This window comes from Anas acuta, chromosome 1 (assembly GCF_963932015.1).
Source record: "Anas acuta chromosome 1, bAnaAcu1.1, whole genome shotgun sequence".
In the NCBI taxonomy this organism is placed as follows: Eukaryota; Metazoa; Chordata; class Aves; order Anseriformes; family Anatidae; genus Anas; species Anas acuta.
In genome coordinates, this window is record NC_088979.1 from 147,030,658 (window position 1) to 147,524,423 (window position 493,766).

The following is a 493,766-nucleotide window of genomic DNA, read 5'->3' on the forward strand; positions in this document are numbered from 1 at the left end:
GGCAGAACAGCCACAGGGCTGTTGTAACCCGTTCTTTGGCGATATGTCCTGCACCTGGCTGCAGGAAAATCTCAATGTCCTGCTCCCATTGAAGAGGTACAGAAACACACAACTTTCACCATCCACATTTCAAGAAACATTAAAAAATAACTCTGTGTTTCTCTGGGCACAAGGAGGAGAGTGTGTGGTAGGGGAGGTAGGCAGCACTTTTTCAATTCATTCTTTTCAAAAGTGCTAGTATCAAATTGTACAGAACAGAAGGAAAAGTCATAGGAAGATGCATCTGAGGACTGATGACAAGAGACTATGGACTGTCCTGACATCTACAGGAGGGAAAGGTGACTGGGAAGGCAGCTACAGCATTTCCAGCAAGATACTTTGACAACCAATTTTATACCGGTTCACACAGGAGGATGACATGAGCATACAAGCAAGGCTTAAGAAAGGATAAGCAAGACCTTCACCTACAAACCACTCCTGGAAAGTTATAGAGGGTTCACCATCCTCCTGTCTCTGAGTGAAAGAGAAGTTCCTATGTCTTCTGCTGTCTCTGATGTACAATGTGGTAAAATGTGATGGCTTATTCTTAGCCACATACTCCAAATTACTCTGGGCAATTAAAAGCCCCCGAGACAGTAGATAGCCCTACTTTGCTATAACCCTCAACATAGAGAGAGCTTTAAAGATACCTGCTGAAAATATAGGAGTATTTGAGGTCTGATAGATGGTAGTAGAAGGTAGCTAAGGAGCAAGGTCTCTTCTTTCTCATGTATTTCCATGACTGGAGCTAGTTTGAGAATATCTTCTCTGTACTGCAGCATACAGATCTATGCTTATAAAGCACTGGAAATCATGACTGCCTGGACAACATGTAACAAGCAGAGGGTTAAAATATTGCTAAGGTGCCAGAGTTTAAAAGGGACTTCAGTCCAGCTGCTAAATTCTCACCTGCAAATATGCAGAGTGCATGTATATGTGTGTGTCTTTACCTTTGCAAATGAGCAAACCATTTGTTTAAGCAAATCCACTTACTCTGTATCCCAGCTATGAGCACAGATTTCTGGCTGACAATTTCAGAAGATGTCACCAAAGTACTTTATTAAGGTCCAGTGACTGTCTTAACCTGTACTCAGACTGAAAAAATCATGGAGCAGGCTGACAACATCTTTTATAACACTTTTAACATCATCTTCAGGACAGAAGACCAAAGCAAACCAACTCAAAACAAAAACACCATCTATTGTGCTTCTGTAGTCACCACCCTGTCTTTCTGGCAAGCTGAATGACCCGTACAAAACCAAGTAAGGAAGATGAGCCCTGAGAGATGGTTATGCAAGCAGAGCTCATGCATGGGTACACACTGCAACATCCTCTGCTCCCCTACCAGGTCCAGCCTTGTGTGCCAGCAGGGGACTGAAACCGATGAGACCATTAAGTACAAAAAGAGCATGGGATCTCATAGCTAAGTGGGGACAAGCTTAGGCAGTACTTGAGCTGACCTCTCCCCCATGCAGAGTTCTGTCCCTCCAAATTAAGGCTGAGGGTCACTGATGAGGCTGGATGAGGAAGCTGACACTGCAGGTGCAGTATACTATTTGGGATGGTAAAAGAAAAAGAAGAAAAAAAGAGAGAGAAAATTGTTTCACTTCCCATTTTTTTGCTGTTCAGCCTGTCCTGCTGCAAATTTATAAGCATAAATGTACAGGGAGGTGTGTATGTACATGTTTGATAAACAGGGGTAGGCTGGAGTGCTTTTATCCATTTCAGAAAGCTTTTATTTGGAAATCAAATGTACCTTGCCAGTGAGAGTATGAATATCTTGCTAGGCCAGAGGGTGAAGACAAACTCCCAGAGCAGAGTCCCTCAGCACTCTCAGTGCCCTGTGGGCCTCCAGACCATCATCTTCATCGTCGATCAGGGGCAGGTGGGATAAGCCCTCCTCTGGCTCATCCCACTAAGACGTGAGCAGAGACCTCAGCTTCAGTCAGATGTGAGAGAGAGGTGAAGGAGGACCATGATGAAAATACAGGTTTTTCTAGATTTTGTCCTTTTCAAAATAAACACAGGGAGTGGAAACAAATCTTAAAATTCTTTCAAATGGCTCCAGGAAAAACAAACAAACAAACAAACAAACAAAAAAACTTTCAAGACAGGAATAATTATTAACAACAGACAAATAATGATAATGATAATGATAATGATAATGATAATGATAATAATAATAATAATAATAATAATAAACCCAAGCAACAAGCAAACCCAAGCAAAGCTAAAACCAGGCTGTCTCCTTTGTAAGCATCATTCTCCCTGGGTATGGAAGAACGAAAGCTTTGCTTCACTCAGTGGCCTGAAAGCCAAACCCCCAGGGCCTTCCCTGCGCCCAGCGAACAAAGAGCAGGCTGCGGTTCAAAGCGGACCACAGCAACGATAATGGGAGCCTTCAGTTTGTCGGCAAGGCCGGCAGCGTGTGCTGCGGCGCGCCACAGCTGCACAGCCCCAAATTGCGAATGCACCGCACGCCGCCGGGGCCGTGCCGCGTAATGATACCTCCATCTCGCCCGCCAGCAGCTGGGGAGCCTTACTTTTTGTGCCACACCAGGCAAGTTGACAGCCACCACTTTTCTCGTTCTGCTTACTCCCTTGCACCTCGGAAATAAACTACAGTTTCTATTCACTGAGGATCTGTTTATCCATTAGCTGTGTTTTACTGGGCTCTCAAGTTACTTCTGTGCAGACTTCTGCTTGTGCTCTGCACACCATGCTTAGTTCTGTCATACAGCACAATTTACCTGATTTTTTTTACATGCTTTATAAGGGGCATCTCTCTTGAACAAGTGATCGTTGTTTATTGAGGAGAAATTCTCCATGCTCTAAATTGGGCATTATGTGGTCAACATGTCCAAGTCTCAAATATGAATTGAGAAATTGAGATTTTAATAAATCTCAAATCTCAAAGGTTTTGCCTTTGAAATACTTCTCAACAGGGTCTTTAATCTCCTAGCTTTGCTTGAGCAGTCCTATAAACATACTAACCCAAAATGTAGGCAAGTTCTGTAGGCCAGAACCTTTGATGATGGAAAACTGGGGTTGTCCAAAGACAACTAGTGATTTGTGTCCCTTGGCAATCTGTCTTACACAAAATGAGATAAAAAATATTTGTTTTTGTTTCTGTTTCTTTTTTATTTATTTATTTATTTTTCTTTCTGTCTTTTTTTTTTTTTTAAGATACTGTGGAGAAGAGCATGAATGATCTCAGCCTGACAACAAACCCCATTTTGCTGTCATCCCTCTCAGTGAAATATCGTCAGAAGACAGTACACCGTGAGAGACCAAAGGAAGGAAACACTGTCCCTGCAGACCAGCAGGAGACCTACATCTGCATTTTCCTCACCCCCTTGTAGATCCTCTCTTGTTAATACTAAACTGAGCTTAGGCTTTCTTCCAGTAAGAAGCATTTATCTGTCTGCTTCCCTTCTACCCAGCAGCCATGTTGAAAAATTAGAGAGCTGAAAGGTAGAGAGACTTATGGTTAGCTTAACCATACAATTTTGCTTCCTAGAGAACCAGGCTAAAAAGGTGGAATACAGAAGAACCTCATCCTATCCATATCCATGTCCGTATGCACATATCAAACTTCAGGAAGACCAGGAAGGCAGAAATACCTCACTTGGTGAGCTCTGCTGTAAGCCATATTTAATGAAGAACTATCTTTTCCTAGGCACCTCAGTTGATGCCAGGAACTGCAACATCACAAGGGAAATATGAAATCTTGCAAAGGGCTTGGACTCCAGGATTGTGAAACATTCACTCATTGCAAACAGTCCTGAAAACCATGAAGCTGGAATGACCCTGCTTTTTCAAATGAAATACTTCTTCACCAAGCAATACAGAACCTGGCAAACAAAAATGACTTTGCTCCCTAAAATAAAATAAAATAAAATAAAATTAAAATAAAATAAAATAAAATAAAATAAAATAAAATAAAATAAAATAAAATAAAATAAAATAAAATAAAATAAAAATGTTTTGATAATATTAAACTCTTTTGCTTCAGTAAAGTTGTTCCAAACCATAAGGAAGTGCTGTCTATTCACATGTATCCACAGAAATATTAAAGTTACTCCAAGGAAAGGAATTTCTGATATCTGAGTTTCTCTAAAACCAAGACCTGATCTTGGATAGCTCTTGTTGGGCATACTATGACACAGAAAAAAAAATAAGGTAACAGTGGTCAGTTACTGTCATGAAGTGAACACCACGACTTTAAATTTAGATAGAAAACAAATCTGATTCTCCATAGAGCCTACTGTGTGTAATCTCATGGCATTTTCTGGGACAGGAAAGTGTCAATCCTTCTCAGCTGTGGCTGGAGGACTCAGAGCTTGTCAGCTGAAGAAGTAGGATCAAAACGACAATCAGGAGGGTGACGGGTCTTGCTGGGATGACAGGCAGGGCGTGCATGTGGAGCGAGCACATACATGTGTACTCTGTTGCCCCTAAACTCCCCGCTGTCTCCTTTCTTGTGAGCCAGCGGGACTCCAAGCCCGCTGAGAGGACTGACTTGTGTAATTTCAATGCCCTTTAGTGATGCACAAGAACAGAGCCGACAGGAGAGCAGAGGGGATGGGGCATCGCAGGGCTGCTGTTTATTTGCATAGACATGAAGCTCATGGTTAGTTCACACCACATGATTCAGGGACCTGAAATTTAAGATTTTATACTGATAATTCTTTATAGCAAGTATTGCCAGGAGGTCTCTTTTCAATGACCACCATGCTCTAATTAACAAAGCAAAGCTATAGTTGCACTGTAGAGACCTTCATGGTCTTGCACAGAAACCACACTATAGGGCACTAATCAGGGGAAACATTGGTGTTTCATGCCAGACCTGCCCTACCTCCCATTACTCGCTAGCACAGAGCTCCTGAAACTTTTCCTGGCATCCTAGGGAGCAAGATGGTAGTAACAGTCTGTGCTTACCTGGAAGCTTCCCTCAAACACAGGGCAATCAAGAAGCAGAAATATGGCCCTGTTCTTAGAGAGAGCCAACAGATGGAGGTAAAGCAGAAATCTGTGAGATGGGACCCAAAACCCTGATGACCTGCTTCCTCCCACCACAGTGCAGTCCCAAAGGTACCATGCAGTAACGAACTTCCCACGAGGAAGCCCCAGACTGTTGCCACCACCAAAAAAAAAATTCCACTAGATGTCCACATCCAAACCCTTAACCCTTAACAGCTCAGTGTTTGGTAGGTTACAGGAAATACCGAAACACATCTCATTATACATAGTATTCAAAAGTGGAACCAACAACCTTTTCCTAATTTAATCTTGCAAAGGAACTGTGCAAACACACATAGTTATTTTCAAGATGCAGTGATTAGGAAATATCCGCACAGCTCTAATGTACACAAATAAATCAGTACACAAAGGTAGATTAAAAAGGCAACTCCAGAAGAGAGTAACAAGGACCATGGTCTTATGCTGACTGTTTTCCTTGAAAAGACATTTTTAACTTCATTTAGAAATACCCCCCTCTCTTTTTTTTTGTGAATACACACGTGCGGGACATTCAAAGAGAAGTCTTGGTTAGAAGGAACTAGTTTGCAAAGGGAGCTATTGGCAAGCAGATTTCAGAGACCATATTATTCTTATGTGTCACTTTGTCCTCTGCAAAATTATTCCAATGAAAAGATTTTTTTTTAGGTGAAGCACAATTAAGTTTGACCTCCTTTGCTTAAATTAAAATAGGAGTGAAATGAAGAATCTGACTCATTCCTCTAATTTTACAGGCTCAATAGTAATCTAGCCATGCTATTCATTTAGAGAAACCATTAATTTTGCTATGTGGCTGAAACTAGAAGGCCTCAGCTTTCTTTCTCTCACTTTTCCCCCCTCTTTTTGTTCTTTGTCTGTGCACCTGTTTGCACCACTTTACCATCTCATTTGAAAAACTTTGGGTAATCCTCTGGCACTAACCCTGGTGTGATAATACTTGTGTTATTCAGCAGCATAATTACAAAGGACAACACAGATAAAACATGTCTTTCACTTCTGCTGTGAATATGCCAGTTTTGCCAATCTTCAAGGTGAATGATTTCTAAAACCTTCTGTATTTAATGTTAATCTAAATTCTTCACACAATGAAACTTCCAGCACCTTAGGGGAAAATGGTTACTTTTGACACGTCAGAGTGAATGCTAATCATCAAAACTTTTACAGCAGCTCCTTCCGTATCATCGTTCCTCCTCCAAGACACTTTGTGAACCCTGATGAACAGACCTGCTCAGAGACAGCTTAGTGTTAGATCTTGCTTTGACAAGGGAAAGCTAAATGCTGGGACCAGGAAGCAACAAAATCTTTAACTGCTGCATTATAATCTTTTGGGCCAGGATAATGTTACTAAAATCTACCAGTCAGACAGCTTCTATTTTTTTCCATATTTTGGGGAGAACTTTAACTAACTTTTACTCATCTTCCATCTGCAGGAATGTTTGCTATCCACTAAACATGTGGAAAGATCATCAAGACACCATTAATACTACTTAGTCACTAATTAGGGAAAGGGAAAGTCAGCATCTGCACACCCAAAGGAAGATCCAAGACAAAGGGAGAGTCCCATTGGCTTGGGTCTCTCTTGATGAACTCTAGCCCAGCAGCTGCTATTGTTAAAACCATGGGATCATTTACATGAATGTCTTCTGTGGGTGCAATGGTTGAAACATGACACCAAAAGAAACATCATTCAAAGAGGTACCCTTCAAATCACTCAAGTCTTTTCTAGTCAAAAGTAATATTTTAAATTTGCAAATATGAGGAGTGGCATGGGAGAAAACACTCAGCAGAGGCCAGGCTGTCAACTCACTTACTGCAGACTATGGTGGCCAGTGTTGTTTTACTGACTGTTCCCCTTACAGCCATAGGAGACATTCCAACCAGTTTCCTTTGGTACCAGTCACAGGCTGGCAGCAGCAATAGGGAGCTCATGGAGGGCTACAAAACAAGAGAAATTACCTTGTGCTCTCTTGTCAATAGCCTAAAAAATCATCCAAGTTCAGAAGCAGTTTTTCACCACCACATTTATACCACCACAGGACAGACAAGTGTTATTCCCTTGTGTTCCTCTGGCTTGTCATTTTATTCTTCTCAGATTGCTAAGCTATTTGGGGCAAGATACCTGTTCTAGCCCCATGCCTAGCTATGGGCCCATGCGTAGACATCATAAATATACAGGATGACAACGGTGGCAAACTAGACATGCAAAAAGAATGGCCTCCATCTCAAACCTGACTGCTGACAAGAATTGCAATATACAGCAGCACTAGCTAGAAGCAATAAAACTGAGCCTAAGAACTGAGGGTTACCAGCAGAGCTCCTTGACCCCTGACTATCTCACCTGCCAACTCCATGGACACACTGAACCGTGGACACACTTGTCCACTTGTCACCAAAAGGGTGACAAGAAGACTTGCAGAGAGACCTCAGGACAGTGCTTGGATGGCATGAGACAGCCCAGCACAGCCTCCTGCCATCTATGAGGCAGATGAACAAAGGTACTAGTCAGTGCCTAGAAGCAAGTCAGCCATGTTGTGTGGTCCAAGTCATCTGGGAAAGCTTTGTGTACATTCAAGATCATCTCCCAAACAACCAGATGTTATCCTGCCTCCCTGAGAGACCAAACAAACTGAAAGGAAAAGATGGACATCTAGTTTCTCAGTCAGTTCTTCACAAACTTCTCAATCTTTTTAGCCCCAAATAGAAAATTGTTATACAGTAATGATAATTAGCCACATTGTCAGTAAAAAGTAAGGCAAAACAGAAGGAAAAATTCTTATGAGAATGCTTATGAGCTAAAGCATGGTTATGAGCCTTTCAAGTCAATGTTGATGTAACACTTCCACCTCAGGATTGTGATACCCTCTCCTCTGAATCAAACAGTTACTGGTCCTGTGCACATGATGTGAGCTCAGAGCTCAGAAGTTAGGAGAGCAAAAACTTTGTGGAGATGGTAAGAAGTCTTCTCTGACTCACTGTACCAATGCTTAGAAGATGAAGAGAGTGCCTGTGGAATCCTTAAGTGGGAGCTGAAACAAAAAGTCTTTATACAGTACTCCTGAGGAACCTCCAGAGTGCTTCCCTAAAGCTCTCTGTGGTAGCTCAGATGTCATTAGTTAACCAAGACAGACCACCTAGAAGATCAGATTGAGGTCGTAGTTTGAACTGGCAAGCCCTTATCATAATAGGTAAAAAGTTCATTTGTCCCACTCTCACATTCACCATGGGATCAAGAATGAATTTCAATGTCTGAATCAAGACAGGAGCTATCTAGGTTTGAAGCCTACTGTCCATAAAATCCTGAAATACATTGAAAAAATAGCCTGTGTTCATATCAATGAAGAGAGCAGCCTTCCAAGGTCAAGCAAGAATAACATCTTCTGAGCAAAGAGGCAAAAGAGAAAGTTTTCTGCCTACACAGGTTCCCCAGGTCAAGGACAGTGGTTATTTTGTGGGTGGGCATATTTTCAAAGTTTCGATTTAATTAGGATAATTTTCTAACAGCTTGGCTGCTTATCAGAATCTCGGCAGGATAGAAATTGGGCAAAAATGCTCCTAGAACAGACCTTATTGTGAGAGATCTTTCATTCCATGGTCCTAGCCAGCTGGAAACACTGTGAATAGCCTCTTCAATGATATTTCAGTCTCCTACTTTTGGACCCAGCTGAAACCAGGAAGTGCAGCAAAACCATAAATACCATTAAAAGACAGAGAGGGAGAAAGATTAACCAGAATTTGGCAAACCTCCAGAACTCTGCATTTCAGTTTGGGGCAAAGGTTCAGACTGGTTTTCCCAGATCAGTTCATCCAGCTCAGTTATTTCCTGCTTTAACATAGTATAAAGTGCATTTGCTTATCTTTTACTCCCTTATACATCAAGCGCTACCTATACTCCTTATGCATCAGGCAATGTGTGTGCAAAAAGAGCAAGAAGACTAAAATCATGGCAAGACTCCACAGATAATTTGGAATAAGAAATAGTGGGCGGGAGAAGCTGATTCCAGCTGCAAGGGGTTATATGGAAATATCCCTCTCCCTTTTTCAAGTCCTGTCCCATGTAGCACTGTTGTTCATTAATTAGAAATTATAATATGTATTATTGATCACAAATGAATAGAAAAATTCATTGTGTAGGCCTGCTGAGATAAAGAAGAAAAAGCTGCAAGCCATTTGCTTTTCAGTCTGGTTCTGGGGAGAGGGACAAGGAGGAGTCCTTTCCTGCTCACCCGCTCCTGTGTCCCAGGAGTTAGGCACATGGTAAGAGTCAGCAGAAGCTTGGAAGAAGGGGTGCTTACCCCTTAGCCTCCTGGATTTTAAAGCAATTGCTCAAATGCCTTTTAAGCACAAACGTAAGTACTATCCTGAGCAGAGGTTGGTGCCTGCCCCTAAGTTTTGAGACTGATTCTGCTCTGGTGCTGAGCAGCTCCTGCAAGAACCCAGTGTCTTCAGCACCCAGCCTGGAACTGCAAGGTGAGGCACTGTAGCAATATTCAGAATAGTCTTATAAGGCCATCTGAGCGGGATAAAGTAACTATGCTAGAGCCAAAGGGCTCCTGTGAAAGTACCATCACGGATGTTGAACATAACACAAACCACTGCTGAAAGGATATAGCCTGGAATATACCAGCAGCATCAACAAAATATAGCAGGTAGAAAGCAGCATATGATTTTTCAGAAATGAATTTCAGACAAATAGATTTACTTTTCCTTTTGAAAAAAAAAAAAAAAAAAAAGCGAGCTGCACGTCCTTTAGAAACAGTGCTGGTATTATTCACGCTGCCAACCAAACCACTTAAGCTGCAGAACCTTTGCAGTACCACAAGTGTAATACAAAAAACAACCAAAAACCACTTACTTCCTTTTTTTCCCCCCTGAGTATTGACATTCTTGTGCAGTATTAGGAGAGCTAATTTAGCTTCCAGTTCTAAGAATTTTTGAATCTATAGCCAGTAATTATTTGCATTCAGGGGTACAAAAGAGGAAAACAAAGCCCACAAATTCTAGCACATTCATGTGGGATTGGGAGTTGAATTAGGATCCTCACACCCCATTGAATTATCGGCCCCCCTATTAGAGCCTTATTAAAATGGTAATGATTATAATGCCAGTCATAGGCAGGCTGTCGCACCTGTCAAAAAAAATACCCCGATTATCCTGTTCATTCAACTGTCTGGCACTCGAATCCGTGTCTCAGGTTTACTATTCTGTGAAGTTTTTCTTTTTCTTTCTTTTTTTCCCCCTTTTTATGACGAAAAAGAAAAGATACAAGAACAAACACTTCCACAAAGGTGATAAAAAATCCCCTCTAATTTAGCACATCTACTCCCAATTTGGTGTTATGGTATCTAGGACAGCAATCTGAGGAAATAGATACTATTTCACTGGATTTCTCTATAGTGAGGAAAAATACAGAGGGCTACACTAAAATCTCTTTATAAAAAAGGAACATTGGTGCTTTAGGAACAAAAAGAACAATTGTCCTTCCCCCTTCCACACACACACATACACCATTTCGACACACAGCCACGATTATGTTACTCAGAGCAGTAAAGTCTTTCTTCATATACAAAATAAACACCTTGGATGGTTTAAAGGGGTGATCCTCAAAAGACCAGCATTAGTCTCTGTCCATATATTTTACCGCTGAAGAAATGGCATTCATTTTCTCCTTAAAAATTAGTGAAAATATAATTCAAAATAAGCAGCACAAATCTTGGGTCTAATTCTGAGCACATTTAGTAAAAGGGCCCTGAGGCCCTTTCAATTTTTAATCCTACAGGGATTATTCCATTTGTGGTTGTTAATAGCTAGAACAAAAAATAATCTTAATAAGAATAAAAAGACACAAAGATACTTGGTTTCCCCCAAAGTAGAAAACAAGTAGAAATGGCATGCAGTGGTTCTTGAGAATTTTACTGATTATCAGGTGAACAGAAGATTAAATATTTTCTTCCCTATTCAGAAACGCCTTTCCCCTTTCCTCCACCAAAGTTGTATGAGTTTGTCAAATACCACAGTATAAAAGAATGTCAGTGGAAGAGCATTTAGGAGCTGAATGCCTTAAATAGCATCCAAGACAGATGCTGTGTCATTAAGTGCCCGGACCCTTTGGGAAGTGGAGTGACCAACAAAAGACTGGTTGGGGTCTGTTTGTTTTGGTTTGTTCCAGAAAAACATTTCTGATGAAACATAAAAAAGCTAGGGTTTTCTTAGGGCTGGGGATAAAGAAATGTGTAAGAACAGCACTTAGCGGGCATCAGCTCCCAAGCACTAGGTTTGATCCTGTTTTCAGTGAAGTAACTAGAAAAAATCCCTTTATTTTAGAAGCTCACCTACTAACTTGCATAATGATTCTCATTCTAAGACAGTAAGGACTGTAGCTAGACTTTGGCAGAAACAGCCCCTAAATGTCATTATTATTTAAGCTATTCATTATGTTTTTAAATTTATATATTTTTTGACCTCACAACAGCTCAGAGAATATTTCTTGAGATGAAAGGATGCTTTAGTTAAAAGCAAGAAGTGAGCAGAGAATTGCGGCCAATAAATGAGTGAGCAAATATTGTGCAGCCAATGCCTACCATCTCCTCTGTCTAAAACACCAACAACTTTAGTTTTAGACCTGGTGCCCCTTGGTATTCTGTTTTGCATGGTAAATACTCAACAGTAGGGATAGATGCTGTTTGTTTAGTGCCTGCAAAGGGAGCACTTCAGAACTTTGAGTTCTTCAGTGACACAGTGATTCTTTTTTAAAAACTCCAGTTATCTCTATGGAAGCAGACATAGGCCAAGCCTAGGAAATTTTGAAAATCCTGTCTATAAATAATCATAATCACTTAACCCAAAATCCCTCAATCCCCTCAATGCCCGTGGTCAAACAGAGATGTCTGAGCGATGTGATTGGACAGTGAGAAATAATCAACCTCCATATTTTTGATTTTCCACTTCTAAATTTGTAGAGTGACCAGAATGCTGATGCAGCCTTCAGATCAAGGTCAAGCTTCTTGGACACCTGAAGGTTTGCAAAAGGTTAAGGATGCTCTGAGACCATACCACTAACTTCATAGCACATGCTGTCCTGATGTTGCTGCCTATTCACTTTTATTCTCACCTAAAATTGCCTCTGCCAGTTTAGAGACCACTTTTCCTATCCAAATTGCTGGAATGAAGACCCTTGCTTCTTCTCCTCAGGAGAACCATAGCAAGCTTCCAGGGGAAGAAGAGAGGCTATAGATGCAGGTGACAGTGGTATGTGATGGACAATGATGCTGCTTGGCTGTATTTCTGCAAGTGGCACATTGCTTGGACCTGGCAAGAAACAACTGAGGCAGCAGGACCACAAGCTGTTTCTCCAACTCAGGGTGGGCACAGGGCCCCTGGGTGATAGAAGAAGCCAGAAAATTACAAAGGAGAGGTAATATCATCTCATATGCTTCAATCAAACAGATGCGACAAAATTCATCAAACTCCTGTAAACATTACCAAGGGAAAACATGAACTGATAAAGCACCACCACAGGAATGGAGAAAACAACTCCAGAGCCTTGAGTTGTTTTTGAGTTGTTTTGAGTTGTTGAAAACAACTTCAGAGCCTTGAGATCACATTGCAGACATCTCACTTGTCCAGAATTTGCCTGCAAGTGATCAAAATGCAAATGTTTGAGGAGATGCTCCAGGTCGCATCCTCCTCTTTCAGTCATTTGCCCGCTTCTGTGACTTTTTATTTTCAGTGAATGAGCATTGCCACCCTTGTCGATGTGGTAGCTAGAGAAACTATCCATTCCTTCAAAAAAATCCTCAGCCAGAAACAGGCCACCTACCCATTATTAGCCGGGGTTACCAGTTAAAAACGTATGAAGAGAATCACATGAATGGAGGGCAGTGTGCATATTTTATTAGTCTGAACAACAACGGAATAGATGGATGAAAGATAAGGTAATGATTTGTGACAGGGGTCCAAAATTTGATTTCAACAATTAAATTATCCTTCTAAGAGATCCCCAAGGAAATCTATTAAAATACCATCTTCCCCTATCCCCAAAGTATACAAAAGCTGCCTAGTAACTGTCCAGTATCACTTCCTTTGTGACATGTTGGATGATTCCCAAGACAAAAACCATATGCTGTTCAATGAATGGTAGAGCAATCAACAGGGAAAGGCTATTCTTTAAGTTACTTGCCCTTGGAAAAAAAAAGAAGAAAAAGAAGAAAAAGAAGAAAAAGAAGAAAAGAAGAAAAAGAAAAAGAAAAAGAAAAAGAAAAAGAAAAAGAAAAAGAAAAAGAAAAAGAAAAAGAAAAAGAAAAAGAAAAAGAAAAAGAAAAAGAAAAAGAAAAAGAAAGAAAGAAAGAAAGAAAGAAAGAAAGAAAGAAAGAAAGAAAGAAAGAAAGAAAGAAAGAAAGAAAGAAAGAGCTATGCAATAAAGTTTGCTCCAGAAAAAAGCAGATTACATTCCTAGAAAGTGTGAGGGGAAAATACACTTTTGATGCCATAAAATCTCTGCACCCAAAGGCAATCCCTTGCATAGGAGCATGCAGCACTGAAAGCTGGTTTGGCTCATGTTCAATCAACAGACTAAATTTTACTTCATTTCTTTGGTATTCTTTCCCTCTTACCACCAGTCTCTCCACAGAAGAAGATAAAATGAACTTCTGTGACAGGATAGAGGTGAGGGAGGTTTTAATTTGACTCAACCTGGAGTAACTTTTGGACCTAAAAATAACACTTATGGACAAATATGGGATGCAAAGCAAGACATTGAGCAAAATAAGATTTACATACCTATGTGACATCTCAGGCGCTTGATTTACTTAATGATGAACAATGTATCTATTGACGGCAAGAAAAGAAGCCATGTGGAATTTTGAAATATCAGTTTGATGCGTGGTACCAGAAAACAGTATCAACTACTGATGCGATCAGTATCAGGAACAAGGCTTGCCCCCAGCCAGTTGCTCAACATAGTTCAGAATACTTCCCCACTTGCTTTTTTAACGTTTTCTCTCTTTTTATTCAAAATCATTAAAAAAAAAAAAGAAAAGAAAAACAAACGAACAAAACAACAACAAAAAGTCATCTGCTCATATAGTGAAACATTTTATGTTCAGATGTGATTTCTGAAGCTATGAATTATTATTATTTTTTTTTTAATGAGGAAAACCTCACTTTGGGGTAAAGCACACCTCTCAGTTTACTGTTTTCTCCACATGAATGTCTTAAATCCACAATGACATAGATGTTCACATCACTTTCACTGTATTTTTCTTTCAGAAAAACCAGAACTCATCACAATGGGAAGAATTTTAAACAAATTAACAGTTTATATCTAGGCAGACACATCATTAAGTCTTTGCAGGACCTGGACTTGATAGGAGATGTGGTAACTAGTTACAGAGTTCTACATGAAACTCAGTGAGGAGCTTTGTGAAGACCATTAAAATGTTGTCTCTACCCAGCCTGGCACATTTAATTCCAGGTCCTAAAGACCATGCAGCTAATCAATATTCTCACAAAACTGCAGAATTCAACAACAACAAAAGAAAGAAATATTTTTACATACCATGACTTCCCTTCTTTTAGGGAAAACCTCCAACTTCTGGGAAAAAAAATAAATAAAGGAAATTCAGAAGATGCTAGGTATACATTTTCCAGACATAGTTTTCTCTATATATGATTATTTATGACCCTGAAGCCAAAAACCCAGATCTGAACAACGGCCCAAACCCTTCTACAGTCTGGCCTCAAGTCTAGTTAACATTCAGTTCAGAATATCCTGCTTTGACTGTGAAAAGGAGCAGTTACCTCTTTCATAAGCTGCTTTAGAAAGGGGGGAAAAATGGAAGAAAAGAAAAAAGAAAAATTCTGTCCTTGAAAAGCCTGAATAGATGCATACCATTATGGCTGTAGTAGAAGTGACTGGCGTAAGTACCTGAAAACATATTGAGGCCAAAACCCCATTTGATTTACCAAGTCAAGATTTTGACCATAACTGGGTTTTTGCTCCTTTGCTCCACAAGACACTTCTGCACATTAAATTCTGCAAAGCTGCTGACTAACCCCAGGAACAGGTAGGATCCCTGTGCTAATAAGTCTGAGGATCCCTGAATACATGATTGTGCACAGGCATGGCCATTTAATTTCTGGTGGCTGAAATATACTTAGATCACACCTCAACCTGCTGAGATTGCTTCTGATGTTCTTCTGATTATATTATGTGCAAGACTTGAAGATATGTGCTCCTTGGACACGTCAAGTAAGCCACATGCAAAATGGAGCAAAGAGGCATTTCTAGAATATATGGTTCCCTGTTTAGCTCCTGTGGTTCTTATTCCTGCCTGCCTTTTTCTCCTCTGGTTTACAGAGCTTCAGCACCTAACTTGGGGCTGCAGATGCCCTAGAATGATGAATACTCTGTGCCCTCAGAGGTGTAAGGTTCAGTTAATGGATGTAGCTCTGAGTCCTTCTCTCATCACCCCCCTGCATAGAGGCCTCTGGTAGCTGGGACTTTGACTTCAGGGTATTTGTTTTACTCTGCTTCATAAAGATTTTACCGCTGGTGATGACTCATCCAACAGTTGTACGTGGTAATTACCAGGATAACTAGAACTCAAGGTTTTCATGCAAGTGTTTGACTCACAGATGTATACACCAACTGTGAATAAAATCAGTGGAATTACTCCAGCCTAGTTTCATATTAAGACCAAATCAGGCTCATAAATTTATACTCAAACTTTAAACAGCACTGAGGAATATTGCAGGCAGTTGTTTTACTCTGAGTAGTCCTGCTTTACACCACAGGAAGCAAGAAGAGACACCTGTCTTGCTGCAGTATCAGTTGGGTGTAGCTATACTGAAATCAAGAGAGATACAGACAATAGATAACCAGGAGTTATACTCAGCCCGCTTTTCAGTGTTAGTCCCTTATGCATTCAGCAGGTCTTAATGTGATAACAGAAAACTCAGTATTTATCGAATTAGTGGTTTCTGACTGTCTTTGAATGACAATGATCACATAAAATAAGGCCTAAAATGCTCACGTTTTTTTCCATTAGCTTTGTTGGTGGAGATAGCTGTAGTTCTACATCAAAAACTTTTGCCAGGAAATGTGTTTGATAGACACGAAATAACACTTGGGATTTTTATACCAGTCCAGGCTATCTAGTAGTTGCTGTCCTAGTGGGAAATAAATAAATAAATCAGTTAATGCTCATGTGCTTTTTTCCTATCAGAGTATTGTGAACAAGTCAACAAGAGAATTTCCATTTCTAAATTTCTAAATTTTTCCATTCTAAATTTCTAAAAAAATCAATTCTAATTGCTTGCACTGAAAAGCATCTTTTCCTATGATTTCAACCTATGACATACTTAATCTTCCAGTGACAGACAGAAGAATCACACTTGCTTTCTTATGAATGCTTTTTGTCCCCTCATAACCTCTTGGTTTGCAAAAATGACTAGGAAGAGACTGTGGGATTCCCACAGGAATTTCCAAATGATCCAAAAATCAAATTCTGCTGGCTGGGACACAGCCATTAGTCCTTACTCAGGCAAAACCAACACAAGATAAAGTTCATGAAAGAGCACAAATTAAAAAAGAGGTGGCAATGTCCAGCAAGCCCTCTGCCAAATCCTGTGCAAACATCTGATGGCACTGTTCTGCACTGTGATCACAGTGCACTGTTTCTCCATCACCCAAAGTAAAGTATTTGGAGGATGCTTTGGGCATATTGAGCATGTCCAGACAATAGTCAGTACACAGTAAATGAATGTCCCCCCTTGCTGCTGTTTTGCCAAGCATTCAAGTAGGTGGGATTCAGCCCAATCACTTCAGATGGAAGGAAGAGCATTCCATTGTAAAAGTATTACTCCAAAATCAACTGGAACACACCTGCTCTAGCTTTGATTCTCATCTGACTTTTACTGTGTGACCCTCATCAAGTCATTTCATCTTCAAACCAGCTGTAAAACATCCATTCCCTTTCCATTCATCCATCTTATTTGTTGAAGAGCTCTGAGTCAGGGTAAGAAGCAAGAGGTTTGCCTTTCAGCATGTGTTTGTGCATTGCTTTACACAACAGGAGCTAAATGCTAGCTTAATACAAATAACAAACAGCAGGTGTACGCTTCCAGCGGGCCTTTTGCCAGTCATGTTTCCTGTAACCAGGAAGAAACATTGGTTATTGGTATGAATGGAAGGAGGAGACAGGGTTTGGGGAGCTTTCATAGGGGTGCCCCATTCCTGAGCTTCCTGGAGCCCAGCTATACAAGAGCTGTCTGTACCTCCTTGCAAAGCCAAAGGACCCCTTCCAAACTTGCAAGCCAAAAGTGTGATTACACTTATTTGGACACACCTCCATTTTCCCAGTTGATTCTTTCTACACCTCTTGTTCCAGCAGCTCTCATTGTCTCTTATCTCCCCTCAACAGGATCTTTTCTTGTTTTAGCTGGAGCAACGTTGGGTTTTATTTCTTCTTAATTCCCTCCATCCAGCCCCCTCACCCCAACCCTCCCCAGACCACCATTCTGTGCATTTGAAACAAAAGTGTAAACTTCAGAAACTATTTGTATTTCACGGGCATTCACACATTATGCCAAAACGATGGCCCAAAAGTTTGGCGGGTAATCTCAGCCCCAGAATTCGTGAGCTGATGATGAATGGCTGTGAAGCCTTTGTGATTGCTCAGGCTCCATTGTGGCTTGAACAATGGAGGAGGACACAAGTCTGGCTCAGGAGAGCAACGGATAAAACTGTTGGGGAGAATGGCGGGCTCCTGCCGACATGACCACTTGTTGACATTGAAAGGATTCAAAAACAAGTGAGCAGAAACAGAAACGATTCTGTTCGGCAAGGCTATTAGTTGCAACGTGTGGCACTGGAGCGGTCACTCCTGATGTGTTTCCTCGCTAATGAGCCCTGAATGCCCTATTAAACTGGGATGCTATAGGCCCAGCGCCACTGGGGCAATGCTATGCATGAACGACTCCCCCGGCACCTATTGGCTGCCTGAATGAAGGAAGCAACTGGCAACACTCAGATTTAAACAGGACTGACAGTACAGTTAAATGATCATTAATTAGAGTTGCTGAACAGATAGAGACTCAAAGCAATTCTTAATGACAAGATAACAGTCTAGCATTACTCAGCTTTGAGCAAATTCAAGCTTGCACCCTGTCTTGGTCTTTACTGTACAGACCAGCATCAAACTAATTTTAGTTTCATTCATAATATTTCCAAACTATAAGAAATTCTGAGTGGGCATTGAGGCAGTAGTAAAGATTTTTGTAAGAAAACATGCAAAAAGCCCTGTATTAACAATAGATTTTATGCAGAAAAGCTCACATTCCAAAAATGAAAAGAGAGAAGTGAAAAGTATCAGTCATCTACTGCCATGTTTGGAAATTAATCTATTAGGAAGCCTCCACTCACCAGCCCCTCTTCCCAGTAGTTAACACTCTCAGCTTGTCCATCCTTACTCTAAGCTAACAACTCCTTCCCCTGGTTTGCTTGATTTACCACTGAATGCTTCTCTGGGAAAACAAGAGTACGTAACATCAAAGTATCAAGCACTGAAAAGAAAAAGTCAGAATGAGAAATGAATTCTCTGACTTGAGGGCATCATCCCCATCCCCTGGCTTGGGAAGAGCCTTTCCCCAAGAGCACATTATCTCCTAATCACCAGCTCCTGGGCTGGTTGCGTCACTCTGTGAAGCAGTGTGCATGGCCCATTCTTGCAACAGGATATTGGATTATTGTGAGTCTGATTTCCTGTAAGAAATCCTGCTCATTGAATACTACTCTTGACTACATATTCTTACTGTGTTATATAAATGTTTCATAAATAAATGGAACAGTTCCTAAAAGCTTGCAGACCCAAGGCACTTGTGCAAGTTCTCCCACTAGGGACTGAATTGCTCAAATGAAAATGTGTATTTGTAAGCAGAATAGTGAAGATGAAGGTATTTGGCATTTTATTTTTATTTGGCCTTGAGGTTCTAGTAAGCCTTCTTTTGTGAAGCGTGGAAAGTATACTGCAACAAATACACCAGTTCCATAATAGGGTTCATAGGAGTATATTTGTATGTGACAAGGTGAACCAGGAACAGATGCCTTGAATAAAACATAAGATTACATAAGCTTTTAATAGTGTATTATTCTGAAACATCCTATAAATCTTTCTGTACATTTTAAAGAGAAAAGATATTGTAGGGTGGGAGGTAGTTGTTGGCTATGATGAGAGAGATTGTTGCAGGTTGTTGATAAACTCACTTTAACAATTTATAATTTCTGTTAATTGGTGCAACATGATGCATATAATATAACGTAATTATATTATATGACTCTTAAAAAATCTCCATATATCATCTAAAACAAGACAGTCTGGTCTGGAAGCTTTCTGAATCCTCACTGAATGTAAATACCAAGTAAAAAAAAAAAAAAGGTTTGCTTTCATCTCTTCCTTTCTCTTTCAAAAAGGTAACCTCTTTAAAGAAAATCAGTTTCATGGTAAATGCTATCATACTATCCAAAATATGTGTTGTCATTCTTATCTGCTTTTATTTTTATTTTTTTTTATGACAGATTTACTCAGATTTAATTCTTTTTCTTTGTAAATTAGGCAGTGAAAGCATGAGTAAAGAAAGAAGTACGTTTTGCTCTGAAAAAATTATCTTATTATGTGGGCCACAGCAGCAACTGGTGGTGTACCGACTATGAACTGTCACATCTTGGTTCACATCCAGGCATTGTGCTTGTGTGTGCAGGTGTGTGCACCTGTACATACATCCTTATAAATCTCATTGTCAAAAGGAATATATAGATAAAGGACAACAGCAGGAAAAGAGAAAAACAGATAGGAAATTTAAGCATTTGATTTCATTATAAAACCCAATTTCTTTTAAACTCTAAATATGGGCTCAAGAATTTTGTTGGCATTTCAGGCCTCCCTGCCTTTCCTAAGTCACACAATGCAGATTCTGGGTATTAATTATTCTGAAGGGAAAGGAGGTAAATGACAGTTGGACCTCGGATTATGGGAGGAAGCTATTCTTCCCTTTGACAGCACGGCAGCAAGCATTGCTCCATAATCACTGCTCAGGTACAAAACTACTTTTGAAATGACATATTGCTTAAAAGGTTCGAAATCATGCTCTGTAGGTATAAAATTTTCCAAGCTGAAGAGGAACCAGAATGGTACTAATGCAAAGAACAGTATTACCTTGCAGGTAACGTGAGCCTCAATATGTCTCATGGACCACCAGAATGGTCACAGAGAAGGATGAAGCAGCCTCTCTCTCTACCTCCCTCTTTCTCTCCTCCCCAGCGGTGCCGCCAGCATCCCTCCCAGCACAGCCAGATGTAGCTGTAGAGGGTGAGGACCTACACATTTTGATCCATTAAATGCTGGCCCAGGGCATGGCAATGCTCACTCTGACATCATGAGGTTGGGGGTCTATTTTACACTAGCAGCAGGCGGTCAGCCTCTTTGTTTGGCAGAAAGGCCAGTCTATCTACATCAAATTCCAGCACTGAGACTCTCAATCAACTTTGAATCTTCAGATGTCCCAGGAAAATATGTTAATTATTTTCTGACTTCTAAGAATTAAAAACAGCTTCAGATAGAAGTCTCAATACTTGTTGAACCTGTCATAACTGAAAACACTATTTTTTTATTTTGTTTAAATGAGCAAAGTTAGGTACCTCCCTGGAACTGTGAAATGTCAGGCTTAGCTGACAAAATAAAAGCATAGCCAAAAACCTTGCATTCTTCTAGAGAATCTCACTGATTTCATAATTCAGTGGAGCTTTCCATAACAGATTCTTTGGGGCTTTCCATAGAGGGGGTTAAAACATGAGGGACCCCTATATGAAATATGAGGGAAGGGAGTTAAATAGGTATGGATCCATCTTCCATAGGAAGATGTTTGTTTATTATTATTATTTAAAATCATTACAGAAACTGCAAGACAATTGTGCTGCTGGACACTTGCCTCAAGAGAATCTGTAAATCGGCTTGTTGGGGCAATATTTGTGCAATAACCCCTGCTTTAATTTTCCAGTTCAGGCTTCCATTACGCAGGTGCTTGCTACAATGTCCAGAGGTCCCAACTGAGAGGGGCCCCAGGATGCCTGCCACAGTATGAACATATAGGCTTTGTTATGTTAAAGCCCACACAATAATTACATCCTCCTCTCAGTAAAGGGACCACTGAAGAGGAGTATTGTGTATTTGCTATTGTCTCTCCCTCCTTTGATGCTTGGGCTGAGCTCTCATTAGGCCTAATTGGAAGTTTGCAGTGCACTCAGGGAGGGTGTACCTGTGTGTTCCTCAACCAGAGGAAGGCAGCATGCTGCAATGCCCTGAGATGAGACCCCCCCTTGCCTGGTCTGGAGAAGGGAAGGGATTCCTGGTTCCAGCACAGCTTGTCCTGATGGGCTTCTTCCCTTCACTTTGCAACACAACTTCACAGTGTTCAGGCTGGGCTATGCTGAAGCTGTAACACACAGGCATCCTGTCAGGCTGGGCTTATTTATAACAAGAACAAACAAAACCTCTTCTTTTGCATATTCTGGAGCCTGTTTTTGTTTTTATGAGGCAGAATGAATAATATTGCCTTTGAGGTATGTTGGGGAGTTAATGCACGGTCAGTTTTTTTACCCGCCTGTCTATCTGTTAGATATCCTCTGTTGATAAAAACACTGCCACCCGTTTAAACTCTGCCTGAAATGAAAACCAAACAACAACAAAAACTTTTGTCGGGGCATATTCAAAGGAATGTCATTACACTGAAGTTTCAGTGAAAGCAAAGAGCATTCAGATGCACAAAGCTATAATGTCTCCAGTCCCAAATACTTCTGTACCATATGGCCAGAGAGAAGCAGATGGGCCGGGTCACAGCAGGGGAAGAGAGGGAGAGCCTGGGGATTGTTATCTGACCCAGTGGGCCAACACTAACAGACTGTCCCCAGTGACCGGGCTATTATTATCAGAAAGGACTGATAAGAATGTGATCCTCACATTTATTTGCCCTCAGGTAGTTCTCACATGTGACGCCTGATCAAAATGACCTTTTTCTCTTTCTTTCTTTCTTTCTTTCTTTCTTTCTTTCTTTCTTTCTTTCTTTCTTTCTTTCTTTCTTTCTTAGATGTTTATTTTGGGGCTGGAACTTTTGACTCACAAAGAAGCAAAGGACTGTGCTGCACTTGTCTTTCATGGATTTTAGATGTTGGTTATTCCTATCTGTTCGCTTACCTAAGGTTCAGAAAGTGGCTTGTCTAAACAAGATAAATTCAACAACAAATAATGCAAAAAGAATTTCTTTTTAATTATTCTTATTTGTCCATGGTAGTATAAACATTAGCCTGGAAAAAAAATAAAGCAAAACATCATGGCTCCTGTCAGAGAAATCATGGGATATCAGATTTGATTTCAGCAGGAGATTTGTATGTTACTGTCATGTTCCTCAGTTAGCAGACTTGCATTAACAATTAGAAAAAATCCCCAAACTATTAAATTTCAAGATGTTGCCTTCTAGTTACCTAAACACTATGTAAAAAAAAAAAAAAAAAAAAAAAAAAAAGTTTTGGGGGTATAATTAATATAAAAATAAACTGCATGGAAAATACTTGCGTAACTGTTGGAAATGAAAATCAGCCACCTCGTGTTGCAATTTGAGGATGTGAAGTATTTCATCAGAGTTGCAGAATAGACCCATTAAGGGAAGTTACACAGCAGGCTTTACTTGCAATTGGAATTCTCCCTGTTGGATTTTATGGCTCTTCCTCTCAAGCACTTTACAGTCCCCAGATGATGCCTGCCTGAAGGGGTGATGCCTGCCTGAAGGGATAACTTCCTCCTTTCTCAACTTCATGTGGAGGAAACAAGAGCAGAGGACAGCGCAGTGTCTGACCCATGTTGCAGAGCCCCTGGCCTTCTGGATCCTGGCAGCAGCCACATGGATCACAAAACCACCTTTGCACTCACTGCTGACAGAAGGCCATTGGCCCTGACCATGATGGTCTGATGCTCTTGCTCATTTGGTTCCCCATGTCCTTGCTACTGTGGGCTTTAGGTAGCTCCGCAGGGCTCCCAGCAAGCCAAAAGGAGCAGGGGACTTCATCAAGCATTCAACTCTCTCCCAGCATCTGAGCTAAAACCAAAATCATTTTATACAGACCATCCAACGGCTGCCAGGCAGTCACAACTTTGTTGAGGAGTGACCTTGTCGGTCTCAGACTGGTTACATGGGGATGAAAAATACCCCAAACCATACCTGTCCTCTGAGACATTGCTGCAAACAGGTAACACACGGAGAGAAACTGCAGCAACATCAGCATAGGCCATGGCACTTTGGCCCAAGCAAAATCCCCCTAACCTCTTCCTTTTTGCCCTCTGATAGTCCTGAGCGAGCGAGAGAGAGAGAGAGAGCAGAAATTTTCCCCTAGTACAACTATGAGAGACTGAAGCATGTCACCTGCCCACTTTCATTTGCTGTCCAGAGCTGATGGGGAACATTTGCTGAGAGCACACAGGGCACACACGTTGACAGCAGGGAGGGGAAAGCATCCCTTCTGGACTCCCAGCCTTATGGGGCCATGCACTTGGGAGAAGTTGTGATCTGTGAATGAAACATTTTTTAAGGCTGACATGATCACATTTCAAATCTCTCTTTTCCACACAAAATAAAAAAGAACAAAATGAACATGTCACTACTTGGTATCTCTAGCCAACTGGAATGCTTACCAAGGTTTCTTTTGCCCAGGACTGAATGCTATAGTTCCTTTTTGGGGTGTTATTTCATAGCTGTGACACTTGCATAAACAATAGGCTGAGATGGAGAAGCCAAGTTTACAACAGTGATGCTATTTTCTCATCCCAATCTAAGCTACTTTATAAAAGGAAGATTTTGCTGACCAGACATTGCTGTTTGACCTTAAGCACAACTAACTAGTTATTATGGGCTACAAAAGCAGAAATATTCTGTGTCCGGAATCTCCAAACCTTATTAAAACAGCCATTTGGGACACTGTCACTCAAATTAAAACAGAGCGATTTATTGCTGCTAAAAGACATTATTAGCACTCACAGAGCCCAGGCAGATCATTACGTCCTAGAGAGCCTGGAGCTGCTGTTTGGCCTCTGTGTTGTATCCTTCCCTTGATAACCCATCATCAGGAAACTCAACACCAAGGAGATCTGGCCTGGAGGGGATGATTTTCTAAATCCCACGGGTGCTATGTAGGGTCTCTGTCTTACAGCTCTGATCACACTTTGGAGTTGTGCTGAGGGGAGGGATGCATGTGTATGCCTACATATAGGCAGAGACAGAGGGCAAAGGCTAATTGAGCCCTTCAAAGAGAATTTTGGTGCTCCGGGATATCCTACGTCACATATCCAGTCTTTAGGGCTGTAGGCTAGCTCTGGGTTAAGGTCGGATGCAAGTTACAGGTGAGCACACAGAAGGGAGAGCTGCTCTCCCACCAACGCAAAGAGGAAAAAGAAAACTATTAGCAGCTTATTTATTCTTCTAAATTAAGGACTCAACATCTTTTATGGAGAGCCTTCAAAAGCTGCTGCTCCCAGATTTGCAAAATCTGAAGAAACTTTGTAGTGCTGTTCCCTAATGCATCCAGGACCTGAGCTTTAGGTTTCATTTTTGAAAATTTGGATTAAAAGTTGCTTGTAGATACAACTAGTCAGTGTCCTTTCCTCTGCTTCCTCATACTAAAATATGCATAGTGTATATTTCTCGTATATATATTGAATTGTTTTTTATATATTTCTGCAGAAAAGCCAGGAAAACCTTGGTTCTAACATTTTAGTCTATTTCTGGAAAATAAATAATAATAAAAAAAGACATCCCAAATCCATCAAGATGACTGGACTGAAAAAACATACAGCAAAGAAGGTAGTAAATGCATAGCCTTTCCTCAGTTCAACCCTTACAAAGAAAAACAAAACAAACAAACAACAAAAACAATTTGTTAAGAAACATATACTGTGATTATCCTTTGAAGACTTTATGAGCTGGAATTAGGCTTTTTCACAAGTGAATTTCAATAGAATATGTATTCCTAAACTGCAGGGGTACCTTTGGAAAGTCCATCCTTCATCTTCAGGGATGACAGAGCATCTAAGAGGGGAAAGAGCTGTTGTTTTTCCACTGCTGGAATTTCCCCTCTGCCGATAACTTGTTCAGGGTCCTATTGAATATGAAGTTTTTTCAAGGTAATTTAAAGATGTGTGAGCTAAAAGAAGCACCCAGAGTCCCTCCTGTAAGCATCAGTGTGAGGACATGACATCTCTGGCCATGCTGTGGTGACGATGGTGGCCCTTACATGGGACAGACAGAATACCTACCCCAGCTGTACACTACCCGCTGCCACATACGCTCAACTCTCTTGCACTCCAGGGAAGAGAGAAAGACAGAGATCCTGATAAAAATTTAGCCAGCTTACACATACTGGCAGTGTCTCAATAGGAAGCTATGAGAAGTCAAGCTTTGAGCTCAGCTCTCCCCTTATTTTCAGTTCAATGGAAGGTCATTTGACCTCATCTTTTCTTTCTGACTATTCTGCCCCTTCAGTATATCAGTGCATGTGTTGTAATTTAACATAATATAATCTTAAAATTATAATAATCCAGTTCTAGTTTGAATAACTGATTTATTTGTTTTGAGGATGCTCTTCTGAGGTAAGTTTCTTTTCTCTCCCTTTCCTCTACTTTACCAGGAAAAGCTTCAATTGACTGGTCAGGCACAGAAATACTTCTGAAAGGCAAATGGCTAGATTTCTAGGAAAGATAATAATATATTCAGAAACTTATTAGAGATGACAAAAAAATTGCATGAGGGTGTCAAAACTGTGGTCACTTACAAGAACTCTTACAGCATATATAAAGAAACAGTAATAACAAAGAAGAAATAAAACAAGAGGTAAAGAAGGCAGGGAAATGCAGTCCTTGAGTATTAAATGTTTAGAGAGGGAATACAGGTCATTTAGTGCAAGCAGTTTCCCCTGCTAACCAGGAATGGAATAGAAACAAAAATCAAAATCTAAGTCTGCCTGATATACATGTACATTGTCCCAGCTTGATGCTGCAAAGTACTTTTCATTACAAGCCAAAAGAACAGCCCTCACCGATGCTTACTCGAATGTCTCAATTTCTGGATTAAGCTGTCCCATTGTTTTGAAGCATAGTTATGGTTTAGAGATCAATGGGACATAGACTATCCTAATCTACTATGAACAGCCTGTAGCAACGAAGGGATACTCTGCACTAGAGAGCCATCTAAGTCTTCTAATTACTTCGGCTACTGATAGATTGGCTCTTACCCCCTTGAATTCCTTTGTCACTGAGGAGTTAAAATTCATGAGCGTCTATGCCGCTGAATGCTTACTCCAGTGCTGCTATTTTCTGAGCCAAGCTAGCCATCACCGCAAAGAGTCGGAGGTCTGTCAGGCCATCTGTTACATAATAGTCAACAATCTCAAAAATCTGGGGAAACAGAGATGGCGAGAGCAAAGATGATGAAGGGTTTAGAAAGAACAGATTGCTGCCTTGCTTGGAGGGGAGGGAGGAAGGGGGAAGGGAGAAAGGGGGAAGGCCGAATAATAAGCCCTGACGGAAGCAAAGACAAGCCCAATTAGCATAGCCAGCAAAACAATCCCCCAAAATATTAACTCTACTGACTAAGAAAGTTGAAAAGAGCACCAGGCCAGTGGGACAAAAAGAATGTTTTGGGGTAGGAAAGCTGAAAGAGGCACTGAAACATTACAGCTATAATTAAAGCTTTGCCATACACAACTGGGCACTAAAGTATCTTTGAGAACACCCTTTAAATCAGTGAGGAAGCCCACCCCAGACCTTTCTGTGTCTTGGTTTTATGTTCTGGTGTACCACAACAGTCAGTGCATTTTTTTCCTTCCACCTAAATCCTTTTCTCCTTTCCCCTTTGCAAAGGAGGTGTTTGCCCATTTATAAGGCATCAAAATGATCAGAACTTGGAAGTAGGGCTCAGCTACATTATATTTGTCTTGCCACATGGCCACATTTTAAACAGGACTAACCATATCCTGTGCAAAATGCTCTCAGGAGACATATTATCTAGTTAACAGCCTCTGCAGCCATTGAAATAGTACCAGCAATAGTACTGGCATGGTGAGCCACCCAGCAGTATTAACACTCTGCTAACGTGAGCTCACTTCTCTTCTGCTCTCTCGGGCTTTGTCTGGCCCACTTGCTCCACTTGCTAATGTTTGCAGAGCTTACTACACCATAATGCCTGTGTCATTTTGGTTTTCCTGTTGTACTGGGACACGCCAGCCTGGGTGTACTACAGGTCTCATCACCAGACCCTTTGGAGCTCCCTCTAAATGGATGTCTGTTCAACATCAAGGTCCAGGTTTTACTCCTCCCCCCCCAGATTCTCTTAACACGAAAGTGAAACACCACTGGGAATTGAAGGCCTTACAGCAGCTTCAAGCAGTTGTTTCTGCCTGAAACAATGATGTGAAACAACAGTGAGGCTTTTCTTTTGACTTTGTCAGCCCTCTTTGTCTTTTGGGGGCTGACTGCTGCACTCAGGCCTTCTGTGGCCTCTCACAACATGAAAACACAGGATCTGAACTCCTGCAAAGTTCATATGCTTGAGTGTCTCTTTGGACTGAACTGGAGGCATGCATGTTCCATTGCGCAGGTGCTTCGTTTTATTATCCTCTGAGTTTTGTAAATAATTTTTAATCTATAGCACAAAACACAATACGTGGCTGCTGAGGGAGGCAGAGGAAAGGGATTTTTTTCGAATTGTACGTATACAAGCAACTAAAGATGTAAGAATAATTTTGCTGGTTAACTTTTCATAAGGCAGTAACCATTGCCAAAGCAAACACATCATAATGGCAGTAATTAAAATCTGTTCTCATTTGTTCATTGTCATTACTATAGGGAAAGGTGGTTCATTAACTGAGATCCAAGTTTATGGTGTAATGCATCCCTCTTAGCGGTATTAATGATTCATACATGATAATGCTGACAGATGGAAAAGATGAACCTTACAAGTCTGATAAAAATAAACAATAAATGCTGCCGAACTGGATTGTCATCATGCAACTTGAGTTGTATAATGATGTTAACACTGGCGCCTGCTGTAGAGCCAATGCTTCAGAATACTAACATCAAGCCACTTGATACGTGTTTGATGTCTAAACAAGTCACATCCTTTGCTGTAGGAAGAAATTGCAAGAGGGACTGTCTTTAGGGCTCCAAGTTTCAGATAAAAATCTGCCCAGATGAATTCCATGCAAAATAATTTGTCCGAAAGACTTTCTTCTTTTAATCATCTGAAATACATGGTTGGAGCCTTTTTAAAGAAAACACATCCAAATAACTTGGTCCCTGCTATAGTGCTAAAGCCTTGTCTAACATTTCGTGCTGGGAATGCAAAGCAGGGCACCACGTACAGTAGTACAAATAACACTTTATTTACAGTTTCATGGCTTTCACATTTCCTGTCTCCATAATCACTTCCTACTAATTTCCTTCTGTTTTGTTTGAAATGGTAGTCTTTTCAAAGAAAGTGCCCAAAGAAACAACGCCTTTGTAAGGTTTGGATTAAATCATGGAGGGTTTTATACTTTTTTTTCTTGATGTCTGTATTTCCTAGTACCGGTTTTCTGTATTAACAGAGTTTGTGCTGTATGTCTGCTCGGTTCAAACAGGATCATGATAAGAGAACTGCAAAAAGGCCAGCAATGAAGGGCAGAAGTCTCAGCTGGAGGAAGCTGGCACAGTTCCACTGATGTACATCAGCTACAGACCAGAATCATTTGAAGAGCCAAACGTTTTAATGCTGGACATGAAAATGTTTCACGCACTACTACCATGGAACTTCGAAAATGTGATAATACTTGAGCATGTACAAAACATTTGGATATAATCAAATATTTCTGTCATAAAAAGTAGATAAAAGCAACGAACAGAGATGGAATGTATAGGGAAGCCAGTTAGGTATGAAATTAAATCCACATAGTATTTGATACATTTTTGTCTTGCTTAGTGGTTTCAGTTGCCTAATGAGTAACATCTCCTACAGCTATATTTAGATTCCTCTACATTAAGCCAAGTTGGCTGACCAGAATTGGACAGATCCCAAATTCCCTGTCACTTTTGCAAATGCCGCTACCAATCAAAAAGGAAAAAAATCTGTGCAAAGACATAACATTAAGTCACATGAGTAGACTGCTCCCTTAGTGTTTCCTCTTGGTCCAGTCCCAGCTACTTTGCCAAAATTGTATATGTAACAATCAAAGTGAAACCCCCATTTCCATTGCTGATGTTTGGACCTTCCCTTCTTTCAGAGTTTTGACTATTCCCCAGGCCTTTCAAACCCTTCACAACACTGATACTCCCAAAACTCTACCATTAAATAAATCCAAAGGAGTCCTGTGCTGCCACCACACATGACTTCTTGTCTGTTCCAGTCAATCATGTCTGACTGTTACACACTTTCCAAAATGCAGTCAAGGATTATTTGCTTTTTTATGTGAATAGCACATATCTTTGACTATTTGGTTTTGGATATCAAATATAAAGTGAAGAAAGAGAATAAAGATGTACTATTTCATTTATTAGCTGGCTTATACACGTACTATAAAGATGCACTATTTCATTTATTAGCTGGCTTATACATGGAGTGGTTTAAGAAAGGAATATCTCCCACATATACCAGTGCTTCTGCTTGTCAAAGCACCTTCCTTTATTTCAGGGGACCTTTGACCAACCAAATATTAAAAATAAATAATGGTGGTATGATACTGGAAATATGTGCCACTCTTTCTCACATTTCTTTCAATGAAAGAATATGTTGGCTTTGCTTACTCTTTAAGTCATTGCTTCTGAAGCAATAACTTCTTTCAAGATCATCAAAACTTGCCAGCAGTTCAAGTACCCATCTTCATCAGTATCAGCCTGGAAAGACACTCACAATATTAGTTTTCAGAAAATTAGCCACTTGCCTCTGGGCAGAACTCCAGTGTCTCAGAAGTGTAGCTTTGACAATGCGTGGTTAATCTCTGCTTTCATTCTCAAGCTGAAGGAAACCCTCAAGAACTCTCACTCTTTGCCTCCACTGAGCAAAGAAGCACGGTACTTTAGCTTTTTGTGGCTCCACAACACCTTCTTCACCAATTAGTCATTTCCGGATATGTAACACAACAACATTGAATTAGAATGACTTTGAAAATTCAAATATAAAGAAATGATGAAAGAAAGGAGGAAGTTGCCATTGCAGTCTATGACTTGGCATTATACAGTACTAACATAGAACCTAATCTCACCAGACTTTATACAGATACACAAACTTTCGTTAAGTTTCTCGGTGAGACAATGTATCAGTTATATTTAGGCACTGTAGAACCTAAGTGTCTTTGTAATCTTCTGGAAAAGACAGATAGATAGAGAAAAAATATTTGAACAAGCAAGAACCGATTTTTTTTCAGCCTCTTTTACCCAAACCAACTTTTTACATCAGTCATTCACGTAGAAGACTAATACCTTTTTCTATGTTGTCACTTCAGCTGTTTTCTTAGCTATCTTCCTCCAACCAAGTCAAAGAGGTCTCCCATTTACCCCCTGACATCTCTCTGCCTAAGACTCCTTCTTCCCTTCCCCTTCCCCTTCTCCTTTCTCTTTCCCTTCCCCTTCCCTTTCCCCTTTGAAGTCTTCCTCAGTCTTCAGAAAGTGTCATCCTCTGCCACTTCAACAACACCTTCAAGGTTGCCACTAAATCTATCAGGCCTGGCCACAGCAGCTAGGAGAGGAAGAAACTGTGTAACTCCCGGATACACAATGGAATAATTCAAGACATCCTCAAATAAATAGCATAACACCTAACATGGAGCTTCAGTGCTTACCTGCCTAGTTGTGAGTAGCACACAGAACTTGACTGAAATAGACATTGTGATAATCTACAGCAGTCTTACTATATTTGAAAGATCTAAGTCACACAGAAGATGACAGTCATGTCTGCATCACCAACTGAAGGACAGCACAGGTCCCAGAGCTGATGGAAACCTGAACTGGTAAATCCACATTTTCCAGTGTGCCACTGCCTAAACCAACTAGCGTGGACCTGGGAACAATTTATCCACAGCTAGGGCAGTGCTGAGCTTGACTCCACAGACCTCATCCCAGGACAGGATGTGTACCTTGTAACAAATCTGTTGGGTTTCTGGGCCTGATTTGCTTCACACTCAGATGGATTAGCTTCCTCTGTAACACAGATCATTACACACCCTATTTTGAGGTTTCCATGAATTAGATAAATCCATGTACCCAGCGGATAAAATTAATGATGGTGGAATGTTCTTCTGTTACACCTGAAGTTTTATCAGTTTCATCTGTCTTAGACCGACATACTGACATATATTTCTCTTATAGGATTAATATAAAATATTCCCTCTTCAGATTCAACAGTCTGCCTAGGACCTGGTTTGGGATTGTGAGCTTTCTTAAAAGTTTGCATTTACTCTTCCCTTTACTGGTTCTCAGGGAGTTAAAGCAGATGTGAGATCAGTTTTATGTCATTCTAGGGGTGGATAAAAACGCTTTCCTGAAGAAGAGCTTAAGTAGAGGCAGAATTGGTTTCTTAAAGACTTTTATCAGCCTCCATTGGTGCTTAGAGCCTCCCAAAATAATCAGTAATGGCAATTTTTAAAAATTAAAAGAACTCACTCCATGCTAAATGCCATTCTTGTTCACAAACTAGGAAAAGCTTTTGTAGGAAAAGGGTATAAACTGCTTCTGTAATGCAAAGAACATGTTTTGTGCTTTATGGAGAGAGAGAGATTTAGAAGGTAATACGAAGGCACTCTATTCTTCTCACAACCACAAAGTTGTTGATTCCCTCCCCTGCTCTCAAGTTCAACAGCTGCACTGACTTGTACTTCTGGTTCAATCAAAACCATAATATAGCAATAGCATTAAGGGAAAGAAGTACAGAAAGGAGGCCTAGAGTGAAAGAGCAGTGTCAGAATAACTTGAAACTTGAGTATACTGCTTCAATAAACTTTATATCCCAAGTAAGAAACTTGTAAGGCTGAGAGCTCAGCAAAACCCTTCAAATATGCCTTTGATCTGTTCAGATGCTCAAGGGAGAGTCAAGGGTCAGAAAACTGGCACCCAAGGGAGCCATATCCAGAGCAAGGTGCTTTGCAGGTCCCCACTGAAGGAGCAGAGGGGCAGAAGCTGTGTGGGAGCTGTTCTCCAGCTGTGGAGAGATGCAGGCGCTTTGCTGCAGCCCTAATATTTCACACCCTGGTCCAGGCTGCAAGACAAACAAACCGGATGTTGTTTCAACTGTCTCATTTGACATGGTCTAACATTACAAGAAGCAAAAGAAAACCTTAGCACCCTCTCCCGCCCCCTCCTTGAACCAATTGAGCTGTCACTGTCTGCACAGAAAGTGATTGTTCGGTCGAAAACACATTTCAACCCAAAGCAAACTGAACAGTCTTGAAAAGTGGGGTTGCCTTTTGTGCCTCCCATCCAAGGAGAGTGAAAGGCGGCAAGAGGAGAGGCAGGAGGGAGGGAGGTGACCATTTCTCACCGCCAGCACTGCCTGCTCCATAGCCTACCCTTGGCAGGCAGCCTCAGAAGCAGTGAGCTCTGGCCTTCCCAGCAGGGTGAGCGGTCCTGTGCCGGCAGTGGCAGATGTGCATGGGGGAAACGTTTGGAGGGAGCTGGAGGAAAGCAGTGGGCTTTCAAAAGCAGAGCTTTGCTAAGCAGTGGGTCACAGCCTTTGGTTAAAGTTTATCTTCCAGAGATTGGTAGCTTAGCAACAAGATTTTTTTCCCGTTTGCTTTATGCACACAGAATAAGTAACATCAGGCATGTCAGAGCACAGATATGTGGGGAGAATCACCAGGGGACCACGATTTCCTGCACTCTGTGCTGCAGAGACAGACAGGGATAACCCTCTCAGGCAACATGCTGCTGTTCTTCACACGTGAGAATGAGATTGCTAGGAAACAGAAAGGATTTTCCAGATCCTATCCAGGATGAAGTCACCAACTATACTATCCAGGATGAAGTATTACCAGCAAATGATGCTAATAGCCTAATAGCCTGTTGTCAGGTTTAAAGATTATTTCCATGAAGTTTCCTTTATGGAGATAAATTCTTTTTTTGAGGAGACAACTTTTGTGCCTCTGACTACTAAAGTTCACTTCAATTTGGGTGTAGTATAATGTAATATCTGAGAAAAAATTAGAAAGAAAGGGGAAGCCATATATGCAAGTAGCAAGTATCTGCTCCAACATCATACAAACTGGGGATATGTAGCTTCTTGTCCTTTTGGATCATAACTGGACTATTGATCTCTGTGCCCATTCAACATCTTCCCAGGCAGAAGATTACTGTACTTTAGATTCAGTACAGGATATCAGCAGTACATCAGTTCCTTCATTCAGTGCCTTGAGAACCTGCGCACATAACTGGTATTCCTTTCTGTTCAATCCCATAAGTATTTTGATGGCTGACTACCAGTGAATTTTGCAATCTCTCAAAAGAGAAAGTACAGCAGCAGAAAGGAAAGGATACCATAATTAACCACTTTATCACAAGCTCAGCTTCTTGTTACACGTTTACATCCTTTGCCAATACTAATGAATTCCTTATCTAGTAGCACAGGGAAAAGCACACACTACACAGCCGAAGTCTGAGGGACAGCTCTGGCACTGCTGCACAGGTCACCCTCTACTCCATTGAGTTTTCACCCCCCAAATGGTGAGAGGTTAAAATTCTCCAGCCTTTTTCCTGTACAGCAAAAGTTAAGGGAAACAAGGCAGGGATGCCCTACATCAGCAGATGCTTGAGGAACCATGCAGTGCTCCCTGTGCACCAGCAAGGCATGCAGTGAACGAGGCTTAGCACAAGGACAGTCCTTTTAGAAACTTTGAAAGAGAAGCAGACTGAGCAGAGCTGCCCTCCCTAGCCAGACAAATTTGTGCAAACAGCCCTTGGACCACAGGCTGACATGGGTCTTACTGACACTGGCAGCACCATGGGGTCATTTCCACACAGATGATCTGGGCCTGGCAGCATGTTAGGAACTAAGGCTTTTGTTAGAGTCTGCCACAAAGATTTCACTGTTTGGAAGTGTGTTAGAGTAAGCTTGATTTTCACAGAGAAAATTGATGTATCTGTATGACAGGAAAACACTTCCTTCTTCAAACACAGACATCAAGCTGCCTTTCATCATGTCTTGGAGACGACCTTTGCAGTAAAATATCATGGAAATAAAGTAACCAAAAGAGGACATTCTCAGCTCACGAGTTCTCACACTTTTACCTTTCCAATTTTCTCCCCCATCCCACCTGGGTAGAGCAAGCAAGAGACTGTGTGGTGCTCAGCTGCCTGCCAGGGTGAAACCACAACAATAGAAAACCACTAGGATCAGGTTGCCAATTCCAAACATTCAAAAGTGTTAAAGCAGAACCTCCAAATCAGAAGTCTTGTGAACATGTCACAGTTAACAGAGCCGCCTGTAAGGCCAACCCAAAATTCCCACTTTGACCCTACATAATGCTGTCTAAAGCTTTTCATTTGTTCCTGCCTTCTCCACTTCTTGCAAGCTTATTCTCTTGTGTAACTCTTACCATCTCTGGCCTTACATGGGAACCACTGGGATGGGAAGGGGAATGTGACAAATCTCTACTGTACCAGGCACTAAGAGAAATTTCTCCCCTAAGAAATGTGCAATTTGTGATAAAGCACAAGAGTGTCTTGTGTCTGGGACCTGGAACTGGTGCCCAAATTAATCTCACCCAAAGTTTTCAAAGGGTCAGAATGTGGGAGTGAATGTTCATCTGCAAGGAACTGCACTGGATTCAAAACTGCCCACCCATCAGATGCAAATTTCTGTAAGCAATGATCCATGCCATCAACAACTTAAATTTTAGGACTAGTCTTATTTTCCTGAAAGATTTGTTTATTAAATCAAACTGTGATGTTTTCGCATATCTGTTAAAGGGCCTTTCATCTCTACAGCAAGGCAAAACCCCCTTGTTACTCAAAATACAACAAAACGGTGTCCTCACCATAACATAAAAGAGACTACTCTCATTCAGCAACACCATTTCTTAAAAGCACAGTCCCAATGACAAGAATTGGCACCCAAATTCAATTCCAGATACAAAATTCTGAAAGAAAATCAAATCTCACAATTATAATTATCCCATCTTTACTCCAACCATTCTATGATTCTATGACAAGAAGAAAAAAAAAAAAAGAAGAAGAAGAACATGGAAGGACATGGAAACAGAAGAAAGCAGGCTATCTTTTGTCACAGAGTATTCAGATTTATCAAAGTCAGAAATATTTACAAGATGAAAGAGTCCTGTAGCCCCTTCCCTCCTGCAGACCAGCAATACCAGATTCAGGTTAGCAAACAGCTGGCAGGACAAGCAGTCATTCACTTGGCAAAAGGTTATAAAGCACCAGAGAGTGATCTGTTTCTCACACCATTGGGAGTTCCTGATGACAGGGGGGACAAAGCTGAGGTGAATGTCCACAGGGTCCTATTTCAGAATTAACAGTAGAAATTTCTGCTGTTAGATAGGGACATGCCAAATGCAGGTGACAGAAGAGGAGGAATTTCATGTGAGAATAGCCAAGCAAGAGATAGCTATGAGCCAGCAATACGATATGGATATGAACTGTATGATGTAAGGTCTGTTGTGGGGTATTTCCAGTAGAGAATCAGTAGTAAGTAGCAGTGGAAAGACCTGACGTGTCATGAGGCCTGGAGCTCTGGTTACCCCCTTCCAACTGTCAGGGCCTGACAGAGCGTGGTTGGGTAAACTTGCTGATCAGACTGCATGGAAAGAACTGCAAGGAGCCCAGTCAGAGCCTCGACCCGTTGGCCCATGAGCTGTGTTTAAGCTCTGACACTCACCCTTGGACCCCGCCTGAGCTACATCGTTGACCCTGACCTGCAGACTGACTTCTTGGCTTGACCTCAGACCTGCCTCTCTGCTGTGATGTGTCTGCAGCCACTAGACTGTGTCCGAACACGAGGACTGCCAGCAGACCTGTCCTGGGACAGGGCCCTTGCCAGCCACACCACTGCCATGTCCACCCTGCTCCTCTGCCCATGCTGCACTCCAGTGCAGGAGGAGATGCTCAACCTGGCACAGCAAGGCCAGGAGACTGACAGGGCTTGTTTCGATCAGCCTTGCAAAAGCATGGATGAGGTGGAGAACAGTTGCCTTAGTGTATACCTCCAAGGTAAACAGGAGGAAATAGGAAAAAAGTAAACTAACAGGCAATGCTGGCAGGAAAACAAATGTAATCTTGGAATTAGGCACAGATTTCTTACCAGCAACGAAGTCAGAGTCTTGAAAAGCCTGCCCGAGCAGCTCACAGAGGAGATGAAATGACACTGAGAGTGAGGGCCAGATCCAAGGTCCCATTGGTGCAGTGCCCAAGGGAGCACAGCAATGCTCAGGGCACCCCTGGGGCTGGAAAAGGAAGGATGCCTGTTCAGACCAAAATGCTTCTCCTGACTCACCCTTTCACCATACTGCTTTGTGTCACATTTCTCTGCTTCCATGCTTCCTTCTCCATTCCTGGCTTTGTGACTCCACCATAGCTGGCTAAGGTGAAGGAGGCAGAAGTCCCCATTTATTGTTTTTGTAAAATTCCTCCCTCTTTTAAACTCTTCTTTTAATACTTGGCACTACCATGCTCATTTTAGGAGCATCCGATTCATTCCCATCTTTACCTAGTGAATACTCAACCTAATTATGCCCAGCATGCTCATTGCAATCAACCATTTAATCTGTACTGTTTTCTCACATGGTGAGCTAAAGAGAAAGCCCGAGTCCATGTTTGAAATCCTCATTCAAATACTGCTTTCAGTCAAGCAGTTTAAAACTGCTTTTGCAGAGGGAGGGAAGAGAGAGGAGGGTTGGGGGAGCATGGTCTTGTGTTTGGTTGCTGCTACAGTGCTGGAACAGCACAGGGAAGGAAGGGCCTGGTTTTTGCTATCCATAGTAGGGAATTTAATTTAAGGCTGGTGTGTTGCTGGTTGGAAAGACACATTAAATACCCAGATGCAAGTGCAATGGGTACAGAGAAGAGCAAAATAAATACAGGATATTGGCTCATCTATTCAGAGGGCTGATTTCCCAAACCTGGCACATTCAGGATTCACTGCCTGCCCTGATTTTGTGTGTCACTGATTTGGCTAGGATCTAAACGCAGAGCTTCACAGTTATTGAACCACTGTCCCAGACCCAGCCAAGGCTGAACACAAAGCAGGCCTGAACAAACCAGCAGGCAGACTACAAAGGAAAAGCAATTGTTCTGCTTAGCAGCAGCACTGTTTCTGCTATGCTTAGCATCAGAACAAGTTAATTTGGGAGCACAATCTTCTTAAAGGGAAGCGTTGCTCAGCCCAGCATCCCTAGGTCTCATGCAGCGTGCTGCCCTTTTCACCAAGCATGAGCTGCGGATGCTACTTGCAATGTATTTTTATGCTGTGCAAGTCATATAAAAGCTTCTGATAACAATCAGCTCTCTTAAACCTCTGATTGGCATCTTGTTAAAAACTGGCATCATGTTTGCCTGTCGTCATTGGCTCACAAGGAAGCTTCTGCCATGATTTAATAAGCAAGGGGAAGGATTTTACTGTTAAACACAAAACAATACACTGCAGTATCAAAACACCAATAAGTTTTTCCCCCAGTGGCCTTAGTCTAGAGTACTTGCTCCTAACTGCCCTTTCACAGACATAAAAATAGATCATCATAATTTAAAATCATGGCCAAAAAATAAACAGCAGAGCCTCTGAATGTGGGTAAGCTGCCCATTGATCCATCCTGTTTAATGGAGCTATAGAAACCACCGGTGTCTGGAGCCTTGGCCAATAGCAGAGGAGCCCTCAGGGTGAATAAAACACCTTGGTGTAAAGGACTGCACCAACTGCACAGCACAGATGCTCATCTCCTCTCCGTAGGAAGGAAGGGAAAGGAAAAGCCTTGGCTTTTCTTTGCTGGAGTTACCATCTCCAGATGCTTTCATATTTACTGGAGGCAACCAACATAAATCAGAAATTTTCTTACTCCCCTAAGCCATTCAGGACACCCGGCATCAGGCTGCCAGAGAGAAGTAGCTTGCATTTTGCACTCACTGCTGGTTTAAGCTGTGCGCTCCTCAGCTGCATTAGCCACTCCTTTGCTACCCACGGCGAGTTATCTTTGTCCTCACACCTTTTTGTGAAACAACAGCACAGCAAAATGCTACCAAAGGAGAGCAAGCAGCGCCCAGGCCCACTCATTCTCACCTGCCAGTGAGCAGGGAGCTGCTCCGGGGAACATGGCAAGAGAGAGTGCAGCCTCTTCCCTCCTCCGCACAGTGGCAGAGGTCTAAATTATGCTCCAGCCTCATTCACCGGAGCCAGCCAGCTGAGCAAAAGCTGAATGGAGATGTCAGGATGCGGCCCTGTGAGGCGTGCGGGCGCCGTGCAGGGAGCCAGGGCCAGTGCTGCCGCTCTCCATGCCAGAGGAGCTGGCGTGGGGCAGAGGTACCCGGCCTGTGCTCGGGTGCTGCACACAGGAACAAAATGAAGGCTGGGTACAGCACCCTCACTCAAATAGCACCAGAAATAGTATCTTTTTTTTTTTCCTCTTTTTTTTTTCTCTTTTTTTTTTCTCTTTTTTTTTTTTTTTTCCACAAAACTACTGGCAGAGAAAGATACAACTTAGCATGAAAATAGGTATCAGAAAAAGGCCTTGGCTGAATAGTCAGTACTCTGCATAATTCTCTCTTTTCATCCCGTCAGCCTAGATCCTCTCCAAATATTCAGATCAAACTCTGCAGTGGAGCTCCAGCATTTTGGCCATTAAAAGTAAAAGCTGGAATGCCTGTATTCTGCCTCTATCATATCCCTCTATTTCGAATAAAGGCAGCTCTCTGATTTTGACCTGGGCTAATTGTGAAGTCTCTGTCCCTGTCTCTGTCAGAAAGATCAAAAAACTGAAGTAGATATCTTTGCTAGGAAAGAGAAAAAAAGGGAAAAAAAAAAAAAAAAGAGAGAGAGAAAAAAAAAGAAATATACCGTTTTAAGAAATGTGTTTAATTTCTCTCTATACTAGTATCCCGTAGATGAAACATCTTGCTCAGCCTTTGGCATATGTAAAATCATGGAAAGGGAAGGACACAGAGAAAACCAAAAGTCAGTATAAACTGTGGAATGATGTTACTGCCATTTAATGGTAAAAGTCCTTTTCAAAGATCCCAGCATGCATTACCCACTGTCTACATTTGAATGATGCATTGTTAGACAATGGAGAGGGCCAGCAGAGGGAAGCAGTCTAAAATTATAAATGAAAATTACAAATTACAAATGAAAATACAGAACAGGAGACAAACCCAACCATGCAATTTTCATTTTAACTCTCTGGGCAGTACAGTAAAAGGGCTAGCACACACTCCCATCAAAAGCAATGGGAATAACCATAAGAGCCATCTTTCTCAAATCACAGATGAATTCAAATGGGAAGAGGCACGCAACAACAAAAAAAATAGTTGTTAATGCATAAAACTACTGTATGTCTTCCAATAGCTGGACTCAAGAACCCTGGTTAAATACTGACTTTCTTTCAGAGTCAATCAGATAATAAGACCCCTTTAGAAGCACAGAATAGTTAAATTCATCACCATAATTTAATTGTAGAAGGTTATTAAAGAGCACTTCGACTCCCCTCCTGCTTCGGCGCTGCTTTTGTGTATTAAACTCAGACTAATCAAATTGCAGATTCCAAGAGTACTGTATTAGTCATCCCCATCCCTTTTAATTTGTTTAATGGCCTCCTTTTTTCTCCCCCCTCTTGTGTATGTGTTCTGACTGGCTGTGCAGCGCTTAGGCTCACGACATGTAAATAAAGAATGGATAGGGGAACAGTTCGTCAAAAAGAATAAAGCGTGCCTCCATTCTAAAGTTACATTTGATGTCAGCGTAATTCATGGGACGTGTACTGCAAGCAATGGTGCTTATTATTTCTGCTTAACTGTCTACAGACACAGGAGGAGAGGGGAGAGGGAGAGGAAAAAAAAAGGAAGAAAGAAAAGAAAAGAAGTCTGAATTTACACTTACCGCTTCAAAAGCCCTTTTGTACTTCGCCAACTTCTCCTGGCTGAAGATGCAGTATTTTGCCAAAAAGTCGACTGCAAGAGAGGACAAAAAAAAGGATAAAATAGTCCATAAAAGAACTCTTTTCCCCACTTTTCCTTAAGCATTTTTGTAAATGATGATAAAGAAAACTTTTTTTTTTTTTGGTCACAACAATGCTGGCCACAGAAACCTCTTCTTAAAGAAATGTCAGTTTATGGTTTGCTTCTTGTATTTTGTTTTGTTGTTGTTGTTGTTGTTGTTGTTGTTTTCCTTACTCTTTCTTGTTTGGAAAAGTCTTTTCACCTGGCCCAGGGCACAAAGTCAAAGTTAATTCTGAATAGGAGATGTTTAACATGTATAACGCATAAGAGCTCCATCCTGGTGAGGCAGTAGTCTAGGAGCGTGGCAAGGGCTTGTTGTTGTTTGTTTTAAATGTCCCAGAAAAGGACCTCTTTAGACTTGAGTTCTGCAGAGCAGCATTCTCCGTATGTACTCCCAAGACCAGAAGTATCAAAAGAAACTGAATCCCTCTTGTTTTGTTCTAGTAAGATCAGAGAGGTATACCAACATATTTTTTCTAAATCATTTACCTGTATCATGGAAATGGCTCACCTTCTCCTATTTCTCTCTTCTTATGGAGATGAAGTAGGACGTGATTTCTGCCTCTCAATTATTTCTATTTTTTTTTTGGCTTGCTGCCAGTGGGATGAGAAAATTGGAGGGAAATGTCAGATCATGATACAAACACAAAATGAATTCAAACATGAAAGAAACAGTAATGTCTCCAGATAGTATTGGGTACAACATTTCTGCATTAAAACTCCTCTTAATATTTATTTGTTCCTTTCTAATTTCTTTCTCTGTATTCTTGGATTGCTGTTTCTATCATTTCATCATCTTTCCCATCTTCAGTTGGAAGAGACTCTATTTTCACTTCAAGGGAATGAAGTGGCCAATTCAGGACCTGATGGGTAACAACCATTGGGATTCAGGTCTTCTAATTTCCTGCTCATTTAGACTGAGAACTGGGAAACACGTAATAGTCTGCAAAAGGGGCCTGGAAAAACTTATGAATTATCATCATTATTATCAGTAACATTACTTTACTGTAAAGACAAAAGGAGTGTTTTGCAGTGTTGTAGCAATGTGGTATTCTGACTGGTATCTAAACAAGCTCGCAACATAAATCTCCCACTTCTTTTTAAAAGAGTACATTTGTCTTCAGGTTGTGTTTTGGGGCATGTGCAATAAAGGTTCCTCTTGGGGGGGAAGGCTCATTGTTTGCTTATAGCTGTGTCCTAAGCAGTACAAAAGGACAAAAAAGAAGCCTAGATGCCGTTGCTTCTTATCCTGTATGCTCCAGATGAACCAAATCTGTACAATAACAACAACAACAACAACGACAACAAAAATATCTTGGTTTTCCATGACAAAACAGCAACAGAGGTTTCTATTTTGAGTACAAATCAACAGATGCTCTGAGATCTGTTGTTATTACATGATGTACTTCTGAATTCCAAACTAAACTATGATACTTAAAGGAATGATAAAACTAATTTCTGACAAAATTAGTTTTACACGTATCTCTCTTATTGGCAGCATCTATGAAGGATTTAAGTCAAAAAGACCAACTGCACTAGTAGCCTAGTTTCTGTAAAAGTGTTGCACCACACTCAGTACTGAGCACTGCCCCAGGATCTAACACCTATGCTTCCTACAAGAAATTTGCAGAAGTTGCCCTCTTTTGTTTGCTCACTGAGATCAGTTTGGAAGACATAGATGTTCCAATCCTCTGTGAAATATCACTTATAGGATTATCTGCATTGGCGCCATCTGGTGATTCTGGAAAATATCAAACCATAAAAGAAAATGTGTCATGTTTGCTCTTAATAAAATCTTGACATTTCTTCTTCCTAAGTATTTCATAACATTGCCACCTCACTTCCAACTGAGTTGCTAACAAAATAGCTCTGTAACAATTTTGAGAGTGGGAAGAGGACAGACATTGCTCTCCTTTACAGCCAGGCAAGCTTTAGTTCTTATTTAATCAACTTTTAAGGCTAGATTAGGCTCCTACATCATTTACTCATAAAGAAGTCCAAAGTATGTCACATATCCCTGTATAATTAATCCAATTAGCTATACCTAGCAAGAGCAGAGTTCTCTGGAAGAATGCTCTGTGTTGATTTGAACCTGTCAGAACACGGAGAATCCCATATAGATGTATGGTGCATATTTCTGAAATCAACATTTGGCTTACATGTCACTTGAACTCGTGTTTAGTCTCAACAACAGCAGTCTTTGCAATGTTACAGTACTCTTCAGTATCTGGTCTTTGCTCCTTGTAAAATTACTTACACTCTCTAGTGAAGTTCATACTCAAAATTAATTAAGTGGAGCTCTGTCAGTATTTCTGTCAGACTTTTTCTACAATCCTTAAAGAAATTTTGATAATTCTTGTTTTCCCCTTCAAAGGGTGAAATCTTTTTAAAATATAGGCACCAAAAACATATGATCGGCATCACCAGTAGCACAGATCTCCACTTACTTACTATATTTCCCTCTGGTTTCCTGTGTGGCCAAAGGGACAAATAAAGAGTGCCATTTGCCATTCCAATTTTGGGCAGTAATTTTGACTTTAGGGAATGGGCTTTCTTCAGCCAGTCTCCTCATACATCTGTTTCTGTCTCTTTGTTTGTTCCCCTCCCATCCCCAGGAAGTTTCAAAATCACCGATCAATTTTGACCGAGTGCGACGGAGGCATAGAGGTTTGACAGGAATTAAGTACCTACAAGTTTCATGAAAATAGGCAGCAGAGAAGAGGGAGGGAGGGAGGCCCTATTAATTCCCTCATTGAGGGAAAGGCCCCAGCATGAGCTCAACCTTTGTTACAGCCCCGAAATCCACACGAGAGAGAGACCCTGGAAAGCAGCCATCATTAGTAGCGCCGCTCATGGAACCACCTGTTTAATTAATTATTCTCCTCCGTAAAGAACCGTTTAAAAACAGCTCCGTAGCTTTCAATATAAGCTTGCTTGCAGTGCCCCCAGTAGGAGTCATGGAGACTGAGGTTAGGGGAAACTGGGCCCCATGTGCTTTGTATTTCTCATAATAGATACCCCTAAAAGGCTGCTTTGGGCTCTGCAGACCCAAATGTGGGTCTGCCATATCTGTCCCGCTGTCACTCAGTACTTCACAGCCAGGTACGCTCTTGTGCCCTGCCACCCATCAGGCCTTGTTTTCCACTTCCCATCTTTATCAGAGTCCTGGTGACAGAAGTGACTACAGCCAAAGTCGTGTTCAGGCCCTCTCGCCATCACTATTCAGCTTGCACAGAGGTGAGGAAAACCTAAGAAAAATTAGCTGCCAAACTCAAAACAGATTTGTACTGAGCACGTCTGTACTGAAACATTCCATGTGATGAACTGGCCGGCTTTATGGCACTGTGAGAGAGTGCATCCCTCACACTGGACTAGTCAGTCACCTTGTGCAAATGCTGTGTCTTGACTCCAAAGTATAGAAATATCTTAGCTTTGCAGCAACATAATTGAAAGGCTATTACTTTCTTAGGTACAAATAGAATACTTTTCCCTAATGCTGAGGAATCAATAGACTATTTTTACTGAAAGCAGAAATCATTCTAAACAAGTATTTCAGAGAGGATTGCCAACTAAAATTTAATCCCATAAAGGGGAAAAAAAAAAAAAAAAAGCAGTGGCCCATATTGGAACACTTTTCTATTCTAGTATATGTTAAGATCCTACTTCAAAATGGCACTTAAGAGGAAGAATAAGACACATTACTGTCATGGAGAATGGGAAAATCAGTCTTTGTTCCTTTGTTATCAAGCTCCATTCCACCCGTAATATTTGCTCCATCCACACATTCGCACCTGTTTAACTGCTTCCTGCACTCCTCCTGCATGCTTCATTGGGTACACAGGATATGTCCAACAAAACAGGCATAAGTTTGAAGAGGGAAAGGGCCCACAGGTCAGTATGAGCAAGGGCAGTCAGGGAAAGGGCAAGCAAGATGTCAGGGAAATACAAGAGGATGCAGGACACACACAGACTGAGCCCCTGGGAGAGACTTGCACAGGGACCTCATGGCTACACAGAGATCACAGGCCACATCAGTATTGGCAGCAGGTCCCCTTCCTGAGGAGGAGAAGGTGGGGTACTTTGCTTTTGTAAATTAAAAATCTCATACAGTAAATTTCTTCAATTCACATAGTATTAAACCTGAAAAGTCAAGTATTCAAAGCCTAGGAACTTAAAATACTACTGTGCCTCTGAAAGGCCACCTCATGATGCAAGGAGGATAAAAATGAGACTGTACTGGCAATTTTAGCTTTGGCATTTCAAAATATTTCAAAACAACAATAATATTTTTTTTAAAAAAAAGAGGCGGCTGTAACAGTTAGTCAGTGCAACCTCTATCCCTACCTACCTCTGTAACTTCCACTTAGTTTGTTATTGCATGTGCTGCATGTTCTTAAAACATAAAGAAGATCTTGTAACATTTTATGAACATCAATGGATTAACCCTCTTAACCTTTCTTGAGCAACACATTATTCCCCTTTTACAGATAGGGAAATTGGGAGATTAAATAACATTTCCAAAGCCGGCAAACACAGTGGTTAGTAGACTCAGAAAATCACGGGTCTTCAGCATCATGCTTTAACTGGAGACAATGTTCTCCCAATAGATATCTGTATCAGAGCTTTGAAGGACATCAAACTACACCAGGCTGTCAATAGAGATAATGGAATAATTGGCAACTGTGTCTATGATGCTTTTCTTTTCAGGAAAGCTGGATTAGGATCTTCAGGAAATTAAGTAATGCTGTTGACTGGACAATCATACATGTTCATGAGAACAGATTGAAAGAAAGCTACAAGGAAAAGAATAACAAGGAGATCAATTAAATGCTAAAACTTTACCACTTAAAAGGAGGTGAAGAGGAAATATGTACTCTGGCTCTGCTTTACCTTATGTTTGGACTTGGTCAATCTAACATCAGGGCTGAGAATGCAAACCTTCAAGTTCTCAGCTATAATTCTGAAATATCACCATGCAATATCACGACAATTCATTCAAAGAGAAATGTTTTCTAAATAGGGTTTTTCAACATTTTCACAGGTTTTCAATGTTTGCCATGATCTGTATGCAGTGCAGTAGATTTAACACATCATCACTGCTAGATAAAAGTATAGAATAAATTCAACAGTCTGTTAAGTCTGTACCTCCATGTGCTACAGAAATAAAAGCAAGTTGATGTACAAAGCAACGCTGTTTCATATGAAATAGAAGACCTTTTTTCTAGGGCAAAGGGGTCCAAAGGGCACCTCCTTTTACAGGCGGCCCCAACAGACACTCCTGTAACTCCCAGGTGTGGCATCCAAGAGGCATTGTAAATAACTCACTTTATTCCCACTTAAAAAGAAATATACCTTATAAATTCAAGATTCAGACTTTGGTCTGAAACTAGTTTCTCTTCACTTCTCCCACTTTTTTCTCTTGTACACATACACATAAAGGTAGATATCCTTATATTTTGGATACCTCTCCCTAGGTTATGCAAATGTTACTTATTCGTTGTAAATAAGGGTGGGACTGCCACAGTAACAGCAAGGGACAGCTCTGCAGTCCCTAGAGCTCTCCCTGTAATAGCAATGGCCAAGACTGAAAAAATTATGCCATGTATCAATGAATTCAACTTCCCTGAGCAGAAATGAGTAAAAGCAACCAATTAGATAAAGAGTACACAGGTAAGAGAAGCTTCTCAGTAAAGTGGAATATATCTGAATGAGAAAATGAAGGCCTATATACACCCATAATGTGCTCAACTAATGACGTCTGTTCTTAAAAATCCATTTCTCTCAAATCCCCACTCTTTTCAGAAAGGTGTATCTTTCTGACATCTGCTTTTGCTTTGCTGGCCCAGAAGCCCAATATAGTCATGCTTTCCTGCCATACCTTGTGTAAGTCAGTAAGTCAAGTTCATCTTCACTTTTAACAAAGCAGTAGTCAGAAGTAGTCACCTTTTACATCCTCCTAAAGATTTTCCACTGTTTTTTAACATTACCTGGCTCTATATGAGGTCAGGCAGACTTTCCAATTTATGCTGCTTCTATGTCATGCTTTCCTGGTTAGGCATAAGCATAAGAATTAGGATTTACAGACAGTTATTATGCTTTACCTCGTTAGGTCTTAACTTTTCAGAGTGTATTAAACCTCTGTAGTATCAAAGCTTGTTATCTGGCTTTGCAATGAAGTTTTCTTCCAAAATCCTCTATTCAAAGAGCTGTGGATCATTGGACACTTTGCAGTTTCTTTGCATCAACAAAGTATCAGCAGAAAAAGCCTCCCAGTACATTGGTGATCCTACTTTATGAAAACAAACAGACAATCCAACTCATAACAGATATTCTCATCTCTGGCACTGATGTGAAGGATTACTAGAGAGCATGAGAGTGCTTGGGGGCTTAATTCTTCACTTGCATGAACTTCTGGGGTCAGCTGGCAAAAACTTGATCAAATCAAATCAATTCCAAGGCAGCGCCTGTCTTGTCAGGACAAAATGGGAAGCCTTTTGTTTCTGTGGGACTCAGCCCTTATCAGCTCATTCTGTCACTCATACTTCCTCAGCCCACTTGCAAATCCTCCTGGATTTATTGCAGATGTATGAAGCTTGCTGGAAATAATAGTACAAGCAAAGAGGCTAGTCAGCTATCGACTCCAAGCTCTGGGTAATACCAATGGGAAATTATTCACACAAAAGGTGCGCTGGGGTGACAAATGAAGAGAGCGCTTTGGCCCATTGAAGATGCTAGGAGCTCGGACAATGCTAACACACTAATACCAAACAGCTCGCTTTATCTGATTACATACTGAGCGCTTGCCGGTTCCCTCCCCTTCCCCGATGCCAGCACCCTGCCCACCCCCATACACTTTCCCTTAAAGGACACAGGTTGCTTTCTTATGTGCAGTGTACCATGAAATGGTAATCTAAAGCAGGAGCGTGTCTAAAAAACAATTGAACTCCACACAAAACAATTGTCTTCCTTCTCCTCTCCTTCCCAAAAAGACATCTTTAATGTTTAAACATAGCAACAACAGAACATTCCTCAACAAAATGGGAGGAACATGAGCAGAGATTTATGCTTGGCTTTCCCATATTGTCCACCCATACCGCTGAGATAAGAAAATAATTTTTTGCCTGCTCTTTAATATTTGAGAATTTCCTCCATCCCCTTTACTGCATACTCACCCCTCTCTTCTTTACTTATTTATTTATTTATTTATTTATTTATTTATTTATTTATTTATTTCTGAAGAGATCATCAATACATTTCTAAAAGGTATCCTACAGGGTTTCCAGGGAAAGACCTATTTGGTCCTTGAGTCAGTTAGTAAGCAGTATAGATCATTTCCCCAACAGCACTACCACATTTTCCCCCAGGAAAGAACGCTCGAAGCCAGAATATGCTAAGCCTCTGAAGACCCGACTGACCAGGCTTTTTTGGGTGAGTCACACAATGATGGCGTGGTGGCAACATCTAGGTGTACTTCAAAGGACCTGGGAAATGATGTGCTCACTTGAATGGGGCTGAGGTCTTTAATCAAACAGTGAGTAGTTTTGGAAGTCTGCTTCCCTAAAGCTCACTAAATACTTTGAGTTAAATCAACACAATGAAAATTTTAAATTATAAATTTTAAATTATATCAGAAACAAAAGAAATCCTAAAGATGGCATAAGTGTACTGACACTTAGAAGAAAGGATATAAACGCCAATAATAGCAATAAAGAAAACTCAGAAGCGTTCAATATATATCCCTTTGGTGTAATTAAAAGAAGAAAAACAAACCACTACACTGAACTCACTGATGTAATGAAATCATAGGATGATCATGAAGTGCCCTTCACTGCAATAATAGCTTACAGGGGAATTAAAAAGCAGACACAAAAGTTAAACATCATCCAACCCAGAAAATTGTTTCAAAGAGTTTTGACAGAAATTAGAACATTTCTTTGGCTCCTCACTAACCAAACACTGAGGAAGCACCAGAGCTACAAGGAAAGATAATATTGTGCCACTGTTTAAAAAGGGTAAATGGCACGACCCAGGTAATTATAGACCTGTCAGCTTGACATCAAATCCAGGCAAAACAGTGCAGCAGCTGATAAGGGATTTGATTAATAAAGAATGGAAGGAGGGAAATATAATTAATGCCAGTCAACACAGGTTTATGAAAATAGATCTTGTCAAACTAACTTGATTTCTTTTTTGGATAAGATTACTGGTTTGGTTGATATAGGTAATAGACTTAGGACTTCAACCACATATTTCACTCCGTATCATATGAAATTTTGATTAAGAAACCAGAATGACACAAAAGTATCATGGCACTTATTCAGTGGCTTTAAAACTGGTTGACAGGTCTAAAAACGTAATTACAAATGAAGAACATTTATTAAGTTTTATCTTGGCCCACCTCTATTTAACATCTTTGATGCAGAAGAAAAACTTGTCACTAATGAAGACCACAGAGGGCCAGTTGCTCAGGAGGATGATAAATGATTAAGCAGCTTTGTTGCTGATCCAGAGTAATCTGGATAGTTTAGCTAGCTGAACACAGGAAAGTAATACATACTTTGAAGTGACCAGATGTAAAGACTTCCTAATACAAAGATCCTTGGGTCATCATAAATAGTCAGCTGAACATGAACTTCCAGCTCAATAACATGGCCAACAGTTCTACTACAACTTCACATGAATAAATAACAGAATATGAACGAGGCCTAGATTTTTGTTACATTACTTCTAGCTAGAAACAAACTCACTGGAGATGCACTTAAGGCCTGATTTCCTGACCATGTACACTGAAAAGACTCAAGCTCCACTCTAAGTGCCCTGCCAGTACTCAGCTGGTATGGAAGGCAGTGCCACCAGGATGACACCTCTCTCTTATTGTATTTTTCATCCCCCCTCAATATTTTTTCCACTTGAAGCTGCCCAAATTGTCTAAAATGCCTACAACATGGCCAGGTCACCTCTACCCATGTTGATGATATTGTACTATCTTTCATGAACATGTTCCTGCTGTGGCTGTCTCCTTCCCCAAGATCCTAGACTCCACGGCCTGGGCTTCCTCTTGTTCTCAACATGAGGCCCATACCCTTTTCTCCATTTGGGTGATGTAGAAAATTTGTAGACATCATTACAAATTTGCCAACATCTTTCTGAACAAGAACCCGTGCGAGCAGCTTGTTGTCTGGGTGGTCCAACATGTACAGAGACCTAGAATAGTCTGAGTACACATTAAAGGCCTGTTGTGTGGGTGACTGTCCAGGTGAAGACACATTTTCACAGAGGAAGCCCTTGGAAATGGGCAGTGTTAACTTATCCTTGATGTGATATGAATGCCAACGACATGAAAAGCAGCACAATCCCATCTTTTTACTCCACTTGAGAAGAGGCCAGAGAAAAGCCACTCCACACAATGTAGAGTGATGCTCTTTTCAGTATACAAGCACTGAAGAGTCTCTCTTTATGACACTGAGTGATGATTACATCAGACATACTCTGAGAAGCATCCTGAAGCACCCATCACTTCCAGTATGAAGCCAGAAAGCTAATCCAAAGGTCTTCATTTATGGAACGCTTCACTAGGGACTGGACATCCACTGCTATGCATCATTTCCAGAAAGACAAAGCTGAGCAAATGAAAATATCTGAGAACACAACTTGGAATTTGCTGCTCACGTTGAACTGCCTACAGTTCTGTGTAAGGGAAAAACAGACTCATGACAGCGCAGAAGTGAAGATGTGCTCAAACTGCCGTTGTAACTTCTGTGTGGTGTCCCAGATGCCTTGTGATGGAAAAAGATTAATAAGCACTTAGTAAATTTCTGACTCTGACTTTACACGGGAAAAAAAAAAAAAAATCAAAGTCATTTTTTGGTTTATTCTAGGATCCAGTTAGGTACAGCTCTATTTTAGATTTAACACTTAAACATTTCTTTCTATCTGTATTTTTGGCATTAAACAAAACCTCATCTTTTATTATATTTTTATGTGGCCTGTTGTTCCTTCTGAGATATTTTAATGCACATTGTTGTTTCAGTTTTAGTGAGTGTTGCTCATTTTGTCAGAAGCAGATGGTGTTTGCTGCATTTTGTTTGTTCCAAAAATAAGCAACATCCAAATGTTCACTATGGAGGTGTGAAAGAGGAAAGGCCTGATGCATAAGTACAGTTTCTCCTTCCCCTTGCTATTCATCTGGTGAAAGAAACTGCTGTAGTCTTGTTACAAGTCTGCAAAGCCCTGGAGTTCATGCCAGGGAGGGTATGTGGCTCTAACTGGCATCTCTGCCAGAGCAGGGCTAACAGCTCCTAGGAGGCTAGCCCAGAGGGCTTTGGAAGAGTTTTTTTTGTTTGTTTGTTTGTTTGTTGTTTGTTTGTTTGTTTGTTTTGTTTGTTGTTGTTGTTGTTGTTGTTTTTTGCGGCCTGCAGAAGGAAGACACTTCTTATAAAGCAGCATTAGTAAGTAGTCTAAATTAGGACGCATCAGGCTCCCTCTGTGGTCAATGGAGGGAAGTATGCCACTGACTCGAGGCCTAGTTGCTGCATTTGATGAAACTGTTAGAAAGTGTTAATTTGGCCAAACTATCCAGCAGCAAACCTTTAAATCCTGTGCTCCACAAAGTCCATGCTTTGCAATGACTCCTGAGGGCAGCTGTTAGCTTGCAGACAAGGCTCAGCCCTAAGACAGCAGCCATTGGGCCACACCAGACAGGGTGAATATGTGGCATCTGGGAATATCTTTTCTGAATAAAGTACTAGAAAAAGATAACCACTGCAGGGTGCCCTATTATGTTTTTAAAATACTACCAGTTTGCTTAGTGTTTACCCAGAAAAGCTAATTATGCTTGTCGCTTAATGTAAATTGCTGGATAAATAAACACAGAAATAGGAGCTTAGTGACTGCTATGCTTTCTTTAAAATGCTGCCTGAAGGTTCATTATGCTAAGCACAAAAGAGAAGGGAACTTCTTACAATGCACTTATTAAAGGCACATTTTCTGCAGAAATGATTGTAGCATGATTGTATGATAGCATATAATTTGCTTTGTTGACATTTTCAGAGTGAATCTTGCCGACAGCAGGCACGGATGGGAAAAGTGGTGGCAGGGCCGCTGTTTGTGCTGTTAGGAGCTGTCAGCAGTGATTCGGAGGAGGAGGATACCCCAGCCCAGATGAGGAGCGCCAGCAGATCACACAAGACAGACAATGGGGCAAGAAACCCCATGGCTCATTTGCACATACACATATCCCTGTGGTAGTTTTGAAGCTGACACCCCAAAAGACTTACATGACAACGCTATGATCATTAGCAGCAGAACATGCTGTAGCAGATCCCCAGACCTGCAAATGGGATCCAAACCAGGCATCAACACGCAGCTGCACGTCTGTCAAAGGAGACAGAGACGTAAAGCAAGGAGTTGTGCCATACTAATGCCCCTCTGCAGGCTTAATGTCACTTGAAAGAGGCCAGACAAGGCCTGATGCAGGAAAAAGAGTGGCCAGATGATCAACACTCACCTAGAACAGATCTGGAAGGTATGAAGTTGAGCCATCAACACTGATCATGACTTTGTACCACAGCTATGGTACTTCTGACACAGTAGGAGGCCTAAGGACATTAATAACACATCATCCCTGGGAGGAAGTTTCCTGAGAAGCAGAGGGAGTTGGGGGGTTAGGGGTTGTTCTTTGTTCTCTACAGATACAGCCAAGTAAAGGGAGCAGCTACAGGAAGAGGTAAAGGTAAGGCCAATACACCTGAAATTGGCCATTAAAGCACCTAATGAGCTTAAAAAGGAAACACAGCCAGATACGAGCTTGGCCTCTATTAAGCTAACTTTAACATCCTACAAGCCCCAGTTGCTATTTTCCCTGCATGGCACCAAAACAGCTCCCGAGCCACCCAGGCCTTGGCACAGGGAGCGAGGAAATCAGACTGCTGAGGACAGGCGGGCAAGGACCGCTCTGGGCAGGCTGCATTTTTCACGTCTGGCCATGGCCAGGCTACAGGTCGCTGGGTAGATTGAAACACTCACAAAAGAAATGTGTCTTTCACCTTTCTAGCCTCTTGAGAGACTTTTATTTGCCACCAGTTCCAGTCTGATGGATGTTTTAACTTTGTCAAACTCTTCCTAGGAGTTGTGTATTAGTTTGCATTGCCTTTGAAACTGGGTTGTTATCCTGAAAGGGCAGGAAGTGGGGATTAAGTCCATTAGACATTGTTTGAACAACTCTCTTTTCACTGTGCATTGTGACTCTGCAGCCTGCCAGCACATTTCAGCCTCTTTCCAGGAACTGGCACCACAGGGATGGAGCGTGGCTGGCTGAAGACCTGGCATCTGTGCTGACTTTCATAGGTACCACACATAGGGAAGGAAACTCTAAAGCAGAGGAAGAAGAAATGTCCTTGGCACCACCATCTGCAAGTGGTACATAGGGGACTTGAGTTTTGAAGAAGCCCTCTGCTGCCTGAAGGATGTAGGAGCAACGTACTGTATTCGGCTGGGAAACGTGACAACCTAATCATCCTGAAGGGTACTATTATTGTCTGCTTAATATGCTTTACAGTCCCGATGAACAGGGAAGGCTGGCTGACAAGTGTGGTATGATGTATCTCATGGCTCAATACTACTGTGATGGGTCCATAAAAGGAACCTAATTTCACAGTTTGAGGAAAATACAGATCATACAGTCGTCACTTTAAGGACAGTGATTTCAGCAATCTGGACAAATAATTCTGGTTTAAGATATTCTGGTGGTTCATCTTTTTGCTTTATTTGTTGATGTCTAATTTAAATTTGGGACCTAACCTTGAAGATTGTAAAGACTTTTGCATTACAGTATGTAAGCCTTGATTGCTAATCACACTGTGACACCAACAAGGATGGGTTTTGTTTCTAACCAGATGAAGCAGCACATTTCAAAACGTTCTGGGTCAGGATTATATAGCAGAGCAGTTTACACTGCACATGCAAAATATTGTAGCTTTCATCTATGTCATAGGTGAAGATTTAGCATTTCTTCTGGGCAATTGCACATGACAATCCAATTATTTCATACACACAAATTGGTTCATTTGTGTAAAAGGAAAGCTTGCTCAGAATTTGAGTGTAATATATAGTTTTGAAAATAGACCCCCTGCCTTTCTTCTACGATGGTGAAAGATATCACTTTACAGAGAACATAATCTTCAGAAGTGTATTCCTGCTGATTAAAGAGTTATTTGATAATCATAGTCAAGCCTGAAGTATGGCAACATAATAGAAAATGGTGAGGGCAGGAGTTTGTTTCTAGTGTAGGTTGCAGAAAAAAATGGTGCAGCTACCCTCCTCATATTTGATCTCTAGAATGCATTTAATACAAACTTAGACATAAAAACTCACAATTTCAGAAACTGGAGATGGCCATATTTTCAGTACCTTGCCAAGGCAGCTCTGATATCTTTGCATTTCAAATAAAAATTTAAAAAAATGTGATTCTTCCTCCTTTGCTTCCTGTTGTTGCTCTATTTCCTAGGGATTTCTGTGATCAGGGCTGAGAAGTCTACCTTAGCCTACAGGAAGAATCTCATGAAAGCCTTTTGCAGAGTTCAGAAGTTCCACCTCCTGTGCAAAAGCTATCTTTTTCTTCAAGTGGACCTTCAACTGGTTCTTCCAACACTTGAAAACAAAAGATAAATCATAATTAAATGCATGAATAGCAAGAACCATGCCAAACCAGAAAAAAAAAAATAGAGAGAGAGACTAGGTGTGCATCTCTTTTGTCCCTTCCCAGGTGAACAGTTAAGACACAATTTCACAGTTCAAAGCATCAGTTCTTCCTAGTTCTGTTGTCAAGTAAAATCGTGCTTACCTCCAGTTCTCAGTGTTGGGAGTACTCTCATTTCAGTTTTTTACTCAGTAACCTTGCAAAAATACCTTGGTCTGTGTTATTGGAATAATGAATATTATGAATATAATGACTCATTATTATGAAAATATTATTTTCATAAAATTCTGGAAGAGTCATCTTCTGGGCTAATTTGGCTTCCTCAGAAAAACCATTAAAAAATCAGCCAAATCTGTCTAGCGTTCAGGCTTTTATTATTAAAAGCTCTGGCTAAACAAACACTTTTATTTGACAAAGTCACTTTAATCTGTCCATTAGGAAACCTTTATCTTGACAACCTTTGCTGTGTGGAGATGAAGGACCTCTGAAACCACCTAGACACCCCATGTGTAAGGACTCTGCCTAATGCAGCTGGCCTATTCAGAAAAGTGAAGACTCTCTTCATTAGGAATTAAAAAACTGAGGCAGACAATGAAGGCCTACAGTTGCCTTGCTAGGAGTTCAAAGAAAATTCATCAATACAGGGACCAAGATGATATTTTTCCTGTTAACTACAGTTAGCTATGATGGTTGGAACAGTGTGTGAAGCATGGGCTTTACTGAGTTATTTTACTACGTTAAGCGCAGAATGCCACTGGACATCTAATCCTGCTAAATTTATGCAATTATTTATTTCAGTGGGATGATTCCTGTGAATAAAGTGAGCAGGATTTGGCTTTGGTTATGGATAAGTGAAGAGGACACCAAAGCGTAAAATGGCAGCTTAGAATGACAGAGGAGCTCCTAACCCTGGGGAGCCCATTTACACCAGCCAGCACGGTTCAGACAAAGCACTAAGGGGGGACACGGTCCCTTTCTGAAAAGAAAGAAAGAAAGAAAATTGCCCCTAAAAGAAAAATCCATAATCAGGAGGACCATCAATAGAGGAGATTCCCCATTGGGGAGGTACCTTCTTTCGACCAAGAAAATTCCCTACATTTGTTGATTCTAATCCAGCTGGCCTGATTTGGATTTGTAACCACCAGATGCATTGCAAGCAACTATGGATATTCTAAAGAACATCAAATAAAGGGTTTTTTAAACCAATAAGTAGCATTCTTGCAGATGGATGCAGAAGACAATCAGTCACCAAATGAATAAAATTGCCTCCCCCCCTTCCAAAATATTTAAGATGCCTGCATCAAGCTGCCTTTAGTTTGTATACATATCAGATTATAGAAGATCTGCCTCTTTATAATTTTTTTTTAAAAGGATGGCAGCCTTAGTTCAATAGAGTTAGTGAGACAATCCTTTAAGCTGTGTCAAAATGCCAGTTATCCTCAGATGCCACCCAGATTTGAATAATTTAGAAAGAGACAAAAACACAGAAAGGAGGAATCATCCTTTGACTACTTTTGCTTTTGACACGGCTGCCTCCCTCTCCTTTTTACCAAAGCATCTTCGTCTCTCTATCAGCCATGACAAGTGCCAATCAAACCTTCTGTTTCTAAGGTTCTAGGGGAAAATGAAACATGAAACATTTTCTAACAATCGCTGACCAAAGGTCCACTATCAGTGTGTGGTCTGGGGGAAGCCAGCCTTTTCCTTTTTCACTTCTAATCTCTGACCCACTGTTTACCTCTTCTTTTTTATATACTTTAATCTCTCTGTTGCTCCAAAAGATCCTAAACAAATTGTAGGTCAGCATGGATTAGGCTGCTTTGTTACCAATGATTAGTACATTTACTTTTGCTTTAACATCTTCAGCAACAGCTGAATGTCAAAAAGATCCAGCAAGAGTTTGTTTAATCACAACGAAAACTATATCCACATAGTCTTACAATTGCATTGTCAGTCTCCACATAAAGAACTGAAACACAATAGCAGACAGTGACCATGGACCTGCAATGCTAACATGTATTTTCAGAGCTACTATTCCTGCAATTCAGTGTTAGTATAATCAGATTCACAGTAACCTTCACTAGATCAGGACAAAAATTAAGCTTCAGATATTTGCCTAAGAGTCTGAATTCTGCTCCCGTTTGCTCAGCAGTTCCAGTGTATTCAGAAAAGGTGCATGCAGCTTGACAGTTGTAGAAATATTTTCAGTATAAAAATTATATTAAGTTGCTCAGCAAAGATGTAAATGCATGGTTGAGAATTGAAGAGGAAAATTGTTGGACACTTTGGACTAGTTAAAGGAATGAGTAAGGAACAAATAGATCTCTTTAAAGTATGTTAGATGTTTCTAGACTCAGGGGAGCTTTCTTAAATCAACATTGTATCTGCCCTGTTTGTGCTCATGAGAGAGTATATTGGCATGATTTACATGTAAGAGGCTCTCAGAAAGTGAAGAAGGACAGGAGAGGTAAGCTATTTTGTTTCAAGTCCCTTGACTCTGAAGTTGCACCAACTTACATTGTCTTACACATCAGTAAGGCCAGGGCAAGAAAGTTTGGATATGAGCCCCTCCATGACTAAGATCATCTATTTATCCTTGTGTCACATCTTTCTTTCTGTATCAAGTTCAAGGTTTGTGTCATCAATCTCGAAGTGACTTTACCACTCTTGACTGTTTTTTCTCTCTGCTACCATTGCTTCCTGTCTTTCAAGCACCACCAGTACCTGGCCTCTATTTATCCATCTCTGAACACGACTGACATTGTTTTCCCACATTTACTTGATGTAAGAAGTGACGCTCAACCAGAATTATCAAATCACTACCCTCCTCTGCATCAAACAAATCCTGCCCACTATCACCATGTATAAACACTTCTTATTCATATTTCTATGGGAAACTGCCCACACAAAAAATGCTAGGACAAGAAGCTGTTGAAAGTAATTGACATGCCTGACAGCTTAGTAAAGTTTCCAGATGTTCTTTATACTAGGTCTTTATTTTTTTTTCAGGATTTTCAACAATAGTAATAACATGGTTATATGAGCGTTCAAATCAGTAGGCATTCATGTGTTTTACTCTCTCTGACAGAAAAATAAAACTTCTACTCAGTAACTTTTAGACATTTTTGATAGATTCGGAAATTGTGAATATATGCACAGACACATACATCCACATATAGTATTTCATAACTTTCATCCCATTTTTCCCATTGTAGTGTTTATGACATACTGTCTTATCTGTATAAATATATCACTATAGTTAAAGCCAGAGAAAGAACGTACACAAATTCATGTAATATTGGAGAAAGAAACAATCATTGAATTATAAAGCAGCCAAGAGCATTTAGGTCCCAAAATCAAGCAATCAGACCTTCAAAAGCAAGTGCTATTTGAGACAAACAAGCCCTGAGATGTGTAATGAAGACAAAGTGAGACATCAGAGAAAAAAAAAAAAAAAACAACACATGCATGAGCTGAGATCAGATAAGAAAAGGGACTAGAAAGTGGGGGATAAACCAGCAGTTTATTGAGGGAATCATAGCATTTATCATTATATATACAGGCTGGTGCACTTTAATGAGAATGTAAACACAATATATAAAATTTAAGAAGGCTTTAAGGAAACAATCCTCAGCTTACCTGTACCGTCCCGAGTCTTAGACAATTGCCCAGTAATACAAGGGTCTCAGTACTTCAGCTTGGATTCAATTTCATGCAAACCTGTCAGAAAATGTTACTATAAATGAAACTAAAGAAGGGCCAAGAGATTTGTATCAGATCCTGAATATTAACAAGATTAGCAGTATAAGTCACCAACCCCTTATTTTACCGTAATTGTTTTGATTTTCCATTTTATTCCAAGAAAACGTATCTGAAGAAATACTTGAAAATAAATGTTAGGAGAGTTATAGATCAATGGAATCTTTAGATAAATAAAAAATATAACACTTAAAAGACCTCTTAAGAGGTTTATTGTTGTTGTTGATGATGTTCTATGAAAGAGAAAAGAAACTGCAACAACAAAAAAAATCATTTGGATGCTTCCTCTTCCAATTTTTTGCATGTGAGAGTTACTCTAACAAAGGTGATGGCCACAGTGCAAATTTGCCTCATGTCCCAGTAAATGTCCTGCCCTCTGCCCGGTGCCTCCCCAAGAACAAAGACCAACTGCGTGTTGCCTGAGTGCATGGCTCCATGAGTGCTTCTGTCCCTAGCAGGTGCAAAGGCCAACGGGGATGTGCAAGCCACTTCAAGGCAATCTGCTTGAGTTTGCAGTGGGGGGTGTTTCCTCCAGTGTGGTGGAAAGCTGATTTCAGAAGATGTTCCTGCTGGTTTCAATCACTTAGGATAATTTTTTTGTGACTTCACTGTTGCTTCATCTATAATGACAGGGGCTGAGCTGCTCAGAAAGGCTAGCCTTAGCCTCTCCATCTTGCAGAACCTTAAAATCCAAGCTATGGGACACAACAACCTGGCTGTGGGGAGTTGCCGGATAGATGGGCCCCAAGCTACCAACAAAATTCAGGTTCAAACCTAAGCCAAGCATGTGATAATGACACCCTCCAAACCAAAACACAAGACCTGTAGGTAATATCACTTGTTTCCATTGCTTCCTTGCTTCCATTGGGTTTCTTTCCTTTATTTTCATCTGCTTCACTGCATGTTTTGTGGTGCTGCTGCCAAAGCTACCAAAAATATTACAGTTGAGGGCCTTGGCTCCTACACAGAATCCTTTTGCCTTTAAATAAACTGATAGTGAGAGAAAGTGTCTTTACCTCTTTAAAATACAGTCCACTGAGGACAGATACGTAGGCTTACTTGGTGACTCTGAATCATCTAAAAAACAAAACAAACAAGCAAAAAAATATTATTATTATTATTATTATTATTATTATTATTATTATTATTATTATTATTATTATTACAATACTGCACACATTAACAGCAGCAAACGCCATCATCTACAAAATAAGCTGTATAAATGAGCCATTTTGATCAGGTAAAAATGCAAGGAAGTGATGATGCTTTTTTTCTGAATTTTAGAACTCTTAAGGAGTCTCAGGGGAACAAAATGATAATCTGCATCTTGATCTGCTGCTGGGGCACCATAGAAAAGTTAATGTTCAGGTTACAGTTGACTGCTTGATTTTCATTCAGACAAAACTTGCCAAAGAATCAGGCAAGTGTAAAGATTTATCTGTAAAGACTGAGATAACACAAGCAGCATGTTTGCTGGAAGTAATATGCCTCGCCACTGTACATGTACACCTCCTTGCTCCACAGCAAAGCAAAGGAGCATAGGCTGACTTAAAACATCCTGAGTCATCCTGGGACTTCAAGCCTATTCATTCTACTTTCCAAATTTTGAAGGGGTAAGACTATGCACATGTTCAGCTTCTGCATCTGGTCTGAAGAGTGCCATTTCCTCTGCACATGCTTTCTGACCATGTCCTATGGAAGAAGTAGGGAGGATCTAAAAAATTCTTAAGTGAAAATATCTGTGAATATTGTTTTAGCTGCAAAACATTATGGATCAGGATTTCCTTGGTCACTGCTTACTGTAATTAACTTCTTGAGAATATTTTTTGCTAACTGCAGCTCATAAATAACTGTGGTTGGATTGGCCCAATTACAGAACATGAGCAGACTTTTCATAAATAAAATACCCTTGATGTCTTCACACTAATTGTTCTGTAACTCTAGCTTCGCTTGTCCAGGAGTAGCTGTGCTAATACACTGTAAATCAATTTAGCCGTTCCATTCACACATTGACAGACTCTGTGACAAACAGGATCACATTTCCTATCTAGACAGTCCCTACTAAGCAGTCAGATGGAACAGAGTAATTTGAACAGGTTCACATTAAAAGATACATATTACCCTGAGGAAGATGTCATGCTCTTATATCTGTCCCCATCCCTACAACAACTTATTCTTCTGTTAAAGAGCTAAATGTTCTTTCCGTGGTCATACTCATTACAAAACTTCAGCAAAACAAAATGAAAACAGTAAGCAATTAAGAAAAATAATGGCTCTATCATTCCTTAAAGAGCACAGTTTAACAGCTAGTGGTGCAGCTAGCTTGGTGCAGCTCTGAGGTCTGTAGTCCCCAGCTGAAAGCCTACACGTACTGTCATCAGAGCATCTCCAGATGTGTGTGGAGCATGTCCAGTATGCAGGACAGGCATAGGGTAGTGATAGGGATAGGGAGAACTTGTTCTTATCCATGTGCTTGCAGATTCTGACTTTTTTTTTTACTTCTTTAGCATCAGTGTCTTTTATCCACCACTCAGTCTTCCGATTTTGTCCAAGGAAAGAGCAGCTGGTTAGCACCGTGACAGCATAGACTTCTGTCTGGTTTGGGAAAACAGCAATACTTTGGGCAAAATTTGTCTTAGACATGCAGAGGCATTCTGCCTTCTTTAATGTCAGACACCAATAAGGTAAGGTGTTCGTTTAGCAAGAAGAGCAGCACTTTATTAGAACAAACCACACCAACCTGCTGCTTGCATTAGGCAAGAATATTGGGTTGGGTTTCAGAGTGCTGTATTAGTGATACCACCAATTTCTCTTTGTTTAATAACCTTATGCAGTTCATTTTCATTAGCTGTTATAATTTAGTTATTTGAGCCTTCCCCTGCTTGCAAGATGAGAAGTTGAACATCCCCAGAAAGCTGATCTACTCAACATGAAGATAAGATTTTTGCTGAAAGGAAAATGTGTCTTTTCATGGAAGGCTTTAGCATAGCTACCTTATCACCTTAAGAAGTGATGGATGTAACAATCCTGGTTAGGTCTCTCCCTCCCACTCTCTTAGGGGAAGAAAACTAGGCAGCACGTATCACTTTGAAGAGTAGAGTTTGGCTGTGTCTGCTTCCTACTTATCTGGTAACCAATAGAGCAAGCAGCAGTCTTCAGCCAAAGAAGATTCAGATAATTTTATTCCCAATTGCTTTTTGCAATTCTTATCTACCTCGTTTCAGGGGTAGATAAAGCTTTCCTGAGGGTACTTGGTGATTTTATTCCAGCAAACAAAGAAGCAATGAAAAGTAATTTACCTTCTGAAGTATACTGCATCTTGCAAATATCTCCTGGTAATGAAGAGAGGCTCAAGGCTATGTTAGATCCAGACCCACCCTACTGTAAAGAACAAGATCTTTGATAGTAATTTCAGTATGGTAAAGTCAGACACATAGTGCACATTAGCAATGCATCCTTCTTAGTGCAGACACCCTGCTCTGCATATAAGGACACACAGACTTAAGATTCAATTACACAAGGTGCTGAGTGCTCTGGCCATGAACTAGTTTGTGAGCAGCTACACTGAGAATGATCTATAAACCCACAGTCTCTTCGTTCTGAAATGTTTTGTTGGCAGTGAGAGGAAGGCCAGGGTGCAAGCCCACTTTAGGTCTTTTGAGACTCCTGGAACACCCAAACCAGAGGCTGGTCATTCATCAAACAGAAAAGCCATGTTCAAAGGCAGGAATCAAGAAGAACTTCAAAACTGAGGGTGCATATGCCCATGCAGTGCCAATGAGAACCAGAAGAGACTGCATGACTTGGGGGATCAACATTTACTCACAGTCATGCATGAGCAGAAGAGCAATGACAATGAGCTATGATCTTTCCTTTTCTCATCTTCCCACAAATGTTAAGAAAAATGATGGTTTACACCAAGTAATTCAGTGAGAATACAATTACTAACCCTACTTTGGTTTTGCCATAAACCTTCAGTAGGGGAGCTCTGAATTCAGAAACCAAGCTGGCTGTAACCACATTTTGTTAGTGTGAGTATAAAACTAATTTTTACTAAGTCTCTTTTTACAGCCAAGAGTTCTTTTTCTTCTCTCTTTACAGCTTATAAAACACCTCAGTAATAGAGAAGGAAGTGTGAAAATGTATTCTTAAGTACTTACCAAAAAACTGTCCTTATTCCCAGAGAACAAGCTCAATCAGAGATACAGTTCACCGTCACATTGCCCCACAAACAGTCCTTTGCTGTGGCATCAAATATATGCCAAAGTACTGTTATTTGTAGTTTTCTGCATCATGAAACACATGAGGTCTCCAAGAACAGAGGAAGACCTCACTACATGGGGAGGTACATGCCTATGGAGAGCCACCAGGAGCTTGCACTGCTTGTTTCAGACTAAATTTGTGCTCAGGTAAAATGTGCACACAACACTGGGAACTCAGGAGCTTCTCTTTCCTACCTATGCCCTTTGCTTAATTTATTTGTTTTTAGTGTTGATAGCTTTTCTTGATTTTAATGTGGAAATTTTCAGTTGTCTTAGCTGTAGTCCTAAAACAAAAACAGTTGTCTCAGCCATAGTTGCAGGATGACAGAAGTGTTAATAAAAAAAACCTTTAAAATACCTTAAAACTGATATACTAACTGGAATAAAGCATTTGTCAGCTAAATTGCTTAGCATTAAGGGGAATATGAGTTAGCTGGAGAGGTTTATTTTGACCACCGGAGGGCTCCTACATTTTTTTGTTTATTAAATAAAAGTACTAAACAGTGGCTGGCCTCGTTAAAAGTTATTGAAAGAATAATCTGCAGCTAGAAACATTTTTGATGAAATTCACCTTTATTTCTAAGTGAACCATTGTGTACAGACTGTGAAGGTAATGAACCTATAAATTATTCAAAGCTAGTCACAAGTACTTTCATCAAATATTTTCAGATTTGCAAATGGTTGAAGTGTTGACATTGCAGTTGAATATCTGGCTCACAATTTACATTGTCACTTAAACTATTAACGTATCAAAGACCATCTAAACTTTTAATTATGTATTCATTTGTATGAATCATTTAATTTCTATATAATTTGCCATATAGTACAAATGTACAGATAAAAAGCCACTGCAGACAAAGGAAAAACTCGTTATTTGTGTCACTTTCAGATGAGGCTAAGCTTGCATATTGCTCATCCCTTCTGCAGTTGTATCGTTGAGAAACAGAGAAACATCACTAATTTCACCTAGACAAAAAAGCAGCTAGCATTTGCATTTTTTGTATCCTACCATACAACTGAAATGATGTTTTCAGGGATTGGTTGAGCTTTAAAAACTGATTTGCAGATCTTTTGGGGACAGGAAGTCAGGATCCTCTCTGATCTCTGTGGAAAACAAAGTAGTAGTTATTTTCGGGGTCCAAATCAAACATGTGGTTCTCACATCACTGACTTTCACCTGATATATGCATCATGGTCAGACTAAGTCACAAGCTCGTCTCAGCTTCCTTAACAGTAATAGGTCACTTGACACATTCATTGGAGCTCTGATGAGTTAGAGGATCTGGCCCTATTTACAGTTTAACCCAGTTTCTTCCAGTTCCAGATCTCCAGTGCCTTCTAGGCCAGCAGGGCCTGGCTGCCGGTCCCTGAAACTTCTCACAGATTTTATTCAGTCTACAGTTAGACCTCTGTGCGGAAGATACCATATCTCTAGATACCACTATTTTCCTTATGCAGAATATATACAATGTCAGTCCCTTGGTCAGTTCCGCTCAGATATGTATATTTCTCCTGTTTTCTCTTGGTTCTTGCTGTTTGTGTTACCAGCAGAGAAGCTTTGCTGAGATCTCAAGAGGGAACTGTCATTTTTCATCATTCCCTTGCAAATGTAACTTCCTTTATACGACCACTTTGGCTTTGCTCAGTACTTGGAGTTCTACTCATGAAACAGACATCAGGTAGGCATTATCCAGTTGAACACTGTATGTTTAGCATAATTTACATGATGGAGCCAAATTAAACATGTCAGGTTGACAAAAATCTCTTACTACGAGTTAACAAGCTCCTTTATGCACTCCTGATGACAGACAAAATGTTTCACACCCTTTAAAGTGAGAGGTTGCTGGGAGCCTGAGGAACTAAACCCCTCAAGTTCTCTGGCTTCCAATAAAAGAGCGGAGCAGTAAATATTTATCTACATTATAGGTCCCACTCATAAAGTAACTGAAATGACAAAATACCTTCTCCAGGAAAACAGAAGCAGGGTAGGAAAAAATAATTCTCATACTTTGTTTATTTATTTATTTAGATCTACTATGGGTCTTTAACATTTTTAAACATTCTGAAGAAATACAGCATGAGGCCTTCAATCCTCCTTAGGCTTTAATGCTGGGGCTGGAGGGAATTTCTAAAAGCAATGCACAATGTATTAATGCATTTTCCACATTCTTCCATTTCCACTCAAAATCCATAATATGTATCAAAACTTTCATGTTGATACGGAATTACTCAAAGAAGGAAACTTACCTTAAGCCCACTTTCCACCTATTTGCATGCTCACCTGTCTTTCCACCAACACAAAACACCTTATCTGCTTGAAGCTGAGCCTCACTGCCCTCCAGTGTGATGAAATCTCAACACCTGCAGGAAAAAAACAGATCAGCAATAGTCAAGTCCTTGGTAAGTTTTGAGGAGCCTGTGTCTCTTTTCCTTTTAGAAATATAGAAAGTTCTTCTCATCGTATGTTTTAGTCATGTTCATATCTAAGCACAAAGACTGGTTACAATAGGAAATTCTTGAGGTGGAAAAAATCATCCACACTCTGGGTTTGCCCTTTCTCCTGTGGAAACTTACCTCCAGGTTGCTTCCCCTCCTCTGGTTCTTGCCTCACTTCCCCAGGACTATTGTAATCTCGTCTATGGAGTATGATGCTCTTTGAAGTACAGTTTGGACAGAACTGACTTAAATCAAGGTCAGTTTTCCTCATAGAAAACTTAGTGTAGAAAGATGCATTTTCTGATTAAAATAAATAAATAAATATGCATTCCAATAGAAAGATCCTGCCTGGCTCATCTTCTGGGGTCTTTTTTTCTCCTCAGATAAAAACAATAACCCCCACCACAAAAAGACAAAAGCAAATGTCACCTGAGAGGAGAGGATGAGCAAACCATACGACAAAAAAACTCTGAACTTGAACTGCTTCCACATTGCCAGATTGCCTCCAGCCAGTGCTCTCCTTCATCACCCCCCTCCCAAAGGATGTCAAAATCCATTTCCTTTCATGCCAAACCGAATCCAGTTTCGGGTGAGGTGTGACCAACCTCCCTCCTTCACTCCTATGAGGCACCTCCCCTCTGCAAGGCCAATCTTCCCTGGGTCAGGCTGCTGGATGGCTGGTGGGTCGCTTGGAAAGGCCCTGCTAACACACATGGGCATCCCTGCTGACGGAAAACTTCACAGAAACCTGAAGTTTCTCTTTGTGGTGGTTTTATGCAGCACTGTATGGGCTGCTGCAGGGAAAGTTAACATCCCAGCCAGACCCAGTACACTCTTCTGGAGGTAAATCTGCAAACTGGCATGGCTTCTCCCACATGGCAGATCCACAGTGCCTGTCTTTTGATGTAGACTTCTTATGTTTGTCAGCCAGATGACCCAGCAAAACCCAAACTCCAAATTCACTCCTGTAACAAAAATTCTCAAGTTCAGAAGATCAGGCATGCAGCTCAGGTACATAATCAGCTTTGAATCTCATTCTTCAGGTTCTGATATAGATCTGGTGTATTACTTTGAATATATTGTGTACCCTCATGGTGATCACAAAACTGTAGTTCCCTGCTGTTTGTCATTGCCATGTAGACTGTGAAAGCTTGATAACAGGGACCACTCCTCACCATTCCTTTCTGGATAATATGCCAAGGCCTCACCAGTGATCAGCAGCGAGTATAATAGAAGTATACAGAGAAACAACATTTCCCAGTTTTAGTCAAAATTTGGCAGAGAAATAATTTATTTTCCAAGTGCTGCTTGCTGGGCTCTGTTTCAGCCTCTCATACCCAGTACACTGCACAGATTGTATCTGCTTATATACCTCGCAGGGCCACAGCTCCTGTGTAACTTCACCATAAAGCTGGAGTGACCCAAGGGTTGTAAGACTGCTTTTAGCACCAACAAGCTCTTCCCAAAGGCTCTCACACTGATGACACTCGTGTGCATGAGCTGACACAACACAACACAAACATCTGCAGTGACAGCAGACAGAGGACACTGTCTCCTAGGCTCAAAAAGTGCACACAGCTATGGCTCATGTGTCAAGATAATTGCTGGAGGAACTGAGCCTATAACTCTTCCATGGCCAATTCTGATCCCATCTCATCCCATCTTCTCAGTGTTAGCCATCCTGTTGTATGTAAAACATGCTCTTATTTCACTCATCTTTTTAATTATGGTAGTAGAGGTTTAGCCCTGAATTACATGCAGTTAAGAAAGCTTCCCACCGTCATGAAAAAGAACCCCTTCATGTTTTGTATCTTTAATACAGCTAATTTGCAGGGTCCTTTAAGAGCAGCTGCAAGCTTTATGTGTCAAACTACCACACAACAAAAGAGAGTGTGGCAGTGCGTTGTGGGTTTTGCTGACACGGCACACTGTTTCAATTGAAAACAAGAACTAGAAAGAGCAGTTTGAGAAACCTGACACTAGCTGTTACCTTTCGGAATCACATCTTAAAAAATAAAGACAAGCATACATTTAATTTTTATTTTTTTTAATGCAAGTGTGTTAGATGCTGTTGGAGACACAGGTGATGGGCAACTCCTGAAGAAACATCTGTTACAAAGGACAAGAGAGGGAGGTGGAGAAGGTGCCATTTTTCTATCCCTATAGTAAACACCTAATGCAGCGTAAACAGAGCAGGTCATGCGGTAAAACATGAAGAAGCTCTTTTTTAATCATCTGAATAGAAATTTAATATCTTTGCATTTGCTAAGTAAGGCAACTTGCCCAAGCAACCAGATACACAAAGCCATATGCATTTGTTCTGCTTTTGTTGCTACTGAACGAAGCTTCTAAGTCACAAGCATTAAGGCTGGTATTTACTGAGCAGTTGCACACGAGGGCTCATTAGGAAAATTGGGATATCCAAACATGTAAGGAAACCTGAGAAATTAAAGAAAAGATCCACTTATACAGCACAACAAAAAATATATATATAAATAAAAATAAAATCATGATAATTCCCAGTCATTTTGCTCTTCTAAATTATGAGGTCCAACAGCTAGGACCAATTCCCCAGGTCACCCCCAGATGCTTGGTGATGCCCACTGCACGTTGCAGCTGAGCAGCAGCAGCACAGACCTAGGTCATGCTGTGGGGACCAGAGGACTGCATTCTGTGGGGGTCATATACTGGAGAAAGCCTTTGCTACCCCACTTGTCCATCGTGACTGAGTTCTACCAGTGCAAGAGCAGGAGAAAAGGAGAAAAATAAATTATCAGCACCCAGGACACCAACAGACTCTGGTAGCGCTGTTTACGCATTGTATCAGTACTGTCTGTCAGCTTCCAGGAGTTCACGGATGTGTGGCCCTGGTTCTTTTTAAAGGGTGACTTCATAAGGTAAGAGCAGTGCCACTGTGACTAGTATGCTTTAGTCTCTCTTTTCTGCACTCCTGACAGAAAGGGTGGCTGCTGTCAAAAATCAAGGTCACGTGAATATAGCAAAATTCACCTTTCCAGCCTTGGATAATGAAAACCAGTTGACTATTCCAAATATAGTAGCAATAAAAAGGCTCATATTCAAGAGACCAACAAAGCTCAGCAAGACAACCTTCCACCAGCTTTTCAGCACAGCTGTTAACACCACTGAAAATACTACAACATGGGAAAGTCTTCCAAGAAGCCTACCAAATATACCATCACCCTCTCCTAACCCTGGGGATAAATGCAGAACCAGACCTTCACATTTCCAGGAGGTATCAAATAATGCTCAGCAGCCCAGGACAAATTAGAAACCTTTTGTGTCATAGCTGTAGAATTAGTTTTGCGGAGCAAATCTTCCCCTTGCATGAGCAGAAAACAAAACAGGACCTCAGCTGAAGATGGGGTTATGAATAAATGCAAATTCCTAATCAGAATATCAGTATAAAATTATTTCAAGATACAGACACCAGAATTAGCCTCTGGATCAAACAGCTCTTGTAGATGATATTTCAGTAGGCACACGTAAAGTTCTGAGCTAAAATCTTTCACAACATGTAAATAGTTTTTCACAAGCTGTAAATAAATATCTTGTCTTAAAATATGTTGTTGTCAAAATGGTAGTCCCTCTTTGTTGCCATGTTCAAAAATTTAATGCACAACTAGAGCTCTGATGAGAAAGAGGGAGAGGGGCCATTCCCCAAGCTTTGGGCATTTGCCTGGGATGGGGATTTCAAGTTCAAGCTCCTGCTTTGAGATGGGCACCTAAAAGAAGTATTTTGTCTTGTAATGATTTGAGCAGCTCTACATGGTATCTCTTCCACATGCAAGGTCATTTCTAAGCTCCTGCATACAGCTATGACCTCTTTGTCCATTTGTCTCTCCCCTTTGGGCAAATTTATGGCAAAGAGATAATTCCCTGAGGTCAGATTTTTATCTCATTTTATTCTTAGCATTTCTAGTAAGATGTTTTGAAAGCTCAGGAACTTCTATATGCACCACTTGTCTACATATTTTTCTGTCACTTTTCACTTAATTCCTCCATTCCTGATGAATGTCTCTTTCAGTTGACAGCTCTCAAGCAAGAATTACCCTTTCTTCTACTTTTTATACAGTTCCTAACATGGTGGGTTGTTGATATGGATTCTTATAATAATCATGGATCATACAGTATTCCTCAGAGGACCATGGCTTTATTGATCACCATGTCATCATATGCAGCTGGCCTGTTCTAATATTTCAAATAGTTTGGAACAACTATAAGAAGCTGACCAATGCTTGTATGTGTCTTTGGTAACTGCACATACTGATAATGCATAAGGAAGGGTTAAGATTGGCCATATTACAGATGGAGAATGGGGCTTGAAGAAACTTAAAGCTAGTCCCAGGGGACCTATGGCTCTGCAAAAAAATGGTTTCCAGATCACAGCCTAATGCCTTAACTGAGGGACCCACCTCCCATTCCAGCAGGCACATGACATCCTGCTTCCCAGCAGTCATGTACTTTGCTTCCAGTGAGGCTTGTAAAATGCAAATTCCTAGTAAAACATGTGACCTTTCCTTTCATGTTTGTGAATAAGATTTTATATATCCTTTTTATGAACAATTCCAACCATTCTCTTAACACCCTGAGTCATAGGTACAGCCATTCTTTGATTTCTTCTGTATTACTGGGTTAAGGCTACAACATATTCTTCACATATACATGTAAAATAGGTGTGTGTGAATACATATAAATATACACACTCACACATGTATGTAACAGAGGTATATACAGTTTTGACTCTTCCACTTTGCTGTTTTTTTTTCCTGTAGGGAATCACTGAGACATAGTAGCCTTATGACTTGAAAGATGAGACTATGATATTGCTATTTTTTGCACTTCCAAGAAGAGTGCAGGTGTTTCAAAGCATTTATGAAATTGCTTGATTGACTCTTATATAGAAATCTATTGACAATAAGTTGAACCTTTGCAGCTTGGCTGTAAAAGATTTGATTATAGTAACAATACTAACCGTCATGAATGTCATAAATCTTAAGAGAAAGGACACATATGTCACATATAATGCATGAAAAAGTTGTCCTTTTATCATGGATAACTTACCATTGTGTAGATACTCTGCTGATCAGCTATTGCATTATTTGAATAAGTATCTGATGTCTTGTTTTCTTTCAAGGAGGCAGGTGCAGGATGAAGCAGGAAGCCTGCCAAGAAAGATGATAAATTGCCACTCGGTGCTGGGGACCAGTGCTTAACATTAATGCAATGCTGCCAGGAATTAAAGCAGTAGAGTAATAAGAAACTAGGAAGAAAATAACTTCTCATCCTCCATTAGTAGATTGGCTCAATTTTCTTTACCCATTATAATTTTTAGTACGTCTAAAACAAAACATTGTCATTGTGTCATTACAAGCAAAGTAAAACAGGTTTGGAAAACATCCTATGACTTACAAGCCATGAAACTATGTAATAATGATACCAGTTGCTTTTCTGGAAGAAGAGTAATCTCGAAGCTAACAAGTTCAAATAAAATTACACAGAAAAATAATTGCAAAGAAGTATGGTCTTCAGCTTTCAAAATCCTTACCCACTTTGGCAAGTCCTACTCCCTGAGTGAACTGGCTCATTCAGTAACAGTGTAGTTGGAAGTGACAGAGAGCCCAGAACGTCCCCAGATTCCTTGTTTACTCCTTTAGGACCTTCTGCACTAATTTGATCTGATGTAAGATAACTTGGAAAATAATTTCTTGTGACTTACATTAGCTTATGTGAGAAATACAGATAAATCTTGTAGCAAATTTATAACTGGGTGCCTACATGTGAGTTAAATACAGCACAAAATATAGCTTGAGCAGGAAGCTGGTCATTCATGTTGACCAAAAATCAGAAGAATACTTCATAAAAGCTGAGTTCTTAATTGTTTGACATTAGAAATGTGTTCATGCAGCCATTGCATCAATATATGTCAAGGGCCAAGTTACACACACATACTTCCCATTTTCCTGTGCCAGCAAATTAAGCAAAACAAATATATATCTTACTTCTCCTTTGTACATACAATAGAGTATGTGGGGAAAACATAAGTTTCCAAACTTTTCAGACTTTAAAATCTTTGACTTCTGAGGCAGCCAAAGCCGTGCCATAGTCAAAAAGTCAAGCAATGATGCTCTGCTGGCATCGTGCTTTCCAGGAGCAAAACTCTGCCAGGAACAGGAATGCTCTGCAGGCTGAAGCAGCCCATCTGTTTTCGCTTCTTCTTTCGTAGGTGACCAGGTCATAGGTATTCTAAAAGATCAACCTGCCCAATATACCATTTCTGAGCTGAAGGGTTTATGCTCTTTACCTCATTTTGGAGAGCCTTTCTGCATAGCCTTTGGACAAAAAAACTGGAAAACTTGGCCTTGGAATGATGCTTATTGTATTTGTTTTGAACAATAGTGCAGGATCAAGTCTATACATATTACTAGAGAGCTGCCTCTGGTAGTTAAACAGGCTTCAATATGCTGTAAGTACATTTTGAAACATTCTTCCCTGTCGTTCAAGAGAAAAACTGCTCTTGCTCTTATATAGCCAGTTCAGTAAGGATCTCTGTTCAAACCATCTGTTTTAAAATATTCAGGGCTTTACCAACTATGGAAAATATAGATCTGTTATTGCGTGTTATTACACACAAAAATCAGCTAAGTCTGTTTGCAACATTCATCCATCAGTAAAATTAAAACTAAATTGAAAAACTGATTGTCAATGTCATTCCTTTTTTTGCACCAGAAAAACTTAAAGTAATCTTTATATTTTGAAACTGGGCCATAAGTCAAACAACTTATCTTCTGAAATCTTCATCTCAATAGAGGAAAGATACCTTAAAGCTGTCAAGATGAAAACCATTGAAGAAATATTTTTAAAGCTTGTACAGGATCTATATTCTCATCTATTACATCCAGAAAAGTGCGTGACATTCAGAATGAATGCTGAAAAGCTGTATGCTATTTAGTCTCATCTGCATTTCTTCCAGAACTCTTCATCATATCACCAAGACAAAGGAATGACAGGAGAGAGGAAGACAGTTCACCATCTAGGCAATGATTTTTCAAGTTGTACATTCTTCTGTAAGTTCTGATATTGAAACTATTAATTAGCAAATGTAGATGACATACAAGCTTTAATTGTTACACATGCAGTGTTTCTGTCCATGTCTCAGTTTATCTTAACTAACGCAATTTTCCTCTTTGCAGGTGTGACTGTGGCATGATTACTATGGTTTCTCACATACTGTTGGTAACAGGAAACCAAGGACAGCAAAATTCAAAATACACGTCAAGCCAGTATGAAGCATTTTAAAGAAAGTTTCCTAAGGAAAGAATGGGGCTCTGGCAAAATCTAAAGAAAAGTGTGCTATTCTATCTACATCTGAAGTGAATGTAATAACCTGATGCCTAGCACTGAATGCAATACCATAAGGGAGGCAGTCTGTAGTTTGGTTGCTGCATCCTTTCAGTCTCTATTTAGCTGTGCCTTCCATGTAATCAACATAACCTGCTCACGACATACTGGAACCAATTTCAGCCCCAGACCACTGTCACTGTTTGATCTTCTTTAGCTCTCTGCTTCTTTCCACTTCTCATTCTTTCCTTTAGCTAAAGGAAAATCCTCAACAGAACTGTCTTGGCAGGTAGTTGGACTTAGCATATTTGCAGGCAATACATTAATTATTGTCCAAGTGAAGATTAGATTCACTCTGAACTAAATTGCCATTTATGTAAATGCCTTCCTACTGTTGATGTTGGTAGTGGTAAGGTCCAACAATATTTTACCTCTAAATCATGAAACATATGAAACTTTGCTTTGTTTCCAAATCATTATAATTATGCTTTTTGTGATACATCTTTCCCCAGTTCTAGTGCTCCAGCAAAGAATGTCTGGTATCAGGCATTCATTCACTGTTGTGTACATAACCAAAGCTCAAAGCTCAGTTCAACCAGGGAAAAAAAATGTCACTAGTTAGACTGAAAGTTTCCTAAAGGATAAAAAGGCATTTGCAATGATTTACACATTTTGCTGTGAATGAATTGTGAAGATATATCACTGATATACTGGCTTACTAACAGAGAAAGAAGTTTTCAAAGAACTTCTGAGAAGAGAAAGAGCAGGGAAACATCCACAAAATTTTATTTTCAGCAAGCCAGGGGTTAAAGAGTGTGTACAGTATCCAGATTCTCCAGGGCTTTTCTGCATGTGTAGTCATGTAGACTATGCAAAGTAACTACATGGGTTGTGCTTGACTCCCAGTGTTGCTAAATGCTGATTCAAAGCAGGAAACAGGGAAGAAAGAGAGTCCAAGAATTGTTTATGTTTCATTGTATATTTCTCTGGTAGGTTTTTAATATAAGGAGAAATAAAAAGAAACTTTCAAATGACTTTGTTTTTATTCTTTTAGGAAAATAATTGAAATATTCCTTTTGCAACGTAGTATTGAGATTACTTTTTTGATCCTTTTCTCTTGGGTCTAACATCAGCAAATGTATTCCAGCTAAAGTTATGCTCCAGGATCAGGTAATCTGGACCAGCATTCATTGAAGTGAATGATATTTTCAATATAAATCTCAATTAAAGAGTAATAACTTAATTCTTTTAATTTACCTATCAGTCACCCTGCTGACAACAGTGGTCACCCTCAAGACTACCAGCAGGAAAATCAAACCCCAGCCAAGTGACTGACTTCATTTCTCAGTCACGCAAGAAGAGCAAGAAATCCTGACCCAGCAACATATACATTAACTAATCTCAGCAAGACAAAGAGAAAGCAGCTACTGCTTGTTTATTGATTTTCTGTACTATGTTCATGTCTGAGAAACCTGAAAAGGAAAATATACAGGACAAGTGACAGGCAGCCTCTAGTATTCTCGTGACTTACAATAAGTTATGTTGATATTTCCCAAATAATCAGTATTAAATATATATATATGTATTGCAGAGAAATCCATACAACGATGGATTTTGTTTTGACATTATCAAATGTTCCACAGTGATATTTCATCCTTCCAATTTGTTTTCTGTCTTGTATCATAACACAAATTATAAAATAAAAGATGAACAGTAAAACCTGGAACAAAATATTTTGAATTTACAAAAAAAATTGCTTGGGATTTTTTAAAATAGTAATAAAACCAGTATGATTCTGGGAAACATATTGGTTTCCTGAAATCAAAAATCATTTAAAGGAAAATACACGAACAGGAAATTTTCAATCAGCCCAAATAAAAAGTCTAAGGTTGTTCAGAACCATTTAAGAAATCACCTTATTATTTCAGAAAATATTTCAGTAGAATTCAAATTAATGAGGAGAACTTTGTTTAGCTTCTGTTCATCATTTCTTTTAGTTCATTCTTACATTAGAAAAACAGCCATAAATGAAAAATCTTAATGACTGAACATCATCATTATGATACAGAGAAGAGACCAGAGGCAATTAATTCTCAGTATTTTCTTTACCACATGGGCAATATATGTCAGTGCATAGACAACGTTTTTATAGCTATGGAACACAAGATTGTAGTGCTTTTCATTTACACATTCAATCTGATTAAACATTTTAAAGATGGCAAAGAAAACAATGCAGAATAAGTATGACATCTGAGACTAACCTTTCCTAGAAAAAGGGACTAACTTTTGACTGACATATTTGGATACAAGGCTAGAGAACACCTTAACAGTTTAACATTATCTCATTAGAATCAATTCAGTACTGAACTGAGATAATTCATAAGAGAATTTTATGTTGATGGACATAATAACGCAGATGGAAAATCATGGGTCCATCCTTCTGCTTGAATCTAGTCACACAGAGATGTAGTTTGCCCTCTACTAAATATAATGATTTTGGAATAGCACTTTTCATGCCTTTTCATGGAGATTTTATTGTCTACCATTAATTTTGTAGCGTGATAGCATGCTTTAAAACACAGTAGAAACTTGACTGAGTAGACTCAGTCTAAATGTGAGCTTAGAAATTTCATTTTAAATTTTCTTTTTTGATTTTAAACCTTGGTGAAGAGCACACTCATAAAAAGCTATGCTCTCTGCAAAAGCATTATGGTAGGCATGAGAAGGAATGAGCAGGTAAACTTACCTAAGAGATATGGCTCTGTTTTGTAAGACAAAATATTTCATATCGGGACAAAGAGGAGCCAGTGGATGGAAGAAGTCCTCCAAGATTATCAGAGGCCTCTTGTGAACCACTACATTTGGATACTCAAGCTGCTATCTCATTTGTGGGGTCTAAGATCAGGAAAATATAGAAAACTGTCACAGTAAGTCAAAGTTTATGTAAAAGCAAAAGTACATTCACATGATGGCATTCAAAGTTTCATAAAGACAAAAAGGCAAAGATTTTGTTCAGTAGGCAACTATCAGCGATGACACTGATGTTGCCTCTTCCTTAACTCAGTTCTCTGGAGCCAACATATTACTTCTACCAAAGAAAGACTTAGTCTGGTCCCTTTCCTGGTCTGTGGGCCTGAAATGACTATTGAACACAAACTGCGGGGAGGGGAAGAAAAAAAAAAAGTGGGATTTCCCATGTGCTGTCATTCTAAAAAAGCCTGTTTTTCAGCCAGACAGGTGAAATGATTCCCATGGGAAAGGATGTGTTCAGTGTGGCTTTCTTGTTAACAGTGTGAACCAAATTTCGCCAAACTGGTGGAAAAAATCCCAGTTGATTTGATTGGATTTTCATCAGTGGACTCCTTACAGGTTATTGCATACTCAGCACATCAATGGCAATGGGAAATCAGGTGGCAGGTGAGGCATTTACTGAGCACTCAGGAGACAGATTACCTGGAAAGTGGGTGCAGCTCTTCTCGAGGTGGGAGTACACGGCTTGGCCTCAACAAGCCTTGGAGCCTATGAGTAGTTTGTTCATTTGCTCACAGGATTAACAAGAGAATTAGCCCAGTCAGCTCCCATATGAGCAGCATTACATTATCCAATTTGCATAGTCTCCCCATGCTGGCAACACGATACCAATCCTGACAGTGAGAGCCTATGCTTTTGGAGCAGGAGGTACAGCTCTCTATCTCCTGTGACAACCATGAAGTTTATATGGCAAGGGCAAGCAGAACACTTGACAACCATGAAGTTTGTACAGCCTCTGAATTGTTACAGTGAGCATATTTTGAGACATCAGCAGCCTGTGAGAACTCTGCATATTTTCCTACTAGAACTGATCAAAAGAGCAACCACCTTTATTTTATTAGAGAGAACCCTATAGAAATTTTAGATACCAATCAAGTGATAAATAACCAGCTCACTGATGACCATAACAAGGACTCTGCCATGCTTACGCTGGACTCCTGTGAAAAAGCGTTGGTTACCCTTCAACCTATTCAGCTATGCAATGTCCTTGAACAGTGAAAGGGAAACCATAAAACCAAATGTGATGCACATCATCCCAAGAAAGTCTTGCCTAGTGGGTCCTTTGACAAAATTCTCCTAGCTTCAGTTAGTACTCTGTTTTGCAAGAGTCTGAAGGAATTTAACATCAGTTCCATTTGGTTCTTCACTGAAAGATGTCAAATCTCTTAACATGAGAGCTTTCCATGACAGATACTAATTAGAGACAGTGTCAGTAAGTAGGCCTCTTGGAAAGACTGCCCAACAGTCTTCATCATAATGTGTTTTCAGCTGCCTACAATGTAAAACTACATGAATGTGTTTTGAATTTCCCAGTGTTGCAAAAAAATATTTTGTTCTGTTGTGACATAAGGAGTTTCAGCTAGATATCATTCTACATGATAAATCTGCAACCAAAGACTAGAAGCAACAGGTGAGTACAGAACATGGAGGGCATAAATACTATGTTTTCAGCTAAGAAGAACAGCTACTAAAATTGAAAGATTTTGTATCTTGTTTAAATGACTTACTTACAAAAGCAAGAGTTAAAATTTAACCTGGCATTACTTGAAAAAATAACTGAAGAGACAAAAAAATTCAATGGTGCCAAAGAAGCACTTTGACGCTCAAGTATAACGTTTATTAGAATTCTTCTGTGGCAGCAGTCAGCACTTCAGACAATATTTTAGCCATGTATTTCAGTCCTGTTGATCTTACATGCTTAAGATCTGCTGTAGAACACTTTGCAGCACTGCAGAATGTTCTAGAAAAGAAATAAATATAGCCATTTACTGTTTGGGGTATCATAATCACCAGTCAAAAGCTTCCCATAAATTTCATTATTTCAGAAAAGGCACATTTTTTAAAAATGCAAGACTGCTCACTATATACCATTATATCACATAGAATTTTAAAATTGATAAGCAGGCTGAAACACTAGAATAAGATGTTCTGAAGCATTCCTTAGAACAGATGGCTGTGAAAACCACAAAAGTTGATTCATTTTACCATTTTTTAGAAATCAGGCTACCAGGTCATCCAACTATCATTTAAAGATATTTAAATGTGAGTCCCAAGTTTTTAAAAATCTTGGTCTAAATATTTTAAGCACTTACATCATGAGCTATTAAATCAAATTCTCAGATGTTCTGGAAAGATTCATAAAACAAATCTTTCCAAGCCACCTCTCCCTGTTACAGTAAATTATGTCGTCCATTCCTCCATTTGATTGGCAGCCTTTAAATCTCTCTTCCCCATTGAGCTTATGCCATGTGAAGCAACTGCAAAAAAGAGATCTTGTTTTCAATTTTTCAGGGTCAGGTTGTCTTTCAGTAACACGGATGTCATTCATGACACAATGAATGAGAGTCATACCCAGGCAACCAAAAGAAGAGATGTTAACTCTAAAAGTAAAAAGAAAACATCAAAAGTAATAGTAGGAAAGTCCATTTAAGCCCCAAACAGGCAGAGAGACAATTAGGAAGATACTATCATGCACAAATCCCAATATCTTCTCCACATGACCAGTTTAACAGTGGCCCTATTTATAATACAGTTATTCATAGCAGCCCTAAAAACCCTTATTACTGACACTGCAAAAACATTGACCACAATTGTAGAACATAGTCTACACGCTCCAAAAAAATTAAGTTACTTGACTGACAAATACTGTCCATAGTGACTTTGGGAGTATAAAATAAAATATTTTTTAATTTTTAAAACTTTAGCTTGGACTTCTTTACCTCTAAACCCAGCTTTGATTGTGATGGGACTGAAGACTGTTTTCACCTAGGCCAATCTGTAAGTTAGCAAAGCTAAATCCTTCCTGTTCTGAAGTAACAGTCTCAAAATTGTATTTTTTATACAAACATAGTTCATTGCAGACAGAGATGAGATTATAACATTTGAGGTCATGCTTTTGTATGTCTTTGCCAGCTCTTTCTCTATTACCCCTATCATTTCCTGAGTTATAACTGTCACTTATCACGATCAAAAGGTTGGAGAGAGAGGTTTAAGTCATGGTCACTCCGCCTTCCCATCTGGGTTAGCTACATATATGCAAAGAGCCATTAAAAAAGTGAGAGAGGGAGAGAGAAAAGGAGGATGGAAGGCTTCACCACACTAAATGAAAAGCAAACAATATGCATATCAGCATCCTAAGGAGACGTACTACTCTGCTGGGAAAAACCAAGACAAAAGAATTATCTGACACAACAGTTCAAAGCATATTGCACCTGTCAAAACGTCTGTCATCTTCTATAGAAATGCACCATTCTAAAAGAAAAAAGGGAAACTCTGGCAAAGTCACTCAGAAACAACAGGCCACTTTGTCTCCTTCCTTCCAGCCAACTCCTCCATCTGAAAGCCATTTAACTCAATGCTAAAGATTGCCTGGAAGGACCAGACAATAGGAAGGTCTCTTTCATTGTCAAGGACAGTTACACTTTGAAGATGATGCTCAAAAGGGGTTAAAATGGGTCAACAAGCAATTGTTGGGTCTATCCAAGGAAATGTGAACAGAACATTGTTAAAGTCACACACAAAAAATCTAAAAGAGCACATCTTTAAACTGTGGAATTATGGGGTTGTGGGGGAGGACAACACACAATACTGATGTAATCTCATAAAGAAATGGAGATTTCAAAAAAAAAAAAAAGCGGTACAAGTAGCTAAATGGAATTTTAGTCTAAATATGACACTACTTAGCAACATGCATCCAAAGCGCAGAAAAGACAAGGGAGATATAAGATGACAAACAAAGGGGAAAGAAAAAAAAAAAAAAAAGAAAAAAAAAAAACTTGATAGAAATAGTCATAATTTTCCTATGACTTTTCCATCTGTCTTGTTCCAACTGTCACAATATTTCCTGGAAATCACTGCATGTTTCACAGCTAGAGAGAATGGGTGCATCTTAGGTACTGAAATGGATTTTACCAAATTAAGTCATTACCAAATGTTTTAAAGGAAAAAGACACAAAATTGAAAAAATACCTTTCCTTGCATGCAAATTATCTCACCTACTGAAACCTCTTTTTGTGCATGTTCTCTTTATGCCTATGTGAAAGCCAGTTACCATTTATAAAAGCTTTCAGATCTAATTTGCAGGGATTTAATTCCAAAAGTAAATCTCCTATGAAATAAAAGATTTTTCTAAACCCATTTGTTTATATAAAACAAGTTGCTAGTGTTGTTATTACTGTAATTTGTCTATTCATCAAATTTTTGGCTTGTTTCTGATACTTCAATGGAGCAATGCATAGGAATACATGCACCAAGCCTGAAAGAGTCTCAGTTCAGCGTAACTAGTCATGAATTTCAGTGTATTCATTTGCATCTGCATTTGCAGTAAAGCATTCCATTATGAGCTACTTCAGAGGGGAAATAGCCTGACATTTCCACTCTGCTGAAGTTAGTGACAAAGGTTCCAATAACATCATTGGGAACAAGAAGTCAGCTCTGTTTCCACATTTTGTACTTCTGATTTAGGTCAGTGATGGTCTTGCATATGTTGTTTATTAGCCAGCTTCTCCCTTCTTGCTCTTCCAATGTCCCAGCAAGACAACAATAAGAAACAGTGTCACACGACTGAATGGATGCTTACATTTTGGAAAACCCTTGCATCTGGAGCTGAACTTTGTTACATCTTCCTGTCTGATAAGATGCAGAACTGGCCTCTAATGTGGTGTAACTTCTGTACCTCCCGAGTCAATGAGCCAATGCTCAGCTGCTGAGAATGTGGCCTGTGGTATTATTCTCTTTTAGTCAACATAAAATGGCATCGGCTCTAAAACGCAGGAAGACCATGAAAAATTGAATTATTTACTCAACAAGTTCAAATTCACATTTAAATTCAAAATCAAGATGTCTAATAGTAGCCTACTTGTACAAGAGTAAGAAATAACAAATGTAGCAAACCATTTCCCATTATCTTCCCTCCCATTACAAAAAGTAACTTAAATTACTCAAAACTTCTACCAAGTTTCTTCTTCTTTTTTTTTTTATTATTTTTTTGTGCTTTCTTTAAATCAAAGCAAGTTATTCCTAGAGTATTAATCAAAACTCAATGTTTTCAGAGTCTCCAAGGTCATTTTTCCAGGTATAAGATACTACTTAGCCTTCTTCTTGACAAATTATTTCATCCCAGAGACAGCACTGAAAACTTGTCCTTTAGCAAGCCCTGGTCAGTTTTTAAAGATAAAAAAAATAATAATTATAAAATCCAATTTCATCTGCTCAGTTTCTTTACTTCACACTCATATACTGCATTACAACAACAACAAAAATTAAATTCCTAAAAACACTGATGTCTCAGTGTTCATCTGGCACTAAATGTTTCTATGAATATGTTGAGTTGAAAACCCCAATCCTTGCTACTGCACATCCTTAACATCTGAATTCAGAAATAATTTTCTCGTATTTTTATGACCTTATGTGAGTGATTATCTAGTGCTAATGAGCAATGGGAGTCACAGTAGTACTCTATCAGTGCCTCTTTCAGAATTAACTATTTTCAACAGCAGTTGTGATTTTTAAACCTTTTGCAAAATCATTCTCAATGTAGACCATTCAAAACGGGTGAAAATGATCATTACAAAATTATTGTCCTCCTGTGTAATTCAAACATATGTGACTAACCCAGCTTCACAAGAAATGCCTTGGAAGAGGTCAAAGTACAAAACTTCCCCCCCAGCACTGTTTGGCAACTCAAGCTATGTCATTATTCTGGTTTTCCTCTTCCATCCCCTCTGATATTCTTCCTCCATCCCCCACAACACCATGTTCCTCACCCTCTGCATTTCCTTTGGGTGACTTCTTCCCCTCTGTGGTTCATGAGTCTCAACAGCCAGGGTGTTCGGAGAATAAGGGACCTATTGTCCACTTGTTGGGCTCTGATGCCAAGTATGAGAGCAGGCTGCTGCAGCCAGAGGCAAAAGAGGAGATGAGATGCATTCAGCCTTTGATATCATGGAACAGGGATGCTACAAATACAGTCATCTCCTCAGGATACATGAAACCTGTGCAGGCTTAGGGCCGGTGGCGTCTTAGGAAATTTGAGATGCCAAACTCAACACAGCTACAGTGCACATGTGCAAATTCTTCTTTCCAGGACCTAAAAATGAATTTAAATTCACATCCTGTATAAGGCACCATGTCTTCCTCCTCGCCACATCCCAGCTGTAAACTACAGATACAAACACTTTTCCTTTTTTTCTCTTTATTCTCATGATCATGTGCATTTTTTTCCTCTGTAAGAAAAAGAAAATGTCCTCCTTGCATCTATTTCTATTGACATAAATTGATAAATAACATCTGCTTTGTTTTTTGTTTTTTGTTTTTAATTATCCTAGCATTGACACCTGGCAGAAAAACTTCAGCTTTAACATTATCTCTGCTAAGTGACATGCATGAAAAAAGATTTTGTGATGATAAATGTGTACAGACATCACTAACAGCACCATAAACGGAATAAACTGAAAATACATCATCAAGTATACAGACTTCTCATGTGGTTAGATTTTGTCTGTTTTCCTTCTTTTAAAGTAAAATTAAGATTTAAATTTCCCAGTGTTTGATATCACTTTGTGGATAATGGAAAAATGCTGAGTCAAATTTTCTGTTGGTGTGTCTCTGTGAAAGGGAATGTTGCACAAGCAGTGAATTTGTCCTTTCTTTGAAAATAAAAATAAAAATCTTTGTAACAATGGTATGCTTTTCATATATATTTGTACAATTTTTAAGACAGACAGTGACTTTGCAGAATCCTCCATTCTATGATATTCATGTGCGAACCTGTACCCAAGAACAATCTCTAATTTCATTCATTACTGTCCTGTTTAGGAAAACCTGGTCCTCAAACCAAGGGAAGGAGGCAATCTCATGTGTCTTAGAAAAGCAATTATGCTCCATGAACGAAGACTAACTACACATCACAAGTCATAGTTCATAGAAAATACAGTTGGAAGCTTTCTGAAACAAACTGAAGTCTGTTTCAGGTAATAAACAGCTTCAAAAAATCAGTTCATTTTAATTAATGATTAAAGAGCAAATGTGCTAAGTTCACCTGACAATATATTTGTAACGAATCATTTAGCCAGCAAGTATCAGGGAGTTTCCTCTCTAAAAAAGCTCATGTCCTCTGATCTCAGGAGTGTACACCTGACCAACACAACAAACCACTTACTATCTATCATTAGGAGAACAAATATATCTTTGTCCTCTTTCAAGTGTCACCAACCAAAATGATTACCTAAAATCATATTCCAGGATCTGTGGAACTTCTAACAGCAAAAAGACTGTGCCTTGATTTTCACATTTCCAACATTTTGCATGTTTCCATGAAACACTGGTGGTGATTAGGAAAACACTTCTTTAATACTTAAACTGTGCTGTGAGACAATACAAAGCTCTTGTAACTTTTCACATAGACATTTTATCATCTGAAAGATTGCTTACAGGAAATCAGGCTCCAAGCAACTTAGATCTGTAGGGTCACAAATTCTCACTCCTCTTGGCCCTACTATAAAGGTGCTTTGAGGTGTTTATTAAGCATGGAAAAGCTACACAGATGACAGTGTTTCAAGGAGCAGGAGGAAAAACCTGCTCAGACATGAGGCTTCCAGGAGCCAGTTAATATTTGCTATTTGACCTGGAGTCCTTCTCAGAAAAGCCTGGTGATGGCCAGGAGGAGGCTCCAGGTGGGTAAAAGAAATCATTTTGGGGAAACACAATTATTTCACTCAATCATCTACCAAATATTTGGATTTGCTAAAGAAATTGTCACACCATCCTCACAAGAAATTTCTTTCTATTTGCTTAAGAGAACAAGGAAGCACATATATTCTCCTTATTCTAGTCCCAAATAATACCCCTCGTAACCTAGGCCCAAAAGGTAGCAAGGTCAGGTGCAAACGCAAAGTTTTACCAGATGAGGGGTGTGAAAAGCACACAGACAAGGGTTGATGAGTACAGTAAACTAACCCCTGGAGGAGGCTTGTGCAGTCCTGTCCCACTGTTGGAGGACAGCTCTGGACACTTTCCAAGGACGGGCAAGCTACACTGCAGGAGCACCATCAGCATTGCCTGTGCCTCCTCAGGGCTCTGTTGGCAAGCAAGGTTAATAGCTATCAGAAAAAGGCAAATGTTCTCAAAATCAGAGAAGTTGAAGAGGTCAAAAGTAAGGTGGTACAAGCAGGAAAGACAGCAGCTATGAATGACAGGTGACAGTCACATTACTGCAACATTCAAAAGTATTCACTGTACAGTGACAAGGAGAGAAGAGAGGCAAGCTGAGGCAAGAACTGAGTGACTTCTTGATTTCTTCTAAGAAATTCTGCAGTCTCCAAGAAAATTGCAGAAATAGGCATACAAAAAGAAACAGCTGATATTGGTCACCAAGAACTCCCATCTCCAAAAAGCCATGTATTCAGATTGTCTCTCATTCAATTTAATATTAAGGTTTTCATGACCTTACCATCAGCAACAGTTGCATTTTTTTCCAGGTTTTATCCATGAAAGAAACATAATCTAAAAGAAAAAATACCTCACCAGAACCAGTGAAGATTCCCCACAGGAAGCCTATTTCATATAAAGGAAAACTACTGTGAAATATATGATCTTGCCCTTGGAAATATATATATCATGTCTGCAGCTGAAAGGCAGTGAGTCACAGTTCAAATTAAATTAGTACAGTTTCAAACTGCACTCACGTGGAGACTAAGCTGTGGTCGCAGCTGGACTTCTGGCACCCAAAGCACTGCCACTAGCTCAGCAATGCTCACGGCTACTGCTCAGCACACCTGATGCTGCCACATTCGTCAAGCTGAAAAGTAATCAGGTAGCTCAGATCCCTTGCTCCTTTCTACTTGTTGCCAAAGCCCAACAGCAACAAACAGATTTCTTCCCTGCCTTCTGTGTGTCCTCTCTCTCTTCCAGTCCACAATGTAACCTTCCTTCATGCTTTTAATTACTGACCAAAGGTGGCACAACATTGTTAACAGGTTACACAGAGAAGTTGTGGATGTTGCATCACTGGAAGAGTTCAAGGCCAGGTTGGATGGGGCTTCGAGCAATCAGATCTAGTGAAAGATGGCCCTGCCCGTGGGCTAGATGATCTTTAAGGGTCCCTTCCAACATAAAAAATTGCATGATTCTATGACTTGTGACAGGGGAAAAAAAAAAAGAAAGAAAAAAAAAAAACTGCTGTGTGTGCTAATTATCTACGATGCTCAAGAGATCATTTTATTTCTTTGGACCATCTAAATCAAACTATGCTATGTATCTCATACAGACAACTGCCCTGTGTATTAAAGTACTAGAGATGAAGCACATAATCTACACTATGAAGGTCTTTTTGAATCGGTCCTCAGGTCCTGAGACTAATTTCTCAGAAAACCACACATCTTTTACTAGAGACAGTTTCAGGACAGACCATATCAGCCTCCTTTTTTTTTTTTTTTTCTCTAGCTGTTCTAAAAAATCAGATGAAATATTGTCCAAAAAAAATCCCTTCCTGTGAAGAAAAAGACTGGGATTTTCTAAGGAAAAAAATCATTCCCACTGACCTTTTTGGCTACCTCTTACACTACCTAAATGTGAATGAAGATAACAATAGCTGTTACCAACTGAGCAAGCAAGAAGCAGGCAGACATTTAATATACCTTGGACATTAATGACTGCATATAGATGCACTCAAGTTAGACTTTCTTTGTGATTTCTCCTATTTGATATTACACTGAGTTTTTAAATGTTAAGAAAATGTTCAACATTGTTTTCTCTTCATGCTGTAACATAAAAAGAAAAATGCAATTATATTAAAAACTATTATTGCACATTTCCTGTCCAATAGATCTGTTTTATCCAGTATTCTTCTGTGCAATTTCAATAGCAAAAGTAAGTTCCTAATACTTCTTTTTAAATCTTCATACAAGTTTTGGTGTTTTCTTTTTACTTTCTAGCAGGCACTTTGATATTATTGCTATTTAAATTCTGATAGAAAACTATTATTCCTGGCCAAAGCCTTCTCCAGAGATATCTGGAGATCTTGTCTGAGATTACAATTGGAAGATGGCAGCTAAAAAAAAAATAAAATAAAAATCATTACTACAATTTCTGCTAAAATCAGTATGTCCACTACTTTTGTCAGAAATATTAGAAGCTCGATTTATCAAGGCCTGTGCTCCAAATGGAGCTTAATTCTCTGTTACAACTGTATTGAGCTGAAACTCGTTTTAGGCCCTCCCACCTAACACCACAAGTAAGAACTTCCTACTGTATATCCCCTAATATTTATTTTTTCCTGTAGCCAGAAAACAAGCTAAAATGTCACTTTTTGCACTAAACTGAAAAGAGATAACTACCAAAAAGCCCTACAGAATGAACAGTAGTTTGATACAGCTAGCATCCAACAGCTTTGGTGCCACAGAGAATATGAATGCACAGAAATGTGATTTTTGACATTTTTCCCAAGAGTCCAATTAAAATAAGCAAAGTAAACTGCGCAGAAAAAAAATATGTCTTTCAAGTATGCTTCATACTAGTTTGATTTGCTACACACTATTGCACTGCAGAAATGGGAATATTATCCACAAATTAAACTACAGATTAAGGACAGCTCAAGTTTATTGTTAATAGGTACTATACAAAATATAATGAATCATAGTGAGTCACCAATTGGAACTTCTTTCAGAATAAATAGTCATTAAGGTCTAGATGAATAGATATTACGGCCAGAGGGGACTACTGTGATCATCTTTGACCATCGTTATCGTTGTTTTTCAGTGCATAAAGCAATTGTTAAAACCCTGCTTTAGACTTAATTTAATTATGAGTTATGCAACAAAACACAAAGGAGGTTCACTGAAATAGCATATAATTAAGTTGAGCATTTTGTTTTCCCTCCCTTCATTCCATCATTATTATTCAATCCTTCTGTAGTTTGCAAATTTTAGTAGCATTTACAATACCGAAATTCCAAGAGATATGGCTATTCAAGAAAAAGTCACATTTATGTAAAGAAATGGTAATGCCTGCCCAGAAAAGAAGGGTTCCCATCTCAAAATAAATTAAAAAAAATGGCAAAGTGGCACGCGATATACCAGATTCCTATTGTGAGGCACAAATTCTTCACAACACTGGGAAACATCACAGAACAAAAATACTATTAGAACTGTTTCAAAAGGAACATTTTTGGCTAGGATAGAGACTTTTGACATTATTTATTAGGTTCAAAAATGCTTAACAAAGGCCTAACAATAGTCCTGTGGAAACCACTACATCTGAGGCACTTTCTGTTGTTATGTGCAGGCATTGATTTGAAGATGGCCAGCATTAGTAGAACAATTCCCTCACAGCAGTCAATGCAAGTGAGCATTCATACACACACAAGCAAAAGCCTGTGAACAAACCATATGGAAACAGGAAAAAAAGTAAACATTTATTAACCTCTTTGTGGGGAGATGGGTGGAAGAACAGGCCAGTGGCGAAGGAGACGGTCATGCCAAATTTCTGCGAAAGAAGGTGTTTGCCCCAAGCATTTTTTCGCGGAATATGAAGAAGCCCGGAGAATGTCGGCAGTGCCATGGTAACAGGGGATGCTGGGGCTGCCAGCACTGCAGCCGCCCCTTGCCACCCAGGCACAGCCTTCATGCGGCACGGGTTGGCAGGGCTGCCTGCTGCTCCTGCCCCTTCCCCGTCTGCATTAGCCTCAGCAGACGCGGAAAAACTGAGACGATTTATGTCAAAAGTCCAAAAGTGAGGATTTGGCTCAGCAGCTGAGCTGACGGATAGATGATCACACAAAAAGAGTCAGAAAGACCTATACAGTGCAGTCACTGTGTATATACATGGGCCACCTACATGATTATCTTCCTACCAAAGCAGGGCCAGAAAGCCACCGCCATCCTCATTGAGGTATACTGAGACAGAAACCAAAACACTGTTTTACTTGCACTGCCCAAAGTCACCAATGACCCCAGTGTTGTTACTGGGAACAGGCACTGCTCAGCCAGAGCAGCATCTCACAGGTGGACTGTTCAGGGTAAAACAATTCCTCTTCTGCATTTACCTCAGCATAAGTTCCTTATCATAGAAATTTCCATTTTCACTGTAAGCAGTATTTAAATTGCTCTAGGACAAATGGGAGAGAGAGCCCCAAACTATGGAAAGCACACTGTAAAGATAGGGTTTTGTTTTATTCGGCATTTAAATGTGAAGGGTGTAACTGGTTTCTGAAATAAACTGCAGAATAGGAACTGATACAACAAAATTTTGGTTTTGTGCTGCTGAGGATGAGATCGAAAGCAAAACAGAGCAAATGAATCCAACTGTAACACCTACCTGGCCCATCAGTTTTTGCTCACAGCTGAGTTCTGCCCGATGGCTGATGGCCCCACAGCCATCCCTGTGAGCACCCTCCTCTCACCAACAAAGAGCAGCATCCCGAAGCTTTGCTAGCACACCTAACACAGCATCTTCATCTCCACTTGTGTTGGCCTACAGGGTTCAAGGAGGTCCTTTCTTCCCCTCAGCCTGATGGGGTAGCCTCCCTGGGTGGGGGTGACCTGGGAAGGCCATGTTCAGAATTGCAATGGCACAACTTGTCTGTCCTTTCCTCTAAAATGGACTGAAGCAGATGGAGGAAAAGTAAAATGTGATGCACCAGAGCAGCAGTCATCAAGTTAAAGTAACGTGAAGCCTGGTGGGTCCATAACTACTTTTGAAAGGTGAATGTCTCACGTCACTGGCTTAGTTCTGAAGCCAACCACATCATTAACTCACCACCTCTCTTCCCTGTTATGCAGTATTACTGCTTTTCCTGTCCTTGAAGAATAACCCCCAGAATCTTGATTTTTTGAATGCCAAATGATTTTTGAGTGCTGGAGACAGAAATGCTGCTTGGACCTAGCAGCTTAGCATCTTTAAAATGAGTCTGGAGATCTGCACAGCTACCCTTACTTTGTAATCACACTGTGTGCACAAACTCTGAAGATTCACATGACTCAGATTGATTTTTAGTTTGCAGACAAATTCACTGTTCTAGCCTGTGCAACACTGTTTTTTACATGGTTTATTTCCATAAATTTCTGCAAATAGGAAGATTTCTGGCACTGGGCACTCCTGTTCCCTGTGCAGCAGGCTTTGACAAACAATGTCTGAACATTTTCCTATACCACCTCAAGCCTGGTTGGTAGGGAAATGCTTTTATATGGACTGATTATTATATCAAACATGCATAAATGAGGTTACCAGGGTGGTAGGCTATACGCAGTACTTAAAAAAAAAAAAAAAAAAAAAAAAAAAAGCTAATTAGCATTTATACATGGAACTGCAAAAATGTTTCTACGTACATTCAATGGATCCATATTTTCTGGGCATATCTCACTGCATTGCATTTAAATACAATGAAATGTGCTTAAGGATCTCCATTCTTACAGCAGTCAGCCAAGTTGGAAAGTGTTGCCACTGAGGGCAGTTCAAACATGTGATTTTAACCCTGACTGTTCATTTAACATAAAGCCCAGGATCAGAAGTAATTTAAAATATACTTTTTTCTGAATGGTAGTTTACTTTAGGAAATCTCTTGAACATATTAGTATGATTATTATAATAAATGTGAAAAGTAATAATTGGTATTTTAACTAATAAATATCATTTCAGTGATTTTAATTATAAAAAAGAAACTTGATATTTAATGGTTCTTGCTGTACAGAATTGTTAAAAACTTTAATATCCACCTCAAACATTTTAATAAATTGCTTACTGGCTGTAAAAATTAGTTTCAAAACTTACTAATATGATAATAGCTTTCAAGATTAATTCAAAATGTCAAGTTACTTGCTTCCAATAACTGCTTTCAATGTCCAGAGGCTTTGGCCACAATCTGTATGTAAAAAATTTTGAAGCCAGTAAGCATTTATTACAATAAGAGTAATCTAAATGTAGAGATACCAGAATTTGGAAATCAGTAGGACTGCAGATTCAAAAAATCTGAGTTTTGGAAAGAGATCTAAGTCCTCAGCTTACGTCTAATTCAAGCAGAATTTGTGGCATGAGTCATTCCCAAGAGTTTCTCCAGAGAAGATGGTAGTAGAAGCAGTAGAACAACAACAAAAAAAAATAAAAAATAAGTCTTATGCTAAACTTTTTATCTGTCGATCTGTTGTGAGGTATATCTATGATTGATTTGACACTAAAACTGTGCTGTTAGCTTGCTCCATCATACATTAAGTCCATGGCATGTTTAAAATACTGTTCTGGATAAGATGTCAAATTTATTCCTAGCAGTAACTAAATATAAAGAGAATTAAACCAGAAAGAAAATGCTGTGTCATAGCCAAAGAAATGCACAAAAAGAGAAATGGTAATAAAGAGGAACTTTTGAAGCACGTTAAGGGTTAGGAGCAGGCGAGGAGCTCTGCTAAGGCTCTTATTTCAGGATTGCTGTGGAAATGTATGTTCAAACTCTTCTTTTGCCAGCAAGCACCTGGGAATTGGTTAGCAAAATAAATGTGACAGCCCTATTCTTGTTCCAAAATGATGCAGTATGTAAAGAGTGAAAATAACCATCTATGCTTGATTAATTAGGTTTGTAAGTATTGTTCAAGAACTAAACAATATTTCTAAAGATTTCAATAGTTCAAAGATTGCCCTATGGCCATCTGACCAATACATCTTCCAGCACACACAGTTTACAAGCATTTTTCTTCCCAATATGTTGTCTTCGTTTGGTGCGACATTGTTTGAGCGCAGGTCTATTTGGGTCAGAGTGGTTTTCTTCCCATCACAGCAGTGGTGCCGAGGACGGCACTTGGACCATACATCTTCCATGTCATTTCAGTCAAAGGCACATGATGCTTCCCGGTGCCCAATCAGGAAGGGTCCGGCGCTGGACCAGGGGGGCATATTGGCAAACCAAGCTTTCTTAATGACAGCCATTGTTCAAGACAAACAAAAGCACGGTTCTGAATATTAACATGCGGCCTTGTGTAAAGGTCATCTGTATGGCACATTTATCATCGCCGAAAACCAGGGGGGCAAAATGCTTTAAAATTCTGTCAAAACCTGTTATTGTCAGAATACGCTTGAAAGTTGGCAACTGATGCAAGCATAGCAACTATTCGAGCTGTCCTCCTCCTCCTTAGCAGTGACTTTGCAAGGAGAAAGTGAACGCGAGATAATAGATATATTCTTCCTAACTGCTAGTAGGGGGGCTACTTTAATTAGGCTACTCAATTAAAAAATTAATCTAATAATCTGTAATAATTAGGCTGAACAGCAGTTCTTCCTATAAGGTAGAGCTCCCACAATAGCTCTTGCATCGACTAAACTAGGAACAGGCAGTCAACAACAACATTCTGGTTTTGAGGCTCGATAATGCACTTTTCAATTGTAAAACGCATTTGAAAATCAGAATTAAAAGGATATAGCACAGGGGATTAAAATCTTGGACTGATCCTTCAGTAGCCATGTAAGTAATTCCAGTGATGTTACTCCAATTAAATGGCAGTTTTATTCCTTATATTAGCAACTGTTTCTCAGGAAATGACATTCACAGTCTGGCCCTTAGATGGCATGGAAGGGACAAAACCGTTACAAACCTTTTAGAAGTCTCTTTAGTAAAATTAATAAATGACAGGAAGACTCCATTATCAGTGCTCATTCATTTAGTTAAATTAAATAGTTTGACTCCTTTGTTCACTGAACAAATAAAGGCTTCCCAATCATCTTCTGCCCCACTAAACAGTGAGAAGGCAGAAAGATAGTATTATTTATTTGTAACTTTGCTTCAGTCAGCTGTTAGCAGAATTGTACAGATACATACTTAAAATTAGAATCTGAATACAACACATCTGTGTAAAATCTGTTTCTTTTTAATTGGGAAGACCATTTATGTAACAAGTCACCAATGAAGGGAAAGGAGGACACTGCATCCAGAGCATTTTTACTGTTTTACACTAACACAGCCCAGGAGGGGTTCTTCAGGAGACACCAGGAGTGACGTGGACAGGTTTCCACCAGCCTCATGCCCCACAAAGATCTCTGCTGTTCTGCTCATAGCCCAGCTGAGAGGCTGAGGGCTGGAGAGAAACATCTCCTTTCCTCACCACAGAGAAGATTCAGCCTAGCTTGAATCATAGAATCATAGAATCATAGAATATCCTGAGTTGGAAGGGACCCTTAAGGATCATCAAGTCCAACTCTTGACACCGCACAGGTCTACCCAAAAGTTCAGACCATGTGACTAAGTGCACAGTCCAATCTCTTCTTAAATTCAGACAGGCTCGGTGCAGTGACCACTTCCCTGGGGAGCCTGTTCCAGTGTGCAACCACCCTCTCTGTGAAGAACCCCGTCCTGATGTCAAGCCTAAATTTCCCCTGCCTCAGCTACCCAAGCAGCAGAGCACTCACACTTTTGCATCTACCCAAGCAGCAGAGCACTCACACTTTTGATCCAGGCTTCTTGCAGTCATCTCTCCATGCTCTAATGGAAGAGATCATCTCTACCTGCTCAGAGGAAGGGGTGGTGTTGGGTATTTTTCCTTGCAGATTCGTGGCTGCTTTATCTGCTGTGGATTCCCTGGCACATAAAAAAAAGGCAGACAAGGAAAACGTCAGTCAAACAGCGGACTCAAAATCATGAAGCCAAGATGAATTAATCCTTATGTTCAGAGATCAAATAGTTTAAGGCTTATGTAGCTCTGGCCTACCTACAATATCTTGCACAGCCTACTCAGAAAGAATAAGAACTAAAAAAATGTTAAATACCTTCAGTTCAGACCTTCAAAGACAAAATAATCAGAACTTGTAGTCTGTGGTTTAGTAAAAGCAGAACAAAACTCAACTGTAAGCCTACATATGTTCCTAAAACTCATGTTCCGAGATTTTCAGCTAGATTAACTTCTTTTCTCAGCAAGTATTAATGAATTTTCTAGTGAAATTTATACAGCATGCCAGAACAAGATTAGTCTGAAAGATGATTCTCCTCCATACTTGCAATGTGAAGATAAGGATGTCACCATGTTCCTCAAGAAGGCAAAACAGGACAGCAAAAGTCACAGCGGAACAAAATAGGAAATCATTTCCTGAGACCTTTTCAAGAAATACACCGACTAGCTCTGCTGAGCATAGCTGTGGGACTCAGCTGCTGACTTTCAAGGTTCACTCCTAAAACACAAGCTCTCTGATGGTCTGGCAGAACACTTCTGAGCAAGCTTGGCTGGGTACAACTGCTCTGTAGTCAGTCTGCCTTAGTCCCACTGTGCCCTCAGTGCTGGACATAAAAAGTTGCAGCTGTGTTCCTTTACCTGCCACACCACATGTGTTAAGTGCTCTCACAGGCATAGGGCTGGCTCCAAGTACAGGTAATGTACATCAACTGCATTTAGACCTTAAATCTAGCTCATCCAGCGTGTTTCAGCTAAGTGTCTGAAAGGGCTCTTGTCTGAGTTTTCAGTGAAAATCAGTTTTGCTGCTCCGCACTAAAGAGTGATACATGTCTACTTGATCCAAACTTCTTCACCATTTAAAAAGAAATTAAAATCAGTCAATCTTTAAAATTCTACTGGTGATGCCTGTATTGCACAGATAAATCTGGGGCAAAATCAGGGATCTCCAAAAGTGTAAATTTAAACCAATACAGGAGGTAAGGTTAACAGATGCTCTGGTTTGCTCCCGGCCATACAAGCTGTTTGTGGTAGCAGGCTGCAGCACACACTGGGTGCAGCCAGCACACATCAGACACGTTGTTCCTAACTGTGGCTCTTCTTATCCCCTTGTGTGTCTTCTGGGAGCAAGAGGCTGGTTTGGTCACTGGCATCTTTCTTCACCTCTGGTGACAGATCATCCCAAGCTCTTCGGCAGAGAAAAGCGATGTCATCTGTGCGATTGCGCGGTGTTGAGCTCTGAAGGGCCCTGATGTTGTGTGGGGCCTCTACTTTTATACAAATACAGAATAATCAAGCAAATACCACCATAGATAATAAAAGAGAGGCCCCCGAGAAAACAAAAGATGGCTTTCTTTTTCAATGATGGTAGCCAGGAGGAAAGGCACATCAAAAAAACATTTCAGTGCTGCAGAGAGCAGGGGTCACTAATATTTCTTACATTTTTTCAGTGTAAACTGCTTTTTGTTTAACACTGGGGAGAGGTTGATGAAAGAGCCCTGCTTGAAACCCCCACTGGAATACATCAGCAGGGCACACACTGCTTCTCCTGGAGACCCAGCGAACCTGAAGCCTGCTCAGGCTCCTGCAGGCAGCCCCTGGCAGCTCCCTGCTCTTGGGGTGCTTCATCACACCCAGGAGACACGGGGTGGGGACGAGCTGCCGGGGAGCAGGTCCCTCACTGCCACCCGCACCTCCCACCCACGTCTTGGGCTGACACCCGCCTGCCAGTCAAAGCACACCCACGCAGCCATGAGTGAGGATTTGGCTTCCACTCAGGTCGTGTTAATGAGAACCCAAACGCAAACCCAAACATCCCACGCAACAAATGTTTTCATGTGCTGATAGAGGAAAAATATTATTAGAGTGACAGGGTCAGCTCCTGTATTGACTGCAAAACTGCACTTGTTCAAAGACAGAGGGAGCAGCCTGGCAGAAAAAAAAGTGCACAGAAATTAAATGTAGGCACAAGGCACTTTCCTATTTGAGCCACAGAACCGATTACATGTTCACAGTTAGAATTTGCTTTGGCAGTGGGACCTTATTTGCTGAATTAGCGAGTGCCTGAGTTTGTGTAACGTTCTCAGGACAAAAATTAGATAGCAGCAGAAAAGAGCCACTGCATCAACACATCCCAGCTGTCAACACAAATTACTTCACTTTATGATTTTTTTCAGAGATCAATTCCCCTCCCCACTCTCCACCCCCCCCAAACAGATGAACTTAAAAAAAAAATTACTAAAGTTTTCATTATTGGGAAGGAAAAAATATTTTCTCCCTCCAAAAACAAGTCTCTAGAAAAAGATAAGTTCAGGCAATAGGATTCCTGAGGATATCCATAGTAAACAGTAGGTTCCAGAAACAGTTTTGGGGTTAAGGAAAACTGTCATCTGCACTAAGTGACCAGTGTCTTGCAGGTACAATCACATCACACAGCTGCATCGGTAAGCTCTGAGCAGGAGTTTAATAATGTCTGTATGTTTGTGTATTTACACACATAAAATTACAGAACAGAGTGTTATAAACGTGCACTAGACCAAAGGTACATGGGAAAAAGAAAATATATTTCTTGACTAAACTATGATAGACCCAAACTGAACATTTTTATATGTAAAATCTACAGACCACAAATACCTGTATTCCAATCCTGCTGCACTATACAGATGCCACGATCTCTTCAGCCACTAAGAAATATCACGTGTTACTAGATCCCCATTTTTGTCATTGCCCTCACTTTCGTCATCTCTGTCACTGTCATGTTGTCAGTCTCAGTGTCCACCACCTCATGTGTTTGGCAAGTTTACCTACTCACTAAACAAAACCAACCTACCACAAGCATTGACTCTGTTTAACTGTGCAGACACGTATAGACCTACACTCATGCAATACGTACGAGCGTCTGGCCTCTTTTCTGACATCCCTTACTCTTATCATAAAGCAACCTGCTCACCAGGCACTTTGCTTGTGTTTTTTGCCAACTCCAAGACAGATTGAAGCATACTGCCAAGAAAACATACAGTGAAACTTGGTCTCATATCCATAGTGAATTCATCGTACAGTCTTCGTAAAAGGCCGAGAACATTATCGTAAGTGGAATAACATTACACACACTCTGGCAAATATAAGAAAACCACAAGACCTGCTTACTATCGATCTTCCTTAGTTACACTTGACAGACGATACAAAAAGCTAGGTCTGACACAGACATCGAATGAAATATGTGTAACAGTGGCCAGATCAAATAACAAGCAAAGCATTTTGTGGCAGTAGAACAAGCACAGGTTTATGAGGCCACAGGAGTATTGACAGCATGGTAATGGGATTAATCTTATTTGTGTCAAAAAAACATCCCTTTGTGCCAAGCCATTAGCAGATCATCTGAAGCAACTTGCTTAAAACTCTGACTGCCAGACACCACTGCCTGGAACCCAAAAGTCTTCTAGGGCTCAAAGTTAAACAGCTTTCAAGTGCAGTGGCAAACCCACTGAACACAGCAAGAAGGGTTTGTGCAACGGGATACATTGCCTGGGGGGTTGTGGAGCCCTCACTTCTGGAGGCCTTTACAAGCCAGTGAGACAAATCAGTCAGGACCAGCATTACCATAGCTGATCTTTGCTTCATCAGGGCCTTCCAGACACTGTGAGGTCTACTTTGACCATCAGGTTCAGTGGTTAGTGTTACTTTTGTGACAAACTTCACTTTTCTGCTGAAACTATAACTAACAACAGGGAGGTTTAGTCTTCTCCTAATCTAATTAAGATCAAATTTAGGTTAAATTGCTTCCTAGGAAATGGACACTAGAGTCTAGGCTAAGATTCACAAAAAAATGGGGTTGCAGGCTCCTTGCTTAGTTTTCCAATTAAACCATCTGCTTGAACTCAGCTGCTGGAGGATGGAAATGTATTGTGTAAATAAAACACAGGGAAGTATAGAAAAAAATATCCAGTCTCTCTTTCTCTTTTTTTTCCCCCTTTTCATTGTTCACAGTCCTGAAACTTGCTAATGTGTGACATGAGAATCACAGCGAAGTATTTCCTGAACTACACTGAGTTACGGGCCCGCTTCAGCATGCTGGAGATGGGTAGCAAAGCCAAAAGTTGTAAAAACATCCAATAAACTTTTGTGATGATTCAGCAAATAAGGCTGACAAAGTGGAAACAAAACTAGTTAAAGGAGCATTTAAGATGTTATTCTTGGGAAAATCCCTATATTCTGATTGGGAATGTTTTTAATATTCAGTATGTGAATGAACTTACAAAAATATACAGCAAAGTTTTAAATATACAACCTAACGCTTAGAGGCACATATAATCACTACATATCCCTTGCTTAATCTCTCATTTAAACCAATTCGGTTCGTATAATCTACATAAGATGTGTATTAAGCAAGGATGAGAGCAAAGTGATTCATCTGTTCTTAAAGTAAGAGGCATTTTAACCTAGCAACAGAATAAACAGCATGTCCTATCCAAATGGATGAGTCCCTCAGCTCGGCACAGAGCTGTTCTATGATTTAGGAAGAGTGGATAAAGTACCAAACTCCGGGCTCTAAAACCTAGCCAGAAATGGCTGTATTGCTCTGCACCCATAATTTATGGCAATTTATTGAGCTTTTTCCCAGGCAAGCATTCACCAAATCCTTAGATGAAGGTCATGGCAGATATTGGGTCTTGACACAAAACAAAGCTTTTCATTATATCTAGGGCTTCAAAGTTCTTCTCCCGCTGGTCATATAAGGGGGAGTTAAACAAAAGCTAGTGTCAAATCCTGTACTTCAGTGTTTGAAGGGCTGATACTTAGCTTAATATACGAAATTAAACAACTTTTTCCTACAAAGCATCTCCGTTAATTAATATATATATATACGTATATATAAACATATATATATATATGCTCATCTAACATCTGTTTTTAAAGCCTGAACACTTTGATAAGGTTAGTGTGAATCAAATAAAAATAAAACTGCTCAGTGAGCATCAGAACTACCAAAGCATGGCAATGGATTAGTTTTTGCACAAGGAGTTGTTGTACACCTCGTCTCCATTTTTGAAGAAACCTGAGCAAATAACAGCAAATTCTGATTTGAAAAACATTTCTGTCAAATTTCAATCTTCTGAAGTACCTCAACTGAAACACTCAATGTATTCAGTCCTATGATGTTTCCCACAATGTGTGATATTCCAAATGATTTTTAAAAAATTAAAATAGGGTCATTTGAACTCTCATTAGCTATTAACATGGAGAATTAATGTCTTCTGTAATTGGAATATAGACTAGGATATTCATCCCAATGCAGATAGCTGTGCTTTTACTTACTTCATACCAATTTATTTATTTTTTTTAAGTCTAGAAGATTACCTTCCATGTTTAATGTGTTTCATAAGCAGGGGAAGAATACAGATTCCAGTTCCCTAGTTACACTTAAAAATAAGAAGACATACTAATAATATACTGACAAGTGTCTAACAACAGTCAAAGAGAAGATTATTGTGTGTGGTGAAATCACAAAAAAAAAAAAAAAAAAAAAAAAAAAAAAAAAACATAATTTGGATTAGAAGCACTTTATGAAGAAACTGGATTGCAATGTTTTTCCATCATCATCTCAGGACAGAATGTGGCTTTGCAATCTGAAAAAGGACCACTCTTACTTTAAGGTTTTGGCTTTGTTCTCTGTGACCCAATATTGTTCATATGCACCTTTTACTTTTAAAATAAACGTTTTTGCTATTAAATATATGGTTATATACATATATACTTATGGATGGAAAATGGCGTAGAAGTATACACGTATATATAATTCATATTTATGTGTATATGTGGTGTGAATATATCGATATAATGTGGGTTTGTGTGTTTAAGAACATACTTTCACATCATCTTTGTCACTCTTCAAATCCGCAAAATCCCTTTACACCTCAAATGAGGTCTTAGGAATTTTGCTGAATTTTCCTAATAAATATTTAACCTCTTCTGGATTTTTCCCATGGGAAAAGAGACTATTAGCTATCAGATTTGGCAGGCATTCGAATTTAAAAACTTCAACCACAAGAATACCTGGCAAATCTCTATGCAAAATCTGAGGGACTTTTTTCCAGCCAGGTGAGCAGAGAGTTCTGCAAGCTTGGATGAGTAGATGGAACATACATACAGAGTAGTTAGGTGCCTGGGGTACGAAGAAGCCTCCAAAAGCTAAAGAGAAGCAGTGCTATGAAAATCCAGCCCTTTAACACACTAGCACTGGTGCACTGAGACCCAGAAATGCTGGACTCACTTCTTGCTAAAAACAGACGCATCCCCCCCCCTTTAGTGTGGATAGGGAAACTACCAAGGGAAGCGGGGGCACACACTGGCTGAGCAAAGGAGCCATCACGGACCAAGGAGGACACAAGAGCCTGGAGACACAGATCATACACAACAGAGGTAAGGGAACTGCAGCATATCCCCACATAATGCTTTCTGAGACTAGTACCATGGGAAAAAAAAAAAAAAAAAAAAAAAAAAAGATGAGGAAGTTCATCGAATAATACATACTTTGATTATTCTTTCTCCAGAAGACATAGTCAGTGCCAGCCCTGCTACTGGCCAGTGAACATCATTCTCTCAGAAGAGACTGAGCTGGTAAAATTCATTGCCTTGGTCACTTATGGGAAAGTATCAAATACTTTTTTGTGGAAGGTGTGGATGTTTAAGATACAACTCTTTTGTAAAAACATAGAGGTAGGAAGCAGAGCTCCAGATGCAGCCATGTACTCACTATTAGCAACCAGCTCTTGGTGCTGTGCAACCCAGTGCAGGGATGGCTCAAAAGGGCAGCAGAAGCCCACATTGCGGGAGGGCTGCCAGGGAGGGGAGAGCTGTGCTGCCAGCATGGCCAGACAAACCAGCACTTTTCAGGGATGCTGCATGGCCTGGTGATGGCATGGATCACTAGATGAATAACCTTTCAGCACTCAAAATGCTGTAATGAAAATTAATGTTATCTATCCTTGGCCTGTGGTAAATACTGACAGGAGAATCCAAGATAAAAACATTTTCATCACACTAAAGGAGAAAATACAGAGGAGTGGGTAGAACAAGAAGACTTTTTGCTTTCAATTTTTTGTTGTTGTTCATTCCCTCCTGTGTACTTGCACTGATGCAATGAAGATCAGCCTGCAGAGGGGTCCCTCCAACCACCACTGCTTCTGGAATCAACAGGCTGGTTGAAAAACAGAAGGGAAAGCAGGGTTTGTATGAGAGCTGAAGTGAGGACACAAAGACGTGGTGCTTCCCCAATGGTCTGTTCAGCATCATGACGCTCTCTCTGTGGCATTCAGATACAGAAATAACAGAGTTACTTGAGAACAGCCAACAGGAACGCCACAATGATAAGCTTCGCGCACCAATTTACTCATAAAAAGAAATCCTAAAAATAGTCCATTGTAAAATACAGCTTAAATTTTGTTGTGTTACAGATTATTGGGGGGCGGGGAGGAGGGGGTGTCCTGTGTATGCTTAGATAAAATATGACAGTAAGAAATGTTTACTTAATGTGCATCTTGAATTAAGACCTCAAATACCACACTTGGCATAAGAAGCTTTGTCTTTTGTTTTGGACAAAGTCACAAATGATAGGTTCACATGCAAACTTTTCCTCATGCGGGGCAACTTGGTACACAACCATACTTTCATTTCACCTCTCCTTCTACACCCTATACCCAGCCTGACCAGCACCCTCTTGGGAATGCTGCACAGCTTCTGAGAGGATCCAGCAACACTTTTGCTGCTTGTCAACTTCTCCTTACTCTTGAGAGAAGAGACTTGAGAGAATTCTGAACTGCCACAATTTGCTATCATCAGTTAAAATTTAATTTGCAGATAGCTCAGACCAACCTGATTTAATTCTGAATGATGCTAAAGCTCAGCAAATCTCTGCTTGGAAACTTTCACTGACGTCCCCATTCAGGCACCATCAGAACGATATGAAATCCAGAAAGCATACAAGTTGCAAAGGCAGCATGCTCAAATTAATCTTACCCTCCCTTACTAAGCTCCTCTGGAAAAAACACTAACTCATTTCAGATTTGAGTATTCTGAATCTAAAACAGCTCTTATCTTAACTTGCCTATGTGAGATTTACAAATGAGAAAAGAACAAATAAGGAGTAATTTAAATTTTAATTTAAAACCCCTCCATTTTCTTATCCCTTATCAAACTGCCAGCATTTTTCCTGCTAACAATGAGCCAAGTGTCATGGGCACAGCACAGCCCCCTTACCACAAACCAAGTAATCTCTTTCATCTAAAACCCTGATCCCTTTAATAAACAAAATACGAAAAGGCAGTCAAAATTACGCTCTGGCTTTATGAAAGAAGCAGGGAAATCCTCAGAGCACAATCCCCTACTTGTTATTTTCACAGCCCACGTGACCCAAAGTCATTCTGAAGGATAAAAAGACAGAGGCTGCCACCAGATCTCTGCCATGATTTTTCCACAGTTCCCAGCCTTAGCCCATCTGTTATTCAGCGGCCACATGAATGGCATGTGTCAAGAGAGTCATCACTGTGCAAACTGCCCAAAGAAATCAACCAGCCAACTTCCTTTTGCTTCCATGGCTTCAGCAATTGTTGCTGAGCTGGCCACCATATGGTGAATAATTAGTTTTTCGACCCCACTCCAGAAAAATGTTCGCTCTATTGCCAGGCATTAGCAATATGTGTGTTAATGAACAGCAGATGATGAATGCCTATACATTAACAAAAGTTGAGATTTTCTGGCAGCAAGCTGCATTCACCACAAGAATCCCGATGACTCGTAAGGCACTGAATGATGGATGGCATCAAGTCATGGCTAAAATGTACAATTCTACCAAATTTCTCAAACACTAAAACAACTTTGCAAAAAAACATCATGCTCTTCTCATCTTACTACTCTCTTTTCTTAAAATGATGAATTGAACCCACATAAAGGATTGGCAATTTAGAGCTCTCAGACAGATTTCTTCTGTTCTCAGGCAATCGAGGTACATTGTGTACATAGCCAGAATGTAGGTTCCTCCTCATTTCTCTTTGTCTGAGTGCTTGATGCATATGAATTTATACTGAATACCCGCACTGTAAAAGCTCCTCAAGGAGTTGGTCCCAGACCTCTGTGCAAACACTCAGCCCCAAGGACCTAGGCTGGTAAATATGTCTGATGCTTCCATCAAATGAACTCATCTAAAAATCTAAAAGCTCAGCTAAGGCCTCTAAGCACATTTCACTCCCTGAAGTGATTTTTTTTTTCTAGCTCTCTAATTAAAAAGAGATCTCACCTGCATTCCTCTATAGGATGAAACATCCCCATGTTGTGCAGACATCCTGAACTGGTGATCGCATTCAGGAAAGCTGATGGTTCTGGCTATTTTCTGCCATAAATGAATTCCCCAGTGCACACCAAAGTTGTTTTAAAATAAAAGCAACAATTTACAATTAGGCCTGTATGTAATTAACTACTGCTGTTGAAAACAGTTACAATTCCAGCATATGCATTGTGTATAGCACAGAAATGCACACTGTAATATGCATCACAATTCTATTAACAACAGGCAACAACCACTGTTCAGAAGATAGGAGATAGAACAAGCAGCTGAGACACCTCTGTTTCCTTCACAGAAACCCCATTCAGTGGTGAAAGGCACAGAGCAAACCCAGGTGCACAGCCTGATCCCTGTTCAGATCCTGTGATTGTCCCTGTCAAACCTCAGGCAAGTTGTTCAACCTCGCTGCATCTCATAGTCCAGCTGGACCACAGAAGTCAATCAGAGCTCAAAAGTTAGCTGTGCACAAGTCTGAATGCACCTTCTGGATCTGACTAGCAGCAGGTCTTGAAATCTCAATCTGCACTTGCCATCTTATCATGTGTTCAGCACTAGGCAGGCAGTTTTTTTCCCATAACTAACCCAAACCTCGGACACAGACAATGTGCACAGGCAGAATCAATGGTTTTGTTTTTTCTTACTTTCTTGTGAAATGATAGCAGTTGCAGATTTAGCTTCTTTTGGTTCAGTCCAGGAACTGATTGTTCCATTTAATTTGTGCATTGAATAGAGAAATCATCATCTAGATGTTCCCCTAAACCTTGTTGATCAAGCAGGAGTCACACTGTTTAATTCATATAGTAGTATGGCCTATGAAAAGTGGATTTTGTCTGCCCAGACTAGGGCACCTGTTCCCTGTTTTTGTTTGTTTGTTTTCTGGTTTTGTTTTTCCCTTCACTACCTCCAGGAGTTTTAAGTTTGTGGTTGCATGGGGGCTGCAGAATTATAAAGTGATTTCACTGATCCCTCAGGTTCCCTGGTAGCACCTTGACATAGAAAATACCCACATAAATTTAAATAGGGCCAGTTTCTTTCAGTAGACGTTTTGAGTGTTTTGGACACTGTTCAGTGACTTGAACCTTCTGGGAAAAGTATTTCAATTTTGATTAATGGGTGGTAATGACATACAGAGAACACAGACAAGAATTATGTCCACACAGCAAGAGGTGGAGTGCCAGGACTTGGGTCTGAAGCTCTGGTCCAGTTTCCAGGCCAAGTTTGAGATGAAGACTGATAACTCCTGGGTACTGTTCCATGACTCAGAATATAACAGACAAACCCAGTTTAAGGCATTCCTGTGCTCTGTGTTTATCTGCCTTCAAACTGCTTCCACCACAATCTCAGCTGTGCTTCATCAGAGAAATATTCTGCATTAAAATAACAGACAAAACACCCTGGAACTCCACCACAAACAGTAATTAGCTAAGACACAAGGTGTACTATTGCAATTAACAGCATTCGTAAGAAAGGTGAGCAGTGCTAATAGGCATGCCTAATAACAACATATTTGGCCAAGGCCTTAGACAGTTATTCTATTGTTTATATTAGTAGGACTTTTACCTATACAAAGTAGAGAGAGAAAATGTCAACAGTTATTCTCTGTTATTTGAAACTCTGAGGACTTTTGTATATTATCTAAGTGAAATTCTCCTTTGTGATCAAATTGATATAAATTGCACTCAAAGCAGTACCTAATTCCCTGTAAAATTGCTTGCCTGGTAAATAAATTTCAATTTTAAAACACAGGTTATGACTGCAAGAAGGTAAAACTAAAAGGAGTTTATGATGTACCATCTTTGACAATGGTTGAGAAAGTGTTTAAAATCAAGCCCTTCCATTCTTCACACAAAGCTATTCTTCCCAGAGTTATAACATTTTTTATCAACACAAAGTTTTTAGCATTTTCTAAATTGTTCAAGGAGAGGCATTCATCACTTTCTGGCTGTCACGTTTGAGGACTGTGACTATTCACAATGGATATTTTAGTGTCCCTAGCAGGATGGTAGGTTTGTCCCTTCACTTCGTGATGTAGCCAGTTTTCCAGCACATGTAAAACAATAGACTGTACTAGCTGCCAACTATCACAGAAATTTTTCTAAAATTTGAACAACCTACAACATCAGACCAGGAGACCAACTACAGCAGCTACAAAAGCTAACTGTATTTTACTGAACAAATCAACAATCCTGTATTACTCTCAAATTTTCAATCCCATTCCTGATGAATGAATATTTACATATATATATATATATATTTATTTATTTTTTAACACCCTGGAAAATTACAAGGCAGATTAGGTGCCTTCACCCCTATGCACACAGAGGGCTCTCCAGCGCTGACAGGACACTGTGTGAAACTACAGAGCCCTGCAGAAGGCTCTTAAAGAGAAACTGCCATGTTTTATCTTTGAGAGATAAAAGCAGATATAAGCGCACACAACAACAGACGGCCTAAAAATCTGGAGCTGTTATGAATGCTGGATCAATGACTACAAGAATAAGGGGCCAGTCACTTGCAAAGTGCCTCCAGTTACTATAGGGCAAATATAGTGACATTTTTCTAAATACCAGCCTTTGAAAACACTTCAGATGCTACAAACAACCAGGAATATTATCATCTTGCATGTCAACAGTAATAAGAAAAAGTCAGCAATTTCAATGACAACTCTGAAATTGCACTGTTTTGAGACAGTTATTTTGGTAATACCTGTGGAACTCCATAGTGCTTTAGAAGGTTTCTAGAAATGAGGATATGAGGTAAAACGTCTATACAAGTGGAACCATGGCTTTAATTTTCTTCTGCAGGGTCTTCACTTTTGTTAATGACAATCTATATAGGAGGAACACATCTTGATTTCAAGAGGCCAAGAAAGTACATGGCAGGGATATCTGGAAACGAAAAAATCTTATTTGATAACCAATTAAATACAAAATCAGTGTAACAACATGAATGTGGAACATATGCTGTTTTATTGCCACTCTTCAGGCAGAAATAGAATTTAAATAATTGGTGCCTAGGAAATGTAGGAATGTGATCCTTGTGAGAAGAATAGAAGGAAGAACTAAGTATTTTTACTGTATTTATGGGCGGGCGGGGGGGGGGCAGCAAGGGAAGAGGGGATCAAATCTGACTTTAAAATGAATACCACATACCCAAAATAAAACACAAAACAGAGTATTTATAATGAAGTTAAAGTTTAAAATATTCACAGAATAACTGTAGGAAACTCACTCTGTAATCTAAAAAGTTTAACTGTTTTCCAAAACTCAGAGGGATGGAATTAAGATATCTTTAAAACCTGCATTGAAAATCTGTGGAATATCTTTTTCAGCTAGACCGTGAAAAAAAAAAAAAAAAAATCCTTCCATTTCAAAAAGAATATCTTTAAAATTCATTATGTAGTTGAATGATCTTAAAAGGCTGCATAGAGGCAGCCAAGGAAAATTCCTGACATGCATTTTAATGGCACTGGTGCAGTGGCATTTATAGTAGTGTTCAAGATAAGCAATGTGAGCGTATACCATTCTTTTCATTTTTTGTAGTTTATTTACCTATCTTTAGGAATATTCTATCAGATAAAGAATGCATCTCTTTAAAAATGCAGGTTTTCCTAAGTATTTGTCTTTAAAATACTGAAATATTTCCCAAAATAAAGGCTTTGAAGCAAAAGGGCTAATACCTTTGCCCAGATGAATCCAAATTTTGCCAAAGAGGGCTGTGCTGGCGCCTTGCCAGGAGCTTTAAGGCTGAAGCTAATTTGCATGAAATGGAGGAAATTGCAGCTGCCCTCAGACTTAGTATGGAGACACAGACAGCCCCAATTGAGACAGAGCATTGCACAATGGGATTTGTGAATACAAACATGCCACACTTCCTTATTTAAGATGAAAGTAGCTATAGGCAACAGAGTAAGTCTCCATGAAAGCTACTTAGATACCTTTACCCCCACCTTTCAGGTCCAGTGACCTCATTTCAAATCCAGGTGGGGGCTGTCACTGGACCACAAATGGAAATGAAAGTTGATTCCAGAAGACAACCACTTTCAGAAAAAGGGTTTGAGAATAGGATTAAATCCCATTCAAATACACTCCTGGAAGAGAATACAACTCAACACATTCTTAAAAGCACTTAAAAATTCCTGAATTGGGGCTTCAGAAAACCCCTCCTATTCATTCCTTGTTGTCACCTCAGGACTACATGAATCACTGAAGATGGATACAGGATGCTTGCACGTATGTTCTGAATAAATCTTGAAAAAATGCATCAGATTATTACGATTTTGATCATACGGACAGTATCACATGCTCTTCACATAAGATATCCTCTTAATGTTATTTTCAATATTTCCACAATGTGCCTGTTTTGGTTGCTTAACTTCACAATTTAATTAGTTAAGTACTATTGTTATGTCTTCCAGTGGAGGAAAGCAATATTGCATTAGGTTTTCACCATACTCCTCATCCTGCACACTGTTGGGTTGGTTCTCAGAAGTACAGAAAACTGCTTAATGCTGGAAGAAGTGCACAGACAAGTACATCACAAAAAGTTATATGAACAAAGTCTCAAATGCTGAGCAGAAGCACACAGGCTGCAATTCTCAGTAACCAGAACTGGCATTATCAGTATGTCAGTATGATCTTGCTATATGCCTTCAAGAGGATGGGTTGCTTCTTTGCTCCTGTAACACACATTGTGTCAGAACAAAGTCCCAGCAAAATCACACTCTTCCCTTTCTTTCCTGGTTCTAGCAATTAGCTTATCCAGTGCTCACTATTACACTGAATATAATCACTGTTCCAGTAAAAGAGGCCATTTACAGTACACTCGATTGTTCACTTTTTGGCATGTATTACAGAGGGTGTGAGGACTCTTTTTTGTAAAAGGAACACTCATCTATGATTTAGGTTAAGGCTCTTTGCTCCCCTCTCCCTCCTTCTCTTTTTTCCATGTCCCAATCTGTGATAGCTTTAATCCAGCTCTAACCAGACACCCAAATCTTCCTATAACTTGCAAGAGTCATTGCTACCTCTCTGTAATTTTGGAATTCATCTAATGATGACGAACAAGGCAGTCATCTAGGGTCAATGGGGAGAAACGTGTAGCCCTGCTTCTAAGGTAGCTATCTAGCGCTGACAGCAAGGGGCACTTAAGGCGGTACTTAAGAGTGAAAAGCACATACACTTTTTCCCTTCATTTATAAGGAATCAGGATAGCCAAAGCAAACTATGATTCTAATCAACACCTACAGACTGGACAGTATGCATACTCTAAAAACGCACAGATAATCTTCAGACTAACTGCTCTGCACCAGCCAGCGAAGTCCTACAGTACACACACACACACAAAAAAAATAAATAAATAAAAAATTGAAAAGGTAATATGTATATGTCTGACACCAAGGAAATCACTTGGAAGGCTGTAGTACTAACTTAATCTTTCCAAGTTTAGGAGACGAGAACAACCTAAATCTAGTGTTGTTTTTCCTTCTATGACTGAGCATATTGACGTTGAACTTCAGACAAGAAGACCAAAGAAAAACATTGCAAGAATGCACGGTGGCAATGATTTTGCTCTCGTCCCTTTCAGCTACAGTGGTATGTCAAATTAGTATTTAAAAAATAAAATAATAAAAAGGAAAGAAATTGTCTCACCATTCCTGTCAGCCCACTCAAAATTGTCTTTGATGTGCTACAATAAATTCTTTTCATGTTCTTTACATGAACTAACTGACTAACGGGTAAACACTCCAAAGCTGTGAAACATGCCTCCGGTCAGACCCAGAAACACAAAGTTCGAACCTAACCTGGGGGAGTTTGTGGTTAAAAAAAATAGAAAATAAAACTTTATTTGGACCCCAGGTTTTCAGGTCTTAAAAGAAGTCCCAGTTGTCCAAAACATTAAACCTTGGGTTGGCCTGATGAAAGGCAAAGTGCCTCTTACTTCCTTATTGTTGGGAAATGGGAAGAGAGTGTCTAGAGAATCACTTTGAAATGCATCTGTGTGAGATCACTGGAGGTCAGATGTCATTTACCCCATCTCCCACTCCAAGCAAAATCAGTGGTACCTGTCCTACTCTTGACAGATTTCTCTTGAAGTTATTCTGAGAATAGCCATGGGCAGGGAGAAAAAAATACTGCCTTCTTCCTTGCAACTGCCTTTCATATTCTTGAAGATTCTTCCCTGATTTGCAAAGACTCTTATCATCCTTTCCACTCCAAAATGGGTAGCACATCTTTCCTGTGGCCTGGTACCCAAAACACCCCAGCGATCAGGGCTGAGCAGAACAGATAGGCTCTGTCCTGTGTCTGGCAGGGTAAGCCACATTTTTAAGTCATCATCTCAGCCACTGCAAATTGTAGCTGTTTGCCTGGTGAAGAGTTATGTAGTCAGTTTTGTACCTAGTCTATCCTAGAGCATGATACACTATAATTCTCTAGTTGCTTAGGAGAGTGTCACATCAGGTGTTCTCCAAAGCCGTAATAAGCTCAAAACATATAAAGTCTAACGCTTCTCATCTAGCAATAGAAAGGAATCTACACATTTCATTTATCATGAAAATACTAAAAGGAAGGAAGTCTTTTCTTTCACCTCAGTGGATCAGAAACATGTTTAGACAAGGAAGCACTACAGGATAACAGATGGATGTTTTCAATACCAGGCATTGGTTCCACTTTAGGCAACTGTAACTCTACAGCTGTTGTTCATGTTGGCAGTAGTAATATATATTCACATATCATCTGTGATTCCCCTGCCACATATCACATACACCAACAGCCTTACCAGTTCATCAAGGATATTGCACTCTTTTTACCACAGGACTTTGGCCAGCACCTAAGAGATCAAAGAAACATGCAAGAAACTTTATAGTGGACACTCCGGTGACACCAGTCTGTAGGAGAATATGTTTCTATATTCATCATTAATGAATGGCAACTACCACAGAGTGAAGGAACTTAAACCCTATATATTTAAAATTCTGTTTATTGGGTGATTCTTCCTATGTAATTACCTTTTTTTTTGCTTTCAGAATTTCTTTTTACATGGAAAATTATGCTGCCCAACCTTGGAATCACTTACCACTGCCAGGTAATACTCTCAAACAATATTTTAACACTATTGGATGCAAAATATGATAGCAAAAGAAGGAGTTCACACAATGAAACTGAAGAACAAAGTGCCACAATTTCTGTGATACATGATAAAAAAAACAAATGTTAAGTAGCACAGATCAATTGTTCAACCGATTCACTTGAGAATTTCTAAAATTCAAAGAATAAAGAAGGCTACAAAAAGGGGAATACTGGTAAAGCAGATATGCTATGAAAGTAAAATAGGAGCTCACTGTAGGATGCCTGGTGCTTGAAATTGGCCTTATCGGTGTAAAAGAGACTTGTTTTCAGAGCAGCATCTCAAAAGAAAAAGAAAACGGTGGTGTAATGCTACAGTCAGTCAATCAATTATGAATCTCTGGCAGAGGGGAAGCAAGTTGGACTTAGAGGAAGTAAATGGAGGTACAGAGAGGAAAGGAGTCTGAAGAGCTGTACCCCATGAAGGTTAGGGGACACTGGATGACTGAAGTCAATGGGCATGAACCCTGGAGCATTTCGTAAGCCCTGGGCACAAACTGAGAGTCATCCAGCACTGTAGTAATGCATGCACAGATAGGACACTGCAAATAGTGCACCAGGGCAGAGGCATGGGTAGGAAGGTAGGACTGGAAAGAATTTAGGAAGCTGGAGAAACAAGAAGGAATATAATGAGAAAGATGTTCTTCTGGCCATGTGAGAAAATGTCCATCGCTGTATGGAAATAGAAACTTACTGTTTGAGAAAATTTCTATGCTGGACTGATTTGTTGTGCACCTAAATTCTATGGGGCCTACAGCAGAGGAAGTGGTAAGCCTCACATTTACAAGCCAAAGAATAGGATGATTTTTGAAAGCAGATTTTGTAAAAAAAATACAGAGAGCTGGAACCAGTGAAGAGAGAGGGAACTGGACAGTTAGATGCTGGACACTGGCAGCTTATCACATGGCTTCACAGAGTTAACGTTAGCATATATTTTTTGCATGTGAGTGTATTTTAATGAAAAGTGGGAGTCTGTACTTCCCAAATCACTCCTGCATATGAAAGCCGTTAGTGAAGGCTTTCTCTGAAGCTGGCCCATGCTCCAGTTTCCAGCCAGCCACTGAAATGATACACAAAAGTGTTTGCTCCACAAAAGAAGCCAAGTGAGAGCATTCCACATGTGCCGTTAGACTCACTTTTTGCATGGAAGCACAATGAAAGAAAAAAGTCCATGATTTAAACTGGATACGTCTCAGACAGAGAGGAACACTAGCACAGGGTTTAGGACACAGACAAATCTGCAGTGTACAATCCATGGGGAAAAATACAAGTAGCATACCTTATAGAGGGAGAGGTTTATAAAATTCCCAGTGCCTATGCCACTCTTATAAATGCTCCTTCTTTTGTTCCTGCAGGGCTCCAAAGAATAATAAAAGAAAATACAAAGCGGAGGAGGCACCACTGAGCGAGTGCAACAGTGTTTTATTAATCCATGTGATTAATCCAGCATGCTGAGGAAGATTCTTTACAGAATCAAAACGTTCATGTTTTTGATCCACATGGATTAAGGGAACACTGTGGCATTCGCTCAGTGGTGCCGCCTCTGCTTTGTGTTTTGGTTTTATTCTTTGGAGTCCAGCAGCAACAAAAGAGGGAGCATTTATATGAGTACAGCAGCATGGGGACTTGGATAACCTCCCCTCCCTTCCTGAAGGATGCTTCGGGAATGTTTCTGAGGGCTACATCTCTTGTTTGTGTCCACAGCCTGCTCTTGAGAAACCAAACTACTATCAGATAATAGAGGGTTGTTTCTGCCAAATCCTGAATGACAGTCATGCTGCTGAGCAGTTGTGCTATAAATCAGACACGTACCTGTGTAAAGTAAGCAGATAAAAACTAGAAACACTGGTTATATTCAAAATTTATGTTGGAGAGGAGGGGAAAAAAAAATCAATGTAATTCAGTAGATTATTTTTTTTTGGCAGAGCAAAGGACTCATACATTGTACATGGGACCTGACAAAAGCCTTTAAGTCTACACTTAGGGTTAAAGCCAAAACCAGAGTAAACTGGCTTGCATTTATTTTGTTACATGCTTAAACGCTTTGCTGTACAGAGCCTATATTTTCACTTGTTTGAACTAACAGTGAGTGCAACAGCATGCTTCCCTGTAACTAAAACTATTTAGAAGCTGGAAGACCAGCTTTCAGCCTAACTGACAAAAAAATCAGATTCTGACAAAAAAAAAAAAAAAAAAAAAAAAATCAGATTCTGAGTTCCAGTGAGCTATTCCAATATATTTCAAGGAACACTTATTTGCTAAGCATCTACGGAGAAGCATGCAAAAGTTAATAAACTCTATCCGGTACTGTGGCACCTGGCTCATTTCCTATGCCAGTGTCTAAACTTCGCCTTGCCATGCTCAAAAGCCATCAGTAGTCTCTACCTCTATTTCTGAATTTTGCCTACAGGTACTACCCTCTTCATCCTCTTGTGATTTGCTTCTTTGACACCTGTTGGACATGGCTTCTCCCTACTCCTGCTGTTTGCATCAGGGGATGCTTTTCTTTAGGCAGTTAGCTGACCTTTCTAAGTTTGAAATGAAGAAAATAAACTTATGGTATCAAATAGATCAATTTTGCTGGCCCATGCCAAAAAGAGCAATTTTATTAATTCAGCACTAAACAGTAATGTGTAGATGTCAGGCACATGTGACTACAAGAAATGCTGTGCATTTGGGTGATTCACAGTGAAAGGGAGGAAGGCAATTCAGGTCGTTACCAGGTCTCAGCTGGTGAAGAGGAGCAGTGACTGATCTGCATTGAAGCTCTCAACTTACTACATTGCCTGTATGGCTGTGAAGCACCTTTGGCCTCCTCTGTGTCTCACAGCTGTAACAAGAGACCACCTGAACACGTCTCCCGTACCCAGGCTTCCAGCCCCACACCACCACAGCTCTGCCTGAGCAGGCAACCATGGGGAGGCTCAGAGGGATGCATGCGCAGTGGGAAAGGAGGGGGCTTTTCAGGTCCGTGAAGCTTTCCAAGAATGTATCTGACTGATTGTTCTCTAAGCATGGACTGGAGGGGGTTTTTTTAATTATAAACTTGTCAAATTCAAGGGCTCTAGCAAAGGCAAATCCTGGATAGAAGCATAAATCCTGCTAGAGATCTACTCAGTGCTCACAGAGAACACCAGAGCTTCTCAAAGAAACAGTTTAAATCTTTCTGCATTAGCCAAGTGAAGTTGTTTTCCTTGACATTGCTCTCAGAATCAGCATCGCTGTTGCTGCTTCGACTATTAAAAAGACTCTGTCTGAGGCATACAGCAAATACGGAAGAAGTAAACCTGCACAGTGAAAATTTGGCAACGTGTCCTCAATGCCTTAAATCACTGATAATAGCACACAATTTTAACAGTAGAACATCATTGCCCATACTTTATAATTACACATAGAGATTAAAAAATAGCAGCAGTAATATCCAATAATCAATATATCAATCAAATATTTTTCGTCTTATTCTGGGAACTAAAATGGATTTACATATTTATAAATGGAGAATTTGCTTAACGTAAAAAAATGAAAAATATCCAGAATACTCCAACTATTTCCTCTGTATTTTTATGCCCATAAATAAACTATTATTCATATCTGTTTATGTCAGTCTTCCCTTTAAGTCAGACATTCAACTTGCAAGCTATACTGATGCAGTCTGACAACATTTAAATACATTATGAATTAATGCCAGACAATCTTGCAACCTAACACAAAAAGCACATTTGAACTTTGCTCCATATATTGATGGAAATTATATACCTAGGCACACTTGCTCTGTCACTTCTAAAAAATACATATCAGAAAATTCTCCCATCTCTCAGTCCAGAAGACATAAGAACTCAAGATTATCTGGTGGAGACAACAGACCTTGTAAAGGGATAAATTCTCCCACCCCCAATTCTCAACGTATCTTTACAAACACCTATTGCTAAGGATTTGAGGCAGTTCCTAAATTTGAGCTTCTTATCAAGACTCCCCATGATGAATCTCTGCCCTCTCTTAGCAATAATTTGAGATAAACTGTAGCCCTCATTCTGTTGGGAGAAATTTCCAAAGCACTTGGCATTTGGCCTCACACCAATTCTCCTTTGAAGCTGGTGAGTATAACGAAAATGTCTTGCTCCCCACTGAGCAAACATTTGACCCTAGACTACTGGGAAGGAACAAACTGGACCTTCTGCTTTTCAGAGGAAGCTAAAAGGTTACACAGTCCCTCCTGCTGAGTCCTAACTACTCCAGGCAATATTCTTAAGTAGGTTCTGCATGCCGAGGTGTCGTCATGGCTCTTTCCAAGACATATAATATGGCATTCATGGAAATCAGTATGATATTTTTCTGGTGCACTTCCAGCCCATCTTGAAAATTAAAAATAAAAGTGGAATTTTGGTCAAAGTCATAAAGAAAAAAGAGAGACCATACTAAAATCTTTCTCACATGCTGACTGCCATATGGAGTAAAGGCTAAAGCTCCAATATGCAAAAAATATTTTGAAGATGGATCAATAAATGCACAGTATTGTCCAGAAGTGGGAAGATGAAGGTAGAAAAGTATAAGGTACTAAGGATGGCATAGATATTGGTACAGTTGCCCTGAGGAAACTAGCAGCCTTCCCTTTCTTGAGAACTCTTCAATCAAAATGAGACAGCTGTGCCCCAATTCTATCATCATCTACCAACAGGTGATCTGTTCTGGACTAGGCAGAAACTAAACTAGATAACTGAAATAGTTCTTAGCATGAAAAAAATGTACATTTACACAAATTACAACCATCATTTTTGAAAAAGGCAAGGGTAGCAAGAAAGTGATTCAATAAGCAACACATGATGCCTTCAGGCTGCTAATAATAAGCAAGAAAGAGGAATTCATTGCCATATGATGTTTTTTATCCATTCACAATTGTTGAAATTTTAAAAATTATTATAAAGAGGGCATGTGGTCTAACTCTGCTAAAGATCTATGTCACAAGATGATGCCAATACATGCAATACAAGAATAATTTTATTGTGCAAGTGTAGTGGTGTAGTGAAGTTCTAAGAAATAACTCTGCTCCACTCTGAGCCCTTTTAGACACTAAACAGAGAATGTTTTTGAGCACAGTATAGGTTTGTGTGCCCACACTACCAGCATACATCTGAACTTCTCTTTGATGTTCAATTTTCTCGTCCAAAGCAGAGTCAGATAACAACAGACTCCATAGTCATAACACTGACAACTCCAACATCCTAAGTCTCCCTGACTGAAAACATGTATTTATTATCTAGATTTTTCAAATGTATTCTTCTGAGAGGGAGAAGCCCCTGAGATTTAATTTCCCTTTTGAGCTCTAAGGTCCTGGAGACTGGTGCTGAAATCAGGGGCACACAACATCCTCAACAGTGACACAAGTCTGGGGCCAGACAGCTAAATTTCCTCTCCATTCTGTTTTCACTTTGTGAAGTGAAAAATGAGTGAGATTTAGCACATCTCTGTACCTGGTGTTTGAGACACCATCCTGCCATCCCAGAGCAACAGCACTGAAGTGGAAGTGCAGGAAGTATTTTCCAGCATAATCTGTTGTCTTCCAGGTGTATGCAAATGAAGAATTTCTAAAGAGAAGGAAGAAATACATATATTGATTTGATACAGTTTAATATTTAGACAGGATTTTCAATTAATCTTTACTTCTTGGTTTCTCCCAATCATTTTCAAACAAATTACTTCACTTCTGGTATTTAACATGGGCTTTTTAAGGTTAAGCAGTAGAAGTTGGGCAGAAGTAAGGCCAGCAGACTCCCAGAAACTACACAGACATCAAATGGCACATTGTGATGACTAATGGAGAATTTGTTTTGGTTTATACAGAACTAATGTTTACCAGATGCATAGCAACTCTGCATTTGACTTTGCATGTCAGCCTTCCTGTTTCTGCCACAGCTCTCACTGACTCCTTCCCCTGCAGCTTCAGGTAAATATCTGTAACTTCAGCCTGTCCCCTCTGCACTCCAGCCTGGTCCTTCACCTGCCCTTGCATCCCTCAGTGCTGCTCAATTGATCGTCTGTCAATACAAACATCAACAATTAGAATTCCTTGCCTATGTTACACACAGCAGCTCCAAGGTATTTATCCTGGGCACTTAACCCCAATCTCCTAGATAAGCCAGCAAACACTGTGAAAAGCCAAGGGAGGAGGTTTTGGCAGCAGAAGGGTTGAGGATCATAGGGTGTTAAAGGATGGATCTAGCAAGAGACATCCCTCCACCAGCCCCTGAAGGGTGCCTGCAGCCAAGCCCAGGTCTACAAGCCAGGCTCAGGATGTGTTGTAACACAGCTCCTGAGCTCCTCAGCACCATTCACCACAGGCTCTAGTTCTCAGCATATAACATGTTCAAAACCCTTTCCACTGTCTAGTTGCATAAGGATTCCCTATTCCTCTCTGGGTTCCCAAGTACTGCAATCCTGGAAAAGATGGAAAAAGAAAACTGAGACAACAGAGTGAAAAGGAGCACAACAGGTGACTTAAGAACTTCTAATACTCTCAGTTTTTTAATGAGCTAAAAACTGCACCCATGGTTTCTAACACATTTGAGAGCCTTCCATGGGATCAAGAGTTTTACAAAGTAGAGGTTTATGCTCCTCCACAAGCAAAACCAATAAACAAAAGGTGTTGTAAATGGTATCTGCCTAATAAAAAATGGAAGGAGAGAGAAAAGAGCAAAGCTGAACAATCAAATGAACAATAATTCCCATCCTGTAAGTACCTTTTGGGTTCACATAATTGGTCCACAGACTTCATAGCTTCCCTATAGCCACTTTTAGCGTCTGTTTTCCTTGTTTATACCCCACCCTACTGTGAATTAAAAAATTACAGCAGAGAGGCTTGGTGCAGGAAAAGGTAGTCTGAGAATTTATCACAAGGGATTGAACTCTGTTTTCATAATGCAAAGTGAAATGAGGGGGAAAAAATCAATGCAAAATGTAGATATGAGTCTTTCCTGTAAAATGTAATCTCAAAAAGTAAACCATTATTATTGGGAACTATTTCTCAGACTTCTTAATTGTTTTATTTGTTATAAATGTTTCCTTGAAGGCAAAAAATTATTCCCCCTAGTAGCACATAGACCTGTATTTCATCATGTCTCAGTACTATGTTTCAGATGCATTCTTCCTTAGCCCTTGCTATCATCCCAACAGGAGTACTGCACTCTGGCCAACCATACTGATGTCTTGGCAGTGATCCGAGAGACTCCACTGATGCTCACCTTTCACACTAGCAAACAGACATCATTTTACCATTGTCGTTAAGCATAGTTATTATGTCACAACAAGTACTTTTCAAGAAGAAAATGACCACAAACATCTTTCAGATCTAACCGTTCACCTGATTTCAGTTTATTTTTTGCATAGTTGAGGAGAAGACAAGGACTATAGGACATGCAGGGTTAAGTGTGACTCATTGTAAAGAACGTGCCCTTTTCAATAATACAGCTCTTTTGATTAACTAAAAGCAAGGCCTTATATATTATACACAATCCTCTTTTTAAACAAGGCAAACTCCCACACTACAAAGATACTAGAACAGTAAATATTGATTTTCTTGGCTGATGGTACACCTCATGCCACACAGCCCACTCAAGCATCTGCTTGTTACCACAAGCTATTCCCTTTGTCAAGGGATAAAGAAAAGTAGTGTTATGTGCTATCGGCTGTGGATTGCAAATATTTAAAAGAAATAAATTTCTCAGAATGAAAGGTACCTTCTTTTGATTAAAAAGAAAAAAAAAAAAAGAAAAAAAAAAAAAACACAACTATTTACTTTAGGCCTATGCCCACTCCTAACACCTGTACTTTCCAATTGTTTGCTTGCCAAGAACACAAGAACACTGTGGGTTTTTTTGCTGGCTTTTTACTTAAATAACTATTTATTATGCACAAAATATCTATTGAAGATGTACAGTGTTTTACTAGAAAAGGAAGTTAGCCTGAAAATGCTGCAGAAAACCCAACCTATTGATAGGTTTATACATATTCCAGTACATTAGCAAGTGCTATATATTTGCTATGAAACAAAAAGCATGTACTAAAGAAATGGTTGGGTTTAATTTTGATCTCTTGCTATCACTTAGGTATTCTTACTCTTCCCATTTTGTAGCAGATTTGATGTTATATTTTGCTGAAAAAGAACCACAACAGTAAATACGGATGCAGATTTGTAATGCTGTCAGCGTGGAGTATGAGACATCAGGTAGAATAAAATACCCTTTCTAGTGTACTATAGAGAATAAAAGTTATCAATGCAAATTAAAAGGTTATACTTAGTCTGGACAAAGGGGCTTCCACTCCTCTAGTCATAAAATAAAATAAAATAAAATAAAATAAAATAAATACACAGTGATTTACACAGCCATATATATATATCAAAAAATAATAATAATAATGTTACTGTGTTGAGCATTCAGAAACAAGGAGCCAGCAAATACAAAAGAAAAGGAAAAAAAAGACAAAACAAAATCTCAAATATATGACATAGAAACAGGCATTTGCCAAATGCATCTTTAAAAAGTCTTTCATACAAAGAGCGAGGCCAGAGAACAATGTGTCATTGCCTGCCTTAACTATAGCATAGGGCTTCCTTATGGGTCTTCTCTGCTTTATTAATTGGATGAAAGAATCATAATTCAATTACTTAACGATTTATTACAAAATACTTTGCCCACACAAGATTTTTCAGCATGTAAACACCATACTATTAGGCTATCTACTATTACAGGCCTAGCATTTCAGATTTCATTAGTAAATAAAGCCAGGTTTATTTGTAATAAAGTTAAGCCCTTCCAACCACTGACCATGGAAACCAGATTTTGAAATAATTCAGATTTGTGTTTCTGTTCTTTCTAATTAAGGGTAATATCGGGAAGGACAGACAGTGGGTAGCATTGTTCGAGCACCATGGATTTAAGCAAGAAAATCTGATTATCAGCTCATGTCAGAAGCCAAGCGATAATGCAGCTTAGCATTCGTTTGGGCTTTTTCTTTAGCCAAAAGATAATTACTGTTCGTTAAGTCTTACGTAAGTGTATCTAATATCTATGGTCCTAAAAATTATGAATAGTAAAAGCACACAACGGGCAAAGAAGAGTTATTGTATTTATTATTTACTTGGGCTGCTCCATCATGGTAATTTCATTAGCCAGGAAAGTTAAACTTAATGTCAAACTATAATTTCTTAAAGGCCAAAAAGTTAAACATCAACTCTCATGCAACTGATACCAGAAGTTACATTTTTATCTGGACACAAAAGCCGTATTAAAGCGACGTCCAGCCCATCCTGTGGTCTCTCCTCAAACAAAACAGGCACTGAGGCCAGCCGCAGCCTTCTTGGCCACACACTGGCTGTGGCACAGCTCTGCAGGCCGAGCATCTGAAGGGCATGAAAAGCCCCTCAGCTCCCACTCAAGTCATCCTAGTGAGCATTTTCAGTGGGAGCCCACTGAAGAGTTGGCAAGGAGCTGAATTCATACTTAAAATCTTCCTTTGATAAATTGGGAGGCACCGGGGAAAGGCAATGCCCCAAGGTGGCGAAGGCACTGCAGGGAGGGAGTGGGAAGGGAGGTTGCAGCCTGGCCCCGCAGCATGTGTGCGGCCGGGGTCTGACAGAAACCTCAGGAAACTAAAGCAGCAGGGTGCATATTTAGCTGCCTGGGTAAGGAGACTCAGCTTCCTAAAATCTCTGTAATATAAACCAAAAGAGAGATGTCTCTGGAAGAGGATTCAGAGCAGGGACCTGGCTCACATGCTTGAATCAGCCCAGTGAAACAACTGTCTCTGCCCCTGCCTGTATTAAGCACTTCAAGAGACAAGTCTCTTATCCAAGTGATGTGCAGAAATGGAGAGCATGGGAATACCTCCCAACAGGTACCAGCAGCTGCCCCCTCCCCAACAGCCCTCTGCTGAGCCCCAAAATTACCCTCTGCTGACCGTGGCTTGGGCACAAGGCCTGGGAGCCTAATAGGAGATCTCTACTCCTGAGCAACAGCAGGGTCCTGCCTACCCACCAGGAAATAGCAACGCTCCCCAAAAAACGTGGCCCTCTTCCCAATGCCCTGCTGACAACAAGCAATGCTGTTACTGTGCTCTCCTGCAGAGGTTTGGGGAGAGCTCCCTGAGACCTCAGGAGGTGCAGAAAGCACATTATTTGCCAGCCCCACACACCAGCCACCTTTTGAGCCAAGGAGTGGATCCATCCGTTGAGCAAAGTCAGTACCAACCACCTGTATTTATCCCCAAACCCATTCTTTAGCTCAAATACAGGCTTTAAAGGAGTTGGCATTTGCACAGTCACCTCTGCATGCAAATTCTGTACATGCTTTATAACAGCTGAAAGGGTTGGTAGGTATGACATACACCAGAGATGAAAAGTGACCCAACTGTACTTGTGGAGCAAAGCTACCTGTCAAAACCACTTGATATCCACAGTAACAAGGAAAAATCCTTCACGCCTTAAAAAAAAATAAAAATAAATAAATAAAAAAATGAAATACAGCAAGTCCACATTGTTATAATTAATGTCTTTTACTTCTGACATGGACAGATGTTGGGAAGAAGGTCTCTGCACTACAACCGTATCTCAAATAATACTACAGTCTCATCCTTAGGGGAGTTGTACTGACCTCATCGGAAGTGAAAGAGGCTGATTGCTGACCAGAATAACATCTTGCTCAGCTTGCATATCATGCTAAGAAAGATGTCTCCAAGACAAATGATAACAGACAACACAGGGTCTCTAAACTGGATCTGCCCAGGGCATGATTCAGCAGAAACTGTCACACCTGCTTGAAGTGGCAAATCAGTTCACTGGCAATTTCTGTTCACCCTTGGGGAAAAAGAAATAAATTTGGCTAATGAAAGCAAAGCACGAGTAAGATGGAAGATTTATATTCAAGTAGTAAGTCAAGCATGCTAAGAACTTACTTGAACAAGATCATCAATGAGAAATAAAAGGAAAAAGCTTATGTGTCCCAGCAGGTGCAATAATTCTAGCTGCCCTGTTAATGACATGTATCAGCAATTAGGAGACAAATAAATAGAGGAAAAGAAATACTAAGGTCGCCCATAAAGTAAGTCACTTCAAAACACACACAATTTTCATGAATAATTGAATACTGTGCAAAGAAAACAAAATTAGCAGGCAAAGAAACACAGGTGTAATCATGAAACATCATCTTCTGTTTACTTTTTATGTGTACACTTTATGACTGACAGGGATCGTTTACAATGACTTTCATCATAAGGTAGGGCATAGATTTGGCACCTTTAAAGCAAATTATAATGGCAACAGCACAACTGCTAATGCAAAAATAATTTTGCCTCTCAGAATAGCTGTTGCTGGCTTTGTAACCATAGGTTTCTTTCATACAGAAGACAGTTCTTCAGAAACAGAGAAGTTAAGCACCATGGAATTGTCAGAATATCATCTGGATAGGGATAAAGAGAGAGAGAGAGAGAGTATAAGTACCAGAGTAGCAATAGGACTAGGAGATGTGGCTTAATTGCCCCGTCTCTGGGGGCACCTACCTCTCCTCCATCAGCAAACAGGAAAAACTCTCCTGTAAGCAGTCAGACTGTGGCATTGACACAATATTCACTTGGGGTGAGCCAGACTGTTGAAAATGCCCTAGCACAGCTCTTTTTTTACTTCAGTACAATGTGACAGAGCAAAAAAACTAAATATAGGTCTCCTGAATCACCTCATAAGACTTCAGCCTGTCTGCCAGATCCAAAGAAATAGTCATGACTGTTCAAAAGAAACTCAGTGCTAGCACTGCTGCATTGCAGAAGTATTTCAAACTGTCTACTGTCACCTGCTAGACCTCCATCTGAAAACTGCTGCTTCAGAAGGTAAAAAAGGCAAGCTGGTTGACTTGGCTTATTTAGGACACTATAGAAAAAATGGTTGAGAGTTAAAAAAACAAAACAAACAAACAAAAAAAAAAAAAAAAAAAAAAAAAAACTTTTAAACCCAAATACAATTTACTTTAAAGGATGATTAAACTATATTAATTAAAACTTGTTAGCCAAATAATAATAATTATGAGAGGATAAACCACAATGACCAGAGACACCGATGCTACTGGTACAGATCAGTGCATAGCCATGAAAACTTTCAAGGACCTCTCAACCATTACCTGGAGGTCAGTGTTCTTATTCTAAGAGATGGTTGGGCAGAATCTCACAGTACTCCTCTGTCATGAAGCTCCCAGCTTTGCCCATACATAACCCCATAAAGCTCCAGAGATGTGTTTCTTTCCCTGCGGTGTTTTGCTCATCTTCTCAGAGGTAAAGCCAGGCAGGGCAGGCAGGGCCACTGTGGCCATGCTGCCCCTCATTGCCCTGGTAGCCACCTCCTGGCAGTGGCACCATCTAGTGTGTGCTGGAGATCAGGGGGCATCCCAAGCATACCCCGAAGCCAGACCACTCCATGGGGCTGACTGACTCCTCTCTGATCCATCTGGGATTTCCCAGCCTCTGGCAAGTTTCTCCATTCAAACTCTCTTCCTGTAGAAGAACCACTGGGTGGGGAACCACCTTGTCCCAGCATGTGTTTCAGTATCAGCTAATCTACTGCCTGTAAATGAAGCAGTTTGGGTGGTATCCCGCTGGGGGAGGACCAACGCAGACATCATCCATGATTTTGCTGCGTGCGGGCAGCTGGCAGTGGCTGGGGGGAAGAAGTGGCAGCCATGGGTGAGCAGCAGCGTGGTCGCCTCACCAAGCACCATCAGCCAGGTAAGAAAGCCTCACCTTGGGCATCTCCAGCAGGTTCATCACCAGGGGACCTCTAGCCCCAATGCTGAACACCTTGGCATGCAGCTGAGTCATTTGGATCATACAAACGGTTCCAGCACACTCAGAGAGATCATTTACATGAGCCAAGTTACTCAGTGTTTGCAGGAATAGCCTTCAGAGAGGTCAGTGCAAAACAACAAGATTTTGGAGAACAGTTGCAGTGTTTTGAATTGCCCTGGATAGGCTTTTTATCAGTCATTTCTTTGGACTTTAAAAATCATACTTTGTTTTTCAGGACAAGGCTGTATTTTTCATTACCCTGACACCCAGAAGCATTTTATGGGTAATACAGCCCATCTGAGGATATCAGTTTCTTGCTATCTACAATTGTAACATAACTCATTAACTTCACTATCTTCATATGTTATACTACTATAAAAAAGGTCACCCTTATTAATTGAAAAATAGTTGCTAAAAAAAATTGACTAAACATCTTTTTTCTTTCTCTTGCAAACACTCACAAGTATATAGTGGCTCATTGTTTTCCCTCCTTGAATAGATGTCTTTAAAAAGCGCAAATAAAGAGAATTAAATGCTGTGTCAAACTACTGGTACCGCATGTTTAAACACCTGCTTCCCTTCATCAGTCCTTCATAACATTGTTAAACAATAATTATACATGCTGATGAGTAACGAATCAAAATACTGTAATCTATCTTGAAAGGGGTTTTGCTAATATTACACTAAAGTATTAATGGGATATTTAGACTGTTCTTGTGAGAGAAAACATACCTTTGTATACAGAGAAAGAGAAACACCAGGAGAACTTATTGCATTTTTCTCTTTTACAGCTGGCTTCAAACATGGTTTACTACTCCTTATGCATTTTATATACCAAAAGGGTGACTTGGGGCTTTTTGCATGTTTTAGTCTGAATATTACAGTTAGTTTCACAATTTTTGTCACAGTGACTGTGGTGTAATGAGAGCTGCCTCCCCCACGTCCTCACCTCCTGGCACTGCCCTCGCTCCCATGTGTGGTCCTGCACCATCAGCTCCTCAAGGCAGCAGCCACGCCCCAGTGCTGTCCAAACAGCTCTGAAGCTGGCTGGGAGAGGGATGTTCCTGCACTTCCACCCATCCGTTTAGCTCATGACAGTGACTTCTCTTACAAAGAAAGTCCACAGAAAGAGAAACTGGAACACTCTGTAACAGAGGAGTTAATGCTGCAGGACTCATTAGAACCCAAGGTAATTTTGGCACTTGCAGCACCTCTTCCTAATGCACTTCAAAAGTCACCGCTGAAGCAGCATGCACATTTGTGTAGCGTGCAGCAGAACTTGTGAACTGTCTGTTTCTTACAGACAGTCTCTTCTGGGGATTCTCTCATGTCTAATAACAAGTTGAGCTCAGTGTAACTCTTCCTCAGCGCATAAATAAACAGGATTTTCCCCCTTTAACCAGACATAGATTTTCCAGACACTAGTCAAAGCTTAACATTTTGCTACCTTAGCTTCTTTACATTTTTATATATATCAATGAGCAAGCTCAGAAGTTGGGACACCCACAGTGCATCATGACAGTACAAGAGCAAGTCCACTTCTACCCTCAGCAAGATCCTGAACCACACTACACATCTACCAAATACTGTGGAGGGGAAAACAAACAAACAAAGACAGCTAAAATGCAGAACTTTGATGGATGTAACTAATCATATCAATGGACTCCAGCGCATTCTAATTTTCTTGCAACTCTATTAACTTTTTATTAATCCTTTCAGTGTTTCAGAATTACTTCTCTCCCTCTTCATTAAGTATCTCATAGTCTTACTGATCCTCCTTTGCTAGATTTCCTTTTCATTCCACAGGTAGCAAACACTTTTTCAATCCAACTGTCTAATTGATTGATATAATAAAGTAAACTCAAAATAGATGGTTTGTACTGGCTTGACTTTTGACTTTCTTGAAAGATATAGCATTCTTTCTCCCAAAATACCTGGGTTTGTACTTTAGTCCCTTATACTTTTCAAGTTACAAATACAAACTTCAGAACTCTGTGCTAAAAATGTGTGAGCCACTAGCAGGCAAGTACCTTGCAAAACTGTCTGCCTTTCAGATCAGATACAAAATAAATAATGACCTCTAGAGCACCAGCTATGAACACAGTACCTCAGAGTACCCACCTCTTAGGTGAATTTAAGTTTCTTACACCCGGAGGGAAGATTACACAGCTCTGCTGCTGTATATCTTGTTCCCTGCTGTCTATCCTCTTCACACCATATAATATGTAATAGCCTCATACAATCCTAAACTGCAATTTCATATCATTTTATGTTTAGAGGTGTGATTTTCTCTTGAAGAAAAGCTTTCCACAAAGAGCAAACAAACCATCCGTGATTTCATCATTCAACTGGCATTCCAGCAATTTGCCATTGTCTTAATCAATACTTCTTAATCTGATATAACTACTTCACTACCTAGAAAGCAACCTTAGCTCATGTTTTTTTGCACATTCACACAAATTTACGACACTGAACATAGTGAGCCAATGCACTTACACACCATTAATAATGTTGGCTTTAGCAATCACACAGTCCTGATGGGATTTTCAAAACTTTCCCTTAATTTCAAAGGAAGAGGTGTTAAACCAAAACTAAAAAAATTCTTTAAATTCCACCCTACTGTGCTTGACTAAAACCCTGTGGAGCAATTTAAAAACCTGAGCCCAAAGGAACTTAGGCAGGCAATACAACAGGTTTAATTATGCTTGTCATTTACAGAAGTGTGAATCTACAGTAATTCTTGAGATGTTAGCAATTTGTGTCAGATTCAGTTGAATCTTGGTTACATCCACCTTGGAAAGTGAACTTCAAGACCATGAAACAATCTTAGGGTAAGGACAATGAGGTTGTATTCATGTTCTTTCTAGTTGTGAGCAAAACCATATGGTACTAGCAGAAGCAAAGGTTGGCCTCACATACAAAAACCATCCAAAATCCAAAGTCATGGAAACTGTTCTCAGTTATATCAATTGAGTAATTAATTCAAAAGGCCAATTACAGTTTAAGCATTGATACTTTAAATATTGATTGATAGTAAAGAATCACCATTGCTCCTTCTTTTCCCATTATTTTTGATTCTGTATTTACAGAAGTTTAATATCCTTTAAAAAAATAATTGTGATTTCTGGGTTATTTGATGTTAAAGTGCATCCATATCTGCAACATGGTTAAAAGTCTTATAAAATAATACTATAACTATGTCTGTTGTATTATTAAATAATTTCTCCCAAAGCTTTAAAGAGTGAAAGATAACTTGTAAAACTGCTCAAGAAGCAAAATAGCATTGATCTCCAACAGACTTTCTTCCTTCCAATCTGAAGTAATATCCTTTACTTAAGTAATAAATTAATTGAGGCAAAGACCAGAGGGTTTTTAGTTTATGTATATCAGCCCTTTCCTAAGGCTTCCCCATGACACTGACAATCTCTCATAACAAAAGAGAAACATCACAGAACAGCAGCATGTCTTAGTTCTGTTCCTACAAGCTATACTAGACTGCTAACTACTGAAGAATATCTGATCATCCCAGTATAACGTTTCTATAAATCTTGATGGAATACCACGCCACTTTCTACATGCAAATGACTTAGAGAAAAAAAAAAAAAAAAAGTTGTGATGTTGTTCACTTATGCACTTATTCTTTGCTGAATTCCAGTCTTTCTTTCATCAGCAGAAATTCCTGTGCCCTAATCAAGCTGGCAGAGTAATGTAGGACTAATAACAGCAAGAAACAGGACACAAATTCTCACCTCTGCTACGTGCAGTTATCAGGAAAACACCATTGGGAAAATAAAAAAAAAAATAAATAAAAAAAAAAAAAAAGTGCTAACAGCCTTCATATTTAGCATTTATGCAATACAAACGGAGTGTAAAATACTAAATTAGAAGAGCAATGCTTGACCCCCATGTAAATGTGTAACAGTACCAGTAATGTAGCAAAAGATTGGTCTAAACTGCACAATTTTACCTGCCTAGTAACAGTGGCTGAGTCTCAGAAGTAAATCATATTCTCTCAAATATTTCCTATATGCTGGTTTACAGCAGCTATATAGTACTTTGATAAAGCTGTCCTGAAATTAGTGTTAAAATCTGCAAGCAACCCCCCTCTTTTTGCTTGCAGACCTTGTGTCTCCACTAGGGGGTATTACCAGTATATCTATATTGCCATAGGCACACCAGCAATGCCTGCCTCCCCTCTTCCCCTTCCAGGGTCAGAATTTGTACCAAAATCAGCAGGTTTTGTCCATCAGGGCCCAGCAGACTCCCTGAGGTTCTGCAGGCAGTCTGAATGACATTTTCAGGATGCTGCGCTATGGAGAAATACTGTGAGAGACTGCAAGTTCCAGTATGCCTTGGCCAGCAAGAAATTACTCTGTTCTAGGTGTTGTAGGGAGCCAGTACTTGATTATCATGGTATCCCTGAAGATCTCTGCACACATGCTCACTCTAGCAGTGTTTTGCATATCTCAAGGCTGTAAGACTGTGGACTTTACTTTTTTATGCCCCAACAGCTGGAAAATAGAAGAAAATGCTGTGTCGTACTTTAAGAGCAATTTATAGTGAACAAGCTGCCACAAACACTTGGATTTTTTTTTTTTTTTTGCAGAGGAAAGAACGGTGTAGTGACAGAAAGGCAGGTGGGGAGTCTTCCCTGTGTTGGCCAAATAAAAGTGTGAGCCTACAGGGAAAGGTGATTTGGATTCATGTTAGCAGTTGTTCATTAGATAATTCCATAGGCTGAACCTTTTGAATCTATACCCTTTTCCCACCCAGACAGACTGTTTTCTTTGTGACTCTAGTCTTTATAAATGTGGCCAAATCAGAGCCAAGAAGAACCAAGATCTACCACATGCAACACTGCAAAGAAAATAAGCACCCCAAAAACTTTGCAGCATAGAGAATACAGACAGGGAGAAAGGTCTGTGGCTAAGCAGAAGAAACACCAAGAGTCAAGGCACTGCATTAGCAGCAGGATAAGTAAGGTTAACAGCAACATTTGCAAAAAGTAGTGGGATCGCATCTCATGTGATGTTTCATCAGCTGCTCCACCAGCTTTATTCCCTGACACCTCTGCCCTGAAAATTTCATGGCTGAAGAGATGCAGAAGACGATTACAATTTGGGACTGTCTTGAACAAAGAGAAAAAAGACAGGATAATTGGCAATAGGGGCTATAGCCATACCTGTCTCTTCCTTCTACAGTGCTGGGATACCTTACTGAACTGCTCTCAGTGGCCAACTTGAGATTTTTGGGTTACACACAGTCTTAAAAGAGGTTAGATGCTTTCACTGGGTGAGCTGCATGTTATACCTGAATAAACAGAGGAGAAAGAGACTGGGTCCTGTTTTTCAGCTCACACAGACTTGAATTAAAAAAAATGCAGCCAACAAATTGGCTTTTATTATTAGCAATGTCATTAATTATACCATTATTCACAGCTAGGAGATAATAAGTATTAATTAGCAACAGCAAACCAACCTTGTCTTGGCTTCAGTAATAAATACTGTTTCTAAGTATAACTTCCTGAAATATCTCCAGCCACATTAAGGTCGCACTACTCGTCCTTAGGGTAAAATGGTGCTCTTAAATTTAGAAACATAAACTAGATTCATTTATATTAGAGCAAATACACTTACATGATGAGTAAAAAATAAAAAATAAAAAAATAAAGTAACAGTAAACTTGATATACTTTGTTTTCATTTACCTTAACATTTCTTTATTTGTAGTGTAAAAAGGACTTTAGCTGCAAGGAAAACGAGGTCTGGTAGCTCCTCTGCTATATAGTAATTCGCAGTATTCACACACCAGGAGATGGCAAGCACTTCTGCACAGGTATAGCTGACATGGACACAGAAGAGAAACATGCAGGTAACAGATCCTTCAGTGAAGGTAAAGTTCAGACCAGCAGGAGACATCATACCAAACATCTCTTTCTTCAGGCCCTCACAGAATTTCACATATTTCTCATCTTTCACTCTGGGCCCCAATGGAAGGGTCCACTCTGGGGAGACATATTCAGACACAGACATTTTATCACTGCCCAGCAACATTCGTCTGATGCCAGCTGCCCACTGACACTTTGTCACCACGACAGCCCCCCACTCTGGCACACCAGTAGTGCCTGCAGCAAAAGCTGGTACCCACTGCCATGGTTGCAGCAGGTAGCTGGCCTTCACACGTGATAACCTTATGTGTTCAGCATAAACCTACCATTTATACTCACAGCAATGGAAAATATTAGAGAGTATATTTCTCTACTCAGAATACTCCGGTAAATTCAAGCAAGTGCCAGTGCTGACCAAGTCAGAAAGAAAATATTTCTCGGTTCAACCATGCTAAATCTAATGCTCACATCAGCACTGTCAGTTCTTACATGATATTTTACAGGGGATGAGTCTGTAGATCTAAGGTACTGCAAATCACCTCCAATAGGCAGACCTAGGTCAGCTAAACCCTTTTCATGCTAGAATAGCACAGGGAAAAAAATGTGGACAGCATGTGGGGCCTGAGTTTGAAGAGTGTAGTGGTCACCACTGAAGGCTTACTCCCCTAACCATTCATCGTAAATAGGAAGGAAATTAGGACAATTAGAACAGTTAAAATGTAAATGACAGAAATAGCTGAAAACCTTTTTCTTCCAGTTCCTTCTTGTTTAAACAAAGCCCTAACGAGCTACAATCAGAGAGGTCTGCAATGGATCCATGGCAACGAAAAGCCCTGGCCTATGGCTACCATCTTTCCCAGCACACTGACATTAATTTACCAGATATACATGTACACATTTCAGGAAAAATCACCAGGCTCAAGCTTCATTCACTGAAAAAGGGGATCATTAGCAAATGAAAGAAAAAATATAACAGGTCAGCAATTTCCTTGATGAACTCATCTATTTATTTTTATTTGAAAGAGAAAGATGAAATTATTCTTGTAATTTTTGTGCTTTGTACCTCTAGTGAAGAGAAAATTGCACCTATAAAGCTGATTTTGATTCTTACACAGCAGATGAATAATAAAATCAATGCTTTGACATCTATGTATTCCTAAAATATTCTTCATAGAGTCATCTGAATAGCACATTAAATGCAAAAGGTGATAGTGCTAGCAATAGTTCTAAAAATTACACCAAGCAAGGTTTTATTTGTTGTTGTTTTGTCATGGTTTATAATCCTTGTGTGTGGAAAAGGGGTTATTTAATCAGTCAAAAGATCAAGAGCCATCCAGCAGCAGAAGAATACTACCTCCAAGCCTGATCGAAGCAGGAGTTCCTAAAAACTACACAAGATGTGAATTACCCATTAAAACAAAAATCCCTGGCAGTTGTGATGGGGATTTTGGATATGCTGTATACTACTGATGTGGCCATAGTACTTATTAAGAGTTAAAAATCAGTTAACTTTGTGGGTGGAAAAAGGTCTATGATGTTTCCTGTTGGATGTTTTCTTGCTGTCTGCTTGTAGGTCTGACTCACCTGGCAGAGATGAGCTGTGTTATTCCATAAATTCCCTGTGCTACTTGCCAAGTTCTGTCCATCAGTCCAGGAACTTCTGTGTGCTCTGCTATCTCACCCTTACCCGACCCCACAAACCCTTCCTCAACTGCCAGCAATGCTACTGAGTTACTTCATGCTGTTGTCTGTGGTCTACAGGTTACCCTTCTTGCTGTTGGGGGTCTTTCTCCTCCTTGTAGCGGAATGACAGGGTCAAAAATACAAGCCATCCCTATTCCTGTGCAGGACAGTCTCCAGTGAACAGAATTTGGCACGACAAAACGCCAAATAATCTTCCACGAATGGAGAACTGGTGCCAGTAGAGCAGAGCACGCAAAACAACACTAAATGCAGCATAGCAGTTATGAGACTATACTTACAGTGCAGCAGCAAACACCTTTATCTCATGAGGTTATTCCACTCACACAGGCTGTGTAATAAGGGACAGCCTACAATGTATTTAAAATGAGGCCTATTATTCTTTGTTTCAGTTTTTCAGGCTGATCACATCATTTTTAGATGAGATTTCAAAAAGAGATTTCAAAGAAATCACACATCTAAGGAGGTGTTATGGCAGTAAAATAGAAATTTGAGCTCAAGTTGAGTTTTGCCTCATACAGGTTTGCAGTGTGACCATGACCTGTAATAGTCAGATTTCCTCAGCTGGCTTCTCAGCTCTGTAAATATCACGCTTGTCAACAGGTTCTCAAATTAAAAACTCAACTGATAATTTATTAGTAATTAAATCATTTAGGGCTAGGCACCATGTAGAACCAGACTTCCTGAAGCACAATTTCTACTCCCCAAGTCCTATGGAACGATAAAGCATGGGATTCCTCCATTATATATTGACTGACTTGCTTAACCTGCTCAAAATAATCATAAATAAGTAAAATCAGATATCTGGGACTTATCTTACAATTACTCTTATAGTAGGTTAACGCACTACCTCAGTATCATTCAGGAATCATTCTGACCATAAGCACTCCTAAGTGCTGCTGCTAGACATCAAACAACATACATAACACACATCTAGCGGTTGTGCTGACATAGGACCCTAATCCTGGCCACGGTTACTACCAAACTACCAACATTAACTGGGAGCAGATAATGGTCTCTTGATGCGGCAATGACGTGTAAATACTTTCAGTGAGTAATAAATACAATTTACTGTCTTTCGTTGCACAAATTCTCTCATCTTATTTCATGTTGTAATTTGTTTGAAAGGTACATTATAGAGTCAATTACATTTTAACTGTATTGTGTTTCTTTTTTTTTTTTTAATTGTCTGCAATGTCTGACAAACAGCAGTCTGCACAGTCACTCTGGGGACTCTTTTTCACACCGTTTATAATTAGGGCAAATGTGTTCTTTCTAGGTTTAGTTACCAATAAGGAGTAATTTCTTTATAGCTATAAAGAGCTATTGTGCTTGGGGTGTCCAGCAGTACCATGTTCATCACCATTATTGTTCAGTATGTTTGTAAAGTCCCTTAAAGGTCTAATAAGGCAAAGTAGGAAGGCTGTTGATGGATATCAATACAAACAATAAATGATATTTCGCTTCCTGAGCCCTCAGAAGAGCTATAGCTCCAGCTCAAATGCTCCTAGGATCTCTAGGCCTTGATGTTACCATGGCAGAAGCGATAGCAAACAAAGAAGAGCCAATGCTTTATAAAACAAAATGTGAAATATAGCCTAGTTATTATGGACATATAACTTCAAATAGCCAAAGCTTTTTGGCAGGCAAAGCCTTATAAAACAAGACAAGTATTATTCAGTGTTTCTTATCTCTAAAGTATCTGTGAAAAGGCACTACACGTACATGCACACATGCATATTTATATTTGGAAAATCTCGTATAATCAGGATTACTGAATTCTTGTAAGTCAAAATACAACACTTTAAAACATTCCACCATAGCCAACATCTAAGAATTTCTTCAACCACCAAAATGCAGACAATTCTGGGGCGGGCGATACCAACCAGCCTAAGGAATTAACATAACGTACAACACTCATAGAGAGCAGGAAAAGAAAGGCACTCCTGGTAGAGGCAAAAGAAATGTATTAGCTAGAATGGAATTTGATCAAGGCAGAGTTTCACATCTTCTCTGTGATAAGTTCAGCTGAAATTTAAACTACAGAAAAAGTCAGGACCCAGTTTTCTCTCTGACTGAAATAAGGTGTTTCCCAAAGCTTATTTCCCACAGGTCAGCCAATAGGCAGTGCAGAACTGTATTTCAATGTCCAAAACTACCATAAAGCTGATCACTTCCAAGAAAATCTCCATACAACATCAGCTATCAAAGCAGAGGTTGTAGTTCTTCCAATGCTGCTTTAAAAGCTCATAGGGGCAGATCATCCTCATAGGGATTAGACAGTATACAGCAGCTGGGAATCTGTGGTCAAAAACATGTAAGACCTACTCATTCCCACTGATCTGTAGCCACATGGATACATAGAAGTACATGCAATAGTATTATCTGGTCAAAACCTACTTAGTATTAAATTTAGCACTGATTTCCTTTTGAGTGCTCACCTGTCTTAAACTATAGTGGCCCACAAAAGTAGGTGTCTCGATGGTTGGCTGACAGTACCTCACACTTCCATAAACAGAAATAAGCTATTCAGTGGAATTACTGTACGTCTCAGAAGCATATGCCAGCTACGTATACTAATCCTGCATATTCAAATCTCTTACAACTGTAGAAAGGGATCTAGGAATGCTCTTTGTCAGCCTGCCCAGCCTCAAATGGTTTTAAGAACACAAGTAGCCTGCTAAGTAAATGAATCACAGGCTAAGGATAAAGCAGTGGTTACAGGTTGTCTGTCTTTGTCAATGTCGTTAGCATTCCACCCAGAGAGAAGCCACCTGCAATACGGTTCTAGGGTTTCGCAAAAGTTTGACCTCATCACATTTCAGTTGGTCTAACATACAGGTATGATTTCTTTGTAGATTAAAGAAGTATTGTAATCAACATGGAAAAAAAAAAAAAAAAACATACTTGAAAGTAACAAGTAGCTCAGATATTCATTACTAGCCATTAACCTGATTTTCTAATGAATACGACATTAGGCATTCATTAACAATCATTTGTGTTTATGTGGAACAGTGGCTGTATAATGAAGGTTGATAAATGAATAGAAATGAAACGAGGGAATTTTGGACACTTGTAAAGCAATTAACTTGTTTGGCATTAATTACATATTGAAAAGCTAAATCAAGTACATTTGGAAAGCCACTAGGACAGAGACAGACCAAGGGTAGATATAAAGACTAGATATAAAAGAAAAGCTTTATTTCTTTTAAATAAAGAAATACAGACAGAAGTATGGTATTAATGACAAACAAAGTCCATTTCTAGCAAAAAGAAACCGGATTGCAGCCTGCATGTTAATAAAGAAAAAAGTTAATGAAAAGTGAAACAATGAAGCCAATAAAATAACCCCTCACAGTTGACAATGAAGTGCAAACAGGTGGTGTACTAGAGGGTTAATGTTTTTGTTTCTTAAAGAAAGAGCCATACAAGTGCCCACACACTTGAATGTATGCTAATAAACGAAACCACCTAGCAAATTAGATGCTAGAAATGAGGGAATATGGAAGCTCATTTTACAGTTACCAGGATGCATTCCCTCTAATGAGTTGGTAACCTAATCTTCCCAGGCAGTTCTTACTGCACCGTTTCTGCTCCGTGTGGCCCCAGCCCTGAAAACAGATGCTTCCTGTACCCTTCGTCTGCTCGGAGATGCATTAACCGGCAATGCAGTCTCAGCAAACATCATCCCTATGCCTCTTTTGCAAGACTGGGACATACACTGTTAAACAGCAGGGGAAAAAAGAGGACAGAGAAAATGGAATAGTAAATAATGGGAAATTTTTGCTTTGCTGTGGTTTGCTAAAGAGGGAGGGAAGGGATCCTCTCTCAGCAAAGGAGGAAGGGTCTCCTTTGGTATACTTTATATACCTCACCTTGTCCCACTGCTCTTGATGAAGCAGTACCATTCACTTCCCCTGGCAATACCCAGGACAACCTCCAAGTGCAGGAGCTGCTCCCCTGCTCTCACCTGCCCAAAGGGGGCTGCTGTCCCAGCCAGAAATGTCTGCCAGCACAGCAGACCTCAGTGGCCAGACACGCTGAATGGTTTGACCCGGGAAACAAAGTGAGACACTGCAAACTGAGAGCCCCTTGTGCTATGGCAGCAGGTGGCAGCTGATGAGAGCTGTCCCTCTGTTGAGACATCCCTCCCCTGGCAGCGTGCCGGACCTTCCCTGCCCAAACCAGTGACCTGGGTGCTGCCAGCAGCCAGCCCGTGCCATTGAGAAAAGGAAAGGGCTTCCCTCTGCCTGTTGCTCGTGCAGGAAAGCTCAAATTTTAGTTTTGTCTCCATCAAAGACTCATACAGATGCTCACACATCCTGAGCTAGATTGAGACACGTGTCAGCAATGCCTTCTGTTTCAAAGAGGTTCAGCAAACACCATGTACAGAACCCAGCTCCATTTCCAGGAATCGTTAACAGTCCTTCCCTCCAGTCAAATGTTCTGCCACTGATTCCACTTACAAAATGCCAATATAATCAAACTCAGAAAAGCATACAGAAGATTACTTATATCCAGATATTTCTGCAATTGCAAGAGCTTTACTTGTGACAGCACGCACTTCACCTGACACATGCAATTTATATTCAAGCAGTATTCTGGTCTTGTATCCTATACCACGAAAAACTGCTTATTCTCTCGTGTGTTGCAAGCACATTTCCATGACAGAAGAATTAAAATCTCATCTTGTTGCAATTAATCTTGATTGGTCTCACAACCAAGCTTTGGTGGATGCATGTTCCACACTGCATGGCTCATATCAAAGACATGGACTACCACAGACACGTCACCATCTCTGTAGGAGGAATCAGATTTTATTTAGCTAGGACCAAACTACACACGGCCCTAAGTAGGAGTAAATTCATTTGATATTTATACAAAGTGTTTTGAACTTGCTTTTTCGCCACTGCTGTGGTTCTTCAATGCTAGTTGAGAAGCCTGGTGAATCTTCAGAAAGGACCAGCACCACTATAGGAAACCACAAATCCTTAACTAACATATGCTAACTTTTCTCCTAGGAACAAAAGCAGCATCTCTGTTGTCCCCTCAGCAGAAAACACCAATCAAAGAAGAATCTTTTCAGGAACAAATGTTAGCCAGGAACTTCAGTTGTGTTTAATTAAGTTCTTCCGAAAGAAACTGCATGCTGTGGCACTGAAAAGGTTATCAGAGGTCAGCTGCCTGCCATGACTTTGTGACCCCCAAAACACAAAATAAAAGATAGTGGTATCCCTGCTGGTAAGATTGGCTTCCGCATTTGTTTCCCTCCCTTTCTGCTTTAATTTAATAGCAATCAGCACAATATGGCTGCTTTTCTTCGAACAATAGGATGGGCAGAAGTTAGATTTACAGCACTGCAAGGGGGAAAGCAGGAAAGAAGGGAAGCACACTATGGCTCTTGATCTACAATAGGAACATCACTTTGATACCCATAAATAACTTGCAAATCTACTTAAGATTCATTGCTGTCAAGAGCAGACAGATGTGCACCTTTTTAAAATTTAGTAATACCTTATGGAGTCTCTCAAACACACGACTGTTAAATGAAACAACTAACTTTAAAAACAGAGGATAATTCAGTGTATAGATCCATACTGAACATATGATGTATTCTCAATATTTCTCCAATCAGTTACAGAAGAGATATCCTCACAGATATATGAATCCGCATTTAATCCACCAGTACAGCAAGAAATACCAATTAGGTTGGGAGAATCCTAGCAGATTCCTCCTCAAGTCTCTTCAGTCACAGCAACTATGAGGCTACAGTCCCTGAGATTACCAAAATGAACAAGAAGAGATAGACTTCATCCTGAGGTGTCCAAAGGAAAAGTCTGTGCAATTCCAAAGATTTCAGAATATTTATTATAACACTACCACCCCATTAATATATTTAAAGCACATCAATATTAATGATATTGCATCCCAAATTTAGTTTCTCCTTTTAGGGATGATAAGCTAAAATTGAGTTGTTTAACCTCCAGATTCTGTTTAATGATTTTTGATTGCAAGATCTTTAGACATTAAGAGTTAACGCTTCTGTTATTGTGTGAGAAGATGTAAGATGAATGGTGTTTGTTTGTTTGTTATGTTATGTTTTTTAATTCTTTCCAACCTTTTCACCTGTGGTCCTTCATGACTTAGAATTTCTCTGTCTCGTTCCTGCACAGAAAACTGCCTTCTTTGCAACATTTCCGTCACAGCAAACTTATTAGCAGCTTCCTTCAGTTCCAGCACAGGGTGGCATCCCATGGCCTGGCTGATAAATACCCCATCACATAAAATTCTGGCCTCATCTAAGCCTGTGGCAAAACTCTCATTGACATCAGTGGGGAGAGGGCAGCCCCCAGCTTTTTGCTCATAATCAAGCTCATCATCTCTTGTTCTCCAGACCCACCAGTCTGCTTTCTACACTGTGAAATACTCAACTCTGCTCCCAAAGCAAGAGCGGAGTCCAGGAGGCTTGGAGCAGTCTGTGGGCAGCCTCAGCCCAGAGATGGAGCCTGAGGCCACTGCCACCATAAGCACCTTCCTAGCTGCTAAATCCTGTTTGTTCTTAGCAGTTAAGCCATTCACCAAAAATGAAGAAAGATGATTCCACCCCCCTTTTAGATCACTTATTCATTTGGGTTTGAGGAGAGGTCAAACAATGGGAGGATAATTCGCTGTAATACTGCAAAATCTCACACTGAAATCAGTATGATTTTAGCTACATTAGGAATACAGTGTAGTCATAATGTGAATATTGGCTTCATTTCTAACCTCATTAAATACAGAAAATACCTTTTATATTTTCTACATGTCTCCAGTATTGAATCTTGGGTCATTATCATGCTAAACAGCACAGACCAGAAAGTCAGATATATTATGGCAGGGCCTTGTGCTTTTTTTCTCAGTAATCCCTTTAGTCACAAAGTACTGGAACTTTTGTTTGCCAGGTGAATTACTCTCTAGAAAATGCAGTTGCTCTTCCAAGAGGGTATATCTCTATAACATACTGATTTGCAAAAAAATAAAAAACCCTCTTATCAATAACTGTATCAATTCCAGCAGCAAGCCCAGCTTCACAGTTCAGAAGTACACACTGTAAAGCGATTCACAATTAGAAAATCAGTTTCAAGATTAAAGTCATCAGAGATAAAAAGACAACAACCTGCTGTTAGTTTTCTGTAGCAGCAATCAATCCTGTTCTTCTCTGTGCTTGAATTTTCTCTTCTGCTGAAACACTATAGTCTTGAGGCTTTAATCAATACACAGAGCAATTACTTTCTAAAGTAAAACAATCTTAGGTCAACGAAAGATAATGGAAATCATACAGGCAGTTATTCACATCTAAATGCCAAGCTTCTGGTTTCACTTCCAGGCAGATCCAAGTGACAAGGAGTACAATATTTGTTTTCCCTAGTAACTCACCGGGATACCACGGCATACACTTTCACTGAGTACAGTCTCCTGTGTTTGTCCTCAGCTTGTTCCACATAATTCAGTAAAATACACAGAGAAGTGTCACATCTGGATTTGTTACCTAGGCAGCAAATAAACTTAGTCTGAAACCTCACAGCAAAACACGCAGTTCGAAATTTTAACTAGTGCGGCAAGTGCCTCATTTATCAAACCCGCAAGGAGGAAAACAAAATACAAGTGAGCAACAGCATCTCAGTTAAACTGAAGTAGCATTGGGGATTTTCAACTTTAATTACTTTAATTTTCTAGCTCTTACTTTCATATCACAATTGAATATTGAACAGAGCACTGGTATCTATTATACACCAACATGGCAACAAAGTCCCAGCCCTATGCAGGGAACAAACTAAAACCATCTTCATGACAACGATTATATTACATTAATGGCATAAAATGCAAATGGGAGTAGTTGTGGTTCTACCTACTGTATCAGGTCTTTTTAATAAAAATATACATTTGGGGAAAAAAAAAAAAAAAGAAAAAAAAAAGCACAGATCATCTAAGTCAGGAAAAAGGTACTTAAGAGAAAGATTAAACAGTCCTCTACAGCTCTGTACTGTTCAGTGTAGAAGTTAAGAAAATGCATTTCATGTTTTCATGATGCTGGATTCAAGGTTATTTTAAAGATGCTTACAACATCTTGGGATTTATAAGACTGAGTCTGTATGTAAGATCTTCAAGCTCACACTCACCTTGTTTAAAGTGGAGTTCTTTAGCACAAATTGCTCCAAAATATTTTTCCAAAAAGAATGACCAAAGCACCCTACTGAGCAGTTGGTCAGTATAAGAATTTTCTTGTTCCTCTGAAAACAATACATCATTCTTCTTCCCCACAGTAGAAGGTCATTTATACCTTGCAGAGCAGATGACTTGGTCTGCTTTGCTTAAGAAAGCAAAATAGGTGTCTTTGCTGGTATACTTCAGAAGTGTATCTTAACCTTCTGAGCCATGGCTTGAGACATAATGTTCAAAAGCTTCAGAGAGGCAGAGTGCAGTGGCAAAAATAAATAAATGCTAGACTGAATATTACCCACAGAGTGCCAGTGGTAGCCAAGTGATTTTTCTCAGGTATTTTTAACAAGGGTGTGAGCTCATCCTGTAAATGATAAACTGAATGAGGACCATATAATATTGAGGCCTGACGAAAGCCAATAGATGTGATTATAGGCATAAGGGTTGGTTGTTTAAAGGATAGACAACAATAAGGAGAAACAAACATTTTGTAGAAGAACAAATCAAAATTGTTCAGCATACAAAAGTTCAAAATACCACTACTCTTCGTGGTTAATGAAGAAAGAAGACCACTTAGGAAACAGACTATGTACTGGCATTAGTCAGAAGTGCTGGCAGTAAATCATAATTTCTTACCACTCTCAGGCCTCCATGCTGTCTTTCCAAGAAGAGTTAAGCAACCAGATCTCATTGCTGAGATTATCTAGGATGAACTCAGTCATCCCTGGAGCAGAATTCAAGAGGGTATGAGAGAAAAGGGAGGGTTATGTCTTATTAATAAAGCAGCTTACATCATCTCAGGCCATTTTGCCAAGTGGTAAATTCAACTGTGCAAGGAAGAGATGCAATTACAGATCCATCAGCTTTGGCTCTGAACCTGCAAAGGATACATGCACCTCCATCTCTAAGAAGAGCAGTGCCACTGTCCAGCCAACCAAGCCCAGATTAAGCCAATGGGTAAAACCTGGGTATATGTGGGACTCCGACTTTTTACAGCAAAATATTGATGTGGGCACCATCTGTACTGATATATTGGGATATCCTCAGAGGCCAGGAGGAAACACAGTAGGAGTTTTCCTTCCTTTCACAACCCAGAAATACTTTTCCTTTATTGTTTTTACCCCACAGACACTGAGCCAAATCCAGAGCCCGCCGTAAGTGTGTGGGTGAGATAGACCAGTACCAAAGAGGTCCTGAAATGCAAACTGATCTCAGTGGAAGGAGGAGGCAGAACAGGTCTCCCTTTGAAGATCTGGCAGGCTTGCAATGCAAGCCCTTCCACAGCAGAACACTTTTCATCCACCAGCACAGGGTTAAAGAAGATGGACTACACTACCTACACCAGCATTTAAAATTTAAGTGCACTGATGCAATATATTTCAGAATAAAACCTTTGAAAATGTATCTAAATAGTATAAAAATAAGTAGAGTGTCTCAATATGTTATGAAAAAGATGAAGGAGAGATCCCACAAAATATTTATTTCTTGCAATTACAATATAATGATACTTCATGTTCACTACCTAATAAAAAAAATGTACAATTTGTTAAATGTCAAGCCTTGGAACACATATTTTGAACTCCTGAGATGTAAGACCATTGTTACTTGCAAAAAAAGAAACTACGACAGGATTTTTACTGACATAAATCAGCACATCTCTACTCATCTCATCGTGGCTGTGCTTCTATGATAATCTCATAGAAAACTTAATATTAATGAAAGTGAATCTTGGGGAGAGAGCTGTCCCAGGACTGTTTCAACCATGCAATTTCCTACCTGTGACCTACACAGTGGGCTTCAAATCCCTCCTCCACCAGAGGAACTTGAATTGCACTGCCCCAAATCCCCACATGAGGGAAAAAAGATCTCTTCTCCATGAGGGGAGAAAGGCAAATTTTTCATGGCTTTTACTTATTTTATTCAAAATGTGATCATGTCTGATTATGGTATTAAATAACATGAAATTTAAAGTATCTGCTAGCAAAATAGCTCCTATAAATAGGATGCAACAACATTATTTTTCAACATATTCATCTTACAGTTTTCATTCAAAAAGGGGTTTCTTCTGTCAATGATTTTTAATCAGAAATAAGTAAAATTGTGGAATTGCTATTGTTATATGGAATAACAATTCCCTATTTTTTTCAGGATTACTTACACAGAACAAAACAGACAAAATACAGACAACAGCTGATCAAGATGGCATGGAAACTACAACTAGATACTTTCACCCAAGGAACACTTGCAACTGTTAATCAGAGGCCATTGGTCTTCCAAAATGCCCTTCATTGGCCTAATTCCCAATGGATGAGTATAGGGTGCACTGTAAGATATGATCAGATGTTTTTAATGTTGATGGAAAGATTTGCCATCACTGGCTGACTCTTTCTCCTGACCACAAGAGAAGTAAGAATGGAACCGATGAGTACACCAAGATAAAGCCATATACCTTCAACTCCACTTATTAATTCATAAAGGAAATCCTTGTCTTTCTTTGTGAAAGTAAAATGATTGTTTCATATGAAAATTGTAAATTACAGTTAGAAAGAAGATTTGGTATCAGACCAATCCTTCCCATAAAAGTGGATGGCTAATGAGAAGAAATGCTTCTCTTCCTTCTTCTTATCTCTTTTGCCATGACAGTTTGCACCAGATTAGTTTAACACGAGTTTTCCTGTTGAGGATTCTGATCTCCTCTTCCTGGCCATAAGCAGTAGCAAAAATCTTCTTTTACCAAAATATTATCCATTTTTCTTTTTATTGTTGTTCAGCCTTTTGAATGACCAGGTCTTTCCCTGATATCCTGTAGCTGCTTTCCTGAGAGCAGTTGCCACGGTTGGGGCACCAGGAGCGTAACAAGAGGACTCTCCCTAAAGAACAGTATGCCCAGTGTAGAGCCCTGAAATGCTGGGTGTGCATTGCTCTGCCAGGCAGGAAGGAGTGCAATCCATCTGTGAGAACAAGGAACCTCACCACAGAAACACATGTTGCACTGAAACCTAGAGCCACAAGGCTTAGTAAGTCCAAGGTGAAAATTCTGCTAAGAAACAAGAGACTCTAAGCCTGAAATAGGCTGTAAGACTAAAACTAAAATGTACCTGATAGTGAGAGTAATAGCTAAGTAAAAATCATATTCAAATTCTAATTCTGAAGCCAAGTGAGAAGGATTCAATCTTGTATTATATATGGTTCAATATGGGTATCCTAATTAGCAGCACACGATTTCTGAGCTTGTCCTCATTTTTTTTTCTTTTCTTTCGGGAAACTCTCAGTGTCATCCTGATAAGGGACTGAAAAAAAAAAAAAAAAAAAAAAAGTTTTCTTAGCATCAGCCATTCATTCTTCCTTTTAGTTTTTCTTTTCCAACTAGTTTTATATAGCAGCCATTCCTGGGCAGTATTTGCACAGCTTTTATTCCCTGTCTGAAAGTGGAGAGGATGCTTTGGGTTTCTGGTTTTGCTCATAATTTCACATTTGCAAAGTTTGTTCAGATCCCTTAAAACCTCTAAACCTATCTTCAAGCCAAAAAGGTACAGCTTCAGAAGGCAAAAGAAATAAATCTCTTTGAAATGCTAATGGAGTGGAACATTTTCTGTTATTTCAAGAAATAATCTAGCCTTTTGGAAAATTTGTAAAGGGTTTGCTTTAATGAAGATATTTTAATTTATGACATGCAATTATAGTTCAGTGGAAACAACACTGTGCTATCACAGCCTCGTTCCTTGTGCTGTGAAAATAGAAATACCATTATGAGAGAGACGGCTGTTTTTAGGAATACACAATGTTTCACTAGCTTTTTTTGAATATGAACAAAGCACCCAGCTCTGTGTAGATATTTGAAAGGTGCAGTTCTCTTTTTACAGTGACACTTCAGTTACTTTTCTTTAAGCATTTTTAAAGGAAAAAAAAAAAGCGTCTAGCATGAGTCTGTCAGAAGCCTTGAGGAACTGGAATAAAAATGCATACAGACAGCACAATACTTGGTATTGTACCAGCGGCCACGCGCGTGACGAAAAGCCTACCTAGAGCATTAGACTAGTTCTGGTAGCAGAGAAAAGACATTATGCCCAAATATTGCTCCTCAAACTGAATTATGGATCTGAGAACATTAAAAAAAAAAAAAAAAAAAAAAAAAAAAAAAAAAAAAAAGGAAAAAGAAGGGAAAAAAAAAAAAAAAGCTTCAAAAGAAAAATAAAACAATGCTACCAAAATAGGCCTGATTATGTGGGTCACTAAGTACTGTGTATTTCCCCTGTAGCATTTCATAGTAGTTACTGTTGCCAGGGGAAGCTTGATCCTCTCATTATGTATGTTTGTCTTTCACATCAGAGCTCCTCTCTTTCTTTCCATGCCCCAGCACTGTAACAGAAATAAAAATAAGGAATGAACCCCCATTATTACCCAAATACCTACAAAGCGGAGGGAGCAACCCTGGCGGGTCGGCGGGTCAGCCCCCTCATCATTGATGCACTTGCTCCAGCGGACCCCTGCCTTTTGTGGTGGGGTCAAAGCCAAGACCTCTGCTGAGTGTCCTCAGTGAAGAATTAACAAGTGTGACAATTTGCGGTCCCTCCCCCCCAGGCCCCTGGTCTTGCCCGTGTGAATGCTGTAAATAGAGACATCTGGATGGAGGCCTTTCACTGCAGTAATTGAAAATGAACATGGATCAAGTTCTGGCCTGTTGTATTCATAAATCTTCAGGCTTAATTACATTAAAGGGAAATCTAGGGCCTGGCTCTATGGAAACGGCAGATCCTATCGGGTGCTCAGATCATGAATCTTTAAGATAAGCGTTTTTCCTCTCTTCGGGACAGTGAGATGAGAAATTTCGATCAGGTCTTTCAAGTACTAGAAAACTGGCAAAGACCTATAACTGCTGCCTGTGTTTTCCTGTCTCTTCATCCATGACTCACGTTCACCAGAAGGCAGGTGGGGGACTCATGTACTCAAGGGACAAGGATATTGTACCCAGCATTTATAGGACTGATCCCGGAGCGATGTGCACACCTTCTGCAGGTAAATTTAGGAGAGGGAAAACATGCAGGTCAGTGTCAGAGTTCTGCAAGCACAGGGTCCTTGGTCACACTTCCCAGAGAAAGCTGGAGCACAATAAGCCAAGCAGGTCACAGTTCTGGTTGCTCATTTCCACCTTTTTCCAGAAAACCTGGACTTTGATTTCAGTAGAGACTTTCATCACATCTGCCTTTTAAAAATTTAGCTTTTGTTGAAATGACAACCAAACCTCTGTTCTAAAAAATTAATAACCAAAGTGGTGGCAAAAGGGCAATAATTTGGACTTGGAATGAAAACACTGACATTATGGGCAGACTTGTCTGTCTCTGTAACTAGCTCTCATTGTGGCTACACAATGCAAAGTGAGCTTGTACATGAAGCAGGTTACTCATGCAGCACAAGTTTTGATGAAAACCCTGAATGGAATAAAAATGCACGAGAGCTAAAATATTTTATTTGAAATAAGGGATTTCCTAGACTCTATTCCAGAACAAGTGCCGTGTAGACAGACTCCTGTGATTAAATCCTGTATAAAATAATTAGATAGCATATAAATTGACTACTGTGTCCACAGCTACTGAAAAATGCCCATGAGACACAATATGGTCAAGTAAAACTATTCATTGTGAGATCATTACCGCTAGTAAGAATATGGCACTGCAAATAAGAAGATCCTGTATCTTGGCCTTTATACATGCTCTGGATGATGCTGTATGGTGTTTTTTTTTTATCATTTCATTTGTGAGCATTTTAAAGTTAAAGAAATATCAAAATCCACTGTGGAGATATATATAGATTTTTTAATCAGCTCAAAAACAGCAAGAAAGCTCAAAATTTTTAAGTAAAAAGAGAAAAGGAAAAATCCACCGTACTTCTCAACTGAAATTTTGCTTCCATGAAATTTCAGCCTGAATGAACTTCTATATCACGACTATAAATTTTCAATTAATAATAGCAGGGGAAGTTCTAGGCAGAAACCAAAATTCGGTCCTCAGTACCCACAGCTCCAGGTTCCCTGTTAACCATGACCTTTTCTCCATTCCATTTCTCACACTGCAGGGAGGGTCTGCACAAATAAGTAGCAGTAGCTTGCATGCAGGTCCTCCAGAACAACAGCCTGTTCTGCCTCCTCACTTAGGGATGTACTGCAATAAATACAAGCTCCTGAAAAATATCTCTTGAATTAGGTAGGATAGTAACCCACCCTCTTTAACAAATCTTGACTTTTTTTCCAGGACTTGTACAAACTGCTGTGGCAGAAAACTATCAATAATGTTTGCTCTGCAGGAGAAGAACAGGGTTACTTTTAGCTTCAAAGAGCCAGCTCTCAAGATACAAGTGTTTTTGATGTCAGCATTTACCGTCGTATTGACAGAAAGGGCTGGGTAATGACGTTAGGATTATTTATATGAAACCTGGAGCCAGTGGCACTGTAAGTTATTGAAAGAGGACAAGCACACAATGCAGAAGCCATGTGCCTGAACTAGAAGGGACATGCTTCCCACTGGCAGGATATGGGGACTTCTGCTACTACTGCTCCAAAACTACCTCAGCTCATACATTCATTTTCCAGCAAGGCCAAAGGGTGACAATAAGGCCAAATAATTAATCTTAAAGTGAGATTAATCTTCCACTTTGCGAAGCCTTTTTTGTCTGACAGATTTACTTGCATCCCTTTTGTTATTCTTAAAGATTTTGCTCTGGGATTCTAGATTTCACCTTTATCTTAATTGTAGGTTTTATTGCTGAATCATTTTGGTGCAGTAGATTTTATATCAGCCTTTCTGTCATACATTTGAAGGGAACCCCAGATTTTGGGCCCACTTTCTGCTGCCTTTTCTACCAACAAAGAGGGACTGCTCCAGCAGTGAGACTAGCCAAGGTGACAGAACCAAGTTCTGGGGGCAAAAACAACCCACATCAAGAGAATACACATGTTAAGAGAATTTGGGATGTGCCAAAGTTGGTTTTAACCATTTTATGTTTCATAGTTCTGAATCTTTCAAACCATGGCAGTGATCTGGGCTAATTCCTATTGCACACCTGTATTGCTCATCTTCTTACAAACATTATTTTGCTCTTACTATTACAATACCTGTTCTTTCAAGCCAATTTTCCCCTCCTTCCTCTCTCCTGCCAGTACCCCAGCTTATACCCCGCCATACCCACTTGCACAATTGGTCAGAATACGGGTCCTGTGCCCACAGCAGCTCCTCTGATATGGGCTCAGACAAGACTGAGACAGAGGTACTGAAATACACTGTAGGATATCCTGCTTTTGCAAACACTTTCAAAGGAAAGTAAATCATCCATTTAACATTCCTGTTCTTCCTGGAAAGGAGTATGCAAAAATGCCACATTAGTAAAATAAGTAAATAAATCAATTAAACTGACATGATGGATTTAGTCCTGCCCATAACTCATCAGTGTCTGTCTGGAGTCTTCCAGAGCTAATAGACTTCTATCAGGGTATTTTATTGGCCTTAAATTATTAAATGTACAATAGAAAGCAGCAACTGAGCTTGTGTACTGAAGCATGCTGTACTCTTCCTTGCATTGGTGCAGATTGTGAGTGCATTAAAGAAGGTTAAGTTGATGTCTTTTTGTATTATTATTATTATTATTATTATTGTACTTTGTGGCAATTTGCTCATATAAACCAGGAGACATTCTCCCTGCACAGGTCTGTTTAAAGTCAATGGGGACTGGATGCTTAACTCCTCATGATACCATTGACAGTACCAGTTTGTGTTCTGGAAACACAAAGGAAATGCCTCATAAATGTAAAATAGAGTGGATTCTCCATAAAGTCCAGTGGAAACACTTTATAAAGTCCATGAAAAACAGTCAGTTTTACAGCAGACATCCTGTAAAGAAAATCCAATAACAGTAGTAAAATTAGACACAACTTCTGTTTCTTCTGGGATTGTACTTCTCTGCTCTGCACTGGTGTGGCCTCACCTCTACTGTACAATATAAGAAGATTTACTACTCCACGATATAAGAAGGACATAAAACTCTTAGATAGTATCTACAGGAGGGCTATGAAGATGGCGAAGGGTCTGGAGGGCAAGACGTATGAGGAGCAGCTGAGGCCCCTTGGTTTGCTCAGCCCCGAGCAGAGCAGGCTGAGGGGAGGCCTCATGGCGGCCTGCAGCTCCCTCACGAGGGGAGCGGAGGGGCAGGCGCTGAGCTCTGCTCTCTGGGGACAGCGACAGGACCCGAGGGAACGGCATGGAGCTGGGACAGGGGAGGGTCAGGCTGGGGGTTAGGGAAAGGGTCTGCACCCAGAGGGTGGTCGGGCACTGGGACAGGCTCCCCAGGGCAGTGGTCACAGCGCCGAGCCTGCTGGAGTTCAAGAAGCATTTTGACAACACTCTCAGACACGTGATCTGGTTTTTACATAGTCCTTTGTGGAGCCAGAAGTTTGCCCTGATGGTCCTTGTGGGTTCCTTCCAACTCAAGGTATTCTGTGACTGTATGAACTTAAGCCAACACTTTGTCCAGCCAAAGGCACCAGGGCACTTTCTGCACAGCTCTTTTTGGCAGGCACTATAGCATTAAAGACACTAAAATATTTGGGATAAAAATGCTAACCTTTATGCTGTGGACCGGCACCAGGCCATACTAGCAGTTGCACAGAAGTCTTCATAGGGAGCATGAAACTACACCGTAATTTCATGGGCAGCCTCTACAATGGCCTCTGTGAAAACTGATGCATATATCATGAAAGGTTGTTACCAGGGTATTTCTCTTTCCCATGATAACCTGCCTACCTCACTGGTTACTTCAATAGCACCTGGGGCCATGTACACTCTGCATTGACCCAGCAGTCACTGCCGTTCCTTGGATGCTTGAGCCCATGCCACAGGAAAGAGACATTAGGAAGAAAGACCTGCTATAGCTGCTCAGAGACAGGCAGGGGAGTCTCTGCAGCAAGCACCGGAGAATAAAAAGCACCAAACACCATTAAACGTATGCAGAGTTTCCAGTAGCAGGCCAGCTGTAGGAGTTAGGAACTGTCTACAGGCATCTTCATATTTAACACTGTTGCACCCTTCACATTTCTTGAAGTCTACAGACTTCATGGCTTGGCACACCAGCCATAAACATAAACATTTTTTATGCTGCAGTTTTGTTGAGCCCTAACCACTAAGGAAGATGAACATATATATTAAAAGCCCAGAAACCTTGAAAGATAAAGTTTAGGGCAGCAACAACTGCACTGAGTTTTTATACATATATGTATAAACGGAGCACATATATATTGCCCACATAAATTTAAAGTTTCAGTAAAACATAATACACCCCAAAACCAGACCTTCTTCCATTGCACGGAGGCGTCACAGTGTCCCTGCATATGCTGAAAAGACCCAGTGACAGCTGGCGAGGTCATTGTAAATGAGGGAAAAAGAGAGTCTTGTGTCCATTACCAAATGGCAACAACTAATCACTGTCACATCATGATGTGGTTCTGAACTGTCCACAGGTTTATTGTGGCCATTAACCTATTCAAATATTCTACTTGAGGAGAAAAAAGTCTGGGGCCCAGTCTGGATCCCTGAGTCTTCTGTAGTCCTTTCAACCACTACAAAGTCACTGTAAAACAGCACCAAGTGAGATCACATCTATGCAAAACAAATACACTGAGGCAAGCTGGAGCTTGAGTATATAGCATATAACTGTCTACAGCACTCATGCTTGATCTTTTACCCTGCAAGCAATGCAAGAAGCTTCTGCAGCTTCCGCTGAAAATACAGCTCTCTGGTATTTACTGGGCAGTTAGGGAAGCTCAGCAGGGAGCTGAGTAGCCTCACACACTGCTTCGCCCCATGGCAGCTTGCTTATGCCACCAAGCTTTCAAACTGATGGTACTTTATGGCCACCTTCCTATAGTGCAAATAGCTACTCTGGAGCAGAGAGGGTCAAACAAACTGCAGGAAGGAGGGACAGGAATTGCCTCTTTCCTCCTATTTTGGAGTTAATGCTCTTTGTTTTGTATTTACATTATCTTAACAATAGGGGATTGATTCCCTCACTGATTTTCTTATGGGCTGTCAGCACTGTTGAGAATGACACATAAGCAATAAGTATCATCACAATATATTTTATGTGAGATTCATGAATCCAAGCAAACACTAAGTTAGGAATAGATTGCTGGGGGGGAATGTTGCTTATGATTATTTTTGTTTGTTTGTTTGTTTTTTTCCTGAAGGAAATGAACCGTATGAATGTGAGACAAAACAATATTATACTGGGCATATGCCTACACTGCGTGAGGCTGACACTCTGTGAGAGCACTGCATGCAGCCACTACCATACCTAGAATAAAATCATATCCAGTAACCAAATAGACAGCAGGACCTCCCACCAGTGAACATTACACAAATCTTTATATGCAGAAAAGTTCCTGACATTATATAATCAACACTCACCAGTGGTTAGACACAGTGGGAAGTCCCTGCATCTTTGCAGTTCATGACAGAACCTGGCTTATCCTCAAAGACAATGTAGGAAAGGATGAAGTTTAAGGCACAGATCTGTGTCTGTGTTTCAGAGGGCTTAAAATTGCCACAGGCAGAGCACTCTGTGACTTTTTGAGATGACATCAGTTTTGCCTGATGCCCCAGCTGCGGATGCACCCCAGCTAGCTCTGTGCACCCAGCTTAGGTACTGTGAGGGTGGCATGACGGGCAGCCTAGCAGTGTTTTTTTCGGCCTCCCCCAAGCTCTGTACTGCCACAGTAACACCAACAGTACCTAAGCTTCCTAATATGCATCCAGGTGATACATGCTCATATGATCTTCACAAGGACCTTCTTCTCTTGGAGAGGCACCAACACTGTCCACCCGAGGAACCTAACCTGATCATCTCAATTTGCCCTTCTAGCATCTCCACTGCTGAAGATGCAGTGTTCCTGACTCGAACATACTCAATATGTATCAGACCTGTCTAAAATTGCCTTTGTGATGCATCTCCAACTAAAAACTAAGGAAAAAATACTACTTTTAATGTCTGTCTAGCTAATAATCACTTTAAAAACTCAGTGTCATTTTGTGGTTTTAAGGCAATTCTGTAAAGATGTGACCTCAGATGAAGTTCCTAGGTGGTGCTCTAGCAAATGGTAAAATAATGATCTTCTGTAATAACCAAAGTAGTTATCCCATGGACAAATCCAGCCCTTTGCACTCTTCTTAAATTGATGTCATAAAAAACAAAAAAAAAAAAAAAAAAAAAAAGTATTCAGCATAGGAGAAATTGTCAGAAAAATATCAATGAAAATATAAACAATAGTCAGTCAATGAAATAGTTGAAAATAATTTATCAGAGTATGAACCCACACTCTTGTGCATGATGTGCAGTGTACTGGTGACACTTAATGCATCTGCCCCTCTATAGCTGCATTTTATTTAACACTCTGGAAGTACAAATGCTTCCCCACTAGTGGAACCACATAGTTTCCAAAAGCTGTCTTCCATTGAGAGGACAATTGTTTTCTATAGAGATGAGAAACAAATACCCATGACCCACGTCACCTTGCCCCAGCAGGCTTTTGCTGCGGCTTCCTCTGTGCAAATACAACAAAGTCTGGCAGCAGTCAATCCTGCCAGCCCACACTGAGCCACCACAGAGTGCATAGCTATTTACCCTTCCTATTAATCTGTCAGTGTTCTAGTCAAACACGTAAAACAATATGGTGTGTGCATATCTGGACTAGTCATTGCTAAGTTACTGAGGAGCAACATGAATGACTGGAAAACCATGCAACAAACTATAACGCTAGATTTTTAAGGTATGGAATATTGAAGTTTCCAATTGTCAGTGCAAAGGAAGCAGCCATGGTGTTCGTAGCATGGTGACAATAATGTGAAAGCTAAAAAGTAGACCCAGTCTGCTTCTTTCAGTGTACAATAAATGGGTGCTGTTTGTTTTGCTCAGATGCAGATTAAATCCTGGCTCTTTTATAGGCTCCCTGTTCTGTGCAGAACAGGAAACAATTAGAAAACTTGGGATCCTCTTCATCAGTTCACTCCACACAACCAGATTGTTGCCACCATGCGGAAACCAATGACTGCAGTTACCAGGGATGTGGCAGGGCCCTATTTTGAAATTGAAATACTATTTACTTATGAACCCTGTTTGACAAACCTGGCTGAATCCAAAAACCACATAGCGGATAGATCCATAGCATCTGCTCAGCCCTCCTTACTCAGATAAATTCAGATCAGTTGTAGCTTTTCTTGCCCAGAAGAGCATCTTTAAGACTGAGTTAGTACATGCTGTCAGACTGACTGATCAAGCACACTGCTTGAGTTTCTAAAAGTAATAATCTTTTTTTAAGATACTACAAGGCTCTGTCAGAGCTGAAAATTCACACTGCCTGCTATCTCTTTAATTTGTTTCCTTGTCATGAACAAAAGGAAGACCATGCGTATGAGAAAGCAGAAACAGAGGATATAGGTCAAAGGGTATATTCTGAGTGTCAGGAAGACTTTATCTCAAACCAGAATAGTCTTTCTGCAGTCAGCAAAATCCCCAGAGCCAATGAGAACTTAAAAAAAAAAAATGAAAAAAGTATCACATTATACTACATTAAATGACAAAGTACAATAGCATTATTTAGCCATTTTCAAAAAGCTTGGTTTATTCTTTGCTTTATGCTCAAGAAAGCAAAATTCTATCTTAGCATTAGTGGAAGACTGTTCTGCTTATGTGCATATGCCTGCATATAAATATGCATGTGTGATTGTATGTGTATATGTAACAAATCATGCCAAGCAATTGATAATGAACAAAGGCAAATTAAGGATTCACTTCTGCAAACACTTCCATGTGTGGCTTTATATTTCTAACTAGTCCCATTGACTGCAGTAGTAGTATTTATACATGAAAGTATAACCCTGAAAGGTTTTGGTCTCCAGATCTCACATGTGATTGCATTAACCAAACTACACAACGCAGTGAAAAACTCCCAGATCAGGCTGCAAACTAGAGATTTACAAAGTGATAAACTGCAATAATTAATTATGTTGTAATTGTCCAAACCAACATCTATTTTAACACAAAGTTCATTGCCTGATTAACTTCAAGTAGACCAAAGTAATCCACAGTATACATCTCTTCAGACTTCTGAAAGATGTATGGTCCAGGAGTGTCCAAAAAAGTGCCTGGAACTGATCAAAAGGCAAAGAATTTATCTTAATCTCAGTCCATGCTCAAGCAACAACTAGAGAAGCACATTGAAAGCAGATCCACCCCGCACAACCAATTCTCAAGTACTTTCAGGCAAAATATCACCTTTTTAGTAACTCTCTGCTGGTCCTGCTAAACTTAACTTCATTATCACGAAGTACAGGAAAGTGCATCAACATTTCAAAAAGAATCAGAGAACCACAGATTCATTGATAACATCTGTAAGGTGCTGAAGTCTCTAACTGCACATGGCATTGCTATTTCTTTAAATTTGTGAGGAAATGCCATTTATTCATAACCCTGTTATGGGAAGGCCCACACATACTTGGAACAGCAGATGCTTCCCTGACCCAACTGATGCTGCATGCTAGGATCTGGGAGTTACCACCAGTACATCCCCTAGGTCTAAATGAAGCACTCAAATGGGACAATTAGACTTGCTGAAATGGGTGAAAATTCCAGAATTGGAGTAGCAAGTCCTTGCTCAGTGATTGCACTGAAGTTTTAAGTGAGTCAAGGCCCTTTGAGTTCCACTGGAAAAAATATATATATATTTAGACTGTAGGTGTAATAGGACAAGCGGGACTGCTGTGAAGTTGATAGTGTTTAATTCCTCATTTACCACAGTGGCTTCCAACCTTTTCCTATCTGCAGGGCTCTAGAGACGCACAGAGGAGTCAAAGGCCTCAGAACACTAATCTTAAACTACAAAGCATTCATTTTGTGGGCCCCTCAGAAATGATCCACAGACCACACAAAAAAAAAAAAACACCAAAATTGCACCGCTGTTTCAAGTGATCTGAAGGCCTGCTTTCCTTATTCATTTGTACCCCTGTTGAAAAAGTCTTGCTTGAATCCAGAGGTTCCCAAATGACTCAATGCTTGATAGTTACGAGCACTGAGGAAAGTCACAGAGCAGACGGGTGATGGCACTCTGATTTCCTTACCTTTGTGTGCACCAACAGTAGTACAAATAACTATACATAATTATATTGATAATTTAGTAGAGGTAGGTTGAAGTATGGGGGCTGTTAGGGAGTGTTTTTCTCCCTTCCCTTCCCTTCCCTTCCCTTCCCTTCCCTTCCCTTCCCTTCCCTTCCCTTCCCTTCCCTTCCCTTCCCTTCCCTTCCCTTCCCTTCCCTTCCCTTCCCTTCCCTTCCCTTCCCTTCCCTTCCCTTCCCTTCCCTCCCCTCCCCTCCCCTCCCCTCCCCTCCCCTCCCCTCCCCTCCCCTCCCCTCCCCTTCCTTCCCCTTCCCTCTCCATTATTAGCAACAGAGTTAATCAAGACAATAATTACCACTGGAAAAGTTTGGAGCAAGTTTAAGACTGAAGACTGAGAGAGATAGACACAGAAGAGGATGATGGTCCAAGGATCTAGAGAGCCATAGTAAGTTATATGAATGTTTTCTAAGTGCAAGAAAATTTGTTTCATACAGCATTTTAATTTTAGGAAATAACTTATAACTTTGGCTGTTCTGGGAGGAGGAAGAGGTTTCTTCCTGGGCAGAATTCTCCTGGATGCTAGTGAGCACCTTCACTACAAGTTTTGAAAGAAAACAGCTGCCTGTGCTGACATGGAGACATTATCTACCTCCAGAAGGTCTTGGGGTCTAACTCACAGCAGGAGAAATCCTGGGGCGCAGTGATGTGTACTTCAACCTGAAGCTGGCGAAGCCAAGGAGCATTTTCATAGGTTCTCTTAATTAAACTTTGTTACCTTATCCCAACATTAAGGAGGAAAATGGATGTTTTTTAACAATCTAATCACATTTAACAGGTTTATAGTACCTAAAGTCCAGAGTCGAGGATTAGGCACCCTTGATGTACATGGTATAAGTAAGCCCAATCCTCCGCCTTCAGCACAGGTCGTTGATGTGCAGGGCATGGGGATTTGGTGGCTGTTTCAGAGACACGCTTCAGGAGGAATAATAGAGTCTTAGCTTCTGCCACATCGCCTCAAAACAGCACTGATATCCTGACGGATTACTAGGTTGATCTTTCCATTTCTCTTTTCATTTCATTTCTCTCTCTCCCAAGCTCAGCATCCTCTAAATGCTGGCATTTGTATTCAGTAATATTTCTGAGGCTTTTCTAAACTCCGTAGTCTCAGATGAGTTAAAAAAAACACACTATTGTGCACAATTGCGACATGCAGTGTAACTTGAAAACAATGTCTTGCCCCTCTATTTATATATATTTTTTGTGTCCCTTTACAGCTCCCTCTTTGCAAACCACAGGTGTTTGCAGGCATAATGCTCCCAATGCTGTAGAAAAGAGTTTATTGTGAAGAGCCTTTTCTTTGCCACTTGTCCTAAACCTGTTCGCAAAGTGCTACATGCGTTCTACCGATCACCATAAAAATCAAGGAACAAGAAGTCCTCTGTAAGCCTGCCCAGCAGCGCCACTATGACATTGGTTGCGACAGCTTTGTGACCCTGCATTGTTTTCCATTCATTCACATGCCTTTTTCTCTGCTTTCCTTTTTCTTCCAACTCCCTCAAAAAAAAAAAAGGGGGGGGGGGGGGCAAAGCCTTTATAGGCATTTTTATCTACTGTAAAAAAAGTGTGTGTGCTGGGGTAATAGATTGAAAAAAAACACTATGTGACAGCTACTTTACAGAACACTGCATGGAGTTACAGTAGTTATAGTTTCAAAAACCACCTGCAAACAAGTGCAGATACCATAGCAAACTGCCCTTAGGATTTCTTTTTTCTTTTTCCTTACATGCTACTTCATTTTCTTTTTTTTAAGTTCCCTCTTGCCATTCTAAGCCCAAAGTTGCCAATGAATTTATGTGACAGCTATGAAGCTAGTATTAAAATTGTGAATAGTGGCTGACAGTGTTCATGCCCTCAGTGTTAGCATCCTCACACAGCCGTGAATTACAGGGCTGAGGCTGCTGAATGGGGTGGGAGTGAGGGGGGCACGCAGGCTGATGGCTGGGGTTTTCTCTTATTTATCTGTACACAAGCGTCCGGGGTAGTGGGGGGCAGGAGAAGATGATGAAAACAGTAAAATGAGAACACCAGCACTCAATCTTGTGCATCTGTTGGTGGGAAAGGGAGAGAAATGAGCAAAGAGAGAGGTGATGGGCATTTTTACCTGCTTGCTTATTAGAGAAGGGGATGTAACCAGGAGGGGATGTAGCAGGGACAGGGAGCAAAAGGCCTCAGCTTTTGCTTTCATTTAAACCCGTGTTTGAGCATACTGAAGAAGTCATGGCCAAAAGAAGGTATAGGAGAGGATGGACATGCAAGGAAACAGAACATCAGAGAGGGGTCCTGAAGCTCTCCCTGCAGGGCAGGTGGGATAAATTTGTCCTTCCCCCAGTCTATTTTCTACATGCACACACACAAGCAAGGTTAAGGGGGCAGGATGAAGAGGAAATGAGGTGCACAATGAGCTGGAGGAGGGCACTGCGCCTTAGTGGGTCAGGCTGGGAGCAGAAGGGGCCTCCTCATCTCCTCATCCCCTGTGCCGAAAGGCAGAGAGAGCAGGATGGGGGCTGCAGGGGACAGGGTTAAAGGGTATTGGGGTGGGGGTGGCTGCCTCCAGAGAAGGCAAATCACGGGCACCCTTTGATTCCCCCCACTTGCCAAAGACTTTTTGGCAGGGGAGGCAAAAAAAGGTCCCCCACTGGAGCTGGAGCTGGGTGGGCAGGCTGAGGCAGGCTGCAACGAGGGCAGGGGAAACGGGGAGGGGAGGGGGGGATGTTATTAGCGGCGAAACCTCAAGACCGAAGTTGAAGCCGAAGAAGAGAAAAGGAGCAATATGATCAATATGGTTTCATTGTTGAGCCCCGCTTACCTCGGCGGGAGACCATCTGCTCCCTGTCAATGCATCACCTGCTTGTCTGGGCTGTTGGCTGGGCAACGTGCGGGCGGGGGGATTACGGGGGCTGGGGGCCCGGCGGGGGCTATCCCCCCGCTGCTGGGGCAGGGGGAAGCTTGGCCGGGCTAGGTGGGAAACCAGGCAATCCTTGGGGCATGGATACTTCCAGCGGAGGGGCAGAGGAGGGCAGAAAACAGCCAGGGCATTTCTAGACATCGCAGCAGTTTCAGGAAGGCGCTTCCTGCCCCTGGAAGTCAGCGTTTTGCTGCACGCGCTGAATTTAGGGATGCATGAATGAGCCTGCCACAATAGATGCTCGGGGAAGAAAAGGCAGCAAAGGGGTCCCCGCAAAGCCAGACACGTCACCGCCAGAGCCACCAAAGAAAAGCAAGGCACGGTGCTCTCACATCCCAACAGAAAGAAAACTCATCGCGAAGGAATACATTGAGATTGTGCATGAATATTGCTAAGTAATGCTAATGCCACCACAAAATCACTGTGCATTTCCATAGGCTGAATGCAAGGCTCCCTGCTACACAGTGGCATCAGCCCTGATTTGACTTTTGGATAATTTTGAATGTATTTAATGTTACATTCCCCACCTCCCACTCCCATTTTATAAGCAGGTAAGTTGCAGCTCCCTGGATCCCAGACAGAGCAGCACCAAAGTGCTTGCCCACTCCATCAGAAAGTGTCAGAAGAGACACAACGTTGCTGGTGTGGGGCACCCCTGGCTCTGCATGAGGACGGGGCTGCCGCGGGAGCACCCCAGCACCGAGCATCTCTGCATCAAGTGCAGGAGCAGGCACAGAGGGAAGCTGTGGGCTTGCACTGAAAAATGTGAACTGCCAACACCGTGTCAGAGTCATCAGCTAGGCAGGTCTTGTGTCTTAGGCATGAGGTCTAGTGAGACTGTGTTTAATAATAAAAATACTTCCTTAAATGAAGCAAAAAGTAAATTAGCATAAGTACCCACGTAGGAGAAAAGTGCCTGCTTCTCCTGTTCTGTGCAATAAAATTTGACTGACTTAAGGGGAGGTTGTATTTCCATACAAAGAGTTTTATATGTGTGTTTGTGCATGTTTGCACACATACATGCTGTCACACACGCCATCCTCTCCAGACACCTTGCATCTGCCTTTTCCCACAGCCCAGCTCCTGAAGCAGGGCCTGCTGCTCTCTTGTGTTACAGCTGTGGTACAGCTATTCCAAATGTTCACAGGAACAGTGTTTGGGTATTTGGTGACAGACACCGCCTGTGAAGCAGATTCTCCCAAAAGCAGGCTGAGGTTGCTCACCCTTTGGAGCAAAGGAGGGCCCATATGGGGTTATGCCTCTAAGTCACCAGCACCAGGATCCTGGGAAAACCTCACAGTCTCCTGGCTAATGAGCAAATGAGCAAAACTCCTTAGCAACTCTTGCTGGTCTGCTGAGTTTCTCATCAGCAAGTTTTCTGAGCTTTTTAAGTTCCAAATAAAAAGATCCACACAAGGATGAGGGGTGTATATGTAGGAGTACATAAGAAATTGAGTTAAAGTTCCACCCTTACAAAGAGTTTTCCTCTTTGGACATCACTCATCAGGGAACAGATTCCTCAGAGGGAAAGCTATCAGCTACATTCATTACAAACAACTGTATTTGGATATTGTTATGCATTGCAAAGCTATAACTAAGCAAGGCCAGGCAACAATTTCCCATTTTAGAAATATCTCTTGCTACATGGAGCCAGTGCAGTCCAGTGGCATGAGCACAGAGAGGCTGAGAGTTCACGGATGACGTGACCTTCAGCGAATCTCATTCTACCACAGTTTCAGTGTCACCATAAGTCAAACAGGGTAGTGCTTAACTCATTCTTATAAGGCGAAATAAGGCCTACCAACCCAATGCTTGTAAAGCTCTAGAGCTATGAGATACTACACACTTTTTCATTAGAAAATCTGTGAAAATAACAACTTACTATAGCTAGAAGTACAGTTACTCTTGTACCTTACAAATAGAGCTGATTGAAGCACCACAGAATATTTTTCCAAACAATTAAAGTAAAACATCCAGAACATACAATCCATCAAGATGGAGAAAGGTGTTTTCTTGTTAGTTTTCAATCACTGTTGAAGTAGTTTTTCATGTAACACCACGCTTGCATCTAGGAAATGTTAATGGAGTTTTCTATTGATATGCTGAACACAACAAGAAGTACATGCTTTTAGGTGTCACAGCTAATAGAGCTCACTGCTTGCATGAATCAATAAGGAGAAACCAGGCTCTGAAGGATGGAAAATTTGTTACCCAGAATATTACTTCTTCATTATTTATCATACAGATCAGAACAATCCATGCGGAAGGAATATCGAATATTTGCATTCTGGGTTTACCTTGCATTTTAAAAAGTATATTTCTAAGCCAAAAAAAAAAGGTTAATGCATCAATTATAAGGTAAATGTGGAAGGAATAGCAAGAATCACTTCTAGGAAAACTGAAATCAATAGGTAGATAACTAATACTGAGAAACAAAGATAAAGCACACACCTCATGACAACGTATAAAGTGCAACTTCTGCAATCTCCTCTAACAGCTTGTTGGCAAAGTGGTTTGTATCTCTAGTGCTAGTTTGTTTTCCTGTTTTTTCCAGAAAAAGTATTTCAGCGAATTCATCACTTACAATTCAAGATGTAAAGTGTCAGGGTAGAAAGCTAAAGAACTGTCCTGGTTTATACAAAGTGCTTCTGTTACTTCTTCACTCCCTTGTGCACAGATTCACAAAGGCATTGAGAAGACTACATCCACTAGGACATGAGATGCTGAACACTTTTCCCAGTCTGAACCTTGGAAGGCCAAACAACCATACCTGCCCTGGACAATGGGAGCAAAGTTAACGTTTCTGTGCACTTAAGAAAATAACCCATTTAAATTGATGAATATTGCTACAGGGTATGTTATTAGCTAGAGTTCCTCAGCCTTTTTGCTGCACAGACTGTGTTGATACAGCGCATTTGAATTTATACTAGACTTCTAACTTAGCAAACCATAGCACCTTGAGGAAAAACAGCATGTGTGAAAGGAACATGATATGCATTAGACAACATAAACATTGATTTGTGGACTGATTTTTCAAAGTGGAGTGCTTTGTCACAGCAGTGAAAGAGAGACCTGCTAAAGTGAGGGGACTATGCAATTTGGAAGTGTTTGGGCCAATCATGAAAAAGGAGGTGAACTGGGAATTTTCTTACAACCTCCTTCCAGTCAGAGTCTGTGCACAAGTACTGAACTTTCTTGCATCAATAAAGTCTGGGATGAACAATGTATTTTGGCTGACACGCACTCTACTCTATTTGGGAATTTCCATATAATATTGATTTTCATCTAACCAGCCAGACCCTGCAAGACCCTCAGAAATCCACCTGCAAAACTGCATCATCATTCCTATCTAAGTAAACCTATCTAAAAAAAAAAAAAGCATTAGCCTGACTGACCATGTTTCAATATTTACGTGAATTAACCTTGTGGTGGAGAACTACAGAACCAGGACAATGGCCATAGGAAAGTGCCTTTGGAAATCACATTTTCTATGACTGTATCAAAGATCATAGATCTGCTCAGGTCTGCATTATACGTTAAAATGTTTAAGGATGGGGAATGGGGTGGAGAATGGGCTGCAGAATGACTTTAGTCTCTTGTATGCCATGTGGAGAGATTGAACTTCAAAGAGGCAAGTAGGAGGGAACACATAAATGAGTATCTGCTGGAAGATCACACAGAATAAGAGTATATCTTTCCACTTTATCTAGAGAGTAGCCTAAGGACACTAAACTCCAGTACTAACAGTTAGAAATTATGTATACCCTGGCTGTTGAAAAAAAAATCCATGACAACATTGTTGACTTGACTTTATGGCTCCCAGGCAGCCTTGTGCAGAAGCAAATACACTGAATAAGATGGTGGAAAGCGACTGGTGATGAAGAAAAAACAACTTTTAAGGGATTAGACAAGGAACTCTGACACTGTGTTTAAATATTTTTGATACAATATGCCACCATCCTTAAGCTGCCCTGTTTAGTATATGTACCTTGTAGTCAGCAGTCTTCCCCTTAGCCAGTACTAACCATGTTTCTGTCAGATCCTCCTAGGGTCTCTGGGCAAAACTGGAATTGTGTGTAGCCCTTTGCAAGTGACCTGCTCTCACCAGGTTAAAACACACATTGAAGAGCTGGTACCATTTTTACTCTAAGAATGACCTGTGTAAATTTACTTGATTTTCGTCTGCATTTTGAAGTGAGAATTAGATTTGCAGCATCATTTAGTAGCTAGAAAACATTTCTAACATAAAAGTCTAGCAATGTAGTCTGACATCAAAAAGTCATTCAGAATTGCAGTTTCAAAACAGGGAGCAAAAAAGCAAACCTGCTTCCTTCTGCAGCTGAGATGTTAATGGAAACCAGCAGTCAATGAAATAATGGGAAGAGAGAGGCTTACACTTAGCCAGGAGGTTAATTCTGGAGAGAAGGGAAAATCAGGCTTCTTGGAATGCAAACCTACAGCTCTGTCCCATGCAAATCACACTATTTCCACTTAACTTGGAAAAGAGTTTTAAAAATACTGCTACAAGCAAGTCCTGCCTCCAGCCAGAGCTAGAAGTTCCTAAGGAGCTCCCAGAGCTGCCTGGTAGGGGACATGCACTCCTAAAGACACGAGGCTGTACGTGCATGTTGAAATGGCATCTCCTTCACCTGGGGCCCACAGAGCACTACTTTCGTTGGATATGCTTAACATTAAGCACAGGCATTAGTTTTGAAATCCAGAGGGGGAAAAAAAAAAAAAAAAAAAAAAAAAAAAAAAAAAAAAAAAAATCCAAAGTGCAAGAATGCTTCTAAATTTTCTTGTCACAACATTGAGCAATTTCAACAAACACAAAAGTTTTGCACAGGATAACTTCAATTTTGTAGAACCTGACTGTTTGCTCAGGAAACCATTTGGACAGAAAGGCGATGGCTACTCTCAGAGTCAATTTGCCAATTCAGTGCTTCAGTCATGACGTACCGCAGTTACAGAACAGAGTGTGGACGACCCCCAGTCCAACCTCCTACTCGAGCAGAGCCTGCTTGAGCAGGTTGCCCAGGACGGTGTCATTGGGTTTTGAGTATCTCCACAGATGGGGACTCCACAACCTCTCTGGGCAGCCCTCATCATAAAAATAAATAAATAAATAAATAAATAAAGTGCTTTCCTGTGTTCAGAAAAAAATTTCTCATGTTTCAGTTTGTGCCTGTTGCCTCTTGTCCCGTCATCAGGATCAGCAGGATATCCTGCTGATAGCACCAGCTATCAAACAGGAATATTCCCATACTTCCTTCTGGAAATGTAGGAAATGTATAACCTTCTCACATTTATCAGGCACTTCACTGTTTAAACTAAATTAGTACTCAGGGCCCTATTTAACCTCAAGTCTTCCTTGGGTGTTATTATCAGACAATCTCTAAAAAGAAAGACAGTTTCTGGTGCGAACAAATTTATATTGTCTAGCTTAGGCTACTATACCTTAAAAAAGAACAATACTGAAACAATAAAGAGAAACAGATGCAGGTAACATCAGTAAGATTTCCTAGTTGCACAGGCATCCTGTATGCAGGCTGTCATGCATAGGAATTATTTTAATGACCATTTGCTCTCAGCTAACATTTCAACAAACAAAAGTGGGGGGAGACATGGAAAAAAAATATCAGCAGAAAAAGCATAGCTGGGGACACACAAGCCATTTGACATCATCAGCATCACCGAATAAAACGAAGGAGACATAAGGTGCTTTTTAAAGGAGTCTAGATACAACAAACAGGATTTTTCAGGGGGCAAAGTGAAAATAAGATGCAAAATCAGAATATTGAAATATGGAGAAAGTCGCGGAAATGACTCAAAGATGATTGTGATATTCTGTATCAAATGCAAAAGGAAGACCTAGGCAGATACAGAGGGCATGGCAGGAACTCAGAAATCTACAGAAGTTAAATTAAACTGCAGGTGAGGGCCTGCGTGAAAGTGTCAGCAGCATGGATGGAAAGAGCAGCCTGTCTTCATAAGACACAACAGAGGAGCACCGGATGGATTTAGATATAGCACCAAAGCAAAGGATAAATGAAAGACAAATTAAAGCCTGAAAAGACATTTTGGCAGGATGTTTTTGTTAAACCAATTGAGTCATGGTGAGTAAGACTCTTCCTCACCAGAAGACTTGCGCAGCTCTGGGTCTGAGCAGAAGCAATCTGGCCCTGATAAAGCAACACGCAGGACAGAAGGTTTCCCATCAGTTTTGGTCGCCTTTTCAGTGGAGGAAAAGCAAACCTCTCTTGTTTGGGTCATGTTAGTTACACAGGTTTGCAGGAAGCCCTTCCTGTTGGGATTCACTGACCTATATATATCACCATTTCTTGCACTATTTTCATTTTTTTCTGACCCACATTATTAAAAGCCATATTCTGTGCGTGCAGTGTAAGGATGCAAATTTTATCAAGGTCTCTAGAGATTATCAGGGACACGGAACAGTACTTCCTTCACTCTTCAATTAATTGGACTCTGGAAGAGCAAAGACTTCCAAAAATCAATTTCAGAATATATTAAGATTTAAATAATTGGGAAAAAAAAAAAAAAAGTATACTATGTTGTGGTGACTGGTTGCCAGCTAGGAGAAACTTTTTGGTCTTCTCCTACCCAAGCAAGCCCTCTGAAGAACACATTTCAGGGACATATTTAGCCATTTTCCATCTTCACCTCTTGTTCACCTCTTGTCCAAGCAATATCCATGAACTGTAGGCTACACCACTGTTCACTCTACAGCTGAATGTGTCCACTGTATTCAAAAGCATGTGAAAATCAAACAATATTCAAAAGCCAAAATACGCCAGTGCTGTATGGGCAGCTGTACTGAAACCATAGGTCATCATAATACATGGGATTATTTTTTTTGAACTCCCAAGCATCACAGATTTAACTCTGTGAAACTCAAGCTGGAATGGGTCATCGTTGTTTTCAGAACTGTTTCCATCCTCTCTGTATTATTTCTTAGAAGTTTATTGCTTGTAAGTTCCATACAAATATCCATAAAATCAGTAGTAAATCCACAAAATAAAATTTCATTTTCTCCAAACACCACAACATACAAACATTGTGTCATTCCTCATTTGCAGTCAAAAGATTAATCTGTAAGAAATATGTGTTAGAAAAAGCACATTATACTGAAGCACTTCTTTTAACAGCTTAATTTCTAAAAAATCAAGCACTGGAAAGATAACAGCCTGTCCAGTTAGAAGGTAACTTGCATTTTCCTGCAATAGACCTCTGTTGTCATCCTCTTGATGATTTTACTGTGTGGCCTTGGATCCTGTCTAATTAATTTTTGGGGAAAAAAAATATTACTGGTATGCATGGGACAGTTCAAACTGTACTACAATGTGGAGAGGGAGCCCAGAATTTACTCCCCTTTTTGCAAAATTACTTATGGTTGGCAATCAGAGAGCAGAACTCCCTGGAGTGCAAGAATAATGCACATTTAATATCCCAGTGCAGCCTCTACTCACATTCAAGCCACGAGTATACAAGGATGAGATGACGCGAAGCTCTTGCGAATATGAAAATCTGTCCACACAGGTAAATAATATTGGGACTGAATTTAGTGATGAGGAAAAATGACTGTGAAAGATGTTGAGCCGGATAATTAGGTGGTAATGAATTCAGAGCTGCGCTTTGTATTCCACTCCAGCACACCGGAGGCGAGTCCGGGCGGGACGCGGAGCTGAGCCTCCGCCGCTCCTGCCATGCATCACTGAGGCCTACGCAGCATGGCCTCATGTTGATTATTGCTGCTTTCTAAGAGGTTGTCAAAACATGTACACTGCCAGCAGGAGACACACTTTTAATAAAACTGCTAGTCTCCAATGATATTTTTCCATTATGGAAACAGCATCCTTTCATACAGCATGTGCACGTGAGCAAGAGAGCATGTAAACTTATGCAGCAGCATTCCCAGAAAACAGCATTTTCATCACAAGCAAATTGGGTGTTTACTAAAAGTAATGTTCTCTGTGCTGTCTGGTACATGACAATGAGATGATTTATTACAAACTGACAAATATACTCTATTTGCAATGTCAGTAACGTTTTGTTCTGTCAGTCCGTCCCTCCATTTTTCTAATCAATATGTCTTAACTCTGCCACTTTTGATGAGAACAGGCAAGCCCAATTCACTAATGTTTGTTTGGAGGTGGGTGGGTAGGCGGGTGTATGTATGCAGGGATGCATGCGTGTGTGAATGGATGAGGTGAGTAGCACTGAAGTTTTAGATGCTTCCAAAACAATATAATGCAAAAGTCAGAATGGCTCTAGGGATCCTTTGGGTAGCGTCTTCTGTCTTTTTCTAACAGGAAAGAGGTAGAGATGGGACCCAGCCTGTCCACAATGCCTGCAAAAGTCATATCTGGAAATGTAGGAGCAGAGCTGATGTATGCTTATCACCCATGTCCTATTTCAAAACCAAATGAAGCATTCAACAAATATAAATTTGGGTAACTTCTTTGAGATTTAGAGGCCCATGTTTCTAAGCTGCTTTCAAATATCATCCACTGGGGAAAACGAGAGCTAAACACGCTGTGGATGCAGTGGGTATGAGAAGAGGGTGCAGTCTCCCTCCATCTAAGCAAGTATCAACAACCACTTGCCCTTCATCTCATAGAGTAGTGTAAATACAGATGAGTGCATAGGTGAAATTACAATTAAATGTCTGAATTTTGGGGCAACTTCTGAAGGGCTGGATGGACATCGCTGTGGAGGAGGCCAGCAGCTCCCTTTTGAAGCCCCTTGAATCTCAGAGCTTCAGCCCGAGAGCTTGGCAATGGGAGCGAGGGCTGTGGTGACACAGTGTGTACAGCAAGCACCCAGTCCCAGCACAGTGACACTTCTTTCATCACAGAGAAAGAGCAAAAGCAGAATAGCAAGTGATCACTGACCTTTAGCACCAGATTTTTTTCTTTCCCTTTATGATGCATTTTGTTAAAAGCTGCTTCTAGACAGCTAAATACGTAGGTGTTATCTTGTTACTGCAGTCAATTAGGATTGATTTTGTTTTTATGTTCTCCTGTTTCTCATGGTCACTGACTCGATAACAGTGCTAAAGCTTAACTTTCATTTTTTAATCCTCTAATAAATGACCTTATTTAAAAACAAGCTTTACATAACATTCATCAATACCAGTGGGAAAAATAACTACAGCCTTTTCAGGAAAGACAAAATAAAAATGGAAAAAATGACTCCAAGCAGCTCATCTTTCACAAACCCAAGTCAATTAATGTATTTGCATTTGCAGGATTTGTCTTTTGGCCCAGTTTATCTAGGGTTTAATTTTAGGTAGAGTCTTTCCCTCTTCCATTAACTTGTTTTTCCTACCACTTTACTCTTCCTTTGTACATCATTCTGCTCTGTAGTTTCCGCCACACATCCTTTGTCTGCTCATTGTATGGGCTTTTATTTCTCTGCTGAATTGTTACAAATGTCACAGAACTAGCAAAAGCCCATTTCATTTTTCTTTGCCATAGGAGAGGTTTAAAACCATGTAGAAAAAATAAGCTGACAACAAGAAAATCCTTTATTTAAAGGGGAATGCTTTCTTTAAAGTAGTACTGTCAAAAAGGAAATAAATAAATAGATAGATAAATAAATAAAGGAATGGTCATATTTTTCCATGCCTCCTCTTTTCCAAGTACCAGAAATAAACTTTCTCAAATCCTGTTGCTAGAGAGGACAAGTGCTGCCCTCTCTTTGCAGCTCAGATTCAAAGATCTGAGCAAAGCTGGCAGCAGGTACAGTGTAGGTATTCCTACACTAGTATTTGTCCAACCCTATCCAGTTGTGAGTCAGCAATGCTGGTTTTCTTAAACAGCTGCTTTGTATTTAAATTGACTGTTTTCTAAGGATTCCAGGATTCTTTTTCTTTCTTTTTTTTTTTTTCTGCCCACTACAATGCCTTGAGCAACTTTCTGTCAGTGTGCCCTGTGATTAATAACCATTCACACGCAGACTAAGATAAGTACTGTGCTCAATTCCTCAGCTGATGGAAATGTTTGTAAACATGGAAGAGAAGAAAAAAAAATCACATTATTCTGTCATGAGCAGTTAGAGAGCAGGAAACTCAGCTGCAGAAACACCCAGGCATGCACCCATAGAAATGGTTTCCTCTTTGCTCAGCCAACTGACAGCAGGAAAAAAAGACTCCAGCTCATTTCCAGTTGTTTTCCTTCATGGAGAAATATGAATGCTAATCACAAGGCTTATAGACAAATCAATAGGCAATGTCTATTAGTGCCCCAATATTTTTGTCTTTGTAAGAAAAGCTGCTTGCTACATTGTTTTGGGAATCATGCAGCTACTATCAATGGGTATTTTCAACATGTTTTAAGCCCTCTTTTGGGTCATGGGAACTTTTCCTGGATGGCTTTGAGGATCTCTCAGTTCTGGGCTGAGAGAAGCATAAACAGAGAGTTTCCCCACATCCCAGAGCAGCTTCCAACCCTGTTAAACCCACCTGATCTCAATCAAAAAGCTCAATACAGTTTTAAACCAAACAGTTTCCCTTTGCACTGGCAACACATTTCCTCTTTCCCAGACTACCCATGTGTCTAGTTCAAGTAGTTCCAGAGTAGTTCCAGAGCAAAGGTGAGCTCAGAGGGAGCTCTAATTTTACCTCTCCTTCTAATGCGTTTAGATTTACTGGCCAGAACCCTGCTGCTGGCAACAAACGGGCTTTTGCTCCAAGGTCGTTCTGCTCACAGAAGTGGCAGTGTTGGGCATCCACACTGGCCTCATCTCCCCTGGCTACTACACAAAGCCTAGAGATTGTTTCTGAACTGCTCGATGGTCTGAAGTGTTCATATCCAGGACATAGTCAGGACCTGACTCCCAGGAAGTTAGTTGTCAGGAGTTAGTTATTAGTCATTAGTTGTCCCAGGAAGATAAAAGATTTAACTTCAGCTCATCCAAAAATGATCCATCTTTCACTTTGGTTTCTGTTATAGATCTAACACAATACAAGCTGGGTAGAGTTTCACACCTAGCCCACTCTGCAAAGATTTAACTGAAACTACTAAAACACACCAAAATATAGAGCTTACCACTGCTTATAGAAATAATGAGACTTTATATATCTATCTATCTATCTATATATATAGATAGTCTTCCTCTTTTAGAGGCACACACTGTTTGCAAGTATGGAATGGTGCACTTTTAAAGTCTCCCATATTTCTGGAGAATTTCACCACTGACAGAGCATTTAATTGCTATTTTCTTAATTGTTTTTACTCCTGCTACACTGTGGTGTTTGGGGAAATCCCCTGTGCCTGCAGGAGCACTACTTCATTCAGTCTGTTTCCTAACTTCCAGCACATGGTTTTCAAAGCAGTCCTAATTTTGTCCAAGAAGCTGCATCCTCAAAGGACTCCAAAACACTGTATGTTTTACTCTCTTTACAGAGCAGGTGCTCTTAGGCAGAGGCCATCCTTCACTACATATAACTCTTAAACCAAAAAGGGGATAATCAATGTCATTATCAACATCAAGTTCAGTGACTGACAGCAAAACTGTCTCTACCATGCAGTCTATGGTTGCAGGACACCATCGACTTTGCATCGAACTCCACTAGTTCAGGCACCAAAACCAACTGGGCTTCAGCAGCACAAAATGCAATGCAAGCTGCAAAGCTCACTCAGCAGCTGGATAAATGACCATTTCCTCTCTCATGCTGAGACCAGGCTGCTATAGCCAAGTGCTTGCTACAGCTACACAGCAGAAGTAATCACTGCGGTTAGCTGAGAGATAGCTCAGCTGTGTCCAGAGGAGTATTCACACTGTTTCATTACAGTTTAGCCATACTAAACATCATATTAGCAAGACCAACATGCTACTAATGCTGCATTTGGATTTCCTTGGGCTCTTGCTGTTAGCCAGCACCACATACATATAGAGTGTTCCCAGTTCATCTTTGTTTGTATGTCTAGTTTCATCAGTTTACAGGTTATAAACACAAATGTGATTAATATTATGTATATTTGCAGTAAGGGCCATATTCTACACTCAGAGGGTTTCACCCAGTTCCAGTGTCCATTGTACACAAGTGAGGACAGAAGTGAGGACACAGCATTTTCCTAACTATATTACAAATTTGTGAATCAACAAAACTAAGCCAGACATATTTTACATTCATCTTGTAAGCAATAAAGAATTCCCCTTTCAAAAAGTTGTTCTTCACAAGAATAAACGTAGTCAGGTGCGCTTTAGTAACAGTGCATCTAGTAAATTAGGTATGCATGAAAAGGCACAGAGCACTTTTTTAAACACTTCAGTGAATTGGGTCTGTCTTTTCAAAAGTGTGATCTTACAGGGTGTCCAGCAGATAAGATTTGTATTTCACTCGGAAAAATAATCTTTTCATGAGTGCTAATTGCTGAAATAAAGAGAACAGAAATATGTTTAACAATGCTTTGCTAATGATCAAGAACTATGTTTTTTTCTTTAATGTTTCAATCTAATTCTAAATTTTGTATTAAATGGGCATACAGATTGTTCTATACACTTTCTTAAAAGAAAACTGCAGCTATCTTAAATAACTTAGTTCTAGTTGTAGATTTTTTTTTTAATTATTTTTCTGAATGAGAATAAGGGAAACAAGTTTTTCTAAACAATGAACTACCACACTTATATCTAATCCCACTCTTGTCTGTGCTTATATAAACCAGGACAATAACTAAAGCCAATAGGATGACATGGGGTCAAACCAGTTTGAAATCTGAATGAAGACCACACACTTTTCATCCTTTAGAAATACTCATACCATTTTGTTGTTGATTCTCCTAACTAGGCTTCACTTTAGGGGATTCACACACTAGCATAAGACTAACACACACACATGCATGAATTTAAGTTGAAATGAAACAAAAATAAATTGAATTTAAGTTTCCTTCAAGGATAAGTCAGACAAGTTATAAGCAGTGTGATGCCATTTCCTTTCATGATATACAGTTATTAATATAGTAGTTTTTATGTAATTATGAATTGCAAATTGCCATTTAAAAAATTCCTGGTTCTTTATTCACTTCGTGGTGAGCCTACAGAGCTTTCTCAGTTTGACCAAGTCCTCAGGGAAACAGCTCTGTCAGTCTATGGCAGCCACATGATATAGTCATTGACTCAGTAGAAGGGACACTATCTGAGAGCTCACAGACCTCAAGGAACCAGAGGTGGTTTGGACCTCAGGTGGGTGAAAAAGGAAAAGAATTATTAGAACAATAGCCCATCACCCAGAAAGCCAATAGAATGAGAAGCCAGGAAAAACAGTACCCTGCTCTGCAGTCAATGACATCTAAGAATCACTGGTTAACACTATATTTTGAGGTCACAACATGATGTATTAAATAATAATAACTGCAGTATAACTTTTTCCTTTGATGTTTAAATTCAGGTGAAAAATAATAACAGGAAACATTCAGTCACGATGCAACCTGTTTCCCTATTTCTTGCAGCTTCCCATGCTCTGCAGTTAAGAACGACTCTCCTTTTTAGTTGTTATAACATGATTTTCTTCTCATTTCATTACTTATTACAGAAATTGTTCCTTAACTCTTGATTATTAGCCAGCAGCTACCTAGTTCTGGCCCAGGAGTGATTATGTTAGCTATTATGCTAGTGAACCACTGCTCTTGCCCTTCCCGCAGCCAGCTGGTGGATGCGGTGCCATGTCCTGGATTATGGTGCAGCTCGGGAAAACACCACGTGCAGAGCTGTCAAAGTGATGTGTGAGCATGGCACAGCAGAACTCATTTAGAAGGAAGAGTGAAGAACTGCCAGAGTAGAATTGGTGAGCCTGTGGTTGTCGTGTAGAAAATGAAGAAAGAGGCAGATGCCCAGCCTATTCCTGAGCAGTCAGTAGTCCCTTCCATTCCCCATCCCACCACCCCACATTAATTGTCCAGCATGGTAGGGAATACCCCTTTGACCAGTTGGGGTCAGCTGTCCTGCTTCTGTCCCCTCCCAGCTCCTGCTGCACCCAGCCTCTTCGTTGGCAGGGCAGTGTGAGAAGCTGAAAAGTCCTTGACTCAGTGTAAGCACTGCTCTGCAACAATTAAAACAAGTAGGAGACATTCCTTCTCAGAAGAGCAGTCAGGCATTGGAATGGGTTGCCCACGAAGTGGTGGCGTCACTGTCCCTGGGGGTGTTCAAGAAAAGGTTGGACATGGTGCTTAGGGACATGGTTTAGAGGGTGACATTAGTAGCAGGGTAATGGTTGGACCAGATGATCTTGAAGGTCTTTTCCAACATTAATGATTCTATGTTACACCAATGAGAGGCTAGAGCCTGAGCTGGAAAACATCACGTAGAATGTGTGGAACAAGGTAGTCAAGGCTGCAGTTTGCTAGATCCTGCATTTTTGCCACCTAACCTTACCCATAAAAGTGGCCTAGAAGAAAGCTAGAGAGGGACTCTATCAGGGAGTGTAGCCATCGAACCAGGAATAATGGCTTTGAACAAATGGAGGGGAGATTTAGATTAGATGTGACATGAGGAAGAAATTCTTCACTTGGAGCACAAAGCACATACAGGAATCAGGGCTGAAGATGCACCTTGCTTCTGTTCTTTTCCATAAAGAATAGAATGACATTACCTAAAAACAGTGTTAAAAATAAACCCAGGGCACAGGATGGGAGGTGCAGGGCAGTTCCTGTGGCTGAGGGTCAGCCTTTCTCTCCGGCAAGCCAAATGGTCTGGGGGAGCTAGCCCCAGAAAAGGGGCCCTCAGACCCCCCAACCCTCCTCCTTGTCCACATGAGGGCCTCTTCCAGGCCACTCCCAACTTAGCCGCATTTGGCCATGCATGGGCCACTCCATCGCAGAGGCTTGCTGAGTTACAGTGGCCACCACTGCCCTGTCTTTGCTGCGGGCTCTATAAAAGAGGCCCCCTGCAGCTGGCCCACCACTCGCTGAGCATCTTGGCCCTCTGACTGCCAGCTTGTGTGGCAGGAAGAAGACTAGAAGAGCAAGGCGAGCAGCAGGCCTCTTGGTGTGCGAGGACAGCCATGCAGTCCGGTGAAGCACCAAGAAGGAATGCACCTGGGCAGAAGGAGAGGTGTCGTGGGCAGAGGGATAGCACCGGTGGCACAAGAGACACCAGTGCCCAAGGGAACTCTGGCACCCAGCCCACAGACAGATACAGGTGGTATCATTGGTACTGCAACAATGCAGGAAACAGGCCGGCCCCTCAAACACCCAGCGACAGGGGGCCTGGGCCTTGCCATAGGAGCAATGGTGATGTGGGGCGAGGGCGGGAGCATCAGGCAGAGAGCCACAGGGAGCAGAGGTGTGCCCATAGCCCAGAACACAGTGCGGGACCCAGTAATGGCCATAAAACAGACGGCACCATTGGATGCATGTATGAAAATCAACCTGACAGTGGCATGGGACCGAGGAGTGGGACTGGATGACACCCTGGTTCAGCGCCCTGGCCTAAGAACTTTCCTTATAGAAGGCATCCCGTTTGGGCAGTCCCAGGCACGGACTGGCTTAGCCTTCTGCCCAGCACCGTGGAGCCCATAAAGCTGGATCCACCAGATGTGGAGGAACAGATGGAAGTGGATCCACCTCTGCCAGAACAGACCTGGGACTGCTGCAGCATGTCTTTGTGCTCTGCCATCTGAGAGCACCAACAGCATTGCAGGAGTGCCCGGCGAGCCCCCTACTCGTTGCTCAGGCTCCATCGCAAGCATTAGCTTGCAGCCACCAAACACCACAGACATCCTGCAGGCCTACCTGCAAGGTGTCCTGGCAATAAACAGCTCTTGCCGATTCTCAGGGGTTGTGAGTGCTTTTTGAGGAGGGAGAATGGGCTAAAGTTGCGCCAGGGGAGGTTTAGGTCAGATATTAGGAAAAACTTCCTTATAAAGGGTTGTTAGGCATTGGAATGAACTGCCCAGGGAAGCGGTTGAGTCATCATCCCTGGAGGTCTTTAAAAGATGTTTAGATGTAGAATTTAGTGATACGGTTTAGTGGAGGACTTGTTAGTGTTAGGTCAGAGGTTGGACTAGGTGATCTTGAAGGTCTCTTCCAACCTATGTGATTCTGTGATTCTGTGATTTGAACTGCAATGGAGACTTTTCTTTAGATTTTTTCTTCGTGACATTTTCTGAGGTGTTTGGTTGGTTTTTTTTCCTAATTAGATTCATATTTTGTTTCAAGGTTCTTTTCCTTTTTAAATACTAGAGCGCATATCTCTCCCTGTTTGTGGTGTATAGATTTCTTCTGCAGCCTCAGACGGGAGTTTATCATGCCCTTCAGCTGCTCATAGTTCATTTTAAACCGTATCTTTGTCCTCTTCAGTTTGAGATAAAAAAATCCTTAAAATCAAAGGCTGCTAGTTAGAATCGCCTACATTTGAAGTCTTTCGCTTTCTTTTTATTTCTGTGAGCCTTGGATGAGCCTGTACAGTCCCCTTTGTTCATTTATAACCACAAAGAAGAGATTCCCTTTCATTTATCAAAACCATAACCACTCAGCTAAAAAAGACAATTTTTATATGTGCTGTTAGGGAGTTACAGATATTTAATGATCTTATGGGCTCATTATGCGCCTCCTTTGAGACCCCTGCTGGGGCTCTGAGCAGGGCCAGCCTACACACAGCGGCTGGCCTGGTCCAACCAAGCTGAACCAAGGCCTGCAGAAGGCAGCCACAAAACATGCCGTCGGGACGCTGCCACGGCGCCAAGCCGAGCACGAGCCTGGGGTAAGGCTGCCAAAGCAGCCAGGCTGAACAGGGGGCCAGGCCTGGTCCCGCCTGTGGTGGCATCCGAGCTGTCACTGCCACATGGTGCCCGGGCTGGCCTACAGGAGCCTGAGGAGGGGCACTTGGTATTCTGCAAGGAAGATGGCATTCGCCTGTGCGTTGGGAATGAAGGAGTGACGGCGTTTCTATGGGTCCTGTGAGCCTTTTATTTCATTCAGTGCTCCGCTGCCGCACAGCGTGAGCTGACTGAGCCCCAGCAGAGGTTAACGAGCACAACAGCCATCATTTGTGAGGAGTGGGAAAGAGCCATGTGCTGCACCAGCTTCTTTTCAAGGCTCCTGATTTTTTTTTTGTCTTCCCACTGGCACAAGGGCAAGCACCCAGCGTAGCTTGTCTTGAGGAGCTTGGCAGCACTCTCCTGGCCTGGCAGATCTGATGAAGCCAAATAAAGTAATCTGTACATTGTCTATCCTTCGCTTGGGTGACTTTTAAGATTGGAAGAAAAGGGGCGGGGGGGATAAGACACTTGGATTTGGGGCCCTGTTACCATTCATACCATAAGCATCATGCTTTGGACAAACTAACTGAAATTATCTATTGAAATCCCACCTGTTAAGTAGAAATTATTTTTGAGACAGCTCATTCTCCCCCCATCCTCCTCCCTTCTTTTTTGAGACCATCATTGCATAGATTTATTCTATTCAGCACTCACATTAGCAGATGTGAATGAGGGAATCTGACTGAGCCTGTCAAGGCAAAGAAAGCCATGAAAGAAAAGAGAGAAGAAACATTACACAGTGATAATGGCAGCCACAATGGAAATATGCTGGCGTGAAAACAATTAATGCAATCAGTGCTCTAAGTTCACGGCTTACCCCAAAACCAAGCAGCCCCTGGAAGCATGAAACACTGGAAGCTGATCACGTTAGGACAAACCCTGAGCTGTGGTGGAAAGTGCAAGAAAAAAAGGCTATGCTGCATGCATAAGGCTGCCACTGGAAGGGCTTTAGCAAGCAGCAGCTTTGACACAAGTTACAGAAGCTGACACATGCCCCGGCCTTAGTTGATCAGAGATGTTCCTGCCAGGCTTCACCACACTGTCCTGAGCAGCTTTCCTCTCCTCTTCTGGTGCAATGATTCAAACTCTTTTTTTTTTTTTTCAATAGAAGGAAAAGTCAAAAGCACAAAAAGGTTTGCAAATGATTAGCAAACAATTAGCTGTGTCCTCACTTCTGTCCTTCCCAGGGAAGGGGAGGGAGGGCCAGGCAAATTATTTTATTTTAATAAGCTCAAGTGTGCCAAAACAAAACAAAACAAAAACTCATTTTCTAAATGAGTTTGAATTTGCCCCTTCCTGAAAACAGGCTTTGTTGTGATTAAATACCAGGAAAGAAGAAAGAACATTTTCTGGAGGTTTCTAACTAGCCCAATTGCAGCTACAATTAACTTTAGAAGTTCCTCACAGCTCTAACTCCCAACTGGAGTCACACAAGACTAGTAGCACAGCATAATTCCTGCACAGCAGAAGTTCCGCTTTCCCACAGCTCACACCACAAATGACCCATGATAGCAGTATGAAGCAAGTTCTTTACTAGCCTACACTGGCAACAGGCCTAAAATCGAATTAAAATTCATCACCTAATTTGGATAGTTTTGACTTCTGGAATTAATACATGACAAAGGAAGAGAAGGGAGAAAAGTGGAAGCTTTTCCCTCTGAGGTGTTATGATGTAGAAACAAATACAGAGGGAGCCCTTCAGATGTCAGTCATCAGATGCATTGACCATCTAAACTGCTAAGCATCTCCTCAGCCTGCAGGGTAGAAACCTGGTATACCAGGGAGAGGAGCTGCCAAGGATCTCTCCCAGTGCTACCAACAATTTCACCCGCTCATCTCCCCCATGTCTAGGAGCACCCTGGAAAAGGCACTGGATTTTATCCTGTGCAGCAATCTGATTTAATGTCTTCTCCACCTCAACTGTAGGGGCGTTCTTCAACATGCTGCACAGCTACACCAGCACTTCTATACAACTGCCACCAGATCTCCCACTTGGTATGTGTCTGTGTATAATCGCTCAAGAGGACATCCAATGAATTTACCTGGTCCCTGTTGTCTTTTCTCATGTCAGGATTTACTTTTAAAAGAATTTACTAATCTGAATTAAAAGATGATTTTAAGTGGAGTTTTTTTTTGGTGATGGTGGTGTGTTTTTTTGTTTGTTTGTTCGTTGGTTGTTGGGTTTTTTTGTTTTTTTTTGGGGGGGGAAGAGTAATTTACAAAGGATCTCTATTTTATAAAATTACATCTGCCTGTATTCTCTGGTAGGTCTCTAGGTGTCTCCCTGCATTACACTATTTCATTTGCACTTTTCCTCCTTTTAATGCAGCAACAAAAGCAAGGTTTTAAATATACAGACAGACAGTATGTATACCTATCTCCTTGTATAAATAGAAAGGATCCCTCAGAACTCCAAGGAGATCCAAAGGAGATTCATCAGGGTCCTTTTTCTTTCTTTCTTTTTAAAATCACCTCTTTTCTTTGTGGTCATAAACAAGGCTTCCTCCCCCCCCTTCCCCTTTTGTGAAGTGTAGGGTACCTATCAGTCACTGCTTTAGGCAACAAACTTGTTACACACTGAGGTGATAAATCACTGTCAGGAGGCAGCTATGTATCATTAAATGGGACTTCACCCCAGATTAACACAGCAACACCTACAAGTGGATCTGCAATATCCCACTTCACCTGAAAACCCTAAAATGCACAGTTATTTTCCAGAAGTAAGAGACCCCAGTAAGCCTTTTGTCCTTTCCATTATCCATGGGAGATGCACATTTCCTGTTGATCCCTAAAAGAGGCCGGGTGCCCCAGGCCAGCCACTGTCAGAGCACTCTGTGTGAGATCTTCAGGGTCTGGCCCTTAAATGGCTGCTTTGCCATTCCAGGTCTGGCCCAAGAAATACTCAATGAAGAGAGGGGAAAGGGTAGATAACATAGATAATCTGTCCCTAAAGATCAAGAGCCAAACAATAATTTTACAGTTGCAGAAAATAAATGTAAGTCAGTGCAAACATTCAGTCCTATCAAAAACTCAGCTTGTTAGGAGAAGGTTTGGTGAATGCCAAAAAACAGACCAGGTATCGAGTGCCATATCAAACATCAACTTTCTAATTTAAGTCCAAGCCGTAGGCTTTGTACACAATTGAATTAGTTTACATTCCAAATTTTAATTTCAAAACAAAAACAACAAAAAAAATGCATACACATCATTTGATTACCTTATGGCTCTGTGTCACCTGCAGTCTATAAGGCAATACTTAAGATATCCAAAGGAGCATATTTTCTCCACTGTTTTTTGTTCAAAATAGAGCAGACAACATAAACAAGATGTTATAAGCCTGCTATGCTAATTAGATTATTATTAGAATGTGCAACTTCTCACTATTTGACAAAAAAGCAGAGAAAATTAGGAGAGCTGCAGCAAGCCACGGCGTTTGCCAGCTCCCTATTATGACAGGGTGTAAATAGAGGTTAGACTCATGCTTCAGCCTGCGAGGAGGTCACATCAAACTGCTTTCACCCCACAGGCAAGGTGAAAACAAGACCACACATACAAAGAGGAATTGAGCTTCAGCTGGCATGACTGGAACCAATGCCAGTCAAAGAGTTCATTGAACAGTTCAATCATTTATCTTGACAGGATATGATTCTTTTCAGACTCCTTCGAGCACTCAGGCACAGCCAGCTCCTTAAATACTGACACAGTATTTAATAGCTCTAATGATCCACATGAATATTTTGTCTAGAAAATTAACTTTTGATAACAGTGGCTGATATAGCCTCTTACAGCAAACTGTGTTTATCAAATGTTACGGTAATTTATCACTGGGGAAAACAGAATGTTATCTTTTAGGGACAGACTCCAGTTCTTCTTTTTAAATGAAAGTTTTGAGAGGGATTTACAGTGGTCCATACCACACAGGATGCCAGAATATGAATCTGACAACTTTAATGCCAAAATCCCTCTGCCACTTGAGAGGAGGTAGCAGTGCCACTGGACCTCCCATTCAGCAGGGTGTAAGTGGTGCTTTTTGCATCCACCCTGCTTAGTCTGAGTTCCAAGTCTGTAATTATTGGAGAATGTTCACATTCTCATTAATTACATTATTATTGACACGTTTTAATTTCTCTACATGGGAAGTAGTTCTTTTAATAAAGAAGATTAAGCAAAGGCTGAAATTAGACCTTAGCAAGTCCCAGTTTTCTTCTAGCTTTGGCCCCGTCAAATGTCTCTCCAATAGAGGAATTGCCAGATTTCACAAGTCTTGCCACAAGAGGGTACAGGGACAAAAGCTTGCAAATTTGTAATAGAATTTCTTCTCAGATCCATCCCTTGCTTACCTTCTGGCACTACTAAAACTATGAACACCCTCCCAGAGCTGCATCAAAGTGTCATGCAGCTTTGTATTTTACTATCGATTTTAAGGGACATGGGCCCAACACCAAGTATTTTTGTCCTATCACCTATGACATCTCTAGGACATCAACTGGACAGAAAGCCTCTTTTCTCTTTATAGCCAGCTTTGATACATCTCTGTTCTTTTCTTACAATTAACTGGCACATTTTCTAGCTGCTCCTGGATGGGGTTTGGAAATAATTCCTTAAGTCACCCATCACAGATTTTTCACCACTTCTTCTCAAAATATTTCAATTACATTCATGGGCAATTTCTGTACTTTTTGCTGGCACAAAACCACTCTTTAGGCTGCAATGAATACAGCATTCAACCTACCTGACAAATTCAGCTTTGGCATCATTAGCATCTCTCTGATAACAGTGTGAACTCAGATGACCTATGTCAAATGTGCCATCTTCTCCATGCTCCTCAGCCCAAATCTGCAAAAGGGCTAAAGCACACACCAAGGGCAGAAGTTAAGGACCTAGGACAAAGACCAGTCCTCACGATTCACCCTTAGCCCTGCAGCACAGCACTGTATCCCACTTATAACCCCTGGTACCACTGCAGCATTGCTTTTAAAAAGATATTTAAAGTCTTAGCGCTTGGAGAATCCAGCTCACCTCAGTACATTGTACTATGGACTTATTGATCCAACTTTGAAAACTGTGCATTATTTTTCTATCCTGAAATTGTCTAGCAACACCTTCCTCCTACATTACTGCCTTTATTATAGAGGTATTATCTAGCATTTTTGTCATTAATTATCTCTTATATTTGTGTTATTTTACAGATGCAGACTCATCAGTCTCTCACAGAAAGCCAGATTTTACAAGATCTTCATTTTGATAAAATTCATTGACATTAGTGCATTGTGACAATTAATTATTAATATTAATAACAGTTAAACTTATGTGAGTTTCTGTTCATTCTGAAGTTCGTAATCACTGACACAGCCACCAGTGTCAGAAACAGGGAAAATATTTGAAATGATATTTTTTGGCCAATGGCTTCCATATGAAAGCTGTTTTGAAAAAAAAAAAAAAAAATATATATATATATATATAGCTTCATTTTTCCTCAAAGAAAAAAATATTTCATTAAAAATGTTTTGTTTCCCAAAAATGAGAAAATAAGTGCTTCCCACCAAGCAAACAATTACATATCCTGTTAGGAGCACACTTTTTCAGCACAGTAGCACACCCTGTCCCAGGCCTGATAACACTTTTTGCAGCAATGAGATGATAGATAGACCACGAAAGAGAACTCAAATCCCCCGTTTCCTGAATGACTGCTCTAACAACTGGGCTGTTCAAGAGAAGACAAATGACAAGTGGCACCAGCAACGCCTCTGGCATGTTAAAATGAAAATATCTGTGTCATCAATAAGTGATGTTTGTCCTGAATTTGGCACAGACCAAACTCAAAGAATGCCCATTTTGTGGTACAGGTGGAGAAGAGCTGCCCTACTATTTGGTGACAGACTGGGACCATAATATTGTTACACCAAAACTCAATAACACAACACAACACAGGCTTTCCAAGCATTTATGAAGGACAGAGAGGGGTCTCTTCATCTCTCCATCAGGTTATTCAAGCCCAATAAGTGAAATCAGTTTATCAAAGGATGTTTCACCCCTTTTCAGGCTTTGTTCCACTCCTGCCAGACAGGCGGTGTTTCCAGGCACCCACCGTCCTGGCAATCAAGGGGCTCCTCAGGCTTTGGGACAAAAAGCAGGTGCCTGCAGGAATGGAGTTACCCATGCATGCAGGGTTTTTCTGTGGCTCTCACAGTTCCTACTGTGTAAAGAGAGTGGGGTGTAAAGACATCCAACTCTGTTGTGATGCTGGGCATTTATGTCTTCAGCCTCACTCCGTTCGAGTTTTTAATTGATACAGCATAATGTCCTAAGCATTAACTTGGTAATAAACCAGAATCACCGAGATTTCTGAATATTTCTGCAAAGCACTTTGCGTGACCAAGAGTCTACGAGACAAAACACCTCAGTGCATCTACCACATGAAAGGCAATTACAGAAAAGCAATCTGTAGCACTTGCTCACAAATAATAATTTAGGAAATGGAAAACAAAATACACCTCACCTGGTATCATAAACTGTAGTTTCACCGAGGGATTTTCATGGTGTTATTAAGTTTGAGAGACAAGCTCAAGTGGTTTAAATAATAGAAAGAAAATACAACTTCCACAATGTTATGTCTCAAAGTACACCTCCTTACATGTAATATATGGGGCAGTCTCACTCCAAATACATCTGAGATTTTCTATTTCATGTTCTGCAGATGATACTTGCAGCTCTGTGCAGGTATCTAATTTCCAACCAATCTAAGACATTACACTGGGGGCAGCATGAGGTTATAGCAACAAGCCAGTCAAAAAACAAATTATTCAAAGACTGCTCAAAATAATACTGTAATCCTATCTATTGTGCAACCTTTGCTTTCAAAGGATAGAACAATATGCTGCTCACTGGATAGGCTTTTCATGAAAAACAAAAAAAAAAAAAAAAAAAAGAGTGGTTTCAATAGCCTTACCCAACTTAAAAAATAACTAAATAAATAAATGAATAAATACAAGGTTTGCTTTATTATATTGCTACCATATTATTCTTAGCTCTGCATGAGCCCCAGATAACCAAACACTTCTAATTTCTTTGCCTCAAAGGGCAAAAAATAAAGAGCAGCACAAGTCTGCACCAACATCTTGCTTTTGGATAAAGAAATGATCAATGAAATACAAAGTTTTTATGGCAACATGATGACACATCTGAGCACCATGGCTAGGAAACTGAGAAAATAGATTTTCTTATCCAAAACTTGCAAGAATAGGATCAGATGATTAAAGATTTGTGAACTCTTTAAGACAGTCTCCTCTTGTAAGGACTATAGATCCCCAACTCCATCCGACATACATCTAGGCATAAGACTTGTAAAAAGACGTGGAAACCTTGTGGCTCCATCTCTGAAACATCAGCTCAACGTTCAAGAGTGAGCAGAAAAGTGTATTCAGTGCTAAGAATTTTAAGGAGAATTGAGAATGAAACAATGGTGTTGTGTAGCCATATGAATCTATGAAGCACAGCCATCTAGAATGCTGCAGGCAGCTCAATAAAAAATCATCCAAAGCATCAGAGGAGAACTCATAAAGGCTCGAAGAAGGGAAGAACTCAAGTCAGAGGTCCACAACGACTCCCATATGAGGAAAATATAAACTATAACACTTGCACCTCAACTAGAAATAATGGGTGCAGAGGGATATCATACAATTTCACAAAGTCACAGAGAGCTATTTTAGCTACTTCTCACACCTCAGCAAATAGAGACAACAGCATCTGACAGTAGCTCTGAAATAAAAGAAGTGGGCTTCTTCACACAGCATGCAACTGCATTGTGGAAGTCATTGTCACAAGATGCTATGGAGACAATAAATAAGAATGTGAAAAGTAAGAATATGAAAGAGGTAAAAATAGCTGGTTACAGATGGAAGCCTTCACATTTAGCTTGTTTCTTTTACTCTTTTGCTAGACATCCAGCACTGGGCACTGTCAGGAGGAGGATACCAGACTACATGAGCCTTTGATTTTACTTCTTGCAGTTGTTGCTACCGTCCTGCATTCTCATATACATTAAGGGTTAAATTCAGAATTCTGTCTTCACTCAGGAGTTTTGCCAAGAATACAAGTTTGGGCATTTTGCCTCCTAAGCACTGTGACAGGAATTAGTTAAATCCGACTTTGTAAGGAACACAGTGCTTAAAACATGTACTGCTGTCCTTAGTGCTGCTGTCTGTGGGTGCAGGACTGTCATCAGCATAATCTCCTTCACCCTTACTCTTCAATCTTGAAGTATGATAATAACCGAAGAACTTCTCCTAGAGAATTCATCCTCACTCTTCCACCATATCTGTTCTTGTTACTTACCAGCAAATCTGGAAAGCTTGCTTAATAACAGCATTCAGTCAAACTTTTCATATGGTGTATCCATCACCATACAAAAAGGCTGTATTGTATTGATCCTGAATTAACAATAGGGCACTGAAGTGCAAACTATAGCTGCTACTCTGTTTTTTTCCAAAATTGTATTTAAAGTAGCTTAAATGCTGAGTAAATATAAAGGCAAATCACATACATGGAGCAGGAAATTTTTAGGGTGATAATATACATTGCTTTGTGGTAAGAATTTCCAGAAAGAGTCAGCTTTTATGACTAGACTCACGCTATTTACTCACCTAAATAATTATTAGTAGGTTTTCAAAGGAGCTCGGCACTCAATGTGCTGAAATCTTTTGAAAACCTGGTCATAATAGTCACAATGGGAACTGAGCTCTTTTGAAAAACTACTCACAGCTGAGAGTGCCAAGCCAGCGAGGGCTGGATCTCAGACAGAAAACTTGCATCATAACATCTCTTGAAATACTCGGTGGCTGATGGGAAGAGACGAGTATCTACCCTCTGACTGCAGCCTGCATCAGATGAACAACCGGTTGTGATTTTTCCATTATATTGATTTCCCAACAGGAAACTTGGGTTCCAAAAAATCCTCTTCTGAGAGAAGATATTGATTTTGAGGCATCAGTTTGATTTTCCCTCAGAACATCATTTCCACACTCAGCAGCTCCCAGGACCTCCAGGCAGCCTGTGCTTCTCAGCCTGTGGATCCACAGAAGCCAAACTACTGAACAAGAAGTAAATGCATGTCTTAAAAACTGTATATCTGTAGAATCCTGTATAATGGAAACTCAGGAAGGAAACATCTGTGGTCATCCTAGGCCCAGCCCTCAATATCCTCATAAACTCTGCATCTCTTTGTGGTTTTTGTTCTCATTGGGGTCCTTATGCCCATGGTGTGTTTTTGAGTTACCTAGGATTATTTTAGATGCTTCCCAGTATCTCCCAGCCCATGTGGCTGCCAGCTGCTGCTCCAGACGCCACAGCACTCACCAGTCTTGAATACCTGAGGACATCTGAAGGGGCACTAGGTGCCTGTGTTTACGCACCCAAATTGCTCTGAGCCCTTGGCCTCCTCAGCAGACTTTGGGAAAAGCTACTACTTCTCTGAGGAGTTCAGCATGCCAGGCAGATGCTTTACCCAGTAAGCAAGACAGAATGGTGACAGAATTTATTTTTTTTTTCTACAGTAACATTTATTCAACTGGACCTATGATGACTTACACTCTGAGTTCAAGCAGAACAAAGTTATTCACAATCTGTATGTTTTCCACAAGAAAGAAAAGGCTGCTGTTTCTGGATTCTAGCTAAATGCGGCATTTGGAAGTCTACGAAACAGAGGGTTTCTGCCCAGGTCTTTTCAACCATCAATTGCTAAGATATCTGAGGTCTTACCTATCTACAAATGTAAAAATGGGAAATTATAGATAAGTTGCACATGCAGAAAAAAAATAAAAGTTTTTAATTTCTTATTTCCAAATAAATAACTTTTTTTTTAATAATAATAATTTAAAAAAAAAAAAAAGTAAATGCTTTCCATTATCTCAAACCTTCTCTTATTGTAGAATTACAATAAAAGGTAATTTAGGAATTTCCCATTTATCCACTCTACACATCTTGTAACACCTGTAATAATTTTACATCTTTTTTACCTTGTATCTATTCCACACAAGTATTTGTCACTGTATGTTTTAATCATTACCATTTTCACTGCTCAGATCCTTCAAGCCCTTCTATTTCCTCCATGGGATGGGCTGATCAGAACTGAACACCCCAGTCAGAAGGATACTCCACTGATAGATGTCACAGTGAAGCAAACTGAGAGTTTCTATTACTAAAATATTCAGCACACATCCTGAATTAGCTATTTGGTCTTCTCCTAGGAAGAAGAGGTCCTTCTCTCCCAGAGGTCAAACCAAAAACTAACATTTTGTTCACCTTAGCATATTAATGCTATTGAACAAAGAGAGGCTTATAATGTTATGCCACAGTGTTCTTCTATAATAATTTAACTTTTCCAGATGATACCTGAGGTTTTACTGTAATTTCACATCCACAGGCAATAAATAAATATATTTTTTTTAAATCGGAAGTTTTAAATTCATTGTCTTACAATGCTACGCCCCCTCTCTCATTAACTACACACAGCTAGTCAGTATTTGTCACATATAACTACACAGACAGGGTACAATTCATTGGGGCTGCAGAGCTTTCCAAATTCTGGCTGGTCTAATATCACTGATGATGCACAAGGATGCTAAGGGCATGAATGTGAAAGAGTCTGTCTTTACACTGCGAGAACATTGTTCATGCTAAATGATGTTAAAATACATTCTCCCATCTTGAGAGAGATGCAGTGCTAGGTGAGAGACCTGGAAGAATATCTGGCAGGGCCAGGCCGATATACATCTGCAAAGACAAGTGATGCTACTGGAGCCAAAGAGTTAACCTTGTTCCAGCTTAGGGTTTCAAATCATCAGGCTTCAGTTTCAATTGTGCATAACCTTGGTGAATTTTTTTTAAATAAATCAATAAATTCAAAACTCCATTTACAGGTGGTGTTTTGTTTGTTTTTTTTTTTCCTTTGTGCATGTTTATACATATATATACTCATATATATGTATATACACAAGTATAATATTTCCACTTCTGAAATTTGAAAACAAGTCAAGCACTCAAAACCTAGGAAACTTCTAATTTATAAACCCTCCATAACCTATTTTTTTTCTTGTTTTGTGCTGTCTCTACTTGCTGACCTGAGCATTCCTCTCAGGGAAACACATTTAATTCTGGTCTCTTCATACTTTTAATTACTTGACTTCTCCAACAAAACTTTCAAAATTGTGGCATTTTTCTTTTTATATATTGGACATGCCCTGAGCTTGCCTACATTTAAGATGAAGACAAGGCCGGGTTCCCTGCTCACCTCTGTAAGAGCCTGGCGACATGCACGGGCCCTTACAGAGGACTTTTTGCGTGAGCGTGCTCAGCCTCATCTCGTCGCCAGCTACACTGGCTTCACACTTGGGTGCTTTTTTAGAGTTTCCAGTGTTTTTTACAGCTGGAAACCCTCGGTGTTCCCATTCCCGGTGGTTGCACCAGACTGGCGCCGTGGCTCGGCCTCTGCTGCCCCCCGGTGGCGCCGCGGGGAGGGAGCGCAGCGGCCCCGGCCCTGGCCTAGGCCTCGAGGGGGGGGGCAGGTGGAGAGGCGGCCGCTGCCCCCTGCCCCTGGGCTGCAGCCTGCGGCAGGACCGAGCTTATCGGCCCAAAAGGGATGGGGGATGCGGGTGAGGAAGCGAGGCCTCCTTCTCAGCAGCGATTCGTACTGCAGCCACCCCCCACAGCCCGTCCTCGCACGGGGTGGAGGCAGCCGCCACTGCCAAGCGCTGCTTGGACAGGCAGAAAGAAGAGGCGGCCAAAGCAAAGGGAGAGTGGCTTGTCCACATCTGTCAGCAACGGAGCCAAAAACACAGCTGGAGCTTCCTTACGCCAAGTCCAACTCTGTGGCTTAGGGCAGTGGTTTACAACCATTGCTGGCCTGTGGCCAGGCGACCCACACAGGCCCCCCTGCATCTCCACACCCCATGTCCCTGTGAACAGTGTGCTGCCCCTGAGTCACAACTTCAGGGCTACTGAAGAAACGCTGCTGTATACTTGTAAAACCATGGAGCCCAGCACAAAACAGAACCCAGTAGCCTGATGGCTACAAGGAGTTTATGTATCTGAGGCATGAAGGCGAGGGAAGATAACATTATGCTATCTCATTTGTGGAAGCTGGGCCAGCTTGTTTTCTGCACAATCTTTCCCAAACAAAGTTTGAGATGGCTGAAATCAATTCACTATAGCTGTAAACAGACACATTTGGATAATGTTATAAAGGTTGTATTTAAAAGGGGAAATGGAAAGAAAAAAAAAAAAAAAAAAGCAAATGTTGATTGTTCCTCATCATTATCTGCAATTCAGTTCTATTACTAGCGAATTATTTACTATATTATGCTAAATTTCTTTAAGTCTGACTGTGCAAAACAAAGGCATTACTATGAAAGCATACAAGCTATGTGTAGGCCAAAATTACAGCGAACTCTCTGCATTGTCTAGAGCAAGGAAGGAAATCAGCAGGTAATAACACCACAGTAATAACACCGCCTCTGCTGCTTCCCCTGACTGTATGAAATCCCTTATGTTACAGTGCCTGGGATTTCCAAACGTCCCCAGTTCTGACACAGATGACTGCTAAGATCTGAAAGTTGTATGCCATGCTCTCTCCTTCTTTCCTGCCATGGGGTTGGAGGAACTAATGCAGCATTTGCAGCACCAGAAATCCACACTCCACATCCCTCTGTCCACCCTAAGTACTGGGATCGCAGGGTTTTCCTGGTATTTTGGCCTTATACTCTGCAATCTTACAAAAGTGGGGAAATACAAAACACACGTACAAACAGCCCCACTCTTCTTGCTGTCTAAATGTTTAGAAACTATAAAATAGGTTTGACTGAGAATTGCCATGAAGATCCATTTGAGCCACCTTCTGATTTTGTGTAAGCCCACTAGGAGTTGTTGCCAGTTTCCAATTTCTTTTGATCACATCTTAAAGATGAAGCTCCTTACATGCTGACACATTATTATGCAAGCAGGCAGATGTTAATTCAACACACAAGTTTATTTTGGTGTATTTATCCACCATCTCATAATTGTGATTCACTTTCCAAATTTTTGTATGTTTTATATTTCTAGTCCAATAAATAACACTCTTCAGAGTCATTAAAACTGGTATGTTGCCAGGAAGAGTTACAGCGCTTGTTCAAAAAAGTCACGATACTGCACCAAGACTGCATCTTCTGCATTTATCATACCATTAGCTGGCAGCAACATGGGCCCAGAGTCTGATCTCTTAAGAACTGCAATGCAGAAAATGCTGCAGAGCAGACACAGGGACACAAAGATAGCACCAGTAGTCCTTTACACCACCAACAGTTCCAGGTCTGGGTTGCTAATTCTTTCCCTTCATCCCCATGGCATCGCCAGCCAGGAGACCTGTAGCTTCATCCCCCTGTACCTTGGCCTGTCACACAGCTGAACACGGGCAATGCTTCCTACAAATCTGGTCGTTATTTGTACGTCCCATACCCTGCTGGACCTACAGGACATAGAGCCTTACCAATGGCTAAAGATGAACTTTCATTTTTTTAAGCAGTGTGCTGCTAAGGCATGAAAGGGTGGAAGCGGTAGCCCTGAGCATGATTTTGTGGTCATTCCTTTTAGAGCACAGTGCTGATTATACGCCCAGCCTTACAGCTCACCACCTAACACCACCTTAAAATTCATAGTAAATAACATTGTCTAGGGTTGCGCTGCTGCTCTCCTGATGTCTCCCTAGCAAAGCCCTCTCTGCTATGGCCTCAGCTAGAATGCCTTTTGTTTACAATTTCACCAGCTGAAAGACTCTTTTGAGAACAAAAAAAAAAAAAAAAAAAAAAAAGAGAGAGAAGAGAAAGAAAGCTGAAGAGGCCACTATGAGGATCTAATCTATGGCTAAGACCACCCCTTGACTGGCAGTCTGCATTGCCATCAGCTGTATGCATCGTGAGTGTATTCGGGTTTAGATCAGCTGTCTGTGCCTTCTCCCTCATTAACATTGATAAAAGCGATGGCCTCTGCCGTGTGCGCGGCATTCCTCAGCATACCAGCTGCAGCTCTATCTTAATGCATCCTGTGGGCTTGGAGAATTAATTAGTTCTGATAGTCACCATGTTTCAAAATGACGCCTGTCATAACCCCACAGATAAAATTACGCACCCCTAAAACTTTCCACATTGCCCATTCAGACTCTCCGTAGGCCACCGTTGGCTTCCTCAGATGTATGGCACTGGAGGGATTTAATTTGCCAAACTTTTTTTTTTTTTAAGCCTCTTTGTTATGTTCCAATTAAGTCTGTGTTAATCAAAGGCAGTATTTCCCAAATATTTCCCCCTCCCCTTTCCACAAGCCTCCTCCTAGGCAACTTGATGGCTTGTGCCCCCCTTTCTCCCACCTACAATTAGCATTCAGACATTTCTCTGGGCAGAACCAAAGCCTCCCTCCCCCGAGGAAGCTTTCTTCCTCTGAGCACACTTTATCTTTTCCTACCCTCCGCAAGGTGCTTTATCAGTTTCCAAACAAAGAGAAAAATTACTTCCCTTGGACATGTGGAACCTCAAAGCGCAGCTATTCCAACACCCCGAGGACAGTTTTACTGTGATCAGTCTAAAACACAGGCCACATAGAGCAAAAAAAAAAAAAAAATTATCTGGTGCTCACTTACAAATTACTCAGAATATTAAATTTAGTTCAAGACTGCCCTCAGTCTTGCAATGGTTACTCAATTCACCCTCTAAGACGTCAAAAGTGAAGATATTCCCCAGAGAGAGGAGTTGGACCACGCAATGGGCTCCTCAGCAGAAGCTATTCCTGCAGACAGCATCAGGAAAGTGGCAAGGGCTTTTGTTACACAGAGTTCATGAGCTTTCAGGCTGTAATGATTGTTCTGCTTCAAAATGGTCTTACTTCTTTTTTATTTCTTTCTCCATTATTTCTTTTTTTAATAGTCTGAAATGGCGGAGCTTTGTGTGAGTCTCCGAGAGCTCCTCATGTGTTGTTCAGCTACCTCCAGCTGCACACACAGAAAGTTCGGGGAAACAATATACGATGCAAGTCATATAGTCACTAAACAATTAATAATTAAAAAAATAAATGTAAGGAATGATGGAGTTATCAAAACCACGTAGGGCTATATGAGCACTGCAACCACCATGTCAGTATCTCCACTACTTTTTATTCACTTTTAAACTGACCTCATGTGCCAGTTCCTTGCTCTGAGAAAGAACTATCTCGTTGTTATGGTGAAATAAACTGCGGCACAAAATACTGTTTTCAAAACCACCTACATAAATGAACCATTGCATTTTCTCTGGTTGGTTGACATTTTCAGCTCAGAAATAAAAGGAGCTACTTGGTGAGAGACAGTAGGAGGCTGAAGAAAGTAAAAAGGCAACAAGCTCATGGCCACTTGAAGCAGAAATGCAAGAGCAGAGGAGAGGAAGGCTGTGATGGTCTGCGTTACACACAAATGTATACCACAGCAAATGGTATTTTATGGCACACACAATGACTCTTACTAATCTTTTTCACTGGGCTGCTTGCAGCCTGAAGGCTTCAGAGGTACAAGGGTGATGAGTGGCTGAGACAGGAAGCATCCGAGGGGCCCAGATTGCACCAGGGAGCCTTGGCTAGGCTCCTCCACCTTGACTTGCTCCCAGCTTTCAGGTGAATTCAGGTGAATTTGTGCCCAGTCACCATCATTCCACGTTCCTTGCTCTTACTACCTTTGCATATAACTGCATTATCTAAAAAAATAAAAAATAAAAAAATAAAGAAAAAAAAAAAGGAGAGGAAAGGGGGAAAAGGGATGGAGAGGGGGACAGGATAAAGAGAGCCAACTCTACAGATTCATTTTCGTTTTGACATTTGTAGCTTGAGGAGTCCAAAATTTTTGCTTTCCTTCAGGAACCAAAGAGATCCAAGACCTCTACACCACTTCAGCTGGACAGAAAAAGAGGCACACCACAAAACTAAAATAAAAAATGCCTGCTGCCCTTGCCAACAGCACACCAGCACAGACAACAGAACTGGAGTCATCAGCTGCCCAGTAGCGTTGTCACCACCAGACAGGCCACTAAGGTGGCTTCAAGGCTGCCATCAGCAATGCTACCACAACACACAGGCTGCTTCAAGCCTCCTGCTTGCCAGGTGATGTATTAGCCTATATTTTTGGCCAGAACAGGACAGGAGATGGCCAGGAAGTTATAGCCAGCACCTGGTATAGTCTAACCCCTATGAACGAGGAAAATCCCCATCCCCAATAGCACAAAATGGTGGCCAGTCCCTCTGGAGCAGGGCGGTCAGCAAAGGGGCTAGCAGAGACCATACTTGACACAAATGGAGAGGAAGGAAAGACAAAAAGGGGTTGCTTCACATGAGTGCCTATATGGGAGTTAACGGCAGATAACATTGCGCTGATGTGTGTTGGTTTTTATCTTGATCTACAGCACAGGAAAGGGACATGCTTGATTTACAGCTCCTTTCAGCACTGCACTGTCTGAAGTGGCAACAGGCAATAAGCCCTGCTGCCCTCCAGCTACTACAGAAGCTGTTAGCTCCTGCTGTGACACACATAAAATGTGCCACCCTGCCGAAGCTCCAGCAACCTGCCCCTTGCTGTTGCTGGTGGCACAGCTGTAGAAGAGGGAAGATAAGTTTTCCTCCCAAACTTCACATTTTATTCTTATGAAAAATGTTTTCCAGTATTAGTTTAAAAGCAGGAAGAAAACCAGATTGCATTCCCACTCCTACAGTTTTCAAGGTAAACAAAACACCAGGGATCCTCCTGAAGGGAAGAAAGGCCAACTTCTAAGTAATTTCAGTGCATGGCATAAAACATCCTCATTCCAGTGCTGACTGCTGGAAATGTGAGGGAGCAACGCATCCTCCTGCACACAGGATGTGGTGATGAGCTGTCATCACTTGGGAGAGAAGATCCTTCAAGGCTTTGCTCTTTTGAAGAAAAAAATTAATGACTCCCTCCATTAGGCCAGATTGTCCATTGTATGCAAAATAGAGGGTGAAAGGCCTTGACCTGAAAAAAGAGAAGTGGCAATTCTCAGGGCCATACATACTGTCAACATGCACGTCACAACCTCTGGCTGCTATCTTGTCTGAAAAAATAGAAATGATTTACTCTCCTCATCGTATAGCAGAAAGGAACAAGATCTGATGAGCATGCAGGAAACATCTTGCCCTGCCATCTCCTACCAGCAATTTTGCAGTATTCAGTCAGAGCGTATAACATGAGTAGATTACTTTGTGTGTTATGTGTGGAATCATCATTGAGTTCTTTAGAGGAAAAAAAAAATAAATCTGTACAACTCCTTCAGACATTACATTTGTGGTCTAAAGGTGAATGCAGCATCTAGCCATGTCTACAAGTAGGAATCTGGCAGAAAGGTAAGAGAAAGCACTGTGTTTACAGCCACTGTGCTTCTGTGGACTGTTCAGTCAAAAACATAACCTAACTTTAAAACAAAACTTTGTATGAGGAAAAAATAAATAAATATATATATATATATATATATATGTGTGTGTGTGTGTGTGTGTGTGTGTGCAAAGCTGGCAAACTGGAGGCAGCCAAATCATTGAGAATTTAAGAAATGAGAAAGGCTGCCCTTACAAGACTGACCAGAGCAGCAGAAAAGAGCAGAACAAGAAAGCAGCCAAATAAATTGCTATCAGCAACCTACAATGTCTGTTTACTAATCCCTCACAATCATATATGAGTAACATAGCTAATTTAATTTTCTTCTGATAGTTCCAAGAAATAAGATGATTCAACGAAAAGGCAAAAAAAAAAAAAAAAAAAATCCCCCCCTCCTTTTTTTTTTTAAATCCAGATAACCAAAGCTGGAAAACGTTCTTTTGGCCTCCTGAGATAAAGTCAGTATTCCTCCCTAAACTACAGCCAGGGGACCAACCCTTGCATCATTAGGGCTCATAAGCCAACTTCCAAAGAACCTTCGCTCTGCCTAAGATCAGTTGAAAAATGGAATGATAACAAGCACAGCAGTTGCTCCAGTCCTCTCTTCTTGCCCACCTTAAAGAAGAAAACATCTTTTGTCGTTACAGTTAAATGTCCTCGGTTTTGTACTGTCAACAGCTTCAGAGAGATGGATAAATGAACAGAGCCCTGTCAGGATATCCTGTCATTCAGTTAGGAAGGGTTTATTCAGCTTTGCAGCAAACACTTTCAGCGCAGACCCTGAGTTTTGGAATTTTTCTTGTTTGCAGGGAGGCTTCACGTGCTCTCGCTTTTACTCATTTTCCTTCAGGAAGACAAGTGTCATTTTAAGCTACTTGCCTAAAAATCCTGAAGAAATAGCAACTCTAACAATCACTTTAGGTCATAAATTTAGTACTCATGTCTGAAGAACTCTGAGAAAAAAAAAAAAAATCACATTCTTCACAATGGAGAAAAATCCATTCATTTTATACTTTTTGGCTTTTTTGGTTGCAATGAAGCTGTGTTTGACATCAAAAGTCCCAGATCAGGTAAGAAGCAGCTTTTTATTCAAATAATGATTTATGATGCGTCTCTATTACACTGTGGGAGTGGCGGTTCATCCACTGTTACAGAGAGAATTGTTAACAGATAGGGTATCTTACAGAATAATAAAAAAAAAAAAAAAAACCTTTAACAGTCACTGATGCCATGTGGCACTGAATTACAAACCAATAGCTATATAATTCAATCCTCTGAAATAAGATAAATGTATCTGTTTTGTCTGGCTGAGATTTTGACTCAAAAGATGTGCCAAATATGCTGAAAAAGCCTCTAAAAATGGTAAACCTGGCAAAAAAAGACTGTAGCTGACATTCATCAAAAGCAACAAAAGAAAACCATTTGAATTTCTGATAAGTCAGAAGATGAAAGGAGAAAATTTGCCATAGTGAATATCTAGTCTACTAACCAGAAGGAAGAAATGTTATTTCAGAGATTTAGGGAAAAAATAAAAAAAAATAGGGAATCCAGCCATTTAAAGTAATTTTATGAAGTTATAAGTCTATGTAAAATATTTGTAGAGTTTTGTGTATGTATCACATACAAATGGTGTATGGATCTGTGGAACTTCATGAAATCTGTTTTCAACACTCTTGTAGTGAGGCAGAAAGAGTTGTTTTACTAATCTGACCCAGGATTTTGTCAGTGAGATAAATATGCACTAATTTAAATTGCCTCACAACATGATGCTATAAATGACTGTGTTCTGGAGAAAAAACACATGTAGAACAGGAAACAAGAGGACAGGGAGAAACTGAACAAAAAATAAAAATAAAAAAAGGAAACCACTTTTTTTTTCTTCTTTTTTTTTTTTAAATGGAAAAATACTTTGTCAAGTACAAACAAGTACTGGGAAACGCGTTATTCCATCTCTCGGAAAGAGCCACTGACAAATCACCTTTCTTCTAATTTCTCTAATGGCAAAAAGAGAAAAGGAGGAAATGGGAGAAAGTGGAAATAACCCTGCCATTTTAAAATAGTTTTTATAGCTGGTGGGAGGGAAAATGTACACAACCTACTTTTATTTAGAATTTATCTTCCATAAAATCTCTTTGAATTTTCTTGTTCCAAAACTAAAATTTTGTGGGATGCCTTTTTGGATGAAAACTGCTGCTCTGAGGTCATTTCAGCCGCTCCTACCAACACCTTTTCAAGTCTGAACCTCACAACCTCAGACTTGTGATGGTTTCCCCAGGCACCTGCAAGGCGCAGGGCTTAAATTGTCAACTTGGTTAAAGAAATGGAAAAATCAGACAATGTTCTGAATTTATGATGCTTCTTCAACATTAATGGTACTGATTTGACTCAGTGGAAATAGTTATAAGAATTAAGGTTCAGAGGCTGCACATATATGTGGTGGTAATTCTTGCTCTGGCACATGAGGAATTTCTTGTTAAGGGTGGACTCTTTGGTGGCTGCACTGGTCCTGAGCACTGGGATTTTGAAAAGGTTGAAGCGCTCATGATGCAGTTTTGGGTGGGAAGTAAGGTGCAGAGATGCTCTAGCTGAGTTTGTGGGAGACACTTTAGACCTGAAGCCCAAGAGCCAGCTTAGCCCAGCACTTCTGGGCCCTGCCAAGAGGACAGAGAGGCTGCTCAGTTCACCTCACACGGCACTGCTTGCTGTGGCTTTGCCTAGTGTTTACTCTAGTTGTATCTTCATTACACCCACATCTGAAAAATCTGGAAAAGGGTCTCATTTTTACTTCAGTGATGCCTGAAATGCAACTGCACTACAGGAAGAGGCTTCATCACCCAAATATAACTCCACCTCATTTGAAAGATCAGAAATTTGAAATCCAGATTTCAATGGTATCTTTGTAAAGACTAAAAACTGACAACTAAATAGCTCTTGAAATGTACTTACAACTGGGCAATCACAATCAAGCAGAGACCCTCAGAGCTCGTGTAACTTAATCTCCTTGTCAGCATCTGGGACACATCCTCACCATCCCCGTTACTGAAATGTGCTGCGATCACAAACACTGAAAGAAGGATAACCAGCCAAGGGGAAAAGCTGCTGGGGTGAGGGCCTTATGTCAGACTAGCAGGCTATAGCACAGGTAGAAATCCTACCCTGGGAACCAGTGTACCCGCCAAGGGCAACTATGAACTTTTGCAACAAGGCTGCACAGTCCACATGCACACAGAAGGTCCACATCTGGGACTGGACTGCACAGGAGTTCATGTGAACGTATTTTGTTTGAAAATCCCTGAGCAGAAATACCAGAGGCTATCACATCAGCAACATAAAAAACGCAGTAGGCTCTGTCATTGGAAGAGATAATTTGGGATAGACTCTGCATAGAAAATGACCCAAAGATCTGCTGAGGTGCTGCTGCACAAAGGGTTAGTGGTCAGTCTGCTGAGGTGGCAGACAGAAAAGACCTGGCAGGGGGAGCACACGGGTCCTATTCACGTGCACCGGCATTGCCCAGCCAGACTGGGTCTGACATTCCCCATCCAGAAGGGCTACTGGCAAACTGAGCAGAATCTGGAGGGGAGCCGGGGAAGTGACTCAAGAATTGGGAAACGAGAGTCATAGCAGGGAATTCAAGCAATGCTATTTACTTAGGTGCACAAAGAACATGTACTTTGATCTTCAGCTGTATGTATTTATAGGAAGGGAGTAGTAAACTTGGTAAGAGAACAGTTTGCTACTTGTCATGCAGTCTACAGAAAAGCAATGGCTGGAGGCTGAAGCAAACCAATCACAGCTGAATTGTGACAGAAACAACATACCACATTTTGCTTCTCCACAAACTGACCAGCCATTTCCAAATCAAACAAATGCTTTTTAAGAGATCTCTTGCTCAAACAAAATTTCATGCAAGAACCTCCAGTATCCTGTATTATACTCCTCTGGTACAATTGTCTTATTTTGTAATCTAGGAAGCTACCTCAAATCTCCACAACCTACTATTAACATATCAAAATATTTCTAAATGGATGATGCTGCTGTAACTGGTTCCTGCATACATACGTACACACAAGTACACACACATATGCAGTAGGCAGGTACAGGTCTTGAAAATAAACTTTTAAGCATTTCCTCCTTGTCGGACTGGCAATAGTTCAGACATTGTCTTAATTGACTGCTTGCTACTTAATTGAAATGCCATTCAGAGAGTTCACTTCAATCCTGCTGTATCAGATACAAAGTCTGTCACGGTCAATATTGCTTCAATGAGTTAAGACCACCTAAATGGTCCATACTTAGACATCAGTGGGTAAATGGTTATCTTGGACTAGAAAATTAAGCACTTTACAATACTTCCTCTCCTGCAATGATAGTTTCACCTGTTATTTTTGTTGGCTTTTAAAGACCGTATTTTGCAATACATTACTTCTCTTCACTTGTGAATTACGAACTTGCTTCTAGAAGTACTCACCATAAAGATAGAAGAGGAAACCAGCAGTAAATGGAGTTCAGCAAAGAGTTTTGCATTTAGATGGATTGACTGTTTTAGTAGCAGGAAGCAGAGACATTTTTGTTATATAGATGCTTTCAAAAATCTAATTTCTACACCACAAAATACAGTGCCAAAACTGTGACAATGTCCTAAGCCTTATTTTTTCCCCTTTTTTGCCACCTTCTCAATTCATTTGTCAGATTTGCATTCTCAAAACACCACAGCAACTGGCAGGAGCCCTTGGCATTTGAGCTGGAGGGCTACAGCCAGATTTCCTAAGCCAGGCTGTTTGTGGCTTTCTCCAGGTGGGGGAAGAGGAGGGTCAGGCCCATAACTTCTACCAGATTTCAAAGGAAAGCTGGACAACATTCTTTTATGACTATTTGAAAATACCAGCTATAATCCCCCATTTCAATACAGCGGTGTTGATAATACAAAACCCGCCTTAACAAAGGCCTGTGCCGTGCTCTGCGTGCGCAGAGCCACAAGTAACTTCCTCCACACCTAATGTTTGGTTTTACCACTGGATGAAGAAGGCACTTGCCAGCACTTGTCTGTCTCCATCCTGCTTTGGGTTGGCAAGGCAGTTTCAGAATTAACACTCCGAATATAGCTGATGCTGTCTCAGTAACCTCCATTTCAAGTCTGCTGGACTTAGCATTCTTATAAAGAATTCTTATAAAATATTCTTAATAGAAATAATACTCTTAATCAAGTTTGTCCTGCATAAACATATTGAGTGTATTTCATGCAGTGAATACTACTGGAAGCCCTAGTATGTAGTATGCTACCAAGTTGAGCCCCAGAGCAGGGGTTTGTAGCTGCTCAGCAGGACAGGGCTTGTGGCTGAGCTCAATTTGTCATTTGTCAGCGAAGCCACTGGGGGCAGAGTTATATCAATTCAGAGACCTATCCCTTCTTTTTAATGAATCCTTTCCCTTTACAGATGAAAAAGCAATGTGATCAAAAGCTGCTCATTCGAATGAAAACTGAATGTGTACCTTGCTCTTTAAACCTCGAAACCCAGTGCCCTGCCGGCTACACCAAAATCACCAATGGGACTGGAATACCAGACTGCAGGTATTTCTTCTGTCTGAGCTTTTTACCATGAATATTGCTCTCTGTGAATTACAAGATATTGATTTGTATCACAAATTATCACCTCTATGCAGTTTTCTTAAGGAAAATTTAAATGTTATTTACAGCCAGCATTTATTGACTTCACCTGCTCCAGAATTCAAGTGTCACTTAGAGCACTTTGTGTCTAAAGTTAAACAGTAAACGACATAAGAGGAAAATAAATATTGGTATTGATGGCCTATGAGATTTTTCTTTGAGTGGTATCATAAAATGGCTTCCTTATTTATTCTGCATGCTTGAAATGAATGAGAGTGTATAAACAATAGAATTTTCAAACTGCCAGGCTGGGTGTGTGGGGCTAGACAGGGCAGGAAAATATCTCAAAAGAAATCTAAAAATTTTCATGAATTTCAATTAAGGGAAAAAAAAAAAAAAAAAAAAAAAAAAAAAAAAACATTGCTTACTTAGCATTTAAGTATGCTTGTTTAGCATTTAAAAGAACCTTGATATTAAGTAATTTTTCAAATGCTATTTCAAACCAAAACTTGGATTAAATTGTTGTGTTAAGGTTGCAGAAGTGAAAAAAATAAATACATACTTTGCAACAGGAATGTCTCTGAGGTTATTTTTAAGCCCTTGATATACAGTGTATATTTTAATGAAGAAAAAAAAGTCAAAATCAATGCAACTAAGCTTGAAGTGCCCTTCACCAACACTGAAAGAGGAAAAGGAGTTTAGGAATTTTATTTTTCACCACAGAAGGCTTTTAAATGCTTTAATGCAGCTCCAATTTATTTTCCTTAGGTATTATCTAGAAATTAAAACACACACACTTTCTTTTCCTGGATGCCGACACGCTTGTATAAAGGAATTTGAACAACCTGAGTGCTGCCAGGGACACTGGGGCCCAGACTGCATGGGTAAGCTCCTTTTGGACGTTATTTGAATAGAAGGAAAGCAGTGATTTTCTTGCTTTCAGAAACTATTTCCATGAAAATTTTACTCCTTAGAGTTTGTTACAGGAGTAGAAATAAGCAGCGCTGATTAACCAAAACTTGGACGATTTGGAGAAAATATATATCCAAAGATTCACCAAAGAATAAAAATCCATGGAAAATTTCCAAAAACTCAGGGATCCCTTAGATTTTGAGATTTTCAGAACAAATCATTTCAGTCAATGGCTGTAAAATGACTTTTCACAGAATCACAGAATGGTTAAGGTTGGAAGGGCCTTCTGGAGACCATCTGGTCAAAATCCCTGTTCAACCAGGGCCACCCAGATCTGGTTGACCAAGACCATGTTCAGGCATCTTTTGAAGATCTCCAAGCAGGGAGACTCCACAACTTCTCTGGGCAACCTGGGCCAATGCTCCATCACCCACACAGTAAAGAAGTGCTTCCTGATGTTCAGACAGAACCTCCTGTATTCTAATTTGTGCCCTTTGCCTCTTGTCCTTGCACTGGGCACCACTGAAATGGCTCTGTCCTTTTTGCACCCTTTCTTCAAGTACTTTCACACATTGATAAGATTCCACCCAAGTTTCCTATTCTCCAGACTGAACAGCCCCAGCTCTCTCACCCTCTCCGCACAAGAGAGCTGCTCAAGTCCCTTGATGATTTTGGTGGCCCTCCACTGGACTCTTTCCAGTATGTCCATGCCTCTTGTGCCCTGGGGGGCCCAGAACTGGACACAGCACTCCTCATCTGTGCCGAGTGGAGGGTAAGGATCACTTTTCTTGACTTGCTGGCAATATTTTGTCTAATGCAGTCAAGAATACCATTAGCCTTCTTAGCAGCAAGCACACATTGCTGACTCAGGTTCAACTTGGTGTCTACCAGGACTGCAAGGTCCTTTTCTGCAGAGCTGCTTTCCAGCTCTGTGGCTCACAGTGTTCTGTCAGCTGGGAGCATCCCCATAATTGATTTTTAAAAATAAAGTTTTCAAACAGCAACTTTCAAGTTTTTATTTTAGGTCAAAAGTGCTTTCTTCTGAATCTGAAATAGTTCCAAATCTACTTAACTCTTTACTTTCTTACTCTAGGAGGGTCTTTTCTTTCAGGGTTTTTTGTTTGCTTTTTGAAGACACTGAATGTTCAAGGCCATTCCTCAAGTAGCAACAATGAGGAGTATGTCTCCTCCAGATGCCTCTTCCTCAGGAAAATTATTTCAGCATCTCCACAAGTACATCAAATTTCAGGCTACTGATGCAGTCATCAAAACCTGCAAAGGATGTTTCTCTGCCCAGACAGAGCATTTCCCCCTTTAGTTCAAGGAGTCAAGGTCTGGTTCAATATCTATGAAGTTTTTTTGTCCACAAAATAGATAAACAAATAATTTTAGCATGGCCTAAGCTCTGGTTTAAATGCAAGACTTCTATCTACTAAAGGAAAAAAAAAAAAAAAAAAACTAACAACAACAAAAAAAAAAACAAAATCCAACCAACATGTACTTTTATAGAAAAAATAGGAGTGTAGTGAGCAGTGCAGTATTTCTCTGAAGATAGCCACTTGTGTAGCAATTTACTCTTTTCCCACCAGATGTAGCCTAAATGCCCAGAAAGAGAAAAGCATTTCTGCATTCAACCAACCCGTACTTCAGGGTGCTCCATGAGACCACAAGAGGTATACGGGTATTTGCAGAGGGGGATGTGAGCTCTGCCCTGCTGCAGACAGAGGCTGCAGGAGCAAGGAGGCCCCCTCTTCCTTCAGGCATATTTCCTGGCCTGAGAAAGCAACTCTTCTAAAAATCAAGGTCTCAGCATTGTTTCTGCTGTCATTTGGAGGAAGAAAATAGCTCTCTGCGTTATCACAGTCTCTGTAAGACCATGCAGCATGCCTTGAAATGCTTGGAGGAAAACCTGTCCTTCCTGAGACTGGAAGAAAAAATCCTGACTAGGAGTTTACTTCACCTTTAATATCTGATGGCAATGACAGAATTAGGTCTTAAATACTGCTTTGATTTCCTTAAACGATAGCACTTACTGTAACACATGGCATGAATGAAAAATATTTCATCTGTTTCCCTCCCTACTTAGTGCCCTGAGCAAATGAGACATCCTTCTGTAAACAGACATCAGAATAAAACAAAAGCAGAGGGGAAAAGAGCACAGCTTTCTGACACTATCACTGTGCACCTGCCTGGTCAGAACCTTAATTGGCTCCACCAGGCCAGCAAGAATATATTTTTATAGAGACAGCTAATTTCTCTCCATCTCATCCAACTGCAGAAGCCAAAGCTGGCAGAGTTTGTATGGCCAAAGTGTGTCAGCAATGAGCTCCAGCGTGAGCCACCGCTACCACATCTCATGTTGCCACACTGGGCACATATTTGCATGACTCCGATCAAAAGCCTGGGTACAAAACCAAATGTGCACAGTATGGGCAACTGAGGGGAAAGCATTGCAAGAATAAAGAATAAAAAAGTTTAAAACAAAAGGTCAAGAGGAAAGATAATACACCAAATTCTATCAAAGGATATGGTTCAAACTATATCTTTACAAGTGCTTCAGTGCAGGGAGCTGGAGAAGATACGTAATCCAAGAAGAGGATGCATTTGAAAGCACTTAAGAAAGCAAAATTAAACTCTATGAGAAAAAAAAAAAAAAAAGATAGATTTAAGCTTTTATGAGCTAGGCATAAAGATTTGCCCTGCAAACTCCTGTATTTGTAAAGAGGTAAGCAGAAACATCTCTTTTTTACTATTTTTTGAAAAGCATCCTCAACAGAAACCAAATTCTCCCAAACACCAGGGCTGGGCCAGGTGACCATGCCAGTGTCACCCCGTGTCATGCTGGTGTCCCAGAGCAAAGCCCTGTTGCTGCCTACTGCAGCACGGTGAGTGAGAGGAGAGGAAGTGCTTTATCTGCCTAACTAAACTTGTCGAACAATGCGGTAATTTGCTAAGCTTCTGATAAAGCTGTCCCTTGGTGGTGGTATCAAAACAGGAGACAAGGTAGTGAAGACAAGGGGAAGTGGAATGAATACCAACAGCAAAACACTGTCTTGTCAGCAGTTTTGAAGTGTACTTTCCTGGAATTTACATCATTAACTTTGAGTTTTCTTTATCTTTGCATGCTTAATAGAAGCATCAGTGCAGTTGAAATTGTTTTCATTCGACAGCAAACATTAAAGAGTTTGCATCCTCATCAGTCCTAAAGATCCATATACCTGTCACACCATACCTAAAGATTCACTAAAAGCTACTTTAGAGATTAAAGTATATGTACTTGTCACTTTACCTTGTTCCTGTTTATTTCATCTCAATTCTTAATAAACACTTTTGTTTCAGCATATATGAGATGAACCAGATTCAGATTTTTACCTTTAAAAGCAATGATTTTTCCTGAGGAGCTTACTCAAATCCAACAGACCTCACAAACTCATCAAGAAATAAACAGAGAAAACTTGATAGTGTTATAAAGCCAAAGCCTTCGCTAAAATTAGGTGTACATGTACGCACATACACTTATTTGCTCATCACTCCACACTAATCAAATTCATTTTCATGTGAACTTCCGAGTCACTTAACCACTCTAAATCAGGATTACGTTCCCCAGTGGGAGCATAAATCCAGTGCTGTCCACCCAAGCACGCATGGAACCAGCCAAGACTCTATAACCAATAAATCCACCAGTAATGTACAGCAGAGCACCTACAAGGGCAATAGGAGTTTCCTACATTTAGATACCACCTGCATGAGGATTATGGTGCCTAATGGGAACTCCAGCTAGGCTGACAGGATGGAAGGGCTTATGCAAGGGAGTTAATAAATCATTTCCACAGAGAGGCTGCGTGACTTAAAAATAAGGATATTCCCAATGGAAGGAAAAACCTGACAGAACAATCTGACTAAAAACTACTCTGATATGTTTTTTCTATAGGTAATATCTTATTAAAAATATGGATATTGAAAAATCTTAGCCATAAATTAAACTCCTTTGATTTGGAAATGCGATCATTTTTTCTTATGTCTTCCATCTGGCTGGGGTTTATGGTCAGACATTGTCTCACCTAGTGTACCACCACCTATAATCACAGTTTTAGCATCAGAGGATCTGAAGAACATACCACATCTTTGGCACCCAAATGTTAGTAGTGACCACAGCCCATAGGAGAGAAGTGGGTCATGAGATACTCATATTTTAATTTCTAGGGGGATTTGAATCAAACATCACAGTCTTAAAGGATGTACAAGGGAGGAACTTTCCAGATACATCAAATGCAACTGAGAGGAAGAGAGGAGGGGAGGACAGGACACGTGTTGCAGCAAGGCTTATTTAAACCTTAGCTTACCATCAAATATGATCCTGACAGCAAGTTCTCAATCAGTCAGTTGTATTAACATACCAAAGAAGTGGTCATGCAAACATCACTTCTGTTAAACAATCTAACAGTTTAGAGGACGATAGAGGTGAATCAGAAGGGACTAAATCAGTGCTGCACTTTATTCTTGTGTAATCCCTTGGTTACAGAACTAGCTGAAACTTTCCATACTAGAGAGTGGTGATGGTCTCTGGTGAAGGCAAGTGAGGAGATTTGGGCAGATGCAAAACAGCAGCCATCACCTGATAACCCTGCCTGGCCCAAAGCCCCACAGCCTCCAAGGTCCTCACCCAAACATTCAAGTGGGGCAGAAGGGTCAGAGCAAGGTGACTGATCACTTATACATCGTCATTTCCAGCATGTCCAGGAGGAGCTGCATCACCATGCAATGGGAGAGGACGCTGCTCCGAGGGCATAAAAGGGGATGGAACATGCATTTGTCAGGTACAGCCTTTCTCGTAAAGGAAAAAATATAACTTCAGCATATAAATGCCACTAAGAAATAATAATAAATATTATTACATAAAATAGTACATGCTACATTGTGTACATGAGAGCATTTCAAAAATAGCAGAGGTGCCCTGCTTGGAGTTCATGTTTTGTTTGGTTTGCACTAAAATTCATAGTATTATTTCTATAGACTTAGGAATATTCAGGTGAAATTATTAAAGGGTTCTTCCATTCTGTTTTCTTGAAATATGTGGTTTAAATTCTATCATTTAATGTGTGCTGCTACTTAAGACTACTTGCCCTAATTAGAAATAATTATATTTGGGACTATACTGTCAATATGTTTCTCTGAGAGTCCAATGTGCACTGCTTAATAAATTTAGTAAAAAGATTTAAAAAAAAAAATAAAATAAAATGTTTTTTACCTCCTCCTCTACTGGTTAATCTTTAAATTACATCAAAATCATATCCTTTGGCGACATGTGAAAAGTTGACAGAATAAGAAATAGTCAAGAAATACAACCTAACAATTATAGAAATGATTTGGGCCTTAGGCTTGATTATCATTCTCTATTGTTAACTTGATATTCAAAATGTGATATGATTTCAAATGTAAAGTTAAAAAAGAAAAGAAAAGAAAAGAAAAGAAAAGAAAAGAAAAGAAAAGAAAAGAAAAGAAAAGAAAAGAAAAGAAAAGAAAAGAAAAGAAAAGAAAAGATTATTCAAAAGAACATTTTCTAAATCTCAGTGGTCATTTCTGATTTGCTGACTGACTTTTTGTTTTGTTTTGTTTTGTTCTTGGTGGTGGTGTGCTTTGGGGTTTTTTTTGGAAGCTAAAGATGTTGCTTCCAGGCTACTAACTGTTTGTCTGTCTATCTGTATACAGATGAGAGATTAAAGTTTTTACTTCCATTCTGTAATTCACAGAAAGGATTTGGTGGGACAGCCTGTGAAAAATGTGCTGAGGAGAATTTATTTGGTCCTCAATGCACATCAGGTAAGTTTAAGCCTTCTGTATTGAAACGGGGAAAAGCAGGTGAGTGCAAGCTGTATTCAGACACTAAGATATCACAGTGAAATGGGTAGGGCGTTTAGTTTCCCACCAGGAGCTGCTCTCTGCTTCAAGAAATACAACAGGGAAAGAAAATAGGCAGCTACTCAATTTCTCGTTCATAGAGGGACTGGATTCACAGAATCACAGAATTGTCTAGGTTGGAAGAGACCTCAAGATCATCAAGTCCAACCTCTGACCTAACACTAACAAGTCCTCCATTCAACTCAGAGTCATGCAGAGAAGACTGGCAGTGTTAGCACTACAAAAATATCTTAATCTTATCTTAAATATCTTTTTTTTTTTTTAGCCAACAGTCAAATAAATTTGGGGTTAGAATTATTTTTGTGTTCCTGCAGTATGCCACCCTGTTATCCTGTCACCCAGTTTTCATCCTAAATGATGGATTTGCATTTACTTGATCTAAACAGTGCTTACAAAATATTGGACAGGAACATATCAATGCACAATTTATAGTGGTTTACAGTGTTTTGGTATGACTTTTAAATTCATCTGCTAATTAGAACATCTGTATAGGGCATGAAATACCCATGTGGTATTGAAATTAATGGCTCCTGTTGGACCATCCTCCAGAAATTATATACCTCGTTTCTAAATCTAGTTCTGCTCTTGGTCTCCACAATGTTGTGTGCCATGGAGCTCCATAATTCAGTGAAAACTGTGAAAAAGGGTAGCTTTTGTTTAGTTGTGGGGTGTTTTTTGATCATACTGGCCATACTTCTATTAGGAGTAGTGGGACATTGAGGGAAGGATCTGAGCTATTTGCACTATTTAAAATTAAAATAGGTCACAAGTGTATACATTTGTATATTTTCCTATTTTGCCTGTTTCTTAATGATTTCTACTATTTTACTTATCTTCCTCAACCCTAATGAGCATTATACAAGTTCACAAAATCGCCTGCTTTCTTAAGCAGTAATAGCTGTTTATCTCTAAATAAAACACTTTTGTTCCCTCAAGAACTGCATCAAGTTACTCCTAAAAAAGAGTCATGAACAGCCTCACTTTAAATAATCTGTGATGGCCTTTCTGTACTAATCCTACACCACGGCTGATTTAAAGGTTCTTTTTCCACCAGCCGTCCACTGGATGCCAGTGTTGATACACAGAAAGGCAACCAAGACGTTTTCATAAAATTAGGGTACTTGAATGAATTCAGTATTGCAAATGTAATAATGTAATTTTCCAAGCAGCTGCTGAAGGATTCAACTACATTTTAATTCAAGGATCATTTTACACTTCAGCTTGCAGATATTTGAGTTTATCCAAGTTTTCTAAGTACCTATAATTACCATGCATTTGTGACTAACTGCTTTTCTACAATACCTTAGATGTTTCTCCTTTTTGTAGTAGGACTACTAACACAGGTAAAGTATTAGAAATTAATTAAGATAGGCAATTTGCATGAACATGACATATGTTTGTAAAGGGAAGGGAGTAAACTACCATCACTTCAGCTTAAACAGGAAGTCACCACTACAACGTTGTACATCTTAGAGGCTTTTTCAAGAGGAACTGTACAGGGTGTTTTTAAAAAGCACTATTACCATAATTGAAACAGTTATAACTATAAGGCTTTTTAAGAATACATAAAACCACTTATAGAGGGGTATCATAGTTGCCTGGACTCTGAATACAGAGCCTTGTGTGTGTACTTTTACAAGGTTTGTAACCTGAAATAACAGAATATAGGAACAAACAGGGCCAAAGTCTGCTTCAGACCTAAACCAACACAGCGACTCATTATCCTTTTAACAAAATTAATTCTGTTTAGGGGGAAAAAAAGTTACAAAAGTCATCTCTTCTGGAGATTTTTGAGAGGGAGGCAAACAGAATTAAAGCAAAAATGTACAATTTATTATTGATTTGTTAACAGTTATAAAAAGTATTTGTTACATGTTATATTCAATTTTGACTCAAGATCATATGTTAAATTTTTAAAGCTTTAAAATAATAGCAACTGGTAAGTCTTATATTTAACACATCCTGAAGATTTTCAGGCCCTCAGGCTATTATATCAGACTGCAAAAATCAGTATCTGTTATTTGCTGATATATGCAGCTACGAGTTTTGATCTTCTCATTAATGGAAACCTGTAATTCATGAAGTCTGATCAAAGCTTGGTTTGAAAATTGTGCTTTTAATATTTAACAGCTGTTGGCCAGGACACTATTTGCTATGGGTAACCACTAATGATGTCTTTCCAAACACCATCTTTATTCATTAAAGCCAATTCATCTCTCCATATAGTTTGCAACTGTGTTCATGGAGTGTGCAATAGTGGAATTACAGGGGATGGAAGATGCACTTGCTTGTCTGGATACCAAGGACTCAGCTGTGATCAGCGTAAGTAGGCTGTTTTCTATATAAGTTATATTCGATGGCTCTGATACAGTTAGAATTGGTAAGGACAAATGTAAAATTAGTCTCAGGTTATTTACTTAAGCAATTAGACATACACTGAACCTCAAAACCCTGCCCATGAATGTCCATAACCATTGTAACCCCTTCAATCACCAGAATAAAGATGGGGATTGATGGGATGGATGGTCCCCAGGCCAAGTGGACTTTCAGCTGGTATACTGAAAGCTGCAATGTCTCCTGGAACAGGAGTATGCAGACAGCTTAATCTGTCACCCTCTGTCCCTCAGCAATAGCTGAATGCGAGGCCTTGCGGTGCCCTGCAAACTCAAGATGCACCATCTCAGATGAGGATGGCAGAAGATTGCAATGCACATGTCTGCCCAACTACCACGGGGACGGTACACATTGTGAACGTGAGTAATTTTAATGTATACTGGGTTCTTTGGGAACAACATCATTATTATTACAGTTCAGATATTAAACACTTCTGAAGCAAATCTTACCATCATCCTGACGTAACTGTTCTTGGGTTCACATATCAAAGCAGTCTCAGGTGCACAAGCTGGATTCCTTCCAGATGAAGCAAAGCACTAAAATGTGCTCCAGATGCACATCAGTCCAACTGCTCATAAACTTCAGTCCATACAACCAGAATAAACCTAGTAAGTCCCCTTGAAAGCGTGGATCACAGAATCACAGAATTGTAGGGGTTGGAAGGGACCTCAGGAGATCATTGGGTCCAACCTCCCTGCCAAAGCAGGTTCCCTAGAGCAGGTTGCCCAGGTAGGCGTCCAGACAGGCCTTGAAGATCTCTAGAGTAGGAGACTCCACAACCTCCCTTGGGCAGCCTGTTCCAGTGCTCTGTCACCCTCACCGTGAAGAAGTTCTTTCACATGGATACTGAGTCACCTCTTGGGATCTCTTGGTCCTAACTCTGGTATCTCTTGATCCTGTGTGGTAGTCCTCTCTGAGTAGACTCGACCACCATCCAAGAGCAGGACAGCAGAAAGTGACTTCTCAGGGAATGCAAGGTTCTACTAGTAGGCAACACAGACAAGCAACCAGCAGAGAAGGATGCTAGTTGCCTTACCTCTTGAGTAAGCCCACATTAATGTTGCTCCTCTGCCCTACCTACTGTCTTTTGCTACTGGGCTTAAGCCCAGTTACCTGTGGCTTAAGCCAGTATCTTTTACTTTTGACTGGCTGGTAAGCAGAGGACAAGCAGCTCCAGCACTACAAAATATGTAACAGAGGATAGCAGTGACTGCCCCAACTCAACTGGGAGGTGGCATTGTCCATGGTCAGTTTGAGCATACAAATGTGTGCACGTGTGATTTTACACCGGAACAAAAGAGAAGGCTTGAGAGAGTGAAGCCGAGCATTGCCAACTCTCTCAGTCCCAGCTGAGGGGTACAAAAGGGACAAGGAGGAGAGGGGATGACGGCAAGTACCACCCTTCCAGCTGCAAGATGTGCTTGACTGTGTCCTAAACTGGACACAAAGGTGTCTAAAGAAGCTCTCCAAGCACTGCTGGAATATGAACAAGGACAAACAATGCCATTGACTTGGGAAAAAAAAAAAAAAACAGCTCCTGGAAATAAACAGTGAGCTTCCAGTCCAGTCCTGAACCTACAACAGTGTGGAAGACACAACTAAAGAACTTGCTGGCCAGTTTTCCATACAGCTGAATGGTTGACATTATATTGTTTAATTACCGGAAAGAAAACAGCAGACCTATTGTATTGAGAAATAGTTTCCAACTGATCTAGCACACACTTAAAGCCTTTACTGACTTCATATCACATACCTGACGTACTGTAGTTAAAATCCACCACAGAACAGGAAAATAGTTGTAATATTTTAATGAGCACATTATATCTTTTAATCTGTTTATAACATAATTTGCCAAGTTAAGAGATCATTTCTGTACAAAAGCAAACAGTTGCTATGTTAGTACGTTAGTATAAACACATTCCTCCCTCCTGTCTTTATGTCGCCACGATACTTCAGACTTGGCTGTTATGAGAAGTTTAGTCTGCCCGGGCTTTGTTTGACATAGAGATGCTTGAGCAAATCCTTGTCTTCAGTTTTAGGGTGGTGGACAATAATTCCTTTACTTTTTTTTTTTTTCAAGCTATCAATCCATGCTCCAAAAAGGTCTGTGATCCTAATGCCAACTGCATTTACCTTGGACCAAATCACCACAAATGTGCCTGTCAAGAAGGATACAAAGGGGATGGTCAAGTCTGCTTACCCATAGACCCGTGCCAAGCAATATACGGGAACTGCCCTGCACAGTCTACCATTTGCATATATGATGGCCCAGGAAAGGTTAGTGTTGAACTTGTGCTTCAGATGTTTCCTTTGTCAGCTGCCCAGGAAAAAAAATTGCTTTGTCTCCAGAAAGACGCCATGAGGGTACAGGCACAGGCCTCAGGGAAGCCAAGATCTACTCCTGGCTTTGGCATAAGCCTTGCAGGTGGCCAGGAGGGACCCCATTTCTTTCTCTATCTACGCATGCTAGTGTGTTTCCCTCTGGAGATGGGAATGACGTTAGTGTGGTCTTTTTTGTGGAATGTTTTGGCTCAAATTTGTTTCTTCTAAATGGAGGCACCAAAATGAAGCTTCTCAGAGTTGAATTTCTGTGACTGCACGGACCAGTAGGGTTCTTACAGAGATACTGCAGCTAAACACCTGAAGTTAGCATAACTTGGATCTTTAAGAACTACTGATGAATGGCACCATGTAAAGACTGCATAGCATTCATGCTGTTGGGAACTGGCTCAAATTTCTCTATTGTACTCCTGACACTGAGAAAGCAAAACTTCTAGTGACCATGCCTGTCTTGCCTGGACACCCTGAGGAGCAGAAAAGGGAGTCAGTTACCCAGGGTTGTCCTGAAGCTCATGGTCATATAAGTTTCTCCACTTGGGAGTTTTTCAGCAAGCTGCACATGGCTGGCACACTCAGGCTGGTGTGTACTGCTGATATGCCTCACCAGTAAATAATGTGCTTTGGCACTTCTTTTGAGAGGCTGAGGACTGCGGGAGCAGAGGCTTTAACCTATCCATGCTGATTTAAAATGTTTTCTGGTCACAGAATTGAATCTAAAGGGCTTTAACTGAGTGTCAGTAGTTTTCTGTAGTGGGTAAAGCCTCAAAGGGAATTAGATAAATAGGGATAAGCTTTATACTTGCAACTAAACTCACCAGGTGATTAACTAAGGCTTTGAAAGTTTTCCATTTTTTTAAATCCTAGTAGCAGAAAGTATGCTGAAACATACACTTTGTGCATGTCTGATTTTTCTCTCTCCTCTTCCATCCCTCTGATGTAGTCCCACTGTGAGTGCAAGGAGCATTATACAAACTTTGTACCTGGGAAAGGATGCAGCATGATAGACTTATGTGAAACAAACAACACCTGCCACAAAAAAGCTAAATGTTCAATGGTTGCACCAGGACAGATCACGTAAGTCTTTTTGCTTTTTAAAGCTTTCACCCAGTTTCTCCCTCCTCCTGTAGTAAGCATGCAGTTAAAATAAATCCAGTGGATGAAAACCTCCTGAAGTTATCATTAATAGTTTCATTATCAAGCACAAATTACGGGATTTAATGGGGTTAGGGTGAACCAGTTAGGACATGCTTAATTTCATCAGTCCAATCACTAATGCCTATTAAGTTTTATTTTTATTAGCTCTCAGAGGTCATTTCTACATTAGTAAATAAGGACCAAAACCTTTTTTCTGTTCCTAAGGGCAAGCAGCATGGTCTGGCTCACAGCTAAATACTCTTCCTCCTCCAAAGAAGAGTAACTGCCTCTTGGCAGAGGTCCCTGGCACATGTTATCCCTTCAGCTGTGCTTGGGCATTGCCTGGGAAAACGTTGTGTATGCCAGAACCATGCCAGGCAGCATGCTAAAAATTAATCAGCATTAATTATCCCAGGACAGCACCAGAGCTCTGGCCCTTTTTAGTATACTAATGCAGATACAACCAGGGCATCTGTTCCCCATGCTGTGAAAGCAACACCCGCCTCCGCAGATTCCTCAAAGCATGTGGGAAGCTGCGCAACTTCTGTCAGAATTTGTTTTCCTGTACAGAAATTTGCTAAGCAGATGTTAGGAGGAAAGTTGGCTTTAACACTGGACTTAGCAACGCTGTATTAAAACAAGAAACTGGAATTACATGTTTTTATAGGCCAGTGACAGCTAGTACTGAGTCTACAGAGGTGTCCCAGAAGTGCTAGATTTTGGGAGCTGAGAATTAGAATTTGAAAGACAAATTAGGCCATCAGTTGTAAGTTGGGGAACAAATTATTTATTTTATAGATTTACAGACAGCAAGTGTTCACATGGGAGAGCATTCTTATTGCCAGTGCTTGCTTCATTATTGAGCTTTTTCTTACAGTTAAAAATCAACATTGCCTTTGTGTAAGCTATCGTGCATTTCCGACAAATTTCTCTAGAATATCCCCTGGTTCATTTCTGCAGCATATTGTAGTACTCAAAAGTACACTTGGCTGCTGCAGCACACCAGCAGAGCCAGGTGTAAAACTTTAAAGATCGAAGAGTATTTCCATGTGAAATCAAGACTAAAATGCTAATTTTAATAAGTTGAAAGATTAAAAACAAATTCCACAGCACACAAATCAGCACCTTTCCTTTCTAAAACATCACTGTTTCACTGTTGCAACTTAATCTTCAACAGCTAGGTTTTGTTTTGTTTTGTTTTTTAATTTTAAAATTTATGACAGTAAAAATGTATGACTTGTTACTGAAAAAAGCAAACAAATGCCTTGCATGTCATTCATTTCATGACCTTTAACAGCAAAAATAAAACAGAAGAAAGTTTTAATATGATTTGAATCCCACTCCTATCTACTTGGCAAAAAGAGTAACAGTACTGAATAATTTCCAGTTAAGGTGAATCCATTTACAAAATGGGAAATTTGCAAGGAAAATAAGTAGAAAATGTGGACACATTGAATTGTTTCTGATACATGTAAAAGTATTTTGGCTGCAGCCCAGATTTTAAATGCATTTGGGGTTCTGTGGATATGCTTTTGTGGTTTTTTGTTTGTTTGGTTTTCAAACTTCTAAAACAAAGCTGTAGTGAGTCCACAAACCCAAGTTTATTCCCTTCCATTTATTTTAGTTTTTAAAAGACTTCCCACATATTGTTGCTTCTGATTTCTCCAGAATCAAATTATTTGTACTTACATAAACATGTAGACAAGACAAATGTTTAGAGTTTATGAACATAACACAGCAACCTCTTGGAAAATCAAGATCATCTCTGTTTCTGCTCCCAAATCGATCTTTTCTGAATGAGTGCTGACACTTGCAATAGCACTGCTTCAGCAAGTAATTACATACAGCCTTGCCCAGAAACTATGAAGCTTCAGCTGGTGCAGAATTACATTGAATGTTAGACTGTAACTTCTCTGGTTTCCAAGCTGAACCAGCGTTCCCTCAGCTGATCTCCCATTATTTTCTTTTCAAATTCCACTATAATTTTTACTCTGACTCTGTCTTCAGCGTAGAAATTAGTAGCTTCATAAAGAAAACCTCCCTTTTTAAAATAGATTAAAATAAATGGAGATGGAAAGCTGAGCTTCCCTTTTCCAGAAAGATATAATTCTGCTCCTCTTCTTAGGTAAACTCAAGTTGTGGCAGCTCCCCAGTCTTTTTCCTATGCTGTCCATGCATCGTATCATGAGAACAAACAACTCAGTTTAAATCGTCCAGCAAGACTTTTTTTATAAATCTGTTCCTCTTCAGAGACACCCAGCCCTTGTAGTACACAACGCATTCAAAGCAAAACCTGTCTGGCCATACGCAGTATGAGTTGTAAACCAGACCCTCCAGGCAAACTAAGACAAAATCGGTGCAGACTGCTACCTAGCTGGTCCTTCCTTATCCCAACCACACAGAGTAAATGACTGCACTGAAGAGGGTGAGATGGTAGTCAGGTGGAAGGCCTCAAGCCCATGAGATAAGTGCTACTCTGTACTTGTTAAATGCTTTCCTCTGAAGGCAAATCCAAACCATGTTACTGGGCTCATACTCTCTTATAAGCAGTATTTTCCTCAGAAAATTAATTTCAAACTAGGTAGGTATTTCTGCAATTCATTGTACCCCTGGATGTGATAGCCAAAAATTTAGTGTTTAACCTCTCTCTTCTTTTATGGTTGTTTGCTGAAAAAGAGAGATTTATTTTGAAACCTTGATCTAATTTGTTCAGTATTTCAAGGGGGGGGTTCTTTTTTCTATTAAACTGTTCCTCAGCTTCTTTAAGGCCTCAGGTTTTCCTTCTCCACTCAGAAGCAAAGGCGACTACGTACATCAGTACAGTGATATTTACCCCATCAGTTTCCACCACCACAGAAGAAAGGGGTCAACCCCAAGGAGGAATTGTTTCTACCTCCCAGCCCCAAACCCTTCATCAGGGCCCCAGTCTTACCCTCTACCCAAGAGATCCCCTTAAAAAGAAGGTGGCTCACCGTCCAAGTTTCATTCTAACAATTTACAATGCTTCTAGGCTGCTATTTTTACCCATGACCAGAAAGAATCAAAACTTGAGCCTCCTGGCCAAAATCCTAGCTTATATCCCCCTGAGTCTATACGCAACCTCATCAGTTTCCAGAGACTGTGGAGATTTTAGAGTAAGATTGCTATCATCAAGAAAAGCTATGGTAAAGACACTTTCCATCCAGACATGAGAACTAACATAGCAAACAGGAGTTAACTTGGCATCAGGTTGATACTTCTGTGATTGGCAAATCTGTGTACGTAACAGCCAGCACATGGAAATGGTTAGGTCATTAGTTATATAAAGGAGATTTTTCAGATGTGTGGAATAATGTTTGATACCTAATGATACTAAAAATAATAATAATTAAAAAGTCCACATGGATGTGTCATTATGGATAGGGCTTACATAAATACTGAACATGCTGGAGACTTGATTAGGAAAAGCATTATTAAAAGCCAACGTTTGGCAACACAGTTGTTTAGCCAAATATAGTTGTTTAGCCTCCTAAATATAGTTAGAATTTCTTTCTGTGCGTGCTACATGTTGACAAGTGCCTGCTTTAATTTTAGCCCTGGAGATGAGTAAATCACAGAGCTGACACTTCCAGCTCATCCCCTAGGTGCAGCATTTCTGAAGGGTGCAACAGAAATTGCTGACTGGCAAAAACTGCAGGTGTTGGTAGCTGCTCACTCTGAGGCAGGCCAGATTTTCAGAAAGTACTGACCACCTCTCCTTGTCCATAGCCAGGCTGACACAAGGTCGAGGCACATACAAGGTCAGTTGCTTGTTGAAAATCACAACCACTTGTACCCATCAGCACCTAATACAAGCACGCGTCAACCCTGTCAACAACCAACAATTTCTTCCCCACCTCTCTTGAACACTGAGCCTTTCATGGCTTTTAAGTCCAATTTTCATGTATTTCCTCCCTTATGAGACGGAAAATGACAGACTGACACTCAGGGTTGCTTTTCCATAAATTTCCTTTTGATTTTGCCTTGGCTGCAACGCATTACCTTAAACACAGCCACCTCCAGGCAGCAAGGCTGTTGAGCCCTTCTCAAGGTTTTGCCCATCACTCATCTGGGCAGCACAACCCAAGGCCGCCCTGGAAGTACATAGGACTGGGTCTACCACGCATCACTGACACCACTCACAGGCTGGCATCCCCATGGGACAGCCAGGGTGTCACAGATGACGTGCTTTTGCCAGTACAGACACAGCAGCAGCACAAATTATACATCGGAAAAAGCACGAGGTTTTATGCTTCTGCAGTTTCAGAAGAAAGATAATGTTAAAATACCAGTGCCATTGCCCAAAATGGTTGTGTTGCTTAAAAGTCATCGTTAACACACTCAACCACTTTGCTTTATTGAAAGGACTGACACCCCTGCCACATCTTTTCTACCAGACAGGTGCTTACATCTATCACAGGGATCAATGAGCTGCCACCACCCCCTTTATATGTAACCACCATTACTCCTGCCAAGCCACCAGGACTGACTGGAGGCTTAAAGCTTTCCATCACCTCCCCACTGCTGTGGGGATGACACCTCACACCGTTCCACCACAGCCTCTCCTTGCCCATGGGCAGGCAGGCTCCATGGCTTGCTGGGCTTCAGTGACCACCACGTTCAGGAACCCCAAAGGGGATGTGAGGCCACACACTGCACCATGGCCAAGGGCATCACGTAGCCAGAGCCCCTTGTCAAAAAGGCCCTGCAAGACAGACACCACCAACACACCACTGCCCAGCTGACAGAAGGACATCATGTCAGGCAAGTGGCCACCACGCTTCCCTACACACCTGCACATATAACACACTGAGCCACTGCTCACACAGCTATAATTCTTTAAATAGCTGGGATTTAAGGGCACTCTTACTGCAAAGTAATGCAGTTTCACATTCATCACACTGCTGAGTCAAGGTTTGATGTAAGCCACAGAAGTGGCTACATGAGCAAGGGAAATTTACAGCTAGCCAAGTGATGAAAAAAACAATTAATATCATTACCCACTAAATGACAAAATGCATACACTATCCCACTACCAACTGTTACCTTACAGCATGCTGAAGGAAAGATGCAAAACTAAAATGAATTATTGTTCCTGAATAAGCCTTCAGAGAAGTAGTTAATAACACCTGGAGCGTGCTTAGCTTACTGAACCCACAGTGCATTAACACACAGCTGAAGTGACAATCCCTTCACAGGTGTACATGCCAGAGGGGCTTTGTGGGGAATGGGTTTGTGTGCTACGGAAGCATCATGGAGCGCCTCCAAGACCTGAACACCGAAGTGGGAGGACGGTGGCAAGGCAAGCTGACATCTGCCTTATCACTCATGGGTAAGTGAGCACACGGTCACCTCCTGCCCTGTCTTCCTCACCACTTCCCTGGCAGCAGGATCGTGCCACCAATGGCATGACACAGTGCACACTGCCCACCACAGGCTCCCTCTGGCCACTTAGAGCTGCCTTTGCTCACCATGTTAAGCAATCTCCAAAAATTTCCAAGCAGAAGTGCTAAATATGCTCCCATGATCCCTCACACATGATTTGGTATGACCAGTGGGTTTTGCCCCATAGGATAAAATCCTCTCCATCCCTAGCCCCATTGCTTTGGATAACTGATATTTGATAGAGAACAAAGCACAGGAATCCACCAAAACATCACAGTTACCACCTGGGTCCCTCTTTTCCAGTCCCCAGCCATCAACACTGGCATTGCTTTCACCAGGAAAGAGTAGAGAGGAGAGGGGAAGAAACCATCACTATCCAGTCTTTGTCACCCTCAGGACCTCCCTTCTGATCCACCCTAGAGCACCTTGGCCACAGCTGGGGGACAGAGGTCTTCAGGTTTCTAAATTGTCTGCAGAGAGAGGTGGAGCCCATTATGGCTCACGGATGAGATGTCCACCACCAAAGCACCTGAGATGTCCTGCAGAGCTGCAGGATAGGACTGCCAGCTGCAGAGCAGCCATTTCTCCATCAGAAATTTTGCTTGTATTCAACAAAATTCCTGCTAAACCATAATCCCCCTCAAAGGAGTGTTTCAAACTCAGTGCATTGACATTTTCTAACATAAATTTAATCTGTTTTGTTACCCTTGTTTTAGGAAAGAATTTTAATAACATAGTAAGGCATAGAGAAGCAAATTCTTCAGCCACGTTTTAGCACATTTTGGTATTTAATTTTAAATTTAAAACTCATATATCCCACACTATCTAATAATAAAGTTATATCCATCATGCCATAACACCCAAAGCTGTCATTGTCCTGCATATCATCTAATTGTACAAAGCAGTGATAACATATCAGATAAAAATGATGAAATTCAAGAAATGGGGGGAAAGGTGTTAACTACTTAAATTAGATCATAATGTAAAATCCATTTCCAAGGCAGATCCAAATACTTTCTTTGTAGCTGAATTTTATTATTCAGGACAAATTCAATCCTATAATCAGATGAGCTGCAAATCCTTGGTATTTATGAGGTTTAGAAATGCAACAGGAGAGCAAGAGAAGGAAATATCCCAGAAAGCACTAAGCAGGAAGGATGGTGGCAGCAGAAGGAATTTCTGATGGCAGGACAAAGGTTTTGAAAACATGCATTTGTACACAGAGCTTTTCTTGGGAAATTAAAGGCAAATTATTTGTGAACTCTGAAATAAAATGGTAAAAAAGTATAGGGAAAAAAATTAAAGGATTCTTTTAGCTAGCTAGATGACTCACCCTCCTCAAAGATGTTCATATCTGTTTACAATTGTGGCACAATAGCAAAGAGGTGTCCAAAGAAATGAGTCCAGCCTTCAGCAGTTATTGCAGCCACCCTGTGAAGAGAACAGAACTATCTTTACCACCAGATCTTTATCTTTGCAGTGTCAAAAATTTGAGCCAGGAACAAACACTGCTAGAATCAAAATGGATTTTGGAATTAGATTTACAAATATGAAGAAATCCCTCCTGTTTAATATAATTTGCTTAGTTCTTCTCACTGAGCCCAGCAACTAAGAAAAAAAGGCCCTCAATTACCAACAAGAATAGAGTAAGAATCCTACATAGCTGGCCAAGGAAAAAAAATGGCAATTGCCTTTATATTTAGCACTGAAAACAGTAATCCATTGCCTCAGCACTGAGAGCTAAGTTGAAATTTTTCTGCTTTTCTCCTTCCATGTCTGAAAAGTGCGTGGCATGCTGAGTGCCACCATTTGTCAACAACAATCCAAATGTTATGATATTCAGTTAAATTTTGGACTTAAATGTGCCATATGATTCACCAGCCAGCAACTATAAAGACACATTAACTGCATAGGTTATTTTGCGGTATATTCACTCCACATTAATGTCTTTCAAAAACTAAGAATATAAAGCAGAATAGTCCAGACAGCGTATTAATTTTAAGATATATCCTGTGGTACAACATACTCATAATGACTATAAAGATGCTTTTTTTTTTCCCCACTTCTAATTTCAAAACTCTGAGAAGAGAACTGATTATTAGAAATATTTATTGGCTTCAGATACAGACTCAGTAGTCTTCTCTGGCTGTCTTGGAAGTGGAAATTCCATCTGGGTAGCAAGCAAGCTAATTAACTTGCAGTGCATCAGCTTTTATTTCCAGCTATGTATTTGCTGATATTTGCATTACCAGCAGGTTGTCAACCACATATCCCTTATCACATGAAGCCCGAATTGATTTAAATCAGGAAGACATTTCCCTGCAAAAGCACAGCTCTAAAGCAGTGCTTTTTTCGTGGCCATCACCATGGCTTGCATGCCATGGAATCCAGGGTACTAAAAGCATTCTGAGTATTTTGCCTCATCCTGGGTTTAATACGCAGCAGCACCTGGATTAACATTCCACTGTCTTTCAACAGTTCATCTTCTAGAATCTTAAATTAACATTTCGTAATCACAGATACTATACTTGCTTGTTCTGCCATTTCATACCTCACACAGCATATAGAGTTCCTTCCTTTAATGAGCTTTTCAACACTCAATTATCTTTTTTTCTCCTCTCTTTCTAAGAAAATGTCTATGAATGGCCATTGAGTAACCTGGGACCATTTACCGTGCTTGTACCAACAAACAGGGGACTCAAAGGTATCAATGTAAGTAAACAACAAGGGTTTTGAATGAGAGAGATTTAGCTCGTTCAGAAATCTAATCTGCATTGAAAGCACCTTGATTCAACAGATTCAGAACTGTTTGCTCTAGTATACTTCTTGCATACCATTCAAGTCTGTAGACCAGAGACTGTCTTTTCACTATTTGAAATAAAAGCAAAATAGCTTGTTGAATCGGAGTAGAATGCAGTCATGTTTTAAGTAAATTTTGGATTGTCCCATGTATATGTTTGAAGGTTTTTCACTTGAATTACGAGCTGAATTTTCTACAGGAAGACCTAAAAGTAACCCTTTGTATAAGAGTGATTTTTTTTAGAAGTGCTTTTGCTGGTGGAGTGGTTTGGTGGTGTTTTTTTGTTTGTTTGTAGTTTGTTTTTCTGCTTGTTTGTTTGTTTAAAAAACAAAACAAAACAAAACATCAACAACAAAAAAGTAACCTCATTTTAAAGGGCTTAACATACAGGACCTTCCACCAAAGGTCAGGACAACTCTTGGAAGCACTACTTATCACACACACAGGTACATAGGAATGGGATCTGAACTGAAACCAAGAGACCTTTACTTTGTTCAGACTATCACCTCACTTCAGAAGAAAATATATCATTTCAGAATTTAACAGTTGGAGGAAAAAAACACTATGATTTTATTTATTTATTTAAGATGAATCCTGTATTGAAATACATCTCTTTTCTTCTCTTTTTCTAGATAAAGGACCTTCTGAGCAATAAACTGAAAGCACAGTACTTTGTGAAACTCCATATAATTGCTGGTCAATTGGATACCAGTAGCTTGAATAATACTAATGTAATATATACTTTGACTGGCAAGTCAGGAGAGATATCAAGAGGAGAAAAGGTAAGTGACCTTCCAGCAAGGATACGACTTCATGGTTTTAATTCAAAACGTCTAATTGATGTTTAATTCAAAACATCAGTATAAAACATCTTTCCTCTGTGAGGCATCAGGCTGCAGAAACTTAAAACCTCACTGGCAACAAAATCAGTGAAAACAGAAGTTAGTTTTAGAATTGCATCATTGCTGAGTAACTACAGCTCTAAAATGTAGAGTAATACAGCTCATCTTAAGTCATCTTAAATCTGCAGACATAGCCAACAGAGCTAGAGGGGATGTTTTAGCCATCAGAGCTAAAGGGGGCATTAAAAGAGCACAAAAACTGCGAGGTGGTGTGGGAAGGTAAAAGCTCAGAGCTTATGTTGGAAACGCTGTGTTCAGCTCACACAGAGCAAGCACTGACTGCAATGTAGATCCCACCTTCCACTGAGTATCAGCCTGGGCATCCTTTGAACAATGCAGGAAATAGAAGTCTTCAACACAAATAAAATTCACATGGCAATTTATCATGAAAAATGTGGGGTAAAGTTCAACACAACCCTGTCTGTTTGATGTTAGCAAACATTAGGGCAGTCTGATGCCACGGTTTCAAAAATGTATTCTCTACAGCTGCTATAACAGATTTTATTAGATTTTTCAAGAGCTATTGTTCTTGGTCCACTAAATATCTGTTAATGGCTTGAGCCTGTGTAAGGGCTAAAATAAAGTACTTCTCATGTTTTCTAGTAAATCAGTGACATCTAAGAAACGAGATCTATTGTATTTCTTTAATGAGCATGCATTCCATTTGTAACAGGAAAATATTATTGCTGTCTGAGGCTTGCTAGCTTCCTGCAGGCTTCAGAACAGTGCACAATCAGCAACATTTTGTTGTTTTAAATACACATATAATATAAGGAAATGGTTTGTAGTCCCTTAAGATTACGGGAGTTGACCCATTCACTGCAATCACATTTTAAATCATTTCCTCCCAGATTTTTATTAGTAAGAGTCATCAGAGTTCTCTCAGGTATGCTGCTAGCAGGTCACTCCCCCATACCTGCTTCTCTGCCAAATTTGCTGTTCTGAAACAAAATAACATAGTCCCAATCCAAATTCAAAGGATTGTTTTCCATTTCCTTGATAGGCATTGGAAGCAACCTTTAGCCTCCCCAGATTTAAATGGCCCAGATGTTGGCGATGGAAGCAGCTGTTAGATATTATTCAACATGCATACTCCACCTGTTGTCATTCCACGAAAAAGAGCTCACTACTGACTGTCTGTCTTCTTTCAGGATAATCAACTAAGAATTAGAATCCAGGGGGGAAAGAGGAAAGGAAAACTTTTACAGGGTGATATTATTGCTTCCAATGGAATTTTGCACATTGTTGACAAATCCGTGGACAACATAGAGCCAACATTTGAAAGCAACAAAGAGGTGAGACGTATGCTATACACATACAGCGTTGGACTTACTTTTACAACAGTTTTACGTTCATTTAATGCAAAGGAGTGTGACTGACAGCAGCTAGACAAACTACTGAGACAATGCGCATCAACTCAGAGAAACAACATTCAAGGTGGAAAGTAGCAATGCAGTTTCTAAGGCAGACAGATACTTGCTCTTCTGCCAAGCTGGTCCATAGACACGGTTGTACTCACTGCATTTGAGCTGTTCATTCATAATCAGTACATTTCACTGAATAGAACAACCTAGAACAAGGAACACTTGGACAGATTCCAGGCAAAACTTGTATTCAAACCAGCACACACACACAGACACCCCAAAGGCTAAAATTACAAAAACTTATAATTTGGGATGCTTTGGGATTTTTAGTGCCCAGCTTAGTGTTCACCATTTACGTGCTGTTTTTGTGAATATTTTCTCCCTCTGCCCTTTTTCATTGAGAATGCACAAATAATAACACACACATTTATATGTTCTGTGCCCACACAGTATTTCAGAACAATGACAAACTCTAACTCTAAGCCAGCATTGCATGAAGACTAGAAGACCGTACCACCTCAGTTGTTTCCAAACAGCACATCCACACAAACCACACGAAGACACAAGTATATTCAGATCTCTAATAACTGAGAGCCATACAGTAATTCAAAAACTGTCTTATAAGAACTGCCATTTGTTTTAAGTAACCCAACTAAAATAAATCTGATGTGCATCTTATTTTAGGAAACCATAATGTCAGTGCTTCAAGATAATGAAAAATACAGCCAATTCACATCTTTGATAGAGGTAAGGATTCAGAAAAGCAATTCCATACAACCATACAATTATTTCAGGATGTTTTCCAAAATTAATATGTAATTTCACTTTTATTTGTAAACCAAAACAGAAAACTGGCCTGGGAATGGATTTACAGCAGGAGAACAGACCTTACACAGTCTTCATTCCAAGTAATGGAGCTCTGAATAATATAAAAGCTGAGGCTATGGATTACCTGCTTTCTGCAGAGGTACAGACTTTCTATAGAGCAAATTGTTCTAAGTAGGTATGTGAGTGGAATATAAAGTAGATGCACACATATGTAGTATTCCAGCTTTAGCATTCATTTAACTTAAGGAGATCAAGGCTTAAGCTATCTAACAAAGATCAGGAATATACTACAGAGGAATAAGATGTGGGGCCTACCATCATATGAAGTGATGCCAAGGCCCCCACACCAGGTCCCTGCTCACTTGCTGTTGTCCTGACAGCCCAGCCCTGATGGCTGCCTGGCAAAGACCCAAACTCTGCCATAGGAGGCGTCACCCCTGTTGGGAATGATCAACGGGTGCAGGTGCCACAGGGGCCCTATCAATTGGGGTTGCTACTGGTAGAAAGACCTCAGTGTCATGTCCCCTGGGTATCCCCTGCCTCTGCCAGTGGACACACAATTCGATGAGGGCTGAGAGGAGGGAGTGCTTCTGGGGAAACCAGGGATGGCTTGTAGCATGTGAAAGGCCCACGTTGAAAAAGAAAAAAAAAAAAAAAGACAGGGGGACAAGGGCATGGACTGTCAGGACACGTGCCATGCACTGAGCACCACCACTGACTCAGAAGTTTTCCAGCTTCAGCTGGTGACCTCATGCCCATGCCCTCTCATGGGCCAGGTTGTGTTTGCCTTAGTCATGCTGGGCTAAGAAATCCTCTTTCTTGTTTTTGCAGGGTTCATGGAAGCTGCTGGAGCTAGTCCGATACCACATTGTTTCCAATGCCGAGGTGAGTGTGGATGATTTACTGGCTCAGGGGCATTAACAGCATTTTCAGATCTTTTGCCACTCTGAAGGCAGTGGTTTTCAAAAAATGACATACACTCAGTGCACCCCACAGCAAGGCTTCAAAGGAGGGCAACAGTGCTTTTGCTAAGGGCAGTCACACCTAAAGGCCCCTAACAGACAACACAAACCTTCTACCCCAGGCCTACCAATCTAAGTAAAACCCTGGCAGGAGACATGGGGTAGTTCTCAAATCATGGCAAATAAAAAACGTTGTGTAACACTAATGTGTTCCATGCATGGAACTATTTCTACTTTTAAATATACCTTTTGGTATATTGAGAGACTTGGCCCATGCAGTAAAATATAAGTATATAAATATATATATATATATATGCTATATATATATATATATATATGTATGTATGTATGTATATACACACACACACACATGCACAAAGGCATCCTGAACGGGTTGGGGGTGCTGTCAGCCTAGTAGGGCTGCAGGAAGGATTAGCAGGAAGAGAAGACTTGCTATTGAAATAAAGCACTCTCTGATCCAGTTCTGCCAAAGATTAGCATCTGTCTTCCATTTATCAGAGAGGGGTGGTTTTGTTATCTTCTAAAAAAGTTCCCTGTATTTCTATTCCTTTCTGTGCTGGAAACAAAAAGCAAAAAAGCAGAAGCCAGCAACCCCACCACCAACTGAAGCTGGAAGAGGGTGAAGTTCATTCCCACCTCAGCCCCTGCTTTGAGGAAGGAAGAACATGCTCATGAATCCTCACGGACAGGGCCCAAGGCAAAAGTCACCCCCTGTCCACAGCACAAGACCCACACACCCCTTCACGGGATATCAGCACTGCCATTTCCATGACAGTCTAAGGATGCAAACAGGGCTATTTTTAGGGAGAGGCAATAGCTTTACTTAAACTGAATGCTATAGATAAGAGGGAATATTAATGTACTTTTGAGCAACAAGCTGTTCAGATGCAGCAAGCTCAGCTGAAGTTTAAAATAATTATTCTAACTTCATTATGCTAACAGTTTAGCCAATGCAAGGCTGCCCACAGGGCTAGAAAAAAAAATACAGTAATTTGCTCACCCCAAAGATAAAGGTGTTCTTTCTTGTGAAATCCATCTGGACTTGAAAAGAATAATGATGTTACATTTATTTTAATCAACTTATATTCATTTCAGCTAGAGGCTGCCAGCCTCATCTCAATAGAGCACATCCGAAGCATGGCGAAGCAGTTCCTTCACTTTAACAGGACCAGCACTGTAAGTCCAAGGCAGCTTTCGCCTGTGACCAGCTCCCTCTGAGCTTGGCAGCTGTTTTTATGTGGAGGGGAAACAGGGAGGCTGGGAGGAACATCAGAGAAATTACTTGCTGTAATGAGGCAGAAATTTCCAGCCTGCCATACCCAGAAACTGCTAGAGACTAGTACTGTAAAGGGTATAGGGCAAATGACTGGTACGTAAGGACAACCTGCAGTCTTTTCTTATGATTATCCCCAGTACAGGAATGGTCCTTATTTATGCTCTGTCCAGTTTTTGGAATTATTTTAAAGACTTCTCAGTGTGTATATAGATATTTTTCATTCCTTTTAACACTATATTCTCTGATCCTGATGAACACAGTGAGCACTTTTAAAAAGTGTTACTTTGCCAGTTAGTGCTGTTGCTGAAGCAGACTTCTCAGTATATTGAATTCCCTTCTGTTCTTTGCATATTTTAGCCAAAATGTGAACATTCTAGAGAAAATTCCACTTTGCTCCGTTGTCAAAGAGGGCACCACAGAACCTAAGGCTGTCTGCTTTTACCAGGGTCCTGGAGCCATCAGTGGTCTTCCTATTGGCCAGTCTTTTAGTCACCAGCTCCACAGGATAACAATGCAGATTAAGAGGGAAATGTTAGAGGCCTCTGCCATAGACCAAATAGATACCAAAGAAAATGGACAATTTAGGCATCCTTCTTGCATTACTAAATGGTAAAAAAATCTAGAGTAAATGATTAATTTTACGATTAAAAGTGAGAAATATGACTACAAAAAAAATGAAATTATCAGAAAATGAGAAGCTATATTAATAATAATTTATTGTTTTATAGGGACAAGTCTTGGTGAGCGGAGAAGAAATGGAAGAAACAGACATTGTTGCAAAAAATGGTCGCATTCATACCCTTGCAGGAGTTCTTATCCCACCCACCATCATTCCAATTCTACCACATCGGTGTGATGAGACAAGAAGTCAAATCACAATGGTAAGGGAATTACAAAAAAAAAAAAAAAAATCAAAAAATCAATAGCTTTCAACTACTCCATGTAACATGCATAAAAAAATGGAAAATCGGCATACCAATGAAATATAGCCACCTGGTTAGCAGTGCAGCACAGATAATTTGCAAACAGGGCACTCATTTGAGTACACCCAATATCATTAAGATTTATCTAGTTCCTGCACTAGTCCTTTAAATATGTTGTCTCTGGTCAAGCATTCTCCACCAGTTCTTGCATCCCACTTGTGCATACAAGTGCACCTTAAGCAATGACAAGTTCCCAGGAAATCTACTTAAGATCCATATTTCAATTTCTACTAACTATGTAGGAAAAGGAATCAAGTTAAAATACCTGATTTAATATCAGTATATGAGAAATCTGTGATTTTCAGAAGCCAAGACTTCTCCTAGCTCTACTTTCTGCCAGTTTTCTTCAAATTAGGATTTATAAAACTATTCTGTATTTCAGTGATTGGATTTCAAAGAGTCACAGAATGTTTGAGGTTGGAGTTGACATATCTTGTTCAGTTTGGTAACACATTTCAGGCATTTACACTTGGTAACACACAGATGCTGCTGTTTCTGGTAAGAAGCCCAGGCATCAAACTGAGCTTTTAGTTTGCAGTAAGTGTGGCTCTTGTGAGCACTCACTGGACAGAGTTCAAATGTGTATCTGGGCCAGTAATAGTTCTGGTACAATAATGCAGAACAATTACCAGCTGAACTTACAAGAGCCCAGAACCACAGCCTCGAAACAGATTCTCAGCAGAGCTGGACAGCATCAAAATTTGATGAAGAAAACACGAGAGCTGGCAGCAAAGAACTATTACCTCTGGCAGTGACTCAGAAGTGCCACATGCACAATATATCCATAAATCAGGCAGAGCACCAAGCAGCACTGATACCTAGAACACTGCAGTAATTTGAATTCCTTACCAGAAACCTATCTATAGTCAATTTCTGGCATTGCTCAATCCTCATGTAAGACTGAGAAAAACAATGTAAAGAAAAAATAAATAACACCTGCCACAAAAATGCTTCTTCAAACTCAAGTTTGGCACTTTGTCAGCTTCGAAATTTTCATGCATAGTTAAAAAATAAAGTTTAATATCCAGGGCTTTAAAGCAGAGCACTACTGCCAAGGAGAATACCAGAATGGAGCAATGGCTTTGCTATTCTTTGCTGACATTTTGAATCTTGATCATCTCAGAAAACAACAGCACCACCTTGTAAATACAACTTGTGGTACCAGTGAGAAGTGACAAGGTTTGTAAGACGTGGCAGTTACACACATCTGCAACAACTGCACATCCCTGAAGGCAGAACTATTACACTAGCACATGCATATCCACGCAGCTGCACCTGAATACTGGTAATAACTGCCAGACTCAAAACAGGTTGAAACATTACAGACGCATTAGTGTCCAGCACTCCTAAAAGCTTAACTGAACAAGAGCACTGCTTATTCATGGTTTCACGAAGCACGCGGGAGGCACTCCAGCTCCTCAGCACATGCTGAGTGTGGGGACTTGGGCTGACCTCTTGGGCTGACTTGGTATGACCTCTGACCACTGGAGCAGCAGTTGTCCTCAGACATCTTCTCTACCTCCTCGCAGAGATCCTCACTCCCACAGCAGACTTGGCGGCAGGGAATATGCATGTGTGCTTCAGATGCTTCCATGCAAAAATGGTATCTTAGTCTGCTGCTGAATATGGGCAGAGGTCTGAAACAAGACATTGCACAGAAATGCAGACACGTTTCCCTGTCCCCATCCTATGGTGTGGCTGTGGGAGAGGAATTCCATCCTCCAGAAGAGGGAGGAGCAGGTACACATCGTGGCTGAGACTATCCCAGGTGGAGAAAGGAAGTGATAGGTGATGCTGAGCAGAACTGAGGATCAGGGAGAGCAATGCCATCAGAGGCACTGCTTACATATAAGACAAATTTCAGTTGAGTCTCATATGTAGACAGCATGTACAGATTTGTGGTCTTCCTAGGAAGGAATAAAAATTCTTATAGAAGTTAAATATAGACTGCACCATATCCTCTGACAACCTTAATTAATGTATTATACCATATTGTGCAAAGGACACCCATTCATTTGTGACCATGGCTGTCTTCTGCTTAGGAGGCTGCCAGGTTCTCTTAAAGACCTGGCAGCCCCCTAAAAGCATTTAAAAGTAGCGAATATCAGAGCCAGCAGATATAGCTGCTGTTCAGTTCTAGATCCATGCCATAACAGTTAAAATTCACAGGAAAGACATACTTAAAATTTACAATGTCTGTTTTCTATAAGAGTGTGTCTTAGTAGATGGTACAATGCCTTGTCAAATGAAAATCCTTACTCTCTCCATCTAGGGTATCTGTGCAAGCTGTTTCTCACAGGCATTGACTCCCTGTCCAGCGGATTCAAAGCCACTCGTAAGTGACATTTCCTGACGTATTCCCCCCACTGTACAAAATGCGTAGATTCCTCTGTGTTTTTTGCTGCTCTCCCAATACAGTGAGCTAAAGAACCAGACAGTAACATGAAGAACTGCATAAACATACAAACACAGGCAGTAAGTTAAACTCTTTTTGGCAACGATCTGGCATCAGGTAATTTCAGCATTACTTTGCTGTGGCAGGATCCTTCATAGACTTCATAGCAGCTATGACTTTTTTCTCAAGTAAAAGATCTATTTAGGGTATGGTTTGGCAAAAGAGAGAGGTGAGGAATGAGAATTACTATGATTACGCTTAGAGAGTTAGTAAATGAAAAATAGAGGAGGGATATATTTAAATTAGGCCAGACATCTGTTAAAAATTTCCTTTTGATTAAGCATCCTCCCAGAAGTAACTGTCTGCAGTAGAAGCTTCAGAATGGACTGAAAATCTTCCATCTGCTTCCCTCTAAGAGATGCAAATCTGGCTGCATGTTCCTCCACATCTAAAAACTGAGTCTAGCTGTCACAGAAATTTTATTCCCCATGTTATAAAAATTCACTGGTAGTTTGTCCTATATACCATATTCAGTAATAACCACAGGTAAAAAGGAAAATCATATTATGAAAGAGATGCATAATTCAATACATTTTAAAAATGGGAAAATGTGACATTATAACAAGGTTTTTTGTTCCCCAGTTAAATTATGTTTCAATATTAAGACTGTATCACAGCACTGTACATTGCTTAGAAATACTAATGCTTCCTTTTTTCTTTCTTTCTCTTTTTTTTTTTTTTTTTTTTTTTTTTTTGCGTATTTCAGCCTTTCTTAAAGAAGAGATGCATTATTGAAGGCCCAACCTTTCCAAAAACTGGCTGTGCTAGATACTGCAATGTAATAACAAAGGTACACCGTTATGGTTCCTTAAGGTGGAATGTATGTAAGTTTTGCAATGGGTTGTCTTTTGCATTGTGAACTTTCTTTTTGGAGTAGAGACACATGGAGATGTCCATGTACTTTCCATATCACTTTTCTACAGGTGGCTGAGAGCAAAATGCTTGCCAGTATTCACTCTACTACCTGAAAGAACTGCTCTCCACAACACATGTTTACATCAGTACCTCCACAATGAGTTTTTTTTAGTTGCCACGTGTTATTGACAGCAACAATCTCATACTAACTGAGAGGTTTTCACATCAGGCTTCCAGCCAAAATGTGATGGTCCCATACAGCTTCACTCATGAAGAACAGCAGAGTGTGGGATCCCCGGTCCCAGCTGTTCCTGTCCCAGGACTTCACGTGCTATTTGGTAACAACGAAGGGCAAACAATCCCAAAAACCATGCCTCACTTGCTCTGTTTGGCAAGCCTAGTCCTCATAGAAGCCTTTGGCCCATGGGAGGGGTTTACACCTTCCCTGGCTTCCAGGGCTCCTAAATAGGCTATGTCTGTAAGCTTTAAAAACCTTTTGCTAATTATTTCCTTGAATTACACATGTAAATTAGTGTTGTTTGTTTTTTTTTTCCCTAATACAGTTTCTGTATTTCTGATACATAAGCAGTTCAAGCGGCCAATTCACGAATAGAACAAACAACGCATCCAGGAAAAACATTTAGGGCTGTGTAACGTTTAAATCCCATATTGATGCAATGGGGGAAGGAGGAAGATCAAAGCAGCGTGTCTAGCTTTCACAGCATCTCTCGGGGGTAAAATATCTCTTAGAGTTCTCCATCTCAGATGCAGAGGAGACAGACTGACTCAAATTGCACTGCACATCAGCAGGCAAATATGAAAGCACACACAACACGAGTCGGCACGCAGATATGTCCGTAACTGGTGACAGGACATGCATATCTAATGCTGATGAATTTGGAGAATGGAGAGTATGCAGTGGTTTGCCTTGTTCCCCTTTTGGGCTGCCTATACCCCTCCTGGGTTTAACAAAACCACTGCAGACACAGTTCAGGTTCAACATAAGCCTTTTATGAGCCAGCTACCTCAGCAGGCCTTTGCCAGAGGACTAAAACCAGATGGAGAGATGTCTTTTGAGCTCTGCCTCCACACAAAGGCTCTAGAAAAAAGGGTGCTTTCAATGTGCTGTGCAGTACCTGCCAAGGAAGAGCAACCTTGAAATGGCAGAGTCTGGCCCAGATGTAGAGGCCAGGCTCACTCTGACCTCTTCCAGTCAGCCCAGAAAACAGATTTCATGCCATCTCCCTGTTCCTGCAGATCTCTTTTTTTTTTTTTCCTTTAGAAACTGCTGCAGGCCCCAGCCCTGATACCAGCCCTGGTGTCTCCCACTAATTGTCCCCCTGTAAATACAGGGTAACTCTGGCTCCATCTGTCCTGCTCGGAACAAAGGATTATTTCAGATGACAGGCAGCAGTATTTGCTTCATTTTGCAGGAACCGAAGTGTTGCAGAGGCTTCTTTGGCCCCAACTGCAGTCCATGCCCAGGAGGTTTCTCCAAACCCTGCTCAGGAAACGGGCAGGTAAGCACAGCATCCTGCATTCACTCAACACTGCAGAGGATAGACTGTCTCCCAGAAGTCCCTGAACTCCTGCATTGCAGGAATTAGGGGCTCCGCAAGAGCTGCACACTCCTTTTACGTTCAGTGATAGTGTGAATTTCAGGTTCAGCTATTCAGAGGAGGGAAAATGAATCAGTCTCTTCTCCAATTAACAGTTTCACTGGTCCCAATACGCAGCACATGTGCAAGGCTGAGGTTAAGTGACCCTCTGACGCTTTTAGTTTGCACAGTACAGGGGAACAATCAGGTCACTATTCTTGTTTTTAAACTGCAAAGGAAGGTAGAATACACTGCCACAAGCACAAGGAAAGCTTTTGCACTGAAAGATTTTTCATTAAAGCTGAGATTCTTCCTAGTAGTCTGTCACAGGTACAGTATGGACAGGCCTACAGTGTCTTCTCAGGGGAGGAATAAACACTTATTTCCATTTATACATAAAGATCACCCCTCTTTTATATTGCAGTGCATGGATGGCCTGGATGGAAATGGGACCTGCATTTGTGCCGAGGCATTTCAAGGCTCACGCTGCCAGTTCTGCTCAGACCCTGGCAAATACGGACCTCAGTGTGACAAAAGTGAGTACAGCCACACTTCCTCCGCTCAAGATCATGGGATTTTTCTTTGGACCCTTGTAGCACTATGGCAGGAGGTAACTGCTAGATAAATCATCTGTCTAGTAGATAAGCTGGATGTCTCTGGGGCAGGTTCATTTCGTATTTCAAAGGGATACACGTAAGCCCAGAGTCAGTGAAAAATCTTCTCACTAGCTTAAGTGAGCTTTCTGTAAGGCTCATTGCTCACTTTATATTGTGTTGTTCCTTTCCTTTCTGTCTCCTTCACATGAGTAATTGAAAAGAAAATTTTATCTATTCATTGCTGTTCTGCTGTTGCTCACTTAGAACAGAATCTGCCTACAATGACAAACATATGCAATCTAAGAAAAACCGAAAACAGATTGTTGTTTAGGGACACCTAATAACTATCCCTGCTAAATAATTTCTGGTCTTTTGAATAGTTTATAGTTCTAGCTGTCATCTTTTATAAACTGTGTCAAACTATACTGCATTTTAGAGTCTACAGAACAGGTGACATCAAATATATTTATATTCCCTGTCTCCATATTTTTTTTTAATCTTTTTGCCATTAAACAGCCTGTCATTCAATAAACACAGCTCACTCTAAGGTTTAGAAGTCAATGGATAACAATGAAACACGAGTTCTGTCAGAAGAGGTGGTATTGCCTAAACTCCAGTCCTGGCCAAGCAGTCTCTTTTGGCTTAACTAGCCGGTACTGGCACTTCTTGGGATTGTAAAAGCCTCACCTACAATGCCCACTGGGCATTGCTATGCCTAGCAGCAGCACTCACCCTATCCATAGCAGTGCCAGGAGGTCTGTGCTGCTACTTTGTGCACTAGTCCAGGCATTTCTGCAGTATGTAATTTGTAGGATTGTGGACTCAGTATCAGAAGGCTTCTTACATTGTTGAAACTACATCAGAAATTGTGCAATGAAAAAACTTTTGCCCTGATAGCCTAAAACAGTATTTTTCCCCCTCTCTCTGAAGTACTTTAAATTTCATTGATAGATAAGTGCCCTACAAAGTCACCATAGATTTTAAATAGTTATCTAAAGAAGACACCTGCAAAGACACGGATACAATAAACAGTAAGTCCCCCCAGTAAAGAGAGACTAAAAATACAAAAGGTTAGATTCTAGAATAAAAGAAGAATTGATTTATAAGAACTGCTATGTAAGGATAGATGCCTTTTCCCACTATTGAACTGCACATTTTATTTTATCTCTGGCAGAGTGCCTCTGCGTTTACGGGAAGTGTGATAACCGAATAGACAGTGATGGGATCTGTCTTCCTGGATCATGCAGAAGTGGATACACTGGGAAACTCTGTGATAAGCCTGTTGTGCCCTGCGAGCCCTCCCTACGGCTCTGCCACGCACATGCAGACTGTCAGCTTAGCAATGGTGCAGTGAGGTAAGTCAGCAGCTCGCATCTAATTAATATTAATGGGGATGTGGCTCTTTCCAACTTTCTTGATCAAAACCACACCTTGTAGCAGTACACAAATATCAGCCAATGAACTACTGCTTTGCAGCAAATAAGCATAAATACGCACTGCATCCATCTTCATTTACAAGACAGGAATTAAGAGTTTGCAGTGCTCCCATCCTGTACACCATGCTTACCACCAATCCAATAGATGCACATGGATCTGACCCTTGTCAGAAGGCTGCCTTCCTACTAATAACTACAAGGGTTCTTTATTTTTGACCTACCCTTAGTGAATTAGGATTTTGAGCTTTGCTGAAAAACATTGAAACTCTCACATGGTTTGGGGATAGATAGATTGATCCAATCAGTTCAAGTAGACTTTGGATGCCACAGGCTTGGACTGGCAGGACTGGTTACAAAACTGTTATTACAACAGCTACAACTTGCTTATGCTACCTTCACTGTCACATGCAGCACATTTGCCTCTCGCCGCAGTGCATTTGTAATGAGTCACCATATGAAAGAGAATGTGGGATGGTGCATAACTGAGCACTTCAGAAATTCCCTCCCGTATGGTTTAATCTTGGGGATGGGGGACCAGAGAAACAGAGGAGCTCAATCTTGCATGCACTTCAGGGGGAGCTATTTGCTGAGTCAATAAAGGAAAGAACAACCACACCTCGTAATTAATTTAGAGCTATTAGCTCACCTTTGCAGAGATCACGTTAGCACAGAATTAATTTCACCCCCCATCTTGTACACAGAGAACAGATCCCTCATTTGACTTAACCCAGTCACGTATTATTTTGGAAAAAAAAAAAAAACATAATGTATGCACTTAAGCTATTTGCATTGTGAATCCAAGGTTACCGATTTTAAGCTGCCTATAAATAGCACTTTACAGTGGAAAACAATCCCTTCATTTTACAGCTGTCCTATCACATTTAATGACTCTCCCCTCCTCTCATCTCATTTCATCGCTATAGCTGCGTTTGCAAGCCTGGCTACGAAGGAGATGGCATGACCTGCAGCAAAGTTGATCCCTGTGCTAGTTTATACCCAGGTGGCTGCAATATCAATGTAAGTATGGGCTTTTCCCACAGGGTCTGACAGCACAGAAAAGCAGGCAGTAAACAAGGTTTGGCTGAAACTTTTGCAAAAAGCAAGTGTCACAATTTTTACTGCAGTTTCAAGTTATTTCTCTGATAGTGGCATTGCTATTGCTTAGACCTAAAGACAGATGTCACCTAGCTGTCCTGAAAAGTGCCATGGAATTGCCAAGGTAAGCTGTGACATATTCTTGACAAAAAGCAGCAACACAGCTCTGTTTTATCCCACAGTGAAGATAAAAGAGGAATTTTACTTCATTTCAGAAGTGGCTACAAGAATTAAAATATTCTCATTTCGTTACTTGAGTATGCACTACTTTAGTTGTTAACCTCTCTCACAGGAACTGCTTGAAAGTCTGCATACGTGGGACTTTCCCTACAGCTGGCATTTCCTGATCCCTGTACACAGGCCTAAGGTCTGATCCCAGAGACATTAGCACACAGGGAATTTTATTTGCCTTCCTGTTCTGGGATCGGATGCTGGCTGGCTGTTGGCAGGAGCTTTGCCGTTTGGTCCCTGCCAGAAGCTCTCTGGATTAAGGGGGATTTGATGCTCTGTGGTTTTGAAAGGATGAAACTCTCCCCCGTTGTGCTGCCATAGCCAAGGGTCTACCTCTTTGCACCAAGTGTCAGTTTTTACCAAAGGATCACAGCATGGTCCTGCTGCTGGTTGATGTGGGCAGGCCTCCCCAGCCCCAGCTGCTGGCCTCCAGGTTTGCATGCCATGGCCTGTACAAATTGAGTTGATTTTGTCTGGCCTCTGCACCCTCCCCAGGCTGAGTGCATACAGACGGGCCCAGGAGAATACCTGTGTGCTTGCCAAGCGGGATGGACAGGCGATGGACAGGACTGCTCAGCCATCAACAACTGCCTACTGCCCTCTGTGGCTGGGTGCCACGAGAATGCTACCTGCATCTATGTTGGGCCAGGCCAGGTACGTCCCTTCGCATTCATTCCCACCTTCCACACCCATTCTCTGGCAGTTTTGCTCTGCCAGCATTTTCCACCCTTCCCTTGTTCATCCACAAGTTCTCCCCTCCCTCATAGCCACAAACCCAATTCCACACAGAGCAGCCTCCTGCTGCTCTTCTCCCTGTGCTCACTATGTGCTGTCATTACAGCAGGAAATACTGTTAAGTAAGCATGCCAGGTGTCACCTATGAAGGTCTTCTGTATGTATTAGTCAGTGTCATTCCACTCAAGTCAGTGGAATGACTTCATGGAGCCATGCAGAAACACCAACAGACGAATCTGTCGCGTCTAGAATATGTACACAGTTTTAATCATCATAATGTATCGCTGTCTTTTATTGAAACAACAGAATGACTGCAAGTGTAAAGATGGATTTCGGGGAAATGGAATTGAATGCACACCCATAAACTCATGCCTGGAACAAAATGGAAAATGCCATCATCTGGTGAGTAATAAGTCATTCCCTGAACAAAGCGTTCAGATAAATATCACACCTCACCTCCTGCACACACCATAGAATTTCCTTGCTATTTCAACCCTGCAATTTCTGCTCAAGACAGAACAAAGCTTTCGAAGCAGCGGTACAGCCACCAAAAATGCTATGTGAGCCTCATCAGTTTGGTGCATGCACTGAGCACAGACCACAAGGCCTGCTCCCAATCCCGCAGGTACAGAAGGACTATCTCGAGCCCAGAGTAAATGCATGCTGCTTCTCTGCCAGCAACTGCAATCTGGATGCAACAGTCTGTGGAGATGTTTACCTGAGTCACACATCTCTATGTGGGCATCTATCAGCTTTATCAGTAGCTGCATGCAGTCAGCCTGCAGGCAGGACACAGGGACAGAGCTAAATCAAAAAGTACAGGGGAGCAGAGGATGGATCTACCTTAGTAAGGCAGAGGAAGGGGGCTTTGTTTATCTAGGGATGAAGTAAGAAAGGGCACAGCAAGCGCTTACACTCCTCAACTTAGTACAGGCGAGGGAGCTAACGCCCTCATCTGGTGGAGTTTGCTCTACAGGGGGATGAGCAGTTCCATGGGAGAAGGTACAAGAGATACTTTGCTAGGGTTATGTCTGTATATGAACGTAAATCAGGAAGGGTTTACAGGCTATCCTTGCTCTGGAGTAGCCTCCTGAGTATCTCACAATATTTTTTCTGTCTTTCTGGTTCAAAGGCAACTTGTCAGTTTGAACCTTCTCATGGCTGGGAGTGCGTGTGCCCAAAGGGCTATGAAGGAGATGGTAGAACATGCTATGGAAATGCTGCAGATGTAAGTAAGACAATCATCATCTCTGAATACAAGACCTACTGCATGGTTCTCACACTGGATCTTAACCAGATAGCAAAAACATTATAAACAGTTAGGAAAAGTATGATGCCCACCAGTGCTATCTGCAGGCTGTGTTCTTTCTGGAGACTCTTGCCTGATACAGAAATGATCTGTTGTGTTTAAAAACATACCTTGGAAAGGGGCCTAAGGAATCTGAGGATATTTCTTTAAGACAAATTTAAAAAATGCCAGCCCTACAGTCCTAACTTTGTAGGTGCTAAGCGCTCACCTCCCAACTAAGAGTGATGGGCTCCCAGCTCTTCCAAAATTCTGCCTTGAGCTATGTCTCAGTTGAGACGGTCAATTTATCATGTTCAATCAAACCATGCAGACTGGCAGACAAATAAGTCTGAAACAAGTAAATTGGCAAAATAAATATGCATTTAACAGTATAGGAAAAATGAAAGTGTCAGCTGTCACTGTCATTGACAGTAATCTTACACGCCTCTTAGCACTATCTGCCATCCTTGCTCATAACATCATCTCTCTCTGTTTCAAGCACTGTGGCAGAATTAAAGCTCTTCATCTGCAAGATGATATGTAAGATGCTGTACAAACACCAACCAAAACAAATCTTCTTTAAATTCATTTTGCATTGAGTTAAGAAATTATTTGTGTTTCGATTCCCAGAAAATAAATGCTTAGCCTGAGGTCAGTATCCATTATATACTGAGGTCAGGTGCATCTAATTACACCTAATTACATCTAATTAAGCATCAGATGGCCCAATTTTCAAAAGAGTTGTTAACTCACCGTTCCAATTACCAGAACCTATCAGCATTAGAAAAACATAAATGTCCTCCCTTTCACACATACTGAAAACCTGCTTTTCCATGTCACATCAGCTGTGCCAGACAGATTACTCCACAAGGTACAGCAAGGGTACTTTGGTACAGCTAGTTAGAACTCACGTACTCATTGCTCTCTCTTTCTGTTTCCAATCAGGAGTTATCTACTCTGTCAGAAGCAGCTGCATTTAACCAGTGGGTTAATGTAAGTGGATTTCATGGTTGATATTTCAGCATGTTCAAGTCTACAGAAAAACATGAGCCTTTTAGCCTTTAGACATGGGAACCCCAAAGCATTCCCATTCTACAGCAGAGGCCTCAGCTCTGGATAGGTACTGAAGTGCCTCTCCCACCAGTCAAAGGGAAACTGATTAACTGGTCCTTGGTTTATGTCTGAAAACCGACTTCTGATCCCAAATCCAAGCAGGCAAGGAAGCTCTGCAAGCAGAATAGTTAGTTACACTTCCTGAGGCAGGAGGCTACCCAGGCTATGACCTGTTCTGTACATAAATATGCCTTATAGTCCAGAGGACAACAGCAGGGTATAAGCAGAGCCTAAATATGCCACAAGGTATATTCAGGTCCTCCCATCTTTCCTCATGCAATAAAATTACAAGCAAGTGGAGAGGGAAGGCAATGCCTTACTATCCCTATTTCTACTGAGTCCCATGCTAGGAAAATGTGACTGTATGGCTGGTCAGTGTGCTGCTGCTACAGAAAGCAAGAAAGAAAAAAAAAAAGAAAGAGAGAGAAAAAAAGCCCTGTCTGGGCTTGACTTAGGTCCTGTAAAAAAAGAATCAGATTAACTTGTTTGGCTTTAAATCAGGGAAGAAACACCAACTTAGATTACTGCTGACCTTATTTTCACATGCTACGGGCAGCGGTAATATTAGAGGTTCTACCCCACTGAGGTTGGCATTGGTATGAACAAAGATCAAAACCATATTCTTCTATGGAGTTTAAAACCTAAATATAAGAAGTGTACAGAAAGTACATGACAAAGTGAACGGAACAGTGATACATTAATAAATAGCACAAGAAGCAGAAGTTATGGCGTATTAGCTGCTTTCGTGCTTTTCAAACTTAGACTGCTCAGGGACCATTAAAGCACGTGATTACAGCAGGGACCTCAGGGAGCTACTTGAAAGCAAGGCCACTGTGGCTAATTTAAATCAGTTATCTGCTTGGCTCCGGGCTCAGACTGTAGCACCAGCAGCTCTAAAGAGAGTGAAGCTAATGAAGCTAAAGAAATGAGCACAATAGGAAAGGCTGCCCACCTGCTAATGAATGTGCTCTTTAGATAATGAAGCAGGAGAAAAAGAATCAGGGAGCAGATTCTGTATAATCTATTGAAACAGATGTGGAAATTTCTGCGATAGTTCAAAGAAATTCCTAATATAATGATAGCTACAAACATGAGCAAGATAGGGAGGTATATCCATCTGTGTGGTTTTTAACTTCATACTTGAGCAGGAATGTGATGTTTACCATATTTCATAACCAAATATTTTTCTTGCTGGTTAGGAAGGGTGAAAAAGGGAAGTCTGTTTCTATTTCTATATTTAAATATTTGGAAGGTGACAGTGATGCTAGCTAGAAAAAAACGTGATCTTAACAGAGACAAAGCTCCCAGATATTTAAAGGAGATAATTCCCTTTGTGACTTAAAAACCAGTATGGATATAGAAGAAACGTCCAGAATAAGCCATCTTCCAGGCAGCATACCAGCTGCAAAAAGGTAGAATACAAGCTCACATGGCTTTCTCAAGTTTTACGGTATCAAAAATAGCAAGTTGTGGAGCCTGCAAAAAGTTTGGAGAACCTCATCTTCACCAAAACCACATTCAAGACTTCAACTCTCCTTTTCCCTGCACCCCTCTCAAAAACAATTAAAAAAAAAAAAAGAAAATCCACACAACTGGAAAAATCCTGTCCAGTGAAGACTCCTTCCATCTGTAAGGCAGACACTGACATATGGGAGATGAATCAGTCCTTGCATACTACAGAGCCTACATCCCCCAGCTAAAATTAGAGCTGTCAGCAGCAAGCCCCACTGCAGCACTGGTGGGCATGGACGTCCCTTGGACATCTTAAAAAATCCCAGCCACGTTAAATAGTCTTACTTCAAATGTGAACATTGTGTTACGTGGGTTTCTTATTTCATGGATCGCAATGCTTCTATCTATTAAGTAGTGTGGAGTGCTCTGCAAGAGCAGGTTAATTGAAGCTTTCAGTAACCAGTAGTACTTTGCAGACTGATTAATTTATTATTTATTATTATTTTATTTAAATTCAGGTAGATAAAATAGATTCCAGGTTAGCTTTTGTGGGAGTTGAGTTCTCCTGTGTTTCATGATTTTAAAAAATAAATAAATAATTTAATAATTAAAAAATATATATAAAAAAACAATTCTGACCTAAACTTCCCTGTTGCCCTTTAAATGCTGGCAATTTGTTATGTAAAATATAGACGCTCATTTACCATTTTTGTACAGCACTATGTACTTTTGTTCAAGTCATTGCTCTGTATAATAGTTTTTCCTTTCCAGGCCAGTCCCAAAAAACGTCACATACCCCACCTTGCTAAAAAGTCACGAGTTGCTATTTATAGGTCATCATTAAGATAAATTATTTTACCTGCTTTGCTTTCGTGCAGGAGGCTGAGATAAACTCAGTGTTGTCCACCACCTCAAATCTAACTATCCTCGTGCCTTCTCCTCAAGCAATTGAAAACATGGATGAAGATGAGAAAGCTTTTTGGATGTCGAAGAGTAACATCCCAACTCTACTGAAGTACGCTAATGGTTTGGTTTTGTTTTTGATGAATTACTTTTCATTCCAAGCAAGTCTTTATTATGAAGCCACTACAGCAAGACAGATCTTACATTTTTAAGGGAGGGACATGGGATATTCCTTCTAGTTACAGTGCTATAAATCTCTGTAGCAACTCCACTGAAAACAAAGACATTATTTGTATCATGCCAGAAATGTTTAAAGGTCAAGCTAAGATCAGAACATAGCTGAACTAGGCACTGTTCAAAATAATTCCTGCTTTAAACCACAGTTTTAGACATACCAAATGTATTTATCTAGAAAAAGAGAAATGAGAAAATACAAAACCTTAAAATCCAGTTAATTTCCTTTAGGTATCATGTATTGACAGGAGCTTACAGCTTTGCTGATTTCCAGAATTTATCGTCCTCTGATATGCTGCCAACATCTCTACAGAGCAACTTCCTACACTTGTCTAAAGAAAATGGGGTGAGATGACCTGCAAACCACTGTGGTACCATACACCAGACCCTGACCATCACTGCCACCAGCATTTTTGTGTCACAAAACCATACAAACATTATGTACCTGTATTTTAAAGACTATGCCACAAAATTAAAGGAACAGATCAATTAAAGGGGCCCTCTGGGAGGAACATTAACTTGGCTTTCCCCACAGATTTTCTCAGCTGAGATTTGTCAGCAGTATCATTTATTCCTAATGGCACGGTAGCTGCTGCAAACTCTGAACCATCTCGTTGCAAAGCGGAAGCATAGTCCCTGCCCAGAACTGCCTGTGAACTAAATTAAGATAAAATGCATCAGGGAAACCCAATAACTTATTTTAGGGAACTGGGAAGGTAGGAGGAAGCGGTGGTGTTACACACATATCTGCATGTGCAACCCGATAGTCCCAAACCACACACAGGTATTTTTAAAGGTAAATAGCTACATCTGAGAGCCCTTCCACCTCAGCCTTTTTATTTAATGCTCCATGTCCTGAGGAGGATTTTCTGGAAATACATATGGCACGTTTAAGCACATCAGCCCTGTCATGGGAGGGAAGAGTTTTCCCCATTGAAAGAAAAACCATGAATGGGGTTCTTGAGGGATGCTCAGACACAGGAGCGCGTGACAGCAGTGGTGTGGACAGGAGCCCATCCTACCATGGGCAGGGGTGAGTGCACCAACCCTGAGTAACCACCCCAGTGTTACCCCATGGCTTTGCTGTCCTGCACATGAGGAGCAGCACAGAGTCCCCACATCACCTCTTTTGTACTTGTTTTCCTGAGGGCAACCTGGCCTCTGGCCTGGCCTGGCACTAAGCAGGGCTGTGGTGGAGCCCCAGGCCAGTATTTGGAAAGGTGTGGAAAGCCACAGCACAAAACGCCAGGAAGCTGCAGCTCCCACAGTGCCAAAGCAAACCCTCTCTCCTCTCCTCTCCTTTCAGAACCTCACTGTCGAGGGCGCTCACATCGTGGCTGGCGACATCGCATCCACAAACGGGATCATACATGTTATTGATAAGGTATATGGCCAGGCAGGGAGGATTTGTTCCTCTGCACCGCAAGCAATGGAACATAGTCAACAGCTCTTGCAAAACATTACTTGTGTAGAATATTTTCTATTGCATCTGCTCCTTGCAGCTGCAACCATAGCACGTGCACATGTATTGACGGGATATATCTGCCCTTTTTCCAGGTTCTGACTCCCCTCCGAAGCACTGTCATGCCGAGGCTGCTGGCCCGCCTGGAGCAAATGCCCGATTACTCCATTTTCAGGGGCTACATTATCGTAAGCTTTCACACCTTTTTAAGTATAGAGGTTTGCATTTGAACTACTATCAGACTATCAGTGATCATCCTCTTTTGTTTGTTTGTTTTAAATGTGTTTCACAACAGCAATACGGCCTGGCAAACGAGATAGAAGCTGCAAATACATACACGGTGTTTGCTCCAAATAACGATGCCATAGAAAATTACCTAAGCGAAAAAAACATTTCTACTCTGGTACGTATTACTCACAGGATATTTCTTAACAACTCAGTTTCTCATTTCAGTGTCAAGTGGATGAATTGAAAGCATACAGAAATAGGAGGAGGGATTAGTTTTCCAGGAAACCAGTAAGTTTGTTTTTACCACCAGAGGAGATGAGGAGGGGAGGATCCACATGTATTTTCCTGTCTCGCTAGAGGAGCCTAGCTGCTTGTTCTGGGTTTTGTCCTTCTCTAAAATAAAACAACTCCAATAATATCCAAGACATTTCATCACTAGACTTTCCCGTCTTACACCCTAAAAGGAGATCAGTACAGGAATGACCAGGAATAACACTGAAATTAATTTCCTAGGTGAACAAGTCCAGTCCCCCATCATCACTGGCAACACCATCATTAATAATGCTCCAAAATACTCTGACTCTTTCCTAGAACTAGTGAGACATTTGTCCATGTCACTCCTGCTGGAACAGCATCCACAAGCTACTTCCTGCAAACCATTTCTAGTCCCATCTTACAAGCACTGCTGGCCATTCCCAGGGTTCAGGGTTCAGAAAAATATCTGAAGTTTTCCTGTCTAGAAGAATTTCCTCTGGCAAACCCGTTGCTGCTGCCCTCTGCTAGCAACCCACACCAGGCTCATGCCTGACCCTGCCACCAGCTCCTCATATCAGCACAGATGTGGCCATTCCACCTCTCCCATGCCAGCCTCTGGCCTCACTCCCAGAGCCAGTTTATATTATTTTGACAGCACACCTCTGGCCAGTTCATATTCCTTTATTCTGATGCCAGCATCATGTGTTAGCTGAAACAACTTCTGTTTCTCTGGCATTTATATCTTGACATACTTACAAGGCCAAATGGCCTTCTCAGTCCTGTCAGTCTTCTCCCAAGTTATGCTGTTTCCTGGGTCATCCCAGCTCCTTTCTTCACATTTGCTCCAGTTTGAAACTGCTTTACTAAATCCAAGTATCAAGAACCACCCCTTGCAGAGGAAGCTTCACTCATGACTTGCACAATGACATTAATACTTCCCTGCCCCTTCCATAAATACTCGCCCTGTGCTCTCTCTCCCTACTTCCATGGTCTCCATTTACAGCCAGGAAGCTGAGGAACACAGAGTTCAAATAACTCATCTCAAGACATTTACCTCCAACCAGCAGACCCATGACAAAAGTCCTGATTGCTACCTCATCGGAAGAAATCACACGTGATCAACCCAAATCTTCTCAAATGACTTTTGAACACTATTTTAGTTAGTTTTAATGATATTCTCATCACTATAAGAAGCATCTATAATAAATCTTTGAGAGACACATATATAGCTTTAAGGCATCGATCCTGTCAGACTTGTGTTGTGCACACACAGAAATTATTTTCATTTTCACTGCTTACAAGTATGCTTCTTCCATTTTTCTTCCATGCTCCCAACCTTGTGTGGTATAGTGGTTTGAAAAAGAAAATCAGAAAACAACAGGAAGATGAAGTCTGCCTAAGCCTCATTCTTTTTTTTTTTTTTTTTTTTTTTTTTTTTTTTACAAAACACCTTGTGTTACAAAACTTTACTTCAGAGGGAAGAGCTCAGCACAGGGAAGAGATGCCATTTCTTGGCCTCTGAGAAAGCAAGGTTTTGTTCCAAGTGACTTCTCACTCTGTTGGTGATTAAACATAGAAATGAAGATGGACCAGAGTTAACTTTTCCTTCAAAGCATACAAGTCAGCAGGATTAAACAGGGTTGGACATTGATGGAGGTCTATACCTTAGCAGTTAGCTCTATCTTAATTGCCTTTCTGCCTGCCAATATTTCTTTGTCAAGCCTGTGGAAAACAAAACAGAATTGGTCCCAGCTATGAGATGTAAAGGCCACTACTTCACCTTGTGGGCAAAGCCAGGCAATGTCACAAATATTTCAGCCTGGGGTTACTTCAGTCTTTCACACACCTCTGAAGGAGCCAAAGAGCAAGTAACAGTATGAATGTTCAAACCAAGGGGACAGTAGGCAGTGGGATTAGCGCAAACATTCATTTAAAGGTTATTCAGGTTTTGCCTTAGGGAGAAGGAATGGGTAAGGAGATTATAAAAACATTCTTGAATGAGCTACTTTTGATATCAAATGTAAAATTCAGAGTGTATCCTAAGAAAATCATCTGATTAACTTTTCACTGCATCTGTCAGCCAGCCCTATACACAGAGACTCTGCCAGAAACAAACAAATCTTTGTCCCCACCAGTTCATTAGCCTTTTATCCCCCATAACCAGTAAAAGTTGCTTTATGACAGGAATGCAGACTCTGCACAGTAGAAAATATGAAATAACCTGACTGCTGGAGAGCTTCTCCATAAATTCAAGCAATTTTGCTCATACTCTTTGGGAAAAGTTTTCCCAAATAACTTTTCATGCTTTGTTATGTAACTCTGAATTTAACTGCTTGTTTTCAGGTTGAGGATCAAATCCGATATCACGTTTTGATAGATGAAAAGCTCCTGAAGAATGACCTGCACAATGGCATGCACAGGGAGACCATGCTTGGGTTCTCTTACCACATTGGGTTCTTCCTCCACAACAGCCAGGTACTGCAGTCCTCATTTGCTCAATTTCGTGGCAAGTAAGCAGCCAAAAAGAGCTGTGAACACCACATCAGTTTCTGGGACTTAACAGCACAAATGATGTCACTCATATTGAATGCCTCTTTCAGACCTACTTAATTCAAAGTCACACTGGAAGGGGCAATTGGATTTGATTTCAATTATGCTCTTCACATTCAGCATCACTTCTTAGAAGCTACTATGGTGGACATGCATCTCTAGCAGCCACAAGCTTGCATTATAAAGCAGTCATTAATCTGACTTCCAACAGCTATTAGAAACCTGCCTTCAGTTATAACACAGGAATTCTATTTTATATGGATTTACTCTGCTTTCAGACCTAAGAGCTCGAAGCACTTGGCAACAAATATGAATTGCCTTTCAGCACCACTCATGGGAAAGCCAACCACAGAAAGATTAAGCAACCCATCCAATTCTGTGGCACGGCCAAGAAGGGAACTTAGTTGTCCTCCCTCTCTGCCTCAGAGCTTCCTCTGGGCACAGGCAAAGGAGGACAGAAAGCTCCTCAGCAAAATAGTTTTGGTCCTGCTGTTTGCTCTGCAGAACCTTGGAAAAAACAGCTGCTCATGGGGCTGAGGGAGTGTGGGGTAGCAGTGAGATGCTAGAAGCCCTCCTTGAAGGAACAGCTGCCAGAAGGTCTTCCCTGAAGCTCCCTCATTCCCCACCCCCCCAGCTCGGCTTGTTTCAGATTCCTTCGTCAAACCCTTTACCTTGACACCCTACAGTAGAAAAATCAGCTCTGCCAAATCCTAAAGATGCTAAAGATCTTCAACAGGTTCAACAATCTCATGCGCTCCAGTCCAGCAAAGCTCTTAAATGCATCAACTGGGATGTGTGCAAGTGCTTGAAGTTGACTGCACCCTTCAGTTTTCCTGAAGCAAGCCATATACACTGCTTTTTCTTTCACCCACTACCGCTCCTGTTACCACATAACTACAAAACATCTCTGCTGCTTTCTGATTGCATTTCTTTTGCAGCTGTTCATAAATGATGCACCTCTAAATTATGCAAATGTTGCAACAGACAAAGGAATTATCCACGGATTGGGAAAAGTCCTGGAAATCAAGAAGAATAGATGTGATATTAATGATACTGTGATCACTGTAAGTGGTTCTGTTTGTATAGATGCTTAAAGGCCTATCAGAGGCCATAGTAAAACACCGCTAAAGCATACAGGATAAATGACACTATTTGCGAGAAAGGAGTGCATGCAGTTTCCACTAAGGATATTCCTATCAGAGTTTTGGCAACAGTAAAAAATGATTTGATTCTACAATTAGTATACTGACTATACCGACAGCCTGGATAAAATAGAATACCACAGTAATAAGCCAATTCCTAAGTTTTAATTTTTCAGTAAATAATTATGCACTATGTTGACACATCTTCTCAGCCAAGCCACTTATTTATAAAGTTGCTAGAGGTGGGAGCAATGTAAAATATTTATACTAATGGAAAATAGGTTCTTTTCATTCCAGATAAAGATTACCTCCACATATACACATGAACTCCTCGTGCCCTCTGAGAAAATCATTCTCCCCATTTCTTTTTCCTTTTACATATGAAATACAAATGGTTTTAAATTCCTACAAAGAATAAGATGTGGTTTCTTCAGACTAGCAGAGAAAGGTTTCCTTTGTCTTTTCTCATGAACAAGTGAAATGGGACAGCAAACCAGCAGCATACCTTCCTTTTTATGGAACACACAATAGGCTAGACAACGCGGACAAAGTGAGACTTGTGCTTTAGCTAAGGCATATTTTACAGGCACAAACTTTTGTAGACTAATACTTTTCCCTGGAATACAGCCCCATATTTTATTATATTTCACTTATGGCTTTTCCTCAGCTTTGTTCAGTTGGGCACTAGGCACAGTCCTTTACTTTCTCATGGAAAATTATCTTCCGTGCTATGTTTTAATGCAGCAACATACTTCAACAAACATTTAAGCCTTTCTAAAAGTAAGCACAGATTTAGCTAAATAGGAATAATATTAAACATTGTATATCAGCTATATACCATATACTTAGGGGGTTTGCAGGACCTGACCTTACAGGTGCGAATAATTCTAGGTTATATCTGCATACACACATAGTATAGGACCACATGAGATTTCTCTAAACTGCCATTGCCCTTGTGCCACAAGTAAACCATATCTAAGCCTATGATTTGCTTCATATTGTGATTTCAATGGGTAGGTCTTTGGAAAGCATCACCTTAGCAGAGCGTAGCATAACTAAAAGAGCTTTCCCTCTCCTTTCTGTGGCAGAAGGCTTACTGTGAGCAATCCCTACAGACCAGCTGGTGAGGATGTTCTTCCTTATTGAGCAATCCAGCTGCTCTCACCACCTTTAACAAAGGGTTTATTCTGACTATGCACCTCCTGACTCACCTTGGGGCTGGGGAAATATAACAGGAAATTATGCATTCTTCTATTAAATAAGCTGCCTGTAGCTCTACACGGACTTTGTTAACAACCTTCTATTTGTGTTTAAGGAAAAGTGCAGAATTTGCTCACAGCCAACAAGTTGTCCCCCAGGAACAAAAGAAATAGTGAGTACTTTCTCATTAGAACTATTATCTTTTTTTAATCAAAACTGAGCACAGATGCATTCAATCCTGGTTTTGTTTGCTTTATATGATTGCCTCAGTTTCAACAAGTCATCATGGTTATTATGGCCTGCTACACACTTTACTCACAATCAGCAGACTCAATCCACTCTTGATCTAAACCACCCTGTGAGCAAGGGAGCAGACTCAAGAGCAGCTTAAAAACAGTTGTATCTTGAAAGAGTAGTTTTTAGTTTACACTGGGGCACCTGAAGAATTCCTTAACTGTAAAGGTTAGCTCCACTATGCAAAACTATGAGAGAGCTGAGCATGGTCCAGAGTGTTTGCTACACAAGGAATTACAGCAGCAGTTTCTACCCTTCTGACAGAGAGTACAGAAGAGCATGGTCAACCTGACCCCAGCACCGTGCCGTGTGTTACGAACACACAGAGACTTGGAGGGTGTAAAGACTTCAGGTGCCCAGGTCCCACACATGGGAACTGTGGATATTTAGCAGGCCCTTGTCAACCACGAGGAAACCCAGAGCCTCTTGCTGTCTGAATTTCATAGAAGGGCCTGGGTTGAAAAGGACCTTAGAGATCATGTAGTTTCGAGCCCCCTGCTCTCGGCAGGGTTACCAACCACTAGAGCAGGCTGCCCAGAGCTGCATCCAGCCTGGCCTTGAATGCCTCCAGGGATGGGGCATCCACAACCTCTCTGGGCAACCTGTGCCAGTGCCTCACTACCCTCTGAGTGAAAAACTTTCTCCTAATTTCTAACCTAAATCTCCCCTGTCCTAGTTTAAAACCATTCCCCTTGTCCTGTCACTAACAACACATGTAATAGGTGTTGCCCCTCTCGTTCATATGCTCCCTTCAAGTATTGGAAGGCCACAATGAGTTCTCTGGGAAAGCCCCTTTGTTGGCTTATATAATCATATTTTTCTTTATACTTGTTCTTTTTTCTTTTTTTTTTAATTAGACTAATTGTGTCAGTAATAGGATTCCAAAAGAGATCAAGTCCCATACACCCAATTAAAATAATTGGCTGGCAAAGCCCTACCAAAGTGCTCATGGGTAGAACTCAAACATGTTAACATTTAATTTATAATGAGCAGCTGGATGCTTATCTTAATCTTCTAACAAGCGTACAGCCAGACTGGTTCATCTTCTCCTGAAAGCAAACTTCCCCTACTGTTTCCAGACCTGAAAGATAACGTATTAACAGCTGTTTTTGCAGTATTTCGACATTTGGTTTTCCAAAAGAGAACTGGAAAGAACACGAAATGTTGCAGAAAGAAAGGTTGAATGGAAACTTTTTCTGAGCAGAGGCAATATTAGACATCTTTGCCACAGGGCACTTAGTTAAATTGAACATATATTCTCCAGCAAATATCATTTTAGCTAACTCATTTTTATTGCTGCAAGTATTTCCTTAGCTTTCATTGCAAATGTATGAGTCAGCGCACAGCATACATAATGTCAATTTTTTAAAAACTTTTGAAAGTAGCTGATCAATATTACACAGAAGTGCAGCTGTTTCTCCAATCTTCGCCCAGGCAGGGCAGAAGAAATACTGTGTCTTCTCGGAAAGCAACATGAGGATGTACACCATCCAGATCGGATGCCAGCCAAAGTGTGCTAAAACCATCATTGTGAGTACACCGTTCCTGTCACGGGTTTTTCACCAACGTTTCCCATTAAAACTTCACCCTCCTCATAACTGCCTCAACACACACACAGCACGTCCAGGTAGTCCCTAATGGCTGTACACAGAGGTCCTGTGTTCATCTGGGGACTCGATACAGCAGATATCAGAAGGCTAAAGGCTGCTGATGGCTGGAGCAGGGGAAGGAGTGGAATGCAGAGGGAGTTTGGGAAGGGTAACACCATGTTTATCCTTAGCAATTCCTCCACCTTTCCCTGGGGTGGCAGAGGACACCCACATCCCAGCAAGGACTTGGGATGGCAGCCTGATCCCTGGCAGTGTAAGGAGCAAGGCCACAGACAGCAGAGCTCAAGCACTGCCAAAAATCCCCACCTACAGCTCCCTCCACCCAGCAGCAGTCCCGAAAGATGATGCCCAGCAGTCACATGCATACAGCCACACCTGGAGGGGCCGGGGTCCCCTCTGCCCTGACGCTGCCCCTCAGCATGGCATTTCTCTGCCTGCAGACCAGGGAGTGCTGCGCTGGCTTCTTCGGGCCGCAGTGCCAGCCCTGCCCCGGGAAGGCCGGGAGCGCCTGCTTCGGCAATGGCGTCTGCATGGACGGCATCAACGGCACCGGCACCTGCCAGTGCGGAGCGGGGTTTGTCGGCACGGCCTGCGAGAGCTGCGCCGAGGGCAAGTACGGCCGCAACTGCGATCAAGGTACCAAGTGCCCCCGTGCCACGCTTGTGAGGGGGGTGCAAAAGGGGTGATGAGGATTGAAGGGAAATGATGAGGCCTGCAGGATGCAAAAGGAAGTCACTGTGGTTTGCGACCTACATGGCCAGCTTTCCTACGTGGGGGAAGTCCCGTGTTAGGTCTCCAAGGGGAAGGTGAAACCTCCTGAGTCCTTCTAGCTGCATTCATTCTAGATCCTGGAAACCTACATTGCTTTCAAGATAGTAGGCCAGTCCTAGAAATATCACTAACTCCTTTTCTTTCCCTGTTATGGCATTTTCTCACTGTTTTCTTGATAGAGAAGACCTTCCTTAGAGACAGCGCCTCCTACACTGGCTCTTTGTGGGCTTAGAGTGGCATCCAGCATGAATTATCTTCTTTAATACAGCTTTTTCACCAATGTTTCCCATTAAAACACAGTTTCAGTCCCTGTATTTGGGAACAGAGGAAAAATAAGCAAATTCTGAATTTCGATGCATTCTAAACACTGGCTCCCTCCCATCTCTCCCCACAGTGTGTGCATGCGTCCATGGGAAATGCAGCAGCGGGATCGATGGGGACGGCTCCTGTGAATGTGATGTCGGCTGGAGGGGAGTGACATGCGAGAGCGGTGAGTGCCCCCTCCTTTGTCTTCTGGGGAAAGAAGCGAGCATTTCAGGAAACGACAGAACTGCAGCAGTGACCAGAGCCCAGTGTCAGGTGTCCAAGTGACCTGAGCCCAGACATCCAGCAGCTTCCCATAGGCCCATGCTCAAGGAATTAATCACTGTACTAATAGAAAGTCAGCTGCTCATGAGACTTAAATGCCTTACTTAGCTAATTCTCTAGCTGTGACACCCTGTAGCTGTCCCAAAAGAACATCCTGTTTATTAAGGCTGTGTATTTTGCAGAGCAGAGTTAGCTAGCACATTCTGATCCTCAGGTCCTCCTTCCAAGAGTTTCGATAAGTTGATTTAGCTATACAACACTGGATATTAAATTATGTTCTTGTTAATGCAATAAAAATTAACTAGCAAATAAATCAGTTTGTCTTGATTTAATACAGCTCCTATACCCAATTAAATTATATTTAGACATAATTGAAATGTATTAAATATCTATTTCAGAAATCTGTATAATAAATTTTATAAACACATTAATAATAGCATTCAATATATATTGTAAATTTGCTCAGGACAAGAACAGTAGTGAAAAGAACTTTATAGCTAATGCTGACAGAATTTCAGTGGAATTTGAGCAACGTTCAGTTCCTTTGGAAACCCTAAACTTACATAATTAAGCTAACTATGTGCAAGACTCACCAGAGTAAAGATAAATGACAACAGGTGAAGTGTTTTCCTGACAACATGCTGGCATGCCTTTTCTTCAACACCACATTTAAATGGTACCTGCTGAGCTGGAGAGAGAGTCATTTAGCCAGAGGGAAGGCCTGTTTCCTTGTGAGCAAGTGATTGTCTGGTGCAGGAGCCAGAAACTCCAGCTCTGCATGGTGGTCATATAAGAGTGGCAAACTAGAAGGATATTGACTTGTAAAGCTCTGATTCCTGTTTCATTTTTTTTGCTCTTGCAGAAATCAAAGAAGATGCATGTAACACCTCATGCCATACTAGTGCTAAGTATGTATAAAGTCTCCTTTTTTGGATGAGGGAGGAGAAAACGGGGATCTATTGCAAAAAGTATGGCCAGCCTTGCTCTTTCTGAAGACTTCTCAGCAACACAGATAACACTCACGCTTTTTAACCCCAGAGATAAGGGGCAACGTTAATATAATATATTCAGAAATTAGGCTGAAATGTTCAAAAATGTGAGTGTTAAAAGGGGAAACAAATGAGATTTGGGGGCAAAAGGAGGTAAGACATTTAAACCCACACTTGCATACAGAAGGCTAAACTGTACCCCCCTGCACTTCTCCCCCTCAAAAAACAAAACAAAACAAAACAAAAAAAAACACCTTGAACCTGGGGCACTCAGACACCCAGCTACCAGCCCTTGTATATCAGTTCTGCTGTGTAAGTTGAGTGCAAACAAAATTTTGTGCAGTTTTTGGGTGAGCAGGATTTTCTGAGGTTCCGCATGAGAAAACAGGACAGCTGATAGCCCCAAAACATGCATTTTTAATACTTAAAATAGCATATCTAAAACACTTCCGGAGAGCTTGGTCTGGCTGAGTTCATTTTTATGGCTGTCACTGCAACATACTATATGGTTAAACAATTCTTTATTTCTGTGCAATTTTACCTTTGGAACAGTGCAGAGCAAAAGACCTGACTTTTTAATGTCATCTGCCTCTTTTCATGTCTCTAGTTGCCTTCTATCAAACGGGACTGCCTATTGCAAGTGCGCAGCTGGGTTCACAGGGAACGGGACATTCTGCACAGGCAAGTGGACTTTGTCTCCCTGTTGAAAAAGAGTGCCTGAAATGCACTGTGATCACAGTGAAATGGTGGAGCTGGTGAGAGATGAGCACTCCCCTATGCACCAGTTAAAAACAGGAATTGCTGCCAGTTTGCTCAAAGTGAGTGAAAGTGCAACAGGTGCAGATTCATAGCAAACAAAGGGCTCAAAACCTTCAAGTTGTGGGGCATTGTGCTAAGGGAGGCCAGAGAAGAGGGAACATACTGTGCACAACCCAGGCCCCATTGTTTGCAGAGTAATGAAAGTTATGACTTTTACTCCTTTTCCAACAAAGCCCAGCAAACAGAGACCAATTCAGGGTACAATAGCACTTCCAGCTATTGAGAGCCATATACCCCTGCCATTTCCTCAGCATTTTGAACTTGCACAGATTTCTGGGGTGATAAAATTGACTTCAGGAGCAGAGAGATCTGAGACACCCTCAGAAAAGGGCAGCAGCAGCTTATCCTAGCTGTCCCTCCAAGAGCCTTGGATATCCAGATTTATGTGTTTCCAGCTACAGTGGCTGTAATGTTACAGTTTCTTTACCTAATCTGTAACTGATTAAAATCCTAATGCTGTTGGGAACAGAAGCATATCTGCCTGACAATGGCTGGCCGGGTCCTCATTGAAGACCTTAACACTCTTAACTCTGGCTGCTTTGATTTTTTCTTCTGGCACAAATCACCCAAGGCCATTTTAATGTACCAGTATGAAATCTCCCATGCACAGGGGGATGTAGGTCACCCGAAAGGGGCTCTATGCTCACCCTGAAGAAGGATTCCCTGGCAAACACCTACAGAAGTCATCTCCCCAGGCTGGCTGTTAGAGCTGCTGGAACAGCCATTTCAGGTCATTTGGGGGCAAAAACTAAAGTAATGTTTGAGCTAGTTTGATTCACACTGGAGATCAGAAGAGGTCCCCTCCCTGCTTTCTAGGTGGCCCAGGCAAGGTCATTTTTTGAGCCTCTGACTCATCCAGGGCTGCAGAACAGCACAAGCTTCCATCTGAGTAAAAAACGGGACTTTTTCCTCACAGGAGGCCTGGGTGGTATCAGAGTCAAGACCTCCTGCAAGAAAAGGCCATTTGATCTTTGTACAGAAAAGGGCACGCTAAGGAAAACCTCCAAAAGCCTGTTTAATCTAGAGAAGAGTACAAAGAGCCCTTTTTTTGTTGGAATGTGCAGAATCATGAAATGGGAAGTTACCAAAAGGCAGTTCTGGATTAATTCTTGTCTTCCAGACCAGACACATCTCAGCTTTCCTTCTTGCAGTAACAGATAATAAATAAATAAATAAATAAATAATAAAACAATAAATAAGAGATAATAAATAGCTAGCACTAATGACATCTATGACCTAAATTAGAAACATTCAGAAGATGTCAACAGATCCCTTCAGGAGTTTGAGACAACTATCTGTAAGAAGCTATGTAAGCATATTTGTTTAATCTGAGCTGTCACCCCTGTTCAGCTATTGACGCTTGCGAGACCAACAATGGTGGCTGTTCTGACAAAGCAGAGTGCAGAAAAACAACGCCTGGAAATAGAGTGTGCATCTGCAATGCTGGGTACACTGGAGACGGAGTAGTCTGCATCGGTAAGCATTCCCAATGTCTCATATGTCACCAGGAGGGAAATTACAGGAGTGAACTTTCCTGTACATGGAAGAAGATCCGTGTGCTGCTCTGATCCTAAGTGCAGTTTCCTGATACTAGAGACCTTGGTGCCAAAGGCATCTCAACAGTCTTTCTTGCAGCACCACGCGGTTAATAATACTTGACAAACCTTGTCATCCAAAGCAGCGCAGTGTTACACCAAAATTAATAGAGATCTACCTCTCAGCAAAGATAGCCCCATCACTAGCAGGTTCATACACTCATGTTCCTCTGACCATTGCAGACTTAAAGACTGAGAGACTGCTGTACCATATCTCTCCCCAGGTATGGTTTTAAAAACGCTGACAGACGTGTTTTAGCTTTTACCAAGGCAACTACAAGGCCCAGACTGATTATAACTAAATCAAATGACTTTCATTGATTCACAGCTGTCCAAAATCTGCATTCCTAGCATGCTTAACTTAAGATTCACCCTTCTTGGGTTTTCAGAAGTCGCTCATTTTTATTTTTTGCTACTGTTTGTTTTACAAAGAAATAAACCCCTGCCTGGAGAACAATGGTGGATGTGACAGAAATGCAGAATGCACCCAGACTGGACCCAATCAAGTGAGTACTTTATCAGCACAGATAAATAAGACTGGCCAGCTGCTTACAGTTGGAGGTGGGGTGGGGGAATATTCCCATCTCAACTTTGTTTTGAGATGGAAAACTGGGTTTCGTACCAAAAATTCTGAAAAGTGTGTGCTTCCCTCAAAAATGTATTTGAGGGGCAATCTGCACAAACATGAAAAATTGGATGTCATTGAGAGAAATGACATTCTGTGATTCTATGAAATCCAAAACGGCAGAGGAAAGCAATATTATGCTTTCTCAAACAATTGTTTTTCTCCCTCGGGAGGTTTTCATGTGAAAACCTGTCAGTTTTAAAGTATTGCTAGACATTTCTTTTTACTGCGATGGAATTTTTCCATGGACAGTTTCTATTTCAGACTAGCCCATCTCCCAACATAACTGAAGCATAACACAAAGAAATAACAGAGACCAAATCACACTTCTGTTACAACGGTTACAAAATACCAGCAGCTCCTTCTCCAGTGTTCTGCAACTCCCATGCAGAAATACAGAGTATTCTCCAAAGAAAGAAGTGCAAAAGGGCTAAGGGGAAAAGGGTTAACAAGAAACAAATTGGCCCAGGCAATCAACTGACAGATTAGCGTTTCTATTTTTATACCAGATCCATAAGAAGCTGAATTCCCCGACTGCAGCACTTCCTTGTTGTCCCTCTACAGTTTCATATTGGTTAGTGAAGGACTGTAATCCTCCAGGAGGCACTGTACAGCCGTATTTATTCAGGAACGATGCAGAAAACAGATCAGGAGTCAGAAGCCAGTTCCTGCCTTCCACTTGTCCAAGGACAGGAGGGGCAATAATCCCCATCAGCCCTTTTAGCCTGTACTGATCAATTAACTCTTTCCTTTGACTGTCATTAGTAAGTGAGCACATTTCTGATGGGAACACAGAACCATTTACTCCTTCCCTGGCCCTCTGAACAAGACAACAAACAGCTATGTTCTTCCACAAACCCTCACTGGTAATAGAAGTTGTGGCTACAATATACGTATTTATCCTTCCTTACCCATGGGAATAGAGTTAACATGGGAGCAGTAATAACCTCTCCTACAAAATCCCATCCCTGCAGAGCCAATTCTATAAAGGCCAGTAAACACTTCTGCTTTCTGTAGGAGTTTCAGCTGTTCAGATACATAAAATTCTGCTATTACACTGCCTAGCACATTTTTCTCTGATACAGAAAACTCCTTGAAAATTCAATCTCCTACATATTAAATGTGCACTCTAAACTGAGAGCATCAAGCAGTGAATTGGAGAGAAGTCATTTCTTTGCAGCCATGTTACAGTTATCACAAAAATGAAATACTAAGTGCAAACCAGAGCAATCCTGACATAAACACTGAATACATTGCCACCAAGTGTGAAGCTATCAGTAATATCAGGACACAATCCCAAATGTGTATTGCAGATATGTTTCATAACTTAAAACAAACAAGCAAACAAAGACAGAGGAGGATTAAAAAAAAAAAAAAAAAAAAAAAAAAAAAACTTATGGAGATAAAATAGGGGTAATTTTAGCCTGTTTTACTGACAAGATGACTATCTGCAGATTTCCAAAGGGTCATTTCAAGTGACCAGAACAGCAGAGGTGAGACACAGAGATGGACAGGCAGGGAAGGGACACATAGGGTCTCTCAGAAATTGTTATTTCCTGGTCTCAGTCTATGGTTTCTCAAGCTGGCCAAGAAATGTTTGCAGGAGAGATGAAGTACTTTTTAGCTTAATAATTTATAAACCATCTCACTAAGAAATGGGATTCTGAGTTCTTGCTATTTACCAGAAGTGTTAATTTGGGGAAAAAAGAAAAAAAAAAGAAAAAAGTAAATTCAATATAAACATGCTGAAAAAAAAAAAAAAAAAATCAAACACCTTTCCCTACATGCATGTTTTCTATTTTTCCTCTGTAGGCAGTATGCAATTGCTTGAAGGGATACTCTGGAGATGGCAAAAGATGCACATACATCAGCCTGTGTTCACAAGTAAGTATCACTTTAAGGAGAGTACAGTCTTGTGATAACCATTACCCTCTGGGCTTTGGTATGCATTCAGGACTAAGTCAGATAGGTAGATCACTCCTTCTATGCACAAAAACCACTTAGATTAGTATCTAGTTTTCAAACATGTTTAGTTCAGTTCTTGCTTTAGTGCTGTCACTATTTTGGAAACTATGCAGTAAGGACTTTTCCTGGACCACAGCCTGGACACAATACAAGGGCCTGGACTCATCACAAAGTCCCAAAAACAACTCGAAATCAGATCTAGAGAAACAGACCATGGTCTGTAACGGTAAATTGTAAGTCACATCTCCTAAGCAGATTTTTTGTTACTGAGAATTCAAATAAAAAGCCACTATGTCTAAAGGTGTGTTCACAACCCAAAGGGCTAACCAACATTTTAGTTAGTATGAGAAAAAAAAATGCAGTTTCTTGGTAAAGCAATTAAAGAGCATGGAACGAATGTTAAGAGATTAAAACTTTTCTTCATCGGAAGGTCAAAAGAAAAAAAAAAATCTCCACACAAATCATTTCTCTTCTTTGCCTCCCCAACTCCACAAGTTGCAACCCAGGCTTTCCCACGACATTCCCCATCCCGACCTTCATCTGTCACTGCAGACTGAGAATTAGCCACATCCATTTCACACAGTCACTGCTAACCACGTGTTCATGAGCAATGTGGTGCTCTGCACCAGCCGCATTGCTCTGCTTCTTGGCAGGCTGCAGCAGGGATATATCTACTCTCCCATACACATTAATCCTTTGTGCTCAGAGCACAGTGACAATAATTCTCATCGTCCCTGACTGGCCTGTCAGCAGACTTTCTCTAACCTTGAAAGGTCGCTGAGATGAAAGAGCAAGGGCAAAATCAGAAGCTGGAGGAAGGATAGCTCAAAATTATGAGCCACTATTTCCTATGCTTTTTCTTTTTCCTATGCCATGTTCTGGCTATTTTGCTTCCACCTGGCTAATTATGCCATAAAAAATAAAAGAATAAAAAAATAGAGCCTTAAAAAGTGTTACCATCAGACTAGAAATTAATCTGTCTTCAATGTAGCCAAACCTCTGTGCAGCAAAGCCTCATAAAAAACTATAATAAACCCAAAGGAGTTTCTGCTCCTACTCAGGGCCCATAGTAAAGGATCCCTGAGATAAGCATCACTGGAAAGGACACCACAACACAAGCATGTAGAAAGAAAACAAGACAACTTTCTCAGTTTTTCCTGATCTGCTCTCAAGTTCAGTCCTCTTAAGCTATACAAAAAAAAAAAAAAAATAAACAAAAAAAAAAGTGATGACCTGAAATTGTTTTATTACACCTGGAAATGAAGGAATATTTTAAATTTTGATCTTACCAGAATAATGGAGGGTGCAGTGAGTTTGCCATCTGTAATGACACCGAGCTAACAGAAAGAACCTGCACCTGCAGACGTAACTATATTGGAGATGGATTTAAATGCCGAGGCAATATCTACCAGGTAAAGCGTTGTGTATGTTTGCTTATTGTATTTCAGATAGCTATTTCATACAACAGCTGTCTCTTGAAAACATGCCTATTTTTTCTTGGATACCTTGGTAAATCTAGCCCAGAATTTGCAGTTTGTAAAAAACAACTACACTGATGGACAGTTGTTATGACTGCAGTACTAGCACATTAATATTTTAATTAATATTTTTAAGTTTCAAAAGAAGCCTGTTATTTCATAGAGCAAGGTAAGATAAAACAGGAGTGATGGGAAGCATTCACTCTAAGCCAAAATTTACTTCTTTTTCAAGTGCTGCATTTGGTAGGATTCTATAGAAGTTGCTCCAGATTTGCAGCAATGTTACAAAGTCTTGTTCTTGGTTGCAGGAACTCCTCAGGGACTCCAACACATCTAGGTTTTATTTTCACTTAGAGGTAAGAAAAGGGTCTTTTGTTTGTTTCTTTTTTGCATTGAGGGTGTGGAGGGGGGTGGAAATAGGCAAGGATCTGTTGTGTACCAACACCCTTCAACATAATCAGGACTGAATTTGGATCACCAGTCCCAATCGTCAGTCACTAATACCAGAGATGCTCCAATTTAAACTATTAACTGCTATTAAAAACCTCTAGAGAATTAATAATTTAGAAAATTAGGGGCACATAAGACCTCTAGACCAGGCATAAAATTGAAGCATTTACCTGTTGGTCTGAGATCTTCCAGCACTTGTCTCAATTCTGAGGTGAGCAAATATCATTTTTCTACCACCACTGTTGCATTTCCAGTTTGCTACACCATTTCCCGTTCTCCTTCTGAAACATCACAGGATGTTGATGTGCTTTGCTGGCATGCATTGCCAGTTGTTGCTGTTTTCCAGAGAACAGCAGCAGCAATTACCTGCTCACCCATGAGGCTCAGAACAGCATAAATCTATGCATTGGCTTACTAGTCAAAGACATCTTTTAACTTTGGTTCTGCTACCATGGTAGATGAATGAATTTGTCTCACTTTAGCAGAGCTCTCTGCTTATTTCAGATTACCAGTGGTCATTGCAATGTGCCTGCAATACTCCAGGTCCTTTTGTACCACTAGCAGTAATAAATTTACGCCTAGGTACGAGCAACCATGTATCAGCTAAATGCATGCACAAACACATTCAAACATCCATTTTTAGACCTCTCAAGATTAAAGGATTTATTCAGTCTTCTTGCCCAGAAGGAAATAGCCTCCTTCATCATCCCTACACTTAGCATTGATCAAGAGCTTTCCCTCTTGTATTCCTGTTCATTATTGTAGAGAAAACAGGCTAAGCTATAAAACAAAAGAATGAACAAAAGAGAGAAAAAAGATCAGTTTTGTGCACAGTGGTGGCAGGCGGGGATGAGAAGGAAAGCCCACACCATAGAAAGAAGTTTCTCTCCCCTTCACGTTGCAAGAGAAGGGAGCTGAGCGTGTGGCAGCAACAGGGCTGTGGGAACCACGTCCCACAGAAAGGGGTTGCCCTGGCTCCACATGAGCTACATGCACTAAGGACTCTGTTCTGCTTTGTTCTTTTAAATCTGGCAGGCCTTGTCTATCAGAGATATTGCCGGCCCAGGCCCCTTCACTCTGTTCGTGCCTCACACAGACGTATTAAACAGCAACCCACAAGTAAGTAAGAAGGCTGGGAGTATTTGGATTGAGACACCTTGCTTAGCTGCATCTCAACTCCTCTGCTCTCTGTTGCAGGTGAGGGACTGGCTCGCCAAAGGGGAGATGGCACAAATCCTTCGGTACCACATGGTGGGCTGTGCCAGCCTGCTGTATAGCAACCTGAAGACAGTCAAGAACGTCACCTCTCTGCATGGGGACCAAATACAGATCACCTATTCTCAGGTAACAGGGTGAGGAAAAGGTAAGGGTCTGATTAATAAAACTGTCTGCTCTCATTTAACCTTTTAAAAACTGTAATGTTGCTTTTCCTCCTCTGATGCATAAAAATAAATAGTATTAAAAAAAATAAAAATTGTCCATTCAGGCAAAACATTCAGTACTTACCTGCTACATTAAGACTGGAGTTGTACCATCCTTGCTTTGATGCAAGTTGTCTTACCCTCCAACTCTGGTTTGCTTGTGTCCTCCAAACAACCACTCTCTCTCACTGTGCTTGTAAAAAACAAGAGGTAATTTATTAAAAGGGAAGCTACTGTTTGTTTCCAAGAAAGAAGGGTCACTATATAAAAGAAATTTGGCATAAACCTCACTGTCCAACAAAGTTCCACAGAAAACATTTTTGTTGCCTTTTCAGAATTCAGTGTATTTGAACAATAAAGCTGAAATTATATTCAGTGATGTTGTTGGCACAAATGGCGTGATTCATATCATAAACCAAATCCTGGTCCCATCACATATTCAGGATTTCCCCCCAGGCCCTAAGAAGGTGAGTGCAGCTTTTTGTCATTCTCATCTCAAGGGCTTTTATATCTAACAGTAACTGTAGTTATCATGAAAGTCATACAAGAAGCAGCATTACTAAGACAACCTTATTTGTCAATGTCAAGTTATTTTTATATAAGTTTAACATTATATTCAAAATTCCTCTTACACTGTTCTTAGCATAAATATAATTCCTGAGTAAATTCCACACAGGGCTTTTACAATGGCTTTGATTTCGTAACAAAAAGCTTACAGGGGAAAGCAAGCTAATATCTGCTTTTAAAATATCCCTATGATGTACTTATTAGATAAATCTCCTGACTACTCCTTTCTTTGTAGGAAAGCCTAAAAATGGTTGCAGCTAAACATGGGTACATCCTATTCAGCAATTTGCTAGAGGTAAGTGGACAAGAGTCAGCAGCCATCAGGCACAGGTTCTAAACAAATACAAGAGAAAAAAAAAAAAAAAAAAAAAAACACAGACAGGGTGCACAACATCAGTAGCAGGATGGTGCTCAGTGGAGCCAAAGGACTCACAACAAGGTATGTGACACCCCCAGTCACCACCTGGCTCCCTCCAACAGACATGGGGGAGATGTCAAGCAGACCCACCACCAGCTTTCCCCTTCCAGCCCAGCTCCGTCCTACCATGTCAAATTACATGGCCAAGGTTTGGCCCAAGTATGACTTTAAGCCCAAAGCTAGGTCTGCAATATGATTGATTATTGGTGGGCAGATGAAACACTTCTGGGTCATTTAACTCAACTTGGGCAACTCAACTCTGTTTTTTAAAGTCATGACATTGGCAAGCTGGTGACCAGGCAGCCCACATGGCCACTGCATCTCAATTATGCCAGCTTTCACCTCATAGGGTCAATATCCTTTTAGAGGGAGCATTAATCTCATACACACAGAATTTTGGCATGTTGCAGAAAAACAACCTGCTTGGGCTGATCAACGATCCCATTCACAAACCCGTCACGCTATTCTGGCCCACGGACACAGCTATCCGTGGGCTGCCGCAGGAACAGCAGGACTTCCTCTTCAGGAAATCCAACACGGACAAACTGGTGCAGTACCTCAAATTCCACATCATCCGTGACGCTGAGGTAAGACCCATGCTTTTTTTAGGACTATTGCCAAGGCAAAGACAGGGGAGCCTGGGCACGCACATCTCTCTTGTTTCCAGGTTTTGGCCTACCAACTCCCTCGCTCCACCTCACTGAAGACCCTGCAGGGCTCCAACCTTACCATTAGCTGTGGAGATAACACGGAGATTGTAAGTATTTTCCCTGCCAGCACCTCTACCCCTTACCTCTGCCATTGGATTCAGTCATGCAATCCACTCTGTGCCTGCACTCAGTCCCTAGAAAGGATCAGTAACACCAAAACTTAATTTCTCCTTGCCTGTCCATGCCAATAGCCACAAAACTGCAGCAGCCACCCCAACCCATTCAACAGGCTAGATGGTTTGCAAGATTTTTTGGAGTTGTCATTTCCTCTCTTGTAAGATGCTATTTGTTCAAAACAGCTCTCAGATACCTCAAAAGACAATTACTATCACATTAACTTCTCCTACAATGAAATACACAATGAAAAACCATTAGGACAGAGCTGGCTTTGGCAGAAGCCTCATGGATACAGCATCTGGGTGCAAACTCTGGTTTGCAAGCATTCACATGCCAAGATTGTAGGCAAGTATGCAACCCATCAAGCCAAAACAATGGCATGTCTTTCCTCTGCAAACAGGTCATACCCACACATTCTCAGACAAGCATCTGCCTCCGCACATGTGGCTAAGCTTACAGAGTGTACAACTGTGGACACTGTCAGCTTTAGTAAATGGACATGATCTGGCATCTGTGAGATTGTAGCACTGTAATCTGTAGGAAAAGAGATCTCCAAATTGATTTCAGGCCCCTGCAGTCATCAGGGTTACCTACAGGACAGTTTGACACACCATTGTGTATCAGAGCATTCCTACAGAGGGAGGATCATCCCCTTTTCCCATCCAGGATCTGGATCCAATCTGGCCCCACAGAAAACTGCCTCACCATTTTTCATACCACTCTCCCCATCCCCTCTCTCAGGGCGCCCTCTTCCTGAATGACAGACAGTGCAAGATCGTGCAGCGGCAGCTGGAGTTTGACGGGGGCATCGCCTATGGCATTGACTGCCTGCTGACAGACCCCAGCCTGGGGGGACGCTGCGACAGCTTCTTCGCCGTGGAATTCATGGTCAGTCCAGCTTTTTTGATCATTCTCCCACACACCGAAGCCACAGCCCACAGGCCAAACACTGGCCTCAGAAGAACAAGGGGCAATGCTCACAGCTGCTTTGACACTACCATGGTTAAGTCTCATCACTTCAGTTTGGATTCACCTGTGCTTTGTATCCACCACACCGGTTAGAGCTATGCCCTTGGTCTCTCATATTTCTTGCTTTCACAAAATCTCTCTCAACACACCTAAATAGGCACTGCTAGCATGGAGGAAGTTTCCTCCATGAACTTCAATGTGACCTACAAACAGGAAGTTGTGATACTCACAGATATCCAGATGCACCCAGCACACTCAGGGTACCCATACACTGCCAGCAAGGACCATGTTGGCATCCATTAGGAAGAAGGAAGGTTTCTGGAATTCATCACTGACATTGAACACCCCACTGATAGCATTTTTCAGAGGGCAGGCACTTGTTGCTAAAGGTGGACCAAGTGATGATGGTAAAACAGGGATTTCCTGACAGGCTCAGGCAGCTTTGCATCCTCCTTCTCTCCCTAGCTAGTGGTTTTGTTTCTGAAGCCCTCGTTAGTTTCAGTATTTCCCAAATAAAATATTGTTAAATGGTTTAAAGACCAAATTTTCTTTAGTTTAATTCAAAACTTATAAAAAATACTTAGAAGTAAATACCTTTTCATGAAATTAGTCTGAAAAAAATCTTGGAGTTTATATTTCAGTTATAAACCCAGTGATTTTTCATAGCGTGTATGCTTCAGTCACCTTTTGTTTCATGATTTTGTTAAACAAAATGGATATAATGCGGTCAGGTCAATGTTTCCTGAGAAGTAACTGATTACCAGTATTCCAAATTAGACAGCCAGATCTGATGCACCTGACATCAATATTTGTTTACTTGCTTGTTTAGATCAGGAGTAAATTTCTTCTGGTATGAACATTTGCTTCTTGTATTTCAAGGCACTAAATTAAGGTAACTATTTTGTTGTCATTCTACAACAACTTTGGAGAAAGGGGAGAAATCCGTTTCAAACATGACAAATCTGCATTCTTTTCTGCTCATATTTATTGCTCACATCAAACAGACACTTCTTGTCAGTTTGGAATTGCCTTTTCCTGCGACTGTGTTTAATTTCTCTCCCCTATTTTGTACACAGGGGTACTGTGCTAGCTGTTTCAGTGGTTCTAAGTGCCCTCCAGGGACAAAACCAAAGGTAATACATTAAAATCTTGCGTTTAAGCAGCCTAACTTGCTCTTCTCTGTACTTCAGCTCTATAAATACCTGAGGGGACAATGTAAAGAGGATAGTGCCAAACTTCTCTCAGTGGTGGCCAGTGATAGGACAAGGGGTAGTGGGTATAAATTGAACCACGGGAGGTTTCATTGCCATATGAAGAAGAAATTCTTTACAGTTCAAGTGACAGAGGACTGGAACAGGCTGCCCAGAGAAGCTGTAGAGTCTCCTTCTTTGTAGATATTCAAAACCCACCTGGATACAATCCTGTGTAACATGCTTTAAGTGACCCTGCTTGAGCAGGGGGCATGGACTAGATGACCTCTGGAGGTCCCTTCCAACCTCAAACATTTTGTGATTCACATACACAACTCGAGTAAGTTGCTTGTCAAAAAGAGTGAATCCTCAACACTGAAACCATACTCTAAAGTGAGACCATAAAGGCCCAGGGACAAAGCTACCCCAAGGCAAGCACCCACATAGTGAAGGGATGATTGTCGGCCTCACACAGCATCTGCCATAGCAAGTACTTCAATTGACTTCAGAGTAGCCCCTCTGTCCTCGTTAACAGAGCTTAGCAAGCTGAGTGAGAAGACTGCAGCCTCCCACATCACATTTTGATTCAATGTATAGCAGAAATGGCAATTAAAAAAGAAAAACAACCCAGACCTCCATGTAGCACTCATCTTCCTGTGTTTTCCCCCTCTCCGCACTGCCACACGTGATGCCCAGGAAGGGATCTACCGATGCACGTATGAGACCTACGGGCTGCGAAGGGACGGGTGCCGCAGGAACTGCTCCATGCTCATCCACACAGCCAAGTGCTGCAAGGGCTACTTCGGGCCAGACTGCCAAGGTAGGACCCCCTGAGCACAGCCTTTCTGACAGGATTTGTAAGAGCATCTCAAGGATCTCAGCATGTGAAGCATGCTGTCAGAAGCATCACAGCTGCTCTTACAAATCCTACCAGAGATGCATTTATTTGTATTTCCATGTTCAAGATTCGACAGAACAATAACGAACAGCAACAATGAATAAGCATGCACTTAAGCTCAACAACCTATTTCTGTTTTTTCTCTCTCTCTTTAAAACAAACAAAAAAACACAACACTTTTCAGCTTGCCCAGGGGGTCCAGAGACACCATGCAATAACCACGGCTCCTGTGATGATGGATATGCTGGGACAGGAGAGTGCCGCTGCGACAGCGGCTTCAATGGGACTTCGTGTGAGCTGTGTCTACCAGGCAGATACGGCTCCAACTGCAAACGTGCGTTTAAGTTTCCTTTCCATACTGCTGCCCACCTCAAGCCTAAGCCATTTTGTCAGTGACGGGTTTTTAAGTAAACCAAAAAACTCGTCCTCCTTCCAATGCTACCGTTTCTCTTGAGCACTTCCTCACACAGACGGATGGCTCGAGATCTCAGAATGGAGGAGGAGGAGGCAGTAGCTTTCCTTTGCTTTCCCTGGAGGGCTTTTCCTATTTTTGCATGGCAAGTAAGTAACGTGAAATGGAGGCACAGCCAGGGCTACCAAGCATTTTCAACTACCTCACAGCCTTCTTTCGTATCCCCATAAAAGGCAGGTCAGCATTTTAGCAATACAGCTCCTTGAGGATTGCAGGAGGCCAAGGCCCTGCACTACTTTTGCAAAAGAGAAGATTAAGGGCACTGAGATGAAGGCAGTTTTTGTAGAGGGACAGCAGCCAAGAAACTGCTCACATAATCCACTTTGCTGTGGTCTTAAACATAGCTGAGGTGGAACCAGGATCAACATCATCCTTTGAACTCAAATGTTTTCTCAATATAATACCTTCAGAGGGGAAGCTACCATATTAACTGCCATAACACTTCCATCGTAACTGTGTACATCTGTAGTGCTCATGAAATGCATAGGGCTGGGGTATTAGAGGCTAGATACCTTTAGGTTGAAAGCAAGGTATCAGGCTTGGATACCAATGCTCAGGACTAAGTTTATTTCCAATTTTTCCATTTTATAGGACACCACAGCATAAATTCCATTTAAGCTGATAAATACCATGACCAGTTTCAAACTAACAACAACAAAAAATCTTATAGCCCCTTCTTTTTAATGCATACTTACATCAACCAAAAACTAGGTAAATGGACTAAAAGAAAGTCAAAGCATGAAACTCCTTTTGAGCAGGACTAAGTTTTCACAGAATGAGAATTTCACCAAATCCCACATCATTACACTCATTAAAAAAGAACATTTGAGGAAGAGAGATGAGGCAAGAAAGGATGATACTTCGTTATATTATAAAACAGAATTATTAATAATTCTTCAAGAGGGACTCAGCATGAAAGTTATTACAGCACCTAAAGAGTGGGGGAAAGACATCATCTATGGATTAAAGTAACACCTCATGCTTCAGCTACAGGGCACAAAGGGTAACGCCCCACATGTGAAAGGAATGCAGAAGCTTTAAGTCATAAAAATGTATAAAACCTAAAGAACACATTACAGATAACTTATCTATACGGCAAAGTTCACTAACCTCATTATTTGGCTTCCTTAATCAGACAGACCTTCTCTCTTCCCACACACCTCTGGCTAAAAGGATTCCCCACAACTAGCAGGTGTTGCATGTTAGGACAGGATCAAGCTGGGTCTTCATCTCAACCATTAACTCCTTCCTGGTTCTTTGTGAGGTTTGCTACTCCTATCACTGTGCAGTTCAATACTCATTATCAGAGTCACATTGAACTAATGCCAATTATAAAATCGTAAGATCACAGGATAATTCAGGTTGCAAGGGATGTCAGAAGCTCTCCAGTCCAGTCCCTGCCCAAAGCCGGAATCAGCTCTAAGCTCAGAAAACATAGTTCAGGGTAGGTAGAATAGAACAGCATAGCATAGCATAGAATCAATAAGGTTGGAAAAGACCTCCGAGATCATCCGGTCCCACCAACATCCCACCACCACCACCAATATTGCCCACTAAACCATGTCTCTAAGCACCAGGTCCAACCTTTCCTTGAACATCCCCAGGGACGGTGACTCCACCACCTCCCTGGGCAACCCATTCCAATGCCTGACTGCTCTTTCTGAGAAGAAATATCTCCTAATTTCTAACCTAAACCTCCCCTGGTGCAACTTGAGGCCATTCCCTCTAGTTCTATCACCTGTGAGAAGAGGCCGACCCCCAGCTCCGCACACCTTCCTTTCAGGGAGTTGTACAGAGCAATAAGGTCTCCCTTGAGCTTCCTCTTCTCCGGACTAAACAACCCCAGATCCCTCAGCCGCTCCTCACAGGACTCGTGTTCCTGGCACCTTCACCAGCTTTGTAGCTCTTCTCTGGATGTGTTCCAGGGCCTCAAAGTCCTTCCTGTAGTGAGGGGCCCAAAGCTGAACACACTATATGAGGTGTGGCCTCACCAGAGCTGAGTACAGGGGACGATCACCTCCCTGGTCCTGCTGGCTGCACTATTCCTGATACAAGACAGGATGCCATTGGCCTTTTTGGCCACCTGGGCATATTTCTGGGTCATTCATGTTCAGGCAACACCCCCAGATCATTTCTCTCTGCACAGCTTTCCAGATCTTGTTAGGGCTTGCAAACCTCTCAGAACGGAGACAGTCCGGCTGCTCCAGACAGTTAGGTCCACTGCATGCATGGCCTCATGGTGAAAAACAGTGAGGTTAGACTTAGCTAAATTATTACCAGGTAATACTGTATCTGAACTGACAGTCTAGGGGATGCTTCTCTAGGGAATTATTTTCTCCTCTCCCAATGGCAACTGTATAAATGATCTTTCTGCATTTCTTTTGCAGTCTGCGAATGCAAGAACAATGGCCAATGTGAGGAAGGATATTCAGGAACAGGACGATGTTTCTGTGAAACAGGATGGACTGGCCGGCTGTGTGAAACCAAGCTAGGTCTCTGCCTCACCTCCATGGACCCTGTCACTTGGAGCACTGGGTTGATAGCATTCACAAGCCAACAGGGGGGTTGCATGGAGGAGAGATAGAAAGTGCTAATATCAGAAGCTGTCAGTGGAGGCTAAGGGAGCTCCCAAGAGCACTGATTTGCAGAGAGAGGCTGTGTACATAACTGCTCTAGACCGTGAACAAGCCTCTTCACATCCCTGCCTTGCATGAAATAGGAATATGAGCACTTGCCTCCCCTGTGGAGGTGCTTGGGGCTATGTGAGGGAAGGTATTATCCAACAGCTAAGCAGTCATAAAAAATATTTACAATGTCTAGTTAGCAAGACTGCTGCAAGGGCTTTCCTTTCTGCCCAAGGGCATTGGGCATTGTTCTGAAACAAGGGCATTGCTATATAAAATACCATTTTCATCTCTGCTGTTTTGCCTTCCTCACAGCTCTGCTGCCAGTGTGTTCCCCAAGCTGCTCCGCCAACGCTGTCTGCATGGAGAACAACACGTGCCAATGCAAGCCGCTTTACAACGGAGATGGGATCACATGCATAGGTGAGCTCCCTCTCACATTCATGGCTGCTACAAAATGTGGGTTTACCATCCACCAGGAAATGTTGGTGGCTATCAAGCTGAAAAACTTCTGAAATGCTGTGAGTGTAACAAATTCAGAAGATGTACACATCAGTGCTTTCAGAGGCAGGTGGCTGGTTGCAGCAGGCTTCGCCAAGCCCGAGTACGAGCAAGAACCATGCTTCAGTCATGTTTTGGAAACAGCAGGGTTTTCAGCAGTATTGCACTTACAGGATTGTCTTTGCTGACTTTAGGCAACGCAGCTCCTCCATAGTATCAGTGCAGAAACAGTCACCTCTGAGCCAGGTGTCTCACATCCTCAAAGTCACCCTGCCTAGAGCCGAGTCCCCAAAAGGCAGGTCTCTCAAACTGCCAAGGGGCAGAGCAGAATCTCTGGGTGTTGATGCCATTTCTCCTAAAGCAAGGACATCTGGCAAGGGCTCCAAAGCCCACAGGGATAGCACTTGCACAAGTTCCTCAGGACACCCAAGCAGTATTTTTACCCAAACAGGTGTTCTAGTGTTTTTAGCGTACCTTAAAAAAATTGGAGGTGTTTTATCTTTGTGAAGAACATCCTCTTTAAAAGCAGACTTCACTGATGCACTTTATTTTCTCTGCACAGCTGAAGACCTTTGCAAACAAAACAACGGCGGGTGCCACAAGGCAGCCGAATGCACACAGCTCGGGGTGAAGGTCTTCTGCAGCTGTCAGAAGGGATACAAAGGAGATGGATTTACATGCCTTCCTATAAACCCTTGTGCTGATGGGTTCAATGGAGGCTGCCATGAACATGCCATTTGCACTGTCACAGGACCAGTAAGTTGAATAATTTTCATTTCCACAGGAAGTCTGGGGCACTTCTTACTGGTGCCAACAGAAGTCTTCTTCCCAGCGGCACCATACTCTGTGCCTCTCAAAGCCCGCTGTTTTCCAAAACAGTCTTTAGATAACTCCAGCCTACTTTCCACATCAGCTTGGCATCATTTCAGCTGAGGAGTGAGAAAGGATTTGAGACCTTTGCTCTAAGGAAAGAGGTACTGCATTTGTGGTGGTTTTACTTGGGTGGGCAGCCAAGTTCCACCACAGCCACTCTCTCACTCTCTCTCCTCAAAGGGAAAGGGGGAGAAAATATGATGCAAAGGGCTCAAGGTTTGAGATAAGGACAGGGAGATCACTCAACAATTATTGTGACGGGCAAAACAGACTCGGCATAGGGAGACAGTAAGATTTATTGCGTATTACTAACAAGCTAGAAAAGCGAGAAACAAAGAAACCAAAAACGCTTCCCTCCATTCACCCTCTTCCACCTCCTTCCCCCAAGTGGCACAGGGGAGCGGGGGAAGGGGGGCTGCGGTCAGTCTGTAGCACTTCGTCTCCGCCACTCCTTCAGGGTCACTCTTGTCCCCTGTGTAATGGGGGGGTCCCTCCTACAGGATGCAGTCCTTGCCGAACTGATCCAGCGTGGGCTTCCCACAGGCAGCAGCTCCACAAGAACTGCTCCAGATATGGCTCTGTACCATGGGGTCCATCCCCAAGGAGCAAACTGTTCCAGCACGGGTCCCCCACAGGTAGCAGCTCCTCCCAGACCCCCTGCTCCTGCGTGGTCTCCTCTCCACGGGCTGCAGCTCCAGCCCGGGGCCTGCTCCAGCAGGGGTACTCCACAGGCAGCAGCCTCCAACAGTGCAGGTCTACCTGCTCCACTGTGGTACTCCACAGGCTGCAGGGGGACAGCCCGCTTCACCATAGTCCTAACCACAGGCCATAGGGGACTTCTGCTCTGGCACCTGGAGCACCTCTGCCCCTTCTTCTGCGCTGACCTTGGCACCTGCAAGACTTTTCCTCACTCCTCTCAATCTCCCAGCTGTGTTTTTTGTTTGTTTGTTTGTTTGTTTGTTTTGTTTTGTTTTTGTTTTGTTTTCTTTCCCTTTCTTAAATATGTTCTCACAGAGGCACAAACAACATCACTTATTGGTTCAGCCCTGACAAGCAGCAGGGCCCTTACCTAACATGGGGCAGCTTCTAGATTCTTCTCACAGAAGCCACGCCTATGGCCCCCTGGTACCAAAACCTTGCCACATAAACCCACCACAACAAATGTGACATTTTGCATGTGCGATTTTTCTGTTCTCTTTTTAGCTCTCCCTAATTGGCTATCCCTATTTGCAATAGGAGTTTGGTAGCATTAAATTGTATGTATTTTGATTGCTAAACCTAGGAACAGCTGGGAGGATAACATCACTTGGTTGACCAGACACAGCTTAGATAGCAATTGCAGCCACATGACACAGTCTTCTTGGTATGCAAGGTCAACGTTGTTCAGGAAAACTTGTGGCAGTGATTTGATCCAGCATTTGTCTTGGTGCTTTTGGGATCATCTGTCCGTTCTGTTTTGGTGGTTTGCCTGATGCATATTCCAGGAACTCTCTAGAAAAGCCTTGCTGCTAATCTGTTCCAGCTGTTAACCACCACAGTCCCTGGCTGTCACCAAATCCTGCTTGGCTTATAGTTCTCCAGGTATTACAATCAGTGGACTGCTAAACTCCTTTAGTGCTTCCATGCCCAGACATTTAAATATCATTTTGATTGGTGTGTCATCCATTTTTGTTAATTCCATGTTGTATAATTCTCTGATGTGTTATTAGCTTTGCGGATGGAATTATGCCTTGGCATTAATTTAGCAAAGCACCTAAGTACATGCATAAATGTTTCGCTTAAAGGAGCAAATGTCAGTGTGACAGTTTGCAGGCTGTTGAATCACAGCTGTTAGTAGCAACTTTTCTGTTTGCCTATTGCTGGTGACACCAAGTGACATTTTTCCAGCAGTTCAGAACGTCACTTGAAGTACCACTTTTATGCCAGTTAAATACTTGGCTTGGCCTTCTTCATTCTCTCTCCAACCAGGACAAACGCAAGTGTGACTGTAAAAATAACTACATCGGCGATGGGCTGAACTGTTCAGTGATGCAGCTTCCTCTCAACCGCTGCTTGCAAGACAACGGGCAGTGCCACCCTGACGCGGACTGTGCTGATCTCCACTTCCAAGGTGAGGATGGCACACAGTGCATGCCATGGAAAAGGGACATCCTCGTCCCTGTGCCACTGTGCCAGTGTCAGTGGGTCTGGCCAGGATCCTTGTGTCTAGAAGCCCTCTCAGTCCTCTACCCATGTCCCCTGGAAACAATGAGATGTAAGCATGATTCAGCTTAGAACATGTGCATAAATACTTCACAATACTGGATTTATAAAGCAGCAGGTGAAGGCATTCCAGATAGAAATATCACCCATGACCCCCGGTCTGTCCTAACTACATTGCATAAAAGTCACAGGTATTCCCTACTGCGCAGTTGACTTTTGATCCAGAAATGGAAGCCCCACCAGAAAATGTTGGCTCCTCTCTCTCTTTACAGATACCACTGTTGGAGTTTTCCATTTGCGGTCCCCACAAGGGCAGTACAAAATGACTTACGAGAAGGCAAAGGAGGCCTGCGCCAATGAGTCAGCCACCATCGCTACGTATAACCAGCTGCTGTACGCACAGAAGGTGACGCAGCCTCAGTGTGGGAGGAGATCCCTGCCATGGACATAGCCACAGCGTAAACAGAGAGGGAGGAGCAAAGGGGCTGCTCGATGCTTATAAGCTTCTTTTTCCCTCCTATTTTTCCTCCCCATGCCAGGATATGTTTGGCTGGGAGCAGTTTTTGGACTGGTTAGTGTGTTCATGCCAGCCCGTATGACACTGAAAGCAATTCAGTTGCCAGATTCTTGTTTCTAATTGTCCAGATGGTGAAGTCAGGGTTTCATGAGGGTTTTAATTATTAGGTCTTCTTAAAGAAATGTACACTGTAGAGTTGTGCTGTGATTTTTTATTTATTTATTTATTTATTTTTCTGGGAATCTTTTCTCCAACTGCTGTTAACATAGCAGAGCTATTTCCACATTATTGTCTTTTGGTTGATGTCAGTGGGATGAGCATCACACCTTGGGCTTGTAAAATTTATTTTCAGAAGGGTGAGTCAGATTGACTGTGCCTTTCTGGCTCCTTCCCCTCAAAGGAAGGAAGAAAGTAAGGAAGGAAAGAAGGAAAGAAAGAAGGAAGGGAGGAAGGGAGGAAGGGAGGGAGGGAGATGTTCACCATTTAGAGAGACCACAACCAGCCTCCTTCTGCAGCAGCAGAAGGCTGGAAGTCTCAGGAGCAGCAGAAGCTGGGCAGCCTGCAGATAGAGAACTTACTCAGATTCCCAGAAAGTGGGCTGGGAGGTCGGGTGCTGCTGGAGCACCCCAGAGGGCTTTCCCTATCCACTGGCAGTGCCTGGATCCACCACCCAATTCTTCCTTTCTCCCTTTTGGCTGTGTCGGCTGCAGGCGAAGTACCACCTGTGTGCTGCCGGCTGGTTGGACAACGAACGGGTTGGGTATCCCACTGCCTTCTCCTCCCCAAACTGCGGCGCTGGGTACGTTGGCATCGTGGACTATGGGAGGAGAGTCAACCTGAGCGAAACCTGGGATGTCTTCTGCTACAGGGAGAAAGGTGAGAGAGCCCTTCTCAGCATCACTCTGCAAAGGAGAGCAGCAGCAAGTTTTGGTACCTTTGGTCAGCCACAGCCTGCTAGATAACCCTGCAAGAGATTCTCTCTTTTTAATTATAAAAATAATATTCTGTTGCTGAACAAGTCAATTTTCATGCACAGAGCACCTAGAAAAGGTTGCTGGCCCACATGGCTCTCTGTGTTTGTGCCTTCCAGAGGTGAACTGCACCTGCAAGCCAGGCTACGTGGGGGACGGCTTGTCCTGCAGCGGGAACTTGCTGCAAGTGCTGATGTCCTTCCCAACGCTGACAAACTTCTTGTCGGTATGGCCTGCAGCAGGCATGTGGCTCCGGTGGGGTGAGCAGAGCGGGTAACTAGGTTGTCTCAGCATTGGCTTCACTGTAGTGCACAGAAAATGCAGGTTACAGCAAGCAAAGTGGGGTGGAGTGGTCTAAATCCACACCTGCTAAGTCAGGGAGTAATCGCCATGTCTTAATTTCTTGTTACAAGTTTTGGGTTTCTAAAATTCATTTGAAATTAAATGCTTCTGCAGCTGGAGTTTAGGGAGGATCCTGTGCACTGCTGCTGATGTGCACAGGAGCTCACGATTGCCCTCTACTAAAGCTGGATTTTGTTTCTGCCTAGAAAATCATGGCTTACTCCAACAGCTCTAGGAGAGGGAAAGCGTTCCTGCGGTACCTCACAGACCTGTCAGTGCACGCCACGCTCTTCGCTCCAAATGATAGCGGACTAAGGGAAAATCAGGTAAGAGTTGGTTTGTTTCTTTTAACTTCTTCATTTTACTAACACTTGTTGAACAGACACCCTTATGGGTTTCTGCATCCCGATGCAATCTCAATTTAAAAAAATAATAATAATAACATGATTTCCATGTAAACCCATATAGCTTAAACTCTGCTTCTAGAAGAGGTGAGTTCACCATCTCTGCTTCTCTTCTGCAGTCAGGAGTACAAGGTTTCTGGGCGTGTTTGAGTCACCACAGAGAATTTTCCATCAGGGATCTTAATTACCCATCTGTAAAGGTGTCTGTCTGAGATGAAGTCTCCCCTGGCTTATTAATATTAAGCACAGTTATTTGAAAATAGTTATTTGAAAACAGTGCACAGCTTTGGGATTTCTCACAAATGCATTAAAGGAAGCTGCTCCTGGTTTCATCTCTATGCTTGTCCTTTTTAATTTCCTTCAATCAAACACTACCTCCAACACCTGAGGTACAACTCCAGTCATGGGGGAGATGAGGCCAGGACTTCTCCAGCTGTCGCAGAGTGATAAGCCAGGCAGGTGGAAGGCTGTGAATTTGTTAAAAGAATCACACAAGTGATTTCATTTCATATGGGTTTATGCTCTGCCTTAGATCTTCAAGCTATTTTAAGCATGTCCAAGGCCCATCGCTTCAGGTCATCACGCAGAAGAGTAAAAGCTTTTGTGCTAGTAGAACCAAGGTGTTACCTCCTGTAGGTGGTGGTCAGACGTCAGCAGGGCCAGAGGATCCATCCCACTGTTCACTTACAGGTTTCCCAATAGCCTCTGTCCCATATTGCACTTGCTGCAGCATTAATAGCAACAGAGAAAAAGGATCATAAGCATGGGAGTAAATCCAGTGGATTAAATAGATTGATTCGTGTTTCTTGCATTTCTCTTTCACTTTTAGACACTTACCGGGCGAGACATTGAGTATCATTTATCTAATGCCACCATCATGTTTTATGATGACTTGACCAATGGAACCACTCTTCTGACCCGTGCTGGGGAAAAACTCCTAATTACAAACACCAGGGGCCAGGAGTACCCTGCTTCCACCACCGAACAGGTACCTTTTTAATAAATCTCCCATCTTCATGCTTTTTCCCTCTCATCCTGCACCCTCTAATCAGGTGATGCACTGATCTGGGGAGTACTCCTGGGGTAGGCAGGAGCTGGGACTTCTGATAGCAGCCATCAAACTGCAAACTTACATGTTTGCAAGCAGCCAAGCTCCAACCTGCACAACTGGAAGGAAATTGCTCAGGCAGCCTGCAGGAGTCACAGCATGGGATACAGGTTTGAGTCAACCCTTCTCTCAGATGGGCAGGGTTAATGGAGAGGGCAGTGTGATAGCAGGAGAGACGGGAGCAGCAGTTTATCAGTACAGAAAGGTGTTGGCATTTGTAAAATTTCTTTCTAACTTTCTGCTAGAGGGAGAAGACCCCAGCATGGCCTTATTCAGAGAAAAAGCAGACAAAGCTATTGCTATTTCTTTTTTAACAAAAAAAAAAAAAAAAAAAAAGGAAAAATCTACATCCTTTTTGTAAATGGTAAGTATCCTTTGATGTCTCATGTGCTGAGTGAACTGGGGTTGTTCACTTTGGAGAAGAGGAGGCTCAGGGCAGACCTTATTGCTGTCTACAACTACATGAAAGGAAGGTGTGGAGAGCTGGTGGTCGGCCTCCTCTCACAATGAGCAATAGGATTAGAGGGGATGGCCCCAAGTTGCACCAGGGGAGGTTCAGGTTGGAAATTAGGAGACATTTCTTCTCAGAAAGAGCAGTCAGGCATTGGAACGGGTTGCCAGGGAGGTGGTGGAGTCACCGTCCCTGGGGGTGTTCAGGGGAAGGTTGGACGTGGTGCTTGGGGACATGGTTTAGTGGGTGACATTGGTGATAGGGTGATGGTTGGACCAGATGATCTTGGAGGGCTTTTCCAACCTTAATGATTCTGTGATCCTTTGAACACACACCCAACTTTTCACTTTTTTAAAAATTATTATTAAGAAAATATTCACTGTCCAAGCAAATGACCTCTGTAAGAGCAGCCCCTTCAGACTGAGGCTGAGACTCTGCTGTGGGTGATGTTGCAGAGCTGAATACGAAATGAAGTAGCCCTGCTTCTTGTGGGCTTGCAGTCAGCATGTGCTCTAGAGGATGGCACTTGACCCAAGGACTGCTGAGTACCCATCATTGCATCTGGGGTGGGGATTTACACGGACACCAACAATAAGGAAGGAGGTGCTGCAGAAAGAGGTGCGCATATGACAGATTTACAGATTTACAGGCTTCTTCCTTTTCTTCTTCCCCTTGTTGGGGGAAAAAAATAAAATCAAAAATAAAAATAAACAAATAAAACACTTCTTTAGCATGAGAATTATCATGAACTTCATTTATATTTAAGATCAACTTACACTGTCAACCAAGTAATCACATTAATGAAGTACACCCTCATGAGAGATCACATGCACCAGCACAAGACTAACCCCATCTCTGTGTCCCTCTTTAACGTGCTAGGAGCTCTTTCAGATCATTTTGATCTGATACTAGAGTTAGAAGAGTTTCTCCTTAAAAAATTCCTGGTGCTCCTTTACCTAATGTCCTCCAAAGCTGCCAGGGGGAGACTCTGAGCCATTAACACAATCCTTGCTCCTGCCCTCCAAAGTTGGTTGGAAACCTGTAGCTTTTCGTCCTCCCCAGAGGACCTGAGCAGGCCCCTTCTCACATCCTAGTGAGCTGTGGAACAGGACCGAAGTCCTGCTCCCCCATGCTAGGCCACCAAATAAACTGTGGGCTGCAGTTTCTAGTCAGTGCTGACCCAGTTCCCAAATCAGCAACCTCTGTGCCAAGGCATCCTCAGCACAGAAGGCAGCTGTAACAGGAGCAGGCAGCTGGGCACTTCTTCTGCCTCTACACGAGTAGCAATGCTCCTAATCTTGCAACCTGTACAAACATCACCAAAAAAATAAATAAATGAAAGAAAAATGAAAGAAAGAAAGAGAGAAGGAAGGGAGGAAGGATGGACAAGGTCAATATACAAGTAAGGATGATAGTGACTTCATGTGCAGAAGAACCATTACAAGCCTGGGACCATCTTGGGCTGGTGTCCAGTAAGGCAGCGGTGGAAGCCCACCAGAAATTTTTCTCAGTGTGTCAATAGCTGATGTGGGGAAATAAGCTCAAGCTTTGTTTCAGCCCCAGAGGCAGGAGGGTAAAGCTCAGCTCTCATTGTTCTCTGTCCTTGCAGAACGAGATCAGATATGTGGATGGAAGCGCTATTGTGGAGTGGGATATAATCGCTTCCAATGGGATAATCCACGTCATTTCAGAGCCTTTGAAGGCTCCACCAGCACCTGTAAGTACATGGTGACTTGTTGGGTGGTGGTAGGTGGCTGTAGCTTATATCATACCAAACTCACCACTGACATTCATATATTCCCAGTTTCCCTTCCATATATACAGTTTCAGTCTAAAGGGATACTTTGAAAGATGTGAAAGAAATTTAGAAGGTGAGAGTAAGTTATTAGTGAAGCTTGTTCTTCCCATCATTTATTTTTTCTTTAGTTGAATCACTATGACTAGCTTCCCAATCATCCAAGGTTTTATAAAACTCCATCTAAGTTGTTCTGAAAACACCTTTCAAGCTTCTAAGGAAAACATTTGACTCTTGGCTTTGCACTCATTCCTATCCAAAACAACAAGATGCTTTGAAAACTCTAATTTTATTTTTTTCATGCATGAATTCCTGCCATATCTCTAGTTATCCGGTCATCTCACCCCCTAAAAAGACCAGACAAAACACAAACAAACAAAAACATTAAACAATAAATAATAATAATAAAATAACAGTGCATGGCAAAATAACAGTACAGAGAGGGATGCAAAAGGATGCTGTCCTTTGAGAGCAGGCAATTCAAGCTAGCTGCTGCATTGGTTCAGGCTGACATTACAATGGTACAGGGCCCTGTCCTGGGAATGTAGGAACATAATTCTCTTTATTTCACACCAGCAAAGTATGCTGCTTTGTATGAAAGGGAAATGAACATTTCCTCCACCCACAATGCAACCTGTATGTCTCACAGAAGTGAGACCTGTCACCCTTGGGAAAAGTGCACAGTGAGCATCTGCAGCTCTTTTTTTCTTGCCACAAGATATTTGCCTTAACAAAAAGGATTTCTGTTGGATCAGAGTAATCCATTCTGGTCCTTCTCTCCATGTGCTGGAGGGGTCTCACTCACATTTCTGGCATGTCTATCCTAGCTCTGATTTAGGCAGTGACTAACTGGCCGCCTCTTCAGTCCATGAAGTTAATTCTATTCGTACCCTATTTCTCACTTCCAGTTTGTTCAGAGAATCCCTATCTCCTGATTCAAAATAATAGGCAATTTCTGTCAGGCCATAGCAACATGATATTGCATTGTTTATAACTCCTTTCACATGCTAGAGGGCAACTAGACATTTTCTAATATTTAGCTGTTCAGCTGCACCATGTAAATTACTTTGTTTTCTAAAAAAGAAATGAAGAGGGTGTATCAGTTATGACAATAATGTGATTACTTTTTTGCCAGGGGAAGTTTAGTAATCAGTTTTCTAAGCAGGGGGACAAAGAGCTAAGGAATCACTTGGAAGAGCCAGAGTAACTACCTATGAATCTCTTCCCCACTGTAGACCCCTCTTCACTTCCAGGATTGCCAGCAAAGAGCACCATACTGCGGGGAAATCACATTCCAAGTGCCCTGCGATCTCTCGGGCAAAATTATCATCACCCCAACTCTGCCTGTCCCCTTCATATCAGGGCTGAATTAGGCCACAGAGCTGCAGAAGGCAAACCAAAGCCCTACTGTGGAGGCATTTTTCCCATTTAGACTAAATCCAGAGGACACATGAATTTCCTTCAGCTTTTCACCTAGGTATTTATTAAGAAGTTATGTAGGAACATAGAGACTATCCTGGAACATGCAAAGAGCTGCTTGAATTGGCATTTTAGGTGCTTGACTGAAGAATGATCTCAAGTTAAAGGCAGTGAACATCTCAGAGCAGTTTGATTTGAGCCCTGGTAAGCATGGCTCGGAGGGTTGTCTATCTGCCCACACAAAGCAGCGGAGAATGAGCCTGAACTCATAGAGACCTTTAGGGTTTACACTACAAGTTTTGAAAGCTACCTAAGGGACTTTGGTACACACTTCACTGCAAGCCAGCGTGGTTTGAATTTCTGTGGCTACGTTGAAAACCGTGACTAGAAAAAGATGACTTAGACATGCCCTGTATATTCAAAAACATAAACAAGATGAAGCTGCACAGGAGCCAATGTCCAGTGTAGAGTAGCTAAGAAGAGCTAATTTGCAATTATTATCAGTAGGTCACATTAAACTGTCTCAGGGAATTACGTACCAGGAGACTACTGCAAAAGCAGTTTGTGAACTAAGGTATAGCTCAAGGAGATGCTGCATGTGCTGGGTGCTGGAAGGTGACCACCCCATAGCTCACCCTCTTTCTGTGCTTCCAGGTTCCTCTCCATGCCACTACCGGAACAGGGATCTTCTTTGGCATATGTCTGGTTATTGGAGTCATGGCCTTTATTGGATACTCGTACCTCAGATTCAGAAGGAAAAACACAGGCTTCCAGCACTTCAAGGTAAGAGGCAGAAAGGAGTGCAAAGCAGGGAGCCAGCACTTCCCCACACCCACCTCACTTTCCAGAGTCACAGACTCCAATTGCTCCTTGTGCTTCATTAAGCTAGATGCATTCTAGATCATGTTTTTTTCACTCATGCTTGAACTGTTCAGACTAACACATGGAGAAGGTGGGGAAGGCTTACACATCTGCCTTGGGCACTAGCTCAACTTTTGCCTGCTGCACCCCTCCTGGGGTGTCCTACCAGGGATCCAGCCCTCACTGACACTTTGAACACCAAGGACTGGCCAAAAGCTTACATCTGAACAGCATCAGAGCAGAACTCTGGTCAGCTTTAGGTCAGCTTTAAGGAAGCAGACAACTTTCAACCACTTGAACATGTGAACTTGTTCTATTCTCTTCCCTTCCCCTCCATGGCACTGCTAATAGCTTTACAGTTCTGGAGGTTGAAACAATTGATAGGAAAAAGGCTGGAGAAGTACAAATTTTTATACTGACGAATTCTCATGCCGGCTTTCTCTCAACTAACCTAGCCTCACATAGTATCATGACAATGAAAACCAGGCACCAACAGACAAGCTACTCAAAGAAGAGAAGGATGATAGTGTAACAACATACACCAGAATCCACCCAAATGAAAGGCTACCTGGAAGGAACCAGAAACCTCCTCCTATTCTAGCTTCTGTATAATATGAGTTGTCTTCTAGAAACAAAAAGGGAGCCATAAGCCAGGGAAAATGCTTGTAGTTCTATATGGTAGTAATGAGAGCACTCAGCCACATCCTTTTCATGGTAGGCACAATGCCAGTGCAGTACTACTTCTTCCATTCCTTGCTGTTATTAAAAAGAAGGGAGGAAAAGGTATCAGTGGTAAGTGATACAAGATACTACAGTCACCCAAAATAGAGTTCATGCCTAGAGTCACAAATTTAGCAAGCTCATTCAGAACACTGTGTTAGTCAGTGGGGAAACCTAAGTGCCCCACTTAATGCATGGAATGAGAAGGATGGATTTTAAGCAGGTTTGTGTGATTTTATGTAGTCAAAAGATGACACTGACGTAACATCACTGGACAAGTCCCAGCCTTCAAATATCACCAACCCCTCCTATGAAAGTTCTTCTGCACTGAGTCCACCAGAACCTACGTATGATCTTTTCTCAGTAAGTGTACATTTTGATTTGAGACACATAACTAAGATCATGATAAGAAGAAATGACTTAATAAAGTGAAAATGTTCACTTGGGAGGAGGAGAAAAATAAAAAGTGAGGGGGAAATACCATTCAGGATCCTGACTTTCTTACCTCAGCCCACCTAGAAATGGGGTCGGCCCACTTGAAGCAAAAATTGAGGGTATGGTTTACAGCTCCATTTCAAGTAATGACTCATGAGGCTGTGGTCTACCTTCAAAGAGAGATGAATTAAATTGGACTTCAAATGCTGCTAGATGCCAGTGATGCGTCTGTACAAAACTTTAAAAAGCCTTTTTTCTTTCCTTCTCCTTGCTGTAAATGAAGCTGAGTTGCATGCAAGCACTCTTTGACAGAGTCTGAAATGCAGAGGGAAGGGGGTAGGAAACAAGGGAAGGAAAGTCTGAGTAATACCAGAATGTAGAGAGAGCCTCCGTGGTCCAATTCAGCAAGACTCACATACACACAGAGAGTTTAAAGAACACAGTAAACCTTTTTGCATACAGTAAAGAGACTTATTTGGTGCAAAAGTAGCAGGTGCAAAGTGCCATCTGTGTGGACAAGTTGCCAAAAAGGGAAGTTCATTTGTTGCGTGATGTCCAATTCTTTTTCCTTCTCTTCTACAGGATTCAGATGACCAGCAGCTTGTGATGAGTGGTCCATATGATCAGAACTAAAGAGGGAATTTGGCATTACTAATTATAAAACACACTTCTATTTGCATTCACTGTGGGGGAAAAAAAAAAAAAAAAAAAAAGCACCTAGAGCTTTCAGGGAATAAAATCTCATTATCAATTAAAAAACAAATCAAAGAGTACAACCTTGTTGTTTGCAAAGTGACCAACCTCAGAAGTGTTACCTCTGTCTTAGAAATATCGACAATGGGTGCTAAATGCAAAACTGAGTCTCAATTCTTGAACCATCCAGAGACACTTCTCTATGACAAAACTTTCACTAGCTTCCTATTTCACTACTTCCATTCTTCTGTAGAGAATTTAGTCCAAAATCTTCTTCTGTACAGTCATTTAGTCAAATGCCCTCAAACACACAGGGCTGCTAACCTGGCAAATAGCCTAAATTTGCTATTACTCCAGCTCTATGCCTTTGTTTTGGCTTGGCTGTAAATACATCCACCTAGCATAAAACAGAGTATGTATGAAACTTGTATTTTTAAACTCAGGGGATTTTTTTATTAGTATCCTTGCCTATAAAAATTTCAGAGCAGGAAATGCAAGCTTCCTGTCTGTCCCACTTGCATGTCCTAAGGCTTCTGTCTTTCGTCCTACTTTCCTGGGTTTTCTTTCTATCTCGTATCACTGTACAAAGGGAGATATTATGTGTATCAGCTTTAGCAAGAAGTATAGGGGAGTTGAGGGAATTAAAATAGGGATTTTTACTCAATTTTTACTTGAAACATTTCTGTGAAAAAGTAGTTATGAACATACCTTGCCATTTCATGACCGCATTCAGATTTTCAGGTCTGAAAGGAGCAGAAGCTGTCTGTATCTACACATACCACAATTGTGCCAAGCACATTAATGTTGCCTTTCAAGCAATGCACAGCAACAGCAGCTCTCTGCACCTTACTATTAAATGTCAATCAGACCCTACTTTGATTGCTAGAAACCACAAAATGGCAAGACAAGAAAGATTTTATTGCTGGCAGCAGCAACATTCAGCTACAACATACCTCCTGGTGTTTTCTGCATGAGGGAGTGGGAGAGAAGATGGCACTGCAGGAGAGCATCCATCGCCTCTGAGAACATCCCCAGGATGCCTCACATCCGAGCAAGGTATACAGGCCAACCCAGGGTTGACAATGCAACCATCAAGGACAGACAAGGGAATCTAATGTGTAAATATGACCAAATGAAAGCCACAGATGGAAGTCATTTCCCTAACTCTCTTCATGCTCCAACACATTCCTTATTGATTTTCTCTAGAGACAGTAAAACAAAATTTTAGAAGGGACAGGCACCCTTACATACACACACGTTTGGGGGAGCTTTCCCCACAGTTTTGCAACAATACAATTCCTGTTCTTTCCTTCTCCCAAGTCACCCAAAAAATTAAGGCTCACAGGGACCAGAAGACAGAGTCCAAGCATTTATTTTTGTAATAATCATTAAATATTTTTTAATCACAAAAAAAAAAAAGTTTCCATAGTTCATTAAACTCTTCTTTTACTGACAAACTATTCTCCCCTCAGTTTTTACAGAACAGAAAAAAATTTCTTCTTACTTTGGTGTTCAAATAAACTACACTTCCAAAATCAACATAAGCAGACATTGCCCTTTCAACGTGCTCAAAAATCTCTTGAAGTCAGTAACATAAGGTTAAAATAAATTATGCAAAGAGCACTGAGGTTTACAGCTCGAGTTCTTTGAAATAATTACAAAAACACAATACATTTTTAAAAGAATAATATTCTAGCACTGAAAAATAAATAATGCATTTTAAAATTCTCACTTAAATTCATACTGTATATATTTTTAAAAGAACATAACACTTCCATAATTATTATTTTTCATGCAATGTTGTTTCAAGAAGTCATGCAACATAAACAAGATTCTACTTCAGCTGCCTGCTGTCACATAGCTTTGTACAGAAGTTTGATGGGTTTGTAAATTAAGAGGGAGGAAAAATCATCTTGAAACAAAATGGGCAGTATGTGGGTAATATCATCCAACCCAGTCAGACTGTTCCTGGTTAACACAGGAAAATTAGGCAAACTGACTCCTAGCCAGCTTTCAAAGAAGAAACACAAGAGCTATAACCAAAGAATTAGCAAATGCAATAATGCAGAACTGAAGAACAACACTCTTCGTTGCTGATGAAGAATGTACAGTGGGTTTTATTTTAAACAGTGCATTGAGATCTCTAGAGCATGAAAGGTGCTACGCACATGTAACACCAAGTTCAGTTCTAGCTGAGCATGAGGATAAAAAAATGAAGGCAAATTAGGGATAATTCCATCCCCAAATTTCCGCTGACAGAACAGCCTGCATTGTTGAGTTATGCTAAATATTTCTTGCACGGCTCCACCAACAACTCTCCTCATAAAGCCAAATTACCTTCTTCTTCCACCAAAACAGCAGGACTGTCAGATGAACTTACTCATTTCAGGTATGCTCTTCTGTTTGTACACACCACACATACACACGCGCGCGCACAAAAGCACTCACTTTAGGAGTGTGGCATGTCAAGTTTCAAATAGGAGCACAAGAAAACCATGAACGTAAAATCCATAAGCACCTCTCAGGACTTCAGACTGATTTCAAGCATACAGGAAAACTGCATATGAAATTGTGCAGGCTAGATTAAAATACATTCTTTACTTTGCAAACATGCTTTTAAAAACATGAAAGATACTGCATCTGGAATTCAGTACAGATTCTTGCATATAAGACAAGTTAAAAAACAAACAAGAAAACTTTTGGTCACCAAAAGTTTGTTTACCTGACTATCACGGTATGAACCAAGTGATATCCCATAATGAAATGAAAGATACCAAATGCTATGTATTTTGTCAATTATACGTTTTTAAGAACAGAACCCTTAATAACTAAAATTTGAAAACCATTAGTCGTTATGCCTTCTAAAATGGCTGGAGCAGGAAGCACCAGTTCAAAAATAATAACTTTCCTTTGGATGCAGAGACAAGAAAGCATCCTGATTTAAAAACAACTACATATCAGTTCTATAAAGTGCCTGTTCGAGGAAACACATCAACAGATGTTTTCCTTGTGCAAAATAGACATTTTTCAGCTCAAATCTTTGGAACATATATGCTACGCAAAGCTTGTGTTCGTGCCTTTCTTGCAATTTTAGTAATCCTATAAGATTTCTCACCTGCACAGTTAAAATTGTTTTGCTTGATGCAAATTGTCCATCACCCCCAATCCAGCTTTGGGGGCTTGAGCTAAAAAAAAATGTCATCAGAAAACTGTTTTTCATCTGCTCACGTCTCCTCTCCCTCCTCCCCCCCAAATTCATGTGCCCATTGTGCGTGTTTACTTTTGAATGCAGAAGTCTGTTACTGAAGGCTACATCAAGTACCTCATCTCCGAGGGAGCTTCAAAACTGCACTGCGTGCCACTGTTAAGACACTTGTAAGTTTTAAAAGCAGCATTTAGGATCAATCTAAAGCCTGATGGAATTCTGCCTCCACTTTGAAATGCACACTGTGAGACCTGTTGCAATGGCTTTGTTACCAGAGAGCGGGTATTTAAACAGTTTGGAAACTTAGAAAGAAAGGTGTCAAAGTCAGCACAAGGAAGCTGAAGCACTCCAAGCTTCCTGTCACTGTCAGGTTTAGGTTCAGGTCCACCTACAGCCAAGCACAGACAGTACAAGAAAAGAAAATGATGTACAGGCAAGAAAAGAAGCCCACCAGCCTGAGCGTGCCTGTACTGCAGTCATTGCAATGCTCCAGAGATGCACCCAAGCATTACACCAGTGAGGTCAGTTGCAGGTAATGCTCTAGCTACGGCAACAGAAGTTACTGCTGATGCCATATCCCTCTCAGTCTCACCATAAAGTGGTTAGTAACAGCGTATCTCACTGAATGACTAACACTGGATTTAAGCTTTTCAATGCCAAGAGCCATAACGGGCCCTAGCTGGAGTTCTGATCACAGCCAGGAAGGACAGCACAGCTATTTCTTTGTAAGCCACAAGGCTGCAGATCAGAGTTTCCAATGAACAAACAAAAGCAACCATCCCAGAACATCACCAGCCTTTCCCCCTCAAATTTGTCCTCTCTCCCAGCCCTCTGCGATTTTGGCAGTCCATTATATCCTCTGTGTGTAAGAAAAGGTTTCGCATCTCTGAGCAGGAGAGGAGAAAATAGGTGCTATGCTTACTGAGAACAAGTAAGAATTACATCTAAATCAAGGTAACAGATTTAAGTGAGTTAAATAAAATGCATCCATATTCCAAAAAAAAAAGGATGTATTTGCCCATTTTAGAGAGAATAAGGCTTATTTGATCTGAACTGTCTCTTGTAGGAAGGGTATTCTGAATGTACCAGTGCACAGCTGATCTGACCAGCCAGGAAGTTCATGCTGCAAAGGAGTCCTTCTTGGATAAAATGTGTAGTCAGGCTCATAGTTCAAGAGACAACTCAGCGATGCCATGTAGATATCTGCAAATCTAGAGAGACGTCTTAGGAAGTACGTGGGATTCTCATCCGTTCTGAATAAGCTTCCAAACTGTGCATTGAAGAAATTCCTGTTCATTTCCCTGTCCCCCAAAAAGAGAAAACAAAGAGAATGAATGGAACATACTCACACACATCTCTTTATCAGATAGTTTCCAGAACTTGAAGCAAGCAGCTCCTATAATCTGTGCTGTGTGTTATTCTCTCACCATTTCACTTCAAAACACTTAAGTGCACCGTATAAAGTTTTTCCACTTCTTGCATATACGTAGCCCAAATCTAGTCAACACAGTAGTGAAAAGAAGAGCTTCATATTTCTCCCACTAAAACAGTGGCAAGATGCTCCTTACTTCAGAAACATGACATCTCAAGCTTTTACTTCTAGAGATTTTTAGAGAAGACTTCTGCGTTTATCTAAATCCTAATGACATCCATTGGTCCCAGAGATAAAAGACTTAAAAAAAAATATTTAGCATACTGTACACAAAATACTTAAACACATCTGGGAATTAACCTCTGTTATTAGTCACTGCCAAGCAGTACTCCTATTTCATTTACTTCCACATTTCTGTGGAAGGCTGCTGTTAGCTCAGTTGCTGTCCTCATCAACAGTGCACTTCACACACTCTGTATTTAAGGATTGCTCTCTCATGCTAGCATACTTTTAGGAGCTTTAGCCCTGTTGCCTTTGTGATGAGACCATTACTAAATCCAGTGTAGCACAGAGCCCCATTTCTGTATATTCCAAAATATATTGTATGTAATCTGAACAAATCACCTAAAAAAAAAAAAAAGAGAGAACAGAAGAACTGTCTTAGTGTTATTCCCTTGATACAGAAATACATTTTCAAATTGTGCAGAAGTTAAGCTGTGTAATCAATAGCAATGATGACAGCTGAACGTAGCAGAGGGACTGGAGAACCCAGATGAGAAAGAAGAGTATTTCATCTAGTATTTGCCTAGAGTTCAAGGCAAGCTACCCCTTGCATCGCAACATCTTCTGTCAAGAAAGAAGGGTTACTGTCATGGGGGACTCCCTTCTGAAAAGGACAGAGGGCCCGATTTGCCACCCGGACCCAACCCATAGGGCAGTCTGCTGCCTCCCTGGGGCTCAGGTGAGAGACATTGCCAGGAAAGTCACTCACCTGGTGCAGCCCACCGACTACTACCCACTACTGTTTTTTCAGGCCGATAATGACGAAGTAGCAAGGAGAAGTCCAAGAGCATTCAAAAGGAACTTTAGGGCTTTGGGGTGACTGGTTAAAGGATCAGGGGCACAGGTTGTTTCTGCCTCTGTCCTTCCGATAGGAGGGATCAATGTTGACAAGCAGACTCAGCTTACTAACAGGTGGCTTCAAGACTGGTGCAACCAGCAGAATTTTGGGTTTGTTGATCATGAGAAGGTCTACGCGACACCGGGGCTGCGGGCACCAGATAGGATGCACCTCTCCCAGACTGGGAAAAGTATTTTTGCTCAGGAGTTAGCAGGGCTGATAGATAGGACTTTAAACTGGAGTTGAAGGGGGAAAGGGATAAAACCAGGCCTGCCCGTAATAAGCTAATGGATGGCACGCTAGAATCAGAGGAACTGTGTGCTAGTGAGGTCCTTTGGTCTGCTCCACAAGGTGCTGCGTGCAGTGAGGAGCATTTGAAGTGCTTCTACACAAAGGCACGCAGTATTAGGGATGAAATGGATGAGCTAGAAGTCTTGGCCCAGTCCTACACCTACGATATCATCGGCATAAGCGAAACCTGGTGGGATGAGTCCTGTGGCTGGTGTGCTGCAATAGATGGTTACAGGCTCTTCAGGAAGGACAGGCAGGGTAGGCGAGGTGGGGGGTGGCAACGTACATGAAGAAGGGGCTGGACTGGGTGAAACTTGAAATTGGTGATGGCAAAGTTTACAGCCTCTAGGTAAGGATTAAGGGACAAACAAATACAGGGGATGTCGTTGTGGGAGTCTATTACAGACCACCTGGACAGGATGACGACACCAATGAATTATTCTTTGAGGAACTAAGAGATACCTCGAGATCAAATCCCCTTGTCCTTATGGGGGATTTCAACTTGCCAGACATCAACTGGGATTACCACATGGCTGACATGAGCAGGTCCAGGAGGTTCCTAAAGTACCTCGATGATAACTTCTTGGTGCAGGTGCTAAGGGATCCAACTAGGAAAGGTGTCCTCCTAGATCTGTTGCTGGAGAACAGAGAGGGTCTTGTGGGGCACATGGTAATTGGCAGCTGTCTTGGTCATAGTGACCATGAAGCGGTTGAGTTTTAGAGCTGGGCAATCACCAGCCACATGAAGTTTAACAAGAGCAAGTGCCGGATCCTGCACCTGGGATGGGGCAACACTGGCTATACATACAGGCTGGGCGAGGAGACACTGGAGAGCAGCCCCGCATAGAGGGATGTGGGTGGGGGTTGTGGTTGACAGCAAACTGAATTTGAGCCAGCAGTGTGCCCTGGCAGCCAGGAGGGCCAACCGTACCCCAGGGGTGCATCAAGCACAGCGTCGCTGGTTGGTCAAGGGAAGGGATTGTCCCACTGTGCTCTGCGCTGGTGTGGCCTCACCTCGAGTACTGTGTGCAGTTCTGGGCATCATAGTACAAAAAGGACATGAAACTGCTGGAGAATGTCCAGAGGAGGGCTACAAAGATGGTAAAGGGACTAGAGGGGAAGATGTATGAGGAGCAGCTGTGATCTCTTGGCCTGTTCATCCTGGAAAAGAGAAGGCTGAGGGGAGACCTCATCGCTGTCTACAGCTCCCTCACAAGGGGGAGTGGAGGGGCAGGCGCCAATTCATTCTCCTTAGACACCAGTGATAGGACCCAAGGGAATGGTGTCAAGCTGCAGCAGAGGAGGTTCAGGTAAGACATCAGGAAGAGGTTCTTCACTGAGAGGGTTGTCACACTGTGGAACAGGTGCCCCAGGGAAGTAGTCACTGCACTGAGCCTGTCGAAGTTTAAGAAGGGTTTGGACTGTGCACTTAGTCATATGGTCTGAATTTTTGGGTAGACCTGTGTGGTGCTAGGAGTTGGACTCAATGATCCTTGTGGGTCCCTTCCAACTCTGGATATTCTATGATCTGACATTACTCTTTCATGCATAAAACTACTATCTATTCTAAGGGGAAGAGGGGCTCGTGCACACAAAGGTCAGAGGGGAGAAAAGCTGAAGAAGAAACAGGTAAAATTTGCTATGTAAAGCAATATTCTAGAAAGTCAGTAGTTACCAGGGAATACAAATCAAGAATGGAGAGAAATTCTGGAGAAATCCGTGAAAGACGTCACACTGAACACTTGGCTACCATGAAGAATATTGCAAATATCTCAACTTCCATTTCTTACCTCATTTCCTTTCTTTCCTTCTTCCACTCTTCTAAAATCATTTGTGAATCAGGGTCACGGTGAACCTGGAACATAAAATGTAGATAACATAATTAAGGATGCCTTCATAAATTAACCTTTCCATTAATAAAGTCTTATCAGCTAACAGGAGATGAGGAATGCTACAGAGATCATTATACAACAATCATAAATACCTTAACCAACTGAAAGCAGGAATCAACAAAGCATGACCAGTGGAAGAAGGGGTCAAAATTTTAAGAAAAATAATAATTGCAAATAATTAAAGCATTTATTTATTTGCAGTTAAACTGGGGACTTTAGTGAGACAGAACCCACTTGCAACATCAATGTTCAGCATTTAAAGACTTAGTCAGATCCCTTCAGCTATACAGAACTGATTACACATACACTGAACAAACCTGCATGTGTTCCAGTAATCCTGTCAGAGTTTGTAGCCAGGTCATGGTTTGAATGTACTTCTCTGTGTTCATGATTTTAATCTCTGATCGTAACTCTGGAATAATTGCACCAGTGCGCCAGCCATGCTTCAGGGTCAAATCCTATTTACCAGAAAGTATGAAAAAGAATGCAAGTATTAGTCTTAAAAAGAACTACTTAAAGGAATTGAATAATTTGACCATTCTTTACTCCCAAAGTGTACTAATTTAAATTGCTTCTTCTGCATAAGCAAACATATTAAGCAGTGGGACTTAATTGTGCCAACATGCAACAGATTTTAATTTTAAAGTAAGCTCCAAATACCACATCTTCCAAGACGAAGATATTATAGATGAGATCTTTGCTGCTGTCAGAAGCATATGGAGGAAATGTGTTGCGTTTGTGGTGTCAACCCTTAAACTCACAGTTGACGGAAGGCCTTATCAGGACCTCCAGCTATTCAAGTTTCTCCTGACAAGTACAAGATGAGGCAGCTGCTACCTGTGTTCTTTCCTCCATTGGGCCAGGGAAGAGTAGAGCTGCCTCCTTCTTCACTTGGTCCTACGTAGCACCCAGGCTTACTCTTCTTTTTAAAAGTATGCTGGGCAATAATATTAACATCTGCTGCTGAACCACAATACAGCAGCATGGCTGACAATCGGTCTTGTAAAGGAATTAATACACAAGGAATTACAGAAGAGTTAAGTGATGGTAACTTATTCTGAAGTAAGAGTGAACAACACATTTGCTTGTAAGGTAATATGAAAACACCCAGAGAAGGGGGCTGCAAACCCCAGCAAGATCTCAGGAAGAAAGTCAGTTTACTAGTAGTGACAGAAAGATTGCCTCCTGCCATTCAAAACAGAAGTTCATTCAGCTCTTATTACACTTAGTAGCAAATGTCATCCAAATCAGCTACATCCTGTATGTTTGGATATCCGTGTTTACTTTCTGCTACATCTGACACAATCAGTATCTGGATCAGGAATGCAAACTCACATCCCTGGGCTCAGGGTGTAAACAAGTTATATGCTACAAGTCAGGTGGAAAACAGGGTCAGCCTTTTATGGCACCAATTGTCTTCAATGCAAGAAAAGCAACTGTCAACTGGAATTTTGCTGTATTCAGAAATCTCAAATGGAAGAGCATTATACTGAATAATTGTGGAAGAGAGGGAATCCAAAAAAAAGTCTCATCTTTTATTTCATTTCATGAAAGCAAACTACTTACTGCCAAGTCACTATAGATGTGATCACCGAAGTAGAGAACCTTAGAGCCCCTCCAGCCAGTAAGCTTCAGAAATTCATATAAGTTACCCTGCAGAAATGACACGTACATTGTAGCAGTATGCAGCTTGCACAATCACAGGCTGGAAAAAGGTATTTAGTACACAGCTAAATATATTTTTCTATCAAGAATCTTGCTCTCATTTTATATATTACAAATCACAAGTATCTTGTCTAATTTCAGTACTACTGTAACTTTTCACTTGCCACTTTAAGAGGCAAGTAAACTGCAAACATACAATACCAACAATTAATTTGAGCTACAGAAATTAAAAGAACTCTTAAAAAAACACTTGTTTTCAGAAGCCTTTATGATAGCTAAAAAAGCATAAGACTGTAGGAACTACGTATTAAATCTGAACTGAAAGTGTTGAAAGTTATTTAAAGGATACCTGTTTGTAAATCTGGCCTTTCTGCAATTTGTGAATTTTGTCCCAAAGCAACACTCCCCTTTCATTCACCTTCCGAAACGGTCTAGAACAGAATTACACACAATTGTTACAATGCTGTAAAAAGTGACAGAATATTTCAGAAGTGAAAAAAGTGAAAATATTCATCTTTCTAAAGGAAAATGTGCCTTATAGCATCTAAATGTTTTTTGAGAGAGAAAAAGTAAAACTCCAAAACTTCAGCTTTAGCCAGGTAAATGCAATCTATCTAGGCAGTATACTGATACAAACTATAACAGAGTTTGAGAACAACCATTAAAAACTATGGCAGGGAATCAGCCTCCACAGACAGAAGGCAAAAAACAGTGACAATGGTCTGCCATTAAGAAGGAGTGATCCCAAAAACGAATAAAACAAATATTCAAAATCTTGCCCAATACCTCACTTTGTACAACTGAACAACTGAAGGAGGAGGCACAGGACTGGGGGCTGAAAGGACAGCAAAGGGTTTTTTGAAATTAAATTGAAAATGAAGCAAAGAGGAAAAAATTCCCACTTTAATCTCACTTTCAAAGTCCTAAGTACACATAAAGGAAGAGGTATTTTTCAAGTGCAAAAGTAGTACATATACATTGCAAAAGTATTTACTTAACAAGTAGTCCAAATACCGAAGCCTGTCAACCAGTCTGCCCTTTAAATACTACATGTGACTAAACAAAACTACAAGCAATGAAAAAGGTTTCCAATAAGAGATGTTAAAAAAGGTAATTAAAACAACCTCTGTGACCCTAACTTAGTGCCATAGGCCTGTATTAACTATTGCAACTTTCTCAGGTAAGAAATGGTAATATTTGGCCTTCAGAACTAGGTGTTTCTGCATTTTGTATTTAATTAAATCCTGTTTAAGGTCATTACAATTTAATTTTACGTTGCACCCAAATCAAAATATTTCATTAACATGCTCTATAGCCTTATATGGAATAAGCTGCTTGAATCAGTCTTTACTGACTACTCACCTTCGCTTATCATTGAAAAAGTTGGGCTTATCAGCTTGTACAATGACCACATCAAAGAGATCCCTCCAGTCCTTGCCGACTATGAACTTCATGCCTTTGTCCCTAAAAAGGACACAGGGTTATTAACACCAAAGCCTAACAGAAATGCTATTATCTGTGTAACGTAATGAATTACATTCAACCACCTCATCCTCCCCATCTGCGGTGGTTTTACCGTACTGGGCAGCTAAACCCCACAACCGCTCTCTCACTCCCCCTCCTTTAGATGAGGAGGGGGAGAAGTAAAGCAAATGCCCACCCCCTAGGAGGGTTAGAGAAAGGCCTAATACTGTGCCACTGCTGCTCAGCAGCAGACACAACACTGGTGTGATAACACTGCTGTTCCAGCTACAAGTACAGAGTACGGCACTGTATGGGCTGCTGCTGGGAAAGTTAACATTCCAGCCAGACCCAATACACCATCCTTTATACATGTATAGTTGAACAACAAACAACTGTTCACTTACACAAAACTGCTGGGACTGTTTGTGATAAGAAACATCTTCTTGCCATGATCAGCCAGCTTTGCTAACACTGCACGAGTTTGTTCAGCATAGCAGATGTATTTCTCTGTGAGGATTGATGAAAATATAATATTAATTTAAAGTTTTTCAATAGAATTTTTTTCTGTGTTCAACCAAGGATTCAGATGTTATACTCAACAGAGGCAACCTATGTAAGTGAAAATACCTCTTCCAAGCTTTAAAATTGAGAATTAGTGATATTAAATAAGGAAGCCAGAAAGATCATTACACAAAGCTTTGGCAGATGATCTCACTAGTACTTACCAATATCTGCTTCAATTGCTCTATACATTATTCCTTTGATGTGGACATCCCTGATTGAATCCTGTCAGGAAAGCAACAGAGCACTGAAGAACTGAAAGATCTTTTCAAATATAAAAATCATGCTCACTGTGTATCAGTAATTTGCTTTTAAAATCATGCTCACTGTGTATCAGTAATTTGCTTTTAAAACAATTGCTTGCTCGTAATTACATTTTCAACTTCACAGAAATGCCATGCAGTAACCATTATGTGCGCACCGCCACTAGACAAAGAGTGAGCTTGTTCTCCAAGAAAATAACTTCATACTTTCAGGAAGTACAAATCAGGAGCTGTAACAACTGTGAAAGAGAGCTCAAAAGGGTAAAGTTGGGTGAAATCTCACTGCAGAAGCCGAGTCATCACAGGTTTCTAATGACCTTTGGAGCAGAACACATTCCTTTCCTTGGGCACGGGGGGGTGGGAGAGACAGAAGTCAAATTTTACACTATCACTCCCAAATGCCCTGGTTATTAAAAGAAAAAAAAAATACAAACAGAAAAATGAAGCTAAATCCTTAAGCAAAGGAGCCATAGGCACAGTGAGGGCATTTGACAGCTCTCAGTTTAGGATACCGATACTGCCACACTGGCTCTTACACAAGGTTTAAGGGTATAAATGCTACAAATTCTTCTGGAAATGCTACTTACGGGACTTCAAAAATGTTGGCAAAACTGAGCAGTTAAATGTATGGTTGTTTTTAGAAACCTTTCAGCAAAAGCTAAAAACACTAGCCTTCTGACTACGTAGCTACAGGCACAAGGGAAACTTAGCAGGAGGTCAAAAGTTTCTTAAAGCCTATCTGATCTACATGGGTGAGTGAATTCAATATTCAGGCCCATCGCATGCACTTAACTACACAGGTTTAATACATCTCAAAAAAAGGGGCCATAAAAAAATTTTGGGTGGAAAGTTCATACAAACACCATCAACTTGAGAGTGACCTCTTCTGTTCTTAAGTAACCATAACACAACTTTAACTCCTCTGGAGGATACATCCTGCGGAACCAGGAGAGTCAAATTACTCCAGTCATTACTAGTAGACTTTTTTTGAAGTAGGAACATAAGCAAACAGGCAAAAGAGACAAAAAGCAAGAGACAAAAAACAATCTTATACTAGTAGAAATACAGAGGCAGTACAACTGAAAGCTCCATGGAATTCCCTACAGACTCCAACAATTCCTGCTAGCAAGAAAAGCAGACCTTCGATAGCAAGCTAAAGAAGTTTTATTCCCATATAAGAGCTTCTTTACTTTACTCCTACCCCCCCCACAAACCTGAAGAAAGAACAACTGCCATAAAATATTAGATTTAAAACAAATTGTTAAAATATTCAGTTTATTCATGAGGTCTACCATCAATTTACTTATGTTTTTTATGGTTTTATGGCAATAATTACTCTATACAAAACCTAAAGTTGATGTCTGGAGCAACCACAGGAGGTTGAGTCTTCAAAGTGCTCACAGGTAAAATACACAAATGTATAGGTTTACCTAAGTCTTCAAAGTTAATACCTTGACATCTTTGTATAGATGAACAGGCTCATAGTCTATGTTGTTTTTCAGAAAATATTCATTTACACAAGAAAGCAGTGTCATCTCTGGCAGGGAAAATATATCCATGAATTGCTTCATTGTGTTCCCTTGTGAGCTCTACATATGGGTGGGAAGAAAAAATAAATAAAAGAAAACGGTCAAACCTTTCTCAAATAAGAACTTTCGTTCATTTAATACAAACACTTCAGATTAGTTGGAAATACTCAGCTTTTGCCACCACTCTGCTTTAGGATTCTTGCTGAACTAACAGAATTCCAATAAAGCAACTCCAACAAAAGCATTGGCTTTATTTTAAAAATTAATAACGAATAACCACTGCTTTAAGACCAATATTTTAATTTATAAACACATAAAAGACAGTGCTCAGCTAAGTCAGGAAAAACACCTAAAGACCTCTTCACTGAATGTCTACAAATCTACAAGTAAGAAGCACTGATTGTTGACGAGGGATGAGGGGGGCAGGAAGTCTGGTGGTGTTTTTTGAATGAAGTAGAATACTAACTAGGACTGCAAAACAATTTGCCTCCTTGTAAAGAGATAGTAAAAAGCTGTAAGAATCTACAATTACTAATGCAAGAACAGAAGAATAGATGCCCACTCTGCAAAAGCTGAAACTATAGTTAATTTTCATGTAAGTAGAAAACCTCATTATACAGGAACAAATACTTCAAGTAAAACAGCCAGACAGCTTTCCTCAAGAAAACCAGCACACTGGTCGAGACCACAGAATGGTTGAGGTTGGAAGGGACGTCTGGAGGCCAACTGGTCCAATGTCCCTGGTCAAGCAGGGCCACCTAGAGCTGGTTGACTGGACCATGTCCAGTCAGCTTTTCAGTATCTCCAAGACTGGAAACTCCAATACCTCTACAGGCAACTTGTGCCAGTGGTCAGTCACCCCCAAAATTGAAATTAAAAAAGAAAAACCACTTGTGTTGTGCCCATGGGCTCTTGTCCTGTCCATGTCCTTTCCAAGATCAATGCACCTGTGGAGACCAAAACACCTGATGAGGAACACCAGGCTGATATTCCAAATTGCTGCAGCTGTTCCAGAGACCTAAGTTGGTAATCCTAAATTCAGTTCCTTAAAACAAGGAACAAGTGTAGTAAAACAAAGTGCCCCACAGCACAAAGAAAATTCCTTGATGTCTTTCCTGACAGCAAGGAATGAATACGCAGAAGTAAAGGAGCTCTAATTAATTTGGTTTTGGCTAAAAAGCATATATTTTTTGGAAAAGTGGAAGAAACCTTTATTTTTTGTCCAATTCTCTTACTGTCACTGTACTAGCTCATATGCAAGAGAAGCCTCCATATGTTTACATGCTGCTACAGCAGGAAAGCCATTAGACCACCAGGAAGAAGTATGTACCCAAGGTAAGGCACCAGATATGGTTCACTTCGCAGCCTTTATCAGATTTGCTGGGCAACTGAGCAAGTCACTTGATTTTTCTGTGTTCTACTTCTGCATGTATGGCTGGGAAAGGGAACAATGAAAGAACAAAGTACAGCAAGTGGGAGAAAGAACGGGGTGTTTGTCACTTCAGAGGGCAAACTTCTTGTCCAGTACCACAAGTTAATCAGGCACTGAGGAAAACAACTGTTAGTAGGGACAAGAACAAAAGTCTCCCACTTCCTCCACCCCACCCCACCCCCCCCCAAAAAAAAAAAAAAAAAAAATTTAAATAGCAGTTGGCATTTTTACCTTTCCATAGAAGTCACTCATTTGTTCCAAGGGGACATGGGAGCCATCATACATTGCAATGACTTCTTCATCTGGGACAACGCTGAGGCCTCTGGAAAACAACATAAGCTTCAGTTCAAAAGTAAAAGTCACACTGAAATTTTCAAGCAATTACTGAATGAAACTCTAACAGATTTACACTTAAATCTGGAGCTTACTGTAATACTAGTAATGACATAAGAACACACTGGTCTAGGTTAAAACAGCATCTCTCCTTACAGAACAAGTAACATTTTAACACGCTGACGCAGGCGGAACACATTCCAAACTTAAGTCCCTTTCACTTTCTTAAGAAAAAAAAAAAAAGCTAATTAGTCTCCATTGAAAGTCTGCCTCAAGGGTTTGGAAGCAGCTAGAGCTTCCAGTTTCTGAACACAAAGTAATTTCTCAGTCTGCCTTTGTTTCATAAAGCACTGATGATGTGATAGTTTAAACCAGATTATTCTGCAGCATGCCCTTGAAGATTGAAGGGAAACAAACACATACACAACCTCTAACTCAGTAAGAGTTTAAGCTCTATCAACAGTTTAGTTTCCCAAAATTTAAGACTACCTGAAGGGTTGTTGACAAATAATGAAAATACAGCAATATAACAACAAATGGGGCAGAAAGAGAGACATCATCTGTCACCACAGTCTCTTTATCAACTGCTACACTAGGAAGGGCTTTACAGTGTTTTTGTTTTGTTTTTGTTGTTTTTAAATATTGACAGTAGGAAGCATCCTGTATTGACGCAGCTGAACACTGCAGACATGCAATAATCCTCACCAGAGGACACAGAAGTGGAGGGGAAGGGCAGAGAGGTTTTGCTTAAGACTGAAGAACGCAAACAAAAGCTAGATCATGTGCTCCTTTTCTCCTCAAATGCTTTTGCAGCCCTGCATGCAAGACAGTTGATTTCAGAGCCTCCATTTCTTGATCACACCCAAAATGTCGTAAGACATTAAAAATAAATAAATGAGTGAGTAAGCCCAGTGCTTTCAGCGACCAGTTTTTATCAGCCTTGCAGTGGAATGGCGTGATATATGAGCTTCCACCAAGCTGCTGTGGCAGCAGAGGCTCATGAAAACTACCTCCTTTAGTGTGCTCCTCAATGCTACATTGACTTGCACATGTCTCTGTGCTACTGCTGGGAGCACTCCAGCCTTCAAGCTAGTACTGCACAGGACAGGACCAGAGCAGGTAACTCTGTTACAAAATGAAAAAAGTTATTCATGTCATCCACTCCACAGCAGGAAACAGAAAGAAATGCAACAAAAACGTGAAATGTCTACCAAGTAACACCATCACAACCAAGGACTGACTCGTGTTCTAGTCTGGGGACAGCTATGCCAAAGGGTACTTGAATGCTGACTGCTACAGATCCGGATCTATTTAAACACAAATCCAGACAGAGGACAATAAACATCTGTGAAATCCAGAGAGAGAAGGCTGTGTAGGCAAAGCTGCAGATCAGTTCTGTCAGAAGACCTGTAGTCATGACACAGTTGGCAGTCCAGCTGTAGAAGTACTAACTTTATCCTATTCCACTCACAGCATGGTACCAAAAACACCACAGTTCATCTAAAGTAGTGCTTCCACTGCTGTTCTTGGAAACATGCCTTGTCAGAATGGTGCCAGAATTGCTTAAAATCTCTCAGTGCAAATGAGGCTGTACACTTATTTTACACAAAACTAGGAGAACGTATATGGGCAAGCAGTCTGTCCAGGATTGCTTTGGGTGTGGAAGACAAGCGACACTAGCTCTTCAGCTAATCACAAAATCTCTTTGGTGTCTTCTTCATTGGTGCCCATGTGCTAGCTCTGGATGTGCCTTCTGTGCTAGGAGCTGACAGCAGCAGCTGTCTTCTCCCTCTTCATCCTGTCCCACTCTGAATTATAAGGCAACACTGCTGACGGACTCACCACCCACTTGTCTTCTCATCTGGGTCATTCTACAGCTTCAGCCATACCATCTCTCCTCCTGAAGTCTTCTCTCAAGGCCTTCGGTCTCTTTTTTGTTCCCCTCAACCCCATACGGGAGAACAGCAGGTAAACGTATGGATATCTTGATGACCAATGAACCAGGTACCACCAATGCATGCCAGCCTTTCGCCCCTTCCATCAATGTTCCTTCTGGTGCCCTTGGATTAATTTGTTTCCATTCGTACCTCATTCATACCAATCTTAATATTTCTACTACATACCTCTACAGATAAATATATATTTGATTACATCACCTAGCCTTTAATCTGGCAATTTAGCATTTTTCCAAATTTCAGTACTGATCCTACCTGCCCCTAAAAAATTTATATTTAGAACATTTGATATAAATACTATACACACAATGTATTATTTTCTTCCTTACGCTCAAGTACATCCTGTCTTGAAAATCTGCCAACTCAGTGAATTGCTAGCACAGCAGTTGAAGCTTTAGACTCACCGACTGACTTTTATTTTCAAAAAAAGTAATCTTTTTTTTTTTAATATCACCATGGAGAGTTATGCTTTTTTTCTAGTTATCCTCACTAGAAATTGACATTTATATTTTATTTTAATGTCCCTTTCAAAACCTTCTGAAGTGACAGCCTCTTTAAATGAATCTACAACCACTGACTTTCAGACTGAGTCATATGGTTCCTTCCTAACCCTGTATAAATGGTTGCTTAGAAAAAAAATAAAACACAGCAACCATTTTGACAGTTGAAATATACAGTAATTATTCTACATCAGCATGTATAAGACACAAGTAAATGGTATATAGTTTCACTACAAGTCCGATGATGATACAAACAGAACTCACAGTGTTTTGGCAGATCGAGACAGCCACTACGCTGTTAATATCATCCTAATGCTGGACCATGACATCATTGCTTCTTTCTGACTGAATCATGTACCTATCCACCCAGTTTGCAAACAATGACATAATGAGCACACTATTGTTATTTCGTGCTACCATATGCTTACATACCAACCCCCAGAGTAAATTACCTCAAGGTTGCATTGTCATTTGTCACCTAAGGAAAGCTTTTTGTGGAGTGAAATTAAGTGCTTGGATTTGTTTATTTTAAAGTATGACATTGAGTGTGGTGTTCGTATCAATCACATAGTGCGTCATTACCACAAACTAAGCCATACTAAAGACTCTCATATGTAAGATCACCTGCACATGGCCCTTGCAGAATGACGTTTCCAAACTTAAAAGCTCTGTGCAAATACAGCAAAACCTCTCAAGTGTATCTGCAACCACACTCAAGTCATGCTAACAAGCACTCTGTGACAACTATTTGCATAGAAAGCACCAGTGGAGAAGTCATCAGTGTATTTTTAGATGTCTTTCAGCACAATTTAACAGCCGGAAACAAAGTGAGTCAGCACTATGTGACCAAACAGCTTGCCAACTTACCCAGCTCTGGACTGGGGAAATAAGCTGTACTGTACCAGTCAGTAAACGTGTATGCACGTCTGTGCGTACACACAGAGGAGCAAAGAAACCCCCCTCCAGCAAGACTGCAATATTCAATCATGCCCTGCTTTTCAGAGAACTGTTCCTGATATGAACCAAGAAGTACACAAATAAATGCAAGTAGAAGATTTAAAAACAAGAGTATACTTTAGTATTAGTATTATAGGGAATAAGTTTACCTACCTGTAAACTGTTCCTAGCTGAATATAATGAAAAGCATCAATCTTCATTAATAACGCCTTACAGAGGAAAAATAAAAATTAAAATTAAAAAAAAAGATAAATTATTTGACACAAAACTATATATATAAAAAAAAAAGCAGCATTTTATATATAACCTTTCTGGTTCTAGAATGACTGAGCACCTTCACTTCAACTGCCCTTACAGCTTCCAAAATACTTTATCAATGGCTTTTACCTAGGGCTTGCAAAATCACCAAGGAAACACCCGATGACCTGAACTTAGTCATGAAGAAGTATCTTTTCTAATACAAGCAGGCTGCTTGAGGTTTATTCTGTTGCACTCTCAATTGTCTTTTCTCCCCACTCCCCACATAATGAAATATTCAAAATACTTCGTACATGAGAGCTATTAAAAAATACTCAAGCTCACAATGAAATAAAAACATTAAACAAAATCCTTACACATCAGAGTGAGAGATTGGAAAAATTAAGACTCATTTATTCTCTTTGTCTAGGTTTTCAGCACAACATAACCTAAAAAAAAAAGAAAAAAGATACGTACCCGATGTACATCGTAATGAAGTCCTCTTATTGCAAAATTCGGATCATAATCATATTTTCTTATTTCTGCAGGATACTAAGAAAAGAGGGTAACAGGTTGGTTTAAACTTATTAATTTAAAAACAAGATCTAAAAATTGTTTCTGTGGAATTTGAACAGCCTATGTTTTCTGTGCTTCTCATTCTTGCCTGTCATAAAATACTTGTTGATAGGTTGGTCAGATTTGCAGGAATATACATACAGTGCAAGGCAAGTCAAACATTTCTCAGAGATTTCTCCAGGGACAATGTTTCCCACCCAAGTCAAGCACAGTACCTGAAGCTAAACATCAAGGTAATCAGTTTTTATCACCTTTCAACATTAGCCTTCTGTTCATCATGTTATTTTAATATATGCAACACTGAAACTAAATAAAGAATTTAAAAGCTGTATTCCCTTGTACTGTGAAGTCTTCCCCTGAAACCAACTTATACAAGGGTTTCCAACTCAACCTTTTAGCTCAAAACCCAAGTACATGGCATGATTTACAGAGATACCTGGAGTTTCCTTCTCACTCCTACCAGAAGATCAACCAATTATCACCAATATTAATAGAAGGGAGGAAGGTGAGGGGGGGAAGACACCTTTCTGGCATTCTCCAGAATGAAAAGAAGCACAGCTGTCTGTTTTGACTCCCTCAGTGTGGATGATACTCCTATCTTAGACCCTTAATTTGAAATACAGGCCCCCAGACTATCGCAAGCACACAGATGGGGAGGATGGAAGAAGAGCATTCACCAAAGCTGACACTGCCTGTAGAAGCCAGGCTCTCCTATAAAGGGCAGAGAAGAACGAGACTCCCACAGCCTGCAGTTCAAAGCTGGGGACTAGTATGAGAGGAACAGGCCATGTTTGCCACAGCTTCCAGAGACAAGCAGGGAGACTGGCACGTCTCACCCTAGTTGGCCTTTGGGAATCCAAATAGAATGGCTGGTAAGTTGAAAGTTGAAAATCTTGTAAATTGAAAGTTGAAACTAAGTTGAATCACCAACTTTGCCTTCAAAAAGGCAAAGTTAGTGATTGCAAACTCCAAGAATTTCACATAACATGTGTGGTACTGCCAGACATACAGCTGCTGATCAGCAAGAAATGCCAAACACGTAGACACTTTGCATCCAGCCAGCAGCTCATTATGAAAGTAAAACCCATCCGAGACTTAAAATCATTTTCTTCATGTATTATTCATCATGTTACATCCTAAAACAAATATACCTGAACAACGCATCTACACGTAAGATCAGACTTTCATCTGCAGAGATAGTACCTCCCAAGGTACCTCGCAAAGATCAGATCCTGAAAGCGAGCAGGGCATTAAGCCCCATCCAGGTGAGTCACTCTGGTGAGTCACTTCAGAGGAGCATTACAGTGACCCAAGTATATTACTTCCTGGGGGTTGCTGAACTGTAGATACACCCTTGCCATCCCAGAAAATCACGTACTGATAAAAATAAGCAGTACTCATCTGTTTTGGAGAACAACACAGTTTCCCTCTTTCTTCCTTCTCTATAGCACGAAGACAAACAGAAAAACAATTATCATCAGTAGCCAAGAGGGACACTTACACATACACTCATTTTTGATGCAAAAGAGTTTACACAGTTTTCTTTTTTTTTTTTTTTTTTTTGCTTGTGTGGTTTGGGTATTTTTGAAGGTTTTGTTGTTGGGAGGAGCACGAAGGGTTCTGGGCTTTTTGTTTGCTTTAAAAGATAAGGATAAAAGATAAATGATTAAGGATCCTGCTTTATAGCTACGAAGTAAAAACCATATCACTAAGCTCTACATCTAAATGTCTTTTAAAGACCTCCAGGGATGGTGACTCAACCACTTCCCTGGGCAGCCCGTTCCAATGCCTAACAACCCTTTCAGTAAAGCAGTTTCTCCTAATATCCAACCTAAACCACCCCTGGCACAACTTTAGCCCATTACCCCTCATCCTATCACTGGGCACATGAGAGAATAGAGCAATCCCCACATCGCAACAGCCTCCTTTAAGGTACCTATAGAGAGCAATAAGGTCACGCCTGAGCCTCCTCCAGGCTAAACTACTCCAGCTCCCTCAGCCGTTCCTCATAAGACTTGTTCCCCACACCCCTCACCAGCTTTGGACACACTCCAGAGCTTCGATGACCTTCTGGTAGTGAGGGGCCCAAAGCTGAACACAGCACTCAAGGTGCGGCCTCACCAGAGCTGAGTACAGGGGGACAATCACTTCCCTAGTCCTGCTGGCCTCACTGCTTCTTATACAAGCCAGGATGCTGTTGGCCTTCTTGGCCACCTGAGCACACTGCTGGCTCATGTTCAGCCGACCATCAACCACTACTCCCAGGTCCTCCTCTGCCAGGCAGCTTTCCAGCCACCCAGCTCCCAGCCCGTAGCGCTGTTGGGGCTGTTCTGCAGCGACAGAGGAGTCCCTCCAGCTACTGGTCCCACAGCGTCTCACCCAGGCACAGGGAGCGCAGCCCCTCCACATCACGATTCCTGATTTTCTCTAAACAACCCTAGATTTCTCCTGCACGTTCCCACTGTCTCTGGCCAATTTCCACCTTCCCAGGTGACCAGTTGGTCCTCAGCTTCTTGTTGTGCCCTTATCAATGGGGGAACGCAAAACGCAAAGTAACTTTCCAAGACTCGTTTTGGAGAATTAGCAAGCGGGTATTCTTTATTAACAGCGCCGGGTATGTGAGGGATAATGCCAGGACATCCCTGGCTCCCAGGGGCAGCTCCCAGGCCACAGGCCGACCTCCTGGCCTGGACCCCAGCCTGGCAGACATTGCTCCTGTCAGCATGGAGCAGCCATCTCACCTCAGCAGTTCCTCACCACAGGCAGGTGACCTCTGTCAGCGCTGCCACCAGGGGCACCCCGAGACCCTTGAGATGCCACCGGAGTCACTGTCACCCTATGGCCTCACAAAATTTGGCTGGCCATAAGTGCCCTGAGCGTTGCCCCTGAGTCCAATCCAGCTGTTGGTACTCGAGAGCTCGAGGTCCCATTGCTGGAAGGCAAGAGGCGGAGGTGTTGCAGAAAGCACACACGAAGCCCTTTTTGTTGCACACATCCATCAAAGTCCTTCGGTAATGTTATCAAATGCATGTACATATACATACCTCATCTGTCCTAAGTGTGTTCTTCTGTAGCATAACCTATCACCAGCATATTTGCCATTCTAATAGCAATGTTTGTAATCCATACTAAGAATATTTACTGCTACAGTACTGTAGACACCTTGGTTGAACCTAGCAAGCTAATGTACATTTGCTGGTAGAATATTTTCTGCCTGGTTCTATCTGTAGTGGTCCTGCTGATGGCACGTGACACGTCGAGGTCCAGCCAGCGACACAAGAGGAGGCATCAAGGTCCTGTCAGCGACCACCAAGGGAGGTGCTGAGGACCGCAGGCTGCTGAGAAGCGCCTGGCACCAGGCAGAAGATCACAGGGGACGACCATCTCCATGCTGGGGTGGCTGCAGGCAGCATGAACCAGCCCCAGCAGGAACTGCTGGAGGAGGCCCCCAGGGACAAGACGTGCCCCATCTGCCTGGGCCAGATAGCCGACCCGGCTCACGTCGACCCCTGCAGGCACTCCTTCTGCCTGGAGTGCATCCACGTCTGGGCTGCCAAAAGACTCAACTGCCCAATGTGCCGTGGGCCCATCGCGGCCATCGTGCGCGTGGTGCCGCCCGCCCAGCACGACGCCTCGTCCCGCCGGCCCCACAGAAGATTGTGGCGCAATGTGGGGCTGGGGTGGCAGCAGCGGCAGAGGAGCCTCTCCAATTATCGGTCCCGCAGCATCTCGCCCAGGCGCAGGGAGCGCAGCCCCTCCATGGAATGACAACTTCAGCGAAGCTTTTCATGGCACTCGGGGCAGGATGGGCGCGGACTGCCACGGTCCCCAGAGGATGACAACGTCAGGGACATGCTCTGGCTGCCAAGGGTCCAGCTGGAGGAACCGGGGTCCGGTGACCACGCAGGCTGCCAGGCCAGGCCCCAGGCCTGAGCAGGGCCTCACCTGGGGACGGGCTGGTGGTGGCAGCCACAATTACCCCAGTATTAAGTTGACTTTTCCACCCTGCAAAGCCTCTGCCTGCACTTATTCCTGCATCAGTCAGCAGGGGGGGCTGAATGCAGCCCTCTCCCCCTGCCTGCACCTCAATTTGGTTTGGGGATGTCTGCAACGGACGGTCTGAGAAGGAGGAATTGCTCTGGGAAAGCTGCCATTCTCAGAGACTCGGAATCACAGAATATTAGGGATTGGAAGGGACCCTGAAAGATCATCTAGTCCACTTCTTTGATTAACTATCTGCATCAGTCTTAGAACTTGATGCACCTCAGGCATATCCTCCCCCTTTTCTGCAAGTCTCCATAGGTACATGGCTACCTTACAAGCCTGGGGGGAGAGGGTAGGTATATTAGGCAGCCTCACAATAGAAGCTCTAGCTACTCATAAAATAAAGAAATCCTAAAGTTTCCACAAAGTTTGTTTCTAGGCTGAAAAGGACTTTCTCTGCAGCTGCTGCAGATCACGCTTGTACCAAGCACAGGCATCCGTATTTAAATAAAATGGACCTGCTGCCAACTGCCGTCCCTACTGTTGGTTCCAAAGAACGTGGGTGAGGCTCCTGATTTGAACAACAGCACTGCAAGCCTAAAGACAGTTTGGGAAGATGTGTAGATTTGGACAGGGAACACAGGAAAAGGTCAGGGGAGGATCCAGAAGGTGTTCAAGTCTACAATGTACTGCACATGCTCAAGGTGGCTAAACCAGGTATGAACAGGAAAAATTATTTTTGACTTTTTCAGATTCCTGCATACATGATTTTCCTATTTTAATTTATTCTGATGGTAAGCTGTCTTTTTGCATGCATGCCAGTACATATGAGAAGAAGATTGAGCCTATCCTGGCACACAAATCAAAGCTTCCTTCCAAGCCAAACAAAATAAGGATAAAATTTGCACTGTTTGCTTAGCCCCCACCAGCATTCTTGGTAGGGCAAAATATACTGATACAGCAATCCAGACAAGGTGGCATAAGGCCCATACATTAGGAAAGACACAAACCCAAGAGCAAGAGTTTACTTTCAACACCTGCTGCCACCTCTGAGATTAGCATTAAATTGATGTTTCTTCTCTTGGACACCCTTCAAAAATTCAAAAATTCCTTGCTTCTTACAAGGTATTTTGCAATTTCTGATGCAATTGCAATTACCTTAAACTACCATGACCAAAATTGGTCATCTTTCAGGCTGACCATAACTATCATAATGGACACCGCTATCTAGAAGGTTTTTGCTAACATTAACATCAAGAAAACTACTAACCAGCTCCAGAAATTGGTAATTGACAAAATCTGATGCTCCTCAAACTTGAAGAGATGATATGTTTCAGCAAGCTGTCTCAGAAAGCAATTGTAGCTTCATTCAGTAAGAATCTCTTGAGATGTAGTGAAAGAACTGTAAAGGTCTTACTATCGGCATTCATTCAAATGCTAAAGACTGAGCCATGTTTAAATTATTGTCTTCCTACTGCTACTCTAAAAGTTCCTGCAAGAACCAAGTAGCTTTTATAAAGCGCATTTATGCATTCTACAGAAATTGCTACCAAGGCGTGCCAAAATTTTAGGGGATCAAGTTGTGTATGCCTGTAGAGCCCACGAAGCTTTGTTTGTTCTTCCAGATATATTTATAGATGTTTATATATAGCTCCTAACCTTTGGATTAAAACATGAAAGTAGAATAACACCACACATTCACATTTAGGTTACATAAAATATGGATTAGTTTAATTAACAAAACTGCTTGTATGTTTTAATGTATTTTATTTTCATGCACTTCCTATACTGCAATTACCTCTGTTTTCTCCAGTTCACACTTTCTTCAGTCTTTTTCCCTGCAAACCTTCTGCTTTTCCCACAACCTTTAAAATCACCTATCTCCCTCCTTGATTACTGACATGCAGTAACTTCTGCCATCCCCAAACCAGCTCCAAGCTGCCTGGATGTTGACTGGTCACCAGTACAAACATGCTGCTCAGTCAGGCAGCAAATCCATGCTCCCTCTTAGGGGACTGCTGAGCTAAACACTTATTTGGATCTCTCTTGGATCCAGCCTCTGATTACAGCGTCACTGCACGCTTTACCCTCTGAGTTACCCTTTAGGTAACTCAGCTGAACAGCTGGAATCATACAGAGCACCTCACAGACACACAGCACAATCGCAGACTTCATAAGAGTCGGGCTAAAATATTCCACATGAAAATTAATCACTAAACTTACAGCAATGCATAAAACAGTAAAAACAGCTTTCAAGCTTCTTATATCATTAGGGTGACTGCTAGAATTGAGAATCTGGTAAAAAAAAAAAAAAAAAAAAAAAAAAACTATTGCCACCACTATATTAAATAAATAAACAAACATAAACCCTGTTCCCTAACTGTTGCCAGCTTCTCCCCTGCTCAAAACTGTAGCTGAGAATAAACCAGGACTTCTGGGATTCATATGTAGCTGTTGCTCATAATGTATTACAAAGAAGCCAAGCTAGGACTGAGGCATGACAAGTTATGTCTCCCTCAGCTAGGAGTGACCCTTTATATCCATAAGTTTATTGTAGTTGCAATACTTCTACTTACCCGATGTTCATTAATAAGAAGATCTCGAGCAGCGTTGAAGATCAGCGTGTGCAGATGCTTAGAATAAAAGACCAAGGTGTAGTCGTAATCAAAGCCATAGATTTCAATGTCTGACAGGCTCATTTCATTGTTTGAAAAAATAGCATCCGGGTTCAGCATGTTACTCATAATTGAAGGAACTAACTCTGGGAACAGAGGAGAGACAAAAAAAAAAAGTTATACCAACCTTGTAGTTTAAGTAAAAAACATTAGCAATTTCTAAATATAGCTAAATGAAGATGGAAATTATCAAACTGATTCATACTAATATGCCAGCTAACCTTTAGCAATATGATGCTATTGAGAACGCTGTCCCTAATTAGTCTATTGACTCACAGTTTTTATTTGAAGCATACATTCCTTGAACATTCAGGTTCATTTCAGCATCATGCTTCACAAGGAATTCCAGAATCAATACATGTAATTTTTGTTAACTCCATTAATACATTTTTATTACTTATCTTTGGAGTATCAAAAGGATACTGAGAAACGAAGACCATTTACATACAGGCGTAACTGCAGGACCAACACCAACGTCAGTATTAAGGCAGTTTTTATTTCTTGTTTAGACAACTTGGAAGAGCAACTTCAGGAGGCTGAAGGATAAACTATGAGTAAGTTCTTCTTCCTTTCCTTCCTGAATACTATCTTTATAATCCAGCCTTTGTTACTAATGGAAAAAAAGGACACACTCATCATAAATCTCTTCTTGGAAAGGCAATTTTAAAGGGGGACATGTCTCATTTAGTTACTTTCTATGTGTATGTCTAGAAGGAGGTACTTGAGCTTATTTCAACACCTGCTGCTCTGAGGACAGACACCCTACATGCTCCACCATGGGAGGAAACCATCTCAACAAGGCAGGTAGCTGCAGATACTCCCGATCTGTTAGAAAAATAACGCTGCATTTTAAAACTCAGGCCAATTCACAGAAAGGAAAACATTTATTTTATGAAAGCAGTGCCTTAGATCACTGCACAGCTGACAGGCAGATACAATACTCTAAGGAACTTACACAGATGCCCAATAAGTCGGTAATCTGAAACCATTCAACTTTCAGACACACCTGATTTTTTCAGACAATTTCACAGGGTTTAATTCCGAGTTTCATTTAAAGTCCAGCATCTCTTTCACTGAACAAGATCCCAGGAATTTGCCATGCTTTAGCTGACATGAAAAGCTCTGTATTTCATAAACAATCATTTGGGGGGATTTAACAAAATAAGCCTCAACAAAAACATTACCTCCTACCATCTCCAGTCACTTTCAATAACGCAGCAGATGAATGTTATGCTCAGTTGAGATAACAAAATTAATCAAATGGAATTTGCCATGCTACTATTAAGGCAAGTACTTTTATTCTATAAGAGGGGCCATGAATCATGTAATTAGCTTGAAGTCACAATCTTAGTTCTGTGAACTTCCAAAGCCATGTTACAACACCCGTTTCTGCTCCACAGTTATTATAAATATTTTTTTCAAATGTCAGCTGTGGAGCCTGTTGAGTTGACATGTTTCAAGCAAAGATATTTCACATAAAAAACCTGGACTAGCAACTGCCTGAAAACGGACAGTATAAACACGTTGCAGCTATTCGATGTTCTGTCCGGCAGCCTACATCCCCAGTGGCTATAAACCCTGGGTCAAAAACCAGGACAGGTTTATCATCTCAACATCATAATAAAACGAAATGTCAGATACTTGAAGCCACTTGGGAATTTAGGAGGTAATAAAATATTCTGCATGATTCTAGAAGCTCTTGCCTCATCTTTCCCTAACCCACACCCACTGACTGCCTCGTTTTCTCCTAATATTACCCTATGCTCTAACCTCGGCTCTGAAGTATTATTGGGTGTGGTTCGGAAAAAAGTTAATTCCAAAAAACAGGAAAAGAAAAAAAGATTCACAATAAAAGGCATTCTCTCTCCTCTTCCTTTCTCTTATTCCACCATCCAAAGTCTACAGCATCTGCCTGACACCTGTAACACTGCATCCTATCCCACTTGAGAAACCTTGCCCCTCTTTTACGTCTGCAAATGTTGTTTGCTCCCAGCACAATAAAGACTCATGCTGGTCGGGTTGTGTTATGATACAATATACTTTCGTTTGCTTGTTTCCTTTTTTTAAAGGGCAAAACACACAAGGCTAAAGCAGCATCCAGATGAGCACTGCCAGCACAGGACAGGAGCTGCTGCTTGATGCTGCTGATGCACAGCCTACCTCTTCCTGCTGGCAGCATGCAAGCAGGTATGTAAGCAAGGCAATGCTCTTCCCCAGCAGAACAAGGGCAGAAGCAACAAGCTAAAACATTTCTCCTTCGTATGGTGGCTCCCACGGCCTATCAGACAGCCGCCAAGCAGCAGCCGCTTTTGCTCACAGGAGCGGAGGGTTTTATGTCCCAGTGAGTTTCCATGTAACTCACACATCTCCACACAGCCTTTGCTTTCTGCTGGAGAGCCGGGCTTCCTCGCTGCATCTGTGCCTCCAGAACCAGTGCCCCTGTACAGCCACACGCAGCGGTACCGGCTTCAAGCGTTTCAGGGCGTTTCAGTGGAAGCCCAAGCAAAATAAATTGGAACTAAATTGCTGGATGACACCAGCAGGCTCCTCACGGGGACCTGCTCTCTCCTCGCTGAGTGAAACGGCGAAGAAAACCCCCAAAAACCCAGCAGCGAGGCGCCGCACCCCACGCGTGGAAACCCCCCCCGGGGCGGACAGCGCCAGCGCCGCCCGGCCCCGCGGGGTCCCTTCTCCCAGCCGCGGGTCCCCCGCGTCCCCTCTCACCCTTGGTGACCCGCTTGGCCTCCCTGTATCGCGACCACAGGTAGCTCCGCATGTCGGGCGGCGGCCGCCGCTGCTGCCGGGCCACGGTGCAGTAGGGAGCGGCCCCCCCCGCAGCCGCCGCCGCCACCGCAGGCAGGGCCCGGGCCGCCAGCAGGGACCGAGCCGCCGCTGCCATGCTCCGAGCCGAGCTGTGCTGTGCCCAGCCGAGCCCTGCCGCCGGCTGAAGTCACTTCCTCGGGCTCCGCCCCGGGGCCCTGCAGACCGCCAGCGAGCCCCGCTCGGCGGCCGCCCCCTCACACCCCCGGCACGCAGCTCCGCCTCGGGGTGCGGGCGCACGGGTGGGATGTGGGGTGGGAAGGCTGGGAGAGCCGCCTAGTGAGGCTCGCTGGTGTCAGCCGGAGCTGTGGTGGTGTCACCGAGAGCCTTACACACGCTCGGTGGGCACACAGCTGTCAGCCTGGCTGGTGCTGGCACAGCTCTGCCCCTCGGCTCGGCTGCGGTGTGAAGAAACCCTTCAGAAATTGCCCCCCGAGGAGCAGGAGGTTAAGTGGCCTTGCTGGATTTAAGCTGGGTCCATGGGGTGACCCCGCTGCTTTTCTGCAGCACCGTGCACAACGTCACCTCTCCCTTCATCCAGCACTTGATGCAGATGCAGAAACTGTGGAGAACTCATATTGCTCACCAAAATACAATTATCTTTTGTTGTTCAGCCCAGGCCATGCCAGGACAAGGCATTGCTCGCTGTATTTTTCCAACACAGTGAGCATCAAACACTGCTTGTTTTAATACCACAAGGATCCCCATAAGCCGTTGTGACTCATGCCTGGAGGTAACTCAGCCGTTCCTCCCCATGCACCTCTAAAGCAGCAGTCCTGCCCAACTCTAAAGGATTTCAACCAAAGTATTACTTCCTAAGCTTTGTTACCTGTGGAGACCAGGCAGCTTTCATTAGAGCTCCTATGTTATTTCAATTACCACAGCATGTGATGCCAGCACACATTTTTACAAATCCCTCAAGATAGATTTTGGGAACAAGGGGGGGTTAGAAGATGGTTGATGTTTAGAAGAGACGAGGACAAACAGCTTTGGAGATTTCTCATCACCATACTCGCTTTCTGATCTTTCTAGTAAGAAAAAAAAACTTGTAGAAGACAACTTCTGCTACAACTCCCAGGGGCAGAGAAAATTGAGATTCACGTTTACCCTTCAGCATCAGCCTTTCCATGTACAAGTGGAAAAAAATTAGTCACCCGTGAAATTAGGAGTCTCAGTGAAAGTCATTCTGGACTCATGGCATCATAGGTTTTCTTTTCACCCCAACTTTTAATTAATCACCTTCAACAAAGGAAAAATGCTTTAGAACTGGACAGCTTTTTTATTCCAGTGTATGAACAAATTACACCCAGGTGCAACTCAACTGAAATCAATAAAAAGGCACAATGTTCTTCTACTGAACACGAAGACTGGTCTCCAAGTACCAGGAGTATAACTATTGTGAATAATAACTACATTGGTAGGTGAGCCGTTCTCAAGGAAGAGCTACAAGAACTGCTCTGAATTGAAAAAGAACAAGTACAGAGGCTCTTTCCAGCAGTCAGTGGAAGTTTTGCTGTTCTGACATAGGCAATTAAAAAATAACACAGAACCTGGTATTTATGTTCCCTTACACCAGCACTGCAGTTAAAAGACTTATCTGTAACCGAATTCTGCATAAAGACAGTACAGTGCTCTATAGCACAAAGTGTAACTCACCCCAAGAAACCTAAAGGCTTTGATTTTTTTTTTTTTACACTAACACATTAGAAAACTGTACTTTTATTTCTTCTACATACATGTGAGGGACAGGGCCTAGAATATGAAATCCACTATTGGTGGTGGAAAACCCTGTTTTCACTGCAGCCAGCTGCCCAAACAGCCAGGACTAACCTGTAACAAGGTGCAGGTGTGCTTGAGCTCCTGAGTATTCAAAGATCATCCTCTCTGCATTTCAGTGTCTTTCTGTAACACTAGCATATGTTTGATGCATACACTGCAAATAAAAAGAGAAGTTGTCTCCTTCACATAATTCTGTTACCTAGAGCAACTTTCATGATGTGTGTTTCTGAGTGAAGGCCTGTGAGGCCAATGGGTTATTCACACAAATCAAATTAAAGTAATCCTTAAGTGTTAGCAGTGAGACTAGAGACAGAATTAAAACATAATGTAGAAGTGTTTAAAGATAAGTTGTTAAACAACTCAACCTTAGATGACTCTGTCCTTTCCCTGGTCTGTTGGTCTCTGAGTAATAACTCAAGGGCTAGAAAATATGATAACGTAAACTGGCACGAAGAAGCACACATGGAAACTCATTTTTTTTTATCTGGGTTCTGTAGATACCAGACTTCCCTCCCCTCCGGTTTTCAGAACCGACCACACCTACAACACTTATCTGGTACAAATTCAAACTGAAAGGCATGGCTGGCAATAAAAATCACTATAAATGGCTTCACAAAAGAATTGGTCTTTGAGGAAGAGTCTCAGAGGGCTGTCTTACTGCATAGATTGAGTAAGAGATAGCATGGACCTAAAAACAAAAAGGCATGCAGTGGTGTTAAATGCACACTGCAAACCCTGATTTATATCTGTCATCCTGCTATTCGGGGCCCATGGGATTAAGCAGAGTCTGGGTGGGGATAATGTACACAATTTCTTAAAATATAAACAGAATGCTCAGGATCCGAATGTTTTTAGTCTTTACTGAGTTTTGTGACTAGGAATAACCAGAGGCTACATACTACCCTCAGTTCACAAACACCAACTCTTTTAATGTTGTTGAAGGTTCAGGGTGTAGATACCATGTGACCTCCAAATGTGCATACATAAAACACCTTTGAGAACCCATTAAGTGTTTCACATGTAGATCTAATTTGTAATACATGCTATAATTACACCACTATCTAATTTCTTTGCTTTTCATAGTTTTATTCACATGGGGGAAACATCCAAGTCTCCCTGCAGGCTGCTCAGCACTGTCAGCTCCTGCTCACTTCTGTGATTACTGAGAGCACTCAACACCTCAGAAACTGCCTGGCTAACAAAAGACACTCCTGCACGTAAGTGACAGCAGGATGGATTTCTAATCAGCTAGTAGAGCTTTCAAGTTAAGCCTAAAATGGTGCTAATATCAGATTCATTAAAGTCCCATCAATTGAAATTAAAATGCAATGCTAGGGAAGCTGATGTCTTCTTACTCACGCTTCTGCAGTACAATATTCCAAACAGAACAGCTTCATAAGCAATGAAACCATCTGACAGATCATATCAGGCAGTGTTTTATTACAGAGGTGAATGACCTTGGGCTGACAGATGGCTTCTGTATAGGTTTTGCCCAGTCTCTTTTGGAAGAATCAGAAGTCTCTCACTGCTTACAAGATTCTGAGGAATGTTATTGTCTTAATCTTTAATATATTGCTTGTTTACATAAGTATTCCTAAATAAGTTCATTAGATAATTTTGCTTTGAGGACTGCAGAACCACCAGATGCTGACAGCAGTTTTCAGCCAGTATTGATATGGGTCCTCTTTGAAACTATATCCTGTTAGGGTCCCCTTAGCCAGCCAGTTCCTGTCCCCTCAACAAACATTTCCATATGGAAACTTACCCTTCCCTTCCCCTAGCTTTGCATTTTGCAATAGTCCTCAAATCCGAATATTGATTCAGGAAAGCACTTGAGCTACTCAGGGCAGCATCACTGCAGTACATTATGATATTCTTAAACTAGTATTTTTCTCCACCACCACCCTTAGCCTACTCTTCAGGACCTCCCTCCTTCCCATGCAATTCACTTTTATGAACTTTTATCCCTGCTTTGCTGTTTCAAATTGGAAGAGCTTCAGGGAGAAGTAGCATGAATGTTTAATTTCTCTTAACTCATAAATTAGCCATCTATGCCATGAATATTCTTTTAGTATTTCAGCTTAAGGAGACTTAATACTTAGATCTGTACAGATCTTATTTGAACTAGTAATTACAGAAAACAATATGAAAGATAATTATTGGATCCAATAATAATTTGTACAAAGCCCCATTGTTATTTGTTTTGCAACAGTCTAGACATATAATCAATACATAAAACAAACATGCCAGATTTTTATGCATAAGTGTACATCTATGCACACAACTCCTCAATATTCCATTAAACATCTCTCTTTATAAGTACAGACATTAAGTTCTTATGCATTTTTCACTTCTTGTATTGGTATTAAAAAAAAAAATAATAATGTGAGCACCATTCCTCTTCAATTATTTATAGGAACTCTTCCTACAAATTCTTTGTAGGAAGAAGCTTTTTCTTCTGAGCTATTTATTTGGTACTTTCAATACCACTGCAGTAATACTAACACTGGATGAAATAAGTTATAAAACCAATTAAGAAAACAAGAATATAGACACATACTATATGCATAAGAATAGATGGCTAAACAAGAGCAGAAAAAGGAGGCAATGGAAATCAGAAACTGAAGTCTCTGTACTGTTTCTCACAAACTTTGGTATCAAACCAAGCTAAAGAAAATCCTGCTTGGCTGCACCTGGTGAGATTTTGTCAGTCCTCCCTCCCTGCGAAAGGAAAGGTTTAAGCCAAACAAGTTATGAGACTTCCTGGTAATTTAAGTGGCACAATTTTACCATCCAGGCACCTTGCCATCTGAATTCCGGTGTAATGTTTCAGCCATTACATCAGACATCATAAAACTTGCCAAAGGCCTAAATGTTTTAATAGAACTTAAAATGGCACAGAAAATCTGTGTGGGCATAGCCTTGGAAAAAAAAAAATATATATCTTTGCAGCCTGATGTTGTATTAAGAAGGTCAAATATCAATGACCAAAGAAAAGCTTCCTTTTTACATGAAATACATATCTACTTTGGAGCACGCTTGCCAGTGGAGCTAGAAGCCCGTCATTCTGCTTTGCATATGCCATCCAGTACAGTACATGCTTCCTGTTATGTGACGGGCAAGCACTTATCCAGCATCTGGTCCAAAAGGAAGTCTGACTCTGCAAAGTTTAAAAAAAATAAAAATAAAATAAGCAGCCTTGAATTATTTTGTACCAGATCTCAAAATAGTGTTTTTTTTCTGTTGATTTCCTGCCATTTGACCTCACAGCCATGTCTCAAGTGCAGCTGTGAAGTCTACCTAAATTCACAGTGGACACAAAACGCAAAAAAGAAAAAAAAAAAAAAAAATACAGTAGAGACAGAGAAACTGCCTGGAAGAAAGACAGGTCCCATATTAGGCATCTGTCTGGAACTGCACTCAATCATTCCCGCAGGCTAGTTTAAACACCTGTAAAATTCTTCAGAACTAAACCAAGACTTTGCTCTAGCCCGCAAAACTACATCTAATTCAATTTTGCCTTATAAATATGCCAAGTATCTTATGTTTATATAAAACCTTGTCTCAGCCAGGGCAGCCCTGCAATCCAGGTGTCACACCTATGCTCCCATAAGAGTCAGTGCGTGGTTTCATCTCGCCTTACGCTAGTACACTGGATTTTCTACCCCCACTTTGAGCACAGGCTTGACAACTTATCCCCAACGTGGCAGCCACAGAAAAGCTATCAAATTAAAACACTTGCACCAGGTCACGGCTTAATCCAGGCATTTTTCCCTCTCTAGCAGGAATTGGAGAAGGGATGTGTTCCTGCTGCGCATAATGCCTCTGGCTGTCACGTAATAATGCCAGGGAGCACACTGTAGTCAAGTGACATTCCACAGGAAGCACGTCCCACATATATCTAGCAAAAAAATTGGTTGCCCTACTCTCTAGTGCATGGACTGCTTCCAAGTCATCTGAAAACTAATCTTCCAGCAGCAGCAGCAGCCTGGAGTTCCCATGGGCTAATTTATTCTTCTCCTAGCTAATAATTCAAAATATCTGCCTCTGGGCAGAGTGAAACAGCCTGAACACAACTTGGTGCTGATACACTAAACTGTTTCTAGTCCTGGCAGAAATACTGGAAAGGTAGCTCAGGCTTTTCTACATTATATGAACTGGAATAGTTCAGCGGGTAAAGAGTATTTCTGGACTACACAGACAAGCAAGCACAGGCCAGAGTGTCCTCCACTACAAGTTAAAAAGTTAAAGTTGACACTGCCCTTTCTCTCTTAAAAGGCAACCAGCAAGGAGCTGCGGTGACAGCATAGGAGCTGGGAAAGTCATTTCCCAAGGCATGCCTCATCTCAGGGCAGCAGAAAGAGGCAGCCTCATAGTGGTTGCTGTCTTGGCTCCCTGCCACTAGAAAATCCCCCTGTACATGCCTGACTCGATTAACGGCATGATGTTATATCATGTCATGAGACAAATCTGGCCTGTCTATTTCCATTATACTTGACCAGGGCTCAGTAAACATCCCATGATCTAATTTTCAGTGAGTTTATGAGCAGGTGAAAAACAAGAGGCTGTAGCCCATCCGTTGGCAGATTTCCCCCACCTGGGGAATCAGGTCGCTCTCACTCACCCACCCACCCAGAGATAACACTGACAAGCTTGGGGGAAAAATGATGAGCAGCTGCCATCCATTAGAGAGCCTAACGAAGCTTGAACAAGGTTTCAGAATTCTTAAAGTATCATTAAACACTATTTCACTTATAGACAATTTAAGCAAGGAGATGATTTAATTACATTTCTTTTATTGCTTAGCACTTTATATATAGCCCTGACTTTTTGCTGTTCTTGAGACGACTTGAAAACGCTGCCAGTTGTCCTTGACCTCCAAGTGAGAGATTAAACTTGCCAGGCAAAGTGTAAGTTGCTTACAAACAGGAAGGGAAATGTCCTTCATCTCGAAAAATCTCAAGCCAAGACAATTTAATAATTAAAAATAACCACTGTGTTAGTAGAAACTTTCTCTCTCCCTCCCCCCAAGCATAAGTACAAGGAAACCTCAGCTCTAAAAGAGGATTATTTTAATGTGCAGCTTGTTTGCCTGAATACACTTAACTGATCAAACAAAGTTACATCAAGACGTAAGATGAATACAAGCTTTGTGTGAATGTCCTAACACAGCCCAGCGGGCTTGCTGAGGCTGCAGCACACTTCACACCATGGAATCCCCCGGGAGTTTTAGACAAGTCCATGCTGAGCACATGCAAACTGCAGTTCTTCAGTGACTTCAGTGACTTTCCAGGGGAGCCATCTGCAGTACATAGGCCGCAGCTTCACATTTTAAGTCCCTGTTCTAAACCAGAATACTTTAGTTAACAGTTTATACTTTTGCCATAAACAATCTCTACTTGAAATTAGAAAATAAAGAAAAAAGCCTGCTGTTAACAGCTTTCAGGTCCACACACTGAAACTTTGTAAAAATCAAAACCAACTGAAAATAGAGTCTTTTAAGGCTATCGTCCTGTTACAAGAGGAAGAGCCTGTAATTCAAAAGGAGTCCTTTAAGAACAGGTGTTTTTAACCTTCTTTTAAACAACAGGTATCTTGAAGTCAAGAGACAGCATGAAGAAACAAATGTAAATACAGTACAGCTTCCAACTGGATACATCAGAGATGTATTGTAAAAGTGTAATGTCTTCACTTCCTTGAAGTTAGACATTTTGCTTTCTAATGCCAGACCCATTGGATTTGTCTTCAAACATGCAGCCCTATTATTTTGCCTCTTAGCTTTAATTCATATAAAAAAGGACTGGTGAATGTTGCTCCGCTGTTTTTTTCAAGATGGGAAGAAAGCAAAACATAGAGAACTAACCATGTTTTAAGCATAATTAACCACAAATTAAGTCAGACATCTCAGTCCTGAAACCAGGCCACATGGGTGAATCATTTCCTCCTCTCCAAGCCCTGCTAATGTGGGCTGATACAGCCCCAACACCCACACCATCAACTATCTAACTGGTCTTGTAGCAGAAGTAGTGCTGACCCATATCAGCCCAGGGGTTTATATGCATTCCTTCTCCATAAAACTAATTAGCCCAGCAACAGCACACTAGTAGGTTTATGTCTGTTTTGAAGGTATACGTACTAAAAGAAATAGAGGTATGATGCATATGCATGATATCAAGTGTTTAGAAGTATTTTCTGCTTGTTCCTGGAGGCTTTGGAAATCTATCATAGATCTTTAGCAATTTTTCCTCAGTTCCAGCAGCAGCCTCCTGCATCCATTGCTCTTGCATTGATAAAAACCCTAAATTTTAGATTACACAACAACTTGCCTGAACAGTATGATTATTCTCAAGTTCTAATACTAACTAATCAGGAAGGAAAGTATATTTTTTGTGTTGTTAGCTTAAATGACATTTAAGCAATCAAAAAATAAAGAGGAAGAGTTATGCAAGAAAAAAAAAAAATCAATTAACTTTATACCACTAGATTAGAATAAGGGGGCTTTAAAGGAAGCGTAAGTTATACTTGATGCATTTTAACTTACCCTGTTAGAGAATAGTGCACGATCTCAGGCCTCATTTACTTTGAAAAAATGCACCTGTTCAACTTAATTATAGCACCTGAAAACTAAATGAAGAGGTATAAAAGTTACGTTGGTTTACAAATGTTTTATTTCAGTTTACCCCACTGTGAGATTATTTTGTTCTATTAGGATGTTGTAATAGAACAAAATGTTCTATCCTAATAGAACAAAGCAAAACAAACTCATACCAAAGGAAGCATCCACGCTGTTTTGCTGCACTTACATAGCTTTTCCATAGCCTTAGCACAAATGCAAACAAGAACACATCTGTCATACTTTTGGCTCTTCTCTATTCCTTATAATATATATTATATTTGATTATAATAACTAGATTTGGTTCTTTCCAAATGAAAGTGACTGCAATATCTTTTATGTAGAAAACTTTTGTCTTAACTTTATTCTAATTTAACTGCATCTTCCACAGAGTTACAGAGAAAAGGCATATAAAAAAAAAAATCAGCTCAGTGCTGCTACTCATATAACCTATATCCTAAAGACTCCAGGAGAGTGCATTGATAGAAAAGGCATTATAGCTGCATTCTTCTTACTGTGGCTTTCAGACTGATGTAACAGTGAAGTTCTCCTTAAGCATGGCCTACTACTTTTTCCCCTACATGTATAATCAAATCTATTAACAGATAATGACAACATATTGCTTTGAAGACGTGGTATAAAACAGAACTTCCACTGCAATTAAATTAGTTTAAAATTCCATACATTTTGCCATAAAATCTTATGTTGCCACAAATGAAAAGTATGCCTGTACCAATTAAAAAAGTTTTTCTTCTGTGTTTGAATTGTAACCTTTAGCAGCAAGCATGGTCTAAAATTTTGGGTAGACCTGTGTGGTGCCAGGCGTTGGACTTGATGATCCTTATGGGTCCCTTCCAACTCGGGATATTCTATGATTCCATAAGCATGGTGCACACTCACTGAAGACCACAGAAGAACCATCACATCTGTTCTGCACCCTGTGAAGACCTCCAGAGAACTGAATCGAACAGATCTGACTCTCCCCACCTCAGAAAGATGAGACTAACTGCTGAGAATTCATTAATCCATCAATACCTTTTCTGAGATGTAGCAGACAAATCTTGCATTTAGCCTATATTTCTAGGGAGCAACTTAGAAAATCTGGCACAAGTGGGTCTTTTAATTCATCTTCCTCCAAAAAACAGTCACCTCTCTTAAGCAAGCTGCTTTCTTTTATTTCTGGAGATTTTACCAGCCTCCTGTAGGCTCTCAAGGACTCAGCCCCGCAGCATCACAACATTTACAAGACTTGAAAAAATTTGAAAAAAAATTCACTGGTTGAGAGACATTTTATTTTCCCCAGTCTTTTGGGCCTAGATCTGAAAGTATGCACATGGAATGAGTGTCTCCTGTTCACTTCTATTATAGCTTTCTGTTGACAGATAGGTTTGATATTACCTCCTATCATCAGAAGAATAAGTGAATATTAAATGAGGTAAAGACAGATGTTTCGTATTCTTAATGTTTCATAAATTAGATTATCTGCCAGCTGTCTGCCTCTGCATGGCTCTCCTTTCTTCTGTGCATCCTCTCCATGAGATTGACTACATGACAATGCACCACAGTTATACAGTAACTTGTAACGAGCTGGTGTAATTAGCTACACCACATCTAGAACCTGTGGTGACTTGCAGATATCCTTGACTCAGCTTTAGGCTGCTCTTTACCCAAAGCTATTCACTTAGCTAGACCTTCACAGGCACTAGTTTGAGAAACATAGGATGCAGACACTGTCTTGCATGGGCATAATGCTAGAATGATAGTACCCAAGTAGCAAAAGGCATTCAAACACAGAAGTCAATGAAAGTATGTATAAATTTAAAAACATTACTTCTTTGTAACTTTGTCCACAACATTACTAAGCAACATGAATTTGCAGGCACTCTGCTGCTGAAATTACAGTGAACTTACAGATAAAATCGGTACAGCTTCAATCTGCTATCTGAGTAGTTTTCTCAGCCCTATAATAATTTTTATTGGAAACAGGACTCCAACTATTTCATTTCACAAAGAGTAAATAGACAGTTCATTTACAGAATTTTGTCTTCTGTGTGTTTTCCACTATGCAATTCAATACGCATTTGCCTTTGTTCTGATATACTCGGCAACAGATACCCAGCCAAGAAATCTCAGTATCTGAAGGAACTGAACCACGTGTTGTAGACCTTATTGCACAAGTGGTAGGTTAATGAAAACAGTCTCCCAAAAGCTCACCACCAATGCCATCAGCGATGGCAAGCACGGGCAGGTCATTCTGCAGCCACGGAGGATGAGGATGGGGCAAGCTGTACAATGCCCAAACACTGCTGATCAAACATGGCAAGGTAAGAGCATCGTACAGCAAATCAAGCTATTTATTCTGGAAACTTCAATAAGAACTGGACACATAACAAATATGGCTTTACAACCATATATTGTGCCACTGCACCATCTGGCAAGCTCAGGGTGCACACCCTGCTTGAATTAGAGACTACAGACATTTTTGACAAGTCTGCCAGCAATCCTTTAAATCAACAACAGTTCACTCCACCCAGAGGACCTCTGCTCTTACTTTCTGGTCTGTTCAAGCGAGGATTTACTCATACAAAACCATTCTCTGCAAATAACTGAAAGTATCTCCTGTAGATTGGTCAAAAATTGGAAGAGATTAAAAACTTTTTGTGCATTTCTGAAATCAGGGAAATTCAGTATCATATTAAAAACATACAGAATGGCACTTTAAGCCATGATGCACCTCTGTCATTACAATAATCATATCCGAGCAACAAAAATATGAAATAAGAACTTGGAGGCTTGATCATGGCCGTCTGAAATCAGTAAGAGTTTTGCTTCTATTTCAATGGGAACAGGCCACGAATTAACCGCTCTGGGCAATGTTTTCAGGAACATTCAATGCTTAGTAGCTCTCGATAATAATAATATGGAACTGCTGGGTCCAGATTGAATTCAATGGCTGATTCAAGGTGTTCTACTGAGCACCGACATCTTTTGAAAGTCTGCATGCCTGCCAATAGGCCTAAATGCAGACAACATGCCCCTCTGAAATTCCACTCCAAGATGAATGCTAAAACACACTGCAACCTATACACAAGCCATTCTTAAACACAAGCTAGTCAGAAAAATCTAAGGACAGGCACAAAAATCTACTGCCATGACATTTAATGAGTTCATTACCTTCATAAGACTGCTAATTTCAGCACATTATCCACTGCATTCTGCTGCCTCTTTAAAGCAACACTATAGTTAGCATTGCTATTAATAGAAATTCACAGCAAGAAGCATTCACCTCCAACAACATCTAGGTCCTGTAGGTAGAGAACCTCTGAATCACGTTGTACAGAGTTATCACAACAGATTTCAGCATCCTCATCTGTTTAGATTACTCCAGTCTTTTGGCAGAACACAGATGATTCACTTTTTCTCACACCTTAGCTTTAATGAGCTTAACTCAGGCTCAAAAGCATTTTATCTTACACAGCATCTCATCAGTTTAATGTCTTCTTTTCTTTCCTAAACTTTATTACTGCCTGCTTTTGTTGCATAATTGTTCCTCCAGGTATTTTCACAATGATATCTGCTGGATATAGTGTCTTCTTTATATTAAAACTTCCAAATCAATATCACAACTCTGGGTAAATATCAGTGAAGTACAATGGCTTTATTGTAGCATCCATCAGCATCAGATTGCAGTTACCTCTGAATCAAAGAAAAACTACAGCTTTGTATTCTGTCTTAGTAGTCCCCATACACTCTAAAATCATTTTGCTTTCAGAAATACTGAGTTACAACTGCCTGACAACTTGCTAAATTTCAAAGTAGTTTCTAAGAAGTCTTCCTCAGGTAGAACTGAATAAGCATTGAATTACAAGAATTACCCTCGTTAAACTTTTTTATTATTTTTATATAATACGCAGTTACAGTCTCAGTGATATCATAGCCTACAGCCAACTCATCACCTGCTGTAATACTCTCATCCCACAAACACCATTTATCTTATTAGATGTGCCCTTTCTGCTATTAACCCCACCCTATTTTACGCAGATTATTTTGTAGAAAGACAACCCCAGATCAGATCTGCAGAAGGACTCAGACTCTGGCAAGGAAACAACTTTCAACAGCCTTGACGCAACATGAAACACAAACAGTTAACAAAGGCTGAAGAAATCTCCTAATGCATAAAAGGATAGCAAAGGATAGCTGTGGATAAAACCCTCATACACCAAGAGGTGGAACAGAGACCCAAGCCAGTTGGTCAATAGTTCATTTCTTCCTCATTATATTATCTTGTAGCCCACTGCTCATGCTATCTGACATTTCTACAGTGATGAAACTGCAAGTGGCTACTGGAGCTTCCTAAATTCACGCTGTAAGTGCAGCAAGAGAGATTTCATGTTTGTTTGCACAGCTAGAACATCCAAAAGCCAGGATATCCCTCTACCTACCACCCCAAAGACAGGGAACACCATCTTAGAGCTGAGCACACAAGCAGCTTCAAACCACCCTCCTCCACACAGCCTTTCTTTCCCACCCCTGTGGGCTTTAGGTGCCAGCCAAGCTATGCTCGGATGCAGTACAGCAGCATAACCTCCATCAGGCTCCTGAGAAAACAGCTTTGGGAAGCCTCCCCCTGCCTTTGCTCCTGAGCTGCATTTAAGTTCAGACCTGTTCTTTTGTCCTTCTGTGGTCTATGCTCCAGGTACCCCAGCTTGGCTGGTGTGACTTCCCAGCTTGGCTCAGACCCACCTGGTCACTGTAGACTATCATCATTCAAAGTTAATTATGGAGAAAGTTGTGGTCTCATCCTTAAAATACACTTCACAGTCTCAATATAAAGAGCTTCCTTTCTTCTAAAATATATTTGGCCATACGATTGGTATGCAGGTTTTATATTCCTATGGGCATGGATTTCACAGAATGATTTATGAAAGAAAATATTTTATGTAACTCTGACAAAGTACAAAGATTGATTTTTTTTTTTTAATTAACATTCTTTTTCCAAGTTTGACCTAACATACAAGAAATGAGATAATAATAAAATGAGAAAATAAATTGAGATAAAAAATGAGATAATAAATTGTGCCTCTGGCTGTTCACCGAGATCCTGGCACTCATTTCTGTGTATTCAACAGGCTGAGTTCTCTGGCTATGGCAGTTTACTTGTGCTGTCTATGAATGGAGGAATGCATATTTTTTTTCCTGACACAAACAAATGTTGCTGAAAGGTTGTCTATTAATCTTCCCCATTTCTGGGACACAAGAAAAAAAAAAAAAAAGTCATGACGTATTTGCAAGGAGGCAGTATTTTGTTTAACTGAAAAAAAAAAAAAAATAATCTCCTATTAGATCTAGAGAAATATTAATTTTAAAGATAGGCATGAATACACAAATATATTTGTAAAGAATAGTTTAAAAAATGTACCCAAGAGACAGCTCTTTCCAGCCTATCTCTTAATGGGGATGAGCATTTAAAGTCAATGTGCTCTGCTGATTTGTTTTGACAAATAATTCTCAGTTCTTTGGCCCTTGTAGAAGCAAGGGCCAAATGTAAGCAATTCATACATCTTTAAGAGAAAGCCGTGGAAAACATGATGGTAAAACATCTCTTCAAAGTAGCAGAAGCACCCTACTGGATGGAAACGCTGCCCGGGAGCCGCTAGGGCGAGCTCTCGCCCCACAAATGGAGCCCAAATCCCTGCTGCTTTGGGTCATTTGCTCTGCAAACAGAATTTGACCGCGTTCTCCTTCCCCACCCTTCCCACACTCAGACTTCAGTCCAGCGTGGCGTAGATGCGTGTGCCTGAGCTCAGAGATGGGAATGGTTTCATGGCTTTTTAATCTACACGCTCAGCTGGAGCTGGCCGCCTAAACTCAGTCATGCAGCACCCGCTGCACCCGCTGTGAAGAAAAAGGGAGCTGGTAGCAGGTGCTGGGCTCTGCCCTTGTAATATTCCCTCTGATCGGTTTTTTATTCTTAGCCACAGAAACAAATTACTGCAGGTGCAGATTTCCAGCGATACTGAAACTGACAGAGGTTTTAGCATCTGAAGAGTCTGGGAGGTTTATATAGCTATCAAAACATGGTTGTTTTCTCTGCACTGTGATCTTCTAGTTGCAGTTCTTCACCTTCAGAGCTTTTGCCCTTTATCTTAGGCTACTTAAAACCCATTCCCTTCTGCCAATTCATCTACTACAAGAATGCAGAGCATGAAACTTCAAGGGACGCCTTGCAGACTTCAAAAATACTCAGGGTTAGGGAGGGTGGGGGCACAGATTACTGACTCCACCACCAGTGTCAGCTCCAGTGCAGTCATCAGTCACGGGAGGAAAGGGATAAAGCAGCCCAAAGGCCAAATGAGACTTGAAGAACAAATGCTTTTATCAAACTTGGAGCAAAGCAAAAATTAAAATTTAAAATGGTGGAAGTGTGATACTGAGTTTCAAGTCAGTATTAAGTCAGTATTTAACATTTTTGAATAGGTTAATACTAAAAATATAAAACAGCAAAAGATAGAGATGGAAGGCTCTTCCTAACATGATTTTGAGGATGTTATGAACAATCTTAATGTTGAAAGACACATTTATACCATATAGGCATTTGCTGAAGGAACAAGTTAGCCCCCAGTCTTTTAGATGTTTAAACACCAGTACTGATCATGTTAGCAGCCTGCCTAGCATCAGTGAATGTTTCCTCGGACTCATAGGACTTGCACAGCAGTACGAGTACAATGTCTCCTGCAGGTGTAGTGTCTGAAACAAGTATTTCAAACCAAGTTCCCACAAGATGCTTCGGGCCTCCTGGAAATTCCTGAAGCCTGAATACACAAAATGTAACAACTTATCTCCAGGCCCCTCGTCAGACACCTGAGTCCCAAACTGCAGCTTCCGACATGCTGCCTCAGCAGCTGCCTGGTCTTGAAGCTGCCTACACTCTGTCAGCACCTCAGTCTTCATTCTGAACTTCCCAGAGCACTGAAAGTCTCTGGTACTGCCAAATACTTACTGCATCAAGTAGTGATGAACCCAGCTCTCATTCCTGACCTTCTCAAAACAAACCTCCCTCCCTCTTCCCCGTCTTTTCAGTCCAGAAGGGAAGCCCAGAGCATATTTAGTAGATCAAGTTTCAAAAAAGGTGGAGAGTGCTTCCTTGCTTCAAAAGGCAGCCGGTATTCCAAGCACTTACCCTGCTTTTATCCAGCAAATCAGTGGGTAAAACATTAATCCAAGATGAGAGAAGCTTCAGTTCAATTCATTCTCTGCTTTAGGGTATTCACCTTCTGATCTATCACCACTCTGAATGGTGATCTAAAATGGTGGGGGCACGAATAAAAGGTTGAAAACATACAGGGAAATTGAAAAATTTAATTGCAGTTGTTCCACTTTCTGTGATGAATTATGATGGATTAATTTGATTGAACATTTTGGTGCCCAAGGCTCCTTCCAGATTTGGTTCTGACTGCTTTCTACACCCACTGCATTTGAGCCTCAAGGCTTTCAAGATGTTCAAGATAATGAAGCATATATAAAACATACATATTACTCAGGAATGGACACCTTGGATCAGCCCAGTATCTTGTCTCCAACAGTGGCCAACTGTGTATGCCCAGGCAAAAATATAAGGACAAAGGAAAATCAATCAATAAAAGCCCAGACAGTTCCTGATCACATCACTAGGCTCATGGCTCCCGTGCAGAATTGGCTTTTTCCTAAGTCAACAAAGAGGATTCATTGCAATATTGATATTGAGACCATTAAATAAATAAATAAATTGATAAAACTGACAGAGTCTCTCAAGTCCTCAGATAAAATGAAGTACAGTGTCATATTAGAGCTCCTTGGGTTCTGGTCTGATGCTGTTTTATATGCTTTGCTATTTTTGCCTTCCTGTTTTTTCTCCAGAAAACGAAACTAAAATAGGTAAAGTGAGAGCACTGATGTTACCGTAACAATTAAAAGACATATAATCATAGAACAGCTCGGGTTGGAAGGGACCTTAAAGACCACCTAATTCCAACCCCCCTGCCATGAGCAGGAACACCTCCACCAGACCAGGTTGCTCAAAGCCCCATCCAACCTGGCCTTGAACACCTCCAGGGATGGGGCATCCACAGCTTCTCTGGGCAGCCTGTGCCAGTGTCTCACCACCCTCTGAGTGAAGAATTTCCTCCTAACACCTAACCTCAATATCCCCTCTTTTAGTTTAAAACCTGGGATTGCCCCATCCCCGGTGCAGCACCTTGCACTGTGACTTGTTGAACCTCATTGGGCCCACTTCTCAAGCTTGTCCAGGTCCCTTTGGATGGCACCCCTTCCTTCTGGGGTATCAACTGCACCACTCAGCTTGGTGTCATCTGCAAACTTGCTGAGGGTGCACTTGCTCCCACTGTCTATATCATTGATAAAAACTTTAAACAGTACCAGTCCCAAGATGGACCCCTGAGAGACACCACTCATCATTGGCCTCCACCTTGACATAAAGCCATTGACTGACATAGAACCATTGACCACGACTCTCTGGCTGTGGCCATCCAGACAATTCTTTATCCAACAAATAGCCTACCCTTCAAATCCACCTCTCTAAAATTTAGATAAGTATGTCACATGAGACTGCTTCAAAAACCTTGCAGAAGTCCAGGTAGATGACATTGGTTGGCCTTCTCTTACTGACTGATGCAGGCACTCCATCATAGAAGGCCACCAGATTGGTCAGGCAGGATTTGCCCTTGGTGAAGCCCTGCTGGCTGTCTTGGATCACCTCCGTGTCTTGCATGTGCTTTGGCATTGCTTTCAGAAGGATCTGTTCCATGATCTTCCCAGGCACAAAAGTGAGTCTCATCAGTCTGTAGTTCCCCAGGTCCTTATTTCTACCCTTTTTAAAAATTGAGTGTTGTTTCCCATTTTCCAGTCACCAGGGACTTCATCTGACTGCCAGGACTTTTTAGATATGATAGGGAGTGACGTGGCAATTCCAGCAGCCAGTTCCCTCAGGACCCTGGGATGCATGGCATCGGGCCCCATAGACTTGTACTGGTTCAGTTTCATCAGGTGGTCTCAAACCTGCTCTTTGCTTACAGTGGGAAGGACTTTGTTCCCCCAGCCCCTGCCTAGAGGTTCATGGACTGGAGAGACCTGGGAAGACTGAATGTCTGTGAAGACAGAGGCAAAGAACTTGTTGAGTACCTCAACAAGTACCTTCTCCATGTCTGCCATTACCAGTTCTCCTTTCCCATTTACCAGAGGGGGCACACTCTCCTTGGCCTTTCTTTTCTGGCCAATGTACCTGTGGAATCCCTTCTTGTTATTCTTTGCATCCCTTGCCAAGCTCAGTTCCGTCTGTGCCTTGGCTTTCCTGATTGCATCCCTGCATATCCAGATGGCATCCCTGTACTCTTCCCAGGCCATGTGTCCCTGCTTCCACTGCCCTGCTTCTTTTGGCTCAGTTTGACCATCAAACCCTTGCTCAGCCTTCCTGGTTGCCTGCCTTCCCCGCTTGATTTCTTATACACGAGGATGGAGAGCTCTTGAGCTCTAAGAAAAGTGTTCTTAAGGAGTTTCCAGTTCTGATCAGTTCCTCTTTCCCTAAAGACAGGTTCACAGGGGATCTGATCCCCTAATTCTTTAAAGAGCTGGAAGTTTGCTCCTCTAATGTTCAGGGTCCTGACTTTGCTTTTATGCCTGACCCATATTACTTGAGATCACAAGTTCAGCCAGGGTGTGGTCACTGCAGCATTCCAATGTAGTGTCATTATTAAGGGTGATCCGTGCACTGACAAGCAAGTTTTATAGTTGCAGAGTATTTTGCCATACTCAGTGGAGAAGAGGAGTGGAAAGCAGGCTTGTGCCTAACTGGATCCAGGACTTTGACCCCTGCTGCAGCCAAGCAAGTAACTCTTTGGATAGCAGCCCACCGTCATCATCCATTGCCAGAGTTCAGAGAAAATACTGCTTTTCTCAGTACTGTTCTTGTTGCATTTTTTGGCGTCATGGACACATACAGTGTTAGTTTTACCAGGACAAGTGTTCCCCTTTCAATTCAACCTCCAGGGTAAGGAAGATGCTCACTACAGCTCATGGTTTGAAAAGATCCAAAGAAACAGGCCTTAAGATGTTTGTATATGAAGATGTAGAATATTTGGTTGAGTAGCCTTTCACCGAACAAGAAGAAGAGTTACCCTGTTAGTTAGGATTCTCTGCTCTTAAAACTAGAGCAGGGGTGAAAGCCCTCTTTGGTGGAGATCAATAGTTCTGAGATTAAGTAGGTGGTAGGTAAAAGATGTATTTCTCCTAACCAGAAGGCGGCTGAAGTCAGAACATGATAATTTGCTCAACAGAATTTCTTGATAAAGAGACAGCAGATAAGCATAATTCATAGCATAAGCATTTAGTAAAGATGTCAATGTTTATAGACAGAAGTATTTTGATCTTGCCTGTATGTAGTTACTCTTATTATTTTCTAATATCTGAATAATCAGCTTGAAAAGCTAATTAATAGCAGTACTTTTTGCTTTAGTCCCCAAAACTGTATAGCATCTTAAATACGTGGTTATGTCTTCAGTTTGTTTTGTATGTACAATATTTAGTCCCTGAAGCAGAGGTTGCATCTGTTACAGATTTCAGTTTTACAGTGTTTTGAAAGAGGCAACATGCTTACAATGCAAACTCAGTGTTTACTTTTATGGTTTCCTTATACTTGCACACATGAACATGTCTGCCCTATGTTAAGTTACATACAAGGCTCCTGAAAGTGGTGGCTCAGCTCACCACCACCAAAAGAGGGATATCACCTTCTCCTAGCCATAAACTCCTGCTCTTTACCATGCTCTAATCTGGTGCATGCTAGATCTGATATAAGCTGATTTAATTACAGACTATTTTGCTGGGATGGAGAATTTAATCAGCTCAGCAATGAGTCTGACATATGCCAGAGCCAGTACAGTGAGAGAAGAACTTTTTTACAGATGGAGCCAAGGAAGATTAGCTGGCTAATTTAGCTGGTTAAACCAAATACCCAAAGTTGGGTCATATGAACTCCTCAGTTTATCTCTACAGCTATTTCTGGCAAGGTAACACTTCTTGCTAGTTACAGCTTACAGCTGGAATTGTGTGGCTTGCTTCAGTGAGCAGGCTTCTCCTAGGACAGGTGGGTGAGCTGATACGTTGCACTCAGAGCACTGGAGAGGCTTGCTCTACTGTTTGCATGGAAAAAAACACATTACCCGTACCGTGTTTCTCTTATCACCACATGCCCTCATGTTTTTAGTCAAAAGAGTAAATACAGCACTTAAATACACTTTCAGTCATTATACACACAATCAAGAGTGTGTAGAATTGCTTTACAGGGCCTTTGATTGAGCTAAGTTCTCATCCTGAAGCACTGTTAGCTCTTAGCAGTTACACCTTTTATTTGGTATTAAAAGCTGAAAGGTGATATTCAGGCTTCTTTTGAATGTCAGCAGAACTAATATTTTTAAAACTCCTTTGATTTTTCTTAAGCAAAAATTAAGAATGAATTAAACAAATTTAAGTGGAAATTCTGAGATTTGCTTAAAACATTCACAGCAATACTTGATGATATGTTTGTAGCTTTAAAATAGCTACAATAAACAATTTTTAGAAGTTTAATATTCAATCAAAGTTATTTTCTTCAATTGCCAACCTCCTTGTAAAGAGGCGAAACTTTCTTTGAGAGAGCATAAGTACGCAGCTGCCTCATTCTTACCTATCACTTTTGTGCTACGTAATATAACTGGGCTTTAAGGAAAGCAAACAGTGTAATCTATATGCAGCAAACAAGGCTAGTCTTGACCTCTAAATTTGAAGCATAGAAACAGATTTATCAGATTTCATGTCTCCTTCAAAAAGTAAAAAATTTTTAAAACCTATATTGTATAATAATAAGAGTAAAGTAATCAACAAGATTTGGATTTCAACAAACTTAATCTAAAATCTCTGTTAGTTTAGCATAGTCAACAACAGAATTGGTTTGCGTTTCTGCTACTCCAGCTGCCAAAGTTCAAAAAGATTGCGATGAAGCATTACATTTTCCCACTGCCAAGAAAATAACTACTATAATGAAACTGCCACAAAACGTGTTAAGGCAAGAGTTCTACAGGTTGGAGATAAGTTTACTCTGCAAATATGTATGGACATTAAATGCCTATTCAGTCATTGAGCAACATACCTCCCTCTAGGAACATACACATTATTAGGAAATCAAATCATGAAACTGCTTGTTAGTGAGTTTTAGAAAAGACAAACTTTGTCTGCTTGAGAGTGACAAACCTGTACTTCCAATTAAGTACTTGTAAAGTAATTCTCTGAGTTCAAATAGGCCTTTATGAAAACATGGCAGGTTTTTACATATAATCCTGGCACTGAACCCTCCTAGACATATTTTCCTAGTCATTCTCACAGACGTTTCAGCAGAGTAACTTTCTCAAGAAGGCAAAATGAGGCTGTGACACTTCAAGTATCTTATTAACATAGACATACAGGTGCATTAGATTTGATCACTTTGTCAGCTGTCAGGGATGGGAATATCCAGCCTTCTGAACACGGGGCCTACTTTTACTCAAATTCACAGACTGTGGCAGGTTTTCACATTAAATTCTCTGACATTGTCACTGCAGGAGCTGGATATGTGCATGCTCGTAGGTCCCCCCACGTCAGCAACTCGTGGCGACAGCTGAGGCGGGCACCACCAGCATGCAGCAGGCAGGGACACCCGGGCATGAAGGGAACCATCGCTGTCGGCCTCAAGCTGACAATGACGTCCTTCTTCCAGGCACACTCAACGCCATGGCCCCAAGGGCAGGCTGAGGAGTCAGAATAAGAGGGAGGCCGTTGTGATGAGCAGCAGTAAGCTAGAAAAGACTGGGACCTGCCAAGCGCCCAGCTCGTTTCATCCCAGCTTGCTTTTTGTACCAGGGAGGTTTGAATTGGGTATCGGGAGGAATTTTTTCGTGGAAAGATGCGGTCAGGGACCAGGACAGGCCGCCAGGGAGGTGAGGCGGTGGCGTTGGCAGCCCTGGGGATGTTCAGGGGATGTGTGGGCGCGGTGCTTAGGGACACGGGTCGGCGGTGGGTTTGTGGTGGGTGAGAGGTTGGATATGAGGATCACGAAGGTCTTTTACAAGTTTTTATTTTGTTTGGTTGTTTTTGTTTTGTTTTTGTTTAGTTTTTTGTTTTTTAAGTGACTCTAGGGCTCCGTGACCCCCACGAACACCGCCTCTCAGGGCTGCATGAGGGGGAGCCGAGCCCAGCCCAAGCCCCCCTCACGGCCCCGTAATGGCGGCCCCGCCCCGCCCCGCGCCGCGCCGCCAGGGGGCGCCTTGTGCCCCCCTCAGGACTACAACTCCCAGCATGCCGCGCGGCGCCACTGCGCACGCGCACCCGCCAGCAGGAGAGGGCGGAAGAGGAGGCCCCCGGGGCTGCCGGGAGAGGCCCGCCGGCGCCGCCACGACCGGAAGCTCCCGTTGCCGTGGCAACCGTGTCCCCGGTAAACATCCCGGGTGCCCCCGGAAGCCGTCGGGGCCGCGCTGCCCACGCGGGGCCGCTGTCACCGCTGCCCGTCCGCAGCCGCGCCCCACGCGGCCGGGGCGCCAAGCATCGACGCCTGATTGGTCGAAAACCCGCCGCCGGCCCCGCCCCTTGAGCCCTTCCGCGCAAACGATTGGCCGGCCGCAACGCCGCCCGGCCAACCGTCGCCGGCCACGCTCCGTCCGCAGGAAACCGCACATGGAAAGCCGCGATTGGCCGCCGCCGCCCCGCGCCCCGCCCCCGCCGGCTCGCCATTGGCCGCGTGTTTGGCGTGGGGCGCCGCCATTGGCCGGCCGCCGGCTGCCCCCCTCGCGCTGCGGCGGGGGCGCCGTTGATAAGGCGGAGGGGGAGGGACGCGGCTGCGCCAGCGGCATCGGCAGCGGCGGCGGGGCCGGCAGGGCAGGGCTGGGCCGTGCTTGTCTCCGCCACCGCGGCCCGCGTCGCCATGAGGTCGGCCTGGGCGCTCGCTCTGAGCTGCGCGCTGCTGCTGCTGGCCGGTGAGTGCCCCCCCCTCACGCACAGCCCCTCACGGCGGCCGCCTTCTGGAACATTCCGGCGGCGGAGGATGAGGGGAGGGGGTGTGTGTGGGGGGGGCCCTGGGCCTGCTCATGGGGGGTGGGGGGGCGCCTGCGTGCGGTTCTGGGCGTTATTCCCACCCCCAGGAGGTGGGGGGGGTGTGGGAGGCTGGGGGGGTGCAGGGGGTGGGGGGGGGGGCTGATAATTTGTGTAGGGGCACTCGCAGGGGCTCAGCTCGCTGCCTGTCTCGTCCTGTCCAGCGTCCGTTAGCGCTGAGGAGGTGGATGTGGATGCAACGGTGGAGGATGACTTGGGTAAAAGCAGGGAAGGGTCCCGGACCGACGATGAAGTTGTTCAGAGGTTAGTAGGCGGGGGTGCTGGGTAAGCGGCTTGTAAAGCATCAGGAGGTTCTCTCGCGTTCAAAAAAAAATCGATTTTGGTATCAGGCATGCTTAACTGGCAGAGCGTGGGGTGTGGGGGTGTAACACGCAGAAAGAAACCCAGTCAGATGTTAAAAATAAAATATATGAAAACATTGTTGCCTACTATAGAGAGGTGAGCCTGAAGACTTGGACTCAGAAGTTTTCAACTTGGTTTTGTCCAATATCAGTAGTACTACAAAAAACAATAAATAAATAGGGGTTATTCTTGCACATAACTGCATGTGGCAGGTTAGTGCCCACTGGTTGAATAGCTCTACACCAATCAACTGCTTCAGATCCTCAGACGTATACCTCACATTGAGCATTGCAGGAGTTGTAATGTGCCTCTGTTTTTCCTTCAACTTCATAATAAAATAATCTTCTTTGCAATCATGGACTTTCACTTGCATTTTAGATTGTGGCTAGGCAGTTGACGATAGCAAGTCTCACAGATCTCATTTGGTCACCACATTTGGACTATCAGTGTCAGTGGCTTAAAGTTACTGTTTCTCTAGTTAGACCATTGTTGTGAGTGCTAGACAATTCGTGGAAACTGTATGTAGGCACAGTTGTTTGACAGTTTTTCATTATTCTTACAGAGAGGAAGAAGCTATCCAGCTAGATGGCCTAAATGCATCCCAGATCAAAGAAATCAGAGAAAAATCTGAGAAGTTTGCATTTCAAGCAGAAGTTAACAGGATGATGAAACTTATCATCAATTCTTTATATAAAAATAAAGAGGTTAGTACCTGTATCAGTAGAACATGCTAGAACTGTTTGTGTGTGTTCTTGAATTGCTGACAACTGGATTCTGTTTCAGATTTTCCTGAGGGAGCTTATTTCAAATGCTTCGGATGCTTTAGATAAGATACGGTTAATATCCTTGACTGATGAAAATGCTCTTGCTGGTAATGAGGAGCTCACTGTCAAAATCAAGGTAAGAAATGTCAGATACATCGTCTACGTTGTCTCTTACTGAAGCAGTGGCAGGAATGTAAGAAGACTGTATCATTAGGATATTAGTGTATTAGGTAGTGAGATTTAAAATAAAGTCAAATTTAATCTTTTTCTTTCTTTTTTAGTGTGACAAAGAGAAGAACATGCTTCACGTTACAGATACGGGTATTGGCATGACAAAAGAGGAGTTGATTAAAAACCTGGGTACCATTGCAAAGTCTGGTACAAGTGAATTCTTAAATAAGATGACTGAAATGCAGGATGATAGCCAGTCAACATCTGAGTTAATTGGCCAGTTCGGTGTTGGCTTTTATTCTGCCTTCTTAGTAGCAGACAGAGTTATTGTCACATCAAAACACAACAATGATACCCAGCACATTTGGGAATCAGACTCAAATGAATTCTCTGTGATTGATGACCCAAGAGGAAACACTTTAGGACGTGGCACAACCATAACGTAAGTATTAAGTTTCCTTGGAAAAAATAAACGTTTTATAGATAAATCTTTCTCACTGGAATATGTGGATGACTTTGGCATTGTGACTACATGTGGCATTTGGTTCTTGGAGTATGGATGTCTTCAGTTGAATAGAAATATCCAAACTATTAACTGCATGCAGAATGTGGGCTGGTAATGTAGCAATACAGTTCTTTATTCTGATGAATGAAAAAAATCAATGAGCTTACTGCCAACTAACTGTTTGCAAGCAATTTCAGACTTCAGCAGCCTGTAGATTCATTCAGTTTCTCAATGCAGTTGTGGTACAACAAAATGTCTACAGGGTTGTAGAGCCTTCTCTTAGAAACAGGTGACTGTTAATTCACCAGTCAGACTGGTCTGATGCGACTTTGAACTTAGATGTAGTTTGACAGCCCTATTTTTTTTTTTCCACTTTCATGTGCACGTAAGTTTCTTTGATCTGGGCTTAGAGGAGCCCTTCAGTCATTTTCAGGACTTCTTCCTACTGAAAGGTAGGGCATTGGCATGCCAATGATACTCATTGGAAGGAAAACGTTTGTCTTGGTCCTCTGGGTCCAAATGAAGTCGGAACGCATCAAGGTCCTGATCACTGTTAATTTGAGGTCTTTGTTTTGATTTACAGGTGTTGTATTATGCCCCCAATTGTTTAAAAAAAGTGATTCCATCTGATTGAAGTAGTCTTAATAGAGATTCAGTTTTTGAAGGAATAACTCGATATTTGCTAGTTGAGCTGCAGTTGAATAATTTTGGGTCACTAGAGCTGCAATAGTGGAAAGATGAGTCTCCTCCAGTAAGACTAACACTCTTGGCTTTTCTTTTAGCCTTGTCTTGAAGGAAGAAGCGTCTGATTATCTTGAGTTGGATACTGTTAAAAACCTTGTCAAGAAATACTCACAGTTCATCAACTTCCCCATATATGTGTGGAGCAGCAAGGTAAGTGCATTTAACAGAGCATTGTACACTGAGCTGTATTTCATAGCTCATGGTCTTTCAAGGGCCAGATACTTCAAGAAGGAGGGCATAGTATAGAATTTTCACTAGTCTAACTTCCTAAATTTTTACTGGTTTTGGCTACTCACTTTCAGTGGAAAGGAAGAACTGGCTAGTATTTTGCTAGTTACTTACTACTAAAGGCACAAACTTGTGCTAAGATCACAAACTTTGAAGGAACTTGGTTGTATTAACTCAACTTTTTTACCAGTCTCTCAGCACTGCTTTAACTTGGGTGATTGAGGCCACTTGAGAGAATAGTTTCTTGGCAGGTACTTCTAGTAAGTAGTCTAAACACCACTTTGAAATGTCTACATAGACAGAGACTGTTGAAGAACCTGTAGAAGAAGAGGAAGCAAAAGAGAAAGAAGAAACAGATGATGATGAAGCTGCAGTGGAAGAAGAAGAGGAGGAGAAGAAACCAAAAACAAAGAAGGTAAGCTCTTTCAGACTATATGAGGTCTTCTAAGTCGTGTTAGATACTTCAGCAGTTTTCATAGTCTTCCAGAGGAGTGTTTTCAAGCAGTCCCACCCAGCTGTAGTTGATCTTACCTTGTAAAATGGTAAATAACATGTGGTAGAAATAAGGTGAATATCAGCCCGCCGGCTTACTACAGGCAGGGAGCCCGCCGGCTTACTACAGGCAGGGAGCCCGCCGGCTTACTACAGGCAGGGAGCCCGCCGGCTTACTACAGGCAGGGAGCCCGCCGGCTTACTACAGGCAGGGAGCCCGCCGGCTTACTACAGGCAGGGAGCCCGCCGGCTTACTACAGGCAGGGAGCCCGCCGGCTTACTACAGGCAGGGAGCCCGCCGGCTTACTACAGGCAGGGAGCCCGCCGGCTTACTACAGGCAGGGAGCCCGCCGGCTTACTACAGGCAGGGAGCCCGCCGGCTTACTACAGGCAGGGAGCCCGCCGGCTTACTACAGGCAGGGAGCCCGCCGGCTTACTACAGGCAGGGAGCCCGCCGGCTTACTACAGGCAGGGAGCCCGCCGGCTTACTACAGGCAGGGAGCCCGCCGGCTTACTACAGGCAGGGAGCCCGCCGGCTTACTACAGGCAGGGAGCCCGCCGGCTTACTACAGGCAGGGAGCCCGCCGGCTTACTACAGGCAGGGAGCCCGCCGGCTTACTACAGGCAGGGAGCCCGCCGGCTTACTACAGGCAGGGAGCCCGCCGGCTTACTACAGGCAGGGAGCCCGCCGGCTTACTACAGGCAGGGAGCCCGCCGGCTTACTACAGGCAGGGAGCCCGCCGGCTTACTACAGGCAGGGAGCCCGCCGGCTTACTACAGGCAGGGAGCCCGCCGGCTTACTACAGGCAGGGAGCCCGCCGGCTTACTACAGGCAGGGAGCCCGCCGGCTTACTGACTTAAGGTTTATACAGTGAGCTTCTCAAAGTGGTACTGGATTAAATAAACAGAAACTGAGTGGTTTAAATTGAACATAGGCTTTGCTGTGCTGTCTTTTTCAGAGTTGCAGAGGAAGAGTAATCATGACACTTGAGTGAATGTGAAATGTGCACAGGGTACACTGAAGTGTGGACTTGCATTCTGTTGCCATGTGCTTATTGCTAATACATACATTTTTTGACATTATCCAGGCCACTCTCTAATTTAGTTTGTTGATTAGAAATATGTATTTTTCTAATGCTATTTTAGGACTTCATCCTCAGTGGAGATTCTGTAATGGACTCAAAACCTGAATTAAAGTACGCATCTTTATTCTTGTGTTTACATACCTAGGTTGAAAAGACTGTCTGGGATTGGGAGCTCATGAATGACATAAAACCAATCTGGCAGAGACCATCTAAAGAAGTTGAAGAAGATGAATACAAAGCTTTTTACAAAACCTTTTCCAAGGTAAGCTGTAAGCTTCAAAATTTTTCCGAAGCAGTAGGTTTACTGTAGTATTTTTTTGTTGTTGTTGTGTAAACAACACTGACTGCTTTGTTCTTAAGAATGAATTGCTGCCAGGAAGAGGACTGAACTGAAAGATTTCTGTGAGGTGTAGTGTTCAGCTAGGAGCTGTTCTCTTCTCCAGAGAGAAATTTTAAAAACTGACAGGGAAATTTTAATGTAGTTTAAGAGTGTCTATGTTTGTGTTGTACATGATAGGAGGAAACAGTGTGTTTCTACAAAGCCCTATTTACAAGTAAAGACAGTCTTAACATGACTTAAGAATATCTTACTGTGGTCTTGGCATCGCCTTGGTTGGCTTTAAAAAAGGGAAGCATCTAGTAGTTCTTAGAAGGTAACTTCTGTGCAAGTAACTCAGTAGAATCTGGAAGTTTTGGTTCTTTAAATCATGGTTAGGTAGCTTAATTATGTAATAACTTGCAAATTCGTCTTATAAATAGAAGAACTGACTTGCCAATACTTTGCCAACATAGACTTAAATGAAATTTCACTTCACAGGAACATGATGATCCAATGGCTTACATCCACTTTACTGCTGAAGGGGAAGTCACTTTCAAATCGATCTTGTTTGTTCCTAATTCTGCTCCACGTGGCTTGTTTGATGAATATGGATCTAAAAAAAGCGATTTCATTAAGGTAAGACAAGCAAGCGACTATTGCTATGGTTTTCTGTTTAAAAAACAATAATCCATAACCTCATCATTGTTCTTTCTCTAATTCAGTTGTATGTTCGAAGAGTGTTCATCACTGATGACTTCCATGACATGATGCCCAAATATCTTAACTTCGTTAAAGGTGTTGTAAGTATTAAAAAAAAAAAAAGTAAGTAAGACTTCATTTATGTTTCCAAATGCTGCTAGCTATACTTACAAAATTTCTTCTTCAATTAGGTGGATTCTGATGATCTTCCTTTGAATGTATCTCGTGAAACACTTCAGCAGCATAAATTGTTAAAGGTAAGATAGTTGGCCCTAAGTTTTAATTGGGGGCACATTGAAAATGAGTAAGTTAAGACATTTATCATCTAAATCTTATTGATTTTACTTTCACACCCCTAACAATATTTAAAACAGTTAAGTATTGGCAACCAAGCATTGCTGTTTTCAGAACACTTTTGTTTAAGCTTGAGTGTCCTGATCCCATTCTTTACAGTGAGGCTGAATTGAGGGATCTTTCAATTGCACATTGCTGTAACTCTGTATTACTGCTTTTTGTAGGTCATCAGAAAGAAACTCGTTCGTAAAACTCTTGATATGATCAAGAAAATTGCAGAGGAAAAATACAATGACACCTTCTGGAAAGAGTTTGGTACTAATGTCAAGCTTGGAGTTATTGAGGATCACTCCAATCGTACACGACTGGCTAAACTTCTTCGCTTCCAGTCCTCTCATCATGAAAGTAACCTTACAAGCCTTGACCAGTATGTGGAAAGAATGAAAGAAAAACAAGACAAAATATATTTCATGGCAGGTGCCAGCAGAAAGGAGGTAAGTGAGCAGGGAAGGAAAAAATATTATTGCTATAGTTTTATGGTACAATAAACATCGTGAACTGCCTGTACTTGCTGTAAAGCATGGTGTAGCCATGGTCATGTTACTACTGTTCAGTTTTCCTTGTGTTAACATTCGTAAAATAGCAGTACAATTTTCAGTAGCTGCTGGTATTGGTGTTAAACTGGTATCTTGGTCTGTCCTCATTATAGGCTGAGTCCTCACCGTTTGTTGAACGTCTTCTGAAAAAGGGCTACGAAGTGATCTACCTGACTGAACCTGTAGATGAATACTGTATTCAAGCTCTGCCAGAATTTGATGGCAAGAGGTTTCAGAACGTAGCAAAAGAAGGCGTTAAGTTTGAAGAAAGTGAAAAATCTAAGGAGAGTCGAGAAGCCTTGGAAAAGGAATTTGAACCACTCTTGAACTGGATGAAAGACAAAGCTCTGAAGGACAAGGTTAGAAATACTTAATGCTTGTTTGTATATGCTACTCTGGTTCATACAAAGCCTTGCAAATTCTGGGGATGTGGAGCTGACCATAATATCTTGGTCTGTTCTTCTCTGGATAAAGAAATATTTTAACACCTTTACTTCAGGAAGGTGGTGAGTTAGAATGTCACCTTAGAGCTTTCATAAAATACTGAAGTGGCCATGTGGTAGCAGATTTGAGATGTTTAATTCCCTTGAAGAGTTGTTCCTTGAACTAATATCAAGGCTTTTCTCTACAGATTGAAAAAGCTGTGCTCTCTCAACGTTTAACCCAGTCTCCGTGTGCACTTGTGGCTAGTCAGTATGGATGGTCTGGTAACATGGAAAGAATCATGAAAGCTCAAGCTTACCAAACTGGGAAGGACATATCTACAAAGTAAGCTTTCAGATAGCAGTAAATGTGAAATGCAGTTGATAAACCTTGGTTGGTGTGGGCACAAGAAGCTTCCATGTGGTTCAAATGATCCTCCATAATTTAAGGTCACTTCTAAATAAGTTGCAACCTCTATAATAGTCACTGTTTCAAAGCCTGTTAAGCAGAGTTTTACCTACTGAGCAATACTTCTCAATACTTGTCAGTAGTATTTGCATCTGTCACTTGGTGACATAAGATGAACTATCACAATAACTAGTATTTTTAGAGGATCACTAATACTGAAGCAGGGATGGGGGGGGTAACAATGTTAGTCAGTGTTCTTGAGTTTAAAGGGGTACCTGGGTCCCATTCTTCAAAACTTAGTGATGTGACTATTTCTGTTTCTTCTATTCTTTCCAGTTACTATGCTAGCCAAAAGAAGACATTTGAAATAAACCCCAGGCATCCACTGATCAAAGACATGCTGAGGCGAGTCAAGGTAAATAAGTAACAATAGTGAAATGCTGACTGCAAAGCTGTCAGTGCAGCCTAATTAACAGCTGTGTTTGTGGTTTTTTGTGCTTCCATATTAGGAAAATGAAGATGACAAAACAGTTTCAGATCTTGCAGTGGTACTGTTTGAAACTGCAACTTTGAGATCAGGATATATGTTACCAGACACCAAAGAATATGGAGACAGAATAGAAAGGATGCTTCGTTTGAGTTTAAACATTGACCTGGATGCAAAGGTTAGTTGCCAACAACTTGTAACTGATGAAGAAGCAGATATTTAAATCTATTAAGATGTAACTGCAGTGGTGTAGATTTGCGTATGTACCTAGTTTCCTATACTGAAGTGGTGTCAGGAGCTTGATCCAAGTTTCTGTCTGGGAAAGTGATGAGCTGATGAGCCTTTTGTGCTTGTATCCTCTTCCACTGCCACTGCTCTTTGCAGTTGAATGGGATTCTGCTCTTCCATTATGCTCTTTTCAAGTATTGCTGTCTTTAAGTGGTGGTTCTGTGGGAGTAAATTAGGGGCTAGACAGATGCATGTGCCCGCTTTACAAATGGAGAAATTCATAAGTTGGGTATAGGTCTTCCCTTGATGCTGTGCAAGAACTTAGGCTGGTATTTTGCCAGGGGAAATACGATGACGTATTAGTGCAAAAGAGAATCCAGTTTCTCCTAGTAACTTGGAGCACATGTTATGAACTGATAGTACCATAGCCTGTATTTAGCTAGTCTGTAACTAGCAAACATTGTAAGCAAATAAAGCTTTGAATGCATAGTGAGGTGTTTATGACCTTCCCACAGGTGGAGGAAGAACCTGAAGAGCCTGAAGATGCAGCTGAGGAGGCAGAGCAAGAAGAAGAAGAGGTGGATGCTGATGCTGAAGACAGTGAAACACAGAAGGTAAGATCTCAAGTTTGATTATTCTTCATTTTCATATATCTATGTGCAGCTTTACCTGGTGCTTCCTGACAACAGATTTCTTCACTTAGCATTCTGTGACCATAGCTGTCAGTGTAAGGGGTTTTCCAAGCTTTTCTTAGAGGGGAAAAAAAACTGCACAAATCTTTATTCTGTATCAAGCTTCTTTATAAGAAGAAAAAAACAGGTGTATTCAGGGTTTGGAGCTAAATTAAGCTAAAGATATTGTAATGAGTGCCCTGTGGCAAAAAGTAGTAGTAAATCCCCTACCATGAGCTTCCTGTTACCTTCTCACTTTCTGCAGCTTGTGGGCAGTAGTCTCAACAAATTGGCCATCAAGTAATGTGGTTTCTCAGTGATCTTAAACTTGTAAGTTACTGTGAAGTCCTGACTGGACCTGCTTGCTTAGGCTGCTTTCGGAAGAGTCCTGTAACAGTACATCTTGAGACTAATAAAAATACAAAGCTTATAGAGATGTTTGCCTACTATTATCTGTCAGATTACTTAATAATACACAGAACTGTAGGTAATTGTATTAGTTTTGATGCTATCACTACTGCATTTACAGAGCAGTATAACATGCAGTGATAGCAGTAAATAAGTAAGCAAAGTTATGGGATGTTAACAGTACTAATGCTATGCCTGAAAGGTAACTTAAAGTATTAAAAATGCTAAACTAAATCTGGGTGGACTGAAGTTTTGTTTTTTTTAATGTCTCTTCAAAAGTTATATCACTTCTGTTAGTGCTTTGGGAAGTATCAGCAGTCTTCCAGTTCATCTGAAACAGCTTTTGTAACCTTTTGCACTTTGAAAAAGCAATGTTCTGATTCTCTTGTTTGTCTCCACAGGAATCCACAGATGTGAAAGATGAACTGTAAACTGCACTTGCCTACCATCCTGCATTGGGGGGCTAGGAAGGGATGTGAATTAGGTTTTGTTTTTTTCCACTGTAAAAGGTTGAGGGATGGTGTGGGGGTTAAGGGCAGAGGAGATTTTTTTTAAGTTGACTTTTCTAAAACATTCCTCATGAATGTAAATTTGTATTATTTAACTGACTTGGTGTAAAATCTTGTCATGTACAAAATAAAATGTTCCCAAACACCAGTAACTCTAAATTTTACACAGTAAGCTCAGCTCATCTTAAAGAATTAAAGGGGTTGTCTTGAGTGTTCAGGTCCTTTGTCCAAAAGGGAATTTGCTGTCCTGAGGTTGTTCCACACTGGTACAGCCGCACAGTCAAAAACATATGCTTAAGGCTGGGTTTTGTGTTAACAGATGTGCTGTGCTCTTCAATCCCAAGTACACCTGGCATCTAAGGGTTCTACTGAAACTTCTTTGTGTGGAATAAGTATTCAGGAAATTATATAGTACTGACATCTTAAAGATGAGAGGGCATTTAAAAATAAGTGTTGGAATTGAAAGTCCTGCTGGCTTGAGTGGAAAGGCAATGTTTAAAAAAAAAAAGTGGGTTTGTAGCAGGCTTTCTGAAATATGCTTAAAATACAGGGGCACTGGATGTGACTTTATTGCACTTTACAGAACAGGCAGTGGTAGCTATTGCAGCTGAGATGAGCAAAAGCTTGTCCTTTCATTAAAAGGTTGAAGAATAGCTGGAAGCAATTTACTCTCTGGGAGCCTATCCTTATCCTCCACTGTCTTTAACCCTGCCTTTAACTCAGGTAGCTTTCCCAACAGCTGCAGTAGTCCTTTCTCCATTTTTTCATGTGGAAGCTCTTTGCTGTTACAGTTCCTCTTTAATGCTGTTATTTCTGAACTTTTTAGCTCTTGTTCTGTGTCCGTACTGTGACAAATCACTGTACCTACTTAAGCTAATTCAAGCCGCATCTGTTGACACCAAATGGAATACTGTGTAATTGAGAGAAGTTGGACACACCACTGTCTCTTCTACTTCCTGCATTAGTTTTGTGGTTGCATGAAGCACTGTTTTCTCACTAGTGCCTCTACTTCTGAAACAAATTTTCAGAGTTGGCAGGAAAGGTTTACATTGATTCTTCATTTGCCTTCTGTGAAAGTACATAGAGTTGTTGTCTAAGTACTGTTCCTATTTGAGAACCACTCTTGTTAACTAGGCAGGCAAAAGAGTAGACTTCAAATCTTATGATCTTAGGTGAAATCACCTATAATTAGGTGAAGACACCTAAACACAGAGGTGAAAAGCTTGTGTTCCCGTTTACTTTTACTAGCCTGTGTTGCCCAAATACTTAATTAGGGTTTATTTGTGGGTGTAGAGTTTATTAAAGTATGCTGTTTAAGACTGCCTGGAAAAGGAACTTAATTGGGGTAGGGGTTCACTGCTGAAGCATCTTTAATACACAAAGTTGAGTTAGGAGTGGTCCAACTCTTGAGTTGTCTAGCAGGTAGCAGTATCAGCTGTAATAGCAGCAGTCCTTTGTTAGTAAGTTCTTGAATAGGGCAAAAGCACCATTTTTAAGGCATGTGTTTTGTAGCAATTAACTACTACTAAGGTTTTCATTTAATATTTCCTTAACTTGCAGTGTTCCAGGTTCACTATATAAAGCTTGAAATATGAAGTAAATCCTTTAATGCATTAAAAGTACGCATGCCCATCTTACCTATGCTTGACCAGCCTGAGTAGCAGGCGTGGCTTAAGCCCACTGTCTGGTTTTGCAGCTCAGAAACCTGGTAGGAATGTTACTGGAGGGTGTAGGCTTGTTTGCTGTGGAATCCTTTTCTGTTTATTCCTTACAAACTTTAAACCACCTTTTGCTCTGTTCCATGGCTGGAGTTCTGAAGGCATTGATGGGTTACAGGATGCCCTGTCTGCTTCAGTGTCAAAAATAAAGAGCACACTTTGGAGTCATGCTTTGTGCTTCTTCATCTTCTTCAGCTGAGGCTATCATGTGCAGCATGGCTGTGGTCCAGCTGCTTTATTTACCCTGGAGTGACAAGTGTTTGCTATTAATAGGCACAAACATGCAGCTGTAGCTTTTTGTGAACTCTGAAACAGTGTCACCCCTGTAAGAAGGGTCTTGCAGTCATACTGAGTTGTTTTTTTCACTCCTGTAGTTGTTCTGATTCAGGGCAGTAACTGCTATTCAAACCAGGCACAGTGGTGGCTTTGCTGCCACTAGGTGAGCGCTCATGAGTGGTTCCCCCAGTGCTAAACCATGCTCCTTGTTGCTCAGTTTCCACTACAAGCAGGATGCATTTGGAAAAACGAAGCTGAATTTGATTAAATTTGCTGCACCCTGAAGTCAGTCAGCAGCAAAATGACAGAGTCTGATAAACTGTAAGTGAATCAGGTAAGGGTTGGTGAATCCTGTCCCTTTAAAAAGAAACAACAGTGGGTTTCAGTTATCCCTATTTAATATAAGAACAAAATACTGCCGAAGTGTCTCATCTACCTTCAATAAGCTATTACCTGGCTCTCAAAACTGTTGAGGTGCACAGTTATCAATCTAACCACTGATAGGTGCAGCAAAGCACAAATTGTCACCAGCACTGAGCCTAGTTAGATGTCTTCTGCTAGATTGTTTAAATTTCACATTTTGTGCCCAAATGAAGTCTTTTACTGTTGTTGCTGGTGGAGGGGTCATTGAAGTGGTCTCTGATCTAGCAGTACTAAGCCCAGGCTGCAGCCTAAACATCCATGGGGGCAGGTGAGAGCAGGGAATGATCTCATCCCACCTCAGCTGCTTTTCTCAATCAGCAAATAGTTGCAAGAGCTGTGTGAAAGGGAAGGCCTGTAGACATGCAGAGGGGCTACAACCTTTTCCCTAGGAAAACCAGTTCCAACTTAAGCAGGTATAAAATACCAACTACACAGCTGAAGTAGATGTAAAAGTGTTGTGCAATCATTTCTAGACACCTGTGTTATTACAAAAACTCCACGTATGCTGCCAGTAGCAATTAGTGAGCTTTTGTTTCCTTATATGAATCATCTGCTACCCCATATTTTCTCTTCCCAAACCCAATGGGAGTGAGATTTGAGGTTGAAGCCTGTGCCTAATCTGGGTGCCTTTGTCAAGGGAAAGCAATTCCTAGCATTCACATGCTCTGCTGCAGACTCTGCAAAAAGGGGTTGGCATGCCATCCTCATCATGCCAGCTCAGTGTGTATCTTCTTGAGTTCTTGTGCAAGAACGTTGTGGGGAGCCTGAGGCCTGAAAGGTAAACCTGCACTTAACAATACCTGAACAGAAGATGCCTACATCGAGGACAAACAGTTTTGCTGTTATCTGCACATATTTGCTCCATTTTAATTAATAGAATCAAATAGATTTCCCATCAGTAATACAGATAAACCCAGTGTAACTGCTGTAACAGTAGTTAACCAGCATTAGTCCTGTACAAGAAGAGCTGCAGTAAGGAGTCTTTATTTGTTCATGCCATAATTTGCTGCACTAGGTTCTGTATTATATAAAACAAAACTCTTGTTATAGTACAAGAAGAGGGTAAGTGCCAACAGTCAATGGGGGTTCTAGTACAGAAGAACAGACACTCATAAAGCTAATGAGTGTCAATAAAAGTTTGCTTTGTTTTGTTTTTTTTTAATGTTTTTACATGCTTCTCTAGCTTCCTATGCTTGTTCATCAGCTGTTGTGGTTTAACCCTGGCAGGCAGCTAGGCACCAGACAGCAGTTACCTCATTGGCCCCACAGGAGGGGGGAGAGAATGGGAGAGGTACAGGTTAGGAAACTCAGGGGTTGAGACAAAGATAGGCAGGTAAAGTAAAAGCTATGCCCCCAAGCAAGGCAGTCAGTTGCTGCTTCCCCTCAGCAGGCAGATGTCAGCCATTCACAGGAAAGCAGAGCTTTGGCACAACAGCTTCCTGGGAAGACAAAGACCATCACTCTGTTCACACATTTCTTTACTGTCCACTTTTAAATTTGAGCACATCACAGGGCATAGGCTGTCCCTTGGGTCTCCTCCCAGCTCTGGGTGCATCCCCAGCCTCCTCACTCGTAGGGCAGCATGAGAAACTGAAAAGATCTTGCCTCTGGGCAGGCACTGCTGCAGCTACTTAAACATCCGTGTTATTGTTGCTATTTTAATCAAAAATCCAGAATGTAACATTATGTAAACATCTATGAAGAAAATTACCTGTACCAAAATGAGGGCATCATCTGAAAAGCTTCAAACTCCAACAGACGTGGTTAATGTGAGTTCACACCTTTTATTTTGGAGGATATTTACACTGCAAATCAAGACTAAAATAAAATCATACGCTCTTTGGTAAACAACTGATTGGATTTTTGACAGTATTCATCACGCGTTTATTTACAAGATGTGCCTGCCTGTAAATTCTACTTTGGTGAAACAAAAAAGCATAAAGAACCTTTCATGTGGATTGCTGCAGTTGAGATAGTTGAACAAACGCTTTTATCAGTCCCAGTTCTCATAACATAAGTAAAGTGTGGTCAGTGCTGGGATGTTTCAGCTTTGCTCGATCTTGCTTTCACACCCAACAGTTCTGTTCTCAGCTCTCCAGGCTTAGGAGGTATTTCGGGTATACTCTGTTAAAAACAGAAAGACATCAGTGCTGTACCAAAATAAATAAATAAACAAACTCACAGAAACAGTACATTAACATATCTGTAAGAGACAGCATTATATCCATATTGTCATTACGTCTCCCTCATTTTTGAGCAGAGTATAATTCTTACAAGCAAAACATCTAGTCTAAAGGGATACGGATCACTCTGAATATTTACCTCTAATAAAGTTCTGATACACAAACCCCGTGTGTCCTTTCACTTCTCCCTGAGCAGCGGGGCTTGTATTTTGTTACCGCTTCTATTTTGACACGGCTGCGAGTTCCCAGGCCTCGAAGAGCCCGAACTGACCCACCCCCAGCCCGGCCGCCCCCTGCCCCTATACCCCCCGCAGCACTCACGAGGTCGGGCCCGTAGTACCTGTGCACCACCTCGGCCCCCGCCAGCATGGCCAGCAGGCTGGCCGCCAGCGTCTTCAGGTAGGTGGGCCAGGGCACGCCGGCGGGCATGGCGGCGGGGCGGGGAGAGGAAAGGAGAGGAGAGAGAGCAGGGGAGGAGCAGGATGCGCGTCAGGGGGACGGGGCCGTCGCGGAACCGGGCACCGAGACCGCTTCCAGGTCGGGCGGGCGGCGAGCGGGTGGCGGGCAGGGGGCGGCGGGCAGGGGGCGGCCGGCGCGGACAAAAGCCCCATGGCCGCCGGCGGCGCTCCGGGGCCGGGCGGGGAGGCTGAGGAGCTGGGAAGGTAGCGGCGGCCTTCCCTTCCCTTCCCTTCCCTTCCCTTCCCTTCCCTTCCCTTCCCTTCCCGGGAGGGGACGCTTGGTTTTTCGGACGGGCACCGAGAACAAAGCGCCGGGGGTCCCCGGGAGCGCTGCGCAGGGCTCCCGGCAGGGGTGTGGGGGGGGGAGGCTTTCATCTCGTCAGCCCGGCTGCCATCCCCTGTGAGGCCTCTCAGTTAACAGAGAGCTTGCCCGTAGTGGCAATTCCTTCACGGGAAGGGGATTTCGTTAATGTACCCGGTAATGAGACGTGCGTGACAAGGAGACATCTTGGCAGAGGCCGCCCGTGGCTTAGACGCCTTCATGTCGCTCTCGCTTCGCGTCTCTCTCTTGCTCTGCTCTGGATTTAGGCACTTAGGCCTCTATGAACCAGGCTCTTCGTCTCTCGGCTGCGCTTCCCTATGTAAACCTGGAAATTGTCTTGTTGGGTTCAGTAACCGCATCGATATTTTACATAAAATGCGGCCGTGCCAGCTGCTGAGGGCTGTGCTGTGCCCAGAACATCCCCTGCCACTTTGCCAGGCAGCCCCCCAGAAACCTGGGGGACGAAGTTCAGATTTATTCTCCCTGATGACCCCAGGTGCTTGGGTCGCAGTTAGTGACCTGGTGGCACACCTGTGGGCTGCCCCGGCCTAAATCTGACTGACAAGGGGGTTATTAAAGATTATTAAATATCCACTGCGCAACAGAGGATGACCCCTTCACATCACAAGGGCGGCCTTTGAGTTATTTCTGTACACCTAAAAAGTATTCGATGTTTTTATTGAATAACTTTCATAAAAATATTTCCAGAAAATTTACTGTTTGTGCCATCTGCTCAATGTATTTGTGTTGCTGTGTAATTCACAGGCAAAGCGGCTACGTAGGCACAAGGGAATGACAGTATGAAGCAGAATTTATTTGGGGGTGAGAGGGCTTTGTATGTGTCTAACAAATATGTTGCACAAAAAGCTGTAAATAGCAAGATGTCTGTGTTCATAGATGGAGATCGAATCCGTGTGTGTGAGCATCGAATACAAGCAATATTTGTGTTAGGGTCCAGTGTGGGATAACTGGACAGCATCTGCCACGCTCGTTGTTAAAGCTCTTTAATAATCTGCACTGTAACTGATGATTTGTGTACGTGTAATTTTCCGTAGCCCGAAATGACTCATCCATCCATTCGTTGTCACATCAGATAAAGTAACTGATGTAGCATTAAGAAATCGAAAAGTTGGGAAACTTTTAGAAGGCCAAAGAGTTTCAACTCCATTCTGTTGAGAGTTGTTTGGTAGACAGTGGGGCTGGTTAATGTGTGCTGCACGCTGCTGTTTGCCAGTGTTATGGGAAATCTCTGTGCTTTCAGAGAGCTGGACTGTTAACATTGGGTGCAGTGTCACCTCCTATCTGCTAAGCAGCTGGGCTGCTTAATGCATTTGCATAGTGTACTGCCTTGCTAGTAGAGCAGTTATATCACTAAATTTCTAAATTGTTGATGAGTTATGTCTTTTTTTTTCTCCTTTTTAAAGATATTACGCGTACCTTCAGCAAGCTCAAGCTTTTTACACGTTTCCATTCCACCAAATGATGACAGCGCCGCCTAACATGGAAATCATGACTGAGCAGCCGACTGTAGAGGGCACGCCAGAGCCAGAGTTAGCTCAGGAACCTCCTAAAGGTAGTTTGACTGGGCCTACACTAAGTGAGCAAAAATGTTAGGAGTTGTTGGAAAAAACATGTGTCTGTATTGGTCTCAATAAACAGCTTCCTTAGAGCTGTTGGATTTCCTTTCCTTGGTGCTCTTTGAGAAAGTATTTGGTTAATTGTATTCTTCTAGTAACATTTGTTATCGTACAAGGAAAAAGCTGAGAAGAAAACCCTGGTCATAGTATTCATGTTGTTCAGTCTCACAAAATTATCTTGTTCCAGGAAAATCAGGCTCTTGCTTCAATGGGTAAATGTATCATTTTTAGCTGACTTTGTGGGTTTTGGTATTATGTTAGAGAAAGAAGCTTTCTTTTTTCCAGGCTAAGTTGAAATTTATTTATTTATTTCTTATTTCTGCCAGAGAAGTACAGTATGATATTGTTTGTTTGAAATATTTATGTTTAACTGGTGGTTTAGTGTGTTGCAACCGCAAATACTGAATTGCTAATAGACACTAAGGTTTGTTTGTTTGTTTCAGTGAAGCTTATTTAAACAAATACAAAAAATTATGGAATCTGTCCTGTGTATGACACAAGTTCTATGTTTTATGCACTTGTGCATTGCCTTTCTTTTCTCTCACTAAGGATTTGTAGAGTTAGATTTCACAGTAACCATGCCAAAGAAAGAAACCTTGTTACTCTTATGCCTGCTGTTTACCACTTAAAAAGGCAGTGGTTTCTGCCATGCTTAAATTCCGATTCTGCAGCAAATATGAATGCAGAGTTAAGTCTTGCTTTTAACACCTAAATGGTCAGAGCTCTCTGTACCAAAGCAATACAGCAGCCTATTTGTGCAATGATGTTGCTTGCTTATGTGCATCCTTTGAAAAGCTTCAATTTTTCTTTGTTAGTTGTAATGCTTGGCCAGGTGAAATCCTAGGAAGAAAGCTCCCTTTTTAAATAGATGGGACTGGTGAGTTCATTCACTGCATTACTCACTGCAGTTAGCATGCATCCCACCTGCTGTATGGTAAGGCTTCTTTTGCAGCTTTAATCCTGGAATAACGTGAGTTACCACGAACACAGGGACTGTACTTTCAAGTATTTTTAGATGACTTCAACCTCGTGTTATTAAGCTGTTCAGTAATATTTTTGCAAGAATTGGAAGCTGAATAAAGCCTTGGAAGGCAGGGCTTGCAAACTTACCACATACCTGTGAAATCTGCAGGAGCATGTATGAAAGGCAAAAATTTGATGTCCATCTACGTGCTGTGATGAAAAAGGAAAATGTTCAGGATTGCCCTCTGAAGGGCTGTCCTGGCACTGTGGCCAAGCAGTTCATCTTTCATGGCAGCATCTGGTTGGTAGGTGTCTCACCAGCTTGAGAATTAGGAGAATTTATTCTGCCTCATTTGAAATACTTTAACTACTCTGAGCTGGATGAGTCTCCTGCATTTGGTCATTACATGAAAACCTCCTAGTTCTTCAAGGGATAGGAGAGAAAAGCTGCTTGTATGCCTAACCAAGTCTGCACCTTTCTTGTTTTTCCTTATTGTGACTCTCCTGGCTGGAGTACTGTTACTACAGCTTTCCTAAGCAGTTGCTCCAACTGCGTGGTGGGAATTTCACATGGCTTTTGTCCTGCTTCTTGCAAGAAAGCTGACTGCAAACAAAAACAGCCCCCCGAGAAGTTAGCAGGCTTAGGGCAGTACCTCAGTAACAATCGTATTTGTTTTATGAGGGAGAACATCATCTAGAAACTGAAATTATGATGACGTCTCAATTTTAAATTAATAGATTACTTTGGCTCTTTGCTGATTGCTGCCAAGTAAGTTTCCAAGTGGTGTTCTGCAACTTGACATTATTAATGAACAAAGATAGAGAGTGATTTCTAGGTTTGTGTTGTGACTATTACCTGTGCTGTTTCAATCTCCAAGCTTAAGGGACCAGAAGACAAGGAAATTTCAATTGAGCGGGTAGTGACTACTTCATATTTACATTTTGTAAATAAAAATTGTTTGGTGTCACTCCTTCAAATTGAGACCTATAAGCTCTCATACATTGCCTTGCCATATGATGCACTGGGCTGTATCTGTTCTGTAAATGATAAATTGTGAATAGCTAATGCAGTGTTCAGTTCCTGTGCTTGTTTGTCTGACAAGTTTATACCTTACACTGTAGGTAATATTTGAGACCTGTTGCTCTTGGTGTGCAGTTTGGTTTCTTTGATATGTAATCCATAACAAACATTCATATTTTGAAGCTGAAGTGTGAATAGTAGGCTATAATTTAGCTTAGCATTGCTTGGAATGCTAAGATTTCATGCTCTGGCATATTCTCCAAAAGAAATGAAGCTATTTCCAAAAGATTGTTGTTTACATGCTGTATGCAACATAACCTAGCCAAGAAATTATTCTTTGCTTGTATCCTAATTCAGTGCAGTTGCCTGTAAATAGAGTGTGTGCCTGTGGTGCAGAGACACAAAAAGTGGCTCCGTGCTGAGCCTGGAAAACTAAAATTCATCTGGTAATTGTTTAAGTTCTTAAATTTTGAAGACAAATTTTTGTTTGATTTCTTTTTGTATTCATGCATTCTGTTCAGTCTGTCTGTACATTTCAAATGCTGCAGCATGGACATTCAGAAAATATATTTGCTGTGTTTCAGAAGTTAAAAAAGGAGGAAGGAAGAGAAAAGCCAAAGCAACTGAGCCAAAGCAACCCAAAAAGCCTGCTGCTAAAAAAGAAAAACCAACTAAGTCAAAAGGCAAACAGGAGAAGATCACAGATACTTTTAAAGTCAAAAGAAAAGTGGACCGCTTTAATGGGGTATCTGAAGCTGAACTTCTGACCAAGACTTTACCTGATATCCTGACCTTCGATCTGGACATCGTAATAGTAAGTAGCTCACAAAGAGCTGGTAGAAATGCTCTGCGTTGTCACTTGCAGTCCACTCTCAGTGGTTGTGACTTACATTCCTCCTGCATGCTCATCTGTGTTACTTATACGGCAAGATCTTGCAAGATAAATATCTGAACTGCTTCCTGTGTGTATAGCTGCTTTGCATTTTCTGTTAAAATTAATAGTCATATAATTCTGATTTCTAAGAAGTCTAAGGCTTACGTATACTAAATAGTCATGGAAGGCCATTACTTGACAGTTTACTGGAAGTGCTACACCAGTGGTTACATAAAACGCCACAAGCTGCTCCTTTGACATTGTACCTCTAAATGAGACCCTGCTCTAAAATTGTCAATTTTTTGTACTAGTGATGGAAGATATCAATAACGTGGTTTTGTTTATTGACTTCAGAGAATTGAATAAGCTTCCTGGCTGTAACTTGATGACATTTTTGACTAGAAAGCCATGTTCTAATCGTTAAAACAGACTGGTATCTTGCTTTGTAGATTGGCATAAACCCTGGCTTGATGGCAGCTTACAAAGGACATCATTACCCTGGACCTGGAAACCATTTTTGTATGTTTTTCATTTTCCTTTCTTTTTAACTATTTCCTTATGTTTTTTCTTTTCCCGTCTTTTCATTGAACTTGCAGAACCCTGTTAGAACTTGTGGCACTTTAAACCAGTTTGGTTTTGTTTTTTTTTTGGGTGGGCAGCAAGATTTTGCTTTTAACACTCAGAGATTGACTTAAGTGCTGTAACTTTCTGACAAACAGCATACGTAAAGGAATAAAAGAGGAGTAATCAGTGACTTTCAATGCAGGTTTAGAATTGTCAGGTAAATGCAGTTTAACAGGTTATATTAGTAAATAAAACCAGGTTATATTAGTAAATAACTCCTTAGTGTGCTAGTGTGCAATGTAAGGAATAAAAAATTAAATTTCTAGTGCTTGACTTACCAAGGGTAAGTCAGTAGGCATCAGTTTCTGATACAGAAGACAACTACATGCATTTCCCCAGGAAGTATTTCACCAAACCCTTTTCTTCTTGCATTTACTCATTTCTGCTAAACAAACTTTCTAACTTAGGAAAAAGCAACAACCACTGCCTTTCCCCAGCAGGCATATGTATCTAGCATACCCAATTCTCCAGACAGTTGTGTTTTTTTTTTCCAATGTGTTTTTCTGTTTAAGTAACATTTTCTGCAGCATGTTCTCATACCTGAACTCTGTTGAAATGCTCTGGTTTGCTCGGTGGGAGTCATTCTAACTGTGGTAGTAGGGAGTTCCCCGTAGGCTAATTTGCAGCCCTGTGATACTCCAGCCAAAATGCTTCGGGTATCCAACAGACCAGTAAATCAGGCTTGGTTATTTTTTTCTAGTGTTCTTTACCAAGAAGCAGGCCAGATATACGTGCTCTGACAAATCCAAGCATCTGTAAGTTTCTTGGATCATTAAGAACTACCTGTGCTTAATTTGTCCTTAAGAGATTGGCACTGTACATCACACACACACTATACTTTTTTTTTTTACATTAGCTGTTGATATAAGATGTTAACACGTTCTGTTGGAGAGGGCCCAGCACAAGAAGCAATTACAAAGATGTAAACCAAAACTGTTGCTCGTTACATTTGCCAGGTCTTTCCCTTAAAATCTGTATTCACATTCATACCCTTTCTAAGTGATTTACAAAATGTGAAGCTCCATACTAAGCTTCTAGAGTGTAAGTCTGCTTTCCATACCAGTGATCGTGGTGAGGGAGTCTTGTTTCTCACGGGGCATTTTGTGTCCTCTTGGAATAGGTGAAGTGAATTTCATTATTTTAAACTTATATAGATAGGGCAATAGTCATCCCCAAATTAGCTGATGCCCTGTTAACGGATTCTTCCTGTGGCATTGCAGTACTCTGTGTTGCTAGTCGAGGGTTTTTTGTTGGTGGTGTGGGTTGGTTTTGGTTTTGTTTTTTGTTTGTTTTTAAAGGCAAATACATATCTTCCTACTTCTCAGGGAAGTGTCTCTTCATGTCTGGTCTAAGCAATGAGCAGCTGAACCATATGGATGACCACACCTTACCACATAAATACGGCATTGGGTTTACAAACATGGTGGAAAGGACAACACCTGGAAGCAAAGACCTCTCCAGGTAGGATAACACAGGAGAATGTCACACTTGTTAATGAATTAATTGTTACAATTTTAAATGATTTTTTTTTTACTTTCTCTTTTAGTAAAGAGTTTCGGGAAGGAGGGCGAATTCTGATGCAGAAATTACAAAAGTATAAACCCCGTATAGCAGCTTTCAATGGAAAATGTGAGAATCTTAATTTTGAATGAGTTTGTTTTATCAGTGGCTCTTTTTTTTTTGTCTACTCATCCCATCGTCTTCTCATTTTTAGGTATTTATGAAATTTTTAGTAGAGAAGTTTTTGGAATAAGAGTTAAGAACTTGGAATTTGGATTGCAGCCACACAAGGTGCCAGATACAGAAACTGTAAGTACTGATACTGAAGAACAACGGCAGAGCACTCCATTTGGGTTGTTTCAAAAGCAATGAAATCCTAGGGCTTACCCCCACTTACAGAAATGTCAAAATTTGCCCAAAGTACAAGGAATGTGAAGGCTTTTACTTAAACAGAGAAAGTAGGATTAGGTTTCAGACACATCTTTCATACAGCTTCATCAGACTTGCAGATTTTATTTAGGAAATTGTATATTACGGCTAGTAGGTTAGCTCATTCTCTGAGGAGTATTTAAAATATGAATGAAACATGCATGCCCTTGTAACCATCATCTACTTTCATCTGATTATCTGTGTCCAATTCTCTGTATGCTGTCGCTGGGTTTTGATACTGAACACGACCGTGGTGCTGGTAGTGCCACAGTAGGGGAGAAAGAATAGCAAATCCATCATTGTGCTGTTCCACGCTACAGCACTGCTGCTCTGGGCATGCCCAAGCACTTTAATCAGACTCAGTCTTCATAAGCTGATTTGCAGCTTGAAATTAAGTTGGACACTTAAAGTACAACATCTTGATGAAGAGTGCATTAATCACAGACATCTAGCGCTGGAAAATACCTCATTCATCACAGGCATCTGCTGCTGGAAGATATCTCAAGAGACCAGCTATGTATCATCACAAATAGGTTTGTTTAACCTGCTCTTACAAACCTCCAGCAAAGGCAATTGCACTGCCTGCCCAGGCAGCTTATTCCAAAGCTTCATTGCCTGCTCAGTTCAAACTTTTGGGTTGTTTTTCTTTTTCTATTCATCCCAAATTACTGGTGCTTCAAGTCTAATGGCAGAGTGTTGCTGTCGGAGCCTAAAGGCCTGTTGGCGATAAAATGCTTCCTTCTTAAGTAGTATTTGTAAAAGATAAATAATCCTGTTTACAAGTACTTGTTCATAAATTCTGCGCTGTAATAAATGTACTGGATACAATTCCTTCTTTCTGAACTAACTTCAAGCCTTTAGAAAGGGCTGTTGGCAGAGACAGAGACACTTACATTGGCTTCACCCATGCTGACTCCAGAATTTCAAACCCTGGCAAGCGTAATGCAGACGTACTTGGCCAAGAAGCAAGGCTAATTAACCCGTGATGCCTTTCTCACTGGGGTGGGGATTTTGCATACTAGCACGTACTCCTCTGTGGACTTCCTGGCTCCAAACTCCACTTGCTCAGAGAGCTCTGTCGTGTGCTCCACTCTCAGGCATACACTTGTAGATTTTAAGTATTGTAACACACACTTGTACTACCTCTCCTGCAGCACATAATCAAGTGGTGAAAATTGTCCTAGCTTCAACAGCTGATAATCAACCTCTGTCTTTAGGACAAGACATTTTGCTGGCCGGGAAAAGTGAAGGGCTCCTTTTGTCCTCTCCCAGAACCACCTTCAGCATTAGCTGATGTTTGTACAAAGGTTTAAAACAATAACATGAGCTTAACTGTTGAGTTGTTCTTGATGCAGGACATATTAGCTAATAATTCAGGGACCAGTAATGCTATTTTTCTTGTTCTGTGTCTCAAGCTCTGCTACGTTATGCCATCATCCAGTGCAAGATGTGCTCAGTTTCCTCGTGCACAAGACAAGGTTCATTATTACATAAAGCTAAAAGACTTAAGGGATCAACTGAAAGGCATCGCACCAAACACAGAGGTGCAGGAAGTGCAGTACACATTCGACTTGCAACTTGCACAAGGTATGGTGTTTATTTTCTTAGTGCTTTATAAAGGAGTAGCGTGACATACAACTAGCAGATGCACAAGAAAAAGGAAATTAAAAAAATCTTGTGTGTGGGGGGAGATGTATCATCCACCCTAAATCACGTGGTATAGAGCTAGAGATTCTGCTCTTTTTATTGCAGTTTTAATTATCTAAGGGGAGCTGGAATTACCTTGTAAAATGTGTGGCTGTTTTTTCAAATGCTCTCTTATAAAAATGCTCTGTGATTTTTATTCTTAATACTTGAACTCTTCTCCTTCTGCAGAGGATGCTAAAAAGATGGCTGTCAAAGAAGAAAAATATGATCCAGGTTATGAAGCAGCATATGGAGGAGCTTACTGTGATCGTGCACCATATGAAAGTGAACAGTGCAATTTCTCTTCAAACGGAACTGGTAAGGAGTGGTGCTTGAGGCATTCGGTCTGTAAACCATTATGTATAGCTTTTTATTAACATTCCATATACTAAATTTTCTACCCTTTCAGCACTTCCACAACTCATACAATAAAGTATAGCATCAGTTAGACTTTTATGTGCAGTCTTTCTGCAAGGGAGGGGGGAGAAAAGCCATTTTCTCTATTTAAAATAATTTATCTGCAACTTCTAACTGTTCTCCTAAACTCTGTCACCCAGGATGTGACAAACAGACATCACTAGTGACTTACAGTCACTGTTTCAATTGCATTGACTTTTGTATAAACGCACCGTGTTTTCCAGACAATTTTTTTTTCATTCCTAAGGATAGCAAAGACAGAGAATGGTGAAACAGATAAAATCACCGTACAATACGAAGCACAACTGAGATTGTTCCCTTACTGGTGGGGTAGATGAAGGAGGAATATTTGAATGGTGTCATCCAAATAACGTAATGTTTTAGGATAGCTGGTATAGTGACCATACAGTTTGCCTTGAATAATATGAAGACAAACAACTATTTTTACATTATGGGTGGGAAATCACCAAAACCCAGACCATACAGCAGTTTGGTATTCTTCAGCTTTTAGTGTGGAAGCAGTTTAAGAGTGGGAGAAAAACAAACTTCCACTATCTGTAGATTTTCTCTGCTTGAAGTTCATGCAACTTCTTGAGTAAAGTGTGATTTTTTTAGTCCTGACACTTTTGGAAACATAGTAAGTAAATAAAAAACAAGCAAATAAGAAGAGAATGATGAATGTAGTGATATTGCTGTAATTAAGAAGTTGGGAATTTTACTTCTCAAAATACCACCAACTGTAATTAGAAAAACATGAAAAACAATGGCAGAGGCCTTTCTGAACTTAAAGGGGGCTTATAAAGAGAAAAATGGACAAAGGAGTGGTTTTAAACTAAAAGACTGGAGATTTAGGTTAGATATTCGGAGGAAATTCTTCAGAGGGTGGTGAGGCACTGGCACAGGCTGCCCAGAGAAGCTGTGGGTGCCCCATCCCTGGAGGTATTCAGGGCCAGGCTGGATGGGGCTTTGAGCAGTCTGGGCTGGTGGGAGGTGTCCCTGCACATGGCAGGGGGGTGGAACTGGGTGGTTCGTAATGTCCCTCCCAACCCAAACCCTTCTGTGATACTATGAAGTAGTAACTGTCACCTTCATCTGAAGTCATGAATTTTAGTCCTAATCTCATTTATGTTATAAATTGAACTTATATTGTCTACCATATTTTGTTTAAGAGAATGTCCCTTATAAATAAAGTTCTTCTTCTCTAGGAAACACTGCAAAATAAGTATACTTTTAAACATTTAGACTCTTAATTTACCTATACACCACCCTTAAATTCACTCTTCAAAGAAGATATGAAGAAAATATAACTGGATGATCTGGATCTACAGAAGTAGACACTTAAAGGAAATAAGTTGGAGTCTGAATAGGTAGCTGATAAGTAGAATGAAAGATGGAAACTGAAAATATCTTTAGGGGTAGGGATGTTTGGGGGGATGTTTATTTTTAACTCTATATTTTATTGTTTGTTTTCTAGCAGCAGGCAATCCACAGTATTGTGAGGGGTCATCATCCTTTGGTGAAGTTCCTAATGGACAGTGGATGACACAGTCCTTTGCAGACCAGATTCCAGAGTTCAACGCTGGCATGACACAAGAACCAGAGGGAAGCAGTGCGTAAGGGCTGTTTCTTCTCAGCTATGCATACATGCTGCAGTTTTAATGCAGTGGTGAAGATTGGTACCTCAGTTCTCCAACTGAAGCATTTTAATAGTATTTTATCTCCCTTAGTTATTTTATTATAGTCCAAAGTAAGTGTGTGGTAGGCTCAAATCAACGAACTAGGTAACTTTAAGGAACTGTCCAAACTTTTTAAAAAAAAAAGTTAGCCTTTTTTGTATATGAGTTTTATATTTAATGTATGTCATTTCTTGCAGTTTTTGACAAATTGCTTTCTCATTGTGTCAATTTCTTTGGGGCGTTAATTTTATTCCATGAATTGTAATGTAGTAGAACAGCAGCATAATTTTTATTGATGCCCCAATGTTTTGGATATCTCATAGTCCTTTTATATATCTAGAGGGGAAAATGGAAGTGTACCCTTACCTTACATGAAGTGGTGTTTTTAATTATGCACAGTTAAACAAATTGTGCTTTTTAAACCTTCTTACTTCCTAAAAAAGTGCAGAATGTCTGCAGCTGTGAGTACTGAATATTTTCTAGGGCAGGAATAGAGAGGTCTGTCTGTCTAGTGATTGGACCATATTCAGGGCAAATGGAGCAGAGACATAGCAAGTCAAAATGCTGGGGAGGAAAATTTGTGTCACGCAGGACAGGACCTTAAATATTCTAGCTGAGCTGTCTTAGGGTAAGTTGTTCCTATCATTCCTTCTATTTTCCCCTTAAATTCTAATGTAAGGAACTGGAATTCCTTAAAAAACAGTGGTTCTTGAATCTGTGGCATTTTAAGTCTGAGTCACTTGTATAATTAGTCTTGACTCCTGACCTCTAGCAGGAGAATAGGTTACATTGCAGGGAAGTGAAAGACCATAATCCCTGTAAAAATATCTACAGTCATGTTATTTCTATCAGGTACAATTAGCACAGGGTGAAAGAAGATTGTGGTTTAGTTGTTTTTAACATTAATTTATCTTCAGTCTGTAAGACCTTAGAGGGTGTTCTTATTACTCTTACAAGTGAAAGATACTAAGGTGAAGACAAGGGCAGCTGTTCCATGAACAAGAAGTCAGCTGTTGGAACTAGAGCTCTCTTCTTTGGAACTTGCTGAAATAATACACACTTTTGGCTGGTACTAGTGGCCTGAGAAAGAAATGAGAATCCGTGCTTGTGCCTAACTATCATCTTCTTTCCCTCTTTTATTATGTGAGGAGGAGATGAAGTAAAAGCAATAAGCTGATCAAAACATACAAGTTTTGATGATCTTATGAGAGAAGGTGCTTCACATACTTGAAAAACAGATACAAACAGTATCTCCACAGTCCATGCTGGTCAGAAATTCCTGTACCAGTCTTATCCTTTCCTCACAGCCACTGACAGTTGCCATGTATTGAGTGTAAGTAGTTGGCATAGATTGTAATCCTGCTGTAACATCTCTCACGGAGATCACACACTGTCACCCTGCTGTGAGGCGGGCATGATGTTTACAGTTTTCTTCCCAAATTATGTGGCTTAATTCTGAGCGTCTGAAATCAAGAAGCGTGCATTATGATTATGTTGATTAGCTCCAGCATAAAGCTGTTCGATATATTGTCAAAAAGGTATAGGGTTTGTCTTGTCTGTTATTTAATGTGTACTGTATCATGTATTGCTGTTTACATGGACATTTTCCTGCAGGTGCTCCAAGTATCTCGTATCAGGGACTTGTTACAATTCAATTTTATTTTTCAGCAACATCAGAAGCATGTAACTAGCACTGCTGATTAGGTGGTACAGTAGTACGTAACTACTGTACTGCTCTCCTGTTTGATTTGAAGGGAAGGGTCTCTTCTTGACCAGAGGCACCTACTAGATTATCTGGGTGTAAAATACAGTTAAGTATATAATGACCGTTTCACTAAATATTGCAATTTCTGTGTATTTCCTCAGAACTGGTGCTCTTTTCATTACAGTAATACAGAGGTTCATAACCTGTCTTAAATCTATCTCTGTTTCACAATAAAATCAGGAATTGTATCGCAGTGTCTTTGAATATGCTTTTGCATCTTGCTAGCAGTGCTCTGAATACACTGTGGTGCAGTCAGACCGTACTACATACACAAGTACAGCATTCTGCAGAGAAACACTGCAGAACAGTCACCATGCAACTGAACTTTACATATTAAAAGGCTGCACAAGTTTTATTTTGGGGCTGTTTAATTGGGGCTAGTAGACTAAAGCCAACTTATATGTAATATAAGAAGTATTTCCTGTGTCAGTTTTCTGCCAGCAGCTACTGGAGTCTTATTTATAAAAATCTTGCATTAAAGCACATTGTCTGATTTCACCTCTGTAAATATTTAATGAAAGTATTTCATTGTCAAGTAAACTTGTTTCCTCACCTTATTTGAAAGTAAGGATAATCTGAACTGCAACTAACTCTCCCACCTCCCTCTCCACCCATAAGCCCTCAAAACTGACAATCATTTTATGACAATATTTAAGAAATGCTCAGTTTTCTAAAATCGGTTAATTACACAGTTTGGCACGTTGCTTCTCAAACTATTGCATGCTGCAAAACAAAGTATAAATGCATTAAGTGTTTTCAGTATCAGCTGTCAGGACGAGTTAATTTGAACTTCCCCGAAGGGTCTGGAATAAACCAGTTTTCCCAGAGATCAGTGTGAACACTGGGATAGTCCCAAGGTTTATATCTCCCATTCCAGTGAAGTAATTTAGCTTCTTGAAGGAAATGCTCTGAATAACGGGTATCGGGACTCCAGCCTGCATGGGTACATGGAAAAAATAAAAGTTTCTTGTAATGGAAGACACTACACAGTTAAACTTTTGTTTTATAAAAATAAGTCTGATTAGTATGGTTCCACTTACTTGTCAATAGACAATTATTTGTATGATAGAGCAGCATTTTTTCAATTAACACCTCTAATTCTGCATCTGAAAAATCTGTTTCCTCTCAACAACATCTTGGTATATCTGAGATTCACTAAAAACATTCCTTGTACCATTCATTTTATTATATATAAAGCTATTATTTTTTTTTTCTCAGGATAATTCACCGTTCCCATGTTAATGCTAACTACATGTTGACTACACAAAGACTTCCAGGTTTCCCATGATCTTCTACTCTAGCTGCTAAAAATGTCAGTTTTTTCAGTCTCTGTGACAATATTCACATCTTTATATATTCTTTCCATGGTTTAGGACAATATGTCCTAAACCTGTTAGTTGGTCTTCAATCATGTAGTTTTCTCCTTGGTACTTTTTTTTCCCTACTTATCCAATTTAATGACTACTAGTTATTTTTGGAAGGGTAAAGCTATTTTATTTGCTTGACCTGTTAAGGTATTTGACAATTACCAGTGGGATATGCACACATTCTGCCCTACCCTGAAGCAAGCAGGACTAGTGAGTGTTATAGGAAAAGGAGGAAGCATGGGTTACATAATGTCAGTTTGAGCTATAAGGTAATGTGGTGAGGTAAAGTAATGTAACATCCTACACTGGAATCTTAAAAACTCTCACTTTATTTAGTTCAAACTGCAAATGGTGGAAAGCTAAACTTACCAAGATGCCGTATGTGCCACATAGGATTAATAGCAGAATACTTTCCGTGAAATACAATCAGCATTGGAGAGGTTGCCACACCTCCCCCGAGGGTGCTGCTGTAGAGGTTTTCCCTGCAAAAGAATGAAGTGTTCAAAACCTCACTTAGAGTCTTATGTCCAGAGATCAAAATGTAAGTATTCCGGTAAAATTCAAAAGCATTTTGAACACGCTTATTTTCAGCATACTCTGTTCTAATGCTGTTAATTGCTTGCATTTGCAACTCCAATTCTTGTTGAGTAGATGGTTGCTACCAAGTAAACCCAACATGAAGCCAATTACTTCCACATGCTGCCTGTAGTCTATGAGGCTGGCAAAATCAAAGTAGGAAAAAAAAACTGTCAACATAAAGGAATTAAACATATTTCATTTTTGTTTGCTAAGGAAATGCACATGCTTCTATGTATTTCACTCTCTCTCTTCATTCCCCTTCGCCTCTCTGCCCAACTTTTAGACCTGTAAGTTAACTTTAGATCAGATTTGAGTTTAGTTGATATGAACTAACATCTAAAGGATATTAATTTCCTGTGAACTGTGTGAAAATTCCAGGGCTTGAAAAAGCCAAACATTACTGGGAGGAGAGGCAGCAGCCAGATGTCTGGCCACAGGGTGCTTAAGGCCTGGCCAGTCAGCACATGGGAGCATCGTGTCACCTGCCTAGCCCAACGACGTGGAAACCTGGAAAGTATCAAGAGGGGCTTAGAGGCTACAGAACAACAAAAATCGGAACCTTCAGAACCGTTTCAGCTGCTAACTAAGCAATTTATTTCACTGTCACTTCAAAACCCAGCTAAAAGGAACATGAATGTTTTATTATGATCGAAAATCATCTTTGTAGATTAAGACCTGCAGTTAATATTCATGGATTTTTTTCAAGCTCTTAAAAATCAGAGCAATATCTTCTCGTAACGTTGCCTAAGCAGAGTGAGACAGACAGGCATTTAGCTTTTTATTCAGTCACATGCTTATCATTTGTGTCTCTCCTGCTGTGTTCTGAAAGTAACCAATAATGGAGGTAGTCCAAAAGCACAAGCAAATCTGTTTCAATTTAGTTTTACTAAATTTAAACAACTCTTTGCAGAGAAAACAAGTAAACAAGTTTGCAAATGCAGGTTAGAAACAAACACTGAAAATTAACTGTTTGATTCATTGTGTTCATGACTTATTTGTGGTCAAAGCCAAAAAATTATCTTCATGTCAAGTTTGGTCTGTTTATAGAGAAAGCAGTGTTTTCTATTGGTATTTAACAAATAGGGTGTCCAATTACTGTTTGGCTGACGTTACAGTGGGGGAGACCCCACACAAACAAGAAAACATTCCTTCTTCTCTAAAGTGGCCTCAAGAAGGGAAGATTTTAAGTGGCTTGGTCCCAAGTGAGGTGGGATCAAAACAAGCCCCACATGGTCTCAGTGTCCCTCAGGATTAAGTGTGGTTTGCAATAAACACAGGACTAATATTCCAGGCGGCATTTTCTGGTACGCTTTCAATCAGATATAACCACATGGAAATTCTTGACCATGAGTTACTTTGGTATCTCACAGAACAAAATAAAGTTTAAAGTTGCAAACTTTAAAGAGCTTACAAACAGAAAATTATAGTTTTGATACTCAATTTCCAGTTAAGCGCAAAGCTAGGTTTCTCTATACATACTCTACGTTTCTTTGCATCCACTTTTCCAACTGCTTTGTAAGCCGCTGATGTTTCCATTCAGTCATGTTAGCAACAATTACGCCAGGATTAAAGGAGCAGGTGCTGGGGCTGATGCCAAGATCTCTAATTGCTTGCTTTCTGTAGTCCAGGAATCCCATGTATGTGTTCTGGGAAGTTAAAAAAAGAAAATTTCGAAGTATGTTTATCCCCTGTGAATCTCAATAAAAGTGAGAGTAAACGCATCTCTGTGCTGCTCACACGGAGACTAAGTATGTGCTTCCAAAGCTGAGTTTCTGTGATGATTACCTGTCGCAATTGCCATGTGACGTGGGGCTGAAAGGTGCCCAGCTACTGAACTGCCTTTTCCATGATATTGTCCCACTGGAGGTGAATAAAGTGCTTTCCTCACCACATTTTTTCTTCCTGCAGCTTACTCTAAATTATGTGTCTTTATACTTGTGCAGTTGTAATGCTAGAGGGACTGACAGTTTTGGGGAACTCAACTCAGAAATTTGCTTTCAAGTATTTTTGCTGAGTTTTGTTCCCAATTCAACTAATACAAATATCATGTACTCTTGCTTCATTTAATACTCCAGAAGTGCTCACAATCTACTGATAGCAAAATTAACTTAATAAAATACCAAACATAATTTAGTAGAATCCAAAGAACAACAAAGATTTAAACTACTACAGGAAACAACTCTGATAGTACCATATCATTACAGTTACTACAGAAAGTAGTTCTTAATTACCTGTAAAACTGGTACAAAAAATATGGGGAAAAAAAAAAAAAACTTTCACTTTGAGGAAAATATATAAAATCATGTTATGCTTATGAGTCAATACATTCATGATTAGAGTTCCAAAATTACACCTTACCTGCATGCCTACACTTCTAACCATTTCATGCGTAGAAGGCAGGTCACAATCATCTGAAAAAGCCGCAGCATGTCCAGGAGCTAACTTAGTCTCATAGAGTTCCTGGATATCACCTGGTTACACAAAGTTGAAAAGCTTAAGAGTAAGCCTATTCTCTGCTACATAGCTGATAGGATAACTTCTGTTCTCACGTGTTAATTACAAACATATTAATTTTAGGGGATAGCTCAGATGTTAATGAAGGCTGAATTTTGCTATGTGGGAAATTTTTGAGTTTATGTCCCATATATGGGTGTCTATCTTCAGCTATTGCCATCAGTATTCAATACATCCTTAATTTGGTTCAAAAGTCCAAGATCAGCTGAAGCAGCAGCTGATTACACTGTTAAGAAGCTGGTTACAAAGTTATGCATTCAATTAACTCTTATTTGGAGAAAGAGGGCATGGGCAGATGACTTCAATGCCTCAGAAAAGTCTCTTCAATTTCCTGCACGGATCAGTTTTTTTCCTCTATTCCTGTGTTTGTACCTTGTAGTAAAATACCCAGATTCCCAGTGCTTACTGATAAGCACTGGCCAGCTGAAAGATGCCTGTCACATTTGTGGCTTCCCAGACTGCCCAGCTCCTTCCTGATGGAGGGAGATAACGTAATGCATGATGCCTCACTCACCATCTGACAAGCACATACCCACTGTGCCAGAAGGATTTCAGGGCTGGTGGGAAGCACAGCACCACCACTGTACAGCTATAGCAATTAGGGGAGTCTGCATCCAAACCCCTTCAATCTACTGGCAAGGGTCACAGGTAAGATGAATTAAGTTGGCGGGCCCATTAGCCTGAGGTAGGCCACTCCCCACAGGTAGGCCATGAAAAAGTAAAGCTGCTATTACCAGGAAACCTCAATAAAAGACTAGAAACTGAAAACATTCCTCACACTGCAAAGAGCAGAACTACTGTTTCTGAAAGAAAAATTCTCCAAACTCACCAGCCAGATGGAAGACTTGGGATAGAAATTACATCCCACCTAATAACAATAATGCAAATGGGGCAGCTAGTAATTGTTTAAAAATAACAAGCCTTATCAGGTACTTTGTCCTGATTCTAAATAACTTGTGTTTTTTCAAGAGAAAAAGCGGGAAAAAAATGTGACGACACACAAAATGTTTCATTCTTACTTACTGTAGGAGATAACTGTCCAACACATAAACAGTCCCAAAGTTAAACCCTGAAACTCCCAATCACTCTGTACCCTATCAGAACTCCCATTCCAGAGACATCTGATAGAGAGCAGTCTCACATTACAGTTAAAACATGAGGAACAGCTGCCAAAGCAGATGCACCCTCCCTCTGCCTCCACTCCCACACGCCCATCTTCATTCCCCTCTTTTGGGCCCTGCGATTACATGGCCCAAGGGTGAGCAAGCAAAGAGGAAAACAAGTTTTGTTGTTTTTTGGTTGGTTGGTTTTGTTTGTTTGTTATATAGCCAGTCTTCTGCCGGGTCAACCAGAAAATGTCAGCTTATTTCACAGCTGCACAACTGTAGGTGTGATACAAGAGAGGTAACAGGAGCTGCCTGTGGACAGGAGAAGCCACTTCCGTAGGCAGCAGCCTACCATTAGCTGTAATGTAAAACTACACCTCTATCCTGTGGTTCCAGAAACACTATCAGCTGACAATCTGACACCCCTAATGAAAGAGAAAGTCCTACCTCTCCTCTTTTACCAGTCACCCCAGTCGTTTCTGCTGGAGCACTGCCTTAAGTCATGGCAGGAAGCTAGTTCAGGCTGAAAGGAATCACCTTTCTGGGAAAAGCTGGTGCAGGTACGTGAGGGAGGGATGCAGGTGAAGAGGTGGGGTCAGCTTAAAGTGTTTATGCAAATGGAGTGTAAATGAAGACTTAAGAACCTTACAAAAAGTTAATTATTTCTGTTAATGACTGAGGACAGAATAACAAAAAGCAGAGATAACCAGTAAACATACATGTTGAAGAAACTGTAATAAGTTATTGTAAAAGAAAATGAGACAGGCAGAGAAGATTAATTATATTTTATAAAGCAGCTCATAGTAGAGCAGCATTTGTGGGAATTTGAATGCTAGCAGGAAACACAAATCACACTTAACTACATACTACAGCATCCAAGTGAAAACCATGATACCTTATCTTTCAGCAACTGACTGAATCCAATTAAAATGAAACCCATACAGTTGATTTTGATTAAAATCAACTATCAAAAACACATATGAAGAGGTTTTCTTCAGAATTTCCTTTAAATACATAAACAGAAATTTTGTAGTTTTCCCAAGTACAATGCTCCTAGAATTTTCCTCAATTTCCATTATTCTCTTGTATCTCCAGACAGCTATAAAAGCTGAAGTAACTTTAATCCTAATTCTGCTGGAAACTGCTTTTTGGATGTCAGCTTACCTTGAACAATGATATCATCATCCAAATATATGACTTTCTCATGTTTCTGGATAAGCAAAGGAAGATAAAATCGAACGAAGTTCAGCTGTTAAACAGGGGGAAGAAAAACGGAAATACTAAGTGTTAAAGCAATTTAATGCATTAGTCTCTCTTTACTGACTAATAAACTATTATTTTTTTTTACTGACACGCTCAGAACTGGACACAGTATTCCAGTGTTGATGGTACAACAAAACACCAGCAAATCAGCTTCTTCTGACAGCCGGTATCATTTAGATTAGTCTTTAGTCTCTAACTTAACCTCAGACATCGCAGAATGCAGCCAACTCAGCATCATGGAGACACAAGAAGCACTAGTGTATCTTTCCTCTGATAAATTGTAAATATATTCTTAAATATATAACACATTCAAAACACCAAGTTTATACCACCAAGTAGGTGAGATACCAGCAAGACAGAAAATTTGCAAGGAGCTTGTTACAATGCACTTTTCCTTCTTGAGTGACAGCTTAGCATTTGGACCTGAAGTGTTTTTAGGGGGGTTGCACCCCTCCTGTGTAGTGGAACAGAGACTAGGACATTTAAAAACTTGTAATGTGCATTAAATTCTTGAAAATGTGTTGTGTGGTGTTTGTTTACTCACAGGCTGCAGTAGTTCAGGACGTGCTGCATCTTGCCTGATTTTTCCCTTTAGTACCATGGGATTGAATTCCACAACTTTAAATTTTATTTCTTTCAGTTTAGAATTCTCAATCCATTTTCTGTAATTAAAAGAAGTAATAAAAGAAATATTCAGCAGGTGGAGAGTACTTCCAGTGTTAACTCAGACTCACAGGAAAATAAGAGGCTTTGGAAACTCACTTCATCTATCCTACCCCAAGACAAAATCACTTATGTCTACAGCTATTGCACACAGACATTTGTTTAACCTGAAATAAAAAAAAAAAAAAAGTGCCAAAACCAGAGACTCCACACATCGTACAAGCAACCCATTTTACACCTTTGTGATCACTAAATATTATTTCCTGGACTTTCATGCTATGGTTAAAGACCATTTTTTTCTTATCCTATCTGCTATGCTTTTAAAAAATAGGTCAGTCTTCTCGTTTTTACAGTTCTATGTCCTTCAAGATGACTGTCACATATTCACAGTTTAGCGGAGGAATATTTTTTTTTCAGACTAATTTTTTTCAATATTTTGTCAGATTTCCTGTCATTATTGCTTGATGTTCGACTGACCTCTCTTATAAATCTTTCCTGAAGTAATGCACATTAAACTAAATGTCATACTTTTTCTGATATGGTAGAAATGCCTAGGAGGTCAGAAACTGTTTTCTCACATCTCCAGAGGTCATATATATCCCCAACTATATTTCACTATGAAGCATGCCTTCTGCTGCCCTTTTTTTTTGCACAGTAGTGTGGTCAGTTATCAGTTATAGTCGTGTAGGTTTCAAAATGAGTGTGTCAAAGAATATGGGGTCTCCAAATACACAGTTGGAGAGCATACAGACAGCATCTATTCCTCCACTCCCGTTCTCTCACTAAAATCATAGTTAATAAAACTTCTGTCTGACTTACTTTAAATTGTACTTGTGTTATTATGCAACTGGAGTCCCCATGTTATCTAGCAAGTCCTAACAAACTCCTGCTTCACCTTGACTCAACACAATTACCAATTTCCACCTCTACTGAATTTCATCATGCTTTACAGCTCATTTTTTCAACTCACTTGGAGTTTGTTTTCAGCTCATCATTGTTACTCAATATATCTTCCGCCTCTTCCAACTCTGCGACAACTGTAGAGTCATAGAGAACATTCTCCATTCTATTCTCTAGTTTACTGATGGACTGGATTGGAAAAACTCTCTCTGGAACCCCACTTATCACATCTTTTCACTTTGACATAAATTGTAAGTACACAAGCTACAGAAGCAGAGGCAAGAACTGCTTAAAAAAATCTTTGAATCTTTGGTTCACACCTTCCCTCTCTCATTTCCCCCTGTTTTAGAGAATGTCTGCAAAAAAACACCCAAACATGCTTTCATTACTAGCTTCTTTGGGTCTCTATTTATAACATTTACCCATCTCCCTTACCTGAAATTAGCTTTAGACAACAGTTTTTTTCTGCTCTGAAACTAAAGACACAGCTTCATATGAGCTGCGTGCAGTGCCACAAAATGGGCTTGTGACAACTAAGCATGTATGCACTTACTTACCTTACTACACACTCTCTTCTGTAGCTGATCAACAAAAGGCAAAAAGGCAGAGATACAGGCATGTTACGGTTATTTCACACACCTTTACACCAACAAGTGCCTTAAGCAGGGTACAATGATCCTTTTTCCTGTGTGTAGGGAATCCTGGGGACAGCTACCAAGACACTACTTAAAAGGAAGTACTTTCTTCCTACAAAAGGAAGAAACATTTCCTGGAAAGTCCTCCAAAGCTTATGCTCATGCTAAGGAGAACCACAACCTGGTCCTAATTACAGCCTGAAATAAAATAAAGCACTCATATACCGAATATGAGGGATGGTGTTCTTCAGCCCAACTATGTAGAACAAAACATTAGCCTCTGTGTTGCTGTAGATGCTACTGATTGCTGCTATAGCTGCACCCATTCTGCCTGCAGCAGCACAGATTACGACTGGGATTTCTTCTTCCATTTCCTCAGGACTTTCCAAGTCAACTGCAAGAAACAAAATTATGCATTATAGTAGAAAATTGAGAATCTTTTTGTATCACATCTGGGTCATAAGAGTGAGCTCATAGTTCTATAAACAGTGGAATCATATCACATTCACTTCACTTCCTTCCCACATCCTTTACACATCCACATCTGCCAAGGCACACAGCGCGAGCTTTCACTAATCCAGAACTACATGCAGGCTGACTTAGATGCTTCCAAACAGAACACAGAAAAGTGTTATCTGTATCTTCTGCTCCACAGGAGAACAAATCACCCTGTTCTCCATGTTGCTGCTTACTCCCACGAAGCCTAAAGAAGTTTGAATACCTTTGAGACTTCTACTTCTCAGTTATATTTAGTACAAATTGAACAATTGGCTCCAAAATTATCAAAGAAAGGAGGTAAAAGGAAGGAGCTAGTATAATGGAAGAGCATGTATACCACATGGTGTAGTGGAAGAGCATGAGCTTCACTTCCTTGGGAAGCAGGCTAGAAAGGAATAGTGCAAAATTTTGTACCACCAGGAAGTTGCTAATGATAAAAGAGAAAAAAATCTGAACAGTACCGAAACAGCTCACATCACTGATAAGGAAAATTTGTACCCCTAGCACTGACTAACTTACAGAACTTGTATGAATACATTTATAGTGGTTAAAACATATCCATTAAACTCATAACAGCCCAACAAAACCATACTGAATAGAAATGGTTTATACTAAGACAGAATTTGTTTATCTTAGGAACAGTGAATAAGCTATTAATATAAACACTACATACTAGTCCAACCATACCAACCCAAGCGGGTTTTTGTTACTACAAATATTCCAGCAAGAACTTCTACTGAAAATTATATAATTGATAATACTTTGATGACCTATCTGACATCAACAAGTAGGCCAAGCATATTCCCAAGGGACAAGTTCTGACTGAAGTTTGTTATCACTTGGCAACTCCAATAGTATTCTTAAATAAGAATATCCACCAGCATCTGCATCAGTGACATCTGGATAAAAGTGTGAATCGGGATGACAATTCTTAATTGTACTATCAGTCTCCTACTATTTTATTTGAAGTGGCTCATCTGCTGCAGGGCAAACAGGCTTAATAATAACAAGAAAAATAGATGTTAAATGAAGAGGTAAGAAATATCAAACAGGAACATAAATGAAATGGAAGTCATTTACCTGCTTCATTCTTTAATGCAGATGGCACTTTGTGAACTTTGTTGTACAGAATTGCACATACAGTTAAGACAAGAAGCAACAGTAAGATCTGGTTAACTGAAAAAAAGGAAGAATGTGTTAACGATCACTAAAAACTAGAATACTCATTGTACCTTTTTAAAATCAAATTTGCAATTAGTACATATCAAAACCTGTATTTGCTGTCTTTTTTTCTCTCACTATTTGATCAAATTGAAAACATTATGCTAAAAATGTAATGATATCTCTGTCCTTTTACAATTATTTCCAACTATCTGATTTTCATGGATTGTTTGCTCACTCATTAAGTACACACGGGTTATCCATAATATCAAAGTAATGTTTCTAAGTATTACTAGAATCCTGGAACTTTCTTTCATTGGCTACATCATAGGACTTCAAGAACTAATTATTTTACCTAGCTTTTTCCTTCTCTCATACTTCCTTCAGACCCAAATAAAATTTTATTTGATTTCAACATGCAGATCTTCAAGGTATATTTGAGCAAAACTCTAACAGTACTAGAAAAATAAACCCAGCATGCCACTGAAACCAGGTATGTTCCAAAAATATTTGAGAATACATAAACATTTTGATACTGTAATTAGTAAAGTCGAAACAAAACATGCAAAAGCAAAGACCTTACTGTACATTTTGATTTTCCAGTTCCTACCAGATTATCTTGGACAAGCCTAAGCCATCCAACATTAACCAAGTATGAGCTGTTAACCAAGACAGCTCAATGATAAGACAGGGAAGGAATATGCTACCATCACCGACAGTTACCTTGATGATGGAGTTCTTTGGGTTGACTTCATTACTTTGTACCATCGTAAAGGTGATGGTAGATATTCAAGGCATGCAAAAGAGCAAAGGGAACAAAGTTTTGAACTGTTTGATTCAAAAGGGCCAATTAACCAGAACTGGGCATGAGAGTAAGTTGAAATTGGTATGCATGCATCACCAAACCTGCACTTGTTTAAATCAGCTGAGGAAAGTGCCCATTCACTTCAGTGATATTTTGGTTGTATAACTGAAGACTCACAGCCGTCCATTTTCAGTCATTGATCACAACAGGTGATGAGAATCCCAAATTTCTCAAGGCCACATTTCAATATTGAGTATGAACAGCATTAACATGCAGAGTTCTGTTTAAAAAGTCCGGTTGGGTGCTCCTGGCACAGCCCACATGAAACTGGCAGCTACCTGCACTCAGTCTCATGCAGCAAGTAGTGAGTAATATTAAATTAATAGGATTTATTGCTGTACTTATTGCTGATTTAGTTTACAGGAAAATATTTATTTTGATAATAAAAGTTAAGTATAATTTAGCAAAACTAGTTATAAATTTGCATGCAACTGTTACAACAGTTTTATGATAAATTGCATTTGACATCTCTGCCCTCTTTTAAAAATACATATTTTAAATGTTTTTAATCTTTCTTACTTTTCTTTAAAAGAGCCATATGTTCTGTTGGATATGAACTGTGGTCTGTAGTAAAATTTAAAAAAATAAAATAAAAAAGAGAGAGAGAGGGAAAAATCATGAATACAAGCAGTGAACACTAGTTAAATATTTCAGGGATAAGGTTTAGCATTATCAACCAGTAAAAGCATTCTATCTTTGTAAATAACTTTCTTGCAACAAATAGCTAATATTTTGAGCCAGAGCTATTAGATATTTTAATATTCAGCCTATTAATAGACTGAAATTAATTGTTTTAATACATTCAGTCCAATCAGCTACACCAGTAATATCTATGATTTTTAACACATTTTAAAATAATGTACAAAAATTATAAAAACACCAACTGGTGCAATTTGTAAATACATCTGCCTTTATATCTGATCTCACCTAAAACATAAGAACAATCATGAATACTAAGCTTTTGCTAGCATACAGTTCCCAAACACATAGGTATCATACATTGGAGCAGTGACTCTCAGACCATGAGAAAATTTTAGAGTAATTGTGAAAAGATTTTCTAAGAGAAGTATCCTTCCTGCAACAGTAAAAGGGGAGCTTGTGCAAAATGGGTTGTATTTAAGCACATCTGTGATGCTTAAGATAAAGAAGTAGCCTTCCCTAAAACTTTACTTCTAAGCAAGGCGTGAGAATGGCCATGACTTTGTACCTGAGAGGAAAGAAAACAATCCCTAAAATTGTGGAAAAAGGACAACATTCATGTAAGTTCTGGCAGCAGTAGTATTATTTATGAAAAAAACAATAAAAACCACCATCAAAGGTTGGGGCAGGAGTGAAGGAAAACTGAACTGTGTGATCTAACCCTTATACTATTGTAGCTATCTTCAAGATCAAACCCCATTTTTCCTGTTTACATACATACAGATATGCTACAGTATAGACAAGGAAACACTGCAGTGTCTATCCACGTATTAAAATTAAGTTCATTCTCATTCCTTGAGAAGGAACACGAAACAGCAGAAATTCTTGAAACCTGAGTCACAAAAATGAGCACCCCTCATTGGTTAATGCTGCTGGTGAGGGAGCATCCTGAATTAGCCTCTACTTTGACTAACAAGTAAAATGGAAATAAAAACATAAATAAAGCTAAGATGTGGCTTTGTTTACAAACCACTTACATTTGCATATATTTAGATCCCAACAGATGAATAAATTGTAGAGAGAGGAATATTTCTGCGATTCCTTTCACATCTGCAGTACTTGTCTGCATTCCAGCAGCTCTCTTCATGTGGCATTAATTTACATAGATATGAAAACAACCTTATCAGTTGAAAAAAATGTATATGCTGCTTAGAAATCCCTTCTCTTGCACATTACACAAGTATTGTAGTCTTAGCCATTTAAAAGCCTATTCATTTAGATAAGGAGAGAGACAACAGAAAACCCTACACTTGTGGAATAACTTTTTAGCCTCGCTTAAGCCAGTAGCAATTTTCACTGACTTCAATAGAGCTGACTACAGCCTTTTAACTAAATTTGTAACAATAGTCACAAATAACACTGATGATCACGGCAAAATGAAAGTTGGATAGTCACAGCCTCATGATCTCTTCAGAGATGATTAAATCAACATACATTGAACCATGTTTTAAATTTTAAAATCTAAACGCAGAAAGTTTCATATAAGAAAAGTTTGAATTCCAAAACTACAAAGTTCCTAAGTCTCAGCAACTCCGATTAACTAGCAATTGCTTTTTAAAGAAAGGAGTATTTATTCTCCTATAAATATTTACTCGTTTTTTTTCCTGAATTTAGACATTAGTTCCTAAAACCTGGCAGTCCCTAAGTCAGTTGCTAAATCCTGTCATAAAACAAGGGGCTGCAGAAGGGAAAGCTCAGAAACATGACATTACTGCTCAGATATTTCCTGCTTAATTAGTCTTTTTACCTCTTCAAAGCAGCACAGTATTCGGGACTCCTTTCTCCTGAAGAGCTTTTTACTTGGATCCTAGATAGCCCACAGATGTAAGCACTCTTGCCAAAGCTTCCTTGCCCATCGTCCTCCTTTAAAGTCCCCTGTACAAGGGCCTTACAGGGCACAGAAACAGTTCTAAGATTCGATTCCTTTTTCAAACTCTTCAAAGTTTACTTTGGAGTTGTGCTGGTTTTCTTTTCTCTCTGCTGCTGAGGAATAGCAGAGAGTCCAGACGCGGCACTGAAGGAATGAGAGCCCATAAACCACTTCCAGATGTGCTGAACGATGATGCAGCCCTAGATCTGGCAAACTTGCCTTAGAGCTTCATCTAGCAGATTGCGAACAAATCCCACAAGACAAAAAGTCTTAAGGGGGTGGAGGAAAGAGAAGGAAGCAAACCGTTCCAGAAGTTACTTCAACAGTCTAGTTGCAGGTTAGGTTTCTAGTCATTATTTGTGGTAAATGTGAATAAATAACTAGTGTGCAAGAGCCAAACAACAACATGCCAAAGTCAAAATGAAAGCCAAGTTTTTTTTAGTGTCTGTTTGCACAGTTGTTGCAAATATGAAATGGAGCGAAACTTGCAAAATTCAACTGAGCATGCACTCTGACTTGAGTTGTATCATCCCCAAATCTCTGAGAAATTAATCTGAACACATGGGTTTGGTTTGGATTCTGATGGACGATAGATTAAGGTATCACGTAGATGTTAATATTCTGTTTGTTGATACTCTGTCTCCCAAATGCCCCTGGAATGCTTCTGCACTTTTATTTCTATCTCACTTCTTTTATTCCAATTCTCTGCCTCCTTTCTAGGAGCCTTCCCCTTACACACTAAAGCAGTTTTATCACAAGACTTTCATCACTGGTGAAAGGAGGAAGAATACACCTTAAATTCTGTTTCACATTTCTGGCATGAGACAGCACACAACTTATGAAGAGTAAGTTAAAATGCAGGGTTTATTTTTAGAATTTTGACTAAGATTTTTGTTCCACTCCCAGGATCTGAAAACGTGGGCTTTTAACCATATGTCTCAAATATGCTTCAAGGGTATTATCTGTGTCTGATTTACTACAGAAACCGATCCCTTTGCAGAGCTGCTTGTTGGAAAAATACATGAAGAGCAGTACAAGGAGTTGCATGCTTCGTGCAGATGGTCGCAGCCATCACTTTTTCTGTTGCGTGGTACTTTTTATACAGGATTATGTTCATGTTCATCGAAATCCACCTGTTTTATTAGTGTGCCTTGCACTCTGCGTGCACACTGCTGAGCTCTGAGGTGCGTGTGGCAGCAGCGTGGGGACCACCAGCTCTCCCCACACTGCCAGCAGCGCCTTCTCCAGGTTTCCCTTGAACCCAGGCATTTACAGCCTCACTTAACGCCCTGATCACAGAGGGAACAGCCCAGCTCCCACCCCACTGACCGAGATCTCCAGCTCGACACAACCCAAACCTCGACTTCTTATCTTAACACCTCACTCCCCTCACGGGGCGATACCCAGGGCGCTCAGTTAAGCCTGATGGGCCGCTACTGAGCATGGCACCACCACAAACAGCACCCGAGGGGCTGCGGCCACCCCGCGCCCCTTCACCTCCCCCCTTGTCCCCCCCACCCCGGCCCCGCCGCCATCACCCCCTCCCCTGCGGCCCGGCCCGCCGGCGCGGGGCATTGTGGGAGCGGCGGGAAGATGGCGGCGGCCGCCGCTGGGCTGAGCTGGAGGCGGGTGTCTTCCTTCACGGGGCCGGTGCCGCGCTCCCGCCACGGGCACCGCGCCGTCGCCATCCGCGAGCTGGTCATCATCTTCGGCGGCGGCAACGAGGGCATCGCCGACGAGCTGCACGTCTACAACACGGGTGCGGGGCGCGGGGCGGGGCGGCAGGGGAGCGGGGGGCGGCGGTGGGGAGAGGGCGGTGGCGCTGCCGCCATGTCCCTGGGGGCCTCCTCCTTCCTCCTCCTCCTTCCTCCTCCTCCTTCCTCCTCCTCCTCCTCCTCCTCCTCCTCCTCGTCGCCCCCCGGGCTCGCCCCGAGCTCCTCGTCCCCTCCCCGTTTGGGGTTTCCCCCGCTGGGCGATGCCCGCGCCGTGCCCAGGTACCCCTCTGGCGGCCGCCCCCCGCAGCCCGTGGGGGCGGGAAGCCGCCAACGGCCGCTGCCCTCGCTGAGGGCTGAGGGCTGAGGGGCCCCGGCTGGGCGCGATGGAGGGCTGGGAGGCTGCCGACAGCAGGAAGCTGCCTCAGCTTTCGGCCTGAGGTGAAATGCACCCCAGGCGTGAAAGTTCAGAGCACGTCAGCCGTCCTTACAGCTCACCGACCGCTAAAAATCGTTCAAAAGTATCCCCCCACACTCCAAAAAGATCATAGGATTTTGGCTGAATGGCTTTCGATTTATTTTTTTTTGTTTAGAGGTAGGATCCGTGAGGGTGGAAATGTTGTGGATATAGTTCATTAAGAGGAAAATGCATAGTGTTAAGAGTTCTTCCAAGCGGATTATTCTGTGAGAGCTTAAAGATGACACATTTCAGAAAGCTGCCATCTCTCAACCTCGCCGTTACGACAAGTAACCTAAGTAAAGCTCTTAGATAAAGCGGTTACACTGTCTTTTAGAGCAATGGTTGTGGCAGATGTCTTCTAAGAGAGTCTTAATGCCACTTCATTTATTTTCCTGCCCAGATTCCAAAGGTGTTTGCCCCTTTGCAGCAGTGACAGAAAGGGCTGCTCATGACTCAGCCATTCCGGCCCCAGGACGTGGGTTTGGCTCGATCTGACCTCTTTCCTCAGGGCTCAGGTGTAGGGCTGTCACCTGGGGTGTCCGAGTGTGGGATGGCACCCGTTATTCCTGCTCTGAGCGTGATGACACACTGAGGACCTCTTAATCCCCTACAGCAGTGTTCTCTGGAAGCTTTTAATTTCACGCGTTTCCTCTTCTTATTCATGAAAAAAGCTTAGAAAAAGGAGACAGCTATCTCTTGGAGTTCCAAAACACTTTGAACAACAATATGCTACGGTACCAGACAGTCTCAGTTGCTATTCTTGCCTCTCCTTTCCCATGTATCAGTGCAGTACTCTGTAGATATTAACATCCCAAAATAGTGTAATTAGTTTTTCAGTAGGGCTATTAAGTCCAGGCGCACTGCCATGCTGCTGCTGCAGCTATAGTAATTCTGTTTCTAGGACTAACACTCTCCGAGTGCCACTTTTTTTTCGTGAAGTCTATTAAATTGCTGAACAGCTTTTGGTAACTGACTTACTGTGACCTCGTGCTCATTTATATATTGAATAACATTGGTTTGATAGAGGTGTGTGTATTTGTTCTAATGTCTTAAATTGGATTAAACTGATTTTTTATTTTAAAAACGTAGTATTAAGCAGCCCACTCATGGTCATCGACAGTTAAAAGGTAGTTCTTTAGAAAGTAGAGGTGTTTAAAAATATACTTCCCTTCTCAGTGTTTTTTTTTATTTCTTTTTTCTTTTTTTTACTTGTAGCTACAAATCAATGGTTCCTTCCTGCTGTAAGGGGAGATATTCCTCCGGGCTGTGCAGCGCACGGATTTGTTTGTGATGGTACCAGAATATTAGTTTTTGGAGGAATGGTTGAATATGGAAGATACAGTAATGATTTATATGAATTACAGGTAGGAAACGTATGAAAATGTTCCAGTTCTGAGGACTAGTTTGTTTATTTATTTAGGAATAAAACATTTTATATTACCAACTGCAGAGTGCAGTTAGATGAGCTTTGCTTTGCTCAAGGAAAAATAAACTCTTTAAATAGACTCTGAAGATGGAGGAAATATAAATAACTTTGAAAAAAAGACTTCCATCTAATCAAAGTATAAAATATTTAATGTTTTATGAAGGTTAGCTTTTATGTATCCCTGTTAATGTATGCCCTAAGAAAAGCCAAGTGCTCTTTAAAAATCATTCACAGAATATACCAGGAGTGTTCCTATTATTTGAATTCATTGACTATGAACAAATATAAATGAAGATATTTCTCAGGATGTATTTCTTGTCTTTAAGGCAAGTCGATGGCTCTGGAAAAAAGTAAAACCTCAAGCTCCTTCCACTGGATCACCACCTTGTCCTCGGCTTGGCCACAGCTTTTCTTTATACGGTAACAAGTGCTATTTATTCGGTGGCCTGGCAAATGAGAGTGAGGATTCAAATAATAATGTTCCCAGGTATGCTATTTTGGTTTGAATTCAATGTCTTTAAAAATAAATGATTAGATGCAGCAGTTCTGAAGAGGAACATTCTAGGGAGGCTGTCTTGCTTGCTGACTACCCGCATTTGGGTTGGTTGTGGGATGGATGGCGTTGCACGCAAAGAAGCTTGAATATTTCTTCTGCTAATCCCATTTTATGGAACACAGACTGAAAGCTCTGACACCTTTGGAGGGAAAACTAAATAGGGTTTGGTTTTCTTCCTTAATACTTTGAGGGATGTTTTTAAGAATGTGAGGTTTACTTAAAGAAGCAAAGTCTCATGAGTCATCAGGGAATTCACAATGGAAGTTCCTTCTACAATGCTCTGGAAAACAATCTGGAAATTTTTAAAGTAACAGTTGCAGTTGCCTTTAATATAAGCAAACAGAACTGTAAGGGTGAAATTTTATACCATGCTCACCTGCAGTTGAGTGCTTATATCCCCTGAGCTACAAACTGGCAATCTGAAGCTCGTTAAATGAGGTATTCAGCATGAATGCCAAGATTCAAGTCATCTAAAAATAACATGCCAATAGATTAATCAACACATGGCTAATTGTCTCTTGGCCAGCCTAAAGAACCAGCTCCTTTTCACCTTTGTTACCTTAGAGTTGCAGAAATTCTTTAAGGTCCCATGTCATAGTGCATTTCCTACAGCTTTACACTCTACTCCAGCTTTATCCATATGTGGTAATTTCTGCTAAGAACGTTGTTTACCAGTTTTGAATGTTTCTTTCACGAACTATAGCATATGAAGTATGATGTAAGTATGGTGTGCCTTCCTTAGAGGCAACAAGTTATAATAGTTCTTTTTTGTTGTTGTTTTAAATCCATTGAGTTTTGATACTGTCCACAATGCCATCGAATGTTTTGGGATTTTAAAGTTCTCTGCTCTTCCAAGGCAGAAGTTGTAATGCTTGTAAGCAGTCAGGATTTAAAACTCACTTAAATCATGTTTTTAAACACATTTTTCATACTGTGTCAATAATACCCTAGATATTTAAATGATTTCTATGAACTGGAGCTGCAGCATGGTTCTGGAGTTGTTGGCTGGAGTATTCCTGTGACAAAAGGTATCTTGCCATCTCCCCGAGAATCTCACACCGCCATTGTATACTGCAGAAAAGATTTGGGAAGTCCAAAGATGTATATTTTCGGAGGGATGTGTGGCTGTCGGCTTAATGATCTCTGGGAACTTGACATAGGTGAGTTCATCTGCCAGTAGAAGTCAGTTCAGGGGCTTCAGTGGCAATGAGGAAAATTTAAAGTATGTGAGGATTAATGGCATGCTGTAGTGCAGATGTTATTGGGACTTAAACCATGGCATTAATCTTCTGTAATTTTTGGAATGAGATGCATACAGCATCTATTTTTGCATTTATTATCCTCATCCTTAAGGATTTGGGTTATGCTGTGAGATTGTTTGTTTTCTTAGGCTGCATTAAAGAATGTCACTGTGATAACAGAGTTGAATAATCATTAAAAAATGAGCTTAATATATCCTTTTGGAAAACTGATAGAAAATTCTGACTAATTGTTTATGGATTTTACTGCACTTTCTTTTTTAAAGTGTCCATCTTAAAAAGCTGAAATTTTGGTTTGTTGAATGTTAGAGGTACATTCCTAAAATCTAAGTTGAGAAATTCACGGTAATAAGTTGATTGAAGATTTTTCTTCTTTTTCTTTTAGAAACCATGACCTGGTCAAGACCAGAAACTAAAGGGACAGTTCCGCTTCCTCGCAGTCTCCATACGGCCAATGTAATAGGAAACAAGTATGTCTGTTGTTAAAAGCTCAACTATAGAAAGGTACACGTAGTAGGAGAACGATGATGCTTATCCACTACTACTCAGTATAAACCATCAGCCCTGTAGAGTGCTTTTCTACTTCTATTACCCTATCTCCGTGGAAATTAAAAAGTACTGGTTTTAATTTAGAGTTCACAACCGTCAGTGTTTCCATGCAGCGGGATGATCTGCCCAACCCACAAGTAGTTTTCCAAGCTCCTTTATGCATCTTTGTGCAGTCAGGGGCAGTATCAGCTGGACCTGAGCTGGCTCTGTCAGGAGCCAACTTTGGTGCCTCTGAATCTGCGACAGGGAAATAGGTACACAAATAAACTGACCCAAAGAGTAGAGTTCAGGTCTAGGCAAAGCTGTTTTGTATTTTTGTGGACCAGTTTTTCTGTAATCTGTTCTTCATTTCTTTGCTTCTTGCCAGCATGACTTGTTTTGGCAGATAGCACTGACAAAATGGATTTCAGTACATTTTATCTGTTTGCAAGTCAGGGTGAGGAGAAAGAGGCAGGGGGTGGGGAAGAAGTGAGAAACTGTTTCCTGAGACAGGAGCTTAGCATTTTTTATATATATAATGTTATTAGGTTGTAGCCTGCATTATGGTTTCAGGTTTTGATATCTGACTTAGGTACCTGTCTTCTAACTTTAGAATGATTTATTGAGAGGTCTACAGTAAAGGACTATAGAAATTCCGTGTAAACACACAACTTCTGGAGAGTATTAGCAGGTTGGTGGTTTGTAAAAGGATCACAGTATTAACTTCTGTTTCTGGGGAGTTGTTTGAGATTTTATTTATTTTTAATTGGTTAACTTACTCAAAATTTCCAGAAGGTAGACGTCTGCAGCAAGACACAAAATCTGATTTAAATAAGAACTGTAAAGCACTGGAAATTTTCTGTTTTGTCCTAGTTTGAGAGAGCACATGCAGCAGGTCTGGAAATGTTAATTCACTTTTCTTTTCTTCTTCCCTCTTCCCTCTTTTCCTATATTTCAGAATGTATGTTTTTGGTGGATGGGTTCCACAGTCAGCAGGAGGTGAAATTTCTGCTCATGATGGTGAATGGAAATGTACCGGTTCATTTTGTTATCTTAATTTGGGTCAGTGTTTCTCTCTGTCTTGGAGTGGGCATTTTGAATTAATCCTTTCTTAATGGAGTAGATTAAATATTCTAAAGACCCTGAGATAAGTTTTAAGATAGAAAGCTGTAAGCATAGGTGATTGCAAAAGATACCTTCTTTTTTCATATTTCTTAAGAAGTGTTTTTTTTCTTTGATAATTCAGCAAGTTTGCTGGTGCAAATCTTTGTTCATCCAACTTTTAATACTAGGTAATATAGATAGCACTTCTTCATTTATAGTAGGACACAAGAAAGATCATAAAATCATTTTTTTTCTAAATTGTGATTGAACTGTCCCTTAATCCTCAATTTCTGATTTTCTGTTCATCTGAGATGGGTGACCAGAGGTCAGAAAATTGATCCTGAATCAACTGAGCGTATCTTACAAATGAATTGGAAAGTGACCTTCTGTTCGTAATATCAAAAAATCCAATGCGGTCATTATAAAAACAGACGTGATTTATTTTAATTTTCTCTGAGCAGTTAAGTGTATTAACACCTGTATTGCATGCTTTGAAATCCATCTAGAAACTAAAGTTTTTGAGTTTCATTTACTAGATACCACAGAATGGATAGGTCTGATCTCAGATTGCCAGGAAGACAAAAGTAACTTGTTACCAGGGCCAAGAGCAGGACACTGTGCGGTAGCGGTTGGCACTCGTCTGTATATCTGGAGTGGTAGAGATGGTTACAGAAAAGCTTGGAACAATCAAGTTTGCTGCAAAGATCTTTGGTACCTTGATACTGGTGAGTCAGAAATAAATGAGAAATATGTTCCATATTTTATTAATATATAGGAAGCTGGCATCATCAATGCTCAGAAGCTCTAGCAAGCACTAAAGTGTTTTAAATTTTAAAGCTTATTCAAATAAGCCATGCTTCACTGTTGATTGTTTGAAGACTACAGCTGTAATTCAAATGGAAAAAAATAGAAGGGCATGTTTAAAGCCCCTGAAAGAACTTTGTGGCTAGATTCTGTATTGCATGCCATAGTTGGTAGATAAAAGGTGCTAAAGGGTGTTTTACCTAAACTGAAAGTTCCTGGCCTCTCTATAGAGTGATCTCTTCTGCTACTACTTACCTTTTATTTTTTTTTAACCAACCCCCTCCTTCTCTTGGGATCATTGCTGCTGCTGCTGCTTCCTCATCTCCTGGACTGAAAAAAGATACTGTTGAATCAGAGAAAGGACCAAATTGTTCTGGGATGTAGGGGATTTTGAGAGTATTAATCACTCATTAGTAGTTGACAGGATGGATATTTGTTTGTTAGCAGGACACAGAGATGGTATCAGGAGTGAGGAAACTAGAATAGCACTTTCAGGAGGGAGTTGTTTGCTCAAGCAGAAGTGTTAGAATGGTTATTGGAGAATGTGAAACATCTAGGGCAGTGGAGATTTTTTCTTTTTTCTTTTTGTCTTTCTTTTTTCCCCTCCCCTTAGAAAGGTTAGAAGTAAAGGAGTGGCAGGGGAGGGATGTACTTAAGAGTGCAACCTAGTCAGGCATCAGGGCAAGCGAGGAGAGCAGGTCATTGGCATTGAATCGTGCCTGGGCTTCAGTCTGTGCAGAAGTTTGAGGGAAAGTTCACTTCAGCTAGAGAGAGCAAGCAAAAAGGAAGTTCAGTCTTCTGTGAATTCCTTCTAGGAGCATGTAAAGCTTTAGGAGCCAAAGAGCTACACATAGCCTTTTAAGACAGGAAAACAATCTTTCATACTGTAATGTCTATGATGATGGATATACAACACAAAGACATACCAGCAGCAGAAGAGCCATTAAAACCCTAAGAAAAGGCATCAAACATTCAGCGTTTTTGAACACTTCAGAATGTCAGTTTATAATTCTGTGCTCGATTTGGCACACTTGACAATGTTTCTTGTTGAATTTGGTGCATATTATACATAAGTGAAAAGGGAGCTATTGATTTTGCTTGCTTTATGTAGATATTTCTTAAGCTGTTAAAAGGGGGCAATTTCAAATATGGCACCTGTATTTTATTGGTTTCTTGTAGAGAAACCTCCAGCACCATCACAGGTACAGCTGATTAAAGCTACAACCAACTCCTTTCAAGTGAAATGGGATGAAGTACCTACCGTTGAAGGCTATCTTCTTCAATTACATGCTGATTCACCAGTGCCATCAGCGGCTGGAATACCTGGCACTGGGGCTCCAGAGACATCCATGCTGAGTTCACAAGGTAGTAGCCAGATCACGTTACACTAATGCTTGTGCAAAGGCAGAGTAGAGATTTGAGTAAATAATTGAGTTGTTTGTTTGTTTTAAATAAGATGACTAAGAGCGATATACCCTATTTCTTTGATATTTCCAAAATATGTTCAGCGTAATTATGGAAAATTCAGCTTTAACCTGCCTCTTGTCAGTTCTGGCTATCTGAATGCTGGAGATATTTGTGTAGTACTGGGCATGATTTGAGAAAGGGGACAGGAGGAAGGGATTTTAATTGACTGTTTGGCCATTTAGTTTCATTTCAGTCTAACAACCAAGTCATTCTTCAGGCAACCTCATGTCTCCCTCGTGCTTACTGGAATAGATTCCACCCATTAATACTGTTTTATGTAACTGATTGTGATTTGTTTTTGTTTACCTGAAAGGTGGCTCTTCTCTACATCAAACTCCACAATCATTGACTAGTGTCCCTTGTCCAGAACTGAAGGTGGATCATCCCAGCCAAGCAAATAATGTCATTCCTAATAATGTAAGTGTGAACAGAAAAACGCCTAAGTGGCAAAGTAGTGTGGGAAGCAAGAGAACTGCCAAAACACCTTCTCAGTTTTTGAAGTCCCTACCTATTTCTTAGACCTTAGGAAGTTCCCAAATCAAACAACAACAGACACCTGCTGAAGTGGTTGTCTATGCTTTTTTACATCCTTCTTATTTTGATGATTGACACAGTCTTTCAAGTCCTCTTTCTGGTAATACAGAGAGCAAACTGCAACTGTGTTGGCTTCCAGAAAACTAACTGGGAGCCTGATAACAGGAGAAACACTTGTCACCCTCAAAATGTTGGTGAAATTCATGTGGGAAGCAAAAAGGATAATGCATGTTCCTTCTTAGTTTAGGTTTTCATGCTGCTCTGTTTAGCAGTTTCTACTGCAGTATAAACCCAATTATTACGTATTCTGGCTGTGCAGTTGTACATGTTCCACTGCTTTGCCAATAACAAAGAAACTGAGAGGAAAAACTCTGGCTAAAGGATCCCATTTTTAATAATGTAGACCTTTTCTTAACTGTGTAAGCCCTTAGATCTGTATGGAATTCATAATGTGTTCTTGCAGAAAACACATGTGGAAGCACTGTGAATTTTACTAACAGTAGAACTATCTTAGATATGTGCCAGGAAATCAGTGGTTGAAAGCCTCTTTAATTGCGATTTTGCCCCCTGCCTATCCCAACCCCTGTCTCCCCACCCCAATAGGCTAAATATATGCATTAATGAGCTTCTGTGTGATAAGAATGTGAGCTCACTCAGATAAAATGTAGCGTGGGACAGAGACATTTCCAAGCTAACTTAGTTTCAGTCTTTGTTTTACGATGGCTAGAATAATGTGGATTGTGAGGTTGGTTGGTTGTTGTATTTTAAAGTGCTGGGGGACTGGTCAGAGGATTTTTGTTGTTTTTGAGCAAGCGTTTTCATGCCATGTTTGCGACTGAAATTTACAAACTTCACAGTTAACCAAAAGAACTTATTTGTTAATGTTTAGGTCCAAGTTTCCCTTCCATCCAACTCATTATTAAAAATAGAGGGAAAAGAAAAGGTTGCAGCACCTGAGAACAAGATTACACAGGAGACTATGAAAAACCATGCAGATGCAACAGGATTCAAAGAATCAAATGCCCCTTCTCTTTTGCCTGGTTGTACTTCAAGTAAGATATCTATAGAATAAAAATTATTTAAAAAGTGAGAATTAAAAAGTCATCTCAAACACAAAATAAGATTATTTCTGTTTTGCAATTTATAATTATTTTAGATGCATTTAAAAAAATCCTTGTGCTAGTTACTACTATATGTAATTAATGTAAAAAGGAAATCCTAAGCTGTTTTAAGTATCACAAGAGAAAATTCTTAATATATTCAATATTATGATGGCAAATGTGTCTGTTTAAACATAAATAGCCCTTCTTAACATCAAAGACCAGATGGACAGTACCAGATCTATTGTACTAGGTAAGGTTATAGTAACTCAAGGCTCCTTTGATAGTACTTCCCTGCCTGTTAGTAATGAGAAGTTACTAGCCTATTTAAAATTGTAGATGACATAGAGAGGAGCATGTTTTTCTCTGGCTACAGAGGAAAAAGAAACTGACTAGTTGCTGATATAGGCACTTCACTGAAAGTTCATCGGGGTGAATCCAGGCCCACGCACCTGATCTGTTTATTTTTGACTTCTATGTAATTTATGTGGTGTTACATTTTTCATTTTCTTTGCAGTGTGTTTTAATTATTGTGTGGAAGTTCGGGATCTTAGTGCTGAGCAAGAAATAGACTTCCACTGATGCTAATATGAAATTGCTTGTTATGAAGCTGTGATATTCATTTGTGTGAATACTTTTTTTCCCCCAATTTGGTTAAGAAAGGATAGATACAGAATACATCTAGCACAAATGAAATTGCTATTTGAATACAACTGCTAACATGTATTTGGTTATGACTATCCAGACAAGTTCTTATTAAGCTAGTTACATAAAGAAAGTGTTAGCAATGCATATAATCTGATCTATTTTAGTCTAAGCCTGAGCTAATATCTGTTTTTATGTGAAACTAAAGCCATTAGATCAAGTTGAGACTTGTTAGGTGTCATCAGTATTGAATTCTGGTTAATATTTTCTTTTTCTAAGGTCCTCAGACTTCAGCAAATGTAGGTGAATTACATGACTTGGACAAAAGAACTGTAATGCCTGATGCTTCTGTATCCAGTACTGTCTCCAGCACACAAACTATGGTAACCCAGCAGGCTGTTAAAACTGAATCATCAAGTACAAATGGGGCAGTTGTTAAAGATGAAACTTCACTAACAACATTCAATTCAAAATCTGAAGGTTTGAAATGTGTTTCACATACTGTATTTTGAGCCATATATATCTAAGGCCATCAGAGTTCCTGTAGTGTGGTGGGATTCCCATCTTGGCTAGTACCTGGGATTGAGATAGGGCTTTGGGCCATGGAGGACCTTGGGCAGCCTGAATGATCTCTGCTATGATTTACACATCTTTTAAAATCAGGATATTCCTTTTATATTCTTGTAAACAACTGTTTCCTGTAAGTGAAAAATCTTTTAAATCTTCGTTTATGCAGAAGCCTGTTTTTTAAACAGCAGTGGCAGCCAGTTTTGTTGCCTGTAGGATATTTGCTTTCATTCAGTGATTGTCTGCTTTTTTCATCAGCAAAAGTCTACGGATAATAACCTTACATGGTTTTGATTTTAAACAATTGACCCCTGTAACAAGTGTGGCCAGCTTATGTGGCTGTGGCTAGCTCACCACTAGCCGAAGGTGGTGACCTCTTCACAGTATGCTTGAAGTAAATAAAACAAGCACCAATACAAAAACTAAACATAAACGCTTTTCCAATTCTGTTTTTCATGAAAATCAACAGGCTGTGCTTGCTTTTCTTTTGAGTGTTAGCTAAAGTATTCTCTTACTGAATACAAGTAGTGTAATTTTTACCAAAGAGTATTGTTTTTTTAAAAACAAACACAAGTATAGAATACTAATATTCCCTTTAGTTTTTCATGTGCTTTGTTTTTTTTTTTCTTTAAGATTCAATTTCAAATTTAGTAAATGTTCTTTTCCCATTTGTTAGGTTTGTTTAAAGATTAATTGCTCTTATTCAGAATTCAAACTGTATTTATTTCTGAAGCAGTGTGTTAAGATTTCATCCTTAGGCAATTCATACTGTGTCATCAGTATGCGCCTCAATCTGATATTTATTACTTGTTCACAAATATTTCGTACTGACTTCATAATTCTGTCGTATTTTAGTATTTTCTGAGTCCTGTCTCTATTATCTGTAGCTGTCTGCAGTGCCAGGCTCTTATAATTGTTCTCTGAATATAAAGCGAACCAAAATTAGTCCTTCATGTTACAAATAAAACTGCATGCAAAAGAGCTTTGAGACATTTGCAGCAAACACTTGTAAATGACTATTGAGGTCAGCTTTTATATTATGTGGACTTTGTGTATAAAGCTTAATTTGTTAAAACAAACAAACAAACAAACTTAAGTGTAATTTTTTGTTTCTAGCTGCTGAAACTGCTTATATCATGCCTTCAACAAGGGTCAATACTGGACAGACAAATGATTCACACTCCTCTGTAAGTCTGCATAAGTATAATTAAGTTCTGTTGCTCTGTTGGTTAGTTGTAAGGGCTCTTCTGTTTTTCTTTAATTGTATCTCTTTGAAAGAGAAGCAAGGTATATTTAGGGCTTGAAGTGAATAATACAGGGTAAACATTTTCTGTTGTGAACTAATTTCATTGTGCGGGTTAGATTTGAATCTAAGTAGCAGTTGTGTATTCAGGTGGAGCTCCAAGTATGTGTTTCAGCTGTTGAATCATTTTTATTGACTGGCACAGTGGAGCGGTCTTTCTGCTGTATAATGTGCAAATGTAAAATGTTTTTCTGTCTGCACAAGTGAATTTAAAATATGTATTAGATCAGATATAGTGTTAGCTGCTGATCTGTAGGTTTGAAACATAACTGAACTGACATCTTGATGTTTTTCCCTAGAGGAGATGGGGACTGGCTATGCAAGCTGTAAATACTGCCTGAAAAAAAGTAAATGCCTCCTATTTCACCTGCTTACAACTTAATACACAAAACCAAGATGCCACCAAAAGAGTGGAGCTAAGGGTGGGAAGAAGCAGCTGCTACTGAAGGGTTGGGGTGCTTTTGCCAATAGCAGCTGCCACTCCTGCCCCTCTTCCATGCTAGCAGGAACATCATCCGTCTGCGCTGGGCAGCACTGCGAGCACCCTCCTTGGTGCCTGGAGACAAGCAAGAAAGGCAGCTTGTCTTTCTGGGCCAGTCAGGAATAGTTCTCATGCCCTCCACAACCATTGCCCCATGCCACAGTGGAGGCCGTGATCTGAGATGCAAGTGAATTTAGTAGCTGCTTTCAAGGGAGTATGTTTGGGGCTGAGATGCAGCAGAATCCCAGGTGGACCTGCTGGTGTACAACCACATTGCAGTGTTCTTTCTGGCCTCTGAGCAAAATTAACTCACAACTGCCGGCTGCTACACACACCTAGTTCTACAGCTGTAAACTTCTTCCCCTTCCCGTTTAAACTAGGATGTCAGAGATGACGTCCCATCTACAGCTTTCATATTTTCTAAATGATGACTGAATCTAAATACTTGAGAACCAGTTGGTTTTGAACAGTATTTCAGTAACAGATGCACATTCACTTAAAGTATAAGGAAGTCATTTACTGGTATGAAAGGGGATTCTCCTGCACATACACTAGAGTCTTGAAATGTGTTTTTTATATTACATTAAAGTGTATGGATGGTCTACATAACGTGTTCTTCAAATACTAGAAAACTCCACAACGACAGATGGCACCGGTGAAAACAAGAGACCGGCAGTGGTATGATGTTGGAATTTTTAAGAACAACAGTGCTACAGTGAACCAGTTCTACTTGCTGCCAGAGGAAACACTGAGCAACTCCAACAAGGTAGCTGCTAATTTTTCTCTGACAGACCTTGCACACAAGTGTTTTGGAATCCAGTGTTCGTTCATATGTTTAATGACAAAATGTGGGACTTTGTGATACAAACTGGTGCTTATAGGAGTTTTAAGATCAAAGTTCCTGACATATTTGGCTTTTTTTTTTTTTTTTTTTTTTACTATTTCCTAAACCAGATACATTTTTTTCCTGTTGTTTTTTGTATAGTTATATGGAACATCTTATTGTACCATCACTAATTCTTTCCGTATTTCTATTTGTAGCCTTAGGAAGGAATTTTCAGCTTCATGACATTTCATAACAGTAAAAACTCTTAAAAATAAAGAACTTTGAAATATATTATTTTCATACAGTACTGAAATATTTCAGTCAGTTTCCTCTCTGTCTCAAGGATACATTTTTAAAGATATTAGTAACAGTCCAGAATGTTTAAAAAGACTAGATGTGGAAGAGTAGTGGCTTTTGAATTCTTTTTCTATAAAATAACGTTGTTAAATATGGAAGTTTGTATGGGAAAACACTATACACCAGTAATCTGCAAAGCCTTTGTAGTCTTGGTAGTGAAAGTGTAGATTAATGATGTCCAAGTGGACTAGAAAAAAAACTGATGGCTGTATGTCACTTAAATGGGCAGAAATACCTACAGCCAGGAGGCTGCTTCTCTTTAAAAGATACAGGAGTTGATTTCAAAACTCAGAAATCAGCATTTGCTTCCTTGTATGGAACCTGTCTGTCAGCAAATCGCTAAGTATTTACTTAGCCATGCTTTCCTTCTGCCAGAACAGGTCTCTGCCTTACCTGTAGCACTTTACCTGTTAGTAAGCAGCTTACGTATCTTACTGGCAGATGGGACATGTAAGAGAAAATAAAACTCATGGATAGATTTTAACCTCTGCTGCGTATGTGTGTATTAATAGGCAACCTGAGCACTCTCCAAACCTCTCAGTCTTCTCTGTACTTCTGTAAATACTGACTATGCTGTCCTGTTATATAAGGTACCTATCAAGAATTTTCAAGAATGTATTTATAGGACTGGTTGTATAAAAAAAGAAACCTTCACAAACAAAGAGTAGAACAAGCTTCAGGCACATGGCTTTTTGTTGATAGTGATGGTTTTTAAACCTTGTTAGAACTTAGATGTTTTTAGTAAGAGGGGGTTTCATGGAGAACAGCTTTCAGTCTTAACCACGGGTTAGACAAAAGCTGTTGTGTTGGTGTTTGAGTAGATTGTTAGAGTAGATGAAGGTGTTCAAGGTGCTGTCTTACCCCAGTAGATGAAGGTATTCAAGGTGCTGTCTTACCCCAACAGATTTTCTTAAAACACAAAAGAACAGAACGTTTTTTTTGAAAACACTTCATTATAGATATTCCACATACCAGTTTTAAAGAGTATATGTAGTATATTTTACAGTGTTTATATTGTGATTTGTTACACATTATTCAAGAGGAAAATAGTTCAATAGGAAGCTTCAAAGATGTATCAATGCATGTGTTAAGCAAGGAAATAGAGTAGCACCTGATGTTTCAGAAACTTGTTTGTTACTAACTTACTGAGTCTGCTTCTCTTTAAAAACATTTAAGTTACCTATTCATAAATTGCAACTCTTAACTGTAGGAATAAGTAATTTTCAAATAAATATATTTCTGAGGACAGAGGAGTATAGTAATTAAGTAATAAGCTATACAGTTAGAAATGCTACTTTATTTTTACTTTCCAAAGTAAATCTAAACAAGAACTGTAGTTCAATTTAAATGTCTGGGATTTTCATGTTATTTGGAGAGAGGGAATTGTTCTTGGAGGAGTTGTTCTGAGGCAGGCTAGTGCCTCAGTCAGAAACTTTCGGATTCAAATACAAAAGCACTAGATCAGGTTTGGGTTTCAATTAAACTTAACAATCTCAGTTTATTGCTACCCACCTCATGTCTTTTTTTTTTTTTTTTTTTTTTAGGCTAATTCTGTTTAGAATACTTTTAAAAGTAACACAAACATTGCTTTATTTTCAGCTGGAAAATGCAAATGTACCAGACTACAGATTACTTAAGAAACAGGATCTTTTTCCAGGCACAGTGTACAGGTTCAGAGTCGCTGCAATTAATGGCTGTGGTGTTGGGCCTTTCAGTAAAGTCAGTGAATTCAAGACTTGTATTCCAGGTTTTCCCGGAGCTCCTTCAACAGTCAAAATCACCAAGGTGAGAAATGTAAATAGTTCTTGTTCTGATGCATAAAATTCTGTTCACAAACTTAATTATGGAACTCTTGTTTTTGGCTAGTTTTGGCTTTTTTTTTTTTTTAAGTGAAAAAATAAGTGTTGAATAGTGTCAAATGTTTAGTCAGTGACTTCTGCTCAACATAATATTCTTTAAGAAGTTTGATAAAAAATATTTTAAAACATAATGATCATGTTGCAAGATACATCTCAATTGTCTGATAATTTTCCCATTGTTTTCTTTTCCTGCATTCTTAATTTTATAGGGGTTTACCATGTTTAAAACAAAATTTGCCTCCAAAGGATGATTAGGTTTTAGTCTTTTTGCATAAAACAACAGTGATGTTGGTAAAATCAAAGGGCAATTCTGGGTAATGATTTGATAAGCTAACGTGTTTTCATCTCTTAAAACTGCGAACTTTCAAACAGATAACTTTTTACAAACCCGTAACCCAACGAATTCCACCTTAAAAATACTTGGCAATTTTCTTTGTTTTTCTGGGGTTTGTAACTTGTTTTAATGGTAGATGTGTTTTATTGTCTAGTGTTTCAGCTTGCCTGACATACTGTCTTTTTTACTAGTGAAAATTTGGTACATCCACGCATATAAATAAACCTGTATTTAGAAGTCATTCTTTTTTGAAAGAATGGATCAGAAAATAAGCATTCTTATTTTCCAAAATATCCTTTGGCATCTGTGTTGATTCTGCATTAGTACCAGAAGAAAGAAACAAAAGGTTAATTTTAGAATAAAGAATAACAGAATAGGTGAGAAGTTTAAGATGCACCTTAGGTTTTTATGTATTTATAACTGTTTGTATTATATATAGTTGAGTGTCTAATGGTTAGCTGAATAGTATCATATTTTTCTCTTTTTCTTCAGAGCGTAGACTGTATTCATCTTTCTTGGGAGCCTCCAGCTTCACCTTCTGGAAATATTTTGGAATATTCTGCCTACTTAGCAATCCGTTCCACACAGTTACAGGAAAATCCAAATCAGCTTGTATTTATGAGAATATACTGTGGGCTTAAGACATCTTGTATAGTGACAGCTGCCCAGCTTTCAAATGCTCACGTTGATTACACTTCACGACCTGCTATAGTGTTCAGGATTTCTGCCAAGAATGAGAGGGGATATGGACCGGCCACACAAGTTCGATGGCTTCAAGGTAAAGTCAGTGTCAGACACAGCATTTAAGTGGGCTGTGGCAGAGAAAATAGCTGATTGTGCTTCTACAACCAGCACTTTTCTCAGCGGCGCATGTCTCAGCAGTGCACTTTTCTCAGCAGTGAAATGTCACTTTGTTCTTTGTAGAAGTTTTAGGAAAAGGTGGTTGTTAACTTTAGCGTAACATTGAGAGATGGGATTTGTTCATGAGCAAAGATGAGCAAGTACTGAGCATTGGTTATTGAACCTCACTGAGTTTCTCAAATAATAAACTGCCAGTAAACTTCTGATTTCCCTGGACTTCACTTCAGCTTAGGAGTTTTCTGTTTTTTTTTTTAGTAAGCAATCCTGTTATATGCAGGAATGTAGTTCTTTTTTCCCCAGTCTTTACCCCTTCCTTATCGAAATAATTTTTCATAAAGTGACATAAAGTGCATTTTTGTGATTTAATGTACCCTTTAAAGTCTGTATTAGAGCTAGTAGGAATGGGTTTTGTCATCTCATCCCTACACTCAAATTTATGATTAGTTGGGGATGGGAATGGATCAACTTGAAATTCCCACCCTCCGGGGAGTAGCGGGCTGTTGGATGGGCTTGGGTGTCCTGCCAGTCCCTGCGCTGGGGTCCACAGGGTGCAGTTGAAAGTGAACTGTTGAGTACACCTCTGGTTGTTTTGAGTGTAGTTTTCTGAGATGGGCAGCAACAGTGAAGTTGTCTTCCTACTGTTCAGTACTCTAGTGCTGTTTTAACCCTGATCCCAGAGCTATATATCCCAGAACTATGAAACAGGAGTTGTTTGACAGCATTTGACCATGTACACAAGTTAAATTATGAAATGTTTAACAATGTCTCCTTCTTTTTGCAGATATGAAAACATCAAGCTCAAAGTAGAATCAAGATAATAAATTTCAAGTTTCGAATGTAGTGTTTAATGTAACTCTTGTACTATTTGTAAATGCTACAAATATTTTATTTTTGCATTGTTTTTATCTTAAAATATATAACCTTTTTTACGTTTGAGACATCAGCGTTACAGAGCCTTGCTCAGGTATGAGTACCATATGGAAGCTATACTGAAGATGGTGGGGTGGAGGACCATACTCTATCCAGTAGCTTTTTGGTAGCGATAGTTAAAATATTAAATATATATATATATATACACACAAAGTTTCAAATACAAAAAAAATAAATTGGCATATGCAGTACTGTTTGAGGTAGAGTCCCCATGATTGCTAGAGATTTTGCATAAATAACTCAAAAAGATTTGGTAAATGAGCAAATTGTTTGATTTCAGTTTCTTATACCACATTCTTCATTGTGGTGTCTGAGTACAAGGCAAAAATTTCCAGTTATTATATAGTAACTTAAAATGTATAAATATTTTAATATATACTTTTTTTGTAAAGAAATGATTTTTCTACTATTTGTAACAAATATCTTAATCCTGAAAGATATCCCCTGAAAATTTAAAAGGAAAAAGATACTTAGTCATTTGTCTTATTACAAAACAAAAAAACAAACATAAATTCATTGTAAATGCACTACTAATATTTAGAATTATCCTTTTGTAGTTGTACAAATCTTCAACTTGTAAATACCAATGTTTACAAGAGACCTTTCTGGTCTTGTATTAAAACTTCCATGAGATTCATTCTCTTTTTTTTTTTTTTTTTAAATCCATATGCTTTGCTTTTAGCATATGCTTGCTTTTTGCACTAATAATAACTTACCTCATTCCTGTGTTTGTAATCACTTGTGTTGCTTCCATAACGTTTCTGTAAAACTTCAATCTGAAAACTTTAACCAAAGTTTAGAATACATGGTAAGCAATTTTGCACATATCGTATGGCAACTTTCGACATATTTATTCCAGTTAATCTTCTTAAGTGCTTGTTTGCTTTACCAGTATATTCTACCAATCAAGTTCAGTATCTCCCTTTTACTATGCATCATTTTACATTAACTAGCTAGCTGATAAATTCAACAAGCATTACTTCTAGGAATAGGTTGATCCATTCCTATGCTAGATGAAAAATTTGTTCACAGTAGTGAAATAAAGGTAAACATTTTAAATGCTATTTATGTATCTATATAGAAACCTATGTTTACCAAAGTGTAGAGGAAAATGGCTGAGTTGGACAAGGTCACTAGGTGAATAGATTGAGGCACCTAAGATTTATTTTAAAATAAAATCTAAATTTCTTTACCGTGCAATGAAGTTTATACTTTGCACTTTAATTTTACCCTGAATGCCAAAATACAATATACATCAAGGTAGAATTACTTGCCTCTGCCAGTTAAATTTGTCTTAACAGCATTTGTAAATAAATAAACTAAATGAATTGATGTGCCTGGTTTGGTGGGAGAAGTATCGCTAAGATATTAAGAGATTTAACAGCTCAAGTATCCCAGAGCAGATTTTATAGCCAAGTTTTAGCTACCCTGAAAGTCAGGGTTGTAACAGAAGTGCTGATACAGCCTTAATTATTGCAACGCATCACATGCTATAATAGCATATAAAAAGTGCTGGGGACCATAAATTGCTATAATAGTGTTAATTGTGGCACGGGAGTAACACACACGGTTTTACTCCAGAGAAGAATCCCGTGATTATGACAATGACGGATATCCCAGATTCACTTTAAACAGTGTTTATAGTATGAATGTATAGGAATTTTTCCTGAAGTTAACTGGCTTTAAAATACTTGTGTTTTAATGGTCCATTTCATCAGGTATGATCTCACTACCAATACTGTCTGATAACTAAAAGTAACACTGTACACGAGCTGTTAACTAGAAAAATATGACTTGGTTTTTCTTATTAGTACTGTGAAAGAAGCCTTTAGAGAAAACACTTGTGGCTTTGATTTTGTTGGTTGATAGCTGTGATTGTAGAGTTGTTATTTAAGAATAAAATCTGTTGGGTATGTCTGGGTGAAGTTTTTTTGCACTTGGTTTCACATGGTTTGCACAATTTCTTTTCCAGTGGGTATGTCACAACTACCAAAGGGTAAAACTGTGGCGTTTTCAATGAAAGTATAATTTCCTTGTAAGTGTGCTTTCTTCAACTGACTAGACATCAGATGTCACTTTCTCTTCTTTGTCCAAGTTGGGTGATGTTGAATAGTGATCATATGCAAATCTTCAATTCCTTGCAGTTTTACTTTAAAATGAAATTGTGGTACATGCTGTAAAATACACTTTGTGGTCTGTTTTAGAACTGTATTTAGGACATGTCTAAATCTCACCTGTTTGCCTATCAACTAGATATCAGACAAATATTGATTGTTTGATTTAAAATTCATTTGCAAGACTGTTGACATCAGCTCCTTGAGAATCCGTGTTATCCACTCATTTCCTAAGTCACTAAATGACCTGTAACAAGCTGAAATCTATCAGGCGGCAGTACCCGTGTTGCAGAAATGTCTGGGTTTGCTGAACTTGCCAAGGCAGTTGTGACGTGACCGTCGGTGCAGGACAGTTGTGCCGGTTACGGCAGGCGCTGCTACAACTTCACCTTGAGAAGGTTCTTGTGGAAGTGGAAATAGAGTGAACGATAACCTACACTTTGTGTTTTCAAAGTAATTATAGCAATATCTTTTGAATGTAGTTTGGAGTAGAGCACATGATCATGCCATAAATTCTGAAGATATAATAAGTATTACTGTTGTTATCTGATATTTCAGGATAGCGAATTTGACGTGAACTTAGTCTTACAGCCTGTTACTTAATGACCTCTACAAGGAAACTGACATTTTGTACAATTAAAGTTGATCAGTCTTATTTCAAAGCATTGTTTGTTCTTTGTAATAAAGTGGTTGTCCTATCAAATGCGTTGTAAACAGTGAAGTGTACGTCTGCTTCTTCTGAGGGGATAATACAGAGAAGAGAGCGAGTGTGTTGGTCTTGGGGAGAAATAAGGGCTTCTTGATGAGCCATGTAATACTGAGTACTGCTCTTCCATAAAAAGTGCTACCCAAGTGACTTCTTGGTTGCGTGATGGTTTGTCTGGTTGCTTTTTTCTTCCCTAGTTGTGGTTCCCCAGTTTCCCACCACCCCTTCTGCTGCAATTGCTGCACTCCTCACCTGTTCTCTGCCCCCTTCCGTGCCTTTGTGCCATGCAGCTTGCTGGCCCCCATCTGGGACAGGAACATTTAAAATTGCTTTCCTTTATAGAAGAGCTCTGTTGGTGCTGTTCAAAGTGATTGGCAAAGAGTTTGGTGTTGCTTTGTTACAGGTTGTTAAAAGGAAGGGACTTGAATGAGCATTGAGCGCACCCAGCAGGCTTCCAGCTCTGCTCAAATGTTGGGGTCTTGGGGCAAGCTGCTGAGCTCAAGCTGCAGTTGACTATGGGAGTCTCCTGGGGAAGGATGTAAGATTTGCTTCTAAAAGCAGAGGAGGAGATCGAGTGTACTGAAAGGGCTCCAGAGCTGTTTCTGGACCTCTTTAAGAGAATTCACATGACGAACTACTAAAAGCTGTCCGCTCCAAATTGATTCCCTTGTTGTGCTCCAGCTACTGTAATAGGGTAAATGTTTTATTTTCAATTGTTTGTGATCCTTGTATTAGTGGATAACAAATATAACAAATGGGACATCCTAAGCAATCAATGAAGAATTTCCACAACGTGGTGTTTTTGTTTTTTTTTTCCTTTCTAAAATTCTCCGAATGTAACTTATTTTCTCATTAAGGGTGACTTGAATTTTCTATGTGAATTTATCCTAAAACCCGTTCAGAGCTATCGTTGTTTTTTCCCTCATAGTGTTAACTGGTTTCTAGTGTATTTTTATAACATTTTCTAGCGAGCCAAAGGGCAGGGCTTTTATTCTGTGGCTTCCAGTTCTGCCGCTGGAGCTTTCTGAGATTCCCACGGCAAGGGTGGAGCATGAACTGCTGGTCTTGCCTGAGCAGTTGATGTGTTCCTCCTCCTGGTAGTAGTTGCGAAAAACTTTGGTGCATTTTTCCATTGATCTGAAGCTGAGTTGAGTTCCCTTTTATTTCAGTTTCCAGAAGTCAGCTGAACGTAGGAGGATGGGCTTGCTCTAGGCACCCGTTTTTTTTAATCTGAATTTAAATGGATGTTATGAGATTTTTTGGAGCTAAACAGCTCCACAAAGAGGAAGGAAGAGGAGAGCTGGGACAGGAGGAAGGCCCAAGAGATTTCTGTTGGCTCCATATGCCCAACCCCAACCATGTGTGCCTAATGTTACGTTACAAAAACCCAGCATCTACAAAGGCAGAGCGTGCCTCCTCCTTGCTCGGTTCCCAAAGTCCCTCAGAAGCCCGAGGTACTTCACAGTGCTTGTTGGTTTTATACTCCCCCAAAATAATCTACTTGATTGGGACCAGTTTTGTTTTGCTGTCATTGTTTTATTGAGGAAACCTTTGCTTCTTACGAGCATCTGCTTTTAATGTGAGACATAATTCCTAAGTTGGTAGAGCAGCTCTTTAAAGTGGAAATTAAAGCTCGGATACGGGATCTTCAAAGAGAGAAAGGGAAGAAGGCTTTTTCAGTGTGCCCCAAATGGTAAGTAGTGTCGGGAGAGTTATTTCTGTGTCTGGCAGAATTATAAAATGCTGCTAGCCACACATGAAAGTCATAAAAAAAATATTTCCAAGAGGTTCTTAAAATAGATGTGCTGGGTGTGTGCCATAGGAGGAGGTTCACGACCACCAGGTCCCCGGGTTTGTGTGTGCCCTCCTGTAATCCCTTCCTTCTCTCAGGTAAATGCCTTTTGCCAGTGTGAGAAACGCCGTAGCCAGTAACAGGCTCAGGGGAGGATCTCAGTGAAGCAGCATTTTTATTGGCAATTGCAGTGGGGGGCGTCCCACAAGAGGAGCACACCTCCTGGGCACACAGCACAGTTCATAGATTTTATTTCTCAATGACCGGGCCCCTCCCCTGTTTCCCCATTTACTGGGTTATCCGGGTTCACAACCTGTCCAGTGCTTCACAGACAATACACGGCCTTCAGCTGCCAGCCTGTTAAGTTTCAAATTTCTTTTGATTTTTTTTCCTGTTGGAGGTGGCAATGCTTCTTCACTTACCTGGCTTGACACCCTGATTTTTGCCTAATTGCTCTAAGGAGCCCGGTTGTCTGCATTTTACAAGGTCGCTTGCTAAGCTTTCTTATCACTGCAGGTATATTTCAATGCCATATTTCTTACCTTTAAACAGTGTAACTGTGCAAAAACACTTTTATTCCCACTCCAGGAACTCCAACTGCCTTTCAGGGTAGTTTAACAAAAAATGTGTAGGTGTGAGTAGGCACTCATAACTTCAAGTGGCATGAAGTACCCCAAATGCTTATTTTCTAGCAATGATTTTATAATTATTTCTTTATTGTGTTTTGCATGTAGGGAGGGGACTTCTGAAATAAACCAGCACTTCATCATGGAGTGGGCTCCATAGGAAGCAGGTGAGTGCCTGCAGCTTTTGTGTTGCTTTGTATGGAGGGGTACCACAGGGAAAGTCCCAGCCAGAGGAGTGCACTGTTTGCTTGAACAGCTGAGGAAACGTGAGTGCCATTTATCTACCTGCTACCAGCGATCTGTCACAGTTCTGTGCAAGTCATCTGCTCTCATTCAGCTTGATTTTCCCATGTTTATTAAATAGCTTCTCTTCAGCAGCATGTTGGGGGATTTATTTCAGCCGTGGCTATGCAATTTTTCAGTGGGTAGTTGGATTCAATTTTATTTCAAATCAACTAACTTTTTAATAAGATGGATCTGTATCAGAACCTGTTGAAGCCCATTCTAATTCTAGCCATGTGCCAGATCTAGTGGGTTTTATTTTATTCTGATCTAGAAAGTTGTTTATATTAAATAACAATAATAATAATTGATTTCTTCTGGACACTAATGTTACTTTGCATGGTCCTTTGCATGGTTATTCTGTATGTAAATCCCCGTGTGCTCATCCATCTTGAAATGCTGTCCATGAGAGATGTAAGAGAAGAACTGCAGTTTATCGGTGGCTTGGGCTTTGTTTTGTTACTGCTGACTTCAGTCAAGAAATGAACATTTTAATACAGATTAAACAGTATTAATGGATAACAACATTAATGAAAAATATTAACATCCTTAGTTGAGAAAATTAACAAATACTGCCCTGTCTTTAATCTATGTTCACTTTCTATTAAGGAATGGACTCTAGATACCAAAGGTAAAGTACACAAGGTAATAAATACAAAGTATTATCCTCAGTCAGAAGGTTCAAACCAAAAAAGAGCAGGCAGCTGTTAAAGGATGCTTCACGGGCAGGGCCATGCAGATCCATGGCCAGTAGCCTGATCTCAGTCATTAGCAGATTTTCTTGGTAACTAATATCCCTAAGGGCTCTGTGAGAATGGGACTTGCAATATGTGCTGCTTGAGTTGATGCACCTTCTTCCATTTTAAGGAATCCTAAGTAGAGATTTGAAGCTTGAGTGAAACTAAATGGACAGTGTCTGATGTCTCCTACAGCCACTGCAGGCCTTGGGAGGACTTCCCTGCAAGCCACTGGTAGCAATACTAACTGGGCATATGAGCTGGTTGATGGAGGTTGACACTTAAAATACCACCACTGGCAGATTACAGGGGAGCAGAAGGCATGGACAAAGCCCACCCAGGAGAGCCAACAGGGTAGAGCATCAGCATGAGAAACGGTGGGCTCCCAAAGCCAGGGCTCACTGTAAATTGAAGAGCAGGGTGTTAGCTGGAGGTCTGGCTCCAACAGCAACTCATAATCTCTCAGGAAGAGCTAATTCTTCTTAAAAGTTGCCTTTGTAGACAGTCTCTTGCTAGTCCTTCCATCTACTTGCTCTGTCTGTCTTCAGATGGAGCCTGTACCCCCAAGCACTGGGGAAGTGGCCCTGTCACCTTTGGTGAGGTTTTGGATTGGGGTGGTGGTGATGGTCATCTCCTGAAAGACAGAGCTCTCATCTGTGCTTTTAAGTCTCTCGCCTTTGGCAAGTTACAACGATAAAGCTGCAGGAAGGTGCTGCCAAGCCATCTGAAGCAAGATGCGAGCCTTCAAGCCAGACAACAAAGAACTGCCAACTAACATCAATATGGCTTTTTCTGGTGAGTACAGAGCTTGATCTCAGTGCACCCACTCAAGAGAAACGCTTTGGGCCAGATCAAAAAACACAGGCACTTAGCAGACAACTTAAAATGGTATTTTATATATATATATATTATTCTATGGTGCTTGCTGGACACCGCAGCCTGCAGCCCCTTGGGCCTGGGTGTGGGTTTTGCAGTTTTTCACCAGCAACCCGCCCCCAGCACCCCAGAGCCCTGGTGTGCTCTGCTGTGCCTGCAGCTGCTGCTGGCCTGGCATCTCCCCCAGCCCATGGTGGCTCTGAAAGCAAGAAATGAGCTGGAGCAGTCGGTTTCAGGCTGATTTTATGCACATGGTGTCAAGCCACCTAGCACAGCCTGGCAGCTTTGAGCTGTTAAAAAAAAAAAAAAAAGAAAAAAAAAGAAAAAAAAGGCCTTTTTCGTTGCTTCATTTGTAAAAATGTGGTGGCTGCTGCTGGTTTTGAATAGAGCAAGGGCTGAACCAGGTCCCTGGGCCCCTGGTCTCAGTGTTCCCACCCCAAAAGGATGGAGCCTGCTAGCCCGTGGCACAAACGCTTTCCAGCTGGCTCGAGGTGAGACTTCTGGCTCCCTTCCCTTCTCCCCCAGCACTTAGCTTTTCCTACCGCCTGGCTCCAGGCGGCTTTCTGCTCGCCAGATTGCTTTCCCCGGCGTCTTGTTACGCGGGGAGCTCAGGCGTCTGGCTGGGTTTGGGTTTCGTGGCCAGGGCTGAGGAGACAGACGCCCAGGGACAAACCTGCGCATCCCGGAGTCCTTCTGTCGGCGCTGCGCTCTCCTCTCCGTTGACAGGACCCAAGCTCTGGTGGGGTCGGCTGTGAGCCTTCTGGGGGTGAGTACCGAGCCACGAAACGCTGCAATTTGTTAGCCAGAACCAAACCCTGTCAGGCAGAGCTGTCCTAAAGTCAGCTGTTGTCTCTGATTCTCAGCCACATTCAGTCTCAGGCACACCCACGTGCAATTTTCAGCCTGAAGGACGCTGTTCTCCCCAGCAGAATTAACCCCCCAGCAGCTTTCCTTCATACAAAGGCAAATCAGGTGTCTCACTGTGTCTGATAAATGGATCCTCCTGCAATAAGATATTCCAGGAAATGACCCTGGCAGGGTGCCTGGAGGGTTTCCTAAACCAGGGTAGCTGCCTCTGCAGCCAGAGCTGGAGACTGCAATTTAATAAGCTCGGTGCAGCTGGCACCAATTTGGAAACTATTGTGCATACGAGCAAACCGCGCTCATTCCCAGGGGTATTTGGCCTTGGATGTGAGCGCAAGTGGAATTTGCACTGAGTTTCTACAGAGTTTTCCATGAAATTTTTACATGCAGAGGGTCAGCTGTGGCATGCAGTCAATCATCACGCCAATTTCACAAATCAATAGGTAAACAGATCAACCTTCAGTTGCTTAAGTGTCTTTTTTTTTTTTCCAGCGTTTTTAAGGGTGAAAGGGAGTGATTATGCCAGAACCGTCTCTCTTATTTTCAAAGAGGGAAATGGATCCCTGCTTTTAACTGGGTATGTCTTAAACTCTACCACAGCCAAGAGGCGTCCTCCCACCACTGCTCTTGTTCTTTTCACCAAACCTTTTTGCAACAGGAATACGTCTGCATTATCAATATTTAACTTCTGCCCCTGGAGGCCTTGGACTCTATTAAACATCCCTACAGCATTATTCATCCTAGAATCTGCATATAAGATTTTGATTTACAAACGTTAAGAAAATCCACTTACGTTTAACTGAAAAACTTCCTTTCCTTTATTCAGTGCAAATTAAATGTCAAAAAAGTTTAGCTCGCACAATTTGGGAACGCCGTGATTTACAAGCACGTTATCTTCTCTCTGTAAATATAGTTGAAGCAGAAAGTCTGCGTGACTTAACTGGAACATTAATCACATCCAAAGCTCTACAGAATGAAGAGTTTTATAGCTATAAGCAAGGCTGCTGCCAGCTCTTATCATGACAGCGAGGTGGTGGGGAAAATAGTAGCCCTTCTGCACCTACGGATGCTTAGAGCACATTAGTGGGCAGCGTTGTGAAACTCTGCAGTAGGGAGCAGCTACTTACCTGACTTAATTCACCCTATTTAGGGGCCTTTCAAGGAAGACAGTTTAAGTATAGCCCACATCATTCAACCTGATTTGGGGGCAGATAAGCATGGGTCAGTTAATATTTAGGATGTGCTGCCTCATGCCACAGCTCCCTAAGTACAACATCCAGACGTATCTTAGTATATCTTAGTATGCAGCAGAGACAAGAGCCAAGGAATAAATACAACGATAAAGATGCATACGTACATCAGCATGACTGGTAAAGGCAGAGCCTCGGATCCCATTAAACCTGTGGGAACAAAAATGTTTTTGCACAGAGTTACATTGTTTAGAGGGAAGGAACGTGGTGCTGAGATACGCTTGCAGTGATAAGAAAGCTTAACAATGCAGACAAACAGACTCCTTAGAGCAATTAGGTGAAAATCAGGGTGTCAAGCCAGATAAGCCAGATAACATTGCCACCTCAAAGAGTAAAAAAAGTCAAAAGAAATCTGAAAAATAACAGGCTGGCCACTGAAAGCCATGTATCAGCTGTGAAGCATCGGATAGGGTGTGAACCTGGATTACGCAGTCAATGGGGAAATGGGAGGGTCCCAGTCATCCAGAAACGAAGTCTATAAACTGTGCTAGGTGTTTGAGCATCAATGCTATTTTGAGTAAACTTTCTCCAAAGTTTTACCACAAACTGCCACTGCTATCTTAACTCAAAGTCAATTCAGGGCTGTTAGGTCAAACAAAACATTCAGGGAAATAGCAGCAGTTTTGTAGAAGCAGATGGGATACAACAGGAATGATCACTCTCATTTTTGATTTAAGCCACTTTTAAAGGATCAGTGTATTTAAAAACAGGAAGGTGAGAATGTTGCTTTTTTTTAAACAAAATTAAAAACTCACAGTGGTTGAGTGGCTGTGCTAACTACCACTGACTAGTATAAATTAGGTAAATTCCCTTGGTTATTTCCATGCATAGGACCACGTGTGCTTTACCAGCACTACAGTACCCTGCAAACTTTAATAGTTTGCTTCAGAAAGCAACCACACAACGTATTGTACTATTACTTGTACATGTTTTTTTTTCAAAAAGTGAATAAACAAGGGTTTTGTCAGTCAGCCCTGGGGGAGGAGTGGGGTGGGAGTGAATACATAAAAAGCCAAACAAACCACTGTCAGCTCTTTTGCACCTATGCTGGTACATAAACCACAAACTCCAGAAAACACTTAAACCTTAACTCACAGAAGAGCAGGCAGATTGAGAAAAATATAGCTGCTGTCAAGCAAAGGAGACAGATGACCTTACCTCCCTTTGTGCCCGTTCAGCTGCCAAACCTCTAGCTCCTCCTTAGCTGTAATCACAGCTTTCTCCGTTGCGGATTTGGGTGCAATTGAGAAGAGTGTATGACGGCCTCAAATAAATAGAATACAAACAGAAGGGGCTCTTGTACTGATCGTGTTATTCAGTTGTATATTTAATGAAAAACTCCATTCGTTTAGTCATAGCTGCTGAAGAATGACAGACTGCCACAAAACCCAGAACATCTGCCCAGACTGCTACAGGACACGCTGGATCTCCTCCAGAGGCTCTGGCAGCATAATGCTGATTTGTAAGAAGCACTGTTGAAATCCACGCATACATAGAAGTTTTTGAGTAACAAAGAACTGGCTATTTCAGGCTTCTGGGACGTCTTAGTTGAAGCTATTTTTCCATTATTAAACGGTTTTGTGGGTTTGTTTGTTGTTTGGTTTTTTTTGTGAAAGACAAAACCAGCAAGAAATTATATGGCAATAGATTTAAGGTATGGTTTGTTTAAATTAATGTCAGGTATACGGAAAGATAATTATTACATTTCAGTCAACTGCAAACAGTAAAAATACCAAAGGTTCCAAAATTTAGTCCAAATGAAATAATTACTAAAAACACCACCCCTATCCTAACAGGCTAAGAAATGGCATCTAACAAAATTACCCACCCAATTATTAAAGAACAGCAATGCTACTAAGAACAGCTCACTAAATTTACAGAACTACATTATCTAAAGTTTATTGCAAAACCAGAAAAGAGACAGCAAACTTGAAGTCTGTCTTTCATTTCAGATTTGTATCGCTTGTCCGAGTTTCACTCACTCACATACACACACACACACACGCAGCCTGTACACAGAAAGTTGCTAACACATTTGAGTTCCCACAGTCTCGCAAGAAACCTTAAAACATTTCAGTAAAAAGTTAAAATGAGGTCTTTTACCACAAGGACTATAAAATCCCCCCTCCCACCCCCCACTACCGTCAAATTTCTAGGTTTTGGATTCTAAAAAGCATACATAAAAAGGAAGTTATTTCAGTAGCACAAAGACTGCCTTAAACATAGCAAAGTACGTCTAAGGAGTTAATGCAACTGAAAGAAAAAAAAAAAAGACCTGCATCATACACAAACAGTGTTTTAATTAACACTGTTGATAAGCTCTAAATCTCTAGCTGGAGTAGAGCATTGTTTGTTTCTGATTAAATTTTAATTCTCAAGTTACATAAAAAAAACAGTTGTAGCAATTCTTCTGAGCTGCTAGTTTCATGAGAAAAAGTCCCTTTCAAAATTTCAATAAATATACTGACATCTAAAGTTAGTTGAGGTTGTCATGCAAGACAAGTTACATAACCAAGACCAACTCAATCTTTATAATAAAGGCAACTTGCATTCAAAAATGAACTTTACCCTTACATTTTTATTCAAAGGGTAAACATGAATTAACCCAGCTGTTTACCTGAATTACAAAAGTAACATGATTCAATATGAAAATAAGAAACTGTCTACAAATCTCTGACAGTAATAAATTGCAATATACAATGCATACAGGAGTTATACAGAGCAACAAACTCTTGTACAAAACAAAAATACTTTAATACCTTTAAAATCCAATTTGTTTTTTTTAAAATCATTCATGAAAAAGATTTGAGTCAGAATTCACACCTCAATTAGTCTAGCTTCAGGTAGCTACATTACAGCTATTTAATATACAAAGAGATAAATCTCTCCACCAGTCATTAAAACTGTCTTTTTGTTAGAGTTTCACTGCTTCTGCGTCTCATGTTCCCAGATCCAAAGTTGTCTTCAAATCATGAGAACTGAATTTGTTGAACACCGGAGATCTATGGAAAGAGAACGGAAGCTTACGTTCAGTGTAACCTTTTTTTGAAATCGCACCACGGTTAGCAGCCTCGAGTTGTCAGAGCGTTGGAATGTCATGACAGCCACCAAAAGACTAAATCATTGATTTCTGGTTTTCAGAACAAGGCAGCTGAACTAGCGTTTGAATGTTAGCAGCAGAAGGGAGAACAGATGACGGGATACTGTACCTGTTGGTATGATGTTGTATAGACCATAACATTCTGCTGTTGGCCGTCTGTAGTTATTAAGCCTGCTGGCAACTGATTAGCTGAAAGAAAAGCATTTAAAGAGAGTTAGACATGATCTGCAGGCTACGTGGAGCCCTGTTTGTAGCATCTGTCACTTAAATAACATTTAGTTGTGGTCCACTCTGGGACTACAGAGCAATTCCTCTCAGGACAGCTACATACTACACTGCATTCAGTCATGCTTGTTACTGAGTGTTAAGTGTCAATGAGCTTATTCCCATTAGTACTTCAGAATCCAAATCCATTATCTGATTTTTCATCACTTAATCTGCACATATCTGAACAAGAAACCCAGTGAAAAAGTCATGCTTCTTTATAAGAACAGGGACCTGAATGTGGAAGAAGCACAAAAGGTGGTAGAGATGAACAGACGCGGGCAATGAATAAAAAAGAAAAAAAAGAAAAGAAATAAAAAAGAAGCACTGGCAGAGATATTGACTGGAAGCCAAAGACCTGACATTATGCCAGATGACTTCAGCATTTCTTTCAGGGTACCACACCAGCGCTCTGAATTTCACAGAGGAAAGACACGGCTAATGAACTGAGTAAAAAGCACTTCTGGCATTTGGGGAGAAAATTCAGGGAGTGATGCTCTAAGTTAAACCCTGACAGTAACATATATGGTAAGCTCTCTGACACTCAGAGTAAATACACGTTACAATTGTTAGTTGGAAGTAAAGCAGCAAAACTTCCAAGCTGTAAGTTCCTATAGCACACCATTCTCCACTAGGAGACAAAAAAGGGCCTATTTTTTCTGTTCTGAATTATGGCTGTTACTATATACAAATAAGATGCAAACCCCATAAAAATCTGAAAACCCAGCATAATCCTAACAGCTTTAATATGAAAGCTGATGCTTGGTTTTGCTTAACATCATCGTATTATCTTTCAAACACTTAAGCTGCACATTAAGAGACTCATTAAGATCAGAGTTAGCAATGGCTTGGGCAGGACTAAAATCTTAGTGCCCTTCAACCCAAGTTCCACATCCAACAGCCAAGTCAGAGACCCAGCATTAACCTCTGGGGAAGATCTAAGACCAAGAGCTCAGGGCTATGCTACAGTAACACAGTTGTCACTACTGCTACTGCTGCAGCAAGACCATCACCCTGAAGGGATCTATAGCTGCACCTCCACAGAGAGAAATGCCTGCAGCACACGACGCAATCAGCTACTTCAGAGACATATTTTTTTCCTCCTCTTCTGTTATCTGCTACTGCAATGTCTCCCTTGGCACCCTTCCAGGACTTAGTATTCTCTTCCAAAGCTGCTCTTTTCAAATCACAGCAGGTTAACGCTTATTTCATAGAGCACACTGAGGCTCCCAGGCCTGGAAAAGGGGGTAGGAGCAGATCTTCAGCCTTCTGCCACTTAATGGGGGCCGTATCAAATTTGTTAAGGGGTCAGAGCATCCACAGATGGAATGGGATTCCTTTTTTCTGGTTTCCAATTTCTGGTGGGCATTGTACTCAGGCCAAGCAGAGCACGAGCATCCTTAAGAAAAAACTTTTAGTGAACTCACCGCTTGGTCCAAAAAAAGGTACTGGATGCAAACACAATCAAAACATTCCAACTATTTTTCCCCCTCAACTCCTGAGCTGCAGTTTAAATGTACAAAGAGCAGACCAGAGCATATACAAGATACAGCTTTTAGAACAGTATCTATATATTGATTTGACAACCTTTCAAGCTGGACAGACCTCCAATAGCTGCAATCCAGGAACTACAAGCAACATATCCAAGGTAAATAAATTGGGTCTGTAGTTTCGTTGGTACCCTACTACTTCTGAACCAAGAACTATTACGTAAGTGAGTACAGATAAGAGTTTGCTATTTGCATTTCCTAATCTTCAATCGGAAAATAAAAAAAAAAAAAGGTAAAAAAAAAAAAAAAGGTAAGCTTTCTGCAAATCCCCTGTAGTATTTAGGTTTAGATTCTTAAATTCCAGTCAGTTTTATGAATTTATCTTCCAACCTAGGAGAGAGCATAAGAGTCTCTACTGTTTTGTATAGCTAAAGTCATCAAGCTAGGAGCAAAGTGTTCTGTTTCAGAACCTGAGTAGGTCATCTCTGTTCTCAGACTTTGAATTTTTGCTAGTTCTGTAGTATACCAATGATCTCACCAGTAACTATGACAAAAGCCACACCTCTTAATTCCTGTACCACCTTATCATGTAAAAGACAAGGTGAAGGCTATGCAAGAATCCAGCACCAACAAAACCAAAAAGCAGAGACCCAGCAAGTGTCAGGCCTTAATTCACAGCATAAGGAAGAAAAATTATAGTGAATGCATATGATGTTCCTTCCCCTATATTTTCTGTTCATTCTTTTGAAAACATAAGAAATACTAATTGCTTTAGAACTCTGTGAAGATTATGTTCTCCACTGGCTCTTTCTGAAAGACCAGATCCCCAGGTCATCACATGATGTTTACTTTAGTTTGTCCCCAACAGTCCTGCAAGTTGAAGAAATGGAGCCTAAATGTGTAGCTATTTAAAAAAAAAAAAAAAAAAAGATAAAATTCAGGTTTGCATCTTTTATTACAATACGTGCTTATGTGTAGAAAAAAAATACTGTCCCTAATGTATATATTTAAAAATCTTCCAGAGCTGACATTAACTATTACTAGAATGTCAGCATTTACGAGTGTATTAGCTCATTCTGACTGTAAGTTCTACTGACTGGGAAGAGTTTATCTTGGCACAGGGTATACTCCAGACATCTCAAATGAAAGCCTCAGGGGATGTAACACAAGTGGTCAGTCCAGAATGTCTTCCTCAGTTAAGAGTTCTGATGTCTAAAGGAAATGCTATCTTTTGAAAAGCCATAGCAATAATTAAATCAATTAAGGAGTATTACTTACTAAATGCTTCCTCTGTGAGCTCCTCACTTAGGCCATCTCCAGTTGTAACTGTTCCCCCAATTCCCTTTTCTCCTTTCATTGCCTGGAGAGAAGAAAAAAAGTATTTGTATTAGAGTATTGTTGGTGTGAGATTGTTTCAAGGACCCAAGACCTCTATCCAAGGTTTGGAAGCTGAGCTGGAGTTTGAAATCCAAGACCTGCAAAACTATTGTATTTAAGACTGTGCACAGTACGAGAATACATGAAGGGTGTTTTTCATCTTAGCCATACTCCTCAGACACAAAAACTCAAAAATTGAGATTGAGTGGAAAAGGTTTTCAGCTGCTGCACAAAGTCAGAGATCTGCAGTAACCCAGCAGCAGTCAGCACGTTTGCAAGAAATCACAGAACCTCAGAACTACTGAGTGTGCAACATTTGCTTACCAACAATATGCAAGCGCCATCCTCATACAACTAAGGGTTGACATTTAAAACCAAGATATTGAATTTCTCCCCCCACAGCAAGGACTAGAGCCAGAAAGGGTATCGGCACAGAAAGCCAAGGCTCCTAGTCATATGCATGCAGTTGTACAACTGTGAGGTTCTATTACATAAGAATACACAGGAAAATATTAAAGGTAATAAATGTGTTCTCTGTGACTGTTTGATAGAGAATAAATGCATAAGCTTCAAAACAGCATTTCATACAGTACCCTGAGGAGGGAATGGATGTTTAAAATTGATAGGAAAAAACATCCAAACCATTACTTAGCTGAAAACCAATCCCAATGATCTGCTACTACAGTATATACATCTGCAAAAAATAGACCTCTCAGAAGAAGAGCAGAATAGACCTACTTCAGACTTCTCCAGAAGAACTGCAACTAGCTCAGCACCACTTGCATTTCTAATTAATGCACATGCCTGTGCTATCCAAAGTACTGTAACTGCTATAGAGAAGTAGAAAAAGACAGCAGACGGCAGTGCTTCAACTTTTAGATTTCACCTCCTGTTACTCAGTTAAACACCCTCTCACAATCCACCATTAAACTTCCCCTTTCCAGATCATTTTTAAGTGCTATCAGCAAATTGAATATCACTAATGAGCCTTAGTGCCATTAATTGAAAAAAACTTTGATTTGCAGAACAGAGAAAGCCTGAAGAACGTCTTCTACAGTAGTGTTAATTCAGACATCCCTGCCTAACTCATGCCAGTAAAACCAAGCTTATTTTCTTTCTTCTTCCCATGATTATTTTAACCCTGAACAATTTCTTCATTTGGGTTTATAAAGAAGGGAGGTCATTGGATAAAAATGCATTTGATTTGTTTGGTTAAATCTGGTATTCTGAGGTAGCAGAATACAAAGTAAAGAAGAAAGCATCATTTCCTTTGGTCTCCAAACAGCAAGGGGGGTGGAGGGGGAAAGAACAAAAATTCCAAGCAGAAGCAACTTTTTTTTTTTTAAAAAAAATACGTATTTCTGAAAGGAAAAAAAATAAGTCACTTTCTGCTAGAGAAGGGATAAAGAAAAAGTGCTTCGATCACATAACTATCAGGTACGAAGTATCAAAAGCAAACTAAGAAAAAAGTAAAGAAAAACAAACAGATTACAACACCACTGTAGCAGATAGCCTTTTATGCGAATAATTATTCCAACATGAGAAAAAAACTTTCTTTTGCATATCTGAAGCCCAGAAAAGTACTAGGCATTAGGCCAGATCCTCAGAGGATGCTGTCTAGTACAGTTTTATTGACTGAACCCAAAGATCGAATTAAGTATTCTTAATAGGCACCTTTAAAGAACAGAATGATTTACTACCAACAATATATTAGACAAAGTTATTCAGTTGAAAGCTCTAACATCTTTGAATCAGCAAGTCTAATCAAAATGCCTTTTTTTTCCCCGTCTTGTTAGGTTCTGGAACATTTTAAAACATCACTGTAGTCCCAATTGGTCCCTGACAATAGCTGTGAGATACAAGGTGGCCATTACACAATGATGACGTGGAGCTTAGAATAAACACAAGCAGGTCAAATAAATGAGGAAACACTGAAGGATATACCAACCTCTCTAAATTTTTGGAGGTATAACTTCAAAGGTTCAACATAGCTATCAAATCCCAAGGTAGACATGGCAAAGAGAATATCTTCTCCATTAATGGTCTTTCTTTTCTCTTGGTGACACCTCTCACTTGCTTCTGACGTTATAAAGCTGATGAATTCACTTACACACTCTTGCACACATTCTTTTGCATCCTTAGCAATCTAGGGAGAAAAAAAAAAGTGTCACAAATTGATTCATCAAGACCAAAGAAAACTTAAAACACAAAACAGAACAAAAACTAAAAAAACAAAAAAAAAACAAAAAAAAAAACAGCAGGTTGCAATAGATCCTAAAGGAAGCATCCCAAAGCCTGATAATGATACCCATTTAGGCAACAACTGTATAAGGGAACCACTGGATGTCATCACTGCTCTGTGGAAACACAGCTGCAACATGATTTTAACTGAAGTTTTACTATTTCAAGCAGAACAACCAAGTGCCAGGGTCTCCTGAACTCATAATTGTGTTCTGTACGAGGTTTTATATATAGATGCATCTCAATATTGTGCCTGAATTTGCTTACCTACTACTTCTCTTTCAACCTGCTCATTACAATATCACAGCCCACTTTCACCTTCCTTTCAATAGACCCAGCAGCTCCAACCCCCCCAGCAGCTCCAACCCCACTGTAGTACATTCCCACAAACCTGGCAATGACAAGTATGTTTATCCTGACCGGATTAAGGGACTAAAATATATGCCTAGCGGTGAGCTTCTCTAGTGCTTTCATATTCTGGTATAAATTTTGCAAATGAGAGTTCAACTGAAGAAACATACGCCCCTGGCAAGAATGAAATAAATTTGATTATGGTTTTCAGCTGGACAAAAGTAATTTACCTGACCTAAAATAACAGCAACCATTACTCACGATTACTTGGGAAGCTGACAGGAGCCAAATGAAGGATTATAATAATTAAGATTCTTATTCTTCACATGTTAAGAACCTGTTTGTATTTTCCTTTTTTTTTTTTTATATATGAAGCAGTAACAATATGTAGAATCTTCACTAGTTCCTCTGGTATTTTCAGAGGAGTAGAGCCAGATTTTTAGAAGTACTCATCAGCCAACAGCTTCCCTTGCAGCTTTTCACAAAGACCTCCCTGATTTTTCAAGATAGCTCATCATCCCATATGCTAAATTCTTGAGAAAAATCTCATCTTGATTGCTAAAATTCATGACAATATGGACCAGTGAAGAAATTTTCACAGCAAAGATATAAATGTAACACCCAGATCTCCAGAAAGCCCTAAACACTATGAAGTACAAGCAGATGCAAGAAAATTTTGCCTTCTATTTAAAGGGATCTCAAAAAAAAAAAAAAAAAAAAAGGAAAAAAGGCAGCCTTAGCTAGAAAAAAAAAAAAAAAGTTGGGCAAGAAGTAATACTGGAATACAACAGACAAATGGCAAGTAATAGCAGTCCTGCAAAGTTTTAAGATCAACTGGTAGAACATTCAAACACTTATAACCAGTCTTAGCTTAAAATTGATTTAAAAGGTCTGTTCTTAGAAGAAATAAGTCTTTCAATATCTGGCTTTACTTGCTACATGATATAAGGCAGGCTTCTTAGGTCATTTTGGTATTTGGACATGTAAAAATTCAGGCAACGGATGACTAACCATTTGCTTTCCTTCACGATGAGAAATAGATTTTTATTTCCCCTACTATATTTCACTTATTCCAAATTTTAAACAACTCAAACAAAGTACAAGATTGAATTTTGTAGGAGAGAATTACATAGAAAGTGTTCTTGCCAACATGGGATTTTCACCAAGTCTGCCTTGTTATGACAATTTCAGAGAACACATCTTGGAAAAAAAAATGCCCTTGAAAGCCCTATGAAGCGCACTCTCAGGAGCTGAAGATCTTGTAATTATGGAAATTATAAAAGGCTTTCAGAACCCTAGGAAAAGTGGACAGATTTTATGTATTTTGAAGGCTTTCCTCCAATAAACAAGGATCATTTGGGAATGTTGTGCTACCAGCTTAAGTGCACTCAGAAGGAGTAAAACTCATTAATACACTTTCTTTACCAGATAAGGACATTACCTTTCCTGTTTGGGGTATAGCATTTTTCATTATCCTTGCAACATTTGCAATTGGAAGATAGATATCTTGTTCTCTAAAACTCTCTTTTGACCCATTTGTATCTTCATGATCATTCATGCTGTCCTCTGTGTCTAATGAAGAAAAGGAAAGTTAGCAGAAATCGTGTTTGATAGACAACAGGCAATAATTAATCAAGCATAAAATATTACACTGAAAGATTAATCATTTTTGAAAGACCAGTGTATTAACATTGTAGAAATAGCCACAAAAAGCAACAGATGTGACATCAGGGTATCTTTATGGGTGTTCAATATCATATTTATCTTACAATGCACAGAAATCTATGGGGCTGCTGAAAACCAAGCATTCTTAATGTCACATCAAAATAAAAATCCTTTCTTAAAAGGTCGAGTTGTGCTTTTTTTTGTTTTGTCACCACCCCCATGGACACAGTATCAATGTTGATAAATCTAAAACTCACCTTTAGATTACAGGAAAAATGCATTATACGGTGAAGCATTATGAATACAAACTGCAAATACTTAGCTTGAGAACTGACAGCAGAGAACTGTACAAGAGGTGGAAGGAAATTACACACAGAGAGAAACAGTACTGGTGCATTTCTTACCATCGTGAGGCTGTATCACATAGTGACTGCCACCAATGTAATCTCCAGCAATTCCTAACTGAGAAGCATCCGTCGTGGAGCTATCACCGTCCATCTAAAACCAGAAGAAGCAATGCTTTCAGGTATGGTTGCTGTGCTGGAAGGGCAGCTATTGCTGAAAAACCACACTTTAAGAAGCTTATGAGACCAATTTTTACAGAGCTTTAAATATTTTGTTATTTGGGAACAGCACACTCATTGGTGCTGAACTTTACTCATTGTTTTGGTTTTGATCAGTCCTTTGGATGCAAAATACTAAAGAATTATTGCAGCTATTTCTCTCATTCATGCAAAAATGAGAAGTTAAAGGAACTTAACTAAAGGAGAGGTAGGTTCATACATTCCATTAAAACAAAGGTTAGCACTTCCTAGTAACTTTTTCTTTTTGGCAAACTATTGCCCATTCCCAGATCAGGTATCAGGGCCAAACACCTATGGAGATGAAAATGCAAAGCCACAGGCAATCAGACTAAACTGCAAGACCATGCTAACAAGTGGAGTGCTTAAAGGTAGTTTTGCTCCCCTTATCTTGCAAAGTAACAACGAAAAGTTTCATTATAAAGAGTTTCATTATTTTTCCAGTAGTAAGGCCACCTAAGACTACTCGTACAGCAGTACAAGATGCTTTTGACATTATTCTTCAAGTCCCAGCTGAATTTCAGCTGTGAGTCTGAAGTCTGCAGAACACAGCGTCACAGGCAAATTGTTAGCTGCTTTTCTGACAGTGAAAATAATGAAATTGCTTTGTGAAACCTGCCCAGAAATTCAGCTGAAGGCACAGGCCGTGCACAGGAACATTTGGTTCACACACCACAAATCCAGATAGCAACTTGTGCGGTTGCCATGACAGGCTGACCAGAACAGGTCAAGGCATCTGCTTCTCTGAACAGCCCTCAAAACCTAACCCCAGTTCACCAAATGTGTTACCTACAGTTCTTACACAGAGCGCACCCTTTGCTTTCCATCGCCCAAGCAGCTTTTCTCAAGCTGACCAACTTTTCCTAGCCAGACCTCGGGACCAGCTCTCCATCCTCATCCTTCCTGAGGCAGGAGTCACTCCCGGGTGTCTTCTGAGTCATGTTTGCCTTTGCTTTCCCAGCTTCTGTCCTGTCTCGCTCCTCGTTTTTCCTCCTCTCACAATGTTCCTACATGGCGGCCAACAAGAATTCTTCTCCTTCAGGCTTTAGAAACTGGGCACAGTTCAGTAGGGGATTTAAATACTAGGAGAAGGAGGGATGCCACGAGACAGGCTCCCTTCCCTGCTGCCTTTGTCCCAGGAGGCACCGACCACATTTCAGCCAGAGGAGTCCAGGAGATGCACCTGCCCTTCCCGTCCTTCTATCCCAGTTATTTGTTGCTAAGTCCCACAATTTGGGAACAAATTTACTTTGTAAATGAGTAGAAATTTGTATCCCTTTAAAAAAGTTTGTATCCCTTTAGTTTGTATCCCTTTTTATCCCAGTACATCACTGCCTGCTGCATCCCCATTTTGTCACAGGACACAACACCCAAATACACCACAGTGAATGCTTCTGCCCAGGCAGCCAGTTACCGTATCACATTTGCTTTTCTACAGAAATAATGAAATTTCTCAAGCACTACCACCAGGCGCTCAGTAGGAAGCTCAGACCAATGTGAAACCGTGGCAGACAACGGCTCTGCTTTCAGAGGGGTTATTTTAGTGGTGCCAAGTACAAGTCTGAATTTGAGTCTCTTAAAACTTGAGCAATCTTGTCTTTTTTCCAGTTGCAGATGTCTTGAAAATTAGCGTATTAAAAAATAAACTTTTCCAGAGCATTTAGCTCCCATACTTCCCAGATATCAGGTTTTTGTGGTCTGGGTTCAAATACATAAGATTGTAATGATGCTGCTTTTGGAGAGGGGAAACAATGCAAAAAATTATGGATGGAGAAATGGCTCCTAGCACATCCAGATCTCTTTCAACATTGGCTCACAGATTCAAAGATATTTCTGAGTGCGTTTACAGACACCTTTGCTCCAGATTTTCTTGGCTGTGGATAACATTTGACAAGTCTACTAATGCTCTGCTGCTCACCTGCTCCTAGACAGTCAGCTCTGCCACCCCCGTTCAGCAGCCCATGCCATCCCCACGAGATGCAGGTACCCCTCCTGTCCTTGGGGAACCACCTCTGTCCCAGGAGGGAGAGGTGGAAAGGGAAGGATTTTGTTGTGGCCGAGCCCCCGCAGCTCACCTGCCTCCAGTTGCCTGAAAGTGGGGGGAGGCAACCTCGTGCTATTTTTGCACCTACCAGAAACACGAGTAACGCAGCCTCTCTCAAATCTGAACTTTGCCTGTGGCCACAAGGGCTGGGCTTTTGCTTTCAAGCTCTGAAGCAGCATCCGGTGCCACGCGTGGCCACAGATGTGCAAGTAACCTGAGTGCTGCTCACATTCATGGCAATGGTGCCACTGGAGGTGGCCTTGGCACTGTTTCAAGGAAAAGCTCTTCTACCTCTTCTTCACCATACTGACTACTGCACACATGACCTGCTGCTTCTTTTAAGGCACTTCTGGTCGTTTTTGATGGGCATTTGTAAAATGATTTTGCCCAAAGGGAGGGCAGTGCTTTATACTTCAGCTTTCCGTGTGCCAGCTGCCGTGCCAATTCACTCCGTCTGCACACTGCAGGCTCTTTGCTTAACGTTGATTCTCAATTTTCCAAAGGGTTTAGAGTTTGCTTACTCAGCTCACTGTAATGACAATGCAAGGATATGGCAATCCTGAGCATCAAGAACACGAAAACTGACATCACCCTTCCTTAAAACAGTTGTGTCACTTTTCCTTCCTCAATCTGGAGTGGTTACGCTCTGCAGTCTGCTAAATCCCAAAAGCTGCTTCCAAAATTAATTTCAGATTTTCTGGTAGTCTTGTTGTTTCAGCTCTGAATTTAACTCCAAATTATGGACTCCAAAAACTTTAAGCTTTGAGTTTTATTCAGCCCCAGCTCTATTTTAAATGCCTTGAGGTTCCCCTCCACCCCCGTCCCTTTCTTTTTTTGGTTTTCGATGAACCGTATCTTCTAAAACGTTGTCTTCTTCTGACTGCAATATTCTTCAAGCTTCTGCAGTGATGTGGCAATTCACTTGTGTCTGCTCTCCCATTCTGCAGGCACTTGCATTTTGTACGTTACCCTTAGCATCCAGCACTAGGTGAACACTAAAGCTTCTCCATACATACCCATCTGAAGCCAAGCCCCCATAACATTAGGGAACCAACGCGCTTTCATTAGCTCCAGTGGCCTTCAAAAGACAATTCCTGTTTGAGTCTCTTCTAAAAGCCTCCTACATCTCTTGGCAGCTTTGACCTCATTAGATTAATGCATCCTCCAAGATCCATATTTACTTTTATTCTCTTCTGTGTCCACGTTTCCATTTCTACTTATAATATGTGTCATCTGATAATTAGTGAGAATTTTCTGCTGCTTATCACCATTACCAATCAAAACCAGCAATTTGATCAGCAAAACTGAAAGGAAAAGGCTTGCAAAAGAAAAAGGCAGATCTGTCTCCGATAAAGCAAACAGGCACGGACAGCCTACTATCTCCTGAAATTACTTCTGTGGCTATTACTGCAAGAAAGGTTTTCAGCTGCCAGGACAACCTTGGGGCAGTGTAACACCTGGCAGGGCCAGGTGCTAATCCAGGATCACGGGACAATTTGGCTGAATCGCAGGGGAAATTCCAGCTGGAAGGGACTCAGGAGGTCTCCAGCCTAACCCCCTGCTCAAAGCAGGGTCAGCTCTGGGCTCAGAGCGGGTTGCTCAGGGCTTCGCCCAGTTGTGTCTCAAAGACCACCATGGATGGAGAGGGCCCAACCGCCCCAGGAGCCTGATCCACTGCTGGACTGGCATCATGCTGAAAAGTTTTGGGCCCCTCAGTACAAGAAGGACACTGAGGCCCTGGAGCGTGTCCAGAGAAGGGCTAGGAAGCTGGTGAAGGGCCTGGAGCACAAGTCCTGTGAGGAGCGGCTGGGGGAACTGGGGGTGTTTAGTCTGGGGAGGAGGAGGCTCAGGGAGGCTCAGAGAGCTCTTATTGCTCTCTGCAGCTACCTGAGAGGAAGGTATGGGGAGCTGTGGGTTGGCCTCTTCTCACAGGTAACTAGTGACAGGACTGGAGGGAATGGCCTCAAGTTGCACCAGGGGAGGTTTAGGTTGGAAATGAGGAGACATTTCTTCTCAGAAAGAGCAGTCAGGCACTGGGACGTGGTGGGAGTCACCGTCCCTGGGGGTGGTCAAGGAAAGGTTGGACGTGGTCACTGGGGACATGGGTTAGTGGGTGACATTGGTGGCAGGGGCTGGTTGGACTGGGTGATCTTGGAGGGCTTTTCCAACCTTAATGATTCTACAAAAAGCAGCAGCATTCCTACACATTACTCCAACCCCAGCAAGTTCTGTGGGAGAAGTGCAGTCAGATTTTATTTTGGTTTTTAATTCAATGCTAGATCACGGTATCTGAATTTAGCAACTGCACTTAATACACCGTACAGTCACCCTACTAATATTTCTTTGAGTTCAGAGTTTGACACAAACATGACCTTGCCGAAAAATGTGGCCACTGCTATCCCACTTACTTCATAAAGAACACACAGGTGCTTCTTCAGGTATTATAGTTTATACTTCAGATGATCAGAACTAAAGAACAAAAAGCACAACCTTCCACTGTCACTACAGTTGCTCTGAAAATGCAATACAACGTAGCATAGAAACAACATGCTGCCTGCAGTAACTGAAGTGCCTAGGAAACTAAAAAAACAGCAATTCTTCAGCTGGCAGGCTTAGTAGGAAAAGAGTGACTTCTCTGGATGGAAGTAGCTGCTAAATTTCATAAACAGACAGAATCCTGGAAGATAAAATCCTAAAATTCGTGTTCAGAAAGGGGCTGGGTGGGTGGGTAATCTCAGAGCAGCCCTTGGACCTGCCACAACTTTCCTAAAAACACTATTTGCAGATTATGGATCTCCTTTGCACCGTGGCAGTTCTGGCACGCAGAAATTGCAATGTTTTTTAATACAAGGTGGTGTCTCCTGCATCTGTGTGGCCACCGAATCACATGAGGAAGGAGGGCTCCCAACACATTGCTCAGTAGCAGGCACTACACGAAACTGCAGTTTTGTGAACTAAACCGCACACTTGTGAAAGGCACTTCCATTTTGTAGCTCACCCTTCGCCTCCAGCACAAGGAAATCACTGACGCTTCTCCACACATACACACATTGACTGAAGCAAGGCCAAGAACCAAGGATGTCAGAAATGACAACGTGTGGGTTTTAAAAGTCACGGAACTGTAGAATCATTTAGGTTGGAAAAGTCCCTTAAGATCCTGAAGTCCAACCACCCACCTAGCTACCCAGCCCACCGCTAAGCCATGTCCCTGAGCACTGCATCCACACACCTCTTAAAGACCTCCAGGGCTGGGGATTCCACCTGGGCAGCCTGTTCAATGCCTGACCACCCTCTCAGTGAATAAATTATTCCTGATAGCTGACCTAAACCTCTCCTGGTGTAACTTGAGATTGTTTCTATGTTGGCAAAAAGCATTTGAACACAGAAGCAGCACAAAGTTGATTTTTTTTCATGCCACTGTCATCTCTATTAGAGGGGACCAAGAAGATACAAATGAACAGATCCAGGAAAAGCAACCCCAGAAATATGTTGAAAGGGAAACACTCCTGATCAAGGGCATCAAAGAAAACTCAATGATAATCTGCAAGCGAGTGCACATACAGGTTTACACTGCCATCTGGTAGAAAGTTTTCTGGGGGATGCTTAAAAAATATGCTTCTGTCAGCTGCCGACAACTCAGACAGTTCCCAGAATATATCTACACTGAATGAAAAAAAAAAAAAAAAAAAACTCACTACCTTAAAGGAAATCTTGCATCCTGCTTAATCTTAAAAGCTCTCTTAAGAGACTGGTATCGTAAGGAGGCAAGAATGCAAGCCCAGAACTGCGAGCACTGAGGCGAGAATGGGTCTTAGACTTACATGAGCATAAGAGGCAAAAACCGAATGAAAGACGGGAAGGTCTTGCCTTCCGAATTACCTGACAGCACTTTGTGAGCCTGGTCTCTCAAGGGAAACCGTGTGTCTCGTCTTCTAAGCGCTTAATGAGGTATTCATGCACACCACCACTCTGCCAAATTTGCTGTCCCACAAGAGTCCCACAGAAGAAAATCGTACATAAAGAACTGAAGCACTTGGCACTCGCCATGTGGCTGTCCCTGCCACTGAAGCAGGACAGAAATGGTAACTAAAGCTGTAGGTAGTAACCGCTTCAGCTGTTGTAGATTTGTTTTGCCACAACCCCTTATCACAGGAAATGTAAGCCTGAAAGCCTGTACGTAACATCTAACAGAGACAACAAAGTTTTACTTGGGCTTTCTGTACCTTCATTTGCTGCTCCTACGTCAAAATACTGAAAGACTTTCTAAATTGAAAATACAGCATTAATTCCCTTTGATTTTCAGTGACTTCTGGAGAATTTGATTTTCCACTGAGTTCTCACCTGGCAGTGAAGCACTGTCTCCTACAGCAGAAAACACTGACTGGGAAACACATCGGCGGGCACAGGGCATCATTCCAGCAGATCCACAGAAACGTAAAGATAAAACCCCTTGGCGCGTGCCCGGAACACAAACAGATGCCGCGCCGTCTCTCTCAATCTCCAGCTCCCCTAATCTCTCACAGCCTCAGGAGTGCCAGATTGACGCCGAGAGTACCCAACAGCTTCACTAACACTCGTTAGCCTGCACCGAGCTCCTTCCCCTGGACCACAGGAAGGAATCCTCCCCCTTATGAAATCCAAGCAGGGCCTCTCCACCCTTCCACCATCCCCATCTGATGATGCCAGACATGTTTATGGCCCATCTTACCAGCCCTAATATCACAGGCCATGGGCTCCCTCACCCTGCAGCGTGGATCCAGCTGTGCTCGAGGAAGCAGTGACTCCTACCCACGCTGAGGAGCTGCTCAGACACCCTGCTAGCTGCAATACATACAGCTGGACTAACAACACACACATTTTTACATCAAACGCAACTGGATCGGTGCTACGGAGAAGCTGACTGACCATCCATGACTTCATTTCTGGCAGAGAGAGGAGAGAGAGAAGCTGGAGACAACCTCTAATGAACAAGGGAATTTAGGTGGCTTTTTTTTGCAGAAGCCAAAGCAGGGCGACAGTGATGAAGAGACACAGCCCCAGCTCCCTCCTGCTGCAGCACTGACCGTAAGGGCCCTGTAATGTTTCCATATTAATTTTTTGGTGCTTTCCTAGCATCCCTGGTGAAAAGCTAAGCTCATCTGTTTACTAAAACAGCAATCCATAAATCATTTTTATTTTAGAAATTGCCCAACATTTGTAAGTTGACTATGTTTTTTCCTTCATTGTGGTATTATCTCTAGTAAGTGTCAAGGATAATTTATTCCTCTCAAGCAACAGGGCAAGTAAGAGTTTCACAACGCTATTTCAGGACAGGCCACTTTTTTCAGGCAAAATCATCGAAATTGTTGACACTTCATTTTATTCTATCAATGTTATTTATAAAAGGTCATCAGTATGTGTGTACAGTGGCATATTTTGCACTTTTTCTGAGCATCCTGCCACTAAAATATTAATTCCCAAACACTACATTTTTCTAAAGTACCATTTTAAGTCTCTTTTCAGTTGACATTTCTGCAAGTGTTCCCCCACCTTTTTTTTTTTTTTAATAAAAGGTGCAACTTCAAAACAGTTTGATAGTGTTTCGTGTTTCCTGTCTTCGCAGTATCTTGGACTGCCTTCGTTTTCCTCTCAAATTCTGTACACTGCCTCCCTCCCTTCATGTAATTATTACCACAAATAGGAGGTTCTCTATTGAACTTTGAACTGCTGTAATTGTCAATTATTAAAGCCTAAAGAGTCATATCCAGTCTCCTTGGCTTCTTTCAAACATAACTTCATGGCTGTACACAATAACAGCCAAGACCATATATAATCACCTGCTCAATGCAGAGCACAAGGAACTCACGCAGACCTCATAAATAATGATTCAGAGAATTACACATGGATCCTTCCTTTACATTGAGCTGTCATGCCATAGGCCACAAAAGCAAATTAAAAAAAAAAACAGTAATCACTAAGCTCGCTGTTTAAAAACGCTATGCTAATGATTAAGCATAAACACCATTTCTCCGTTCCTGCTAGCCAATTAAAGCCAGATTGTGAATAACACCCAAAGCAGATCCTTCCATTTTGCCACTATTGCCCGGGCTCCTTTTGAGAAAGCAGCAATGCTTTTCTGTTGTGGTTTGTTTTTAACTTGACAATAATGTCTATCCAAATCAAACAATGTATTGCAAGGCAGGCAAGGGCTGAAATTCATATTTTCACTTCCCTGCCTGCCTAGAAAAGTTCAGGTCATTGTCAGCAATTATTTTGCCACCCCCCCCCAAACCAACCCAAGCCCACTAGGTAACTTTTACACAACAACTCTTTACAAAACCCAAGCTTTTTGGCTAAGTCCCAATGGACCTGGCAGAGCTGGGATTTGCCTGGTTTTGCATCCTTTCAGCATTACACTTCCAGCGGGACCCGCGATACGTTTCCTTCATCCCCGCGCATCCCAAGAGCTGCGGAAACATTATCAGAGCACGTGGCTCTTTCCCTTTCCAGCGTGATTCCCTGCGAGTAACCTACACGGAGCTCTTCCTTCGGGGACCACCGGCTGCAGCTTCAGGACGGGATCACGGCCGGGGAGCCGGGCACCTCGCTCTGCCCATCTCCGCCACCTGCCACGCGTGTTCCTGGCTGACCCCCCCGCCTGGCGCCCTGCTGGACCTCGCATCCTGACCTTCAACACTGCAGCAGCGCTGGGGCAGGAGGACGAAACCCTCCTGCCCAAACCCCCTGCACCCCCCCCACAGCCCCTCAGCCCCGCGTTTCGGCCCCCCACGCTCCCCGTGGAGCTTCGTGGGGGCTCCCCACACCCCGGCAGCCTCCCCAGTTTCGGGGCAGCCCCAACGCCGTGGGCGTGGTGGCGGGGCCGCGACCCCCTCAACACCGGGGGGCTCGGGGAGGGGAAGGGAAAGGAAAGGAAGAAGGGAAGGGAGCGGGCACGGCGGGGCCGCCACCACCACACCACAAAGCCGCCCCCCGCCGGGCAGCGGGGCCCCGGGGCCGTCCCCGCCTCCTCCTCCTCCACCTCCTCCTCCTCCTCGGACACAAAATGGAGCCGGGAGGGTGGAGGGGGGGGCGCCTCCCGCGGATAGAGAGAGGGCAGCGGGGGGGGCGGCCGCGCTGAGCCCCCCTCCTCCCTTCTTCTTCTTCTTCCCCACCACCGCCTCCTCCTCCTCGCTGCTGCTGCTGCTCCCCGCCCGCCTCGCTTCGCTTCGCCTCCCGGCTCGGCTCCCCCCCAGCTCCTCCGTGCACAAAGCGGCCGCGGCTCCCCGGGGCTGAGCTCGCCCCCCACTTCCTGGTCCCCGCTGGCAGCGGCAGCAGCGGCGGCGGCAGCGCCGGGGCCCGGGGAGGGAGACGGACATTTCATTCGAGCCTGCAGTGGAACCGGTTACCAATCATTGGCCGGAGCCAGGCACAAACCTCCAGTGCGGCCCTGGTTGGCTCCCTCCGCAAATCGGCTGTTTGGTTGGACGGAAAATGGCTGCGAAGGAACCAGTCCCAGCGCGGAGCCCCGCTTCCCGCAGCCGGCCTGCCCTCCCTCCGCGCCGCCTCCCCGCCACGCGCGCCGGCTCTTCCCCTCAGCGCGCTGCCTCCCGCCGCCAAACGGCTTCCTTTCTTTTTTTTTTTTTTTTTTTTTGAAGTCAGAGGTGCTGCGAGGCCGCGTCCTGCCCCTTCCCTCTGTTTCCTCTACACGCACACCATCCCTGAAAACCTTTTTTACTCCCCCCCCCCCCCCTCCATGACACGGGGCCTAAAGGGCCTGGTTTCCTTCCACTTTGTTGTTCTCAACACGCACGGCCTAGGGCTGGCTTCTCCACCGAGATCTATAAACCCCTCTTACAAAACGATTATATGAAACACTTCATAACACACCAGTGCTGCCATTCACTAGGACTGGAGAATGATTTTTGTTTTTGTAGGTGAAGGCAGCCAAAAACACTCCCCACACCTGCCACCAACATGTGTCCATTTGTGATCTCCACAGCAGAAGTAACAGAACAATTTTGTTTCATACTGCCCTTAATAACCTGTAGTAATTCTTCATTACTTCGGAGTCCTAAGTATCTTGCTAAAGTGTAGTGAAGAAACTCATGTTTCACAATGGCCTTTGTCAGCGTTCTTTACCAAGTTAATATCTGATACACGAATACGTTCCTCTCCAGGTTTTCTTCTGGCCTTTGGATTTAAACAAAGCAAAACCCAATAAACCTTATAAATTGCCCCTTGTTTTCACTTAGTAATGTTAGTTTCTTGTATTTCAATATACCAGAAAGATTCATGTTCACTCAAAACGTCCATGGACTGAGTTTCAGGTTTAAAAAGAAACATCAAATGAGACAAATTTTGCATGACCTCAGGTTTTTGCTTCAAATGCTATTTGTGGCTTCATTCTGCCTCCTGGGTACTGTGAGCAGTAATTAGTTAATTTTTTTTTTTTTTTTTTTTTTTTGAAAATGCCTGGAAGATGTAAAGTAATAAAAGAACATTCACTAACTTTGGGGCCTTAGGGAATGCATTTCCCCTTTATCTATTTTACAGCTTGTGTACACTGAATATAATACCATGACAATGCCCTATTCATCTTGCAATGTTCTTTTAAGATCCTACGGATTCTCTCATCTCAACCTGGAATTTCACAACTGAGTAGAAAGACAAATGCTCACCACTGTGCAGGTTCTTCAGGGCACGGTGTAGAAGTTGCACTTTGTTTTGAACAGCTAGTTGACGTTTTGATTGAAAGTGTGGCCCTTAAATCTTATTACTGTATGTTTTTCAAACTCTAAACAAAAATACTAATTGTTTTACCTGTGATGGTTTTGCTGACATTTCTCACGGTTGCATTGATGAAAAAATTACTTGTCCAATGATTTTATTCAACGTTTTTCTGTAGGACAGCATAGTGGGAACAAGTGCTCTCTGTTACTGGTGACAGAAGAGCTCTCGGTAGTTAAGTATGTCAGCTAGCTGAAACGAGGAGATCCAAGACTTCAATCAAGAGTCCTTCTTTACATACCTCTTATCTTGTGTTCCTTTATTAGTAACAGCTTCTATCACACATTTAGCGTGGAGTCTTTAATTGGTTAATTATTTTATCCATATGCTAAGTGCATACTTAAGCTCCATATATTTGCAACACCATGTGTTCTATTCATCCCATATATCCTGACGAGGTACATTTCAATGTGTCCAATCTGCATCTCCCCTCTGCTCAATATTAGTGGTGTCTTGTGAGAACCTTGATAAAGTATCTGGTATAACACTTGCTGCTTTGTTATCTACCTGCTTATCAGTTGCAGTCTCAAATTCCTCATCACAGCATTTAGATGTTATATTTTCCAGGCCTGAATATAATTTCTCCTGTCTGTAGTGTGTTCCTTATATTCTGCAGTCAATCCATTTCTCCTTTTAGACCAGGTCAAATTTTGTCCATACAAAAAGAGGGGAAAAATTTGCAAGAGCAGGTGGAGTTAACTGTAGTAAAATGTAAGAGTTTTCACAGAATCACAGAATTGTCTAGGTTGGAAGAGACCTCAAGATCATTGAGTCCAACCTCTGACCTAAACCTCACAACCTTTTGTGAGGTTGTGATCTATTTTGTGAGGTTGTCATTGATGTCTGAAATTTCCAGTAAGGAAATCAAAACCTTCACATATCTTCTGTTCTATCTGGGTAGCTAAGAAAGCTCACAGAGGTGAGCAGGTGTGCTACAGGTATTACTACAGAACCTTCTTTAAACCGGGATACATCAGCCCAATGCAGATTGTGTCTCAATTGTGGTCTGGACTCTGTCATTTGAAAAAATGTGGTTAAAACAAGAAATTGCAATTTTAAAAGAAATAGCACTGGATGGTAGTAGGGGGTTTATCCGACATCCTCCCAAGTTCTCATTACTGTGCAATTCTGAGTGTAACAGACTGGACATACACGTAGGTCTGTTGTCAAACTATGAACTCCATAATGCTTCAGGAATCTTTTCACTCTTAGCAGATTTGTGGGCTAGAGCATTCTTATTTGTAGTAGAAAGTCCTAATTAAAAGATACTTGTAAGATACTACAGAGCCCAACAGTGCTATGTGGAAAAAAAAAAAATGAATATGGATATTCAGGAGAGATTTTCTACAGGTAAGTAACCAAGCTCAGGAGTCACAGTAGGGTGAGATCAGATGGAATGAATTAAAGTTCAGGACATTTTTAAATTTCCCATAGATCTGTAGCTCTCACTCATGTTGAAAAAAATCTTTAGCTACCCCAGTGTAGCTCGCTTTTAGATTGTATTGCCCTTTAAACACTAAAAATTTTGCCACACTTTGAAGGAACTCAGTGCTTGGGCAGCATTCGTGCTGTGGTCCCACAGCCCTGGCAGGGAGTCATGTGCAGGGGCTGTATTGTGACAGTGCACCAAGAGGCAGCTCTTTAATAGTAGGCGGCTTTGACAGCCCCACCATGGGGACCGAAGGAGGTGTTTATTCACAGCACATTGGTATCCAGCCAAAAGGAGGCTGGACAAAGTGAGATTCTGAAGTGACTGCAGCCCATCTGGGTGGTATGGTCCAAAGAGCACGGTGCAATCTTGGATTCAGTTCCCTGCGCACTTCTTGGGCAAATCACTGTAAATCAAGGTCATCAAATGTCAATTGAGAGGTGCATAAATACCTTTGAAAGTCTGAATTTTAATTATATTGTGCCTCAATTCCCCATCAGCTACATCAGTAACAATACTACTTTCCTACTTGGAGATGAACTGTAAATTGCTTAGACACCAAGAGAACAAGACATGTAAGGGTGAAACCATTTCCTGAAGACTTCTTGAGACTGAAATAATTTTTGAGTGATTTCCTTACACTCAAATACTTTTTTTTAAATTATTATTATTTTTTATTTTCCACAAGATGTACAGAAATTTAGTATGTTGATATGTATACCACTAAGTAAATTTGATTAAAATTGGCCAACATTTCAAAAGTTACTGAGGGAGCTAAGACAAATAGGCAGTGCATGAATGCATAAGTCTTGTTCCCTTAGATAAAAAGAAAAACCAACTCATTGTTTTTACCCGTGGAACAGCTAGTCAAGCAAGTAGATCCTAAGATACTACTTGTAGTTTAGATGTACTAGTTACTCTCAGCCAGGTGGGGTTAAACGTGGCTAGCAGCAATCCCTTTGAAATGTACCTGCAGCAGAACTGACTTGTAATCAGGTAATTGATTTGTTAAAACATGTCTAAAAGCATCAAGTATAAACGCACCACAAGAGCAACAAAGAACATCAAAGTACGCGTGCAAGAAGGTGGTCCAGACAGAATCGTTTAAAAGATAAGATGAGATCTTGGCAGAAGTCTTGGCCATGAATAATACAGCAACAGTTGGAGGTGAAACTCTAACTTTGTTTTCCACAAAGCAGTGCCACACTTTTATTGAGATGCAATCTGACAGGAGCCTTGCTTTGTGATTATGCAATTATAGCCTCCTGGATAAAAAAAGACGTGTGCAATGGTTTGGGCTCCTTTTGAAACACGGGGGGAAAAAAATCAATGTTCATTTTAAATGGCAAAGGATAAAATTATTTGGCTTTTCAAACCTTATGACAAGTAATACAAAGTATAGAAAGAAAAGCTTCGGTATCTCTAGTAAAACTAGATACTCTAGTAAAACTTTTCTGTGGCTAGATATATGGCACATTTGCAGCTGTCATTCACATGGGTTTATTTGTTATCATCTGCACTCAGCTGTATTGTGTGGTTATGTGTTTTTGGTCTACTCCTATTATCAGCTATATGTGGGATTGAATTTACCCAGTAGCATGAGTATGGTGAAAGACATCTTACTTCATTCTGCTGTGTAAGAGAACAAGCAGCTGCTTAATGGCCATGCGGTGAAACCCAACATCTCCCATGGGTGGAAAAGCTGCATTCTGTTACAGCTCTGTTTTGGGCATTGCTGAGGGAGCCCAGAAGGCACGTTAGATGAAGATGGGAAGTGAAGACGTGGATTACTGCCCAGTTCAATTGTGATTACGAAGTTACAGTTAGGAAAACCCTAAGACTGCCAGTTCTGATACACCTGGCTTATGGAGTAGGGGCTCCAGAGGACTACAGAGCTAAGCTTTGCTCTGTATCATCAGATCTTCTTTTCCAAAGGGTATGTTCCCACATTTTGTCCATGTGTTTGAATTGCACAATGCTAATAGATTTGATGACTCAGTTTTGCTTGCAATGACTGGAGGAATTCAGCATTTTCTTGGAAGTATCTGATCTTTCCAGAGGCTGTGACACTTGTCAGTATTTGTAGTTTCACCTGTCGAGGTGACTGTATGGGATTCCAAACTGCAGAGCTGAAAGCTTGCCACTGTGTCAGTGGCATCACTAAAACAAAATTGTTTTACAAGTCAGAATCTGTTACCACAGGCGGATCTTAACTGTGCCCCTCAACTATTGCTAAGATACTGACACTGTCACATTTGTAGTGTAGGCAGAGACATAGATTTCTTCTGTCAACTTCATCATGAAAGCTTGAATTCTCACTTGAATTTGTCCAAACTAAGGGCTAGGGATGGATAGGCCCACTCTTTAGCAGTGGAAGCCTGTCTCTGGAAGATGAGTTGCCATCTGGAGATGCCTGTCTTTCTCTGCAGGCTACAGAAGGAGCTCAGATCAAGAGCTTATAAGAGAGGCCCAGCTCTTAGGTGGCTGATGCAAGGTAAGAAGAACCTAAGTTTGCAAAAATGACAGGTATTTCAATGGCATGCAGAAAATACAAGGACTGTGCCAGCTTTAATAATGTGAATATTTAGGTTATTTTGCATTCAGCACCAATAATTCTGCAACTTATAAGGAGAAGGTGGCACTCTGGGCGCTTCATTTACTGCGACAAACCTTCCTCCTAGTTTATATATAGATGGAATGTATAGAAATCTATTATTTTGATAGTCACTTTTATAATAGCCACAGGGAACTGAGAATCAATTAGCTCAGAAACAACTGAGTGACTGGTCCCACTGATGTATCCTTTAGATTATCATGACTCTGTTGCAGGATTCTTCACTGGGAGTCATGCAGCAAAAATGTTTGCTATAACTTATCAAGATTTCAAAACAGTGTGAGACACCTTACATTTCATCTTTATAAAAAATGTTATCAGTTAATATCTTAATGTAATTGCTATTTTTATTAATAAGTATTTTGTAGACTTTTTACACGTTAATTGAATTTATCACAGCTGATCTCTTAGCACCAACAATGGTATTTTATGCAGTCTATGCTTTATGATGGTCCAGTATTCAAGACAGGACACTATGCGTGAGATTTTCAAGGCTTTCTTTTGTTCTACAGATATTTTTAATGAGACAGTCATTGCCGTCCTGCTTCTTAACATGGCATTTTTGAAGATGTGCACTAAATTTTCATGTTGATGGAACTAACAGACTAGAAAACAAACCCAAATCATATCTAAATCAGTGCTTTGGAATGGAGCTGAAACAGACTTCCAGTTTCCCAAAAATTTCAGTGCTCAGACTTATCTATGACTCCAACAGGGATTTGAATTCATGCCTGTGTCAAGGAGATACTACAGGATCCAGGGTGTCCTTAAACTTTTATGATCCTGAAGACTGCTCTCCGATGTGTGTCCTTGCTACTGGAAAAGGACAGCGTGAAGATTATTTATGAGGGGGACAGCAGTAGAAATTGAAATGTCAAGCATGTTCTAAACAGAGAGGAAGATAAAGTCTCTCTCCCAGAGAGTCAAAACAAAGAGAGAAAGGCAGAGAATAAGGAAAAGATATGTAATGGACAGACAAGGCACCAGGAGATCTCACTAGTAATACAGCATTTTTCTTTCATCCTCTTCCGTGTGGCATTCTTGTTATCATGTTCTGCTTTCATTTCAGTGGCACAGCACCGGACCTCATGTACGCGTGCAGTTCAGCCAGCTAAGAATAAATTCTAAAATAAATGGATGTGCCTGGCTTTTCATAAGCCTCAAAAAGTGTAATTTCTAGGAGAAGTTAAAATAAAAACTTAGATACTTCTTGGACTCGCCCAGAAAGAAATCTAACCTGGGGGACATTGTAAGAGCAAAGAGAAGACCAGACCTCGATGGAGAATCACACAAACATGGTAAAAAAGTAGATATAACTGGACAGACGATGCTCTGGCAAAATAATAAATCAGAAAGAAAACAAAAAAAAGTAATGAATTTTATAGGAACTTGGGGTTAATCACAACCTGTGACTCATGTGAAACCATGAAGCCCATGGAAAAACTGGAAAGGAGATTTCTTACAAAGGCTGAGATCAGGAGTGGTCTGATAAAAGAATAGTTAAGGAATGTAAGTTCTCAGGCTGCACTTTGAATGGCCTCAAGGCAGTATTAATGAATGGTTCTAATAACTAGGGTAAGAGGTGAGGTGTGCAAGTAAAACTGTGTAGGAAGAAGCAGCAGATTGGGAGGAGTGGGATGATGAAGAAGGTGAAAATGAATGCTAGTCTTTGGATGCAGCATCAAGGCTCTGTTCTGCAATGACAGACTCTTTGGGTTACTATACTTAAAATTTTAAAGTGACTTTGGAAAATTAGTATTTTGGATGCACTGTTCTGCAGTCTTATGAAACATCTCAAATGTTAGACTTATTTTTTTCTCCTTCAATATGTCTTCACCACATCAACTTGAGTTGTTTTTTTTTCTTTTTTTTTTTTTCTTTTCCTAATGAAAGCAAACGTGATAGGAACATAATTGCAAAACAATAAGCAAAATGAAATATTGTGAATGATTTCAAGGACAGAAATAGCACACCAAGGTATTCTTTAAACTTGATTTTTCTCACGTTGACTGATTGTCAGCTTGTAGTCCCCATTTTATGGAAATATTGAGATGGGGTTTGGCAGAATAGAGTTCCTTCCCTAAGCTTATTCAGCAAATGATTTTAATAACTTTAATTCTGAAGCTGTAATAACCCCTGAATGCATGTAACAGTTATTATCCCCATTATCATCATAATTTATGCTGTTACAGATATCTGTATTGAAGACATTATTTCTGAAATCTCAGTGATCATTCCCACAGTGAGTTCAGAGACTTTTTTCCACTTATAAATTTAGTTGTCTTTTTTTTTTTTCTTTCTTTCTTTCATTTTTTTTTTTTTTATTAGAAACTCCAGCTGACACTGGAGATCTCACTGCAGAGTGGAAGAGTAATACAGCATCACAAATGGGAATTGCTGAATCCTTGTGTGCAAAAAATAAGCCGAGGACTGTGAGGTAATGCCTCAAGCCTTAAGATTCCAAAGTTTTTATCTTGTTCTCTTCCCTTTCTATTAGTCCTTTCCTCTGTCACTCATCGTTCATTACTGTTGGGTCAGAGTAGAGAGCCTTTGTGTTTCAGCATTGGGTGTAACAAGCATTAGCAAGGTAATTGTAACTCTGAAGGTGTTATAGGGTAACTAGACCCTATAGTTTATGTTGGGGGATATTTGGCATGAGTGACTTCCTCAGGACCACAGCCCAATTGTCCAGTGGTCTTAGGAACTGGACTAGGAGCTCCTGGGTCTACAGCATGCGTTTTGTTGCAGTGCCTTGGCATGAAGTGTTTGGCCCTGCCGAGCTCAGCAGTCAATTTGTGCAACTGAAAAGCTTCATCCACCAAAAAAAATATATATATATATATATATATATAATTATTTTTTTAAAACCTTTCCAAAAAAGTCATTGTTTCCTGTAAGCAACAACACAGATTGGATAAATTGCCACGTTTGGTGTAACAAGGAAGGGTGAAGAAAGTTCAAATGGGAGCCGAGGGTACCAGCAGCGAGCTGTTGTGTTGCTGCTCATCCCACCCTTTTTGTCTCCTCTGTTTAGGCCAGGAATCTCCTCGGGAGGCTCTGCTCCTGCCCTGATGTTGTGGAAGAGCCACCAAAGGGGAATTAAGAGCTCATTAAGACAAGGAGCTCCCGGATCCCCGAGGGGAGCGGGGCGCTCAGCCCTATCACACTCGGTGCTTCTCTTCCAGTTAGGGGCATGAATTGCCACAAAAACACTCCTCAGACACCTGCAGCTCCCTCCTAACATCGGCCAGGCCCCGGCCCGGCTCCGCCTGGGCACCGCCAGGGGTCGCGCCAGGCCCGGGGCTGGGTCTGAGCCCGGCGCCATCGCGCTGGAGCCGGGCCGGGGGCTGAGGCGCGGTATGGGGGGCGCCCTGAGGAAGGGGCAGGCGGTGCGGCAGGCGCCCGAGGGCTGCCCGCAGGGGAGGCGCCCGGCAGGTAAGGGGCGGCCGCCGGGGGTCGTGGCCGAATCGCTGGGGGTTGCGGTTGAGCTTGGGGGCAGCCAGCGGGGAAAACGCATCGCCGGGGGTGCCTGCTTGCTGCACAGCCCCGCCGGAGTGAAAGCGTGGCTGCTCGAGGGGTGTTTTCGGCTCTGCCGAGTGCCAGGGAAAGGGGTCTGCCTGGAAAGCCCGAGTTACATCTTCGGTGTTTGAAGAGCACTGGAACGAAAGCGCCTTGGCAGCTTTCAGGTAACGCGTTTCAAGGGTTGTTTTGCGGAATGGGAATCGCCAGTGGCGTGGCGAAGAGCAGAGGTGGCTGTGCAGTAAGGGGCTGTGCGAGGCAGGAGCTGGCGAGCACGTTAATGAGGTTTATAACCCTCTAAAACTCTCGAAATGGGCTTATCGTTGTGGCTGCGTATTGCTTGGTAACTTTCTGTTGTACAAACAGAAAGGCATGGCACTGGAAGCACTGGATGGTCTTTTACCTTAACACGAAAGACTGAGGAAAAGATCATTTTCAAGCATTTGTCAAAAGCATCCAGATGTCCCTGTGCTTCCAGGGTGATGCAGCTCCCTGAGAGCACTCAGGGTAACCCACAGCACTCACCCCATTAGGGAAGGTCCCTCACCTGATGCTGCCATTACCACGTTCCTATTAAGAGTAGAAATGCCCAATTTAGCTTTAAACCAGATACCAAAGGCTGGGCAGGTATAGTAGCACAGAGTTTGGGGCAGAATAAATAGCTGTCTGTGTAGTTATACCCAACCCAGTTCCTCTGGACAACCGCGTATCTGCTGACACAACCTCAGAAAGGAAGTCTGCATCTTAACCAGCTATTGCAGCCTTGTGAATCTGAGTCATTTGGGCTAACCTGACTTAAAAGAACATATTGTTTGGGCTTCAATTTATACACTCTGCTGTATCTTAGTTTTTCAGTATAGGACATTACTATTCCCTGCTACCCTTTCCACAATGCTGGGAGTGTCTTAATGTAATTCTGTAGTAAAGTTGCTTTAAACTCTGATGTTAAGCTTTATATTTCAGCATCTAGGCAGCTTTGCTTCTGGGATGGTCACGTACGAGTGGATTATTCTGTCGAGCCCAATGAAGAAACAAGTCAAATATTTCAATATCCGTCAAGGACAAGAGAAGAGGGGAGTTGTGGGTGGTGTTAAAAGAGGTTAAATAAGAAGATTAAAAGCAAATAATTACTGAAATGCAAATAGTGATGTGTAATTTACTTGAAAACTGAAACATAATTCAAATAAGCTAGTTACTCATTGTTTAAATGCCTCTGAAACAGGGACTATCTTAAATTAACTTTCTATAGTTAGTCATACCAGGGAGTGGGTTGGTTTTGATTTATTTATTTATTTTTACCTCTACATACATCTCTCAGACAAGGTGCATTTAAACTTGTGTGTCCTTTCAGTAGCAGGAAGAAGAAATTGGGTCATTCCTAGCCTTAAGAATTTCTTAATTACCTTCTGGATCTTTTCCCACCTTTCCACCATTTTAGCAATGGGAATAATAAACTCAGAGTTTTGAATTCACTGAAAGACCTAAAATAGTGTTTGACAAAACCAAAAAGTAGTAAGCCAGTAATGAGCGAAACTGGCAAGGAAAATGATGGTTATCGTAGGAAAACATAAAATTTCTAAGATAAAATGCGTATATATGTTTTGTGTAACGTAGCTATTAAAAACATTCTCTTGTCCTGAGCTTGTGCTTTTAAGAAGGTTATCCTACAATCCTCAAATAGTATTTAGTTTACTTTACCAGTTGCATTTCAAATAAGCAGTATTTATGACGCACTTTGTGGGTGTGAAGGTATGAAAATTGGAAATAACTCAGAAGATAATGCTTTTCCTGACTTCTTGTTAATTTATCTTCACACAGGTTAGGGTTTTTTGTGTGTTATTAAACAGACACATTATTGCAAAGAAGGAATCATGAGAAATACCAAAACTGACACTCAAGTTGCACATCTCAGAATTGAGATATCCTGACTTGCAGCTTTTGCCTTATAAAAATATACTGAAATGTACTGTTTGTTCCTGCAGGACTCCTCAAGTGCTGTTTTCCCCCCCAGCCCAGATCCTCATGCTAGATGAATTTTATGAGTGGTTGTGTTTTCAGTTCAACTTACACACAAGTCAAACTGAAGTTGCCCAGCTCCTTTCAGGACTGGGCACTTGCGACACAGCACGTACCCTGGTGGACCTGGAAAGGTCTAGTAGACTTGGAATGAGATTTGGGTTGGATTCTAGCAAGTGAATTAACAAAATATTGTTCAAATCGTTGCTGCTTGTTTCTGGTGCTAATATGAGACGTCCTAGCTCTGTGCTGGGCTACTGACACTGGTGGTTATTGAGTTGCACTGACATTCATGTGTGGTGAACACGTGAGTAATGAGGCCCCAATTTTTAAAAAATTATTTCTGTAGTATTTCCTGCAAATGTTTGACCATATAATTTGCCTGTGAACTGCTCAGGTGTAACAATAACAAATGTGTCATCCCACCCTTTGTGGAGCAAACTTGGCTCCTGGAGGTGACATCATTGTTGCCCATGCTCTTCCTTCTCCCCTTTTTCACCAGTATGGCACCCCCTTGATTTCCACTGTGACTGGGAGCAGTGCTTGCCCATCACAATGTACTGTACTGGTCCTCTTTATTCCAAGGCCATTAGTATGGTTTCTCTGTTTCCAATATTTTTTTGGAGAGAAGCGGTGGCTTGTTCCTGTCTGAAGGCTGTTCCTTCATTAAGCCTATCTTGGACATTCCTTGGTAGGATGTCTTACTATCTGTTTGGCTGTGCTTGCTGAAAGCAAACCAAGTACCAGATGAAATAATGCACTATAGTTTAATTCAGTAGGTTGAATTGGTAACTTATTCTCCTTTTTTAAATTGATTTAAAGTGAGTGAACTTTACACCTGCTGTCTCTTGAGAAAGCTCTGTCTTTGATGCCTCCTGTATTTTGCTATCTGCCTGTTGAATGGACGCACAGCAGTGACATGAAGCTACACCAGAGGAGGTTCAGCCTGGACATTGGGACAAATCTCATAACTGTGAGGGTGGTCAAACACTGGAGCAGGCTTCTTAGCGAGGTGGTCAGTGTTCAAGAGGCGTTTGGACAACGCCCACAATAATACGCTTTAACTTTTGGTTAGCCCTGAAGTGGCCAGGCAGTTGGACTTTATGGTCTCTGTAGGTCCCTTCCAACGAAACCGTTCTATTCTAGTGCAGCTGCCTTCCAGTCCGTAGCACCTGGACTTGGGTATTTCCTGAGAAATTCTTTGTCAGATCTTGTTTTCCTCATTCATACTTTTCAATAACCTCCTTTCTGAACGTGGTGTCATGTTGCACGTCTTCCTGGAAAAGCCGTCCTTTGACTTGCCAAGCCGTACCTGATGTTTTCTCTCTTTCCTTATCTCCAGCTTGGCTTACTTTCTGTTTTTCTTCTAAAAAGCTCACAGCAGTTGCTTTCCTCAGCTTATTGTCATTGCTGTTTGTACTCTCCATGCCTTGTACTGCCGTAGTCAGACTTAACCTTTGTTAAACCCCGTGTGACCCCTGTTTTTGTTGGCTGCTCCAACTCTATCTACCGGGCACTTTTATTTGCATACTTTTTTTTTTTTTACTGTGTGCTTCCTCCTTTTGTATTTGTATCTCCTGCAATTAGAATCTTTAAAGTAGTGTCTGCAGATAAGATTTTGTCTCCCTTCTAATGGTGTGTGTCCTTTTCTTCTCTTGGTGCTATTACTTGGCATGGGATAGAAAACAATAGGAGCCTATTCTAGCGTAGTCCTGAGCTTTTAAGAATGTGGTAGTGTGCTGTAGTGCAATTTCGAGGAGTAAACCGAGATATCTTCTTACTTCATCTTCTGCAGTAGCAAACTTGCCTGTTTTGCTCAAAGAAGGCATCATTTGGCATCGCTGCCTCCCGTGTGTTCTGGCACTGCGTTCCCACTGTGGCGGTAAGGAAGCTCTCTACTTCCTTAACTCCACCACTGTTTGCACAGCCTGACACAAAGCAAGCACGCTCCTATGCGTTGTTTCTCACTGCATGAATGTGAGCTGTTTGTTGTTTTCCACCCATCCTGCACAACCATTTCCAGTCAGACCTTTGTTGGAATCTGCATGAGGCAGGTTGGTGGTGGGTTGCAGCAGGTACGTAGCAGGAGAGGTTTGAGGGGAAGGATCTGCTGGGTTGTGCTGTTTTGTTCAGCTCGTAGAAATGCAGTGTCATTGCTCGCAGGGCTGCTACAAGCAGGAATAAATTGTTCCACCCAAGTTCTTCTGTTTTTCAAGGACAAGAAAAGTTGATTACTCTGGGTTAAAAACAAGTGCTTCTTTCCTCCTATTAAAAGCCCTGCTCAGATTAAAAACAAATATGTCAGGCATCCAAGCAAAGCACCCAAATTCATTTTACAGATTAATAACTGCCTTAAACTTTTTGCACGTTGTGGGAAATCGTCTGCAAAACCTTTGTGTTTCCTTAAACCTTGCTCACTTTTAATATTGACTTGTTTGGCAAAAAGAATGATTCTGTGTGGGATGTTTCCCTCCATTTTTTGATGTTTTGTACGACTCAAACACAACCCTAATTACAAAGAGATGTATGGAGCTGGATAAATGGTTTTAACTGTGGTAGAAACAGTAAAGGCATGGCTGGTGGCAGTAAGGTCTAATGAACGGCAGACTATCAGGAGATCCTGTTCCCAGCCCTGCTGAATACTCACCCTGCTGAGTTTCACCTCCCAGTGCCTCAGGTGCCACACTTGTTAAAGTGTGGCTGGTGGTACTTCCTCCTCTAGCAGCAGAGTATTAATCACAGTCTGTAGCGGCCACAGGAATTTCCAGAAAAAAAAAAAATCAGGAAGCTCAGCTTTTGCAGGTCATCCCAAATGAAGGGTGAGCACAGCGAGAATGATACACCTACAGGTAGTCATACCAGAAATCAGCTTCCTTTGTTTTGATTTGGATTACTCAACGCGTTATACTACCAAGGGGTAAATCCAAAAGCAGCTGGGACTTTTGGTGGGAATAGGCAAAGCTGCATGTTAAAAGTTACTGGTGCTCTCAGGTGATGATTTCCATGAAGGCTGCATGTAAAGCTTTACATGGGATGCTAAAAGTTTTACTAAAGTTCCAAAGCCAGAGAAGGTTTATCCTGGGTTTTTCATAACCTATTTAATTTAGCTCACAGTGAAACAACATGGAATAAAATGAAAGATGGAATTGTTCAAAGATACCTAACTCATTTAGCATTACTTGCCTTTTTACTAAGGAAGAGAGAGTCTGAAGTTTACCTCTGGTTAATGTACGCAGCTGGTTCTGTTTCAGCCAATAGTTTATACTTTAGATGCTCTAGAAATATTTGAGGTTAGCATGTGATGTTATGCTCACAGAAACATCCCTATTAATGCTAATTAGAGCAACCTCACTAAATCCTATATGGTTTACTGTAAACAGTTACATAAGGAGACTTTCTAAGACAAGTAGCAATCAGTGGTCTTACACTGCCAAAGGCTTTGGTGGTGTGAGAGCTATTAGGGAAGTCTGTGTGAAAACCTGGATCTTCTTGGAGTGGGCTGTCAAGTTCCCTAATTTTTATGTCAAAAACGTGTCTCAAGGCTTTTCATCGCAAGCCATGGAGCATGATGCTGTCCCTGCTGAAATCAGTAAAGCAAAATACTTTGTCATAGTACAGTTGGACTTGGTGGCACTGCTGCATGGACACTTAGAAAAATAGAAGGAAAATAAGTGACTGAAAGTAGGAGTTGCTTCTTTTGCTAGGACCTGAGGTCATTTTCAGAAGTTCTTTTGCACACTGTCAGGATGGGACAGAGAATGGCCTGGAGTGCCTGGTTGTGTGCAGGCAGAGTAGGAGGTATTTTGGTGTTGAGCTGCTTGCATTACATTAGCAACTCTTCTCCTTCTTAGATGCAAAGTTGGTGCCTCACAGTCTGCTTGTGATACAAGGCTGACCCATCCTGAGTCAAAAGCAGACTGAAGGAATTTGCTCAGTTGGTCACCAGATGCTCATTAGAAAACTGAGCTGAAAGGGGTGAATCTCATCACTTAGGGCCTTCATTCAAGCAAGAGCTTTTGAAGGGGCATAGAGAGCTTTGAATCTGACCCTCAGAGAGAAGTCGCTTGAAAACGTCTTTTGTGTGCTGAGGCATTCATCATTCCTCTGCCAGGATTTCTTTGTCTTGTCTTGGTTTTGTAATTCTTGCTTTGCTAGGTAGAGGTTTGTTTAAAAGTTCTGAGTACACTTCCATTGTTCTTTGAGAAAACAGAGCTATGAAGCGTTCCATCATTTCCTATCTTCTTCTTAGGTTAATTGCATTTAATTTGCTGGGGATAATTACATTTTTTTTCTCCTATTGCTTAGAACTTAAGTTGAAAAGCACTCAGAAGAAAATTCGTATCTACATGATTTTTCCACTTACAAAAATGCTTTTAAATGCCTTTTTTTCTGCCCAGATAGTTGTGATAAATAGGAATTTATGCTTTCATGAAGGACATAGGTGTTTTGGGGTAACACTATGGGCTAGATTCTTCATTAACGGAAATCTGTGCTAAAATAGAGCCCCCCACTTTCTGTTAATGTAGCTGTGTTTCAACCAAGTGCCAAGTTGTGTTATTCCACGTTATGTCTTGATGTTGCTCCCTGTTAAGCTATGCTTTATTTAAATAGAAGAAGCCTTATGCTCTTAGGTGTAAAAAGTGGATTAGGAAGAATACAATTCAAACTAAAGCGGTTTGCGACAGCATACTGAATAGATATAGATACAAACCATACAAGAGTACAGAAAACGTCACGTTTCTTTGGAGAATGTGCTTTGCTCTTTTATTTGTAAGTCTTGAAGCTTGATGGGTTTTGGTTTCAACAGGGAGTCAGAATCCAACTATGTCCGAAATTCCCGGTTCACGTTTGTTCTTGAATTCAGTAAGTTTAGGGCAATGAGTGTTGAAAAGGACTTCAGAGGGCCAGGTTACACGTCACAGTCTTTTGGGGATGTTAGGGCTGGCTTGGATCTACTCTTTTATATCGATAGCCAGTAATTGCAAGGAAAACTGTAATTACTTAATGAAGTAACTCACCAGTGGGATTAAGGATTGATTAGTGTGACATGGAGAGAGCATAAAGCCAAGCTCTTCTTAAAGCCAAGAAAACCTGTGCATCTGCTTTCTGGAGAGATGTTTCCTATGAGAACCACTGCAAACACGTAAACACCTTTGGGGCATTTCAGCAATATGTCAAGTCACTGCTGTTTTCTAGGCTTCCACATATGGCGCTGCTTTGTGCTATGTGAAGAATGCACGTGTGGGAAGCTGACAGATAACAGAACAGACCTGTAATCCAGGGAGAAAAGGAGGGAAGCCTGCTATGGGCAGAGATGCCACCCACTAGATCAGGTTGCCCAGGGCCTCATCCGACCTGGTCTTGAACAGTTCCAGGGATGGGGCATCCACAGCTTCCCTGGGCAAACTGTACCAGTGCCTCACCACTCTCTGAGTGAAGAATTTCCTCCTAACATCTCATCTAAAGTTCCCCTGTCTTAGTTTAAAACCGTTCTCCCTTGTCCTATCACTATCTGCCCTTGTAAAAAGTTGTTCTCCATCTTTTTTATAAGCCCACTTTAAATGCTAAAGGTTGCAATGAGGTCTCCCCAGAGCCCTCTTTTCTCCAGCTCTCTCAGCTTGTGTCTCTCCTCTGGACCTGCTCTAACAGCCCCCCATCCTTCTGGTGCTGGGGGCCCCAGGCGTGGATGCAGTGCTCCAGACAGGACTTCGGGGGGACGATCCCCTCCCTCCACCTGCTGGCCACTCCTCTGCTGGTGCATGTGGGTGGGAAAGCTGAAGGAGGCAGTTTTCTTCAACTTCTGGGTTTTGACGCGTTGATATTTGACATTTAGGAAAAACAAAGATCTTATCTAGCAGTGCAATTTCTGTGCAGTGATGATGACACATGGTGTTTTACCCATCTTTAAGGACAAGCAGCCAATTTCAGAGAGAAGGCTAGAGGTGCTAGTACTAGGGTGTAGCGTATATCCTGGTCCTGCGTGTAGGCAGCGGGATTCAGGGCTCACATACAGCAGCCTTCAGTAGTAGCACGCACTCACTCAGTGCTCACTTCTGATTAACAGTGCTCGTCAGTGGGCGCTGAATTCTGTGTGTATAAATGATGTCAGGATGGTTTGTCTTCATGTTAGTGACTTAGTGTGGGATCAGACTTTGGCAGTGTACAGGTGGGGAGGCAAATGTACCTCTAAGCTATCTTTAAACTTCCTCTGACGGGGCAGCCAGGTGCTGAATCAGCTCTTGGAAGGAATGAAAATTGCCACAGGGCTGCTGGTTTACCCTGTCAAAGGTAACGGTGGTTTTTGGCCAGGATCACTAGAGCACAGCACACACAGACCTTATCTTAGCAAGCCCTGACACTTCTACACCAGCCAGCTCAGTTGCTTCTCTTGGCTAGCTGTAAGGCTGCTCTGTGTCTCTGGCACAGTAAAAAATTAAAGCCTGTGAGATAAGTTGAGGGTCTAACTTACACCACTGGCTCATCAAAATATAGTTTCTACTTATCATTTTTTTAATTTTTCATCCCCTGATCCTGAATCTCTTGAAAATACAGGTGCATTGTGACTCCTCTGGGGTAAAGCCAGTTTAAGAGGCTTTCATCCTTTCCTGCCTTCTGCCCCACGTTTCTATTCCTTCATAGTTTCACTAGTTCAGCTGATTGCAGGGCAGCCTCTCAGCGTGGATTTGTGACACGATCCAGGCTGGAGGCATGCATATTTTAAAGGTTTGGGTTTTTGTTGTAATCTGGATCATTAAATGGCTTCGTTGCCCATCACTTCCAAATATTTGAGCTTGTGCAACTGGGGAGGTAGTGACCTGTGCTGAAAGGGCAGAAATGAGCAGGGAGAAGGAAAAGCTGAAACTTTCTCCACCTACAAAACTAACTTGAGCAAAAGGTAAATCTTCGTTGTCATATGAAACATCCTGCATTCCTCAGCTGCCTGGGGATAAGACTTTAAAGCAAGCCACATGACTGTTTATAAGCGTTACAAAATTAGAGGCATCTTCTACACTACCGAAGATGGCTATTTTTTAATTACACGATTTTGTTAAAAATATTGCGAAGTTCCTTCTCGTTAATAATGGCCTCTGTGTGACATACAGAATCCGGCTAAATCACCACATACTTCTGCCTTGAAGCACCTCAGGCTACTTCACGGCGGGCAGTTGTAAGGGCCGGGCTTTCTGCTTAGCCTCACGTTCTGCCCGCACAGCTGGTGAACGCTTCAGCAGAACAAGGCAGTTCTTATCCCAGAGTATTTCTGCTCACGAAGCGGGTCTGGGCTGTTCTCTAGGGCTTGTCAGGTTCCTCTGTGGTCAAGGCCTTCTGAAACCAGCCGTGCCTTTCTTCACCCCCCACCAGGAGTTACACAAGTCTAAAGTTCAGAGGCCAGGCCTCTGTACCAGTGTGAACTTTGGTTCATGAGGAAGCTCTCTTCCAGTAAGGATACGAGTTTAAAATACCACAGTTCGTTCATTCTTGATCTGTACAAGAAGTGGTAGTGAGGCCTAGCATGGTCTGTGTCAGAAATTTATTCAGGTAAATGCTAGAAAGGCAGTTTCTTGGCTGATTTAACAACCTGCTGAGCCAATCTAGCAGTTTTGCTGCCACCAGTGAGAGAAAACCTGCTGCCTCCTCTTCCTCTGCTCTGGTCAGTGTGGATTTGCTGGCTCCCGTGTACCAGCTGTGTCACTCCTGTGAGGGGAGAGACCTAGTTAGCCTGGTCAAAAACCACCCATGTTTTCTCTTCTCCTGGGTTAGTGCATTTGTTTAGCTCCTGTAAGGGTCTGTTGGCTGCCAGAGCCAAGCATGCGGACATGGTATGGAGGCAGGAAGGAGAAGAAAAAACAGCATGGTGGATCAGAGTAGCCTCAGACCCAAGAAAGGGTCTTCTAAAGCAATGCCTTGGTGCCTCAGCTCACCCCATGTCAGGGAGCACTTGGCAGGCAGTAGGGGAGGTGGCACACAGCAGCCACCACCTGGATTGGGACTAACAAAAGCCAAAAAGTGACAGTGCAGGGCTGGAGCCTCGCTGGATCCTCCTGAGGTAGCCACAAACTGCTGCAGGTTTGCTGACGGCAGTGCTGATGCCAGCCAGCAAAGAGAATAGCCCCTCGTGTTGCATATCTCAGAATGGTCCAGAACAGCTCGCTGACCCAGGTGGAGTTCAGCAATCTCAGCCTGAGGAATGGTATCTGCTGATCGATTTCTGGAAGGCATCGATTCACCAGTGGTGGCTGTTATAATTGTCGTTAATGGGTGGACTTTTATGGGGAGCCAGCACATGATGCAAAAGCGTTTTTTGCTTTGTCATTCTGTCTGTGGCAAATTGCCCGGGCCAACAAGGGAGAGGCCCCTAGCAGTAAGAACCTGCAGACAAAAGTCTTTCAAGTTTCTGCCAGAGGTTACGGTTGCCTTTGGGTTTTAGGGCCTTTGGTAAAGCTGCGAACCTCTAGCAGAGATCTGCCTGAAGATAGAGGTGCTTATATAAATGTCTGTGTTGTCTAACTAGTAGGTTTTTATCTGATTTAAGATACAATTTTACATGAACATTCCTGAGGCTGTTCAGACTTGTAGGAAAAAACTACAAGACTTCAGTTGCTTTAGGTACCCTCAGGACTGTAGCTTTGATAATGTATTGAAGAAAAATTCCTCCGATGCGCAGATGGTGACCAGTGTTCAAGCCTGTGTTTTTGCTTTTCCCAGGTGTGTCTGTGTGTACATGCAGACATGAATTCCTGGGTTCTTTCTCCAGGCTAGAAGAGGCCAAGAATTCTCCATCATTAATATTGCTATTAACTCTTGTGTAATGACTCAGATCTTTAAACCCCTTTGTCAACATCAGTCGAGTTACTCTTCCTAACACCTTTGTGAGATAGAGGGATTTTATCACCAAGCTGCAGAAAGGAAAACCAAGACAGCAAGCTTACAAACCAGTTTTCAGTGAGTGCCTTTTTGTGTTTGTGTGCGTCTGGGTGAACACTCTTCAGATTTGTGGGCTCCCTGCCCAAGGAATGTCTACACGCTCAGTGTGGCTCTTCGTCTAGCTATGGGCACGTGTCAGAGTTTGTTAATTAGTGATGGCTGTGCAGTGCGAAGGATGTATGTGACAAACACAAACAAGTGTGTACTGACCCATTTGTTGGAAATGAAGGTTAGCATAACTCAGAGTTATGTATAGGAAGGCAGAGCTGATAGTGGTTTCCAGTCATATATCAGATTATTTTTGCCATGCAATGCCTAGTGAAGTATCACCATGTATAGAGATGTTATTTTTTTAATGCTGCTAATATTTTACCTTTTCTGTAGGATATCCTTATCAGTTGTGACCGATGAGCCGGCACAGATCTTTGCAAGACTTTTGAAAATGCTTATTTAAAGGATTTCAAAGGAGGAACAAACTCTGTAAGGCAGAAATTATTTAGAGGGGGAAGAGGGGGCTGCATGGGGGAGAGGGGAAAAAATGTGATTATATCGTTAAAGATTTGAGAGAAATTTCCAGGGGAACTAATTGAAAGAGCAAAATTGGAACTTGGAATTCACTTTAAAATATTTAGACTGAAAAAATGGTAGCACAACAGCACTAAAAAGTCACTTTCTGAGTAAGAAAAGCAGAAATCACCGTTTTGCTTTTAGACTGAAGTTGCAGGCTTTGCCACAGCAGATCGTATTTCCTTGCTTTGTTTCAGGCATCTGGTCAGATTGGCAAAACGTCCTGGAATCCCAGCCAGTTCTCGTATGGGATTTTTCTTAAAGACAAAAATATAGCAAGTCATCCTAACGTTGCAAATGACTCATCAGTTGCCTTAGGAAACACTCCCCTGAGACAGGCGTGCTGCAGATGAGGAAGTGATGAAGCCGCCAAGGCCACTCCCCCAGACAATTTCGCTTCAGGAGCACAACCTACATAAAGGGCGCCACTCCAGACACTAGATTGTTTTGTCCTTTATTTCACAGAGAGTGCACAGAAGCTGCAAGAAGTGCAGTGCGAAGTAACCACAGAGACTTCACAGCCAGGTGTTTCTGTGCAAGAGAAGCAAATAGGAGGTCATGAGAAAACTTTAAAGGTAGGGGGACATGCATTTTAAACTCTGTAATTTAGTTTTGGCGTGGAAAAATAAGAAGAATATAAACTTAAAAGAAAAATTACAGTTCTTGGGAGAAGAAAGGAGGAGATACATTCTCAGTATGGGGTTGCAGTCCTGATTCAAGGTCAGGAACAAGTTGCCCCCTTAAATGGGAAGCAAAGCTTGTCCATATCCTGGCTGATTTAGAGTGGAGTTCTAGGAGATGGTTTCATCAGGGAAGGTTATAATCTACTAAGTGTGATCTAAGCTTTTAGTATGTTTTCATCAAGAGCTTATGACAAATGAACAAAACAATGGGTTTGTTCCATTGAATGGAAACAAAAAAAACAAAGCTAATGGTTCCACCATTGATGGAATAAAAGCTGAAGCTTCTTAATCCACATGTAAAAATACAAAGCATTTTTCCTAAAAGGAAGATTAAAAAAAAAAAAGGTATGATTATGATCAGTGATCTAAGCAAAATCCATGAGTAGATATTGTAGTTTCTTTATACTTTACATCTGTACACATCGTAAAGATGCGATTCTTGGTAGTTGGGTCTGATGACTGCGTGGGAGGTAAGTTTGAGTCTGCCCTTAAGCTTCACACCGTCCTGTTGTCGCTGAGCGAACAAGAGGGCATACTTCAGAAATGAACAATGTGCTTTCTCTTGTTCTCTGTCCCTAAATAAGAATAAAGTGAAACCGCACACCATAATGCGATACATGCTTCTTTTTTAGTCTTTGTGATTGCAGTAGGAAGTTTGTCTGATGACTGTTAGAAAAACAGAAAAAAGGAGAACTGAGTGCAGACAAGATTCAGTGGCAGGATTATATATTGGGGTGGCAGTGCGGGAAGAGAAAAGGAAGGAAGACAAGGTATTTTTGGATGTTTTCACAGAAATGACAGATGTCTTCGAGGTTTTGGTTTTTACTAATAACATGCTGGTTATGAAAGACTAATACGAATGTAACTTCCTACAGGCAGAAGTAGAGTCTGAATTTTTGCTGAAATTACTGTGTGGTCTGGTGGAGTGTCAGGGATTTTTTGTCACTGTTACAGATGCACTGGCACCAGTTATGCTTGGAGAGAGGGACTAATCTAACCACAGAGAAAGGCAGTTGTAGAATGGCTTGAGCTCAAAGGGAAGCTTAATGCAAAACAAAATTTAGACAAGAAGAGAGGGAAAATGTCTCTTGTTTTCTTGTATTCTATTTACCATGGCAGAAACACTTGAATAACAAGTGATCAGATTTGTAAAGTGATGTAGTGAGGTTTCTTTAGTTACTTTTTTTTTTTTTTTTTTTTTTTTAAGTCTTAAAAGTTTTATCGTGTTCAGTTGATACTCAGTGATTTGTATCAGTTGAGGCATCCCGTGTTTACTCACTCCAAATCTTGTTGGGCATTTTGAGAGGCATTGAGAATTTTCCCAGCAACCTGAAGGACATGAGGATCTGAAGTCCTGATTCATTGGAACTCCACAATTTGAGTACGAAGAATCATTTTAGAAAAAGTACATGAAGATTAATGTAATGTTCTGTGTGGCACAGAGTGGTCAGAATGCATTTTAGGACTTAGGGGATTATTTTCCTGTGGTTGTAGTCATCTGATCCAAAAAAAAAAAAAACCCAAAACCTCTCATGAAACTTTAGTGATCACACTTGATTTGTTTGATTCCAGAGTTAGCTACTGTGATAATCTAGTCATGTTATAAAAAATGTCGTTTTCAGAAAGTATTTTCTTCAGACAGTTCTTTTCATTCAGCTGGTAAGGCTGGTAATTGCAGATTGTTATGGTGTTGCATATTATTGTATTTTCCTACTCATATATGCAGCAGGAGGGGAAAAAACTAATTAGGGAAGTCCAGGGCAGATGAAAGGAATAAAATAAATCCGTAGAATGCCTGTGTCAGCAGGTATGCATCTCATCCTAGTGCCCACAGTATGAGGAGGCACTGGGGTTGTGGTGATGCGGAAGACTAAGCTCTGCAAGGAAACCCAGGTCTCCAAAGAACACGGAAATTCATAGTTCAGTATCTAACAGGTACTGAGCTATCCAACAATGGATTAAGAAGATGAAGATTTAAAAAGCTAATTAAGAGAAAATACAGATGCACTTACGTTCCCATATCACAATATTTGCTGCTGAAAATGCTCATTTTTAAACACCATGGGTAATGTTTCAATATTCTTTAATCCTTTTTGCTTTCTCTGTTCAGGCACATAAAGAAGACAATCCTCAGAGTCTGCTGGAAATGAACGGGCATACAGCGGCGCCCCATTCCTACGACTATGACCTCATTGTCATCGGTGGGGGCTCAGGCGGTCTGGCCGCTGCCAAGGTACGGGACAGAAAGTACAGATTTATACTGCCCTTTTAAGTGGGTGGCTGACATCCTCAGCACCTTGGATCTGGATATCTTGAACACTTGTAGAAACACTTCTGCCTGTTCAGCAGGAGTTCTTTTGAAGTTACCTCCAGGTTAAAGACAGTCTTCTCCATATCATAGGTGTAGAATACAATAGTATTTTCTGTATGTTCAGAAGCAGAAAAACATAAAAATGTCATGGTGTACATTTCAGTGGAGTGAAACTTGGTTCCCCTGTATACCCACGGATCAGAGATAATGCTGTTAGAAACCAGAAGTTACTCAACAGAGTCAGAGTGCACAGCTGTGGTGGACTGTAACATGTAGGATGTCTGTAATCTATTTTGGTAGTTTGTCCATCAATAAGGCACTGTTGTCGTGGCCGAGGATGAAAGATAAGATCTACAAAAATTCAGAGGACCTGGAAAGAGAAGTTTTCAGGGTCTAGGGGTGCTTAATATGAAAGAGTAAAAGAGAACTTGCAGGAATGCAAAATCGGCTTGGAGTAATGAAAAGCCATCTGTTGAAATTCCCATTAGGAGGCTCCTTTGCTTTGCTGTATGCATATGCGAGGTTGTGAGACTGCAGCTGTGGTGATTATTGCATCATTTCTCGGCTGTGGGATGGAAAAGGTGTGGGGCTAGAGATAAATTACCTTATTCAGCATATAAAGTATATTGCCTCTTAGTGTACTCATGTGATTGTGGAGCAAAGGACGGTAGATCAATAAAGACACCATTGCTATCAGTAATGTGTGTGTTTCAAAACAGCTTCATTAAGTTGAAATGAAGCTGTTCTATGTGTGTAGGCTTCTGACTAATACTTAGTTTATTCAGTATTTTTAGTGCTTTAAAAATCAAAACAAAACAAGAACAACAAAAAACAACCATACAGCTCTTCTACCAAGTTCCGGATATCTACAGCAATTTAACTAGGTTGATTACATGTTTGTTTTTTGTTATAACACATGCAATATTGTGTGAACAACTTCCCCTTCCTCTCCATACGGTGCTCAGAGCTTTTTATTTTGGAGGCTTGTCTCCACAGTGAGTGCCAGTGCTGCCAAGCTGACTCTGAGCAGCCCAGCCACAGACCCAGATCAAAACTGCCAGGCCACCACTACCAGTTCACAGAGAACAACTCCAGCCCTAAGCAGCCTTCGTGTTCATAGCACATTGCACTAAATCCAGCAAGGTCTGAAAGCCTACAGGGCAAGTTTTGTTACTGTGGGCTTATCACCCTGCAGAAGTGGCTCTATCTGTTTGTGATCTCTATTGAGGTGGCAGTACAGTGCTGTGCTCTGTTGTGTATAGCTCCATGTAGCTGAGTGTGAGCTTGGGAATGGTGCGTTCTGGTTAGACAGCTAATGCCGGTAACGTGCTTTCAAACTGCTGTTTGAAAGAGTTGTTGTTGTAAGGAAGCATTAATAACACATCTAAATCCCTAAGCACCTTTCTGAGAAACTTTATCAAAGGTGCTGCTAATGCATAAAGTGAGCCTCTTGGCCAACCTTGATCTTTAATTGGAAGTAGAAATTTCATACGTTAACATTTTCCTAAGGTGTCTACAGCGTATGTTGTTTGAAATATGATTTGTGTTTTGCATGAAATAAGATGCATTTAAAATTGAAATTTTGATTGTCAACTATTTGGATTAACAAGTCCTACTAGTAATCTAATGCTGAAAGCTATCCAACTCCTCCCAAACCAAACCCAAGGCCTTAGGGTAATATCCTGTGCCTATAGTTGCTATTACATGTCTGAGAATTCATCACGTGATGCAGCACAGTTGTGGTTATTCAAAGTACCAAAGCTATTTTGCTGCATCTCGTGGAGGAATCTTGTTTCTCAGTTCTGTAGTGCTTAAGTGTTTTTCTCTGGTACCACTTACTACCATGGATTTTTACCTTTCTCTTAAAAAAAAGCACAAAGGGAATACTGGAGTCAGTGTAGAAATTCCATTTGTCAGAATCATGCACACACATTGCTTCTATATTTGCTAATGAAACTTCTCAGGGGAGTTATCATAAAATAAATCATTGCCTTTCTAGAACGGATGACATCTGTGCATCCTGAAAGTTGAGTCAGCGTGCCACATGTTAACTAGGGTGAAGAGCAAGACCTCATCCTGACTACTGTGTATTGTACACAAAATTGAATGTTTCTTTTCTACAAGGAGAAAGACTGGATGAGTCTAGTGGTAATGCTTGGGCCATATGAATGCTGATGTCATTGTGTGATGTGGTTTCAAACAAACATGTGAGGAACCATCTATGAATGGAAAACCAGATTAATGAAGAACTTGTTAAATATATTAAAAGCAAATGTCATGTTGGGAAATATTGTAAACACAATGATGGGATGGAGGTGAGAAGAGGTTTGACTCCCAGAGTCCTTGATCAACTGGTGCCATGCTCATGTTTAGCAGAGTAAATGCCTGTTTTTCCCCTTCATCTTTTTTCTACCGACTGCACAGACTAATTCTGAAGATTAATGGCTGTCTGGCTGTTCTCTTGCAAATCATTCATTATTGCTTAATTAAAAGTCACAAAGCTTTTCATCAATGCATGATGTTATCATCTACTCCAAATTTAACCTCTAATATTTAGATACATGTCTTATTTAATTTGTTTTGCAGGAGGCTGCCAAATATGGAAAGAAGGTGATGGTGCTGGATTTTGTCACGCCTACGCCTCTGGGAAATTCATGGGGTAAATTTTTCTTCATTGCAAATTTGTTATAAAGGAGCGTTATTTACTAAGAGTCTGATTGTTCTTTGGGATCAGCCACACTGATGTGAAAAATGCATTCTGTGCCTTTCTCTCAGGTCTTGGAGGAACTTGTGTAAATGTGGGCTGTATACCTAAAAAATTGATGCACCAGGCAGCTTTACTGGGACAAGCCTTGCAAGATTCACGCAAATTTGGATGGCAGTTTACTGAAGAAGGTACGGAAGGAGAACTTTTTTTTTTTTTCACTTTTGTCATTTGTGCTGAAAATCCATAGGTTCTTTTCACAGTCAAGTGTTTGTTGCACTTACGTGCTGGCTTTAACAATGTTAGGCAACTTCAGAGCGACTACACATAAGCTTAAGTGCTTTTCAAGTTTGAAGCCACAGGACTTACTGCCTTGCATCATTTGATCTGTTTTTAATATGTTCTCATTGTGTCAGTGTTTGATTTATTCACACTGCTGTATGAATAAAAGCAGTAAGATATTACTCTATTTCTGAATGTAACACAACATCCAAAGGAATACCCCAAAATGTTGTTTGTTAGAAACAGAAGCTTACTAATAATTGCAGGCAAGGGTCACTGTTCCCTCAGTCTGCATTGCTTCTACATCAGAAACTGATTTTTTCTTTATATTAGCTCTAGAGTACATGGTTATAGGATTGGGATCTATTTAGGGTGTAGTTCTATAAGGGGGAGCATGCAGAGGCACCTCTGAGATGCATAATCTTCATTTGTTGAGCAATGTCACCTGCTCAGAACATGTGTCATTGGAAAACGATTAATAATATGCAAAGTCTAAGTGTTCCATGTGTCAAAGGCTACGGCTGTGCTAATAAAGGGAGGAAATATCGCAAATGCTTGGCAGAAGGCAAGTCGTTGATTGTTTAAGGCGTATCTGGTTCACTGACCTTTCGTTTGGTCTCTGCTGATGTAGCTCTTTGAATTTCAGTAGAGTTACCTTGGAGTGAAATAGGAATAGGACAAAGGTGACTGGGTCATGAAAAAAGTCTGTCTGGGAATATGGGGTTGGCTGTGGAAATAAGTCTGTCAGACTGAAAGACAAACATCTGTTTTGTTTCCAACAGTCAAACACAACTGGATGACTATGACAGAATCGGTTCAGAATTACATTGGCTCACTGAACTGGGGTTATCGAGTAGCACTGAGAGAGAAGAAAGTCACATATGAGAACGCATATGGAGAATTTGTTCAGCCACACACTGTCAAGGTACTGCCTAGCCCTGTTTGCTGGGTCTTCCTGTAGTGTTTTCTGAATACAGGTGTTCGGCAAATAATAGTATTTCCCTTAGTAGGACTACAAAATACTCACTTTGGACTATTGCTTTGTTCACAGGCAACAAATAAAAGAGGAGTTGAAAAACTGTACACAGCTGAGAGGTTTCTCATTGCTACTGGTGAAAGGCCACGCTACCTGGGTATCCCTGGAGACAAGGAATACTGCATCAGCAGGTAGAAACAGGGAAGAACGTGAAATCATTCACTGTGTGCAAATGCTTAACCTGTGAGAAATGGTGGTAAAGCATAAGCAGCGCTGCTTGCATGCTGTTGTTTCTCTATATTGTTTCTTTCTGCTTCTTAGAGGAGAGCAAGGAGAAGGAGAAGAGCTAGAGACAGATGTCAGGGTGCTGGGAGTGTTGTCCGCTGGACACCACTGGCCTGTGGGTGGTAGGCTAGAACGGTTCCATTTCTAGCTGATAACAGAGCAGCTTGAGAATCCCAGAAATCATTTGCATGTCTGTCATAAAATTAATTCATCATTTGTGCCCCAGTTAGTGTTACACATGCTTTCTCCTTATTCTTTTTGGTCTTTCCATTCATGTACTGAGTTTTGTTCGTAATGAAGAGCACAGTCTGCATGGAGAAAAACTCCAGCTCAAATGTCAGGGAAAGGGGGAGTTCGAAAGTAGCTGATGTTATGAAGCTCTTGAAATGTGTCTGTCCTCACACACTGTGGGAGTCCCAGTCTTGAAACCTGAACCAATTTTTTCCCAGCTACTAAGTGAAGTTCAACTTTGGGGAGAACCTGCTTCAAATGTCTGTCTAAAAAAGCAAGGAACTTCAGCACAGTTTTACATGTGTGCACACATACAAAAAAGTGATATGCAGATGAAATGGATGAAATGTGCTTTCATATTAGGCTAACTGCTAAATTATGTACTATAGAAATACAGGTTGGAATTACAGGCTTGCAAACCTATAATAATGAAATAAATGACTAGCACAATCCCTGTGAAACTCAAACACCATGTTGTATGTTTCCCTAATACCAAGTGGTAGTAAAATTAAAGGTAGTAGATTACATAGCTGATAAAGTAGGGCTTTAAAATAACAACAAGGTGGAAGGGTCAGGAATGCCAGAGTTACAGGCTATCAGAGTGAGGCTGTCTGTTGTAATCTTAACTGGGTTCCTTGAGAGCTAGGAGCTATGATGTAGCCTTTAATTACACAGGCACACTTCATTCCACTGCAGCATTTGCAGAGAGCATCTTGTTTAGTGGTTGCCGCTGATGGCTAAAAAAGTGAAGCTTTTTAAAATGTAAATCTTTGGAGAATTTTCTTGCCAAACTCTTCCTGCATTTTTGCTGAGCAAGCACAATGCCTCCATGAGGCCCTGGTTCCATAGCCTGGGTCTAATTCCAAGGTGTGGCAGAAATGAGACGTTGATGAAGCAGTTGAAAGAAGTGGAAAGCAGGCAAATAAATGTTTGCTCTAATTTTGTACTCCTAGCTCTGCCTGTTACCGTGGTTTGCATTAATTTGTTTTATTGTCTGCGCGTATTTAGCACTGTGTATAATTAATTAGCAAAAGGAGAAGTCTTCAAAGAAGTTAAGGTGGTGTGTTTATTTACATGCTAAACCCTTTCCTCTTCCTTTTAGCTGTCAGGAGCTAAAATTTGCAGTAAAATATTTGAAGCAATTCAGGAAAAATATCCTATTTTTTCAAAAAATTGTCAGAAGTCTGTTAAAAAAACCTCTACATTTTATTGTCTCTTTTGGAGTATTTCATATTTTTGCGTGTGGTCCTAATTAGAATGTTTTAATCTGTCATATACTGATCTAGTATTCTAGCATGATTTCCAAAAATAAGTTTTGTTGTTGTTTGTGATCAGGAAAAGGAATAAAATCTTTACAAAAGAAAGTAGAAAAATATAAAGTGCAGCATATTCTCTTGTTTTTCTCTAACTTTTTTGTTTTGTTCCCCCTTTTCCAGTGATGATCTTTTCTCCCTGCCTTACTGTCCAGGGAAAACCCTGGTGGTTGGAGCTTCCTATGTGGCCTTGGAATGTGCAGGATTTCTTGCAGGCCTTGGGTTAGATGTCACGGTAATGGTGAGATCCATTCTTCTAAGAGGATTTGACCAGGATATGGCAAACAAAATTGGTGAATACATGGAAGAACATGGAATCAAATTCATCAGAGAGTTTGTGCCGATCAAGGTAGGCTTGAGGTAGTACTACAACTGATTGTAATACACCTTTCATAATGAGTTAGTGTATGCTACATTAAACAGTTGTTTTGCCTACTTGGGCTGATCCTGAAAATATTGAATATACCTAAATTCTAGCAGCTGTTCTGAAGGCTTTAAGACTTCTTGTGGACTGATAAGTGGGAAGATGTACATCTATACTTCCTGTAAGACCAGGGCTAGTGCATCACGAATAGTCATATTTTTCATTGTCAGTTCTCAAATTCTCAGCCAGCAAATTGTGCTTACAGTGCCTAGGACTATCCAGAAAGTAAAGGAGCTTTAAAAGTATCTATCCCTGTCTTTTACTTGGCAGAGACCTTACATACATGCCTAATTTTCTTGGAATTCCATAGGGGTGTGCATGCAGGCAGCTAGGTCTATGTATAGGCAAATTCAGGTTGCAAAGTAGATGAGATAAGTTCTGGAGCTTTTCTTATGTTAAATTGCCTTAACAAAGGCTTCAGAGAGTCCTAGCAATGTTGTTTGTTTGTTGTTTTTAATGCTTTTCCACAACGATTAGTACTTAATTATGAAATAGGAAATAATATATTAAGCATTTTTCTGATTGGTGTTAAGCTAGTATACTACTGAGTTTAACACTTTAGGAAGTAAAGTATTAAATAGAGTGAAAACTGGTGTTTGTTTATTATTATTATTATTATTATTATTATTATTTATTTTGTTTCTTTTTCTTCACACTTACTAATATCAAGAATAATTTAAAAAATGCTCTGGCCAGTTATCACTCTGTAGATCTGACCCTACAGAGGGTCAGGGATGACTATCTAGCTTTTGATTGTTTCAGATTTATCTTTCTGTAAATTCTTTTGGTGGGGTAGGAAAGGAAGATACTAGTCTTCAAAGAAGCAGGGATCATTTCAACTAAATGGCATGTGGCCTCCTCCAGCCAGGTGCAGTCTGCAAAGAGTCCCTCCCCCTAGTCATAAAGTACACTTCTGTCCCTTCAGTATGTGTTTGGTTTCAATGCGAATAAAATATACGGCCTTGTTTCTAGTTGAGAGTAGCCTTTAACTGCTGGATATCTCCTTAGTAGATCTTTTCATCTCTTTCTTGCATTGTTTTTGACGTTCTGCATGTTCTGCTTATTATTCAGTGTGACACTTGAAGACAGAAAATGATTATAAATAATGCCACCTTCAAATAGGAGCAATTTAAAAGTGATCTTGTAAACTTGATAGGATGGGACAGAAGGTTGGAGTTCTTTTAAATTTAAAAAAAAAAATAAAGGACAGGGAAACAATAAGGAAATTTCCTTTCCTTTGAATATAAAATAGGAGCTGTGGCAGTTGTTCTGAGAGGGTAAAAGAAAGACTGCAGTTAAACATACAGTCCTCTCACAGTCCAGGCAAAAGAGAACCCACCTATGTAGCTTCAAATTCCATTTGCTCGTTTGATGTTGATTGTTTATTGGAGGAAAAAGGAGCCTTTGAGGGGGCAAAAAAGCCGGTGGCATCACTTTCTGCTTTGTTTTCTGGTATGTAGAGGTTGCATGTGTGTAGGGAGGGTGTTTGTTTTAAACAAGCCTTTATACATGTATTTTATTACCCTCAGCGAAGAACACAATTGCAAAATGATTCTTTTTTTCTTTTTTTATGTGGGGGTGTGGTGTGTTTTTTTGTTTTGTTTTACTGGAATAGGCTGTAACCCACTGCAGTTAGGATGGGGGGAGAGAAGAAGCTTGATCTGTTGCTAAAACTAGTAATATTTATTTCAGCTTACTTTGAGGAACTTGGAAGGGCTGTTTTTGTTTGTTTGTTTGCTTCTTTTTTTTTAAGCTGCTGGTGTTTTTCAGCCATTAAGAGCCAACTGCTGCCCTCTCCTGCAAGACAATTGCAGCTTTATGTATTGGACTGATGTCACTCAACAGGGGTAGGGGCAGGGCTATGACTGTGGCTTCCCCATGGGTGAAAGACACCACGGTCCTCTAGGTGTGGCTTAAGAAAATGTCTGATTCTGTTTCCAGGTCTAGAAGTAGTTTCCTTCCTCCTCACTTTCCCTGTCCACAGTTGATACTGACAGCTTCTTGGACAAGAATTTAGCAGTCAGTAACAACTGTTGTAAACAGAAATGAGGTCCTATTGTGTTAATTATAAGAATAAATGCATGGAGATGAAACAAAATGTTTAAATATGAAAGTAATAATCACAAATCTAAAGAGTGATGAAAATATCTTTAGAACAAATGCTTGAATTTTAGGTCGTGGTTAAACATTCACTTTTGATCGTAAGATATATTGTGGGATTTAGATATATGTATATACTTTAATTTGAAACTAACTTTTTTTTTCTTTTTTTCTTTTTTTTCCCAAATGTAGGTTGAGCAGATTGAGGAAGGAACTCCTGGAAGACTGAAAGTTACAGCCAAGTCCACAAAGGGGAATGAAGTAATTGAAGGGGAATACAATACTGTGAGTCCTGTCTATATATGTAAAGAACATGGAATAACCTTCCAGTTAATGTTAAGATTCCTGGGGTCTTTTTATCCATAGTTTAGCTTTAATTAAAAAAAAAATATTTTCAATTATTACAATAGGCTAATGGTACATAATCAACATGTAATTAATGTGAGAAAAGTCCTAGAATCCATGGGCATGAGTCCCACGTGCCTTACCAAATCACTTGCATGCTTTTGAAACCTGTTTTTTAGCTTAGGGATTTAGAGGAACTTGGTCATGTGGAATCATTTGCAGGATTTTTCCCCAGGGAAGTATTTGTCATAAACTATAAGTAATGATTTTTAATAACTGTTATAGTAACTGAAGCATGCTGTTCTGGAGTTAGCATAAAACAATGGTCCTTACAAGAGCTAAACAAAACAGATGTTACTGTTAAGGTGTTGTTAAGATTGGTTGTTGATGCCACATCTTCACAAAAACAAACACCCCATGGCAAGTCAGGCAGGGAATTTCATTATACACTGAAAGCAGTAAAATTACAGTGCAAATGCATGCAGGTCTGCCTTTATATGTTTGACTGCTTCCGTCACCTCTCACACCATTCATTTTCTTAGGCCTTGAAAGGAAAAAATAGTCTGTGCCAGTGACTTCATCTACCTGCACCATCCATCAGTTTATTCCATAGCAAGGATATGCATCAGTGCCTCTTGAGTACTAATATTATGAGAAAGATAAACAATAACCACAGTGCTGTTTCACAGAATTGTGATACTATTTTTCTTGGTCTATGGTACTGAAAGATTTTTTTAAACTTCCAAATCAGTGCCTTTTTTTCTATTTATTTATTTTAAAGAAACTTCTGATTTCTCATTGCTATTACATCTTTCACTGAAATGCTGTCACTTATTATATGAGCTGTGTATGATGCATTTGAAAACCTTCAGCTCTGAAGATCTGGCAGGTTTGGTCATCTAAAAGACTTGAAGCAGATTTTGGACAACTTCAACACAGTTCTTTTGTCACTTGTACGTTGTGTAGTTAACTGGGCAGTTGTCCAAGACACAAAAGCACAAAACACTTTTCTGCATGACATTATACATCGAAATTTGTTTTTCTAGTTAAGGTAGCCAAGTTTATGGTTTGGGTAAGAATTTGGCCTGAACAAATGTCCAAAAAATCACTCTGAACAAATGCAGAAACAAATAATATTCAACAAATATTATTTGGCAGTGGCTTAGTTGAGGGCATATGTAAGTAAATGATATTTTCTGATCAAAACAAAGATTATTTTGTCTTCTATTTGCATAAGCACCTGAGTTTCCTTCCTAAAGAGCCCTTTCTTTAAAGAGTGTTTTAGTGTCAACATATGGGAATATGGTATAACAATTTAGTGTGTATTTGCAAGGAAAGATGATAACAGATTTATTTAGAATACTGTTTGTATATTTTTCCAGGGAAATATATTTGGCTGCATTTAATCCTATAGCTAAAACTTGGTATTGTTGGGTCATGATGGTAGTGTGGCTTGTGTTGAACTCAATGAGCATGCAATGGGTAACTAATATATTTGTCTTAATGCGACCAAACCTTAGGTACTGATCCTTAGTCTGTAATTAAAATAATAGGTAGGAACAAGCAAGTGTGCTTTTGAGTTTTTAGGAAATCAGTAACATGTACATTGCTGTTTTGCAGGTGCTGCTAGCAATTGGAAGAGATGCATGTACAAGAAAAATTGGTTTGGACAAAGTTGGAGTGAAAATCAATGAAAAGTAAGAAGAGACTCCTTTATATCACTGACTACACAGTTGGTGCCATTGACTAGTGCAGTGGCAGCCGTGCATCCTCAGTCAAATGCTTTCAGGAGAAATTGTCTCCTGTTTGGATAGAAGGCTACGTAGCAGATAGCGGTGTTATCTTACATAGTACTACCACATTTTCTTTTTTATACTGAAATGTCAGTTCCTAAATACTGAGAGGCAAATGTGTCTCTTCCACTCTGTTTCAGTTCAAAGGTTGGTCTGCCAGCTCCTTCCAATGACTGGGCTTTCTAGGATCTGTCAGTTGTTTCTCATACTCTTATTCCCATCACCTTTTTTTTTTTTTATTATTATTATTTTTTATTTCTACCACCTCTTGGGGCAGAGATGTGTTTGTTCATATGGACTTTTAGTGTGGTAGGGCTCGTTTACATTTTTAATGTAAATACTACTGTATGTTTATTTTGGAATATAAAATCAAAGTAGCATTTTTAAACTCACAGCTGGAGTTAGTGATGTGTTTTAGTTTTTGGAGAAGTTTATTTCTTGCCTTATGGCTTCTACCTTTGTAAACAATCTCTCTCCTGCAGAGAACTGCAGGTTTAATTTAGTGAGGTCATTGTACCAGGGAGTGGAGCTATCAGTAGCATTTTCAATATTGGTAACCTGAAAAGGTATTCTAGATATGAGGGGCCTAGACCATGTTCCCTTTGTTGGAACCATGAACTTGATTTGGCAGTATGTGGGAGAGCAGTACAGAGGGCAGCTTGTATATGAATACTGTGACTGATGTTGCTGAAGAGAACTGTTGCAATGTTCTAAATTAAAAAAAAAAAAATCAAAATTCAATTCAAAATTGGCAGACCCAACACTACATGTCTTTATTTGTTTGACATTGGGACATCCGTTACTAATTTATACTAACTATAGAATTAGTAGTATAATAAGTAGTATATATTTAATAAGTAATATGTATATAAGTACTAATTAGTAATATATATTTGTTAACAAAACCAAAAATTAAGAAAGTTGCATCTTTATACAAAAATCGCTACTGGTCCTTCAAGTAACTTTGTGACTTAGGTTTACTTGTTAGATAAGTTTCCTGCAGTGATTACTGCACTATTTCATTTATTAATGAAGTAGGAAATATTAATAATTTAAAACTTCCATTAGCTCAATACGTTTAATGCTAAAAAGCTTGCTGTATTTCTTAAGTGGGGTGTCTAACAACTTGACTCGTCTCTGTGAAGAAGCCTGAAGGTCAAGTTTATAGAAACTACTTCACCCACTGGACTGGAATTTCAGTAATGGAGAAATTATTTCAACCTACAGCTTCATAGCATTTCTCGAGGTTTCCAGTACACAGTTCAGCTGGTAGTAGTGTATTTTGAGGAAAGCAGTTATGTCACACCAACAAATTTATTCAGGAGATGAATCACAACTTTAGGTGCTACCTCCTTATCCAGTGTGTAAATTCCTGTAGTTTTGGTAGAAACCAAACTTTACACTAGCTTACTTTCTTGACCAAGGTTGTAAGGTTGTGAATATGACTTCTTCTCCACATATTTCAAGTACATGCCTATCTCTTGAAGCCTAAAGGGCCCAATTGCTGCAATGTTATTTACCACTTGAGTCTTCACAGCAGAATATTTACATCTTTTATTTTTGTTGATGCAAATCACAGAACAGGAAAAATACCTGTCAATGATGTGGAGCAAACAAATGTGCCATACATCTACGCTATTGGAGATATACTGCAGGACAGGCTGGAACTCACACCAGTGGCAATCCAGGCAGGAAGACTGTTAGTTCAGAGGCTTTATGGTGGGGCAACCACTAAGGTAAGTAACCAATTGCTACCAAACACTCATTGCTCTGCTTCTTCCAAGGAGATGCGATGCTCTTAATTTTCCGTGTTACTTGCACTAGTATTTTCACTTCCTTATGTTTTCAGTGTTGTACACAGTTTTGCTACAAACTGAATATGGATACAAAGAAAGATGAAGTGTGCCAATAAGTCAAAAAGTATTTATACCTGAGAAGTTGAATTAATTAATCCAGTGTTTACATATCATACGAGTGTGATTGTAGGCTTCAGTCAAGTTATGTCAGTTCAAATAGCAGTAACATGGGTACTTTTTACACCTTAAGTTGTAAATAGAAGGAAAGGAAGATGCCTTTAAGCAATGTTATCCAAGCAACATTGATATGGGTGCTTGTCTCACTTTCATAACCAAGGGGATTAAGTAAAAACCTTTGCAACTGTAGAGCCTGCTGTACTTATATCAGGTTCTGTTATCAGCCAGATTTAGAGCTTGATTGAGTTGTTTGTTTTAGGCTGGCAGGTATTGCAGTAACAGAATCTTGAATTAGCGTGCCTAATGTCATTATATCAGTCAAGCAAAGTTTAAGTAAACCATAGCCAGAGCCAGGATTTCTTCTTACTGCAGAACTACAGATCGGTCTTAATTTACATTTGATGCCAAATAACTGTCTCTCAGGTTATGAAAATCCTTATGCTGCTAAAGGAAGCATCATCGCTCTGAATGAATCCAAGAAATAAATAACTGCTTAGGTGGGATCCTGGCTTACACTGCTGTTTTAACTAATCTGGAAAGGGTGATTGTATGAAACATAAGGAAGTATTATGGATAGGTGGGGAAAAAATAGTAAACAGCACCTTAGTTGATACCTAGACACAAAGAAATTAGAGTTGAAATTAATAGAATAAAGTTGCTGGAAATTAATTAGAGGCAACCGACCTGCTAGCCTTTTGTGGCAGAATGATTCATTTGGTGAATATGGAGAGAGCAGTGGTGATGTTGCTTTGATTCTAGTAGGGCTAGAGTAACGTTCTCATAGACAGGCTGAAGTATGGGCGAGGTAGGTGGGCAGTGAGGTGGACCAAAAGCTGGCCAAACTGCTGGGCTGAAAGGGCTGTGATCACCCTTACAAAGTCAGCACTTACCACAGCACTTGGGCACTCGGTACAATACTGTTTAACATCTTCCTTAGTGATGTGGGTGATGGGACAGAATCCCTCAGCAAGGCTGCAGATGAATCAGGTGGGAGGGGAAGTGAACGATGCACCAGCCGGTTGTGCTGTCACTCAGCAGGACCTCAGCTGGCTGGAGAAATGGGCTGAGAGTAACCTTGTGAGGTTCAGCAAGAGGAACCTTGCTGTTCTGTGCCTGGGAAGGTGTTACCCCATGCACCAGCGTGGGTTGGGGATCAAACAGTGGGAAAGTAGCTTTGCAGAGGAGCCCCCTTGGGGTTGGCTGGGGGACAAGGAGTTTACTCTGAGCCAGCAGTCTACCCTGATGGCAAAGGCCAGCAGCATCCTGGGCTGTGTCCTGCAGATGCATCTTGGCAGATCATTGCCAGCGGAGTAGTCAGGCCTTTTTGACTTACATTGGATGTGACTGGGGACACGACTTTAGTGCTAGCTATCGCTGCAGATGGCTGTAGTTCATGCCTTTAGCATCTTCTAGGCTGCAGCTGATGAAAAAGATGCTGGTTTTTGGATGGTGGTGTTGTATTTGTAGCATTACCTCCTAAAAATAGAATGCTCTGTAAAAGCAGTTGAACTGACTGCTTTTTATCTCCCGCGTCACTTGTGATCTGGTGTGTTTTAAAGCAGGGCACTACTGCATTTCCTTCTCACTCTATGCATGTTAATGTCACTGTGGCTTTGAACTGTCTTTCTGTTCTTGCTGTAGTTAACACCTCTGAGAGGGACAACACCAGAACTGTAGCTTCATTTAAAATAAAGAAAAAGTAGCTTTCAGAGTTACAAATAATACAATTTTTATTCCTGACTTTCGGACTGCTTAACTTTTACTCGGTGTGCTGATGTTATTACTAATATCGTGTGTGTTTTTTATTTTGAATACCACACAGTGTGACTACGTGAATGTTCCAACCACGGTGTTCACTCCTTTAGAATATGGAGCCTGTGGGTATTCCGAAGAGAATGCAATAGCGAAATTTGGGGAGGAAAACATTGAGGTAAATGCCTTAATTTCATCTAGATCTTAAATTCTGAGTCTGTAATTTAAAATGATGTTAAAAGTTGATTAAAACAGCATTCTGTACTCTGATGTAAGGTCAGGAGGAGACTATATTTTTGTCTTTCTTGGCAATTCCTAAGCATGCTTTAACAATAGTCCCCGTTTCTGATAGTTCTAGTTGTAAATATGTTCTCTCTTTGACAAACAGGGCTTGTAGGTGGAATATTTATTATAAAAAAAAAATCGTCTATGCAAATACTTCAGGATAAATTAGAGGTGTTGGAAGTAATACATTGGTTTCAATGTCAAAGCTGAGCTTTTTGTAGCTACAGGATGGCAAATTCTTTGTCATGATGGTTTTTACTTTATGAAAACAAATGTTGGTACGCTGTTTTTCCTGTTTATTTTGACTATGTAGGCAGATACGTGCTTAATTTTACTCACTTGAATAATCCCTTTTCATTCACTGGGACTGCTGTTGGAATGAAATATGTAGCCACGTGGTGTCCCAAACCGTTCTTACAAAATACTGTGGAGACCACATTACAGAAAGCATGAGGGGAGGGTGTGTGACAATAATCTGAACTTCTTTTATGTCCACTTGAATTACTTGAGGAGCATTATCAGGGGAAATAAGCACATAAGTGGTGGTTCAGACAGCTGAGAACTTGTGTTCCTCTTAGCTTTGTTAAATATACTTTTTGTATGTTGAGAAAAGAGGTAAATATGACTTAATATGGCTGCACATCAAGTGCTGTTAACCTAACTACAGGACAGAGGCTGAAATTCTGTTATGCCCACAGACTTCATTTATACAGAGTCAATTTTTTGTTATTGAGTAAAGTTTCTGCTCTTCCATGTGAAACACTGGACCCTTTATTGTGGCAAGTCTGCTTCTGTTTCACATTTTTGAAAATGTGCATCCAGAAACATTTGTGTTCTGGCTAAGCCCTAATCTAGTTGATCCTGACCTCTTTATCATGTCACTGTATTGGCTTTTGGTTTGTAAGCTTCAGTGGGAATATTGAGTTGCACCTGTCATCCAAACCTATTAAATTTCAGTTTTGTATAGCAATGGTTATAATTGCTTTGTAGCTCCATTAATACAGGAAACATTGATCTCTCTCTCTCCAACTTTGTGAAGGGGCATATTTTTATTCAAGTTGCAATTACTTAGGAACTTCTTTCAAATAGTAATTTGTTTCAGGTTATGATTTTCTAAGTGCTTTGTCCTCCTAAGTCTGTTGCAGTTGCAGTCAGTAGTAAAGCTCTGGTTCTGGAAGCAGACAATGCAAGTTTAAGATAAACTGGCAGTTTTTGGAAGATCTCTCTGAGACAGCAGATGCTCTCTGCTATGTAATTAGAACCTTTTCTCATCGGTGCTGTATTTCCAGGTGTATCATAGTCATTTCTGGCCACTGGAATGGACTGTGCCATCCAGAGACAACAACAAATGCTATGCGAAGATAATTTGCAATATTCGAGATAATGTAAGTGCATCTTTACTTCCAAAGAAAACAGAAACTGTATGTTCATTGTAGGGACCATTGACACCACAATTATAAATAGGTTATTTTTAACAAGTTAGAAAAGAATTCACATTTTCCCTACCTTTTGAAATGTAGTAAATATTTGTAATGATGCAGTACTTTTGTTGATACAAAAATTGCCATCAGTAAAATAGAAAATTTTGCAGTCAGTATTTGTATAGGGAGTATTTTGTATATGAAAAATGACAAATAGAGAGCTCTAAGACTGTTCATTAATTTTAACCATTGATTCACTTCAGAAAAAATAATGGTTAGAAGTCATATCCATTTATCTTATTCTCCCTCTCCCAAACTAGGATATGATTTTTTTGGGAGATTTTTGTCTCTGAAGTGGAGATCACTCAGAAATCATTGCATCCTTTGACCTCTGCAAATCCATATGTGTCTATAAAACTCCTGAGATTGTTCTAACAGGATTTATATATCTTGCCTGCACAAATCTCATTTAGAGTGATAATGCCAGGATTATCCTTGGACTAGGATAAGACTTCCTGGTTAAGGAAACGTACAGTACCTGCTGAAGCACAAGTAAAATTGCTAATTGCAATAATAAGCTAATAGCATAAAGGTTCAAGCCCTAATGAAGTTTTGAATCTATTATGCTTATTTTCTTTTATCACCAGTTACAGATTTGTCTTCCTGCAGTCTTCCTAAGCATTGTGTCATTTTGTGAAGTCTTCAAATCTGCTTGGTTTTGCCCATCTCCTTTTTCTGGAGGAGTTTGCACTAACATGGAAGTTATTTTAGAACCCATACTTATGTTCCTAATCCAAAGTTACTTAAGAAAATAGGAAGACTTTCTGGTGATTTAAAATGTTTTCTTGTCCTGAAAATTAGAAATATATTTAAACATTTAGAGTTTTTGAGCTGAAAGTTAGCCCGGATGGAAACTATTCAGTAACTTTTTAAATTTATAGGGGAAACTGTAGTTATCTCAGCTTCATTTCTGTGGATTTATGTTTACATTATGTGCATATTTTTAATAGAAAGTAAGGATAATTCTATTTTAGATACTGTCTCTTGTTAGCTTTTCTTATTTAAATGAACCTTCTGGTAATTCCCAGTCGTCAGGCTTACTGCAAGAAAATAACCTTCCAGTGTACTGGTTATCCCTACTCCCTTACATGTGATATTTAGCAGAAGGAGCAGATAACTCTTGATTCCCAACTGGGCTAGGTCTGTGATTACCAAAATCTAGTTAATGTTCTGAAAGCCACTGAAGCCCACAGCAGCTAGTTTTTGCTGAAGAAGACAAACTCTTGAAGAAAAGAAAGTCAAGTTCAAAGGGCTTGTTCCCTTGGGTGTTCAGTAAGGATATGTGCACAATTCGGCGTATTTTGCAGCTGAACAGTAGTGGAGGTATGAGAAGTAATGTATGGAGTCATATTTTCTTCTTTGTAACTAGGTGTCTTTCAGTTTATTTGGGGAATCTCTAGGTGTTTTATCTTCCAATGGCAGTGAACACCGTGACAGCAGTAGTTGTCAGTTTAGTTACCACACACCTCTTGTCACTTCTCTTAGCCAGAATTTTAGCTTATAGCTCTTGCCAACTATCAAGCAACTAAGCAACTATCAAGTTGTGAGTTCTTCTGTAGGTATGCACCATACAGCCAGCTAGCATAGACCCTGATATTGCACACCTTTATGCAAGATGTTTGCCTTTACTTAGTCTTACTGGAATGAGTGGAACAGCTTGCCTGAATAAAGTCTAAGGACATTTGCAATTTGAACATACACAATAATCAAGTGTAGATCGTGATGTGTGTTAAATTTGAATGCTTTTGATATAAATGGAAGACTCATGCACAAAGCTTGTAAGGAAGCTGATTCGTGAGTTCTTAGTTTAATCTTTTCCTTCTTGGAGAGAAGACAAATTTTTTCCCACTAAGTCCCTTCTGTTGGAGCTAATGATAGTTCACATTTGTGGTTACATTAATTTGTGGCATGTTTTGTGAACTGGTGCAATTGAATACGCTTAGTAAGAAGACCTTACAGCTAACTGTGCTTGTGTTTGATTCTTTGTTATTTAGGAGAGAGTCATTGGTTTCCATGTCCTCGGCCCAAATGCTGGAGAAGTCACCCAAGGCTTTGCAGCTGCTATTAAATGTGGATTGACCAAAGAACAGCTAGACAGCACCATAGGAATCCATCCAGTCTGTGCAGAGGTTTGTATATGAAGTCACCTTCCTATCCCAGCTTCTGTAGCGTTCTGGGATAAGCTGCTGGAAACCCAAACATCAGAATTTTGTTAAAGAAGTCAGAATTAGGGGAAAGTAGAGGGGAGGGAAAGACAGAAAACTTTTTTTTTTTTTTAAATATTTAAAAAACTAACATTTGGATTTTTATTTTTTTTCATTTGTGAAATAACTCTCGTCTCCACTAACCCAGTGCTCCCTCTACTGGGAAGTACAGAATCTTCCTCCCACGTTTTTGAGGTGCTTGTCAGAGCTAATTTTTCTGGATATATGTACTCAAATTAGGAATATAAACTGGTGCTGTGGACGGGGACCAGCTACATGCCAGTTTTTCTATTAAATTCTGTCCTTCTGAAGATTTCTCCTTTACTCTCTAGGTCTTTGTATTTGAATTGAAGTACACAGGGCCACATAACAAATTCTTGCCTTCGTCTTGCTATTTGTCTTTAACAAAGAACAGAATTTTGTCTAACAAGGAGGGAACAGTTCCCCCTTGGTGTAAGTCAGAGATGCTCCACTGATTTTAGTAGCATTAGGGCCACTTATTTTAGCTGAGAATCGCAGGTAACTGTATATGACCTTTGTAGGTCATTGTACAGAATCAGTGTTCTTACCTGTGTATTTTAGCTACAGAGTGTGAGAGGGAGGACCGGGATACCAGTCTGTAGAAGTGAAACCCACTTCTCATGTGCTTCCAAACTGATGTGGTATGAGCAGTTTAATGTGAGCTCCTTTAATGGAATGGATTTCTAGCAATCTGAATCATCTTCAAAGCATTTGCAATACAGATTTTTTTTTTTTTTTTCCCCCGTAGTATCATCTAGCAGTGTTCTTTTCAAGTCCTTGAAGAGGGGCAGTAAGTCTTTATCTTCAGGGGCCCTGCAGAGGGGGAGCTTTGAGTGAGGCATTCAAACCTGTGAACTTGAGCAGGATATTAGCATATGCAGTGTGAAGAGAGGCTGATAGTCATAATTTATTCTGGACATCTGAGCTGCTAAAATTGAAACTGAATAGAATGATGATTAGACATAATTTAGGGAGGTAATTTCAGATAATCATATTTGTTTGAGTGGGGGAGGAAGAAATTGGCTCAGGAGAAATACACTATTTAAAAGCTCCAGGGAACACTGATCATTTTTAATGCCAGTCTTTAGAAGGTTTTTTATGCCTGTTACTTAATTTAATCTCTTATGCAGTAAACAAAAATCAAAGTGCAAGATGGTACTCTTCGACTAAGAAAAAAATGTTTTAAAAATGTTTGGAATTTGTCAGGGCTGTGCATGTCTGGCTGAATAAAATGATGGATAATAGCCTTCTGTTTATGATGCATATATAAAGGCTAAGGAACGTGAACTCTGATCTGAGCACTAAAGGGACAGTGCTGCAGGATCAAATACTGACGTCTTCACTGGCATTAGTGCTAACTGACTGCTCAGAGAGACTCGTGAAACACGGTATTACTCAACTTGAAGATTAAGACTGAGGGTCCCATTTCTTGCTGCTTGTAAATTAGGGTGAGATTTCACTTCCCATATTTGAACAGCATTTTATTCTGCAGAAAGCCTGAACTCTGAATAGAATTTATTGCAAGACAAAATACAAATAACTGCGAGTACAGATTGGTAGAAAGTCAGAAGTATAGAGAGTTACCTCTCATTTTGGGCTGTACTGCACTGCTTGAAATACAGGCACATTTAGTTGAGCATTTGTGATGAAGAAAAGGTTTTTTTCTGAAAGCTGGGATGATTCTGTGAGTCAGCTAAAAAGTTAGTTACCAAAAGACTCCCAGCTGGCTTACTGGAGCTGGGGAGCTCTGTCGTCCCCAGAGCTTGCGGTTAGGACAAGAAAGCAGGTGAGGCTTAAGGAAAGGCTGGACCTGGAGCTTAGGGATGTGGTGTAGTGGGTGGCATTGGTAGTAGGGTGATGGTTGGACCAGATGATCTTGGAGGTCTTTTCCAACCTTCGTGATTCTGTGATTCTATAGCAACAAATAAAAACTCCCATGGGTTGTCAGTCTGTGGATCAGAACTGAAAAGTTAGAAACCCTGTATCAAGCTATGCACCATCGTTTAAATATATTTTGGTTCTTCTGCCATAATATATTAAACATGCATTCCTCTTCCTGACTTTTGCATAATGCTTTACATGCTTGTAGAAAGTGGAAGAGCCATATCACTTATTGATGTTCTCTGACAAGCTCTGGCAGCTTTAATGCAGTAAAGCTGCTACTTACAGGACTGTAGGGCTTTCAGATCCCCATTTTCTTTAGATATTTCAGTGCTATTTGCATAAATGAAATGTGTATGTTCTGTGCTAAGTTTATTGTTCCTGAGAGATGGCTTTGATGGCTAATTATTGCAACTTTGAACTATTTAAATAGAAGTGGGTTTAGTTTGATTTCCCGTTTTCCTTTCTATATTACATCTGTGCAAAACAATGCAATTATTTGCATAGTAAAGTTCTAATACTAAACACGGTATTGTATAATTTTTCTTTTTTAATTTTGATATCATTTAATTTTTCAATAATTGTTCTTCAGTATGTCCTTTTCTTTAATGTGACTTGAAAGCAGTAAAGATTTGACTTTTCCAAGCTAGGCTCGAGTGTTTCTTAGCTATTGTCCAGAGGATACAAAACCCAGGCATAATACCCTCATCAGCAATCAGCTCCACGTTTCCATAATATCTGGAAAGACACAGAGGCGAAAGTTAGGTTCTCTTCAAATGCTACAGCCTTAGGTTAACTTCACTTTCCCAACGAAGAAATTGTCTAAGCAATAAAGACACTTGTTAGGTGTACAGGCTGGAGAGTATTATTGCTGAGCTCATTCGCTCTGTAAAAACTTAGCAGCAGTAAGGCAAAAGGTGCTATAAAGCCATGAGACTTCCTTAATTGTTTCTTTCCACCGTAAAAGTAAGGCCATGGGGTAAATGAAGGGAACAGGGGGGATTTGTGTGTGCGCGCTATTTAGTAGCAAGGATTTTAAATGTAGGGGTTTTTATTATTATTTTATTACTTTAGGAAATGGCTGTGGTTTGAACATTATGCCCAAATTAATTTTTGGAAGAGAAGATACATTCTGGCTGTACTAAAAAGTATTTGTTTTTGTTTTTTTTTCCCTGAAGGTATTCACCACTCTGTCCGTGACTAAGCGTTCTGGTGAAAATACTCTCATGGCTGGTTGCTGAGGTTAAAGACCCCCATTCTTGTTATTGCCAGAGACTGACTTTAATCACTGTGGCTGACTTGTGCACTTCAGAAGAGAGGTTTTGAGAGAAGTCATCCTCAGAAGTCTGCAGAAGTGTGTACATCTTAACCAGAGCGCTCCATTCGTCTGAGGAAAAGAGCTCTGCGGGAGTCAGTCACTAGTGGTGATGGGCTGGCAATCAGCAAAGCAATGGGCATATTGAACTCTCCAGCTGTTGTTTGGCAGGGCATTTAACAAATGCTTTCATGAAGTCATAGCCTAAAACCTGCATTGTCTGGTGGGCAGTGATGGAAGAACTGCTGGCACAGCTGAGCAACAACTTTTTTCTTTTTTACTTCTTTAGTTTGCTACCTGAACAAAGAGCATCCTAACTCCAAAATGTCACCACAAGTTCAGATAACTGTGTAGTGCCCCTGTGTACCGGGTTTTAACACTGCAAGTACAAGTCCTCCTTGTGAACATGCATTTTCCCCGATCAGAGCTGTGTACCAACAGAGGGGAAATTATCTGCATGTTTGATCACGAGGAAGAAGCTATCACTGAAAGAAGTGTCGTACCATCTAGAATAACATCTCTTTGCTTTCAGAACAACTTTTCTCTTGACTTTTTAGAGATGCTTATTTATAAAAATGTTCTGGGTGAGAAAGAGAATAGTTTTTATCAAAGCCTTGTCATACATAAACTTTTTTATTTTCATAGTAACAAAGTTGTATATAACAGATCTGAGCTGTATCTTGCAGCTTCTGTGATAATAGTTAGTCCACTTTAGAATTGACAGAATCCCGATTTGAATGGATTATACTTTGAAGTGTGTTATATAACAACTGTATCAAATCTGAATAAATTCTTCCTTTTCAGGTGAGCAGTTGTATACTGCACGGTTTCAGGTGTGGACTGGCCACTTTAAACACAGTTGTATAGAGGCTTTCCTTCAAACTGGGGAAAACCACCCCCACTCAATCTCTGAAAACCTATAGTGAAAATCCTGTGTAGACAAGGCCTAAGAACTAGATTTAGTTCCATGTATGTTTTGTTTTGTATTCAATTAAGAAGACAATACTTCTGAAATGGAGGTTTCCATGAAAAGTACAGGCAAGCTCACTCTCTTGCTGGATAAACTCCATCCGTATTTACCAGGAAGTGGTAAAATGCCTCTTTGTAACGGAAATGATTGTGCTTTTTGATCTGGTTTTTCATTTCCCTCTCTTTTAGCAGGAAGGTTCAGATTACTTTAATTAAATGGTTCTTGGGAGTTCATTGCGGTGTGAAAATGGGGTAAATTCTTCCTCCCTGTGGGCAGAACACCTTGTGCCTAAACTTCTACCCAGCAACAAATCCATGGTTTTCTACTGAGATTCCTGGAATGGTGCTTTAAGTTATTTTTATAAAGTAATATGTAATGGAAGGATTTTTTTTTTAAGTTTTATATATCATCAAGAATGGTCTGTTGTGTTGTTTTTCTGGCCAGTTTATTAAATAAATTGAATGTTTGCACGAACAGGTGCTGGCTTTGATGGCTCTTCGGGGAAAAGAAAGCAGGGGATAGCAAGATGACTTTTTCAATGGGCCAGCAGAGGGCACTTTGATAATCCCAGCTGTGATTCCTTTAAGTCTTTTGAGTTTTGAAGGCAGGATTCTTCTCTGGAAACAGGGTGTGGGGCTATTTCATGTGCAATTTTTGCATGTTAAACATATCAGGACATGCTTAAAAATAAGGAATGAACTAGGACCAACTCTACCAGTGCTTGCACAGGTTACTGTCTGTGTGTGTTCTGGAAAGCCAGGAGTACAGGTTCTTGCACTGTTCAGCAGTTCAGCTCTTCATATTGAAGCGCAGGAACAGCGTTATTTTCAAGTGTGTCTACAAGAAGGTCTGATCCTGCCATGTAGGGAATAAAGATGTGTAATGAGCCTGTGTTAGCATGTAGGGAATAAAGACATACACGAGCACAGCTTTGCAAGATTGGACCAAATGTACCTGTTCTTTCTCATGGGTCTTGTTCTCAGTGTTGATGTACATTGCTACATTAATGACGTAATTCAGAAAAGGGGTTTTATTACTTTTAATTGACTTTAAACTTAAGTCTTTTTTTGTTTTTCTTCTTCTTCATAGGGCTTTTTCTTTTCTTCCTCCAGAAGGAAAATATTTTCTGGTGTGTATTTTTGTCATCTGTGTGTGATGATAGAGATACACGATAACGTCTCCATCTCCACCTTGAGACTTCAGTGGGAGCTGGCCAGGGCACGCAGCAACAGACCTGCTACTTAGGCAGCACTGCTTCTTCCCTTGTGCTCCTGTGGGTGCGAACTGTGAGATGGGGTGACTTAAGGCCTCTCTGGATAAATTCTTCTTTCAGTGGTGCTTTGAGGCGCCTGGGTGTTGGAAAGAAGATCCCGGAGAGTCTGCAGGCCATAAGCAAACGCTGTTTGGTGTTTTAGTGAAACTGTTTCCCAAGAGTGGGCTTCTTGTCCCAACACCATCGGTGTATTTAACCCAAACTAACAAAACACACGACTTGCAAGTTCCTGTGTGGTGCAGGCAGGCTGTGGCAGAGCGGTGTGTGGTGGGGGCACAGCAGGTCAGCGCCTCGGTGGCATAGGGGATGCAGGAAACTTGCAGCAGCCTCGCTCGTGCTTTTCTTGGCTCTGCTGGCACTGTTTCTCCCTTAGCTGTACGGCTGCTAAAAATACCTGCTTAAGTTAATAGCTGGTGTTTGCACTGAGCTGGTAAGCCTGCACTGGTCACTCCAACACCGCATGCTGAAACTGCTACTCATTGCACATTTACTGCTGAAACGAGACTTTGAGGTTCCCCTTTGGTAGCTGCAGTCAGATGGTAATGCCCGCTGCACACATGCTACCTCTTCCTTAGCACAACGATTTTGCTGATCAGGAAGAGCATCCACGCAGCTGAGCTGGGCTCGACAGCTCACAAGCCGCGAGGTTGCCCCTGAGCCTCCTCTTCTCCAGGCTAAACAACCCCAGCTCCCTCAGCCGCTCCTCGTAAGACTTGTTCTCCAGACCCCTCACCAGCTTTGGACACGCTCCAGGGCCTCGATGTCCTTGTGGTAGTGAGGGGCCAAAGACTGAACACAGTACTTGAGGTGCGGCCTCACCAGAGCTGAGTACAGGGGGACGATCACTTCCCTAGTCCTGCTGACCTCACTGCTTCTTATACAAGCCAGGATGCTGTTGGCCTTCTTGGCCACCTGAGCACACTGCTGGCTCATGTTCAGCCAACCATCCACCATCAACCAGGTCCTTCTCTGCCAGGCAGCTTTCCAGCCACCCAGCTCCCAGCCAGTAGCGCTGTTGGGGCTGTTGTGCAGCGACAGAGGAGCCTCTTCAGCTACCGGTCCCGCAGTGTCTCACCCAGACGCAGAGAACACAGCCCCTCCACGGCACGATTTCTGATTTTCTCTAAACAACCCTAGATTTCTCCTGCACGTTCCCACTGTCTCTGGCCAATTTCCACCTTCCCAGGTGACCAGTTGGTTCTCAGCTTCTTGTTGTGCCCTTATCAATGGGGGAACGCAAAAAGCAAAGTAACTTTCCAAGATTCGTTTTGGAGAATTAGCAAGCGGGTATTCTTTATTAACAGCGCCGGGTATATGGGGGATAATGCCAGGACATCCCTGGCTCCCAGTGGCAGCTCCCAGGCCACAGGCCGACCTCCTGGCCTGGACCCCAGCCTGGCAGACACTGTTCCTGTCAGCGTGGAGCAGCCATCTCACCTCAGCAGTTTCTCACCACAGGCAGGTGACCTCTGTCAGCGCTGCCACCAGGGGCACCCTGAGACCCTTGCAATGCCACCACAGAGTCACTGTCACCCTATGGCCTCACAAAATTTGGCTGGCCATAAGTGCCCTGAGAGTCGCGCCTGAGTCCAATCCAGCTGTTGGTACTCGAGAGCTCGAGGTCCCATTGCTGGAAGACGAGAGGCGGAGGTGTTGCAGAAAGCACACACGAAGCCCTTTTTGTTGCACACATCCATCAAAGTCCTTTGGTAATGTTATCAAATATATATGCGTATATGTACCCCATCTGTCCTAAGTGTGTTCTTGTGAAGCATAACCTATCACCAGCATATTTGCCATTCTAATAGCAGTGTTTGTAATCCATACTAAGAATATTTACTGCTACAGTACTGTAGACACCTTGGTTGAACCTAGCAAGCTAATGTACATTTGCTGGTAGAATATTTTCTGCCTGGTTCTATCTGTAGTGGTCCTGCTGATGGCACGTGACACGTCGAGGTCCAGCCAGCGACACAAGAGGAGGCATCAAGGTCCTGTCAGTGACCACTGAGGGAGGTGCTGAGGACCGCAGGCTGCTGAGAAGCGCCTGGCACCAGGGCAGAAGACCACAGGGGATGACCATCTCCACGCCAGGGCGGCTGCAAGCAGCATGAACCAGCCCCAGCAGGAGCAGCCAGAGGAGGCACATGGGGACGAGACGTGCCCCATCTGCCTGGGCCAGATGTCTGACCTGGCTCGCATTGACCCTTGCAGGCACTCCTTCTGCCTGGAGTGCATCCATGTCTGGGCCACTGAAAGACTCAACTGCCCAATGTGCCGTGGGCCCATCACGGCCATCATGGGCTTGGTGCCGCCTGCCTAGCGTGACGCCTTATCCCGCTGGCTCCGCAGAAGATTGCAGCGCAATGTGGGGCTGGGGCGGCAACAGTGGCAGAGGAGCCTCTCCAACTATCAGTCCCGCAGTGTCTCGCCCAGGCGCAGGGAGCGCAACCCCTCCATGGAACGACAACTTCAGCGAAGCTTTTCTCGGCACTCGGGGCAGGATGGGTGCGGACTGCCACGGTCTCCGGAGGATGACGACGTCGGGGACATGCTCTGGCTGCCAAGGGTCCAGCTGGAGGAACCGCGGTCTGGTGACCATGCGGGGTCTGGCAACCTGCCAAGGAGATTCGTCCCCAGATTAAGCAGGGTCTGACCTGGGGACGGGCTGGGGGTGGCAGCCACAATTATCCCAGTATTAAATTAGCTTTTCCACCCTGCAAAGCCTCTACCTGCACTTACTCCTGCATTGGTCGGGACGCTGAATGCTGCCCTCACTGCAATTTGGTGTGGGGATGTCTGCTCTGGATGGGGAACGGCTGCGGGGGGGCGGTCCCCAAGGGAGACTGGGGGATGAGGAGTCATTTGGGGGATGAGAAATCATCATGGGAATGGGAAACTGCTGGGGACAGGAGCAGCCACAGCGGTGACCTGGCCCAACTGGGAAAAAGGCTGACAGCAAAAGTCTCCTAAAAGTCTCCTAAAAGCCTGCCAGCTCTGGAACTGGGCCTGGCAACCTGAAGCATCCTTGGCAGGCGCTGCTGGCCTCCTGCAAGGGCAGCCCAAGGGCACTGAGGATCCACCGACTTCCTGAAGAGACCTCCACCAAGGGCAAAGGCAAGGAACTGTAAGAGCAATGGACAAAGAGCAATGGATGGTCTGAGAAGGAGGAATTGCTCTGGGAAAGCTGCCATTCTCAGAGACCAGGAATCACAAAGTATTAGGGATTGGAAGGGACCCTGAAAGATCATCTAGTCTGATCCCCCGGCCGGAGCAAGAACACCTATCATATCACACAGGAACGGGTCCAGGAGGGTTTAGAAAGTCTCCAGAGAAGGAGACCCCACAACCCATTCATGGGTAGCCTGTTCCAGTGCTGTCACCCTCACTGTAAAAACCGTTTTGTCTCATATTTAAGCAGAACCGCCCATGTTCCAGCTTGCACCCATTGCCCCTTGTCCTGTCGTTGGATGTCACCGAGGAGAGCCTGGCTCTGTCCTCATGACCCTTGTCCTTGACATATTTATAAACATTAACAAGGTCACCTGCAATACATGGCATAATAATTCGTGTCAAGAAGATGGTTGGTATTAATAAAGAAGGGGGAGATGTGGGAGTGTGGCCATGGAGGTCAGCAAGCCCCGTGGTTGGTGATAACATCAGACGCTTATCGATGAGGCCATCAGGAACGTAAAGGAGTTTAGAGGGCACAAAGAAGGGCGATTCAGGAGACGCCATGGCCATGCCGTCTCGGGTTGCTTGTTCTCCAGCCGCTGAGGCGTGGAAGTTTCTGGGCGTTTTCTGTTGCCGGGCAAAGTTGTTTGACCAATGAGAAGTTGTTTTGAAAAGAACTGCTGTGGGGAGGAGCGTATGTTATATATGGAGGGGTAGCTCGTGTGGAGAAAATGGCTGATATTAATACAGAAGGGGGAGATTTGAGAGTGTGGCCATGGGGGTGGGAAAGCCCCGGGGTTAATGATAACATCAGACTCTTAACGATGAGGCTATCAGGAATGTAAAAGAGCTTAGAGGGAACAAAGAAGGGTGATTCAGGTTGCTTGTTCTCCAGCCCTTAAGGCATGGAAGTTTCTGGGTGTTTGCCGTTGCTGTTATTTGCAAATTTGTTTGACCAATGAAAAGTTGTTTTTGAAAAGGACTGCTATGGGGAGAAGGGTATAAGAGAAGAGCCTGTCCTCAAGATAAAAAAAAAAAAAAAGGCAACACGATGAAGTTATGTCAATAAAGAAGCAGAAAGAAGGAATGAAAAGGAACAGGCTGGCAGAATGGAGACCAGGACGGGAACAGGCACATTGATCACCTCTGCAAACCGCTCAGAGAAGCTCTTACAGAAAGTTTCTGGAAATGGCACTCTGGAGCTGGAGAGAAGCTCAAGCTGAGAGAAGTGGACCCATGCACACAGCTGCCCCTCGCTGGTAAGCAGCTGCGCATTATGGAGAATCATACGCCCTTAGGAACAAAGACTGTCCTGGTAACCTTACAGCTTCTTCTCCTTATTAACAATCAGACAATTTACGATCCTGAAATATAGGACCCAGTTGAGGTCAAGGTGTGGGACTCTGCAACTGAAAACGAGAAGGTTGCAGTGGAATTGCTCGGCACCTGGCGAGCAGTCTCTAGGGCCTTAAAGAGCCGTGTGGGGCCACAGTCAGACACGAGCGGTTTGCCAGATGGTGAGGGAGCTGCGGGCTCCTTTACTGCTACGCCATCAGCCCCTCTGCAGGCCTGTGCTGTTCCGCCCCCTGGTGACCTGGAGGTGCCTTTTGAACCACGCCCTATTGGCCTTGAAAAGGAGACGAATAGGTTTTTCTTCGATCCGGGAAGATTAGGATACAGAAGGCCCGAAGGCCGAGTTGCTTGACAACTTAAAAAATGGAGACTGTTATAAGCCATGGAAAATGTGGGAGCACTTCAACCAGGGCAGCTATGCTCCCCCAGTCATGGACATTGATAGTCATAGACTTAAAGGATTGTTTGTTACATTTTCTGATTGTACATATGTATAGGCATACTCGGGTTTAGTATGTAAAAGCACTGTTCAGTATATTTAGAAGGTTTGATGTTCGTGTGTGCGTGTTGGTAGAGCATAGACTCCCTGCGCACCCAGCACTGTTTACTTGTCTTTTATAAATATTACTAAATTCAGATTGAGTTGAGACTTCATTTATAACACACCCCTTCGTCTCCTCTTCTCCAAGCTAAAGAGAAGCAGCTCCCTCAGCTTCTCCTCGTAAGGAAGATGCTCCTCTCCCTTAATCATCCACGTGGCTCTGCACTGGACTCTCAGTGTCGATCAGTGCTAAGTAACAGAAAGGACACAAAACAATTTGTCTAATCCTATGGCAAGGCACATTTGCATATATTCCACCTTCTGTGCTTTTTTTGCTCGTTACAAGCATGTTTATTTACAAAAACATTCTTCCACTCTGAATCCAGGATCTTTGCAAAATTATTTCTTTCAAAACATGGACTTCATCACTTTGTAGTCTTATATACACATAGTCACGTTGGGTTGCACATGAATTGAGTATTCTTTCCTCAGATTGCTTAGGAAGACGATGACGAAGAACGCGTGGCAGGGTAAGAGCTGCAACCTTGACTAGGCTGGGAACAGGTACGTGAGCAATCAGCTGGTGTGCTGTGAAGTACCTTTGAAGGTAAAGTCATGGTGGAAATCAAAGCAACCTGAAAAGGAACCTGGTGGGGAGGTTGCCCTAGAACACTTTAAAGCAGTGTCTCTGATTTAGACATGTTGCCTCCTACGAGTTAGACAGAAGAAAAGGTGTTCTGGAGTCTCTTGTAGTGGGAGGAACGGAACCAACCTGCACTGAAATCTCACAGAGCTTTAAACCTCCGTGTTGATACATACTGACTTTTGCTTTAATCTGCTGATGTCTTTCCTCCCTTTTATTCTTCACTTATTTATTTATTTATTTTTATTTTTTTTTCAGTTTTAGACCTGTCTTGGGGAGTTCTCTTAAAGCTTGTTTTTAGCTGTCCAAAACTTGTGGGAAAGGCAAACAAGGAGCCTGATTTCTCACAAAAAGAGCTATGGTGAAAGAAGTGAAGTTAGCAGGAAGCTGACACGACAGAAAACATGGAAGGCTGTGGGTTTTTTTTCCCCCGCCTTACAGAAAACTCCCTGTCACAGGATGTCATGGTCTAAAAATGTAACTATGCAGAAAAAGAGATTTATCATAAGCATGCCAGTTGGGAGGTTAATATAATAATGACCTGGCTGTAGCTTATGGTGTAGATGCCCTTAAACCACAGAGTGCTGGAAGCTTAGGTGGGTAACTTGCAAGAAGCAACCCTCTGTATATTTGATGTTTTTATAACCTTTATTGTATGTTTTGTATTGTTAATGTTAGGTTTATGTTATTGTATACCCATTACCTAATCATCTTGTTCTGGGTGAAGGGACATCAGATTAAAGACGTCTATGGCATAGGCTCTTCATGCTTGGATTCCCCTCCTTGGGCTCTGCTTTGCAGAAGCCTTACAAAACTGAGCGACTGTTTCGTGGTCTGATTGAGACTTGAGCTCCCCCTGCCTCAGAGCTTGCTGCTCCCAAGTTCTGCCAGGGATGAGCTGGAAGGAGGGCGATGTGATGACTGAACCTCAAAGGTTCCTCACTGGGCCCCTTCCCCAGAGATGTCTTCGGTCTGCTCTGGTGTTTTCATCCCTCTATGGCATCTCCCCTGTCCACCTCCCGGGGTCAGCATTGACCCTCCTGAGCAGCTCCTGCCTTTCTGCCTGTCTAAACTGAGCCAAGAGCAGGACTTTTAGGGGCTAAACAAGCAGTGCGGAATAATAAGGGGTGAACTTATACCAAACCCATATAAATCACATTGAAATTTAATTAAATATCTTCCCAGGATCTTTTGAACTGTTGAACCAAGTTGGCTGAAAAGGCATCTTTCTCTGAATCTCTACAACACAAACATTTGATACTTTGAAGTAGAAAAAGAAACATTTCTGAGTGAAGTGTTGGAGTTAACAAAAGATTTCCTTTCATACAAGTTATCGCTAGCCCTGCAGCTTATGTGCAAGGTAATTTATTTCCATTTCGGAGTCATTCTGATATTGCACAGATGTTGCAAGGCACATTTGTACTGCTGCTAAAGAGTATTTGTCCTCTTCCAGCTGCGCTGTGAGTTGAAGTGATGGTGTTGGCATGCCCAAAAGGCATTATCCTGTCTGCCCGAGATCTTCCAGCCACCAGCCTCTACGTAACACAGCCTCTCAGCGCAGATCCTCTTGTGGACAGCTGCAGGGAAGTCCCTGTCTGTCTGCCCTGGCTGCCTACGCCAACCACAGTGAACACAGGAGGTTTATAATCATTGTCTCTGGAGGGTGATTTGTACTGGAAACCACGAGCTCAGTTTCCTTCTGTGCTCGCTGCTGACACACTTTTTGTAGAGAAAGCGATGCAACCCAGCTGGCCCTGCCTCCATCTGGTACTTAGCCTGGTAGGTTTCCCATGTAGCCCTTCCCCTCTTCTTTTTAAAGGTTGTTCCTCAAAGAGGATAAACCCCATCAAAACAAAATAGGGAAATATATTAAGAATCAAAACCAGGAGAAATAGGAATTGCCACCAAGGAGTAGTGTTCTGCACTTTCCCTCCTCCCTCAGGTTGTTTTTTTGGGGGGCTGATGAGGCTCATGAGGCAGCCAGTAGTGGGGTGGGAAGACAGGAGAATACGGTCGACCCTTTTGGTGACAGAACTGATCTAATAGATCAGCTCAGCCCGCTTCACATCAAGAGGAGGTAAAAATCCAATGCCTAAAACCTGGCAAAGTGGGAACTTTATTACCCTGGCTATTGGAATTCCAGCGTGTGCCCTTGTCATTTCAGTTTTATAGCTTTATTCTGCCCTCGCTTCCAGTTCTCATTCCTGAGCATCGGTTTCCTCCCCCTGAACCGAGGGACAGGCAGTGGTTTTCTTGCTGATCTGGAGTTCAGCAGGCAGTGGTGGTCACAGATCGGACTGGCCACCCCCGCGGTGGGACAGCAGGTTCGGGTCAGGCAACCACAACGGGAACTGCGTCGCTGTAGGATGGCTGTGGACACTGCAGATTTGTGGAGAGCTCTCAGAAATTTCAGCAGCTTGCATCCTTGTGATTTCTTCTCATACTTGCTGCTGAGCCTTAAATCCCACAGATACAATCTTCTGGTAGCGTTTCGCCCTTTTTCTGTGGTGGGTGGAAGTGTAAAAATATTGGGGTTAGCGCTTGAGGGGATAGAGACAGAGAGAGAGACATATCTTGCCCTTAAAGATCTTCGTTGTTACATTTTAAACAAAATTTTACTTGAATTTTGTGTGATGTGGGAGTTTGGCACAGAGAGTCAGCTTTATCTGCCTGATCCCTCATCACCCAACTTGACAGCAAACACTCAGAGGAAGATGGCACTTAGTAGAAAGTCTTCCTGAGCATCTCAAGTTTTCTACTGCAAAGCTGCTTTCTCTTTCCATGGCACCAGTGCTATGCAACTTACACTGGGGAGAGGGGCTTCTTTCACGCTGAGGCGAGTCAGAAGTGGAAGCCATTGAAATACAAGGCGGATTTCTGTAGTATTTGTATTGCCGTGCCAGTGTCAACAAAGACCAGGGTATGGCAGTGCTGGCTGTGGTCCAAATTTGTAGGTCAAGTTGGGTTTTCTGCACCATTTGGGAGCTGCAGCTGCAAGTGTCTAAGACAGGTGAGGTATCTTGCCGTGTGGAGATGCTGGCACCTTTCCACGGGTTATAGCAGAACCCTCTGCTCCTTTGCAAGGTAGGTACCCACCTTTTAAATGGCTAAAGACAGACAAGACACCTCCCAGCCCACGGGGTGTGAAGCCTCAGCAGAATTGACAGCTCTGGGATGTGATTTAATGTAATATTTTGCTGGAGGCAGGTTTCTGCGCTCTGTGTGAGGAGGAGCCGTCTCTGTATCTCAGTTACTTAATCCTGTTAATAGAAATAGAGAACTTTTGTTGCGATGCCACCGAGCTACCTCCAGCTGGCATTAAAAGCTGCCATCCTGGCGGACAGACAAGCCCGGGGCTCCCGAAATTAACTTAATCAGGTGAATCGATACACTGATCTCAGCTGCGTCAGGCAGGAGATTCGACTACTGCCCTACTGCCCTGTCAATACCTGTGAACACATTAAATTGATTCCTTCCAGCCTTTTTTTTATAACTTGTCTTTATAGGATTGTCAGTGGGTTGTTGCTAGTATGATGCTTTTTTTTTTTTTCTTTAACAGACTCCAAAGACCAAAGTATCTAACTCATATGACTTGTTAATTAAAGTCATAGTCAACAAGCATAAAATTGTACACAGCCATCCAAAAAAAGAATGTGCAATTTGACATGTATTTTAAGTCGTAACTATCAATAACCAACTTGTTTACAGAAAACAAACCAGCAGAGCAGTTTATAACCTTAAGAAAACTTCACAGAATATTTTTTATTTTTATTTTTTTACGCCTTTGCCTCAGCAAACTGTTCTAGGAGCTCAGCCGAACTGTCGTTATTAACTTGCCCCAAATTGCTGAGACTAACCCACAGCACCCTGACTATCTGGTATATTTTTATACTAAAATGTGTCCTGTAAAAAATCACCAGCTTAGTACAAGTCCAGAGCATTCACGGTTTGCAGCTTGGCGTAGAGATGAAGTGTTCTAGCCGTACGTGGGTACTGGCTGGCGAAGGCAGCGTCTCGCGGGCAGCATCCTCTCCCTCGAGGAGTTACGTGGATTTAGAGCTTCGTTTGCTTTTGCATGTGGAATTACACATCGGGCTACAAAGTCGATGAAATAATTCTGTTTGAGCATTAACTTAGCAGAACGAAATCTTGTTTTATCGAGGATATATTTGTATGTTTTAAACAATGCTGCTTTTTCCTAATAAAAAACAGTGTTACTATTCAAAAGTGGAAAATGGCATTATTATTCACAGTGAAAAATGTCATTGCTGTGCTGATAACTGTTGACAGGTACTTGTCATGGTTTTGTGCTATGATGTGCTAATTATTCTGAAGTTCAATCAGATGGCATTTTGTGTTTTCATTTCAACTGTAACAACACAGTACTTGTGACATGTTGACAAGCACGTGTTTAATTGCTCCGTGGTTATCTTCCAAGCTCATGTGTTTTCCACTTAGTTTGTGAAGAAAGTTGCATAATTAGCTCCAAGGCTACAGGGTATGTTGCTCATTATTGTATTTTCATTTTCGCTTTGGTAATAAACAGAGAATGGTGACAGATGTGAAAGCCCATCTTTGATGCTGAATGCTACCTCAACTGGACTGCGAAGGTGGAGACTCATGGTTGGTCCTGCAAATCAAAGGCATGAAGCACCCATGGTGAGACCCTGTCCTTCTCCTCAACTTCTCTTTGCCTCACTTCCCACTACAGATTAGACGTTTAAGAGGTCACCTAACATGTATCTGGGACAGACTTTATTGTTGGTACCGCTCCAGATTATGTCTGTTGTCCTAGGTGTAACTAGGAGATCAGGATAGGTGCTTGCCCATGGGTGTCTGAGCTGTCAGTCTGCGGCCATAGGCTCAGACTCAGTGGCTCAGGCACTGCTGTCTGGTCCTGCCTCTTATGGACTTGCTGTTATTTGCAGTAATTCCAGTTTCCACTGAGGCTGAAAGCTGCCATATTGAATCCTAGCAAGGAGAACTTTGAGTTAACCTACTAACCAGAGAGAGGTTTGGGAGGAAAAGTCATCACCATCTTTTCTTCTTTCTCCTTTGCAAGGGCGTACTTCAGTTGCTTCTCCAAATCAGGCAGAAGGTTCTTAGGAGGTTGTTGGGTTCATAAAGACATTTACATATGGATTAGGTTGACATCAATCAGGATTCATTACATTCAGTTGTACAGAAGCATTAATTGTGACACTTTTTTATTTTTTTTCTGAAATACATTATATGGATTGTTTTACAGACAGAGCCATTAATCTGTCTCCTCAGTTAGAAAATAGTTTAAGTATAAATTAGGTAGAGTTTTTGCTTGCTGCATGGTTAACTGGGCCCGAGTCAGCCTGTCAGACCCAGGAGTATTGAGACTCCCAGGCACAAGACCACCCCAGAGACCTAAGACCACTTTGCAGCCCAGCTTGCTTTTATCCTTTCAGAAACTGTCTAGATCAGAAGCACAGACGTCCCGCACAAAGTGATTCATACTTGTTGAGAACCTATGTGACAGGGAGAAATGATGAGCTGGTGATAAAAATCATTACCTTGACCTTTCCTACTTTATCTGGAAGAACCAGGTACATGGTTGGGACTCAGCAGATTTCCTTCTGCTCTCCTTGCCAGTGCTGTCAGCCCCATTGGCTTGGCTATCTGCTCTCTGGGTTCATCCTGCCTGTCCATCACAGTGCTGCCTCAGCACGCACCGTCACAAGTAGGCTTAAAGCTGACGGCTTGAAGGGGAGGGAGGTTAGGTCTGACAATGTTCAGGTGAGAGCAGAAGCTTGTGCTTCTTCTGTGGTGTTCAGTGATTGAGCGTTGACAATTTTAATGCTCAAGGACAGTTCTGTCTCATTAATTCTCTCTGTGTTTAGAATTCAGAACAGTCAAAGTGTTTGAAAGACCAGTCAATCAAGCTGTCGTCTTCTCCCTCTTCACCTTTACATTTATAGTTCCCAGCCTTTCCTTGGCTAAACCTCTTATGCTCCAACCTGGGAAGAAAAGCAGGGGCTCCTCAGAAAGGGACAAACTCTGGGACTAAATTTCAGTATGCCTTCGCTGAGCCTTGAGCTGGGGGAGGAAAGGATCTGCCACTGGAGTTACAGGCTTGTGCAACACCACAATTAGATTGACAAGATGCTCCAGCAACAAGTATGCATCCAAAGTTTAATATTTATAGCCTAAAAAATTGTAGAGGGAACAAATTAATTAAAAATGCAACAAAGAAGAATTCAGATGTATTTCTCCTTTCTTTCTTTGCTAATACAAAGACCAGCCCCTGTGGTATGACAGATACCCTTATCTAAGCCTTCTGCTTTTCTCTTGAAATGACCCTAAAGTTATTCTGTTCTGCTTTTCTGCCTCCTAATGCTATTTCTTCAAAAATGGCTTTTCTCCTCATAGGACTAAGTCAATTTTTTTTTTGATATGTAGCCTCTTACTCTGATACTTGAGGGAAAATGCAATCATTTGTTTTCATGCACTGGGGTATTGGCAGTGATCACACTATGGATATACAAGCTATTCCCTGCTTCCCTCTGCGCTGTAACAATTTTTGCACATAATAGCTAGTGAAATGAGTATCTTGTGGTAGAATTAGGAAACATGGAAATAACTAGCAGCGCAATTGCTCCGTCTCTCATGTGGCATGTGCAGTTTAATGTCTTTAGCTTGTTCGAGATTGTTTTACAGTCTTAGTTTCCTGTATTGTGCATTTGCCTGTATTTATTAGACAAACAAGAAAGTAACACTTCTCACATGTACACAAGAATGGCATCCAGCTTGATGGCAGGGAGCCAGTTCAGGAGCTGTGAACTGGTTGTGTATCTTTGTTTTATGTTATTTGGTTTTGTTCCTATATGCTTGTGGATAGCCAATGTTCTTCTTAGTAGTGCTGTGCACGAAAACAGGCAAAAGCGCCTAAGCTTCTACACACACACAGCAGAAAAACAAACTTGAGATTAATCAAATTTTATCTCCAGTGTGCAGCGAGAAAGGAAAATATTACAGTTATGTCAGAGCACTGGGGGGAGCTGCCCTACGCTGGAGATGGTGGGACCACAGAAACAGATAAATTGAGGTTTGCCTTGCAACAGCTTGCACTAGACCTGTTCTGCATATGAATGGCGAGCTCGAGTCCCTGCACTTATCATTTTGGCACCCTTCCTGCATTTAAATATTGTTTTGTCAAGCCTTTCAGCTTTTAAAAATGTAGTGACTGCTGTTCTCCAAACGGCTAGTGAACACAGCGGGGAGCGAGGGATGCCTCTCTCACCCAAATCTCATGTCAGTGTTTTGGGGCTGTTCTGGCATGGGCAGCGATAAATATTTTTGCTCTGTCAGAAGTGGCCTGGCTGCTTGTGGACTTGTCTCCTCCTTGCTGGGGTGGTTAAGGACGAGCCAGTGGATCACCCTGCTTCTCCACGGTGGACTCTGGCCTTTGGGGTTACACCCTGGAAGCCCTCAGGTCTCCCGTGAAGGACTCGCACCAAGCACCCGATGTGCAAGCTTGCTCTTTGGAAGAGCAGCTCAGGGTAGTTACATATGTGTGCTCATAAGATTTACAGTATTTCCCAAAGAAGGTTAGGAGACCTAGCTTATCTGTAGTAAAAGCTGGGATATGTTCCTTCCTCATAAATATTTAAGTTGTTTTCTTAATGGAAGCAGTACTAGTAGGTGTGTCAGCTTACTTTTATCTATATCCCATTAGGCTTAACAGAAAATGTTCTCATTGACTTTGTCTGAAATGCATTTTCAATGCAAAGTAATTAGAAGCCCACCCTTGCTTTATCAAGACATGTTCAAATTGCTTTAGGGGGCAGCAACAAAACCCATCTGTCTCACCATTAAGATATTGAAACAAAGGTAAGCTCAGTAGTGGTCACTGTGCTTTGTAGCAAAAGGCAGCTGCACAAATAAGGATTCCCATTTGGACACTCTCATCTTACATCCTTGCAATAGAACAACTCCAGAAAGGCTTTCTTCAACACTACTGCAAATGGAAAAAACAACCAGAGCTGCATTTGCTACTCTGGAAAAGTGGGAGATGCCCCAGAGAAGTTAATGTAGTTGAGGCCCAGACTTTTTCCAGTGTGGGCTATGAGTTGGCTGAAAGAAATGCAGTTAAACACAAACCTAAGCATGGACTTCTTCATAATGTTGTTCAGTCACTGTCAATGTACTGACACCAGAACTGTTCTTAAAAGTAGCTGGATTACATGCTAATTAGGAGCCTATTTAGTGGCAATGTTCACAATGAACTTTTTCCAGTCCCACTTTTTAAATAAAGGTTTCAGTTGCACTTATGGTAACACAGATATAACATCTTCTTGGTTAATGATAGGAGAAATTGTAGTCCCAAAGCTGGGAAAAAGCTACGGACAACAGACTGATTTCTTTTTCCTTTTTTTTTCTTTTTTTTAAACCTAGCCTAATTTTTTTAGACGAAAACAAAGATGTAGTTATTAGGATACAAGGTTCATTGCATAGATGTAACTTACTCCTCTACATAGAGCCAAAATAAGGTATATGAGGACAAGCCAGCCTAAAGCTGAATCTAAGTGCAGAGTTGCAATGACGCTGTACTCTTCTGCTTTAGTCTTCTGAAAGTGTTCAGTGATAACGGTTCTACCATCAGGTTAAAATGTGAATTATCTTTAATGAAGGTGGCTGGGCCCCTTTCAGCCTCACCAGTAGTTCCTGGCCAAAGTTACCGCACACTCCAGGTGAGGATTCGTCTCCCCTTGCCTCAGACATCTAACGGCGTGCCTATAATCTTGGCTAGGCATCAGGCTGCCTTTGGCAGCTGGTGGAGGGAAGAAAGGTGAGAGGCAGGCGCCCATACAAGACAGTTCCTCCCACTTTCTTAGTCCTAAAAGACTGGTGGATGAGGTGACTTCCCGTTGTTCTGCTGATGCTGCTATAGGCAGCCTCTTGGGATTGACTTAAAATAAAGGCTGTGTTTGTTTTAAAAAACAAATAACTCAAATCTTAACTACAGCATTAAGCAATCTCTGGACCGTCTCTCTTAGGCAAGGGAAATTTCTCAGGCTCTTGAGGCAGGATGACACCTGTGCTGGCCTTGTGCAGCTTTTGTCAGGTGTTGGCTACTGAATGCCTGTAGGGTCATTTCAGAGGGAACTGGTCCCATCAGTGGGGTCAGCAGTATGAACACATCCCTGCATATTTTACCTTATTCAGGATGCTCAGAAGTGACAGTGTTAAAAGTCAGATAGCTGTTCCCTACTGGGGGAGCTGGGGAACTGACTTGTGTATTTTTCTTTCTCTCTCTCTTTCTCTTTATTTTTTTACTTTCTTTTTTTTTTATCCTCATCTTCTCACCCTACACACCTGACTGATGCTGACTACAGCGCGTCCCTTGGGGGATGTAACATTCATTTTTAGTAGGGAAATGGTCTTGCAATCATAAAAAATTGATGGCTGTCTGAAGCAGCAGTTAATCTTGTTTGAGAACTGCATCATTAACCTACAGCACAACGTACACATTATGGACACATTTATAAATGGGAGAGAGTGTAGACTTCAGTTTCTAATTTCCTTCTTGCGGAGACTCATAAAACTCAGAGGGAAAACACTGCCTTTGACATACTGCTGTGCCAGACCTCTGCTTCTGGAGCTCCTTTCAGAGGGAGGATGGGTTTCTGTGCCCATGGCAGTGGACTAGGACAGGGGAGAGACCTTTTTGCTCCTCCTTAGGCAGGTGGGTGCCTTTGGGATTTCTGTACCGATGCTGGATGTTGTGTGGGCACCAGGCTATCACCACAGTCAGCAGCCCATACGTGGGTGCAAGCAATCTGTCAGGGACCAGAATTAACTGGGATCCCAGGCACAAACTGCCCAGCTTGTGTCATGTCAGGCTTTGGACACTAGATGTCTTGGCTGGACCTGGACACCCTGGAAAATAGAGCTGTAATATATACATTATGTAAACTATATGTTCACTTGATCACAAATGAGTGAACTTAGACTGGTTTACCCTGTTTCTTTGTGGCTTTAGGCTTTCTGAGTGATAGAAAATATTTTTTTCCTGTATTTTTGCAAATGAAAGACAGTAATACAAAAAAAAACCAAACACATTATCCCACTTCTCAGGTATGTTCAACCTGTTTCAACAGTGCAGAGTGGCAGAAATATGGTTAAATTTGTCCAGCTATGAATTCTGTCCAAGATGATCTTATATTTTTTTCCCTTTCGTATAAATGCCAGCCCCAAGAGAAGGATTCCCAGCATTACGCAGCTGGGTAACTTAAGCAGTGCACTTTGCTTTTCTGGCTGTTTTTCAAAGACAGTGACACTGGCTGGAACTGTAAAGAGTGAAGAGTGCTAGCTGAGCACTTACTGTCAACGAACATCTTGTCGGGCTGTGTTCATCTGTCATTTACATATAACCTCGGAGGTGTTTCCTGATAAGACACAATCTGCTTACCGTTCTCACAGTGTGAAGACAATGCCAACAGCGCTCTGGTTGTGCTATGGGCTTAGATACTTCTCAAATACAGAGGTGAGTCGACCAAAATAAAAAATTTTCCAGGCCTGTTCAGAGCCCATAATTGGAAGTGTGTAGGGCATACTTATTTCTTGAGCATGCTGCTAAAATTTCCGTTCCCCCTTGTACATTCACTATGGAAATTAATTTGGTACAGAAAAGTTGTTCTTGGCAAGACAGAGATCTGTCTTCGGGAAGCCTCATAGTGCAACCAGTCACTAAAACCAGACTTTGCTGTCCCAGCAACATACCTGTAAACAACTGTGAGTGAATAGAGCATAGAAATATTCTCTTCGTAATTTTTATTTTTTGTTTAGAAAACAAACAAACTGGAAGGATTTCTTTGCTAAGGGAAGGGGAGGACTGAAAGTGCTAGTGAGAACTAAGCTGAGTGCTGGTAGCAAACGTGTGAATTACATTCAGTTCTACTGATGCCCTCTGTACCTGATGTACAGAAGCCTGCTATTTAGCTGGAACACTCCTAACCTGTAGGATAAAAGTATTTTCCTTATGCCCCAGCTTGCCCTTCGTAACCATTGACATGTGTATCTGAAGGGACTTGCAAGTTAGAGGAAGAACACGGGACCTTACAAGGCTGTGCCTGTCAGTAAACAGAAGGGAGAACATTTTGGGCCACAGATCCACCCAAGTGTCCTCATGAGCTCTGAGTGTTGTGTGCAAGGTTTGGCTGGACCCGTGTGCCAGCACCCGTGCTGCCTGGGACTCGTTTCTTTGGGGAGCCAGTGCACAGGAAAGCTAAGCCGTGAATCTGCACCCATGTCCTGCACAGAAGCTGAGTGCAAGCTGTGTGGGATGTAGGTTACCTCACTCTTCACACAGTCGAAACACAGCCACATAGGGTTGTGTACCGTAACTCATTGTCTTGCTCACTGCATGCAAACTTCTGCTTCAGGGGTATCTTAAGGTTTATATGGGCATCTTCTGTGAGAAGGCAGAAAAGTGCCTATCCCTACCACGTGCTTGCCAGGAATATTCTGAAGTCCTGCTGTATGGAGGATCATCGCACCTTGCCCCCACACCTCATGTTGCTTTTGTCTTGCCTATTTAGCTTTTAAGTGCTGCAAGGAATAATAACTGCTATTTATTTATTTATTTTATTAAGGAATTACAAAGAAAAATAATTTTCAAATTGTTAGCAGTGGTGCTAAGCTGCCCCTTTGGAGCAAGCATATTACAGTTGTCAGAAATGGCATCAGCCACTAGCAGGTGATGGTGGCACAGCTGTGCTGGCAGGAGATGGAAGGTGTCACCGGAACAGAAGGAAAAGCCCTGGTGCGTCTGTGTGCTGTGGGTTTTCGTGCATTCATCCCTTTGTTTTTATAAAATAGCTGAGGACATCTGAAGCTGGGCTTAATTACTGTATTTAATAGGGTCTGTGCTCTGCATCTGTCTGAGGAAGTCATTATTGGAGACTGGCATCCCAAGGAAAAGTGGAGGTACAAATCAGATGAGCATGCTCTGCAGACCAGGATCTTGCTCCACCACCACCAGCACAGCTCGTCATCTCCACAGGTCAAGTGCTTTAGAGCTCAATGTTCCCCACTACGCCCAGTCTCCAGATCCTAAGTATTTCAAAAGGATCAATTCCTCTTCTGTGCAAGACAAATGAGCCATCTTTCAGCAGCAGAGGCAGCTTCACAACCAGAGCTCTGCAGAAGCGGTGTCTCTGTCAAAAGCATAGTAAATGACACGATAGTGGGTCCTGACCACGCAGCCTGGTGAATCTCTCCAAAGAGCTAATAAATTGGTTGTTGGCAAGAGGGGCTTCTATACTGCAAGCAAATAGCTGCTATAAACCAAACTGGGACCAAGCCAAAAACAGGTACTGGGGGGTTTAAGTAAGTACATCAGGATTTTGCCTTAACAAGAGAAAACTCCTTTACCCAGCTCTGGATGGAAGCTTATTTTTCTTGCTCCAAATTAAATAAAAATGACAGAAGAAAGCATTGTGAGTTATTTGAGCTGCTTGCTCAGTGTGACCTTTTCCACTCCAAAATCTAATCCCAAAGAAGCAGGGTTCCTGGAAATCTAATTTTTCCGTCGAGGCTGATTAATTATTTGATCATGCAAGCGTTGGCCAGCCAAACAGTTCACCTTTCCTGCATGGCTGCTGTTCCAGTTAACAACATAGCCTCAGAGAATAATCAGTTTAGGGTTTAAACTGAGAAGCTGTAGAAAATTTCACAGATTATAACGAGATTCACTCCCACACCTGTTCTGAAACAAGCAAAAATAGGTCTGTATAAACACAGAGAGGCATACAGTTCTTTTGTTGTTGTTATTGTTACTGTTGTTGTTTTTCCTTTGGTGTTAAAAACAGCTGCTTTGATTGCTGGTGATACAGAAATATTGATGTAATAGATACTTTTCACAGCATCCCATTTTTCAGTGATGTATGTTCAGAACTGACAACCAAGAGAAATGTCTTGGTGACAGGATGGCAAAGCTAAATATCTCCAAGTGCTGGCAGGAGAAGGCTGTTTGGAACCCAGTGACTTGGGTCACTGGCAGAAGACCACTGCTGCTACTCTAGCACGGGGTGAAATAAAGCAGAGCATGAAGCTGGGTAAGCCAGTGATGCTGGCAGCAGGGTTTGCCATTCGCTCGCTTCCTCCCCTGCTAAGGTTTCAGACCACGCAGCAGTCCTTGCACCAGCTTTGAGGAGTCCTCTGCATGGGAGCTGTAAGGTGTAGGGAAGATGTGCTGCTGTGCTTGTGTTGCTTGCAGTCCACAAGCACCCCATCTATACTGCAAATGCATGGTCTTGTGAAAATCATCTGTATAATCTCCTCAGTAAGGTGGATAAAACCAGTTGAAACAGGGCAATTTTATTTTATGTGATCTTATCATCTTTTACAGCGCTGACAGAAAATTGCCGGAACAGGTATGGCGTGTGTTTGGCATCTGTACGGTTTCTCTGAACTTCTACTATTCTTTGTGGGCAGAAACTTGGTCCACCTGCAATTTCAAAAAAAAGTGTTTGGGATTCTGAGATGTCCAGTGGTCTTGCTGAATGCAAGACTATGTGCCAGTATCAGTCACACCATTTATATGCCTTTATTTCTGTCCCAGAAATTGTGTTTAGGCATCCGGAAGTACCTGTCCCTACAGGGATAGTAAGGCATTAGGATAGATTACTCGGGAAGACTGTAGTATCTCCAGTGTTGGAAACGGTCTTTAAGAAACAGCTAGGAAATCTTTGTCAAGAATGGCATAGGCATACCTCAACCCTGCAAGGATCTGGCCCTTTCCAACTCTGTATTCATGAATGCTATGTATAAAAAAAAAAAAATCCTAGAGAGATGTGAAATGTGAGAGTGTGGACATCTGCTTTGTAGCCCCCCTGAAAATAAAATCTCTGACAAGGCATGGCAATCCTGGAAAAATCTTCCACTCTTCAGAATAACCCTCTGTAACTTGTCACACACCCATCCCAATGACAATTCTCTGTTTCTGCTGAGAGACAAGGACTCATCTGTTCTTCTCAGTGGAACAAGTCCACATCATAAATACTACCTTCCCCCTGCCAAAAGGTAAAGCTGGGAACTGTGAACAGTTTGAGAAAGGCATTTTGTTAAAAGTGTGCTTCCCTGTATGACAATGTGGTTTGGAGAATACTCTGTTTATGAAGACAACTTTCTCTCAAAGGTGTCTATCTGCCTGGGAGACAAAAATACTCTGGCATGTGATGCTCCCTCCCCGCCTTCCACGTAGTGAAGCCTTTAAATATCAGCTCTCAGCACTGCCCATTTCCAAATGCTACTCTGCTCTGACCGTGGCTTATGGGCAAAGTTCACTCATCTGCTCTGAGCTCAAGTTTATTGTAGCAGACTGGAGACATTCCTATCTTACGCATTGCTTCCTGATCTCTGCAGTGGTCCCCTGGGAAAAATGCAAAAAAGAAATCATTTTCATAGGGTTTGTAATGTCTGGGACAAGAATTTCCAACCAACCCACGCACACCCTACCTCCTGCCGTAACTCTGAAACAAAGGCTATGTTTAGGTTAGTGATATAAAATAATGTTTTAAGCTGTATAGATGGTGGGGAGACTCATTCTAAAACAATGTCACAGGACCTATTGAGGGGCTGGGTGAGTGCATCTGTACCCTTTGTGTACAGTAGCTGAGATGTGATGTTGGTTTTCTTCTACTCGGGCCAAGGCCTGTTTTTTAGATTTAGGCGAGCCTAAGGTTATTGATGCTTTGCTGCCTCTCAGATGCTCTGATGGAACAGCAAGGGACGTCTGAGCGTATTTATCAATGGAAAATTACAAAAAGAAGAGACGGGATAAAGGAAGCTCTTTACTGTAAAGCTTTATTTCTACAGGCAAGCTAACCGTCAGCGTGGTGCCATTATATCACTGCTTTAGCAGCTTCACTCTTTGTCTGCGAGGAAAAAAGCCCTCAGATCTTAGCTACCATAAAAAAAAACCGTTTGGACAAAACATGCAGACAAAGCTCCTGTATCCCTGCCACAAGCTTCAGGTTGTGAATCATTATTTCGGGTAGGAAGGAGCTGAAAGCAGCTTTCTCTCCCATCAGCAGGTCAGAGCTGAGGCAAAATGCGGCGGCAGGAGGGGCCCTGAGGGGGCTGCAAATGGCGGGCAGGGGCCTGGAGGCACGGAGCGCCCCGCGGGCACCGGGCGGCAGCGGCCGGCCGCAGCCGCAAGATGGCGCCGCAGCCGCGCCGGCGGCCTTGGGCTTCCCCGTGGCCTCCCCGCTCCTCGGGTGTCCCCATCCAGCTCTGCCCCAGCTCTGTGGGGAGCCCAGGGGTCAGGGCAGCGCAGGGGGAGTCGGGTTAAGGACGGGGTCTGTTTAAGGATGCTTGTCCTGGAAGGAGACATTGGGGTCAGGTCCCTCCCCGCAGCCCCGGAGTGGTTTCCCTCAGGCTTAGCCCCGCACGCCAGCTCGCGGCCACCCAGTTTGGTGTTTCCAGCAGAAATGTAAAATAAAGGCTGTGTTTTTTTCCCCGCTGTTGAAGTGTTTGGGTTATTCACCAGAAGACTCCCCCGTAGGTGGCTGACAGCTTGTATCTCCAGATAATAAGGGAGCTGCTGTAAATCTAGATGGGCACAGCGTCTCTTGAATAACTCATCACCAAAATTCATTTATCACCAGGGAAGGAGAAAGCTGGAGGGCTCCTCTGATCACTGCCAGGGGAGAAACACAGTGAGGAAACTGAAGTGAAGCTGCATCAAAGGGGGAATTGCAATGGGAAGCAAATGGCTAAAGCACCCCTGCTGCAGGGCTCTCCAGCTGCCCTTTTCCTCTAAATGTGAATGAGGTAAAGGAAAACAAAACAAAAAAAGTAAATAAAGCAGCAGACTGAAGAGCTTCTCCTCCTGTTGCTGCCTGATATGCCACCTGGCATATCTTCTGGGTTAATCCTCCTGGAAGTCTGGCTCTGCCACAGCTTTTGTGCTTCAGATCTGGCCAAAAAAAGCAAAAAACTCCTGACCAAAAGCAAGCCATAAAACAGGGAGCAGAGCAAAAGTGACACAGAGGTTTCATCAAATTATAAACTGCAACACAGGCAACTGCCCAGCTGTTTCAGGAAGCATGTTGGCAGGGCTTGGGCTGGCTCCTGGGGGCATGCTTGGATCCCAAGGAGCCAAATGGGCCACTGCAGCCTTCAGGGTGTGTGGGACATCAGTGTCGTGCTCTTCTCCTCTCAGCCTGGGCATGATGCTTCCTGCTCCTCAGCTGGCAGCTGCACAGTGCAGTTTTGGCCATGCAGCTGAGGAGCCTTTGTGCAACTCTGCTGCACTGCTGTTGCGAAGCAGGAGGAAATTGTAGATGATCAACTGGCCACCCAGCTAGCTGTGATCTGGGGAGCAGCTCAATGCAGGGGAATTCCTGTCCCTGTCCCTGTGGAGCTCTGCGTAGGCAAGAGGGCAAGAAGACATGCATTTTCAGGCCTGAGTCCATTTTTTGTATTCTTTCGTTGTAAGGGTCTCTGTTTTTCATTATGGCTTTCATTATATGTAGGACTGGCCTTGGAAGCCCACAAAAATCCCAAGTGCCTTTAGGGTATAGAAACAAGAGGTTCTCCTTCCTTTCCTTTGTGGGAATCACGTTAGTAAGCCAGACTTTCCAGCTGGAAGTTCAAGCACTGATTTCTCCCTAAGACCCAAAAGCAGCGCTCAAACACCAGAGCACTGGTGGCCATGTATGACAACATCCATATCATCTGTCTTGGGAGGTAAAAGAGCTGAGGCAAGAGGTGAAGAACTGGCCTCACATGGCATCTTAGTAATAGAGGTAGAAGCAGAACAAAAGTCTGCTTGTGACAGTATTAGCAATATTAGCAGTGTTAGCACACTAATGCTCCCTCTGTAGGGAAGAAAAGACCGTATCTCAGGGGTATAATGGTAAAATCTCACTGTGTGAGGGATAGAGCTAGGCTGGAATCTGAGATCCTTTTTGTGTGTACTGAACACAGATAATTTGCCTGCGAGCCTGACAGAGAAAAAAAGAATTGCACCAACTTGCCTTTGAAAAATTGCCTTTATTAGACCAGTCTTGCTAAAATTGCTGGGAGTAACAGATTCTAAAATTGAGCTACTGAATTAGTCTCAAATGGAAACTGTGACAGGCAGCCTTAAAGTGGAGAAAATTGGATTTAAGAATTGGACCTTGGGCATAGGAGGATGTCTAGGAAGTTGCTGTTCTGTAGCTGATGAACTCATATGGAGCATGGATTTCATGCTGGCGAATAGCAATGTAATAAATGTTCTATAGAAACATTACAAACCCGGGCTAGAGGAATTCCCTTTAAAGAGGTGGTCCAGGTGAGAAAACGCTTTGTAGACAAGTAATCTGCATGGAGCAAACTGTAGACCCTGAGGGCTACAGTCACAATTGCAACTGTGTGTGGTATCTTCCCAGCAGATGAAGGAGGAGGAAGGAAATGTTCTTTGAAACAAAGGAGTGAGAGTGAAATGGGCTTGATTCTGCAAATGCATTTGAGTTACTGCATGCGTGAAGAAGCACTTCCAGGATCAGGTGTTAGTTACACAGCCCCTTGAAGGACTGCACCTTGATCAGGAAGCCTTTAGTGGTGCCAACAGCTCTCTCCTTAGAGCCTGGTAGGTTCTCTTTCCATGGGGACTGATGAGGGAAAAGGTGAAGGTAAGTGTAGAAGGTTGAGAGAGGGGCTGAATACTTAGATAAGTTATGCCTGGAACGCTTTCTGGAGAATGCAATAGAGCTTATTAATGACCTCCTAATATTAGCTTGCTTCATTCACATACGGGAAAAAGGAATCCCTATTAGCCTATTAGGTGATAGTTTCTAGTCTTGAAGAATCCAGTGCTGGAAGCATTACATGGAAGAAATATCTCTGAGAAATACATGTTGAGGTGTAAGGGTTCGTAGGACTAGAGCCTAAAGGCATTAAGAATAAAAAAGGAAGGAAGGAAGGAAGGAAGAGAGAGAGAGAGAGAGAAAAAGAGAGAAAGAGAGAAAGAGAGAGAGAAAGAAGGAAAGAAGGAAAGAGAAAGAAAGAAAGAAAGAAAGAAAGAAAGAAAGAAAAAGAAAGAAAGAAAGAAAGAAAGAAAGAAAGAAAGAAAGAAAGAAAGAAAGAAAGAAAGAAAGAAAATTCAAAATCTGCAAAACTAGTGTGTTTTTTTGTTTTGTTTTTGTTTTTGCTTTTTTTCAGATGGACTTTCCTACTGATAAGCTGTATGAAGAAATACAGATAGCAGCTTTGTGGTATTAAACTAAATGTTGTTGCTGGTTTCTTGGAGACCCATATTGCAGCTCTCCATCTGCCTGCTGGTTTCTGTATTTATACCTTGTACTAGGGCTCTATTTAGAGTGCGGTAGGCATTTGTAGCACTAACTGACAATATATTCCTTAAAACAATCAAATGAGACAAATGTGTGGTGGTGTGGTTTTTTTTTTGTTGTCGTTGTTGTTGTTATTGTTCAATATCAGAATATAAACTCATAGTTTCAGCATTTTCTTGTTACTCTGTGTAAGGAATCAATCAACAAGTGCTAAGCAGAATCCTGGGTTGGTTTTCAGTTTTAGTGCAGACTTCTGCACTATGTGTCTCAGGTCGCTTGCCTTAATCCATCTCCCTGCCTCAACTCTGTATAAGCAAGATGCAGGCGATAACACCGCCCCGAAGGGGTGGCACAGGGATAGATGTAATCAAGAGGGTAAAGGATTGTGCAGGTGTTATTGCAGTAACAACCACACAATACCTAGGATTCCTTATCTAAATGTGATGGTTAAGCAGGCGCTTATACAAACGCACTCTGGAGAGCTAGCTGCTTTGCATTCTTTGTGCTGATAAAGGGAGCGTACTTTGTCCAGTTTCAGACCACTCACCAAGAATGTAGTCACATATTATTGGGCTTTTTCAGGCTGCAAAATGAACTGCAATGGGCAGTGATAGCAGGTGGGCCTGTAACACTATGCAAAATGCTAAGGATCAGATTTCCAACAGAGCCCCTTGCTCTAAATGGGGATTTGGCATTTTCTAAAGCCTTCATCTCCCATTGAAAACAAGGAGGGACTCTCGGAGTTTAAGCGCCTTTGAAAAAAAAAGTCTGGCCTCAGTACAGGAGCTGGGCTGTTCTTAAGATGGTAAAAATGGAGGAGGGGTGTGCGAAATCGAACCATAAATGAGCTCTGTGACCTTGCTGGCATGAGTGCAACACGCACACTGACACTGAGAGAATTGTCACAGAATTGATGAGACACCTGGATCAGGGCTTCCAAAGGTTAATACGTTTGTCACAAGATAGAGTTTGGTCTCTGCTGGCAGCAGCAGTTCTTCAAAGCTCTTCTGACTGCTTTGCCAGTTCTGTATGCATCAATATTGTGCTTTTCGGCTGCGCATGTGGCCTTAACGTCCTAATCCTGTTCTGACTAGGGTCAAATTCAAAGGCTTTTCCCTGCCTCATCCCCTTAAGGCTCTGATTTGACGTTTTATTGTGAGGCAGTCAGGCATTATACTGGTTCCTGGGCATAAGAAAAGCACAGCTATATTTTCTTATTTTGAGAGGCATCTTGCTCTGCTCACACACACAGCCAGTTGGCGTGGGCATTCTGTAAAAAGGTTTTTATTTTAGGTTGGAATGAAAAGGTTTAAAACTATTTAAATTATATATATGTTTTTCTGTTCACTGCTCGTTTTTTCTTTTTTTTTTCCCAAAAAAGTCACTGTTTTTTTATTCCTATTCTGAAACTGTGTGCCACAGACCTGCTGTGATGCCCGCACACAGTGAAGCAGAGCTGTCATCCCTCTGTAGCACGCTTGCCTCAGAGCTCTGCATGCCCATCCTCTTCTTCTAGATGGTCTTCCATGGAGGGAGCCAGCTTGGATCAGCCAGAATTTGTGTGGTGTGATCAGCCAGCATTAGGCTTATTATGTCTTCCACCAGATAATGGGTACCTGTGTCTATTTCTGTAGGAATACAGGTTTTCAATGGACTCAGAAAGCTGTACTGTGCTTTGCTGAGTTCCTCTCACGTCTGTGGATTCTCCCTCCAGACACTGCTGAGTTATGAGACCATGGGATGGGGTCTCCCATTACGTGCTGCCTCTCACTCTTAGCCCAAGTTGTGAGCTTGGTACAAATCTTGGTCGACCATTCTGGAAAGGTTTCACTTCTCCACAACCCCATGCTCTGAAGCGTTGATCTTTCTTTCCAGTGGCATTCCTTATGGATGTTGTGTTTGCAGTTGCTCTATGACCTTGGCTAGGCATTGTTTCAGATCAGCATGTTTTATATGTGTATGAATTGCTCTCTAGTCTTTGGTCTTCAATTACTGTCTCTGTCCTGGAGACAACAAAAGGCTTGATGCTTTATTACCCACTTCTTCACTCAGCTCACCTATGTCCGTGTAATTTTTAGAGGAATGTTTGCCGTTCTCTGTGCTGTCATACTTCTTTCCAGCTCTGAGCCATGCCTTGAAATTCTGACCTTCTAGCCCGTATAGTGAAAAGCTGTTTAGTATTGGCCACCTAGGAGCTTGAATCCTCGAGGTACTTCTAGCTGAACTGCCTTTGTGTGAATGGACAAGGCTTCCCAAACACCTTCCTGAGGGGATGTACTGTGACAGAGGTTGAGCAGTGGTAATGGCTGGCTTTTTTATGTAGATGGAAACCTCAAGAAGTGCTTAACAAGGTGACAGCATCAACAGCCACACAGTCCCTTTCCTTCAGCTACATCTATGTGCAACTTCATCTCACATTGTGCTCCTGACTGTCTGCTTCACAGGTAATGGCATGGCTGAGAAATCAGACTACAACCCAGGACACTGGCAGCGCGGTCGCATTTCTTGCCATCAGTGCAGGTGGGGCGCCAGACCCAGGCACACCACTTGCCTGTGGCCTGGAGAAGGTCCAGCCCAGTGTGCAGACAGGGATTCTGTATTTCATTTCTTCTCTCTGTAGCTGAAAAGGTTTTAAACTGAAATGCCAGACACCATTAAGCTGATACTGATTTCCTTTCTGTCTAGGGTAACTGGTAGATCAATATTTTGGTTGAGGATATATTTTATGCTAAATATAATATTTTACAAGATAACCGACTTGAAAATACAGAAGAGTTTAAATGTTTTGCTTTTCAGGTTTTATGTGCAATAAAATGATGACTGGTATCAAATGGGTGTAATTTAATTTTTATGGGACTGTTTCTCCCTCTCCAATTCTCAAATAAAATGCTCAGCACCTTTTAAAAAGCCCACCTGCACTAAGAGACTGCTTTTTGTTGGCCTCCAGAGCACTAGTTTTAATTTGCTAACAGGAAAAAATCTATTGAAGGAGGATTAAACAAGCTAAGAGACATTTTTAGAATGAGAAAAGTGAAATAGCAGGCGATGAACTCCAGGAAAGAAGACTCAAGCAGAGGACAAATGAACATCAGAAAGGTCGAGGTACGCAGTGCCACCTTTGCCTCAGACTCTGATGGTAGGCGTTGCCTTCAGCAATCTCAGGCTCCTGAGACAGAAGGAGAGTGGGGAGCAAGAAAAGCTTGTCCTCAGCAGAGGAGGATCAGCTTAGGGAATGTGTACACAAACTGGGGATGCACATCAGGTCCCATGGGATGCACACGTGAGTGGTGAAGGACCTAGCTGGTGTCCCTCTGAAGCCACTCTAGTTTGTCTTTGAAAGGTCACGGTGATCAGGAGATGTTTCTGAAGACTGGAAGAAAGTAAATGCCACTCATCTGCAAGAAGGGGCAAGAAAAAGGATCCAGGTAGCTACAGGCTGGCCAGCCTTCCCTTGCTACCTGGGACAGCAATGGAGCAGCTAGACCTGGATACCATTTCTAAACATCTGAAGGATAGAAGGTGAATGGGAGTAGTCAGTGTGGATTTATGAAGGGGAAATGGTGCTTACCCATCCTGATAGCCTCCTACAGTGAGATGACTGGCTTGGTGGGTGAAGAGAGAGCAGTGAATGATGTTTATCTTGACTTTAATAAGATTTTTGCCACTGTTTCCAATCGCCTATCCTCATAAACAACTGAAGCAGGGCCAAGAATTTCAAGCCTGCTGTTTAGAGCTGACAGGAGTCCCAAATTCCCGTCCCAGCTGCAGGGGTTATTAAGTGTGCAATACCTCCATTATTATTAGCTAATATACCTAACTGCGGGCTCTGAGTCCCAGGTGGACATAGCCATGAAATGAAATCCTGGAAAGGGACAAGATATAAGATTCGGCCTCGCCAACAGCACCCTCTGAGGATTGCTTCGTGCACTGTTTCTTGGCAGTCTTGAGCACCTCTCCCTCCCCTGGGAGTGTGATGATCCCTCTGCAGGAACAGAAAGCCTAATTCTTTCCACAGATTTACTCCCAAGAAGCGCTTGGTACAGGTGCACATTACCTGCTTTTCCAACACTAGGATGAACACCAGTAAAAAGTTGGAAAACATCTTCTCTATTCTCAAAGGATGCATGCCCACACAACTCGTACTAATATGAATACAGTTTCAAATAATTAAGGATTTCTGAACCGAACTCACTGTGTATTACAAATAGTAAATGTATATACAGATGTAAGTTTATTGCTGTTTAAATGGCTCAAGTAGACCATCTGCTTCTGAAGCAGCTCGTGTATTTTTGGATTTGGTTGTGAACTGACCACAGCATTCCAGGCAGCGCTCAGCTGTGCAGATAGCTGCCTTTACATACAACGCCAGGCTGGAAGAGAGGTGCGTCTACTCAGTGCTTCAGAAGTCAGGCAGGGATGGTGTTACCTTAAATTGGCACAGCTGCGTCCTTGTCATTTCACTTCACTACCACTTAATTTGTATAAAACAGGGAAAATTTTAACTGGATGTTACCGTAATGGGAGCATCCCACGAACCCCTTGATTGTGGCAAAGGAAAGCAGTCCTTCTAGGATGATTTCACTTAGCCTTCTGTGATTCACATGGGATGTACAATTACAGCATTTGTTCTTAACCAGAATTATGGATGAGACCCAAGACTAACTGACAGTTCAGTTATTTCTTCCTGATGCATTTCATTAATAGCCCCTGCACCTCTCACCTCTCTGAAATTGGCAACCAGTGAGGTGCCTGTAAGAGGCTAATTGCCTCCAGAGTCAATTGTCCTGGAGCCAATTGTTAATCTCCTGGTGCTAATTGCCAAAAGCAGGAGTAATCAAAGTAGGCAGGGTGCACAGGAGCAGCATGCATATTAGAGCTGTGTAGCCAAATACTGAAGGTGTTCAACCCTGCTCCTTGACACTACTGTAGAGCTTAGCAAGCAGAGACACGATGAGGCATTAGTTGAGTGTAAATCCTGAATGTTTTGCTGCATTTCTCATCCCTCAGGTTGCTGTTCTGCTTGCAAGCTATAAAACAGGTGGGCTGAAATCTGGGCCCTGAGGAGGTCAAATAAAAAGTGTAAGAGAGCTCGCTGGGGTGCCTGTACTGCTTCACTTTGAGATGGCGGTACTGATTTCGTGGCTGATTTGGAGAGGAAAGGAAGGGTGGTGCAACAGTTGTGTAGATTAATTCTCTGATTTACCACGGCTCTTTGATTAGCTGTTTTCAGTCAGCAGACTGAATTTGATCCTTGGTTTAAATTAATATTTAGAACTCCTGTAGTAACTGTAGTTGAGTTTATCCTGCCTATATCAAGGTACATCTTCAGGGTATTTGACCTGTGCTTTTGGACCTGCCTTCCTAAAATAAGGTGAGTGAGTACCTTACGGAGAAAGAGAGAAACTAAAATCATGCAAAACGTAGTGTGGGCCAAAAATCTGGCCTATGTATAACTCCTTCACTAATGGGAAGGAATTATACACGTTAGGGTACCCACATTGCATATAATCTGCTGCAAAAATTCAGCTAGGTTCCTCTTTCAG

The 493,766-nt window shown here is 41.2% G+C and overlaps 9 protein-coding genes and 4 long non-coding RNA genes across 25 annotated transcripts; 7 read left to right on the forward strand and 6 right to left on the reverse strand.

The window, feature by feature from the left end:
- Window positions 1-61,108: 61,108 nt before the first annotated feature.
- Window positions 61,109-237,877, reverse strand: LOC137846286 (uncharacterized). Of its 2 annotated transcripts, XR_011090437.1 has the most exons (5): window positions 237,433-237,877; window positions 212,938-213,035; window positions 69,561-69,661; window positions 64,290-64,403; window positions 61,109-63,146 (listed from the first exon to the last, which is right to left on the reverse strand). It is a non-coding gene; the product is annotated as an uncharacterized lncRNA (long non-coding RNA). The 2 variants fall into 2 exon arrangements; XR_011090438.1 differs by lacking the exons at window positions 212,938-213,035; window positions 237,433-237,877 and adding an exon at window positions 91,347-91,437.
- On the forward strand, window positions 188,616-275,776 carry STAB2 (stabilin 2). The gene is made up of 69 exons (XM_068664148.1): window positions 188,616-188,964; window positions 193,333-193,466; window positions 194,271-194,386; window positions 199,146-199,231; window positions 200,165-200,234; window positions 202,560-202,655; window positions 202,961-203,086; window positions 204,808-205,004; window positions 206,008-206,141; window positions 211,418-211,551; window positions 214,234-214,316; window positions 215,037-215,186; window positions 216,458-216,601; window positions 217,355-217,417; window positions 217,518-217,637; window positions 218,330-218,383; window positions 219,577-219,657; window positions 220,486-220,638; window positions 223,013-223,075; window positions 223,902-223,985; window positions 225,484-225,570; window positions 226,073-226,184; window positions 227,419-227,599; window positions 228,604-228,697; window positions 229,502-229,660; window positions 230,048-230,143; window positions 230,874-230,969; window positions 231,975-232,022; window positions 234,473-234,609; window positions 234,963-235,077; window positions 236,038-236,115; window positions 236,289-236,381; window positions 236,489-236,596; window positions 239,020-239,151; window positions 240,165-240,290; window positions 241,684-241,740; window positions 243,297-243,392; window positions 243,913-244,108; window positions 244,638-244,733; window positions 245,694-245,739; window positions 246,428-246,501; window positions 247,990-248,115; window positions 248,667-248,740; window positions 250,672-250,743; window positions 252,117-252,236; window positions 252,611-252,658; window positions 253,788-253,871; window positions 253,950-254,096; window positions 254,509-254,640; window positions 254,976-255,035; window positions 255,569-255,745; window positions 255,826-255,915; window positions 256,727-256,873; window positions 258,031-258,087; window positions 258,841-258,964; window positions 259,227-259,376; window positions 261,902-262,006; window positions 262,454-262,561; window positions 263,202-263,395; window positions 265,481-265,622; window positions 265,987-266,120; window positions 266,942-267,107; window positions 267,322-267,428; window positions 267,751-267,870; window positions 268,778-268,936; window positions 271,117-271,224; window positions 273,376-273,504; window positions 274,546-274,665; window positions 275,320-275,776. The coding sequence occupies exons 1-69, from the start codon at window positions 188,881-188,883 to the stop codon at window positions 275,368-275,370; spliced, it is 7,650 nt and encodes a 2,549-aa protein (XP_068520249.1). The 5' UTR covers window positions 188,616-188,880; the 3' UTR covers window positions 275,371-275,776.
- On the reverse strand, window positions 244,102-261,225 carry LOC137846278 (uncharacterized). The gene is made up of 4 exons (XR_011090436.1): window positions 260,625-261,225; window positions 255,952-256,002; window positions 254,259-254,366; window positions 244,102-244,756 (listed from the first exon to the last, which is right to left on the reverse strand). It is a non-coding gene; the product is annotated as an uncharacterized lncRNA (long non-coding RNA).
- A 1,010-nt stretch (window positions 275,777-276,786) lies between the features above and the next one.
- Window positions 276,787-304,458, reverse strand: NT5DC3 (5'-nucleotidase domain containing 3). The gene is made up of 14 exons (XM_068664134.1): window positions 304,166-304,458; window positions 301,343-301,527; window positions 294,684-294,758; window positions 294,123-294,178; window positions 290,456-290,546; window positions 288,715-288,852; window positions 287,165-287,225; window positions 286,844-286,946; window positions 286,338-286,439; window positions 285,325-285,406; window positions 284,877-284,963; window positions 283,628-283,768; window positions 283,209-283,273; window positions 276,787-279,936 (listed from the first exon to the last, which is right to left on the reverse strand). The coding sequence occupies exons 1-14, from the start codon at window positions 304,338-304,340 to the stop codon at window positions 279,675-279,677; spliced, it is 1,623 nt and encodes a 540-aa protein (XP_068520235.1). The 5' UTR covers window positions 304,341-304,458; the 3' UTR covers window positions 276,787-279,674.
- A 22,061-nt stretch (window positions 304,459-326,519) lies between these two features.
- HSP90B1 (heat shock protein 90 beta family member 1) lies at window positions 326,520-336,343 on the forward strand. Its single transcript, XM_068664206.1, has 18 exons — window positions 326,520-326,686; window positions 326,966-327,065; window positions 327,727-327,868; window positions 327,948-328,064; window positions 328,210-328,541; window positions 329,387-329,498; window positions 329,875-329,991; window positions 331,299-331,415; window positions 331,971-332,108; window positions 332,195-332,272; window positions 332,363-332,428; window positions 332,690-332,959; window positions 333,175-333,420; window positions 333,693-333,829; window positions 334,229-334,307; window positions 334,402-334,557; window positions 335,123-335,221; window positions 336,088-336,343. Exons 1-18 carry the CDS (start codon window positions 326,635-326,637, stop codon window positions 336,115-336,117), a joined length of 2,388 nt encoding a protein of 795 aa, XP_068520307.1. The 5' UTR covers window positions 326,520-326,634; the 3' UTR covers window positions 336,118-336,343.
- Window positions 336,344-340,378: 4,035 nt separating this feature from the next.
- UQCC6 (ubiquinol-cytochrome c reductase complex assembly factor 6) lies at window positions 340,379-341,277 on the reverse strand. Its single transcript, XM_068664304.1, has 2 exons — window positions 341,117-341,277; window positions 340,379-340,736 (listed from the first exon to the last, which is right to left on the reverse strand). Exons 1-2 carry the CDS (start codon window positions 341,222-341,224, stop codon window positions 340,641-340,643), a joined length of 204 nt encoding a protein of 67 aa, XP_068520405.1. The 5' UTR covers window positions 341,225-341,277; the 3' UTR covers window positions 340,379-340,640.
- On the forward strand, window positions 341,208-354,360 carry TDG (thymine DNA glycosylase). 4 transcript variants are annotated; one of them, XM_068664222.1, is made up of 10 exons: window positions 341,208-341,332; window positions 343,000-343,148; window positions 345,781-346,010; window positions 346,520-346,589; window positions 348,020-348,155; window positions 348,241-348,323; window positions 348,409-348,503; window positions 350,039-350,210; window positions 350,499-350,627; window positions 352,201-354,360. In XM_068664222.1, the coding sequence occupies exons 1-10, from the start codon at window positions 341,223-341,225 to the stop codon at window positions 352,341-352,343; spliced, it is 1,317 nt and encodes a 438-aa protein (XP_068520323.1). In that variant the 5' UTR covers window positions 341,208-341,222; the 3' UTR covers window positions 352,344-354,360. The 4 variants fall into 4 exon arrangements, with proteins under 4 accessions (XP_068520323.1, XP_068520334.1, XP_068520344.1 ...); XM_068664233.1 differs by having other exon boundaries at window positions 352,204-354,360; XM_068664243.1 differs by having other exon boundaries at window positions 341,323-341,457.
- Window positions 354,361-354,517: 157 nt separating this feature from the next.
- GLT8D2 (glycosyltransferase 8 domain containing 2) lies at window positions 354,518-368,799 on the reverse strand. 3 transcript variants are annotated; one of them, XM_068664275.1, is made up of 11 exons: window positions 368,165-368,799; window positions 367,395-367,498; window positions 366,238-366,282; window positions 364,773-364,868; window positions 363,420-363,588; window positions 361,541-361,658; window positions 360,898-360,982; window positions 358,472-358,584; window positions 357,593-357,759; window positions 355,904-356,016; window positions 354,518-355,102 (listed from the first exon to the last, which is right to left on the reverse strand). In XM_068664275.1, the coding sequence occupies exons 3-11, from the start codon at window positions 366,254-366,256 to the stop codon at window positions 354,930-354,932; spliced, it is 1,053 nt and encodes a 350-aa protein (XP_068520376.1). In that variant the 5' UTR covers window positions 366,257-366,282; window positions 367,395-367,498; window positions 368,165-368,799; the 3' UTR covers window positions 354,518-354,929. The 3 variants fall into 3 exon arrangements, with proteins under 3 accessions (XP_068520376.1, XP_068520366.1, XP_068520381.1); XM_068664265.1 differs by lacking the exon at window positions 367,395-367,498 and having other exon boundaries at window positions 368,165-368,793; XM_068664280.1 differs by lacking the exons at window positions 366,238-366,282; window positions 367,395-367,498 and having other exon boundaries at window positions 368,165-368,789.
- Window positions 368,800-369,832: 1,033 nt separating this feature from the next.
- Window positions 369,833-390,228, forward strand: HCFC2 (host cell factor C2). 2 transcript variants are annotated; one of them, XM_068664192.1, is made up of 16 exons: window positions 369,835-370,046; window positions 371,675-371,823; window positions 372,212-372,372; window positions 373,393-373,601; window positions 374,086-374,170; window positions 375,187-375,290; window positions 375,869-376,057; window positions 377,316-377,501; window positions 377,917-378,020; window positions 379,027-379,189; window positions 380,162-380,362; window positions 381,566-381,636; window positions 382,862-382,999; window positions 385,016-385,201; window positions 386,102-386,387; window positions 387,252-390,228. In XM_068664192.1, the coding sequence occupies exons 1-16, from the start codon at window positions 369,881-369,883 to the stop codon at window positions 387,275-387,277; spliced, it is 2,424 nt and encodes an 807-aa protein (XP_068520293.1). In that variant the 5' UTR covers window positions 369,835-369,880; the 3' UTR covers window positions 387,278-390,228. The 2 variants fall into 2 exon arrangements, with proteins under 2 accessions (XP_068520284.1, XP_068520293.1); XM_068664183.1 differs by lacking the exon at window positions 387,252-390,228 and having other exon boundaries at window positions 369,833-370,046; window positions 386,102-387,245.
- A 4,647-nt stretch (window positions 390,229-394,875) lies between these two features.
- Window positions 394,876-398,234, forward strand: LOC137846369 (uncharacterized). The gene is made up of 3 exons (XR_011090477.1): window positions 394,876-395,299; window positions 395,890-395,974; window positions 398,000-398,234. It is a non-coding gene; the product is annotated as an uncharacterized lncRNA (long non-coding RNA).
- A 971-nt stretch (window positions 398,235-399,205) lies between these two features.
- Window positions 399,206-417,332, reverse strand: NFYB (nuclear transcription factor Y subunit beta). 4 transcript variants are annotated; one of them, XM_068664284.1, is made up of 7 exons: window positions 417,174-417,332; window positions 407,540-407,633; window positions 406,912-407,042; window positions 404,827-405,024; window positions 402,780-402,861; window positions 399,857-399,936; window positions 399,206-399,649 (listed from the first exon to the last, which is right to left on the reverse strand). In XM_068664284.1, exons 2-7 carry the CDS (start codon window positions 407,631-407,633, stop codon window positions 399,617-399,619), a joined length of 618 nt encoding a protein of 205 aa, XP_068520385.1. In that variant the 5' UTR covers window positions 417,174-417,332; the 3' UTR covers window positions 399,206-399,616. The 4 variants fall into 4 exon arrangements, with proteins under 4 accessions (XP_068520385.1, XP_068520387.1, XP_068520386.1 ...); XM_068664286.1 differs by having other exon boundaries at window positions 417,146-417,295; XM_068664285.1 differs by lacking the exon at window positions 417,174-417,332 and adding an exon at window positions 416,274-417,071.
- An 8,529-nt stretch (window positions 417,333-425,861) lies between these two features.
- TXNRD1 (thioredoxin reductase 1) lies at window positions 425,862-463,399 on the forward strand. 3 transcript variants are annotated; one of them, XM_068664305.1, is made up of 15 exons: window positions 425,862-426,004; window positions 438,062-438,171; window positions 440,390-440,512; window positions 443,177-443,249; window positions 443,366-443,485; window positions 444,359-444,501; window positions 444,628-444,743; window positions 446,505-446,730; window positions 449,098-449,190; window positions 450,871-450,947; window positions 452,623-452,779; window positions 454,839-454,946; window positions 456,343-456,438; window positions 458,529-458,663; window positions 461,819-463,399. In XM_068664305.1, the coding sequence occupies exons 1-15, from the start codon at window positions 425,929-425,931 to the stop codon at window positions 461,879-461,881; spliced, it is 1,716 nt and encodes a 571-aa protein (XP_068520406.1). In that variant the 5' UTR covers window positions 425,862-425,928; the 3' UTR covers window positions 461,882-463,399. The 3 variants fall into 3 exon arrangements, with proteins under 3 accessions (XP_068520406.1, XP_068520421.1, XP_068520413.1); XM_068664312.1 differs by lacking the exon at window positions 425,862-426,004 and adding an exon at window positions 437,489-437,509; XM_068664320.1 differs by lacking the exon at window positions 438,062-438,171 and having other exon boundaries at window positions 425,877-426,004.
- A 2,662-nt stretch (window positions 463,400-466,061) lies between these two features.
- LOC137846398 (uncharacterized) lies at window positions 466,062-476,257 on the forward strand. The gene is made up of 3 exons (XR_011090482.1): window positions 466,062-468,631; window positions 469,759-471,269; window positions 471,363-476,257. It is a non-coding gene; the product is annotated as an uncharacterized lncRNA (long non-coding RNA).
- The last annotated feature ends 17,509 nt before the right edge of the window (window positions 476,258-493,766 follow it).

Bases quoted from the DNA above. Each gene is read 5' to 3' on its own strand.
- STAB2 (XM_068664148.1), top strand. From the start codon at position 188,881: ATGGAGAAAAATCCATTCATTTTATACTTTTTGGCTTTTTTGGTTGCA. The intron at 211,552-214,233 runs GTAAGTGAGCAC...TCTCTTTCTAAG, and splicing joins ATCTGCCTTATCACTCATGG to AAAATGTCTATGAATGGCCA. The intron at 253,872-253,949 runs GTAAGTAAGAAG...TCTCTGTTGCAG, and splicing joins TATTAAACAGCAACCCACAA to GTGAGGGACTGGCTCGCCAA.
- NT5DC3 (XM_068664134.1), bottom strand. From the start codon at position 304,340: ATGGCAGCGGCGGCTCGGTCCCTGCTGGCGGCCCGGGCCCTGCCTGCG. The intron at 288,853-290,455 runs GTAAAAATGCCA...ACCCATATGTAG, and splicing joins TGAGTGACTTCTATGGAAAG to AGCTCACAAGGGAACACAAT. The intron at 286,947-287,164 runs GTAAGTACTAGT...CAATCCTCACAG, and splicing joins AGCAATTGAAGCAGATATTG to AGAAATACATCTGCTATGCT.
- HSP90B1 (XM_068664206.1), top strand. From the start codon at position 326,635: ATGAGGTCGGCCTGGGCGCTCGCTCTGAGCTGCGCGCTGCTGCTGCTG. The intron at 328,542-329,386 runs GTAAGTATTAAG...CTTTTCTTTTAG, and splicing joins GGACGTGGCACAACCATAAC to CCTTGTCTTGAAGGAAGAAG. The intron at 333,830-334,228 runs GTAAGCTTTCAG...TATTCTTTCCAG, and splicing joins GGGAAGGACATATCTACAAA to TTACTATGCTAGCCAAAAGA.
- TDG (XM_068664222.1), top strand. From the start codon at position 341,223: ATGGCGGCGGGGCGGGGAGAGGAAAGGAGAGGAGAGAGAGCAGGGGAG. The intron at 348,156-348,240 runs GTAGGATAACAC...TTTCTCTTTTAG, and splicing joins GGAAGCAAAGACCTCTCCAG to TAAAGAGTTTCGGGAAGGAG. The intron at 350,628-352,200 runs GTAAGGAGTGGT...TTTGTTTTCTAG, and splicing joins TTTCTCTTCAAACGGAACTG to CAGCAGGCAATCCACAGTAT.
- UQCC6 (XM_068664304.1), bottom strand. From the start codon at position 341,224: ATGCCCGCCGGCGTGCCCTGGCCCACCTACCTGAAGACGCTGGCGGCC. The intron at 340,737-341,116 runs GTGAGTGCTGCG...TGTTTTTAACAG, and splicing joins GGTACTACGGGCCCGACCTC to AGTATACCCGAAATACCTCC.
- GLT8D2 (XM_068664275.1), bottom strand. The intron at 361,659-363,419 runs GTATATGAGTGC...TTTTAATTACAG, and splicing joins AACACCATCCCTCATATTCG to AAAATGGATTGAGAATTCTA. The intron at 360,983-361,540 runs GTGAGTAAACAA...CCTGTTTAACAG, and splicing joins GTCCTGAACTACTGCAGCCT to CTGAACTTCGTTCGATTTTA.
- HCFC2 (XM_068664183.1), top strand. From the start codon at position 369,881: ATGGCGGCGGCCGCCGCTGGGCTGAGCTGGAGGCGGGTGTCTTCCTTC. The intron at 372,373-373,392 runs GTATGCTATTTT...ATAATACCCTAG, and splicing joins TCAAATAATAATGTTCCCAG to ATATTTAAATGATTTCTATG. The intron at 383,000-385,015 runs GTAGCTGCTAAT...CTTTATTTTCAG, and splicing joins CACTGAGCAACTCCAACAAG to CTGGAAAATGCAAATGTACC.
- NFYB (XM_068664284.1), bottom strand. From the start codon at position 407,633: ATGGACGGTGATAGCTCCACGACGGATGCTTCTCAGTTAGGAATTGCT. The intron at 405,025-406,911 runs GTAATGTCCTTA...TTTTCTCCCTAG, and splicing joins CTATACCCCAAACAGGAAAG to ATTGCTAAGGATGCAAAAGA. The intron at 399,650-399,856 runs GTACAGTATCCC...CTCTTTCCATAG, and splicing joins ATACAACATCATACCAACAG to ATCTCCGGTGTTCAACAAAT.
- TXNRD1 (XM_068664305.1), top strand. From the start codon at position 425,929: ATGGGGGGCGCCCTGAGGAAGGGGCAGGCGGTGCGGCAGGCGCCCGAG. The intron at 444,744-446,504 runs GTAGAAACAGGG...CCCCTTTTCCAG, and splicing joins AAGGAATACTGCATCAGCAG to TGATGATCTTTTCTCCCTGC. The intron at 452,780-454,838 runs GTAAGTAACCAA...AATACCACACAG, and splicing joins ATGGTGGGGCAACCACTAAG to TGTGACTACGTGAATGTTCC.